This window comes from Ranitomeya imitator, chromosome 8 (assembly GCF_032444005.1).
Source record: "Ranitomeya imitator isolate aRanImi1 chromosome 8, aRanImi1.pri, whole genome shotgun sequence".
NCBI classification, from domain to species: domain Eukaryota; kingdom Metazoa; phylum Chordata; class Amphibia; order Anura; family Dendrobatidae; genus Ranitomeya; species Ranitomeya imitator.
In genome coordinates, this window is record NC_091289.1 from 75,277,629 (window position 1) to 75,840,210 (window position 562,582).

At 45.0% G+C, this 562,582-nt stretch overlaps 3 protein-coding genes and 2 long non-coding RNA genes across 5 annotated transcripts; 4 read left to right on the forward strand and 1 right to left on the reverse strand.

The window, feature by feature from the left end:
* Positions 1-24,272: 24,272 nt before the first annotated feature.
* On the forward strand, positions 24,273-25,959 carry LOC138647124 (uncharacterized). The gene is made up of 3 exons (XR_011314891.1): positions 24,273-24,635; positions 24,972-25,106; positions 25,624-25,959. It is a non-coding gene; the product is annotated as an uncharacterized lncRNA (long non-coding RNA).
* A 3,258-nt stretch (positions 25,960-29,217) lies between these two features.
* On the forward strand, positions 29,218-30,953 carry LOC138647125 (uncharacterized). Its single transcript, XR_011314892.1, has 3 exons — positions 29,218-29,580; positions 29,917-30,051; positions 30,569-30,953. It is a non-coding gene; the product is annotated as an uncharacterized lncRNA (long non-coding RNA).
* Positions 30,954-48,221: 17,268 nt separating this feature from the next.
* On the reverse strand, positions 48,222-287,408 carry CHADL (chondroadherin like). The gene is made up of 6 exons (XM_069737092.1): positions 287,285-287,408; positions 176,977-177,137; positions 133,352-135,010; positions 67,749-67,915; positions 52,618-52,826; positions 48,222-48,531 (listed from the first exon to the last, which is right to left on the reverse strand). Exons 2-5 carry the CDS (start codon positions 177,130-177,132, stop codon positions 52,646-52,648), a joined length of 2,163 nt encoding a protein of 720 aa, XP_069593193.1. The 5' UTR covers positions 177,133-177,137; positions 287,285-287,408; the 3' UTR covers positions 48,222-48,531; positions 52,618-52,645.
* A 9,843-nt stretch (positions 287,409-297,251) lies between these two features.
* HEBP1 (heme binding protein 1) lies at positions 297,252-461,086 on the forward strand. The gene is made up of 4 exons (XM_069737094.1): positions 297,252-297,517; positions 343,879-344,017; positions 441,408-441,588; positions 460,750-461,086. The coding sequence occupies exons 1-4, from the start codon at positions 297,440-297,442 to the stop codon at positions 460,922-460,924; spliced, it is 573 nt and encodes a 190-aa protein (XP_069593195.1). The 5' UTR covers positions 297,252-297,439; the 3' UTR covers positions 460,925-461,086.
* Positions 357,754-359,298, forward strand: LOC138647820 (uncharacterized). The gene is made up of 2 exons (XM_069737093.1): positions 357,754-358,204; positions 358,348-359,298. Exons 1-2 carry the CDS (start codon positions 357,855-357,857, stop codon positions 359,231-359,233), a joined length of 1,236 nt encoding a protein of 411 aa, XP_069593194.1. The 5' UTR covers positions 357,754-357,854; the 3' UTR covers positions 359,234-359,298.
* Positions 461,087-562,582: the final 101,496 nt, after the last annotated feature.

Sequence of the window (562,582 nt, forward strand, 5' to 3'; positions counted from 1 at the left end):
TTGAGGGTCACCACGCAACAAAGAAATAATAATTTTTACTTGTTGAACGGGGTCACCAGAGGAGCGGGGTTTCAAAGCTAGAAACAGTTTACAATTATTTTTGAAATTCAAGAACTTAGATCTATCTCCAGAAAACAAATCAGGAATTGGAATTCTAGGCTCTAACATCGGATTCTGAACCACAAAATCTTGAATGTTTTGAAGCCTTGCAGTGAGATGATCCACACAAGAGGACAGACCTTGTATGTCCATATCGACACCTGTGTCCTGAACCACCCAGAGATTAAGGGGAAAAGAAAGACAAAAAACACTGCAGAGAAAAAAAAATGGTCTCAGAACTTCTCTTATCCCTCTATTGAGATGCATTAATACTTTGGGCCAGCTGTACTGTTATGGACCTGGTGGTTAGGAGCACCCGGAACGACCTGATGGTTAAACTCACACAGGACAAGCTCTGGGAAGTGGAAGCTCTGCTGACCGCAACCCCTAATCCTATCACACAACTAGAAATAGCCGTGGAGCGTACCTAACACGACCTAGACGCCTCTTCACAGACTAAGAGCTAACTAGCCCTAAAGATAGAAAATAAAGCCTACCTTGCCTCAGAGAAATTCCCCAAAGGAAAAGGCAGCCCCCACATATATTGACTGTGAGTTAAGATGAAAGTCACAAACACAGAAATGAAACAGGTTTCAGCAAAGGGAGGCCAGACTTACTAAACAGACTGAGGATAGGAAAGGTATCTTTGCGGTCAGCACAAAAAACTACAAAAAGACCACGCAGAGTGTGCAAAAAGACCTCCGCACCGACTCACGGTGCGAAGGTGCCACTCTGCATCCCAGAGCTTCCAACTAGCATGGAAAAATCATGATAGCCAGCTGGACAAGGAAACAATGAACAAATAAATGACTAGCAGGGGCTTAGCTTCTGCTTGAGTAGACAGGTCACCAGAAAGATCCAGGAGCGAACTGAACCAGTACAAGAACATTGACAGCTGGCATGGAGTAACGATCTGAGTGGAGTTAAATAGAGCAGCCAGCCAAAGAATAACCTACGTAACCTGTTGAAGGAACCTCAGATTCAGCAGCTCCACTCACAGCCACCAGAGGGAGTCCATGGACAGAACTCGCCGCAGTACCATTCATGACCACAGGAGGGAGTTCGATAACAGAATTCACAACAGTATTGCATATAAACGAACGATTTTGGACTTTTACCTGGGCGAATTGGTAAATCTTTACATTTACCAGCATGTGTTGGTAAAAGTAACTTTGAGTCACAGAATTCTGATGGAGACGTTTATTCTCAGCGAGGTAAGGCAAGCGTAGGACCTGGTATAAGAGAGATGCCGTAAAGGGGCTACCAGGTACACATAAAATTGGCCATTTTTATGCGCTAAACGCTCTCATTTTTCATATTTCTAGTGCAGTAATGCAGTTCAATTTTCGTGTTTCATATTTGCATGTTTCAGCGCTACAGTGTGCTGCCTTATTTACTTAACTACATACTAGTTGGCAACTCTAGGTTCAGCACCTGTTCACACTGAGTCTATGTTTGGATGTGCCGGTCAGATTTTTGAAATGTACAGTGGGGCAAAAAAGTATTTAGTCAGTCAGCAATAGTGCAAGTTCCACCACTTAAAAAGATGAGAGGCGTCTGTAATTTACATCATAGGTAGACCTCAACTATGGGAGACAAACTGAGAAAAAAAAATCCAGAAAATCACATTGTCTGTTTTTTTATCATTTTTTTTGCATATTATGGTGGAAAATAATTATTTGGTCAGAAACAAACAATCAAGATTTCTGGCTCTCACAGACCTGTAACTTCTTCTTTAAGAGTCTCCTCTGTCCTCCACTCATTACCTGTAGTAATGGCACCTGTTTAAACTTGTTATCAGTATAAAAAGACATCTGTGCACACCCTCAAACAGTCTGACTCCAAACTCCACTATGGTGAAGACCAAAGAGCTGTCAAAGGACACCAGAAACAAAATTGTAGCCCTGCACCAGGCTGGGAAGACTGAAGCTGCAATAGCCAACCAGCTTGGAGTGAAGAAATCAACAGTGGGAGCAATAATTAGAAAATGGAAGACATACAAGACCACTGATAATCTCCCTCGATCTGGAGCTCCACGCAAAATCCCACCCCGTGGGGTCAGAATGATCACAAGAACGGTGAGCAAAAATCCCAGAACCACGCGGGGGGACCTAGTGAATGAACTGCAGAGAGCTGGGACCAATGTAACAAGGCCTACCATAAGTAACACACTACGCCACCATGGACTCAGATCCTGCAGTGCCAGACGTGTCCCACTGCTTAAGCCAGTACATGCCTGGGCCCGTCTGAAGTTTGCTAGAGAGCATTTGGATGATCCAGAGGAGTTTTGGGAGAATGTCCTATGGTCTGATGAAACCAAACTGGAACTGTTTGGTAGAAACACAACTTGTCGTGTTTGGAGGAAAAAGAATACTAAGTTGCATCCATCAAACACCATACCTACTGTAAAGCATGGTGGTGGAAACATCATGCTTTGGGGCTTTTTCTCTGCAAAGGGGCCAGGACGACTGATCCGGGTACATGAAAGAATGAATGGGGCCATGTATCGTGAGATTTTGAGTGCAAACCTCCTTCCATCAGCAAGGGCATTGAAGATGAAACGTGGTTGGGTCTTTCAACATGACAATGATCCAAAGCACACCACCAGGGTAACGAAGGAGTGGCTTCGTAAGAAGCATTTCAAGGTCCTGGAGTGGCCTAGCCAGTCTCCAGATCTCAACCCTATAGAAAACCTTTGGAGGGAGTTGAAAGTCCGTGTTGCCAAGCGAAAAGCCAAAAACATCACTGCTCTAGAGGAGATCTGCATGGAGGAATGGGCCAACATAACAACAACAGTGTGTGGCAACCTTGTGAAGACTTACAGAAAACGTTTGACCTCTGTCATTGCCAACAAAGGATATATTACAAAGTATTGAGATGAAATTTTGTTTCTGACCAAATACTTATTTTCCACCATAATATGCAAATAAAATGTTAAAAAAACAGATAATGTGATTTTCTGGATTTTTTTTTCTCAGTTTGTCTCCCATAGTTGAGGTCTACCTATGATGTAAATTACAGACGCCTCTCATCTTTTTAAGTGGTGGAACTTGCACTATTGCTGACTGACTAAATACTTTTTTGCCCCACTGTATTCTCTAGCCTTCTGATCGTGCACTCCGCCTCCTAGCCACAGGTGTTTTAATTACAGCAGGTCCAATACCCCTCCACAGAGAGAGAGAATTTTAGTCTAGGAAGAGGTTTCACATGTACCCATTCAGATGGAGACGTTTATTCTCAGCGAGGTAAGGCAAGCGTGGGACCTGGTATAAGAGAGATGCCGTAAAGGGGCTACCAGGTACACATAAAATTGGCCATTTTTATGCGCTAAATGCTCTCATTTTTCATATTTCTAGTGCAGTAATGCAGTTCAATTTTCGTGTTTCATATTTGCATGTTTCAGCGCTACAGTGTGCTGCCTTATTTACTTAACAAAAAGTGTCCACTTCCCACTAACATACAACCACTAACCCCACACTAAAATATGCAAAAGAGAACGTCCTATGAATCTTAGGGTATCAGGGTATCAGTGTTCCGCAGCACCCTCTCACAAAAAGTTACAAGACGTACACACGCTGCCAAAATATTTTTAACGATTAAGGCCTTCATCAGAGTCGGAAAAAATATATATTTTTTTTTCTTTTTTTCATGTTTTTTAATCAGATTTTTTGGTCACTGTGACTAATTTCCTTTTTTTTTCTTTTTCCTTGATTTCCTCTGGGCATTGAAAAAAAAAAAAGTAAATTTCAGCAAGAATCAAGCAAACTTGCAGATATTAAGTAAAGTATTTCTTGCTCTCTGCAGAGTATTTTTGATGATTGTGCACGGAGGAGTCTGGATCGGCTGCGCTCTCTCTAAACAGCCACAAATTGCCCCCTCTTAGCATTAGTGACTGGGTGGGATCAGGGTGTAGCTGTCAATTTGTGCCATAATTGAACTTTCTTCTATGATCATAAAGCCTTTTTATGCTTCAATTTAGAATTTTCAGAAACCGTCTGTTCAGTAGTGGAAAAAATATTTCTAACGATTAAGGCCTTCATCAGAGTCGGAAATTGTGTTTAGTTAACTTTTACCACTATCATCTGCTGGTCAGAGTCAGAATTCTGTTAAGTAAATAAGGCAACACACTGTAGCGCTGAAACATGCAAATATGAAACACGAAAATTGAACTGCATTACTGCACTAGAAATATGAAAAATGAGAGCGTTTAGCGCATAAAAATGGCCAATTTTATGTGTACCTGGTAGCCCCTTTACGGCATCTCTCTTATACCAGGTCCTACGCTTGCCTTACCTCGCTGAGAATAAACGTCTCCATCTGAATGGGTACATGTGAAACCTCTTCCTAGACTAAAATTCTCTCTCTCTGTGGAGGGGTATTGGACCTGTTGTAATTAAAACACCTGTGGCTAGGAGGCGGAGTGCACGATCAGAAGGCTAGAGAATATATATATATATTTAAAGAACCTGTTAATCCTTGCTCTGCCTCCTGTGTGTCACTGCGTCCTACACCTCCTAAACCATCCTAAACTTTGTTCGTATTATCTGAGAAACTAGGTATCCTTTACTGCACCTCAATATTTTACCACCAGTACACCTACAAGTGTACATTCTTATGTTGGTATCACAGTAACCGTTTTCCCTTAATGACTAAGTAGAGTTATGGATTGCACCTCCACTGGAACCACCTACAGCTCATGGAGCTCCACTGGATAGCATTTCTCCTGTCTTGCTGTTCACCTTCAGCTTTTTGGAACAAGATCATCACCGATGTTATATGACAATTTGTAACTCTTCTATTATGCATCATGTGACATTACCTATGTTCTAAATCTTCTTTATTTTGCGTATAGTTTTAGTTCATGTTAAAGGATGTTCTGATGAAGGTCCTGTGACGGACCGAAAACATTCATAACCATTTTTGTCTGGATGCACAAATAAAAGGAAGCTCTATTTTGTTCACATACCGAGTGCCAAGTTTATTACTATATTTTGACAGGTTGGACTCCTGACTTGAGCACCAACAGCACTATTACTATAGAGTGCCGTGTTTGTCTATACTATTGCATCCTACACCAACATGCTGGTGACCCACGATCACATGACACAGGTCACCGGTGTGCGTATTTCCAGCCCGATGGCCAGAAGCGCATGTCAAATGCCGCTGTCAGAGTTTGACAGCGGCATTTAACTAGTTAATAGCTGCTGGTAGAATTACGATCCAGCAGCTATTGTGAGCACATGTCAGCTGTGCAAAACCGCGCCGGGCACCACATCCAAGGTGAGGGAAGTGCCCTGTGCAGTATGAGTACAGTGGAGGTTGTGAAAGGGTTAAAAATTGGTTAGAAAGACTTCTCGCCCAGACACGGGTGCAGAGTATGAAAAATTGGTTAGTAACACTACTCGATGAGACATGGGTGCTTAAAAGTTGGTTATCAACACTACCTGCCCAGACACGGGTGTAGAGTATAAAAAATTGGTTAGCAACACTACTTGGCAAGACATGGGTGCAGAATATTAAACGTTGGTTAGCAATATTACTCGCACAGACAGGTGCAGAGTAGTACAAATTGGATATGCAGTGTCTTCACACTACTCCCACAGACACAGGTGCAGAGTACAAAGATTCAAACAAAAAAGAAGTTGGACCGCACCCTGTAATCACAAAGTCTCTGCGGACATAAGGGCACACGTCAACACCGGGGGGTCCATCCCAGATAAAAATCCATATCCAAAAGAGTCAAAAAGACAGTGCCACAACGGACAGTGAAAAAATAGCTTACATTTTATTCTGCCTCCTGCGGCGACGTATCGGTCAGAAGACCTTTATCAAGCACAGTACATAATATTCCAACCACCATTATATACTCTTAGTACCACCCACTAGTTAACAAAGCACCAATAGGAATACAGCACAATAATAGAAAAACACATTATCACAAGAAAATCACATATAATTATAAAAACCCTTCAAAATGATGAAGCGATTGTAATAACACCCAATCTGACAGAGGACCGCTAACCTTGATCGCTCTTATATCTACATCTAAGCACAGAATAATACAGCAAACTTCCCGCTGTGAAAATGTAAACACACAGTATCCCACCTATCAATACAAAGCATTTGCGGTTACCATGGCGATAACCACCCCCGTAGGTGTGTCTATGGAGGCTATAATCCAATCAAAGTGCCAAGCCATAAAACATGTGACATGCTGCCCCCTCATGCAGCGCGCGTCATTGCGCAAGTCCAATCGTCTCGTACGTCATCCAAGAAGCCGTCCCAGCCACGCATGGCCCAAATCCAGGTGATGTCCGCAGAGCTATGTGTCAGGAATGGCAGTGCCCATGTCTTAGGGTACATTCACACTAGCGTTGCGCCGCCCTGCGTCGGCGACGCAACGCGCGACGCATCGAAAAACGCGCGCAAACGCGCGCAAAAACGCGCGCGTTTTGCGACGCATGCGTCGTTTTTGACCAAAATCGGACGCACAGAAAATGCAACTTGTAGCGTTTTCGTGCGTCCGACGCCAGCGTCGGAAACGACGCACACGGCGAAAAACGCAAACAAAAAGACGCACGCGTCCCCTATGTTAAACATAGGGGCGCGTCGCCGCTGCGTCGCCGACGCAACAGCGGCGCAACGCTAATGTGAACTTAGCCTTAGCTCCTCATTCAGTGTCCATACGACTGTTTCGTCTGCGCAGGTGCAGAGTAATCACTCAGAGGCTTTTTTGGAGGCTGGGCACACAAAAATCCTAATACTGTTCCTCACTCTAGCACAGACCTGGGCAAAGTGCGGCCTGCGGGCCACATCCATCCCTCTGGCTGCCTTAGTCCGGCCTGTGGACAGAGACAGCCATGGGGCTGAAAACCTGAGGTCCGCGGGCCACAGGCCACACTGTGCCTACCCGCTCGCTTGCTGTCTCCCGCATTCTATGGGGGTGAATATGGGGATTCTATGGAGTGAACATGGGGATTCTATGGAGTGAACATGGGGATTCTTTGGGGGTGAACATGGGGATTCTATGGGGTGAACATGGAGATTCTATGAGGTGAACATGGGGATTCTATGGAGGTGAATATGGGGATTCTATGGGGTGAACATGGGGATTCTATGGAGTGAACATGGGGATTCTATGGGGGTGAACATGTGGATTCTATGGGGTGATCATGGGGATTTTATGGGGGTGAACATGAGGATTTTATGGGGTGAACATGTGGATTCTATGGCGTGAACATGGGGGTTCTATGGGGGTGAAAATGGGGATTCTATTGGGTGAACATGGGGATTCTATGGGGGTGAACATGAGGATTCAATGGGGGTGAGTAGTGTATCATTCAGATGATTCGTCAAACTCAATCTGACAGGTGCCCCGCCCCCTATCAAAGTGTATCAAAGTGTGTAACCCCGCCCATCCCCTGTCTGACAGCTGGTAGCCAGCTGTCCCTCCTTGGCTGACTTCCCCTTTTGATATAGTTTGATATTATTCCAGTATTTGTTTTATATTAGATTTTCTTAATTTGTTTTATTTTATATCCTATTAGATTTTCATATTATATGTATGCTGCTGTAGCTGCTATGAGTATCAGGGCATTGTGTTTTATTCATGTTTTATAACACACCATGCCATTTTATATATTTTATATCCTAGGCGTGTACTTATTTGACACTGTGATTCTCATTTTTTACACGTGGTTTATAACAGAGGTCCCCAACCTTTTTTGCACCAGGGACCGGCTTTAAGCAAGACCAGTTTTCCATGGCCCAGTGGGGTGGGGGTGGGGCAGGGGTGGTGCTCTGGTCATATGGGGGTGGGGTTATGGAGGGGTGGAGCTTAATGCATACTTATCATGTAATTATGACATTTATAATGAGAATGTGATTCACACATTCACACACACACATTCTCATACACACATTCACACACACACATTCACACACACACATTCACACACACACACACATTCACACACACATTCTCACACACACACACATTCTCACACACACACACATTCTCTCACACACACACACATTCTCTCACACACACACATACACACATTCTCACACACACATTCACACACACACTCTCACACACACACATTCACATTCTCACACACACACACATTCTCACACACACACATTCTCACACACACACACATTCTCACACACACACATTCTCGCACACACATTCTCACACACACACATTCACACACCCCTCTCACCTCTCCTCACACTCTACCACAGCATCTCATTGCCTTCCTCTGACACAGCCGGCCGCTGAATGATGACGTCATCCAGCGGCGCGTCTGTGTGAGAGGAAGCAGGAAGACAGATCGCTGGGCAGCGGAGCTGCGGGGATTTCTCCCTGCCCCTCGCAGCCACCCTGCAGGGGCTCCCCTCCACCTCTGCACACATTGGGAGCCGGCGCTCTGCAGCTTCTCTGTGCCGGCTGTCAGCTTGACAGTCGGCACAGAGAACAGCTGACTCCCTGACCGGGGGCGGCAGAATGCAGCCGCCGGGGGAGACACTGCGGACCGCCGAATGAGGCGGCCCGACTGCGCCCCTCCCTGCCGGCTGCGCCCGGGGCAAATGCCCCGGCTGCCCCCCCCCTAGATTCGCCACTGGGCGTGTCAGTGAGGAGAGCCTGCCGCCCCACCCCATCAGGAACACACCATACTGCGCAGGAGGGCTGCGTCACTAAGACCCGCCTGACGCCCCGCCCCGTCCTGCATAATGTTCTCTGCTGGGAGCTGCGAGCTGTCACAGAGCGTGCTCTGACCAAGCGCAGGGCCGCGAAGCTAGCAGTCAGCGGCGCCGCGTACCGGCTGAAAAACCTCAACGGCCCGGTCCTGGTCCGCGGACCGGCGGTTGGGGACCTCTGGTTTATAACACCATTCTCATTATATGGGGCATATTATATATATGACCCATGTTACAACACCCGCAAGTATGAAGCGGTGTGTTTTATACATTTATAAAAGCAAAGACACGATATTGTAAAAGTTTAAAAGATTTTATTGTTACAAAATAAATACATTTCAAAGACATTTCAATACTATAAAAATTCTTACAGAATATAAAAAGTAAAAACTTTAAATAGTACAATGAACATACATCATTACACTTCTTACAAAATAATTAATATAGCGTTACAAGGCAAGTACAGCATTTATCCAGTACATTCATTACATCGTGAGCCACATGGTTTGTAGCATCGGTAGAGACCTTTTTTTAGGTAGCAGAGTGCCGCGTGTGGTACCTAATGACGGGGAATGTAAAGATTGAATTGTACGGGGCGACGGAGCTAGCTTCTGTGGTGTAGATACAGCGTGTGTCTCACTGCTGGAAATTTGTAATTCATCTAAAAGCTTCCTAGTAGCGGGGTTACCCACAACTGTAGACGGCATATTTAGCTCGGCCATAGCCTGTATAAATTAATCCCAACCCGGAGGTAAATTTTTGCTGTTTTTCTTTTGAATATAGACAGCGGGCAATGCTGGTAGAAACAACCCGGTCCTTAAGCGCAGATCCTCAGGGGTATTAGCTCTCAAATCTACAAGCAAATACCCGTAAGGCTCCCGCGTGGCATCCTCAAAAGCTTCTAGGAAAAAACGTGTTTTTCCGGGATACATCTGACGAGCTAGAGTTAAAATTTGTAATTTATCTTGGGGGTTATTAAAAAGCACCATGTACTTTGTGTTTAAATTTATCGTACGGCTTTTCTTACCCTGACAAAATATGTTTTGTACCAGGTAGAAAATGCTGAGATTTCTGTGGTGCACATACTTGGTAAATGCTTTTTCTATCTCACAATTTTCACTAGCACTCTCCTTGAGATCATCAACAATAGCCAAATTCACCTTCTCCGGTGGGAATAATTCGTCATCTACGAATGTATTCGGCAGACCCTCCACAAATCTGGCGTGGGGAAAAGAGAGAGAGATTTCATCATATAGTTTTTGCCAACACGAATAAAACCAAACAATATTATCAGGCTTCTGAGAAAAATTAGCTTCAATATGATATAGCAGCTGTTTTACAAAATAGCTCTTTCCAGAATTAGACGGCCCTGCTAGAATGCATGAGAATGGGTGCTGCAGACGTGTATCCATCACAATACGCGGCTAATACCCAAAAGGTAATGTGAAATCGTCTAATAGTCGCCGCTTTGTATAAACGCACTTTTGTGTTTTGCGTAATGGCCGTGTTTCAATATCCCAGTACTTTTTATTTCTCACAATGGCCGCCTGCTGTACGACAATACGTTTCTGAGTTTCTGCGGCAGAATTGTGCGGGTAGTCCAGAACTAGATCTTTTACACTGTTGAAATTAATAGATTGAGAGTTACCAACATTTAGTGTTATCCCCTTAACTTTTACCACAAACACTTGTAAAGGGTGCACTCAAGCTGTATACACAAATAAATGTTATAGGGTGCAGTGCCTAGTCCAATATTAAATGTATAACCAAAAAAAGAAAACAGAATGGACTATGAAACGCACAACCATAGAAAGTAGAAAAATAACACAATGTTTATTGAACATCACAGCAAAACATATAAAAACATTTAAAATGAACCAATAGTGTACAAAAACACCCCTATTCAAATGCCACATCACACGTGACTAAAAGAAAATCCACAGGAAGTTCAATCTGGCCACATACATCAATAAAATGTGAAGAGTCACGAATGAATGACGGGAGAGATGAGGCAATGGGTTGAAGGAAGAAGTCCAGGTACTCACCCGCTCTTTCACACATACTGCCCACACTGGAGACGATAGGCCTACCAGGAGGATTGATGCTATCTTTGTGTATTTTCGGCAGCATGTAGAATGTTGCCGTGACCGGGTTTTCCACCCATAGATACCGCCTCAGATGAGTATGCTGGGCATCATATTGCCCCCCCCTCTGTAACTATAGGCTGTTTTTCCTTGTTATCTGCTGGGCACTTTACTTCCAAACCAATTAGTAGATTTGATACGGACATCCTTTTTACAAGGTTTTCTTTGCTCTAGCTTTTCCAATAGGGGGCTTATGGTTCTTTGCGCCTATGATCTCTTATGCATATATGGATGCGTTTCCCTTTCAACTAGGGGGTATTATTTCATCTATATAAGGTGACATATATTATGCTGACCCATTGTATTATGTTTCATGTTGACTTCATATTTATTTGTAGGGCATTTGAATAGGGGTGTTTTTGTACACTATTGGTACATTTTAAATGTTTTTATATGTTTTGCTGTGATGTTCAATAAACATTGTGTTATTTTTCTACTTTCTATGGTTGTGCGGGCCTGTTTCATAGTCCATTCTGTTTTCTTTTTTTGGTTATCCCGTTAACTTTTAAGACAGTTTTACCGGTGTTGAGTTTGTATCCATAAGTTTTGGGGCCCGCGGATACAAATTCTGTGATGTGTGTACCATTGGGTATTTCACTGGTCAGCTCCCCCAGGTAATCGCCTAAAGGCGGTTGCCACTCACCATCTCTCTGTACAAAAATAACTGAATCTGTGTCGTGATAAAGGCACCTCTCCTGCAGCCGGTCCAGCAGCGAATAGAGCTCTAGCCGGGCATACGCTGTTGTAAAACACGCTATAAAAATGTTTGTGTTTTTGTCGAGTGTGTGGTGGCCTTTTGCATATTTCCAGTTAACGGTTGCAGTGTCATCATCAAGGAAATGCAACATCGAAATGTCATAGTAAGGCATGAGCAAATACTTAAAAAGCTCATCTGGATCCCTAACAATGCTGGTACATGATAGATTAGATCTATGAGCAAACTTTCCCCATAAAGAATTTAAGAAAAGCTTGGAGATCTGTCACTTAGCAGGATTGACAGCTTAATTTTCAGGCCGTAATTGGACACCTTCTTTTTCAAGAAAAGAGTCAATGTACTGCCGTTTCTTGGCGTCATCAGTACACCAGCTAGGATAACCAGAGGCTTCTTGCTTATCCCTAAGATGTAATTTAATGTAAGGAGCAAACAGATCATCAGTGGTTTTAGGAAAATGCCATATTTCATAAATGTGCGCGATCCGATACCCTTTTTCTATAGCCATCTCGAGCTCTATAGTGCACCAGGTGCCTGTCAGCGCACGTTCTTCATCACTGTGGGCACAAATATCTGCCTGGGAATTTGCAGCGCATGTGTAGCAAAGGGGAAACATTAATTTTTTGTTGAGTTTTACCGGCAGAACTGGAAAAAATAAATCTCGGCGGGTAGACCTTGACTTTAGCAATGCCAAAGTAATTTTTAATGAATCCAAAATTGTCGTAGATGATGTCTGGATGGCCTACAGGGTATGTTTTAGTTTTGTTTACAAAGGGGTACAGACTGGTGAAATCGTAGTAATGTAAAGTCTGCCCTTCTTCCAGATGGTGATAGAGCTTAATGGCGTTAGTTCGCCCGCCATAAAGCGCATCACGGGGGTCTAAAGGAACGGGGAATTCCATCTGGCGGAGAAATGCTTGAAGGTTAGAATCATTTTCAACCATTTCATTCCACTCATGCTCCCACATCAGTCTTACTGTGTACCCGCAGCACTGTAAGTAACGCTTTTTAGCTAAAAAGGTGTAATATAACTGGCCGTAGGACGTACTTGTGACCTTATTTGTGTCATTTTCATTATAGCACACGGGACATCCACGGTAAAAACACCCCCGAAATTCAAAGGCTATGTGTTGGCCGCTAACATAGGCATAACCATCTAGAAGATACTTCCCGACCTGTTTTTCACCGCCTCTCAAAGCGTGCTGTATGTCGATGTTCTCTGAGTGGGCTACATACATGAGCCATTGTATAGCGGGTGTCGAGTAGCGCTTTTTTGCCTTGTGATAATTATCACCAGGTAAAATGGCGATTGTCTTTTTTTGAAGAAATTTAAAGCGGTACATTGTCATACACACCGAGGCCAGGGTGATGAGCTGAAAAGGATCAACACATCTGCTCACTACAATCCTTTGCTTTTGACGCCTACAGTATTTTTTAACATTTTTCTGTGTCATCTGCATAATACACTCTCTATAGATCTCGCAGGCGTGTCTCAAAATTTCAACATCTTGTTTGCAATAAGATTTTAGCTCGGCCTTGAAGTCAAAAGTTGTATTTACCTGTGTCTCATACCTCTCCAGGAACTCTACCTTCTCACCAGGTGACATGTACTCCACCCCATAATATTTTACATCAGGTATGGGACCTACATAGTTTTGGTTTTCTCTGGTATTGAAAAAGTGTGGAAAATGTCCTTTGCCGCCTGAAAAGCCCATGGCCTGTGGTAATTTACTGAGTTTCATGGGGATAAAATTTAGAGAGTCTATGAACCTTATAGACAAATCGGGTAGCGTCACACACAAGAGACGGCCACCTTGGGTTATCAACTGTACTTGTAGTTTTTCAGAAATCAGTTCCTTAACAATAAAGTATGCGTCGTATCTTCCACCATTGTGGGCAATAAATGTATGATCTGAAAATTTACCGCTTGTAAAGAACTGTACAAAGTCATGTGTACAGGTATCACCCTCAAACTCCCAGGAGGGATGGCCATACAGCGTTGTAGCATAAATGTATTTCGGGACGTGTGTGCCTGTCTCCTGCATACATTCAAAATCATAAAAGATATAACAATCTGACTCATCCTGTGCTACATACTTCCGCATGTAACAAAGATGGGCATCGAATTTATTTATATGTCTGCGACATACAGGACAGCGCAAACCATTACATTTATGCTCTGTTTCGCTATTTCTGGGAACAAAACGGTTGCATTTATCACAAAATGTTTTAAGTCTGCAGAATGCTGGGTCGCCTACACCCAATTGTGTGTGATAATCTAAGCACTCACTTGAGCGGCAATAAACTCTGCAAACAGGGCACCTGGGCTGCTGGTCGGCACTGCCTTCTGCACAATCCTCTCTCTGACAGGTTTTACAAAAATACTGGCAGGAGTGATTGTTTTTGTGGTGAAACACTGAATTGCAGAGCTCACAAAAGTAATCAGCACCGATAAAACCCTTCATATTTTTGATACCGTAGTAGTGATTATCATGGAACAATATGAATATGGTTTTACCATTAGCTGTATTGTCACTCTGAAAGTAACACCAATCACCCTGACTATAGTACAGTACTTTAATGGTGACCCCCAAATATTTTTCAAATGCCGGGATGTTGCTAAAACTCACTAATTGCCCATCAGGGATGCCCAGGGCTGTGTGTATGTTTTCAGAGCGGCTCAGTAAAACAGCATCAGCGACATCCGTGTCGTCCATCAGGGCGCACACACTGGCAGCCAAACACAGATTTGTCGTGTAATTGTTAAAATCATACAGCCATTGTCTCTTTTGTTTAATGATCTGACTGCTCGCTATAGATTTCAAGCGCCTTTTTACACCACCGCGTCGGTTTTTAATGATGGTGACGACTAGCTTTAGCGAATTGGATGATATGCATTCAGTGTTACTTTGAAGTGCGCTGGCAACAGCATTTAAAAAAGTAGCACAGGATGAGTCAGATTGTTATATCTTTTATGATTTTGAATGTATGCAGGAGACAGGCACGCACATCCCGAATTACATTTATGCTACAACGCTGTATGGCCATCCCTCCTGGGAGTTTGAGGGTGATACCTGTACACATGACTTTGTACAGTTCTTTACAAGCGGTAAATTTTCAGATCATACATTTATTGCCCACAATGGTGGAAGATACGACGCATACTTTATTGTTAAGGAACTGATTTCTGAAAAACTACAAGTACAGTTGATAACCCAAGGTGGCCGTCTCTTGTGTGTGACACTACCCGATTTGTCTATAAGGTTCATAGACTCTCTAAATTTTATCCCCATGAAACTCAGTAAATTACCACAGGCCATGGGCTTTTCAGGCGGCAAAGGACATTTTCCACACTTTTTCAATACCAGAGAAAACCAAAACTATGTAGGTCCCATACCTGATGTAAAATATTATGGGGTGGAGTACATGTCACCTGGTGAGAAGGTAGAGTTCTTGGAGTGGTATGAGACACAGGTAAATACAACTTTTGACTTCAAGGCCGAGCTAAAATCTTATTGCAAACAAGATTTTGAAATTTTGAGACACGCCTGCGAGATCTATAGAGAGCGTATTATGCAGATGACACAGAAAAATGTTAAAAAATACTGTAGGCGTCAAAAGCAAAGGATTGTAGTGAGCAGATGTGTTGATCCTTTTCAGCTCATCACCCTGGCCTCGGTGTGTATGACAATGTACCGGTTTAAATTTCTTCAAAAAAAGACAATCGCCATTTTACCAGGTGATAATTATCACAAGGCAAAAAAGCGCTACTCGACACCCGCTATACAATGGCCCACTCAGAGAACATCAACATACAGCACGCTTTGAGAGGCGGTGAAAAACAGGTCGGGAAGTATTTTCTAGATGGTTATGCCTATGTTAGCGGCCAACACATAGCCTTTGAATTTCGGGGGTGTTTTTACCACGGATGTCCCGTGTGCTATAATGAAAATGACACGAATAAGGTCACAAGCACGTCCTACGGCCAGTTATATTATACTTTAGCTAAAAAGCGTTACTTACAGTGCTGCGGGTACACAGTAAGACTGATGTGGGAGCATGAGTGGAATGAAATGGTTGAAAATGATTCTAACCTTCAAGCATTTCTCCGCCAGATGGAATTCCCCGTTCCTTTAGACCCCCGTGATGCGCTTTATGGCGGCCGAACTAACGCCATTAAGCTCTATCACCATCTGGAAGAAGGGCAGACTTTACATTACTACGATTTCACCAGTCTGTACCCCTTTGTAAACAAAACTAAAACATACCCTGTAGGCCATCCAGACATCATCTACGACAATTTTGGATTCATTAAAAAATACTTTGGCATTGCTAAAGTCAAGGTCTACCCGCCGAGAGATTTATTTTTTCCAGTTCTGCCGGTAAAACTCAACAAAAAATTAATGTTTCCCCTTTGCTACACATGCGCTGCAAATTCCCAGGCAGATATTTGTGCTCATAGTGATGACGAACGTGCCCTGACAGGCACCTGGTGCACTATAGAGCTCGAGATGGCTATAGAAAAAGGGTATCAGATCGCGCACATCTATGAAATATGGCATTTTCCTAAAACCACTGATGATCCGTTTGCTCCTTACATTAAATTACATCTTAGGGATAAGCAAGAAGCCTCTGGTTATCCTAGCTGGTGTACTGATGACAAGAAAAGGCAGTACATTGACTCTTTTCTTGAAAAAGAAGGTGTCCAATTACGGCCTGAAAATATAGCTGTCAATCCTGCTAAGCGACAGATCTCCAAGCTTTTCTTAAATTCTTTATGGGGAAAGTTTGCTCAGAGATCTAATCTATCATGTACCAGCATTGTTAGGGATCCAGATGAGCTTTTTAAGTATTTGTTCCTGCCTTACTATGACATTTCGATGTTGCATTTCCTTGATGATGACACTGCAACCGTTAACTGGAAATATGCAAAAGGCCACCACACACTCAACAAAAACACAAACATTTTTATAGCGTGTTTTACAACAGCGTATGCTCGGCTAGAGCTCTATTCACTGCTGGACCGTCTGCAGGAGAGGTGCCTTTATCACGACACAGATTCAGTTATTTTTGTACAGAGAGATGGTGAGTGGCAGCCGCCTTTAGGTGACTACCTGGGGGAGCTGACCAGTGAAATACCCGATGGTACACACAACACAGAATTTGTATCCGCGGGCCCCAAAACTTATGGATACAAACTCAACACCGGTAAAACTGTCTTAAAAGTTAAGGGGATAACACTAAATGTTGGTAACTCTCAATCTATTAATTTCAACAGTGTAAAAGATCTAGCTCTGGACTTTACAATCAAATGGTGCAACTTCCTACCTCTGATAGCTGTCCCATCTGCTGCAATAGACTCTAATGGTATTAACTCCCTCTGCTTGCTGTCTCCTGCTTTACAATCAAATGGTGCAACTTCCTACCTCTGATAGCTGTCCCATCTGCTGCAATAGACTCTAATGGTTGTTATGAATAGGTAATTCAGAACCACAATGGACCTTGAAGTTCAGAGCACACAAAGTGACCTGACAATAACCAAAAAACATAGGACGAGCTCTGAGACGTGTGAACTCTGCTGACTGCAATCCCTAATCCTATCACACCACACTAGAGGTAGCCGTGGATTGCGCCTAACGCTCCCTATGCAACTCGGCACAGCCTGAGAAACTAGCTAGGCCTGAAGACAGAAAAATAAGCCTACCTTGCCTCAGAGAAATTCCCCAAAGGAAAAGGCAGCCCCCCACATATAATGACTGTGAGTAAGATGAAAACACAAACACAGAGATGAAATAGATTTAGCAAAGTGAGGCCCGACTTACTGAATACGAGGATAGGAAAGATAGCTTTGCGGTCAACACAAAAACCTACAAACAACCGCGCAGAGGGGCAAAAAGACCCTCCGCACCGACTAACGGTACGGAGGTGCTCCCTCTGCATCTCAGAGCTTGCAGCAAGCAAGGAAAACCAATAAAGCAAGCTGGACAGAAAATATAGCAACAAAAGTAACACAAGCAGAACTTAGCTTATGCAGGGCAGACAGGCCACAAGAACGATCCAGGAGGAAGCAAGACCAATACTAGAACATTGACTGGAGGCCAGGATCAAAGCACTAGGTGGAGTTAAATAGAGCAGCACCTAACGACTTAACCTCATCACCTGAGGAAGGAAACTCAGAAGCCGCAGTACCACTCGTGACCACAGGAGGGAGCTTGATCACAGAATTGACAACAAATGGTATTAACTCCCTCTGCTTGCTGTCTCCTGCTTTACAATCAAATGGTGCAACTTCCTACCTCTGATAGCTGTCCCATCTGCTGCAATAGACTCTAATGGTATTAACTCCCTCTGCTTGCTGTCTCCTGCTTTACAATCAAATGGTGCAACTTCCTACCTATGATAGCTGTCCCATCTGCTGCAATAGACTCTAATGGTATTAACTCCCTCCTCTGCTTGCTGTCTGTCATCTGCTGCTTTACCATCTAGAAACATAATTTAATGTGTTTGCTAATTCATTGGTATAATTCATTTGTTGCATTGCACTTAAAACTTACTGTCCACTTACTATCCATGACTGGGATCAGTGTAGATCTTATCTGGTGGAAGGTGTACTGATAGGGAATTTAGATTGTGAGCCCTCTCGGGGACAGTGATGATAATGTGTGCAAACTGTAAAGCACTGCGGAATATGTTAGCGCTATATAAAAATATTAGATTATTATTATTAGATTTTACCAGGCTGAGTGTCTTTGATCATCTTTTAAAAGAAAAAAAAAAAAAGCCCCTGGTGTGCAAGCCAGCTGCCAAATTATCCTCAACCAGTTCCCACAATCCATCTCTTCTGGGCTATAAGTTTAGAACCTTCCTTAGGGGTGCACGCAAGTGGGGGTGCACGCTAGCGTCCCATAAGCAAAACGTCACAGAAGATAAGCGTCGTGATACCGCAGTTATTCCATGGCAGTTAGTCAGGGCAGGAGTCAGGTAACCCACACTCTGCACTCCAGTCTATTCATGTGCATTATTCCTATCCTCCTATGTTCCCTTGCAATCCACATTCACCGCCCAATCCCCCCTCCATCACGACTCATATACATCAGCTCCTCTCTCCTTCCCTCTCCCATGTACAGCTCCCATGCACTTCTCACCTTCCTGAAAAACCTCAGTCCATCTTACCCAAACAGACTGCATAAAAAAACTTCATACAATCCCAAAAGCTACTTGCTTTTTATCTTCCTACTCCTGCTGATATCAGGGGACATCTCCCCAAACCCCGGTCCACCATCCACCAACCTCAACCCCTACCCTACCTCACATCGAAACCTTAATAATCTTACTAATATTGATTGCACTCCTTCATCTCCTCCTTCTTTTAATTGTGCCCTTTGGAATCCACGGTCTGTATGTAACAAGCTTCCTTTCCTACACAATTACTTTCTGAAAAACTCTCTGAATCTGCTGGCCCTCACAGAAACCTGGATTCAGGATTCTGACACTGTCTCTCCTGCTGCCATTACCCATGGTGGCTTACAATTCTCCCATTCCCCGAGACCAACAAACAGACCTGGTGGTGGAGTTGGCATACTCCTGTCCCCACAATGCACTTTCCAGGCTCTTTCGTCCCCTCTCCCTCAGAGTAGCGGTCATATACCGGCCCCCAGGCTCACCCACCCGCTTCCTGGACCATTTCTCTGCCTGGCTGCCGCACTTCATGTCCTCAGAACTACCAACCCTTATCCTGGGAGACTTCAACATCCCCATTAACAGCCCCACTTCCACATCTGCATCCCAGCTTCTGTCACTAACCACTTCTCTCGGCCTCTCACAGCTCTCAACCTCTGAAACACACAAAGACGGTAACACCCTGGACCTGGTTTTTGCCCGGCTCTGCTCAATCTCCTACCTAGATAACTCACCGCTTCCCCTCTCTGACCACAACATTCTCTCCTTCACACTCACATATCCTCGCTCACCCCAGCACCCTCCTACATACCATTCAGTCAGAATTCTACAAGCCATTCTACAAGCCATTAACCCTCTTACACTTTCAGACTCCCTACACTCATCATTGTCCCCAATCTCTTCCTTTTCCTGTCCTGATCTGGCTGTACATCACTTCAATGACACTCTTAGAAACACCCTTGACCAAGTAGCTCCCCTCACCCTCAGAACCTCCAAACACAGAATAAAACAGCCCTGGCTCACATCGCAAACGCGATTTCTCCAGCGATGCTCTAGGTGTGCTGAACGCTTATGGAGGAAAACACGCACACCAGAAGACTTCATACACTTCAAATTTATGTTAAGGACCTATAACTTTGCCCTTCACTTCGCTAAACAGACCTACTTTACCACTCTGATCTCCTCACTATCCAACAACCCCAAGAAACTTTTTGACACCTTTCACTCCCTCCTCAGGCCAAAAGCACAAGCCCCTATCACAGATATTTGTGCTGGTGACCTGGCCTCCCACTTCATAGACAAAATAGACAATATCCGTCAGGAAATCCGCTCCCAACAACTAAGTTCAGTGACTCCCATCCCTCCCCTCATTGCCCCTGGCTCACTCTCCACATTCGATCCCATCACAGAAGAAGAAGTCTCCAAGCTCCTCTCCTCTTCTCGTCCGACTACATGCACTACCGACCCCATTTCCTCACATCTCCTCCAGTCTCTCTCTCCAGTTGTCACAAGTCACCTAACTACAATCTTTAATCTCTCCCTCTCCTCTGGCATTTTCCCCTCCTCCTTCAAACACTCTATCATTACTCCATTACTAAAGAAACCCACCCTCGACCCATCCTGCACAAACAACTACAGACCGGTCTCCAATCTCCCCTTCATCTCTAAACTCTTGGAGCGCCTGATATACTCCCGCCTTACCCGTTACCTCTCCACTCACTCCCTCCTAGACCCTTCACAGTCCGGTTTCCGCCCCCTACATTCGACAGAAACTGCACTCGTCAAAGTGACCAATGACCTTCTGACAGCAAAACGTAATGGTGACCACTCTCTGCTCATTCTTCTCGACCTTTCTGCAGCTTTTGACACTGTTGACCACCCTCTCCTTCTCTCTAGGCTCCAGTCACTAGGCATTAACGACACTTCTCTCTCCTGGTTCTTCTCCTACCTTTCTGACCGCTCCTTCAGTGTTTTGTTCTCTGGCTCCACTTCATCTCCTCTTCCTCTCGCTGTCGGGGTACCTCAGGGCTCAGTACTTGGCCCCCTTCTGTTCTCTCTCTACACTGCCCCAATTGGACAGACCATCAGCAGATTTGGCTTTCAGTACCATCTTTATGCCGACGACACACAACTATATACGTCATCCCCTGACCTTACCCCCGCTGTACTACAGAACGCCACTGACTGTCTGTCCGCAGTCTCCAACACCATGTCCGCTCTCTATCTGAAACTCAACCTCTCCAAAACTGAACTTCTTCTGCTCCCACCATCTACTAACCTCCCTAAATCTGACATTTCCCTCTCCATGGTTGGCACCATAATAACACCCCGGCAGCAGGCGCGCTGTCTGGGTGTTATGTTTGACTCCGATCTCTCCTTCACCTCCCATATACAATCTCTTGCCCGCTCGTGCCGCTTACACCTAAAGAACATCTCTAGAATCTGCCCTTTTCTCACCATGGAGACAGCTAAAACCCTCACTGTCGCCCTGATCCACTCCCGCCTGGACTACTGTAACGCTCTATTAATTGGCCTCCCCCTCACTCGACTTTCCCCTCTCCAGTCCATCCTTAATGCAGCAGCCAGGGTCGTCCATCTGGCTAATCGTTACTCGGAAGCGTCCGCTCTTCGTCAGTCGTTACACTGGCTACCCATTCATTACAGGATACAATTCAAAGTACTTGTTCTCACCCACAAAGCTCTCCACAGTGCGGCACCCCCTTACATCTCCTCCCTCATTTCTGTCTATCAGCCTACTGCGCTCTGCAAATGACTTTCGATTAACCTCTGCACTAATCCGTACCTCCCACTCCCGACTCCAAGACTTCTCCCGTGCTGCGCCAATCCTCTGGAATGCTCTACCCCAAGATATTAGGACCATCCATAATTTGCATAGTTTTAGGCGCTCACTCAAAACACATTTGTTCAGAGCGGCCTATCACGTTCACTAATCAAAGTCATTTTATGTTTGTGTGTGTGTGTGTGTGTGTGTGTGTGTGTGTGTGTGTAGCCCATTCACTATCCCCATCTATTCCCCAACCCCTGAAGATGGCTGGACCATGATTGTAAATACATCATTGTAAACACACACCTGTACTTTGCATCTCCCCCACCTCATTGTAGATTGTAAGCTCTCACGAGCAGGGTCGTCTTATTTTGCTTTAATTATTGTATTGTTAACGTTGTTACTTATGACTTTTGTGTTTGAAACTGTTAAACTGTAAAGCGCTGCGGAATATGTTGGCGCTATATAAATAAAGATTATTATTATTATTACCCGCGCAATTCTGCCGCAGAAACTCAGAAACGTATTGTCGTACAGCAGGCGGCCATTGTGAGAAATAAAAAGTACTGGGATATTGAAACACGGCCATTACGCAAAACACAAAAGTGCGTTTATACAAAGCGGCGACTATTAGACGATTTCACAACATTACCTTTTGGGTATTAGCCGCGTATTGTGATGGATACACGTCTGCAGCACCCATTCTCATGCATTCTAGCAGGGCCGTCTAATTCTTGAAAGAGCTATTTTGTAAAACAGCTGCTATATCATATTGAAATTTTTCTCAGAAGCCTGATAATATTGTTTGGTTTTATTCGTGTTGGCAAAAACTATATGATGAAATCTCTCTCTCTTTTCCCCACGCCAGATTTGTGGAGGGTCTGCCGAATACATTCGTAGATGACGAATTATTCCCACCGGAGAAGGTGAATTTGGCTATTGTTGATGATCTCATGGAGAGTGCTAGTGAAAATTGTGAGATAGAAAAAGCATTTACCAAGTATGTGCACCACAGAAATCTCAGCATTTTCTACCTGGTACAAAACATATTTTGTCAGGGTAAGAAAAGCCGTACGATAAATTTAAACACAAAGTACATGGTGCTTTTTAACCCCTCTGTGACCTTAGACGTACTATCCCGTCGAGGTGCCCTGGGCTTATCTGACCCTGGACGGGATAGTACGTCATAGCCGATCGGCCGCGCTCACGGGGGGAGCGCGGCCGATCGCGGCCGGGTGTCAGCTGCTTATGGCAGCTGACATCCGGCACTATGTGCCAGGAGCGGTCACGGACCGCCCCCGGCACATTAACCCCTGGCACACCGCGATCAAAGATGATCGCGATGTGCCGGCGGTGCAGGGAAGCACCGCGCAGGGAGGGGGCTCCCTGCGGGCTTCCCTGAGCCCCCCGCAGCAACGCGATGTGATCGCGTTGCTGCGAGGGTCTCCTCACCTCCCTCCCTGCTCGAGTCCCGGATCCAAGATGGCCGCGGATCCGGGTCCTGCAGGGAGGGAGGTGGCTTCACAGAGCCTGCTCAGAGCAGGCACTGTGAAGGCTGCAGCGCTGCATGTCAGATCAGTGATCTGACAGAGTGCTGTGCAAACTGTCAGATCACTGATCTGTGATGTCCCCCCCTGGGACAAAGTAAAAAAGTAAAAAAAAATTTTTCCAAATGTGTAAAAAAAATTAAAAAAAATATTCCAAAATAATGAAAAAAAAAAAAAATATTATTCCCATAAATACATTTCTTCATCTAAATAAAAAAAAAAAAACAATAAAAGTACACATTTTTAGTTTAGTTTAGTTGCCAAGAGGTGAACTTTCCTCCAGTGATTTTTTGTCTTCGGACATGAGCGACCTGGAGGGAGCCGTGGGCGGCGTAGGAGGAGGAGGGGGAGACGTAAGTCACGGACCCACACGACAAAAAGGCAAGAATCGTCACAATTGGTCTCCGATACACAAGAGAGAGACAAGATTCAATCGGAGGCGATAGCCGTGGGGAGTATATCAACACACTCCAAGATTGAAGAATTACAAATTATTAATCTCTCCGCTCATGTTTTGTCAGACTTAGAAAGATCTGTTCTGACGAAGGGACTTTCGTTCTCACCTACGAACCACTTAGATAAATTTACGTTGGTCAAAGACCTGTACCTGTTTTGCCGGAAGATGACGTTTAAAATTTTGTACCACAAACCCTCTCTGGTGGACTCACTTCCTGAGGATGAGAGACAAACATTCAGGGATCTCCTGGAACTGCTACAGGAAAGTGAAAGTACACCAGACCGGACTAGGTTCACTAGAAGGTCTCCATCACAGGCGACACCATCATTCTCACTCTGTCCAGCTGTACAGATTTTTTTCGAGAGTGTCTGCAGAGACATCGAAGCTTTAAAACTGGACAACCTAAAACATAACAATTTGAGTATTGGAGAAAGGAGAGCCTTGAAGGAGCTGAGTAATAACACAGAATTCCTAGTCCGTGAGGCAGACAAAGGAGGGAATGTTGTTCTTTGGCCTCAGGAAATGTATTTGACTGAAGTGCTGCGACAATTGAACAATACGAACAACTATCATGCTCTTCCCTCGGACCCTACTTGGGTATTTAAGGGTAAACTGGATCATCTTACAAGAGAGGCTACGAGAGAGGGGATTCTGAATAAGAGGGAAGCGGAGTTTCTGGTTACTCACCATCCGGTGGTTCCCACGTTCTATATATTGCCGAAAGTCCACAAGTCACTTGACAGGCCTCCGGGGAGGCCGATAGTGTCCGGTATTGGTGGCATTATGGAAAGACCATGTATTTATTTAGACCATTTTTTGCAACCCCTGGCCCTTTCCTTGGACTCCTACATAAGGGACTCAGCACATCTAATGATGCATCTTGAAGACTTGACGGTACGGGAGGGTACCCTGCTGGTTGGTTTGGATGTTGAATCCTTGTACACAAGCATAGCCCACGACCTTGGCATTCGAGCGGTCTCCTTCCACCTGAATAAACAACATGGGAATGGTGAGCATGATCTTTTCCTACTGGAATTGTTGCATTTTGTCTTGGATAAAAATTATTTTGTCTTCGATAGAAAGTACTATAGACAAATCTCCGGGACTGCGATGGGGGCGCGGTGTGCGCCCTCATACGCAAACCTCTTTTTGGGGTGGTGGGAGGAGACCGTGGTGTATAAACATGTAATGTTTTCAAGTAATGTTGCCACTTGGCGACGATATATAGATGACGTGGTGTTCTTGTGGACGGGGTCACAATCTGCTTGTGAGGAATTTATTGAGGACTTGAACTCGAACATGCTCAACATTAAACTGACCTCTGTTATCTCCTCACAAACCATAGACTTCTTGGACATCAAGCTCACAATAGAAGAAAATCGTGTCTCTTCCTGCTTATATCGGAAATTGACTGCTACAAATAACCTTCTTCATTATTCCAGTTTTCATCCGGTGCATCTGAAGAAAGGTATACCTAAAGGTCAGTTTTTGAGACTTCGCAGGAATTGTAGTTCCACTGATGACTTTTTAAGACTGGCGGGAGATCTTACTACACGTTTCACCAGTAGGCAATACCCGCGGAAAATCGTTTCTCGGGGGTTTCAGGCTGCGAAGCAAAAGGATAGATCTAGCCTTTTTTGTCGACAGGAGCGTGAATCAACTCAACCGCTCTGTTTGATTACGACCTATAATAATCAGTGGTCTGAGATTTACAGAGTTTTGAATAAGAACTGGAACATTCTTCTCAGTGAACCCAAATTGGCACTACACATTACACCATCTCCTAAAGTGGTGGCAAGAAGGGCCACTAATTTGAAAGATCAATTGTGTCATAGTCACTATCAACGCCCCAAAAATAAACTAAGGACAGGTCAGAAAATTAGGGGCACTTTTCCCTGTGGGGGGTGCAATGTGTGCCAATTTATGACTGCACGAGAGGAAATTTTGATTGATATATTACCATTTCCGCTTAAATGCAATTGTTATTTCAACTGCAGGTCGACAAATCTTGTGTACGTGCTAATATGTGATTGCCCTAAACTATATGTGGGCCAGACATCCCAACAACTGAGGAGGAGATGTCAGCAGCACATTTCGAATATCAACATGGCTGGACGGGACCTCTCAAGGGGGAAGAAATTGACATCAGTGGCGAGACATTTTCTGGAAGCGCATAGTGGTAACCCTGGAGGCCTGAAAGTGATGGGACTTGAGAACGTGAATGCCACCATCAGAAGAGGCAATCTGACTAATCAACTGTTACGTTGTGAATCCAAATGGATCTACAGATTGAAAAGTCTCGCACCGAGGGGACTGAATGAAGAACTGTTATTTACGGGGTTTTATAAACCACTTTGAGAGGCATTTGTTTTCTTGTGTACTCCTTTCCATTTAGCCTCGCTGTTTCTGGATCTTTCAGTGGTGCGGCCAAATAAGTGTCAAGTTATATTGGTCTTTGGTTGTCTTCTGGGGTATGGGATTTATATGTATTTTATATATAATTAAAAACAACTAAAACTTTACAAGATAAATGGTATAGATCCTATGCCGGTCTGTATTTACCCTCTAGGGCTCCTCCATTTATGCTTCTGTTTACACCTTGCGGTAGTCAGGGTTTGTGGCATGATAGGCTCTATTGAGACAAGTGGATACAAAACAATGGGTCTTTGAATATCACCCTATGTATAATTTTTGGGCTATGGGTTGTATACTAAATAGAGGGGTGTTAGTGGCTATGATTTAATGTTTGACCCACTTTTTCCATCAGTATTGTGTATGTGGGTCTATACCTGCCTCTGTTTGGGGACTTAGGAGTCCACTGGGAGGAGCCTATGATAAGGGGTTGTCCTGGTGTTTCGAGCGATGAGTACTTGGGTAGTACCTTTGAGGTTGGGCCAATTGTGGGCGGTGCGCATGCGCGATGGGGCCCCGTCGTAGCGGCGCACCGTCCCGGTGTTTGTCCCTTCTTCAATTTACCAGAGAGTGGGGCGCGCGTGCGTTGGATGTGCGGCGATGGTTTGGAGTTTGCGCACAAAAGGTTTGTTTGGTGCGGTACCATGGAAACTATTCCCCCGCCTTTGCGGGGATATGGGCACTTCCGGACTTACGTCAGGATATAGTGGATACGGGGGCCCTTGATTGGGAATATTTTGAGATCATTTACCTCCAGTGATGCGGGGGATTGGGCAGATTCTGCTAGTTACGGTGGATGATTGTTCTCATCACGCCTTTGTATGTGCGCGATGTATGGTGGAGTCATGTTGTCTAGGTGACCACCGTGCATGCGCAGTTAGGACTTCCGGGACGCCGGCATTCGGGGATCGTGCTGGAGTGACTGGCGCCTTGCGGATACCCTACACAGCTGTATGTGATCGTTAAGTAAGTGATGACTATATAATTCAGTGTTTGTTAGCCACAGTATCCTTGTTACCCCTGATGAAGTCACTATTGTGACGACACGCGTCGGGTTTTGACCACATGGGAACCGGCTGCCTCCTCGCAAAATGGTCTCCGGAGCGGTATGATTGTACCTTGATCATGTAATATGAGCCTGTCCAGTTGGGGTGTATTATGATTGTGATTATTGTGGGTTCTTTATAGGATTATATATACCTCCCTTTGGGCTCGACAATAGCTTTGTTTGTTCCTGCAGTACCCCCTTAATTATATCTTTCTCTTTGGATTGGGGATCTCTGCTCATGCATCTGCAGGTATATTAGAGCAAGTTATTGTTTGATAATATTTATTGCCAGATTAATAATAGGAAAGGTTCAGCTCTAATGAGGAGTGAGGTGGGGCTTGGGAACTCTGTGTGGTTTCTTTTGGGTTAACTTGTATTATTTTCGTTTGTGTTGTTTTTTAAGTGTTTTTAAATTTGTATATGTGGCTTGAAATATGTTATTAATAAACTTTGTGATATTTTTGTGATCCCTGCGTTATTGCATGTTCCTTTGCTCTTTTTGTTCTATGCGTCTTGTATTTGACATGCAGCAGGTTGAGCACAGGTATTAGAATATTGGATGGTGCCCTCGTCTGAGTAACTTACTATTGTACTTTTTTAGGGTGGTTCCTGGGACCCCCGTTTCTTGAGTGTTGGCACGTCTGTACGGTACTATTGGTGTAGTTATTATATTGAATAAAATTACATTATGGATCTGACAGCTAGGGAGGATGCTTGGAGCCAGCAGGCACATGGTATTTTTTCAACATCTTGTGATGAAGTAATGGCGTCTAGTGTTAATCCAGATTTTCAAACAGTTTCTTTGGAAATTACTAACTTGCATAAGACTTTGACCCGTGTATGGTGGAATGTGAGAAGCCTTGGGGAATATAAGAAAACGGGTTTGGTGCCCAGGGGCCTGCGGGTGCAGATCTTTCCGGCTTGGGAAGTTACGGGGTCATTTAAAAAGGTCTGGGAGACAGGGCTTTTGCAGTGTTCAGGGATCCTGATGGACATGCTCATTGAACATGATCAAATGCTCCTAATAAAAATAAAAGAGGATATTAAAATTAATGAAGGTAAATTGGAGGCGTTTGATAAAGAAACGTTGGTTAACCCTTTTCTTACAAAATTAAAGAAGACGCTTGATGAATTTGAGAAAAATATAATCAGTGGAAAGAGGAATAAATTCTACAGGGATAAAATGGACTTTGGTAAAGATCAAGTGTTCAAATGGGTACATCATGGTAACAGACGATATACTGCCAGAACCCAAGTAGGCCCGAGTGGCAATGGATCTGTACAGTTGCCAAGAGGTGAACTTTCCTCCAGTGATTTTTTGTCTTCGGACATGAGCGACCTGGAGGGAGCCGTGGGCGGCGTAGGAGGAGGAGGGGGAGACGTAAGTCACGGACCCACACGACAAAAAGGCAAGAATCGTCACAATTGGTCTCCGATACACAAGAGAGAGACAAGATTCAATCGGAGGCGATAGCCGTGGGGAGTATATCAACACACTCCAAGATTGAAGAATTACAAATTATTAATCTCTCCGCTCATGTTTTGTCAGACTTAGAAAGATCTGTTCTGACGAAGGGACTTTCGTTCTCACCTACGAACCACTTAGATAAATTTACGTTGGTCAAAGACCTGTACCTGTTTTGCCGGAAGATGACGTTTAAAATTTTGTACCACAAACCCTCTCTGGTGGACTCACTTCCTGAGGATGAGAGACAAACATTCAGGGATCTCCTGGAACTGCTACAGGAAAGTGAAAGTACACCAGACCGGACTAGGTTCACTAGAAGGTCTCCATCACAGGCGACACCATCATTCTCACTCTGTCCAGCTGTACAGATTTTTTTCGAGAGTGTCTGCAGAGACATCGAAGCTTTAAAACTGGACAACCTAAAACATAACAATTTGAGTATTGGAGAAAGGAGAGCCTTGAAGGAGCTGAGTAATAACACAGAATTCCTAGTCCGTGAGGCAGACAAAGGAGGGAATGTTGTTCTTTGGCCTCAGGAAATGTATTTGACTGAAGTGCTGCGACAATTGAACAATACGAACAACTATCATGCTCTTCCCTCGGACCCTACTTGGGTATTTAAGGGTAAACTGGATCATCTTACAAGAGAGGCTACGAGAGAGGGGATTCTGAATAAGAGGGAAGCGGAGTTTCTGGTTACTCACCATCCGGTGGTTCCCACGTTCTATATATTGCCGAAAGTCCACAAGTCACTTGACAGGCCTCCGGGGAGGCCGATAGTGTCCGGTATTGGTGGCATTATGGAAAGACCATGTATTTATTTAGACCATTTTTTGCAACCCCTGGCCCTTTCCTTGGACTCCTACATAAGGGACTCAGCACATCTAATGATGCATCTTGAAGACTTGACGGTACGGGAGGGTACCCTGCTGGTTGGTTTGGATGTTGAATCCTTGTACACAAGCATAGCCCACGACCTTGGCATTCGAGCGGTCTCCTTCCACCTGAATAAACAACATGGGAATGGTGAGCATGATCTTTTCCTACTGGAATTGTTGCATTTTGTCTTGGATAAAAATTATTTTGTCTTCGATAGAAAGTACTATAGACAAATCTCCGGGACTGCGATGGGGGCGCGGTGTGCGCCCTCATACGCAAACCTCTTTTTGGGGTGGTGGGAGGAGACCGTGGTGTATAAACATGTAATGTTTTCAAGTAATGTTGCCACTTGGCGACGATATATAGATGACGTGGTGTTCTTGTGGACGGGGTCACAATCTGCTTGTGAGGAATTTATTGAGGACTTGAACTCGAACATGCTCAACATTAAACTGACCTCTGTTATCTCCTCACAAACCATAGACTTCTTGGACATCAAGCTCACAATAGAAGAAAATCGTGTCTCTTCCTGCTTATATCGGAAATTGACTGCTACAAATAACCTTCTTCATTATTCCAGTTTTCATCCGGTGCATCTGAAGAAAGGTATACCTAAAGGTCAGTTTTTGAGACTTCGCAGGAATTGTAGTTCCACTGATGACTTTTTAAGACTGGCGGGAGATCTTACTACACGTTTCACCAGTAGGCAATACCCGCGGAAAATCGTTTCTCGGGGGTTTCAGGCTGCGAAGCAAAAGGATAGATCTAGCCTTTTTTGTCGACAGGAGCGTGAATCAACTCAACCGCTCTGTTTGATTACGACCTATAATAATCAGTGGTCTGAGATTTACAGAGTTTTGAATAAGAACTGGAACATTCTTCTCAGTGAACCCAAATTGGCACTACACATTACACCATCTCCTAAAGTGGTGGCAAGAAGGGCCACTAATTTGAAAGATCAATTGTGTCATAGTCACTATCAACGCCCCAAAAATAAACTAAGGACAGGTCAGAAAATTAGGGGCACTTTTCCCTGTGGGGGGTGCAATGTGTGCCAATTTATGACTGCACGAGAGGAAATTTTGATTGATATATTACCATTTCCGCTTAAATGCAATTGTTATTTCAACTGCAGGTCGACAAATCTTGTGTACGTGCTAATATGTGATTGCCCTAAACTATATGTGGGCCAGACATCCCAACAACTGAGGAGGAGATGTCAGCAGCACATTTCGAATATCAACATGGCTGGACGGGACCTCTCAAGGGGGAAGAAATTGACATCAGTGGCGAGACATTTTCTGGAAGCGCATAGTGGTAACCCTGGAGGCCTGAAAGTGATGGGACTTGAGAACGTGAATGCCACCATCAGAAGAGGCAATCTGACTAATCAACTGTTACGTTGTGAATCCAAATGGATCTACAGATTGAAAAGTCTCGCACCGAGGGGACTGAATGAAGAACTGTTATTTACGGGGTTTTATAAACAACTTTGAGAGGCATTTGTTTTCTTGTGTACTCCTTTCCATTTAGCCTCGCTGTTTCTGGATCTTTCAGTGGTGCGGCCAAATAAGTGTCAAGTTATATTGGTCTTTGGTTGTCTTCTGGGGTATGGGATTTATATGTATTTTATATATAATTAAAAACAACTAAAACTTTACAAGATAAATGGTATAGATCCTATGCCGGTCTGTATTTACCCTCTAGGGCTCCTCCATTTATGCTTCTGTTTACACCTTGCGGTAGTCAGGGTTTGTGGCATGATAGGCTCTATTGAGACAAGTGGATACAAAACAATGGGTCTTTGAATATCACCCTATGTATAATTTTTGGGCTATGGGTTGTATACTAAATAGAGGGGTGTTAGTGGCTATGATTTAATGTTTGACCCACTTTTTCCATCAGTATTGTGTATGTGGGTCTATACCTGCCTCTGTTTGGGGACTTAGGAGTCCACTGGGAGGAGCCTATGATAAGGGGTTGTCCTGGTGTTTCGAGCGATGAGTACTTGGGTAGTACCTTTGAGGTTGGGCCAATTGTGGGCGGTGCGCATGCGCGATGGGGCCCCGTCGTAGCGGCGCACCGTCCCGGTGTTTGTCCCTTCTTCAATTTACCAGAGAGTGGGGCGCGCGTGCGTTGGATGTGCGGCGATGGTTTGGAGTTTGCGCACAAAAGGTTTGTTTGGTGCGGTACCATGGAAACTATTCCCCCGCCTTTGCGGGGATATGGGCACTTCCGGACTTACGTCAGGATATAGTGGATACGGGGGCCCTTGATTGGGAATATTTTGAGATCATTTACCTCCAGTGATGCGGGGGATTGGGCAGATTCTGCTAGTTACGGTGGATGATTGTTCTCATCACGCCTTTGTATGTGCGCGATGTATGGTGGAGTCATGTTGTCTAGGTGACCACCGTGCATGCGCAGTTAGGACTTCCGGGACGCCGGCATTCGGGGATCGTGCTGGAGTGACTGGCGCCTTGCGGATACCCTACACAGCTGTATGTGATCGTTAAGTAAGTGATGACTATATAATTCAGTGTTTGTTAGCCACAGTATCCTTGTTACCCCTGATGAAGTCACTATTGTGACGACACGCGTCGGGTTTTGACCACATGGGAACCGGCTGCCTCCTCGCAAAATGGTCTCCGGAGCGGTATGATTGTACCTTGATCATGTAATATGAGCCTGTCCAGTTGGGGTGTATTATGATTGTGATTATTGTGGGTTCTTTATAGGATTATATATACCTCCCTTTGGGCTCGACAATAGCTTTGTTTGTTCCTGCAGTACCCCCTTAATTATATCTTTCTCTTTGGATTGGGGATCTCTGCTCATGCATCTGCAGGTATATTAGAGCAAGTTATTGTTTGATAATATTTATTGCCAGATTAATAATAGGAAAGGTTCAGCTCTAATGAGGAGTGAGGTGGGGCTTGGGAACTCTGTGTGGTTTCTTTTGGGTTAACTTGTATTATTTTCGTTTGTGTTGTTTTTTAAGTGTTTTTAAATTTGTATATGTGGCTTGAAATATGTTATTAATAAACTTTGTGATATTTTTGTGATCCCTGCGTTATTGCATGTTCCTTTGCTCTTTTTGTTCTATACATTTTTAGTATCGCCGCGTCCGTAACGACCCGACCTATAAAACTGTCCCACTAGTTAACCCCTTCAGTAAACACCGTAAGAAAAAAAAAAAAAAAACGAGGCAAAAAACAACGCTTTATTATCATACCGCCGAACAAAAAGTGGAATAACACGCGATCAAAAGGACAGATATAAATAACCATGGTACCGCTGAAAGCGTCATATTGTCCCGCAAAAAAAGAGCCGCCATACAGCATCATCAGCAAAAAAATAAAAAAGTTATAGTCCTGAGAATGAAGCGATGCAAAAATAATTATTTTTTCTGTAAAATAGTTTTTATCGTATAAAAGCGCCAAACCATAAAAAAATGATATAAATGAGGTATCGCCGTAATCGTACTGACCCGAAGAATAAAACTGATTTATCAATTTTACCAAACGCGGAACGGTATAAACGCCTCCCCCAATAGAAATTCATGAATAGCTGGCTTTTGGTCATTCTTCCTCACAAAAATCGGAATAAAAAGCGATAAAAAAATGTCACGTGCCCAAAAATGTTTTCAATAAAAACGTCAACTCGTCCCGCAAAAAACAAGACCTCACATGACTCTGTGGACCAAAATATGGAAAAATTATAGCTCTCAAAATGTGGTATTGCAAAAAATATTTTTTGCAATAAAAAGGGTCTTTCAGTGTGTGACGGCTGCCAATCATAAAAATCCGCTAAAAAACTCGCTATAAAAGTAAATCAAACCCCCCTTCATCACCCCCTTAGTTAGGGAAAAATAAAAAAAAATGTATTTATTTCCATTTTCCCATTAGGGCTAGGGTTAGGGCTAGGATTAGGGTTAGGGTTAGGGCTAGGGTTAGGGCTAGGGTTAGGGCTAGGGCTAGGGTTAGGGCTAGGGTTAGGGTTAGGGTTAGGGCTAGGGTTAGGGCTAGGGTTAGGGCTAGGGTTAGGGCTAGGGTTAGGGCTAGGGCTAGGGTTAGGGCTAGGGTTAGGGCTAGGGTTAGGGCTAGGGTTAGGGTTAGGGCTAGGGTTAGGGTTAGGGCTAGGGTTAGGGCTAGGGTTAGGGTTAGGGTTGGGGCTACAGTTAGGGTTGGGGCTAAAGTTAGGGTTAGGGTTTAGATTACATTTACAGTTGGGAATAGGGTTGGGATTAGGGTTAGGGGTGTGTCAGGGTTAGAGGTGTGGTTAGGGTTACCGTTGGAATTAGGGTTAGGGGTGTGTTTAGATTAGGGTTTCAGTTATAATTGGGGGGGTTTCCACTGTTTCGGCACATCAGGGGCTCTCCAAACACGACATGGCGTCCGATCTCCATTCCAGCCAATTCTGCGTTGAAAAAGTAAAACAGTGCTCCTTCCCTTCCGAGCTCTCCTGTGTGCCCAAACAGGGGTTTACCCCAACATATGGGGTATCAGCGTACTCAGGACAAATTGGACAACAACTTTTGTGGACCAATTTCTCCTGTTACCCTTGGGAAAATACAAAACTGGGGGCTAAAAAATAATTTTTGTGGGAAAACAAAAAGATTTTTTATTTTCACGGCTCTGCGTTATAAACTGTAGTGAAACACTTGGGGGTTCAAAGTTCTCACAACACATCTAGATAAGTTCATTGAGGGGTCTAGTTTCCAATATGGGGTCACTTGTGGGGGGTTTCTACTGTTTAGGTACATTAGGGGCTCTGCAAACGCAATGTGACGCCTGCAGACCAATCCATCTAACTCTGCATTCCAAATGATGCTCCTTCCCTTCCGAGCCCTCCCATGCGCCCAAACGGTGGTTCCCCCCCACATATCGGGTATCAGCGTACTCAGGACAAATTGGACAACAACATTTAGGGTCCAATTTCTCCTGCTAACCTTGGAAAAATACAAAACTGGGGGCTAAAATATAATTTTTGTGGAAAAAAAAATATTTTTTATTTGCATGGCTCTGCGTTATAAACTGTAGTGAAATACTTGGGGGTTCAAAGTTCTCACAACACATCTAGATAAGTTCATTGAGGGGTCTAGTTTCCAATATGGGGTCACTTGTGGGGGGTTTCTACTGTTTAGGTACATTAGGGGCTCTGCAAACGCAATGTGACGCCTGCAGACCATTCCATCTAAGTCTGCATTCCAAATGGCGCTCATTCCCTTCCGAACCCTCCCATGCGCCCAAACGGTGGTTCCCCCCCACATATGGGGTATCAGCGTACTCAGGACAAATTGGACAACAACTTTTGGGGTCCAATTTCTCCTGTTACCCTAGGGAAAATACAAAACTGGGGGCTAAAAAATAATTTTTGTGGGAAAAAAATTTTGTTTTATTTTTATGGCTCTGCATTATAAACTTCTGTGAAGCCCTTGGTGGGTCAAAGTGCTCACCACACATCCAGATAAGTTCCTTAGGGGGTCTACTTTCCAAAATGGTGTCACTTGTGGGGGGTTTCAATGTTTAGGCACATCAGTGGCTCTCCAAACGCAACATGGCGTCCCATCTCAATTCCTGTCAATTTTGCATTGAAAAGTCAAACGGCGCTCCTTCCCTTCCGAGCTCTCCCATGCGCCCAAACAGTGGTTTACTGCCACATATGGGGTATCAGCGTACTCGGGACAAATTGGACAACAACTTTTGAGGTCCAATTTCTTCTCTTACCCTTGGAAAAATAAAAAATTGGGGGCAAAAATATAATTTTTGTGAAAAAATATGATTTTTTATTTTTACGGTTCTGCATTATAAACTTCTGTGAAGCACTTGGTGGGTCAAAGTGCTCACCACACCTCTAGATAAGTTCCTTAGGGGGTCTACTTTCCAAAATGGTGTCACTTGTGGGGGGTTTCAATGTTTAGGCACATCAGTGGCTCTCCAAACGCAACATGGCGTCCCATCTCAATTTCTGTCAATTTTGCATTGAAAAGTCAAACTGCGCTCCTTCCCTTCCGAGCTCTGCCATGCGCCCAAACAGTGGTTTACTGCCACATATGGGGTATCAGCGTACTCAGGACAAATTGGACAACAACTTTTGAGGTCCAATTTCTTCTCTTACCCTTGGAAAAATAAAAAATTGGGGGCAAAAATATAATTTTTGTGAAAAAATATGATTTTTTATTTTTACGTTTCTGCATTATAAACTTCTGTGAAGCACTTGGTGGGTCAAAGTGCTCACCACACATCCAGATAAGTTCCTTAGGGGGTCTACTTTCCAAAATGGTGTCACTTGTGGGGGGTTTCAATGTTTAGGCACATCAGTGGCTCTCCAAACGCAACATGGCGTCCCATCTCAATTCCTGTCAATTTTGCATTGAAAAGTCAAATAGCGCTCCTTCCCTTCCGAGCTCTCCCATGCGCCCAAACAGTGGTTTACTGCCACATATGGGGTATCAGCGTACTCAGGACAAATTGGACAACAACTTTTTGGGTCCAATTTCTCCTGTTACCCTTGGTAAAATAAAACAAATTGGAGCTGAAGTAAATTTTTTGTGTAAAAAAGTTAAATGTTCATTTTTATTTAAACATTCCAAAAACTCCTATTAAACACCTGAAGGGTTAATAAACTTCTTGAATGTGGTTTTGAGCACCTTGAGGGGTGCAGTTTTTAGAATGGTGTCACACTTGGGCATTTTCTATCATATAGACCCCTCAAAATGACTTCAAATGAGACGTGGTCCCTAAAAAAAAATGGTGTTGTAAAAATGAGAAATTGCTGGTCAACTTTTAACCCTTATAACTCCCTAACAAAAAAAAAAAATTCGTTCCAAAATTATGCTGATGTAAAGGAGACATGTGGGAAATGTTACTTATTAAGTATTTTGTGTGACATATCTCTGTGATTTAATTGCATAAAAATTCAAAGTTTGAAAATTGCGAAATTTTCAAAATTTTCGCCAAATTTCCGTTTTTTTCACAAATAAACGCAGGTACTATCAAAGAAATTTTACCACTATCATGAAGTACAATATGTCACGAGAAAACAATGTCAGAATCACCAGGATCCGTTGAAGCGTTTCGGAGTTATAACCTCATAAAGGGACAGTGGTCAGAATTGTAAAAATTGGCCTGGTCATTAACGTGCAAACCACCCTTGGGGGTAAAGGGGTTAATAACCCCCGAGATAAATTACAAATTTTAACTCTAGCTCGTCAGATGTATCCTGGAAAAACACGTTTTTTCCTAGAAGCTTTTGAGGATGCCACGCGGGAGCCTTACGGGTATTTGCTTGTAGATTTGAGAGCTAATACCCCTGAGGATCTGCGCTTAAGGACCGGGTTGTTTCCACCAGCGTTGCCCGCTGTCTATGTTCAAAAGAAAAACACTTCTAAAAAGTGAATTTTACCCGGTATCAGACATTCTACACTGTGTGCGTTGTGATGTAAAGATGTCTGAGAGGCTCCAGTGTAACTGGGCGCTCTTAAAAACCCTGGTGAAAGCAACCCCCGCTGTCAGAAAGTCTATTTTGCGCAATGCAAGCAATGATTTAATTACAGCCATAGGCAAGATTGCTTTAAACATCTTAAAAGGCAGGATTCCGCTGAAAGAGCACCAAAAAGGTATATTAAAGAAGTGGCATAAAGCTATAAGAACCCTGAGCGACAGATCTCAGCCCATAAAGAAAAAGAAGTGCCTACTAAAGCAGGCCGGCGGGTTTATCAGCCCTCTTTTAGCTTTTGCAATTCCAATAATAACAAGCCTGCTCGCCGGAAAATAATGGAGCATACAGAGAAAATGTATCTAGTCCCCAAACAGGAGCTAGACAAACTAAGGCCCCGTACTGCAGATAACATACGCGACAGTGTTATTCGCCGCCTTGATGATGAAATTAGCAACATTTTACAACGTCGCGAAATTCCCGATGATGTGAAAATTAAAATGTATAGCTCTGTGCTACAACGCTAATTGGTACATATGAGGCACAGCTCAAAAGAAGTAACGACTTTAAATCTCATAAGCACTCCTGATCCTGGTCAGCAACAATTGCCAAAGACCGACTCTGATAAAAATCAAGAGGTCGCTGAAATTGTCAGTCATATAAACCAAAGATATAAATAGAATGCCGAATTTTTACTAAACAGGTTGCTGCAGAATAAAAATGTCACAGCCTGGAATAATAAAGCTGAATTTATTTTCAAAGGATCTGTAAAACCAGGGTCTAACTTACTGGATTTGGTACATAGTACAATGCAGAGTCATGCTCTGAACAGCAGAAATTTACCTCCGGGTTGGGATTCATTTATGCAGGCTATGGCCGAGCTAAATACTGTATGCCGTCTACAGTTGTGGGTAACCCCGCTACTTGGAAGCTTTTAGATGAATTAAAAATTTCCAGCAGTGAGACACACGCTGTGTCTACACCACAGAAGCTAGCTCCGTCGCCCCGTACAATTCAATCTTTACATTCCCCGTCATTAGGTACCACACGCGGCACTCTGCTACCTAAAAAAGGTCTCTACCGATGCTATAAACCATGTGGCTCATGATGTAATGAATGTACTGGATAAATGCTGTACTTGCCTTGTAACGTTATATTAATTATTTTGTAAGAAGTGTAATGATGTATGTTCATTGTACTATTTAAAGTTTTTACTTTTTATATTCTGTGTTATGAAAGGCAATTCAGTACTACAATGGACATAGCGGTCAGAGCACATACAGTGATCTGACAATAACCCAAAATCATAGAACGAGCTCTGAGACGTGGGAACTCTGCAGACCGCAATCCCTAATCCTCTCCAAACAACACTAGAGGCAGCCGTGGATTGCGCCTAACTCTGCCTATGCAACTCGGCACAGCCTGAGAAACTAACTAGCCTGAAGATAGAAAATAAGCCTACCTTGCCTCAGAGAAATACCCCAAAGGAAAAGGCAGCCCCCCACATATAATGACTGTGAGTTAAGATGAAAAGACAAACGTAGAGATGAAATAGATTCAGCAAAGTGAGGCCCGACTTTCTTAACAGATCGAGGATAGAAAAGGTAACTTTGCGGTCTACACAAAGCCCTAAAGAAAACCACGCAAAGGGGGCAAAAAGACCCTCCGTACCGAACTAACGGAGGTACACCCTTTGCGTCCCAGAGCTTCCAGCAACAAATTAGACAAGCTGGACAGAAAAAATAGCAAACAAATAGCAAAGAAGAACTTAGCTATGCAGGGCAGCAGGCCACAGGAACGATCCAGGGGAAAGCAAGTCCAACACTGGAACATTGACAGGAAGCCAGGATCAAAGCATTAGGTGGAGTTAAGTAGAGAAGCACCTAACGACCTCACCAGATCACCTGAGGGAGGAAACTCAGAAGCCGCAGTACCACTTCCCTCCACCAACAGAAGCTCACAGAGAGAATCAGCCGAAGTACCACTTGTGACCACAGGAGGGAGCTCTGCCACAGAATTCACAACAGTACCCCCCCTTGAGGAGGGGTCACCGAACCCTCACCAGAGCCCCCAGGCCGACCAGGATGAGCCACATGAAAGGCACGAACAAGATCGGGAGCATGGACATCAGAGGCAAAAACCCAGGAATTATCTTCCTGAGCATAACCCTTCCATTTAACCAGATACTGGAGTTTCCGTCTAGAAACACGAGAATCCAAAATCTTCTCCACAATATACTCCAATTCCCCCTCCACCAAAACCGGGGCAGGAGGATCAACAGATGGAACCATAGGTGCCACGTATCTCCGCAACAATGACCTATGGAATACGTTATGTATGGAAAAAGAACCTGGAAGGGTCAGACGAAAAGACACAGGATTAAGAACCTCAGAAATCCTATACGGACCAATGAAACGAGGTTTAAACTTAGGAGAGGAAACCTTCATAGGAATATGACGAGAAGATAACCAAACCAGATCCCCAACACGAAGTCGGGGACCCACACGGCGTCTGCGATTAGCGAAACGTTGAGCCTTCTCCTGGGACAAGGTCAAATTGTCCACTACATGAGTCCAAATCTGCTGCAACCTGTCCACCACAGTATTCACACCAGGACAGTCCGAAGACTCAACCTGTCCTGAAGAGAAACGAGGATGAAACCCAGAATTGCAGAAAAATGGCGAAACCAAGGTAGCCGAGCTGGCCCGATTATTAAGGGCGAACTCAGCCAAAGGCAAAAAGGACACCCAGTCATCCTGATCGGCAGAAACAAAGCATCTCAGATATGTTTCCAAGGTCTGATTGGTTCGTTCGGTCTGGCCATTAGTCTGAGGATGGAAAGCCGAGGAAAAAGACAAGTCAATGCCCATCCTACCACAAAAGGCTCGCCAAAACCTTGAAACAAACTGGGAACCTCTGTCAGAAACGATATTCTCTGGAATGCCATGTAAACGAACCACATGCTGGAAGAACAATGGCACCAATTCAGAGGAGGAAGGCAATTTAGACAAGGGTACCAGATGGACCATCTTAGAAAAGCGATCACAGACCACCCAAATGACTGACATCTTTTGAGAAACGGGAAGATCAGAAATAAAATCCATAGAGACATGTGTCCAAGGCCTCTTCGGGACCGGCAAGGGCAAAAGCAACCCACTGGCACGAGAACAGCAGGGCTTAGCCCGAGCACAAATCCCACAGGACTGCACAAAAACACGCACATCCCGCGACAGAGACGGCCACCAAAAGGATCTAGCCACCAACTCTCTGGTACCAAAGATTCCAGGATGACCAGCCAACACCGAACAATGAACCTCAGAGATAACTTTATTCGTCCACCTATCAGGGACAAATAGTCTCCCCGCTGGACAACGATCAGGTTTATTAGCCTGAAATTTTTGCAGCACCCGCCGCAAATCAGGGGAGATGGCAGACACAATTACTCCTTCCTTGAGGATACCCGCCGGCTCAGACAAACCCGGAGAGTCGGGCACAAAACTCCTAGACAGAGCATCCGCGTTCACATTTTTAGAGCCCGGAAGGTACGAAATCACAAAGTCAAAACGGGCAAAAAACAGCGACCAACGAGCCTGTCTAGGATTCAACCGCTTAGCAGACTCAAGATAAGTCAAGTTCTTATGATCAGTCAATACCACCACGCGATGCTTAGCTCCTTCAAGCCAATGACGCCACTCCTCGAATGCCCACTTCATGGCCAGCAACTCTCAGTTGCCCACATCATAATTTCGCTCAGCAGGCGAAAACTTCCTGGAAAAAAAAGCGCATGGTTTCATCACTGAGCAATCAGAACCTCTCTGCGACAAAACAGCCCCTGCTCCAATCTCAGAAGCATCAACCTCGACCTGGAACGGAAGAGAAACATCTGGTTGACACAACACAGGGGCAGAAGAAAAACGACGCTTCAAGTCTTGAAAAGCTTCCACAGCAGCAGAAGACCAATTGACCAAATCAGCACCCTTCTTGGTCAAATCGGTCAATGGTTTGGCAATACTAGAAAAATTGCAGATGAAGCGACGATAAAAATTAGCAAAGCCCAGGAACTTTTGCAGACTTTTCAGAGATGTCGGCTGAGTCCAATCATGGATGGCTTGGACCTTAACAGGATCCATCTCGATAGTAGAAAGGGAAAAGATGAACCCCAAAAATGAAACCTTCTGCACACCAAAGAGACACTTTGATCCCTTCACAAACAAAGAATTAGCACGCAGGACCTGAAAAACTGTTCTGACCTGCTTCACATGAGACTCCCAATCATCCGAGAAGATCAAAATGTCATCCAAGTACACAATCAGGAATTTATCCAGGTACTCTCTGAAGATGTCATGCATAAAGGACTGAAACACTGATGGAGCATTGGCAAGTCCGAATGGCATCACTAGATACTCAAAATGACCCTCGGGCGTATTAAACGCAGTTTTCCATTCATCTCCTCGCCTGATTCGCACCAGATTATACGCACCACGAAGATCTATCTTGGTGAACCAACTAGCCCCCTTAATCCGAGCAAACAAATCAGATAACAATGGCAAGGGGTACTGAAATTTAACCGTGATCTTATTTAGAAGGCGGTAATCTATACAAGGTCTCAGCGAACCATCCTTCTTGGCTACAAAAAAGAACCCTGCTCCTAATGGTGACGATGACGGGCGAATATGCCCCTTCTCCAGGGATTCCTTCACATAACTGCGCATAGCGGCGTGCTCAGGCACGGATAAATTAAACAGTCGACCTTTTGGGAATTTACTACCAGGAATCAAATTGATAGCACAATCACAATCCCTATGCGGAGGTAGGGCATCGGACTTGGGCTCATCAAATACATCCCGGTAATCAGACAAGAACTCTGGAACCTCAGAAGGGGTGGATGACGAAATTGACAGAAATGGAACATCACCATGTACCCCCTGACAACCCCAGCTGGACACCGACATGGATTTCTAATCTAATACTGGATTATGGGCTTGTAGCCATGGCAACCCCAACACGACCAGATCATGCAGATTATGTAACACCAGAAAGCGAATAACCTCCTGATGTGCAGGAGCCATGCACATGGTCAGCTGGGTCCAGTATTGAGGCTTATTCTTGGCCAAAGGCGTAGCATCAATTCCTCTCAATGGAATAGGACACTGCAAGGGCTCTAAGAGAAACCCACAACGCTTAGCATACTCCAAGTCCATCAAATTCAGGGCAGCGCCTGAATCCACAAATGCCATGACAGAATACGATGACAAAGAGCAGATCAAGGTAACGGACAGAAGAAATTTTGACTGTACCGTACCAATGGTGGCAGACCTAGCGAACCGCTTAGTGCGCTTAGGACAATCAGAGATAGCATGAGTGGAATCACCACAGTAGAAACACAGCCCATTCAGACGTCTGTGTTCTTGCCGTTTAACTCTGGTCAAAGTCCTATCGCACTGCATAGGCTCAGGTTTAAGCTCAGTTAATACCGCCAAATGGTGCACAGATTTACGCTCACGCAAGCGTCGACCGATCTGAATGGCCAAAGACATAGACTCATTCAAACCAGCAGGCATAGGAAATCCCACCATGACATCCTTAAGGGCTTCAGAGAGACCCTTTCTGAACATAGCTGCCAGCGCAGATTCATTCCATTGAGTGAGCACGGACCACTTTCTAAATTTCTGACAATATACCTCTATCTCATCCTGACCCTGACAAAGAGCCAGCAAATTTTTCTCTGCCTGATCCACTGAATTAGGTTCATCATACAGCAATCCGAGCGCCAGGAAAAACGCATCGATATTACTCAATGCAGGATCTCCTGGCGCAAGAGAAAATGCCCAGTCCTGAGGGTCGCCGCGCAAAAAAGAAATAACAATCAAAACCTGTTGAACTGGATCACCAGAGGAGCGAGGTTTCAAGGCCAGAAATAATTTACAATTATTTTTGAAACTCAGAAACTTAGTTCTATCTCCAAAAAACAAATCAGGAATAGGAATTCTTGGTTCCAACATAGCTTTCTGATCAATAGTGTCTTGAATCTTTTGTACTCTTGCCGAGAGCTGATCCACAAATGAAGACAGACTTCTAATGTCCATCGCTACACCTGTGTACTGAACCACCCAAATGTCTAGGGGAAAAAAAAGGCAAAACACAGTGCAAAGAAAAAAAAATGGCCTCAGAACTTCTTTTTTCCCTCTACTGAGAATCATTAGTACTTTTGGCTTCCTGTACTGTTATGAAAGGCAATTCAGTACTACAATGGACATAGCGGTCAGAGCACATACAGTGATCTGACAATAACCCAAAATCATAGAACGAGCTCTGAGATGTGGGAACTCTGCAGACCGCAATCCCTAATCCTCTCCAAACAACACTAGAGGCAGCCGTGGATTGCGCCTAACTCTGCCTATGCAACTCGGCACAGCCTGAGAAACTAACTAGCCTGAAGATAGAAAATAAGCCTACCTTGCCTCAGAGAAATACCCCAAAGGAAAAGGCAGCCCCCCACATATAATGACTGTGAGTTAAGATGAAAAGACAAACGTAGAGATGAAATAGATTCAGCAAAGTGAGGCCCGACTTTCTTAACAGATCGAGGATAGAAAAGGTAACTTTGCGGTCTACACAAAACCCTAAAGAAAACCACGCAAAGGGGGCAAAAAGACCCTCCGTACCGAACTAACGGCACGGAGGTACACCCTTTGCGTCCCAGAGCTTCCAGCAACAAATTAGACAAGCTGGACAGAAAAAATAGCAAACAAATAGCAAAGAAGAACTTAGCTATGCAGAGCAGCAGGCCACAGGAACGATCCAGGGGAAAGCAAGTCCAACACTGGAACATTGACAGGAAGCCAGGATCAAAGCATTAGGTGGAGTTAAGTAGAGAAGCACCTAACGACCTCACCAGATCACCTGAGGGAGGAAACTCAGAAGCCGCAGTACCACTTCCCTCCACCAACAGAAGCTCACAGAGAGAATCAGCCGAAGTACCACTTGTGACCACAGGAGGGAGCTCTGCCACAGAATTCACAACAATTCTGTAAGAATTTTTATAGTATTGAAATGTCTTTGAAATGTATTTATTTTGTAACAATAAAATCTTTTAAACTTTTACAATATCGTGTCTTTGCTTTTATAAACGTATAAAACACACCGCTTCATACTTGCGGGTGTTGTAACATGGGTCATATACAGTGGGGCAAAAAAGTATTTAGTCAGTCAGCAATAGTGCAAGTTCCACCACTTAAAAAGATGAGAGGCGTCTGTAATTTACATCATAGGTAGACCTCAACTATGGGAGACAAACTGAGAAAAAAAAATCCAGAAAATCACATTGTCTGTTTTTTTTATCATTTTTTTTGCATATTATGGTGGAAAATAAGTATTTGGTCAGAAACAAACAATCAAGATTTCTGGCTCTCACAGACCTGTAACTTCTTCTTTAAGAGTCTCCTCTTTCCTCCACTCATTACCTGTAGTAATGGCACCTGTTTAAACTTGTTATCAGTATAAAAAGACACCTGTGCACACCCTCAAACAGTCTGACTCCAAACTCCACTATGGTGAAGACCAAAGAGCTGTCAAAGGACACCAGAAACAAAATTGTAGCCCTGCACCAGGCTGGGAAGACTGAATCTGCAATAGCCAACCAGCTTGGAGTGAAGAAATCAACAGTGGGAGCAATTATTAGAAAATGGAAGACATACAAGACCACTGATAATCTCCCTCGATCTGGGGCTCCACGCAAAATCCCACCCCGTGGGGTCAGAATGATCACAAGAACGGTGAGCAAAAATCCCATAACCACGCGGGGGGACCTAGTGAATGAACTGCAGAGAGCTGGGACCAATGTAACAAGGCCTACCATAAGTAACACACTACGCCACCATGGACTCAGATCCTGCAGTGCCAGACGTGTCCCACTGCTTAAGCCAGTACATGTCCGGGCCCATCTGAAGTTTGCTAGAGAGCATTTGGATGATCCAGAGGAGTTTTGGGAGAATGTCCTATGGTCTGATGAAACCAAACTGGAACTGTTTGGTAGAAAAACAACTTGTCGTGTTTGGAGGAAAAAGAATACTGAGTTGCATCCATCAAACACCATACCTACTGTAAAGCATGGTGGTGGAAACATCATGCTTTGGGGCTGTTTCTCTGCAAAGGGGCCAGGACGACTGATCCGGCTACATGAAAGAATGAATGGGGCCATGTATCGTGAGATTTTGAGTGCAAACCTCCTTCCATCAGCAAGGGCATTGAAGATGAAACGTGGATGGGTCTTTCAACATGACAATGATCCAAAGCACACTGCCAGGGCAACGAAGGAGTGGCTTCGTAAGAAGCATTTCAAGGTCCTGGAGTGGCCTAGCCAGTCTCCAGATCTCAACCCTATAGAAAACCCTTGGAGGGAGTTGAAAGTCCGTGTTGCCAAGCGAAAAGCCAAAAACATCACTGCTCTACAGGAGATCTGCATGGAGGAATGGGCCAACATACCAACAACAGTGTGTGGCAACCTTGTGGAGACTTACAGAAAACGTTTGACCTCTGTCATTGCCAACAAAGGATATATTACAAAGTATTGAGATGAAATTTTGTTTCTGACCAAATACTTATTTTCCACCATAATATGCAAATCAAATGTTTAAAAAAACAGACAATGTGATTTTCAGGATTTTTTTTTCTCAGTTTGTCTCCCATAGTTGAGGTCTACCTATGATGTAAATTACAGACGCCTCTCATCTTTTTAAGTGGTGGAACTTTCACTATTGCTGACTGACTAAATACTTTTTTGCCCCACTGTATATAATATGCCCCATATAATGAGAATGGTGTTATAAACCACGTGTAAAAAATGAGAATCACAGTGTCAAATAAATACACGCCTAGGATATAAAATATATAAAATGGCATGGTGTGTTATAAAACATGAATAAAACACAATGCCCTGATACTCATAGCAGCTACAGCAGCATACATATAATATGAAAATCTAATAGGATATAAAATAAAACAAATTAAGAAAATCTAATATAAAACAAATACTGGAATAATATCAAACAATATCAAACTATATCAAAAGGGGAAGTCAGCCAAGGAGGGACAGCTGGCTACCAGCTGTCAGACAGGGGAGGGGCGGGGTTACACACTTTGATACACTTTGATAGGGGGCGGGGCACCTGTCAGATTGAGTTTGACGAATCATCTGAATGATACACTACTGGGGTGAACATGGGGATTCTATGGGGTGAACATGGGGATTCTATGGGGTGATCATGGGGATTCTATGGGGCGAACATGGGAATTCTATTAGGTGAACAAGAAGATTCTATGGGGGTAACATGCAGCACATGGGGAGGCTATGGGGTGACATGCTGCACATGGGGAGGCTACTGTATGTGGGGGTCATGCTGTACACAGGGAGGCTATGGGGGTGTCATGCTGCGCATGGGGAGGCTATGGGGGTGTCATGATGCATATGGGGAGGCTATGGGGGTATCATGCGTACATGGTGAGGCTATTGGGGTGGCATGCTGCACATAGTGAGGCTATGGGAAGGCTGTATATTGTCATGAAATATATGGGGAGGCTGTGGGGGCCTCATGCAGTATATGGGAGGCTGTGTGGGGCCTCATTCAGTATGTGGAGAGACGGGAGCTCATGCTGTATATAAGAAAGCTGTGTGGGGCTCATGCAGTTTATGGGGAGGCTGTGTGGGGCCTCATTCAGTATGTGGAGAGACTGGGGCTCATGCTGTATATAAGAAAGCTGTGTGGGGCTCATGCAGTTTATGGGGAGGCTGTGTGGGCTCATGCAGTACATGGGGAGGCTGTGTGAGGCTCATGCTGTACATAGGGAGGCTTTGTGGGGCTCATGCTGTGAATGGGGAGGCTGGGTGAGGCTCATGCTGTACATGTGGAGGTTGCCATACATGCTATATATAGGGAGGCTGTGTGGGGCTCATGCAGATTATATAGGGAGGCTGTGTCGGGCTCATGCCATATATAGAGAGGCTGTGTGGGGCTCATGCAGAATATATAGAGAGGCTGTGTGGAGCTCATGCAGAACATGTAGGGAGGCTGTGTGGAGCTCATGCAGAACATGTTGGGAGGCTGTGTGGGGATCATGCCATATATAGGGAGGCTGTGTGGGGCTCATGCCGTATATAGGGAGGCTGTGTGGGGATCATGCCGCATATGTAGTGGGCTGTGTGAGGCTCATGCTGTATATAAGGGGCTGTGGGGGGGTTCAAAGATATATAGGGGGGGTATCAGCATACTTAATTATGCTCAATATTAAGTGATACAATTATTATTAATAAATTAATATTGAGTAGAATTAATTTCAAGCTATTAGTTCGGCCCTCCACAACAGTCATGGTCTCTCATGTGGCCCCTCAGGAAAATTAATTGCCCACCCCTGCTTTAGCAGCATCCTATCCCTCCAATGAACAGAGAAGAATGGCAGCAGCACCCATGATCCGGCCTTTATACAGGCCGGGTCACATGGTGCTCCTCTTCGGCCAATTACAGCCATGCCAATACTTGATGAGGCAGTGATAGTTCCTGAAGTGCCCACTTGTTGATTGGCTGAGCGGCAGCAATTTTATTAGGCATTGGAACCCAAACAGTAAATCGGACTTCCAGTTAAGGGTATGTTTCCACGTTCAGTATTTGCTGCTGATTGGACACTGCATACAGCTGCAGCGTCCAATCTGCAGCGGCCAGATGTTACAGCATAGTGGATGGGATTTTAAGAAATCCCATCTCCACTATTCGTTCAAAGGCGCAGGTGGCAGACCTGCATATACGCACATGCAGCACGTCTTTATAGACCGCAGCATGTGTATTTATCGTGGCTGACCTGCATATACGCACATATGGCGCATCTTTATAGACCACAGCATGTCTATTTATCTTGTGGAGACGCTCAGTCTCTGCAAGATAAATAGCACCGTCCTATGTATAGGATGCGGTGATTCTGCATGTGTTCAATGAAGGCTGACAGCAGTTGAGCATGTGACCAAATCTCTCCATCAGCCGCCTACAAATAAGAAACCACACTGAAATTGTTTTTCAATTGGAGGAGTTTGATGGACATATCTAGTCATATGCTCCACTGCTGGCAGCCATTTTGTGGCCAGGAGCTTACCTGTAAGGGAGGCTGCACTAACAAGTACAATAGGAGAACCGGTAATACTTCCAAATTAGCAAGTGCTACAAAATCTCATCCCCAACATATTTGTTAAAATAAAGAAAAAGTTGACAACTCCTTTAAATTGCTTTAAAATCCTATGTAGTATTTATGGTTTTATGATATATCCTCTTTATATCATCATTCATTTCATCATCACGAGAGAGTTGTCAGCCAAAAACTTTATTACAGATTTTCACTTATGTACATACTTTTAACACAGACAAACTTTTCTTTCATTCTATTTCACCTTATATTACAAAAAAAAAACTGAGAAAGATTGAAATAAGTATTCTCTGTGTTTCCTTTTTCTTTTCTTCTTCTTTCCAGCAACGCCTGTTTTCCTCCTCCTCACTGTCTTGTCATTAGGGACAGACAATGGGGAAATAATAATGATGCTCAGATTGGCCAACTCATACCTCTACTCCCAGTACCATTCTTCTAAAAGAGAATGAGTCATCAGAAAATGATAAAATCCTAAAGATTAAAAAAATAACAAAAAATAATAAAGATTAAAATCTGCAAACATTATGTTATAGAGCGGCAAAAGCTGATCGAATTAATAGACATTTTTGTGGGAACAGTTTCAGTAAACCTTGTATCTAATTCTGTGAAATCACAGGTGTTTGTATGCATGATTCCAGGGGGTGGTCCTTGTATGCATGATTCCAGGGGGTGGTCCTTGTATGACTGTACATGTAGAGGCATCTGAAAAAACCTAAAAAGTATGAACTGGGATATAACGTGTTGTGCATGCAGCGTGTAAGCAAGCGTTCACACTGGCCACTGAACAGAAAAAAACAAAGACTGAAACATAATGATTGAATATCCTGCGGTAAATAAACAGCAATAGTGCATGAAAATACTATCGGGTAACCTTACCGTTTGTAAAGTGACATGCATGTGGATAAGAGCTGAGAAGAAGAAGTCTGAACAAAACGTGCGTTGGGGTGGCGGGGACAGTTTATTTAATCTTCTAACTTCAGTATGTAATTTTTTAAATTGAGTTGCATTCACCTATTGAGTACTACTTACATTGCCCTTTGATTCAGCATTGCTTAATCTCAGTTTCACACCTGTCACTCATTTGCTCTATATATACCGGTCACTTATTTGCGTTTTCTGCTTCCTTATTCTGAAAATATTCACTTACTGGCTACCAGCTTTTGTACCATTAGGGGTCTTTTTTCCCATTGCCAAACCGAAAATTCTACCTAGTCTATATATAGAAAGAGGTTTTTCTTACCATTTTTCCACTATACACTTTTATTAGATGAATACCTGTCCCTGTCGTTGTGCTCAGCAGCCTTGTGTATGTTCTGTCACTGTTCCTTTTATTTTGTTTAATTTTATTATTTGCAATAAAATCATGTTTTAAGGATTATACTCTGTGATGGTCTGGTAACCGTTTTCTTCATCCTATCCAATTTGTGAGTTATTATCCTCATTTATGTGAGTTGGGACATTTGTGTTAAAAGTTGATGGCCATTCAGTAAAATGGCATGTCGCCTTAGGCCGGGATCACACATGCGTGAAACACGTCCGTGTCTCGCATGTGAAATCCAAGCTCTGGCGCTGGCATTCCAGAGCGGAGCGTGTGGCTCCATGTGTTGCTATGGGGCCGCACGCTCCGCTCTGGAGTGCCGGCACCAGAGCTTGGATTTCACATGCGAGACACGGACGTATTTCTCGCATGTGTGATCCCGGCCTTACAGTGTAACTTCATTTATGTGATCATCTGTGGTGCTTCCAGAATCTCCTGTTTCTGTGGGAGTCGCAGTCGGAAATGGCAGAAGCGTCTCCAAGCAGATGTCTTAATAATTATGGGGGCTGATTAGATGTAGATTGATGAAGGTGTTGTATGTGAATATCATTATAACATGACAATATAAAGAAACATTATTCATTTACACCAGTAAGATCGAGATCTATAATATAACGCTGGGAGCGTCACTCTGTCCGAAGCCTCTATAGACTGCGCAAGCGCAAGCGCCGGCGCAGTCTGGGCCTCACAGAGCGACGCTCCCAGGAGATCGCGGTGTGCGTTCACACTGAACGCACACCGCGATCTCCACCGCAGAAGCAGGGACCGCCAGGAGGGTGAGTATCGGCCTATATTCACCTGTCCCCGTTCCATCGCTGAGCGCCGCCATCTTCCCGGTCTTCGGCCTGTGACCTTCAGTTCAGAGGGCGCGATGACGCGCTTAATGCGCGCCGGCGCCGCCCTCTGACTGAACAGTCACGGCCAGGAGACCGGGAAGATGGCGGCGCTCAGCGATGGAACGCCGGACAGGTGAATATAGTAAGTGCTGGGGGGGCCTGAGCTGGCGGCGATACCGGCACCTGACCCCCACAGCGCGCCGGTGTCCCCGCCTGCTCAGGCCCCCCAGCACTCGGCGCCGAGCGGGTCAGAGGCAGTATGGGGACGCAGGATGGAGCAGCACATAAGGATGGGGACGCAAGATGGAGCAGCACATAAGGATGGGGACGCAAGATGGAGCAGCACATAAGGATGGGGACGCAGGATGGAGCAGCACATAAGGATGGGGACGCAAGATGGAGCAGCACATAAGGATGGAGACGCAGGATGGAGCAGCACATAAGGATGGGGACGCAAGATGGAGCAGCACATAAGGATGGGGACGCAGGATGGAGCAGCACATAAGGATGGGGACGCAGGATGGAGCAGCACATAAGGATGGGGACGCAGGATGGAGCAGCACATAAGGATGGGGACGCAAGATGGAGCAGCACATAAGGATGGGGACGCAGGATGGAGCAGCACATAAGGATGGGGACGCAAGATGGAGCAGCACATAAGGATGGGGACGCAGGATGGAGCAGCACATAAGGATGGGGACGCAAGATGGAGCAGCACATAAGGATGGGGACGCAGGATGGAGCAGCACATAAGGATGGGGACGCAAGATGGAGCAGCACATAAGGATGGGGACGCAGGATGGAGCAGCACATAAGGATGGGGACGCAGGATGGAGCAGCACATAAGGATGGGGACGCAGGATGGAGCAGCACATAAGGATGGGGACGCAAGATGGAGCAGCACATAAGGATGGGGACGCAGGATGGAGCAGCACATAAGGATGGGGACGCAGGATGGAGCAGCACATAAGGATGGGGACGCAGGATGCAGCATGATCATAAGGATGGGGACGCAGGATGCAGCATGAACATAAGGATGGGGACGCAGGATGCAGCATGAACATAAGGATGGGGACGCAGGATGCAGCAGCACATAAGGATGGGGACGCAGGATGCAGCATGAACATAAGGATGGGGACTCAGGATGGGAGCAGCACATAAGGATGGGGACGCAGGATGCAGCAGCACATAAGGATGGGGACGCAGGATGCAGCATGAACATAAGGATGGGGACGCAGGATGGGAGCAGCACATAAGGATGGGGACGCAGGATGCAGCAGCACATAAGGATGGGGACGCAGAATGCAGCAGCACATAAGGATGGGGACGCAGGATGCAGCATGAACATAAGGATGGGGACGCAGGATGCAGCAGCACATAAGGATGGGGACGCAGGATGCAGCAGTACATAAGGATGGGGACGCAGGATGCAGCAGCACATAAGGATGGGGACGCAGGATGCAGCAGCACATAAGGATGGGGACGCAGGATGCAGCAGCACATAAGGATGGGGACGCAGGATGCAGCAGCACATAAGGATGGGGACGCAGGATGGAGCAGCACATAAGGATGGGGACGCAGGATGGGAGCAGCACATAAGGATGGGGACGCAGGATGGAGCAGCACATAAGGATGGGGACGCAGGATGCAGCAGCACATAAGGATGGGGACGCAGGATGCAGCAGCACATAAGGATGGGGACGCAGGATGCAGCAGCACATAAGGATGGGGATGCAGGATGGAGCAGCGCATGACAGGATGGGGACGCATGATGGAGCAGCGCATGACAGGATGGGGACGCAGGATGGAGCAGCGCATGACAGGATGGGGACGCAGGATGGGAGCAGCGCATCACAGGATGGGAGCAGCGCATCACAGGATGGGACGCAGGATGGGAGCAGCACATAAGGATGGGGACGCAGGATGGAGCAGCACATGACAGGATGGGAACGCAGGATGGAGCAGCACATGACAGGATGGGGACGCAGGATGGGAGCAGCGCATCACAGGATGGGAGCAGCGCATCACAGGATGGGGACGCAGGATGGGAGCAGCGCATGACAGGATGAGGACGCAGGATGGGAGCAGCGCATGACAGGATGGGGACGCAGGATGGGAGCAGCGCATGACAGGAAGGGGAACGCAGGATGGAGCAGCACATGACAGGATGGAGACGCAGGATGGAGCAGCGCATGACAGGATGGGGACGCAGGATGGAGCAGCACATGACAGGATGGGGACGCAGGATGGAGCAGCGCATGACAGGATGGGGACGCAGGATGGAGCAGCACATACCAGGATGGAGACAATATACCAATATAAATGCTCGCCACCCGGGCGTAGAATGGGTTCAATAGCTAGTTATATATAAAGAAACATGTCTGCTGCTTTTTCATATATTACCGCTGTATGTGTAATTTGTCTTTTGTTCCTATTTCTTGGGTTTGTTCTTCTTACTGGTAGAAATTGTGGATATCTTTCTCTTTCTCCTGTCTTTGTTACCTTCCCATCCAGGACAAGAAGAAAATTTAGCATTTCTGACCTTCTGACCTCTTAGGCTTTTAGGAGCTGCACAGTTGGCTCCCACCTTTAGATTTAGGCTACTGATCCATCTGTAAAAGATAAAAGCAAAATTATCTAGAATGCCTGGAAGTCCAAAATGTTTGCCTGAAGCTCACAGTAGGGCAAAATACCCTATCATGAAGTGTACAACAATCAGACTATGTAGACTTATTGGTAATGCTCGTCTTGACAGTAGCACAAATTGTTTCACTGAATTGCAGAGAAAAAGATGACAGTTCCATTAAACTCCAGGTATTGGAGATCCCCCTGACTCAACCTGGCCAACATGCGCATTGGGACGCTGCAGGCATGCAACTTTTCATGCTTTGTTGAATGAGTGACCTGATTTTATTTTTTCAGGACTTTTGTACTGGTTGTAGTGTATGTTTTTGCTTCTACCTATTGGGCTTCCTAATGCATACCACAGGCTTTTAGGGTTTTGTTTCTGGACTTCTACTTGCATTGCTATATTTTTCATTGTACTGCAATGGGATTTAAAGGGACACTGTCACCTGAATTTGGAGGGAACAATCTTCAGCCATGGAGGCGGGGTTTGGGGTTTTTTGATTCACCCTTTCCTTACCCGCTGGCTGCATGCTGGCTGCAATATTGGATTGAAGTTCATTCTCTGTCCTCCATAGTACACGCCTGCGCAAGGCAATCTTGCCTTGTGCAGGCATGTACTACAGAGGACAGAGAATGAACTTCAATCCAATATTGCAGCCAGCATGCAGCCAGCGGGTAAGGAAAGGGTGAATCAAAAACACAAAAACCCCGCCTCCATGGCTGAAGATTGTTCCCTCCAAATTCAGGTGACAGTGTCCCTTTAAAGTCAATGTAGTCCCATCAGGGAGTGGTTTCCATAATTGATTATTATTAATGATTAGTGAGCACTAAAATACTCACTCTACTTGTTACTCGAGTCAAGCAAATCATAATGCTTGGTTGCCCGAAGGTCTGGAGGGGTCTAAAAATTGCTGAAAATGATGGAAACAGTGCTGAAATGGCATGGGAACAGCATCAGGAATTCCCCTTGAAGCATTTCTGAATCTCAGATCGCTGCTGGGAACAATCTTGCCAGAGTATTACGCCATTTTTACGGACTGACAAAAAAAACATACAAAAACTGCAGTTAAAATGGATTTGACTGGAAAAAATGTTAAGAAACACTCTTTCCAGGAAAATATCTTTGTATATAGGACAAAATAAATAAGATAAAAAAAATGCTCCTCCACACCTTGGGCTATGTTCACACATAGTGCTTTTGCATGTTTGCATTGCTTTCAATGGTGAAAAAAATATTCAACAGTAAATGTAGTTTTATCATTTTAATACCTTATTTGGCCATGTAGTGTGTGAGACATGATCAGACACATCCTATTAAATTTATGGAGGGACTCTGAAAGTCACAATTTTTTTTTCCATGGCCATGAGGCGGCCATCACTATTTGTGGAGGGAAATCAACCGACTCTAACTATTGTTAGATGGCCAGCAGGTGGCCCTCATTATTGTCAGAGGGCCATCAGGGAGTCCTCACTTTAAGGCTGCCGTCACACTAGCAGTATTTGGTCAGTATTCTACATCAGTGTTTGTAAGCCAAGACCAGGAGTGGAACAATTGGAGGAAAAGTATAATAGAAACATATGCACCACTTCTGCATTTATCACCCACTCCTGGTTTTGGCTACAAATACTGATGTAAAATGCTGACCAAATACTGCTAGTGTGACGGCAGCCTAATTTTAGAGGGTCGGCAGCCAACCTTCACTAAGCATTTTTGGAGGGCTAGCAGATGGCTATTCTTTGCATAGCCATATATTGCTACTGCAACATATTTTATCCATCTGAGGTGGATACATTTTCTTTTTCATATTAATCCCAAAGTATTTTGGGTCGAAATGTAGTGCCCGAGGTCAGAAAGCTGGGTTTGCATCCTAGGTCATGGGTCTTCCAGCAGGACAATTATCCCAAACATAATTAAAGAACCACCCAGAAATAGATGGAAAAAAAAGCACATTCATGGTAATTCAAGCTCCAGTAGCATAAATTATTACACCACTACCTCTTACATACAGATGCTAAAGAGAAACTGTAAATGGACACATTAAATCAGTTAATTTTGCCTGCTATGATGAATTTGTGAGTACAGAATACTGTAAAAAAAAACATGAATCATGAATGTGTCCATGAATAAAAAGCAGCAGCAAGGCTTAGAATTTATAAAACAGTAATCCCTCTGACTAGAAGCCTGTCATATGCTATACCTACTGCCACACTCCACAGTACATGAATTGCAGATAAGAATGTGTGGCCAAAATTGTGGATACACTAGCAGTTTAATAATTTTTGAGGCTTATGGAACTTTTGGCGATCTTACTTGCTTGATTATGTTATAATATTTATAGCCCAGGCACTCAATCTGTTACTAAAGATATCGAGAAACTTGTTTTTGATATTTTATCAGTAGTTTTTATAATTTTGACAAGAAATACTGGACTTCATTCTCTGTGAGTAAATATTCTACATTTTTTAATTATATGCTAACTTTTCTTTATGTCCGCATTAAATTAAAAAGTGTTTTAAAGCTATAGTCGTCATTTGATCCTTTCAGTAAAGGTCCTACAGGCTTTAACTTCTTTACAAACTATTGAGAATTTTTGTTTCTTGTATTTTATTAATATTTAAATTACACTTTTATCTGAATAATTATAAATGCCTATTTTGAGCTCACAAACTCCTGAATGATTTGATTTTTTTAGATTTTAATCATGCCAGCCACAAAGAGGTCTGATTTGTCTCCTAAAAAGAGAGCTATGGCTATTGTTTTGGGGAAGGAGGGATGCAGTTTCAGAGAAATTGCTAGGAAGATGGGTGGTGGAGTCACTGCTTCTGGAGTGCAAAAGCTGTGTTCAAGTTTTGCTGATAGTTGCAGCATCAAAACTAAGAGTGGAAGAGGAAGGAAAAAACCAACAACTCCAAAAACAGACAGAATTCTTAGGTTAGCCTTGCAAAACAGAAGAGCATCAGCCAAGGAACTCAACCATTTCAACAACTGAAGAGTTTTGATGTCAGAATGAATAGTACAGCGCTGATTTCTTGATGCCGGTCTAAAAGCACGAACACCAAGGAACAAGCCATTCCTAAATCCTAAACAGAGAAATAGGAGAATTTCCTGGGCCAAAGAACATCTTAGCTGGACAACTGAAGATTGGAAGAAAGTAATCTAAAGCGATGAAACGAGAATATCAGTATTTGGTAGTGACGCAGTGCGTTATCTTCGGAGAAGGCCAAAGGAAGACTGTCTTCCAGAGTGTATGACAGCTACAATCAAACATCATGAGAGTGATATGATATGGGGTGTATGTCCTGGCATGGAATTGGGAGAATACAGGTCCTTGAGGGAATTGTAAATGTTTGAAATGTATTTATGATGTCTTTGAACCAAAGCTCATCCCATGAATTTGTGACCTTGGCAAGGAACAGACCAAAATTGGTTTTCAACAGGATGGAGCACCATGTCACACTGCAAGGCAATGTCTAAAACAGGAAACAGTCCTGATCTGAACCCTATCGAAAATCTGAGGTCAAGATTAAAGTGTTTGGTTTTTAGTATGCGACCGAGCAATAAACACAGGCATTGATTGCAGCTGTTATCAGTTCCTGGTACCATGTTATAACCACAGAGAACCTGAGAAGTCTTGTTGAATCAATACCAAGGAGATTCAAAGCTGTTATCGATGCTAAAGGATACCCTACACGCTACTAAAGAAAGAACACATAGGGATAGCATGAAATTAACATATTAGGATGTGACATTTTGATTTGGCCATTCCGCTGTTCTTATAGAGGTAATGAGATATTTTGCATTAGGGCAACCTTTTTTCTAAGTAGAGGTGTTCTAATCTACCTTAGACTACTTGTGGCATTATTGTTATAAACACTTTGTGTGACTGCATGCTAAAAACTTTAAAAAATGACAAAATGTGAAGTGTATGCACAATTTTGGCCACTAGTGTAGTGCAGCGGGGTTGGTGCAGTGTGACAGACTGGCAGTGACCCAGCAAAGTTCAAAGCAAAATGTATTTATTGTCCAAACTCACAGAAGTAAACAGCATACAATATCTTCCGGATCACAGCCGGGAAACAAGACAGTCCACATCCGAGACTGGTTGCAGGGGAAGGGGGAGGGGGGGGGGCGACTGCACCACTGTGCTACGCTGAGGGGTGCCAGGCCTTCTGGCTCCGTTTAACTCTGTGTTACCTCACACAGGATGAGCTCTGCAGAGCCTCCTGCTCTGCATGCTTGCAAAGCAAAAGCTGACACACCCAACCCTCTGCTGCAGGGTTCTTACAAGGAATCTGTGGCTGTAGGCCTCACAGAGCAGTATTATTGTAGGATATAGAAGGGATTTTACCCAGCCCTGAAATTGTATGTGGCAGCAACAAACTGTGGAGGAACGCAAGTAACACTGGCAGCTTTGATTAATTTCTGGGTACAGATTACCATAAAAACATTAATCAGTCAATGAGTGCATGGGAAAAAGTAACAGCAAGGCTTAGAAATTATAATGAAATAATCCTTGACTAGATGCCTGTCATACTCTATCCCTACTGCCACACCTCACCCAGGGCTGGCGCTAGGGGCAAGCAGACCAAGCAGCTGCCTAGGGTCCCTGCTCCTCCTGATGGACCTTCAATCTAAGAACCATACGACCTGGCGGACTGAATGAACAATTATCGTATGGTTGTTTTCTATGAAGATGGTCATCCTCCATCATGTCTTCATCTACACAGCACCTATACACCCATATGACTTTCCTGTCTATTTTAGGGCCCTACAGGGATAGCTATACAGGGACAGCCGTCGTTGAGTGGGGGCGCCATTTGCGCTGGGTCTCTAGGGTGCCAACCTCCGCGTTAGGTAGGTCATTAAGGAGTGTAGAAAATCATTGGAGGGCTGTGTAGTTCTCTTTCATATGGGCAGCGGTATCTCTCATTGACTTTATGGTAGCACATATGTATTCTCATATGTGTTCCACTCTTAAAAACACTCAATAGCCCCAAATGGGCTGCATCTCAATAAATGACCAATAATTTCAAAATATTGCATTTTTCCCCTATTATCAATTAATGTCACATTTCATCATACACCGTTTCATAATCAGCTTGGTAATTAACATCCCTCTCCCAGCACCCTATTTTACACTTTTTTTGGGGGGTACATGAATATAATCGAAGAAAGCCTGAATCATATCATAATGGATAAACGGACAGTGTGGCTATAAGAGAATAATAGCAGTCTTGTTTAATTGTATTTGTGTGTGGTACATTTCTTTTTTATACCTATAATTCATGGTTTCTGCTTTAAAAAGTGGCATAATATGTTGGGCCTCATTACAATAACTCCATAGCAGCTTAACTAATGTCCTTTGTATAACACACAAACATACAAACAATTTATGGGCTTCCAGTAACAAATGAGGTTTTTTTTTTCCCCCTCACCAGGACTCCATAGCATCATGCTGTGTGCCTGCTCATTGGGAATATTGCGGGGCGTCATCATGAGAAGCGTCCATGTCATTACGCTAGGGGCCTGTGCATTAGAGATATGGCGGAACGTCATCACGAGAGGTGCCGCCGATTCTTTGCGCAGGCGCGCGAAGTGCGCTCCAAAGACAGGAGCTGTGCTCTCCAGGTACCGGAAGTCAGCCACGCGCCATGTGCGATAGGAGTCTGACGCACTTCTGTCTTAGGCCAGTCCCACACGTCCAGATAATTCCGGTACCGGAAAAATCGGTACCGGAATTATCCGTGTCCGTGTGCCGGTGCGTTTCTGTGGTACATCAGTGTGGCACACGTGTGCCGCCCGTGTGCCCACTGGGTACCACACGCACCGTGCCGGAGACAGCGCTAAAGTTTAGCGCTGTCCCCGGCATCGTGCTGAAGCCCCATTGTATATAGTAACATAGTAACATAGTTAGTAAGGCCGAAAAAAGACATTTGTCCATCCAGTTCAGCCTATATTCCATCATAATAAATACCCAGATCTACGTCCTTCTACAGAACCTAATAATTGTATATAGTAACATAGTTAGTATATGTTCCCTGCAGCAGCGTTTGCTGCGGAGGTGGAGCCGCATATTCATGATTGTAATCGGTGGCCCCACGTGACCGCATACAGGAGAAGCTGCGGCCAGGAGAGGACGCTGCGGCAAGGGATCCAGAAGCTAGTTGAGTATTTTAATCACAGCGGGGGGCGGGCGCACAGGGGGTGGGAGGGGGGGACTTGGATCTGCATTTTACACACATATATTCATATCTTCTCTACAGCAAACGCTGCTGGAGAGAAGATATGAATCGCGGCTTCAGCACTAGTGGGGGGGACAGCGCTTAATGTAGCGCTGTCTCCTGCACGGCACACGGACTGCACACGGACAACGTCCGTGTGCGGTACGTGTTTTACACGGACCCATTGACTTTAATGGGTCCGTGTAATCCGTGCGCTCCCACGAACACTGACATGTCTCCGTGTTTGGCACACGGAGACACGGTCCGCAAAAAATCAATGACACCTGAAAAGATGCATTGATTTTTATGTGTCTACGTGTGTCAGTGGCTCCGGTACGTGAGGAAACTGACACCTCACGTACCGGAGCCACTGACGTGTGAAACCGGCCTTAAGCTGATTTAAAGGACACGAGCGGGGAATAGGTAAGGCAGCCACTATAGGTTCGGTTTACACTCCCTTGATGAGTCCGTAAGTGGACGAAACGCGTCGGGAGACGCTAATCTATAACAGAGACCCTCCTTTTGATTTCGTCCGGAGCAGAGGCGACACAATTTCTGCAGGAAATTGGTGAGATCTAACCATGTGCACAGGATCAAAAGAATGTGATGTAACTCCCAGTGATAACAGGAGAGTTATAATACATGCCCCGCTTTTCTAAGCGCAATATCGGGGATAAATGCTGAAATAACTGTCACGATTGGGATGTTCAGCCTTATTAGTATACCGGTCTTCCTATAAACAAATGAATAGGGAGGAATAGATAATTCTTTCCCTCAATAGGTGACTTGGTCGTTTTGTCGGCTTGATTTATCCCTGTTTCGGGCCTCTTGTTCTTTATGCTGTAAATATTTAAATGCTGGTATATATTAGTATCAAAATCTACCTATGCAATTAAAGGATGCTATACCAATTGGGGCATAATATGCTTGTCAGTACTTGAAAGATACATACACGTGAGTGGTGCCCTGGTGGCATTTTGCATATATGGGATACATGGCACTTTATTGAGTATCTCTGATTGTTATTTGACATACTAGTGACTTAAATAAGCTGAGCATAGTGTGGGGCTATTCCCAATATATTGAGCCTATTACCACCTCTTCTTGAGGCTAGGTTCTGAGATGTGGAACTAAATACACATGCACAGACAGATATAAGCCATCTGATACTAATAGGTCCCTTTATAGGACCATATTGAGACCAGCTTTATTTTTTTAAACCTTCCCATTTGTGTCTTGTAATTGTACTTTTTTTGTTCTTCACATTGGTGGTTTTAGTTATAGCACTTTATGTTGGTTTTTTTCATTTTTGGAGTTAATAAAAGTTAAGTTTAAGGTCCATTGCTATTTAACTATTCTATTTTTCTTGGATTATATCCTGCTTTATACATCCTCCAGGGGCCCCTAGCCAGTGGCATGCCACTAATAGTGGCACACCTCAAGGCCACTATAGGACTCCTGAGTAAGAGGGGCACAGCGCCGCATCCTCCACCCGCATTGTGCATTCAACTTATTGGCATCATAGAAACAGGAACACATGGGCTACTTGCACAGTGAACAAGTCTGTATGATCATGTTCACACACCACCAAGAAACCTGAAGACACAAAAGAGAATAGTAAAACCAAAAACACTCAGTTTGAAAAAATGTTGCAGTAATCCGCAAGTGCTAGTAAAAGATGTAAAAAACAGGGTATTTGGTTGATACGTTTTTTGCAAAAAATGTATACTAAGCTGCTCTACCAATCTTCACGGTATACCCTTATCAGAGCAGTCCTAACTAATGTATGCAATCCCTATCTGATGTATTTAAAAACCATAGATGCCAATACAGTTGAAAGCTGTGATGGAGGAGAGAGTGTCATGTGACATTCCCTCTCCCATCATCACCCTCTGCCTCTGACTCAGCGTGTGCCAGCAGTGGAGCTGATGAGACGCTGAGACTCTCTGCAGAAGCCAAAGCAGCAGGGGAACAAGGAGGAGATGTAAGTGTTGTGTGAGTGTGAATGTGTGTATGTGTGAGTGTGTGAGGGCTGCTTTATACTCCGGGGGCTACATTATACTGTGTGTGGGGCTGTAGTATACTCTGAGAGGGCTGCATTATACTCTGAGGGGGCTACTTTATACTCTGAGGGGACTACATTATACTCTGAAGGGGCTGCATTATACTATGTGTGAGGGGCTGCATTATACTCTTGAGAAGGCTACATTATACTCAGAGAGGGCTGCATTCATTGTACTCAGGGGGCTACATTATACTCTGAAGGTGCTGCATTGTACGCTGCGGGCTGGATTATACTGTGCGTGGGTGGCTGCATTATACTCTGAGAGTGCTGCATTTTACTCTAAGGGGGCTGTATTATACTCTGAGGGGGCTGCATTATGCTCCATTAGGGGTCTACATTATACTCTATCAGGGGGGCTTCAGTGTACTCTGAGGGGGGCTGCATTATACTGAGGGGGGCTGCATTATACTGTATCGGGGACCATGGGGAGTGCATTTTACTATATGTACTATATGGGACCTGTGTTATACTGTATGGAGGACTATCTGTACCAATCAAACTTCCTAAGCCAGAGTAAGGCTGTGTGTCCACGTGCAGTAAACGCTGCGTGTTTGACGCTGCATAGAGGCGCAGCGTCAAACACACAGCGTCCAGATGTTACAGCATAGTGGAGGGGATTTAATGAAATCCTGTCTCCACTATGAGTGGTAACACGCACGCGGGCGGCCCTGCGACTCCGGACATGCGGCGCGTCTTTTTAGATCACAGCATGTCCGTATATCTTGCGGCGACGCTGCACCGCCACAAGATGTAGCACAGGGCCCTATGCGTGGGGTGCGATGATTCCGGATGTGTGCTATGAACACATCCGGCATCATCGCGTCTCAGAAGGGGGTGCCGCTCCGACTAAACCACCGGCCATCCTGATCGTGGACACGCAGCCTTAGGGTAGGTGCACACAATCAGTAAACGATACGGGTTGAATGCTGCGTACTTGTGCAGCGTCCAGATGTTACAGCATAGTGAATGGGATTCAAGAGATATGAGCCTCCGCAAGATAAATTTCACCCATACAATGTATTGGACGCGGTGATTCCACACAGTTCATTGAACACATGCGGATTCACCTGCATTCAATAGCTGGCAGGGCTTTGGATGCAGCGGACATGTGCTGTATCCAAAGCGATGCCAATTACTGAAAGTGTGCACATACCCTAAAGAGGCCGGGAAACAAGCGTCAAACGACTTCATCATTGTCGATCTCGCTCGTTTAGTAGCCTGAACTCAGCATATGTAAATGCAACAAATGTTTTTGTGTTGGGGCAATATGTGAGCATTTTGGACCCCATTTTAAACTTTTGCCCAGGGCCCCACTTTGTCTAAAACCGGCCCTGACCTCACTAAAGACAAAGTGTAGATAAGAGCGGCATTATTATAACAGAACAGAATCTTTTTGATTTTGCCTTGAAAAAAATTATTAGTTAAAAAATGTATAGCGAGTTTAGCATGATCACCCTGTTGATACGGTGTTGGAGGAAGAGGAGAAGGAATTGTGTCCACAAAAAAAATGAAATACTGAAGCGTATACCCATGTTTGGGTGGGAAGGGGTGCATGGGAATACACCAGAAAAAAACAAACACTGCATTTGAGTTTATGTTCTGCTGCTGTCTTTCTGTGGTGTACAGAGGTCTGAACCAATCCAGGGCTTGTTAATTTTGATAAGAGTCAGATTCAGGTTGCGCCTAATAAGTTATAATACCACCAAGTGGCACCAAAAACCCATTCTGACAAAATGCTAGTGGCAGGGCAGGACAGGACCAACAAGGCGTAGAGAGACAGTTCATGCCACATGTCTAGCTTGGATACCCAATAGTTGTAAGGCACAGAGGAATCATGGAGGGCACTGGTACAGTCGGCAAGGTACTCCTTTAGCATCTTCCAAAACTTTCCCCTCCTTGGCAGAGTTCCCCGCGCATCAGGGCCTGGGCAATGGAAGGGTCTGTCCCAGACCTTTGAGAGTGTTCCCTGCCTCTGCTGCATCAGGTGTGTGTCTCCGTAATCTCCACTCCTTGGTTGTTCAAGGAACTGTGACCTCTGCCGCCAGCATTGTCAGGTGGGAATTTTTGTATTAATTCTTCAACTAGGGTCTTCTGGTATGGCTACATTTTATTAAACCTCTCTGCCATGGGAAGGAGAGATGTAAAGTTCTCCTTGTAGCATGGGTTTAAAAGGGTAACCAACCAGTAATTAGTGTTGGTCAAAATGTGTACAACGCGCGGGTCACGGGAAAGGCAGCGGAACATAAACTCAGCCATGTGTGCCAGACTGCCATCAGCCAAGATTTCCCTGTCCCCACCAAGAGGATGACTGTCCACATTGTCTTCCTTCTCCTCGCTGTCCTCATTATCATGCAACTTGCATTGAGAAGATGAGATGAAGCTTGGCTGTGTAGCATCTCCCAGTATAGTTTATTGTTCCATCTCAACTTATGCCACCTGCAAATCCTCATCTTTAATTGTGAGCAAAGAGCATTTCAGTAGACAGAGAAGCAGGATGGCGATGCTGATTATAATGTCATCGCCGCTCACTATATTAGTCGAGTCCTCAGGCCATGTGCACACGTTCAGGATTTTTCGCGTTTTTTTCGCGTTTTTTCGCTATAAAAACGCGAAAAAAACGCTTACATATGCCTCCTATTAATTACAGTGTATTCCGCATTTCTAGTGCAAATGTTGCTTTTTTTTCCCGCAAAAAAAAAAATCGCATTGCGGAAAAAAAAGCAACATGTTCATTAAAAATGCGGAATTGCGGGGATTCCGCACACCTAGGAGTGCATTGATCTGCTTACTTTCCGCATGGGGCTGTGCACACCATGCGGGAAGTAAGCAGATTGTGTGCGGTTGGTACCCAGGGTGGAGGAGAGGAGACTCTCCTCCACGGACTGGGCACCATATAATTAGTAAAAAAAAAAAAGAATTAAAATAAAAAATAGTCATATACTCACCCTCTGATGGCCCCAGTGTCTTCCCGCCTCTCAGCGGTGCACGCTGCCGCTTCTGTTCCTATAGATGGTCTGTGTGAAGGACCTACGATGATGTCGCGGTCCTGTGATTGGTCGCGTGACCGCTCACGTGACCGCGACGTCATCGAAGGTCCTGCACACACACACCATCTATAAGAAAGAACGCCGCTGAGGAGATCGGCTGTCTGCAGGGTGAGTATAACCATTTTTTTAATTATTTTTAAACATTCTATCTTTTACAATAGATGCGGCATAGGCAGCATCTATAGTAAAAGTTGGTCACACTTGTCAAACACTATGTTTGACAAGTGTGACCAACCTGTCAGTCAGTTTTCCAAGCGATGCTACAGATCGCTTGGAAAACTTTAGCATTCTGCAAGCTAATTGCGCTTGCAAAATGCTAAGAAAAACGCAAAAAAAGAATGCGGATTTCTTTCAGAAAATTTCCGGTTTTCTTCAGGAAATTTCTGCAAGAAATCCGGACGTGTGCACATACTCTCAAAGTTTTGGAGAACCACACAGATGTCAGACATCCATGCCCACTCAGCTCTTATGTGCAGAGGCTGACCAGAATACTGGCGTGTAGCTGGTATTCAACTACTGCCCTCTGCTGCCCCCAAAGCCTTGCCAACATATGTAATGTTAAGTTCCAATGTGTGGTGATGTTACGACTGCAACCGCAGATGCGGCCCAGCCGACGCCTCCACGTCGCCAGACCATGACGACGGGGGTGAGTGTCCCAAGTGGGAACAAAATGTGGACCCACTGGACCACAGAGTAACATGGACCTACACAGACTAGGGAAGGGCAGCGAGCAGGGTCTGTGGCAGCTGAGCAGATGGCAATATGCAGAACTAGATTACACCACACAACTTCAGGTATGAAGAAACAAAAGTTTACTTAAATGAAATCATAGTACATAAACAAAACATAATGATGCTAGGATCCCGATTGGGGCACATCAAGGAAGGGTACAGGCAGGAGGATATCACGGGTTGATGCAGTCCAGGGTTATCTGGCACGGGCATACTAAGACAACCTCTCTCTCAGGTATCAGGCGCAGCAGAGGCTCAGCCGGAGAACATCAGACACCGACCTCGGACAGACTTCTGACGATGGCTGGGGTCATCACGGGTTGATGCAGTCCAGGGTCATCTGGCACGAGCTTACTAGGACGGCCTCTCTCAGGCCTCAGGCGTCGCACAGGCTCAGCAGTAGAACATCAGACACCAACCTTAGACAAACATCAGGGGCCATCACGGGTTGATGCAGTCCAGGGTCATCTGGCATGGGCTTACTAGGATGGCCTCTCTCAAGCCTCAGGCGTAGTGCAGGCTCATTAGAAGAACAGACTCGACCCAGGATAGACGTCATCACAGGGTGAACCCCAGGAAACCGGTGGAACATCAGGACACAGGCTGAACATCAGGACATCGGACACAGGCTGGACCTCAGGACATCGGACTCAGATTGGACATCAGGTCATCGGACACAGGCTGGACATCTGGACATAGGCTGACCTCATGACATCAGACACGGGCTGGACATCAGGACACAGGCTGGACATCAGGCTGGACATGAGGAACAGGCTGGACATCAGGACATCAGGCTTTACATCAGGACACAGGCTGGACATCAGGAAAACAGGACACAGGCTGGACATCAGGACACAGGCTAGACATCAGGACGTCGGACTCAGATTGGACATCAGGTCAACAGACACAGGCTGGATATCTGGACACAGGTTGGACCTCAGGATATCGGAACATCAGGGACACGGATAGACATCTGGGAAATTGGCGTGGCAGCCCAGGTCATCAGCTGGGACACGGATGGCACAGAACCAGGCAGCGGTGGTCATTAGACCCCTAGCTACGGCCGTCAGGCTCAGGACATCGGACCTAGGAAGGAACTCAAGCGGGATGGTGCAAGCACCGCCGGACTGGACCTGGGCCGGATGGAGTTAGCGTGCATAGCAGGCTGAGCACAGCGTAGTAAACGATCAGCAAGAACACCGGACTCCATCTTTAAAAGATGAGCCCAGGAAGTTCATAGTCACTGGGTAAGGGATGTCGGACACAAAAGGACTTCAGGAACATAACACAGAGGACAAAATTCAGACAGGATCAGGTACTGGATATGCAGCCTCCAGGATAGGCAGATCTGGGTACTCTGTCCTCAGACCAGATGGAAAAAACAAGACACAAACGGATCTGGGTACTCTGCCCCCAGAACAGGCAGAAAAATAGGTATTGACTCTCCCAGAACAGACTGCAGACAGAATGGGAGCTGGATACTTCACACACAAGGCAAGACTCAGAAACACAATGCAATGCTCTGGCAACGCCCAACAAGAAAGAGAGAGTTTATATAAGAGCTGCCCCTCAGCGATAGGTTGAGGAAAGCAACACAAGTGCACACACAAACCCTAATAAAAGCAAGGAAGATGTGGCCGCGCGCACCTTAAATGCAAACAGAAACCATTACAACACAGAAACTGTGGCTTAGGGCACCTGGCAGCGACTGCTAGCCTGAACACACGTGGAAAGTCATGCACCAGCTGCAGAGGACTTTGCAACCCGCGGATAGCTTCCACAGCTGCAGCCATGGACTGCACATGAGGGTGGTCATGCAGCAGAGAAAAGGCATCACAGCACATATACAGCTACACAGCGGCACAGGGAACTGAGCCGCATCCATACAGATAACAGACTACAGTATCCCCGCAAGTTAGGGGGAGAGGACCAAAGGGTTAAAGCAGAGACATGCAGAGTAACGCTGAAGAAACAAGGTATAAACCCACCGGCGTTACAGGTGACATTGCACATTAGTCGGTGAGCTTGAAGTTGCAAACGCTGCTGCAGCACCGCCAGGGCAGGAGCAGCTGTAGCTGACTTGTAGAAATGGGCACACGGCCTTCTTTCAAAAGTAGTTAAGGCAGATCTGAGTAGGTTCTGAGAAACTGCTGAACCACCAAGTTGAGCACGTGGGCAGGCATGATATGTGTGTGGGGTTATCTAGCTTCAGAGCTGCCACCAGACTATGGCCATTGTAACACATGATCATGCCTGGTTGTACGTTCAGGGATAAGAGCCACAGGCCAGTCTGGTCTGTTAGACCTTTCAACTCCGTGTCGGTGTGCTTTTTGTCATCTAAACATATTAGCTTCAGCAGAACTTGTTGCCACATGGCCGAGTCAGTACTGCAGTGCTTCCAGCTTGCGACTAATGTTGATGTTTCTGAGATGGAGGGTGAGGAGGAGGAGGAAGTGCAGAAACTGCTGTAAAAGGTAAGGGAAACCCTAATTGAACCAGAGCCCTCAATGCTTGGTGTATTTTGCTCCATGCTTATCTTGAGGAGCACATAGAGCGCCCCCTGGCTGTACTATGGGTCACTGCATCACAAAATTGAAATGATCCAAAACACTGATTTTTTTCCATTTATGTGAAAAAAAAGTCATCTGAATGAAGCCAAACTCACTATAAAAGCGACTAGAAATGTACATAGTTTATTCAGGTGCTCTGTAAATTCATGATATCTTTTTTGGCAGGTGTGATGTCACTTGTTAAGTTTATGGGGAAAGTGTTGCAGATATGATTGGAAGATACAGACGGTGTTCAGAAGTGGTTGTGTCAAGTACAGGCATAGGAACTTACCTGTGGAGGTGAAGTAGTCGACAGTCACAGTTAAATGGATTATTAGCCAAGTTAATTACTTCAAGGTCTTTGAAGTTTTTCATGTTAGGAAGATTCTGCAGGTTGTTGTTCTCAAGAAAAAGACTCTTCATATTTTTGCCAAGCCCTACAAATGCACCACTGGAAAGCTAAACAGACAAAGCAGAATTGGTAGATTCAATAATTTAATTATCAGTATGATTAATTTATTTTATCGTGCTAATAAAATAATACATATATTGTACAATAGTATTGTGGGTTGTGTCTGAACATGACTCAGTGACATTTCCAATCTCATGGTATTTAGAAATTGTCCTGAAAAAATGCAGTTTTTATTGGCCACTAGTCATCAAAATAGTCTGACATTTTCTGTTCTGTAGACGCCTCTTTGCAATAATCATCTGATTAGCAATGTTGACACAATTACAATTAATGGTAACACACCTACAGGTGCATCTAAAAAAATTAGAATATCATCAAAAAAGTTAATTTATTTCAGTTCTTCAATATAAATAGTGAAACTCATATTACATACAGTAGAGTCATTACAAACAGAGTGATGTAATTCGAGTGTTTATTTCTGTTAATGTTGATGATTATGGCTTACAACCAATGAAAACCCAAAAGTCATTTTCTCAGTAAATTAGAATACTTTATAACACCAGCGTGAAAAAATGATTTTAAAATCAGTAATGTTGGCCTATAGAAATGTATGTTCAGTAAATACACTCAATACTTGGTTGGGGCTCCTTTGGCATCAATTACTGCATCAATGTGACGTGGCATGAAGGCTATCAGCCTGTTGTCACACCGCTGCAATGCAGGTAAATGCAAGCTCCACTAGGTGGCAGTAGAGTAGAGGGAGGACTGCACACAGCAAGACCAGACCTTCAATGTAGCGGCGAGGCCACCACCAGGTGGCAGCAGAATAGTCAAAACAAGCCAGGTCTATATAAGACTGTAGCGCAGTACAAAAGTAATAAGCCAACAGAGTCAACAACAAGCCAAATGGGTCAGTACCGGTCAGGAGCAGATATGCCAAAGACAAGAGACAAAACCACAGGTCAGGATCCAAGCCAAGTCAAAACCAGAGAGTCAATACACGAAAGGGGAACTGTTATGACCTGGTAGTTAGGAGCACCCGGAATGACCTGATAGTTAAACCTCATACAGGACGAGCTCTGGGATGTGGGAGCTCTGCTGACCGCAAGCCCTAATCCTATCACACACCCTAGAAATAGCCGTGGAGCGCTCCTGACCAGACCTAGGCGCCTCGTCACAGCCTAAGAACTATCTAGCCCTAGAGATAGAAAATAAAGCCTACCTTGCCTCAGAGAAATTCTCCAAAGGTAAAGGAAGCCCCCCACATATATTGACTGTGAATAAAGATGAAAGTCACAAACGCAGAAATGAAACAGGTTTCAGCAAAGGGAGGCCAGACTTACTAAATAGACAGAGGATAGGAAAGGTAACTTTGCGATCAGCACAAAAACCTACAAAAGACCACGCAGAGTGTGCAAAAAAGACCTCCGCACCGACTCACGGTGCGGAGGGACCACTCTGCATCCCAGAGCTTCCAGCTAGCAAGACAAAATCATGATAACCAGCTGGACAAGAAAACAGTGAACAAATAATGACTATCAGGAACTTAGCTTCTGCAGGAGAAAGCAGGTCACCAGAGAGATCCAGGAGCGAACTGAACCAATGCAAAAACATTGACAGCTGGCATGGAGTAACGATCTGAGAGGAGTTAAATAGAGCAGCCAACCAAAGGATAAACCACGTCACCTGTGTAAGGAACCTCAGAAGCAGCAGCTTCACTCATAGCCACCAGAGGGAGCCCATAGACAGAACTCGCCGAAGTACCATTCACGACCACAGGAGGGAGTTCGACAACAGAATTCACAACAGGGAACACAGAGTCGGGAAGGGAAGAGGGGAAAAACAGACACGGGTTCAGTAAGCAAGCCACAGGACAAATCAGGGCAAACAGAGTCAGCTACACACGCCGTAGGCAGAAACTATAACTGACATGGTCTGCAGGACACAGCAGAGATAAATAGCAAACCAGAGACCAGACTGAGGCTGAGAAAGTTAACCCCTGACATGTCAGACCGGAAAAAGGGGAAGACTCAAAACGCAGTCTGGGTGTTATGATCTGGTGGCCTAGGAGCAGCATGAGACGGACTCTGGAGAAGGTGGTCCCTGTACTGACCGCAAACCCTGAACTAGCAGCGCAACTAGAAGTAGCCGTGGGGGGTACCTAACACTCCCTAGACCCCTCGTCACCGCCTAAGAACTAACTACCCCTAAAGACAGAAACAGGAAACCTATGTTGCCTCAGAGAAAATTCCCAAAGGATAGATAGCCCCCCACAAATATTGACTGTGAGAGGAGAGGGAAATAACATACGCAAAGATGAAATCAGGATTTAGCATAGGAGGCCATACTAGCTAAAAAGAAAGAATAGAACAGAGTACTATGCGGTCAGTATAAAAACACTAGAAAATATCCACCACAGAAAATACAAATCACCACATCTGACTAAAGACATGGAGGGTATATCTGCATCTCCAGAGACACAGCTTGGCTGCAAAAAATCCTTCACAGACAAAGCTGGACAAGACCAAACATGAAAATGCACAGAACTATAAGGTCCACAGCAGGTGGACAGCAAAAACAAAGCCAGAACTTATCTTTGAAGAAAAGCACCGCAAACAGGAGAGACCAGAAGGGATGTGAATCCTCCAAAAACAATGGACAACTGGCACTGACTAAAGGATAAAGCAGGACTTAAATAGCCCAGCCCAAATTGAACACACCTGATGAATGCTGCGATCCACAGACAGCAGCACTACCACTCATAACCACCGGAGGGAGCCCAAGAGCAGAATTCACAACATCTGGGATCATGACACGTGGCACTGCTGAGGTATTATGGCTGCTCAGGTTGCTTAAATAGGAGACTACAGCTAATCTGCATTGTGGGGTCTGGCGTCTCTCATCTTTCTCTTGACAATACCCTATAGATTCCTAAGAAACATAAGGGCTAAGAGCTTAAGGACAGGCGGGTTTGCTGGCCAAACAAACACAGTGATACTGTTGTTTTTAAACCAGGTATTGGTACTTTTGGCAGTATGGACAGGTGCCAAGTCCTGCTCGAGAATTAAATTTCCATCTCCAAAATGCTTGTCAGCAGAGGGAAGCTCTGAAATTTCCTGGTAGACGGCTGCTCTGACTTTGGTCTTAATAAAACACAGTGGACCTACACCAGCAGATGACATGGCTCCCGAAACCATCATTGCTTGTGGATACTTCACACTAGACCTTGGAAATCAAGATCCCGGGGTCTGGAGGAAGAGTGGAGAGACAGACAATCCAAGCTGCTTAAGGTCTAGTGTGTTGCTGCCATCTTAACTATATGGGTCCACTGCATCCTGATAGTGCATTTGTTTGGAGGCCTGGGCAGGTAAACATCTTTGCCTTTTTCTGCTGTTTTTTTTAATTTTTGGAGGATTTTTAAGTCCTCTTTTTGTGCTTTAGCTGTTTATTGATAGGACTCGCAAGTGCAAGGACACTTGACGTGGGTTGCGCGCTTGCATATCTTGGCCAAAATATCGAAGAATACCTCACATATTTTTGTGTTTTCTGCACTTTATTTGTCAGGGTGCAGCTGGGCCCATTTGGTCTCGTAAACTGTGGTGTCTGCTCACATGGGATGCATTTGAATAGCACTGGGCAGCCCGCCTGATTGAATAGTATGGGTATCACTAATAGACTGCTAACCTGGATGTTGTGCACAACCTGTATGTGAACAGTGCCACATACAAGCCTCTTTTGTGCATTAATATACCAAGCAACCATCCCCTCCATGGATTGGTAGACTGAGAGTGGTTGTCTCATCGGTATTTTTGCACCTGTGTTGCCGCCATCTTAACTATATGGGTCCACTGCATCCTGATTTGGAGGCCTGGGCAGGTAAACATCTCTGCCTTTTTTTCTGCTGATTTTTGAAATTTTTGAGGATTTTTTAAGTCCTCCTTTTGTGGGTTTGCGGTCTAGTGTGAAATTTCCACAATCAGTGATGGTTTGGGGAACCATGTCATCTGATCGTGTAGGTCCACTGTGTTTTATCAAGACCAAAGTCAGCACGAGTGTTTAACAGGAAATTTTAGAACACTTCATGGTTCCCTCTGCTGACAAGCTTTATGGAGTGAGAAATTTCATTCTCCAGCAGGACTTGGACCTGTCCACACTGTCAAAAGTACCAATATCTGGTTTAAAAACAACAGTTTCACTGTGCTTGATTGGCCAGCCCCTTTTGCCTACCCTAAATACTATATTTATGTGGTCCTGGTTTCTTAGCGGTAGCCGTCGTGGAGCTGGGGCACCACTGTCGCCATCTTTATGGTGCCAACCTCCACAGGCAAGCAGTTGTATACCATTTAGGGCTTTCTGATTAGGGTTAATTGGTTATCAGCCTGGTATTATATCTAGGCACATTTTTAACAAATTATTGTGCCTGTTTGTTTGCATCTTGGGCTATTTTGCTGATCATCTGCTTGTCTGTGTTTTTTGGATATTCTTTTTAGGTAATTTTTTAAGGCATATGGAATAAAACTGTTTTTAAATGGGATTTATTCTATGTTACACGGACCTGTCACTAGTCATACTGCCTGAACCTCGAACAGCATAAATCAGTGCCTGGCTGCGTTATTGTAGCCAGGTATGTTTTACTTTGAAATACCACAGTGTCTCACAGCAAACATATTTAGAAAAAGCTCGTCAGAGACTATAGGGAGAGATCTGTCAGTCAACTGGAGCAGGGTAGGAAGATGCCGGCCAGGGCAGTGTAGTCTTATTTAAGTCTCTCTCTACAGAACCACACAATTTATAATAGCTGGCGGACACCAGCGTCGGACTGGAGCACCTTGGGCCCACCAGAGAAAATCATTCTTGGGGCCCACTATGTAGCTTCATAGAAATAGATACAAGACCACCAATTGTGCGGTAAAAAGCACTAAGATCAGGGTATAATATAAGGTAGTACACGTCTTAATTATGTAGCAAGGGTTGGGGTAGCCCCCTCGCAGAATATAATTTAGCCCCCTCATAAAATAAAACTCAGTCCCCTCTAATAGAATATAATGCAGCACCCAACAAAATATAATGCAACCCCCTCAAGTATAACACAGTCCCCACCATAGAATATAATGTAGCACCCTCATAGGGCATAATGCAGCCCCCTCATATAGTATAATGCAGCCACCACAGAATATAATGTATTCAACTGAGAGAATGCAGCCCCACCACAGAATATAATGCAGCCCCCCATAGAGTATACTGTAGCCCCCTCACATAGTATGATGTGGCCCCCCATAATATAATGTAGTCCCCTGAGAATAATGCAGTCCCCCCACAGAATATAATGTAGCCCCCTCAAAGTATAATACAGCCCATCATTGTCCTCATCACCACCTCCATCATTGCCTTCTCCCCCACCACCCCTATCATTCTCCCCCACCACCTCCATCACTGCCCATTCCACCACCTGCATCATTGCCTCCTCCCCACCATCATTGTCCATTTCATCACCTCCATTATTGCCTCCCCCCACCACCATCATCATTGCCTCCCCACCACCATCCTTGCCTCCCCCACCACAATCCTTGCCTCCCCCACCACCATCATTGGCCATTTCATCACCTCCATCACTGCCTCCCACCACCACCATTGCCCATCACCGCCATCATTGCCTCTCCCCCACCACCATCATTGCCCATCACCTCCATAATTGCCTCCCCCACCACCATTGCCCATCACCTCCATCATTGCCTCCCCCCATCATTGCCTCCCCCACCACCATCATTGTCCATCACCTCTATCATTGCCTCCCCACCATCATTGCCTATCACCTCCATCATTGCCTCCCCACCATCATTACCTATCACCTCCATCATTGCCTCCCCTCACCCTCATTGCCCATCACCTCCATCATTCCCTCCCTCACCATGATTGCCCATCACCCCCGTCATTGTCTCTCCCACCATCACTGCCCATCACTTCCATAATTGCCTCCCCTCACCTCCATCATTGCCTCCCCACCACCACCATCATACCCATCACCTCCATCATTGTCTTCCCCCACCATCATTGCCCATCACCTCCATCATTGTCTCCCCCAACCACCATCATTGCCCATCACCTTCATCATTGTCTCCCCCCACCAATATCATAGTCCTTCACCACACACACACACACACACAGCTCACCGCAGCTCATCACACACACACACACACACACACACTCACACAGGAAGGCAGGCGCGCAGCACAGCTCACCTCCCCGCAGCAGCAGCTCATTCCAGCAGCCTCTTCCTCGCTGGATTCCTGGAAGCTTTCTGACTGAGACAGCAGCACGCTGAATGATGACGTCATCCAGCTGGGCTGTCTCAGACAGGAAGCAGGATGCCGGGAGGTCAGCTGCTCTGTGAGTCTGTGTGCCTGCGTGTGTATGTGTGCGGTGCGGTGCTGTGTGCGTGTGTGTGTGGGTGTGCGGTACTTTGTGAGTGTGTGTGTGTGTGTGGTGCGGCTTTACATGCGGGCAGTGTTAGCTGCACCCTGCGGCTAACGCTGCCCGCTATTAAAGAGAAATGGTATTCACGCCTCTCCATGCCCATAGGGGCGTGGGGGAAGCATGAATAATCATTTGGCTTTAGCAGCGGGGACAGGATCCTGTCTCCAGCTGCTGCTACTGGCACAGGGTGGGCCCCCTTGACTCAGGGGCACTATAGCCACTGGCAAGGGGCCCCTGGAGCAGTGGGGGCCCTAGGCAGCTGCTGGCCAGTATGCCAGCAGGTGTCAGTGCCTGGGCCCACCGGAGAATCCTCCGGTTCTCCGGTGGGCCAGTCCGAGCCTGGCGGACGCAGTTTACTATGAGTTTCTATTTGGCTTCTGCAAAGCATATCTCTGAAAGCTGTTAACTGCTGTTTAGGCAATTTAGACACCCCCATAACTATGTACAAAAAAAATCGGAATATACAATTGGAAAAAAAACTATATATAGGCAGAGTAAAAACTTGAGAGATCTTCTTGTTAAGAATCATCATGTATCCACCCCCTCTCTCCCATTTTATACAGGGAAGCCACGACAGGGCTGTTTTCCGTGCGGGTCAAGTCTGGCCTGCCGGAATATTGTATGTGCCTTTGATTTTTGTTCATCAGATGGTAAAAAGAGTTATAGAATTAGAGAATATATTTCATGCAGCAGCGATTTTGTCATCTACTACGCCACGTGTCCCTGTGGCCTAATATACATTGGTCTCACTTCAAGGGAGTTGCGTGTGCGAACTAGAGAACACGTTAGGGACATTAAAGCTGCTGCATCTGCTATTGAATTAGCATCTCTTAAAACAATTCCCCGGCATTTTAGATTGTGCCATGCCTGTGACCCGGACCTACTCTTGATCCGAGGCATTGACCGGATACATTGCGGTGTCCGTGGAGGCGATCTCAAACGCAGGCTGGCGCAGCTGAAATGTCGATTGATTATAACTCTTGATACCGTCACCCCTTTGAGGCTTAACGAAATGTCAGCTTTTCGCCATTTATTTAACCGTGTGCGTTTTTTCTTACATTCGGTTCTTTCCGTCGTCAGCGTTGATTATGTGCTCTTGGAGTCTGTTGTTTTTATCTTATTTTAATCTTGTGTGTTTTTCACTTATATTATTAGTGGACACTCTATTGGATTACATATTCTGGCTCTGGATATTACATCACATCTTCACTGTGACTCATGCTTTGTGGACCTGTCTTTGTGCGATGGCTCTTACATTCTCTTCATTGGTGAACTATCGACAGCATATTGTGGACCGTGGCAGAGAGTTAAACACCATGACTGATGCCTTGCGGACCAGTTATAGCGTGTAGTTTTACATCTCCATCATTGGTGGACTATCGGCAACTTATTGGGGATATTGGGAGATTATTATCTTATTGTAAAACAATGATGCTGTTATTTGTTATCTATTTAATTATGTCTTGTTTCTTATTTACATGCTTATTATAGTGCTTTGATTTATTATTATATTCAGGTAAGAGATGTGATTCTCTGTTAAATATCCTTACTTATTATGTTATTATTTTTGAATTGATTACTTATATATGATATATATTGGTTGCCGTATTAAGTTCCATTCACCTACACAGTTCTGTTGCCTGGTTGCCATCGGCCGCGGGTAGCGCATGCGCTCGGGAGCCTACCCCGGCCCACGTCTCCCCCGGCGTCTATATGAAGCACTTGGCATAGTGGTAACCATGGGAACTTCTCCCAGTATTCTTTGCTTCTTGACTCCGGATGTGACGTTGGGCTGCGACTGGCCTCGTCTCCACGCGCTCATAGACGCAGCCGATGCTAACCACTCCCCCTTTCGGGGATTGGCGTCTGGAGACACAGTGGGATATTTAAGCCGGTTTATATGACACATCTACACACTGCCCCCCGAAGAAGCAGCAGCAAAACGCGCGGTGGGGTATCTGAGCTGTGGCTGTTGGCATCCGATGGGTAGGACATGCTTGTCCGTGTAAATATGCACTGTTTGCACTTTACTTTTAGCTTCTGAGCTATATGGCTTAATCTATTGTTGACAGGCATTGTACGGTTTCCAGCCCATCTTGACAGGTTTATTCATGAGGTCACTCTTCCTTTTTATACATATACAGGTCCTTCTCAAAAAATTAGCATATAGTGTTAAATTTCATTATTTACCATAATGTAATGATTACAATTAAACTTTCATATATTATAGATTCATTATCCACCAACTGAAATTTGTCAGGTCTTTTATTGTTTTAATACTGATGATTTTGGCATACAACTCCTGATAACCCAAAAAACCTGTCTCAATAAATTAGCATATCAAGAAAAGGTTCTCTAAACGACCTATTACCCTAATCTTCTGAATCAACTAATTAACTCTAAACACATGCAAAAGATACCTGAGGCTTTTATAAACTCCCTGCCTGGTTCATTACTCAAAACCCCCATCATGGGTAAGACTAGCGACCTGACAGATGTCAAGAAGGCCATCACTGACACCCTCAAGCAAGAGGGTAAGACCCAGAAAGAAATTTCTCAACAAATAGGCTGTTCCCAGAGTGCTGTATCAAGGCACCTCAATGGTAAGTCTGTTGGAAGGAAACAATGTGGCAGAAAACGCTGTACAACGAGAAGAGGAGACCGGACCCTGAGGAAGATTGTGGAGAAGGACCGATTCCAGACCTTGGGGAACCTGAGGAAGCAGTGGACTGAGTCTGGTGTGGAAACATCCAGAGCCACCGTGCACAGGCGTGTGCAGGAAATGGGCTACAGGTGCCGCATTCCCCAGGTAAAGCCACTTTTGAACCATAAACAGCGGCAGAGGCGCCTGACCTGGGCTACAGAGAAGCAGCACTGGACTGTTGCTAAGTGGTCCCAAGTACTTTTTTTCTGATGAAAGCAAATTTTGCATGTCATTCGGAAATCAAGGTGCCAGAGTCTGGAGGAAGACTGGGGAGAAGGAAATGCCAAAATGCCTGAAGTCCAGTGTCAAGTACCCACAGTCAGTGATGGTGTGGGGTGCCATGTCAGCTGCTGGTGTTGGTCCACTGTGTTTCATCAAGGGCAGGGTCAATGCAGCTAGCTATCAGGAGATTTTGGAGCACTTCATGCTTCCATCGGCTGAAATGCTTTATGGAGATGAAGATTTCATTTTTCAGCACGACCTGGCACCTGCTCACAGTGCCAAAACCACTGGTAAATGGTTTACTGACCATGGTATTACTGTGCTCAATTGGCCTGCCAACTCTCCTGACCTGAACCCCATAGAGAATCTGTGGGATATTGTGAAGAGAAAGTTGAGAGACGCAAGACCCAACACTCTGGATGAGCTTAAGGCCGCTATTGAAGCATCCTGGGCCTCCATAACATCTCAGCAGTGTCACAGGCTGATTGCCTCCATGCCACGCCGCATTGAAGCAGTCATTTCTGCCAAAGGATTCCCGACCAAGTATTGAGTGCATAACTGAACATTATTATTTGATGGTTTTTTTGTTTGTTATTAAAAAACACTTTTATTTGATTGGATGGGTGAAATATGCTAATTTATTGAGACAGGTTTTTTGGGTTATCAGGAGTTGTATGCCAAAATCATCAGTATTAAAACAATAAAAGACCTGACAAATTTCAGTTGGTGGATAATGAATCTATAATATATGAAAGTTTAATTGTAATCATTACATTATGGTAAATAATGAAATTTAACACTATATGCTAATTTTTTGAGAAGGACCTGTACATGCGAGGTTATTATAAGTGTCCTCTTTCTATGGATTGCCTGCCACGCCAGTTATGCATTATCTGTTATTAGACCTGTCCAGTAATTTTGTTAATTGTTTGCTATTTTGTGCACTTGTTTGCCTTGTTTATACTATATTATTAATAAAGAGAGTTATATATTTTTTATAGCACTCCTCTAGGCATTCATCATTATACTTTTATTTCCTCCAGATATTATTGGGAATGTAAGGCTCTAGGTTTTATATATATATATATATATATATATATATATATATATATATAGTGAATATATAAGAAAATAGAGCGCACTCGCCGATCATCCAGTGCAGGAATCTTTATTCAAACATCGTGCTGTACATCTTCACGACCGGGGGTGCTGTACAGAGAGTGCGGCAAAGCGGGACGACGGCCGTTTCACGCCTGGCTGGCGCTTCAACGGGTCAGACATCCTGGCTTCACACAGGTGAGCGGTTCCCACTTTGTTCTTCCTGGCAGTGGTGCTGTCTGGCTGTTCCTTTTGTATTGGATATATATATATATATATATATATATATATATATATATATATATATATGTGTGTGTGTGTGTGTGTGTGTGTGTGTGTGTGTGTGTAAGTATGTGTGTGTGTGTAAGTATGTGTGTGTGTGTATGTCCGGGATTGCCATCTGCACCGTTGCAGCTACAGCCACAAAATTCTGCACAGTCACAGGTCTGAACACCGAGAGCGCCATAGGCTATGATCTGTGTCTGGGCCTGTTTCACCCTTCATCTATAGTTGCTGATTTTCTAACCATAGACAGCGCTGGCTTCTTGGCTTTCCTTTTTTTTTTCAAAGTCAACTCGTCCTACAAAAAAAAAGACCTCACATGACTCTGTGGGCCAAAATATGGAAAAATTATAGCTCTCAAAATGTGATGATGCAAAAACTATTTTTGCAATAAAAAACATCTTTTAATGTGTGACAGCAACATAAAAACCCAGCTATAAGGTCTATTTCACACATCGTGATATTTCTGGAACCGGAGATTTCAGTTTCCGTGTGTGTAAGGGTATGTGTCCACGTTCAGGATTGCATCAGGATTTGGTCAGGATTTTATGTCAGTATTTGTAAGCCAAAACCAGGAGTGGGTGATAAATGCAGAAGTGGTGCATATGTTTCTATTATACTTTTCCTCTAATTGTTCCACTCCTGGTTTTGGCTTACAAATACTGACATAAAATCCTGACCAAATCCTGATGCAATCCTGAACGTGGACACATACCCTAATACTTGCAGCACACGTGTGGCATCTGTGTGCCTCATCAGTACCACACAAACGGGTGCCAGGGAAGAAGCATTATAGTAAGCGCTGTTCCCCAGCACTTGGTGCTGAACACGGCTCTCATCATTCTCCCCGCTCACGGTGCTAGCGGGGATCTCACCGCAGCTCAGCCCGGCTGAGAATGGAGCCCAGTGACCCGAGGTAACCTCTATGATGTCACCCCTGGTCACTGAGCGCTCACGGAGCTAACGGGGATCTCACCGCAGTTCAGTCTGGCTGGGATCGGAGCCCAGTGACTGGAGGTAACCTCTACGAAGTCACCCCCGATCTCTGACGCTGCGTACCCAGCAGCTCATTCACCAGTGGTTCTCAGCCTGGATGGTCGCATCTTGGCACCGTCCAGGTTGAAAACTAATTATTCCCCAGACATGGATTACGACGTGGGAGAGAACGACAGACATGTATGGTATATTGTTGTTTTTTTATTTTATTTTTATTACAGGTGATTGAGGGCTTTAGTGTAATTAAGTGAAGTTGTAAGTATGGTTTAATTTAGAATATTAAAGGAGTCTGTGTCACTTTTTCAATTAAAGGACTTTATACTGGCTGTACCATTATTTACCTTATAACTATAGGATTAGTAATGGATAGGTGTCTTATAGAAGCTTCTCCATTATGAAGCCATGGGCTTGATGTCACCTGACAATACGAAGGTGACATCAGCCCCACAAATATGAACCCCCACTTGCCCATGCTACAAGGCAAGTGGGAAGAGCAGGGCAAAGCGCCAGAATTCGTACATCTAATAGATGCGCCTTTTCTGTGCAGTTGCAGGCTGCTATTTTTAGGCTGGGGGGTCAATATCTATGGTCCCTCACCAGCCTGAGAATACCAACCCCCAGCTGCGAGCTTTAGCAAAGCTGGTTGTCAAAAATGGGGGGGAATACCCTCATCAGATGCTCCTGATGTTACTCTTATTAGCAGCAGCAGTGGTAGGCTGATGGGAGTAATAGTCCCATCATCCGCCGCCTGCTGTCTCTTTTTTCACTTAAATGTAACCCTCATCATTTTCCCCTGCATGCGCCGATCACCGGCAGAGCAGGGGAGAATGATGAGAACCGTGTTCAGCAGCCGACATCCATGTGTGTGTTATGAATATGCACGTGTGCAAGATGTTTTGTGGCCCGTGCTGACATTAAAAAACGGACATGTCAGCGTGTTTTGCCCACAGACACACGGTCTGTGGAAACACACTGACGTGCACAGACCCATTCACTTGAATAGGCACTCCATTCCTCCATAGTCTCTCTGTATGGCTAAGTAGTACTGTACAGCCACATATGGGGTTTTGCCACATTCAATAGAAATTGTGGGACGAATTTTGGTGCAATTTTTACCCACTTTTTGTGTGAAAATGTAAAATCTTTGGCTAAAACAAAATTTTAGTGGTAAAAACGCAGTTATTTTGTCTTCACTTACAATGGTGTAAAATTATGTGACACACCCATGGTGTCAATATGATCACTGCACCCTTAGATGAATTTATTGAGAAGTGTAGTTTGTAAAATGTGGTCACGTATGGGGGTTCTGCTGTTCTGGTGCCTCATGGGCTCTCTCAGTGGGCTATGGCACCTGCAAACTATAACAGTAAAATCTGGTGCTCCTTGCCTTCTGAGCTTTCCACTGTGCCTGAAAAATATTTCCCGGTTACATGTAGGGTATTGGCACACAGGAAAAAATGGACCTCAGTTTGTTGTAAACAAACTTCCTATTAGCCCTTAGAAAAATTTTAAACTTGGGGCTAAAACAACATTTTGGTGGTAGAAATGTAATTTATTCTTTCTTCACCGCTCAGTGGTATAAAATTCTGTGAGGCACCTGTGGTGTTAATATGATCACTGCACCCCTAGATGAATTCAATGGGGAGTGTAGTTTTTAAAATGAGTTCACATATAGGGGGTTTCTGTTGTTCGGGTTCCTCAGGGGCTCTGCCAATGTGACATGGCACCCTCAAACCATTCCAGCCAAATCTGAACTCCAATATGGCGCCTTTTCCCTTCTGAGCTTTGCACTGTGTCTCAAAGGTAGTATTTCCCTACACATGGGGTATCAGCGTACTCAAGAAAAATTGCACAACAACTTTTGGGGTCCAATTTCTCCTGTTACCCTTGGTAAAAAAAAAAAATGGGGGCGAAAAGATCATTTTGTGGAAAAAATATGATTTTTTCATTTTTATGTCTCTACGTTATAAATTTCCGTGAAGCACTTGGGGGTTCAAAGTGTTCACCACATATCTAGATAAATTCCTTGTGGGGTCTAGTTTCCAAAATGGGGTCACTTGTGGTGGGTTTCCACTGTATAGGCACATCAGGGGCTCTCTAAACACAACATGGTGTACGATCTCAATTCCAGCCAATTTTGTGTTGAAAAAGTCAAACGGCGCTCCTACCCTTCCGAGCTCTGCTATGCGCCCAAACAGTGGTTTACCCTCACATATGGGGTATCAGCGTACTCAGGACAAATTGCACAATAACTTTTGGGGTCCAATTTCTCCTATTACCCATGGTAAAATAAAAAATTGGAGGCGAAAAGATCATTTTTGTGGAAAAAATATTATTTTTTACGGCTCTACATTTTAATCTTCTGTGAAGCACATGGGGGTTTATAGTGCTCACCACACATCTAGATAAGTTCCTTAGGGGGTCTAGTTTCCAAAATGGTGTTGCGTGTGTGGGGTTTCTGCTGTTTAGGCACATCGGGGCTCTCCAAATGCGACATGGCATCCGATCTCAATTTCAGCCAATTTTGCATTGAAAAGTCAAACGGCGCTACTTCCCTTCCGAGCTCTGCCATGCACCCAAACAGTGATTTACCTGCATATATGGAATATCAATGTACTCAGAACAAATTGCACAAAGTTTGTGGTCAAATTTCTCCTGTTACCCTTGGTAAAATAAAAAAATTTTGGATCTGAAGTAATTTTTTTGTGAAAAATAGTTAAACGTTCATTTTTCTTAAACATTCCAAACATTCCTGTGAAGCACCAGAAGGGTTAATAAACATCTTGAATGTGGTTTTGAGCACCTTGAGGGGTACAGTTATTAGAATGGTGTCACTTTTGGGTATTTTCTATCATATAGACCCCTCAAAGTGACTGCAAATGTGAGGTGGTCCCTAAAAAAATTGTGTTGTAAAAATGAGAAATCGCTGTTTAACTTTTAACCCTTATAATTTCCTAACAAAAAAAAATGTGTTCCAAAATTGTGCTGATGCAAAGTAGACGTGTGGAAAATGTTACTTACTAAGTATTTTGTGTGACATATGGAGGGCCCTACCAGGGCAGTGCGGTACTCGGTACTGGGTCCGGTCTTAAAGGGGAAGTCACGGTGGCTGTGACCCGGTCTGTGACCCTGGGCACCCAATTAAGGGGACTTTTGTTAAGGGAAAAGTCTGTCGTGACGCCACCTGGGGTGTTTGGTCAATAATGGGATCGGCGCTGCGTTAAAGGGGTCCACTGGGAGATGTTGTTGCAGCACTGATGGTACACTTCCCACAGGTGAAGCGGGGTCTCCAGGGGTCCTAAGGTGTATGGCAATGATGACGTATGCCGGTAAATGAGTAAAGGACACAAGTTATAAGTCTTTACCTGGTTTACTGTAGTTGGCAGGCCACAGTCCAGGGTATCAGGCACAGATGATGGTATGGCCCGGCCGGCCTGGAGGCAATGGAGGGTTCTCTTTTGCCAGTAGAGGTCCGTGAGCCTTTCCAACTAGCGCTTGCTAAAGTGAAGTCCCTGCTGTCTGAAGATTTCTGCAGAGTCCTCTATTCCCCCTGTCCTGAGACAGGTACCTGCATGACGGGCAGCTTGAGCCTTTTTATAGGGACTCTATCATGCCCCGGGCTCCTCAGGTGCTGCTGCATCTCAGTTGTGGTGTGGGCCAATCCCATAAAGTTCTCAGCCCTCCGGTTCTGCCAAGTGTCATAAGTTCCACTAAGGCCTCGGGCTCCCGGTACCCGGTACTGCTCTTCGGCTCTGAGGGTGCCCAGTCACAGTTCCCCTCTGAGCCCTGTACCTCTCCTGTGCTCCTTTCCTCTCCAGCTCCTCCAGATTCAACCCCTCAGTTTGTTTCTCCTTTCCAGAGGCTGTAGCTCCCTCATGGCTGCCAGGCCTCTCTGTCTGCTCTCTCAGACTTCCTTCTCCTTCAGTGTCCTTGGACCAACTCCCTAACTACTCCTCCAGACCAGGACATATATCCATATTTGAGGGAAGCTCCCCTGAATCCGGGTCTTTAGCTCCCCCTCCTGGCCTGGATTCAAAATGTGTTGCATGCGGGTGCCTTACCTGGTGAAGAGAACTCCATTGCTTCTGAGCATGATATTACCCTCCCCGAAGGAAAGGCAACATCACTGTAGCAACGGGTTACTTGGGGTGCTAGACATGTCTCTGTGATTTAAGGGCATGAAAATTAAAATTTGGAAAATTTTCAAACTTTTTGCCAAATTTCCGTTTTTTCACAAATAATCCCAAGTCATATCAAATAAATTTTACCACTAACATGAAGTACAATATGTCATGAAAAAATAATCTCAGAATCACCTGTATCCATTATAGCGTTCCAGAGTTATAACTTCATAAAGGGACAGTGGTCAGAATTGTAAAACATTGGCTTGGTCATTAACATGCAAACCACCCTCAGGGGTAAAGGGGTTAAATAGTAACATGATGCATCAGATGACTTAGGCTACTTTCACACTAGCGTCGGTATGGGCCCGTCGCAGTGCGTCGGGCCGACGTACCGACGCATACTGTGAAATAAAATCACAACGGGGGCAGCAGATGTAGTTTTTCAATGCATCCGCTGCCCCATTGTAAGGTCTGGGGAGGAGGGGGCGGAAAAAGCGGAACCGACAGACAAAAAAACGTTGCATGGAACTTTTTTTGTCCCGACGAACTGCAAAAACACGACGCATCCGTCCCACGACGGATGCGACGTGTGGCAATCCGTCGCAATGTGTCGCTAATGAAAGTCTATGGAGAAAAAACGCATCCTGCATTGCAAAGGAGGCCAAACGACGCTAGTGTGAAAGTAGCTGACACGAGGCAGAAATAGGAAAACAGGAGATGAGGAATCTGGGCCCCTGAACTGCCCCTCAGGCTAGGGGAAGCCCTGTCTTTCCTTAACTTGGGGGTACCCTTGAAGGTAGGGAGGCCTAAGTCACCGACCTGTCCCTGTCTCCTGTTAAACCCTGTACTAAACCCCCAACCCCCACCCCAGGGAGTGAACAGTGTAAAGCAAATAATCAGGAATAAACAACATAAGAGTGAGGGGAACACGATACCAAAAGGTGAATGCACAAACTACAAAATAACAAGACTCAGAACTTAGCTTGTGCATGCTGCTGCAGACTCCACAACAAAGATAGTACAGCAACTGAGCTCCAAACACCAGACTTGGCTGACACCAGGGAGCTGCTACTGTGAGGTTGGTCTCAAGAAAGGAACTGTATAACCAATAGTCAGCTGAAGCACCTGGTGACCTTATATAGGATGGTGGGAGTGGTCACAAACATCAGCTGACCCAGCAATGCAATGCAATAACACCAGCGGCCACCGGGGGGAGAAAACTGCATTAACCCCCAATGACCAGAAAAGGAAACAAGGTTTAAATCTGAGGGAAACCAGATCTGCCACAGATCCAAACATGGATCGTGACAGTAGCCTTACGGTAATAGAGTTTGGAAGTGCAAGGTGGATTGCTGTTGAGGGGAACTAGAGAAAAAAAAAAATCTATAAATCTTCAGCATAGCGAGTGTGAGCGAGCTGAGTGTGACCAGAGCGTAAGTGTGGATGGCGGTAAGTGTGACTTGTGATTCAGTGAAGAGGTATTTGGAAAGCCTTTAACAAATACCTGTGTGAATTGGTGTGAGTTGCTGAATTGGGAGTAGCTATATTCATAAGGGGTTAACTTAGGGTGGGGGCTCATAGTTAAGGGTTTATAAGGGGCAGCTGTTTGGGGCTCAAGTCCTTTTTGGAAGTGCATTTGAACAGCAAGGTTGATTGCTGTTGAGGGGAACTAGAAAAAAAAAATCTATAAATCTTCAGCATAGCGAGTGTGAGCGAGCTGAGTGTGAGCTGAGTGTAAGTGTGAACGGCGGTAAGTGTGACTTGTGATTCAGTGACTTTGGAGTCAGGGAGTTTCCAAGGGAGGAATTACTGAATTGCTGTCTGTTTTGTATTAATACTTTGTATTTATTTATTTATTTTTTTATTATTTAACTTTTCTGTCTGGTGCAATCCCCATTAGGAAATGTGCTCCACGATTGTTAATGCCATCCAGTGCACATCTTGCCACATGTATGCAGTCCTTGAGCAGCCCATTGAGGGTGCATACTGCTGTGCGAGATGTGAGCACGTTGTGCATTTGGAAACCCAGATTCTGAATCTAAATGTGCAGCTGGCAACACTGAGATCCATTGACAATATGGAGAGGAGTCTTCTGCTCACGGAGCAGACGCTCAATGGGACAGATGAGGGGGGATGGTAGGATGGAGCTGCAGGACGGTGAAGTAGCAAGCTGGGTGACAGTTAGGAAGCGGGGTAGAGGGAAGAGTGCCAGGGAGGCTAGTCCTGATCTGGAGCACCCCAATAAGTTTGCTAAGTTGGCAGATGAGGGGGGTGCCAGTACAGGGGTAGCACTGCTGCAGCCAGGCATGTCCTCTGAAAGCCGGGGGAGTGACTGCTCCAGTAAGGAGGGAAATAGGAGAGCAGGGCAGGCCAGACAGGTGCTGGTAGTGGGGGACTCAATTATTAGGGGAACAGACAGGGCAATCTGTCACAAAGACAGGGATCGTCGAACGGTGTGCTGCCTACCTGGCGCTCGAGTCCGACACATCGCTGATCGGGTGGACAGATTACTGGAAGGGGCTGGTGAGGACCCAGCGGTCATGGTGCACATTGGCACAAATGACAAAGTTAGAGGTAGGTGGAAGGTACTTAAAGATGATTTCAGGGAATTAGGCTGCAAGCTGAAAGCAAGGACATCCAACGTGGTATTCTCCGAAATACTGCCTGTACCATGTGCCACGCCAGAGAGGCAACGGGAGATTAGGGAGGTTAATAAGTGGCTCAAGAATTGGTGTAGGAAGGAGGGGTTTGGGTTCCTGCAGAACTGGGCCGACTTCTCAGTTGGCGACAGGCTCCACGCTAGGGATGGACTGCACCTCAATGGGGAAGGTGCAGCTGTGCTGGGGGAGAAAATGGCTAAAAGGTTGGAGGAGTGTTTAAACTAGGGATTGGGGGGGAGGGTATTCAATTTATAGGAGGGGAAGATAGTGCAGACAGGGACCTGGGCACAAATAAGGAAGTTGGGGGTGGCGGTGGCATGGGGGGTGGGGTTAGAACAGTTAATAATTTAAGAAAGAGTAGAGGTACAGAGAGGAACATCAAGTGCATGTATACTAATGCCAGAAGCCTCGCCAACAAAATGGACGAATTAGAACTAATGTTGTTGGAGCATAATTATGACATGGTGGGGATATCTGAAACGTGGCTGGATGAGAGCCATGACTGGGCTGTTAACTTGCAGGGCTATAGTCTGTTCAGATAAGCGAGGGGGTGGGGTGTGTCTATATGTAAAATCGTCCTTAAAACCCATCCGGCGTGATAATATAGGTGAATTTAATGAAAATGTAGAATCCCTGTGGGTGGAGATAAGGGGAGGGGGAAAAAATAATAAATTACTGATAGGGGTTTGTTATAAATCTCCAAAAATAATGGAAGCAATGGAGAATATCCTCGTAAAGCAAATAGATGAAGCTGCAACTCAAGGAGAAGTCATTATTATGGGGGACTTCAACTACCCTGAAATAGATTGGGGAACAGAAACCTGCAGTTCCAGCAAAGGTAATCGTTTTTTGACAACTATGAGAGACAATTACCTTTCACAACTGGTTCAGGACCCAACAAGAAGGGAGACACTGCTAGACCTAATATTAACTAACAGGCCAGACCGCATAGCAAATATAAGGGTTGGGGGTCACTTGGGAAATAGCGATCACAAAATAATAAGTTTTCATGTATCCTTTAAAAAGATGTGTAATAGAGGGGTTACAAGGACACGAAACTTCGGGAGGGCAAATTTCCAACGGATGAGAGAGGATCTTAGTGCAATTAAATGGGACGATATCCTGAGACACAAAAATACACAAAGAAAATGGGAGACGTTTATTAGCATCCTGGATAGGACCTGTGCACAGTATATACCGTATGGGAATAAACTGTGACAAAACACTCTGGGATCGCCTTTGCTGGGGTCAAAGGACACGTGGTTTGTGCATTGAATCTGAGGCGTACAGCAGGTTTCTGAGCAGGCTGACCTCAGATTCAGATTTATTAACGTGAAAGCAACACAAAAAACAAAACATAAAAATAAACCCTAGCCTGTCCGGCACTAACTAAACAAATACGTTGCTATCTCAACAACTGGGGGGGCTTCTCCCACCCAGCTAACATCATACAGATCTTGAGCAGAGCTCTTCACTCACGTTTGAATCACACAGGCAGGCAATCTGTGTGCCCCAGGCAGACACTGGAAACACCCAGCTGGTCATCTTTTATTCCTGCAATCATTAACCCATTAGCACCCTGAAGATACTGAGTGGCCTAATTCACATAGGACAAACACCTGGGTGAGATATACCTGCCTCCATCTACCACACCAGCATGAGTCTTACATATCCCCCCCCCCTTGCTCAGACCACTCCGGTCGAGCAAGAACACTTTTGAAACAGTGCACTCGGGATAGGGCATCGGCGTTCCCCATCTGCACCCCAGGTCGGTGCTCCACCGTAAAAGAGTAAGCCTGCAGGGCAAGGAACCACCTGGTTACCCGACTATTACGGTCCTTGTGGAGGTGCATCCACTTGAGAGGGGCATGGTCTGTGACCAGCCTAAACTTCCTACCAGCCAGGTAATACTTGAGGGAGTCGAGAGCCCATTTAATGGCTAGGCACTCTTTTTCAACCACGGCATACCTCTGCTCATGTACATTCAGTTTCCGACTGAGATAGAGGACCGGGTGTTCGACTCCGTCCCTCACCTGGGAAAGTACAGCTCCGACACCAGTATCAGAGGCATCAGTTTGTACCACAAACTCGCTGCTGAAATCAGGAGTCACTAGTACGGGCTGAGAGCACAAAGCCCGTTTCAGGCTGTGGAAGGCCTCTTCAGCAGCTGAGGTCCATTTTACCATGACGGAACCCTTCCCCTTGGTAAGATCCGTCAAGGGAGTAGCCATGGCTGCAAAATTGGGTATGAACCGGCGATAATAGCCGGCAATCCCCAGGAAAGCCTGCACTTGTTTCTTGTTCACTGGTTGTGGCCAGCCCTGAATTGCCTGTATTTTGTCGATCTGGGGTTTAACCACTCCTCGGCCAATCACGTAGCCCAAGTATCGGGCTTCTTCAAGCCCGATGTGGCATTTCTTGGGGTTTGCCATTAAACCTGCATCTCGCAGGTCATCAATCACGGCTTGTACCTTCTGGAGATGAGTTTCCCAGTCCATGCTGTAAATTACGATGTCATCCAGGTAGGCAGAAGCGTACTGTCTGTGAGGCCTCAAGACTCGATCCATCAATCTCTGGAACGTTGCGGGAGCTCCGTGAAGTCCAAACGGCATATAGACATACTGGAACAGACCTTCCGGTGTAGCAAATGCCGTCTTCTCTCTGGCCGCCTCGGCCAGAGGAATCTGCCAGTACCCCTTTGTTAAATCCAGGGTCGTAATGTATCGGGCTTTACCAAGCCGGTCGATCAACTCATCGACCCGGGGCATAGGGTACGCATCAAATTTAGAAACTGCATTCAGTTTCCTAAAGTCATTACAAAACCGGATGGAGCCATCCGGTTTAGGTATCGACACAATTGGACTGGACCAGGCGCTGTGTGACTCCTCAATGACTCCTAAGTCCAACATTGCCATCACTTCCCGGGAGACGGCTTCACGGCGGGCTTCCGGAATCCGGTAGGGCTTCACATGAACAGTGACGCCAGGCTCTGCGACAATCTCATGTTTCACCAACTTCGTCCGGCCAGGTTTTTCGGAGAAAAACTGTCGGTTCTGTAACAAAAATTGCTTAACCTCAGATTTTTGTCGTTCTGAGAGAGTCTCAGCAACCTGCACCTCCGGTACAGTAGGTGAACAAACCGGACGGGGCAGATCCGCCGTTAGGGCAGAGCGGTCTTTCCAAGATTTTATCAGATTCACATGATAAATCTGTTCCGGTTTTCTCTTACCCGGCTGGTACACTTTATAGTTCACTTCACCAACTCTTTCTCGGACCTCAAATGGGCCCTGCCATTTCGCCAGGAATTTACTATCCACCGTAGGGATTAGGACCAACACCCTATAGCCGGGTGCAAATGTACGGACCTTAGCGCCTCTATCATAACTTTGCCTCTGTGCTCCCTGGGCCTGTAACATATGGTCCCTAACAATGGGCATGACAGCGGCAATACGATCCTGCATTTGTGTTACATGGTCGATCACCGTTTTAAAGGGAGTGACTTGACCTTCCCAGGTTTCTTTTGCGACGTCCAGCAGTCCCCGGGGACGACGGGCGTACAACAGTTCGAAAGGCTAAAATCCTGTGGAAGACTGGGGAACTTCCCTAATGGCAAACAGCAAATAGGGTAACAAGTAATCCCAGTTCTTCCCATCTTTGTCTATCGCTTTCCGGAGCATCTGTTTTAAGGTTTTGTTGAAGCGCTCAACCAGGCCATCTGTTTGAGGGTGATAGACAGACGTACGCAACGGGTCTATTTGTAAGAGCCTGCAGAGCTCCTTCATTACCCTCGACATAAAGGGAGTCCCCTGGTCGGTGAGTATCTGTTTTGGAATTCCCACCCGACTAAACACTTGTACCAATTCCTTGGCGATCGTCTTGGTAGCTGTGTTACGCAAAGGGACGGCTTCCGGGTAACGAGTGGCATAGTCCACGATGACGAGGATATGTTGGTGCCCACGTGCGGATCGGGGAAGGGGCCCAACCAAATCCATCCCAATTCTCTCAAAAGGGACCCCGATGATAGGAAGGGGTACCAAAGGGCTACGGAACTGAGATTTAGGGGCCGCGATTTGGCACTCTGGACAGGACTCACAATAGTTACGCACATCACAATGTATTCCAGGCCACACAAAACAATGCAATATCCTTTCTGTGGTTTTCTGTACCCCCAGATGTCCCCCCATTATATGTCCGTGGGCCAAATCCAGTACCTTCCGCCGATAAGGTTTGGGTACCACTAACCGTTGCACTGTGTCTTTCCCTTTTTTTTCTACCTGGTAGAGCAAATCATTTTCAAGAACCATATACGGGTACGCTAGCCTAGTGTCAGGTTCTACGGGTACCCCATCTATCATTTTTACATTTTTCCTAGCCGGAGTCAGGGTAGGATCTTTCATTTGCTCGCTGTGGAAGTCATCCACCTGGACTCCCAAATCTGGCAGGCAGGGTGCCGGATGGCTGTCTGCCTCCGCCTCTCGCTGAGGTTCCTCAGTTTCCTCTGTTTCCCCCGCCATGATGGAGAAGGGGTACTGAAGGTTAGATTCATTAACCTCCCCAGCAACATCTTCCTGTGGGGTCTCCTCTAGGGACTCGGGACCTCCAGATGGCATGGGAGAAGATTCACGGGTACAGCTACCGTGAAGGAGTAACTGATTCTCCCACAACTGCCAGAAATAGGGAAAATCCCTGCCCAGGATTACATCATGTAACAATGCGGGAACGAGTCCCACTTTGTGCTGCACTGACCCATAGGGAGTAGAAATCCATATGACCGCTGTTAAGTACGAGCGGGTGTCACCATGCACACACGTCACAGAAAACTTGTCAGACGGACCAGACGGAAGTGCCACCAGACTAGCTTTCACCAGAGTCACCACACTTCCAGAGTCTAGTAATGCCACAACATTTTTCCCATCAACAGATAATTCACACAGGTGTTTCACTCTATCATTTTGACCCGCATTCACACTCACTAGCTGTGTAACCAAAGACATGCGTTTTCTAGAGTCTATAACGTCGCACTGCATGGGTTCAGCGGTAACAGGACAGTTCGCAGAAACATGACCCTTCTCATGGCAGCGGAAACACCTAACAGGTCCCCTACTGAGACCACCGTCCAATACTCTTGGTCTCGGAGTGCGAGCAGTCCCGGACTCCTCCCCCACAGTTTTAAGCGATTTTCCTTCACCCGTGGTCCCTGGAACAGTCTTACCGGTTCCACGAGGAGGAGGCACAGTCCAGGGTTTGGCCGTGTCGTCGGGAAGTCCTTCTGCCACGGAATAACGCTCGACCAACTCCACAAGTTGATCCGCTGTCGTGGGATTTCCTTGTCTTACCCACCTTTTCAGCGCTGGGGGTAGTACTCTCAGGTACTTGTCCAGGACAACCCGCTGGATTATTTCGGGTATTGTCAGTACCTCGGGTTGCAGCCATCTCTTTGTCAAGTAGATCAGGTCGAACATCTGAGACCGCGCTGGTTTATCTTGCTGGTATGTCCACTGATGTACCCTCTGTGCACGGACAGCCGTCGTCACACCCAGCCGGGCCAGGATCTCAGCTTTCAGCTTCTCAAAGTCCTGAGCGACCTCCGGGTCCAAATCATGGTAAGCTTTTTGGGCCTCGCCGGAGAGAAACGGGGCAATCAAATCGGCCCATCGTGCCTTCGGCCACTTCTCTCTCAATGCCGTCCGCTCAAACGTTGTCAGGTATGCCTCGACGTCATCTTCTGCAGTCAGCTTTTGCCAGTATCGACTCACATGGATCCTTCTGGACTCTGCTTCCGGGTCAGCGTCAGGCATGCTCACCAGGCGCTGCGCCACCTGTTGGAGAAGTTGGCGGTCTGCAACCGTCATGTCCAGTAACTCCTTCAGCTGTGCGGCCATCAAGCGATTAGCTTCGTGCTGTGCGGCAGTGGCCTGCTGCTGTACGGCAGTGGACTGTACTAAGGCTTTCACCACGTCTTCCATGCTGTCGCCTGTGCCACGGTATGCCCGCGTTCTCCACCACAATGTGACAAAACACTCTGGGATCGCCTTTGCTGGGGTCAAAGGACACGTGGTTTGTGCATTGAATCTGAGGCGTACAGCAGGTTTCTGAGCAGGCTGACCTCAGATTCAGATTTATTAACGTGAAAGCAACACAAAAAACAAAACATAAAAATAAACCCTAGCCTGTCCGGCACTAACTAAACAAATACGTTGCTATCTCAACAACTGGGGGGGCTTCTCCCACCCAGCTAACATCATACAGATCTTGAGCAGAGCTCTTCACTCACGTTTGTCTCACACAGGCAGGCAATCGGTGTGCCCCAGGCAGACACTGGAAACACCCAGCTGGTCATCTTTTATTCCTGCAATCATTAACCCATTAGCACCCTGAAGATACTGAGTGGCCTAATTCACATAGGACAAACACCTGGGTGAGATATACCTGCCTCCATCTACCACACCAGCATGAGTCTTACAAAACATACTAGAAATAGGAGGAAACCAATATGGCTAAATAGAGCTGTAAGGGGTGCAATAAGTGACAAAAAGAAAGCATTTAGAGAATTAAAGGAAGTAGGTAGTGATGAGGCATTAAATAAATACAAAAAAAAAAAATAAATTCTGTAAAAAGCAAATCAAGGCAGCAAAGATTGAGACAGAGAGACTCATTGCCAGAGAGAGTAAAAATAATCCCAAAATATTCTTTAACTACATAAATAGTAAGAAACTAAAAAATGATAGTGTTGGCCCCCTTAAAAATAGTCTGGGTGAAATGGTGGATGAGGATGAGGAAAAAGCCAATATGCTAAATGACTTTTTTTCATCAGTATTTACACAAGAAAATCCCATGGCAGACAAAATGACTAGTGATAAAAATTCCCCATTAAATGTCACCTGCTTAACCCAGCAGGAAGTGCGGCGGCGTCTAAAAATCACTAAAATTGACATCTCCGGGCCCGGATGGGATACACCCTCGAGTACTGCAGGAATTAAGTACAGTCATTGATAGACCATTATTTTTAATGTTTAAAGACTCCATAATAACAGGGTCTGTACCACAGGACTGGCGTATAGCAAATGTGGTGCCAATATTCAAAAAGGGGACAAAAACTGAACTCGGAAATTATAGGCCAGTAAGCTTAACCTCTACTGTGGGTAAAATCCTGGAGGGCATTCTAAGGGATGCTATACTGGAGTATCTGAAGAGGAATAACCTCATGACCCAGTATCAGCACGGGTTTACTAGGGACCATTCATGTCAGACTAATTTGATCAGTTTCTATGACGAGGTAAGTTCCAGACTGGACCAAAGGAACCCAGTAGATGTAGTGTATATGGACTTTTCAAAAGCTTTTGATACGGTGCCACACAAAAGGTTGATACATAAAATGAGAATAATGGGGATAGGGGAAAATATGTGTAAGTGGGTTGAGAGCTGGCTCAGGGATAGGAAACAAAGGGTGGTTATTAATGGAACACACTCGGACTGGGTAGCGGTTAGCAGTGGGGTACCACAGGGGTCAGTATTGGGCCCTCTTCTTTTTAACATATTTATTAATGACCTTGTAGGGGGCATTCAGGGTACAATTTCAATATTTGCAGATGACACTAAACTCTGCAGGGTAATCAATACAGAGGAGGACAATTTTATATTACAGGATGATTTATGTAAACTAGAAGCTTGGGCTGATAAATGGCAAATGAGCTTTAATGGGGATAAATGTAAGGTCATGCACTTGGGTAGAAGTAATAAGATGTATAATTATGTGCTTAATTCTAAAACTCTGGGCAAAACCGTCAATGAAAAAGACCTGGGTGTATGGGTGGATGACAAACTCATATTCAGTGGCCAGTGTCAGGCAGCTGCTACAAAGGCAAATAAAATAATGGGATGCATTAAAAGAGGCATAGATGCACATGAGGAGAACATAATTTTACCTCTATACAAGTCACTTGTTCGACCACACTTAGAATACTGTGCACAGTTCTGGTCTCCGGTGTATAAGAAAGACATAGCTGAACTGGAGCGGGTGCAGAGAAGAGCGACCAAGGTTATTAGAGGACTGGGGGGTCTGCAATACCAAGATAGGTTATTACACTTGGGGCTATTTAGTTTGGAAAAACGAAGACTGAGGGGTGATCTTATATTAATGTATAAATATATGAGGGGACAGTACAAAGACCTTTCTGCTACAAGGGGCCCTCGGATCCGAAGGTGAGTATGTTTATTTATTTTTTGTAATCTGTGACATACGTGGCTGGGCAATATACTACATAGCTGGGCAATATACTACGTGACTGGGCAATATACTATGCAGCTGGGCAATATACTACGTCGCTGTGCAATATACTACGTTGCTGTGCAATATATTATGTGGCTGTGCAATATACTACGTGGCTGTGCAATATACTACGTGGCTGGGCAATATACTACGTGGCTGGGCAATATACTACGTGGCTGGGCGATATACTACGTGGCTCTGTGCTGTATACTACGTGACTCGGCAATATACTACGTGGCTCTGTGCTGTATACTACGTCACTGGGCAATATACTACATAGCTGGGCAATATACTACGTGGCTCTGTGCTGTATACTACGTCACTGGGCAATATACCACATCACTGGGCAATATACTACGTGGCTGTGCAATATACTATGTGGTTGTGCAATATACTAATGTGGCACCCCTAGGGGTATTTGCCACAAAAATAGTTACTGACAGTAAGTACAAATACTAAAATAGCAAGACTGCACTACCACCTCCGGCCAGAAGGGGGAGCTCCAGAGACTCCCCTTGATCCATTCTGGTCTGAGAGAAGAAATGGCAGTTGGGCTAAGGAGCTGAAAGTGAGAGGTCATACAATTGAATCTCTAACAGCCCTGTGACTGTTACCAGGCCTAAATCACCGGCCTGAGGAGAAGAGGGATAGAGAAGAAGGACATTGTGAGAACCGGGTAGCATTAATCACTACCCAGAACAGGCGCAAAGACGGATACCGGATCCGTGGCTGTATTCATTATATATAATACAGCAACCGGAAAAACGTGAGGTGATATCAGCTTCACTAGGGCCGGACGCAGCAACAGACACAGAGTTCAGCGGTACTCCCAGAGGGGGTAAACCGATAAAAGGACTCGGGTTGCCCGTCGAACCAGGACCCGGAGGGGACAGATTGGGCCGGCAGCCAGTTCACATACAGCAGCAGGGCCACACAGAAATTGCGCACAATAAGAGGCGAAGACCCCGGCAGGGTCAAAGTAACTCAGAGTTCCCATACAGACTCCGGTGACAGGACTGGTTGTAAATCCTTTTATGTTAAAGTAAACTGGTTAAACGTTTCAGTGCCTCAGACTTTCATTTGGACAATAGCCATCTATCCAGGATCAGGATCGTCACCGCTGGGAGAACCTGCTGCTGATCAAGTAAGTGCCTGTCCCCTCATGATACCCCTTACACTGTGCATTGCCTGAGGCCACAGCACCGGGTCAAGCCACCCGTGACATCCCCCTCAAGAGACAGACTCCATTGGTCCGGTGCTGGGTATCCCGGTCTCCTGGGCGTCACAATTGGCGTCACGAACAGGATTTAGCCAGCCCGTATACCGGGTATTGTGTGCCGTGATTGGAGCCCAAAACTGTGAAAACTGGGATGAAAAATCTTGAAAATTGACTTTATTAAAGAAAAATCCATTCCCCATTGAAAACTATTGAAAGTGACTTTTCCCCATTGGTTATAATGGAGTAAAGATGGCCGCCATCCCCTGAGGTAATCACTTCATAACCGTTAGGCACGAGACTGTTAATTGAGCTACGCCATCACCTGAGCCCCAGTCTAACTGAAAAACTTCAGAATCCGCCATTACAGAGCGCGGTGGGTGGGAGCAGCAGGGGGCGTGTCATTGTGGGCGGCACCAAGCTGAGCGCTCTGACATCAGAGCAAGGGGAAAATCGATCCTGCTGCACAGCGGAACGAATCTACACTATCCCGACGGAAGCGGAGGACCGGAAGGGTCCGGATTAACTAAGGGGGCACAGTATGTCGCAGCACGGAGACGCCGCAGCACCCGGCAACGCTAATGCAGCTGAAAGACGGAGTGTCAATAGAGAGTCCGGCAGCGCAGCGGTGCAAGGAGTGGCGCCCATCATGCCGGTGCTGATGCCATATACCCCGGGTGGCCCATGGCTTCCAATGTATGAAGGTGAGCCTAATACCCTTGACGATTTCAGAGAAAAGATGCTGGCCCATTTTGACATGTTCCCTGTGGGTGAAGTTCAGCGTGTTAGTCTCCTGATGATGCAGTTAAGTGGCCATGCTAAGCGAGAAGTCACAGCATGGGCAGCTGATCTAAAAGGCACTGTTGAACGCATATTTGCTGGATTAAAAGCTACATTTGAAACCACGGCCAGCAGCAAAGCTAAAATACGATTCTTTAATTGCAAACAAAAAGCTAATGAGGGCGTGAGAGACTTTGCCTTAAACCTGCAGGAAGCCCTTAAATCACTTACACTGGCTGAACCCATTTTTAACACCGGAGCGGATAAACTGCTAAGAGATCAATTTATTGAGGGACTCTACACCCCTTCTCACCGGGGGCATGTGAGCATGCTTGTTTTTAAGAACCCTGAATTGACATTTGCCCAATTAAAGGAAAGCGCTATACGTCTCCAGCTGGCAGAGGCACCTCGGGATCAGGATCCTGCGCAACCCATGGCAGAGGCACCTCAACAACAGGGAGTGCCAGTGACATCAGCTATGTCTGGGGCCATTGCTAAGCCCCTGGGGCCCAGTACTAATGAGGCTCTTCAACAAAAGCTTGACTCTTTAGCTGATGTTGTTGCTTCAATGGCTAAAACCATGCAGGAGATGAGAGGACACAAGATGGAGTTGGCAAACTGTAGAGAGGATGTTCCATGGATGAGACCCCGGAGATACCCGACATGGAGAGGACGACCCCGCGACCGCTACCAACCGGATGGACAGCCCATTTGCCGCCGTTGCCAGCAGCCAGGCCACTTTGCACGAGATTGTGATTTAAACGGGAATCCCCTGGGAATGCGGGCCGCTTCGCAGGAATGAACTTTCAAGGCCCAACACCCTGGCACGACAGGTACATCGGAGGACGACCCATTATCCCGATCGTGCTGGACGGAATTCCCCTCAACGCTTTGCTGGACACAGGTTCCCAGATTTCATCTATACCGTATATCCTTTATAAGAGGTACTGGGCTGATGCAGATATTGATAAAGGGCCCTCTGATGTTGAACTAGATATATGGGCCAGTAATGGTAAGTTGGTACCGAAACTAGGATTCAGGGAGATGACCATAAAGATTGGTAAAGTAGAACTGAAGAAACAGGGTATAATTGTTGTTGATGTTGACCGGCGGAACTGTGAACCAACTGTATTGATAGGAATGAATGTGTTAGAGAACTGCTTTTCCGAAGTCATTTCTGTCTTACAGCAAATTGCTGAAACTGCCCAATCCTGCCAGCAGAGAGTTCTCCGGAGGGAAATAAAAGTATTGATGTTAAGGCAACAGGTAGAAGTTGCAGGTGGAGAAATCGGCAGTGTGAGGGTAAGTGATCCAACGTCTATTGTAATCCCACCAAAAACAGAAATGCTGGTATGGTGTAGAGCAGCCATTGGTACTAAGGGACGAGATTATCAAGCCTTAATAGAACCAGTGTACACCGACAGCAGGCCCACTATACTCACAGCACGAGGGATAGTCGAGGTACACCGGGGACGAGTGCCGGTACGACTTTTGAACTGTGGAGAGGAAGAGGTCACTTTGCCAAGGTATGCTACAATGGCAAAGCTATATACTGTTGACAACAATGCCATCACAACCATTGAGCCCTTAGAACCAACCTGTCAGGTGGAGGGCAATGGCTCAGATGGAGAAATGGAGGATTGGTGCCAACAGCTACACGTGGGCATAAATTCAACACCTACCCATCAAAAACAAGGGGTGTATAGGCTAGTGACGGAATATGAACAAGTCTTCAGTAAACACCCATTGGACTTCGGACGGATAGAAGGGGTAGAACACACAATCCCCACAGGTGACCATCCCCCAATAAAAGAAAGATATAGACCCATACCGCCCGCTCACTATCAATGTGCAAAAGATATGCTGAGGGAAATGAAACAGGCCGGGGTAATAAGAGACAGCTGTAGCCCCTGGGCGGCCCCTCTAGTGATTGTCAAAAAAAAGGACGGAACCATGAGAATGTGCGTAGACTACCGGAAGATTAATAACATCACCCATAAAGACGCCTACCCCTTGCCTAGGATAGAAGAGTCCTTAACTGCTTTGAAATCTGCTAATTATTTTTCCACCTTAGACTTAACAAGCGGGTATTGGCAAGTCCCTGTGGCTGAGAGAGATAAGGAAAAGACGGCATTCACCACACCAATGGGTCTATGTGAATTTAATCGCATGCCGTTCGGACTCTGCAACGCATCCGGTACCTTCCAGCGGCTGATGGAATGCTGCCTCGGACACAAGAACTTCGAGACCGTCCTCCTGTACCTAGATGATGTGATCGTCTACTCAAAGACTTACGAACAACACTTAATAGACCTGGCAGAAGTGTTCGAAGCCTTATCCAGGTATGGCATGAAAGTCAAGCCATCCAAATGTCACCTTCTCAAGCCAAAGGTACAGTACCTGGGACACATCGTGAGTTCGGAGGGAGTAGCACCAGATCCCGAGAAAATAAGCGCCATAAGGGATTGGCCAAGACCTACCAGCGCAAAAGAAGTGAGACAATTCCTGGGATTGGTGGGTTACTATCGCAGATTTATAAAAGGATTTACCAAGTTGGCAGCACCCTTGCAAGACACCTTGGTAGGGCAGACGAAGAAACCTTCAAACCGAAACCCTCCTTTTCAGTGGAACGACGAAAGGGAAGACTCCTTTGAACAACTAAAGAAGGCACTAACCGGAGAAGAGGTTCTGGCATACCCAGATTACCATAAACCTTTCATCCTCTACACCGATGCCAGTAATGTGGGACTAGGAGCGGTGCTGTCACAAAAGCAAGAAGGTCGGGAGAAAGTCATCGCCTTTGCAAGTAGAAAGCTCCGGCCTACTGAAAGAAATTCAGAAAATTACAGCTCCTTCAAATTGGAACTACTGGCAGTAGTTTGGGCTGTGACGGAGCGTTTCAAACACTATCTGGCCGCTGCAGAATTTATTGTCTATACTGACAACAATCCGTTGACCCACCTGGACACAGCTAAATTAGGTGCGTTAGAACAGCGATGGATAGCCCGGTTATCTAATTACAACTTCATAATCAAGTATCGAGCAGGTCGCAAGAATGGAAATGCCGATGCCCTATCCCGGATGCCACACTTGAGAGATGTAGAAGAGGAAACGGGGGAGCTTGAAGAAATTGAACTACCAGCCTTCCATCGTCCCAAGGCAAAACATCATCAGTCAAGTACCTATCAGAAACAACAAGAGCTGAATTTTAATCCGTTAGCACACCATAGATGGGCTGACACCCAAGACAGCAATCCGGCTGTGAAGTTGGTGAAAGGACTGTTGACTGAGCAAAGTGCATATCCCGATGAGGATGCCCCAGAAGAGACGCATCAACTCTGGAAAGAGAGAGGCAAAATGTTCCTGTATCAAGGGAAGCTCTGTAGAAGATACACCAATCCGAAAACACATGAATTGGTTTGGCAGATTATTGTGCCTAAACAAGATGTGAAGATGGTCCTCGAAGCTTACCATAATGGTGCTGGTCACTTCGGTTGGAAAAAGTTAGAAGTACTTCTAAGAGAGAGATTTTATTGGGTCGGGATGAGAAAATCAATCGAACAGTGGTGCAGAAATTGTGGCCCGTGCAACCTCAGAAGAAACGATCAAAAGAACCAAAGAGCACCACTGCAGCCCATAATCACCAAACAACCACTTGAACTTGTAGCCATGGACCATGTGAAGTTGACACCAAGCCGGTCCGGCTATGTCTATGCCTTGACCATCGTGGACCATTATTCACGCTTCTTGGTAGTAGTACCCGTAAAAGATCTGACAGCAAAAACAGCAGCCAAAGCGTTCCAAACGTACTTTTGTAGACCCCATGGATATCCGGAACAGGTTCTCACCGACCAAGGTACAGCCTTTGAATCAGAGATCTTCAGAGAATTCTGTAATATGTATGGTTGCAAAAAGATCCGGACGACGGCCTATCATCCACAAACAAACGGCTTATGCGAGAAGATGAACCATATTGTAATAGACCTACTAAAGACTTTACCTGAGACAGAAAGGAATCAATGGCCAGAGAAATTGCCTGACTTGGTGGATCTGTATAATCATGTCCCGGTGAGCTCCACCAACTGCACCCCAGCTTACCTTATGCGTGCAAGACCCGGCCAATTACCAATTGATCTAGAAATGGGAATTCTGAAACCAGACGCAGAAGTTCAAGACTCCAATTGGGATATCATACGGCAAAAGCAGTATCGCCAAGTGCAAGAGAGTGTGGAAAGAAGCCTTCAGCAAACTAGAGAAAGACAAGAGCGAACTTTCAACCAGAATGCTCTAGCGACCCCATTAAGACCGGGTGACCAAGTGCTCAAGAGAAATCGTCGAACCAATAAACTGGACAATCAGTGGGAAGCCGTACCCTACACAGTTTTACCAACAAGAGTGGATAATCCTAAAATGTGTCTCATTAGCAAAAACGGAGGCTTAACATCTGTACTAGTGTCAAGAGACAATCTTAAATTATGTCCGGAAGCATTGAAAGAGCCAGACGTTGTCCAGCCAGAACCAGAAGTTATTCAACCCATACAGGTTCAACCAGTAAAGGAAAAAGAAGAGGAAGTGTATCACACCTGTATAGGAGACTTTCCCAAAACTCTACTAACATACCATGGTGCAGTAGTGGTTCCCATGGTGGCCTTTTACCCAACACCGAACCCAATACCAGAAGTCCCAAGACAGGAAGAGGCTGACCCCGTACTACAGGAGGTTCCAGGCCAGGAAGAACAGATTCCTGGTCAGAGTAATCCCATTCACGGTGGACTTGCCAACTCCATAGTCGTGGAATTATCTTTAGCAGAGCGGGCAGATACTACATCCGCAGTAGACAGTAGTACACCACATGAAGAGACACCGCTATTACGTAGATCACAGCGTAGTACCCAGGGTCAATTACCGGCCAGGTATGCAGATTACCAACTATAAAGCTCATAATGTGAATTGTATATATGTTATGCCGTATATAGTTAAACAGAAAATGTAGTATAGTCATTGTTATCAGTCTGCAACGTTTAAGCCCAGTGCCTACAGAGACTTGTCTGTATGAACTTATTGCATATTCTTGAACTTTTTATCAGCCCGGAGGCACTAAATCAAAGCTCCGGAAAGACTGCTTTTTGAACTTTGCTTTTTGCTCTTTTTGAACTTTCTTTAGACTTTATATTGATAACTCCGTTGGAAAAATGGAACTAAATTCCTGGACACTAAGTACAGTGCCTTTCCTAATACCTTCAAGGATAGAACTGTATTAATGGACGCTATTTGAAGTGACTTTTTACAGAACTCTATTTTTGTTTCCTTGAGTGGTTTTTGTAACTTTTCATTTTTAAGACTCTGTACATATTAATTGTTATTTCAAAATGTTATTGTCCCACAGTCCCGGAGTACTGTTCTTAACTAAGGGGGAATGTGGCACCCCTAGGGGTATTTGCCACAAAAATAGTTACTGACAGTAAGTACAAATACTAAAATAGCAAGACTGCACTACCACCTCCGGCCAGAAGGGGGAGCTCCAGAGACTCCCCTTGATCCATTCTGGTCTGAGAGAAGAAATGGCAGTTGGGCTAAGGAGCTGAAAGTGAGAGGTCATACAATTGAATCTCTAACAGCCCTGTGACTGTTACCAGGCCTAAATCACCGGCCTGAGGAGAAGAGGGATAGAGAAGAAGGACATTGTGAGAACCGGGTAGCATTAATCACTACCCAGAACAGGCGCAAAGACGGATACCGGATCCGTGGCTGTATTCATTATATATAATACAGCAACCGAAAAAACGTGAGGTGATATCAGCTTCACTAGGGCCGGACGCAGCAACAGACACAGAGTTCAGCGGTACTCCCAGAGGGGGTAAACCGATAAAAGGACTCGGGTTGCCCGTCGAACCAGGACCCGGAGGGGACAGATTGGGCCGGCAGCCAGTTCACATACAGCAGCAGGGCCACACAGAAATTGCGCACAATAAGAGGCGAAGACCCCGGCAGGGTCAAAGTAACTCAGAGTTCCCATACAGACTCCGGTGACAGGACTGGTTGTAAATCCTTTTATGTTAAAGTAAACTGGTTAAACGTTTCAGTGCCTCAGACTTTCATTTGGACAATAGCCATCTATCCAGGATCAGGATCGTCACCGCTGGGAGAACCTGCTGCTGATCAAGTAAGTGCCTGTCCCCTCATGATACCCCTTACACTGTGCATTGCCTGAGGCCACAGCACCGGGTCAAGCCACCCGTGACATCCCCCTCAAGAGACAAACTCCATTGGTCCGGTGCTGGGTATCCCGGTCTCCTGGGCGTCACACTATGTCACTGAGCAATATACTACGTGGCTGGAAAATATACTACGTGGCTCTGTGCTCTATACTACATCGCTGTGCAATATACTACGTCACTGGGCAATATACTACGTAGCTTGGCGATATACTGCGTGGCTGGGCAATATACTATGTCCTTGGGCAATATACTATGTCACTGGGCAATATACTACGTCGCTGTGCAATATACTATGTCAGTGGACAATATACTACATGGCTGGGCAATATACTACGTGGCTGGGCAATATACTACGTGGCAGGGCAATATACTACGTGGACATGCATATTCTAGAATACCCGATGCATTAGAATCGGGCCACCATCTAGTACATAAATAACAGTTTTAATACATTGAATAATGTAGCAGTATCACATGACATCTGGACAGTGCTTTAAGGGGGAGGGGAACAAGGCATCAAGCTATCACATCCCCTACACCATCTGCAGTTGTGGGGCTAGCAACCTTGCCGGCCAGTGCACTAGCTAGGTTATATCGAGGTCACAATCATGGACCAGGCACGGCAGCGGGGGGAAGATCCCGCATAGGGCATTAGGGGAGTTTAGGGATAGGCACAGGTTGGAGTCAGGAGGTGCCCCATCCCTCTCTCATTTCTGTTCCAAAGAATAAAGAAAAAAATTAATCTTTAATGGAAAAAAATCATAAAAACAGGCACAATGCGGACAACATATAGATCCCAGAGAGCTACCAACCGACGCGTTTTGACACTCCAGTCTTAATCATGGTTAGTATAAGTTGTCAGACTGGAGGCTTAAAAACCAAACAGGTGAAAATGTCAGTGATTAATTAAATCACAAGATGAGTAGATTTAACTCTTTGTGAAAGCAATTCAACAACATGCATGTACCATATGAAGTAAAAGCAATACAACATGAAAAGACAATATGCAGACACAAAATAATACCGTGAATAAAACAGACACTTATTCCAATGCATATCCAGACTGATAAGAAATCAAGCATGGAAAAGAAAAACTATGAAAAAAACAATTAAAAATTTATAGATCGTACTGAAGTATGAGATCTTGTCGCACGTTCAGATCTTGCAGAATCCTTGTCTGTAATTTGAATAGCCAGTACGACTCCCTATTTAATAGTTTTCTTCTCATATCTACACCTCTAAACGATTTAATCACTTTTTCCATACCTATAACTGAAAGGGAACTGGTATTACTCCCATGTGTTTGGATACCGCAGATATATTGTGTGCAGTCTGACTGCTGGCATCAGAAAGATGTCTCCTCACTTGCTTCTTCAACTGTCCTATAATGCAACCCACATATTGTAGGTTGCACAATGTGCACTCTATTAGGTAGACAACACCTTTTGTGTTGCAGTTGACATAACTTTTAATGGGAAAGGTGGAACCTGAAGATTTGGAGGAAAAAAGTGGTGGTTTTATTAATTTGGTTGCAAGTTTTACATGGGTTTGAACCACATTTATAAGATCCATTGACTTCTAGCCATGTTTTATATGTATTTGTATTTTTATTTAGTTAAAAAAGGAAGGAGAGAGAGAGTTCCACCCAATGTGGGTGCCTTTTTGGCAGAATAATGCAATTCAAAGTTTTTTATAATATCAGCTAGTTTCCAGTCCTGATATAAAATTGGTACATACCGTATTTTCCGGCGTATAAGACGACTTTTTAACCCCTAAAAATCGTCCCAAAAGTCGGGGGTCGTCTTATACGCCGGGTACGGCTGCAGGGAGTGATCCTGGATGGTTTCCAGGGTCTGAAGGAGAGGAGACTCTCCTTCAGGCCCTGGGATCCATATTCATGTAAAAAATAAAGAATAAAAATAAAAAATATGGATATACTCACCCCTCCGCCGGCCCCTGGGTCTCAGCGCTGCAAGCGTCTGCCTCCGTTTCATATGAATGCAGTGAGTGAAGGACATTTGATGACGTCGTGGTCACGTGAGCGATCAGGTGACCAGTCACCTGACCGCGACGTCATTGAAGGTCCTTCACTCACTGCATTCTTAGGAACGGAGGCAGACGCTTGCAGCGCTGAGAGCCAGGGTCCGGTGGAGGGGTGAGTATATCCATATTTTTTATTTTTACTCTTTATTTTTTTACATGAATATGGATCCCAGGGCTTGAAGGAGAGTCTCCTCTCCTCCAGACCCTGGGAACCACACGCCGTATAAGATGACTGGGCGTATAAGATGACCCCCGTCTTATACGGCAGGTATATCCCAAATTCCATATTTTATATGGAAAAGTTGGGGGTCGTCTTATACGCCCAGTCGTCTTATACACCAGAAAATACTACTTTCCTTCCTGGTGGATACAGACGGTTTCCGAAAGCTGATGACCATCACAGTCCCCCAGTTACAGTTGCCCAGTCATCATTACTCCTCTAATAAATATGTGCCTCAGCTGCATCAGCATGTCTCAGACAACATCACCCGCTCCTTGAAAGAAATCTATGTCTGCAGGGTGCATCAATAACCCTGCAAAAAAAACCATGCGGATTTCTGGCAGAAATGTCCGGTTTTTGTCAGGAAAATTTCTGCCAGAAATCCTGACGTGTGCACATAGCCTGACACCTGGATGAACAAACATGGCCAAGGGTGTTACATCTCATTAACTGATCACTAGGTGACTCCGGTGGCTGTGGGGGAAGGCGGTCAAGGGTCTGTTCCAAAAGTCTTGGAGTCCCCAAGGCTTGTGGGACAAACTTCTGCATCTAACAATTCCTTCACTGCTTCTGGCTCCTCCACCTCCACTAGAGCCTCCACCTGCACCCTCAACCTCTCCCTTAATGATTCCAAAAGTGCAGAGATAATATCCCCACCTCTGTACTCCGCAGCCAGGGCTCACCGCAATCAGGCAGTGTTAAAATTGATATGCCTTGGAGATCGCATTCATACAGCTGAAGAATTGTGGACAGCTCTCCAGGTCGAGTTTAAGCAATGCCTGTCTCCACTGAACCTGGTGCAAAGTAAGGCCGTGTGCAATAACTGTGCGAACCTGGTGGTGGCCCTATGCCGGGGCAACATCACACACATGCCTTGCATGGCTCTCACCCTCAGCCTGGTGTTACAGCAATTTCTCTGCCACTATCCTGGCCTGGATGCGCTGTTGTACAAAGCTCACTTCCACTGTTTGCACCTTGCAGGTAATGGACTTGCAGAGCTACAAAGTTATTTGGCCTACCGGTTAACTGTTTGAAATGCGATGTGCCAACATGATGGAATTCCACTTTGCACATGTTGAAGCAATTGCAGTACCAGCGACGAACCATGGTGCAGTGCGTCCTTTTGCATAGCCTGGGCCAACGCAGTACGGATGTGGTGCAAATCACAATTGTGGAGTGGGCACAGATGAAGGACCTTCTGCACAGTTTCAAAATGGCTACTAAGATGTTACCTCTGACAATGTTATCATCAGGATTAGTATTCCAGTCATATACTTTCTGGAGCACACTTTGAATAGTCTGCGGGAGGAAATGGTGGTCCTAGAAGAAGAGGTGGAAGCAGAGGAGGATGTGGAAAGGATAACATTATCTCAAAGTTCTGGACTGTCATAGCACAGGCGGGTGCCATGGGAAGGTGGTTTACAGTGATCCAGGGGGCTCATGGTACCAGACAAACTGTTAGTGAAGGTTCAGGAGCTGACAAATAAATGGAGGAGGATGAGGAGGAAGAGGCGATGGATGCACAACTGTAGTTGGCAGGAGAGGACGGAGGAAGCAAGCTTGAGTGTTACCTCGCCACCAACACACCCTGGACTTGGACCTCATGGAAGTGCCCGACACATGAGTGCCTTCTTGCTGCACTATCTGCAACATGATGCCCATATTCTTAGGGTTAGAAATAGTGCTAACTACTCTGTTGACACTCTGTTAGATCCATGGTACAATAGTAAATTTTGACAGAAGCTTCCCCCCTGGAAAAGGTTGTGCGCATGCTGGTGTAGCGAAGCAAGCTTTTAGAAAATCTTAAGGGTGGTTTTCCCCAAGTCATCAGTAAGGCACACAGTGTGCATCACAGATATAGACTTCCAACCCCGGGAATATTGAGTCTTCAATGCAAAAACATTAGTAGCAGCAGTGTAAGTGCACTAGCAGAACAGAGTACAACGTCTGAAACTATGTGAATGACTGGAGAGGATGGTGCAGGAGTATCTCCATCTCAATATCAATACCATCAGGGCGGGTTTGGACCCTTTTGCATTTTGGTCTTCAAAAATGGAAGAGGGGCCTGAGCTCACCTGTCACGCCTTGGAGGTTTGTTATGTCTGGCAGCCAGCGTTCTCTCAGAGCGTATCCTCAGAGCTGCTGCTGATGTCCTGATGGATAAGTGCATCCAGCTGTCCTCAGAAAGTGTAGAGACCGTCTAACTTTTATCAAGATGAACAAGTCTTAGATCTCCTATGACTTCTGTACCTCTGTTGCAGGCTGGGCAGACTAGGCAATTGTGTAGTTTTTAGTGTTCTGCATTGATCCCGCGATACTGCAGTCTGTGACACCTTTGCCATGGCTTCTGTGCCTGCTGTTGCTACTGCTGCTGATGTTACAAATATTTTTTTGAAATGTGGAGACTCCAAGTTGGGTCCCCATCTTGTGGGTTGCCTGTAATGGAAGGGCTGTCAGAGCCCCGTTATACTATTGATACTCTGGGTAATTGATGCCACTTTAGTGGTGTGTGGCAATAATTTTTTAAATATCTAGATTTCAAGTTGGGTCTCCTTCATATGTGTTGCCTGTATCAGTTGGGCTCCTAGACCTGCAGCCCTGTGTTTACTTTCAGTAAACCTGTGTTACTATCTTTGAGTGTGGCTGAGCAGAAAAGTAGTTTGAACTGTTGCATGAAGTATCAGCACAGCAGGCCTACACTGGTCTACCATCTGCCTTGTATTATTTTAAACTTAAATCCAAAGCTGTGAACGCTGGCCCAGTCCCTGATACCTCATGCATGGCCCGTGGCTGACTGCTGCTTTGACATTATCAAATTTCTACTTTGAGTCAATTGATGACACTTTTCCTGGTGTCTGCCCCTAATTTTTGGAAATATTAGACTCCAAGTTGGGTCTCGTTGATATGTGTTGCCATAATTTGGCAGGGCTCTCAGAGTACCAAGCCTACACCTGTGACTCATCCACCTGTTACTGATGAATGTTTAAGTTAGAAATGATGGTACAAGACCTGTCCCATGGATCGATGCTGCACAATTATACTATTTGTACTCTGGGTCAATTGATGCCACTTTTCCTGGTGGAATGTTTGCTGATCTGAACCAAACCTTGAAAGGTTAATTCATCTCTATTCATCAGCCATCGCCTGCACTATAATTAAGATATTTAAAAAAATGATATGGGTTCCCCCCATTTTTGACAACCAATCAAGCTAAAGCAGACAACTGAGACTACTAAAAATAGTAGCCCGTAGCCACCACAGCAAAGGCGCATCTATTAGATGCACCGATTCTGGTGTTTTGACTCTCTCTTCCCAGTTGCCCTGGTGAAAGTGGAGTGATAGTTAGGGGGGTTGATGTCACCTTTGTATTGTCAGGTGACATCAAACCCAGAGGTTAGTAACGGAGAGGAGTCTATAAGACTAACCCCATAGTAATATTGTATAGAAAAAACACACAAAGAATAAAGTCCTTTAATAGAAAGAATGGCACAGACTCCTTTAATGAATCTAAATTAAACCATACTCATGTCTTTGCCCTGTCCACAAAATACAATGTCTCCTGTAACAGAACTAAAATAGTAAACAATATTCCTCACCTATCCGTCGAGAAGATAATAATCCATTTGTTGACTCATCTAACTCTGCTACATCTAGATGGAAGACTGCATTTTTGCATGATGTGATTATACAGCCTGCCTACCAGCAAAGACATTGAGCAGTGTGTTCTAGTGCTGCTCAGTGTCTCTTGATGAACTCCTAAAACCTGACTGAATCGTCCTCAGAGTTTACAGCCAATTAACTCAGCTCAACTCACTGACATCATTGTGAGCACCATGGGAAAAGTTGTATTGGTGCTCGCTCTGACATCTGTGAGTTGAACTAAGTTAATAATTTCTCATGCTAGCGGTGACGTCAGTGAGGTGACAGCAGTTCAGACAGAGCTGAGCAAGCATGTGCAGCGCCCCAGAGATCTGGTCGTTGCAGTAACATCGCTCTTCCACTAAGGGGAGTGATGGTATGTCTGATGGCACTAAAGGAGTTCTTCTGACCAGATATCACCAGCACACATTACACTTCACACTCCGGCCACTAGGGGGAGCAAAAGGTTTTATTTACTAGGCCACTCCTCACACTGGTAAAACTAGAGGTTGGATAGGAAGTTAGTCCGAAGCTGACTGGGTTGGATTCAGGCAACATCCCGTGGCAGGGGGTGTTGCAGGGAGAAGATTCAGGGGGGGCCCTGTCAGGCGTGGGAACCTGGCAGGTACCTAGCGACAAGAACAGAACGTTACGGAACTGCGCCTGCACACCCCGCGGCGGTATACTAAGAAAGAGACACGAAGCAAAGGATATTGTGGACAGTGAGAAACTAGATCAAGCACAAAGGAGTGCCAGTAGGAGTCGTGCCCGGAGAACGGCAACATCCTACTGAGGCGCATAGCCGGTGGCCGGAACACCGAGGAAGTAACTGACTCTATGCCTTACTTCAAACTCCACAGGACAGTTAATTATAGGTTGGCTTCTATGTTACATCACCTAAGCAGACATAGGGGCAATGCGTGGAGCGGGGTGTCTCTAGGGTCCCGGAAGAACTCCGAGCCTACCCGTCAAACGGGTGCGTCCTAGCCATAACATACCTGGGGGATGGAGAACTGTTGTGAATTCTGTTGTCGAACTCCCTCCTGTGGTCGTGAATCCTCTCTTACTCCATGCCAGCTGTCAATGTTTTTGCATTGGTTCAGTTCGCTCCTGGATCTCTCTGGTGACCTGCCTTCTCCTGCAGAAGCTAAGTTCCTGATAGTCATTATTTGTTCATTGTTTTCTTGTCCAGCTGTCGATCTGAGAGGAGTTAAATAGAGCAGTCAACCAAAGGATAAACCACGTCACCTGTGTAAGGAACCTCAGAAGCAGCAGCTTCACTCACAGCCACCAGAGGGAGCCCATAGACAGAACTCGCTGAAGTACCATTCACGACCACAGGAGGGAGTTCGACAACAGAATTCACAACAGAGAACTAGAAAGAACTGGAATGAATTAGAAAGAAACGAGAATAGAAGTGAGGACTATCCCGAATGCTCAGCAGGGAAGCACTATAACACACAGGCGCTAATGGTAGGCACTGATTTCCACCTGCAAAGGGAACTCTGGATGTGCCTTCGGACCGGCCGGTCTCAGACAGTCCTGTTAACTGTGCTCTGGACTGAGGATCCTGAAGTCACCAGTAAAGAGGTAAAGAGACTGCAACCCTGTGTCCTCGTTATTGTCTGCACCTCACATAATCACCATCCACCTTACTGGGAAGCCCTAGGGACATACTTCACCTGTGGGAAGGTTTATCATCTAGCTGCCATCACATCACCCCAGTGGACCCTGAGCAGCGTCGGTCACCCTGACCGAATACCACAGGTGGCGTCACTAAGCCTTGACAGACTCGCATCACCTTTCATTGGACGCCCCTTAGCAGGGTCACGGACCGGTCCAGCCACCGTGACATCCCCAGAACTGAGATTACCTTGACGTTTGGTGGATGGGCTCACAACTTTTGGCCAAATCTTGTGCTAAGAATCTCATGTGTTTTTTCATAAATTTCACAAGCCATTATGCTATTCACATTTCATGTATCACACATTTCCTTGCTTTAGCACAATAAATTTTGAGTGCAGCCATTGATCTATTTGCTATATGACTTTTTTGGTTATGCACCAGTTCAGACTAGATTGCTGTTCAGTCAGTTTTCCTATATTTACTATGTACTATTTTTTCTGACTTGAACGCCCTGCCCTTCACCATGCTGTGATTTTAATTACATCCAAACACAGTTGGTTCTGAGCTTCCTATAAAAGCAGGCTTTACCATGTTATTAGCCATAGATAAGTGTTCACACCAGGCAGTCAGCTCAGGTACCCATCCGTTCTGAGATTACCTTGACGTTTGGTGGATGGGCTCACAACTTTTGGCCAAATCTTGTGCTAAGAATCTCATGTGTTTTTTCATAAATTTCACAAGCCATTATGCTATTCACATTTCATGTATCGCACATTTCCTTGCTTTAGCACAGTAAATTTTGAGTGCAGCCATTGATCTATTTGCTATATGACTTTTTTGGTTATGCACCAGTTCAGACTAGATTGCTGTTCAGTCAGTTTTCCTATATTTACTATCCCCAGAACTGAGCCAGCAGAGGACCGGTACCGAGTAACCCGCGGCCCTGCGTCTGGGGGCGCTCCAACTTGGCGTCACGACAGGATTGTACTTAAGCCTGAAGAATCAGGTCATGTGTGCCTTGGAACTGTGATTGAATTGTGCTTGAACCGTGATTTATTGCAAGGACTGTGTATTGCTGATTGCTGTAAAGATTCCCGCCAAAACCGCCGCCATTATCGCGCCACGAAGAGCACAGGAGAAGAAGAAGGGCGTGGAGTTGTGGGCGTGGAAGAACTGAGACGCGCGAACAGCCATGACCGCCCAGTCCAAATATTTCTGTACCTTGAGGACGTGTCCGTCAGCGGCCGAGATCCGCCTCCTGATTCTCAATGGAGCGCAGAGATAGGGAAAACGGAACCGCCCACGAAGGAGAGAGCGGGAAAGAGACCAGGAAGCGACCCACGTGGAGGACGCCATGGCCAGTCGCTCAGACCCAGAATGCAGGGTTGAAGCAGAGGGCCCCACCAGCTACCCGGACGAGCACAGCAGCCAGATCTCCACGGCTGGGACCGGTCTCCTGCAGGGTGAGATGGAGGATCTAATGGAGCAGCTTCTCCATTGGCGGCTGGAGACCAAGGCCTTGTGCCAGGAGGCACCAGCGGGGGAACCCCTGACATCGGATCCTTTGCCATCACCGGAGCCGGCTGCGATGGAGGAGGCCACATCGGCCGGTGAGTCTGCCGACCCCGTTCCGCAGGCGGAGGACCTGCTGATAGGCCTCGTCGCGGCACCACCTTCCCCTGTGCCCCACACCCGTCAGCGCCTTCCACACTGGGACCGGGCCACGAGCATGGAACACTTCCTAAAGGCCCCGATCTCGTCGATCACCATGCCAGGCGAGGTCTATGCCGAGTGCACAGTGTGCCGCTGGGTTAACCCGGGATCTGACTTCATGGGGTTCCCCGGGGTGAAGATGCAAGAAGGGGAGATGGTGGAGGCCCTCAGCTGGGAAGCATATCAGGCCCAGCTAGACCGGCAGTTGAGGAGCAGGAGAGGAAGTATCAGGCTGGGCGAGAGGCCCACTACCGGCGGGACATCGCGGTGAAGGATCGGGCCCGCAAAGACCATACCACCCACCAGGCCCCGCGCAGGCAGGGCACCGTTGTGGATTTTAAGCTCCATGGGGGATGGGGCTTCATCAAGGAGCCGGACCTGTATGCAGAGGTCTTCGTAAACAGGAGGGATGTGGAGTCCCATCTCAAAGAGGGATACCCGTACCGGGATCTCTACCCGGGGGACGAGGTCACATATACGCGGCACTTTGGGGAAAGGGGGTGGTTCGCCCTGAACGTTCATAAGCGGCAAGGCCCCGTGACATCATCAACCAAAGCGTCAGAGAGGCCATCCCCCGTAGCAAGGGTGCCCCCTTGTGATCGGACCACTACGATCACCAAGACTACGGTGGTGACCCCCACGTGTACCGTCGTTAAGACAACCACTTGCACCATGGACACCACTACCACTGTGGTGGCGGAAGGCCCAGCCTCAGGAGTGGTTAGTGCCCCGGCCGTTTCGGGGTTCAGAACAATAGCCACCCAGGCCCCTGCCTGGAGCGAAGGATCGCCTGTGACTACACCTAGTGCCCGCAGGTATCCGGCGGGATGGCCCCGCTCACTGCTGCCTGCGGAGCTATCACCGCCAAAATCACAGGAATAAACCTCGAAGGCCCGCACTTGTAAATAGTTGATTATATGTTCTCTTGCTCTTTTTCTACTTAAACCCGTCCAGGGTTAACGCTTAGGGATCCCTTCGTTTACCCGGGATCCCTCTTGTTTTTGGCTTGTTTGTTTGTTCATCACTGTTTTAAAAGACTACCGAATCATGGACGGTGAATGATTCAAAAACTTTTTTGTATATAGTTCACACCTTATGAAAGGTGCCCTCTACTGGTTTTACACAGAAAGAAGGCTTTGTGAAGAGACTGCTTTGAATACAGCACAGAAGGTCTTGCTTTCAAACGGACTTGCAGACAAAGAGAATCTGCACTACCTCAAAGAGACTTGGTTCCCTCTTAAAGGGAATGTTCATATGTTGCACTTTAGTATAATGTTGCCTTAGGAAAGTTAAAGATTGTAATAATGTTGAGATTTAGAAACTGTTGATAATGTTACTAGAGATTGAGGACAGAAAAAGTTGAAAGTGAACCCGTAGGGGTTAGAGAGTCCTCCTGAGAACCGTAGAACGATAGTTGGTTGCGACAATGACAGTAGGCCCAGCCAAGGAGCTAGGCGGTTCTGCATTGGTGAAGTTAGAAAGAAAAGAAAAAAATTGAGTTTGTCTTATAGTACTTTATAGAAAGCCTTTAGTGGGTTCAGTTTATACGCCCTTAAAGGAGATGTTAAATTATTGTTCAGAATTTGCACTCAGTAGAATACCCGACAGGGTACCAGAAGTTATTTATAGTCAGAATGTTATTTAAACTATTTAACCTTGTTTTTTGTTTGTAAAGTTCAAGCGTCCTCACCTCCCATAAAGGGAAGCATTGTTCTAATTATTTGTTTCAAGCATTCCAAAATTTTGTATGTCTTTTGCTAACATGTATTGTTGTTCTTCCTCCCAGTCCAGGAGTACTGGATTTAACCGGGGGGGAGTGCAGCGCCCCAGAGATCTGGTCATTGCAGTAACGTCATTCTGCCACTAAGGGGAGTGATGGTACGTCTGATGGCACTAAAGGAGTTCTTCTGACCAGGTATCACCAGCACACATTACACTTCACACTCCGGCCACTAGGAGGAGCAAAAGGTTTTATTTACTAGGCCACTCCTCACACTGGTAAAACTAGGGGTTGGATAGGAAGTTAGTCAGAAGCTGACTGGGTTGGATTCAGGCAACATCCCGTAGCAGTGGGTGTTGCAGGGAGAAGATTCAGGGGGGGCCCTGTCAGGCGTGGGAACCTGGCAGGTACCTAGCGACCAGAACAGAATGTTACGGAACCGCGCCTGCACACCCCGCGGCGGTATCCTAAGAAAGAGACACGAAGCGAAGGTTATTGTGGACAGTGAGAAACGAGATCAAGCACAAAGGAGAGCCAGTAGGAGTCGTGCCCGGAGAACGGTAACATCCTACTGAGGCGCATAGCCGGTGGCCGGAACACCGAGGAAGTAACTGACTATGCCTTACTTCAAACTCCTCAGGACAGTTAATTATAGGTTGGCTGTCTACCTTACATCACCTAAGCAGACATAGGGGGCAACGCGTGGAGAGGGGCGTCTCTAGGGTCCTGGAAGAACTCCGAGCCTACCCTTCAAATGGGTGCGTGCTAGCCATAACATACCTGGGGGACGGAGAACTAGAAAGAACTGGAACGAATTAGAAAGAAACGAGAATAGAAGTTGTGAGGACTATCCCGAATGCTCAGCAGGGAAGCACTACAACACATAGGCGCTAATAATAGGCACTGATTTCCACCTGCAAAGGGAACTCTGGATGTGCCTTCGGAGCGGCCGGTCTCAGACAGCCCTGTTAACTGTGCTCTGGACTGAGGATCCTGATGTCACCAGTAAAGAGACTGCAACCCTTTGTCCTCGTTATTGTCTGCACCTCACATCATCACCATTCACCTCACTGGGAAGCCCTGGGGACATACTTCACCTGTGGGAAGGATTATCATCTTGCTGCCATCACATCACCCCAGTGGACCCCGAGCAGCGTCGGTCACCCTGACCAAATACCACAGATGGCGTCACTAAACCTTGACAGACTCGCATCACTTTTCATTGGACACCCCTTAGCAGGGGCACGGACCGGGTCCAGCCACCGTGACATCCCCAGAACTGAGCCAGCAGAGGACCGGTACCAAGTAACCCGCGGCCCTGCATCTGTGGGTGCTCTACATGCACAGCTCAGTGTCCGTGCTGGATGTCAGGCTGTAAAGTCGCATCATGCAACAATGCAGCCTGACATCTAGATGTAGCAGCGCTAATCGTGTTGTGATACAAATGAATTATTATCTTCTCGGCGGATAGGTGAGGAAGTATTAGTTAGAGATGCTTCAGCAAGGCTGAAATTGAGCAGGTTGTTCTGTGCGAAGGATGTATGAATCAAGCTGCACAAAAGGTTATCCTGGAAAAACAATTGATTCCTTCGACAACTCTGATGACGTTTTTTTTCCAGCAGGACAATGAGCCATGCCACACAGCTAGGTCAATCAAGGTGTGGATGAAGAACCACCACATCAAATCCCTGTCATGGCCAGCCCAATCTCCAGACCTGAACCCCATTGAAAACCTCTGGAATGTAATCAAGAGGAAGATGGGTATTCACAAGCCATCAAACAAAGAAGAACTGCTTAAAGTTTTGTACCAGGAGTGGCATAAGGTCACCCAAAAGCAGTGTGAAAGAATAGTGGAAAGCATGTCAAGACGCATGAAAGCTGTGATTAAAAATCATGGTTATTCCACAAAATTTTGATTTCTGAACTCTTCTTGAGTTAAAACATTAGTATTGTTGTTTCTAAATGATTGGGAACTTAATTTTTTTGCTTTATTTGAGGTCTGCAAGCAATGCATTTTTTTGTTATTTTGACCATTTCTCATTTTCAGAAAATAAATACAAAATTTATTGCTTGGATCTTCGGAGACATGTTGTCAGTTTATAGAATAAAAGAACAATTTACATTTTACTCAAAAATATACCTATAAAGAGAAAAATCAGACAAACTGAAAATTTTAAACAACAGCTTATATGGTATTTCGGCATGGTATATTAATGATTTAGTAATCAATAACTATATAAGACAAGACTATTTGACCTATCATCATTGTTATAGAACAAACACTGAAAGGGAATGAGCCCCCTGATGAAGGTGTTTACCGAAACGCGTGTTGGGGCGGAGGTTCATTCCCGGGATCTAGCGACTATAGTTTGACAGGTAAATGACTGTTGTATTTTGCCATGCTTTATTGCCGGTGTGTGGGTGATTGTTTCGGTAATCATCCACAGGGGCGCTGCCTGTCATGTGTCATTGCAGTGAATAGTTCAGCTTCCCATATACCTCTCTATTTCAACAGACCTAGATTGGGTTATTATTGATTAATTATAGAACTGAACAATAGAGATGTCTGTAGATCGGAGATGTGGGATCTGTTAGTATTAGGAATTACAGGTTGCATTTGATTCCTTGGACATGTGCCTCCTGCACAGCATTCTTTTAGACACGGCTCTTTTTGTCGCTCTGTTCACCTGTGGTTGATGTTTTTAATAATAAAGTTATATACTTCTTTGATACCATTTTCGACCTAGTATCAAACTGAAAATTTTGCAGTTGTCTCTTAATTTTTGCCAGAGCTGTACTTATATGTATATTTATTGCATATATAGATAGATTGATAGATAGATAGATAGATAGAAGAAAAGCCAGCAATTCATCTGCCGTGTACTGTAAAATCACTGCAGGAGCCGACAGGATAGATGAGATGGATTACATACAGTAAATACATATAGAACAGATAGATATATAGATGTCAGTGACAAATACAATTAGTGCAGTGTGTGTACAAATTACTGTACACGTATTTAATAAAAGATTATTTTTCAGAAAAAATGGCGTGGGCTCCAGCGCAATTTTCATAACCAGTAGAGGGAAAGCCGAGCACTGCGAGCAGGAGAACTTTCTCGCGCTCGCATTGCTATCAGATAGGTAATAGGAGTTCACATGGAGACACTGAACACACGGTGCTCAATGTCTGCTGGATGACAGGCTGTATGGTCGCATCTTGCAACCATCTAAATATAGCAGAGCTAGACCCGCCGTGGAATAAATGGATAAGAACAATCTCTGTGGAAAGGTGAACACCATTAGGCCATGTTCACACGTTCCTGATTTCCCTGCTGTTTTTTCTGCACTAAAAACCGCAGCTCTTGGCAGAAAACGCAGGTCCTTTTTTTGGTGCTTTTTTGGTGCGTTTTTTGATGCGTTTTTAGTGCGTTTTTTTATGCAGTTTTCTATGCAGAGTCTGTGTGTTTTCTAGGAAGTTTTTTAGGGTTAAAATGGCTGAAAATACCCTAACCCTAACCCTACCCCTAACCCTATTCTAACCTTAGTGGAAAAAAAAAAATTCTTTATTTTTTTATTGTCCCTACCTATGGGGGTGACAAAGGGGGGGGGGGATCATTTACTATTTTTTTTATTTTGATCACTGAGATAGGTTATGAAATGCACTTTGGAATGAATCTGCCGGCCGGCAGATTCGGCGGGCGCACTGCGCATGCGCCCGCCATTTTGCAAGATGGCGGCGCCCAGGGAGAAGACGGACGGACGGACACCGGGAGGCCGGGTAAGTATAAGGGGGGGAGATGAGGGCAGGGGGGGGAGTTGGAGCACGGGGGGGTGGCATTGGAGCATGGGGGGGTGGGATTGGGGCACGGGGGTCAGCCACACTGCAGCGGTTCTGCACCACAAACCGCAGAAAACCCGCAGATATTTTTTTCATCTGCGGGTTTTACTGCGGGTTTGACCTCACAATGGAGGTCAATGGGTGCAGAACCGCTGCAGTTCCGCAAAAAGAAGTGACATGGTACTTCTTTTTTACCGCGGCTATTCAGCGCGGCTTTTTTCGCGATTTTCCGCAATGTGGGCACAGCAGTTCCTGTTTTCCATAGGGTACATTGTAATGTACCCTGCATGGAAAACAGCTGCGGACCCGCAGCGGGAAAATCGCGGCGGTTCCGCATTAAAAAAAGGATGGTGTGAACATGGCCTTATTGTTTTTTTAAACTCTTTTGCAGATGACGAGGACATCGGTGGAATGGCATGAGGATGTAAGTATGGTTTAATTAAGATTGTGAAAGGCGTCTGTGTCATTCTTTTAATTAAAGGACTTTATTCTGGATATCTGTGTTTTTATACAACATCACTATGGGGGTAGTAATGGGGGCGTCTTATTGACGCCTCTCCATTACTTACCTTGGGGCTTGATGTCACCGGACAATACAAAGGTGACAGCAACCCCCCAACTATCACCACACTTGCCACCTCTACAGGGCAAGGGGGAAGAGCAAGGCTAAGTGCCAGCATTTGCACATCTTAGAGATGTTCCATTTCTAGGATGGCTGAGAGCTGATGCATTTAGCCTGGGGGGGGCAGTATCCATGGCCCCTTCCTAGGCTATTAATATCAGCCCGCAGCTGTCTACATAGCCTTTGCTCGTTATTAATTATAGGGGACCCTGTGTCACTTTTTTAGGGTCTCTCATTTTAATAGGCAGTAAAGGCTAAATATACAGTTGTGCGCTGATATTAATAGCCTGGGAAGCTCCATGGGTATTACCCCTTTCCCAAGCTAAAAACATTGGCCCACAGCCATCAGCCTTCCCTCTGCTGATTGCTAAAATTGCAAGGGATCCCATGCCATTTTTTTCCGAAAAATAATCTTTTATTAATTAAATACATGTACAGTAAGCTGCAAACACTGTACTAACTGTATTTGTCACAGACATCTGTATATCTACCTATTCTATTTATATTTACTGTATGTAACCCATCTCTTCTATTCTGTTGGTTCCTGCAGTGATTTTACAGTACACAGCAGATGATTTGCCGGCTTTTCTTCTATTTATGTAATATAAATACATTTTCATATGTGTGTGTCACTGACATGTATATATCTATGTATTCTATGTGTATATATCTATTCTATCTATTCTAACTTGTCACTCTGTGATTTTACTGTACTTGGCACATGAATTGTCGGCTTTAAAAGGACACGATGCATAAAAATCGGACGACACTCGCATGGTGAGTGCATCAGATGGCACTTTGGTGAGTCTCCTTGACAATCTCAGCATGCTGCGATTTTACTCACACATCAAATACACCTGAGAAAATAAATGGTGATGTGAGCTGCTCCATAGATTAACACTGGTCCGAGTGCTATGCAATGTTTTCTCGCATAACACTCACCCATATTCTACGGTAATGTGACGCCGGCCGTAGACACAGGAACACTGCTTGGGTTAATCTTCACTGGTTTATTAAAACATTGCATAAATAAGAGCAGGATTTTACAAAATAAACATGGCCTTTCTTGCATGACGGCAAAACAAAAGATAACTTATAGCACAGTCCATATGTTTGCGGGGATTGCCCGCAGGGACAGACAGTAAAATTCAGCTCCTACTGGAGCTTCCAACTGGAGAATTCCTTGTCTCCAAAACCACAACAGAGAAAAAAAAACTCAGTAGCTGGATATTTAACTTTCCCAACCACACCCTTGAGGTGGAGATATGGCGAGTAGCCGTGTCGCCCATCTCTGACAGCCACACACAAAAACCCAATGCTGTCATGGCTGATTATCCCCTCAGCACATATCATGCTTGAGAGAAGCTTATGGGTTTCACATAATGGAAGATAGCAACCTTTGTGACACATATCTCCCTTCAAACACATTGCCAGTGACCCTGTCACAATGGTTAAAATCTTGGTCTCCTATGAAGTCCTTCTATGGAGTGGAGTACACGGGGTTTTCAAGATGGCAGCAACAGGGGCCTTCAGCAGGCTGCCATGATAACCCACTGGTGCCCTGAGACTGTGTCATGTGAGAGCCCAATCACCCGCAACCCCTCTATTTAAATGCCATTGACAGAAATTGCCAGCAGCACCTCAATGGTTAATAGCCACAACAGGAGCTACGTTACAGCAATGCCTGTCAGACACAGATGTGGGCTATGTATTATACCAGCATCTACAGCTGCTCCTGAATATCCTCCACATTTGTGGACCCCCTACTCAGGTTTATTAATGTTCTAATGTGAGAAGGGGTTAAACAGCTAAATAAGAAGACACGTAACCTGATTAAAAAAGTATTACCGGTACTTGTAAAAAAAATAATCCAGTGAGAATTAATAATAAAAAATAGTAAACTCTGCTTAGTTTGCCACAAAAAAATCTAACAATAACACAAATATTTTTCAAAATAAACGTCAATTAGTTTCCATGAACAGTTCGGATTGATTTTTATTTGTATTGTCCCAATGATTTTATGTTGCTGTTCTCTATATTTGCAGTGTATATTTAGCATATGGGACAAAAAAGCTCAATGTATATTCAAAATGTAACTATAAGGCCTCATTGACCCAACATATGCCTAAAGATTGTCTTTTTAATATACATATGGCTATTCTAATTATTTAGAATAGTGTAGCTGACTGAAAGGGGTGGTCTGAAGTCAAAGTAAATTTCATTGTAAAGCTCTATATATTTAGTACCATAATCTAAACTATTTTCTAATATGCTTGCATACTTGCCCAATAACAGCTTAAGATCTGCTGTCGGCTCAGATCAGCAGTAACAAGCTGGCAGCAGCACGGTGTCGCAATACCCAGCATGCAGAGACCAGTGACGTTACTTGCGGGGGAGCACAGATTTTGCTGGAATAGTTTGCTGATGACATTTGCAGAGCACCAAAGGTGCTAATGTGGTGCCCCTGAGGGTCCAGTTGCCACAGAGTACTGCACCTCACCCAGAGGTGTGGGATTCCGCTCTCTGGTAAGGAGGGGGCACGGCACAGAACCCAACACCTGCATCCAACACTAGACAATTCAGTCAAGGCCAGGCTGGGTAGGACAGGGTGTTGGAGGAGTGGGTGGGGTAGGTAGAGTAGGGGAGGAGCTTGTTGAAACATCAGCTTAGGCAGAGATGGTGAGAGAAGTGGAGCTGAGCAGACGTGGAGGTCTGCAGCTCCTGGCAGACAGAAAGGAGTACCCAGAAAGTAAGGGAACTGAAGAAAGGTGAAGCAACAGAAAGAACCGAAGGAAAGGGTTCTAGAGGCATGGGTAGTGAGAAGTCCACCCGTGGGGCCCGTATCCTCTCTGACTACAGTCGGGTGGAGAGACCAGGTCGCAGTGAGAGACTGGCCCTCAAACTAGTGGAGAAACTAAGAACTCAGCTAGCTAACCGTAGGCTGTGGCATTTGCAAGAAGCACAGTCACATATGCACACATTCAATAAAAAGGCAGCCGTATAGGATTCAGGGAGGATTTAGCACTCACTGCCCGACGAAATCCGTGGCTGCTGGCTTAGGACACTGTGTGGAAGGGGCAGGGCAGGAGAGGCGATAGCCATCACAGAAAGATGGCCAGAGAAAGGAACATAGAAAGAGGGTTCTGGAAAGTGCACCCAAATTGCTTGAGAGCTGGCTGGATCACAAACCTGGAGGACACAGCACCCCGGCTGGGGCAACTAAGAACTGTGAGTAAAGCATTGGAAACTGCACAACGCTGTGTCCTCACATTTATTTACTGCACCATCCACCCTGCATCACAACTACTACAACTACCACAACAGCAATCACCACCATATTACAATCTAAGTGCCCTGGGACTAAAGCTCTGCCTGTGGAGAGCTGTACAACTCTGCTGCATCACCATCAGCCCCAGCGGTCTCTTCAAGCAGTGTCGGCTAACATCTCACATTTGCCGAATACCACAGGTGGCGTCATGAACATTTAGTCCCATAAACTTTATTCTCTTTATATCCCCTTTTATTGGACTCCCGGGGCCACAGACTGGGTCAATGCTGCCGTGACCACATCCCCTTTAAGAACTGTCCGGCTTGGCCCGAGTACCCCATGGTCCTAGGGGGCGCTCCACTAAGAATATCAGAGGAAAACCAGTGACCCCATTGTAAAAATTGCACCTCTCAATTAATTAATTTACAGCTACAGTGACTATTTTGTGCTGTGCTGAGCTGAACTGCGGCGACCTCATTACTGTCTTTTTCCCATGGTGCCGAGGTCACCGCAGTTCAGCCCTACTGGGAATTCAGCCTCACTGACCAGCGGTAACCACAATGATGTAATTGCTGGTCAATGATACTGTACGCGCAGCAGTTCATTCAACGATGGTTCTCAGCCCCAAGACATGGAATACAGCATGGGACAGAACGATGGACAGATGAGAAATATTGTTGTTTTTTTATTTGAGTTTTATTTCAGGAGACAAGGGTTTCAGTGGAATTAGGCGTTAGCTCAGTATAACTGTGTTTGTTAACTTTAAATAAAATGTAAAACTGTGTTTTGCTTTATTGCTAATAAAATACTTTATTATGGGGGCAATATCGATGGCCCCTTACCAGCCTGAGAATACCAGCCCCCAGCTGTCAGCTTTAGGCTGGTTTCACATTTGCGAATGGAGGTGCTGTGGAGGGCTGCGTACGTCCTCCGTGAAGCTCCACCCACCGCCGCACTTCCTCCGGTCAGCTCTGCCTATGTCGGAATGCGGCGTGCGTACCCTATCTTTACCATTACGTATGTAGGCCATGCCGATGTATGTGGATGCCTCCGCATGCATCGTTTAGACGGTGCGACGACCTGCGCCGAATGCAACGAGTTACAATTTGGTGCCGTCGCCGCACTGTCAAAATGACGCATGCAGAGGCATCCGCATATATCGGCATGGCCTGCGTATCTAATGGTAAAGATAGGGTATGCATGCCGCATGCTGACGTAGGTGGAGATGACCGGAGGAGGTGCGTCGGGGGGCGGAGCTTCACAGAGGATGTACGTAGCCCTCTGCAGCACCTCCATCTGCAAATGTAAAACCAGCCTTAGGAAGGCTGGTTGTCAAAAACGGGGGGTACCCCTCAAGGTTTTATTAAAATGATTTATTTAAATTAAAAAAAAAAAAAAAACAACAGCGTGGGACCCCTCTATTATTGATAATCAAACTTGCTGAAGCTGACAGCTGAGGGTTGCAGCCCCCAGCCATCAGTCTCGTGGATTGGCTCAGTCAACTCTATTCTGGCATGGAATAATGCCCTTATAGGTTCAGATTTTCTGCTCCGTAGGAGGTTCTTTTTACAACATTGGATAATCCATTATTTACGGATCTGGTGAGATCGTTCCAAGCTTTATTATATGGATCTCCTTTGGGTGTTTTGAGACAGAGGGGTAAATGTGCTAGCTGCACCGATGGATATGTAAAGTCCCCCATGTCTTTTTTACATCGCATTTCCAGTTGTACTGGTAGATTTCTTGTATCATAATAACCAGTCCCCAATTTTTTTGTGGCTTACATGGTGATTGGCCCTGCTGGGAGTTCTGATTTCTGTTTCTTGTGTTATGTCATTTTAATGTTAATATTAAATGTTAAGATTTAATTTCCCATTTTTCTTGCTGCTTTTCTATCATTTTTGAGTAATCAATAATTTTGTAAAAATTTTTGTGCTGCTTATCCTCACTTGAATATAACTCATCATTGTCCCCTGCTCACACTGATCGCTGGCAGAACATCGAAGAATAATGAGAGCCGTCTTCAGCACCTGGTGCTGGGGAACAGTGTTTACTCTACCGCTTCTTCCCTGTCACCTGTCCATGTGGTACTGATGCGGCACATGGTTTCCACACGTGTGCCGCAAGTATATTACACACACGGACACTGACAACCCCGGTACAGTTTTTTTTCACGTCCTGGAAATATCAGGATGTGTGAAACTGGCCTAAAGAAGCATTAAAAATTCTGCTTCATATCTGCCCTTAAATTGCATCAAACACACATAAAAAAAATGCAGCAAACATGCAATAATCAGAGAAGATTGTTCTTGTGCTGTGTGGTGCAGAAACCTGCAGAAAATGTGCAGAAAGAATGCAGCATTTATGCTACGTATGAACACGGCCTCAGCATTAAAGTTTTATTACATTTTTTTATGGGTTTAATAGAGAATAAATGTCAACAACGCCATTTTTTACGTTATTTGTCAGTCTTGGTAAATAATCTAATTACTGTGATGTGCCAGTTGTTACGATTACAGAGACACAAAATATGTCTGTGCTATTTGTACTTTACATAGTAACATAGTAACATAGTTAGTAAGGCCTTTGATATTTATTATTTTCAAAAAACATTAAAAAATTACATTTTTTTGATTATCATCTCAAAAACATTTCTAGAATTCACCCTTTTCTTACCTTCGACTCTGCAAAAACTCTTACTGTTTCACTCATTCATTCTCATCTGGACTATTGTAACTCTCTCCTAATCGGCCTCCCTCTTTCCAAACTCTCCCCACTCCAATCTGTCCTGAATGCGGCTGCCAGGATTATATTCCTCACCAACTGTTACACCGATGCCTCTACCCTGTGCCAGTCATTACACTGTTTACCCATCCACTCCAGAATCCAGTACAAAATTATTACCCTCATTAACCCCTTCAAGACCCAGCCTATTTTGACCTTAAAGACCTTGCCGTTTTTTGCAATTCTGACCAGTGTCCCTTTATGAGGTAATAACTCAGGAACGCTTCAACGGATCCTAGCGGTTCTGAGATTGTTTTTTCGTGACATATTGGGCTTCATGTTAGTGGTAAATTTAGGTCAATAAATTCTGCATTTATTTGTGATAAACACGGAAATTTGGCGAAAATTTTGAAAATTTCGCAATTTTCACATTTTGAATTTTTATTCTGTTAAACCAGAGAGATATGTGACACAAAATAGTTAATAAATAACATTTCCCACATGTTTACTTTACATCAGCACAATTTTGGAAACAAAATTTTTTTTTGTTAGGAAGTTATAAGGGTTAAAATTCGACCAGCGATTTGTCATTTTTACAACGAAATTTACAAAACCATTTTTTTTAGGGACCACCTCACATTTGAAGTCAGTTTGAGGGGTCTATTTGGCTGAAAATACCCAAAAGTGACACCATTCTAAAAACTGCACCCCTCAAGGTACTCAAAACCACATTCAAGAAGTTTATTAACCCTTCAGGTGCTTCACAGCAGCAGAAGCAACATGGAAGGAAAAAATGAACATTTAACTTTTTAGTCACAAAAATTATCTTTTAGCAACAATTTTTTTATTTTCCCAATGGTAAAAGGAGAAACTGAACCACGAAAGTTGTTGTCCAATTTGTCCTGAGTACGCTGATACCTCATATGTGGGGGTAAACCACTGTTTTGGCGCACGGCAGGGCTTGGTAGGGAAGGAGCGCCATTTGACTTTTTGAATCAAAAATTGGCTCCACTCTTTAGCGGACACCATGTCACGTTTGGAGAGCCCCCGTGTGCCTAAAAATTGGAGCTCCCCCACAAGTGACCCCATTTTGGAAACTAGACGCCCCAAGGAACTTATCTAGATGCATAGTGAGCACTTTGAACCCCCAGGTGCTTCACAAATTGATCCGTAAAAATGAAAAAGTACTTTTTTTTCACAAAAAAATTCTTTTAGCCTCAATTTTTTCATTTTCTCATGGGCAACAGGATAAAATGGATCCTAAAATGTGTTGGGCAATTTCTCCTGAGTACACCAATACCTCACATGTGGAGGTAAACCACTGTTTGGGCACATGGTAAGGCTCGGAAGGGAAGGAGCGCCATTTGACTTTTTGAATGAAAAATTATTTCCATCGTTAGCGGACACCATGTCGCGTTTGGATAGCTCCTGTGTGCCTAAACATTGGCGCTCCCCCACAAGTGACCCCATTTTGGAAACTAGACCCCCCAAGGAACTAATTTAGATGCCTAGTGAGCACTTTAAACCCTCAGGTGCTTCACAAATTGATCTGTAAAAATGAAAAAGTAATTTTTTTTCACAAAAAAATTCTTTTCGCCTCAATTTTTTCATTTTCACATGGGCAGTAGGATAAAATGGATCATAAAATTTGTTGGGCAATTTCTCCCGAGTACGCCGATACCTCATATGTGGGGGTAAACCACTGTTTGGGCACTCGGCAGGGCTCGGAAGAGAAGGCGCGCCATTTGACTTTTTGAATGGAAAATTAGCTCCAATTGTTAGCGGACACCATGTCGCGTTTGGAGAGCCCCTGTGTGCCTAAACATTGGAGCTCCCGCACAAGTGACCCCATTTTGGAAACTAGACCCCCCAGGGAACTTATCTAGATGCATATTGAGCACTTTAAACCCCCAGGTGCTTCACAGAAGTTTATAACGCAGAGCCATGAAAATAAAAAATAATTTTTCTTTCCTCAAAAATGATTTTTTAGCCTGGAATTTCCTATTTTGCCAAGGATAATAGGAGAAATTGGACCCCAAATATTGTTGTCCAGTTTGTCCTGAGTACGCTGATACCCCATATGTGGGGGTAAACCACTGTTTGGGCGCACGGCAGGGCTCGGAAGGGATGGCATGCCATTTGGCTTTTTAAATGGAAAATTAGCTCCAATCATTAGCGGACACCATGTCACGTTTGGAGAGCCCCTGTGTGCCTAAACATTGGAGATCCCCCAGAAATGACACCATTTTAGAAACTAGACCCCCAAAGGAACTAATCTAGATGTGTGGTGAGGACTTTGAACCCCCAAGTGCTTCACAGAAGTTTATAACGCAGAGCCATGAAAATAAAATAAAAAATTATTTTCTCAAAAATGATCTTTTAGCCTGCAATTTTTTATTTTCCCAAGGGTAACAGGAGAAATTTGACCCCAAAAGTTGTTGTCCAGTTTCTCCTGAGTACGCTGATACCCCATATGTGGGGGTAAATCACTGTTTGGGCACATGCCGGGGCTTGGAAGTGAAGTAGTGACGTTTTGAAATGCAGACTTTGATGGAATGCTCTGTGGGCGTCACGTTGCGTTTGCAGAGCCCCTGATGTGGCTTAACAGTAGAAACCCCCCACAAGTGACCCCATTTTGGAAACTAGACCCCCAAAGGAACTTATCTAGATGTGTGGTGAGCACTTTGAACCCCCAAGTGCTTCATAGAAGTTTATAATGCAGAGCCGTGAAAATAATAAATACGTTTTCTTTCCTCAAAAATAATTATTTAGCCCAGAATTTTTTAATTTTCCCAAGGGTAACAGGAGAAATTTGACCCCAATATTTGTTGTCCAGTTTCTCCTGAGTACGGTGATACCCCATATGTGGGGGTAAACTACTGTTTGGGCACATGCCGGGGCTTGGAATTGAAGTAGTGACGTTTTGAAATGCAGACTTTGATGGAATGCTCTGCGGGCGTCACGTTGCGTTTGCAGAGCCCCTGATGTGCCTAAACAGTAGAAACCCCCCACAAGTGACCCCATTTTGGAAACTAGACCCTGAAAGGAACTTATCTAGATGTGTGGTGAGCACTTTGAACCCCCAAGTGCTTCATAGAAGTTTATAATGCAGAGCCGTGAAAATAATAAATACGTTTTCTTTCCTCAAAAATAATAATTTAGCCCAGAATTTTTTATTTTCCCAAGGGTTACAGGAGAAATTTGACCCCAATATTTGTTGTCCAGTTTCTCCTGAGTACGGTGATACCCCATATGTGGGGGTAAACTACTGTTTGGGCACATGCCGGGGCTTGGAATTGAAGTAGTGACGTTTTGAAATGCAGACTTTGATGGAATGCTCTGCGGGCGTCACGTTGCGTTTGCAGAGCCCCTGATGTGCCTAAACAGTAGAAACCCCCCACAAGTGACCCCATTTTGGAAACTAGACCCTGAAAGGAACTTATCTAGATGTGTGGTGAGCACTTTGAACCCCCAAGTGCTTCATAGAAGTTTATAATGCAGAGCCGTGAAAATAATAAATACGTTTTCTTTCCTCAAAAATAATTATTTAGCCCAGAATTTTTTATTTTCCCAAGGGTTACAGGAGAAATTGGATCCCAAAAGTTGTTGTCCAGTTTCTCCTGAGTACGCTGATACCCCATATGTGGGGGTAAACCACTGTTTGGGCACACGTCGGGGTTCAGAAGGGAAGTAGTGACTTTTGAAATGCAGACTTTGATGGAATGGTCTGCGGGTGTCACGTTGCGTTTGCAGAGCCCCTGGTGTGCCTAAACAGTAGAAACCCCCCACAAGTGACCCCATTTTAGAAACTAGACCCCCCAAGGAACTTATCTAGATATGTGGTGAGCACTTTGAACCCCCAAGTGCTTCACAGACGTTTACAACGCAGAGCCGTGAAAATAAAAAATCATTTTTCTTTCCTCAAAAATTATGTTTTAGCAAGCATTTTTTTAGATTCACAAGGGTAACAGGAGAAATTGGACCCCAGTAATTGTTGCGCAGTTTGTCCTGAGTATGCTGGTACCCCATATGTGGGGGTAAACCACTGTTTGGGCACACGTCAGGGCTCGGAAGTGAGGGAGCACCATTTGACTTTTTGAATACGAGATTGGCTGGAATCAATGGTGGCGCCATGTTGCGTTTGGAGACCCCTGATGTGCCTAAACAGTGGTAACCCCTCAATTCTACCTCCAACACTAACCCCAACACACCCCTAACCCTAATCCCAACTGTAGCCATAATCCTAATCACAACCCTAACCCCAACACACCCCTAACCACAACACTAACCCCAACACACCCCTAACCCTAACCACAACCCTAATTCCAACCCTAACCCTAACCCTAACCCTAAGGCTATGTGCCCACGTTGCGGATTCGTGTGAGATATTTCCGCACCATTTTTGAAAAATCTGCGGGTAAAAGGCACTGTGTTTTACCTGCGGATTTTCCGCGGATTTCCAGTGTTTTTTGTGCGGATTTCACCTGCGGATTCCTATTGAGGAACAGGTGTAAAACGCCGCAGAATCCGCACAAAGAATTGACATGCTGCGGAAAATACAACGCAGCGTTCCCGCGCGGTATTTTCCGCACCATGGGCACAGCTGATTTGGTTTTTCATATGTTTACATGGTACTGTAAACCTGATGGAACACTGCTGCGAATCCGCAGCCAAATCCGCACCGTGTGCACATAGCCTAATTCTAAAGGTATGTGCACACGCTGCGGAAAACGCTGCGGATCCGCAGCAGTTTCCCATGAGTGTACAGTTCAATGTAAACCTATGGGAAACAAAAATCGCTGTACACATGCTGCGGAAAAACTGCACGGAAACGCAGCGGTTTACATTCCGCAGCATGTCACTTCTTTGTGCGGATTCCGCAGCGGTTTTACAACTGCTCCAATAGAAAATCGCAATTGTAAAACCGCAGTGAAATGCGCAGAAAAAAACGCGGTAAATCCGCCATAAATCCGCAGCGGTTTAGCACTGCGGATTTATCAAATCCGCAGCGGAAAAATCCGCAGAGGTCCAGAATACGTGTGCACATTCCTAACCCTAACCCTAACCCTAGCCCTAACCCTACCCCTAACCCTACCCCTAACCCTAACCCTAGCCCTACCCCTAACCCTACCCATAACCCTACCCCTAACCCTAACCCTACCCCTAACCCTAACCCTATTCTAACATTAGTGGAAAAAAAAAAATTTCTTTATTTTTTTATTGTCCCTACCTATGGGGGTGACAGAGGGGGGGGGTCATTTATTATTTTTTTTATTTTGATCACTGAGATAGATTATATCTCAGTGATCAAAATGCACTTTGGAACGAATCTGCCGGCCGGCAGATTCGGCGGGCGCACTGCGCATGCGCCCGCCATTTTGGAAGATGGCGGCGCCCGGGAGAAGACGGACGGGACCACGGCTGGATCGGTAAGTATGATAGGGTGGGGGGGGACCACGGGGGGGGGATCGGAGCACGGGGGGGAATCGGAGCGCGGGAGGGGTGGAACGGAGCGCGGGGGGCGTGGAACGGAGCACGGGGGGGCTGGAATGGAGCACGGGGGGTGGAACGGAGCACGGGGGGGTGGATCGGAGTGCAGGGGGGGTGATTGGAGCACGGGGGGGTGATTGGAGCACGGGGGGAGCGGACACGAGCACGGGGGGGGAGCGGAGCACTGGACGGAGGGGAGCCGGAGCAGTGTACCGGCCAGATCGGGGGGTGGGGGGGCGATCGGAGGGGTGGGGTGGGGACACACTAGTATTTCCAGCCATGGCCGATGATATTGCAGCATCGGCCATGGCTGGATTGTAATATTTCACCCGTTATAATGGGTGAAATATTACAAATCGCTCTGATTGGCAGTTTCACTTTCAACAGCCAATCAGAGCGATCGTAGCCACGAGGGGGTGAAGCCACCCCCCCTGGGCTAAACTACCACTCCCCCTGTCCCTGCAGATCGGGTGAAATGGGAGTTAACCCTTTCACCCGATCTGCAGGGACGCGATCTTTCTATGACGCCGCATAGGCGTCATGGGTCGGATTGGCACCGACTTTCATGACGCCTACGTGGCGTCAAAGGTCGGGAAGGGGTTAACAAAGCACTCCATGGCTCAGCACCACCCTACATCTCCTCCCTGGTCTCAGCCTACCACTCTACCCGTGCTCTCCGTTCTGCTAATGACCTGAGGTTAGCATCCTCAATAATCAGAACCTCCCATTCCTGTCTCCAAGACTTTACACGTGCTTCGTCAATTCTTTGGACTGCACTACCCAGGTTAATACGATTAATCCCCACAGTTTTAAGCATGCCCTAAAAACGCATTTGTTCAGACTGGCCTACCGCCTCAACGCATTAACCTAATTATCCCTGTGCCCATTCATATAAGTTAAACCAAAATCAGGTTCCTCACATCATGTTCTCATACAATTTATGCATTAATAGCCCTTTGTGTCTGTATTGCTACATACTTAGGCTGTTAACTGCCTGCAGCTTGACATGAACACTCGATCCTTACACTATGGCTGGTCCGAATAACAAATCAGTTGTTACCATCCACCTCTCGTGTCTCCCTTTTTCCTCATAGTTTGTAAGCTTGCGAGCAGGACCCTCACTCCTCTTGGTATCTATTTTGAACTGTGATTTCTGTTATGCTGTAATGTCTATTGTCTATACAAATCCCCTCTATAATTTGTAAAGCGCTGCGGAATATGTTGGCACTATATAAATAAAATTATTATTATTATTTATTCTTTTTTTATCAAGTGTTTTATTATTTTTTAGTAATTTTAAACGATGAAAAAAAATCTCATTTATTCTCCTTCTTTTATCCAATTACTTAGAAATCTTCCATTGTGCACAATGTATCAGTATTAAGTATACAAAATTCTCCCCTTTGCATCATCAGAGCTTATGGCTCAGCAGCTTAAGCTCCTGCCTGCCTGAAATGTTAAGGTTGTGGGTTTCATTACAGTGGAAACAAAAATAAATATTAAAATTTTTGTAACTGCTTATTATTTTTACTACTTTTATAGGGACAAAAATCTTTTTCTTCACATCAGTATAATGTTAGATATACAATGTGTCTCTATGGACATGCATAATTTGCTTCTGGTTTCATTGCCTGCAATAGTGGTCAAGATTACCAAAACCTCCTATATACATCGCTGTGGGATGTGGCTCCTAGATGTTTGAGTCCTTGGGAAATCTGATCACAGGAGGGGGAACAATTGAATAATACACATTAATTTATGCACTGAGCAGAGAGCAGTCCCGCACCCCAAGGAGGATCAACGAGGAATGGTGAGTATAAAAGCTGGGACAAAAGGTCTGACAGGGCAGTTGGGAGCTATGAAACTGTTGCTTTTTTCTGCTTTGCTCTGTTGACGGGACGCAAGTGCCGATGACATGATGATTAACAGCCGGCTCACTGTTGCATAACTTCTGTGTCAGCATGACCCGTCAGTTACGCCCCATCTAGAGAGCAGGCCAGAGGAGGAAGAACTTCTCTGTTGACGTAAAACAGCAGAATGGCATCAGGAGCAGTCTGTGATCTCTCTTAAGGTACCGTCACACTAGACGATATCGCTAGCGATCCGTGACGTTGCAGTGTCCTCGCTAGCGATATCGTCCAGTGTGACAGGCAGCAGCGATCAGGCCCCTGCTGTGCTGTCGCTGGTCGGGGAAGAAAGTCCAGAACTTTATTTGGTCGCTGGACTCCCCGCAGACATCGCTGAATCGGCGTGTGTGACACCGATTCAGCGATGTCTTCGCTGGTAACCAGGGTAAACATCTGGTAACTAAGCGCAGGGCTGCGCTTAGTAACCCGATGTTTACCCTGGTTACCATCCTAAAAGTAAAAAAAAAACAAACACTACATACTTACCTACCGCTGTCTGTCCTCCAGCGCTGTGCTCTGCACTCCTCCTGCTCTGGCTGTGAGCGTCGGTCAGCCGGAAAGCAGAGCGGTGACGTCACCGCTCTGCTTTCCGGCCGCTGTGCTCACAGCCAGTACAGGAGGAGTGCAGAGCACAGCGCTGGAGGACAGACAGCGGTAGGTAAGTATGTAGTGTTTGTTTTTTTTTACTTTTAGGATGGTAACCAGGGTAAACATCGGGTTACTAAGCGCGGCCCTGCGCTTAGTTACCCAATGTTTACCCTGGTTACCAGCATCGTTGGTCGCTGGAGAGCTGTCTGTGTGACAGCTCTCCAGCGACCAAACAGCGACACTGCAGCAATCTGGATCGTTGTCGGTATCGCTGCAGCGTCGCTAAGTGTGACGGTACCTTAAGCCAGCATAGGGTAGAATAGGCAGGTAGTTAGTAACCTGCCTGTCAGTTCTTAGCCCTATCAGAAAAAATAAAATAATCCCAGATAACCCCTTTTAGACAAAACACATGCAAATTGTCTCTTCAGAGAGGAAGAGAACTAAAACTCTAGTGCCACCTATTGGAAGGTAGCAATCCTGCAAGTCAATGTCGACCCTTTAACGAGCCTTGTCACATGACTTAGGATAATATCCAAACCAGAATCTCAATTTGCAGTCACTGTGTTTCAGGGTACTGCCCCTCATCAGTGCAAAGTGACAGTGTCTGCAAATTGAGATTTTGGTTTGGCTTTTATCCTAAGTCATGTAAGAAGACTCGTTAAAGGGTCAACATTGACTTGTAGGATTGCTACCTTCCAATAGCTGGCACTAGAGTTCTAGTTCTCTTCCTCTCTGAAGAGACAATTTGCATAAGTAGCATATTTTCCCAGAGGAGCATTGCGGCTTTAAGTTTCTTCATCTCAGCAAGCTTAGCATGTCAATTTCCACAAGGAGAAATGATACTTCTTGGATATCAGACAAAACATAAGAACAAAACACACTCTCAAGCTCATTCACTCACATTTTCAAATGCTTTTAAAGATGTAGCCTGCATTTCTTATCTCCATTTGAAAAACTACAGTCAGTTACTATCAAGTAGTAGACTTTGACCTTTTTTGACCAGTGTTAACATCGCCAGAACAAACAATTCTTACTGTACCTGTTGCAGCCTCATGTCGTTTAGATATAGGTGCTGTAATGATTGAGATACTGGCAAGAATGCCCCATTTCCAAGGTTTTTGATGGGATTCTTGGATAGCCTTAACTCTGTTAATTTAGGCACTCCTTTAAGAGCTTGTGTTGGTACCTCTGATAGCGCATTATCATCAAGGTACAGTTGTTCTAAATCTTTTACATTCCGAAAAGCTGATGGAGCAATGGAATTAATTTTATTTCCGGTGAGATATAACCAGCGAAGTTTTTGTGCCCCAAGCAAATTGTTGTTAGAAAGGGAGTCAATTGAGTTCTTTTGCATATGCAGTGAAAAGAGGTTTGGAAGAAGCTTAAATGTTTCTTTTGGAATATTGGTAAACCTGTTGTGATCAAGGAAAAGATAGCCAATTTTTGTAGTTCCCTGAAAGACCTCAGGGTTTAATGAGGAAATCTTATTATGTGATAAATAGACATAAACCAAATTTATCATCCCTATAAATGCTCCTGGCTGTATGTCATTAATCTCACAATTTTGTAGGTGCAGAGATGCTACATTTTTCAAATCCAAAAAAGAGCCTTTAGGAATAGAGCGGAAAGAATTTTTACGTAGATCAATGAGAGTTGTGTCCATATGGAAACCTGTGGGAATCTCCTGTAAAGATTTATTTTCACAAATTGCATGCTTGACGTCTGTTTTGCAGTCACAGCTTTGTGGACATGAGTTTTTCTCTTCTGGTTTTTCTGTGACCACTGTTATTTTATAAATATCTTCTGGGAAGTTTCCACATTTCAGATCTATAGCTCTGAGAGAATCTAAGTGATCTGCAAGGAAATGGGTAGGGCCAGCACAAATCAGATCAACTTTTAACCTTAACGAAACTGCCCATTCTTTAAAGGGTCTCAAAAAGCAATCACAGATGATCGTGTTTCCTGTCAAGTCTAGACGTTTTAGTTGTTCCACTCCAGAAAGTGGTTGAATCGACCTGATCTGATTGTTACTCATGTCGATAAAGGAGAGTTGTTTGCTTTTTTCAAATGCCTTGTAAGACACATCCTGCAGTGCCATGTTGTTCAGGAGGAGTTGTTTGAGAGACACCATTTGGATAGCTTCTTCTACAATGAAGGTCATTGGGTTCCATCCCAGCTCTAGTCTAGTAAGGCCAGACAGTCTAGAAAATGCTTCAGTTGGTAGGTACTGTAGTTCATTATGATCAAGACTTAACCTTTTCAGATTTGGAAGCGCTGCAAATGTTTCAAGTGACACAATGCTAATCATATTTTTAGAAAGACTCATCCATTTAAGCTGCAGGAGTCCCTGAAAAACCATATCTGGCAAGTAGACCAAGAAATTGTCTTCGAGATTCAGAAAGCTTAGAAATCCTAATTGGCTAAATGCTCCTGGCTTTATCTCCTCAATTCGATTTTTCTCAAGTATCAATTGTTCAAGAGAAGAAAGTCCATCAAAGGACTCCTGTTGTATAAAACTTATGCGATTGGAGCCAAGGTTGAGGTATCGTAGACGTCCAAGACCTCGGAATGACCCTTCTTCTATTCTTTCAATGCTGCAGTTTTGTAGACTGAGATGAGTTAGGTATGGAGTTGAATGGAATGCTCCTGAAGGGATTACTTTTAGTTCATTCCTCTGGAGGATCAGTTTCTGTGTGTACTGAAAAAACAAGTGGTCACTGTCATTTTAACAAACTTTACATGAATCAATTATACAAGTAAATATCATACATTTTCTCATATATGTTATTATTATCAGAGGCGTAGCTAGGGTTTTAGTTTAGGGGGGGGGGGGGCGAAAAATCTGAGTGGGTCCCTAACGAGGTACCCCTGACTACAGCTACATGGTGCACCCTAATTGTGAGCATAGGGGAATATCAGCAGTTGACCGCACTGTGACTGAAAAAGAAAATATATCTATATGCAAAAATAAACATTGATACTACTATATGAGGACCATATATTGGTAGATACCAGTCCTACAGACCATATAAGAGATCACAGCACAGTTACAGATAATAACTTACAGATGACGTTTTTTTCTGATGGAATCGTTCACTTTTCTCGTCTTTTCCATCTGGCCCAGACCGGCATGACAACTTCTCCACCCAGGACTCATCTGCAGAAATTATGATGACACATCAGACTTCTCACATTTCCAGCCCCGTCCCCAACCTGCACAAACTCCTCATTCTGCTGATACCCCAATACTGAGCATAGTAATGCCACCACTGTGCCCCTTACATAGTAATAATGACTCATTTGTGCCCTCTACATAATAAAATTCACCCCTAGTAAACATTAATGCCCTGTGATAGTGCCCTTCACATTTTGTCCCTAAAAAGTAATAATACCACACATGAAATTTTGATGGTCTCAGTACTCTGAGTGCCCATATAAAAATAATGTTTAAGTTCCCACTTAACATATAATAATGTCCCCTAAGTAGCCTCCGTGTACAGCTTGACTATACACAGTATGGTAGACCCACAGCTTTCCTATGCACAGTATAATGCCCCCACAGCTCCCCTATACACAATATTTTGAACCCACAGCCCTCCTATAGACAGTATGATGTCCCCACTGCTTCCCTATACAGTGTGATGTCACCACTGCTCCCCTATACACAGTATGATGAGCCCACAGCTTCCCTATACACAGTATAAGGCCCCCACAGCTCCCCTATACACAATAGGATGATCCCACAGCTCCCCTATACACAATATGATGATCACACAGTTCCCCTATACACAGTATGTCACCACTGCTCCCCTATACACAGTATGATGAGCCCCACTGCTTCCCTCTACACAGTATGATCAGCCCACAGCTCCCCTATACACAGTACGATGAGCCCACAGCTCCCCTATACACAGTTTTATGCTGACAGAACTCCGCTATAGAAAGTATAATGCCCCCCAGAGCTCACCTATATACAGTATAATGGGCCAACAGCTCACCTATGCACGGTATAATGCCTTCATAGCTCCCCTATACATAGTATGATGGGCCCACAGCTCCTGTATATACAGTATGATGTCCCCCACAATTCCCCTGTACACAGTATAATGAGCTAACTGCTCCCTTATACACAGTATAATGCCCCCACGGCTCCCCTATACACAGTATGGTGTGCTCACAGCACTCTTATACACAGTATGATGGGCCCACAGCTCCCGTACATACAGTATGATGTCCATTAGAGTTCCCCTATACATAGAATGATGTCCCCATTGGTCCCCCAAAACACAATATAATAGTTAACAGTGTTCTGACACTGTGTGTCTCCTGCACTGAGAGTCACACTGCCAGGAGGAAATTAGCTTTATTCCTCACTGCAGCCTCGGGGGCGGCGCCGGCAAGGTTTCAGTCACCGCTCTGAGTATAGAGCAGCAGCTGTAACTGCGCCTCTTAGGGTATGTGCACACATTGCGGATTCCCCAAAGGATTTACTGCGCATTTTGTTGGTTTTGTGTGGATTTCACCTGCGGTTTTACACCTCCAGATTCCTATTAAGGCATAGGTGTAAAACGCTGCGGAATCCGCACAAAGAATTGACATGCTGCGGAAAATAAACCGCTGCGTTTCCATGCGGAATTTTCTGCAGCGTGTGCACTGCGGATTTTGTTTTCCATAGGTTTACATGGTACTGTAAACCGGATGGAAAACTGCTGCGAATCCACCGCCAAATCCACAATATGTGCACATACCCTTATCGCGCCAATCCAGCAGTCAAATAAAAAAAAATGCTGGAGTGATGCTTAAATGTGATGTAGTTTATGGCTTACCCAGCTGGTTAGTATAATAAGCCCCCTACCTCCCCATCCCAGAGAACAACTATTACATGTGATGGAGTGCATATAATCTGGTAACCATCTAATAATCAGCCCCCCAGTGCCTGTCGCCCCCTCACCCACCTCAGCCCTCACAATACCCTTATCTTCTCACATTCATGCCCCAGTGCCCTGTCCCCCTCCCCCACCTAAGCCCCACAGTACCCCCATCCTCTCACATTTATCCCCCAGTGACTATGACATGCCTATCAATCTAATACATGTTATCCCCACTTACCAATGACGTTTGCAGCAGGACCAGGAAGTATCTGAGTGAAATGTAGGTGGGCACTAGGACCCAGCGTGCCTGCCCTGAGCCAATCCCAGCGTGCACGCAGATGGAAGAAACCTACGGCCCGGGAGAAGCTCCTGAGGTCGGTCAGCACAATACAGTGCAGGAGGGAGATTTGCAACTGGCCACTGTCCGACTAGCATGCAGAATCTCCGTCAGGCAGGGGAGCAGGCATTTTACTGCTCTCCTCCTGTGCTGTATTGTGCCTCATGACGGAAGTGGCAGTGCCGCCTCCCAGTGGGCCCCTTCATGTGACAGGGCCCGGGTCAATGGCCCCCTCTGCCCCCCCAGTAGCTACGCTACTGATTATTATTATTAGTAGTATTATTTATTTATATAGCACCATTAATTTAATATGTTATAGAAATATACTTCACTTTCCACTTATGAGCCACTTCATCTTCACTCCCATTTCCTGAACTCATCATCCTTTCTGAAAAAATCTCACATTTGCAAGATGGACTTCCAGTTCATTAAAGTAGTCATTTACTTAACTTCAGTGATGGATTCACTGTTGCACTGCTCAGTGCTGCTGTGTATTATCCTCCATGTTGCTCTATATTGTTCTTTATGCTGTTTCTGCTTCTCTCTGCATATTACACAGAGAATGAAGAGCAAAAATCACTTTCTCTGTGTGATGTGTATGAAAAACAGCACTTTGTCTCCACTCACTAAATCAGAGACAACTGAAAATTGGAGATAAAACACACAGAGGGGTAAGCTGGTGAAAAATGTAGGATACAAGTAATATACTGGATGCACCTCATAACGGCAGAAATATGGCATTTTATCATGTGTACACTTGACAGCCTATTCTAAAATATTAACTGAAATGGCCAGTGCATTTAAACTTTTAAAACATTTGTAACATATTTACAGAATGAAAAACATGTAGCCATACTGTAATGTCTTATAAACAATAACACCTTCCTATCAAGGCAAAAATCAAATTTCACCACCTAATACAACTAGTTTAACACAAAAAGAAGTACGCCTGTGTCTGAACAAATTAAATATTGACATATCCCCCGACTCAGATGACATTCATCCTTGGATACTGAGGGCATTGAGCTCAGTAATTGACAGACCACTCTATCGCATAATCTTAGACTCTCTTGTAACAGTGGTGATGCCACAGGATTGGAGGATGGCTGATGTGGTACCAATATTTAAATGGTATATAGTCAGCAGTGGGGGCCACAGGGATCTGTGCTAGGATCGCTTCTTTTTTACCTCTTTATTTATGACCTTGTGGATGGGATTGAGAGTAAAGTGTCAGTCTTTGCTGACGACACCAAATTATGTAGGAAATTATTATTATTATACATTTTTATAGCGCCATTTATTCCATGGCGCTTTACATGTGAAAAGGGGGCAAATATAGACAAGTACAATAAACATGCGCAAAAACAAGGCACTAACAGGTACAGAAGGCGAGAGGACCCTGCTCGGGAGGGCTCGCAGTCTACAGGGGATGGGTGAGGGTACACTAGGGGAGGGTAGAGCTGGTTGTGCGGTGGTTCAGTGGATTGAGGATCACTGAAGGCTGAAGGCTTGTCGGAAGAGGTGAGTCTTCAAGTTCTTTTTGAAGGTTTCTATGGTAGGCGAGAGTCTGATGTGTTGGGGTAGAGAGTTCAGAGTATGGGGGAAGCATATACCAAAAACCAGGTTGGACCAGTACGTATAGAGAGATACATTTTAATTAATCATAAATAAGTTAAATATTAGAAATAAATAAGATAATAATGTATACTATTTATTATACCATCCAAGCATACAGTAGTTAATAGTTACTTCATATATCAATTCAGCAACACACTATAAATAGAATGACTTTGCATATAATTACGTATATATACTTTTTCTGCGCATAGATATAAGTTAATATACAAATAATTACTTCATGTATAGGCTACAATAAAAACCCACTCACATCACAAAGTTCTATAATAAAAAGTGACCACTGACAAATATCTATATATATAATTGTCTAAGGGTTTTTCCGTCTGTCTGTCTGTCTTTCTGTCTGTCTGTCTGTCTGTCCTGGAAATCCCGCGTCTCTGATTGGTCGAGGCCGCCAGGCCTCGACCAATCAGAGACCGGCACAGCATCGACGTAGAAATCCTGCGTCTCTGATTGGTCGAGTCCGCCAGGCAGCAACGGGCACAGCGACGATGATGTCATAAAGGACGTAGACATCTCACGTTTCTGATTCAGCGACGGGCACAGTATCGACGTAGATGTCATAATGGTTGCCATGGCGACGATGATGTCATAAAGGTTGCCTCGACCAATCAGCGACGGGCACAGTCTGCCGCGAATTCTGGAATCATCATTGTCCATATAGTACGGGGACATGCATATTCTAGAATACCCGATGCGTTAGAATCGGGCCACAATCTAGTATTTAAATAACATTCCATGCTAGACAACAAAGTGAATGCTGTGCAAATATAAATCCTCTCAAGGAAATAAATAAAGAGTGAGTCAATAGTAGTAAAGGATTCCAAATAGTGGCTATATTAAGTAGCCTAACCACTAAGACACAAACATGCCAGTGCATAAGAAAACATCATTGCGCCAGTAAAGAGATGCTATCGTGATATACTGCCGAAACTGTACATACCCCAGTAGTGGACCCGCACGGCCCGACACACTTTTCGCCTTAGCTTTGATGAGGGACAAAGCTTTGACAAAGCTAAAACGAAGTTTTTTTCTTCAATTAGCCCAAGCAAACAGGCCTTTAAAGCTCTCTCCAGGGAGGCCTGAATGACCATAGACCCTGTGTTTTCCAGCCCCAAGTTCCACAATTATCACAGGGGTGTGAATTCTTGTGCAGGACCAGCTAACTAGAGTCATTTGTTTGACTCAAGCAGACCTCGTGGCACTACAGATCTCAGACCAGCACAGGGGTCTTCGAGATGGAATCTGGAAAATGACCTATAATAACAGAATGCAATATCGCCGAGCACATAATCAAAATCAGCATTCCTTTCCCCACATGCCCGTACCCGGCAGCCACCTGTAGAACTCTGCATTATTGAGCTATAAAGCATAGCTACCAGGAATTAAATATGGTAGGCATATTTGGTCTCCCTGCACAGATAAAATCCAGCAGAACCCAGTGGCACTGCTACCATTCTATCTAGAGCTTCTGGCGGAAATTTTTGGACATCCACTATTCTGGCTGGAAAACCAGGCACTCGGATATGGGAGGACAGAGGCTGCACAGCCCAGCGGTTGTCACAGCATATGGCAGGGAGCAGCCTAGGGGATAATAGGCAGCTCCTCATTTTGGAGTCTTTCTATTGGCAGGAGGCCCGTTAGCTGACGTGGCCAGAGAATCACTTAACAAACATTGGGACCTGTGATCCATTAATGCCTCCCTGTTGTCACATGATACATAACATGGTAATTGCAGCCTATCTATACCCTACCCTAGTACTACACTCTTGACTGTATACTTGCATATCTGTTCTTGCAAATACATTCCTGTATATTTCTAGTGTGCCTTTTGGCGATTAAATATAAAATTAATTTTGGGCTGCTCTGTTATCTTGATTCATGAATCCCCACGTCCGCATGCTCCGTTAGTTATTATACGCTACCTGGGTTGGTTTCTGACCCGATATAAGCCTGCTGTTGGACGGGGGTTTTATCGAACGAGGAACTGGTGGCAGCATACCATACTGTGTTAGTGAGGAACTCTGACAGTGATGGCCTGGAGGTATATATATATATATATATATATATTCCCAGCCTGGGCTGGTGATGTATAGCCCCTCTCACTGGGAGCACCTCAATAACTCATACCTATAAGGGAAGCTTTTCCGGTAACTATTTGCTCTCAGTGCAGTTCCCTGACTGACCTGGGGCAAGTGATGGTGCCAGAGAGCAGATCCCTGCTGGGTCTTTCTCTCCCCTCCCCTGAGGTGGGTGAAGTTGGCACACCCCTTCCCCTGTGCGATGGTTCACAGGAGGCAATTATGCCAGGATAAGTAGGAGCCATACATACCAGGACAGAGATGGAGGCCCCACATACCAGGAAAGGGATGAGTGGGCCATGCCTACCAGGCTAGGATTGAGGCTGCCTTGCATACCAGGGTAGGAATGAGGGGGTCATGCAAGCCAGGATAGGGATGAGTGTGTTAGAGGCCGGGACTTCCGTGCCGGGTGGTATGTATCGCAGGCACTGTTTGTTACTCTGGTCTCACCTTACTGAGCATGTCCGTGATGTGCTGCCTTGTCATTGGTGCTTGAATGCTTTCTGCTCTGGTGATGTGGAGCCTGGTGCATAAAGGGCTTTCAGCGAAGCATGCAGGTATGCTAGCGTCACTTGTGTTTGGTGTGTGTGGGTGGATACGCTACTGCTCTTTCTGTGCATTTTGTGTGTTTTGCACCGTATCAGCTACCAGTGGGACATCAGGGATCTGTGTCAGCAAGTGTTCAGGGCTGGCCCTGTGCCATTAGAATTCCAGCACCTCCAGAGAGGAGATTGGCTGTATGAGTTCAGGGCTGGCATCAAGCCATTAGAATTCCGGCTCCTCCGAAAAGGAGGTTTGCTGTGTGTTCTTGCTGACTGAGTTTTTTCTGTTTCTGTCCCGTATGTATGCTATACTTCCCTGTGGGGGTAACAGGGTATTGCACGACTGAGCAAGTTGTACTCACGTGTTCTTTTGCAGTGGTTCTAACGGGGTATTGCACACTTTCTATTTTCCCTGTACCCCTCGGTGGTTAACTAAGCTGGTGCTTACCTTCTCTGTATCCCTCGTGGTTAGCTGAGCTGGTACTTACCTTCCCTGTACCACCCGGGGGTTAGCTGAGCTGGTACTTACTGTTCCTGTACCCCTCGGTGGTTAGCTGAGTAGGTACTCATCTCCCTGTGCATCTGAGTAGTATCTGGGTTTGGGTTTCTGTGTTCCAATCACACTGTGTGGAGTTAACCCAGTGTGTTTAAGGAGTAACGTACACTAGTTTTTGATCTGTCTTTGTTCATACTAGCAGTAGTTTACTGCACAGTGGACCCCGGGTTGCGATTGCAACTTATTTGTTATTCATTTCTATTTGGTGCAATCCACCAAACCTAACACAGGGGGGCATGCACACCAGGATGGGGAAGAGGGGGCCATGCATACCAGAATAGGGATTAGGGTGCCATACATACCAGGGTAGGAATGAGGGGGTCATGCATACCAGGATAGGAATGAGAAGGCCATGGTTACCAGGATAGGGATGAAAGGGCCATCCATACCAGGACAGAGATGGGGGCCCTGCATACCAGGATAAGGATGAGGGGAACCATGCCTACCAGGATAGGGATGAGCGGGCTATGCCTACAAGGCTAGGAATAAGGGGGACATGACTACCAGGCTAGGGATCAGGGGACCATGCATGCCAGGATAGGGATGAGGAGGCCATGCATACCAGGATGGGGATGAGGGGGCCATGTATACCAGGATAGGGGTGAGGGAGCCATGCATACCAGGATGGGGATGAGGGGACCATATATACCAGGATAGGGTATATTAAGTATAGAATTGACCACATTTTTTGCTTCAATTTTTTTTCTAATTTCCTCCTCTAAAACCTAGGTGCATATTATGGTCCAGTGTGTCTTATAGTCTGAAAAATATAGTACATTCTGCATTTAGCATAGAGAGGGAGAGAGAGTCGCAGGAGCAGGGACAGTGGCAGGATACAGTCTGTAGACAGCGATTAGGGCCATGTAGTCACTTGTAAAATATATAAATGCAGCAATTTTTTTGTGTGAAAAAAATGTAATATATTGTTTGATCCAAAGAGTATTATTTTCTTTGTGGTACATTTTTATGTTATATAACACTTCAAAATATTGTTGACATTTTCTCCTGGATTAAATTACTCACTCATAGAGTATTACGTGGTCTGGGGTAAATATCTGTGATATCTAACCCTCTAAAAACATTCACAAATTTATCTGGATTCAATCCATAGAGTATTATGTGCTCTGGGATACATTTTGGTGGTATATAAGACTCAAAAAAGAGATTAAAATTTTTTTCTAGGTTTAATCTCTCACCCCTACAGTATTCTGTGGTCTGGGTTACTGCGAAATCTATCACTCCAAAAAAGCGATTAAAATTTTTCCTGGGTTAAATTTCTCACTCATACAGTATTCTGTAGTGAGGGAACATTTATGTGATATCTAACACTACAAACCAGAATTTCAATTTTTTTCTGGCTTCAATTCCTCATTCATACAGTATTATGTGGTCTGTTGTACACTTTGGTGTTATAAAACACTTCCAAATATTGTTTACAAATTTGTCAGGGTTTAATTACTCACCTTTCATACTACATAGTTTGCGCTAAAACATCTTTTTAAGTTATTAAAATAGAAGACATATTTATTAGGGGTACAATTGAAATGAAATTCAGCCAATCAATTGTTTGGAATAAAAACAAATAAGTCCAAGTATTATCATGAATGCCTAGCTAATTGAGTCCAGAGCGTGTCCTATTTCAACAGCTAATGCACAAAATTCCCCAAAGTTAATGAACTTGCAGATCAACCTGCATAAAGTTCATAATGCTGAGGTTACCTCTCTCACCGTAGTGCTTTAGTCCACAGTATGAGGTTCTTCTATGAAGATGATGATTGCAGCGAAAGGATTCTTTCAGGTGTGGTCCCGCCCCAGCCTGATGCTAGCCTGAAAGCTTTCAAGGAGCAGGCGGAACAGCCTCCCACGGAATCAGACTGCGAGGGGGTGATCTGGGACCAGGGACGGCTGTAACGGGTAATGGTCCAGCAGGGTTCACTGGAGGCATGGCCCAGGGACCGACAGTTAGTGGTACCCTATCCATTCAGAGCGGAATTGTTGCAGATGGCACACGAGATTCCCATGGCTGGTCACCTAGGGATCACTAAAACCAGGGCCAGGCTAGTGCAGCATTTCTACTGGCCTGGAATGAGGACCGAGGTAATTGCCTACTGCCGTTCGTGTGACACCTGTCAGAGGGTGAGGAAGGCGGGGTGGCACCCCAAAGCCCCACTGGTAACTCTGCTCATCATCATAGAGCCTTTCTCGAGGGTGGCTGTGGATCTCATTGGACCTCTGCCAACTCCCAGCCACTCTGGAAAATGCTTCATATTAATGGTAGTGGACTATGCCACCTGGTACCCGGAGGCGGTAACTTTGCCGTCCCTTCGGGCTGGCAAAGTGGCCACTGCCTTACTGGAGATCTTCTCCAGAGTGGGGTCTCCCCAGGAAATGGTCACTGACCGAGGGACAAAGTTCATGTCACAGCTGATGGAGACTCTCTGTAAGCAGATACAGGTGCAACATCTGGTAGCCAGCCCGTATCACCCACAGACCAATGGCCTGTGTGAGCGGTTCAATGGCATCTTAAAGCAGATGCTTAAGATGTTGGTCGACTCCCACGGGAGAGACTGGGAGCGGTATCTCCCACACCATCTATTTGCCTACCGGGAGGTTCCACAGGCCTCAATGGGATTTTCCCCCATTGAGCTCCTGTATGGGCGACGTGTACTGGGGCCCCTTGCTCTGGTGAGGGAAGCATGGGAAGGAGATTTGGCCACCCCTGCAGTTTTGGTCATTGAGTATGTCGTGCGCTTCCGGTACAGAATGACAGCCTTGACACGGCTGGTGCATGACAATATGGCCCAGGCCCAAGCTGACCAGAAGCAGTGGTAAGATCAGAATGCTTGTGAGAAGACCTACCAGGTAGGTCAAAAGGTGTGGGTACTGGTCCCCATCCCACAAAACAAGCTTCAGGCGGCCTGGGAGGGTCCATACCTTGTGCACCAGCAGCTCAACGCCGTCACATATCTGGTCACCCTGGACCATGCCCGTGGGAGGAGGAAGGCCTTCCACGTGAACATGATGAAGGCACATCATGAGCGGGAGGCTTGTGCCCACCCAGTGTGCAACCTTCCTGAGGAAGGTGAGGTAGAAACCCTCCTGGATCTGCTCACCCAAGCCAAGGCGGGGGGATCCATCGAGGATGTGGGGGTTGGCCACCAGCTCTCAGAGGACCAACGTTCCCAGCTGGGTGTCACCCTACACCTTTTTCGGGAGCTGTTCAGCAGCCTGCCTGGAAGGACTTAGGCAGCCATCCATGAGGTGGACACCGGCAATCAACCCCCATCCGGCGTTCAGCATATCGGGTCTCTCTTGAGGTGCAGCAGCACATGTGTCAAGAGATAGACGAGATGATGAAGCTGGGGGTGATCCAAGTGTCCAACACCGCATGGGCTTCGCCTGTAGTCCTCGTCCCTAAAAAGGACTGAACTACGCGGTTCTGCATGGACTACTGGGGGCTCAACTGTTGTGAGTTCTGTTTTTGGGCTCCCTCTGGTGGTTACTGATGGTACTGGGTGACTTGTGTTCTCTGCGGTCTCTGGTGTCCACCTGTTCCATCAGGTTATGGGAGTTTCCTATTTAACCTGGCTTTTTTGTCATTTCCTCGCCGGCTATCAATGTAATCAGCGTGTCTTTTTACCTCTGCTCCCTGCGCCTGTTATCTTCAGGACAAGCTAAGTTTTGATTTTCCTGTTCCACGTTTTGCTTTATTTTTGTCTTTGTCCAGCTTGCAGATATGTGATTCCTTGCTGCTGGTTGCTCTAGTGGGCTGAAATTACTCCTCATGTTCCATGAGTTGGCACATGAGTTCAAGTAATTTCAGGATGGTTTTTTGAAGGGTTTTTCGCTGACCGTGCAGTTCACTTTTGTATCCTCTGCTATCTAGCTTTAGCGGGCCTCATTTTTGCTGATTCTATTTTCATAACTACGTATGTGCTTTCCTCTCATTTCACCGTTATTACATGTGGGGGGCTGCTATTTCTGTGGGGTGTTTCTCTAGAGGCAAGTGAGGTCTGTGTTTCTTCTAATAGGGGAAGTTAATCCTTCGGCTGGCGCGAGACGTCTAGGAATCATCGTAGGCACGTTCCCCGGCTACTGCTAGTTGTGTGTTTAGGTTCAGGATCGCGGTCAGCTCAGGTTCCATCACCCTAGAGCTTGTTTTGTTTTTGTGCTTGTCCTTTTGTGATCCCCTGCCATTGGGATCATGACACTCAACACTGTGACGGTCACAGATGTGTACCCAATGCCGCGCATTGATGACCTGCTTGATCAGCTGGCTGGGGCCAAGTACCTGACCATCATGGATCTGAACAGGGGATATTGGCAGATTCCCCTGACCCCTAAGGCACGGGAATGCTCTGCCTCTATAACCCCATTTGGACTGTACTAGTCCACGGTGATGCCCTTCGGCATGAAGAATGTCCCTGCCACTTTTCAGCGGATGGTCAACACGCTGCTTGAGGGACTGGAAGGGTATGCGACTGCATACCTGGATGACATTGCAATGTTCAGTCCCACCTGGGAGGATCACCTAGAGCACCTGGCGCAGGTGCTCGGGCAGATCCAGTGAGCAGGCTTGACCATTAAGCCAGAAAATGCCAGCTGGGTATGAGTGAGGTCCACTACCTGGGACACCGGGTAGGTGGGGGAGCTCTGAAGCCAGAGCCCAGGAAGGTGGATGCCATCACCTCCTGGCCCTCCCCCAGGACCAAGAAGCAGGTGATGTCCTTCTTGGGGACTGCCGGGTACTATAGGAGGTTTGTTCCACACTATAGTACCCTGGCCAAGCCCCTGATGGACCTCACCAAGAAGAAGCTGCTCGTCGCAGTCGACAGGACAGTCGCCTGCGAGACAGCTTTCCAGGCACTCAAAACCGCCCTTTCTAGCTCTCCTGTACTGCAGGTAGTTGACTTCACGTCGCCATTCGTAGTACAGACAGACGCCAGCAACTTTGGCCTTGGTGCTGTGCTCAACCAGGTCGACACTACGGGTCATGAACACCCCTTTTTGTACCTGAGCCGGAAGCTCCTGCCGAGGGAAGTGGCCTATTCCACAATGGAGAAGGAATGTCTGGCAATTGTATGGGCCCTGCAGCGTCTGCAGCCATACTTGTACGGATGCCAATTCAGCATGGAAACAGACCACAACCACCTCAGCTGGTTACACACGGTCTCTGAGATGAATGGGAGGTTGCTACGCTGGAGCATCGCTCTCCAGCAGTATCACTTCACCATTCACCACCGAAGAGGCAGAGACCATGGTAACACTGATGGGTTCTCCTAGCAAGGAGAAGGTGCAGAAGAGCGCATGGGGGAACACAGGAATGTGCTACCCCCTAGCACCCTCTAAAGCAGGGAGGTGTGATGAGGGAGCAACCTCTGTCTTGGATATGGGGCATAATGCTGGCCTCCTATCAGTGTTTGGCCTGACTCCATTTTATCTCATATCAGAATTCACCTGGTCACACGTCTGCAGGGACATGAGCACTCCTGGTCCCCACCTTTTTGCTACTTGAATAAAGACCCTTTAGTATGGTAATGGACTGAGATCAGTGTAGCAGGCAGATGGCACTTCAAAGCTTGAGTGAGGAAGCCACGCCAGCAGGGGGCATGGAGGTGCCTGGGGGCTCAATTAAAGCATACATGTCAGAAGACAACAGAAGGACGCGTCTATTGTCTTCCCAGCCGGACCTTCTACAACATGAAATTATGAATTATGGATGCATCATCCGATGTACAGGCTCATAACAAATATACTCATAGCCCTGAAGAAATTGCGCATCTGACAGTGCAACTCCTGGGTCAGTGAGAGTTCTGGAACCTGAGATATAGAGATCAGCCTCCTACAGCGATCTAATGGGTCCAGGTTTGATCCCTGTATGACCAGCAGAACAAACCACATGCGCTGGTACTTCCCGTGTACTGATCAGATCATCCTGAGAGAAGTTATTCCATTTATTAGGTATTGGGAATAGATTCTGCAGGGAAGCTGAGAGGTGGAGATTGTTTAGCCTACCCAGGTACAGGGGGGAGGGACACAGAAGGATTAAGAGCTCAGGACACATGGACAGTGAGACACAATAGAAGAAGATGATGATGAAATAAGGAACAGGGCATATGCCAGCCAGAGGGGAGCAAGCACATGCTTTTTGGGGGCTGCCCGGCAACTAGAAATCTTGTACCTGTGGAGCGCAGAGCTCCCCGGTCTCCACAAGCGACCTTCAACCTGGTAAATTGACCTCCAGCCTTATACCTCTAAGCCTTGTGCTATTATTGTTATATTTTACTCTGACTGTAACTCTTGGTATATTTTTACTGTATATTTCTTGTAATTATCTAGTGCGCCCTTAAGGCAATTAAGCCATAAATTAATTTCGGGCTGATCCTTTTATTCTGATTGCGAATCTTAGAATACCCAGCGTGGGTAACAGGGCAGTCCCCCCGGCGGCCATTTGCTCTAAGTGCAGTTCCCTTACTGACTCGAGAGACAAAGGGGGTGCCGAAGAGCTGTGCCTGTGTAGTTACATCACGGATTGGTGATGTGGGAGGAACCAGTTTCCTTCACATAACTAGAATAGCCCTTTCACACAGCCAGACAGAATTTTTGAAGTGGAGTTGAATGTTTGGAAAAACCTTTGCTTTCAACTCCTCAATGGAAGTCACAATGCAACAAAAGTTGCTTGGGAAGGTGATCTGTCCTGTGGTTGAGTTTACTGGTGCCTTGCCATCTCGAATAGTCAATAGCTGGCTCGAAAAGAGTCCAGCAGAAACATCGCCTGTCATGTAGACCTTCATGTTTGTGTTCAGTGACATTTTCTTTACTTTTCTCCAAAGGTACGATGCTTTGAGACAGGCATTGAGTTCATCTGCAGGGGTAGATCTTGGAATAACAGGTGGTGTTTGGCGGAAGTCACCTGCCAAAACAACAACTACTCCTCCCATGATATATTTGCTGCTACGCAGGTCTTGCAGCAGTCTGTCCACTGCTTCCAGAGCCCTTTTGTGTGACATGGTGCATTCATCCCAAATGATGGCACTGCATTTTTGAAGCAATTTGGCCAGTCCTGATCCCTTGGCAATATTACACATGGGGCTGTCACTATGAGACAGGTCAAATGGTAGTTTGAATGTCGAATGTGCTGTCCTGCCACCTTTTAAAAGCATAGCTGCAATTGCAGAAGATGCCACTGCAAGTGCAATCTTTTTTTGTTGTCGAAATTTTGCCAGGAGCATATTGATTACAAATGTCTTTCCTGTTCCACCTGGAACATCAAGGAAGACAATCCTACCTTTGCTAGTTTCACTGAAACTTAAAATGTAGTTATAGGCGTCCCTTTGATCTGCTACCAATATTGGCTCGTTCTGAGACACAAATGCTGTCAGTTCATCAATATTGTAGTTTGTTTCTATGAACATCTCCCTACACATTTGGATGCCTTCAGGATTTCTTATTGGAGCAGGCAAACCAAGCAACTGTAAGGCTTTTCCTGACATTGCTATGCACTGATCTTCAAGGAGCATTAAAGTTTCATTGAACATTTCCTCACTGAAGTTGATGAGTTGCTGGGGATTTTCCCTTCTAATCTGCATGAGGATGTCCTCATTGAGATCAATTTTGTACTTTGTCCAAATCTCAAGAGGATTTGAAATGCTACAGGTTGTTAGAATAATAGCAAAGAGGTGTCTTAGTCGCTTTGGGTTTTGTGTGGCTGCTGCTTCACTGAGGGTCATGTCCCAGTGTCCATCATTTTCCAGAAGTCCTTTTCTTTGGCAAGCTTCCCTGAATGTTTCACACACATGGCCTCCAACGGTCTTCATGTCAGAAAATGATGTAGGGCCTTTGACAGCATTAAATAACATGCGCATGTAGAAGCTCTCTGCATTGACAGATGAACAGTGTAGACGCGACCAAGAGTATCAGTTGCTTTCACCCCTGGATAGCCTTGATTATCAAGCCCCCATTTCCTCCATTCCAGTGTTTTTCTGGAGGCATTCCAAGTGTAGTACTTTGGTAAGTCACAGTAGAGAATTGTTTTTGCAAAAGTGTCTTGTTGACACAGCTCAAAAAATGCCAAGTGGGTGGTCTTGGGAGGTGTTAGGAGCTGCTGCTGCAAGTTTGCTGGGTTAAAGTAAATTCTCTGTCCATTTTCCAAGTGCACACTCAGATGCACAACTGGTTGGTAGCGCTCATGAATGGAGAATCCTAGTATTCTCTAAACAGCTTCATTGCTGCTTATATACCTGCCCATCTGGAATGCCTCCACTTCATCAATAAGAGGTCCATTTTTCTGGAGTTCAAAAACTGTTTGATCACTTCCTTTGTGGACATATTTGTAGATATACTTGATTGATTTCACAGAGTGGCAAGATTCGACATTTATGTGGGCCTGGAAGATTTTTGAGAGCAAAGGGTTGTAAGGCACTACCCACCTGTTGTCAATTTCTATCTCTTGGAGTGATGATCCAACACACATTTTGAGCTTTGCTGTGAAACCAACATCCCCTGGCTTTCTTCTTAGGTAGACTGGATATCCATCTTGACCTGTTTGGGTTTCTAGGACCAGGGATCGTGGGTAATGCTTTGAACACCTGCCATCAATCATACAGGGAGAATTTTGGTTGAGACTCCCACACGGACCATGGATCATGTTTTTTGGGATGGTGTCAAACAGCAATGGGTCAATCTGAAAGTCTGGCAATTTGGCACTGATGATATTGTCAATTTCGGTAGGCTGTATTTTTTGCTTCAGCCAGATCAAGATGTGGGCATGAGGAAGGTCTCTTTTTTGCCATTCAACTGAATACATCCATAACTGTGCCTCACCATAAATATGTGATTTTTGTGATGAGATCAGTCATTTTTTAAATTTTCTGTTTGAAAATCCGAGCAATAAGGTCATGGCGATTCACTGTTTTTGGGCCTGGCAACAGGTGCCCTCCAATTTCCTCTCAGGCAGGATTGCAAGTAATGGTGATGAAAAGATCTGGACGGCCATACTTTCTCACATAAGTCATTGCATCCTGTGTGTATTCATGCATGTGTCGTGGGCTTCCAGTGACAGTTGATGGAAGAATAACCATTTTCCCCAACTCTTTTGGATCAGCATCATTTGCAACAGCATCTCAAGGGTGAATATATTCCTCTGCCCTGAGCTTCTTTTGATTTAGTCGGATATATAAATGACGTTCACTCTCAATCTTTGCATACATGTCAACAATAAATTGGTGGAAGAGGTGTTTGGATTTCAAGATGTGATTTTCCTCTGCAAATCTTGTCATGATCCTATATGCATTGAAGTCCATGGCAGACACTTTTTTTTCCTGAAGGGTTGTCTGTTGTAGGATCTGTCTGAGGTATTCCAAAGTGATAGCCATCCTGTCCCTGCCAAAAGATGATTGGATAGTGCAGTGCATCATAGGTAGGGTTGAGCGAAACGGGTCGAAATTTTTCAAAAGTCGCCGACTTTTGGCAAGGTCGGGTTTCATGAAACCCGACCCCTGTGTGGGGTCGGCCATGAAGTCGGCGATCTTTTTAATCTAGAATCTGAATTCTGATACCGATTCCCGATATGTTTATATCGGGAATTGGTATTGGAATTCAGATTTAAGTGTAAAATAAAGAATTAAAATAAAAAATATCGCAATACTTACCCTCTGACGCGCCCTGGTACTAACCGGGAACCTTCCTTCCTTAGAATCAGCCTTCCAGGACCTTCCAGGACCTTGCGGTGACGTCGCGGCTTGTGACCGCCCATGTGACCGCTCGCGCGACCAATCACAAGCCGCGACGTCACCGAAGGTCCTGGAAGGGTTGATTCTTAGGAAGGAAGGCTGCCGGAAAGAAGCAGGGCGCGTCCGAGGGTGAGTATATACCTAATAGGAATATACTCACCCTCGGACACGCCCTGCTTCTTTCCGGCAGCCTTCCTTCCTAAGAATCAGCCCTTCCAGGACCTTCGGTGACGTCGCGGTGACGTCGCGGCTTGTGATTGGTCGCGCGAGCAGTCACATGGGCGGCCGCGCGGCCAATCACAAGCCGCGACGTCACCGCAAGGTCCTGGAAGGCTGATTCTAAGGAAGGAAGGTTCCCGGTTAGTACCAGGGCGCGTCAGAGGGTAAGTATTGCGATATTTTTTATTTTAATTCTTTATTTTACACTAAAATATGGATCGCAGGGCCTGAAGGAGAGTTTCCGCTCCTTCAGACCCTGGGAACCATGGAAACCCAATGCACTGCATTGGGTTTCAGGTTTCGGCCGACCCCGACCCCGACTTTTATAGGATCGGCCGATTTCACTCGACCCGACTTTTGAAAAAGTCGGGTTTCGTGAAACCCGACCCGACCCTATAAAAGTAAAGGTCGCTCAACCCTAATCATAGGACCTGTGAGTTTCTGCTACTCGTTGCAAACTATTGTTCCTTTTCTGAAGACCAATGTCACGGCTTTGAAAATCAATACCTACAATCAAGATGGCTACCTCATCTAATGTGAGAGCATTGAAACGTCGCTGATGTTCACCTTGTGGTGTTTTGTCAGCTCGAATGAAAACCTTGTAATCGTCATTTGGCATGCATTCAAGTTCAGTCTTGAAAAGTTGAACATATGGATTGTTGGAGTGAAGGAACTGCTGCAAAATAGTGACAATATCAAGGTGAGTGTTAGGAATTAAAAAGCATCTTCGCTGAGCCTTGGCTTCTGCATTTCCCAGTTGAAGAAATTGAGGTTCTTCTCCTTGTAATGGAAGCAGTGAGCCAATTGAGTGGTAAACCTGTCCTTAAACTTTAAATGTCAGCATAAATCCTGTTGCAAACATTTCTTTTGTTGCACCAAATGATGTCATTTGGAAGCAGGAGTTGTACTTCCTGATGTTGTCCAAGAAATGCTTTGATATTGTACTGGTACCTGTCATCAGAGACTTTAGGGGATCTGGTGGTGACAGGAGAGGTGGAAGTTTTATCTTGCCATTTGCACAGCATAAACGGTTCATCTTTCCATTTCAGGGCACTGCAGTACTTGCAGACCACATCCATTATTCCCATCTGAACTTTAGGATTATTCTGATAGTTTATGTCTGACTGGTAACAAAAGGCAGCATGTTTCAAATCTCCAACCATTTCCTGTGCCCTGGTGGAAGAAATAGCAATTCTCTTAGTGGCAAGTCGGCCTTCTCTCTGCTGAGATGACTCATTGGCCCTTGAGGATGCAGCTCTTCTTCTCTTATCTGCAAGCCTCGCTTCCCTCTCCTCAGAAAGTTCATTGGCTCTTGAGGAAGCAGTTCTTGTTCTCTTGTCTGCAAGCCTCGCTATCCTCTCCTCAGAAAGTTCATTGGCTCTTGAGGAAGCAGTTCTTGTTCTCTTGTCTGCAAGCCTCGCTTCCCTTTGCTCAGAAAGCTCATTGGATCTTGAGGAAGCAGCTGCTGTTCTCATGTGTGTCAACCTTGTTTCTCGGTCTTCACATTTTTTATTGGCCCGTAACGCAGCTTTTCTTTTTGCATCAGCTGACAGTCGTGCCATGGAATTCCTTTTCTTATGAGGCATTATGGTGTTAAAAATAGTCTGTAACTGGCAGTTTCTATATCCTCTCACATAGAGGTAATGTTACTGACATCAGCCTAACTGACATGCTATTACCTCACACAAGCTTTGTTATACTGAGAATGTCCTTTGTTGCCTATATTAACTAATCAGAGCTCAGATTCATTAACTGTAGCAAAATAGAAGCTGAGCTGTGATTGGTTGCTATTGGCAGCCTGATAAATCCCCAGCCAACAGCAAGCCCTTCCCCCTGGCAGTATATATTAGCTCACACATACACATAATAGACAGGTCATGTGACTGACAGCTGCCGGATTTCCTATATGGTACATATGTTGCTCTTGTAGCTTGTCTGCTTATTAATCAGATTTCTATTTTTGAAGGATAATACCAGACTTGTGTGTATTTTAGGGCAGGGCGAGTTTCATGTGTCAACTTGTGTGTGTTGAGTTGCGTGGGGCGACATGCATGTAGCGACTTTTGTGAGATGTGTTTTGTGTGGCGACATGTGTGTAGCAACTTTTTATGTGTCGAGTTGTATGTGACAGGTTAGTGTAGCAAGTTGTGTGCAGCAAGTTTTGAGCGTGGCGAGTTTTGGGCGTGGCAAGTTTTATATGCCTGCCGGAAATAAGCGCATCGCTGACCCCGACACGTGATTGGGGGTCAGCGATGCATCAGCATGACAACCAGAGGTCTATTGAAGACCTCTTTGGTTGTTGATGCCGGATTGCTGTGAGCACCACCCTGTGGTGGGCGCTCATAGCATTGCAGTAATTCAGCTACATAGGAGCGATCTGAGCATCGCTCCTATGTAGCAGAGCCGATCGAGTTATGCCAGCTTCTAGCCTCCCATGGAGGCTATTGAAGCATGGCAAAAGTATAAAAAAAAGTTTTAAAAAATATGAAAAAAAAAAAATAAAAATAAAAGTTTAAATCCCCTCCCTTTCGCCCCATTCAAAATAAAACAATAAAAAAATCAAATATACACATATTTGGTATCGCCGCTTTCAGAATCGCCTGATCTATCAATAAAAAAAGATTAACCTGATCGCTAAACGGCATAGCGAGAAAAAAAATTTCAATTCTAAAATTACGTTTTTTTGGTCACCACGACATTGCATTTAAAATGCAATAACAGGCGATCAAAAGAACGTATCTGCACCAAAATGTTATAATTAGAAACGTCAGCTTGGCACACAAAAAAATAAGCCCTCACCCAACCCCAGATCATGAAAAATGGAGATGCTACGGGTATTGGAAAATTGCGCAATTTTTTGTTAGCAAAGTTTGGAATTTTTTTTTACCACTTAGATAAAAAAAAAACCTAGACATATTTGGTGTCTATGAACTCGTAATGACCTGGAGAATCATAACAGCAGCTCAGTTTTTGCTTTGAATGAACCTAGCGAAAAAGCAAAACAAAAAACAAGTGTGGACTTGCACTTTTTTTGCAATTGCGCCACACTTGGAATTTTTTCCCCGTTTTCTAGTAAATGACAAGCAAAAACTAATGATGATGTTCAAAAGTACAACTTGTCCCACAAAAAATAAGCCCTCAAGTGGGCATACTGATAGAAAAATGAAAAAGTCTGGGAAAGAGGAGAGCGGAAAAACGAAAATAGCTGGGGTCATGAAGGGGTTAAAGTTGGAGGCAACATGACACTCACTGTGTCCCTCTGCTAGTAAAGCCAAAATTGAGCCCTTCTTTTCCTCACTCAAGACTTTTCTTTTCAACTCCTTTGGCTTGGTTAAAAGCTATTTTTTCATTCCTATTACTTTTGGGATATTACTAGCACTTGTTTTGCCATCCAGCTTGTCCTATTGCAAGAGAATTGTGAACACCACAGCAGTGTTTTTTATACTTTCCTTCGTTAAATAAGATTTGGTTCAGGTGATCACCTAATCAGAAGCACATTAAAGGGAACCTGTCACCCCAAAATCGAAGGTGAGCTAAGCCTACCGGCATCAGGGGCTTATCTACATCATTCTGTAATGCTGTAGATAAGCTCCCGATATATCCTGAAAGATGAGAAAAAGAGATTAGATTATACTCACTCAGGGGCGTTCCCGCTGCGGTCCGGTCTGATGGGTATCGCAGTCCGATCTGGCGCCTCCCAACTTCTTACGATGACATCATGTTCTTGTCTTCACGCTGCATCTCCGGTGCAGGCGTACTTTGTTTGCCCTGTTGAGGGCAGAGCAAAGTACTGCAGTGCGCAGGTGCTGGGAAAGGTCAGAGAGGCCTGCGCACTGCAGAACATTGCTCTGCCCTCAACAGGGCAGACAAAGTATGCTGCGTTGGAGCCGCAGCGTGAAGACAAGAAGAGGACGTCATTGTATGAAGATGGGAGGCCCCGGACCGGACGGCGCCGCCCATCGGATCGGACTGCCCGCGTGAATATAATCTAACATTTTTCTCATCTTTCAGGATACATCGGAGGCTTATAGAATGCTGTATATAAGCCCCTGATACAGGTGGGCTTAGCTCACCTTCGATTTTGGGGGTGACAGGTTACCTTTAAGCAGAATGAGGTGTACTCTGGTTGGAAATCAACTGACACTGGAATGGAATGGCTGTCAGACATGTAGAGAAGCTGATTTTTATAAAACTGTGCAGTGGTCTCTTAATTTTTGCCAGAGCTGTATATGTCACACAAAATAGCTAATAAATGACATTTGCAAATGTGTCTACTTTACATCAGCACAATTTTGAAACCAACATTTTTTTTTGTTTGGAAGTTATAAGGGTTAAAAGTTGACAAGCAATTTTTCAATTTTCCAACAAAATTTATAAAAACCATTTTTTTAGGGACCACCTCACATTTGAAGTCACTTTGTCACTGTATGATAGGAAATACCCCAAAGTGACACCATTCTAACACTGCACCCTCAAGGTGCTCAAAACCACATTCAAGAAGTTTATTATCCCTTCATGTGCTTCACCGGAGTTTTGGAATGTGAAAAAAAATTAACATTTATTTTTTTTTACCAAAAATTTACATCAGATCCAGTATTTTTTATTTTGACAAGGGTAGTAGGAAAAATGTACCCCAAAATGTGTTGTGTAATTCCTCCTGAGCATGACAATATCCCATATGAGGGAGAAACTCCTGTTTGGATGCATGGCAGGGCTCAAAAGGGAAAGAGCGCCTCTTGACTTTTTGAATGTAAAATTAGCGGACACCATGTCGCGTTTGGAGAGCCCCTGATGTGCCTAAAGAGTGGAAACCCCCTACAAGTGACCTCATTTTAGAAACTAGACCCTCAAGGACCTTATCTAGATGTGTGGGGAGAACCTTGAAACCCAGGTGCTTCATAGAAGTTTATAATTTTGAGCAATGAAAATACAAAAAAATCACATTACCCACAAAAATGTTTTTAGCCCCAAATTTTTTTATTTTCACAAGAGTAACAGGAGAAAGGAGAAAATTGACCCCAAAATTTCTTGGGCAATTTCTCCTGAGTACGTTGATATCCCATATGAGGGAGAAAACCAATGTTTGGGTGCATGGCAGAGCTCAGAAGGGAAGGAGGTCCACTTGACATTTTGAATGCAAAATTTGCTGGAACAATTGGCGGACGTCATGTTGTGTCTCTGATGTGCCTAAACAGTGAAAATCCCCCATAAATGACACCATTTTGGAAGTTTCACCCCTGAGGAAACTGATCTAGGTGTGTGGTGAGCACATTTAATCATCAGGTGTGATATAGAAGAATTAATGTTTTTGGTCCTTGTTCTAGAATTTGTTTTTATGTTAGTGTTGTAGCCTTATAGTCTCATATTCAAGGATTTTATACTTCTTATCTCATATGCAATGTTTTTAAGATTCTGCAAAAACATGTTTTGGGTACATGGTATATAAAGTCATCATGACCTGGGTAAAGGGGAAACGGGGGGCTACATAAGCAACATTGAGTTACATTGCTGTGAATGGTATAAGAGACGGCATTCTTGTGTGAATAAGCAGAAAAGTGACTTGCTCACAACAAGTGTGCGTCCTTTTCTCTGAGCGCTCATTATTTCATGGTCTAATCTCTTAATTTGGCCTTACTGGTGATCTGACATATCTGACTTTGGGTCAGAACAAAATCAACTACAACAGGTGCTTCACAGAAGTTTATAATGTTGAGAAGTTAAAACAAAAACAAAAAAAATCACATTTTCCTCACAAATATGTTTTTAGCCCAAAATGTTGCATTTTCATAAGGGTAACAGGAGAAATTGCATAATACAATTTGTAGTGCAATTTCTACTGAGTACGCCGATACCCCATATGAGGCCGGGTTCACATTAGCGTATCTGTGCGCAGTGTATGGTCCGCATAGATCCACATGCATCATGCGTACATATCTTTAACATGGTGTACGCAGGGACATGCGTTCGCATGCGGATGCGTCATTTCACGGTGTGCAGCGGTGTCCAACGAACGCAACATGTCGCATTTTTTGAGGCGTCAAACATTGCACAATCATGCGCATAGACATCAAAACTATGGTAACAATGGACCACAAACGAGTATAATCCTTAAATAATTATTTATTACAAAATATTTCACAAAGAAATCGAATCACAATAATATTAAAAGGAGAACCACTGGAAACCTGTATTGCAGGACACAATGTAGCCGACACATCAGTCAAAATTCAGGAAATGAGTCTAAAATAGTAATCAATCAATGTCTCATGAATCACCAAAGTGTATATACTGGGCATTAATGTCCATATAACAGTATGTGAGTACAGCTATGGTTTGCATGTGAGTAAAAAGTGCATAGTGCATGTTATAAGGGTCAAAATAGACCAACAGGGCAGACCACGCTAATACAAAAGAGGCATGATGTACTTACTCTAAGTGAGCCGACTGTGTGTGGGAGACAATTGGTCCCCACCGCCCCAATGCACGTTTCGTCGAGACTTCCTCAGGAGGCGTGTGGTGGGGAGGGGGTTCCATCTATTTATATAAAGTATGGCCAATGAGTGCTGTGATACTGGGCCCTAATAAGTACGTCACATCCACCCTGCACACGTGTGCAGCGCAGCCGCACAAGTCCCTAATCTATGTCCGATGTGAGCGGTGCATGCGCAGCCGCCATGGCAACCACTGAACCTTCGCAGGTTCGGCTGTGGAGCGCAGGCACACAGAGTCGTCATGGAGACGAAGTCTGCGTGCCACACGCCGGTCACCGCCCACACAAAGAGCCGGAGCCAGGGAAGCCGCGCATGCGCACCACGGACAGAGAGATCAGTGAGTACCCGTAATAAGGAATGGAGACGCTAGGATGAAGAAGCCGTGCATAAGGATTGTACTAAGGTGATATGAGACTGGGCACTACACCGAGGTGACTCCATTGCCGATAGCAACAGCATATAAAGGTGAAATTGTAAGGAATAATGAGATGACTAAACAGTAAGCGAACCCCCCACTGTCAGAAATCTCGCATAAAAGTGACAAGTTGCTAAAGTGCTGACATAAATAGCAAGAAAATGACAATGTGTGAATGGACTTGAACATAAGAGTGACAAGTTTCTAAAGTGCTGACATGGATAACAAAAAAATGGCAATATGTAAATGAACTTGAGTGCAATATACAGTGCCTACAAGTAGTATTCAACCCCCTGCAGATTTAGCAGGTTTAATAAAATGCAAATAAGTTAGAGCCTTCAAACTTCAAACAAGAGCAGGATTTATTAACAGATGCATAAATCTTACAAACCAAAAAGTTTTGTTGCTCAGTTAAATTTTTATAAATTTTAAACATAAAAGTGTGGGTCAGTTATTATTCAACCCCTAGGTTTAATATTTTGTGGAATAACCTTTGTTTGCAATTACAGCTAATAATCGTCTTTTATAAGACCTGATCAGGCCGGCACAGGTCTCTGGAGTTATCTTGGCCCACTCCTCCATACAGATCTTCTCCAAGTTATCTAGGTTCTTTGGGTGTCTCATGTGGACTTTAATCTTGAGCTCCTTCCACAAGTTTTCAATTGGGTTAAGGTCAGGAGACTGACTAGGCCACTGCAACACCTTGAATTTTTGCCTCTTGAACCAGGCCTTGGTTTTCTTGGCTGTGTGCTTTGGGTCGTTGTCTTGTTGGAAGATGAAATGACGACCCATCTTAAGATCCTTGATGGAGGAGCGGAGGTTCTTGGCCAAAATCTCCAGGTAGGCCGTGCTATCCATCTTCCCATGGATGCGGACCAGATGGCCAGGCCCCTTGGCTGAGAAACAGCCCCACAGCATGATGCTGCCACCACCATGCTTGACTGTAGGGATGGTATTCTTGGGGTCGTATGCAGTGCCATCCAGTCTCCAAACGTCACGTGTGTGGTTGGCACCAAAGATCTCGATCTTGGTCTCATCAGACCAGAGAACCTTGAACCAGTCAGTCTCAGAGTCCTCAAAGTGATCATGAGCAAACTGTAGACGAGCCTTGACATGACGCTTTGAAAGTAAAGGTACCTTACGGGCTCGTCTGGAACGGAGACCATTGCGGTGGAGTACGTTACTTATGGTATTGACTGAAACCAATGTCCCCACTGCCATGAGATCTTCCCGGAGCTCCTTCCTTGTTGTCCTTGGGTTAGCCTTGACTCTTCGGACAAGCCTGGCCTCGGCACGGGAGGAAACTTTCAAAGGCTGTCCAGGCCGTGGAAGGCTAACAGTAGTTCCATAAGCCTTCCACTTCCGGATGATGCTCCCAACAGTGGAGACAGGTAGGCCCAACTCCTTGGAAAGGGTTTTGTACCCCTTGCCAGCCTTGTGACCCTCCACGATCTTGTCTCTGATGGCCTTGGAATGCTCCTTTGTCTTTCCTATGTTGACCATGTTTGAGTGCTGTTCACAAGTTTGGGGAGGGTCTTAAATAGTCAGAAAAGGCTGGAAAAAGAGATAATTAATCCAAACATGAGAAGCTCATTGTTCTTTGTGCCTGAACTACTTCTTGATACTTTAGGGGAACCAAACAGAATTCTGGTGGGTTGAGGGGTTGAATAATAAATGACCCTCTGAAAAAACTTTTCCCAATTTAAAAAAAAAATAAACAAAGAAATAACATTCTTTTTTGCTGCAGTGCATTTCACACTTCCAGGCTGATCTACAGTCCAAATGTCACAGTGCCAAGTTAATTCCAAATGTGTAAACCTGCTAAATCTGCAGGGGGTTGAATACTACTTGTAGGCACTGTATTACATACAGCCATCAACATACTGAAGAGAGCAATATACTACAACAAAATATACAAAAGCCTACAAAGTTTTCAATTACATTGGTGTATAATGCATATAAAATAAATGCATAAAACACATAAAGAAATACACGACACATTGAACTGTGTGGATCCCCCAAAATTTTTTTTATGTAAAATATACAAAAATTAGTTGACTTCTTTGAACATCCATTCGATGGTCCATATAGGATAACTGCAGTAGTCTCGATTCAGTGTGTTAAATAGGGTACTCATCATCCGCACCCATATACTCATAAGGCCAAACTAAAATGTCAAAAGACAGTAATTAGAAAATGATATCACGGATAGACAATATACTAAAACAATAAAAACAGCAAAAAGACCATTAAGATGAAAGTAATCACAAATTAGACACAACAAATCCCCAATCCCCCTAAAAAACGTGTAAGATGTCATGGTAAGAAAGACCCAAAACCAAAACCCTCGTTGAGGCCATTCGGGGTGACTGAATTGAGTCAGTAGATCCAACGACTTTCAACCCTAGCCAGGGCTTTGAATAAGTCACCCCCCCGTGGACCCAAAGATACTTGGTCAATAGCCTTAATTTTGAGGAGGCTTGCATTGCATTGATGGTACAGAAAAAAGTGACGAGGCAGGGTCTTTAATGACTCCACATCTGTGGCCGCCTTGGCCTTCTCTATATCGCGAACATGCTCTCTCATTCTTATCTTGAGTTTGCGAGTGGTCATCCCAATATAAACCTTGTTGCACGGGCACTGGGCATGATAGATTACGCCCTTTGAGGCACACGTCAATCTATGGCGAATTTTAAATACACTACCTCCTTGAGGATTAGAAAAGTCTTTGCTCTTAATATGGTTTTGACACCCTTTGCAAAAGGTGCATGGGAAGAAACCATGTAACAGATCACTTGATCCTTTCTTTCTATGATCATTAGGAGAGTAGTGACTTCGGACAAGTAAGTCACGAAGATTATCAGACCTCTTAGCCGTAATCAACGGTCTATCAGAGATGATATTTTTCAAAATGAAATCCAAGCATAAAATATCCCAATGCTTATTTACAATTTCAACAAAAGCTTTCCATTGGCGGTTGTATGGGGTGATCAATCTCACCTGTGAGTCATCATTTTCTTTTGAGGGGATCTGATACAGGAGACCATTGCGGGATGTTGAACATACTCTTTTTTAGCCTCGACAAATTTGCCGATGGCTGTACCCTCGTTCTCTGAAGCGACAGTATAAGTCCCGAGCCTGAGTCTGAAATTTCTCCTCGCTAGAACAAATACATTTAATCCGCAGATGTTGTCCAATTGGAATTCCATTAATGGTAGATTGGCGATGTGATGAGCTCGCGTGCAACAACGTGTTGGTGGCAGTGGGTTTTCGATAGACATTAGGTTCGATATATCCTTGAGAGGACACACAGACATCCAAGTCCAAGAAATTGACCTGTCGACTGTAGGAGAAAGTGAGCTTAATATTCAGATTGTTGGCATTAAGCTTGGCCATGAAGCTATTAAGCTGTTCAACTGTCCCCTCCCATATGAAAAAGACGTCATCAATAAATCGAATCCAGTGGTGCACCCTGTCAATGTGCCTCACTGTGAGAAAAATGTCCCTCTCCCAGGCCCCCAAAAACAAATTAGCATAGGACGGAGCACAGGCAGCCCCCATGGCGGTCCCCTGAAGCTAGAGATACAGTTGATCAGAGAACATAAAACAATTATGCGTGAGAATAAATTGCAAAAGCTGCATGATGAAATCAGCCAAGGGTCTCTCTGTATCCCCAGCCTCAAGGAACCAGGAGACCGCCCTGAGTCCGTCCTGATGCCTAATAGATGTATACAGGCTCTCAATATCGGCCGTCACAAGTACCATATTTTCTTGAACCAAAAGGCTATCAAAACTGCATAATGCTGCCGTAGTGTCCTGAATGAATGACGGAAGTGTGTTAACCAAGGGCTTGAGGTAGAAATCAACAATTTTGCAAGCTATTTCACAGATCCCATCATTCCCTGAGACTATCGGTCTCCCCGGTGGATTGATGGGATCCTTGTGGACTTTCGGAATGAGATACAGGGTGGGCATCCTAGGTTTAATTGAAACCACTGTATCCATGAGTTTTTTTGGAATGACACCTGTTTCAAATGCATTAGTAACAATTTTCTCAAGGTCCTGTTTAAATTCAATAAGGGGGTTGTAGAATAATTTTTTGTAGCAAGCTCTATCAGCAAATAATTTTTGGGCCTGTTTTTCATATAGGCTATTGGGCCATAGAACTACATTGCCCCCTTTATCGCCCTGTTTAATTGTAACATCAGTCCACTCCTGAATTTCCTTAATGATCTTATAATCACTCTGATTTCTACCAAACCGTTTAGTAGAGCATAGTTTTTCGATGTCATTAGAAACCATCTTAAAAAACACCTTAACTGCTGGACAGGTGCCGAGGGGAGGAAACTTTTTGGATTTGTTATATAGGTGGGTTGGAAAATTACTCACCGGAGTTGTGTTTTGTTCATCCAACAGTGATTCCAAAATAGCAACCACTTGTTGGTCATCAGCCGTATCAGACTGGTGATTAGAGGAGGACTTCTCATGGTACCTTTTCAAGATCAATTTCCGGGCAAAAAGGTGAACATCCTTTACCGCCGTGAACGGATCTAAAAGTTTTTCAGGAGAAAATGTTAAACCTCGTTGTAAGAGGTTTTCCTGCTCCGGGGTAAAGAATGTGATTGGATAAATTAATTACCTTAGGCTGCTCATTTTTCGACCCCTGTTTTCTGGAAGGGCCTTGATTATTCCATCTCCCACCAAATCTGGTTTTCATTTTAAAAGATCGAGATCTGTCCATTTCCTGAGTGGATATTTGGCTTGAAAGGGAAGTGATGGAAGAAATTGACGAACTTCTGGATAGAGGGCCCTTTCTCTCTTTTCTAAACTGCCACTTAACGATTTTTCCTGTCTCATAGTCCATTAGATCTTTTATATTTTTTAGTTTTGATCTCACATACATCTTTTTCCCATTTTTCCATATCCTTAGCAACATCGAGAAAAAATTGATCCATTTGCTCTTTGGGAAAATCAAGTAACATTTGTGTCTGCCTAGAGCTGATCTGTGAGTTCAACTCACTCAAAATGATGGTATTTTTATCATTAATAATTTCAATAAACTTCAACGAACAAACCATAGCTGTACTCACATACTGTTATATGGACATTAATGCCCAGTACATACACTTTGGTGATTCATGAGACATTGATTGATTACTATTTTAGACTTATATCCTGAATTTTGACTGATGTGTCGGCTACATTGTGTCCTGCAATACAGGTTTCCAGTAGTTCTCATTTTAATATTATTGTGATTCGATTTCTTTGTGAAATATTTTGTAATAAATAATTATTTAAGGACTATACTCTTTTGTGGTCCATTGTTAGCATAGTTTTGATGTCTATATTGATTTGAGTTTTTTGTCCTCATTTTTTCATTGTCTTGGACATTTGTTTGGTGTTACAATCATGTGCATGCGGATGATTGCAGATGAGTGCATCAAAACAATGCATTACTGTCTATGGGAACGCACTGTAATACAAGGACATGCGTATGCATGCGTTCGATACGCATGCATACTTCAGACTTAACATTTCCAGGAACTGGTTTCAGCAACTCCTAAAACAAAGGGGTATAAAAGAGGGGGAGGACGCAGCAATTTCTTTACTCTCAATACTCTGGATGCAAGTACAAGACTTTGGATGTAAGTATAGAAGCTTTGAAAATGTCTGTCTGTCTTTGCAGTCTGTACTCTGTACTAATTTTTTTCTGTTCCTTGTACACTGTTTGCTGCTCTGGTCCTGCTGCTGCCTTCCTGGTGCTGCTTTCCTGGTTCTGCCTTCCTAGTGCTGCCTTCCTGGTGCTGTTGTCCTGTTGCTGCCTTACTGTTGCTGCCGTCCTGGTGCTGCCTTCCTGGTGCTGCCGTCCTGGTGCTGCCGTCCTGGTGCTGCCATCCTGGTGCTGCCTTCCTGGTGCTGCCATCCTGGTGCTGCCTTCCTGGTGCTGTCATCCTGGTGCTGCCATCCTGGCGCTGCTTTCCTGGTGCTGCCTTCCTGGTGCTGCCATCCTGTTGCTGCCGTCCTGGTGCTGCCTTCCTGGTGCTGCCGTCCTGGTGCTGCCGTCCTGGTGCTGCCATCCTGGTGCTGCCTTCCTGGTGCTGCCATCCTGGTGCTGCCTTCCTGGTGCTGTCATCCTGGTGCTGCCATCCTGGTGCTGCCATCCTGGTGCTGCCTTCCTGTTGCTGCCGTCCTGTTGCTGCCGTCCTGTTGCTGCCTTCCTGGTGCTGCCTTCCTGGTGCTGCCATCCTGGTGCTGCCATCCTGGTGCTACCTTCCTGGTGCTGCCATCCGGGTGCTGCCTTCCTGGTGCAGCCATCCTGGTGTCGCCTTCTTGGTGCTGTCATCTTGGCGCTGCCATCCTGGTGCTGCCTTCCTGGTGCTGCCATCCTGGTGCTGTGGTCCTGGTGCTGCCTGACTGCTGTGCTGTTGGACTACTGCCTGTAGTGTAAGTATTAGTACCCATTGTTCTTTTTTGGGGGGGCTCCATTGTGTTTGGCTCTTAACAAGTTAAATTTTTCTTATCTGTTCTTTTCTCTAGTGTTTCACTTGACTGCTACCTGCTATTCCAACATGTCCTCCAGTGAAGCTTCCAAGAGTGGACATGACACCGATTATGTAATCACATTTGATATACTGATTCTGAGGCTTGCGGTTGCTCAGCGAACGGGAGTATCTTTTGTGTTGTCTTACTAATATTTAAACTTTTTATTTTTCTTTACTAATATTTTTCATTTATTTTCCAAACAGAACCTGGAGCAGCACCACACAACCTGGATCGGCTTCTGTTGGAGCGGCCCCTCATCGACAAGCCAACGAACAGGCCCAATCCCAATCATCCACCAGTGATGGAGCAACCAGACAGGCTTCACAGGCCGGGGAACAGGCAGCCGGTCCATCTGGTTTTCCCCTCTCCCAGCCCTCTGCCACTGCTGTACTTGTGTCTGCTCGCTAGCGGCAGAGGGCCTGGGAGAGGACAGTCATGCCTGAGTTTATTCACTTAAGCGCCTTCTTCCACACTGGGATGAAAGAGGTTGTAGAAAGACTGAATAGTGGGTTCACTCAGTGAACACACTTTTCCAGGAAGTCCACAGATGCCTTGACTGCCTGGAAGCCGACCTCAATAGACCGGCGCAACATTATTTTTCCGCTATAGAACGGGGCATGATGGAAAACCTCAGTCCTGAACTCCAGCTGTATGGGATGAAGGCCTGTCAGGCTGATTACACAGAGTCCATGCAGTGGTCACGATATCAGCAGCAGGCACAAACTTCTTTCCCTACAGGTCAACAAGCTCCAGCCCAGCATCAGTGGCAGAATCTGCCAGCACCTTTCCAAACATCGCAAGGACTTGGATACCAGTCTGCTCAACAAGTGACCTATCCACTACCAACGCTGGATATTAGGACTGTTCCTACAGTACCCAGCTACACCATGTAGCCGAGTGCAGCATCCCAGCCTTCAACTTCCCCAACGCAGCTGAGTTCAGCAGCCCAGCCTTCAACTTACACCATGCATCTGAGTGCAGCAGCCCAGCCTTCAACTTCCACCACACAGCAAAGTTCAGTAGCCCAGCATTCAACTTACACCACGCAATTGAGTGCAGCAGCCCAGCCTTCAACTTCCACCATGCAGCCAAGTTCAGCACCCCAGGAAGAGGAAAAAAACGCTGTGGAACCAGCAAAATGAAGGCCAGGAAAAGAAAAGTATCAAAGAAACATTACCCACCCCCTCCCACAGACCCCGAAAGTAAATCACATTATTTTCCTTTTTTATTTACTTATTTGTTAAATTTCGAATTGTTTTTATTTTTGTTAGTAAAAATTATTTTGTTTCACAATACCTGTCTCCCTGTGTTTTCTTTATCTCTTTATTTAAACAGGTGTGTATTGTTGAGTGAACCATTAACGGGTGTTACAGTCAAGGTGTTTATTATTAAAGTTACAGTCAAGGTGTTAGTGTTACAGTCAGCACACAATACAGGTACATAACGTTACAAGTACATATTACTTAACGGCTTAAACCATTTCGTCTTGCCATGCCACACGTCCAATATCCGAAACAAATTAGGCAGCCAATTTATCTCTCATTTGGGCAACTTCCACTGTAGTCCTCAGAGGGTGAGCTTGGTAATCCTGCAATATGGTATTAACAGGTTCCTCAAGTTCTAAGTGGGGTCGCTGTTTTCCCAGGATGTAATTATGCAGAACAACACATGCTTTCATAACCTCATCAATTGTCTCAATTTTAAGATTGATAGCTGTACCCAAAATGTGCCATTTAGATGTCAGCAAACCAAAGGCACATTCCACAGTTCTTCATGCCCTTATCAGTTGGTAGTTGAAAATCCTTTTTGTGTGACTCAAGTCCCGACTCAAGTATGGTTTTATGAGGTTGGCACACATTTCAAACGCCTCATCCCCAACCACAACAAATGGCATTTGCGGTCCTTCAATGTTCGGAAGAGGCTGTGGCAGTGGAAAATTAAAATTATTACCAAAGAAACGTTGGCCTATGTCAGAGTTTTTGAAAGTCTGAAAGTAATTTCCTCATCCAAATGAGCCAATGTCAATGGCGACTAATCGACACTTAGCATCTGTAATCGCCATGAGAACAGTCAAAAAGTATTTCTTATAATTGAAGTACTCGGATCCATTTCCAGCAGGTTTCAGAATCCGAATGTGTTTGCCGTCTACAGCCCCCACACAATTTGGACGATTACAAATTTCATTGAATTTTGCAGCATTTTTCAGCCAGAGTTCAGTTGTGGGAGGAATTCTGCACGCAGAACGTCACATAATGCAAGGCAGGTGTCTCCAATAATCCCAGAACGGGTGGACACTCCAATCCGAAATTGAAAATGTAGAGATCTTAAGGTCTTTCCCGTAGCCAGGAATCTGTGGAAAAGAAAATAGGAAAAAAAAAATAGTACATCACTTTTAGAACAATAATATTAATGACTGGTGTTTCTTTTTTTCAAAATTACGTACTATAGGATCACCAACAGACGTTCCTCAGCAGGAATTGCTCTAGGTAGCTGTGTGTGTTCTGCCTGGTGATGGATCCTCGGACACATGGCAGCAATTCTTTGAAGCTCTGTTCCGACATTCTCGTGTACTAAAAAAACTTTTGCGGGTTTTCACGAAGCTCGGTGTACAATGAGTAGTAGGCTGCACAGCTCTCTCGGACTTCAATAATGGGGTGTTGCCAATAGCGATGATGAAGTCTTCTAAGTCTTTCTCTTCTCCTTTCTTTCTCACAAGCCACAGCAAAAGTCAATTTCAATGACAAATCCAGATTCATATTGAAGCTCTCCACACCAGGATCCATCTAGCAACTGGATACAGAATTAAAAGATGAGGATTTAATTTGTGCAGTGTGTCTATATATGGAAATCCCGTGAGACACTCCCATTGTGTGTATCTTGTGCCAAGGAAATTCTCCTGGAATAGCATTGTCCTCTTGAACGCATACACATAAATAATGCAAACGCATTCAAAAATGCATACAAACGCATGCACATACAGTGTTTTTTGCCATCACGCTTAAGATCATGCGGATAAAAGCGCTGTGTAAACATGCGTTTGCATGTGTTTTTGCATGCGTCTGCACGTGCAGATGATACACTGTGCACAGAAACGCTAATGTGAACCTAGCCTTAGGGAGAAAACTACTGTTTGGATGCATGGCAGGGCTCATAAGGAAAAGAGCGCCACTTGACTTTTTGAATGTAAAATTTGCTGCAATCCTTAGAGGATGCCATGTCATGTTTGGAGAGCCCCTGATGTGCCTAAAGGGTGGAAGCCCCCCACAGGTGACCTCATTTTAGAAACTAGACCCTCAAGGAACTTATGTAGATATTTGGTGAGTGCCTTGAACTCCAAGGTGCTTCATAGAAGCTTATAATGTTGAGCAGTGAAAATAAAAAAAAATCATGTTACCCACAAAAATGTTTTTAGCCCCAATTTTTTTTATTTTCACAAGAGTAACAGGAGAACAGGAAAAAATGGACACCAAAATTTGTTGTGCGATTTGTCCCGAGTATGCTGATACCCCATATGAGGAAGAAAACTACTGTTTAGATGCACGGCAGGGCTCAGAAGGGAAAGAGCATCATTTGACTTTTTGCTTGTAAAATTTCCTGGAATCATTAGCAGGCATCAGGTCCCCTTCAGAGAGTCCCTTATGTGCCTAAACAGTGGAAACCCCCCACAAGTGACCCCTCAAATAATGTATTTAGATGTGTAGTGAGCACCTTGAACCCCCAGGTGCTTCACATAAGTTTATAACGTTGAGCTGTGAAAATTAAAAAAAAAAAATCACATTTTCCTCACAAAAATGTTATTTTGGCCCCAAATTTTGCATTTTCATAAGAGTAACATGAGAAATTGCACTGTATAATTTGTTGAGAAATTTCCGCTGAGTACTCTGATACCCCATATGCGGGTGAATACTACTTTTGAGGCATAGTGCAAAGCTCAGAAGGGAAGAGGCACCATATTGGAGTTCAGATTTTACTGGAATGGTTTCAAGGTGCCATGTCACATGTCACATGAAAGAGGAAAAAATTTTCAGGCACAGTGCAAAGCTCAGGTGCCATGACCTGCTGGGAGAGCCATGAGGAGCCAGAACAGCAGAAACTCCATAAGTGACCCCATTTTACACACTATACCTTTTAATGAATTAATCTATGGGCGCAGTGATCATATTGACACCACGGATGTGTCATAGAATTTTATACCATTGGGCAGTGAAGAAAATATGACTACATTTCTACCACCAAAATGTAGCTTTTGCCCCAGATTTTACATTTTTACTCAAGAAGTGGGTAAAAATGGCATCAAAATTTGTCCCAGATTTTCTACTGAATGTGGCAATACCCTATATTTGGCTATACAGTACTACTTAGCCATACGGGGACACTTGGGAGGAATGGAGCACTATTTCCCTCCTGGAGAGCAAATGTTCCTACAATAATTTGAGAGAATCCCCCTCAAGTGACCTCTTTTTGGAAATTTTACCACTTTGGGAATTTATCTACAGGTGCAGTGCCAATTTTGACTCCATGGGTATTTTCCATAAACAAGCAGCAATGAATGTTGCCGAGTGAAAATTGCAATCTGCCATTGTAGTGACCAGTACAATGTAGTGACCAGTACGTTGCAGTCACCAGTATGCTATGCCAAGCCCGTGTTTCTGTAGACATGCACCCGTAAGATAGGCAGGCTCTCATCGCTTCTGAAATGCCAAACGTGGGCACTGTGTGTGGTTTAAGAACACGCACCGTAGGACTTAGAAGGGAGGGGGCATTTGAATTTGGGAGCAGAGAATTTGCTGAATTTCTTTTGGAGGTTGAGGAGCCATTTTGCTTTTCCAGAGCCTTTGTACTATCAGTAACGTGGAAGCCTACTATATTGCCGTTAACAGATGACAGACCTGAGTGGGGATTTGCTTTTTTTGTGGATTGAGTTGAAGCTTTTATTGGGGACATTTTACATAATGTTTGAGATCACATTTATCTGGCGATCTACGCTGACCACTTACTTTGGGGTGTCCATCTAAATCTTAGTGACGTGAAAGATGAAACCCCTGAGGGATTAATTCACTATAATGAGGCAGCAGATTTACGGTGGACTCCATCTGGTCTCTGTTCAGCGGTGTCCTTCTTTTCAGAAGTGAACAAGAATGTGGCTGATGACACTTTTATGCCATCCTAAAAGGACGGACACCGCCGGATCACAGGTCAGACGGCATCCATCTGCCTTATTATAGGGAATCTTCCGTCAAGGGTTCTGTTTGAAACACATATTTCAAAGATTTACACGGAAACCCCAGTGTAAGCGCTCAGCTCAGAGCGCAGGATAAATGTGCACTGAGCATTACTGCAATTTTTGAGAGGCAGAATGAAAAAATCAACAGCATGTGAAGAATTGGTTGCATTTATTTTTACGCCGTTGCTCCTGCGGTATAAGTGATAAGGCGACTTTATTCTTTGGGTTGATATGATTACAGCGATACCAGATTTATATCAGGTTTTTATGTTTGGCTGTTGTCACACACTAAAAGACACTTTTTATTGCGCAAACTGTTTTTGTGTATCACCTTATTTTAAGAGCTATAATTTTTCCACATTTAGGCCTACAGAGTTGTTCGAGGGCTTTTTTTTGTGGGACGAGTTGACGTTTTTATTTGTACCATTTTCAGACACATGACTTTTTTTATTGCTTTCTATTCCGATTTTTTGGGAGGCAAATTGAACAAAAAACAGCAATTCAGGATTTTTTTTGGTGGAGGGTCTTATGTAATTTGGGTGTGGTAAAATTGATATGGCAGTTTTATTCTTCAGGTCAGTGCTATTACAGTGATACATCATTTGTAATATGTTATGTTTTGCCACTTTTACACAAAAAAACTTTTATAGAGAAAATAATTATTACCGGGGTGGTGGCTGTGGAGAAGTGGGGTCCCAGGGTCGCTGCTCGAGGAGGCAAGAGTGGAGCGTTGCTGCAGGCTGCAATGAGGGGGTGTTCGGATGCGTGGCACCCCGCTGCGGGTGTTCGGTGCTGCGGAGGCTCTGCCGTCGTTTTGTGAAAGCACAGAACCCTTACACTTACATGGTTTACTGTGTGGTGAACTCCGGGAAAATTACTGCCAGGGGTGGCCCACCAAACACCCCCTTATCCCAGCCTGAGGCCTGCAGCAACGCTTCACTCTTGACTCCTCCAGCAGCAACCCTGGGACCCAGCTCCACCGCGGCCGGTAAGGTATATCTGCATTATAATATGCACCCCCACATTTTCCCTCCAAATTTTGGGGAAAAATGTGCATCTTATAATCCGAAAAATATGGTATATCCGTCTTTTTGATCACATTTTATTCCACTTTTTGTTTGGCGGTATGATGATAAAGCATTGTATTTTGCCTTGGTTTTTATTTATTTTTTATGGTGTTCACTAAAGGAGTTAACTAGTGGGCCAGTTTTACAGGTTGGGTGGTTCCAGATGCGGCGATGCCAAATATGTGTACTTTTATTGTTCACTAGATGACAGCCCGATTCTAAAGAATCGGGAGTCTAGAATCCATATATACTTTATTTATTCAAATGTAAGAATAATACAATTAATAAATAATAGTAAGAAAGAACAAAAATAATAGGCAGTATATGGAGAAAACACCAAACAAAAGTTCAAAATTGGTGTGAAAATGTCACTGAACCACTTCACAATTAAATATATATAGTTTGGGTAAATGGTATTATCATTTTTTTGACGAAATTCGGCAGGAGCTTGAAGAGCAACGTCACTGGGCCCGCCTCCACGCAGTAGAAACTTGCTGTGAGGTAAAAATTCAAAAATCACACCAAAATGGCGGGCAGAGTGTGTCACAGTACGGCACGTTTCTGATTGGTCGCTCGCAGCAGGCGGCAACCAATCAGACACTGGACACTGTTGACGTCACTTATCTCCGGACATTAGCTCCGGACATTAGCTCCGGACATTAGCTCCGGACAGGAAGTTGGCACAAATTGCAGGAAGTAGTATTCTAGGCAATTATATATTAGATATTTTTTTTCACACAAATATTTATTTATGGGTACAATATCTTTTGATTCTTTTTATTATTGTTTTTTTATTTAAAAAAATATATATTTTTACAATTATTTTAAAAAATGTTTCTACTTTTTTTTTTTTACTTTTTACTTTATCCCACTATGGGACTATCTTTTTTTTCACACTGATCGCTTGTATAGCATGTAGATGCAGTAGCATCCCTATGCTATGCAAACTGTCATCTCTGTACTGACAGATAAGGTTGCTGATCATGCTCTGAGCATGATCTAGCAACTTTACTAGCTCTGGTGACCCAGAGGTCAGTCATGACAACATCGAGTCACCAAGGCAACGATTGGGACCCTGAGTGACACCTTGGGGTTTCCGATCCAAGGGCAGAGAGGATGTCATCCCTCTGCCAGCTTCCAGAATGCTGTGATCGAGTTTGATGAAAGCATTTATTGGGTTAAAATGCCGGGAGTGCTTCTGGCACTTAGTAGCAGGTGTCAGCTGTCAGAATCAGCTGACACCCGGCAGCGATCGGCAGCGATCGGATGTGAACAGCCTGTGTACACACACAATCAGCTGGATATAATAATGGATTCAAAGATTCATGCATACAGTTTAACATGCTTTTTATAAAACTACGATGGGTTAAAATTTTTAAAAACCTCTTGGCCTGGTACAGTTCACAAAATATTTTTGGTAAAAAATTTTTACTACTGTCATAAATACTGTAGAACCTGCTTTGTGTGAAATTTTGTTGGTTTGATATAAAAACCAAAATTGGCCTGCTACAGGTTCACCCTTTCTTAATATTTCAATGAGGCCGTCCAGTTGGTGCCTTCAAGATTGTATGGATGATGCTCTTTATGTCTAAAACAAGGTGTATCTGAGTCCTTCTTACATCACATTTTGGAAGTTTTTGCTTGCTTCATAAACTACACTGAAATTTCCAATTTTTTACAAAAAATGTAAATTATGGTTTACTTAAATTTTTAAATCCTTTTTAAATTTTGTTTTATTTTAAAGTCGACATACAGGAAAGAAAGTTTCTTAACATTTTTTTCCATATAAACTCCAATTTATTGTCGCTTTTAAATTCTTTTTTCTCAGTCCTTAAAGTGAAGTGAAAGTATGACACCATTGTTCTGAGCAGCGATCTGGGAGTCAAACATGATGTCAGGAGTTCTCCCCATCCTGTTCTCTTTTCATTCAGCACTTTTCTCATCCATTTCAACATTTTCACTGCCCCCAGGCTTCTTTTTATGGTTTGCCGGAAAAATGCTCGGATTTCCTATTGACTCCCATTAAACTCGTTACTCGAAAGCAGCATGTGAGTATTAGGAATTGCTCGGTTCTCGTACTGAGCATCCGAGCATTTTAGTGCTCGCTCATATCAGGTAGTAGATTAAGCAGTGGTAAATCTGATGGAAATAGGGCAAATACTTTATTATATGCAGTAGGTCAGACAAAGTTATGCAGTGGCAAAGTATGATTAGCCATACCTGTATAATCTGATTTTACAAGCAATGCTAATACATTCAGTTGTGTAATGTCCCCCAGCGGTACTCCTTGGTCTCTATGTGATATATATATATATATATATATATATATATATATATACTAGCTATTGAACCTGTTCTACGCCCGGGTGGCGAGCATTTATATTGGTATATGGTCTCCATCCTGTCATGTGCTGCTCCATCCTGCGTCCCCATCCTGTCATGTGCTGCTCCATCCTGCATCCCCCATCCTATCATGAGCTGCTCCATCCTGCGCCCCCATCCTGTCATGTGCTACACCCATCCTGCGCCCCCATTCTGTCATGTGCTGCTCCCATCCTGCGCCCCCATTCTGACATGTGCTGCTCCATCCTGCGCCCCCATCCTGTCATGTGCTGCACCCATCCTGCGCCCCCATTCTGTCATGTGCTGCTCCCATCCTGCGCCCCCATTCTGACATGCGCTGCTCCCATCCTGCACCCCCATTCTGACATGCGCTGCTCCCATCCTGCGCCTCCACTCTGACATGTGCTGCACCCATCCTGCGCCTCCATTCTGACATGTGCTGCACCCATCCTGCGCCCCCATCCTGTCATGTGCTGCTCCCATCCTGCGCCCCCGTTCTGTCATGTGCTGCTGTCATCCTGCGCCCCCGTTCTTTCATGTGCTGCCCTATTCTGTCATGTCCTGCTCCCATCCTGCGCCCCCGTTCTGTCATGTGCTGCTCCCATCCTGCGCCCCCGCTCTGTAATTTGCTGCTCCCATCCATATGCCCCGTACACTGCTCCATAAAGGTTTATGGCCCCCATAACATGCTCCATAGTATTATATGCCCCGTACACTGCTCCATCAAGGTTTATGGCCCTCATAACATGCTCCATAGTATTATATGCCTCGTACACTGCTCCATAAAGGTTTATGGCCCCCATAACATGCTCCATGGTATTATATGCCCCGTATGCTGCTGCGATATATATATATAAAAAAAATAACATACTCACCTATCGTCGCTGGGTGCCGAGTGCTGGGGGGCCTGAGCAGGCGGGGACACCGGCGCACTGTGGGGTCAGGTGCCGGAGTCGCCGCTAGCTCAGGCCCCTGACACTTGCTATATTCACCTGGCCCTGATCCAGCGCTGCGTCTGCTCCGTGTTCCAGGTCCTCTGGCTGTGACTGTTCAGTCAGAGGGTGGCGCGCACTAAGCGCGTCATCGCGCCCTCTGAACTGTAAACGTCACAGGCAGAGGACCCGGAACACGGAGCCGCAGGCAGCGCTGGAACGGAGGACAGGTGAATATAGCTCATACTTACCCTCCTGGCGCGTCCCTGCCTCTCCGTTGGAGATCGCGGTGAGCATTCAGTGTTTACGCATACCACGATCTCCTGGGAGCATCACTTTGTGGGCTTGCACTTGCGCAGTCTATAAAGGCTTCGGACAGAGTGACGCTCCCAGCGTTATATTATAGATATATATAGACACACAGAAAAAGCAGAACAGCACAATGCTCACCGGTGGGTGCCTGGCCTCCTGGATAGAATGGTCCACTCATCTACCCTCATCTACTCTTCTTTTACAATCCTACGTACCCTTAGCAGTTGGCTAAGGGGTATTGACCTCACCATACTGCGAGGGTGTTGGCTATCGTAAGTTAGGAGATTATTTTTATCGGTTTCTTTGACAAATAAAGTAGTTGTCAATTCTCCATTGTTATGTCTAACGGAGACATCTAAGAATTGTATACTAGACCTGGAGAAGATCAACGTAAATTTGATGGTCTCATCTATTTCATTCAAGTACTGATAAATGTCCTCTAGTTCTTTCTCTGTACCACTCCATAGGAGGAAGACATCGTCTATGTATCTCCACCACACCCAAAGGCATCGAGCCATATCCAAGATGGCGCTATTACACTGACAGAACGATAGTGCGCAAGGGGAAGTAAAATGTAACTGTATTGTGATTGGCTGACAGCATATGACAGGGCGGAATGATGTCAGGACATGCACAGTAGGTACGATAGAATGCTGGTAATGGCAGATACAGCGTCCTCCATGTGGTTTGACCTGCACGCGGCAGGGCAAGAGATGTAAATGATTACAGATATAAACAGCACGTGGTATATGTTTACTAAGAAAGGAACTATAAGAGCACGTTATAAATAAGAGAAATAATTGTGAAGATTCATGACTTCATTAGCACCTTAGCACATTGCACTTTAATATATAGGGATTGCACTAAAGATTTTTTGTATATGCTGTAAGAAATTATGTATATATGTATTAATGGCTAATATAATATGCAAATGATTGTAGATTATGCCTATAAAAACACAATTGTTAGCAACACCCATTGCTTGAGAAAGGCTCAGTGTGAGCCGAAACGTCGCACAGAGATGTGGGTTTGAATAAACGACACACTTTTTTCACCTTGAAAAGGACTGGGAGTGCTGCCTTCTTTTTTCTACTTGGTATATATATATATATATATATATATATATATATATATATATATATATATATATACATACATACATATACACACACAAAAATATATCTATTTTTTTCAATTAACTTTTAAAGCTTCTACTGTATCATAGATCTCTTATTTGTCTAGGTTATGGTTTCTCACAGATGTAATTGGTTCATATTTGTTTTCTGAAGTGCTATGGATTACAATGAGACAGATATTGATTATTGATACAGTAGGTCTGGTAAAAAAAAAATCTCTACTAACCTGTGGTATATCAGCTGGTATTTCAGTCAAATTCTTCTTGGCACAGGTCACAAAAGTTTTGATATTGTCACAAATACACACCTGAGGACATGGATCCGAAAAAACTACACATGTCAAAGACAATGCAAGAAAACAATGCAGGAGCAGCATTTTCATTATACCTAGGAAATAAAATGACCATTAATGAAAAAGCAACTGATATAATTTTACAACTAAAATTATACATTTTCATAATATCTGTAATATCTATGGAAATCATCTATATCACTTTAAAAGGAATTGTTAAAGTAGTATTAAAGGAGTAAATGTGCGGTAATTCATCTGATATTAAAATGAACCTGTCACTAGAGTCATACTGTCTGAACCACGGGCAGCATGAATCACGGCCTGGTTGTGACACAATGCTGGGCTTGTGATGCTATAAGATGGCATTCTTATCAGCCTCTTGATAAACTTCAACTTGGGGAAACACGTTGAGGCAATGACAAAAAGACTACAGTGATAAATACCAAATACAAAAAGTGAAACTCGTATTATATAGAGTCATTAAAAACAGGGTGATCTATTTCAAGTGTTTATTTCTGCTAATGCTGATGATTATGGCTTACAACTAATGAAAACCCAAAAGTCATTATCTCAGTAAATTAGGATAATTAACAAAAAAACACCTGCAAAGGCTTTCTAAGCATTTAAAAAGGTTCCTTAGTCTGTTTCAGTAGGCTCCACAATCATGGGGAAGACTGATGACTTGACAGATGCCCAGAAGGCAGTCACTGACACACTCCACAAGGAGGGTAAGCCACAAAATGTCATTGCTGAAGAAGCTGGCTGTTCATAGAGTGCTGTATCCAAGAATATTAATGGAAAGTTGAGTGGAAGGAAAAAGTGTGGTAGAAAAAGGTGCACAAGCAACCAGGATAACCGCAGCCTTCAAAGGATTGTCAAAAAAAAACAATCAAAAATTTGGGGGAGATTCACAAGGAGTGGATTGCTGCTGGAGTCATTGCTTGAAGAGCCACCACATACAGACATATCCAAGACATGGGCTACAAGTGCCACATTCCTTGTGTCCAGGCACTCATGACCAATAGACAACTCCAGAAGCGTCTTACCTGAGCCAAGGAGAAAAAGAACTGGACAGTTGCTCAGTGGTCCAAGGTGTTGTTTGCAGATGAAAGTAAATTTTGCATTAAATTGGGAAATCAAGGTCCCAGAGTCTGGCAGAAGAGCACACATTCCAAGCTGCTTGAGGTCTAGTGTGAAGTTTCCACAATCAGTCATGGTTTGGGGAGCCAAGTCATCTGATGTTGTGTTTTATCAAGACCAAAATCAGCGCAGCCATCTACCAGAAAATATTAGAGCACTTCATGCTTCCCTCGGCTGACAAGCTTTTAGGAGATGGAAATTTAATTCTCCAGCAGGACTTGGCACCTGTCCACACTGCAAAAGTACTAATAACTGGATTAAAAACAACAGTATCACTGTGCTTGATTGGCCAGCAAACTTGCCTGACCTTACCCCATAGAGAATCTATGGGGTATTGTCGAGAGGAAGATGAGAGACACCAGACCCAACAATGCAGATAAGCTGAAGGCTGCTATGAAAGCAACCTGGTCCTCCATAACACCTCAGCAGTGCCACAGGCTGATCGCCTCCATGCCACACGGCATTGATGCAGTAATTGATGCAAAAGGAGCCCCAACCAAGTATTGAGTGCATTTACTAAATATACATTTCAGTAGGCCAACATTTCGGATTTTAAAATCATTTTTCAAGCTGATGTTATAAAGTAATTTAATTCACTGAGATAATGACTTTTGGGTTTTCATTGACTGTAAGCCATAATCATCAACATTAGCAGAAATAAACACTTGAAATAGATCACTCTGTTTGTAATTACTCTATATAATATATGACCTTCACTTTTTGCATTGAAGAACTTAAATAAACTAACTTTTTGATGAGATTCTAATTTTGTGATAAGCACCTTTGTTTTTTTTTAAGCCCCTTTTGCCTACCCTAAATACTATATTTATGTGGTCCTCTCTCACCAGTTTACCCTAGGATAAAGTGTCCTATGGTTTCGTAGAGGTAGCCGTCGAGGAACTGGGGGCGCCACTGTCGCCATCTTTAGGGCGCCAACCTCCAAGGGCAAGCAGTTGTATATCATTTAGGGCTTTCTGATTAGAGTTAATTAGTGCCCTTTGGTTATCAGCCTGGTATTATATCTAGGCACATTTTTAGCAAATTATTGTGCTTGTTTGTTTGCATCTTGGGCTATTTTGCTGATCATCTGCATGTCTGTGTTTTTTGGGTATTGTGTTTTACGTATTTTTTTTTAAGGCAGATGGAATAAAACTGTTTTTAAATTAGATTTATTCTATGTTACATGTACCTGTCACTAGAGTCATACTGCCTGAACCACCGGCAGCATGAATCAGTGCCTAGCTGCATTATTGTAGCCAGGTATGTTTTACTCTGAAATACCACAGAGTCTCACAACAAACATATTTAGAAAAAGCTGGCCAGGGACTATAGGGAGAGATCTGTCAATCAACTGGAGCAGGGTGGGAAGAAGCTGGCCAGGGATGTGCTGTCTTATTTAGGTCTCTCTCTACAGCCGCTGCCAACTTTTCATACTAAGTTTTCTCTAAAACGTCACAGCATTTCATAGTAAAACACACACCTAGATCTGTTTATGCAGCCATACTCTAATTCATGTTGTCTACAGTTTGGGTAGAATGAATCTAGTGACAGGTTCCCTTTAATCAGGTACAACATAAACTTGATGGAATGCTGGAAGCAAGCCACTGTAAGGCTGAGTATAATCTTGTTCTAAACATCAGTAAAACAACTAGGGGCATAACAGGGAGGGCTAGTAGAGGGACATGTGGTGAACCAGGTTGTGTGCATTTCTGATGGAAAGCAGCACAATTCAGCTTATTTGGATTCAACTTTGCTCTCAAGGAAGGAAACTATGGGCCTTATGAAGGAGATGAAGAAGATGAGGTAAAGCAAAAAAATAGTCCTCTAAAGATTGCAAAAGTCTTCCCAGCTTCCAAAAATATGTAAGATGGCGTCAGCATAAGTGACTACAAGAGTGTTTCCTCTGCGAATGAGGCCTCCAAAAGCCATTCATCTATGATATGGGACAGCTTCTCCTCTTTTGACTTTTTACTTAATGGAAGTTTCACTGAATCGGCACCCTCTGACTTCCTGTCGCCTGCACCACAACAGGACATAATTGATCTAATATCACCAAGCCTTTCCTAGACTTTACATAGACTTTATACCAGATCCTAATCTGTCATCCAATAACTCTATTACAGAGGACATAATGAGAATACGCCTTAGGGTACCGTCACACAGTGCCATTTTGATCGCTACGACGGTACAATTCGTGACGTTCCAGTGATATCCATACGATATCGCTGTGTCTGACACGCAGCAGCGATCAGGGATCCTGCTGAGAATCGTACGTCGTAGCAGATCGTTTGGAACTTTCTTTCGTCGCTGGATCTCCCGCTGTCATCGCTGGATCGGTGTGTGTGACACCGATCTAGCGATGCGTTCGCTTGTAACCAGGGTAAACATCGGGTTACTAAGCGCAGGACCGCGCTTAGTAACCCGATGTTTACCCTGGTTACCAGCGTAAATGTAAAAAAAAAAAAACAGTACATACTTACATTCCGGTGTCCGTCAGGTCCCTTGCCGTCTGCTTCCCGCACTCACTGACTGCCGGCCGTAAAGTGAAAGCAGAGCACAGCTTTTACAATGGTAACCAGGGTAAACATTGGGTTACTAAGCGTGGCCCTGCACTTAGTAACCCGATGTTTACCATGGTTACCCGGGGACCTCGGCATCGTTGGTCGCTGGAGAGCTGTCTGTGTGACAGCTCTCCAGCGACCACACTACGACTTACCAACGATCACGGCCAGGTCGTATCGCTGGTCGTGATCGTAGGTAAATCGTATAGTGTGACGGTACCCTAACACAGCTGAACGTCTCAATACAAAGAGACCTACACCATGCCTTTACCAATTTTCAGAGGAAAGTTTACTATCTGTGAGAACAGACTTATAACGTTCCTGTCTTGAATCTGTGTTTTGCTTCCCTCACCCTGGTTTTGTAGACTTTCTTGTGCGCCATGTCGGGTTTTGCAAGTGCACTGGCATGCTCCCATGGGTTTATTTTCTAGGCCTATGTGAAGCCCCACAAGACACGCACCTGGTATTGGTATTAGACTAAAAGACATTCTGTCCTAGAAAGTCCTGTCTATGCACAGTTCCTGTCCATTTTCCAAGATACCCATGGTTTCCAGTCCCTGAGTTACATGTCTGCTGCTTTCAGTACCACTGCTACAGTCATGGCCAAAAGTATTGACACCCCTGCAATTCTGTCAGATAATACTCAGTTTCTTCCTGAAAATGATTGCAAACACAAATTCTTTGTTATTATTATCTTCATTTAATTTGTCTTAAATGAAAAACACAAAAAGAATTGTCCTAAAGCCAAATTGGATATAATTCCACACCAAACATAAAAAAGGGGGTGGACAAAAGTATTAGCACCATTCGAAAAATCATGTGCTGCTTCTCTAATTTGTGTAATAACAGCACCTGTAACTTACCTGTGGCACCTAACAGGTGTTGGCAATAACTAAATCACACTTGCAGCCAGTTGACATGGATTAAAGCTGACTCAACCTGTGTCCTGTGTCCTTGTGTGTACCACATTGAGCATGGAGAAAAGAAAGAAGACCAAAGAACTGTCTGAGGACTTGAGAAACCAAATTGTGAGGAAGCATGAGCAATCTCAAGGCTACAAGTCCATCTCCAAAGACCTGAATGTTCCTGTATCTACCGTGCACAGTGTCATCAAGAAGTGTAAAGCCTATGGCACTGTGGCTAACCTCCCTAGATGTGGACGGAAAAGAAAAATTGACAAGAGATTTCAACGCAAGATTGTGCGGATGTTGGATAAAGAACCTCGACTAACATCCAAACAAGTTCAAGCTGCCCTGCAGTCCGAGGGTACAACAGTGTCAACCCGTACTATCCGTCGGCGTCTGAATGAAAAGGGACTGTATGGTAGGAGACCCAGGAAGACCCCACTTCTTACCCCGAGACATAAAAAAGCCAGGCTGGAGTTTGTCAAAACTTACCTGAAAAAGCCTAAAACGTTTTGGAAGAATGTTTTCTGGTCAGATGAGACAAAAGTAGAGCTTTTTGGGCAAAGGCATCAACATAGAGTTTACAGGAGGAAAAAAAGAGGCATTCAAAGAAAAGAACACGGTCCCTACAGTTAAACATGGCGGAAGGTTCCCTGATGTTTTGGGGTTGCTTTGCTGCCTCTGGCACTGAACTGCTTGACCGTGTGCATGGCATTATGAAGTCTGAAGACTACCAACAAATTTTGCAGCATAATGTAGGGCCCAGTGTGAGAAAGCTGGGTCTCCCTCAGAGGTCATGGGTCTTCCAGCAGGACAATGACCCAAATCACACTTCAAAAAGCACTAGAAAATGGTTTGAGAGAAAGCACTGGAAACTTCTAAGGTGGCCAGCAATGAGTCCAGACCTGAATCCCATAGAACACCTGTGGAGAGATCTAAAAATGGCAGTTTGGAGAAGGCACCCTTCAAATATCAGGGACCTGGAGCAATTTGCCAAAGAAGAATGGTCTAAAATTCCAGCAGAGCATTGTAAGAAACTCATTGATGGTTACCGGATGTGGTTGGTCGCAGTTATTTTGGCTAAAGGTTGTGCAACCAAGTATTAGGCTGAGGGTGCCAATACTTTTGTCTGGCCCATTTTTGGAGTTTTGTGTGAAATGATCAATGTTTTGCTTTTTGCTTCATTCTCTTTTGTGTTTTTTCATTTAAGACAAATTAAATGAATATAATAATTATATATAATAAAATACAAAGCAATATGTACATATTGATTCTATTAGAAAACAATACTGCGAGAAGTCAACATGCAGCACCCCAGAGATCTGGTCGTTGCAGTATGACACTCTGCCACTAAGGGGAGTGATGGTACGTCTGATGGCACTGAAGGAATTCTACTGACCAGGTATCACCAGCACACATTACACTTCACACTCCGGCCACTAGGGGGAGCCAAAGGCTTTATTTATTGGGCCACTCCTCACACAGGTAAAACTAGGGGTTGGATAGAAAGTTAGTCAGAAGCTGACTGGGTTGGATTCAGGCAACATCCCGTGGCAGGGGGTGTTGCAGGGAGAAGACATAGGGGGGTCTCTGTCAGGCGTGGGAACCTGGCAGGCACCTAGCGACCAGAATAGAACGTTACGGAACCGTGCCTGCACACCCCGCGGCGGTATCCTAAGAAAGAGACATGAAGCGAAGGATATTGTGAGACAGTGAGAAACGAGATCAAGCACAAAGGAGAGCCAGTAGGAGTCGTGCCGTGAGACCGAGGCAACATCCTACTGAGGCGCGTAGCCGGTGGCCGGAACACCGAGGGAGTAACTGACTCTACGCCTTACTTCAAACTCCGCAGGACAGTTAATTATAGGTTGGCTGTCTCACCTAAACACCTAAGAAGACATAGGGGGCAACAGTGGGAGAGGTGTTGTGAATTCTGTGGCTGAATTCACTCCTGTGGTCACAAGTGGTACTGCAGCTTCTGAGCTTCCTCCCTCAGGTGTTCTGGTGAGCTCGTTAACTGCTTCATTATTTAACTCCGCCTGATGCTGCTATCCTTGCTCCTTGTCAATGTTTCAGTGTTGGATCTGAGCTTCTCCTGATTGTTCCTGTGACCTGCTGCTCTGTATAGCTAAGTGCTTTTTGTTTTTTTGTTGCTTTTTTTCTGTCCAGCTTGTCTTTTGTTTTGCTGGAAGCTCTGAGACGCAAAGGGTGTACCGCCGTGCCGTTAGTTCGGCACGGTGGGTTTTTTTTTGCCCCCTTTGCGTGGTTTTGCTTTAGGGTTTTTTGTAGACTGCAAAGTTCGCTTTACTGTCCTCGCTCTGTCCTAGAATATCGGGCCCCACTTTGCTGAATCTATTTCATCCCTACGTTTTGTATTTTCATCTTACTCACAGTCATTATATGTGGGGGGCTGCCTTTTCCTTTGGGGAATTTCTCTGGGGCAAGTCAGGCCTATTTTTCTATCTTCAGGCTATCTAGTTTCTTAGGCTGTGCCGAGTTGCCTAGGTAGTTGTTAGGCGCAATCCACAGCCGCTTTTAGTTGTGTTTAGGATAGGATCAGGTGTGCAGTCTACAGAGTTTCCACGTCTCAGAGCTCGTTCTTGTATTTTTGGGTATTTGTCAGATCACTGTGTGCGCTCTGATCGCTAAGCACACTGTGTTTCTGGATTGCCTTCATAACACCTGTCATTAGCAAACATAACAGTACAAGGAGCCAAACTAATGATTCTCAATAGAGGGAAAGAAAAAGTTCTGACATCATTTTTTTTTTTTTTTTTTTTCTGCTCTGTGTTCACTTTTTTTTTTTCCCCTAGACATTTGGGTGATTCTGGACACAGGTGTGGACATGGATATTCAGGGTCTGTGCTCTTCAATGGATAATCTCGTTATAAATGTACAAAAAATTCAAGATACTATTGATCAGAAATCTATGTTAGAACCAAGAATTCCTATTCCTGATTTGTTTTTTGGAGATAGAACTAAGTTTCTAAGTTTCAAAAATAATTGTAAGCTATTTCTGGCCTTGAAACCTCATTCTTCTGGAAATCCTATTCAACAGGTTTTGATTATTATTTCTTTTTTGCGCGGCGACCCTCAAGACTGGGCATTTTCTCTTGCGCCAGGAGACCCTGCATTGAGTAGTGTCGATGCATTTTTCATGGCGCTCGGATTGCTGTACGATGAGCCTAATTCAGTGGATCAGGCTGAGAAAAATTTGCTGGCTTTGTGCCAGGGTCAGGATGATATAGAAGTATATTGTCAGAAATTTAGGAAATGGTCAGTACTCACTCAGTGGAATGAATCTGCGCTGGCAGCTTTGTTCAGAAAGGGTCTCTCTGAGGCTCTTAAGGATGTCATGGTGGGATTTCCTATGCCTGCTGGTTTGAATGAGTCTTTGTCTTTGGCCATTCAGATCGGTCGACGCTTGCGCGAGCGTAAATCTGTGCACCATTTGGCGGTACTGCCTGAGGTTAAACCTGAGCCTATGCAGTGCGATAGGACTATGACTAGAGTTGAACGGCAGGAATACAGACGTCTGAATGGTCTGTGTTTCTACTGTGGTGATTCCACTCATGCTATTTCTGATTGTCCTAAGCGCACTAAGCGGTCCGCTAGGTCTGCCGTCATTGGTACTGTACAGTCCAAATTCCTTCTGTCCATTACCTTGATATGCTCTTTGTCGTCGTTTTCTGTCATGGCGTTTGTGGATTCGGGCGCTGCCCTGAATCTGATGGATTTGGATTATGCTAAACGTTGTGGGTTTTTCTTGGAGCCTTTGCGGTGTCCTATTCCATTGAGAGGAATTGATGCTACACCTTTGGCCAAGAATAAACCTCAATACTGGGCCCAGCTGACCATGTGCATGGCTCCTGCACATCAGGAAGTTATTCGCTTTCTGGTGTTGCATAATCTGCATGATGTGGTCGTGTTGGGGTTGCCATGGCTACAAACCCATAATCCAGTATTAGATTGGAATTCCATGTCGGTATCCAGCTGGGGTTGTCAGGGGGTACATGGTGATGTTCCATTTTTGTCGATTTCGTCATCCACCCCTTCTGAGGTCCCAGAGTTCTTGTCTGATTATCAGGATGTATTTGAAGAGCCCAAGTCCGATGCTCTACCTCCGCATAGGGATTGTGATTGTGCTATCAATTTGATTCCTGGTAGTAAATTCCCTAAAGGTCGATTATTTAATTTATCCGTGCCCGAACACGCCGCTATGCGCAGTTATGTGAAGGAATCCCTGGAGAAGGGACATATTCGCCCATCGTCATCACCACTGGGAGCAGGGTTCTTCTTTGTAGCCAAGAAGGATGGTTCGCTGAGACCGTGTATTGATTACCGCCTTCTTAATAAGATCACTGTTAAATTTCAGTATCCCTTGCCATTGTTATCTGACTTGTTTGCTCGGATTAAGGGGGCTAGTTGGTTCACTAAGATAGATCTTCGTGGTGCGTATAATCTGGTGAGAATCAGGCAAGGAGATGAATGGAAAACTGCATTCAATACGCCCGAGGGTCATTTTGAGTATCTAGTGATGTCGTTCGGACTTGCCAATGCTCCATCTGTGTTTCAGTCTTTTATGCATGACATCTTCCGTGAGTATCTGGATAAATTCCTGATTGTGTACTTGGATGACATTTTGATCTTCTCAGATGATTGGGAGTCTCATGTGAAGCAGGTCAGAATGGTTTTTCAGGTTCTGCGTGCTAACTCTTTGTTTGTGAAGGGATCAAAGTGTCTCTTCGGTGTGCAGAAAGTTTCATTTTTGGGGTTCATCTTTACCCCTTCTACTATCGAGATGGATCCAGTTAAGGTCCAAGCCATCCAGGATTGGATTCAGCCGACATCTCTGAAAAGTCTGCAAAAGTTCCTGGGCTTTGCTAATTTTTATCGTCGCTTCATCTGTAATTTTTCTAGCATTGCCAAACCATTGACCGATTTGACCAAGAAGGGTGCTGATTTGGTTAATTGGTCTTCTGCTGCTGTGGAAGCTTTTCAGGAGTTGAAGCGTCGTTTTTGTTCTGCCCCTGTGTTGTGTCAGCCAGATGTTTCTCTTCCGTTCCAGGTCGAGGTTGATGCTTTTGAGATTGGAGCAGGGGCGGTTTTGTCACAGAGAGGTTCTGATTGCTCAGTGATGAAACCATGTGCTTTCTTTTCCAGGAAGTTTTCGCCCGCTGAGCGTAATTATGATGTGGGCAATCGAGAGTTGCTGGCCATGAAGTGGGCATTCGAGGAGTGGCGTCATTGGCTTGAAGGAGCTAAGCATCGCGTGGTGGTATTGACTGATCATAAGAACTTGACTTATCTCGAGTCTGCCAAGCGCTTGAATCCTAGACAGGCCCGTTGGTCGTTATTTTTTGCCCGCTTCGACTTTGTGATTTCGTACCTTCCGGGCTCTAAAAATGTGAAGGCGGATGCTCTGTCTAGGAGTTTTGTGGCCGACTCTCCGGGTTTATCTGAGCCAGCGGGTATCAAGGAAGGAGTCATTGTGTCTGCCATCTCCCCTGATTTGTGGCGGGTGCTGCAAAAATTTCAGGCTAATAAACCTGATCGTTGCCCAGCGGAGAAACTGTTTGTCCCTGATAGGTGGACGAATAGAGTTATCTCTGAACTTCATTGTTCGGTGTTGGCTGGTCATCCTGGAATCTTTGGTACCAGAGAGTTAGTGGCTAGATCCTTCTGGTGGCCATCTCTGTCACGGGATGTACGTACTTTAGTGCAGTCCTGTGGGATTTGTGCTAGGGCTAAGCCCTGCTGTTCTCGTGCCAGTGGGTTGCTTTTGCCCTTGCCGGTCCCAAAGAGGCCTTGGACACATATTTCGATGGATTTCATTTCTGACCTTCCCGTTTCTCAAAAGATGTCAGTCATTTGGGTGGTCTGTGATCGCTTTTCTAAAATGGTCCATCTGGTGCCCTTGGCTAAATTGCCTTCCTCCTCTGATTTGGTACCTTTGTTCTTTCAGCATGTGGTTCGGTTGCATGGCATTCCTGAGAATATTGTTTCTGACAGAGGTTCCCAGTTTGTTTCAAGGTTTTGGCGAGCCTTTTGTGGTAGGATGGGCATTGACCTATCCTTTTCCTCGGCTTTCCATCCTCAGACTAATGGCCAGACCGAACGAACCAATCAGACCTTGGAAACATATCTGAGATGTTTTGTTTCTGCAGACCAGGATGATTGGGTGTCCTTTTTGCCGTTGGCTGAGTTCGCCCTTAATAATCGGGCCAGCTCGGCTACCTTGGTTTCTCCATTTTTTTGCAATTCTGGGTTCCATCCTCGTTTCTCTTCAGGACAGGTTGAGTCTTCGGACTGTCCTGGTGTGGATTCTGTGGTGGATAGGTTGCAGCAGATCTGGACTCAGGTAGTGGACAATTTGATCTTGTCCCAGGAGAAAGCTCAACTTTTCGCTAATCGCAGACGCCGTGTGGGTCCCCGACTTCGTGTTGGGGATCTGGTTTGGTTATCTTCTCGTCATATTCCTATGAAGGTTTCCTCTCCTAAATTTAAACCTCGTTTTATTGGTCCGTATAGGATTTCTGAGGTTCTCAATCCTGTGTCTTTTCGTTTGACCCTCCCAGACTCCGTTTCCATACATAATGTATTCCATAGGTCGTTGTTGCGGAGATACGTGGCACCTATGGTTCCATCTGTTGAGCCTCCTGCCCCGGTTTTGGTGGAGGGGGAATTGGAGTATATTGTGGAGAAGATTTTGGATTCTCGTGTTTCTAGACGGAAACTCCAGTATCTGGTTAAATGGAAGGGTTATGCTCAGGAAGATAATTCCTGGGTTTTTGCCTCTGATGTTCATGCTTCCGATCTTGTTCGTGCCTTTCATGCGGCTCATCCTGGTCGGCCTGGGGGCTCTGATGAGGGTTCGGTGACCCCTCCTCAAGGGGGGGGGTACTGTTGTGAATTCTGTGGCTGAATTCACTCCTGTGGTCACAAGTGGTACTGCAGCTTCTGAGCTTCCTCCCTCAGGTGTTCTGGTGAGCTCGTTAACTGCTTCATTATTTAACTCTGCCTGATGCTGCTATCCTTGCTCCTTGTCAATGTTTCAGTGTTGGATCTGAGCTTCTCCTGATTGTTCGTGTGACCTGCTGCTCTGTATAGCTAAGTGCTTTTTGTTTTTTTGTTGCTTTTTTTCTGTCCAGCTTGTCTTTTGTTTTGCTGGAAGCTCTGAGATGCAAAGGGTGTACCGCCGTGCCGTTAGTTCGGCACGGTGGGTTTTTTTTTTGCCCCCTTTGCGTGGTTTTGCTTTAGGGTTTTTTGTAGACTGCAAAGTTCGCTTTACTGTCCTCGCTCTGTCCTAGAATATCGGGCCCCACTTTGCTGAATCTATTTCATCTTTACGTTTTGTCTTTTCATCTTACTCACAGTCATTATATGTGGGGGGCTGCCTTTTCCTTTGGGGAATTTCTCTGGGGCAAGTCAGGCCTATTTTTCTATCTTCAGGCTAGCTAGTTTCTTAGGCTGTGCCGAGTTGCCTAGGTAGTTGTTAGGCGCAATCCACAGCCGCTTTTAGTTGTGTTTAGGATAGGATCAGGTGTGCAGTCTACAGAGTTTCCACGTCTCAGAGCTCGTTCTTGTATTTTTGGGTATTTGTCAGATCACTGTGTGCGCTCTGATCGCTAAGCACACTGTGTTTCTGGATTGCCTTCATAACACCTGTCATTAGCAAACATAACAGAGAGGGGCGTCTCTAGGGTCCCGGAAGACCTCCTGGCCTTCCCGTCATACGGGTGCGTCCTAGCCATAACATACCTGGGGACGTTGAACTAGAAACATCTGGAACACATGAGAAAGAACGAACGAACGAGAACAGAAGTTGTGAGGACTATTACGAATGCTCAGCAGGGTAGCTCTACAACACACAAGCGCTATTGGTAGGCAACGATTTCCACCTGCAAAGGGAACTCTGGAAGTGCCCATCGGACCGGCCGGTCTCAGATAGTCCTGTTAAGCGTGCTCTGGATTGCGGATCCTGAAGTCTTCAGTAAAGAGGTAAAGAGACTGCAACCTTGTGTCCTCGTTATTGACTGCACCTCACACCATCACCGTCCACCTTACTGGGAAGCCCGGGGGACATACTTCACCTGTGGGAAGGTATACCATCCAGCTGCCATTCCATCACCCCAGCGGACCCCACAGCAGCGTCGGTCACCCTGACCGAACACCACAGGTGGCGTCACAAATCCCTGATAGACTGTACCACCTTTATTGGACGCCCCTTAGCAGGATCGCGGACCGGGTCTAGCCACCGTGACAGCCTCAGAACCGAACCAGAGAGGCCCGGTACCGAGAACTCGTGGCCCTGTGTCTGGGGGTGCTCCAACTTGGTGTCACGAACAGGATCATACTTAAGCCTGAGAAGCAGGTCATGTGTGCCTTGGAACTGTGATTGAAACGTGTTTGGACTGTGATTTATTGCAAAGACTGTGTATTGCTATTGACGCATGATTCCCGCCAAAAGCGCCGCCATTTCTACGCCACGAGGAGAGCAGGAGAAGAAGGAGGGCGTGTCATGGGAGGAGATCAAGAAAACGGCGCAAACCGCAACATCCGCCCACTCCGACTACGGCTGCAGGACGACGAGCTCAGGAATGGAGGAGCTCAGACCCCAGAAAATGGCGGAGCCTCGTGTGTGTGCCGCTGCAGACCAAGGAGCAGAGCTGACGACCAGCGGGTACCTGAACGATGACGAAGTGACCCGGGATCACCGCAGCCCAGCGGAGCCGACCCAGGGCTTGCCGTCAAAGGGGAACCCGGATCCCCTGGAATTGCCGGAGGAGGCATCGGACCACCCGACTCCAGACGGGGGGTCGGCGACGGCGAGGAAATGGAAGTCGGAGCTGTGCTGGAAGGCCGCCCAGGGGGAGCCGTGGTCAGGGCCACAGGGGACTCCAGCGTCCTCGTCAGCGGAGCTGACCGACATCGGTGGAACCACATCAGATGCAGGTACCAAAAGCGACCCTGCCCCACCGACCGCTCCGGCTCCGGTGACCGCTCCCCAGCCCATTGATGACTGGTGTCCCGCTACTGAGATTGTGGTGGCGGCCCTTTACGCCATGAAGGGGATCCTGCCCCCGCTGCCGACACCTCTGGGTACACCGATAGACATGAGCCCCAGGGGGGTGGTCTTTGAGTGGAATGCTCCCCGGTTCCAACCAGACGGGTCCCGACAGGAGGGCTCCTACGTCATCAGGCTCACCTGGGATCAGTATAGACGAAGTTTGATTTCACAATGGGAAGACCGGGAACGAATGGAACAGACTGTCCGACCAGATGAACGGGTGCCCCTCGTCAATTGCTGCCCTGAGAGTTTGATAAAACAGGGGATTGTGCTGGCCTTCCACCGGGGGAGGGGTTGTGGCTTCATATTAGAGCAGGGCTGCTGACCGAGGTCTATGTGACTAGCTGCAATGTGGAACCCCAGTCCCGCAGTGTACCTCCACTCCGAAACTTGTACCGAGGGGACCATGTGACCTACACCCGCCACTGGAGTGAGCGAGGGTGGTATGCTAAGAGAGTCAAATGCTGTGCGCTAGTGGTCGCACCATCTACAATCACGACTGAAACTGGTGGCGGTACTCCACTGACCCCTGATCCCACAGGACCCAGCACTACTTCCCCGGCGGGTGGTGTCCCACCTGCAGAGTCTGCCACCGGCACCACCGTTCGTGCCCAGACCACTGCTGGTTTGATGAAGACGGGGCAGGACAACAACGCCGAGCCAGGCCCTCCCCAGCCGGGAAGTAGTCATTACCGGCTGATGTCTTGTCACCTGCTATAGAAATAAACCTCGAAGAACCGAGTATGTACGTAGTCCAGGGTTAACTCCTTAAGGGGTCCCTTTGTTTACCCGGTATCCCTCTTCTTTTTGTTTATCATTGTTTCCAAAGACTGCCGGATCATGACCAGTGAATGAATCCAAAACTGTTTTGTATATAGTTTGCACCTTCTTAAAGGTGCTCCCTACTGGTTTTACACCGAAAGAAGACTTTGCGAAGATAATGCTTCTGGACATGACGCAGAAGGTCTTGCTCTCATTGGACTTGCAGACAGAGAGAATCTGCACTACCTCAGAGACACTTGGTTCCCTCTTAAAGGGAATGTTCACATGTTGCACTGAAGTTATAATGTTGCCTTGAGAAAAGTTGGATGGTTAATAATGTTGAAATTTAGAACAGTTTGATAATGTTGATAGAAATTGAAGACAGGAAAGATTGAAAGTGAACCCATAGGGTTTAGAGAGAGAGTCCTCCTGAGAACCGTAGAAGGACAGTTGGTAGCTGAAAGAGAGACAATGACAGTAGGCCCAGCCCAGGAGCTAGGCGGTCCTGCATTGGTGAAGCTAGAAAGGAAAGACAAGTTGAGTTATTTCATAGTATTTTATAGTAGGCCTTTAGTGGGTTCAGCTTTTACGCCCTTAAAGGAAAAGTTAATTTATTGCTCAGAATTTGCACTGAGTAGAATACCCGGTTGGGTGAAAAGAGTTATTTATAGTCATAATGTTATTTAAAAATATTTAATCCTGTTTTTGTTTGTAACGTTCAAGTGTCCTCACCTCCCATAAAGGGAAGCATTGTTCTATTTATTTGTTTTAAGCATTTCAAAATTTTGTATGTCTTTTGCTGAAATGTATTGTTGTTCTTCTTCCCAGTCCAGGAGTACTGGATTTAACCGGGGGGGAGTGCAGCGCCCCAGAGATCTGGTCGTTGCAGTATGACACTCTGCCACTAAAGGGAGTGATGGTACGTCTGATGGCACTGAAGGAATTCTACTGACCAGGTATCACCAGCACACATTACACTTCACACTCAGGCCACTAGGGGGAGCCAAAGGCTTTATTTATTGGGCCACTCCTCACACTGGTAAAACTAGGGGTTGGATAGAAAGTTAGTCAGAAGCTGACTGGGTTGGATTCAGGCAACATCCCGTGGCAGGGGGTGTTGCAGGGAGAAGACACAGGGGGGTCCCTGTCAGGCGTGGGAACCTGGCAGGCACCTAGCGACCAGAATAGAACGTTACGGAACCGCGCCTGCACTCCCCGCGGCGGTATCCTAAGAAAGAGACACGAAGTGAAGGATATTGTGAGACAGTGAGAAACGAGATCAAGCACAAAGGAGAGCCAGTAGGATTCGTGCTGTGAGACCGAGGCAACATCCTACTGAGGCGTGTAGCCGGTGGCCGGAACACCGAGGGAGTAACTGACTCTACGCCTTACTTCAAACGCCGCAGGACAGTTAATTATAGGTTGGCTGTCTCACCTAAACACCTACGAAGACATAGGGGGCAACAGTGGGAGAGGTGTTGTGAATTCTGTTGTCGAGCTCCCTCCTGTGGTCATGAATGGTACTTCGGTGAGTTCGGTCCATGGGCTCCTTCTGGTGGCTGTGAGTGGAGCTGCTGCTTCTGAGGTTCCTTACACAGGTGATGTGGTTTATCCTTTGGTTGGCTTCTCTATTTAACTCCACTCAGATCGTTTCTCCATGCCAGCTGTCAATGTTTTAGCATTGGTTCAGTTCGCTCCTGGATCTGTCTGGTGTCCTGTCTTCTCCTGCAGAAGCTAAGTTCCTGATTGTTATTATTGTTCTTGTTTCTTTGTCCAGCTGGTTATCTTGATTTTGTCTTGCTAGCTGGAAGCTCTGGGATGCAGGGTGGCACCCCCGCACCGTGAGTCGGTGCAGAGGACCCTTTTGCACACTCTGCGTGGTCTTTTATAGGTTTTTGTGCTGACCGCAAAGATTCCTTTCCTATCCTCTGTCTATTTAGTAAGTCGTGCCTCCCTTTGCTGAAACCTATCTCATTTCTGCGTTTGTGACTTTCATCTTTACTCACAGTCATTACATGTGGGGGGCTGCCTATTCCTTTGGGGAATTTCTCTGAGGCAAGGTAGACTTTATTTTCTTCTCTAGGGCTAGCTAGCTCTTAGGCTGTGACGAGGCGCATAGGGAGCATCAAGAGCGCTCCACGGCTATTTCTAGTGTGTGCGATAGGATTAGGTCTTGCGGTCAGCAGAGCTCCCACATCCCAGAGCTCGTCCTGAATGAGTTTAACTATCAGGTCGGGTGCTCCTAACCACCAGGTCATAACAGAGAGGGGTGTCTCTAGGGTCCCGGAAGACCTCCAGGCCTTCCCGTCATACCGGTACGTCCTAGCCATAACATACCTGGGGGACGTTGAACTAGAAACATCTGGAACACATGAGAAAGAACGAACGAATGAGAACAGAAGTTGTGAGGACTATTCCGAATGCTCAGCAGGATAACACTACAACACACAGGCGCTATTGGTAGGCAACGATTTCCACCTGCAAAGGGAATTCTGGAAGTGCCCATCGGACCGGCCGGTCTCAGATAGCCCTGTTAAGCGTGCTCTGGATTGCGGATCCTGAAGTCTTCAGTAAAGAGGTAAAGAGACTGCAACCTTGTGTCCTCGTTATTGACTGCACCTCACACCATCACCATCCACCTTACTGGGAAGCCCGGGGGACATACTTCACCTGTGGGAAGGTATACCATCCAGCTGCCATTTCATCACCCCAGCGGACCCCACAGCAGCGTCGGTCACCCTGACCGAACACCACAGGTGGCATCACGAATCCCTGATAGTCTGTACCACCTTTATTGGACGCCCCTTAGCAGGGTCACGGACCGGGTCTAGCCACCGTGACAGCCTCAGAACCGAACCAGAGAGGCCCGGTACCGAGAACTCGTGGCCCTGTGTCTGGGGGCGCTCCAAACACGGCCAGCAAATCCGATATCTAAACAATTTTTATACCCCAGAGGGAAAATAGTATTATATCATAGGTCAATCTCTCAGTGAGGGGCTTCACAAATAAGTACAAAGAATCAGAAAATCTAAAAATGATAAAGTGTAAATGCTTAATTCTAATTCAGTGGAATATAATGCCAAAAATTGAGAGTATGTATTAACTCACAGATCAGTGTCTCAGTAAGGGACTCCACGGGTAAGTATAGTAATGGAAATAAATATAATTAAGTGCAAAATACTTATTTCAAAATGGTTGCTATACAGACCACAGGAATAGATATGTTATGTTTAATAAAACTATACAGACTATATGAATGGCTATAATGTCAAGTATAAAACCACTCTCAAGTATGCAAAAGTGACCAAATGTGCATAATTGACCGAATGTTCATGGGTCCTAATGAACGCTGAAATGTAAACAACTGGATAAAAATTAACCTTTATTAGGCTGGTTTCACATTTGCGTTTTTTTGGGTGTGTTTTTGCGGTAAAAAACGCAAAAAAAAGCATGGTGAAAAAACGCATGTAAACGCGTGCAAATGCTGCGTTTTTTTGACGCATGCGTTTTTGCATGTGATGAAAAAAACGCGGCGTTTTGACGCGTTTACATGCGTTTTTTCATGCATTTGCGTTTTTTAAACGCATGCTGAGAAATGTGTGACAGCTGCCAATCATCAAAATAAAGTAAGAAACCCACTATAAACAGAAATAGTTAGGGTTAGGGTTAGGGTTAGGATCCCTTAGGGTTAGGGTTAGGGGTAGGGTTAGGGATAGGGGTAGGGTTATGGTTAGGATCCCTTAGGGTTAGGGGTAGGGTTAGGGTTAGGGGTAGGGTTAGGGTTAGGATCCCTTAGGGTTTAGGGTTAGGGGTAAGGTTAGGGTTAGGGGTAGGGTTAGGGTTAGGATCCCTTTATCACCTTTATGTTGGGGGGTGGCATATCAGTGTGTTTTCTGGGTTTTTAATAGAAAAACGCATGCGTTTTTAACGCAAAAAAACGCATGTACAAAAAAAAACGCATGTGTCCCCATTGACTCCAATGTATTTTTTGACCCCAAAAAAACGCATGAAAACGCATGCGTTTTTTTTGGTCCAAAAAACGCCTCTCAAAAATACTACAAGTTGCATTTGTGAAAATGAACGCATGCAGTAAAAAAACGCATGCGTTTCAAAACGCGACCAAACGCGTACACACAAAAACTCATGCGTTTTCAATGTTAAATATGGGGGAAAAAAACGCATGCGTATTTTTGGAAAAAAACGCTGCAGACAAAAACGCAAGTGTGAAACCACCCTTAGGTATATTAAAAGCCAATGGTTGGCACACTTGTTTAGACCAAAATAATAAACAAACAGATAGGAACCCTAGTGTGATATGTGCCCTATTACCTTCACGGAATGGGGAAACAAAACAAGACAAATAACAAATACCAAACAACACTGCCAGTGTTTGAAATCGCTTCCAATCCACCACTGTTTCTATAGGCTCACCAAATGTGGGCCAACAATTGTACAACTCAAAAAAAGCATGGGTATAAGGACACAAGATACACCCCTATAATGGGGTCCCACACTGTAGCTGTGTCTGCCCAGCCAAGAAATGCAGTTTTTGCCCTTAATCCTGTACTCAGGATGGCTTCTGAACAACCAAATGCCTATGCTGTGTATCCTACACAATTTCCAAGACAGCACATGCAGCCGCTCCACTTAGATAGTTATAAAAGTAGATGCTATACACTGGATTCGAGCACTGTCAGTGCAGAGTAGCAGCACATATATTAAGCGTTTCAAGATGCCCCACAAACATGTTTACCCATCCATATACCTATGGGATACATTATTGCTCATTTAACATTACCTGAGTGTTCCCTAATGGGTTCAATTGTGGCACCTTCAAGGGTTAATGATGGTGGAATATTATCTTAGGAACGCTGCGATGCATGAGATTCTGTATACAGAAAAAACCCATGTGCCTGGGTAGATCTCACAGCATGAGTCAAAAGGAAAAGATTTACCATAAATGCATTTCAGATGTAAAAAAATAGACATCTCATATTTCCCAATTGTGAACTCCTTGAGTTGACTAACTGTGAACCTCTTGAGTTGAATTGCTTTGACCACTAGTTGGGGATGATATACATTTCTTTCCTGTGAAATACCTATATGTGACTTATATTGCATTTTTTCTCCACATGGGCCTTTAATCAGGATCAATTGTGCTTCTTATGATTACTCAGCATTTCTTTGTATTGACATAACACTTATACTTACCTGTCTTCTGTGCAGTTTGAATTTTCAATAGAGGAACAATTTGTTAAAGCATGAAAGCATAAAGTGGAGTATGTAGTTCTCGAGAATCTGTTCGACTTGTTCCACTTGCCCATTTGTCTGAGCATGATACATGGAGGAGAAATCCAGCTGCATATTCAGCAGCTTGCACAGAGCTCTCCAAAATTTCAATATGAACTGGATGCCATGAAAACCATGGAGATGAAACACATGCAGAAAGAACTGCATGGCGAGCTTGGGAGTGGAGGGAAGAGCAACCAATGGAACGAAGGAGGCCTTCTTGGAAAACCAGTCCACCATGAGACAAATGGTGTTCCAAAACTCAGAGAGGGGCAGATCCGTAATGAAATCCATGGCTATGTGTTGTCAGAGGATGGAAGGAACCAGCAGGGGCCTAAGGAGACTAGAAAACCAAAAAGAAACGCAATATCCTAAAAAATACTTTATTAATGATATCTAAAAAATTCTCATAGACAAATATATATACTTAAATGTATGCTACCAACATCAACCACCTGGGTTCGGGTAGGCTAGGAAAAAATTGGGGAGTGGTAACAAAAATATTCCTGACATAGTCCCTGTTAGGTGGCCCTATAATAGCTTGCACCTACCTATCAGCGGAGGTTGGCACCCTAAATTGCGATATGGCGCCCCCGCTCCACGTCGACTGTCCCTTCTTGCCCTACTGGGCCCTACCAACTACCCATACCCAGGTCCCCACAGACATACACACAGATTGACCAAGAGGTCACACTAACCAAAAACGTGAAACGGTGTAAAAAGTGAAAAAAAGTGAAAAAAGGTGTAACAGAAATGTACTAAAAACAGCGCAGCAAAAAATGTGCTGCGTAATATTCCACTAGATAACGTGTACCCCAAGGTTATGTCAGCAAAATGTTACATATATTGCTTGATGAAATAATGGTACACAAACAGTAATCAGGAACCAAAATTAAGGGGTACAATAGAGCACAGATATATTATGCTCAGAAATACTCAGAGGTCATAAAAAATCAAAACCTCTAGTATATAAACCAATGTGTCACTGTCTTTGTTTAGCACTTAATGACCAACATGTCATAAAAGGCAGACCTATACATAGGACCTCTACGAATAGTGGATACCTAAACAGGGTGTTTCAAGTCCGTAATAGCAGACATATCAGCTCACTCAGTAGGTGTTCATATGTTTGGGTGATATATGAGTTTACACCCTAGTTACCATGCAAGTTCAGTATAAAGTGTCAAAAAAAAAATGAAAAAACGGCAAAATTATTAGTAAAAACAGAAAAAATAATAATAATGATAGACACAAATGAAAAAAAGCCCTGCGATCTCAGATATCACATCTAGTGTCTCTTATTTAGATTGAGCCAATACACGAAAGAGCCCAAGACATCTGAGGCCAATCCCTTATTACCTTCTCATACATGCAAGCTATGCTCAGTCTTATGAGAGCTCATTTGTATGGATGTCAGTCCTATAAGAGCTCGTTTGTATGGGTGATATATAGGTTCACACCCTGAATACCATGCAAGCTCAGGATCAGATATCCGAAAATAAAAAATGAACAAAATATTAAACAAAACAAGAAAAAAAAAAAATAATAAGACACAACTGAAAAAATATCTGCTATATTAGGTATCACATATGGTGTCTCTCTATTAAATTGGGCCAATGCATATAGAAGCCCAAAGCAGCTGAGGCCAATCCCTCATTCCTTTCTTATACATAAGTGCTATGCCAGGTCTGCCGTGACAAATAAAGAAAAAAACTTATCTGAGTATGTGACATAGTTCGTCCCATCTCGCCATTCCTACGCGTTTCGCCCCTTCCCAGTATAGGGGCTCATCAGGGGATAAATTAGGGTGTAGCAGCAATGGCTTAGGAAGTGGATATCGGCGTGCGGAAGTACACGTGCTCTACTTTAATGGCTCATAATACCGTAATGTTTAGAGACAGCTGTCGATTCTGCACGTTTGGTGGCCACAATCCTGGGTGTCGGCGCCGCTCTTAGATGCTTCGCGTGCGCTTGCTATACATCGCGGGGCTAAATCCCTCCCCACCGTCACATGACAATCCCGGAACTTCCGAGTAGAGTGAAACGCAAACTGCGTGTCAACAATATCGACATGCGCAGTGCTACTTCAATGTGCTCTTTAACACATGCAGCTACAGCCCGCCCCACCACAATCCTAGGGGTCTCATCATCATTTTTCCGGGGATGAAGCAAAGTTGTCCGTTCTATGGTTTTAGCATATTGATTAGCTTCCTCAAGTAGTGCCCTAGGGTATCCACGATCCGTGAATCTTTTTTTCAAATCTCTTGCTTTGTTTTGATAATCTCCATTTTCGGAACAGTTTCTCCTCAGCCTTAGAAACTGTCCCTTTGGTATCCCTCGTTTCAGTGGAGTTGGGTGATAACTTTCCCATCTTAGCAGGCCATTAGCCGCCGTTGGCTTACGAAAGAGGGTAGTTCTTATTGAGCCATTATCTTCAATGGACAGCTTCACATCAAGGAATGAGATCTCTCTTCCTCCTACCTCATATGTAAACCTGAGGCCTAGTTGGTTCTCATTTAGAGATTCCATAAAGGAGTGGAAAGTAGGTATGTCTCCAGTCCAGAGGACGAGGATGTCGTCTATGTAACGACCACAAAATTGTATATGGGGTCCCCAGACGGCATCCCCGTCCCCAAAGACCACTGTGTCCTCCCACCAGCCCAGGAGCAAATTTGCATAAGTGGGCGCACAAGGGCTACCCATAGCGGTGCCCCTGAGCTGGTGGTAAAACCTCCCATTGAATAGGAAGAAATTATGGCACAAAACATACTCAAGCAGAGTCATCACGAATTCATTATGTGGAGCCAAATGGTTACCTCGTGTGTTCAGAAAATATTGAACTGCCTTGAGGCCCGCCTCATGGTGTATACTTGAGTACAAGGCCTCCACATCTATTGAGATAAGTATTGTCCCTGCTTCCACAGAGACCCCATCCAGTTTAGTCAATAGATCAGTTGTGTCTCTCGTATAGGATGGCAGGGCTACAACGAATGGTCTCAACACTTGGTCAAGGTAGATGCTACTGTTTTGTCCCAGAGCGTCTATCCCCGATACTATTGGCCTACCTTTAAGCGGGGGGTACCCCTTGTGGATTTTTGGAATTGCATAAAATGTCGTAATTACAAGACTTTTAGGTAAAAGAAAATTCAGTTCGTTTTTTGAAATCAGATGGGCTTCCAGAGCTCTATTTAGAATGTCGTTTAGGCTCTTTTTATACTCAGGGGATGGGTCGCGACGTATCACCTCGTATGTCGTCTCATCGGCTAGGATGTCCATACACATCTTGACATACTCTACCCTATTCATCAGGACAGTATTTCCCCCTTTGTCCGATGGTTTTATGATCAAAGAGGCATCGGACTGAAGGCATTGTAGCGCTGCTCTTTCTTCCTTAGATATATTGGGGTTAGCTGACCTGTTTTTAGGGTTAATTCTCTTTATTTCATCCACAACCAGCTTTTCAAAAGCATCAATAATTCCGTGATCACAAGGGGGCGGCATTTTAGTGCTTCTCGGTTTCAGGTCAGTAAAAGGACCTTCTCCCGGATTTCTATCCCCCTCTTCTGCCAGGTCAGCCAAAAGGCATACATCTTCAAAATCCTCTGGCAGGATGCCAAGCTGTTGACACTTATTTCGATCACTATTTGCAAAAAACTTTTTCCGCCTTAATTTCCTCAGGAATAAGTTTATATCCTTGACCCATGTGAAAGGATCAAAGTTGGTTGTGGGAACAAAGGAGAGCCCTGCCTGCAGAATGGTTTTCTCGGGTTCTGTCAAGATGTGATTGGATAAATTAATGATGTTGTTCTTCCCTTCGCCCATTCATGTGGCGTCTCGTGATGGTATCAGAGATGTTACTCATCATTAGTGCGTCACTGTTCGTCCCCTTAGATGGTATCTTATATCTCGATTCTCTAAAAAAGACGGAGCTGCAGAGGAAGTACCAGAGGAGGACGGTATGTTTGTTTCTCCACGTGCTGGCCCTCGCCATCTTGCAGAGTTACCCCTTTTATTTTTGGCCTTAAACCGTCTATAAGGTCTAAAACCGTCTCTCGGCTGATAGTCAGAGTCCGATGTCTCTATGTCTGAGGAGGAGATATCAGCCCTGGTAGATGGTCTGCCGTTACCTGCGTTGGTGTCAGTAAACAAGTAAGCCCTTTTCTCTTTGAACTCAGTGAGATCTCTTAGGAATTTTTTATGTTTCCTCTCTTTGAGCGCAGCTTTATATTTCTCTACTGCTACTTTGAGACTTTCTTCCTTGCTGGCAAAATCCCCCACTGATTTATGTTTAAGGGTCTCTTCAATTTGCTCTCTTAATTTTTTAGAAGAGACTTCAAAAGTCCCTTTTTCTTCCTCCAAAAGAATTTGCATGAATCTTAAGGAAGAGGCGATGGATTCCTTTTCCCACCTTTCTAATAGTCTATCAGACCTAACTCTCTGGGCAGGAGTAATGTTGATTCGTAAACCGCGTGGAACAATACCCTGCTTTATATAGTTATCCAAAGATTGGATCTCCCACCAAGATTTTATATTCTCTTTATAGGTGGTTTGAAGATCTGAAAATAATGTTTTTAAACTTGGGCTTCCAGTTGGACCCGTATCTCCTTCTGCCTCAGAAAACACTTCCCTAGCTTCATCCAACCAACTGCTCGTATTAAAGGATCCCGATAGAAACCCTGCCATATCACTAGAAGTAAACAACCAATTAGAATAATATAAGGATATACTTAATTAGAAAACCAAAAAGAAACGCAATATCCTAAAAAATACTTTATTAATGATATCTAAAAAATTCTCATAGACAAATATATATACTTAAATGTATGCTACCAACATCAACCACCTGGGTTCGGGTAGGCTAGGAAAAAATTGGGGAGTGGTAACAAAAATATTCCAGACACAGTCCCTGTTAGGTGGCCCTATAATGGCTTGCACCTACCTATCAGCGGAGGTTGGCACCCTAAATTGCGATATGGCGCCCCCGCTCCACGTCGACTGTCCCTTCTTGCCCTACTGGGCCCTACCAACTACCCATACCCAGGTCCCCACAGACATACACACAGATTGACCAAGAGGTCACACTAACCAAAAACGTGAAACGGTTTAAAAAGTGAAAAAAAGTGAAAAAAGGTGTAACAGAAATGTACTAAAAACAGCGCAGCAAAAAATGTGCTGCGTAATATTCCACTAGATAACGTGTACCCCAAGGTTATGTCAGCAAAATGTTATATATATTGCTTGATGAAATAATGGTACACAAACAGTAATCAGGAACCAAAATTAAGGGGTACAATAGAGCACAGATATATTATGCTCAGAAATACTCAGAGGTCATAAAAAATCAAAACCTCTAGTATATAAACCAATGTGTCACTGTCTTTGTTTAGCACTTAATGACCAACATGTCATAAAAGGCAGACCTATACATAGGACCTCTACGAATAGTGGATACCTAAACACGGTGTTTCAAGTCCGTAATAGCAGATATATCAGCTCACTCAGTAGGTGTTCATATGTTTGGGTGATACATGAGTTTACACCCTAGTTACCATGCAAGTTCAGTATAAAGTGTCAAAAAAAATGAAAAAACGGCAAAATTATTAGTAAAAACAGAAAAAATAATAATAATGATAGACACAAATGAAAAAATGTTCTGCTATCTCAGATATCACATCTAGTGTCTCTTATTTAGATTGAGCCAATACACGAAAGAGCCCAAGACATCTGAGGCCAATCCCTTATTACCTTCTCATACATGCAAGCTATGCTCAGTCTTATGAGAGCTCATTTATATGAGTGTCAGTCCTATAAGAGCTCGTTTGTATGGGTGATATATAGGTTCACACCCTGAATACCATGCGAGCTCAGGATCGGATATCTGAAAATGAAAAATGAACAAAATATTAAACAAAACAAGAAAAAAAAAAAATAATAAGACACAACTGAAAAAATATCTGCTATATTAGGTATCACATATGGTGTCTCTCTTTTAAATTGGGCCAATGCATATAGAAGCCCAAAGCAGCTGAGGCCAATCCCTCATTCCTTTCTTATACATAAGTGCTATGCCAGGTCTGCCGTGACAAATAAAGAAAAAAACTTATCTGAGTATGTGACATAGTTCGTCCCATCTCGCCATCCCTACGCATTTCGCCCCTTCCCAGTATAGGGGCTCATCAGGGGATAAATTAGGGTGTAGCAGCAATGGCTTAGGAAGTGGATATCGGCGTGCGGAAGTACACGCGCTCTACTTTAATGGCTCATAATACCGTAATGTTTAGAGACAGCTGTCGATTCTGCACGTTTGGTGGCCACAATCCTGGGTGTCGGCGCCGCTCTTAGATGCTTCGCGTGCGCTTGCTATACATCGTGGGGCTAAATCCCTCCCCACCGTCACATGACAATCCCGGAACTTCCGAGTAGAGTGAAACGCAAACTGCGTGTCAACAATATCGACATGCGCAGTGCTACTTCAATGTGCTCTTTAACACATGCAGCTACAGCCCGCCCCACCATTTGTTTTAGGCGTTCCTAGGATAATGGAAAGCACAAGCGTGTCACCGGTACGTAATGCCGGCGCTACCTGAACGCGCTTCTTGTGCACATAGGGGCTGGGTCCCGCCCGGGTCCCGCCCCCTCATCACGTGCCCTTAAGCGCTCCCAAAGTGATGGAGCGCAAATGCGTGTCAGCCAGTGCTGACATGCGCAATACTCTTATGCCAGACTGCCTGCCGGTTAGATGTCATTCCCGGGTATCACATAATGATGATTCTGTATTTCTGGCTCATATTTTCGGGGACATGTGCACTTACCAGCACAGTCCATACAGGCTCAAGAAGGAAAGAAGTTACAAAGGTGGGGGTAAAGGGGCTATAAACCTCTTCAAACAATAAAGAAGAGGTGCGTAAAGACACTATACAGAATAGACATGGAACATGCTCATTTTTTTAGGTCCATGTCATAGGTAAAATATAGTTCTATAATGCACTAGTCTATTTATGCAATAGTGCTTTGTATAGTGCGATCTTTGCATGCCTAGAAGGACATCAAATAGTCTCATGTATATTGCAGCCATTCCGTGCGTATACCGCCGCACACACCACTATATTATGTATATCGTGTTCTTTACCAAAGGGCAACAATGCCCACAGTCAGAGGCCATCTGACCTCCATTGATGAAGGTACCACTGCAGGAAAGAAAATAACCTACAGGATCTTTAGACTCACAGTCAGTCAAAACAGATGGACAAAAAGGATTATCTACCGAAGTTGACATCCTTTTCACGAGCAGTCCTAAATGAAGCAGGTATATGTCAGTTGTTCATTGAGCCCACCAGGGCTCATACTCTCCAGCCAAAAGATCCATCTGCATTCTCGCTGAAGGATCTTATTATCCCAATCACCCTGTCTGATGGAGGGATATACTACCTCGATGATCTTAAACGAGATACATTCAACATCCCCATTATGCACAGAATTGACATGTCTGGCTAGCGGAGAATCCCGCCCATGTCTTATGTCTCCCAGGTGTTCGCCCATCCTGACCCGCAGTTGTCGCTTTGTTTTTCCTACGTAGTCCATAGGGCACGAGCACGTACAGATATAGACGACACCCTCCGTCCTACAGTTGCCAAATTGTCTATTTTTGTATATCCTTTTTGAAGAGGTTTATAGCCCCTTTACCCCCACCTTTGTAACTTATTTCCTTCTTTAGCCTGTATGGACTGTGCTGGAAAGCGCACATGTCCCCGAAAATATGAGCCAGAAATACAGAATCATCATTATGTGATACCCGGGAATGACATCTAACCGGCAGGCAGTCTGGCATAAGAGTATTGCGCATGTCAGCACTGGCTGACACGCATTTGCGCTCCATCACTTTGGGAGCGCTTAAGGGCACGTGATGAGGGGGCGGGACCCAGCCCCTACGTGCACAAGAAGCGCGTTCAGGCAGTGCCGGCATTACGTACCGGTGACACGCTTGTGCGTTCCATTATCCTAGGAACGCCTAAAACAAATGGTGGGGCGGGCTGTAGCTGCATGTGTTAAAGAGCACATTGAAGTAGCACTGCGCATGTCGATATTGTTGACACGCAGTTTGCGTTTCACTCTACTCGGAAGTTCCGGGATTGTCATGTGACGGTGGGGAGGGATTTAGCCCCGCGATGTATAGCAAGCGCACGCGAAGCATCTAAGAGCGGCGCCGACACCCAGGATTGTGGCCACCAAACGTGCAGAATCGACAGCTGTCTCTAAACATTACGGTATTATGAGCCATTAAAGTAGAGCGCGTGTACTTCCGCACGCCGATATCCACTTCCTAAGCCATTGCTGCTACACCCTAATTTATCCCCTGATGAGCCCCTATACTGGGAAGGGGCGAAACGCGTAGGGATGGCGAGATGGGACGAACTATGTCACATACTCAGATAAGTTTTTTTCTTTATTTGTCACGGCACACCTGGCATAGCACTTATGTATAAGAAAGGAATGAGGGATTGGCCTCAGCTGCTTTGGGCTTCTATATGCATTGGCCCAATTTAAAAGAGAGACACCATATGTGATACCTAATATAGCAGATATTTTTTCAGTTGTGTCTTATTATTTATTTATTTTTTCTTGTTTTGTTTAATATTTTGTTCATTTTTTATTTTCGGATATCCGATCCTGAGCTCGCATGGTATTCAGGGTGTGAACCTATATATCACCCATACAAACGAGCTCTTATAGGACTGACACTCATATAAATGAGCTCTCATAAGACTGAGCATAGCTTGCATGTATGAGAAGGTAATAAGGGATTGGCCTCAGATGTCTTGGGCTCTTTCGTGTATTGGCTCAATCTAAATAAGAGACACTAGATGTGATATCTGAGATAGCAGAACATTTTTTCATTTGTGTCTATCATTATTATTATTTTTTCTGTTTTTACTAATAATTTTGCCGTTTTTTCATTTTTTTTGACACTTTATACTGAACTTGCATGGTAACTAGGGTGTAAACTGATATATCACCCAAACATATGAACACCTACTGAGTGAGCTGATATATCTGCTATTACGGACTTGAAACACCCTGTTTAGGTATCCACTATTCGTAGAGGTCCTATGTATAGGTCTGCCTTTTATGACATGTTGGTCATTAAGTGCTAAACAAAGACAGTGACACATTGGTTTATATACTAGAGGTTTTGATTTTTTATGACCTCTGAGTATTTCTGAGCATAATATATCTGTGCTCTATTGTACCCCTTAATTTTGGTTCCTGATTACTGTTTGTGTACCATTATTTCATCAAGCAATATATATAACATTTTGCTGACATAACCTTGGGGTACACGTTATCTAGTGGAATATTACGCAGCACATTTTTTGCTGCGCTGTTTTTAGTACATTTCTGTTACACCTTTTTTCACTTTTTTTCACTTTTTACACCGTTTCACGTTTTTGGTTAGTGTGACCTCTTGGTCAATCTGAGTGTATGTCTGTGGGGACCTGGGTATGGGTAGTTGGTAGGGCCCAGTAGGGCAAGAAGGGACAGTCGACGTGGAGCGGGGGCGCCATATCGCAATTTAGGGTGCCAACCTCCGCTGATAGGTAGGTGCAAGCTATTATAGGGCCACCTAACAGGGACTGTGTCAGGAATATTTTTGTTACCACTCCCCAATTTTTTCCTAGCCTACCCGAACCCAGGTGGTTGATGTTGGTAGTATACATTTAAGTATATATATTTGTCTATGAGAATTTTTTAGATATCATTAATAAAGTATTTTTTAGGATATTGCGTTTCTTTTTGGTTTTCTAATTAAGTATATCCTTATATTATTCTAATTGGTTGTTTATGCCTAAGGAGACTAAAAGGCTTATTCCTGGGGACTTGCTTGTGGCGCACAGTGGACAGGCAGATACAAAGTCCCAAACATCCTTGGCCAGCGAGGGCCATCAGAAGAGGCAAGCAATCCTAGCAGTCGGAACAAAGGTCTTACCTGGAGGAATATCTTTTAAAAGAACAGAAGCTGCTTCAATAATCCTAGTGGAATAAACTATGTGCTGTGAGACTCCTCTTGGGAATCAGTCACATCAAAGGATCATGACAAGGCATCCACTTTAACATTCTTCTTCGAAGGACAAAAGTGAAAGTCAAAGTCGAAATAAGGGAAGAAGAGTGCCCACCTGGCATGATCAGGATTTACCATTGGGTGGACTGCAGAAAGGTTCAATTCTTATGATCCGTGTATATTATAACTAAGGAGCTAGCGCCTTCCAGTAGATATAAAAAAACCACATACCATAAGATACGTTCTTCCTAAAACCCTGTCTGATGACAAATGCACATCTAACAGGATGCAGCAGGCCTCCACTGATAAAGGCAAGGGACAGCACAGGTGCAAACTACTGATAAAAACAGCCACCCCCACACATAGCCGACCATGGAGGTTGGCTGCCTAGTAGAAAAAATTGCACAATGATATGGCTTGCATAGGACGCCAGTCACACAGGTGAGTGTGATGCACAGTGTCTGGTTTGAAGCCTATTAATGATGCCCTTGTATTAACAGGTGGTTGCACTATAAAATGCAACACACAGGGACAGACGCCCCAATAGACCAAGCCAACAAAAAGAGGACTAGCCACATCCTGCAAAAAATGATATGGCAAAAAGTGCAAAAAATTAATGCATATGATAAATACATTAAATGAGGTATTGGTTAATATTTTGGCCAAAATAAATAAGCTTGCAACCCACGTCACGGGTCCTCATACTTGCGAGTCCTAGGACTAATATCGAAAAATTGACTGACGAGTGATGGATGAGACTGAGGTTATTTCTCTACTAGTCCAGTTTTTGGGGAACTCACAGTGAGTGTATGGTATATACACCTCCAATTCCGACACGACAAATATGATTCTCTTATATATATATATACCCTGGTATGGTTGCTGCCAATTCCACAATAAATACACAAACTATTAGCTGCTACCACCACTCGTTTATACAGGCCGATTGGACATCTGTTACAGGTAGCATAAGCTTCAGGGGTGTGGTTTACAGAGCAAGAGTAACAGAGCTATTAATTGTCATATAATTAATCCAGAAAGGTAGGCAGTGTTTATAAAAAATATACAAAGATGTTACAAAATGGGAACAAAACAATATGGTATAAATAAATAATAATAATAATAATAATATGGTATATGCAATCACATAATATAAAAGGATAACAAAAGAAAATGTTCTAAACATGTGTCACAGAACTTAGGGGTGGTAGGTACTCCTTAGGAAAATGGACAGAACCCACAGTAAGCTGTACCTTCAAGGACTGACAAAATCCAAAAACCCAAATTCTGCATTTTCCAATATAGATACCCCAGGTCGATATACTGTAATTACCCTGTATAGGAACACGTCCAGCATTTAAAATGTTTACTTGCTGCCATGACAAGGTGGTGTCCTGAGGTGAGTCTTAAATTACAAATAACATACAGCCTAATATTATTAGACCTTCAAAGCTATTATCTGTTATTACATGTGATATAACTTATAAAAGAGAAAGACAAGAAGTTAAGATCGTAATAAAACATATGTGAAGAAAACAGTCTCGGGCTAAACAAAACCTCCAAACCTCAAAATACTGTCTTAATTAACATCATATACTGTAGTACACATTCTTCAATCACATGTCATTCTGAAATTTTATATGTGCAATATAATTCAATACAGGTAAAAAAAAGAGAATGAGAATTCAAAATGGTAATGGCAACTAGCTAAAACCATTCCAAGGACAGGACAGAGAGAAAAATAATAAAAAAATTGCATGCCTCCTCAATGCCTACATACCATGATCACCACCCAGCTTCTCCTCACTTTACATTGGCTTTAAGTTTTGCCTCTTGCAACACTCCTCTGTACTGCTGCAACCGCATGTTACTTCCATTAGACTTTAGGGGGCGTGGCCAATATCTGCAAAAATTTAACCTTGCTGTGTCCTGCAGAGATTAGGAACTCTGGCCTATCCGTGCCAGCAGGCTCTATATTATTCAGCTCCTCCTACCATTCATTGCCCAAATGTTGGTTTCTAGCTTGCTAGTACCTAGTTTATGCATTCCACTATATTCTGCTTCCCGATAACAACCCAGCTTGTTCACACTTCCTGTCTGACCTCAGCTACATATACTGGGCCTGTGCTGCCTTCCCTGACCTCAGGTTGTCTGACCACATGTTTCTCCTTGCCCTCCTATACTGCGTACCTGTGCCTCTGGGAATGGGCTCCCGATGACTGCACTGGAGTAGTACCTGATGTCAACCAGCAGCCCAGCCTATTCTCACCATCAAAGGCCCTAGTGAATACCCAGTAGACACCTAGTCGTGCACCTGCAGGGTAAGCATGGCCTGTAGCGCAGTGGGTCCACACCCACCAGCATTACATTATGTATAGGCCATGGACCAACCTGACAAATTGGGATCAAGGCATCTCCAGTCAAGTATACAAATATTGTACAAAGAGTTCCACTCTCAGCATGAGAAACAGCTCCAGTTGATGAAAACCATCAATGTGGTGACAATCAAGCTGCAGGGTCTGTCTACCGCTATGTCCACCTTTTCTAAAGCTTCTACCATGTCTGGCCAATTCTTCTCTTGTCAGTTAACCTTTCTGAGGGAACCACCTAATGCATGAGGTTCTAGTGGAACTCTGAGCTCCAGCTTCCACTTCTGTCCGACTACAATGGAGACCCCAAGTAGAGTCTCGGCTTCATCAATCAGTGTCAGATCCATTTCACAGTCCATGCTAACCTCTTTCCCTCAGGGCAGTCCTGGATAGAGTTTATGGTCTCTGCTGTCTGAACAAGCTCTGTCCTCAGCAAACCCCATTTAGGAGCTTGGAGGTCCAGACACCCACGATGTTGGGAGGTTCCTGGAGATGTTAATAGCGGTATTCGAGGTTCCAGGCTACACCTGCTCTGCAGCTTCATCCTTGTCTCTAAGGCAGAGCATGGATACCGTGCTTTATGCTTCTGTAGGCTTTACGCTTCTGTACCTTAGTGGTGGAGCTAGCTTAAAACAAGAGGCCCTAGTAGCGATTTTCTGGCAAGGCCTGTCTGGTTGCATCAAAGACGAGTTGGCTGGCTAAGATCTACCTCCCTTGCTGGATGCCCTTGTTCACCCGGTGACAGCTATAGATCTCCGCTTTCATGAGCGGGCTCAGGAACAAGCTTCAACATCTCCTCATACCAGATGACCACCCAGACTGACTCCAAAACTTCCAGTTTCCTTTGCTGCTGCAAGTCACACCAGCAGCCATTGAACTGATGCAGGTTGTGTGGGCAGATTCTCATGGAGGTTGTGCTGGGGCAGTGCTCCTACAAAGAACTTCTTTGGGAAAGTTTGTTTCTAGAATTTTTTTCTCCAAACTATTTCTGACGGCTTAGCGAAATTATACTATTGGAGATTGTGAGCTTCTACCTATCAAGATGGCGCTCGAGGAGTGGTGACATCTACTGCAGGGTGCCAACGCTTCGGTAATAATATACACCTTCGTACAGTCCACTTAATGGTTGAATCCTCATCAAGCCAGGTGGGAACTCTTTTTCGCTAGTTTTAACTTCTAATTATACTACTAGCCTGAATAACTTCAAAGCAAATACTTTGTACCGATCCTATGATGTGACAGATTTTGTGGAGTTGCCTCAGCACATCATTTACTCAGCCATGATTATTGAAGCCACATTAGTCCTTTTGAGAAAGACGTTTGTTCTTACTACTAAGAGAAAGAGAATTATGTCTTCAGGTCACAAATCCAAGTAGGCTGGCCAAGAGATCATTTGAAAGTCCAGTGAGCTGATTGTTCACTTCGTCTGGTAGCTCTCGCTGGTGAATGATATCTGGGACTTTGTAACCACTTGGCAACATTGCACAAGAAATGAGCCCTCCAGTAACAAGCCTGTTGAACTCCTTCAGCCACTGCCAATTCCTTCGACTACCTGGCAACACATAGCCATAGATTTCATCACGGACCTGCCTCTTTGAGGGTTGCAACACCATTTGGGTTGTAGTGGATAGGTTTTCCAAGATGGCTCATTTCATTCCTCTGTTCAGCTCTCCCCCACTCCTAAGTGTTGGCAGATATGAAACAGATACAGACTTATTTGTGTGCAGGAGGAGTTTACACTTTTCTGACAGTAGATGGCGATATTGTTACTGTTATATGCTTAGTTGAATGTAATGCACATACTTGTTGTACTTTGGTTTCACTTTCTCTCTGGTAAAAGGTCCTTCAGACGTCCTGAAATGCTGGGTTAAGAAGCTCATGTATGTACCTCATGTTCTGTGTAGATAAAAGCTAATTACCCCATATAATCTACTCTTACAAGTTTCTTCTGCAACCAAACTATGCAACACTAAGCTCATCAAGCATTGTTTCAGCACATCTTTCCTCTCCATGGCTTTCCTTTCCTCATTGTCTCTCATCATGGAGTTCAGTTCCATTAAAAATTCTAGAGTGCTCTTTGCAAGCTTCTGAATATAGAGCTGGAGTTTTTCTCCACGTACCATTTGCATACCAATGGGCAAGTGGAATGGGTAAATCAGATCCTTGAGAACTATCTTTGCCACTTTATCTATGCCCGTAAGGATGACTGGGTACAACTACTCCACTTGGCCACGTTTTCCTTCAACAATCATGTTGGGAAGTCATCCAGAGCATCTCCATTTTTTTTTGTATATTGCTAGCAACCTCAAGTGCCTTCGCTTATGCCTCCATCGTCCAACGGCTAATTCCTCTTATGGAAACTTCCTTAAGATCTGGCAGCAGATTCAGGCCTCCCTCTTTAGGGCCATGTCCAGGATGAAATCCCATGCAGACAAGAAGAGAGGTTCTTCTTCCCATTACTGACCTGTAGATAAAGTTTGGCTGTTGTCTCATCAAATTTGCCTGACGGTTACTTCTTATAAGCTCGCTTCTCGGTACCCTGGGCCATTCAAGGTTCTCAGGCAGATCAATCCGGTGACCTACAGACTTCAAGTCCCGGTGAGCCTACAGACCCCCAATACCTTAAAAGTCTCTCTCCTTAAACCAGTGGTCCTACACAGCTTCTCCAAGCCCCTTACTCCTGCCTTTATGCCTGTTCCTAAGGTCCTTTGGATGTGTTGAAGGTGAATGACATCCTGGATTCCAAGAAGGTTTGTGGGACGACCTTCTATCTGGTTGATTGGAGGGGTTTCAGTACTGAATAGAGGTCTTGGAAGTCTGCCAACATGCCTTTGCTCTTCTAAAGAGGGACATAAGGTGGAGGTACTGTCACAGTGGTAACTCTTCAATGCCCTTCTATTCACCATGGTCACGGTTCGGCTTCTCCTTGTGTCATGTCGGCTAAGGAGTTTTTTTTATCTTGCAGCACTCCTCTGCACTGCTTCAACAGCATGCTGCTTCCACTTGGCTGGACTCTGCAGAAATGTAACCCTACTTTATCCTGCAGAGCTTAGGTTCCCTGGCCTATCCCAAGCCAGTAGCCTTGATATTAGGCAACTTCTCCCACCACTCCTTGCCCGAATGTTGGTTCCCAGCATGCTAGTACCTAGTTTATGCATTTCACCATATTCTGCTCCCCGTTAATGACCTGGCTTGTTTACCCATCCTATCTGACCTCTCTGCTCCTGATCTCGGCTACATGTATCAAACCTGTCTTGCCTGCCCTGACCTCGGGTTGTCTGACAACATGTTTTCTTTGTCCTCCTGTACCCCATATGAGCGCCTCTGACTCTGCAGTAAGCAGCTGCAGTCCCAGGGAATGCCCTGGAATGGTGCCTGATGTCTAAAGGCAGCCAAGCATATCCTCACCATCAGAGGCCCTAGTGGAGACCCAGTAGACACCTAGTCATGCCCTTCAAGTGTAAGCTCCGCCCATAGTGCAGTGGGTCAACACACACCAACATTGCATTCTCTCTCTCCCTTCTAAAAATTATATACATATACACACATCATTTAGATCAATCACATGTGTAACTCTTAGCCAAGCAATGGATAAATCAAAATCTGTAAAGACAGCAAACTAATATCTTCAAATGTAGTAAATTGGCAGATTTCTCTCCTGTCGAAGTGCATCATGATCTTGTTTAGGATCAAAGAAACATCTCCTGCGATGTGCTGGCAGTCTCTTTTGCAAAGGTGGAGTAAATGGGCAGTCCCATACAGTAGTGGTTTCAACACCCTTCTTTTAGCAAGTGTCATTCCAGATAGGTTTGTAAGCAATTATATGTGTTTCTCATCAACTTCAACAGTGCCCATATCATGTGTTGTTCTCATATTGGTTTATTTCACATTAAATAAATGAATGCAACAATTAATGTCCCTTGGATGCTAAGGATCCGAGCTATGGGGTCCGAAGGTATGATGAGCCCTGCAAATTTCCAGCATCTTTTCAGCAGGGATACGAAGAATATAGTGAAATAATGCTTTCAGCGTTGATATAAGGACTGGTGATTTTCTTGGACATCAACCATATTAAATAGATGTTTATTTGCTGACTATGTAAGTCCAGAATTTGATTATGTACATTCTAGCGTCCTGTATCTTGGGTCACATATTCCTCTAATCTCTGCACCTTATCCATAATTTGTGATTGGTTAGGGGTGATAGAATTTATTTCAGTCTTTTAAAGGTTTCTAGTCTTTGGATATATTGCTTCATATCTTGTTTAGCAGGAATAGCTGCCATTTGTAGTTTCAAATCATTAATTTAGCAGGGGCAATAATCTTCATTACTTCGCAGTTGGAGTGTTTCAGCAAGGGAATTTTTAGGGAGTACAAGTTTCACCATTGCACAAATGTGACAAGTTTTCACAAAGTAATAAACAATAGCCACGTGGGGTATACATACATAATCATAAATTATAATTTTCTATTGTTTTAAAAAATAGCGTATCTTTATCTAGCAGTTGTGTGACTGGTGCAATCCGGGTAGAGATAATCTTATGTGACAATTTAGCAGGGGCAATAATCTTCATTACTCCGCTATAACAATAGTCACGTGGGGTATACATACATAACCACTAAGTACTTGATGCAGGTGATTTAACCCCTTAGTGACAGAGCCAATTTGGTACTTAATGACCGAGCCAATTTTTGCAATTCTGACCACTGTCACTTTATGAGGTTATAACTCTGGAACGCTTCAACGGATCCCGCTGATTCTCAGACTGTTTTTTCGTGACATATTGTACTTCATGTTAGTGGTAACATTTCTTCGATATTACTTGCGATTATTTATGAAAAAAACGGAAATATGGCAAAAAATTTTAAAATTTTGCAATTTTCAAACTTTGTATTTTTATGCCCTTAAATCAGAGAGATATGTCACAAAAAATAGTTAATAAATAACATTTTCCACATGTCTACTTTACATCAGCACAATTTTGGAACCAAAATTTTTTTTTGTTAGGGAGTTATAAGGGTTAAAAGTTGACCAGCAATTTCTCATTTTTACAACACCATTTTTTTTTAGGGACCGCATCACATTTGAAGTCATTTTGAGGGGTCTATATGATAGAAAATACCCAAGTGTGACACCATTCTAAAAACTACACCCCTCAAGGTTCTCAAAACCACATTCAAGAAGTTTATTAACCCTTTACGTGCTTCACAGGAACTGAAACAATGTGGAAGGAAAAAATGAACATTTAACTTTTTTTTTGCAAACATCTTAATTCAGAACCATTTTTTTTATTTTCACAAGTGTAAAAACAGAAATGTAACCATAAATTTTGTTATGCAATTTCTCCTGAATACGCCAATACCCCATATGTGGCGGTAAACCACTTTTTGGGCGCACCGCAGAACTTAGAAGTGAAGGAGCGCCGTTTGACTTTTTCAATGCAGAATTGGCTGGAATTGAGATCGGACGCCATGTCACGTTTAGAGAGCCCCTGATGTGCCTAAACAGTGGAAACCCCCCACAAGTGACACCATTTTGGAAACTAGACCCCTTAAGGAACTTATCTAGATGTGTGGTGAGCACTTTGAACCCCCAAGTGCTTCACAGAAGTTTATAACGTAGAGCCGTGAAAATAAAAAATCGCTTTTGTTTACACAAAAATGATATTTTCGCCCACAAATTCTTATTTTTACAAGGGTAACAGGAAAAATTAGACCACAAAAGTTGTTGTGCGATTTCTCCTGAATACGTCGATACCTCATATGTGAGGGTAAACCACTGTTTGGGCGCACCGCAGAGCTTGGAAGTAAAGGAACGGCGTTTTACTTTTTCAATGTAGAATTGGCTGGAATTGAGATTGGACGCCATGTCGCGTTTGGAGAGCCCCTGATGTGCCTAAACAGTGGAAACCCCCCACAAGTGACCCCATTTTGGAAACTAGACCCCTTAAGGAACTTATCTAGATGTGTGGTGAGCACTTTGAACCCCCATGTGCTTCACAGAAGTTTATAATGTAGAGCCGTGAAAAAAAAAAATCGCATTTTTTCTACAAAAATGATCTTTTTGCCCACAAATTTTTATTTTCACAAGGGTAACAGGAGAAATTAGACCACAAAAGTTGTTGTGCAATTTCTCCTGAGTACGCTGATACCCAATATGTGGGGTAAACCACTGTTAGGGCGCACCGCAGAGCTTGGAAGAGAAGGAGTGCCGTTTTACTTTTTCAATGTAGAATTGGCTGGAATTGAGATTGGACGCCATGTCGCGTTTGGAGAGCCCCTGATGTGCCTAAACAGTGGAAACCCCCCACAAGTGACACCATTTTGGAAACTAGACCCCTTAAGGAACTTATCTAGATGTGTGGTGAGCACTTTGAACCTCCATGTGCTTCACAGAAGTTTATAACGTAGAGCCGTGGAAAAAAAAAATCGCATTGTTTCTACAAAAATGATCTTTTTGCCCACAAATTTTTATTTTCACAAGGGTAACAGGAGAAATTAGACCAGTAAAGTTGTTGTGCAATTTCTCCTGAGTACGTCGATACCCAATATGTGGGGGTAAACCACTGTTTGGGCGCACCACAGAGCTTGGAAGAGAAAGAGTGCCGTTTTACTTTTTCAATGTAGAATTGGCTGGAATTGAGATCGGACGCCATGTCGCGTTTGGAGAGCCCCTGATGTACCTAAACAGTAGAAATCCCCCACAAGTGATCCCATTTTGGAAACTAGACCCCCATGGAACTTATCTAGATGTGTGGTGAGAACTTTGAATGCCCAAGTGCTTCACAGAAGTTTAGAATGCAGAGTCGTGAAAATAAAAAATATTTTTTTTTCCACAAAAAAGATATTGTAGCCCCCAAGTTTTTATTTTCACAAGGGTAACAGGAGAAATTGGACTGCAATAGTTGTTGTCCAATTTATCCCGAGTACGCTGATGCCCCATATGTGGGGGTAACCCACTGTTTGGGCGCACGGCAGAGCTCAGAAGGGAGGGAGCACCATTTGACTTTTTGAGCGCAAAATTGGCTGTCGTGTTTGGAGACCCCCTGATGTACCTAAACAGTGGAAACCCCCCAATTCTAGCTCCAACCCTAACCCCAACACACCCCTAACCCTAATCCCAACATGATCCATAATCCTAATCACTAACCCTAACCATAATCACAACCCTTACCCCAAAACAACCCTAATGTCAACCCTAACCATAACCCTAATCAAAACCCTGAATCCAACACACCCCTAATCCTAATCTCAACCCTAACCTCAAACCTAACCCTAATCCCAATACACCCCTAATCACAACCCTAGCCCTAATCACAACCCTAACCTTAACCCTAATCCCAAACCTAACCCTAATCCCAAGCGTAACCCTAATGCCAACCTTAACCCTAATACCAACCGTAATCCAAACCCTAACCCTAATCCCAACTCTAACCCTAACTTTAGCCCCAACCCTAGCCCTAACTTTAGCCCCAACCCTAACCCTAGCCCTAAGGCTACTTTCACACTTGCGTCATTTGGCATCCGTCGCAATCCGTCGTTTTGGACAAGAAACGGATCCTGCAAATGTGCACGCAGGATGCGTTTTTTGCCCATAGACTTGTATTGCCGACGGATCGTGACGGATGGCCACACGTCGCGTCTGTCGTGCACTGGATCAGTTGTGTTTTGGTGGATCGTCGGCACAAAAAAACGTTCAATGAAATGTTTTTTTGTACGTCGCATCCGCCATTTCTGACCGCACATGCGTGGCCGTAACTCCGCCCCTTCCTCCCCAGGACATAGATTGGGCAGCGGATGCGTTGAAAAACTACAGCCGCTACCCACGTTGTGCACAATTTTCACAATGTGCGTCGGTATGTCGGGCCGACGCATTGTGACGGCCCCGTACCGACGTAAGTGTGAAAGAAGCCTAACCCTAAATTTAGCCCCAACCCTAACCCTAAATTTAGCCCCAACCCTAACCCTAAATTTAGCCCCAACCCTAGCCCTAACCCTAACCCTAGCCCTAACCCTAACCCTAGCCCTAACCCTAGCCCTAACCCTAACCCTACCCCTAACCCTAGCCCTAACCCTAGCCCTAACCCTACCCCTAACCCTAGCCCTAACCCTACCCCTAACCCTAGCCCTAACCCTACCCCTAACCCTACCCCTAACCCTACCCCTAACCCTAGCCCTAACCCTACTCCTAACCCTACCCCTAACCCTACTCCTAACCCTACCCCTAACCCTAGCCCTAACCCTAACCCTAATTTTAGCCCCAACTGCTGTTCTCCTGCCGGCCAGCAGATGGAGACAGATGGCGGGCGCACTGCGCATGCGCCCGCCATTTTCTTTTGCCGGCGGCCAGGAGGAGCAGCAGGAGGATCCAGGGATGCAGGTGAGTATTGTAGGGTCCCCGAATCCCCCTATTTCTCTGTCCTCTGATGTGCGATCACATCAGAGGACAGAGAATTACACTTTACTTTTTTTTTTTTGTGGTCGCCGGTAAACAGTTAATTACCGGCGATCGCAAAACAGGGGTCGGTAAAACCGACCCCGATCATGCTCTTTGGGGTCTCGGCTACCCCCGGCAGCCGAGACCCCAAAGATTCTCGCAGGGCCGGCCGGCGGGCGCACTGCGCATGCGCCCGCCATTTTTAAGATGGCGGCGCCCACCGGGAGCCACGAGGAGCATCGGGGGAGATAGGTAAGTATTGGGGGGCCACCTGGGACCCCTTTTCTCTGTCCTCCGATGTGCGATCACATCGGAGGACAGAGAAATTACAAAGAGATCGCGTTTTTTTTTTTGCGATCGCCGGTAAACGGTTAATTACCGGCGATCGCAAATGCAGGGAGGGTAAAAAACCCCCCGAATCATGTTCTCTGGGGTCTCGGCTACCCCCGGCAGCTGAGACCCCGGAGAAAATCCGACTCTGGGGGGCGCTATTTACTTTTTCCACAGCGCCGTTAATTAACGGCGCTGTGGTTTAAGTACCCTTAGCGGCCGCCGTTAAAAGGCGTATCGGCGGTCGCTAAGGGGTTAAAATACAAAGTGGGTTTGGATAGTAAGGGATGGATGTCAAGACAACTTCCAAATAAAACACCAACAGCTGCTTTTACATTATGTTGCTGTTATACGTATCAGTAAGGCTTACAAAGTCGCCAGAAATCCAGCACTTGTTGAATATTAGATGAGTCAGCCTGTCTGTATTTTCTGCTGACAGCCGTGTAGGCCTATCTGTTATGATTGCACCAGCCAAACTAAAAACCCACTCAGACAACACAATTGCAGCAGGGCATGGCAGAAACTCCAAGGTGTAGAAGGAGAGTTTGGGTCAAATGTGGAGTTTGAGCAACCAATAGTTAAAGGGCACTGAAGAATAAGGAAGGATGCTGTTAAGGTCACTTAATTAGTCCTTCACCATCTTGGTCAACTTCTCCCTCCTCATCATGGTTACAACCACAGATAGCCCTTGCTGATGTGATGTTCTCATGAAAATGTGTCAGCTGGTGGATATATCAACCCCCCAAGTTGCACCTGGTGTGCGTGGCCCTCCCCCGTAATCCTTGGTAGTCCTTGTGGGTGAAAAAAAGCTGGTACCTCTGCCAGCAGTGTTGTCTGAGGGTAATCTTTTTAGTAAGTCTTCCACAACGGCCCTCTGGCATACAGTACAGACCAAAAGTTTGGACACACCTTCTCATTTAAAGATGTTCTGTATTTTCATAAGACAAAATTGAAAAAATTGAAAAGAGGGGGACACTACTTGTTGGTATAAAAAATAACAATAACAACAACAACAACAAAGGGGTGCACTACCTAGTCTAAATGGAGCAATATGGAACAGCAAGAAAAAGATTAGACTAATACGGTATGCACAACCACAGCCCATATAAAAGTATCAAAATCTTTATTAACGCCTCACAATATGTATAAAAACACTTAAAACACAATACAAAAATCAATACATAAATCACCCCCAAAAAAAGTGCCCTATTATTGCAACGTGAACATTACAAATAACATAGAATATGGAATATACAGTTGCATACTGAACCCCATGTGCACCAAGATGCCAGCCCTGAGCCTGGGCTATGCTTAATCAAACAAACAATCTAAATATCCTGGCCCCATGGATATGTGGTGTCCCTGGTTACTGGAACAACAAGAACTCAATAAATGTCCTTTGAGATGGATAAAAAAGGACCCAAACCAATTATATATATATATATATATATATATATATACAGTATATATATATATATATATATATATATACTAGATTGTGGCCCGATTCTAACGCATCGGGTATTCTGGAATATGCATGTCCCCGTAGTATATGGACAATGATGATTCCAGAATTCGCGGCAGACTGTGCCCGTCGCTGATTGGTCGAGGCAACCTTTATGACATCATCGTCGCCATGGCAACCATTATGACATCTATGTGCCCGTCGCTGAATCAGAAACGTGGGATTTCTACGTCCTTTATGACATCATCGTCGCTGTGCCCGTTGCTGATTGGTCGAGGCCTGGCGGCCTCGACCAATCAGAGACGCGGGATGGCTACGTCCTTTATGACATCATCGTCGCTGTGCCCGTCGCTGATTGGTCGAGGCCTGGCGGCCTCGACCAATCAGAGACGCGGGATTTCCAGGACAGACAGACAGACAGACGAAAAAACCCTTAGACAATTATATATATAGATCTATATATATAATTGTTTTTCCATCTGTCTGTCTGTCTGTCTTTCTGTCTGTCTGTCTGTCCTGGAAATCCCAAGTCTCTGATTGGTCGAGGCCGCCAGGCCTCGACCAATCAGAGACCGGCACAGCATCGACGTAGAAATCCCGCGTCTCTGACGCCTGGCGGCCTCGACCAATCAGCAACGGGCACAGCGACGATGATGTCATAAAGGACGTAGACATCTCACGTTTCTGATTCAGCGACGGGCACAGTATTGACGTAGATGTCATAATGGTTGCCATGGCGACGATGATGTCATAAAGGTTGCCTCGACCAATCAGCGACGGGCACAGTCTGCCGCGAATTCTGGAATCATCATTGTCCATATACTACAGGGACATGCATATTCTAGAATACCCGATGCGTTCGAATCGGGCCACAATCTAGTATATATATATATATATATATAGATATATATATATCTATATATATATATATATATATATATAATATCAGATGTATACAACTTGATCAATTTCAATTGCATATGCAGAGTCAAAGTCCAAGATTCCCTGTTCCTAGGGTGATTGAAAGAGCAGGCTAGCCATTGGGAGCACACAGAGCCATTGTAATGCAGGGCTCAAAAAGAGCAAGCTACCTATCAAAGGGGAATAATCGGGTGTAATAACCCTAAGATAAAGGGGGGGGGGGTGTGAGGAGAGCAGGCCCCACGCGTATCGCTGCCGCAGCAGCTTCATCACGGGGGAATGGCCTGGAGGTGAAAACAACCAGGTTATATATGAACACAAATCATTGAATTACATACCGCTGTCTCCAGGATTGGATTACTCAGGAGGGGAGGAGGGCACTATATCAGCATGAGCAGGTATGAGAGCAGAAGTGCACATGGCGTCCATAGATGTGAACTGGGCGTGCGCACACCGCGATTCCAGATAGGACCACGTTGTGCATGCGCAGATATGGATGGCAGGGAAAATGAAGAAAGGGGGAAAAAAAAAAGTAAAAGTGGAAGTAAAAGGCGGAATCACAAGCGCTGGTACCAGCCAAAGAAGAGAGGGAGAATGAGAGGGGACAATAAAGAAAATTCACAGGGATATACAGGGGAATATATACAGATCTATCTATCCAATTACTGAATGGAAAATAAAGCCTGATGAGAAATGTGAATTATATATTTAAGGAGCAGTCATTAATGAATAGCAGTGTATCCATATCACTCCATAAGAAGGAGGTCTATAAACATTAATCAAGAATTATACATATAACCAATCACATATGACAACATGGGTAAATATTAAAATAATAAATACATATATTTACACATATGCTTTCTGGGACATGACAAATCCAGCCATATCCCATAGACTCAAATGGGCTTCCACCTACGGAATAAATGTAGGACAACATAATACATGAATTCCCAAATTTCATGCCACCCGTGACTTAACCCCTTTACCCCCAAGGGTGGTTTGCACGTTAATGACCGGGCCAATTTTTACAATTCTGACCACTGTCCCTTTATGAGGTTATAACTCTGGAACGCTTCAATGGATCCTGGTGATTCTGACATTGTTTTCTTGTGACATATTGCACTTCATGACAATGGTAAAAATTCTTTGATAGTACCTGCGTTTATTTGTGAAAAAAATGGAAATTTGGCGAAAATTATGAAAATTTCGCAATTTTCCAACTTTGAATTTTTATGCAATTAAATCACAGAGATATGTCACACAAAATACTTAATAAGTAACATTTCCCACATGTCTACTTTACATCAGCACAATTTTGGAACCAAAATTTTTTTTTGTTAGGGAGTTATAAGGGTTAAAAGTTGACCAGCAATTTCTCATTTCTACAACACCATTTTATTTTAGGGACCACATCTCATTTGAAGTCATTTTGAGGGGTCTATATGATAGAAAATACCCAAGTGTGACACCATTCTAAAAACTACACCCCTCAAGGTGCTCAAAACCATATTCAAGAAGTTTATTAACCCTTCTGGTGCTTCACAGGAATTTTTTGAATGTTTAAATAAAAATGAACATTTAACTTTTTTTCACAAAAAATTTAATTCAGCTCCAATTTGTTTTATTTTACCAAGGGTAACAGGAGAAAATGGACCCCAAACATTGTTGTACAATTTGTCCTGAGTATGCCAATACCCCACATGTGGGGGTAAACCACTGTTTGGGCGCATGGCAGAGCTCGGAAGCAAAGGAGTGCCATTTGACTTTTCAATGCAAAATTGACTGGAATTGAGATGGGACGCCATGTTTCGTTTGGAGAGCCCCTGATGTGGCTAAACATTGAAACCCCCCACAAGTGACACCATTTTGGAAAGTAGACCCCCTAAGGAACTTATCTAGAGGTGTGGTGAGCACTTTGACCCACCAAGTGCTTCACAGAAGTTTATAATGTAGAACCGTAAAAATAAAAAATCATATTTTTTCACAAAAATTATCTTTTCGCCCCCAATTTTTTATTTTCCCAAGGGTAAGTGAAGAAATTGGACCCCAAAAGTTGTTGTACAATTTGTCCTGAGTACGCTGATACCCCATATGTGGGGGTAAACCACTGTTTGGGCGGATGGGAGAGCTCGGAAGGGAAGGAGCGCCGTTTGACTTTTCAAAGCAAAATTGACAGGAATTGAGATAGAACGCCATGTTGCGTTTGAAGAGCCACTGATGTGACTAAACATTGAAACCCCCCACAAATGACACCATTTTGGAAAGTAGACCCCCTAAGGAACTTATCTAGAGGTGTGGTGAGCACTTTGACCCACCAAGTGCTTCACAGAAGTTTATAATGCAGAGCCGTAAAAATAAAACAAAATTTTTTTCCCACAAAAATTAATTTTTTTAGCCCCCAGTTTTGTATTTTCCTGAGGGTAACAGGAGAAATTGGACCCCAAAATTTGTTGCCCAATTTGTCCTGAGTGCGATGATACACCATATGTGGGGGGAACCACTGTTTGGGCACATGGGAGGGCTCAGAAGGGAAGGAGTGCCATTTGAATGCAGACTTAGATGGAATGGTCTGCAGGTGTCACATTGCGTTTGCAGAGCCCCTAATGTACCTAAACAGTCGAAACCCCCCACAAGTGACACCATTTTGGAAAGTAGACCCCCTTAGGAACTTATCTAGATGTGTGCTGAGCGCTTTGACCCACCAAGGGCTTCACAGAAGTTATAATGGAGAGCCGTAAAAATAAAACAAAAATTTTTTCCCACAAAAATTATTTTTTAGCCCCCAGTTTTGTATTTTCCCGAGGGTAACAGGAGAAATTCGACCCCACAATTTGTTGTCCAATTTGTCCTGAGTGCGCTGATACCCCATATGTGGGGGGGAACCACTGTTTGGGCGCATGGGAGGGCTCGGAAGGGAAGGAGCTCCATTTGGAATGAGGACTTAGATGGATTGGTCTGCAGGTGTCATATTGCATTTGCAGAGCCCCTAATGTACCTAAACAGTAGAAACCTCCCACAAGTGACACCATTTTGGAAACTAGACCCCCTAAGGAACTCATCTAGATGTGTTGTGATAGCTTTGAACCCCCAAGTGTTTCACTACAGTTTGTAACGCAGAGCCGTGAAAATTAAAAAAAAAAATCTTTCCCCCCAAAATTATTTTTTAGCCCCCAGTTTTGTATTTTCCCGAGGGTAAGAGGAGAAATTCGACCACAAAAGTTGTTGACCAATTTGTCCTGAGTACGCTGATACCCCGTATGTTGGGGGAAACCACCGTTTGAGCGCATGGCAGAGCTCGGAAGGGAAGGAGCGCCATTTGGAATGCAGACTTAGATGGAATGGTCTGCAGACGTCACATTGCGTTTGCAGAACCCCTAATGTACCTAAACAGTAGAAACCCCCCACAAGTGACCCCATATTGGAAACTAGACCCCCCAGGGAACTAATCTAGATGTGTTGTGAGAACTTTGAACCCCCAAGTGTTTCACTACAGTTTATAACGCAGAGCCGTGAAAATAAAAAATCTTTTTTTTTTCCACAAAAAATATGTTTTAGCCCCGAGTTTTGTATTTTCCCAAGGGTAACAGGAGAAATTGGACCCCAAAAGTTGTTGTCCTATTTGTCCTGAGTACGCTGATACCCCATATGTTGGGGTAAACCCCTGTTTGGGCACACGGGAGAGCTCGGAAGGGAAGAAGCACTGTTTTACTTTTTCAACGCAGAATTGGCTGGAATTGAGATCGGACGCCATGTCGCGTTTGGAGAGCCCCTGATGTGCCTAAACAGTGGAAACCCCCCAATTATAACTGAAACCCTAATCCAAACACACCCCTAACCCTAATCCCAACAGTAACCCTAACCACACCTCTAACCCAGACACACCCCTAACCCTAATCCCAACCCTATTCCCAACCGTAAATGTAATCTAAACCCTAACTGTAACTTTAGCCCCAACCCAAACTGTAGCCCTAGCCCTAACCCTAGCCCTAACCCTAACCCTAGCCCTAACCCTAGCTCTAACCCTAGCCCTAGCCCTAACCCTAGCCCTAACCCTAGCCCTAACCCTAGCCCTAGCCCTAACCCTAGCCCTAACCCTAGCCCTAACCCTAACCCTAGCCCTAACCCTAGCCCTAGCCCTAACCCTCGCCCTAACCCTAGCCCTAACCCTAGCCCTAGCCCTAGCCCTAACCCTAGCCCTAACCCTAGCCCTAACTCTAACCCTAGCCCTAATGGGAAAATGGAAATAAATACATTTTTTTAATTTTTCCCTAACTAAGGGGGTGATGAAGGGGGGTTTGATTTACTTTTATAGTGGGTTTTTTAGCGGATTTTTATGATTAGCAGCTGTCACACACTGAAAGACGCTTTTTATTGCAAAAAATATTTTTTGCGTTACCACATTTTGAGAGCTATAATTTTTCTATATTTTGGTCCACAGAGTCATGTGAGGTCTTGTTTTTTGCGGGACGAGTTGACGTTTTTATTGGTAACATTTTCGGGCACGTGACATTTTTTGATCGCTTTTTATTCCGATTTTTGTGAGGCAGAATGACCAAAAACCAGCTATTCATGAATTTCTTTTGGGGGAGGCGTTTATACCGTTCCGCGTTTGGTAAAATTGATAAAGCAGTTTTATTCTTCGGGTCAGTACGATTACAGCGACACCTCATTTATATCATTTTTTTATGTTTTGGCGCTTTTATACGATAAAAACTATTTTATAGAAAAAATAATTATTTTGGCATCGCTTTATTCTCAGGACTATAACTTTTTTTATTTTTTTGCTGATGATGCTGTGTGGCGGCTCGTTTTTTGCGGGACAAGATGACGGTTTCAGCGGTACCATGGTTATTTATATCTGTCTTTTTGATCGCGTGTTATTCCACTTTTTGTTCGGCAGTATGATAATAAAGCGTTGTTTTTTGCCTCGTTTTTTTTTTTTTCTTACGGTGTTTACTGAAGGGGTTAACTAGTGGGCCAGTTTTATAGGTCGGGTCGTTACGGACGCCGCGATACTAGATATGTGTACTTTTATTGTTTTTTCTTTAATTTAGATAAAGAAATGTATTTATGGGAATAATATTTTTTTTTTTTTTCATTATTTTGGAATATTTTTTTTTATTTTTTTTTACACATTTGAAAAAATTTTTTTTTACTTTTTTACTTTGTCCCAGGGGGGGACATCACAGATCAGTGATCTGACAGTTTGCACAGCACTCTGTCAGATCACCGATCTGTCTCATAGCACTGCAGGCTTCACAGTGCCTGCTCTGAGCAGGCTCTGTGAAGCCACCTCCCTCCCTGCAGGACCCGGATCCGCGGCCATCTTGGATCCGGGGCTCGAGCAGGGAGGGAGGGAGGTAAGACCCTCGCAGCAACGCGATCACATCGCGTTGCTGCGGGGGTCTCAGGGAAGCCCGCAGGGAGCCCCCTCCCTGCGCGGTGCTTCCCTGCACCGCCGGCACATCGCGATCATCTTTGATCGCGGTGTGCCAGGGGTTAATGTGCCGGGGGCGGTCCGTGACCGCTCCTGGCACATAGTGCCGGATGTCAGCTGCGATAGGCAGCTGACACCCGGCCGCGATCGGCCGCGCTCCCCCCGTGAGCGCCGCCGATCGCGCTGGACGTACTATCCCGTCCATGGTCATAGGGGCCCACCCCACATGGACGGGATAGTACGTCCGATGTCAGAAAGGGGTTAATGGGAACCTGTCACCTCGAAAATCGCGGGTGAGGTAAGCCCACCGGCATCAGGGGCTTATCTATAGCATTCTGTAATGCTGTAGATAAGCCCCCGATGTTACCTGAAAGAGGAGAAAAAGACGTTATATTATACTCACCCAGGGGCGGTCCTGCTGCTGGTCAGGTCAAACGGGCGCCTCCGGTCCGCTGCGGCGCCTCCCATCTTCATTACAAGACGTCCTCTTCTGATCTTCAGCCACGGCTCGGGCACAGGCGTACTTTGCTCTGCCCTGTTGAGGGCAGTCAAAGTACTGCAGTGCGCAGGCGCCGGGCCTCTGACCTTTCCGGCGCCTGTGCACTGCAGTACTATCCTCTGCCCTCAAGAGGGCAGAGCAAAGTACGCGTGCGCCGAAGCCATGACTGAAGATCAGAAGAGGACGTCTTGTAATGAAGATGGGAGGCGCCGCAGCGGACCGGAGACACCCATCCGACCGGACCAGCAGCGGGACCGCCCCTGGGTGAGTATAATATAACGTCTTTTTCTCCTCTTTCAGGTAACATCGGGGGCTTATCTACAGCATTACAGAATGCTGTAGATAAGCCCCTGATGCCGGTGGGCTTACCTCACCCGCGATTTTCGGGGTGACAGGTTCCCTTTAAATCCTCCGTCCAATGTCCCTCCAGGCATGACAGATGTAACAGCCCCAGCTAGGTTGCCATCCATGGTTGATAAAGGATGTTGGTATAAGGCCGGCGTCACACTTGCGAGTTTTACAGACGTATGAGCGCATAAAATACGTCCGTAAACTACGCATTACACACGGCCCAATGAATCTCTATGGGGCTGCTCCTATCAGCCGTATATTACGCATCCATAATATACGGTATTGTACGGCCGTAGAAAATCGCAGCATGCTGCGTTTGTCACCGTATTGCGCAAAAAAATACACCAATGAAAGTCTATGGGGGCGCAAAAAATACGGATTACATGGACAAGCAGTGTGACTTGCGAGAAATACGCAGCGGTGTTCAATAGAAAAGCCGGCAATTCAGTGCGGTGTACAGTAAAATCACACTGACAGGTTAAAATAGAATAGCTAAAATAAATGTCTACGCATAGTATAGGGGTATATATATATACGGTATATATATATATATATATATATATATATATATATATGTCAGTGAGACATATATATATATATATATATATATATATATATATATATATACTAGATGGCAGCCCGATTCTAAAGAATCGGGAGTCTAGAATCCATATATACTTTATTTATTCAAATGTAAGAATAATACAATTAATAAATAATAGTAAGAAAGAACAAAAATAATAGGCAGTATATGGAGAAAACACCAAACAAAAGTTCAAAATTGGTGTGAAAATGTCACTGAACCACTTCACAACTAAATATATATAGTTTTGGTAAATGGTATTATCATTTTTTTGACGAAATTCGGCAGGAGCTTGAAGAGCAACGTCACTGGGCCCGCCTCCACGCAGTAGAAACTTGCTGTGAGGTAAAAATTCAAAAATCACACCAAAATGGCGGGCGGAGTGTGTCACAGTACGGCACGTTTCTGATTGGTCGCTCGCAGCAGGCGGCAACCAATCAGACACTGGACACTGTTGACGTCACTTATCTCCGGACATTAGCTCCGGACATTAGCTCCGGACATTAGCTCCGGACATTAGCTCCGGACATTATCTCCGCACATTAGCTCCGGACATTAGCTCCGGACATTAGCTCTGGACAAAGCCACGGAAGTTGGCACAAATTGTAGGAAGTAGTATTCTAGGCAATTAATCTCCGGACATTAGCTCCGGACATTAGCTCCGGACATTAGCTCCGGACATTAGCTCCGGACAAAGCCACGGAAGTTGGCACAAATTGCAGGAAGTAGTATTCTAGGCAATTATATATTAGATATGTATTGTAGCATAGCTAAAGGGTGTGTAGTGTGTGTGTAGCCCGGAGTGTTTTCTTTGTTTCACATAACCATGTATATATATGTGTTTCAGGATCTGTGGTGATGTCAGACCACATGTCTAACCATGTGATGGGTTCCTGGGTGTGGTTAGCTCTATATAAGACAGGTTAATGCTTTACACAGCAGATATGTGTGGAGGTGAAACCCTCCAGAGTGTGTTAAGGCTCCAGGACTGAGCCTGAAGGACTGGACACTTGCTTTTCTTTCCTGAGCCAAAGGCTATTTGTTTTCTGTTATTTTTGCCATGTGGTTTCTGAAGCAATAAACCCTGTGGACTTTTAAAGGAACGTGCCTCCTGAGTATCAGCCGTCATACCTGAGTGAGTGAAATCCCTCCAGTATTTATATTTGATACAGCGCTAGATAGCTTAAAAGCCGGTAATTCAATTGCCGGCCTTTGCTATCTCCTGCCTAAACCCGAAAGGATATGAGACATGGTTTACATACAGTAAACCATCTCATATCCCTTTTTTTTTCGCATATTCCACACTACTAATGTTAGTAGTGTGTATGTGCAAAATTTGGGCGCTCTAGCTATTAAATTAAAGGGTTAAATCGCGGAAATAATTGGCGTGTGCTCCCGCGCAATTTTCTCCGCCAGAGTGGGAAAGCCAGTGACTGAGGGCAGATATTAATAGCCTGGAGAGGGTCCATGGTTATTGCCCCCCCCTGGCTAAAAACATCTGCCCCCAGCCACCCCAGAAAAGGCACATCTGGAAGATGCGCCTATTCTGGCACTTGGCCACTCTCTTCCCATTCCCGTGGAGCGGTGGGATATGGGGTAATGAAGGGTTAATGTCACCTTGCTATTGTAAGGTGATATTAAGCCAGATTAATAATGGAGAGGAGTCAATTATGACACCTATCCATTATTAATCCAATATTACGAAATGGTTAAAAAAAACACACACACATTATTACAAAGTATTTTAATGAAATAAAGACACGGGGTGTTTTAATATTTTATTATACTCTTAATTTACCTGAAGACCCTCATTCTGTAAAAAAGGAAAAATAAAAAATCAACAATATTCCATACCTTCCGTCGTTCTATCGGGAATGGGAAGAGAGTGGCCAAGTGCCAGAATAGGTGCATCTTCCAGATGTGCCTTTTCTGGGGTGGCTGGGGCAGATGGTTTTAGCCAGGGGGGGCCAAGAGAAGGTGTGTTCAAACTTTTGTTTCTGTACTGTAGATGCACTGAAAATGGCAAGTCTGCCTCCAACATGAGACAACATGTTTCACGCAAGGGTCTTGGGAAAGTCATCTGGACATGAACTCTGCCATGTGTTGCAGACTACAAAGAGTCAAATGCTCAGTGTCCTCACCAGGAAGAACACTAAACATCCTCTCCTCCTCATGACACATAGCCTCCTCCTCCCCCTCTTCAGGGCATCCATGCTGGACAGGCATGAAGCTGGGATTGAGAGTCCCCTCTGTAGAGCAGACCAAAAACTCCTGTTCCACCTCCTCCTCCTCCTGTTCCATGTCATCACCCAATATGGCTTGAGAATATTGTGTGAGGCTGGCTTGCGTGGTATCAGCCACTGTAAAATCATGCTCTATAGCCACCTGCTTGGCATTAAAAGTGTCCACTATAAGATTCTGCAGCGAACGTTTTAATAGACAGAGCAGTGAGATAGTTATGCTGACAATAGCATCATCAGCGCTTACCATCTTGGTGCAGTACTCAAAGTTTTGAAGAACCTCAGGAATGTCATCGATCCACACCCACTCGGCAGTTGTTATGTCTGGGGGCTAAGTGTTACTCTGACGGGCATTGAGAAGCTGAAATTCAGACACTGCTGCCTGCTGCTCACTAAGCCTTGCCAAAATATGAGCCGCCTACTGCCTCAACACATTTATCTAAGTATCCCAGTGTTACCCATTCAAAATGTTCTTCATAGCCAGGATCCCTGTATCTTGTTCTCACATGCTTTATGCATTTAATAGCCCTCTGTGTCTGTACTTTTACACATACTGGTTGATAACCGGTTCATGCAGCATTGCATTAACACCCGATTTCTTACATTATGGCTGGTCAAAACAATGAAAGCAATTGTTACCAGCCACCTTTGGTGTCTCCCCTATTTCCTCATAGAATGCAAGCTTGTGAGCAGGGCCCTCATTCCTCTTTGTATCTGTAGTTTATGTGCATATTGTTGTTCTGTGACATCTTTTATTGTCTGCACAAGTCCCCTCTAAAACGTAAAGTGCTGTGGAATATGTTGGCACAATAGAAATAAAATTATTATTCATTATTATTAATAAAGGTCGAATTATAGCATGTGGACAGGTCACAAATCAGTCTGTGATGAGACAAATTAAAGCAAAAATAACAAGAAAACGAGCACTTACCATCTGTGCAAAAAAGTCTTTCCTTTATTGAGGCTTCATGTTAAAAAAGCAGGATGTAACAGGGAGAACCTGAGGTTCCAGATGACGACGATCGTTTCGCTCTGCTGAGCTTCTACGGGTCTAATGGTAACGTCAGGTGGGAGGGTTTATTTAGCATATCCGTCCAAGCGGCACTCCCTCACCTGTGAACGTCACCAGACTATGGAACTCTAACTTAATAGAACTGTTAAAAAACAATATGAAGTGGAACAAAGTGACTGAACAAACATGTAAAACTGCAAATGTAAGTACAATACAAAGAGTACAGCGACAACTTACCAAAATATTACTGTAGGAAAACTGACATGTCCGTCCGGTCATTTAACCCTAGAGGGCCTGTTGCGTTCACTTTCAATATCCATCTCCCCTCTTTTCTCAATAACAGCCTGTGGAGATCACCTCCCTGTTCTGGCAGAATTACCCGCTCAAGACCTGCGAACCGCAGACAAGCCGTTTCTCCTGCGTGGAAGGTGCGTATATGGTTTATGAGTCTGGGAACACCCTTACCTGTGCTGATAGATTTGAAGTGTTCTCTGAATCTGATAAAGAGGGGGCGTATAGTTTTACCTACATAATAAAAGCCGCACGGGCAAAACAGGACATACACAACATGCGTGGTTCTGCAGGATATGAAGTCCTTAACCCCTTAATCCCATATGACGTACTATCCCGTCAAGGTGACCTGGGACTTAATTCCCAGTGACGGGATAGTACGTCATATGCGATCGGCCGCGCTCACGGGGGGAGCGCGGCCGATCGCGGCCGGGTGTCAGCTGCCTATCGCAGCTGACATCCGGCACTATGTGCTAGGAGCGGTCACGGACCGCTCCCGGCACATTAACCCCCGGCACACCACGATCAAAGATGATCGCGGTATGCCGGCGATGCAGGGAAGCATCGCGCAGGGAGGGGGCTCCCTGCGGGCTTCCCTGAGACGATCGGTACACGGTGATGTACTCACCGTGTACCGAGCGTCTTCTCCCTGCAGGCCCCGGATCCAAAATGGCCGCGGGGCTGCATCCGTGTCCTACAGGGAGCACTTCTGGGTCAGGATCAGGCTGCAGCTGCAGCTCTAATCCTGCCCGGCTGCATGTCAGATCACCGATCTGACAGAGTGCTGTGCACACTGTCAGATCGGTGATCTGTGATGTCCCCCCCTGGAACAAAGTGAAAAAGTAAAAAAAAAAATTTCCACACGTGTAAAAAAAAAAAAAAAAAAAAAAAAATCCTAAATAAAGAAGAAAAAAAAATATTATTCCCATAAATACATTTCTTTATCTAAAAAAAAACAAAAAAAAACAATAAAAGTACACATATTTAGTATCGCTGCGTCCGTAACGACCCAACCTATAAAACTGGCCCACTAGTTAACCCCTTCAGTGAACACCGTAAGAAAAAAAAAAAAAAAAAACGAGCCAAAAAACAACGCTTTATTATCATAACACTGAGCAAAAAGTGGAATAACACGCGATCAAAAAGACGGATATAAATAACCATGGTACCTCTGAAAACATCATCTTGTCCTGCAAAAAACGAGCCACGAAATAGCATCATAACCAAAAAAATAAAAAAGTTATAGTCCTCAGAATAAAGCGATGCCAAAATAATTATTTTTTCTATAAAAAAGCTTTTATCGTATAAAAGCGCCAAAACATAAAAAAATGATATAAGTGAGGTATCGCTGTAATCGTACTGATCCGAAGAATAAAACTGCTTCATCAATTTTACCAAACGCGGAACGGTATAAACGCCTCCCCCAAAAGAAATTCATGAATAGCTGGTTTTTGGTCATTCTGCCTCACAAAAAATCGGAATAAAATGCGAATAAAAACTGTCACATGTCTGAAAATGTTACCAATAAAAACGTCAACTCGTCCCGCAAAAAACAAGACCTCACATGACTCTGTGGACCAAAATATGGAAAAATTATAGGTCTCAAAATGTGGAGACGCAAAAACTTTTTTGCTATAAAAAGCGTCTTTTAGTGTGTGACGGCTGCCAATCATAAAAATCCGATATAAAAAACGCTATAAAAGTAAATCAAACCCCCCTTCATCACCCCCTTAGTTAGGCTAGGTTCACATTGCGTTAATGGGTTAACGCTAACGGACAGCGTTGCACGGCGAAAATGTCACAATTAACGCCATGCAACGGGTCCGTTAGCACACCCATTGACAGCAATGTGATTTTCGGGTGTAGCGCATCGCTAGAGCGTGCCATTTTCGGCTCACGCTAGCAAGGTGCCGTTCTTTTGTGGCGCGCCTCGGACGCTGCTTGCAGCGTCCGCGGCGCGCCCGAGGTCCGATCCCCGATCTTCCAGAGCGGGGACGTTAACGCGACCACTAAACGCGACACCTAAAAAGACATTGCGTTAGCGCAATCCGCTAGCGCTAGCGCTAAACGGATTTCCCTAACGCAATGTGAACCTAGCCTTAGGGTAAAATAATAAAATTAAAAAAAATGTATTTATTTCCATTTTCCCATTAGGGTTAGGGCTAGGGTTAGGGCTAGGGTTAGGGTTTGGATTACATTTACGGTTGGGATTAGGGTTGGGATTAGAATTAGGGGTGTACGAAAAAGAAGAGCAGCATCCGTACCAGGTGATGAATATCCAAGAAAAGTCTTTATTCTGCCATCATAAAATACAACGTTTCGGCCGGGATGGCCTTTGTCAAGTATACACAGTATCAAACGTGGCCATCTTAAATAGTGTGGAAACCACATGAGCACCAATCACCATCTAGGGGCGGCCTTTATTAAATATACATCAAATCTAATATAATATGCTTAAATATCTACTACTATATATGTACATAACCAATTGCAGCTAAACATCATCCCCACTATCCATACTGCATAAAAATATACACACAGAAGGACATAACACTTAAAACCACATATAGAAACGGGCATAACACAGGTTCACAGTCCAATGGTTGTATTTGTTGCCTAGTTGCTATGGTGACACCTCCACCAATCACATGATGTCCACGAGCCAGTCCCCTTTATCCTCCAATCGCCGTATGCTGGGAAAAAGAGCGCACAAAATGAATCCAACCAATCCTATCAAAACATGCAGGGATGTGTCCGGACGCCATAGAACGCCGGCGCATGCGCGCACGGCGCACCACAGTGACGATCACCTGACCGCCCCACAATGCAACCAAGCGCGCACGCGCCAGGCGTCCCAGGACGAGCGTCACCGCCAGAGACACAAGACCCAGCGACAGATCACATGACCGGACTAGAGACCACAGCGAATACACGCTATGATATCCAGCCCGCCCACACGCCGCACTGAGCCTGCGCTCCAGAGAGGACGCAGACACAGCCAATTCCATGGCAACCACCCCTGCCTAAAAGCAACGATTTAACAGGCAAGGAACACAGGGAGGAACACAGCACCAAATCATAAAGAATGCAAACTATTTGCAAAAAACAAACAAACGAAATAGCAAATAGAGATCCTCCATCTGTTCCTCGGATGTCAAATCCCGATATTCTATACAATAAAAAGAAAAAAGAAAAAGAGGAAAAAATTATAATAAAAACAAGTACATATAAACCAAAATAACAAAAAACAACACAGCAATAAAAATACACTAGAGGGAACACGCTCACTGAGTGTGTAGGGAGAGTCACAATATCCATAAATCCTGGTACTAAATTAACCATAGCCCATCAGACTCAAGTATCGTTGACACAATTATGTCATACAAATCTGCAGATTCTAATCTAAATTGAGCCCCTTGGGCTGCAGCGTTCCCAATATTGAGATCCACCTCAGTTCTTTTTGTTTCAATTTAAGATTCCTATCACCCCCTCTCCTCAGGGCCGGGACCCCATCGATGACTCTAAAACGCAGCTGGTTGATAGAATGTCTACACTCACTGAAGTGATTGGGGATTGGTAAGTCGTTTAAATTAGTGCGTATCGTGCTCTTGTGCTTGCTTATTCGTTGTCTCACTTCCATTGTCGTTTCTCCGACATACATTAATCCACATGGACACACTATTAAGTACACAACAAATTTCGACGAGCACGTGTACCGTTCCTTGATCAGAAATTTCTTACCGGTTTGAGGGTGACAGAAACTGTCCCCCTTGAGCATATTACCGCAGCATGCACAATTAAGACAGGGAAAGTTGCCCATCCGAGGAGGGCATAAAGTCCTCTGGACGGCAACTCTCTCTGTCCCAATATCTGATTTGACCAATAGATCTTTAAAGTTGCGTCCCCGTCTGTGTGAGAGAATGGGGCGTGAGCAAAAATCTTGGATCTGAGGCAAACCCCTATGCAAAATCCCCTAATGCTTATTAAGGATATTGGCAATGCCATTACTGGCCGGACAATAAGTGGACACAAATGGCACACGTTTTTGTTTATCTCTATTATGATGGGTTTGTAAATCATCCTCAGTCAATCTAGCCGCACTCTCTCTATGGCCCATAACCTTCACCTGTGGGTACCCTCTCCGTATAAATTTGTCGCACATTTCGTCCAATCTTTTGTCACAAACCTCTGTGTCAGTAACTATTCTACGTACCCGGATTAGCTGACTCCAAGGTAACGAATCCATCATTTGTTTAGGATGATAGCTATCATAACACAGAAGGCTATTCCTGTCAGTCACCTTTGTAAACAAATCAGTGCAAAGTTTATCATCTTGTTTATAAACCGTAGTGTCCAAGAATTGCACCTTATCAATCGAGCAGGTCATAGTGAATTTCAATTCCGGATGTATATTGTTAAGTTCTACCAGAAAATCAAGGAGGTCCTCATGGGTACCCTCCCATACACAAAAGATATCATCGATGTAGCGCCACCCGGACGTGACGCCAGAAGATGGATCTGTACACGTGTTGGTCCTCGAGTACCGCCATATAGATGTTGGCATAAGTGGGGGCCACATTGGACCCCATGGCGGTACCCCTAAACTGCTGGTAGTAATCATCCCCAAAGAGGAAAAAATTCCTCCTGAGGATGAACTCCAGCAGTGTGAGGACTGTTGTGAATTCTGTTTTCAAGCTCCCTCCTGTGGTCATGAATGGTACTTCGGCTGGTTCTGTCCATGGGCTTCCTCTGGTGGTTGTGAGTGGAGCTGCGGCTTCTGAGTTTCCTTCTACAGGTGACGAAGTTAATTCGTTAGCTGGCTGCTCTATTTAACTTCACTTAGATCATTGCTCCATGCCACCTGTCAATGTTCCAGTATTGGTCTAGTTCTCTCCTGGATCGTTCTTGTGACCTGTCTTCCCAGCTGAAGCTAAGTTCCTGCTTGTTTTTCTCTGGTTTGCTATTTTTCTGTCCAGCTTGCTATTTAGATTTTTGTCTTGCTTGCTGGAAGCTCTGGGACGCAGAGGGAGTGCCTCCGCACCGTGAGTCGGTGCGGAGGGTCTTTTTGCGCCCTCTGCGTGGTCTTTTTGTAGGTTTTTGTACTGACAGCAAAGTTACCTTTCCTATCCTCTGTCTGTTCAGTAAGTCGGGCCTCACTTTGCTAAATCTATTTCATCTCTGTGTTTGTAATTTTCATCTTTACTCACAGTCATTATATATGGGGGCTGCCTTTTCCTTTGGTGAATTTCTCTGAGGCAAGGTAGGCTTTATTTTTCTATCTCTAGGGCTAGCTAGTTTCTTAGGCTGTGTCGAGTTGCATAGGGAGCGTTAGGAGCAATCCACGGCTATTTCTAGTGTGTGTGATAGGATTAGGGATTGCAGTCAGCAGAGATCCCACGTCTCAGAGCTCGTCCTATATTATTAGTAAACTATCAGGTCATTCCGTGTGCTCTTTACCACTAGGTCCATTATTGTCCTTACCACCAGGTCATAACAGAGGACCAACCGTGCACAATCCGGCAGCACGTCCGAGCCTGATAACGCCACACCGACAGCATCCAGACCTCTTTCATGCTCGATGGAGGTGTACAATGACACAATGTCAAAGAATACCAAAAAAGTTGAAGCACACACAGAGACGGTATTCAATTTCTCTAAAAAGTCATTTGTGTCCCGAATGTAGGAACAAGCAGAAGTCGAAAAGACCCGTAGAATTTCGTCCAAAAAAATTGAAACTTTGTTACACATAGAACCCCGGCCCGATACAATAGGGCGTCCGGGGAGATTTAACAAATCCTTGTGTATCTTTGGCAATGTATACAGGACTGGAGTAATTGGCGCATTAACAAATAAAAATTCGGACAGCTTATGATCGATGAGTCCATTATTTAAGGAGTCATCGATCAGAAGCTGTAACTCTCTCTGGAAAGTAACAGTCGGATCACATTTAAGTTTCTTATAGACCGCAATATCTGATAATTGTGTCATAATCTCTGCCTTATATTTCACAGTGTCCATAATTACCACCGCACCGCCTTTATCGGCAGGTTTAACCGTAAGTGCAGTGTTATTTGAAAGGCGATCTAGAGATTGTCTTTCAGCCCTGGACAGGTTATTAAATCCATCATTACGAAACCGATCCCTCAATTACTTGATGTCCCTCTCCACCAGAGTAATGTATGACTCGACAAACTGATTTTTAACGTGGGGTTGAAAAGAGCTTTTGTTGAATAAACCAGCTCCTTTGAGCGTAAAACCTCCCACAACCACATCCGTTGGTTCGTCAACATTCAGCTGTACCTCTGAAAAATAAGAAGTTAATCGTAACCTTCTATAGAAGGCGAATAAATCACACTCAATCTGGAACCAATCGGGAGAGTTTTTTGGACAAAAAGACAAGCCTTTAGACAGCATATCATATTCGATATTTGTCAACTGGATAGATGATATATTTATCACCAGTTCATTGCGGTTCAATTCACTTTCCGTCGTTCGTCCATATTCCGTGTTCTCATAGGGGATTTGTGGAATTTCCTCCGTTCTCTGTTCAAACCGCCATCTCTTGTGTTTCCTCCCACCTCTCCGGTTCCTCCTTTTGCTGTTGTTGCGGCCACTTGCTTGACCCCTAAATAACTCGAGGAGGAAGAAGAAGCCCCCATATTAGAGTCATCCGTTGAGTCAGAGTTGCTGTCGTGAAACCGAATCTCTGTGGATCCCTCTCCTGTGGTCTCTTTCTCCTCTTTTGCTGAAGAGGTCTAGACCTCCTGTTGTTAAATGATAACTGTGTCCCCGGATGCCAAGAAAAAATCCGGCCCGACTTATAATCTTCCATATCTCGGAACCATTTAGATCTTTTTGTTTTCTCGATATCACTCCGAAATTTAACAAGATTCTCCTCCAATTTATTCTTATATAATGCCAACTCTGACACAGACATTAAAACAGTCAGTTGTTGCTCCAAATCCATCACAGATAGTTTAATCAGCTCCATCTCCTTGCGGAGAAATTCTATATTCAGGAGCATCAGATCAAACGAAGATTTGTTAGTGATGGACTCGAACTTGTTACAAAATTGAGCATTGTCAACCAACAGAGTGGGACGTGAATGTGGGCGTAAGCCACGAAGAATCCTACGGGCTTTATAGTATTCAGTGAGTGTAGTCACATGTAACTCAAAGGAGATCAACCTCCTTGATTCACTCTCATGCTTTTTACATACCATGTCTGCGGTCGGTTTGCTTAAAAAAGCATTGTCATTAGAAGTACCAAATAGGATCCGTATTGCGTCCTCTTCCGTGTATGAGAAGATTGGGGCAGTATCCAGCTCACCCACCTCTGGATTAGATATAGGCTCCATAGCCATAATCCGGTGCACGTTGGTTAGGATCCACAATAGAAATGTGCAAAAAAGTCAACCATCAGCACTCGGATAGGGGATGCACGCTCCAAAGTCCAAGGATCCAATCGGACAAAAACGTATACGAAAATGAAGAGCAGCATCCGTACCAGGTGATGAATATCCAAGAAAAGTCTTTATTCTGCCATCATAAAATACAACGTTTCGGCCGGGTTGGCCTTTGTCAAGTATACACAGTATCAAACGTGGCCATCTTAAATAGTGTGGAAACCACATGAGCACCAATCACCATCTAGGGGCGGCCTTTATTAAATATACATCAAATCTAATATAATATGCTTAAATATCTACTACTATATATGTACATAGCCAATTGCAGCTAAACATCATCCCCACTATCCATACTGCATAAAAATATACACACAGAAGGATATAACACTTAAAACCACATATAGAAACGGGCATAACACAGGTTCACAGTCCAATGGTTGTATTTGTTGCCTAGTTGCTATGGTGACACCTCCACCAATCACATGATGTCCACGAGCCAGTCCCCTTTATCCTCCAATCGCCGTATGCTGGGAAAAAGAGCGCACAAAATGAATCCAACCAATCCTATCAAAACATGCAGGGATGTGTCCGGACGCCATAGAACGCCGGCGCATGCGCGCACGGCGCACCACAGTGACGATCACCTGACCGCCCCACAATGCAACCAAGCGCGCACGCACCAGGCGTCCCAGGACGAGCGTCACCGCCAGAGACACAAGACCCAGCAACAGATCACATGACCGGACCAGAGACCACAGCGAATACACGCTATGATATCCAGCCCGCCCACACGCCGCACTGAGCCTGCGCTCCAGAGAGGACGCAGACACAGCCAATTCCATGGCAACCGCCCCTGCCAAAAAACAACGATTTAACAGGCAAGGAACACAGGGAGGAACACAGCACCAAATAATAAAGAATGCAAACTATTTGTAAAAAACAAAAAACAAACGAAATAGCAAATAGAGATCCTCCATCTGTTCCTCGGATATCAAATCCCGACATTCTATACAATAAAAAGAAAAAAGAAAAAGAGGAAAAAAATTATAATAAAAACAAGTACATATAAACCAAAATAACAAAAAACAACACAGCAATAAAAATACACGAGAGGGAACACGCTCACTGAGTGAGTAGGGAGAGTCACAATATCCATAAATACTGGTACTAAATTAACCATAGCCCATCAGACTCCAGTATCGTTGACACAATTATGTCATACAAATCTGCAGATTATAATCTAAATTGAGCCCTTTGGGCTGCAGCGTTCCCAATATTGAGATCCACCTCAGTTCTTTTTGTTTAAATTTAAGATTCCTATCACCCCCTCTCCTCAGGGCCGGGACCCCATCGATGACTCTAAAACGCAGCTGGTTGATAGAATGTCTACACTCACTGAAGTGCTTGGGGATTGGTAAGTCGTTTAAATTAGTGCGTATCGTGCTCTTGTGCTTGCTTATTCGTTGTCTCACTTCCATTGTCGTTTCTCCGACATACATTAATCCACATGGACACACTATTAAGTACACAACAAATTTCGACGAGCACGTGTACCGTTCCTTGATCAGAAATTTCTTACCGGTTTGAGGGTGACAGAAACTGTCCCCCTTGAGCATATTACCGCAGCACGCACAATTAAGACAGGGAAAGTTGCCCATCCGAGGAGGGCATAAAGTCCTCTGGACGGCAACTCTCTCTGTCCCAATATCTGATTTGACCAATAGATCTTTAAAGTTGCGTCCCCGTCTGTATGAGAGAATGGGGCGTGAGCAAAAATCTTGGATCTGAGGCAAACCCCTATGCAAAATCCCCCAATGCTTATTAAGGATATTGGCAATGCCATTACTGGCCGGACAAAAAGTGGACACAAATGGCACACGTTTTTGTTTATCTCTATTATGATGGGTTTGTAAATCATCCTCAGTCAATCTAGCCGCCCTCTCTCTATGGCCCATAACCTTCACCTGTGGGTACCCTCTCCGTATAAATTTGTCGCACATTTCGTCCAATGTTTTGTCACAAACCTCTGTGTCAGTAACTATTCTATGTACCCGGATTAGCTGGCTCCAAGGTAACGAATCCATCATTCGTCTAGGATGATAGCTATCATAACACAGAAGGCTAATCCTGTCAGTCACCTTTGTAAACAAATCAGTGCAAAGTTTATCATCTTGTTTATAAACCGTAGTGTCCAAGAATTGCACCTTATCAATCGAGCAGGTCATAGTGAATTTCAATTCCGGATGTATATTGTTAAGTTCTACCAGAAAATCAAGGAGGTCCTCATGGGTACCCTCCCATACACAAAAGATATCATCGATGTAGCACCACCAGGCCCGGACGTGACGCCAGAAGATGGATCTGTACACGTATTGGTCCTCGAGTACCGCCATATAGATGTTGGCATAAGTGGGGGCCACATTGGACCCCATGGCGGTACCCCGTAACTGCTGGTAGTAATCATCCCCAAAGAGGAAAAAATTCCTCCTGAGGATGAACTCCAGCAGTGTGAGGACCAACCGTGCACAATCCGGCAGCACGTCCGAGCCTGATAGCGCCACACCGACAGCATCCAGACCTCTTTCATATATGATAGGAATCTTAAATTGAAACAAAAAGAACTGAGGTGGATCTCAATATTGGGAACGCTGCAGCCCAAGGGGCTCAATTTAGATTATAATCTGCAGATTTGTATGACATAATTGTGTCAACGATACTGGAGTCTGATGGGCTATGGTTAATTTAGTACCAGTATTTATGGATATTGTGACTCTCCCTACTCACTCAGTGAGTGTGTTCCCTCTCGTGTATTTTTATTGCTGTGTTGTTTTTTGTTATTTTGGTTTATATGTACTTGTTTTTATTATAATTTTTTCCTCTTTCTTTTTTCTTTTTATTGTATAGAATGTCGGGATTTGACATCCGAGGAACAGATGGAGGATCTCTATTTGCTATTTCGTTTGTTTTTTACAAATAGTTTGCATTCTTTATTATTTGGTGCTGTGTTCCTCCCTGTGTTCCTTGCCTGTTAAATCGTTGTTTTTTGGCAGGGGCGGTTGCCATGGAATTGGCTGTGTCTGCGTCCTCTCTGGAGCGCAGGCTCAGTGCGGCGTGTGGGCGGGCTGGATATCATAGCGTTTATTCGCTGTGGTCTCTGGTCCGGTCATGTGATCTGTCACTGGGTCTTGTGTCTCTGGCGGTGACGCTCGTCCTGGGACGCCTGGCGCGTGCGCGCTTGGTTGCATTGTGGGGCGGTCAGGTGATCGTCACTGTGGTGCGCCGTGCGTGCCTGCGCCGGCGTTCTATGGCGTCCGGACACATCCCTGCATGTTTTGATAGGATTGGTTGGATTCATTTTGTGCGCTCTTTTTCCCAGCATACGGCGATTGGAGGATAAAGGGGACTGGCTCGTGGACATCATGTGATTGGTGGAGGTGTCACCTGTTATGAAAGGCAAATCAGAATCACAATGGACATGGAGGTCAGAGCACATTAAGTGAACTGACAATAACCCAAAATAATAGAACGAGCTCTGAGACGTGGGAACTCTGCAGACCGCAATCCCTAAGCCTATCAAACCACACTAAAGGTAGCCGTGGAGCGCTCCTGACCAGAACCTAGGCACCTCGTCACAGCCTGAGAAACTAGCTAATCCTGAAGATAGAAAAATTAGCCTACCTTGCCTCAGAGAAATTCCCCAAAGGAAAAGGCAGCCCCCCACATATAATGACTGTGAGCAAGATGAAAACACAAACATAGAGATGAAACAGATTTAGCAAAGTGAGGCCCGACTAGCTGAACAGAACGAGGATAGGGAAGATAACGTTGCGGTCAGCACAAAAACCTATAAAAAACCACGCAGAGGAGACAAAAAGACCCTCCGCACCGACTAACGGTACGGAGGTGGTCCCTTTGCGTCTCAGAACTTCCAGCAGGCGAGAAAAACCAATAAAGCAAGCTGGACAGAAAAATAGCAACAAAATAACATAAGCAAAACTTAGCTTTGCAGAGCAGCAGGCCACAGGAAAGATCCAGGGAAAAAACAAGTCCCACACTGAAACATTGACAGGAAGCATAGATCAAAGCATCAGGTGGAGTTAAGTAGAGAAGAAGCTAACGAGCTCACCAGATCACCTGAGTGAGGAAACTCAGAAGCTGCAGTACCACTTTCCTCCACAAACGGAAGATCCCAGAGAGAATCAGCCGAAGTACCACTTGTGACCACAGGAGTGAACTCTGCCACAGAATTCACAACAGTCACCATAGCAACTAGGCAACAAATACAACCATTGGACTGTGAACCTGTGTTATGCCCGTTTCTATATGTGGTTTTAAGTGTTATGTCCTTCTGTGTGTATATTTTTATGCAGTATGGATAGTGGGGATGATGTTTAGCTGCAATTGGTTATGTACATATATAGTAGTAGATATTTAAGCATATTATATTAGATTTGATGTATATTTAATAAAGGCCGCCCCTAGATGGTGATTGGTGCTCATGTGGGCTCCACACTATTTAAGATGGCCACGTTTGATACTGTGTATACTTGACAAAGGCCAACCCGGCCGAAACGTTGTATTTTATGATGGCAGAATAAAGACTTTTCTTGGATATTCATCACCTGGTACGGATGCTGCTCTTCTTTTTCGTATACGTTTTTGTCCGATTGGATCCTTGGACTTTGGAGCGTGCATCCCCTATCCGAGTGCTGATGGTTGAATTTTTTAGAATTAGGGGTGTGTCAGGGTTAGGTGTGTGGTTAGGGTTACAGTTGGGATTAGGGTTAGGGGTGTGTCAGGGTTAGGGGGGTGGTTAGGGTTACCGTTGGGATGAGGGTTAGGGGTGTGTTTGGATTAGGGTTTCAGTTATAATTGGGGGGTTTCCACTGTTTTAGGCACATCAGGGGCTCTCCAAACGCGACATGGCGTCCGATCTCATTTCCAGCCAATTCTGCATTGAAAAAGTAAAACAGTGCTCCTTCACTTCCGAGCTCTCCCGTGCGCCCAAACAGGGGTTTACCCCAACATATGGGGTATCAGCGTACTCGAGACAAATGGGACAACAACTTTTTGGGTCCAAGTTCTCTTGTTATCCTTGGGAAAATAAAAATTTGGGGGGCTAAAAATCATTTTTGTGGGGAAAAAAGGATTTTTTATTTTCACGGCTCTGCGTTGTAAACTGTAGTGAAACACTTGGGGGTTCAAACTTTTTACAACACATCTAGATAAGTTCCTTGGGAGGTCTAGTTTCCAATATGAGGTCACTTGTGGGGGGTTTGTACTGTTTGGGTACATCAGGGGCTCTGCAAATGCAACGTGACGCCTGCAGACCAATCCATCTAAGTCTGCATTCCAAATGGCGCTCCTTCCCTTCCGAGCTCTGCCATGCGCCCAAACAGTGGTTCCCCTCCACATATGGGGTATCAGCGTACTCAGGACAAATTGGACAACAACTTTTTGGGGTCCAATTTATTCTGTTACCCTTGTAAAAATACAAAGCTGGGGGCTAAAAAAATCATTTTTGTGAAAAAAAAAAAAGAATTTTTATTTTCACGGCTCTGCGTTATAAACTGTAGTGAAACACTTAGGGGTACAAAGTTCTCACAACACATCTAGATAAGTTCCTTGGGAGGTCTAGTTTCTAATATGGAGTCACTTGTGGGGGGTTTATACTGTTTGGGTACATCAGGGGCTCTGCAAATGCAACGTGACTCCTGCAGACCAATCCATCTAAGTCTGCATTCCAAATGGCGCTCCTTCCCTTCCGAGCTCAGCCATCCGCCCAAACAGTGGTTCCCCCCCACATATTGGGTATCAGCGTACTCAGGACAAATTGGACAACAACTTTTGGGGTCCAATTTATTCTGTTACCCTTGTGAAAATACAAAACTGGGGGCTAAAAAATAATTTTTGCTAAAAAATAATTTTTGCAAAAAAAAAAAATTATTTTCACGGCTCTGCGTTATAAACTGTAGTGAAACACTTGGGGGTTCAAAGCTCTCAAAACACATCTAGATAAGTTCCTTAGGGGGTTTAGTTTCCAAAATGGTGTCACTTGTGGGGGGTTTTAATGTTTAGGCACATCAGGGGCTCTCCAAACCAACATGGCGTCCCATCTTAATTCCAGTCAATTTTGCATTGAAAAGTCAAATGGTGCTCCTTCCCTTCCGAGCTCTGCTATGCGCCCAAAAAGTGGTTTACTACCACATATGGGGTATCGTCGCACTCAGGACAAATTGCACAACAACTTTTGTGGTCTAATTTCTTCTGTTACCCTTGGAAAAATAAAAAATTGGGGGCGAAAAGATCATTTTTGTGAAAAAATATGATTTTTTATTTTTACGGCTCTGCATTATAAACTTCTGTGAAGCAATTGGTGGGTCAAAGTGGTCACCACACATCTAGATAAGTTCCTTAGGGTGTCTACTTTCCAAAATGGTGTCACTTGTGGGGGGTTTCAATGTTTAGGCACATGAGGGGCTCTCCAAACGCAACATGGCGTCCCATCTCAATTCCTGTCAATTTTGCATTGAAAAGTCAAATGGCGCTCCTTTCCTTCCGAGCTCTGCCATGCGCCCAAACAGTGGTTTACCCCCACATATGGGGTATCAGCGTACTCAGGACAGATTGTACAACAACGTTTGGCATCCATTTTATCCTGTTACCCTTGGTAAAATAAAACAAATTGGAGCTGAAATAAATTTTGTGTGAAAAAAAGTTAAATATTCATTTTTATTTAAACATTCCAAAAATTCCTGTGAAACCCCTGAAGGGTTAATAAACTTCTTGAATGTGGTTTTGAGCACCTTGAGGGGTGAAGTTTTTAGAATGGTGTCACACTTGAGTATTTTCTATCATATAGACCCCTCAAAATGACTTCAAATGAGATGTGGTCCCTAAATAAAAAATGGTGTTGTAAAAATGAGAAATTGCTGGTCAACTTTTAACCCTTATAACTCCCTAACAAAAAAAAATGTTGGTTCCAAAATTGTGCTGATGTAAAGTAGACATGTGGGAAATGTTACTTATTAAGTATTTTGCATGACATATCTCTGTGATTTAAGGGCATAAAAATTTAAAGTTGGAAAATTGCAAAATTTTCTAAATTTTCGCCAAATTTCCGTTTTTTTCACAAATAAACACAAGTTATATCGAATAAATTTTACCACTACCATGAAGTACAATATGTCACGAGAAAACAATGTCAGAATCACCGGGATCCGTTAAAGCGTTCCAGAGTTATAACCTCATAAAGGGACAGTGGTCAGAATTGTAAAAATTGGCCCGGTCATTAACGTGCAAACCACCCTCGGGGCTTAAGGGGTTAACCGTATGTCGGACAGGACCAATGTGGATTCATTTACCTACCAAATGGTAGGAACAAAAGTTACAATGTCCACATTTAACATTTCCTTGGGGGATGCTTGCTGTCAACCAATCAACCTGTTTAGATACCACCCTATTGCGCACAAGTACGTCTTTTAGATTTTTGCTGCGGCGACACGCAAACAAAGGGCCTTTACTAACTGGACCAGCTAAACTAGGGTCCCTCTCCAAAATATGCCAGTTATTTCTTATGGCCGTTCTTATACTTTGGTCCATAGGACCAAATTTAAAACTCAAAATGAACTTTTTTTGCGCCAAATCATTATTGCCCAATTTTTTGCCCCGCTTAGTTATACCTTCCGTTTTTGCTTTTGTTAAAGCCTGATCAAAAACACTAGGGGGATACCCTCTGTCTCTGAATCTGGTATATAATTCTTGTGATTGTCGCAAAAAGCCTGCTTGGCTGCTATTAGCCCTCAAGACCCTGAGGATTTGGCTGTAAGGAAGGGATTTTTTAGTGTAATGTGGATGAGCACTCTGATAATGTAGTAGTGAGTTCGTTGCTGTGGGTTTACGGAACACTTCAGTTTGTAACGACCCTTCCTCAATCCAAATTCTAACATCTAAAAATTCAAGATGTGACCCACCATAAACCGACAAACACGTTGTCCACAAATCAGTGACTCCTGTCGCATGTACCCTCGCCAATTTATACCTAGCAGTGTTTGAAAAGCGCTTCGTATATGTTGACAGTAACCCCTTTCTAAAACATCTAAATCTCTACATTAGATTTGTGGACGACGTGTTTGTGGTTTGGGATGGAGATGAATCCGGCTTTCTATCCTTTGTTCAACATCTTGAACAAGTAAATGACATGAACATGAAATTCACGTCGGTTTATGGTGGGTCACGTCTTGAATTTTTAGATGTTAGAATTTGGATTGAGGAATGGTCGTTACAAACTGAAGTGTTCCGTAATCCCACAGCAACGAACTCACTACTACATTATCAGAGTTCTCATCCACATTACACTAAAAAATCCCTTCCTTACAGCCAATTCCTCAGGGTCTTGAGGGTTAATAGCAGCCAAGCAGGCTTTTTGCGACAATTACAAAAATTATATACCAGATTCAGAGACAGATGGTATCCCCCTAGTGTTTTAGATCAGGCTTTAACAAAAGCGAAAACGGAAGGTATAACTAAGCGGGGCAAAAAATTGGGCAATAACGATTTGGCGCAAAAAAAGTTCGTTTTCAGTTTTAAATTTGGTCCTATGGACCAAAGAATAAGAACGGCCATAAGAAATAACTGGCATATTTTGGAGAGGGACCCTAGTTTAGCTGGTCCAGTTAGTAAAGGCCCTTTGTTTGCGTGTCGCCGCAGCAAAAATCTAAAAGACGTACTTGTGCGCAATAGGGTGGTATCTAAACAGGTTGATTGGTTGACAGCAAGCATCTCCCAAGGAAATGTTAAATGTGGACATTGTAACTTTTGTTCCTACCATTTGGTAGGTAAATTAATCCACATTGGTCCTGTCCGACATACGGTTAAGGACTTCATATCCTGCAGAACCACGCATGTTGTGTACGTCCTGTTTTGCCCGTGCGGCTTTTATTATGTAGGTAAAACTATACGCCCCCTCTTTATCAGATTCAGAGAACACTTCAAATCTATCAGCACAGGTAAGGGTGTTCCCAGACTCAAACCATATACGCACCTTCCATGCAGGAGATGCGGCTTGTCTGCGGTTCGCAGGTCTTGAGCGGGTAATTCTGCCAGAACAGGGAGGTGATCTCCACAGGCTGTTATTGAGAAAAGAGGGGAGATGGATATTGAAAGTGAACGCAACAGGCCCTCTAGGGTTAAATGACCGGACCGACATGTCAGTTTTCCTATAGTAATATTTTGGTAAGTTGTTGCTGTACTCTTTGTATTGTACTTACATTTGCAGTTTTACATGTTTGTTCAGTCACTTTGTTCCACTTCATATTGTTTTTTAACAATTCTATTAAGTAGGAGTTCCATAGTCTGGTGACGTTCACAGGTGAGGGAGTGCCGCTTGGACGGATATGCTAGATAAACCCTCCCACCTGACGTTACCATTTGACCCGTAGAAGCTCAGCAGAGCGAAACGATCGTCGTCATCTGGAACCTCAGGTTCTCCCTGTTACATCCTGCTTTTTTAACATGAAGCCTCAATATAGGAAAGACTTTTTTGCACAGATGGTGAGTGCTCGTTTTCTTGTTATTTTTGATGTTACAGATATCTTTTTCTGTTTTCCACGAGCACCCAATTCTGTTGTGGCTAACATAACGCTCAGTTGCCTGGAGGTGGAAGCACAGGTGTGTCTGAGCTGATTGTGCGTCTGACTTTTTTTCTTTGATTTTTCTTGCATAGACAAATTAAAGTGCTGCTGCAGCAAAGCTAGTCTGCCGAAAGCCCGAGATGACTTTCGGAAATGTGCACTTACACACCATACCTTGGCAAGTAGGTCTGGCAAGTCATGCGGGGAGAGCCACTGATCGGTCTTGTTCTTTATATCACCTTCAACAGCTCGGCTGCATTGTGAGCTTTATCACCTAAACAGAAGAGCTTCAGCAGAGCATGCTGCCGCTTTGCCAAGGCAGTGCTGCAGACCTACCAGCTGGAGAGTGATGGAGAGGCTACTTTCAGTGAGGAGGAGGAGAGACAGGAACTGTAATATGAGGAGACTGAAACCCTGATGGAAGTTGGGACCGCTATTCTTGGTGTGGGTAAGATGTGTGAAGTCCCAGATTCCACCAGGTTCAGCAAGTGTGCCATAAGGGAAATGTGACATCCCTGTCCACAAGAACTTGTCCACGTGTCTGTGTTTAGGTGGACCTTCCCTCTGACTGCGTTGGCCAGAGCACGGTTGACATTGTGCAACACATGCTTATGTAACGCATTGACCGCACACTAGGAAAAATAGTGTCGGATGGTAATCGAGTACCGTGGGGCTGCCACCGCGAAGAGGTCACGGATAGACTCAGTTCCCACAAGTCGAAACGACAACATTTCCAGGGCTACCAATCTGGCTATGTGGGTGTTTAGCATTTTGGCCTGTGGGTGTGTCAATATTTCTGCTTACTGTTAAACATCTGGGGCAGGGACAAGTGAACGCTGTGCTGGGACAATGAAGTGGATGTTGTTGCTGACTGTTGTGTATGTGCAATTGCAGGTTGTGGGCAGGAGACATCAGTGCCTTCTTCAAGGACAGCAGATTGGGAAGGCCATAACACAAGGTAAAGGGCAGTGGTTTCCGTCCACCTACTGGGGTGCTTGGCTGCCATGTGGTTTTGCATGCTGGCGGTGCTCAGGTTAGCAGTGTTCTTGCCTCGTCTTAGCTTGCTTTGACAGAGCTACAAATTACAGTTGTTTTGTTTGAAGGAATTTCAGAAAAAAAGCTGCCATACAGAGGAACAATGCACCCTTGACCTGCTATCTAGCCGAGTAGGGGGGATCTGTGGAACAGTTGACCGAGTTCTCCCTCTGGTCAAACAACTACCTCTTCTTGCCTGTTTTCGTGCTATGGATCCATCCCTCTCTGCAGTGCTGTGCTCACTAGACATCCCACCGTGCCAGGTTGGATCAGTGACCTCATCATAGACCACATTGTCTTCCAATTCATCAGTCTGATCCTCCTTCTGAGCTGCGATTTTAGGCTGACCTGATGACAACTGTGCATCTTGATTATCCTCTCCACCTCTTCAGACATGAATTGACATTCCCCAACATGGCTTTCTCGTGACTGTGGGTGCTCAAATATTTGGGTATCACTGCATTCCACCTCCTCATGACCCTCTTTAATGGTGCATGTTGAGAAGCCTGACAAATTACATAGAAACGTAAACATTTCCTCAGAGTGGCCAGCAGTAGGGTCAAATGTCTCCTGGGATTCTTGATGGAGGGAGGAAGGAGGACCAGGTTGAGGATTCATATGCCCAGCCTCTTGGCTACTGAGCCTGGACCATGTGGAAGACTTCATCGTGCTTCTTGTCAACACACTGGAGCCTTTGTCTGCCATCCAACCCACAACATCCTGGCAATTGTCTGAGTTCGTCAGTGGTGTACCGCGCTTACCACATTTTGACAGGAAGCTAGAATGAGATCCGGTCACCTTCTGATCTGTAACACAGCCTTGGTGGGCACCACCACATCCACGTTCCTTAACATCACCCTTTCTCATATTGAATTCTTTATGCTTGTGAAAAAAAAATTCCAGGCTTTGTTTTTCACAAGTACCCTTACAGAGGTGTTATGTACAAATTCAATATATCTAGCAATGTGTGGCAATTTTTTTTTTAAGATATCAGCTTTATTACACACGGCAACAGCAGACTGATGAAAATTAGGATAAATAGTCTCATTTGTGTATCTCTGCAGGCTTTGCGCCAGTCGCACAACTGCTAGATAAAGATACGCTATTTATTAAATCAATAGAAAATGCATAGGCTTGTGCAGATTGGTCAATGACACTCCTGTCTCTTTCCCTTGAGGAGGCTGCTTCCAAGCAAAATGAGGTTTGTACATGTTCCTGACATGGGTTTCAGGCCTGACAGATTGACCACAATACAGGCACTCTCTTGCATACACTGTATTCAGAATTTAATTCTAAAGCTTTTGGTGTCTGGTAGAATCCTATTTACTGACATTGATCATACAGCTCCCCCAACTCCTGTATTATATTCACCTTACACTGGCTTCACCCGCTATGACAGTTGTTCCATTGGGATACTGTGGAAAAAATGAACGGTGGAGCTTACAAAACACAGGTTTCACAGCACCTGCAGGCCCTCTTCTAAATGTCAGCAAGGGCCGCATAATGACATGGTGGTGGTGGCGGGCAAAGCCCAAAATTCAAATTGTCAAATTTTAGCTGGCATTTAAAAGTGATGGGGAATATGTATTCCACTATATGGCTAACTATTTGGCATGAGGGAGGGACCTCCCTGAAGTAGGAGTGAGAGTTCTCCCAAATGTATGATACAGGGCCACCTGAGGGCCCTTCCCAAACTCAGGTGTTATGGCACCTGCTGGCACTCTGCTAATTGTCAGCAAGGGCTGCATAATGACATGGCGGTAGACATGGTGGTGGTGGCAGACAAAGCCCAAAATTCAAATGGTCATGTTTTAGCTGGCATTGTAAAGTGATGGGAAATATGTATTCCACTATCTTGCTAACTATTTGGCATGAGGGAGGGTCCTCCCAAATGTAGAAGTGAGATCCCTTACAAATGTTAAAGTAAAAAATAAAGCCAAAATGCTCACGGTATCAATAGTAGTTTGCAAAAGACAATTGACAACCTGTTAAACTAAATAACAAGTAGGAGAAGAGAAAAGAGAAGAAATATTTATAGGGACCATGAGGACAAATCACTAAGGCAGATGGAGTATGTACTATGATACCGGCATATCAAACATCGTAGCAGGATAAGGTAGAAATTACCTTAGCATATTTTGGTGCATCGATGAGGATAAGAAGGATTCCCAATAAAACCATTTTGCAGCCACTTTGTTAGCTGCCTCTTGTGTATGGGCTATCAGGGATTCCATCTGGTGCCACCCGTCATGATCCTTTCCGGAGTTTAGTCCTGTCTGCTCTTTCTCTTTCTCTGGGTGGATCATGTCAAGGGTTAACTTTGCTCTGCCTCATTCTGGGCTCGGGTTTGCTATTTAGCTCCCAGGTATCCTGAGGGTAGTGTCAGCTATAGCTCTGTCTTCAGCGTGTGAACCTGACTGTGGAAGCCCTTGATTTGTCCAACTGTGAACCCTGACTTGTCCTGTGTCTGTTATCTCCCCCTGCCTGCCCTTTCCCAGTGTCTCTTTGTTTGTCTGTAGATCTGCTTGACCCTCTGGTTCTGACCTCCTGGCTTGGATTTTTGACTCGGTTTCAGTTTGTCCCTATTGTACCGTATTTTGCCCGTCCTGGTTTACTGATCCCTTGCTACGTCCTGACTATCCATTGTGTCTAAATCCTTTTGTACTGTTGTGCTGTCTTGTGCTCTGACTTGGCTTTCCTGACCTCGCTCTCACCACTAGGTGGCGTCTGTTCAGCTGCTCTGTGTGCGCAGTCTCGCTTCCCTACCAAGCTCCCCCTGGTGGAGGTTGCGCTGTACTGCACTGCAGCTGCATGACATTATAGCTGACCACACATTTAAAGGGATTTCTGCATTTTTTTCTCTGCTCTGTTTGCTATGGATCCGCTCCATACCTTGGCGGATCAAATGGATAGTTTGACAGTTATGATACATGACCTGTTTGTGGAACAGATGGCCTTGTCCTCATCTCATAACCACCTGCAAAGGGAGCTTTCTGACACAGTTAAATCATTGCAGACTGACTGTAAGCGATCTGACACTGTTGATGTCTCTTTGCACTCTCCTGAACCTACAGTCAAGCTCCAAGATACCTTCTCTGAGGAGAGGGGGAGATTTTTTACTTTTAAGGAGAGTTGAAAGTTTTTTTTTTCTCTTAGACCCAGATCTTCTGGAGATGAGAGTCAGCGGGTGGGGATAATAATTTCCTTACTGCGGGAGAGACCTCAGTCATGGGCCTTCTCTTTACCTGCTTCTGCCCCTGAATGTGTGTCTGTGGACAGATTTTTTGAGGCTTTGGGACTGATTTATGATGAACCAGACCGGGTCAGGGTAGCAGAGGACAGGATCATGAGTCTCTTCCAGAATGAACTCACTGCTGAACAGTATTGTTCTGAGTTTAGGAGGTGGTACGTTGAGGTGTCTTGGGGTGACTCTGCTCTGAGGCGCCTGCTTGAGAGAGGACTTTCAGATCATCTCAAGGACGCGCTGGCCCTTCATACGCCACCCAGTTCCCTGGTAGAGGCCATGACCTAGGCCATTCGTATGGACCAGAGGTTACGGGAGAGAAGAATTATCCAGCGTGAGATTTCTGTTTTGCCTGCCAAGTCTGAGGTGATGTCATTCAAGGAGACAATGGAAGTTGGGGCCACCAATTTCAAAGAGAAGGAAAGGAAACGGCGACGTGATGGGAAATTGTTTTTATTGTGGAGATCCGGGACATTGGAGGAAGGACTGCCCCTCTTGTCCATCGAGTAACAAGCTGCCGAGTCTGGGTGATGGTCTAGGAGGCCATCCAGACTCTCAGGTACCATTTTTGTCATTTCAAAAAGTTTTGTTAGAGGTGGAACTGGGTTCTGGAAGTGGTTTTGCATCCACTGCAGCATTTGTGGACTGTGGATCTTCCATGAACTTCATTGACTCTAGTCTGGTGTCCAAGTTAAAGTTAGGGACAGTTAGGCTAGAGACTCCCATCCATATTGTTGCCATTGATAAGACACCATTGGCTCAAAATGTCCTTAAATTTGTCTCTGAGGAGTTCCTCCTCAAGGTGGGGTCCTTGCACCAGGAACGAATTTCATGTTATAAATAATCTTCCTGCGGGACTGGTGTCGGGATTCCCCTGGTTGCAGAGGCATAATCCAGTTATAGACTGGGGATCTTGTGATATTGTTAAATGGGGTCCTAATTGTTCCAATGGTTGTCTTTCTGCTGTGTTTGTGTCCGCCATTAGTCCGGAGGGTATTCCGGAGTACCTATAGGACTTTGGGGACGTGTTCTCCGAAAAAGAGGCTGAGGTCTTACCACCCCATCGTCCTTATGATTGTACCATCAATCTTATTCCCGGTGCTAAATTGCCCAAAGCCCGTTTGTACAATCTTTCTGGCCCGGAACATATTGCCATGAAAAACTATATCTCTGAAAGTCTTCGCAAAGGTCACATCCGTCCCTCTGTCTCACCTGTGGCCGCGGGATTTTTTTTGTCAAGAAGAAAGATGGTGGTTTACGTCCATGCCTCGATTTCAGGGAACTAAATAAAATTACGGTGAGAAATACCTACCCTCTCCAACTCATTCCTGATCTCTATAACCAATTGTCTGGGGCTAAGTGGTTTTCCAAACTGGATCTTAGGGGAGCATATAACCTTATCCGCATTCAGGAGGGGGATGAGTGGAAAATGGCATTTCTCACCTCCGAGGGTTTGTTTGAGAACTTGGTCATGCCCTTCGGTCTCACTAACGCGCCCGCGGAGTTTCAAAATTTCATGAATGATGTATTTTCTGATTTTATCAGGCGCTTTATGGTTGTATACCTGGATGATATACTTGTTTTCTCGTCTGACAAGGAATCCCACATTGGTTATTTGTGTGCTGTTCTTCACAGGTTACGGCGAAATTCTCTGTTTGCTAAACCCGAGAAATGTTTGTTTTGTGTCCAGGAGCTTTCTTTTCTGGGGATCATCCTTTCTGTCAATGGGTTTCGGAGGGATCCCGGAAAGGTACAGGCCATTGTTTATTGGGTGCAACCCAGAGACCTCAAGGGGTTGCAGCGTTTTCTGGGTTTCGCCAATTATTATCGGAAATTCATTAAGGGGTTTTCTCAGGTTGTCAAGCCTCTCACCGATCTCACTCGCAAAGGGGCTGATCTCAAAGTTTGGTCATCCTTGGCAGTTGAAGCATTTATTACATTAAAAAAGCGTTTTAGGACTACTCCTGCATTAGTTCAGCCCGATCCATCTGAACAATTCATTGTAGAGGTGGACGCATCATAGGTGGGAGTAGGGGCGGTGTTGTCTCAGGGACCCGTTACCATGACCAATTTAAGACCATGTGCCTTTTTCTCCCGGAAGTTTTCTTCTGCGGAGAGGAACTATGATGTTGGGAACCGGCCATAAAATTGGCCAATTTTTATTGGCCATAAAATTGGCTTTTGAAGAATGGAGGCATTTTTTGGAGACGGCGGTTCATTGGATCACGGTGATTACTGATCACAAGAACTTGTCTTATATTGAAACTGCCAAATGGTTAACTCCTAGACAGGCTAGGTGGTCGCTTTTTTTTTCTCTCGTTTTCATTTTTCTATCACTTTTTGGCCTGGTTCCAAGAATGTCAAGGTTGATGCCTTATCTCGCAGTTTTGATCCGCTATCACCCCCCGAACCTCCTTCCTCCATTCTTCAGCATGGGGTGGTTGTTGCGAGGGTATCCTCTGAATTGGAGCTGGAGATTCGAAAGGCTCAGTCTCTTGCTCCTCCCTCTTTGCCTCACAATAAGCTTTTTGTCCCAGTTCAGTACCGATTGAGGGTTCTCCAGGAGTTCCACAATTCTGCTGTCAGAGGACACCTGGGGATCTCTGTCACCCAGAAAGCTATTGCTAGGATGTTTTGGTGGTCCTCCATGACCTCTGATGTTGCTGTGTTTGTGTCTGCTTGTGATACCTGTGCCCGTGCTAAGAGCTCCCATAACCAGCCGGCCGGGGAATTGGTGCCATTGCCAATTCCGGATAGACCTTGGACTCATTTGTCCATGGATTTTATCACTGACCTCCCTTCTTCTAATGGCAAAACTGTAATCTGGGTAGTGGTTGATAGATTCAGTAAACAGGTGCATTTTGTACCTCTGGCAGGATTGCCTAATGCTGAAACATTATCTAAGCTGTTTATTGAGCATGATGTACAGTTGCATGGTGTGCCTTTGAATGTGGTTTCTGGAAGAGGGGTACAATTTGTGTCCAAATTTTGGAGAGCCTTTTGTAAAAAATTGGGTGTTTGTTTGACGTTCTCCTCTGCTTACCATCCCGAGACTAACGGTCAGATGGAGAGGACCAATCAGTCTCTTGAACAGATTTTGAGGTGTCTTGCTACGTCTAGCCAGGATGATTGGTGTTCTTCGTTGCCCCTGGCTGAGTTTGCATTTAACAATCAGATTAACCAGTCCACGGGCACCTCCCCATTCATCTGTAACTATGGTTTTCACCCTCATTTTGGCGAATTTTCAAGGCTGGATTCAGGATGTCCAGGGGCTGATACAACAGTGCAACGTTTGGGGGGGGTGTGGAGGGAGGTCCAGAAGAACATCGGAGAGGCTCAGGGCAAACATAAACTTTTTGCAGATAAGCGACGGTCTGTGGGACCTATATTCCTGGTAGGAGATAAAGTGTGGTTGTCTACCAGGAATATTCATCTCAAGGTTCCTTAGGATAAGCTAGGTCCCAGATATATTGGTCCTTACGAGATCATTGAGGTGATCAATCCAGTTGCCTTTCGCTTACGACTAGTGTTGAGCATTCCGATACCGCAAGTATCGGGTATCGGCCGATATTTGCGGTATCGGAATTCCGATACCGAATTCCGATATTTCCCGCATATCGCATACCGGAATCGGAAGTTCCCAGAATTCAAACTGCACGCAGCAGCCAATGAGGAAAGTATGGAAGTGTGGGCACATCCTGTTTAGCATGGTGGGCATGTAACTACTGGCAAGGCTGTGATTGGCTGCTGAAATGATGTCACCATGTACTATAAAAAACGCTGCCGCCATTTTGCGCTCACTCTGCTGTGATTTCAGTTAGGGACAGGACGCTGTGTTCTAACTGAGGGCCAGTTGAGATAGCTAATTGCTTTATTTTGCTTTTCCAAGGCTAATTTAGCAAACGCTGTGTGTTCACCTTGCTCTTGCCTTGCAGCGCTGTTTTAACAGCGTTCTGCAAGGTCTCTGTGTGTGTGTGTGTGTGTGTGCAGCTCACTCAGTAGTCTGTGTGCAGCCATATACCCGGTTGTATTTAGCTCAGGGGGGGTTCACACTGCCTCATACAGTTCTATCCATTGTCCTTTTTTGCCCATAGTGCAGCCTGCTGCACATTTTTTCTAAAATTTCCTATTAATGTTTTTCCACCCGTCTCCAGCTAAATTGTGGAAAAACACTACATAGGATAACCTAGAGGGTTTTTTTTGAGCCTTGCAGCAACGTTTACGGCTGTCTGCACGGTCTCCGTGTGAGCGCAGCTCGCCCTGTAGTCTGTGTGCAGCCACAGCCGGTTGTATTCAGCTCAGGGTGCGTCACTGCCTCATACCGTGAAAAAACTTTTCCTTTTTTTCAAATAGTGCAGCCTGCTGAAAATTTTTCCAAAAATTTCCTATTAGTGTTTTTCCACCCGTCTCCAGCTAAATAGTGGAAAAACACTACATAGGATAACCTAGAGTAGGGTTTTTGGGCCTTGCAGCGCCGTTTACGGCTGTCTGCACGGTCTCCATGTGAGCGCAGCTCACCCTGTAGTCTGTGTGCAGCCACAGCGGGTTGTATTCAGCTCAGGGTGCGTTACTGCCTCATACCGTTAAATAACTTGTCCTTTTTTTCAAATAGTGCAGCCTTTTGAAATTTTTTTAAAACATTTCCTATTAGTGTCTTTCCACCCGTCTCCAGCTAAATAGTGGAAATACACTACATAGGATAACCTAGAGGAGTGTTTTTGGGCCTTGCAGCACCGTTTACGGCTGTCTGCACGGTCTCTGTGTGAGCGCAGCTCGCCCTGTAGTCTGTGTGCAGCCACAGCCGGTTGTATTCAGCTCAGGGTGCGTCACTGCCTCATACCGTTAAATAACTTGTCCTTTTTTTCAAATAGTGCAGCCTGTTGAAAATTTTTCCAAAAATTTCCTATTAGTGTCTTTCCACCCGTCTCCAGCTAAATAGTGGAAAAACACTACATAGGATAACCTAGAGGAGTGTTTTTGGGCCTTGCAGCGCCGTTTACGGCTGTCTGCACGGTCCCCGTGTGAGTTAAAGTCGCTCTGTAGCCCGATCTGCAGAAAAAAAAAAGTAAAGTTCACCAAACACCACTTAACACTTGTGTAGGCCACATTTTATCAATAATAAAGTCTAGTCCACACTTTACAACATTAGAGTTTCTTACACCTGTTAGGAGGAGCATTTCAGGAATAAGCACACTAAGGCCTTAGTACTTTTCTGCTTATCTTTATCTGTCAACCAAGATGAAGAGGGCAGGGAGTAAGGGTCGTGGGCGTGGGCGTGGAGCAGGGAGAGGAGCAGGGAGAGGACGTGGTGATTCTGTGCCTGCTGCGGGCACCGGTGACTCATCATCACTCAGTTTCAGCAGGGAACAGTCCTTCATGCGCAGCTTTGTCGGAGAGCGCCGTGCACCGCTGCTGCGTGAAGATCAAATTGAAGCCGTTGTCAGATGGATGGCAGCTAACGCATCGTCATCGACTTCAATTAGTGCCACATCCTCTCAGGCACAGACCACTGGAGAGCAGCCATCTGTCTCTTCACCACCTGCCAAATTGGCCAGGCAGTCAGAGAGCCCAGGACAGGAGCCGTCTCTACTTCTGTTCTCTGAATCTCTTGCCTTGGAAACAGGGGGCCAGCCAAGCAGCATTGGAGAAATGGAAGAAGAGGCAGTGTGCAGTGATGCCAACAGCTTTGTCTCTCTGACTCTGAAGAGGCGGGTGGGCCAGTGCCTGCGGTGACCACAGCGCAGTACGCATCTGATGATGAAACTCAGGTGCCACTTTCTGGTGCGTACTGTGCTGCCGAGACTACCCAGGAGGAGCAGTTGGTGGCAGAGGGTAGTGGAGATGATGAGGTCCTTGACCCATCGTGGCGTGAGGAACAGGAAGGTGGTGGGAGCAGCTCTGAGGAAGAGATTCCCCTAACGGGTCAAAGAGGGAGAGGGAGGGGGAAGACTGCGGAGCCTGTAGCCTCCACTTTGGCACCCGTTAGGAGCCTGTCTCTTTCAAAAGCCAAAAAGGGCGCTCCCAAGACTTGCAGTGCCTGGTCCTTTTTTGACACAGTTGCAGATGACATTTGTTTTGTCAAATGCAAGCTGTGTCATCAGAAAGTCAAAAGAGGTAAAAGTGTCAGCAACCTTAATACCACAAATATGTGGAAACATGTGCGGAACAGGCACGTGGTGGAGTTACAAAAACACACTGAAGACCTAGGCCAACCAAAAGCGGCAGCTACCACCTCTTCAGCTCATGTTGCCTCTTCCTCCAGCTCACGCACAGCTGGTTCGGCTTCCTCCCAGGATCGCCATGGAAGAACCTCTGGCACTGTTGTCCAGAGACCTAGTGTAATTCCACCCACAGCACCACATTCCCAGTCATCCTCACACTCCCAGTCTACTCTACAGCCATCGGTAGTACAGGCATGGGAGAAAAGGCGGGCATTTTCGGCCAACCACCCCCGAGCACAGGCTCTGAATGCAGGCATTGCCAAACTTCTGTCACTGGAAATGCTCTCATTCAGGCTGGTGGAGACTGACAGCTTCCGTGACTTGATGGCATTGGCAGTCCCACAGTACAAGGTGCCCAGCCGCTTTTACTTCAGCAGGCAAGCTGTCCCTGCCCTGCACAAGCATGTGGAGGGACACATAAAACACGCGCTACTGAATGCCGTCAGTAGCAAGGTACACCTCACCACCGATGCGTGGACCAGTCAACATGGACAGGGGCGATACATTTCCCTCACTGCCCATTGGGTAAATGTTGTTGAGCCAGGTACAGATCGTGCGAGTGGTGCAGGACGTGTCCTGCCCACTCCAAGGATTGCAGGAATCCAGTCTGTACGCATTGACTCCTCCTCATACACAAGTTCCTCGGAATCATCGCTGCAGTAGCCGTCACAGTCCACCTCCACATGGACCCGTGAACGTTTACCTGTTACGACCGACATGAGCACAGCCGTGGCCAAACGTCAACAGGCCGTCTTGAAACTTGTTTCTTTGGGGAATCGAAGCCACACAGTGCAGGAGCTCTGGAATGCCATCAAGCAGGAGAGCGATGTGTGGTTTGTGCCAGCAAATCTCCAGCCAGGCATGGTAGTGTGTGACAATGGCCGAAATCTGGTGGCAGCTTTGGCCATTGGCAACCTCACTCACATCCCATGTCTGGCACATGTGCTCAATTTGGTTGTGCAGAGTTTTCTGAGGGACTATCCGGATCTTGATGCACTGCTGCACAAGGTCTGCCTAGAGTGTGCTCACTTGCGGCGTTCCAGCTTGGCAAGATCCCGCATTGCTGCTCTGCAGCGTCGATTCCGCCTTCCGGAACACCGCATCATATGTGACCTACCTACCAGGAGGAATTCCACGTTACATATGTTGGAGCGGTTGTGTGAGCAGCAGCAAGCAGTAATGGAGTACCAGCTGCATCAGGAGCAAAAAAGTCGCAGTCAGCGCCGATCAGACTTCACAACCACAGAGTGGGCCACTATGAAGGACGTCTGCCAGGTTTTGCATCCTTTCGATTATTCCACGCGGATGGCAAGTGCAGATGATGCACTAGTCAACATGACTGTCCCCCTTATCTGCCTGCTTCAACAAACTTTGCAAGCGTTAAGGGATGATGTTGTGGAAGAGGTGGAGGATGAGGAGTCACCTTTCCCATCATCTTCTGGAGAGTCAGCGCCACGTGGTTCCTCACAAAGGGGTACGCAGGGGCCACTTTGTGAGGAGGATGAGGAGGAGTCAATGGAGGAGGAAGAGCTCCATCCAGAGGAGGGAGTTAGACAATTGTCCAGTGGTCAGTGTGTACAGCGAGGGTGAGGTGATGACGAGCGGGCAGAGATCATGTCTCAAGCAGGGGACAGCGTTTCTGGGCCAGTTGGCAGTCTGCAGCACATGGTTGATTTCATGCTGCAGTGCCTGAGAAACGACCGCCGCATCGACCACATTCTCAACATGCCTGATTATTGGGTGTTCACCCTCCTCGATCCTCGCTACCGGGACAACGTCCAAAACCTCATCCCAGCGTTGACCCGGGAGTGTAAAATGCGGGAGTACCACAACACACTGGTGAATTCCATCATCTTCTCCAGTCCAACTGAGGAGTGCTGCTAGTGCTTTACAAAGCAGCTCAGTGCGTCGAGGCAGTGGAGGAGGCTCTGCACAAAGAGGGAGCAGAAGCAGTGCCTCTGCCCAAGGCAAGACCAGTATGGCACAACTGTGGCAAACTTTTGTGTGCCCGCCCCAAATGTCTACACCATCACCGGTGGCTCCAGTCAGCAGGAGGCAACGGTTCCGTCAGATCGTGACAGACTACATGTCTTGCCCTCTTACTATACTCCCAGACGGCTCTTCCCCGTTCAAGTTTTGGGTCTCTAAGCTGGATACATGGCCAGAGCTAAGCCAGTATGCATTGGAGGTGCTGGCTTGCCCTGCGGCTAGTGTCTTATCGGAACGTGTCTTTAGTGCCGCAGGTGGTGTACTAACAGACCGTCGCATGCGACTATCCTCCGATAACGTTGACCGGCTAACTATTCTGAAAATGAACCAGGCCTGGATCTCGCATGAATTTGCCACTCCTCTGCCTGATTAAGTAATTGGGTGTCATCCATGTCTCCTGATGTGTTCATCTTTCTACCACTTGAACTGCTATTCCTGGGCTCCAACACCGCCAGTTGCGGCTCAGAAGTGCAGGCTGCACAGTCAAAACATACGACCCAGTGTTATTGGGTTTCAGTAACGTCAGCTGATCCCCAGCTGTGTAGCCGGCAATGTGCCCTGTGACCGCCACGCTGGCACAACAACCTAAATGTAAGGGAACCTGTCCCCCCCCCCTGGCGTTTGTTACTGAAAGAGCCACCTTGTGCAGCAGTAATGCTGCACAAGGAAAAGGTAGCTCGTTTAGTTTAGCTCCTTGCACACGCAGAACTTAACACTTATAAAATGTGTTCACTGATACCGTTATACCGTCCCGGAGCTGGGACTTTAATTCGTAATGTGACGCAGCACAGCCGTCATTCCTACCCCCTTGGTGCCGTGCGCTGCCTCCTCAGCGTTGTTTTAAGCTGTCATGGACCCTGCGCTGTTCTGTTATCCCTTGTCCATGCCCAATTTGCGCTGCCTGTCTTCTGACATAATTTGGTGTCAGGCTGGCTGCGCCTGTGCGCCCACGCTGCCTGAGATCCCGCCTCGCAGTGTCTTCTGATTGAATCACACTGCGAGCCTGGGATCCATGGGCATGCGCAGTGCATATCTTCCCCTCGGGCTCTCGCTCATCTCCCTCCGCCTTCTTCAGACTGTGCGCCATCAGCTGATCCCTAATAGCATGCCACGGCCGTGACGCCGCACAGTCTGAAGAAGAGGGAAGGAGGGGAATGAGAGGCGAGGATATGCACTGTGCATGCCCATGGATCCAAGGCCCGCAGTGGGATTACATTAGATGACACTGCGAGGTGGGATCTGGGGCAGCGTGGACGCACAGGCACTGACAGCCGGACACCAAATTGTCAGAAGACAGGCAGCGCAAATTGGGCATGGCCAAGGGATAACAGAACAGCGCAGGGTCCGTGACAGCTTAAAATAACGCTGAGGAGGCAGCGCACGGCACCAAGGGGGTAGGAATGACAGCTGTGCTGCGTCCCATTACGAAGGAAATTCCCACCTCCGGGACGGTTTTACGGTATAAGGGGACACATTTTTAGTGTTTACTTCTGTGTTTGTAAGGAGCATAATTAAAAGAGCAACCTTTTCCTTTTGCATCCTTAGTGCTGCACAAGATGGCTCCTTCAGCTACAAACGTCTTGGGGGGGGTTAAAGGTTCCCTTTCAACTTGCTCCAATCAGGCTTCGGCCTACACTCTGTTCCTCTGCTACTCGTGCTGTCCCTGGGCTCTAACACCGCCAGTTGGTGCCTGGAAGTGCTGTCCGCACAGTCAACAGTCGCTCCTCTGTTATTGGGGTTCAGTAACATCAGCTGATCCCCAGCTGTGTGTGCAGCAATACCTCCAATCTGCCCCTCCTGCTGTCCCTGGGCTCTAACACCGCCAGTTTGTGCCTGGAAGTGCTGTCTGCACAGTCAACAGTCGCTCCTCTGTTATTGGGGTTCAGTAACGTCAGCTGATCCCCAGCTGTGTGTGCGGCAATACCTCCAATCTGCTCCTCCTGCTGTCCCTGGGCTCTAACACCGCCAGTTTGTGCCTGGAAGTGCTGTCTGCACAGTCAACAGTCGCTCCTCTGTTATTGGGGTTCAGTAACGTCAGCTGATCCCCAGCTGTGTATCCAGCAACGTGTCATGCGACCGCCACGCTGGCACAACTAAAATGTAAGGGGACCTGTCCCCCCCCTAGGCGTTTGTTACTGAAAGAGCCACCTTGTGCAGCACTAATACTGCACAAGGAAAAGGTCGCTCTTTAAATTATGCTCCTTGGAAACGCTGAACTACACACTCATGTAATGTGTCGCCTCACACCGTCAAACCGTCCCGGAGGTGGGACTTTCCTTTGTAATGTGACGCAGCACAGCCTTCATTCCTACCCCCTTGGCTCCGTGCGCTGCATCCTTAGCGTTGTTTGATTCTGTCACGGACCCTGCGCTGTTATGTTATCCCTTGGCATGCACAGTTTGCGCTGCCCGTCCTCTGACATCATTTGTTGTCGTCCTGGCTGCACCTGTGCGTCCACGCTGCCCGAAATCCCACCTCGCAGTGTCGTCTAATGTGATCCCACAGTGGGCCTGGTATCCATGGCCATGGGCAGTGCATATACTAGCCTCTCACTCCCCTTCTTCACGCTTCTTCAGATTAGGCGGCGTCAGCTGATCCCTAATAGCATGCCACGGCCGTGACGCCGCACAGTCTGAAGAAGCAGGAAGGAGGGGAGTGAGAGGCGATGATATGCACTGCGCATGCCCATGGATCCCAGGCCTGCAGTGGGATTACATTAGATGACACTGCGAGTTTGGATCTCGGGCAGCTTGGACGCACAGGCACTGCCAGCCTGACACCTAAATGATGTCAGAAGACGGGCACCGCTAACTGTGCATGGCCAAGGGATAACATTACAGCGCGGGCTCCATGACAGAATCAAACAACGTTGAGGAGGTGGCGCACAGCACCAAGGGGGTTGGAATTACGGCTGTGCTGTGACACATTACAAAGGAAAGTCCCACCTCCGGGACGGTTTAACGGTGTGAGGGGACACATTATATGAGTGTGTACTTCAGTGTTTTCAAGGAGCATAATTTTAAGAGCCACCATTTTCCATGTGCAGTATTACTGCTGTACAAGATGGCTCTTTCAGCAACAAATGCCTGGGGGGGTTGAAGGTTCCATTTCAACTTGCTCCACTGCAGGCTTCGGCTTACACTCTGCTCCTACTGCAGACCCTGGGCTCTAACACCACCAGTTGTTGCCCGGAAGTGCTAGCTGCACAGAGAAAAACACCCGCCAATGTGTCAGTGGGGTTCAGCAACGCCAGCTGTTCCTCTGATGTGTAGCCGGCAACGTGTCCAGCACAAGCCACGCTGGCAAAATAACAGACATTTTCCTGCCTCCAGTGCAGGCTTCGGCCTACACTTTTCTCCTCTTTGATTCCCTGGGTTTCAACACTGTCAGTTGTCACCTGGAAGTGTTGTCTACACAGAAAAAACACTCGCTGATGTGTCAGTGGGGTTCCGCAACGCCAGCTGTTCCCCTGCTGTGTAGCCGGCAACGTGTCCTGCAAACGCCACGCAGACACAACAGACCTAAAGCTGCCACCAGTGCAGGCTTCGGCCTACACTCTGCTCCTCTCCTCCTCCTGCTGACCCTGGGCTCTAACACCGCCAGTTGTTGCCCGGAAGTGCTAGTTGCACGGAGAAAAACACCCGCCAATGTGTCAGTGGGGTTCAGCAACGCCAGCTGTTCCCCTGCTGTGTAGCCGGCAACGTGTCCTGCAAACGCCATGCAGGCACCTGAACTGAAATTAAAGGGAACCTGCCCCCCCCAGGTGTTTCTATGTATAACAGCCACCTTGTACAGCAGTAATGCTGCATTTGTACAAGGTGGCTGACTTTTTTCCTTGCCCACGTGGAATTTAACACTTACAAAATGTGTCTCATTACAGACCATTACATTGTCCATGAGGTGTGACTTTCCTTTTTAATGACACGCAGCACCCCCCTTGGTAGCGCTGCCCGTCTTCTGACATCATTGGTTGGCTGGCTGTGCCTGTGCGTCCGCCATGCCCGACACAACGCCCCTCGTTGTCTGATCTATTTTGACTGCGAGGGTGTGATTGATGGGCATGTGCAGTGCATATGTTCGCCTGTCTTCAGTCATCTCCTTCCGCCTTCTTCAGACTGTGCGGCCTCATGGCCGCGGCATGCGATAAGGGATCAGCTGAGGCCGCCCAGTCTGAAGCAGGTGTAAGGACGTGAGTGAGCGGCAAACATATTTACTGCGCAATGCCATGAATCCCAGCCCTGCAGTGTGACTTTATGAAAAGACACTGTGGGTCTGGGATTCATGGCCATCGAAAACCGCACCGGCCAACATGAAATGAGGTGAGAAGACAGGCAGCGCTCACAGCGCATGGCCAAGGGATAACAAGAGCGCAGACTCCTGTACAGCAAATAACGCTCAGGAGGCTGCGCCCAGCACCAAGGCGTTGTTTTTGGACACCTGTGCTGCGTCTCCTTAAAAAGACAAGTCACGCCTCCAATACAGTTTTACTGTACAATGGGCAAAAGTTGTGTACGTCTTTCATTCAGCATGTGCAATGAGCAAAATTTAAAGAGCAACCTTTCACTTGTGGAGCATTACTGCTGCATAAGGTGTGGCTCTTCTACATTGTAACACCTGAGGGTGGGTTAAAGGTTACCTTTGAAATTGGTTCAATTAGGCTTCGGCCTACACTCTGCTCCTCTCCTCCTCCTGCTGACCCTGGGCTCTAACACCGCCAGTTTTTGCCTGGAAGTGCTAGCTGCACAGAGAAAAACACCAGCCAATGTGTTAGTGGGGTTCAGCACCGCCAGCTGTTCCCCTGCTGTGTAGTCGGCAACGTGTCCAGCACAAGCCACGCTGGCACAACAGAACAAAAGCTGCCACCAGTGCAGGCTTCGGCCTACACTCTGCTCCTCTCCTCCTCCTGCTGACCCTGGGCTCTAACACCGCCAGTTTTTGCCCGGACGTGCTAGCTGCACAGAGAAAAACACCAGCCAATGTGTCAGTGGGGTTCAGCACCGCCAGCTGTTCCCCTGCTGTGTAGCCGGCAATGTGTCCTGCAAACGCCACGCAGGCACCTGAACTGAAATTAAAGGGACCCTGCCCCCCCCCAGGTGTTTCTATGTATAACAGCCACCTTGTACAGCAGTAATGCTGCATTTGTACAAGGTGGCTGACTTTTTCTCCTTGCCCACGTCGAACTCAACCAACACATAAAAAATGTGTCTCATTAGAGACCATTACAGTGTCCCTGAGGTGTGACTTTCCTTTTTAATGACACGCAGCACCCCCATTGGTAACGCTGGCCATCTTCTGACATCGTTGATTGGCTGCCTGTGCGTCCGCCCTGCCCAACACAACGCTCCTCGTTGTCTGATATATTATGACTGCGAGGGTGTGATTGATGGGCATGTGCAGTGCATATGTTCGCCTGTCTTCACTCATCTCCTTCCGCCTTCTTCAGACTATGCGGCCTCATGGCCGCGGAAGGCAATAAGGGATCAGCTGAGGCCGCCCAGTCTGAAGCAGGTGTAAGGACATGTGTGAGCGGCGAAGATATTTACTGCGCAAGGCCACGAATCCCAGCCCCGCACTGTGACTTTATGAAAAGACACTGTGGGTCTGGGATTCATGGCCATCGTTAACCGCACCGGCCAACATGAAATGAGGTCATAAGACGGGCAGCGCTAACAGGGCATGGGCTAGGGCTAACAAGAGCGCAGACTCCTGTACAGCAAATAACAACGCTCAAGAGGCTGTGCCCAGCACCAAGGCGTTATTTTTGGACACCTGTGCTGCGTCTCCTTAAAAAGACAAGTCACGCCTCCAATACAGTCTTACTGTATAATGGGCAAAATTGTGTACGTGTTTCAATCAGCGTGTGCAATGAGCAAAATTTAAAGAGCAACCTTTCACTTGTGGAGCATTACTGCTGCACAAGGTGTGGCTCTTCTACTTTGTAACACCTGAGGGAGGGTTAAAGGTTACCTTTGAAATTGGTTCTACTAGGCTTCAGCCTACACTCTGCCTCTCCTGCAGACCCTGGGCTCTAACACCGCCAGTTTTTACCCGGAAGTGCTAGCTGCACAGAGAAAAACACCAGCCAATGTGTCAGTGGGGTTCAGCAACGCCAGCTGTTCCTCCGCTGTGTAGCCGGCAACGTGTCCTGCAAACGCAACGCAGACACAAAGCTGCCTCCAGTGCAGGCTTCGGCCTACACTATGCTCCCCCTGCTTACCCTTTGCTCCAACACCGCTAGTTGGGGCTCTAGGAGGACAATCTTGAATAGGCAACGCATCTGTGTTCCAGCACCGTCAGCTGGTTCTCGGCAGTGTCTTTGTCACGGGTACTGTTGTGAATTCTGTGGCTGAATTCACTCCTGTGGTCACAAGTGGTACTGCAGCTTCTGAGCTTCCTCCCTTAGGTGTTCTGGTGAGCTCGTTGGCTGCTTTGTTATTTAACTCCACCTGATTCTGTCTTCCTTGCTCCTTGTCAATGTTCCAGTGTTGGACCTGAGCTTCTGGATTTTCCTGTGGCCTGCTGCTCTGCTTAGATAAGTGCTTCTTTGCTTTTGTTGCTACTTTTTCTGTCCAGCTTGTCTATTCGTTTTTGCTGGAAGCTCTGAGACGCAAAGGGTGCACCGCCGTGCCGTTAGTTCGGCGCGGTGGGTCTTTTTGCCCCCTTTGCGTGGTTTTTTGCTTTAGGGTTTTTTGTAGACTGCAAAGTTCTCTTTGCTATCCTCGCTCTATCTAGAATATCGGGCCTCACTTTGCTGAATCTATTTCATCCCTACGTTTGTCTTTTCATCTTGCTAACAGTCATTATATGTGGGGGGCTGCCTTTTCCTTTGGGGTATTTCTCTGAGGCAAGTCAGGCTTGTTTTTCTATCTTCAGGCTAGTCAGCTCCTCAGGCTGTGCCGAGTTGCATAGGTAGTGACAGGCGCAATCCACAGCTGCCTTTAGTTGTGTTTAGGATAGGTTCAGGTATTGCGGTCTACAGAGATTCCACGTCTCAGAGCTCGTTCTATTGTTTTTGGGTTATTGTCAGATCACTGTATGTGCTCTGATTGCTGGCACACTGTGTCACTGGATTGCCTACATAACAGTACAAGGAGCCAGCCTAATGATTCTCAATAGAGGGAAAAAAGAAGTTCTGACATCATTTTTTTTTCTCAGCTCTGTGTTCAGTCTTTTTTTTCCCCTAGACATTTGGGTGTTTCAGGACACAGGTGTGGACATGGATATTCAGGGTCTGTGCTCTTCAATGAATAATCTCGTTACAAATGTACAAAGGATTCAAGATAGTATTGATCAGAAATCTATGTTAGAACCAAGAATTCCTATTCCTGATTTGTTTTTTGGTGATAGAACTAAGTTTCTTAATTTCAAAAATAATTGTAAGCTATTTCTGGCCTTGAAACCTCATTCTTCTGGTAATCCTATTCAACAGGTTTTGATTATTATTTCTTTTTTGCGCGGCGACCCTCAGGACTGGGCATTTTCTCTTGCGCCAGGAGACCCTGCATTGAGTAATGTCAATGCGTTTTTCCTGGCGCTCGGATTGCTTTACGATAAGCCTAATTCAGTGGATCAGGCTGAGAAAAATTTGCTGGCTTTGTGCCAGGGTCAGGATGATATAGAAGTGTATTGTCAGAAATTTAGGAAGTGGTCAGTACTTACTCTGTGGAATGAATCTGCGCTGGCAGCTTTGTTCAGAAAGGGTCTCTCTGAGGCTCTTAAGGATGTCATGGTGGGTTTTCCTATGCCTGCTGGTTTGAGTCTATGTCTTTGGCCATTCAGATCGGTCGACGCTTGCGCGAGCGTAAATCTGTGCACCATTTCGCGGTATTGTCTAAGATTAAACCTGAGCCTATGCAGTGCGATAGGACTATGACCAGAGTTGAACGGCAAGAACACAGACGTCTGAATGGTCTGTGTTTCTACTGTGGTGATTCCACTCATGCTATTTCTGATTGTCCTAAGCGCACTAAGCGGTTCGATAGGTCTGCCGTCATTGGTACTGTACAATCCAAATTCCTTCTGTCCATTACCTTGATATGCTCTTTGTCATCGTATTCTGTCATGGCGTTTGTGGATTCAGGCGCTGCCCTGAATCTGATGGATTTGGATTATGCTAAACGTTGTGGGTTTTTCTTGGAGCCTTTGCGGTGTCCTATTCCGTTGAGAGGAATTGATGCTACACCTTTGGCCAAGAATAAACCTCAGTACTGGACCCAGCTGACCATGTGCATGGCTCCTGCACATCAGGAAGTTATTCGCTTTCTGGTGCTACATAATCTGCATGATGTGGTCGTGTTGGGGTTGCCATGGCTGCAAACCCATAATCCAGTATTGGATTGGAACTCTATGTCGGTGTCCAGCTGGGGTTGTCAGGGGGTACATGGTGATGTTCCATTTTTGTCTATTTCGTCATCCACTCCTTCTGAGGTCCCAGAGTTCTTGTCTGATTATCAGGATGTATTTGAAGAGCCCAAGTCCGATGCCCTACCTCCGCATAGGGATTGTGATTGTGCTATCAATTTGATTCCTGGTAGTAAATTCCCTAAAGGTTGATTATTTAATTTATCCGTGCCTGAACACGCCGCTATGCGCAGTTATGTGAAGGAATCCCTGGAGAAGGGACATATTCGCCCATCGTCATCACCACTGGGAGCAGGGTTCTTTTTTGTAGCCAAGAAGGATGGTTCGCTGAGACCATGTATTGATTACCGCCTTCTTAATAAGATCACTGTTAAATTTCAGTATCCCTTGCCATTGTTATCTGACTTGTTTGCTCGGATTAAGGGGGCTAGTTGGTTCACTAAGATAGATCTTCGTGGTGCGTATAATCTGGTGAGAATCAGGCAAGGAGATGAATGGAAAACTGCATTTAATACGCCCGAGGGTCATTTTGAGTATCTAGTGATGCCGTTCGGACTTGCCAATGCTCCATCTGTGTTTCAGTCTTTTATGCATGACATCTTCCGTGAGTATCTGGATAAATTCTTGATTGTTTACTTGGATGACATTTTGATCTTCTCAGATGATTGGGACTCTCATGTGAAGCAGGTCAGAATGGTTTTCCAGGTCCTGCGTGCTAATTCTTTGTTTGTGAAGGGATCAAAGTGTCTCTTCGGTGTGCAGAAAGTTTCATTTTTGGGGTTCATCTTTTCCCCTTCTACTATCGAGATAAATCCGGTTAAGGTCCAAGCCATCCAGGATTGGACTCAGCCGACATCTCTGAAAAGTCTGCAAAAATTCCTGGGCTTTGCTAATTTTTATCGTCGCTTCATCTGTAATTTTTCTAGCATTGCCAAACCATTGACCGATTTGACCAAGAAGGGTGCTGATTTGGTTAATTGGTCTTCTGCTGCTGTGGAAGCTTTTCAGGAGTTGAAGCATCGTTTTTGTTCTGCCCCTGTGTTGTGTCAACCAGATGTTTCTCTTCCGTTCCAGGTCGAGGTTGATGCTTCTGAAATTGGATCAGGAGCGGTTTTGTCACAGAGAGGTTCTGGTTGCTCAGTGTTGAAACCATGTGCTTTCTTTTCCAGGAAGTTTTCGGCTGCTGAGCGTAATTATGATGTGGGCAACCGAGAGTTGCTGGCCATGAAGTGGGCATTCGAGGAATGGCGTCATTGGCTTGAAGGAGCTTAGCATCGCGTGGTGGTATTGACTGATCATAAGAACCTTACTTATCTTGAGTCTGCCAAGCGCTTGAATCCTAGACAGGCCCGTTGGTCGTTATTTTTTGCCCGCTTCGATTTTGTGATTTCGTACCTTCCGGGCTCTAAAAATGTGAAGGCGGATGCTCTGTCTAGGAGTTTTGTGCCCGACTCTCCGGGTTCATCTGAGCCTGCGAGTATCCTCAAGGAAGGAGTCATTGTGTCTGCCATCTCCCCTGATTTGCGGCGAGTGTTGCAAAAATTTCAGGCGAATAAACCTGATCGTTGTCCGGCGGAGAAACTGTTTGTCCCTGATAGGTGGACTACTAAAGTTATCTCTGAACTTCATTGTTCGGTGTTGGCTGGTCATCCTGGAATATTTGGTACCAGAGAGTTAGTGGCTAGATCCTTCTGGTGGCCATCTCTGTCACGGGATGTACGTACTTTTGTGCAGTCCTGTGGGATTTGTGCTAGGGCTAAGCCCTGCTGTTCACGTGCCAGTGGGTTGCTTTTGCCCTTGCCGGTCCCAAAGAGGCCTTGGACACATATTTCGATGGATTTCATTTCTGACCTTCCCGTTTCTCAAAAGATGTCAGTCATTTGGGTGGTCTGTGATCGCTTTTCTAAAATGGTCCATCTGGTGCCCTTGGTTAAATTGCCTTCCTCCTCTGATTTGGTGCCTTTGTTCTTCCAGCATGTGGTTCGTTTGCATGGCATTCCTGAGAATATTGTTTCTGACAGAGGTTCCCAGTTTGTTTCGAGGTTTTGGCGAGCCTTTTGTGGTAGGATGGGTATTGACCTGTCTTTTTCCTCGGCTTTCCATCCTCAGACTAATGGCCAGACCGAACGAACCAATCAGACCTTGGAGACATATCTGAGATGTTTTGTTTCTGCAGACCAGGATGATTGGGTGTCCTTTTTGCCGTTGGCTGAATTCGCCCTTAATAATCGGGCCAGCTCGGCTACCTTGGTCTCTCCATTTTTCTGCAATTCTGGGTTCCATCCTCGTTTCTCTTCAGGACAGGTTGAGTCTTCGGACTGTCCTGGTGTGGATTCTGTGGTGGACAGGTTGCAGCAGATCTGGACTCAGGTAGTGGACAATTTGACCTTGTCCCAGGAGAAGGCTCAACTTTTCGCTAATCGCAGACGCCGTGTGGGTCCCCGACTTCGTGTTGGGGATCAGGTTTGGTTATCTTCTCGTCATATTCCTATGAAGGTTTCCTCTCCTAAATTTAAACCTCGTTTTATTGGTCCGTATAGGATTTCTGAGATTCTCAATCCAGTGTCTTTTCGTCTGACCCTCCCAGACTCCTTTTCCATACATAATGTATTCCATAGGTCGTTGTTGCGGAGATACGTGGCACCTATGGTTCCATCTGTTGAGCCTCCTGCCCCGGTTTTGATGGAGGGGGAGTTGGAGTATATTGTGGAGAAAATTTTGGATTCTCGTGTTTCTAGACGGAAACTCCAGTATCTGGTTAAATGGAAGGGTTATGCTCAGGAAGATAATTCCTGGGTTTTTGCCTCTGATGTCCATGCTCCAGATCTTGTTCGTGCCTTTCATGTGGCTCATCCTGGTCGGCCTGGGGGCTCTGGTGAGGGTTCGGTGACCCCTCCTCAAGGGGGGGGGTACTGTTGTGAATTCTGTGGCTGAATTCACTCCTGTGGTCACAAGTGGTACTGCAGCTTCTGAGCTTCCTCCCTCAGGTGTTCTGGTGAGCTCGTTGGCTGCTTTGTTATTTAACTCCACCTGATTCTGTCTTCCTTGCTCCTTGTCAATGTTCCAGTGTTGGACCTGAGCTTCTGGATTTTCCTGTGGCCTGCTGCTCTGCTTAGATAAGTGCTTCTTTGCTTTTGTTGCTACTTTTTCTGTCCAGCTTGTCTATTCGTTTTTGCTGGAAGCTCTGAGACGCAAAGGGTGCACCGCCGTGCCGTTAGTTCGGCGCGGTGGGTCTTTTTGCCCCCTTTGCGTGGTTTTTTGCTTTAGGGTTTTTTGTAGACTGCAAAGTTCTCTTTGCTATCCTCGCTCTATCTAGAATATCGGGCCTCACTTTGCTGAATCTATTTCATCCCTACGTTTGTCTTTTCATCTTGCTAACAGTCATTATATGTGGGGGGCTGCCTTTTCCTTTGGGGTATTTCTCTGAGGCAAGTCAGGCTTGTTTTTCTATCTTCAGGCTAGTCAGCTCCTCAGGCTGTGCCGAGTTGCATAGGTAGTGACAGGCGCAATCCACAGCTGCCTTTAGTTGTGTTTAGGATAGGTTCAGGTATTGCGGTCTACAGAGATTCCACGTCTCAGAGCTCGTTCTATTGTTTTTGGGTTATTGTCAGATCACTGTATGTGCTCTGATTGCTGGCACACTGTGTCACTGGATTGCCTACATAACAGTACAAGGAGCCAGCCTAATGATTCTCAATAGAGGGAAAAAAGAAGTTCTGACATCATTTTTTTTTCTCAGCTCTGTGTTCAGTCTTTTTTTCCCCCTAGACATTTGGGTGTTTCAGGACACAGGTGTGGACATGGATATTCAGGGTCTGTGCTCTTCAATGAATAATCTCGTTACAAATGTACAAAGGATTCAAGATAGTATTGATCAGAAATCTATGTTAGAACCAAGAATTCCTATTCCTGATTTGTTTTTTGGTGATAGAACGAAGTTTCTTAATTTCAAAAATAATTGTAAGCTATTTCTGGCCTTGAAACCTCATTCTTCTGGTAATCCTATTCAACAGGTTTTGATTATTATTTCTTTTTTGCGCGGCGACCCTCAGGACTGGGCATTTTCTCTTGCGCCAGGAGACCCTGCATTGAGTAATGTCAATGCGTTTTTCCTGGCGCTCGGATTGCTTTACGATGAGCCTAATTCAGTGGATCAGGCTGAGAAAAATTTGCTGGCTTTGTGCCAGGGTCAGGATGATATAGAAGTGTATTGTCAGAAATTTAGGAAGTGGTCAGTACTTACTCTGTGGAATGAATCTGCGCTGGCAGCTTTGTTCAGAAAGGGTCTCTCTGAGGCTCTTAAGGATGTCATGGTGGGTTTTCCTATGCCTGCTGGTTTGAGTCTATGTCTTTGGCCATTCAGATCGGTCGACACTTGCGCGAGCGTAAATCTGTGCACCATTTGGCGGTATTGTCTAAGATTAAACCTGAGCCTATGCAGTGCGATAGGACTATGACCAGAGTTGAACGGCAAGAACACAGACGTCTGAATGGTCTGTGTTTCTACTGTGGTGATTCCACTCATGCTATTTCTGATTGTCCTAAGCGCACTAAGCGGTTCGATAGGTCTGCCGTCATTGGTACTGTACAATCCAAATTCCTTCTGTCCATTACCTTGATATGCTCTTTGTCATCGTATTCTGTCATGGCGTTTGTGGATTCAGGCGCTGCCCTGAATCTGATGGATTTGGATTATGCTAAACGTTGTGGGTTTTTCTTGGAGCCTTTGCGGTGTCCTATTCCGTTGAGAGGAATTGATGCTACACCTTTGGCCAAGAATAAACCTCAGTACTGGACCCAGCTGACCATGTGCATGGCTCCTGCACATCAGGAAGTTATTCGCTTTCTGGTGCTACATAATCTGCATGATGTGGTCGTGTTGGGGTTGCCATGGCTGCAAACCCATAATCCAGTATTGGATTGGAACTCTATGTCGGTGTCCAGCTGGGGTTGTCAGGGGGTACATGGTGATGTTCCATTTTTGTCTATTTCGTCATCCACTCCTTCTGAGGTCCCAGAGTTCTTGTCTGATTATCAGGATGTATTTGAAGAGCCCAAGTCCGATGCCCTACCTCCGCATAGGGATTGTGATTGTGCTATCAATTTGATTCCTGGTAGTAAATTCCCTAAAGGTCGATTATTTAATTTATCCGTGCCTGAACACGCCGCTATGCGCAGTTATGTGAAGGAATCCCTGGAGAAGGGACATATTCGCCCATCGTCATCACCACTGGGAGCAGGGTTCTTTTTTGTAGCCAAGAAGGATGGTTCGCTGAGACCATGTATTGATTACCGCCTTCTTAATAAGATCACTGTTAAATTTCAGTATCCCTTGCCATTGTTATCTGACTTGTTTGCTCGGATTAAGGGGGCTAGTTGGTTCACTAAGATAGATCTTCGTGGTGCGTATAATCTGGTGAGAATCAGGCAAGGAGATGAATGGAAAACTGCATTTAATACGCCCGAGGGTCATTTTGAGTATCTAGTGATGCCGTTCGGACTTGCCAATGCTCCATCTGTGTTTCAGTCTTTTATGCATGACATCTTCCGTGAGTATCTGGATAAATTCTTGATTGTTTACTTGGATGACATTTTGATCTTCTCAGATGATTGGGACTCTCATGTGAAGCAGGTCAGAATGGTTTTCCAGGTCCTGCGTGCTAATTCTTTGTTTGTGAAGGGATCAAAGTGTCTCTTCGGTGTGCAGAAAGTTTCATTTTTGGGGTTCATCTTTTCCCCTTCTACTATCGAGATAAATCCGGTTAAGGTCCAAGCCATCCAGGATTGGACTCAGCCGACATCTCTGAAAAGTCTGCAAAAATTCCTGGGCTTTGCTAATTTTTATCGTCGCTTCATCTGTAATTTTTCTAGCATTGCCAAACCATTGACCGATTTGACCAAGAAGGGTGCTGATTTGGTTAATTGGTCTTCTGCTGCTGTGGAAGCTTTTCAGGAGTTGAAGCATCGTTTTTGTTCTGCCCCTGTGTTGTGTCAACCAGATGTTTCTCTTCCGTTCCAGGTCGAGGTTGATGCTTCTGAAATTGGATCAGGAGCGGTTTTGTCACAGAGAGGTTCTGGTTGCTCAGTGTTGAAACCATGTGCTTTCTTTTCCAGGAAGTTTTCGGCTGCTGAGCGTAATTATGATGTGGGCAACCGAGAGTTGCTGGCCATGAAGTGGGCATTCGAGGAATGGCGTCATTGGCTTGAAGGAGCTTAGCATCGCGTGGTGGTATTGACTGATCATAAGAACCTTACTTATCTTGAGTCTGCCAAGCGCTTGAATCCTAGACAGGCCCGTTGGTCGTTATTTTTTGCCCGCTTCGATTTTGTGATTTCGTACCTTCCGGGCTCTAAAAATGTGAAGGCGGATGCTCTGTCTAGGAGTTTTGTGCCCGACTCTCCGGGTTCATCTGAGCCTGCGAGTATCCTCAAGGAAGGAGTCATTGTGTCTGCCATCTCCCCTGATTTGCGGCGAGTGTTGCAAAAATTTCAGGCGAATAAACCTGATCGTTGTCCGGCGGAGAAACTGTTTGTCCCTGATAGGTGGACTACTAAAGTTATCTCTGAACTTCATTGTTCGGTGTTGGCTGGTCATCCTGGAATATTTGGTACCAGAGAGTTAGTGGCTAGATCCTTCTGGTGGCCATCTCTGTCACGGGATGTACGTACTTTTGTGCAGTCCTGTGGGATTTGTGCTAGGGCTAAGCCCTGCTGTTCACGTGCCAGTGGGTTGCTTTTGCCCTTGCCGGTCCCAAAGAGGCCTTGGACACATATTTCGATGGATTTCATTTCTGACCTTCCCGTTTCTCAAAAGATGTCGGTCATTTGGGTGGTCTGTGATCGCTTTTCTAAAATGGTCCATCTGGTGCCCTTGGTTAAATTGCCTTCCTCCTCTGATTTGGTGCCTTTGTTCTTCCAGCATGTGGTTCGTTTGCATGGCATTCCTGAGAATATTGTTTCTGACAGAGGTTCCCAGTTTGTTTCGAGGTTTTGGCGAGCCTTTTGTGGTAGGATGGGTATTGACCTGTCTTTTTCCTCGGCTTTCCATCCTCAGACTAATGGCCAGACCGAACGAACCAATCAGACCTTGGAGACATATCTGAGATGTTTTGTTTCTGCAGACCAGGATGATTGGGTGTCCTTTTTGCCGTTGGCTGAATTCGCTCTTAATAATCGGGCCAGCTCGGCTACCTTGGTCTCTCCATTTTTCTGCAATTCTGGGTTCCATCCTCGTTTCTCTTCAGGACAGGTTGAGTCTTCGGACTGTCCTGGTGTGGATTCTGTGGTGGACAGGTTGCAGCAGATCTGGACTCAGGTAGTGGACAATTTGACCTTGTCCCAGGAGAAGGCTCAACTTTTCGCTAATCGCAGACGCCGTGTGGGTCCCCGACTTCGTGTTGGGGATCAGGTTTGGTTATCTTCTCGTCATATTCCTATGAAGGTTTCCTCTCCTAAATTTAAACCTCGTTTTATTGGTCCGTATAGGATTTCTGAGATTCTCAATCCAGTGTCTTTTCGTCTGACCCTCCCAGACTCCTTTTCCATACATAATGTATTCCATAGGTCGTTGTTGCGGAGATACGTGGCACCTATGGTTCCATCTGTTGAGCCTCCTGCCCCGGTTTTGATGGAGGGGGAGTTGGAGTATATTGTGGAGAAAATTTTGGATTCTCGTGTTTCTAGACGGAAACTCCAGTATCTGGTTAAATGGAAGGGTTATGCTCAGGAAGATAATTCCTGGGTTTTTGCCTCTGATGTCCATGCTCCAGATCTTGTTCGTGCCTTTCATGTGGCTCATCCTGGTCGGCCTGGGGGCTCTGGTGAGGGTTCGGTGACCCCTCCTCAAGGGGGGGGTACTGTTGTGAATTCTGTGGCTGAATTCACTCCTGTGGTCACAAGTGGTACTGCAGCTTCTGAGCTTCCTCCCTCAGGTGTTCTGGTGAGCTCGTTGGCTGCTTTGTTATTTAACTCCACCTGATTCTGTCTTCCTTGCTCCTTGTCAATGTTCCAGTGTTGGACCTGAGCTTCTGGATTTTCCTGTGGCCTGCTGCTCTGCTTAGATAAGTGCTTCTTTGCTTTTGTTGCTACTTTTTCTGTCCAGCTTGTCTATTCGTTTTTGCTGGAAGCTCTGAGACGCAAAGGGTGCACCGCCGTGCCGTTAGTTCGGCGCGGTGGGTCTTTTTGCCCCCTTTGCGTGGTTTTTTGCTTTAGGGTTTTTTGTAGACTGCAAAGTTCTCTTTGCTATCCTCGCTCTATCTAGAATATCGGGCCTCACTTTGCTGAATCTATTTCATCCCTACGTTTGTCTTTTCATCTTGCTAACAGTCATTATATGTGGGGGGCTGCCTTTTCCTTTGGGGTATTTCTCTGAGGCAAGTCAGGCTTGTTTTTCTATCTTCAGGCTAGTCAGCTCCTCAGGCTGTGCCGAGTTGCATAGGTAGTGACAGGCGCAATCCACAGCTGCCTTTAGTTGTGTTTAGGATAGGTTCAGGTATTGCGGTCTACAGAGATTCCACGTCTCAGAGCTCGTTCTATTGTTTTTGGGTTATTGTCAGATCACTGTATGTGCTCTGATTGCTGGCACACTGTGTCACTGGATTGCCTACATAACAGGGTACTCCCTCGTGCCCAGCCTGGTTCCAGCACCGTCAGCTGTTTCCGGGTAGTGTCAAGCTCACTGAGACACCTATGCGTTGCCCCGTCGTGTTGCGGTCGGGTTAGCCAACTCCATGGTGCCTCCAATTTAGGAGCTTCCTATGTGGGCTGCGTGAGTTGGCAGTCAAGGCTGGTTCTGTAGTGCCAGTAGGCCAAGCTCCCCCTGTAGGACTGTTGGTGTTCGGTAACTGCGGCTGCCTCGCGGCCTAGCTGTTCTCTCCTCTCCTGTGGACCTTCTAGTCCACATCCTGGTTCCAGCACCGTCAGCTAGTTCCGGGCAGAGCCTTTGGCTTAGGTGCCTCCTTCTGGATATCCGAGTTCCGTCAATGCCAGGCGGTCCTTGGTAGTGCTTTTAAGCGCGGGCACCTACAGCTTAGTAACCGTGTTCCACCACCGTCAGCTGGTCCTCGGTGCCATTGGCTCTTGCACACTTGGCCAACGCATCCGTGTTCCAGCACCGTCAGCTGGTTCTCGGCAGTGTTTTTGTCACGGGTACTCCCTCGTGCCCAGCCTGGTTCCAGCACCGTCAGCTGTTTCTGGGTAGTGTCAAGCTCACTGAGACGCCTATGCGTTGCCCCGTCGTGTTGCGGTCGGGTTAGCCAACTCCATGGTGCCTCCAGTTTAGGAGCTTCCTATGTGGGCTGCGTGAATTGGCAGTCAAGGCTGGTTCTTTAGTGCCAGTAGGCCAAGCTCCCCCTGTAGGACTGTTGGTGTTCGGTAACTGCGGCTGCCTCGCGGCCTAGCTGTTCTCTCCTCTCCTGTGGACCTTCTAGTCCACATCCTGGTTCCAGCACCGTCAGCTGGTTCCGGGCAGAGCCTTTGGCTTAGGTGCCTCCTTCTGGGTATCCGAGTTTCGCCAACGCCAGGCGGTCCTTGGTAGTGCTTTTAAGCGCGGGTACCTACAGCTTAGTAACCGTGTTCCAGCACCGTCAGCTGGTCCTCGGTGCCATTGGCTCTTACACACTTGGGCAACGCATCCGTGTTCCAGCACCGCCAGCTGGTTCTCGGCAGTGTTTTTGTCACGGGTACTCCCTCGTGCCCAGCCTGGTTCCAGCACCGTCAGCTGTTTCTGGGTAGTGTCAAGCTCACTGAGACGCCTATGCGTTGCCCCGTCGTGTTGCGGTCGGGTTAGCCAACTCCATGGTGCCTCCAGCTTAGGAGCTTCCTATGTGGGCTGCGTGAATTGGCAGTCAAGGCTGGTTCTTTAGTGCCAGTAGGCCAAGCTCCCCCTGTAGGACTGTTGGTGTTCGGTAACTGCGGCTGCCTCGCGGCCTAGCTGTTCTCTCCTCTCCTGTGGACCTCCTAGTCCACATCCTGGTTCCAGCACCGTCAGCTGGTTCCGGGCAGAGCCTTTGGCTTAGGTGCTTCCTTCTGGGTATCCGAGTTTCGCCAACGCCAGGCGGTCCTTGGTAGTGCTTTTAAGCGCGGGTACCTACAGCTTAGTAACCGTGTTCCAGCACCGTCAGCTGGTCCTCGGTGCCATTGGCTCTTACACACTTGGGCAACGCATCCGTGTTCCAGCACCGCCAGCTGGTTCTCGGCAGTGTTTTTGTCACGGGTACTCCCTCATGCCCAGCCTGGTTCCAGCACCGTCAGCTGTTTCCGGGTAGTGTCAAGCTCACTGAGACGCCTATGCGTTGCCCCGTTGTGTTGCGGTCGGGTTAGCCAACTCCATGGTGCCTCCAGTTTAGGAGCTTCCTATGTGGGCTGCGTGATTTGGCAGTCAAGGCTGGTTCTGTAGTGCCAGTAGGCCAAGCTCCCCCTGTAGGACTGTTGGTGTTCGGTAACTGCGGCTGCCTCGCGGCCTAGCTGTTCTCTCCTCTCCTGTGGACCTTCTGGTCCACATCCTGGTTCCAGCACCGTCAGCTGGTTCCAGGCAGAGCCTTTGGCTTAGGTGCCTCCTTCTGGGTATCCGAGTTCCGCCAACGCCAGGCGGTCCTTGGTAGTGCTTTTAAGCGCGGGTACCTACAGCTTAGTAACCGTGTTCCAGCACCGTCAGCTGGTCCTCTGTGCCATTGGCTCTTACACACTTGGGCAACACATCCGTGTTCCAGCACCGCCAGCTGGTTCTCGGCAGTGTTTTTGTCACGGGTACTCCCTCGTGCCCAGCCTGGTTCCAGCACCGTCAGCTGTTTCCGGGTAGTGTCAAGCTCACTGAGACGCCTATGCGTTGCCCCGTCGTGTTGCGGTCGGGTTAGCCAACTCCATGGTGCCTCCAGTTTAGGAGCTTCCTATGTGGGCTGCGTGAATTGGCAGTCAAGGCTGGTTCTGTAGTGCCAGTAGGCCAAGCTCCCCCTGTAGGACTGTTGGGGTTCGGTAACTGCGGCTGCCTCGTGGCCTAGCTGTTCTCTCCTCTCCTGTGGACCTTCTGGTCCACCTCCTGGTTCCAGCACCGTCAGCTGGTTCTCGGCAGTGTCTTTTGCTCTTGTACCTTCTGCTCCCCATCCTGGTTCCAGTAACGTCAGCTGGTTCCGGGCAGAGCCTTTGGCTTAGGTGCCTCCTTCTGGGTATCCGCGTTCCGCCAACGTCAGGCGGTCCTTGGTAGTGCTTTTTAGCACGGGTACCTCCTGCTTAGTAACCGGGTTCCAGTAACGTCAGCTGGTCCTCGGTAGTTCAATTGGCTCTTGAACCTTCGGGTAGCCATCCGAGTTCCAGTTCCATCAGCTGGTTCTTGGCATTTTCTCAGCCTTCTTGTACCTTCTGCTACATTTCCAAGTTGAAGACCCTAAAGACGACGACCCGGAAGACCACCCCTAAGATGACGACGACACCAGAGATGACAACCAGTGAGATGACGACGACCCTGGAGATGACGACCCTGAAGACCACCCCGATGACGACGACGACGGCGGAGACGACGACCCTGGAGACGACGACCCTGGAGACGATGACATGGAAGACCGAGAAGCAGAAGAACAAGAGGCTGCAGAACAAAGAGCAGAAGAACATTAAGCATAACACTTAATATCAGAGCAAAAGATAATATCTAAATTATATGCAGAAGAAGACTAAGCAGTGTATGGGGGTGAGTCCGTTCCTCCTCGTGGTGCCCCTGGATAAAGCCTGATGCTGCAGGCCAAACTGAACGCGGACAAATGTAACTTTTGTGACAGGCAGAACGGAAGGTGTAATCTTCAAACTTTTATAGATAACAACTACGGGAATGCCTGTCACAAATGAGAATATGATGAAGAAGTAGAATAGGAAGAATAATAATAGTTGAATAAAATGAATATGTAGAATAGGAAGAATAATAATAGTTGAATAAAATGAATATGAAGAATGTAATAAAAAAAAATAGGTAGAAGATGAAGAAGATGAATAAGGTGAAGAAGAAGTTGATGTCAAAGATGCTGATGATGGTGAAGATGAAAGTGTGGGAAAAGTAAAAAAAAAGAAGGGGAAGGGCGTGGAATAGTGAAACATCAATATCTGACAAAATAAAAAAAAATTACATAGTCAATATCTTTGTCACTCCGAACGTCTTTAAAAAAAAAAAAAAATCATGCTATTCTATTTGATTGGGCTAAACCTCTATGCCTTTAATGTCTCCGCCACCTCCCCAAATACATCCTGCATTATTCTTAGTTGTTTTCCTTCATGTAGAATGAACCTACAAGGAAAGAAAGGGTTTATTTTAATTCCGATATTTTGGTCCCATTGACTTGTATTGGGATCGGGTATCGGCGATATCCGATATTTTTTGAATATCGGCTGATCCAATCCGATACCGATACTTTCCAATATCGGAAGGTATCGCTCAACACTACTTACGACTCCTCCGTCGCTTCGGATTCCCAATCTGTTCCATAAGTCACTTCTTAAGTCTTTTTTACCATACTCTGCTGGACCTCCATCCCCTCCGCCTCCGGTCTCGGTGGATGGTCAGACAGAGTATGAAGTGGAACAGATTGTAGATTCTCGCATGGTCTGTAGTTCTATTCAGTACTTGGTCCATTGGAGGGGTTACGGTCCTGAGGATCGATCTTGGGTCTTGGCACGATCTGTCCATGGTAATCGACTGGTCTGGGCATTTCATGCACGCTATCCTTGAAAACCTGGGGGTCCGGTGGCCCCCTTGAGAGGACGGTACTGTCATGATCCTTTCCGGAGTTTAGACCTGTCTGCTCTTTCTCTGGGTGGATCATTTCAAGGGTTAACTTTGCTCTGCCTCATTCTGGGCTCGGGTTTGCTATTTAGCTCCCAGGTATCCTGAGGGTGGTGTCAGCTATAGCTCTGTCTTCGGTGTGTGAACCTGACTCTGGAAGCCCTTGATTTGTCCTATAAACCCTGACTTGTCCTGTGTCTGTTATCTCCCCCTGCCTGCCCTTTCCCAGTGTCTCTTTGTTTGTCTGTAGATCTGCTTGACTCTCTGGTTCTGACCTCCTGGCTTGGATTTTTGACTCGGTTTCAGTTTGTCCCTATTGTACCGTATTTTGCCCGTCCTGGTTTACTGATCCCTTGCTACCTCCTGACTATCCATTATGTCTAAATCCTTTTGTACTTTTGTGCTGTCTTGTGCTCTGACTTGGCTTTTCTGACCTCGCTCTCGGCACTAGGTGGCGTCTGTTCAGCTGCTCTGTGTGTGCAGTCTCGCTTCCCTACCAAGCTCCCCCTGGTGGAGGTTGCGCTGTACTGCACTGCAGCTGCATGACACCACCTCCCCAAACCATTCTCTAGCAAAGGCAGGTCTAACGACTTCCAGTGTTGTGGAATTACCACCAAACAGGCCTGAAGAAGGTGCCTCAATAACGATTTCTTGAAAGCATTCTTAGACATGGGAAGCATAAATAGTAGAATTGCTTCTGGGCTTTTAGGTATTAACACCCCTGTCTTTTCTTTAATCACTTTAAGAACACCCTCCCAGAAGGCCACCAAGGCCGGGCATATCCACCATATATGCAATATCGAACCCACATGAGCCCCACATCGCCAACACAAGTTGGATACTCCCAGGAACCATTTATATAAGATGGAAGGAACACGATACCATCTAGATACTATTTTATAACTAGTTTCCTGTGCTTTAGTGGCTATATTAGATTTACGAGAGAGATGGAAACATTTATACCATTCTTCTCTTGTAAAAGATTGATGGAGCTCCCTTTCCATTGTAGGTCTTTTTAAAAATCCATAAAACCGATGCAATAGTTGGACAACATTATTCCCAGATACAATATGTGCAGTCAGAAAGGCATGCAGGCATCTTCTTCATGCTGTTCCCATTTAGTTTTAGCTCTTTCCCATCAATTTCAGCTTTTTTCCCATGCCCCCAGACCTGTTTATTGGGTCCAGCAGAATAATATTCGGCTTTCCCATTGACTTTCATTGGATTCCTTATTCAGTACAAATACACGGACATTAGAAAGTATTTGTGCCTGTTTTCCCAAATCCGAATATTTCACTAATCAATAGTCACTGATCATTAACGGTGTCTCCCATATCAGAATCCCTCATGGCCGAGGTGCTAATATGTCGGTTTTGGTGATGTTAGGGAGACTTCTCGTGCTAACATCTTGAGAGACCAATGTTGAGGAAGAAGAAGCCAACACAGAACTTACCTCCGTAAGTATGCTGTCTGATATCGCTGAGGCCGCTTCTTGGCACACGTTATGGTGAGCTTGTAATGGCCGTGGATGCACAGAAAGAAGAGCCTTCAGAAAGGAAATGCTGCATATTTGTGCTTGCAAAGGAAGAAGACCATAAGGTAACGTGCGTTCTTTTGCCCATGAGGTGCAGCATTTGGAGAGGCTAGAGAATGCTAGTAAGAGCTCCCAGTAACCCAGTCAGAAGAGAGACCTCTCAGTAAGTATGTTCGCTGTGGGCCATATTTAGGCCACACCCCTGCTAATCAAAATTAATATAATTCACTTTTTTTTTATAAAGTTTTGTTTTTTAACCCTTGTACCATGATCAACAGTATGATTCTCCCACATATGATGTTATGCTCCCACAGCAACCAATGAATTGAAGATATCGAGAATTTGTGGATTCTTTCCGTGCTGCCGATTATTGAAGACGTCAATTACAAGAATTATGAAACATGCGTTTTTTATTCAACACGTTTCAAAGTGACAAACTTCTTCTTTAGGAAACAACCACATATGGACACTAGACATACAGAATGGCTTTTAAAAAAGATTGAGTTTCAAATAAAGGCGCCAACACATGAAAGGAAATATGCTGTGTCACAAATTCTCCACATTTTTAATTTGTTGGTTTAACAACCCGATCTGCACAGTTGAAAAACATTTAAAAATGCATAAATTTATGGATCAAGTTAGCATAATCTGATAATTATTGTAATTGTTTGTCGGATAAGACGCTATATGCGCTACTTTCACCCCAGTTTTTTTTTACTTCACTCACAGCACACAAAACATAGCATGATGCGCCACACACAGCATGATGGTATACACATCCCCCACACACTAGGATGATCCCACGCAACGTGAAGCCCCACACATAGTATTATAGATGCCAAAGCCCTCACACACAGTATTATAGACACCACAACCCCCCACACAGTATGATGGACCCCTCAGACCTCTACAGACAGCAAGATGGAACTTATACAAAGTATGATGGACCCCACAACACAGTCCTCCAAATAGTATGATGCTCTCACTTATAATAGGATACTCCCACAGCTCTTCCACACAGTCTGTTACCCACACAGCCCCCATCACACAGTATGATGCCCCCACAACTCCCTACACAGTATTATAGTCTACACACAGCATGATACACCACAGTCCCCCACACACTGTATGATGGACCCAACAACCCCCTCACACACACAATATGATGGACCCTACAGCCCCCGTGCTGCTTCTGTTTTCATTATCAGCTCCCACATTCTTAGGCCGGGGTCACACTGCAGCGTAATACGGACGAGTGCTAAGCGATAAAAAAAATTGCATAGCACTCGGACCAATGTTAATCTATGGGGCAGCTCCCTTCATCCGTTTTTTCTCGTCCATACTATCATATTATACTTGTGAGTGAAATCGCAGCATGCTGCGATTGTCCACATATCTCAGCTGAGAAACGCCAATGCAAGTCTATGGGTGCGAGAAAAAAAATCACACAGCACACGGACCATGCGTGTGACTTGCGAGAAATTCTCAGGCATTGGGCAGGTGACAGGAAATTTGCTCAGCAATTATTTGCTCATTTTGCAAGTGTGTGAGAAAATCTCACCATACGGATGACATATGGATGACACATGGATACTTTTTTGAGAAAAAAAGCATCCTGCCATTGCACACGGATGACATATGGATCACTATACGGAGAACATTTGTGCGATTCTCGGCAGACAAAATCAGACAGATTTTTTTATACGTTGTGTGTGACTCCAGCCTTAGCCATAGTATTTTTTTCTTTTACACTTCCTTGTGCATTGCCACTTTTCCTTTTACTATACATTTTGTACAACACTTAATTAACTTTTGACAATCGTTTCAACCCCAATTATTTACCCTTGCCAAAAAGGACGTACTAAGAAATGCTAGGTTGGTAGGTACATATACAGAAAGCAAAATATAACAGCAGGTCACAGTATAGGTGTGGCATGTACTGTTACATTTTAGCAAAACATGTGTGCAACAACAGACATGCACAGGTAAATGTCGACATTTTTTTTTTCTTCAAGAAAATTCAATCTCCTTAAAACAAATAACAAAATGAGAAATGCTAGGTAGACACACAACCAAAAAAGCTAGCACTCTCAACAGAGCGCTATAATAATGTGGCATATAAGGATGTTAACTTTGACTAGTATGATGTAAAAGAGATGGATGTACACAAAAAAATACCTTACACTTTGTAAGAGTATACAGATGCAGTCAAATGTCTAGATTTTTGGGAATTTTCTTTTGTATTTTTAAAAAACAAGTATTCCTCTTTAGCAAAAATGATCACACGAGAAATGCAAAAACTCAGTACATTCGCTTATGACATGTGTCGCTTAGTCACCTCTCACGGACAAGCTGTGAGATGGAATAGTCAAGGAGTTCAAGGTCAGGAGCCAGGAAGGTACATCATATACAGAAGGAATAGACAAAGGCGTAGTCAGGTAACATTCCGACGTCAGAACACCAGAAGATACTGGATCAGAGCAGAAGGGGTTAAACAGATGGATGGTTAGAATGAGGTCCAAGGTCAGGTAACAAAAGATCTACAAACAGAACGTAAGCCACAGGGAGAACAAACCACACAGTAGTTGAATGTACACGTCTGGGAGAAACGGGCCAGTTAAGTTGCCTGGTAATCACCTGGGATAATGAACACCTGGAGACAGCCAGTGTCTTCCAGTCTCAGGTTGGACATCCGAGCTGTCAATCAACACACTGACAGCTCAGCACGCCCCTGCACCAGACTGACAGACTGAGCTGTCAATCAAAGGACTGACAGCTTCAGCACGCCTCTGTACCAGATTGGACAGCTGAGCTGTCAATAACTGCATTCCAGTAGAAAATAATAATAACGGTCCTAGGAGCGCTGGAAATGAGACCTAAACAAGGATTGTAGTGTTGAATCACTAATGGTTCAACACTAAAATCCTTGTTTTGGTCTCATTTCCAGCGCTCCTTGGACCATTATTATATTCTACTGCATTTTGTATCCTCCTAGAAGGTTAACGGCTGGAGCTGCAGTGGACCTTTTGCCTTCAATTTTATCTATGACCCTCACAGCGCTCCCTAGTGACAGCTGTCTTTTCCCTTGAATTTCAATAACTGCATTCCAGACACACTGAGGGGTGGAACCATGACATGACAAGCAAGTACACAGCCTGACACTGATTTCAGATTTAGTTTTTCTGTAAAAACGATTGTGCTGTCTTGCTTTTGCTAAACTGCAAGTTCTGACGTTCTCTCATTATCCTAAAATCACCCTAAAATAGCTGCTGCATTCCCTTGTAAGGATTTTATACAGACTATGATAGACTTTCCTGATTGCCTTTGCCATACCATGCGATGTAATAGTTGCAAAGCATCATGAGGAAGCCCACGCAGTCGCACCAAAGGTTCTATCAGCCTTTTGTGATTGATGCAATCCTCTGTATTGTGTAAAATGGTAGACTTTTTGGGCAATTTGCATAAATTGAAATGTGTTTGAATTTCATAAAATTAGACGTGAATTTAATTTGCACTAAAGCAATTTGATCATCTCTACTCATCAGGAATGAGCAATTTTAAGTGAAATGGTTCACACTACACAAAAGTGCTGACGACATACATATACCAATTTTCTTGATCTTTACAGAAAAGCAAGCATCTAAGTGATAAATTCAATAGATATTTTTGCTTCTAGATTCTAGTAATACTTTATTTCAAATCTTACTCTTTCTCAAAGCCAACAGTTTTTTTCTGCTTTTTCCTCATATGATAACTGTGTCCATGTCTAGCACTAATTAGACAAATATAGTAGTTCCCTCTAATAATAACTGAATTTGACCAAATATTGTAATACATAACATGTTATCTGTTGATAATTGTATTACCAGCTATGAGAAGTTGGAACTAAATTGCACCAAAGTGACCAAAAAGTAGGTAAATCATTGATGACCGACCAGTACATAAAATGCCCACGTAACTGTCCTGCTAACAGAGCTACTACTTTACTTCATGAATAAAAGGCTATTCAGCAAAGTTTTCCACAACATGTAGAGGAAATGAGCAGGCTGAAAGATGAGCCTGTAGTCTAGCTCCTAGCATATTCACCATACTTATTTCTGCTGGACATAGCGAGATTCAGAATTCTCAGAGAAGCTATTAATTCTTCTAAAAACATTATTTTTGACAGCATGCTGGTTTTAAAGAAAAAGAAATTCAAATAAATGATGAATACAACTAGCAGTCATCACAATAGTCACAACACTTCTAGAAGTTTTGTCCTGTTCTCCTGTGAACCAGATTATAACATATTTTAGTCACTTTCCGTAATCGTGAATAGAAAGAGAATAACTTACTGGAGAAGGTAATCCAGCTTGGAGGTGGATTGTCAGGTCGTAGCAGGTAAGAAGTGCTCTGATACTTATATACTCAAGTGATGTATAAATGGCAAGGAGGAGACGCGAGGTGGAGCCACACATGAAGAAAGGAGGGGTTGTCAGAGGCCACATAGCTCTAAAATAGCTCCGCTCAGTTATGTAGGAACTGCTCCGTAAACAGTGCAAAAATGTTACACCGGAAATTGATAAATATTTTTTAGCAGAGGCATAGCTAGGGTGTTGGTTCACGGGGGGCGAAGCTTCTGAGTGGGCCCCTAACCAGGTAACCTTGATTACAACTCAGTGACGCGCCCTAATACTGGGGGAGAGCCTCAGCAGATGACCGCGCTATTACTGCAGATAATCTCTATATAACGACCAACATAGATATTACCGCCATATGGTCAGTAGTAGATACCAGCCCTACAAAACATATAGCAGATCACTGCACAGTTACAGATAATGTCTTACCGCTGACGTCCTTTCTGATGGAATCGTTCATTTTTTCTGTCTTTTCCATCTGGCCCAGACCGACATGACAACTTCTTCCAGCCAGTACTGTCTGCAGAGAATACAACAAAGACACATTTCATTCCTCATATTCCAGCCCCATCACCATCTATTCCCAAACTGCACAAACTCCTCATCCTACAGATACCCCCAATACTGAGCCGCTGCTGCCGTATGTGCCCCTATTACTGCACTGGATACCCCAATACTGAGCCGCTGCTCCCGTATGTGTCCCTATTACTGCCCCTGATACCCCAATACTGAGCCGCTGCTGCCGTATGTGTCCCTATTACTGCACCTGATACCCAAATACTGAGCCACTGCTGCCGTATGTGTCCCTATTACTGCCCATGATACCCCAATACTGAGCCGATGCTGCTGTATGTGTCCCTATTACTGCACCTGCTACCCCAATACTGAGCTGCTGCCGTATGTGTCCCTGTTACTGCACCTGATACCCCAATACTGAGCCGCTGCTGCTGTATGTGTCCCTATTACTGCACTGGATACCCCAATACTGAGCCGCTGCTGCCGTATGTGTCCCTATTACTGCACCTGATACCCCAATACTGAGCCGCTGCTGCCGTATGTGTCCCTATTACTGCACCTGATACCCCAATACTGAGCCACTGCTGCCGTATGTGTCCCTATTACTGCCCCTGATACCCCAATACTGAGCCGCTGCTGCCGTATGTGTCCCTATTACTGCTCCTGATACCCCAATACTGAGCCGCTGCTGCCGTATGTGTCCCTGTTACTGCACCTGATACCCCAATACTGAGCCGCTGCTGCCGTATGTGTCCCTGTTACTGCTCCTGATACCTCAATACTGAGCTGCTGCTGCCGTATGTGTCCCTGTTACTGCACCTGATACCCCAATACTGAGCTGCTGCTGCCGTATGTGTCCCTGTTACTGCACCTGATACCCCAATACTGAGCCGCTGCTGCCGTATGTGTCCCTATTACTGCACCTGATACCCCAATACTGAGCTGCTGCTGCTGCCGTATGTGTCCCTATTACTGCACCTGCTGTGTGGTTCTCTGTGCCCTCTAAATTCTAAAGCACCTCTCTATAATATAGTAATACCAGGTGCAAGTGCCCTTGAAAACAGGGCCCATATTTTGCCCCTAGAAAGTAATATTACCCTGTGTGCCCCTTTGATAGTCACAGTAACCTGAGTTCCCCTATAACAATAAGTGCCCACTTTACATTTAATAAAGTCCCGAGTCTCCCACTGTACAGTTCCCCTATATACAGCATGATGCTCTCTTATACACAGTATAATACACCCACACAGTATACAGACTCCTTAGTAGCCCCAAAACTGTTTGAATGCTCCAACAATGTATAAAGACCCCCACACTATAATCTCCATACTGTATGATGGCCCCCTAGATAGCCTCCATATACAGTAGCATAATTCACCAAATAGTCCACAATATAGTATAATGCACTCCCCATAGTCAGACTCTACAGCATACGGCAGCCCCCATAGGCAGACACTGTAATAAGGCAGCACCCCCATATAGGTAGACCCTGTAATAAGGCAGCACCCCCATAGGCAGACTCTGTAATAAGGTGGCAGACCCCGTAATAAGGCAGCACCCCCATAGTCAGACCCTGTAATAAGGCAGCACCCCCATAGTCAGACCCTGTAATAAGGCAGCACCCCTATAGGCAGACCCTGTAATAAGACGGCAGACCCTGTAATAAGGCAGCACCCCCATAGTCAGACCCTGTAAAAAGGTAGCCCCCATAGGCAGCCCCTGTAATGAGGCAGCACCCCCATAGGCAGCCCCTCTAATAAGGCAGCACCCCCATAGTCAGACCTTGTAATAAGGCAGCCCCCTTAGTCAGACCCTGTAATAAGGCGGCACCCCCATAGTCAGACCCTGTAATAAGGCAGCCCCCATAGTCAGACCCTGTAATAAGGCAGCACCCCCATAGTCAGACCCTGTAATAGGGCAGCCCCCTTAGTCAGACCCTGTAATAAGGCAGCCCCCCATAGGCAGACCCTGTAATAAGGCAGCACCCCCATAGTCAGACCCTGTAATAAGGCGGCACCCCATAGTCAGACCCTGTAATAAGGCGGCACCCCCATAGTCAGACCCTGTAATAAGGCAGCCCCCATAGTCAGACCCTGTAATAAGGCAGCACCCCCATAGTCAGACCCTGTAATAGGGCAGCCCCCTTAGTCAGACCCTGTAATAAGGCAGCCCCCCATAGGCAGACCCTGTAATAAGGTAGCACCCATTAAAAAATGGGCAGCGCTCCTTCTCCCATCAATGCGATCAGCTGTATCGGCTAAATGCCATTACAGCTGATCTTCCGATGACGGAAAGCGGCCGGGCGGCAGAGCAGGGAGATCGATTCTCCCTGCTCTGCCGCAGAAAAGTACTGTATCGGCGCGCTGCGCGTGCGGATACAGTTGCAGTAGCGCAGCTCCCGGTGAGCCCCCTCAGAGCACCGGGCCCGGGGCGCCCGCACCCTCTGCCCGCCCGGTAGCTACGCTACTGTTTTTTAGGATGCTTCATCTGTTCATCTATTTTATTGTAGTTTGGTAGTTTCTGTGTTGAAATTGAATCTTATTTTTCATAAAAAAAACTTGGAAAACTGTTGTGAAATAAAGCCATTTGTCTACAAAGTTAATAAAGTACCTATAATTTAACCCCTTTCCGACATAACGTAATAATACCCAGATGTCGGACTCCCTCACTTTGATGTGGGCTCCAGTGGTGAGCCCACATCTTTCCGGGGACATGTCAGCTGTTTTGAACAGCTGACATGTGCCCGCAATAGCCGCGGGTGGAATCGAGATCCACGTGCGGCTATTACCCAGTTAGATGCCGCTGTCAAACTCTAACAGGAGCATTTAAATTGCTCTTCTGGCAATCACGCCGGAAATACGCACACCGGTGACCCCTGTCACGTGATCGCGGATCACCGGTGTGTTGGCATGACAACCTGAGGTCTCCTGGAGACCTCTACTGTTGTCAGTGCCAGCTTGCTGTGACCGTCACCCAGTGGTCGGCGCTCATAGCAAGTGAGTAAATCTGCTATATAGAGGCGATCTGAACATCGCGTCTATGTAGCAGAGCTGATCGGGTTGTAGCAGCTTCTAGTCTCCTATGTAGACTATTGAAGCATGGCAAAAGTAAAAAAAAAAAAAAAAAAAGTTCAAATCACCCCCCTTTCACCCCATTCTAAATAAAACAATGAAAATAAAATCAAACATACACATATTTGGTATCTCCGCGTTCAGAATCGCCCGATCATTAAAAAAAGGATTTACCTGATCGCTAAACGGCGTAGCGAGAAAAAAAGTCAAAATACCAGAATTATAATTTTTTGGTCGACATGGCATTGCATTAAAATGCAATAATGGGCAATCAAAAGAACGTATCTGCACCAAAATGGTATAATTAAAATCGTCAGCTCAGCGCGCAAAAAATAAGCCCTCACCTAACCTGAGAGCATGAAAAATAGAGACACTGTGGGTATCAGTAAATGGCGCAATTATTTATTTATTTTTTAACAAAGTTTGGAATTTTTTTCACCACTTAGATAAAAAAGAACCTAGACATATTTGGTGTCTATAAACTCATAACGACCTGGAGAATCATAATGGCAGGTCAATTTTAGCATTTAGTGTACCTAGCAAAAAAAGCCAAACAAAAAACAAGTGTGGGATTGCACTTTTTTTTGCAATTTCACCGCACTTGGAATTTTTTTTCCCGTTTTCTAGTACACAACATGGTAAAATCAATTGTGTCATTCAAAAGTACAACTCATCCCACAAAAGACAAGCCCTCACATGGCCATACTGCGATGCTTTGCGAAATTACCCATAAGTTCTAGCGGTCTCGCGAGACCGCTAAGTCATATGGGTAATTTCGCAAAGCATCCTGGGGTGAGTATGTTTATTTTTTATTTTTTTAACCTTTGACATAGGTGGCTCGGTAATATAGTACGTCACTGGGCAATATCCTACGTGGCTCTGTTCTGTATATTACAAGGCTAGGCAATATACTACGTAAATGGGCAATATACTACGTTGCTGTGCAATATACTACATGGCTCTGTGCTGTATACTACGTGGTTAGGCAATATACTACGTGGCTCGGCAATATACTACGTGGCTCTGTGCTGTATACTACGTGGCTGGGCAATATACTACGTGGCTCGGCAATATACTACGTGGTTCTGTGCTGTATACTACGTGGCTCTGTGCTGTATACTACGTGGCTGGGCAATATACTACGTGGCTGGGCAATATACTATGTAACTGGGCCAATATACTACGTGGCTGGGCAATATACTACGTGGCTCGGCAATATACTACGTGGCTCTGTGCTGTATACTATGTGGCTGGGCAATATACTACGTGGCTCGGCAATATACTACGTGGCTCTGTGCTGTATACTATGTGGCTCTGTACTGTATACTACGTGGCTGGGCAATATACTACGTAACTGGGCCAATATACTACGTGGCTGGGCAATATACTACGTGGACATGCATACTCTAGAATACCCGATGCGTTAGAATCCGGCCACCATCTAGTATATATATATATATATCTCAAGATAAATACATGTGCATTATAAAATTATTTATCAGTAGACAGACTCCGTGATATTCATATATAAATCTATATTGATCCAAGAGTAAATATAAAGAACAGATATTACTTGGGCCTACTAACTGTGTCTGCCACTCATTACAGTTTTCCTCCACTGAACAAAGCAATGCCGCTTGTTTAGTCCTGTTACCACTTTTGAACTGCATTTAGCCTACTTTATTATTTGGGCCTACTAACAGTGTTTCCTTCTCATCTTGCCCATTGCACAGCCACTGCTAGATGAGTCTGCAGGTACATTGACCCAGACCACTACATTCCCCTTGCACGCTACACAGCCAGAATGTGACCCTGCTGAAAGTCAGGTTCCCCTTCCCGCATATTATACCACCTTACACGGGGACAAATAGGAAGGAGCAGATGAAAGTGCAGGTTCCTACATCAGGTGGGGGGGGAATACTCGTTGGCGATGTCACTGGCACAGGGCCCCTCATAGTATGCAAAAGTGTCTCTGCCGGTGGGAGGCGCCCCGCCGTCAAACACACCGCCGTACTTTGAGGGACCCTGTGCCAGTGCCAATGCGAACGAATGGGCCCCCCCCCTGCTTGCTAAGGATTACAGCACTTGCAAAGTTTAAATACTTACCTCTCCCTGCTCCACCGTCCTGACGTAGACCGCGTTTCCTAGGCCCACGAAAAAGTTGAACCAGGCCTACCCCCCACACAACTTTTGCCAAATGACCCCCAATTTTCAATGACTAACTATTATTATAACGTAAATTAAGATTGACAAGCTTAAGTAACAAGAATTGATGTTTTTGGCATTAAAATGGGCACTGTAGGTCAGAGGTGTCAAACTGCCTTCCTCGAGGGCCGCAAACAGGTCATGTTTTCAGGATTTCCTTGTAATGCACAGGTGATAATTTAATCACCTGCACAGAATGATTCCAGCACCTTGTGCAATACAAGGAAATCCTGAAAACATGACCTGTTTGCGGCCCTCGAGGAATGCAGTTTGACACCTCTGCTCTAGGTGTTTTCCTGTCCTCCACTCACTGCCGACTTTGATTCCCCATTGACTTGCATTGGGTTTCGTGTTTCGGCCGATCCCTGACTTTTCGCAATAATCGGCCGATTTCACCCAACCCGACTTTTGACAAAGTCGGGTTTCGCGAAACCCGACTCGATCCTAAAAAAGTAAAAGTCACTCAACTCTAGTTATGGGTGTGTTTGGATTAGGGGTGTGGTTAGTGTTGAGATTAGGGTTAGGGGTATGTTGGAGTTGGGGGTGTGTTTAGGGTTGTGATTAGGCTTAGGGGTGTATTGGGGTTAGGGTTGGAGTTAGAATTGGGAGGTTTCCACTGTTTAGGCAAACCAGGGGCTCTGCAGACACAACATGACGTCCTTGCTCAATCCATACTATTCTGCGTTGAAAAGTAAAATGGTGCTCCTAACCTTCCGAGCTCTGCCGTGCACCCAAACAGTGGTTTACCCCCACATATGGGGTATCAGCATACTCAGCATAAATTGGACAACAACTTTAGGGGTCCAATTTATCCTGTACCCCATGGGAAAATACAAAACTGGGGGCTAAAAAATCATTTTTGTGGAAAAAAAAGATTTTTTCTTTTCACGGCACTGCGTTATAAACTTTAGTGAAACACTTGGGGTTCAAAGTGATCACCACAATCTAGATAAGTTCCTTGGGGGGTCTGGTTTCTGATATGGGGTCTCTTGTGGGGGGTTTCTACTGTTTAGGTACATCAGGCGCTCTGCAAATGCAACGTGACACCCACAGACCGTTCCATCAAAGTCTGCATTCCAAAACGCTACTTCTTCCCTTCTGAGCTCTAATATGCGCGCAAACAGTAGTTTTCTCCCACATATGTGGTATTAATGTACTCAGGACAAATTGCACAACAACTTTTGGAGTCCAATTTCTCCAGATACCCTTGGGAAAATACAAAATTGGGGGCTAAAAAATCATTTTTGTGGAAAAAAAAGATTTTTTATTTTCACGGCTCTGCGTTATAAACTTTAGTGGAACACTTGGGGGTTCAAAGTGCTCACCACACATCTAGATAAGTTCCTTAGGAGGTCTATTTTCCAAAATGGGGTCACTTTTGGGGGGTTTCCACTGTTTAGGCACATCAGGGGCTCTCCAAACGAATCATGGCGTCCCATCTCAATTCCATCTTATTTTGCATTGAAAATTCAAATGGCGCTCCTTCCTTTTTGATCTCTGCCATGCGCCCAAACAGTGGTTTACCCCCACATATGAGGTATCAGCGTACTCAGGACAAATTGTTCAACAAATTTTGGGGTCCAATTTCTCCTGTTAACCTTGGGAAAATAAAAAATTGGGGAGAAAAATCATTTTTGTGAAAAAAATAAGATTTTATTTTTACGGCTCTACATTATAAACTTCTGTGAAGCACTTGGGGGTTCAAAGTGCTCGCCACACATCACATCTAGATAAGTTCCTTAGGGGGTTTACTTTCCAATATGGTGTCAGGGTCTCTCCAAACGCGACATGGTGTCCTATCTCAATTCCAGCTAATTTTGCATTGAAAAGTCAAATGGCGCTCCTTCCCTTCCGAGCTCTGCCGTGCGCACAAACAGTTGTTTACCCCTACATATGGGATATCAGCGCAGGACAAATTGTACAACAACTTTTGGGGTTCAACTTATCCTGTTACACTTGGTAAAGTAAAACAAATTGGATCAGAAGTAATTTTTTTGAGAAAAAAAGTTAAATCTTCATTTTTTTTTTTAAACATTCCAAAAATTCCTGTGAAACACCTGAAGGGTTAATAAACTTCTTGAATGTGGTTTTGAGCACCTTGAGGGGTGCAGTTTTTAGAATAGTGTCACACTTGGGTATTTTCTCTCATATAGACCCCTCAAAGTGAGTTCAAATGTTATGCGGTCCCTAAAAAAAATGGTGTTGTAAAAATGAGAAATTGCTGGTCAACTTTTAACCCTTATAACTCCCTAGCAAAAGAAAAATTGTTCCAAAATTGTGCTGATGTAGACATGTGGGAAATCTTACTTATTAAGTCTTTTTTGCAATATATCTCTGTGATTTAAGGACATAAAAATTCAAAGTTGGAAAATTGCTAAATTTTCCAAAAATTTCCTTTTTTTTTCACAAATAAACTCAAGTAATGTCAATGAAATTTTACCACTATCATGAAGTACAATATGTCACGAGAAATCTTTGTCAGAATCACTGGGATCCGTTGAAGGATTCCAAAGTTATAACCTCATAAAGGGACAGTGGTCAGAATTGTAAAAATTGGTCCGGTCATTAACATGCAAACTACCCTTGGGGGTAAAGGGGTTAAAATACTTTATTCTGGCTGTCTTTATTTAACCCTTTCACAACTGTGGGATTAGTAATTGATAGGTGTCTGATTGACATCAACTCCCAACTATTACCCCATATGCCACCGCTACAGGGCAGTGGGAAGAGAGAGGCTGAGTGCCAGAATTAGCGCATTTTAGAGATGTGCCATTTCTGGGGTGGCTGTGAGCTGGGGTTTCCAGCCTGGGGGGCAATATCCATGGCCCCTTGCTAGGCTAATAATATCAGCCCGCAGCTGTCTGCATAGCCTTTTCTGGCTATAAATTATAGGGGTACCCCACATTATTTTTTTCTTATTTTAATAGCCAGTAAAGGCTAAATATACAGCTGCGGGCTGAGATTCATAGCCTGGGAAGATCCATGGGTATTAACCCCTTTCCAGCCTATAAAAATTGGCCCCCAGTCACTGGCTTTCCCTCTCTGGCGCAGAAAATTGCGCGGGAGCCCACGCCATTTTTAAAAAAAAAATAAACAGATATTGCATTTAAGGCCAGGGTCACACTTGCGAGAAACTCGCAGGAGTCTCGCACATCAATACCCGGCACTGACGCCGGCATTCGGGACCGGAGTGTGCAGCTGCATGTATTCCTATGCAGTCCGAGTGCCAGCGGCAGTGACGGGTATTGAGATGCAAGACTCGTTCAACTTTCTCACAAGTGTGACCCTGGCCTAACGCACATTTTGTGGGTGTGTCTTTATTTAACTCTTTATGCACCATTTTATTATGTTCATTACTAAACATCGGGCTTGGTATTATCTATCTATCTATCTACTGATACATCTATCTATATTTCTATCTATCGATCTATCGATAGATATATCTATAGATAGATTGATAGATCTATAGATAAAGATCTATAGATAGATAGCTAGAGCTATAGATGGATCGATCTATCTATAGAGCAATCTATCGATCTTAAGATCTATCATCTATCTATAGATCTATCATCTATCTATCCCATATCTATCTATCTATCTATCTATCTATCTATCTATCTATCTATCTATCTATCTATCTATCTATCTATAGGTCTATCATCTACCTATCCCATATCTTTCTATCTATCTGTATGCATAAACATTATTATTCAATGGAGTATGTAAATTAAGAGGTTGGAGAAGAAATGACATCACAGTTATTTTTTTTAATTAAATAATAGATCTTTATTTAGCTTGCAAAAACGCATACAAATCCACATGAAAAAAAACACATGAAAATCCGCATTAAAAAATGTGCTGATTTTTACCTGCGTTTTCTGCCAAGAGATACAGAATCTGCGCAGAAAATTCCACAGGCAAATCTGCAATGTGTGCACATAGCCTAAGTTATTATGTCCATTCTTTTTATTTTTTCCTTTTCTTCATTCTTTTTAGTACATCCCCTATTCTACAGCTATAGCCAGAGACAAGTTACATACAAAATACTGCTGAGCTCATGACCAAAGTGACACTATAGGCAATGCCCAGCCCTCTATCTCCTCCCAATAACACACAGGAAGACAAACACTGCTTTCTCCACTCCCCTATCAACTCCACACTCAGCAGGAAAGGAGATAGAAAGCAGGGAAAGTAGAGGCAAAGGCAACCTCTCAGGGTACTAATAGGTGCATTACTGGAGGGCTACTCACTGGGGGCAGATAAGCAATCACAAGTCAGATCTGCACCCACCTAGTCAGCAATGTTTGGTATGATAAGGAACTCACTTTTTGGACGTGTAGAAGTGAATGCTGGGACACTGATCCAAAAACAAGACAAGGTAAGAAACCGCATGAACTGCATTGGAAGATCTTTACTATTACTATGTCTATTTGTACGCTTTTATGTAATGTTTAACCCCTTTACCCCCAAGGGTGGTTTGCACGTTAATGACCAGGCCAATTTTTACAATTCTGACCACTGTCCCTTTATGAGGTTATAACTCCGAAACGCTTCAACGGATCCTGGTGATTCTGACATTGTTTTCTCGTGACATATTGTACTTCATGATAGTGGTAAAATTTCTTTGATAGTACCTGCGTTTATTTGTGAAAAAAACGGAAATTTGACGAAAATTTTGAAAATTTCGCAATTTTCAAACTTTGAATTTTTATGCAATTAAATCACAGAGATATGTCACACAAAATACTTAATAAGTAACATTTCCCACATGTCTCCTTTACATCAGCATAATTTTGGAACCAATTTTTTTTGTTGTTAGGGAGTTATAAGGGTTAAAAGTTGACCAGCAATTTCTCATTTTTACAACACCATTTTTTTTTAGCGACCACGTCTCATTTGAAGTCATTTTGAGGGGTCTATATGATAGAAAATGCCCAAGTGTGACACCATTCTAAAAACTGCACCCCTCAAGGTGCTCAAAACCACATTCAAGAAGTTTATTAACCCTTCAGGTGTTTAATAGGAATTTTTGGAATGTTTAAATAAAAATGAACATTTAACTTTTTTACACAAAAAATTTACTTCAGCTCCAATTTGTTTTATTTTACCAAGGGTAACAGGAGAAATTGGACCCAAAAAGTTGTTGTCCAATTTGTCCTGAGTACGCTGATACCCCATATGTGGCAGTAAACCACTGTTTGGGCACATGGGAGAGCTCGGAAGGGAAGGAGCGCTATTTGACTTTTCAATGCAAAATTGACAGGAATTGAGATGGGACGCCATGTTGCGTTTGGAGAGCCACTGATGTGCCTAAACATTGAAACCCCCCACAAGTGACACCATTTTGGAAAGTAGACCCCCTAAGGAACTTATCTGGATGTGTGGTGAGCACTTTGACCCACCAAGTGCTTCACAGAAGTTTATAATGCAGAACCGTAAAAATAAAAAATCATATTTTTTCACAAAAATTATATTTTTGCCCCCAATTTTTTATTTTTCCAAGGGTAAGAGAAGAAATTGGACCTCAAAAGTTGTTGTCCAATTTGTCCTGAGTACGCTGATACCCCATATGTGGCAGTAAACCACTGTTTGGGCGCATGGGAGAGCTCGGAAGGGAAGGAGCGCAGTTTGACTTTTCAATGCAAAATTGACAGAAATTGAGATGGGACGCCATGTTGCGTTTGGAGAGCCACTGATGTGCCTAAACATTGAAACCCCCCACAAGTGACACCATTTTGGAAAGTAGACCCCCTAAGGAACTTATCTAGAGGTGTGGTGAGCACTTTGACCCACCAAGTGCTTCACAGAAGTTTATAATGCAGAACCGTAAAAATAAAAAATCATATTTTTTCACAAAAATTATATTTTTGCCCCCAATTTTTTATTTTTCCAAGGGTAAGAGAAGAAATTGGACCTCAAAAGTTGTTGTCCAATTTGTCCCGAGTACGCTGATACCCCATATGTGGCAGTAAACCACTGTTTGGGCGCATGGGAGAGCTCGGAAGGGAAGGAGCGCCGTTTGACTTTTCAATGCAAAATTGACTGGAATTGAGATGGGACGCCATGTTGCGTTTGGAGAGCCACTGATGTGCCTAAACATTGAAACCCCCCACAAGTGACACCATTTTGGAAAGTAGACCCCCTAAGGAACTTATCTGGATGTGTGGTGAGCACTTTGACCCACCAAGGGCTTCACAGAAGTTTATAATGCAGAGCCATAAAAATAAAACAAAATTTTTTTCCCACAAAAATTATTTTTTAGCCCCCAGTTTTGTATTTTCCCTAGGGTAACAGGAGAAATTGGACCCCAAAAGTTGTTGTCCAATTTGTCCTGAGTACGCTGATACCCCATATGTGGGGGGGAACCACCGTTTGGGCGCATGGGAGGGTTCGGAAGGGAAGGAGCGCCATTTGGAATGCAGACTTAGATGGAATGGTCTGCAGGCGTCACATTGCGTTTGCAGAGCCCCTAATGTACCTAAACAGTAGAAACCCCCCACAAGTGACACCATTTTGGAAAGTAGACCCCCTAAGGAACTCATCTTGATGTGTTGTGAGAGCTTTGAACCCCCAAGTATTTCACTACAGTTTATAACGCAGAGCCATGCAAATAAAAAATATTTTTTTTCCACAAAAATTATATTTTAGCCACCAGTTTTGTATTTTTCCAAGGTTAGCAGGAGAAATTGGACCCTAAATGTTGTTGTCCAATTTGTCCTGAGTACGCTGATACCCGATATGTGGGGGGGAACCACCGTTTGGGCGCAAGGGAGGGCTCGGAAGGGAAGGAGCATCATTTGGAATGCAGACTTAGATGGATTGGTCTGCAGGCGTCACATTGCGTTTGCAGAGCCCCTAATGTACCTAAACAGTAGAAACCCCCCACAAGTGACCCCATATTGGAAACTAGACCCCTCAATGAACTTATCTAGATGTGTTGTGAGAACTTTGAACCCCCAAGTGTTTCACTACAGTTTATAACGCAGAGCCGTGAAAATAAAAAATCTTTTTGTTTTCCCACAAAAATTATTTTTTAGCCCCCAGTTTTGTATTTTCCCAAGGGTAACAGGAGAAATTGGTCCACAAAAGTTGTTGTCCAATTTGTCCTGAGTACGCTGATACCCCATATGTTGGGGTAAACCCCTGTTTGGGCACACAGGAGAGCTCGGAAGGGAAGGAGCACTGTTTTACTTTTCAACGCAGAATTGGCTGGAATTGAGATCGGACGCCATGTCGTGTTTGGAGAGCCCCTGATGTGCCGAAACAGTGGAAACCCCCCAATTATAACTGAAACCCTAATCTAAACACACCCCTAACCCTATATCCAACGGTAACCCTAACCACACCTCTAACCCTGACACACCCCTAACCCTAATCCCAACCCTATTCCCAACTGTAAATGTAATCTAAACCCTAACCCTAACTTTAGCCCCAACCCTAACTGTAGCCCCAACCCTAACCCTAACCCTAGCCCTAACCCTAGCCCTAACCCTAGCCCTAACCCTAGCCCTGACCCTAACCCTAGCCCTAACCCTAGCCCTAACCCTAACCCTAACCCTAGCCCTAACCCTAGCCCTAACCCTAGCCCTAACCCTAGCCCTAGCCCTAACCCTAGCCCTAACCCTAGCCCTAGCCCTAACCCTAGCCCTAACCCTAGCCCTAACCCTAGCCCTAACCCTAGCCCTAACCCTAGCCCTAGCCCTAACCCTAACCCTAGCCCTAGCCCTAACCCTAGCCCTAACCCTAGCCCTAACCCTAGCCCTAGCCCTAACCCTAGCCCTAATGGGAAAATGGAAATAAATACATTTTTTTTTATTTTTCCCTAACTAAGGGGGTGATGAAGGGGGGTTTGATTTACTTTTATAGCGAGTTTTTTAGCGGATTTTTATGATTGGCAGCCGTCACACACTGAAAGACCCTTTTTATTGCAAAAAATATTTTTTGCAATACCACATTTTGAGAGCTATAATTTTTCCATATTTTGGTCCACAGAGTCATGTGAGGTCTTGTTTTTTGCGGGACGAGTTGACGTTTTTATTGAAAACATTTTTGGGCACGTGACATTTTTTTATCGCTTTTTATTCCGATTTTTGTGAGGAAGAATGACCAAAAGCCAGCTATTCATGAATTTCTATTGGGGGAGGCGTTTATACCGTTCCGCGTTTGGTAAAATTGATAAATCAGTTTTATTCTTCGGGTCAGTACGATTACAGCGATACCTCATTTATATCATTTTTTTATGGTTTGGTGCTTTTATACGATAAAAACTATTTTACAGAAAAAATAATTATTTTTGCATCGCTTTATTCTCAGGACTATAACTTTTTTATTTTTTTGCTGATGATGCTGTATGGCGGCTCTTTTTTTGCGGGACAATATGACGCTTTCAGCGGTACCATGGTTATTTATATCTGTCCTTTTGATCGCGTGTTATTCCACTTTTTGTTCGGCGGTATGATAATAAAGCGTTGTTTTTTGCCTCGTTTTTTTTTTTTTTTTCTTACGGTGTTTACTGAAGGGGTTAACTAGTGGGACAGTTTTATAGGTCGGGTCGTTACGGACGCGGCGATACTAAATATGTGTACTTTTATTGGTTTTTTTTTTTTATTTAGATGAAGAAATGTATTTATGGGAATAATATTTTTTTTTTTTTTTCATTATTTTGGAATATTTTTTTTTATTTTTTTTACACATTTGGAAAATTTTTTTTTTACTTTTTTACTTTGTCCCAGGGGGGGACATCACAGATCAGTGATCTGACAGTTTGCACAGCACTCTGTCAGATCACTGATCTGACTTGCAGCGCTGCAGGCTTCACAGTGCCTGCTCTGAGCAGGCTCTGTGAAGCCACCTCCCTCCCTGCAGGACCCGGATCCGCGGCCATCTTGGATCCGGGGCTCGAGCAGGGAGGGAGGTGAGGAGACCCTCGCAGCAACGCGATCACATCGCGTTGCTGCGGGGGGCTCAGGGAAGCCCGCAGGGAGCCCCCTCCCTGCGCGGTGCTTCCCTGCACCGCCGGCACATCGCGATCATCTTTGATCGCGGTGTGCCAGGGGTTAATGTGCCGGGGGCGGTCCGTGACCGCTCCTGGCACATAGTGCCGGATGTCAGCTGCGATAAGCAGCTGACACCCGGCCGCGATCGGCCGCGCTCCCCCCGTGAGCGCGGCCGATCGGCTATGACGTACTATCCCGTCCAGGGTCAGATAAGCCCAGGGCACCTCGACGGGATAGTACGTCTAAGGTCACAGAGGGGTTAAAGGGAACCTGTCACCCCGTTTTTTGAGATTGAGCTATAAATACTGTTAAATAGGGCCTGCGCTGTGTGTTCCTATAGTGTATGTAGTGTACCCCGATTCCCCATGTATGCTGAGAAATAACTTACCAAAGTCGCCGTTTTCGCCTGTCAATCAGGCTGGTCAGGTCGGGAGGGCGTGGTGACATCGGTGGTTCTTCCTCAGCTTTACGTTGGTGGCGTAGTGGCGTAGTGGTGAACAAGCAGCGCGCGATCTGCGCTGTAATCCCTTGCATCGGTGGGGGCGGCCATCTTCCTGGGGCCGCGCGTGCGCAGATCGAGTGCTCTGCTGCACGGGGCTTCAGGAAAATGGCCGCGGGATGCCGCGCGTGTGCATTAGAGATCGCGGCGGCCATTTTCCTGAAGCCCCGTGCAGCAGAGCACTCGATCTGCGCACGCGCGGCCCCAGGAAGATGGCCGCCCCCACCGATGCAAGGGATTACAGCGCAGATCGCGCGCTGCTCGTTCACCACTACGCCACTACGCCACCAACGTAAAGCTGAGGAAGAACCACCGATGTCACCACGCCCTCCCGACCTGACCAGCCTGATTGACAGGCGAAAACGGCGACTTTGGTAAGTTATTTCTCAGCATACATAGGGAATCGGGGTACACTACATACACTATAGGAACACACAGCGCAGGCCCTATTTAACAGTATTTATAGCTCAATCTCAAAAAACGGGGTGACAGGTTCCCTTTAAGGCTATTTAGCAAGTCATAGATACTATAGCTATTGCTGATTGAGAGTGTGAATTTGTGCACACTGATGCTCGTGCAAATAACTTTATGTTCAGCACGAATGCGATCCGGAAAAACATCAGATCGCACTCGGACCAATGTTATTCTATGGGGCTGTGCACATATCTGATTTTTTCCTCAGTCTGAGGCTGCCGTCACACTAGCAGTATTCGGTCAGTATTTTACATCAGTATTTTTAAGCCAAAACCAGGAGTGGGTGATAAATGCAGAAGTGGTGAATATGTTTCTATTATACTTTTCCTCTAATTGTTCCACTCCTGGTTTTGGCTTACAAATACTGATGTAAAATACTGACCAAATACTGATAGTGTGATGGCAGCCTGAGACTGAGAAAAAAAGTCTCAGCATGCTTAATTTGCATCCATAAATCGGATTGCACTTGGCCATGCAAGTCATTGAGTCCTTGGAAAAATTCCGACTGCATTTCTAAATGCGTACGCTGACAGAATGGAGAAGATGTAGAATTTTTTTTCCATCTTCTCATCCAAGAAAATCGTATAACACTATGATCACACTCCAATCATAGTGTGATCAGAATGTGATTAGCATAATTGGATCGGTTTCTTCGGATGAGAGAAAATACTGTCTCATCTGGATAATGCTGGCACATGTGGTCGACTTTTCTTATAGATGAATATTAGTGATGAGAGAGCATTATTCGGTAATACTCGGTTATCGCCTGAGCATCGCTGTACTCGTGGTGTTCGGTGAGCACCGAGCATTTTCAGGAGCGGGAGCTCAGGTCCACGCTCTGCATGTTTTGCGCTATTTATACCGCCAATCAACATGCAGGGGTTGTGTGCCACGCGCTGTAATGCCGCAGCCATGTTGGTTGTGGCATTACAGTGATTGGCTAGCCGAACAGCGTCATCAGGTCTATATCAGACCTGGCGCTGCCCTGCTCGGCACAGTCACCTCTGGAATCAGACAGTGTAGGGAGATTTGCTGGAGAGATAGGGTCAGATTTGGGGGTTTATAAGTTAGTGCGGGTATACCATGATAGAATACACAAATGCAGCTTAGTCAACAGTCCATCTAAGGACTAATTAAGGGTATATAGATTGCAGTGCTAGGTAGGCAGGGAGTGTCTGTGGGTATATAGATAGATATCAGTAGCAGGCAGGCACTGTATGTGGCATACTTAAATCCATACATCAATTCATTAATACATTCCATTACTGTCTGCTGCTGCTAATTACATATATTGACCGTATATACATTGCCCCCGTATCGTTCGCCAGGATTAATTTTTTTTGCATCTTAATCCTGTTTATTTAATTCCAAAGCAATCCAGAGCCCCTTTTTTTCTCAATTTGCTTGTTGACACTGCAGAATACAGCCAGATCCTTTTCATAGTACAGTGTGAAAATCCAGTTATTTAAAACAGTTTTGCCCGTCCCAGCCATTACATCTGAGTGCGCAGACAATTCTGCCATTTTTGTGGTACTGTTAAATTTTTTGGGAGTGTCATGTATAATTCCTTGACACCATTTTGCTGCACAAAAAATATTTAGCTGCCAAAAATATATTTAGCTACAGGGAACACAGATCGCATATCATTGCGCTCAAAATTGTGTCATTTCAGGCTTCCATAGAATTGTTTTGGTTGTGTCTTAGCCTACTTATTGACACAATTTAGCTGGGAAAAAAAAAATTCAGGCCAGATATTTGAAAGCGGCTATCTCCGTCAGACGCCTCTTCTATCTGTGGGCTACAAATTGTGGCATTTGAGGCCTCCATTGAACTGTTTGGGCTGTCTGTTACCCTAGTTCTATACACTATTTTGCGTTAAAAAGCAAAAAATATAGGCCACATATTGAACAGTGTGGTATCTCTGTCAGACGCCTCATCTACCTGTGGCCTACAAATTGTGGCATTTGAGACCTCCATTCAACTGTTTTGGCTGTCTGTTACCCTAGTTCTATACACTATTTTGCATTAGATAACAAAAAATACAGGCCACATATTGAACAGTGTGGTATCACCGTCAGACGCCTAATCTATCTGTGGGCTACAAATTGTGGCATTTCAGGCCTTGATTCAACTGTTTTTGCAGTGTGTTACTCTAGTTATTGACAACAGTTTCTAAAAAAAATTGTTACCTACAGATATTTTAAATTAAGGTTTTCCCGCACACAGATCACATATAAGTTATCTCCAAATTCATTCATTTGTGGTGAATGTGGAAAATATTGTAGTTCATTTAAAATGGGCAAGGCGCGTGCAAGGGACGGGGAAGTGGATATGACGGTCCATGCAGAGGCTGAGGCCATGGGCAAGCTGAAATTGGGCCACAACAAACACCCCCACATCTTCTCGCCCAGGCTTCCTGTCCAAATTACTAGGGGACCGCAGAACACCACCACCACCCCTTCTCTTCTCTCTACACGTCCCCAATTGGACAAACCATCAGCAGATTTGGCTTTCAGTACCATCTTTATGCTGATGACACACAACTATACACATCATCCCCTGACCTTACCCCCGCTGTACTACAGAACGCCACTGACTGCAGTCTCCAACATCATGTCTGCTCTCTATCTGAAACTCAACCTCTCCAAAACTGAACTTCTTCTGCTCCCGCCATCTACTAACCTCCCTAAATCTGACATTTCCCTCTCCGTGGGTGACACCATAATAACACCCCGACAGCAGGTGCGCTGTCTGGGTGTTATGTTTGACTCAGATCTCTCCTTCACCTCCCATATACAATCTCTCGCCCGCTCATGCTGCTTACACCTAAATAACATCTCTAGAATCCGCCCTTTTCTCACCATGGAAACAAAAAAAACCCTCACTGTCGCTCTGATCCACTCCCGCCTGGACTACTGTAATGCTCTATTAATACATTAACCCCCAGCACACTGCGATCAAACATGATCGCGGTGTGCCGGCGGTATAGGGAAGCATCGCGCAGGGAGGGGGCTCCCTGCGGGCTTCCCTGAGACCCCTGCAGCAACGCGATGTGATCGCGTTGTTGCGAGGGTCTCTTACCTTCCTCCCTGCAGCAGCCCCGGACCCAAAATGGCTGCAGCATCCGGGTCCTGCAGGGAGGGAGGTGGCTTACCAAGTGCCTGCTCAGAGCAGGCGCTTGGTAAGCCTGCAGTGATGTAAGTCAGATCGCTGATCTGACAGAGTGCTGTGCAAACTGTCAGATCAGCGATCTGTGATGTGCCCCCCCGGGACAAAGTAAAAAAGTAAAAAAAAAATTTTCCACATGTGTAAAAAAAAAAAAAAAAAAAATTCCTAAATAAAGAAAAAAAAATATATATATTATTCCCATAAATACATTTCTTTAGCTAAATAAAAAAAAACAATAAAAGTACACATATTTAGTCCGTAACGACCCAACCTATAAAACTGTCCCACTAGTTAACCCCTTCAGTAAACACCGTAAGAAAAAAAAAACGAGGCAAAAAACAACGCTTTATTATCATACCGCCGAACAAAAAGTGGAATAACACGCGATCAAAAAGACAGATATAAATAACCATGGTACCACTGAAAACATCATCTTGTCCCGCAAAAACCATACAGCATCATCAGCAAAAAAATAAAAAAGTTATAGTCCTCAGAACAAAGCGATGCCAAAATAATTATTTTTTCTATAAAATAGTTTTTATCGTACAAAAAACATAAAAATGATATAAATGAGGTATCGCTGTAAACGTACTGACCCGAAGAATAAAACTGCTTTATCAATTTTACCAAACTCGGAACAGTATAAACGCCTCCCCCAAAAGAAATTCATGAATAGCTGGTTTTTGGTCATTCTGCCTCACAAAAATCGGAATAAAAAGCGATCAAAAAATGTCACGTGTCCAAAAATGTTACCAATAAAAACGTCAACTCGTCCCGCAAAAAACAAGACCTCACATGACTCTGTGGACTTAAATATGGAAAAATTATAGCTCTCAAAATGTGGTAACGCAAAAAATATTTTTTACAATAAAAAGCGTCTTTCAGTGTGTGACGGCTGCCAATCATAAAAATCCGCTAAATAACCTGCTATAAAAATAAATCAAACCCCCCTTCATCACCCCATTAGTTAGGGAAAATTTTAAAAATGTAAAAAATGTATTTATTTACATTTTCCCATTAGGTTTAGGGCTAGGGTTAGGGCTAGGGTTTGGGTTAGGGCTAGGGTTAGGGCTAGGGTTAGGGTTAGGGCTAGGGTTAAGGCTACAGTTAGGGTTGGGGATAAAGTTAGGGTTGGGGATAAAGTTAGGGTTAGGGTTTGGATTACATTTACGGTTGGGAATAGGGTTGGGATTAGGGTTAGGGGTGTGTCTGGGTTAGAGGTGTGGTTAGGGTTACCGTTGGGATTAGGGTTAGGGGTGTGTTTGGATTAGGGTTTCAGTTATAATTGGGGGGTTTCCACTGTTTAGGCACATCAGGGGCTCTCCAAACGCGACATGGCATCCGATCTCAATGCCAGCCAATTCTGCGTTGAAAAAGTAAAACAGTGCTCCTTCCCTTCCGAGCTCTCCCGTGTGCCCAAACAGGGGTTTACCCCAACATATGGGGTATCAGCGTACTCAGGACAAATTGGACAACAACTTTTGGGGTCCAATTTCTCCTGTTACCCTTGGGAAAATACAAAACTGGGGGCTAAAAAATAATTTTTTGGGGAAAATTTTTTATTTTTATTTTCACGGCTCTGCGTTATAAACGGTAGTGAAACACTTGGGGGCTCAAAGTTCTCACAACACATCTAGATGAGTTCCTTAGGGGGTCTACTTTCCAAAATGGTGTAACTTGTGGGGGGTTTCTACTGTTTAGGTACATTAGAGGCTCTGCAAATGCAATGTGACGCCTGCAGACCATTCCATCTAAGTCTGCATTCCAAATGGCGCTCCTTCTCTTCAGAGCCCTCCCATGCACCCAAACGGTGGTTACCCCCCACATATGGGGTATCAGCGTACTCAGGACAAATTGGACAACTTTTGGGGTCCAATTTCTCCTGTTACCCTCGGGAATTTACAAAACTGGGGTCTAAAAAATAATTTTTGTGGGAAAAAGTTTTTGTTTTATTTTTACGGCTCTGCATTATAAACTTCTGTGATGCGCTTGGTGGGTCAAAGTGCTCACCACACATCTAGATAAGTTCCTTAGGGGGTCCACTTTCCAAAATGGTGTCACTTGTGGGGGGTTTCAATGTTTAGGAACATCAGTGGCTCTCCAAATGCAACATGGCGTCCCATCTCAATTCCTGTCAATTTTGCCTTGAAATGTCAAACGGCGCTCCTTCCCTTCCGAGCTCTCCCATGCGCCCAAACAGTGGTTTGCCCCCACATATGGGGTATCAGCGTACTCAGGGCTAATTGTACAACAACTTTTGCGGTCCAATTTCTTCTCTTACCCTTGGAAAAATAAAAAATTGGTGGTGAAAAGATAATTTTTGTGAAAAAATATGATTTTTTATTTTTACGGTTCTGCATCATGAACTTCTGTGAAGCACTTGGTGGGTCAAAGTGCTCACAACACCTCTAGATAAGTTCCTTAGGGGGTCTACTTTCTAAAATGTAGAAAGAATTAAAAGCTAGCACTCAATCAAATAAAGTTCACGGTGCCAGTGAACGGGATACTCGATCCCACAAGTCATAAAGTCAAAGTAATCACTGCACTCGTATATTTTCAAATTGCAAAAAGTTTATTAAATTTGGATTTATGAAAAGAGGTACTTGGCGAATTGACGTTTCGGCCAACCCTTGGCCTTGTTCACAAAATCGCTGTAACAAGCAAAGGACAGGACAATATTATAAACAGACAAGTATCTACAAATATACATATTTATATTATATACATAAAAGAATACATGTCAAAAGAGTTTAGCTGCCATGGTCAGACATACTCAATCAAGAAGAAAGACTATCTACTGCATCTAGAAGATAACATTGCGGAGAGAAGTTCAAAGGACAAGGTCATGTTGAATGCTAGAAATGGACATGGAAAGAAGACATACCCCATTATAACTCTGTTGTTTGTACAGAAAGGACCCTGTTAGACCGGTGAGTCAGGTAAAGGAATAAAGTTGCATAACCTGGAAAGAGCAATACAGCGTAAGGTTGTAATTTGAGACTGAATACCTACACGCACCCATATATACACACACACCCCCCATATAGGGGATCTAGACTGTCCTCTTAGGATTATATAGCCACACCCCTCCGGGGTAGATTGTAGGGTAGAGGGTAATCCAGATCAACTGGAATGAAAGCACCACATCCATGACGTCAGGTGAATTGACTGGCGACCCCCATACATGTGTCCCGTTATGTGAGCATATGTCTCTATTGTCACAGAAGTGAAAGCATGCCATAGACGTACTAACCAGACTGAAATCATAAAGAACGCTTACCAGTGCACTGTAGCCGCAATTCCGGCTGGAAAGAAACCTATAGCTGAAATACATGTTGACATTTATGTAAGGATCAGGGGGGAAATATATAGACTAGCCAGACTGTAGAAACATACATAGTCATTGGAATACCTGCCCTGCGTGTAATGTCAGAGATACAGCTCAGGCTGTGTTCTTCCTGCGTTATCTGGAGAGCCCCAGAGGGAATGAGACAATATAGTGCTGTGGGCAAAAGAGTAATAAGAGTAATATGGCTGAGACTTGTAGGGGAAAAAAATGGACAATGCATACATACTCATTGGATCATTGGGGGTACCTGTATCATATATGCATTCAGAGGCATAGATGTATTCAGGGGTATAGTAGCGGAAGTGGACTCCCTGTGTGGTGTGGTATACTATAGGCAGAGCTGGGTATGGCGTCCCTGTTAAAAAGAGGAAGGTACAGGCTAAGCGATAGCTATCGTGGGTGGTGGTACACTTATCTTTATGTTGTGCCGGAGTTTCACGTCTCTGTATCCCTTGAAAGCAGGGGGCAAGCGTTGGTGGCGTAGTGGAGGAAGCCGACACAATCCTGTGTCACGGCGGTGGATCAGCTTAATGTGGGCCATGGCGTCTGACGTATATGAAGATCCCCGGCCGGTCATGTGACCGGAAGTGCAGGGGAACGCCGGCGCCTGCGCACAAGCATATCCCTGGTGCTAGTGTGCCAAAGTCCCCGCGCCTGCGCACTAGGAGCTGCCCTGAGCGCTAATGTGATAGCACCTAAGGCTGGCGCTTGCGTCCTAACTAGCATGTTGCTGCGTTGTTAGCGCCTGCGCTCTGTGTCCAGGCTCCAGAGAAGCCTTCTAATGTGTAATCATGCCCAGGTCGTACCTGAAGGGGGAGGGGGGAAAAGGAGGGGGGGGATGACCAGGCTGTCTACAGGCATGCTGTACGTGTGCAATAGTACAGGCACTGAACCTAGATGTAGGCTGTCTATTGGATGACATAAAAGACAAATCACAGATCACACTATATTACAAGAACATATTAAATGGTAGGAGTCCAAACTAAATATTGAAAATAAAGAAAGAAAATGAACAGAAAAGGAATACTGAAATGAAATAGAATAAGGCAAATGAACAGAAAACGGATAAATGAAACATGAAAAAAATGAAAAAATGAAATGAATGAAATGAATGAAAAAAAGAATGAAAAAAATGAATGAATGAACAAAAGAATGAAAATGAAAAAATAAAAAAATAATGAAAAAATAAAATAATGAATGAAAATTTTTTTTTTGAAAAAAATTAAATGAAAAAAATGATAAAAATAATGACTGAAAAAACACCAAATGGAAAAAATAAAAAATAAATAAATAATAAACAATAAGATGGGGGTATTGATTGAATGGAAAATAAAATGTAAAAAATAAACCGGGAAAAAAGGGGGCTAAAAAATGAAACTTATAAAAAAGACTAGTGGGGTATGTGTCTTACCAAGTCGAGCGCGTATCTCACAGAGGTTGTTAGTGCAAGCGGTCACTGGTTCTATATTGGAGATGAAATTAAGTTAGCCAGTCTATCTCTCCGTTCAAACCACGCGGATGCAGTGTATCAAGCGTGTATATCCAGAAGGTCTCTCGCTGTTTCAAAAGTTTCACATGATCACCTCCTCTCCTGGGGTGGGAGACCTTTTCTATAATCTGGAACCTTAGTTGTGCTACATTGTGGTTGGACTTATGGTTAGATATCCGATCTCTAACCGCTTGAGTTGTCTCCCCTACATATAATAGCCCACACGGGCATTTTATAATGTAGACAACAAAATTTGTTTCACAGGTGTAGTAGTCCTTGATTTTGTATGACTTGCCTGTCCGTGGGTATACTATTTCACTGCCCTTAATCACGTTCGAGCAGCTCATACAGCCCAAACATGGAAAGGTCCCAGTTCGTTTGTGCCCCGAGAGTGTTCTATTAGCTAATGTTTTCTGCGTGCCTAAGTCCACTGTAACAACTCTGCTGGCATCACGGCATGGCCTCACATCTCTCACACAATCTTACCCACTGCTCCAGGCCATGATGTGGTTTCTGTTTCATGCCAGCTCCATGTTCTGTGTCTCTGCTCTGTGCATGCTTCATGCCTATGTGTATAGGGGGCCGGCGCCTGAACTCTCTGGTTCTTATAGGAATCAGGTGCATCTGTCTAATCAGTTCCTGACCAATTAGAGGCCTCCTGTATATAGTGCAGCTCCACCCTGTGGTCTGGGCTTGTGCAATGTGTTAGCTCAGTTAGTGTTTAGCTGCTGAGTTTGCCTGGCCTTGCTCTGGGTTACTCCCTCTCTGGAGGCTTTTCTCTGTGCTATTGCCTTTATCTTGTAGTCCGTCCTCCAGGAGGCAGAATATCCTGGTCCCTGTGTCTTTGTCCCTGTGTCTTTGTCCCTGTGTCTTGTTCCATTGCCTTGTCTGTACTTTGTCTTTTCTCGGTCTCCTTGTCTGTGGCTTCCTTCCCTGCTTTGTCTTTCCTTGAGTTCTCAGTCTGCTTACACTCCGCACTCTTGCGGCTCTGCACTCAAACCTTGCTTCGCGCACTCTCTGGCTTTGCTCTGCGGCTCCGCTCTTTGCGGTTCTATCTGGCTCCGCTCTTTGCGGTTCTATCTGGCTCCGCCTCCTGTGTTTCTACACTTGGCTCCGTCTCTGCTCTTGGCTCCGCCTCCAGCGTCTCCGCTCTTGGCGTTACCTCCAGCGTCTCCGCTTTTGGTTCCGCCTCCAGCGTCTCTGCTCTTGGCTCCGCCTCCAGCGTCTCCGCTCTTGGCTCCGCCTCCAGCGTCTCCGCAATTGGCTCCGCCTCCAGCGTCTCCGCTCTTGGCTCCGGCTCCAGCGTCTCCGCTCTTGGCTCCGCCTCCAGCGTCTCCGCTCTTGGCTCCGCCTCCAGCGTCTCTGCTCTTGGCTCCGCCTCCAGCGTCTCCGCTCTTGGCTCCGCCTCCAGCGTCTCTGCTCTTGGCTCCGCCTCCAGCATCTCCGCTCTTGGCTCCGCCTCCAGCATCTCCGCTCTTGGCTCCGCCTCCAGCATCTCCGCTCTTGGCTCCGCCTCCAGCATCTCCGCTCTTGGCTCCACCTCCAGCATCTCCGCTCTTGGCTCCGCCTCCAGCATCTCCGCTCTTGGCTCCGCCTCCAGCATCTCCGCTCTTGGGTCCGCCTCCAGCATCTCCGCTCTTGGGTCCGCCTCCAGCATCTCCGCTCTTGGCTCCGCCTCCAGCATCTCCGCTCTTGGCTCCACCTCCAGCGTCTCCGCTCTTGGCTCTGCCTCCAGCGTCTCCGCTCTTGGCTCCGCCTCCAGCATCTCTGCTCTTGGCTCCTGTTGTGAATTCTGTGGCCAAGCTCCCTCCTGTGGATGAGAGTGGTACTGCGGCTTCTGAGTTTCCTTCCTCAGGTGTGAGGTTAAGTCGTTAGGTGCTGCTCTATTTAACTCCACCTGGTGCTTTGATCCTGGCCTCCAGTCAATGTTCTAGTATTGGTCTTGCTTCCTCCTGGATCGTTCCTGTGGCCTGTCTATCCTGCATAAGCTAAGTTTTGCTTGTGTTATTTTTTGTTTGCTATTTTTTTCTGTCCAGCTTGCTATATTGGTTTTTCTTGCTTGCTGGAAGCTCTGAGACGCAGAGGGAGCACCTCCGTACCGTTAGTCGGTGCGGAGGGTCTTCTTGCCCCTCTGCGTGGTTGTTTGTAGGTTTTTGTGTTGACCGCAAAGCTATCTTTCCTATCCTCGGTCTATTCAGTAAGTCGGGCCTCACTTTGCTAAATCTATTTCATCTCTGTGTTTGTATTTTCATCTTACTCAAAGTCATTATATGTGGGGGGCTGCCTTTTCCTTTGGGGAATTTCTCGGAGGCAAGGTAGGCTTATTTTTCTATCTTCAGGGCTAGTTAGTTTCTCAGGCTGTGCCGAGTTGCATAGGGAGCGTTAGGCGCAATCCACGGCTACCTCTAGTGTGGTGTGATAGGATTAGGGATTGCGGTCAGCAGAGTTTCCACGTCTCAGAGCTCGTCCTTTGTTTTTGGTATTTGTCAGGTCACTTTGTGTGCTCTGAACTTCAATGTCCATTGTGGTTCTGAATTACCTGTTCATAACAGTACTGGAGGCCCAAAGTACTAATGCTTCTCAATAGAGGGAAAAGAGAAGTTCTGAGACCATTTTTTTTTCTTTGCACTGTGTTCTGTCTTTCTTTTCCCCTTTACATCAGGGTGGTTCAGAACACAGGTGTGGACATGGACATTCAAGGTCTGTTCTCTTTGATGGATAATCTCACTATAAATGTACAGAATATTCAAGATTTAGTGGTTCAGAATCCTATGTTAGAACCTAAAATTCCTATTCCTGAGTTATTTTCTGGAGATAGAGCTAAGTTTTTGAATTTTAAAAATAATTGTAAACTATTTCTGGCTTTGAAACCCCGCTCCTCTGGTGACCCAGTTCAACAAGTTAAGATCATTATTTCTTTATTACGTGGCGACCCTCAAGACTGGGCATTTTCCCTTGCGCCAGGAGATCCTGCATTATGTAATATTGATGAGTTTTTTCTGGCGCTCGGATTGCTGTACGACTAACCTAATTCAGTGGATCAGGCAGAGAAAAATTTGCTGGCTCTGTGTCGGGGTCAGGGTCAGGATGAGATAGAGATTTATTGTCAGAAGTTTAGAAAGTGGTCCGTGCTCACTCAATGGAATGAATGTGCGCTGGCAGCTATTTTCAGAAAGGGTCTCTCTGAAGCCCTTAAGGATGTCATGGTGGGATTTCCTATGCCTGCCGGTCTGAATGAGTCTATGTCTTTGGCCATTCAGATCGGTCGACGCTTGCGCGAGCGTAAATCTGTGCACCATTTGGCGGTATTATCTGAGCTTGAACCTGAGCCTATGCAGTGCGATAGGACTTTGACCAGAGCTGAAAGGCAGGAACACAGATGTCAGAATGGGTTTCTACTGTGGTGATTCCACTCATGCTATCTCCGATTGTCCTAAGCGCACTAAGCGGTTCGCTAGGTCTGCCACCATTGGTACGGTACAGTCAAAATTTCTTTTGTCCGTTACTTTGATCTGCTCTTTGTCTTCCTATTCTGTCATGGCATTTGTGGATTCAGGCGCTGCCCTGAATTTGATGGACTTGGAGTTTGCTAGGCGCTGTGGGTTTGTCTTGGAGCCCTTGCAGTGTCCTATTCCATTGAGAGGAATTGATGCTACGCCTTTGGCCAAGAATAAGCCTCAGTATTGGACCCAGCTGACCATGTGCATGGCTCCTGCGCACCAGGAGGATATTCGCTTTCTGGTGTTGCATAATCTGCATGATGTGGTCGTGTTGGGGTTGCCATGGCTACAAGTCCATAACCCAGTATTAGATTGGAAATCAATGTCTGTGTCCAGCTGGGGTTGTCAGGGGGTACATGGTGATGTTCCATTTCTGTCTATCTCATCATCCACCCCTTCTGAGGTCCCAGAGTTCTTGTCTGATTACCGGGATGTATTCGATGAGCCCAAGTCCAATGCCCTACCTCCGCATAGGGATTGTGATTGTGCTATCGATTTGATTCCTGGTAGTAAGTTTCCTAAGGGTTTAATTTATCTGTACCTGAGCACGCCGCTATGCGGAGTTACGTGAAGGAGTCTTTGGAGAAGGGTCATATTCGCCCGTCATCGTCGCCATTGGGAGCGGGGTTCTTTTTTGTGGCCAAGAAGGATGGTTCGCTGAGACCTTGTATTGATTACCGCCTTCTGAATAAAATTACGGTCAAATTTCAGTACCCCTTGCCGCTGCTGTCTGATTTGTTTGCTCGGATTAAGGGGGCTAGTTGGTTCACCAAGATAGATCTTCGTGGTGCGTATAATCTTGTGCGTATTAAACGGGGCGATGAATGGAAAACAGCATTTAATACGCCCGAAGGCCATTTTGAGTACCTGGTTATGCCATTCGGACTCCGCCTCTTGCCACTCCGCCCTTGGCTCTGCCTTCTTCTCTTAGTTCCACCTTCTACTCGTACTCAGCCTCCTGCGTTTCTGTTCTTGGTTCTAGCTCTTGTGCTTTCGCTCTGCATCCGCTCTTGCGGTCTTTCTCTACTTGTTACTTAGTCCTCCTGTCTGAACAGGTTCCAACCTGTTTCACATACCTGCCTGCAGACCGGTCCCTACCGGTTCTTCCTATGTTCCAGCCGTACCCGCCTGCCTACCAGAGAGCCAGCCGTGTCCTCCTGCCCGCCAGTGTCTCTGTTGTACCCGTCTGCCTGCCTGTGTCCCAGCCGTGCCCGCCTGTCAGCCAGAGTGCCAGCCGTGCCCGCTCCGTTCCTTAGTGGGATCAGCAGCCACAGCCAGACATCTCCCTGGAGTGGCACCTGGTAGCTTCCTATTGCACAAGTCTGACCTCACCATCAGAGGCTCCAGCGAACACCTAGGAAGCTACTTAGTTACGCCCCTTTCCAGGGAAGTTTGGTCTGTGGTCCAGTGGGGCCACACCCCCGTATGCCCTCGCCAACCAGTCTGGGCGCGTGCGTGACATCCGCTTTGACGACCCTATCTCTTATGTTCCTGGGCCTTCTGGTGCACATCAGTGGGGGTTCCTTGAATATGGGAATAGTTGGGTATGCCCTGTTCAAAAGTGGCCAATGTGCCCGAATCAAGTTATGTATTCTCCGCATTGTCGGATGATGACTATGAACAAATGGGAGTCTAGGGTTCTTTTGGCATTTTATTGCTCCGATCTCTGTTTCATCAAGAACCTTGATGGACTCAGTATTGAGGAGGTCAGCGGGATAGTTACGGGCCCTAAATTTTTCTGACATTTCTTGTAATCTGGTTGCTTTCACTTTTGGGTCAGAAACAATCCTAGAAACTCTCTTGAACTGGGACCTTGGAAGGCTGTCTTTGGTAGACTTAGGGTGACAGCTGTTGTAGAGCAGAAGGCTGTTACAATCAGTTGGTTTAGAGTATATGTCTGTACTCAAATTACCCACGGGGTCTTTGAGGACTTTAGTGTCCAGGAAGGTGACTTCACTGTGGTGGTATGAAAGTGTGAAGGTGAGTTCTGGTCTGGTGGTATTGATGTCATTATAAAATTCCTGAAGACTGGTGTGGTTCCCCTGCCATATGCAAAATATATAATCGATATATCTATACCAAATTCGTGCATGCTGTTGAAAAATGGGGTTGGCATTGACATGCTCCCTCTCGAAATGATCCATGTACAGATTAGCGTATGCCGGGGCCACGTTGGACCCCATGGCGGTGCCACATGTCTGCACAAAGAAGTCATCCTCGAAGAGGAAGAAGTTTTCTCTGAGCACCAGATTCAAGAGGTCTATACATAGGTCATGTGTATTGTTGTCAATACCTGCTTCTTGTAACGTAAGTGAAACAGCTGCAATCCCCCTGTCGTGAACGATGGAGGTATACAAGCTGTTGACGTCTAATGTGCATAGTAGACTGTCAGGAGAAATGCTTGAAATGTTGCGGATTTTAGTTAAAAAGTCGCTGGTATACAATATGAATGAATTGGTCACCTGTGTGTATGGTGTGAGTATTTTCTCCAAAAATTTTGACAGGGGGTTGAGTACCGAGTCAGTCGAGGCTACAATGGGACGACTGGGGGGATTCTGGAGATTTTTGTGTATTTTAGATAGGATATACAATACTGGAGTAACTGGGTAATGGTTAATGAGGTAGGTTTACTTTCTAAAATGGTGTCACTTGTGGGGGGTTTCAATGTTTAGGCACATCAGTGGCTCTCCAAACGTAACATTGCGTCCCATCTCAATTCCAGTCAATTTTGCATTGAAAAGTCAAATGGCGCTTCTTCGCTTCCGAGCTCTGTCATGCGCCCAAACAGTGGTTTACCCCCAAATATGGGGTATCGGTGTACTCAGGACAAATTGTACAACAACTTTTGGGGTCCATTTTCTCCTGTTACCCTTGGTAAAATAAAACAAATTGGAGCTGAAGTAAATTTTTTGTGAAAAAAAGTGAAATGTTCATTTTTATTTAAACATTCCAAAAATTCCTGTGAAACACCTGAAGGGTTAATAAACTTCTTGAATGTGGTTTTGAGCACCTTGAGGGGTGCAGTTTTTAGAATGGTGTCACACTTGGGTATTTTCTATCATATACAGTGGCGTATCTAGGGGGGGGGCAGCCGGGGCATTTGCCCCGGGCGCAGCCGGCAGGGGGGCACAGTCGGGCCGCCTAATTCGGCGGTCTGCAGTGTCTCCCCCGGCGGCTGCATTCTGCCGCCCCCCGCACTGGGAGTCAGCTGTTCTCTGTGCCGACTGTCAAGCTGACAGCCGGCACAGAGAAGCTGCAGAGTGCCGGCTCCCAGTGTGTGCAGAGGGGGAGGGGAGCCCCTGCAGAGTGGCTGCGGCGGACAGGGAGAAATCCCTACAGCTCCACTGCCCAGCCGCACGATCTGTCTTCTTCCTGCTTCCTCTCACACAGACGCGCCGCTGGATGACGTCATCATTCAGCGGCCGGCTGTGTCAGAGGAAGGCGATGGAGCTGCTGCGCAGAGCGCGAGGAGAGGTGAGAGGAGTGTGTGTGTGTGTGTGAATGTGTATGTGTGTGTGTGAATGTGTGTGTGAATGTATGTGTGTGTCTCAGTATTGTGTGTGTGTGTGTGTATCGCGCTGCAGGGGAATGTGCAGAGAAGTGAATGGTGTGTGTGGGGGGGGGAGGAGAGGGCAATGATGGGACTGACGGGGGGCATATGCCCTTGGAGGGGGGGCGCCAAAATGAATTCTTGCCCCGGGTGCCAGAAACGCTAGATACACCTCTGATCATATAGACCCCTCAAAATGACTTCAAATGAGATGTGGTCCCTAAAAAAAATGGTGTTGTAAAAATGAGAAATTGCTGGTTAACTTTTAACCCTTATAACTCCCTAACAAAAAAAAATTTTGGTTCCAATATTGTGCTGATGTAAAGTAGACATGTGGGAAATGTTACTTATTAACCCCTTCATGACCCAGCCTATTTTGACCTTAAAGACCTTGCCGTTTTTTGCAATTCTGACCAGTGTCCCTTTATGAGGTAATAACTCAGGAACGCTTCAACGGATCCTAGCGGTTCTGAGATTGTTTTTTCGTGACATATTGGGCTTCATGTTAGTGGTAAATTTAGGTCAATAAATTCTGCATTTATTTGTGATAAACACGGAAATTTGGCGAAAATTTTGAAAATTTCGCAATTTTCACATTTTGAATTTTTATTCTGTTAAACCAGAGAGATATGTGACACAAAATAGTTAATAAATAACATTTCCCACACGTTTACTTTACATCAGCACAATTTTGGAAACAAAATTTTTTTTTGTTAGGAAGTTATAAGGGTTAAAATTTGACCAGCGATTTGTCATTTTTACAACGAAATTTACAAAACCATTTTTTTTAGGGACCACCTCACATTTGAAGTCAGTTTGAGGGGTCTATATGGCTGAAAATACCCAAAAGTGACACCATTCTAAAAACTGCACCCCTCAAGGTACTCAAAACCACATTCAAGAAGTTTATTAACCCTTCAGGTGCTTCACAGCAGCAGAAGCAACATGGAAGGAAAAAATGAACATTTAACTTTTTAGTCACAAAAATTATCTTTTAGCAACAATTTTTTTATTTTCCCAATGGTAAAAGGAGAAACTGAACCACGAAAGTTGTTGTCCAATTTGTCCTGAGTACGCTGATACCTCATATGTGGGGGTAAACCACTGTTTGGGCGCACGGCAGGGCTTGGAAGGGAAGGAGCGCCATTTGACTTTTTGAATCAAAAATTGGCTCCACTCTTTAGCGGACACCATGTCACGTTTGGAGAGCCCCCGTGTGCCTAAAAATTGGAGCTTCCCCACAAATGACCCCATTTTGGAAACTAGACGCCCCAAGGAACTTATCTAGATGCATAGTGAGCACTTTGAACCCCCAGGTGCTTCACAAATTGATCCGTAAAAATGAAAAAGTACTTTTTTTTCACAAAAAAATTCTTTTAGCCTCAATTTTTTCATTTTCACATGGGCAACAGGATAAAATGGATCCTAAAATGTGTTGGGCAATTTCTCCTGAGTACACCAATACCTCACATGTGGGGGTAAACCACTGTTTGGGCACATGGTAAGGCTCGGAAGGGAAGGAGCGCCATTTGACTTTTTGAATGAAAAATTATTTCCATCGTTAGCGGACACCATGTCGCGTTTGGATAGCTCCTGTGTGCCTAAACATTGGCGCTCCCCCACAAGTGACCCCATTTTGGAAACTAGACCCCCCAAGGAACTTATTTAGATGCCTAGTGAGCACTTTAAACCCTCAGGTGCTTCACAAATTGATCTGTAAAAATGAAAAAGTACTTTTTTTTCACAAAAAAATTATTTTCGCCTCAATTTTTTCATTTTCACATGGGCAGTAGGATAAAATGGATCATAAAATTTGTTGGGCAATTTCTCCCGAGTACGCCGATACCTCATATGTGGGGGTAAACCACTGTTTGGGCACACGGCAGGGCTCGGAAGGGAAGGCGCGCCATTTGACTTTTTGAATGGAAAATTAGCTCCAATTGTTAGCGGACACCATGTCGCGTTTGGAGAGCCCCCTGTGTGCCTAAACATTGGAGCTCCCCCACAAGTGACCCCATTTTGGAAACTAGACCCCCCAAGGAACTTATCTAGATGCATATTGAGCACTTTAAACCCCCAGGTGCTTCACAGAAGTTTATAACGCAGAGCCATGAAAATAAAAAATAATTTTTCTTTCCTCAAAAATGATTTTTTAGCCTGGAATTTCCTATTTTGCCAAGGATAATGGGAGAAATTGGACCCCAAATATTGTTGTCCAGTTTGTCCTGAGTACGCTGATACCCCATATGTGGGGGTAAACCACTGTTTGGGCGCACGGCAGGGCTCGGAAGGGATGGCACGCCATTTGGCTTTTTAAATGGAAAATTAGCTCCAATCATTAGCGGACACCATGTCACGTTTGGAGAGCCCCTGTGTGCTTAAACATTGGAGATCCCCCAGAAATGACACCATTTTGGAAACTAGACCCCCAAAGGAACTAATCTAGATGTGTGGTGAGGACTTTGAACCCCCAAGTGCTTCACAGAAGTTTATAACGCAGAGCCATGAAAATAAAAAAAAAAATTATTTTCTCAAAAATGATCTTTTAGCCTGCAATTTTTTATTTTCCCAAGGGTAACAGGAGAAATTTGACCCCAAAAGTTGTTGTCCAGTTTCTCCTGAGTACGCTGATACCCCATATGTGGGGGTAAATCACTGTTTGGGCACATGCCGGGGCTCGGAAGTGAAGTAGTGACGTTTTGAAATGCAGACTTTGATGGAATGCTCTGTGGGCGTCACGTTGCGTTTGCAGAGCCCCTGATGTGGCTTAACAGTAGAAACCCCCCACAAGTGACCCCATTTTGGAAACTAGACCCCCAAAGGAACTTATCTAGATGTGTGGTGAGCACTTTGAACCCCCAAGTGCTTCATAGAAGTTTATAATGCAGAGCCGTGAAAATAATAAATACGTTTTCTTTCCTCAAAAATAATTATTTAGCCCAGAATTTTTTAATTTTCCCAAGGGTAACAGGAGAAATTTGACCCCAAAAGTTGTTGTCCAGTTTCTCCTGAGTACGGTGATACCCCATATGTGGGGGTAAACTACTGTTTGGGCACATGCCGGGGCTTGGAATTGAAGTAGTGACGTTTTGAAATGCAGACTTTGATGGAATGCTCTGCGGGCGTCACGTTGCGTTTGCAGAGCCCCTGATGTGCCTAAACAGTAGAAACCCCCCACAAGTGACCCCATTTTGGAAACTAGACCCTGAAAGGAACTTATCTAGATGTGTGGTGAGCACTTTGAACCCCCAAGTGCTTCATAGAAGTTTATAATGCAGAGCCGTGAAAATAATAAATACGTTTTCTTTCCTCAAAAATAATTATTTAGCCCAGAATTTTTTATTTTCCCAAGGGTTACAGGAGAAATTGGACCCCAAAAGTTGTTGTCCAGTTTCTCCTGAGTACGCTGATACCCCATATGTGGGGGTAAACCACTGTTTGGGCACACGTCGGGGCTCAGAAGGGAAGTAGTGACTTTTGAAATGCAGACTTTGATGGAATGGTCTGCGGGTGTCACGTTGCGTTTGCAGAGCCCCTGGTGTGCCTAAACAGTAGAGACCCCCCACAAGTGACCCCATTTTAGAAACTAGACCCCCCAAGGAACTTATCTAGATATGTGGTGAGCACTTTGAACCCCCAAGTGCTTCACAGACGTTTACAACGCAGAGCTGTGAAAATAAAAAATCATTTTTCTTTCCTCAAAAATTATGTTTTAGCAAGCATTTTTTTAGATTCACAAGGGTAACAGGAGAAATTGGACCCCAGTAATTGTTGCGCAGTTTGTCCTGAGTATGCTGGTACCCCATATGTGGGGGTAAACCACTGTTTGGGCACACGTCAGGGCTCGGAAGTGAGGGAGCACCATTTGACTTTTTGAATACGAGATTGGCTGGAATCAATGGTGGCGCCATGTTGCGTTTGGAGACCCCTGATGTGCCTAAACAGTGGTAACCCCTCAATTCTAACTCCAACACTAACCCCAACACACCCCTAACCCTAATCCCAACTGTAGCCATAATCCTAATCACAACCCTAACCCCAACACACCCCTAACCCCAACACACCCCTAACCCTAACCACAACCCTAATTCCAACCCTAACCCTAAGGCTATGTGCCCACGTTGCGGATTCGTGTGAGATATTTCCGCACCATTTTTGAAAAATCTGCGGGTAAAAGGCACTGCGTTTTATCTGCGGATTTACCACGGATTTCCAGTGTTTTTTGTGCGGATTTCACCTGCGGATTCCTATTGAGGAACAGGTGTAAAACGCTGCGGAATCCGCACAAAGAATTGACATGCTGCGGAAAATACAACGCAGCGTTCCCGCGCGGTATTTTCCGCACCATGGGCACAGCGGATTTGGTTTTTCATATGTTTACATGGTACTGTAAACCTGATGGAACACTGCTGCGGATCCGCAGCCAAATCCGCACCGTGTGCACATAGCCTAATTCTAAAGGTATGTGCACACGCTGCGGAAAACGCTGCAGATCCGTAGCAGTTTCCCATGAGTGTACAGTTCAATGTAAACCTATGGGAAACAAAAATCGCTGTGCCCATGCTGCGGAAAAACTGCACGGAAACGCAGTGGTTTACATTCCGCAGCATGTCACTTCTTTGTGCGGATTCCGCAGCGGTTTTACAACTGCTCCAATAGAAAATCGCAATTGTAAAACCGCAGTGAAATGCGCAGAAAAAAACGCGGTAAATCCGCCATAAATCCGCAGCGGTTTAGCACTGCGGATTTATCAAATCCGCAGCGGAAAAATCCGCAGAGGACCAGAATACGTGTGCACATTCCTAACCCTAACCCTAGCCCTAACCCTAGCCCTAACCCTAACCCTACCCCTAACCCTACCCCTAACCCTACCCCTAACCCTAACCCTACCCCTAGCCCTAACCTTAACCCTAACCCTACCCCTAACCCTAACCCTACCCCTAACCCTAACCCTATTCTAACATTAGTGGAAAAAAAAAAATTTCTTTATTTTTTTATTGTCCCTACCTATGGGGGTGACAAAGGGGGGGGGTCATTTATTATTTTTTTTATTTTGATCACTGAGATAGATTATATCTCAGTGATCAAAATGCACTTTGGAACGAATCTGCCGGCCGGCAGATTCGGCGGGCGCACTGCGCATGCGCCCGCCATTTTGGAAGATGGCGGCGCCCGGGAGAAGATGGACGGGACCACGGCTGGATCGGTAAGTATGATAGGGTGGGGGGGGACCACGGGGGGGGGGATCGGAGCACGGGGGGGGGAATCGGAGCGCGGGAGGGGTGGAACGGAGCGCGGGGGGCGTGGAACGGAGCACGGGGGGGCTGGAATGGAGCACGGGGGGGTGGAACGGAGCACGGGGGGGGGTGGATCGGAGTGCAGGGGGGGTGATTGGAGCACGGGGGGGTGATTGGAGCACGGGGGGAGCGGACACGAGCACGGGGGGGGAGCGGAGCACTGGACGGAGGGGAGCCGGAGCAGTGTACCGGCCAGATCGGGGGGGTGGGGGGGCGATCGGAGGGGTGGGGTGGGGGTACACTAGTATTTCCAGCCATGGCCGATGATATTTCAGCATCGGCCATGGCTGGATTGTAATATTTCACCCGTTATAATGGGTGAAATATTACAAATCGCTCTGATTGGCAGTTTCACTTTCAACAGCCAATCAGAGCGATCGTAGCCACGAGGGGGTGAAGCCACCCCCCCTGGGCTAAACTACCACTCCCCCTGTCCCTGCAGATCGGGTGAAATGGGAGTTAACCCTTTCACCCGATCTGCAGGGACGCGATCTTTCCATGACGCCGCATAGGCGTCATGGGTCGGAATGGCACCGACTTTCATGACGCCTACGTGGCGTCAAAGGTCGGGAAGGGGTTAAGTATTTTGTGTGACATATCTCTGTGATTCAATTGCATAAAAATTCAAAGTTGGAAAATTGCAAAATGTTCAAAATTTTCGCCAAATTTCCGTTTTTTTCACAAATAAACGCAGGTAATATCAAAGAAATGTTACCAATATCAAGAAGTACAATATGTCACGAGAAAACAATGTCAGAATCACTGGGATCCGTTGAAGCGTTCCAGAGTTATAACCTCATAAAGGGACAGTGGTCAGAATTGTAAAAATTGGCCTGGTCATTAACGTGCAAACCACCCTTGGGGGTAAAGGGGTTAATGAGCAGCCAGGGTCATCCATCTGGCTAATCATTACTCGGAAGCGTCCGCTCTTCGCCAGTCGTTAAACTGGCTGCCCATTCATCACAGAATACAATTCAAAGTCCTTGCTCTCACCCACAAAGCTCTCCACAGTGCGACACCCCCTTACATCTCCTCCCTCATTTCTGTCTATCGGCCTAACCGGCCACTGCGCTCTGCAAATGACTTTCGACTAACCTCTGCACTAATCTGTACCTCCCACTCCCGACTCCAAGACTTCTCCTGTGCTACACCAATCCTCTGGAATGCTCTACCTCAAGATATTAGGACCATGCACAATTTGCATAGTTTTAGGCACTTGCTCAAAACACATTTGTTCAGAGCGGCCTATCACATTCAGTAATCAAAGTCATTTTATGTTTGTGTGTGTGTAGCCCATTCACTATCTCCATCTATCCCCCACCCCCTGAAGATGGCTGGACCATCATTGTAAATACATCATTGTAAATACACACCTGTGCTTTGTATCTCCCCCACCTCATTGTGGATTGTAAGCTCTCACGAGCAGGGTTGTATGATTTTGCTTTAATTATTGTATTGTTAACGTTGTTACTTATGACTGTTGTGTTTGAAACTGTTAAACTGTAAAGCGCTGCGGAATATGTTGGCACTATATAAATAAAGATTATTATTATTATTATTGAACCCACGGAAGTGTCAAAAGGTTGTTGGTTGGATAGCGGATAATGCTTCCAGTCACTTTGCCACCACCACCAGCACCCTGTCTTCCAGACAGTCAAGTCTGAGTAGCCGTGAGTGTGGACCGCATATTCCGCACCCTGATCCTCCTTCCTCCTGCCATGATGAGTGCCCGGAGACCACTGATCCCACACTTGGACACTCCGAAGAGCTGTTCATTTTACCATTTACAGATTCTTGCCCGGTCCACTTGAAGCAGGACAAGATGAGATAGCATGTAGCGATGCCCAAATATTTGAGCAGCCACGGTCACACAAAGGCAATGGTGGGAACATGTCACAAGAGATGGACCAAGATGAGACACAATTGCCAGAAAGTCAGGAGGAGGACCAGGGTGTGGAAGTAGATGAGGTGGTGGATAATATAGTAACTGACCCAACCTGGCAGGAGAACATGCAGAGCGTGGACAGCATCACACAGGGAGAGGGAGGTGTAGCACCTGTTATGACCTGGTGGTCAGGACAATAATGGACCTGGTGGTTAAGAGCACACGGAATGACCTGATAGTTACTGATAATAAAGGACGATCTCTGGGACGTGGGAACTCTGCTGACCGCAGTCCCTAAACCTATCAAACACACTAGAAATAGCCGTGGATTGCGCTTAGCGCTCCCTATGCAACTCGGCACAGCCTAAGAAACTAGCTAGCCCTGAAGATAGAAAAATAAAGCCTACCTTGCCTCAGAGAAATTCCCCAAAGGAAAAGGCAGCCCCCCACATATAATGACTGTGAGTAAAGATGAAAATACAAACACAGAGATGAAATAGATTAAGCAAAGTGAGGCCCGACTTACTGAACAGACCGAGGATAGGAAAGGTTACTTTGTGGTCAGCACAAAAACCTACAAAAAGACCACGCAGAGGGCGCAAAAAGACCCTCCGCACCGACTCACGGTGCGGAGGCGCTCCCTCTGCGTCCCAGAGCTTCCAGCAAGCAAGACAACAAATTAAATAGCAAGCTGGACAGAAAAATAGCAAACCAAAGAAATACAAGCTGGAACTTAGCTTCTGATGGGAAGACAGGTCACAAGAACGATCCAGGAGTGAACTAGACCAATACTGGAACATTGACAGGTGGCATGGAGCAAAGATCTAAGTGGAGTTAAATAGAGCAGCAGCTAACGAATTAACCTCGTCACCTGTGGAAGGAAACTCAGAAACACCCACCAGAGGAAGTCCATGGACAGAACCAGCCGAAGTACCATTCATGACCACAGGAGGGAGCCCGACAACAGAATTCACAACAGTACCCCCCCCTTGAGGAGGGGTCACCGAACCCTCACCAGAGCCCCCAGGCCGACCAGGATGAGCCAAATGAAAGGCACGAACCAGATTGGCAGCATGAACATCAGAGGCAAAAACCCAGGAATAATCTTCGTGACCATAACCCTTCCACTTGACCAGGTACTGGAGTTTCCGTCTCGAAACACGAGAATCCAAAATCTTCTCCACCACATACTCCAACTCCCCCTCAACTAACACCGGGGCAGGAGGATCAACGGATGGAACCACAGGCGCCACGTATCTCCGCAATAACGACCTATGGAACACATTATGGATGGCAAAAGAAGCAGGAAGGGCCAAATTAAATGACACAGGATTGATAACCTCAAATCTTATACGGACCAATGAAACGAGGCTTAAACTTAGGAGAGGAAACCTTCATAGGAACATAACGAGACGACAACCAAACCAAATCCCCAACACGAAGTCGGGGACCCACACAGCGCCGGCGGTTAGCGAAACGTTGAGCCTTCTCCTGGGACAATGTCAAATTGTCCACCACATGAGTCCAAATCTGCTGCAACCTATCCACCACAGTATCTACACCAGGACAGTCTGAAGACTCAAGCTGCCCTGAAGAGAAACGAGGATGGAAACCAGAATTGCAGAAAAACGGCGAAACCAAAGTAGCCGAGCTGGCCCGATTATTAAGGGGGAACTCAGCCAACGGCAAAAAGGACACCCAATCATCCTGATCAGCAGAAACAAAGCATCTCAGATATGTTTCCAAAGTTTGATTAGTTCGTTTGGTTTGGCCATTTGTCTGAGGATGGAAAGCCGAGGAAAAAGACAAATCAATGCCCATCCTAGCACAAAAGGATCGCCAAAACCTTGAAACAAACTGGGAACCTCTGTCAGAAACGATGTTCTCCGGGATACCATGTAAAAGAACCACATGCTGGAAAAATAATGGCACCAAATCAGAGGAGGAAGGCAATTTAGACAAAGGTACCAAATGGACCATCTTAGAAAAGCGATCACAAACCACCCAAATGACCGACATCTTTTGAGAGACGGGGAGATCCGAAATAAAATCCATAGAAATATGCGTCCAGGGCCTCTTCGGGACCGGCAAGGGCAAAAGCAACCCACTGGCACGAGAACAGCAGGGCTTAGCCCGAGCACAAGTCCCACAGGACTGCACAAAAGAACGCACATCCCGCGACAAAGACGGCCACCAGAAGGATCTAGCCACCAAATCTCTGGTACCAAAGATTCCAGGATGCCCAGCCAACACTGAACAATGAATCTCAGAGATAACTCTACTAGTCCATCTATCAGGGACAAACAGTTTCTCCGCTGGGCAACGGTCAGGTCTATCAGCCGCAAATCAGGGGAGATGGCAGACAAAATTACCCCCTCTTTGAGAATACCCGCCGGCTCAGGAACACCCGGAGAGTCCGGCACAAAACTCCTTGACAGGGCATCAGCCTTCACATTCTTAGAGCCCGGAAGGTACGAAACCACAAAATCAAAACGGGAGAAAAATAACGACCATCGAGCCTGTCTAGGATTCAACCGTTTGGCAGACTCAAGATAAGTCAAATTCTTGTGATCTGTCAAGACCACCACGCGATGCTTGGCTCCTTCCAGCCAATGACGCCACTCCTCGAATGCCCACTTCATGGCCAACAATTCACGATTAGCAACATCATAGTTACGCTCAGCAGGCGAAAACTTTCTAGAAAAGAAAGCACATGGCTTCATCACCGAGCCATCAGAACTTCTTTGCGACAAAACCGCCCCTGCTCCAATCTCAGAAGCATCAACCTCAACCTGAAACGGAAGCGAAACATCTGGCTGGCACAACACAGGGGCAGAAGAAAAACGACGCTTCAACTCCTGAAAAGCCTCTACAGCCGCAGAAGACCAATTGACCACATCAGCACCCTTCTTGGTCAAATCAGTCAACGGTTTAGCAACAGTAGAAAAATTAGCGATGAAGCGCCGATAAAAATTAGCAAAGCCCAGGAACTTTTGCAGGCTCTTCACAGATGTCGGCTGAGTCCAATCGTAAATGGCCTGGACTTTAACAGGGTCCATCTCGATAGTAGAAGGGGAAAAAATGAACCCCAAAAATGAAACCTTCTGAACTCCAAAGAGACATTTTGACCCCTTCACAAACAAGGAATTCGCACGAAGGACCTGGAACACCATTCTGACCTGCTTCACATGAGACTCCCAGTCATCCGAAAAGACCAAAATATCATCCAAATACACAATCAGGAATTTATCCAGGTACTCTCGGAAGATGTCATGCATAAAGGACTGAAATACTGATGGAGCATTGGAAAGCCCGAATGGCATAACCAGGTACTCAAAATGGCCCTCGGGCGTATTAAATGCTGTTTTCCATTCATCGCCTTGTTTAATACGCACAAGATTATACGCCCCTCGAAGATCTATCTTTGTGAACCAACTAGCCCCTTTAATACGAGCAAACAAATCAGACAGCAACGGCAAAGGATACTGAAATTTGACTGTAATTTTATTAAGAAGGCGGTAATCAATACAAGGTCTCAAAGAACCATCCTTCTTGGCCACAAAAAAGAACCCTGCTCCTAACGGTGATGACGACGGGCGAATATGGCCTTTCTCCAAGGATTCCTTTATATAACTCCGCATTGCGGCGTGTTCTGGCACAGATAAATTGAACAATCGGCCCTTAGGAAACTTACTACCAGGAATAAAATTAATCGCACAATCGCAATCCCTATGAGGAGATAGGGCACTGGCTTTGGGCTCATCATACATCCCGATAATCCGACAAAAACTCTGGAACTTCAGAAGGAGTGGAAGACGAAATAGACAAAAATGGAACATCACCATGTACCCCCTGGCAACCCCAGCTGGACACAGACATAGATTTCCAGTCCAATACTGGATTATGAACCTGTAGCCATGGCAACCCCAAAACGACCACATCATGCAGATTATGCAACACCAGAAAGCGGATATCCTCCTGATGTGCAGGAGCCATGCACATGGTCAATTGGGTCCAATACTGATACTTATTCTTGGCCAAAGGCGTAGCATCAATTCCTCTCAATGGAATAGGACACTGCAAGGGCTCCAAGAAAAAACCACAGCGCCTAGCATACTCCAAGTCCATCAAATTCAGGGCAGCGCCTGAATCCACAAATGCCATAACAGAATAGGATGACAAAGAGCAAATCAGAGTAACAGACAATAGAAATTTCGACTGTACCGTACCAATGGTGGCAGACCTAGCGAACCGCTTAGTGCGCTTATGACAATCGGAGATAGCATGAGTGGAATCACCACAGTAAAAACATAGCCCATTCTGACATTTGTGTTCTTGCCGTTCAGCTCTGGTCAAAGTCCTATCACATTGCATAGGCTCAGGCCCATGCTCAGATAGTACCGCCAAATGGTGCACAGCTTTACGCTCACGCAAGCGTCGATCGATCTGAATGGCCAAGGACATAGACTCATTCAGACCAGCAGGCATGGGAAACCCCACCATGACATCCTTAAGGGCTTCAGAGAGACCCTTTCTGAAGATTGCTGCCAGGGCACATTCATTCCACTGAGTGAGCACAGACCACTTTCTAAACTTCTGACAATATATCTCCGCTTCATCCTGACCCTGACACAGAGCCAGCAAGATTTTCTCTGCCTGATCCACTGAATTAGGTTCGTCATAAAGCAATCCAAGCGCCAGGAAAAACGCATCAACATCACGCAATGCCGGATCTCCTGGCGCAAGGGAAAATGCCCAGTCTTGAGGGTCACCACGTAACAAAGAAATAATGATCTTTACTTGTTGAACAGGGTCACCTGAGGAGCGAGGTTTCAAGGCAAGAAACAATTAACAATTATTTTTGAAATTCAAGAACTTAGATCTATCACCAAAAAACAAATCAGGAATAGGAATCCTAGGCTCTGACATCGGATTCTGAACCACAAAATCTTGAATGTTTTGTATCCTTGTAGTGAGATTATCCATCCAAGAGGACAGACCTTGAATGTCCATGTTTACACCAGTGTCCTGAACCACCCAGAGGTAAAGGGGAAAATTGAGACAAAACACACTGCAAAGAAAAAAAAATGGTCTCAGAACTTCTCTTATCCCTCTATTGAGATGCATTAGTACTTTGGGCCACCTGTACTGTTATGACCTGGTGGTCAGGACAATAATGGACCTGGTGGTTAAGAGCACACGGAATGACCTGATAGTTACTGATAATAAAGGACGAGCTCTGGGACGTGGGGACTCTGCTGACCGCAATTCCTAAACCTATCAAACACACTAGAAATAGCCGTGGATTGCGCCTAGCGCTCCCTATGCAACTCGGCACAGCCTAAGAAACTAGCTAGCCCTGAAGATAGAAAAATAAAGCCTACCTTGCCTCAGAGAAATTCCACAAAGGAAAAGGCAGCCCCCACATATAATGACTGTTAGTAAAGATGAAAATACAAACATTGAGATGAAATAGATTAAGCAAAGTGAGGCCCGACTTACTGAACAGACCGAGGATAGGAAAGGTTACTTTGCGGTCAGCACAAAAACCTACACAAAGACCACGGAGAGGGCGCAAAAAGACCCTCCGCACCGACTCACGGTGCGGAGGCGCTCCCTCTGCGTCCCAGAGCTTCCAGCAAGCAAGACAACAAATTAAATAGCAAGCTGGACAGAAAAATAGCAAACCAAAGAAATACAAGCTGGAACTTAGCTTCTGATGGGAAGACAGGTCACAAGAACGATCCAGGAGTGAACTAGACCAATACTGGAACATTGACAGGTGGCATGGAGCAAAGATCTAAGTGGAGTTAAATAGAGCAGCAGCTAACGAATTAACCTCGTCACCTGTGGAAGGAAACTCAAAAACACCCACCAGAGGAAGTTCATGGACAGAACCAGCTGAAGTACCATTCATGACCACAGGAGGGAGCCCGACAACAGAATTCACAACAAGCACCCCAACAGGCAGGAAGAAGTAGTGTGGTGGCCGCAGACAGAAGGTGGGCAACCGTTCCTCGTAATACCAACACGACGGAAGTTGACAGTACAACTGTCAGGTCTTCCCGAGTCTTGCCATTTGCACCACCTGCCATATGCGCATCAGCAGGGGTAGCAAAACTACTAGCCTGACCACCACCTGCATGATCAGGCACATGGCAGCAAAGCACCCAACTTTGTGGGTCGAACCCCAGGGTCCAGGAAGAGTGTCTGCGAGTGGTATACGCTTCCTGATTTTGGCTATTTGGTATTATCCTCCTCCTTCTCCTCCTCCTCCTCATCCACCACCACTAGATCAACATGGTGACCATGGTGTTATGGAACTGCAACACAGAACTAGGATAGAAGGGGGAAAACTGACCCTGCACCAAGTCTAGGCTGAAACCCTATGATGGAGTAGGCGACCCATTCCTTGTGAATAGACCCACCGACGATCCTAGGTTAATCTCAGCAAAGACCTATAGATAGGGGGAAGGAGGTCCCTGAAAGATCTAAGGACTGCGTATAAAAACAGGTCATGTCCTAAAAGAAAATGGAAGCACTGCATGTCAAAATCAGCAAAAAGGAAATTTACAGAGGGACATCCATGAGATAGCTGAACGCGTTTCGAACACTCTCGGTGTTCTTAGTCCACAACACATGCAGTGTTTCCATTTTTAACAATTTTTGGAAAAAAGAATCTTTTATCTTTAATACTTTCTGAACTGGATTTTCTTTTCAATTCCATTACTTCAGGAGTGCTGGGGCAGCAGCTCTTTCCGTGCTCGGATCCTACAAGGACTATGAGGAAATGTTTTCCTGAAGGGTGAGCTGAACTCACTTTTTTTGTTGTTGTTGTTTCTTACCTAAAAGAAAACAGAGACGGCTGCAGAAACCAACTGAAAACAGAAACTAAAGATAGCAGAACCAGAGATCCCAGAACTGCACAATATCAAACACAGAAATCTATCAAAGCACCTAGCCAGAACTCTAGCGGATTAACACTGATGTCCAGCAAGGAATGGGAGGCAGATGCTGGGTAATAAAGGGTGATACAATCACCTGACCTAAGGCAACCCAGCACCAAGGGAAAAAGACCAGCAGACAGAAAACCACAACAAATTGGCTGATGGTCAAAACAAAACAGATTCTAACAGTACCTTCCCTTTTACAAGGATCCTCCAGATCCTCTTGGCCGAGCCTTGTTCGGAAATCTCCTGTGAAAAGCCTTAATCAGCCTTCAAGCCGAGACGTCCTCAGCTTTCACCCATGAATTATCCTCGGGACCAAAACCCTTCCAGGACACGAGATACTGCAACCTTCCTTTGTGCCACCTGGAATCTAAAATACATGAAATCTCAAACTCGCCATCCTTATCAACTGGGGGAACAGTCGTCATCGCCTCCTTATCTGGTGTGTCAACTTTATTCAGTAAAGATACATGAAAAACTGAATTAATTTTCCAGGACGAGGGGATGTCTAATCTCACCACTGTCGAGTTGACAACCTGAACCACTTTGAAGGGTCCTATAAACTTAGGCCCCAGTTTTTTAGAAGGGATCTTCAAACGCAGATTCCTAGAGGACAACCAGACCATGTCCGCTACTGCAAACAACGCCTCCCTTCTTTTCTTGTCAAAATATTTCTTTGACCTCCTATTTGCCTCCTTCAGATTATGGCGTACATTTGTCCAAACCCTGTAGAAATTTCCAGAAAAACTTTCCTCTTCAGACACCGCTGCCCCAATCTTTGAAAATGGACCGAAAGATGGATGCCTCCCTGTACAGCAAAAAAAAGGGAACACCCAGCCGAGGAAGACGTATGATTATTAAGAGCAAACTCAGCTAGTAGTAGATTTCCGACCACATCTCCTGATTGTCTGCTACAAAACATCTCAAAAACTGCTCAACGTCCTGGTTCTTCCTTTCGGTCTGTCCATTGGACTCCGGATGATAACCTGACAAAAATGATAAACTTTAATCTGTCACAAAAAGCACGCCAAAAGGGAGCCACAAACTGTGGTCCTCTATTGGAAGCAATGTCTATGGGAACCCCATGGAGCCTGACAATCTCTTTCACAAATGCCTTAGCTAGAGTCTTGGCGCAGGGTAATTTATTGAATGGGACCAGATGACACATCTTACTAAACTGGTCCACAACAACCCAGATGACAAAAAAACCCTCAGAGACCGGCAGATCGGTGATAAAATCCATAGCAAGATGTGACCATGGCGAACTAGGAACCTCCAAAGGGCACAGCAACCCTGCAGCCGGGGCATGTGAGGCCCTTGACCTAGCGCACACAGTACACTGACGCACCCACTTGATGATTTCTCTTTGCCACCCAGGCCACCAGAAACTTCGACCGATCAACTTTCTAGTTTCCGAAATCCCTGGATGACCCGCCAACCAAGACTCATGACATTCAGCAAACAAAGCTCTCCGCAAGGCTCTAGGCACAAATAATTTACCATAGGGAGTGTTAGTTGGTGCAGCATTCTGGGCCTCTAGGATGCTACTCTCCAACTCAGAACCCAATGCTGCCACCACCACCCCTTTCTGCAAAATACATGCCTCTTTCTCAGTATTAACTGCTGGAGAGAAACTTTGAGACAAAGCATCCGCTTTAACATTCTTTGTCCCAGGGATATATGCTATGGAGAAATTAAACTGGGCAAAAACAGTGCCCACCTAGCTTGACGGGCATTCAAACGTTTAACAGCATCCAGATATATCAGATTCTTATGATCAGTAAAAACCTGTATCGGATGTCTAGCCCCCTCCAAAAAATGTCGCCAATGCTCAAACGCGAGTTTAATGGCCAGCCACTCTCTGTTCCCAACATCATAGTTGAGCTCAGTCTCTGAAAATTTTTTAGAAAAGAAAGCACAGGGATGCACCCCATTCTCTCCCTCCTGGGACAGAACTGTCCCCACCCCTACTGAAGAGGCATCAACCTCTACCAGAAATGGCTTGGTCTCAGATGTCTGGATCAAAACAGGAGAAGAGCTAAACCTCTCCTTGAGATGCTCAAAAGCCTTAACAGCCTTAGAGGACCATTGAACGGGCAGCACGGTGGCGCAGTGGTTAGCACTGCAGCCTTGCAGCGCTGGGGTCCTGGGTTCTAATCCCACCCAGGACAACATCTGCAAAGAGTTTGTATGTTCTCTCCGTGTTTGCGTGGGTTTCCTCCCACATTCCAAAGACATACTGATAAGGAATTTAGATTGTGAGCCCCAACGGGGACAGCGATGATAATGTGTAAAGCGCTGCGGAATATGTTAGTGCTATATAAAAATAAATATTATTGATCAGTATTAGAACCCTTCTTGGAGAGATCAGTTATAGGTTTAGCGATCACAGAAAAATTCTTTATGAATTTTCTGTAATAATTAGCAAATGCTAAAAATCTCTGAACCGACTTCAAACATTCAGGCCTAGGCCACTCCAATACCACCTGAACCTTCACCGGGTTCATCTCAAACCCATCACTGGAGACAAGGTACCCCAAAAAACTAATTTTCTGTACCACAAACTCGCACTTCTCCAATTTAGCAAAGAGTGAGTTTTCCCTCAAAATCTGTAGAACTTCGCGGACTCTCTGCCAATGCGACTCCAGATCAGACGAATAGATCAAAATATCATCCAAATAAACAATAACACTCCTGCCGATCAGTGACCTCAGAATGTCATTAATGAAATTTTGAAAAAAAGCAGGCGCATTAGTAAGGCCAAGAGGCATCACCAGACACTCAAAATTACCTTCTGGGGTATTAATGGCTGTCTTCCATTCATTGCCCTCCTTCACTTGCAGCAAATTATATGCACTACGAAGGTCAATCTTAGAGAACACTTCGCTCTGGTTAGTTGGTTAAACAAATCTGGAATCAGCGGCAACAGATAAGGATTGCGCACAGTGATCTTATTAATCTTCTGAAAATCCAGACACAGCCTAAGGCCCCCATCCTTCTTTTTGCCGAAAAAGAATCCTACAGTCACAAGGGACTTAAGGTACTGTCACACTAGACGATATCGCTAGCGATCCGTGACGTTGCAGCGTCCTCGCTAGCGATATCGTCCAGTGTGACAGGCAGCAGCGATCAGGCCCCTGCTGGGAGATCGCTGGTCGGGGAAGAAAGTCCAGAACTTTATTTCGTCGCTGGATCTCCCGTGGACATCGCTGAATCGGCGTGTGTGACACCGATTCAGCAATGTCTTTGCTGGTAACCAGGGTAAACATAGGGTAACTAAGCGCAGGGCCGCGCTTAGTAACCCGATGTTTACCCTGGTTACCATCCTAAAAGTAAAAAAACAAACACTACATACTTACCTACAGCCGTCTGTCCTCCAGCGCTGTGCTCTGCACTCCTCCTGCTCTGGCTGTGAGCGTCGGTCAGCCGGAAAGCAGAGCGGTGACGTCACCGCTCTGCTTTCTGGCTGCCCGGCGCTCACAGCCAGACCAGAGAAGCAGAGCGCCGAGGACAGACAGCGGTAGGTAAGTATGTAGTGTTTGTTTTTTTTTACTTTTTAGGATGGTAACCAGGGTAAACATCGGGTTACTAAGCGCGGCCCTGCGCTTAGTTACCCGATGTTTACCCTGGTTACCGGGGACCTCGGGATCGTTGGTCGCTGGAGAGCTGTCTGTGTGACAGCTCTCCAGCGACCAAACAGCGACGCTGCAGCGATCCGGATCGTTGTCGGTATCGCTGCAGCGTCGCTATGTGTGACGGTACCTTTAGAGGGTCTTTTGTGACCTGCAGCTAAACTAGTCTGTAGGTATTCCTTTAAGGCCTCCCTCTCGGGAATCATCAGATTAAATAAACGACTCTTAGGAAGTGTGGCACCTGGGATGAACTCAATAGTGCAGTTGTAATCTCTATGGGGTGGTAGAGCTTGTGACTCAACCTCCGAAAATACCCTCCAGAAATCCTGAATGGCTTCAGGTAGGTCCTTCTTCAGAACAGCAGCAATGTGAACATTACAACAATTACCATAACACGAAATATAACCAGAATATGGTGGCGCCAAGTATCACTAAGCTAATTAGCCCTGCAGCGACACCAGCAAACTTCCACACACCGTTTGTAGATAAGAGAAAATCTAAACTAGTATATACCATAGTATATACCGGTACACACTGGGCAATAGCAGATGGTAAGTAATGATGGGAGAATCCACTTAAAGAATGTAAAATGGTAAAAAAGAATTAAAGAATGTATTTAAAAAATATATGAAATCTAATGTCCTGAAGTTTCTGATATACACCGTAGGTTATTTTCCCCTGCAGTAAGTGCAGAAAACCTGTATAGAGGAATAAACAGCTGTTCCTACCTTCAACAGGAGTTTTCCCGGTTTGGAAAGCGGCAGTAATGCTGCTCGTGTACTGGATAAGTCCGGTTAACAGAATGTTATCAAAACAGGTGGCTGCCCCGGCCGGTAGCAGCCACCTACAACTGACTTCCGATGGAGAGCGGGATCCTGAGAGGCCGGTGCCGCGTGAGGTGTCAGCGGTGAATCCGGATGGTGCGCAGGACCTTCGTGACGTATGGGATCACATGACCGCTAACGGAGGCCGAAGGTGTGTACGGAGTGCAGTGAGGATCAAAAAAGTCCAACGCGTTTCGGAGACGTCTGTCTCCTTCCTCAGGGATGATCCCTGCCCCGTACTGATGATCCTTATATAGCCTCTCGTGTTTCAGGCCTTTAATTATTGGAAGCCGAACAGTTCTGTGCCCACATTTAAACCTCTAGGTGTAATGGTATCCAGGGTGAAGATCCATTTCGTCTCAGTCCTTGACATTGCTTTAATAAAGTCCCCACCTCTCCAATGTCGGCGTACCATATCTATACCTAATACTTTCATCTGCCGCGTCTGTACATCATGGCATTCAATAAAATGCTGGGAGAGTGGATGGCCCAAAAATTTCTTTTTTTATATTACGGATGTGTTCGCTGATCCTAGTTTTTAAGGATCGTTTTGTCCTCCCTACATATAATTTTCCACAGGGGCATTCTATGGTGTAAATAACCCCTGTGGTTGAACACGTAATGAAGTCCCTAATTTGAATGGTCCTATCACCTTTTTTAATATGCATACTTTTTTGGGTGGTAGTCTGTTTGCATATGTTACATTTGTGGCATGGAAAAAATCCTTTTAGTTTGGTGTGAAAGAGGGAGGCTTGTGTTAAAAAGGATTTTTTGGTACCATCGGGGCAATCATATTTCCTAAGTTTTGGGATTTTTTATAAACAAAACGAGGCTGATCAGTAATCTTATCTCCCAAGATTTAAAAAAAAATATTTAGAATTGAGAGTCCTCAGTGGTTGATACCTTTTAATGGCTAAATGAAAAGATGGTAATAAATTGCAAGTTTTCGAGACTACATACGTCTCTTCATCAGGCAAAGACTGATTATTTTTCTATCTACTGGCTAACACGGTACCAAGATATATTTCCTCCCAGGATTTTGTAATTTTTTAAAATGTGCCAGTGCTTCCTGACTATTTTGCAAAGGATATTTGAGTTGGTGTTAAATCTTGTTAGAATCGGGATGGAATCCATGTTATCTCTAGCTCTAGGTGCTGATTTGATCAGGTCCTGTCTAGGTTTTAACAGAGCTTTTTTTCTTGAAATTTCTAGTGTTGCTTCATCATATCCTTTCTCTAAAAATTTGTTAGTCAGAATTTGGGCTTCCTTTTCAAAGTCCTGAGGCCTAGAGCAGTTCCGATAGATCCTAATGAACTGACTTTTTGGAATGTTAAGCAACCAACTGGGGAGGTGGCAGCTATCCAAGGGAATGTAACTATTTGTATCAGTTGGCTTAGTAAAAGTACATGTCTGTATTTTCGAATCCTCAATGAAAATCCTTAAGTCCAGAAAATTACTTTCAGTGGTACTGGTGGTGGAGGTAAAATTTAAAAAATAAATATTTTTATTGATATCTATTAAAAACTGGTTCAAAGTGTCCAAACCACCAGACCAAATAAAAACAACATCATCAATAAAACGCCGCCAGAGGGCCAGGTTCGCACGCAAAAGCCCCCCTGGGTAGATAAATTGTTCTTCCCAGCTACCCACATAGAGGTTAGCATAGCTCGGCGAGAACCTGGTCCCCATGGCGGTACCCCACTGCTGGGAGTAGTAGTCCTCCTTATATAAAAAGTAGTTATGAGTTAAAATGAAAAATGAAGTTCATCCTCCACATTTTTTCCTTGGGGGATTGGAGTGCATGCAAATTTTGGGCAGGCCTTGTATTCACTTCATGGGCAAACTTTAGGTGACTTAAAAAAAATTATAATAATGGGAACTTTGTTTTCATGTGGCCATGCAGTATGTGTGTTGAAAGGCTTATTGGGGTGCGCGTAACTTTGGTGCAGGGCAGGTCTTGCATTCAGTGCATAAACAAACAGTATGGGAGTATCAAATAAATAATGTGAACTTGGTTTTCATGTGGCCATCCAGTACATGTGTTCAAAGGCTTATTGGGGTGCGTGTAACATTGGGACATGGCAGGCCTTGCACTCAATATATAAGCAAACAGTATGGGAGTACCAAATGAATAATGTGAACTTGGTTTACCTGTGGCCATCCAGTTTGTGGGTTCAAAGGCTTATTGGGGTGCGTGTAGCTTTGGTGCAGGGCAGGCTTTGCATTCAATGCATAAGCAAACAGTATGGAATTACCAAATGAATACTGGGAACTTGGTTTTCATGTGGCAATCCAGTACGTTGGTTCAAAGACTTATTGGGGTGCGTGTAACTTTAGTGCAGGGCAGGCCTTGCACTCAATGCAGAAGCAAACAGTAGGGGAGTACCAAATGAATAATGTGAAATTGGTTTTCATGTAGTTATCCAGTACGTGGGTTCAAAGGCTTATTGGGGTGCGTGTAACTTTGGTGTAGGGCAGGCCTTGCATTCAGTACATAAGCAAACAGTAGGGGAGTACCAAATGCATAATGTGAAATTGGTTTTCCTGTGGCCATCCAGTGTGTAGGTTCAAAGGCTTATTGTGGTGCGTGTAACTTTGCTGCTGGGCAGGCCTTGCATTCAATGCATGAACAAACAGTATGGGAGTACCAAATGAATAATTTGAACTTGGTTTTCCTGTGGCTATCCAGTATGTAGGTTCAAAGGCTTATTGGAGTGCGTGTAACTTTGGTGCAGGGCAGGCCTTGCATTCAATGCATAAGCAAACAGTATGGGAGTACCAAATGAATAATGTGAACTTGGTTTTCCTGTGGTCATCCAGTATGTAGGTTCAAAGACTTATTGGGGTGCATGTAACTTTGATACAGGGCAGGCCTTACATTCAATGCATAAGGAAACAGTATGGGAGTACCAAATGAATACTGGGAATTTTGGTTGCATGTGTTCATCCATGACGTCTGCTGAATGGGTTGTTGGGGTGCGTCCAAATTTTGGGCAGCCCTGCCACTCACTGCATATGCAAAAACAGTATAAGGGACCCACTGTTTAATAATGGGAACAACAAAGCATAGCTTTGATGGCTCTCTAAGAATAATGAGGACTGACTGTTGTCCCTATAAAATAGACTTTGTGAATTTCAGAGTCTCTCCTTCATAAATGAAACAGGATGTGTCTGATGATGTGTCTCACACAACATGGCCAAATAAGGTTGTAAAATGTAAAATGACATTTTCCAGTGAATGCGTTTGTATTGGTTGAAAGCAATGGCAAAGTTGAAAAACGCATCAAAAACGCTACGTGTGAACATAACCGAAGTGGTAGAGGAACATTTTTGTTTTGGGTTATTTATTTTGCTTTATATACAAATCATTACCCTGGAAAGGATGTTCCTTAACATATTTCCCACCAGGAAAATCCATTTTGGTTTCGTTTTTGTATGTTTTATTGTGCGCCTGTAAAAGTGGTGTAAGACTCTGACATCATTGTTCACAGCTGTGACCTGGGAGTCAGAAATTCTTCCAGGGGTCTTCCCCATGATGTTTCCATGTCATTTGAGCACTGTTCCCATCGATTTCAGACATTTTCAGACCCTAAAAGGACCACGGGGGACGTCGTGGCAAAAATGCTCAGTTTGCCCATAGACTTACATTGGGCTCGCTGCTCGGGTCGAGCACCAGAGCATTCCAATTTGCTCGACCTGAGCAACGAGCACCTGAGCATTTTAGTGCTCACCCATCACTAATGAATACTTAATAAAAATTGCTTCTTTTGGAAGCTCTTTTTTTATTTTTATATCTAAAGTTTTGTGAAACTTTCTTTTTAGTGTGAATAGAAGTTGTTCAACCCATTATAGTCCTAGCTATTTTTAATTCTTTTGTTTTCTTTTGCTCATCCTTTCTTAAGAGCCATACCTTTTAATATTTTCTCATAGCTCTCAACCGTCCCTCAAACTGCGGGACTGTCCCGATTTTAAGACTGAGCCCCGCAGTCCTGCACGAGACTCTACTTCTCCCGCACAGCCAGCAGTACAAGCAGCCGACACGCCCCCTTGTATTAGGCCACGCCCTCCATATCTTCTTCCGGGTGGTGGTTCAGAGAGGGAGAGAGGACATTCTGAGCTGTGTGTGACTGTGTACTGCACACATACATGCAGCTGGCCCTGCTGTCCTTACAGTACAAGGCATTATAACCAGTAGTAGTAGCCTGTCAGTTATAGGCACAGTATATATATATATATAAATATATATATATATATATATATATATATATATGTGGAGCCAGTAGATACTGGTGTTGTCTGAGTGCATGCAGAGTTCGCAGAGCTGGGCTACAGTGCGATGTGCAGGATCTGCAAGGCAGCAGTGTGGATAGTGACAGGTGGTGAAATCTTTGCCTGCGTTGTAAGCAGAGCTGCTGGGACACATCTACAACCATGACTGTATACTGGCATCATCATGTGTGGCCCTTATACATTATAGAACACTGTGTGGACATTATAGAGTATGGAGCAACATGTGGGGCCATTATACAATATAGAGCACTGTGTGGCCATTATACAGTATTGAGCATCATGTGTGGCCATTATACAGTATGGAGCACTGTGTGGTCATTATACAGTATGGAGCATCATGTGGGGCCATTATTCAGTATGTAGAACTGTCTGGTCAATATACAGTATGGAGCATCATGTGTGACCATTATACAGTATGGAGAATCATGTGGAGCCATTATACAGTATGGAACATCATGTGAGGCCATTATACAGTATGGAGCATCATGTGGGGCCATTATACCGAATGGAGCATGTGTGGCCATTATACAGTATGGAGCATCATCTGGAGCCATTATACAGTATGGAGAATCATGTGAGGCCATTATACAGTATGGAGCATAATGTGTGGCCATTATACAGTATGGAGCATCATCTGGAGCCATTATGCAGTATGGAGCATCATGTGAGGCCATTATTCAGTATGGAGCATCATGTGGGGCCATTATACAGTATGGAGCATCATGTGAGGCCATTATACAGTATGGAGCATCATGTGGGGCCATTATACAGTCTGGAGCATCATGTGTGGCCATTATACAGTATGGAGCATCATCTGGAGCCATTATACAGTATGGAGCATCATCTGAAGCCATTATGCAGTATGGAGCATCATATGAGGCCATTATACAGTATGGAGCATCATGTGAGGTCATTATACAGTATGGAGCATCATGTGGGGCCATTATACAGTATTGAGCATCATGAGAGGCTTTTATATAATATGGAGCATTGTGTGGCCATTATACATTATGGAGCATCATGTGGGGCCATTATACAGTATGGAGCATCATCAAAAAGTAAGGGGACTGAATAGGACCATAATGGACAAACTGCATATTCATTAAGAACAAACTATCCATAAAGACGCAGTCATAAGTCCGAATGTATGCAAATTACAAAACCTTTATTAATCACCACAGGTAAAAACAGCAGATGGGAAGAGTCCCCGTGCCACCCTCAGCACGTACAAAAAGGACAGGGGTGGGTGCAAATAGATTATGTCATTAGTAACAGCATAGATAGTGACCATATAAAGTGCACATCAATGGATTAATGCCACTATCTACACATTATGTTAGTAACTAGTATCAGCAAAGAAGAAAAAAAAATATATAGTGTACATACCAGTCAATGTAAGGGCACCAGTGTGCAGTATTGAGCCTCATGTGTGGCCATTATAGTATGGAGCACTGTGGCCATTATACAATATTGAGCATCATGTGTGGCCATTATACAGTATGGAGAATCATGTGTGGCCATTATACAGTATTGAGCATCACGTGCGGCCATTATACAGTATAGAGCATCATGTGGGGCCATTATACAGTATGGAGCATTGTGTGGCCATTATACAATATGGAGCATCATGTGTGGCCATTATACAGTATTGAGCATCATGTGGAGCCATTACACAGTATGGAGCACTGTGTGGCCATTATACAGTATGGAGAATCTTGTGTGGCCATTCTACAGTATTGACCATCATGTGGAGCCATTATACAGTATGGAGCACTGTGTGGCCATAAAACAGTATTGAGCGTCATATGGAGCCATTATTCAGTATGAAGCACTGTATAGCCATTATACAGTATGGAGCACTGTGTGGCCATTATACAGTATGGAGAATCTTGTGTGGCCATTATACAGTATTGAGCATCATGTGGAACCATTATACAGAATGGCGCACTGTGTGGCCATTATACAGTATGGAGCACTGTGTGGCCATTATACAGTATGGAGAACTCTGTGGCCGTTATACAGCATGGAGCATCATGTGAAGCCATTATACAATATGGAGCACTGTGTGGCCATTATACAGTATGAAACATGTGTAGCCATTATACAGTATGGAGCATCGCCTGGAGCATTATACAGTTTGGAGCATCATGTGTGGCCATTATACTGTACACAGCATCATTTTCTTGCAGGCTTGCAAAACCGACCTACGGACATACAATGGAACCATGTTCTCAAAAAATCATAACATCATATATACTGTGTATATATATATATATATATATATATATACATATATATATATATATATATATATGTCAGTGAGATATATATATATATATATTTCATCCAGCGCGAGATAGCTTTAAAGCCGGTAATTCAATTGCCGGCTTTTGCTATCTCCTTCCTAAACCCAACATGATATGAGACATGGTTTACATACAGTAAACCATCTCATATCCCCATTTTTTTTTTGCATATTCCACACTACTAATGTTAGTAGTATGTATGTGCAAAATTTTGGCGCTCTAGCTATTAAATTAAAGGGTTAAATGGCGGAAAAAATTGGTGTGGGCTCCCGCGCACTTTTCTCCGCCAGAGTAGTAAAGCCAGAAGCATTGTATCGTATGCAATCCGTATTTTCAGCACCTCTCTTACGTCCGTAAAACATGCTAGTGTGAGGCCGGCCTAATTCTTTGTCATTTTTGCAGGCACATAGTTCATTCATATTACATGGTTATAATATAGTTTGTGCAATTACATACTAGTCCATATTCACATATAAATATTTCACCTGTGATACAGTAAAATACTCAAACTAATATTTATCTACTTTTAGGATGGAATGACCTTTGAAGAGAGAACATATGATGGTGGAAAGTTTGCATCAGTGGAGGTGTCTGAAAAGCCATTTGATGAAGCAACAAAAGAATCGGTTCTTAAGCTCCTAAAATATGTTGGAGGCTCCAATGAGAAAGGTAATTTAAAATATAAGTGTTCTATTTTGAAATAGTCAAATCCTTTGATATTCGAGTTTAAGAGGTTCTGAGAATTTTTTTTTCAAATTAGATTTGCCGCTATTTGATTCTCTGCAAATCCCAATCTTGCAATGCTTCCTATTGCCTTTGTTTATTGAAATCCACAACGCGTTTCGACGGAACAGCTCCGTCTTCATCAGGTGGCAGTATACAGAGAGTGGGCCAGAGTGAGTATATAAAGAAGCACCAACCAATGAGATTTAAGGAGCAATTGTTCAGAACACATGATTAGGTGGGATCACATGATTAATTAAGATACAAGTCGCAACGCAGTTTAACCCCTTCAAGACCCAGCCTATTTTGACCTTAAAGACCTTGCCGTTTTTTGCAATTCTGACCAGTGTCCCTTTATGAGGTAATAACTCAGGAACGCTTCAACGGATCCTAGCGGTTCTGAGATTGTTTTTTCGTGACATATTGGGCTTCATGTTAGTGGTAAATTTAGGTCAATAAATTCTGCATTTATTTGTGATAAACACGGAAATTTGGCGAAAATTTTGAAAATTTCGCAATTTTCACATTTTGAATTTTTATTCTGTTAAACCAGAGAGATATGTGACACAAAATAGTTAATAAATAACATTTCCCACATGTTTACTTTACATCAGCACAATTTTGGAAACAAAATTTTTTTTTGTTAGGAAGTTATAAGGGTTAAAATTTGACCAGCGATTTGTCATTTTTACAACGAAATTTACAAAACCATTTTTTTTAGGGACCACCTCACATTTGAAGTCAGTTTGAGGGGTCTATATGGCTGAAAATACCCAAAAGTGACACCATTCTAAAAACTGCACCCCTCAAGGTACTCAAAACCACATTCAAGAAGTTTATTAACCCTTCAGGTGCTTCACAGCAGCAGAAGCAACATGGAAGGAAAAAATGAACATTTAACTTTTTAGTCACAAAAATTATCTTTTAGCAACAATTTTTTTATTTTCCCAATGGTAAAAGGAGAAACTGAACCACGAAAGTTGTTGTCCAATTTGTCCTGAGTACGCTGATACCTCATATGTGGGGGTAAACCACTGTTTGGGCGCACAGCAGGGCTTGGAAGGGAAGGAGCGCCATTTGACTTTTTGAATCAAAAATTGGCTCCACTCTTTAGCGGACACCATGTCACGTTTGGAGAGCCCCCGTGTGCCTAAAAATTGGAGCTCCCCCACAAATGACCCCATTTTGGAAACTAGACGCCCCAAGGAACTTATCTAGATGCATAGTGAGCACTTTGAACCCCCAGGTGCTTCACAAATTGATCCGTAAAAATGAAAAAGTACTTTTTTTTCACAAAAAAATTCTTTTAGCCTCAATTTTTTCATTTTCACATGGGCAACAGGATAAAATGGATCCTAAAATGTGTTGGGCAATTTCTCCTGAGTACACCAATACCTCACATGTGGGGGTAAACCACTGTTTGGGCACATGGTAAGGCTCGGAAGGGAAGGAGCGCCATTTGACTCTTTGAATGAAAAATTATTTCCATCGTTAGCGGACACCATGTCGCGTTTGGATAGCTCCTGTGTGCCTAAACATTGGCGCTCCCCCACAAGTGACCCCATTTTGGAAACTAGACCCCCCAAGGAACTTATTTAGATGCCTAGTGAGCACTTTAAACCCTCAGGTGCTTCACAAATTGATCTGTAAAAATGAAAAAGTACTTTTTTTTCACAAAAAAATTATTTTCGCCTCAATTTTTTCATTTTCACATGGGCAGTAGGATAAAATGGATCATAAAATTTGTTGGGCAATTTCTCCCGAGTACGCCGATACCTCATATGTGGGGGTAAACCACTGTTTGGGCACACGGCAGGGCTCGGAAGGGAAGGCGCGCCATTTGACTTTTTGAATGGAAAATTAGCTCCAATTGTTAGCGGACACCATGTCGCGTTTGGAGAGCCCCCTGTGTGCCTAAACATTGGAGCTCCCCCACAAGTGACCCCATTTTGGAAACTAGACCCCCCAAGGAACTTATCTAGATGCATATTGAGCACTTTAAACCCCCAGGTGCTTCACAGAAGTTTATAACGCAGAGCCATGAAAATAAAAAATAATTTTTCTTTCCTCAAAAATGATTTTTTAGCCTGGAATTTCCTATTTTGCCAAGGATAATGGGAGAAATTGGACCCCAAATATTGTTGTCCAGTTTGTCCTGAGTACGCTGATACCCCATATGTGGGGGTAAACCACTGTTTGGGCGCACGGCAGGGCTCGGAAGTCATGGCACGCCATTTGGCTTTTTAAATGGAAAATTAGCTCCAATCATTAGCGGACACCATGTCACGTTTGGAGAGCCCCTGTGTGCTTAAACATTGGAGATCCCCCAGAAATGACACCATTTTGGAAACTAGACCCCCAAAGGAACTAATCTAGATGTGTGGTGAGGACTTTGAACCCCCAAGTGCTTCACAGAAGTTTATAACGCAGAGCCATGAAAATAAAAAAAAAAATTATTTTCTCAAAAATGATCTTTTAGCCTGCAATTTTTTATTTTCCCAAGGGTAACAGGAGAAATTTGACCCCAAAAGTTGTTGTCCAGTTTCTCCTGAGTACGCTGATACCCCATATGTGGGGGTAAATCACTGTTTGGGCACATGCCGGGGCTCGGAAGTGAAGTAGTGACGTTTTGAAATGCAGACTTTGATGGAATGCTCTGTGGGCGTCACGTTGCGTTTGCAGAGCCCCTGATGTGGCTTAACAGTAGAAACCCCCCACAAGTGACCCCATTTTGGAAACTAGACCCCCAAAGGAACTTATCTAGATGTGTGGTGAGCACTTTGAACCCCCAAGTGCTTCATAGAAGTTTATAATGCAGAGCCGTGAAAATAATAAATACGTTTTCTTTCCTCAAAAATAATTATTTAGCCCAGAATTTTTTAATTTTCCCAAGGGTAACAGGAGAAATTTGACCCCAAAAGTTGTTGTCCAGTTTCTCCTGAGTACGGTGATACCCCATATGTGGGGGTAAACTACTGTTTGGGCACATGCCGGGGCTTGGAATTGAAGTAGTGACGTTTTGAAATGCAGACTTTGATGGAATGCTCTGCGGGCGTCACGTTGCGTTTGCAGAGCCCCTGATGTGCCTAAACAGTAGAAACCCCCCACAAGTGACCCCATTTTGGAAACTAGACCCTGAAAGGAACTTATCTAGATGTGTGGTGAGCACTTTGAACCCCCAAGTGCTTCATAGAAGTTTATAATGCAGAGCCGTGAAAATAATAAATACGTTTTCTTTCCTCAAAAATAATTATTTAGCCCAGAATTTTTTATTTTCCCAAGGGTTACAGGAGAAATTGGACCCCAAAAGTTGTTGTCCAGTTTCTCCTGAGTACGCTGATACCCCATATGTGGGGGTAAACCACTGTTTGGGCACACGTCGGGGCTCAGAAGGGAAGTAGTGACTTTTGAAATGCAGACTTTGATGGAATGGTCTGCGGGTGTCACGTTGCGTTTGCAGAGCCCCTGGTGTGCCTAAACAGTAGAGACCCCCCACAAGTGACCCCATTTTAGAAACTAGACCCCCCAAGGAACTTATCTAGATATGTGGTGAGCACTTTGAACCCCCAAGTGCTTCACAGACGTTTACAACGCAGAGCCGTGAAAATAAAAAATCATTTTTCTTTCCTCAAAAATTATGTTTTAGCAAGCATTTTTTTAGATTCACAAGGGTAACAGGAGAAATTGGACCCCAGTAATTGTTGCGCAGTTTGTCCTGAGTATGCTGGTACCCCATATGTGGGGGTAAACCACTGTTTGGGCACACGTCAGGGCTCGGAAGTGAGGGAGCACCATTTGACTTTTTGAATACGAGATTGGCTGGAATCAATGGTGGCGCCATGTTGCGTTTGGAGACCCCTGATGTGCCTAAACAGTGGAAACCCCTCAATTCTAACTCCAACACTAACCCCCCCACACCCCTAACCCTAATCCCAACTGTAGCCATAATCCTAATCACAACCCTAACCCCAACACACCCCTAACCACAACACTAACCCCAACACACCCCTAACCCTAACCACAACCCTAATTCCAACCCTAACCCTAAGGCTATGTGCCCACGTTGCGGATTCGTGTGAGATATTTCCGCACCATTTTTGAAAAATCTGCGGGTAAAAGGCACTGTGTTTTACCTGCGGATTTTCCGCGGATTTCCAGTGTTTTTTGTGCGGATTTCACCTGCGGATTCCTATTGAGGAACAGGTGTAAAACGCTGCGGAATCCGCACAAAGAATTGACAGGCTGCGGAAAATACAACGCAGTGTTCCCGCGCGGTATTTTCCGCACCATGGGCACAGCGGATTTGGTTTTTCATATGTTTACATGGTACTGTAAACCTGATGGAACACTGCTGCGGATCCGCAGCCAAATCCGCACCGTGTGCACATAGCCTAATTCTAAAGGTAAAAACTGCACGGAAACGCAGCGGTTTACATTCCGCAGCATGTCACTTCTTTGTGCGGATTCCGCAGCGGTTTTACAACTGCTCCAATAGAAAATCGCAATTGTAAAACCGCAGTGAAATGCGCAGAAAAAAACGCGGTAAATCCGCCATAAATCCGCAGCGGTTTAGCACTGCAGATTTATCAAATCCGCAGCGGAAAAATCCGCAGAGGACCAGAATACGTGTGCACATTCCTAACCCTAGCCCTAACCCTACCCCTAACCCTACCCCTAACCCTAACCCTACCCCTACCCCTAACCCTACCCCTAACCCTAACCCTAACCCTACCCCTAACCCTAACCCTACCCCTAACCCTATTCTAACATTAGTGGAAAAAAAAAAATTTCTTTATTTTTTTATTGTCCCTACCTATGGGGGTGACAAAGGGGGGGGGTCATTTATTATTTTTTTTATTTTGATCACTGAGATAGATTATATCTCAGTGATCAAAATGCACTTTGGAGCGAATCTGCCGGCCGGCAGATTCGGCGGGCGCACTGCGCATGCGCCCGCCATTTTGGAAGATGGCGGCGCCCGGGAGAAGACGGACGGGACCACGGCTGGATCGGTAAGTATGATAGGGTGGGGGGGGACCACGGGGGGGGGGATCGGAGCACGGGGGGGGGAATCGGAGCGCGGGAGGGGTGGAACGGAGCGCGGGGGGCGTGGAACGGAGCACGGGGGGGCTGGAACGGAGCACGGGGGGGTGGAACGGAGCACGGGGGGGGGTGGATCGGAGTGCAGGGGGGGTGATTGGAGCACGGGGGGGTGATTGGAGCACGGGGGGAGCGGACACGAGCACGGGGGGGAGCGGAGCACTGGACGGAGGGGAGCCGGAGCAGTGTACCGGCCAGATCGGGGGGGTGGGGGGGCGATCGGAGGGGTGGGGTGGGGGCACACTAGTATTTCCAGCCATGGCCGATGATATTTCAGCATCGGCCATGGCTGGATTGTAATATTTCACCCGTTATAATGGGTGAAATATTACAAATCGCTCTGATTGGCAGTTTCACTTTCAACAGCCAATCAGAGCGATCGTAGCCACGAGGGGGTGAAGCCACCCCCCCTGGGCTAAACTACCACTCCCCCTGTCCCTGCAGATCGGGTGAAATGGGAGTTAACCCTTTCACCCGATCTGCAGGGACGCGATCTTTCCATGACGCCGCATAGGCGTCATGGGTCGGATTGGCACCGACTTTCATGACGCCTACGTGGCGTCAAAGGTCGGGAAGGGGTTAAAAACATATACAGTATATCAAAAAAGATTAAAAAAACGGATACAGCATAATAATATAAAATCAACTAAAATAAAACCAATAAAATGCATAAAAATAATAATAAAAAAAATAAAAATAAAAAAACCAGGGCAAAAATGCAGCCATTATGTGACCTTTTCAATGATGAGATTTAACCCCTCAGGTGCCAGTGTGCCGAGTTTAAAAATCCAATAACTTTCTCTTCTTACTAAATTGGAAAAGCGATCAGGCATATCCTTTGGTATCTGATCTATGATGGTAAGCTTTAGTGAACTTAGGTTCCTATTATGTACTGTGAGGAAGTGTTTTGACAGACTATGCATTAAATACCCATTCCGGATGTTCTGACGGTGTTTATTCATCCTTGCATGCATAGCCTGTATCGTCCGCCCGACATATTGCAGCTCTCCAATACTCCGGTATCCTCTTCTACTAATGATGCTGACACCTTCTTACATGTTAATCCGAAAATTAAGTCTAGTAAATTTTACCCCGTCCATCACAAGGGCTCCCATATTGAAACCTTCCAGCAGTTAATTTTCAAAGAGCTCCGCTCCCTCCCCCCTATTTTTAAAAAATCTTCCAATCTTATTTTCGCTGAAAAAATGGCCCTCAAATCTCTACGAGCTAACAATAATATAATCATAAAAAATGCAGATAAGGGGGGTGGGGTTGTTATCATGGATAGGGCTTGGTATGTCAATGAGGGCATTAGAATCTTGAGTGACTCCGAATATTATGCTAAACTGGAGAATGACACTTCGGCTACAATCTTTTCCCAATACACTGGGTTCATCAAAGAAGCTTGGTCCCTTGGGATTCTGAATAAAAAGGAATTCAAATTCCTCAACATCTCCAGATTCAAGACCCCCTTTTTTATTTTTTACCCAAAATTCATAAGGACCCCAAAAATCCCCCCGGCCGGCCCATCATTTCGGGTATCGACTCCATCACCAGTAATCTCTCACATTATGTAGATCTGTTCTTGCAAAAATACGTTATGGACCTAGATTCTTATCTTAGAGACTCCTCTCATTTAATTGACCATCTTTTATCTCTACCCAATGTCCCCTGTTGCATTTTACTAACCATGGATGTACAGGCCCTTTATTCAAATATCCCTCATGATTTAGGCCTTGAAGCGGTAACTCAAATTTTGCTGACTGATGGCCAATTACCTCCTATGCAAATTGAGTTTTTACAAAAAGCGGTAATGTTTGTCCTTAGCAATAACGTTTTTTCTTTTGAAAGGGCTTTCTACCGCCAGGTGAGGGGCTGCGCGATGGGGACGAGATTTGCCCTCAGTTACGCTAATTTGTTCATGGGGGCATTTGAGTCCGTCTTCATCGCGCAGTCCCCACTGGCGGTTGGCAAAATTGCCCTCTACCGCCGTTTTATTGATGATCTTTTTATTATCTGGACGGGTTCCGAACTAGAAGCACTGGATTTTGTTCAGTCCCTGAATATGAATTCTTGGGGACTAAAATTCACAGCCAACTTATCTAGTACAGCAATCCAATTTCTAGATTTATTGGTACATGTTGACCCACATGGTCACTTTTCAACATCCACGCATTTCAAAAGGGTAGACGTAAATAGCTATCTAAATTTTAGCAGTGGTCACCTCCCTAATTGGATTTTAAATATCCCTTATGGGCAGTACTGGAGGATCAGGAAGAACTGCACTAAAGACAGTGATTTCTTCAAAGAAGCCGATATCCTGAAACATCGTTTTAAGAGTAAAGGGTACCCTAAAAAATTGGTTTCTGATGCATTCACAAGAGCCAGAGCCTTCACACAAAAAGAATGCATTGAGCAGATTAAAAATAAGAATAATAGGTCTGTTAAACCCTCTGATTTCACTAAATGGAGTTTTATAACTACCTTTAATCAATCACATGGGGTCGTACGAAACCTTTTGAAAAAATATTGGTTCATCTTGAAAGGGGATCCAGTTTTATCAACACATATTCCTGCGCAACCTAGAACCATCTTCAGAAAAAATCGCACCCTTTGTAACATCGTTGCTCCCAGCAACGTAACTCGTGAGTGTGCATCCACATCTCCTTGCCGGACACAACATAATCCGGGTTGCTTTGCTTGCAGGGCAGCTAAGTGTTTATGTTGTGGTTCCATCAGTAATGGAGCGAAAGAATTTCGGTCATATACTACGGGCACCAGTTTTAATATTAACTGTCATGTAAACTGCCGCTCTAGTTATGTAGTTTATCTGATCGAATGTGGTTGTGGGCTGCAATATGTCGGGCGGACGATACAGGCTATGCATGCAAGGATGAATAAACACCGTCAGAACATCCGGAATGGGTATTTAATGCATAGTCTGTCAAAACACTTCCTCACAGTACATAATAGGAACCTAAGTTCACTAAAGCTTACCATCATAGATCAGATACCAAAGGATATGCCTGATCGCTTTACCAATTTAGTAAGAAGAGAAAGTTATTGGATTTTTAAACTCGGCACACTGGCACCTGAGGGGTTAAATCTCATCATTGAAAAGGTCACATAATGGCTGCATTTTTGCCCTGTTTTTTTATTATTTTTTTTTATTTTTTTTAATGCATTTTATTGGTTTTATTTTAGTTGATTTTATATTATTATGCTGTATCCGTTTTTTAAATCTTTTTTGATATACTGTATATGTTTTTAAACTGCGTTGCGACTTGTATCTTAATTAATCATGTGATCCCACCTAATCATGTGTTCTGAACAATTGCTCCTTAAATCTCATTGGTTGGTGCTTCTTTATATACTCACTCTGGCCCACTCTCTGTATACTGCCACCTGATGAAGACGGAGCTGTTCCGTCGAAACGCGTTGTGGATTTCAATAAACAAAGAAACTTTTAATCCTTTCATCTGTGTCCTGTGCGCTTCCATGTGACCGGAGTATTTTGCAACTTACAGTTTATTCCTCTCCTGAGGCACCCGGCAGGAGCTGCATCGGACCTTTCTCAATCAACATCTCCCCTGACCGCCAGCCTGGCGCTCCGTTAGCCTGTCCTTTCTGTATCTATTTACAGTGACAGTGATTGACACATTAGCCAATGATGGGACAGTAGTAGTCACATCATCCGGCTAATGTGTTGAATGTAAAAAAGCAAACAAAAAAAACATGCATACATATACAGTACATACAACATACAGTACATACAACATATAGTACATACAGTACATACTACATACAGTACATAAAACAGAGTACATACTCACCAATCACCTTGATCCTGAAGCCCTCGATCAACTGTAAAAAATATTAAAATAATAAACAAACAATATACTCCCTGATCCACAGTAATCCAATTAAAACGAGTGTCCGATGGCGATCTCCCATGGATAGCAGCAGCATTCGCTGATGCGACTGCTCTCCAGGGGCTCTGGGATACAATAACGAAAGGTATCTTTCTGCACTGTATCCCTCCGCAGCTGTGAGTATAGTTCATATTCTCACTTGCGGCACTGCTGCGTGGGAAAATTCCCACACAGCATTGCCATAAAGTGAGAGCAAGGAACTAAGGTAACCTCTTCAGTAATGCACTGCAGGAGCCATTGTCTCCTGTCAGTGTGTCACTGAAGGTCTATAGAGCTGTCACATCTTCTGGTGTGACCACTCTATAAGGGAGATCGTCGTGGGACACTCGTTATTAATTGGACTACGGCAGAAAGGGAGTATATGGTTGGTTTATTAGTTTTTATTTTTTGCAGGCGATCGAGGGCATCGCAGGAATTAGGCGTTGCTGTAAGTATGGTGAAATTAAGAATATTAAAATACTTTATTCTTATGTGTGTGTGTGTTTTTTTTAACTCTTTCACTACTATAGGATTAGTAATGGATAGGTGTCTTATTGAGGCCTCTCCATTATTAACCGGGCTTAATGTCACCCACCTTAAAATACAAAGGTGATATTAACCCCTTATTACCCCATATCCCACTGCTACACGGGAGTGTGAAGAGAGGGGCAAAGTGACAGAATTAGTGCATTTTACAGATGCGCCATTTCTGGGGCAGCTGGGTGCTGGTATTTGTAGTCGGTAAGGCAAATATCAATGGCCCCTTTCTAGGCTATGAATATCAGCCCGCAGCTGTCTGCGCAGCATTTCTGGCTATAAAATATAAGGGGACCCCACATCATTTTGTTGGGGGGTCCCCCTATTTTAATAGCCAGTAAAGGCTATTCAGACAGCTGCGGGCTGATATTCATAGCCTGGGAAGGGGCTATGGGTATTACCCCATTCCCAGGCTACAAATATAAGGTGCCCGGACGTCGGATTTCCCCCTCTAGCGCAGAAAATTGTGCGGGAGCCCACGCCATTTTTTCCCTTTTTTTTTTTTTAATTAAACTAAATGAAATATTGTTTATTTCTAAACATCAGCCTTGCTATTATATATCTATGGATAGATGTAGATAGATATATGGATAGTTAGATATATGGATAGATATACCTATAGATACATAGATATATCTATAGATACATAGCTATAGCTATCCATATATCTATCTATATCTATCCATAGATATACAGTACAGACCAAAAGTTTGGACACACCTCATTTAACGATTTTTCTGTATTTTCATGACTATGAAAATTGTACATTCACACTGAAGGCATCAAAACTATGAATTAACATATGTGGAATTATATACTTAACAAAAAAAGTGTGAAACAACTGAAAATATGTCTTATATTCTAGGTTCTTCAAAGTAGCCACCTTTTGCTTTGATGACTGCTTTGCACACTCTTGGCATTCTCTTGATGAGCTTCAAGAGGTAGTCACCGGGAATGGTTTTCATTTCACAGGTGTGCCCTGTCAGGTTTAATAAGTGGGATTTCTTGCCTTATAATTGGGGTTGGGACCATCAGTTGTGTTGTGCAGAAGTCTGGTGGATACACAGCTCATAGTCCTACTGAATAGACTGTTAGAATTTGTATTATGGCAAGAAAAAAGCTTTACTTTAAGAAATGAAGGTCAGTCAGTCTGAAAAATTGGGAAAACTTTGAAAGTGTCCCCAAGTGCACTGGCAAAAACCATCAAGCGCTACAAAGAAACTGGCTCACATGAGGACCAACCGAGGAAAGGAAGACCAAGAGTCACCTCTGCTTCTGAGGATAAGTTTATCCGAGTCACCAGCTTTAGAAATCGCAGGTTAACAGCATCTCAGATTAGAGACCAGGTCAATGCTACACAGAGTTCTAGTAGCAGACACATCTCTACAACAACTGTTAAAAGGAGACTTTGTGCAGCAGGCCTTCATGGCAAAATAGCTGCTAGGAAACCACTGCTAAGGACAGGCAACAAGCAGAATAGACTTGTTTGGGCTAAAGAACACAAGGAATGGTCATTAGACCTGAGGAAATCTGTGCTTTGGTCTGATGAGTCCAAATTTGAGATCTTTGGTTCCAACCACCGTGTCTTTGTGCGATGCAGAAAAGGTGAATGGATGGACTCTACATGCCTGGTTCCCACCGTGAAGCATGGAGGAGGAGGTGTGATGGTGTGGGGGTGCTTTGCTGGTGACACTGTTGGGGATTTATTCAAAATTGAAGGCATACTGAACCAGCATGGCTACCACAGCATCTTGCAGTGGCATGCTATTTCATCCGATTTGCGTTTAGTTGGACCATCATTTATTTTTCAACAGGACAATGACCCAAAACACACCTCCAGGCTGTGTAAGGGCTATTTGACCAAGAAGGAGAGTGATGCGGTGCTACGCCAGATGACCTGGCCTCCACAGTCACCAGACCTGAACCCAATCGAGATGGTATGGGGTGAGCTGGACCGCAGAGTGAAGGCAAAAGGGTCAACAAGTGCTAAGCATCTCTGGGAACTCCTTCAAGATTGTTGGAAGACCATTCCTGGTCACTACCTCTTGAAGCTCATCAAGAGAATGCCAAGAGTGTGCAAAGCAGTCATCAAAGCAAAAGGTGGCTACTTTGAAGAACCTAGAATATAAGACATAATTTCAGTTGTTTCACACTTTTTTGTTAAGTATATAATGCCACATGTGTTAATTCATAGTTTTGATTCCTTCAGTGTGAATGTACAATTTTCATAGTCATGAAAATCTTTAAATGAGGTGTGTCCAAACTTTTGGTCTGTACTGTATCTATAGATAGATATATGAATAGATATATTATCTATCTATCTATCTATCCCATATCTATCTATCTCATCTTTATCCCCTATCTATCTATCTATCTATCTATCTATCTATCTATCTATCTATCTATCTATCTATCTCATCTTTATCCCATATCTATCTATCTATCTATCTATCTATCTATCTATCTATGTATCTATGTATCTCATCTTTATCCCATATCTATCTATCTATCTATCTATCTATCTATCTATCTATCTATGTATCTCATCTTTATCCCATATCTATCTATCTATCTATCTATCTATCTATCCCATATCTATCTATCTCATCTTTATCCCCTATCTATCTATCTATCTATCTATCTATCTATCTATCTATCTATCTATCTATCTATCTATCTATCTATCTATCTCATCTTTATCCCATATATATCTATCTATCTATCTCATCTTTATCCCATATCTATCTATCTATCTATCTATCTATCTATCTATCCCATATCTATCTATCTATCTATCTATCTATCTATCTATCTATCTCATCTTTATCCCATATCTATCTATCTATCTATCTATCTATCTATCTATCTATCTATCTCATCTTTATCCCATATCTATCTATCTATCTAACTATCTATCTATCTATCTATCTATCTATCTATCTATCTATCTATCTCATCTTTATCCCATATCTATCTATCTATCTATCTATCTATCTATCTATCTATCTATCTATCTATCTATCTATCTATCTATCTATCTAATTCCTTCTATAGATAGATAGATAGATAGATAGATAGATAGATAGATAGATAGATAGATAGATAGATAGATAGATGGAATGAGATAGATAGATGATAGATATGAGATAGATAGATGGAATGAAATAGATAGATAGATGATAGATATGAGATAGATAGATAGATGATAGATAGATGATAGATATGAGACAGAAGGAATGAGATAGATAGAAAGAATTAGACACTGTAGATAGATCTATGGATAAATAGAAGGGAAGAGAGATATATAGATAGCTAGATAGATAGATAGATAGATAGAAGGAATGAGATAGATAGATAGATAGAAGGAATGAGATAGATAAATGATAGACAGATCTATAGATAGGTAGAAGTAATGAGATGGATAGATAGATCTATATATAGATCTATACATAGATCGATAAATATTATCTATCTATAGATCTATCTATCTAGAAAAAAAAGCCAACCAGCACTCCCAATGTGAACACATGCAAGCTGCAAGCTGTATCATATAGATATAAAAGAACACAGCAGCACATGTACATGAATCTAGGCCATGTGAAAACACAGACAAATGTAATGTTAGGGGTCCAGTTCCCGCCTCTGCACAGGGGGAATCTCGGGCCATCTCTGCTGCGGTCTCCCATTCTTCTCCTGCCGCAGTGGAGCCTGCTCAGCAGAGACATCAGTCCCAGAGTCTTGCTCAGTCCCACTCTGTACAAAGAGTTACTGCTGCTTTTCCTGCTTCTGCCATTGAAGTCAGTGCTGGGCAGCGGCGAGGGACTAAGTCCTGCTTTTCTTGTTCTGAGCATGCCCTGAGTAAGATTTCTCAATGGAGATCGAGGGTCACATGGTCAGATACTGCAGCTAAGGCTGGTTTCACACTTGCGTTTTTGAACGCATGCGTTTTTTTAAAAAAAACGCATGGTACAAAAACGCATGTAAACGCGTGTAAACGCTGCGTTTTTTTGACGCACGCGTTTAACGCGTGCGTCAAAAAAGCACAGCGTTTACACGCGTTTACATGCGTTTTTGTATGCGTTTGCGTTTTTTTTGAGCAATTTTAGAAAAAAAAAAAAAAAAAAGGTCACCAGAAACACAACCAATGGGAATAGAGAGGGCGTATGTGATTTTCTCTAAATATATTGACCCTAGGGGTACCGAAATGTTCACAGCTTTCTACTGTTTCCGGTGTCATGATGGATCTTTCAATGGAGAGCTTTTATTTCAAACTGGAGTTCAGCTTCCAAATTTTCCTTGCCTGTGTTTTTGCTTGGGAGCAAGACCGAAACCGCCAAAGATGGAGAAGGAGACAGCGTCGGCGGTTTTGGAGGCACCCCATCATTGAAGTGCGTGAAACCCGTGGAGCATATCACACGCTCTATGCGGAGCTGAATGCCAACCCGGAGAAATTCCAGGATTATACCAGAATGTCTCAGGATTCTTTCCGGGATTTACTGGCTCGTGTCGAAGTATCCATAAGGCGACAGGACACACGGCTCCGTAGAGCAATTCCACCTGAGGAACGTCTGTTAGTGACATTACGGTACGTTCCAAAACTAAACCAATGACCGTGCAATTTTTTTGTTATGACATGTTTTCTATGTGTGTTTTTTTTTTTTTTTTTTTTTTTTAAACACACCATTAAGAGCTAATTTTAAATTTTTTTTTTGTTTCTTTTTCTTCTAGATTTCTTGCCACAGGAGAGAGTTTATCTTCCCTGCACTTCCAATACCGCCTTGGAATCTCAACCCTCTCCGGAATTGTTGTGGACACCTGTCGTGCGTTATGGAATGTACTCCGTGAGGAGTTTATACCCGTACCCACCGTGGACATGTGGCGGGAAATATCAAAAACATTTTTTAACCTGTGTGATTTTCCAAACTGTTTAGGGGCGGTGGATGGGAAGCACATCCGCATTGTCAAACCTGCCAGAACCGGATCTGAGTTTTTTAATTATAAAAAATATTTTTCGGTAGTGCTCATGGCAATAGCGGATGCGGAGTGTCGCTTCATCGCCGTGGACATTGGAGCTTTTGGCCGTGTCAATGATTCCCAGACCTTCAAGAGCTCGGATATGGGCCGTCGGGTATATGGCAACAATTTTAATTTCCCCCCTCCACAGCCTCTCCCCAACACTCAAGGCCCACCGCTGCCATTTGTTATGGTTGGGGATGAGGCCTTCCAGATGTGTGAAAATCTCCTGAAGCCATATTCTAGTAGGGACTTGGACCACACTCGAAGAATATTCAACTACAGACTGACCAGGGCCAGAAGAACCGTAGAGTGCAGCTTTGGCATTCTGGTTGCTAAATGGCGCATTCTTGCAACAGCCATCAATCTAAAAGTGGAAACAGTGGACGAGGTGGTCAAAGCCTGTGTGGTTCTACACAATTATATAATGGCTAAGGAGCGACCCCACATTGAACTTGATGAACCTGTTTCACACCCATTGCCAGATTTTCAGCATCACCCGATGCGGTCAACTGCAGCCGTTGGTCTTATGCGGGACCAATTTGCGGCCTATTTTGTGTCCGATATTGGACGGGTTTCATGGCAGGACAATGTTGTTTAAATGTCCTGTTGTATGTTAATGTTTACCAATTATTAAATACTGATACAAATTTTTCTAATTAATAAACTTTTTTGTGTTCACCATGTCTCCTGTCTTTTTCCTCTTTAAACAAAGGTTGACCAAAGATGGGCAGTAGATATGTATATCATAATTTGTAATCCAAAACCAGGAGTGGGTGATAGTTGATGAGGTAATAATTTTTATTTTTTCATCATAATTGACCTCAGTTGCACTCCCTATTTTGGTTTACAAAGAATGATATAAACACGGGCCGCATACTTATAATAATGTAACCAGATTTTATTTTATTTATTGGTAATCTTCTTGACGTCATTGCGTCAAGACTGGCACACTCTCTATACCCGTCAAGTCAAGTGTAAGAAATAATGAATTCATGATGAACATATACATGATCATGAATTCAAAATTTCTTACACCTGCCCAGGTGAGGATAGATAGTTAGCGTGTGCCAACCATTGTCCCATCAGTTTGTCAAACATTGTCACATAATGTGCTATATAGAATATGGTGAATATACAAGTCAGTAATCAACTAAACAGGTCAGGTGTCTATTTTGACATCTGACCGGTTCAGTTGAGTTCTGAACTTGATTTCCACCATTTTCTCTTTGTACAGTGACACTACACTAGTTAAAAATAAGAGTATGGAAATAACTATTATTTTTTTGGCCAACTCATATCTGTATACTAAAGAAACACATATAGATGTTGTCTGGTATTTTATACTACTGGAGATATGTTTTGGCCAAAAGAATAAGTGTGTGACGAAGTGTATTGGTGTGTATTGAGAGCGGTCAAAGACACAATAAACCAAACATAATTGTTGCAAATAAACTTTTTTTTTATTGAGGAAACACAACCAAATTAATTTTTTTGTACCGCGGTGGGTTGTACCACGCCGGCTTGGGGTTGAGTGACGTAACTGCGGGGTATTCAGAACTGAAGCCTGGCTCACCGTGGAGGAGGCAGAGGTGGCAGGAGAATGGGCAAGAAAACTTGAAGGGTCTGGAAGTTCGGGGATGGGGCTTAAAACATGAGGGGCTTGAGACACACTGGAAGGTTGAGACACAGATGTAGGTGATGGGGGAGGAATAATCAAAGTTTTTTGTTTTTTATGCGTTTTGCCTGTTTTCCGTTGGGTTTTCCGGGTTGGGGGAAGTCTTCTTGGGCTAGGTTGTAAAGTGTGGGCGGGAGACACGTCAGGACCCGGCTCCACAATGACACAGTCCGTCTCCATTGTGGAGCGCTCGGCAATGTCTGAGTCCAATACCATTGTAGTGGGGGGGAAAGATAAAGTCCCGCCTGGGTCCTGGTGCCTCGTTGGGGGGGGGGGGAAACAAAAACCCTCCCAGGATCCTGGTGCCTCGTTGGGGGGGGGACATAAAACCCTCCCAAGGTCCTGGTGCATCGTTGGGGGGGGGGAAACAAAGCCCATACCAGTGTCCTGCTGCATTGCTGGTGGGGGGGAACATAAAGCCATGGTATGGCTTGGTTCTGCTTCATCATGGGGGGCCCGGTGCGATATGCCATGCCTGGGTCCTGCTGCATGGGGGGGTGGGCCGTCCTATACGCCTGGCCTGGGTCCTGCTGCATGGGGGGGTGTCCTGCCCGGAAAGCAACGCCTCGGTCCTGCTGCATCGGGGTGGGTCCGGTCCGATATGCCAGGCCTCGGTCCTGCTGCATCGGGGGTGGGCCGGTCCGATATGGCATGGATGGGTCCTGCTGCATCGGGAGGGGGCCGGGCCGATAAGCCACGCCAGGGTCCTGCGTCATCGTGGTGTCAGCGGAGGAGGTCCAAGCCGGAGCAGCGGTTGTCACGGTGGTGGCAGTGGGATGTCCAACAGCACTCGTCATCGTGTTGGCGCTGTAGTGGAGTACACCTGTAGAGGGAATAGAGGTGGCCGTGCAGTGGTATGCAGCAGAGGTAGGAATGGTGTTTACTTGTGACAGTGACGGCACAGTTGGATATGCCGCCACATTACGACTCTGACTCTGCTGCATAGCCTGCACAAAAGCAACATTGCAGGCCTGCATCACACTCAGCTGGAGATCAGGGCTAAGGTGTTCCGACATGCCCTGTTGGATTTGATTAAAAAAATGATGAGCTGGCTTCTGGAGGTCGGCTTTCACTTGATCAACGCTTTTGGCGACATCCTGGATGCGGCAATTTAAGAGATTATGGGACACATCCATTCTGTCACCTAAAGCCTTGATAGCTTCGTGTAAAACCGAGCTCAAGTGCAAAAACTTGGGCATGAGGGACCTATCCGAAGCCCTCTGTCGCTGCCGGGATGAGCCCGCAAAAATGGGTGCAGCGAAAGAGGACTGCGAAAGGGGAAGACCTGATGGGCCAGCCCCCTGGTCTCCTGTGAGTGTGGAAGACCCACCTGCTGCTGCGCTGCTGGATGGCTGGGACGGGTCCGTGGCTGCCGGCTGAAGGACCACTCCAGAACCTGTGGCGACAGTCGTGCAGTGTGTGCTGTGAAAAAAGAAAACAGAAAATTAATACCAAACTATAACAAGACGGTACATCCTGTGGAATTAAAAATGACAGATTATCTCAATGCAATACAACCGGAGGCATGTGAGAAATACTTACGTTCTCATGAGAAGGACCGGTCTCAGGAAGGCCAGCACACGGTGATATTTGTAGAGCCGGTGCCTTGCTCCGGAACCACTAGCTGCACTCTTCTCTGCACGCAGGTCCTTGTTGAAGCGGTCCTTCATGGAACGCCAACGTGTTCTTACTTTGTCCACTGTGAAATAACAATAAAATATAATGGTCAGAAAAAGGACTTTTGGCCGTGCTCTCTTGACTGTGCGTGATGACAGAAACTACGAAAAGTTTCTTTCATCACACACAGTCAAGAGAGCATGGCCAAGGTCTGTTGCTTCACACTGCCGTGCAATACTTACCAAATGCATTACGGACCCGTGGCGGGGAATTCTCCCAGCCATCCCACAATGCTTGGGCCACCTCACTCCACAAACGACGAAGAACACTATTGACGGCGTGCTGTGGATCCCAGCTGTCCCACAACGGGACTCGCTCCTGGACCAGAGTGATCAGCAGGTCATTATCAATCCGGTCGTCGTCCCGTTGTGAAACCTAAAATTGAAAGAAAATCATTTAAGTTTGCTCAACCACATTGGGAAAAAAAAAAACACGAAGATGAGAAAGGGCAGGAATATGAAAGACAACTTTCAGAAAAGGATGATACAAGAAAAATTAAAAGAAAAACAAGGGTACAGAAAGGAAGATTCAAGAATATTACAATAAGGACAGTCTGCCTGGTATACATACCCGCTGACGTCTTCCCACCGACCCTTGACTCCGCTGCTCAGTACCTCTCTGTCCCTCAGTTGAAGTGCTCTATAAAAAAAACAAAAACAAATTGTCTCATGTGTCGATGCGACAGTCAATACTTACCAAGCTGAAGGACCAAAAACTAACCTCACTGACGTGATCCACTTCTGATTGACGTGGCTGGAACTCCTCATCAGACGAAGACTCCGGAGAAGACATTCTGATGCGTGTTGAAAGAAAAAAATAGAAGAAATTAGGACATGTAGATCCAAAAAATTGAAAATGAATGCATTGGCTAGGATATATTCACATTGCCCTGTGTCTTGTCCAACAATGCGTCCGGGCAGGGTCTTGTCTTCTTTGTAGTCTGATGAGAAGTGACCAGAAACTTCCCCCAGACTTCCTTTTATAACCCTGCTGCTATGGGGGAGGCTTATCAGTGTCTAGACAACCTTATCTACAGTTAATCCAATCTTTCAAAAAAAAACGCATGCGTCAAAAAAACGCATGCAAACGCATGTCCAAAAAAACGCATGCGTCCCCATTGACTCCAATGCATTTTTTGTCCCAAAAAAAACGCATGTAAACGCATGCGTTTTTTTTGGTCAAAAAAACGCCCCTCAAAAATACTACAAGTTGCATTTTGGAAAATGAACGCATGCAGTAAAAAAACGCATGCGTTCACAAACGCGTGCAAACGCGTACACCAAAAAACGCATGCGTTTTCAATGTTAAATATAGGGAAAAAAACACATGCGTTTTTTTGGTAAAAAACGCTGCAGACAAAAATGCAAGTGTGAAACCACCCTAAGTCCATTGGTCCTTTCAGGAAGGTCCTGTAGGCGCTAGGACTAAGTCCTGCTTTGCACACACTGAGCATGCCCAGGGCAAGATCTCTCAGTGGAGACTTAGGGTCACATGCTCAGGTATGGCAGTCTCTCATTGGTCCTTCTAGGAAGGTCATTTACTTGCAGCTATATAAGGCTCGCATGGCCGCACGGCCATGCGCTAGTATCAATTCTAATATGTGCTTTGCGCCAGTATGGTTATGCATGAGTGTGTTCAGGGACCCGGCTGAAATAAGCCCCTAGAATGCCGGCTTCTCCGGTGAGGAGATTGTGTGTGTGCATAACCACTGACTGCTACCAGTTCGGCAGCAAGCTTGTGCTCCTGTGAGTTTTACAGGGCGCAGTGCTTTCCTCTCACGGCTGCTCTGTGAGGTAACAGAGCTAGTCTATACCGCCAAACAGTGCCACCATTCACTAACAGCAGGTTCTCCTGCACGGTGGACCCTGGGCTGCGAATGCACCATTTATAATAAACATCTATTTTTACTCGGTGTGTTCCGCTAGCCCTAACACGTTCAATATGAATCATGCTTCTCAAAAATATTTTTTCATAAAAAATTTTTCAAAAATTTTTTTTTCATAAAACTTACAGTTATAGATAAAATCAAGATTCTTAGCACATAAATTGGCCAATTCATGTGTGCCCATCAACCACGGCAAGGTGATCTCCCTCTGATAGGTCCTACTCTACCGTACATGCCACTCTTGGGCCACCAGCCTACAACTCTGGGCAAACCTGTCACTTTGGGCTAAACCTACAATTTATGGGCAGGTAGAGTTGATTACCGCCACCTGCAAGGTCAATGGGAGGAGTGCAAGATCAGTCTGGATGCAGCCACAAACATACACTAAACAGAAAAAAAAGCCAACCAGCACTCCCAATGTGAACACATGCAAACTGCAAGCTGTATCATATAGATATAAAAGAACACAGCAGCACATGTACATGAATCTAGGCCATGTGAAAACACAGACAAACGTTCAATATGAATCATACTTTTCAAAAATATTTTTTCATAAAAAATTTTTGAAATTTTTTTTTTCATAAAACTTAGTTATAGATAAAATGAAGATTCTTAGTGCATAAATTGGCCAATTCATGTGTGCCCATCAACCACGGCAAGGTGACCTCCCTCTGATGGGTCCTACTCTACCATACATGCCACTCTTGGGCCACCAGCCTACAACTCTGGACAAACATGTCACTTTGGGCTAAACATGTACATGAATCTAGGCCATGTGGAAACACAGACAAACGTTCAATATGAATCATACTTGTCAAAAATATTTTTTCATAAAAAATGTTTCAAAATTTTTTTTTTGTCATAAAACTTACAGTTATAGATAAAATAAAGTTTGTCTGTGTTTTCACATGGCCTAGATTCATGTAGATGTGCTGCTGTGTTCTTTTTTTGGTAGAGTAGGACCCATCAGAGGGAGATCACCTTGCCGTGGTTGATGGGCACACATGAATTGGCCAATTTATGCGCTAAGAATCTTCATTTTATATATAACTGTAAGTTTTATGAAAAAATATTTTTGAGAAGTATGATTCATATTGAACGTTTGTCTGTGTTTTCACATGGCCTAGATTCATGTACATGTGCTGCTGTTCTTTTCTATCTATCTATCTATCTATCTATCTATCTATCTATCTATCTCCTTCTATCGATCTATAGATCTATCTCATCCCTTTTATCTTTCTCATTCCTTCTATCTATCAATCTCATTCCTTCTATCTATCTATCTATCTAGCATCTATTTATATATATCTATCATCTACCTATCTATCTGTATATCTATCTGTCTATCTCTGTGTAATGGAGTGTGGGTTGGACAAATGTAAAAGAGGAGGTTGGACAAGAAATGACATCATAAATCTTTTTTTTTTGTCCAATAATAGATCTTTATTTAGCTTTCAAAAATGCATACAAAAACGCATAAAAAAATGCATAAAAAAGCAGCAAAAACGCATGAAATCCACACAAAAAAATGCACCAAAAATGTACCTGCGTTTTCTGCCAAGAGATGCAGATTCAGTGCGGAAAAATACGCAGGCAAATCTGCAACATGTGCACATACCCTAAATCATTTATGAATAAGTATGCCATTCTGTGGGTGTAGAACACTGACTCACACTGACTGTGTTGCTGTCAGAGATAACATCATTTTGCTGTGACTGAGTCGAATGATGTGTCATATCTACTATATAATTGTCTAAGGGTCACTTCCGTCTGTCTGTCTTTCTGTCTGTCACAGATATTCATTGGTCGCGGCCTCTGTCTGTCATGGAAATCCAAGTCGCTGATTGGTCGTGGCTAAATGCCCACGACCATTGCCACGACCAATCAGCGACGGGCACAGTCCGGCAGAAAAATGGCCGCTCCTTCCTCCCCGCAATCAGTGCCCGCTCCATACTCCCCTCCAGTCAGCCCTCACACAGGGTTAATGGCAGCGTTAATGGACCACGTTATGCCGCGGTGTAACGCACTCCATTAACGCAGCTATTAACCCTGTGTGACCAACTTTTTACTATTGATGCTATGTATACAGCATCAATAGTAAAAAGATCTAATGGTACAAATGATGATAATTAAAAAAAAGGTTATTCTCACCCTCTGACGTGCGCCCTCTCCTCGGCAGTGCAAGCGGCAGGTTCCAGTGGCAAGGATGCTATGCGAGAAGGACCTTCTATGACGTCACAGTCATGTGACCGCGACGTCATCACAGGTCCTGTGCTCATACCAACCCTGGAACCAGAAGCTGCCGCGTGCAATGCACACAAGCGCAAGGACTACAATGGGCCCTCAGAATGTGAGTATGTTTTTTTATATTTTAAGTCTTTTTAACCTGCTACATACGTGGCTGGGCAATATACTACGTGACTGGCCAATATACTACGTGGCTGGGCAATAAACTACGTGGGTCTGTGCTGTATACTACGTCTATGTGCAATATACTACGTGACTGGGCAATATACTACGTGACTGGCCAATATACTACGTGGCTGGGCAATATACTACGTGACTGGCCAATATACTACGTGGCTGGGCAATATACTACGTGGGTCTGTGCTGTATACTACGTCTATGTGCAATATACTACGTGGCTGGGCAATATACTACGTGGCTGGGCAATATACTACGTGGCTGGGCAATATACTACATGGCTGGGCAATATACTACATGACTGGGCAATATACTACGTGACTGGGCAATATACTATGTGACTAGGCAATATACTACGTGGCTGGGCAATATACTATGTGGTTGGGCAATATACTACGTCACTGGGCAATATACTACGTAGCTGGGCAATATAGTACGTGACTGGGCAATATACTACGTGGCTGGGCAATATACTACGTGGCTGGGCAATATACTACGTGGTTGGGCAATATACTGCGTGGTTGGGCAATATACTACGTGGCTGGGCAATATACTACGTGGCTGGGCAATATACTACGTGGTTGGGCAATATACTACGTGGTTGGGCAATATACTACGTGGCTGGGCAATATACTACGTATACTACGTGGACATGCATATTCTAGAATACCCGATGCGTTAGAATCGGGCCACCATCTAGTATATTCCATAATGCCCTCCACTTCCTCCCACTACTTACCAGAGGTTAGATGTGATATGTGTTTTTTCTTCCACTACTCCGTTCTTTGCCGCACATTTTGTACACTATGTTTAACTTTTGACAATCTTTTCAACTCAAATTACTGTATTTTTCGGACCATAAGATACACTTTTTCCCTCCAAATTTGGGAGGAAAGTGTGGGGTGCATCTTATGGTCCGAATGTAACATGCGGTGAGGGGGCAGCAGCGGAGTGGATTCGCACTCGCAGGATTCAGGAAAATGTCGCCACTGCAGGAATCCAGTGCTGGGGAAACCACGTGGTCCTGATGCTTAAAGTGAATGAATATTCATTAGCAGCTTCCCCGCCAATATTTCTTCACTTAAACAGCGGACTCACATGGTTTCCCCAGCACCACATTCCTGTAGCGGCTGGGGTGATTGTGTGTTCGGTGGAGAAGGAGGTGGCAGGAACAGGGTGCCACAGGAGTGATCGCTGCAGTCACATACCTGACAGCACAGCGCAGGTTGTGCTGATGCTGTGTGCTCCCATCATTAAAGGACCTGTGGTGAGGTAATGAAGAGGGTGGGCTGGAGCATCACATGACAGCACAGAGCCCTCCGTCTTCATTATGTCACCACAGGTCCTGCAGACACCGCACTAGAAACAATGCAGCTTCCTCTTTGAGGACCTGTGGTGAGGTAATAAGAGGGAGGGCTCTGTGCGGTCATGTGATGCTCCAGCCCTTCATTATATCACTCAGGTCCTGTAAGTAGAGAGATACTTTTGGTTTTCTAGCGTGGCTGGCTGCAAGACCTGCAAGACCTAATTAAAAGTTTAGAAATTACAACACATAAAAAAGCACTCTGCCACTCCTGTCGTGAACTATAACTCCCAGCATGCCATAGGATCTGCAGGACATGCTGGGAGTTATAGTTCTCCCATGGGATCTTAAAGTAGCACTCACGTGTTATTTTTCAGTGCTGCAGTGGTGCTTTAAATATAATCCCTGTGCCCCCATTCTTATACTTACTCTCAAGCGTCTTCATATAGTACTTTACAGACACCACACTGGTCCCGCAGCACCATCTTCTACCTGTAGCTTCCAACATTATAACATAGGCCAGCGTCACACTCGGCGTAAGACAATACGGTCCGTAATTTACGGCCGTAATACGCTGAAAAGTCCCCAAAATAGTGGTACGTATCTCCTCCGTAGGCAGGGTGTGTCAGCGTATTTTGCGCATGGCATCCTCCGTATGTAATCCGTATGGCATCCGTAGTGCGGGATTTTCTCGCAGGCTTGCAAAACCGACATATGGACATACAATGGATCCATGTGCTCAAAAAATCGTAACAACATATATACTGTCAGTAGACGCATATATATATTAATATTTCATCCAGCGCGAGATAGCAAAAGTCGGCAATTGAATTACCGGCTTTAAAGCTATCTCCTTCCTAAACCCGACATGATATGAGACATGGTTTACATACAGTAAACCATCTCATATCCGCATTTTTTTGCATATTCCACACTACTAATGATAGTAGTGTGTATGTGCAAAATTTTGGCGCTCTAGCTATTAAATTAAAGGGTTAAATGGCGGAAAAAATTGACGTGGGCTCCCGCGCAATTTTCTCTGCCAGAATGGTAAAGCCAGTGACTGAATGCAGATATTAATAGCCTGGAGAGGGTCCATGGTTATTGGCCCCCCCTGGCTAAAAACATCTGCCCCCAGCCACCCCAGAAAAGGCACATCTGGAAGATGCGCCTATTCTGGCACTTGGCCACTCTCTTCCCATTCCCGTGTAGCGGTGGGATATGGGGTAATGAAGGGTTAATGTCACCTTGCTATTGTAAGGTGACATTAAGCCAGATTAATAATGGAGAGGCGTCAATTATGACACCTATCCATTATTAATCCAATTGTATGAAATGGTTAAAAAACACACACACATTATTACAAAGTCTTTTAATGAAATAAAAACACAGGTTGTTGGAATATTTTATTATCCTGGTAATCCACCTGAAGACCCTCACTCTGTAACAAAGGAAAAATAAAAAAACAACAATATCTCATACCTTCCGATGATCTGTCACGTCCCACGATGTAAATCCATCTGAAGGGGTTAAATTATTTTACAGGCAGGAGCTCTGCTATAATGCAGCTATGCTCCTGCCTGTAAAACCCCAGCGAATGAATGGAAAGTAGGTCAATGACCTGTAGTTACCTTCATTCGCGGTGATGCGCCCTCTGCTGGTTGTCCTCATATGAACTCGAGCGTGGGAACTTTTCAGAATATTTTCCCAGCCTCGAGGTCATATGAGGACAACCAGCAGAGGGCGCTTCACCGCGAATGAAGGTAACTACAGGTCATTGACCTACTTTCCATTCATTCGCTGGGGTTTTACAGGCAGGAGCACAGCTGCATTATAGCAGAGCTCCTGCCTGTAAAATAATTTAATCCCTTCAGATGGATTTACATCGTGGGACGTGACAGATCATCGGAAGGTATGAGATATTGTTGTTTTTTTATTTTTCCTTTGTTACAGAGCGAGGGTCTTCAGGTGGATAACCAGGATAATAAAATATTCCAAGGGGGGGGCCAATAACGATGGACCCTCTCCAGGCTATTAATTTCTGCCCTCAGTTACTGGCTTTACTACTCTGGCGGAGAAAATTGCGCGGGAGCCCACGCCAATTTTTTCCGCCATTTAACCCTTTAATTTAATAGCTAGGGCGCCAAAAGTTTGCACATACACACTACTAACATTAGTAGTGTGGAATATGCAAAAAAAATGGGGATATGAGATGGTTTACTGTATGTAAACCATGTCTCATATCATGTCGGGTTTAGGAAGGAGAAAGCAAAAGCCGGCAATTGAATTACCGGCTTTAAAGCTATCTCGCGCTGTATGAAATATTAATATATATACATATATGTGTCTCAATGACATATATATTATATATATATATATATATACATATATATATATATATATATATATATATATATATATATATACCTATTCTATGTGTACACATGTATTCTACCTATTCTATTGTAAGCTGTCAGTGTGATTTTACTGTACATCGCACTTGAATTGCCGGCTTTTCTCTCTAACACCGCTGCGTATTTCTCGCAAGTCACACTGCTGGTCCGTCTGTAATCCATATTTTTCTCACCCCCATAGACTTTCATTGGTGATTTTTTTGCGCAATACGGTGACAAACGCAGCATGCTGTGATTTTCTACGCCCGTAGAAGACCGTATAATACGGATCCGTTAAATACGGCTGATAGGAGCTGGGCCATAGAGAATCATTGGGCCGTGTGTTATGCGTATTTTACGGATGTATTTTCTGCGCTCATACGTCTGTAAAACTCGCCAGTGTGACGCCGGCCTACTATTATATATAATAACAACACATATAATAGTATGTTATGTATGTTATTAAATATTTTACCACATTTTTTGCTTCAAATATCTTTTTCCCTATTTTTCACCTCTAAAACCTGGGAGCGTCTTATAGTCCGGTGCGTCTTATAGTCCGAAAAATACAGTATTCAATCCTTGACAAAAAGGACATAACAAAAATGTTATTTAGGTATATGTACAGAAAGCAAAATATGGCATCAGGTCAAAGTATGTCTCTTGTGTGTGTGGTTGTCAAATTGGACAAGTAAATCAAGTGTGCGTAAATGGAAATGCAAGTGCGGGATTTTAACCTTTAACTCTGTAGCAAGGCACTCTATTGGTGTCATGCATGTATGTAACATTTCACTAGTAAATCTTTATTTTTTTCATTATTTTTTTTATATATAGCGCTAACATATTCTGCAGCGCTTTACATTTTTGCACACATTATCATCACTGTCCCCGATGGGGCTCACAATCTAAATTCCCTATAATTATGTCTTTGGAATGTGGGAGGAAACCGGAGTGCCTGGAGGAAACCCACGCAAACATGGAGAGAACATACAAACTCTTGGGTCGCGGTCTCTAAACACGCCAAACCTCACTCCGTTCAGTCACCGTGGGAGACCACACAGTTCATAGAACATTACAAGCACCAACAGTCTGTATAGGTACCTGACGGGAGCTCCTGCTCCACCTGCTGACTCCTTGTCAGTCCACTCCTCCGGGAAAGCTGCCTCACAGGGATCACCAACTTGCCTGGGCGGCATATCCTAGTCAGTCCAGACCCACCGAAGGACGGTAGCTTCCCCAACATAGACCATCCAGAACGAACAGTCACTGTGCGCTATTCAGGGATCCGGTCCTACTCCCAGAACCTCCCAACACCCAGCATGTGCTCTTCAGGAAGCCTCCTCCCAGGACTTCTAACACATGAACCGCACATGTGACCTGTCCAGGTGCTATTCAGGACCTCGTCCAACACCCCAGGCATATGACCTGTCCAGGTACTATTCAGGACCTCGTCCTACACCCCAGGCATATAACCTGTCCAGGTGCTATTCAGGACGTCAGACCAACACCCCAGGCCACTAGCACGTCCAAAGCCCCACCATGTGCTCTTCAGGACTCCTACTCCCAGGAAGTCCAATACAGGTTGTTCAGTGTGCTATTCAGGACTCCTACTCCCAGGAAATCCAACACACCAGCATGTTCTATTCAGGACTCCTACTCCCAGGAAATCCAACACATTAGTATGTGCTCATTAGGATTCCTACTCCCAGAAAATCCAACACATACTTCCAGGACCTTCACCACTCAGGTCCAAACACTGGAACCACACAGGAACATGTGACCCGCACCCTGGTCACATTATATACCCTTAACCACTCCCCTGGGTGGGAGTGTGGATGTATGGCTAGTTTGTCCCACCCATCTCACACAACTAGCCTAGTAAGTCTCCCTTACAACTACACCATACATATACACACTCTTGAGGGACTACAGGTCCCAGAACAACAACATTGCATCAGACTTACTAAGCAGACTCCCTCTGCGACACATATCGGCCATTCACAACACAGCCAGTCACTGTTTCCCCACGATTATCACAGTAGATATGCCTCCATGCGCATCCCAAGGAGCACTCACAGCACCCCCTAGCTGTCACAGGGGTCACTGCATCACAATATATATATATATAGAGAGAGAGAGAAAGAGAGACAATGGACAGTATTGCCTTGTCCCATTCCTTATTCGAAAGGGAGCAGACAACTGCCCATTGATCCCCACCCATGCCAACAAATCATGATATAGGACCTTGATCCAGTTTCTCATCCCCTATTTTAGGCCAATAGACTCTAGTGTAGCCTGTATAAAACCCCAATGTACCCTGTTAAAGGCGTTTTGGGCAGCGACCCACAACAGGCACAATAAAACTTGTTGGAGCGGGCCATATACATCAAGGGTGCGGTTTTGATGGTATTTGTCCGAGACTCCCTGCCAGGGACAAAGCTCATCTTTTCCCTATGAATTAAATTGGGTATATTAGGGTGTAACCTCAAGGATATCATTGTAGAATTTAGTTTGATATCCACGTTTATAAAGGATATGGGATGGAAATTGAGACATATTGAAGGATCCTTTCCTGCCTTTGGGAGCACAGTGATATGGGTCTGCATAGCCATGGTTGGGAAATGACACAAATTAGAAATGGCATTGAAGGATTTTATCATCAAAGAGGAGCAAAGGTCACTGCATGTTTTATAGCATCTAAGGGTAAACCAATCTTGTTCCAGGGCTTTTACCAACTTTTAGGTTCTGAATGGCCTCTTTCAATTCTAGTTCTGAAAAATCTTGTTCTATTGATAACTCCAGCTCTTTTGAAATTAAACTAGGGGAATATTCTTTAAGATACACTGTAATGTTTTGCTTTGATATGGGCATGCTTTGAGAGTGTGAAGTAGGTAGATTGTATAAGTTGGCATAGTAGGTTCTGAATTCCTCTAAGATCTCCTTTTTGGAGTGAACAGGGCTCCCATTATGGGTGTTTATGGGAAGAATTGGGGCCTTAGCGATTCTTGGATGTATTGTTTTCTCTAACCACCTCCAAGAATTGTCACCAAATTCAAAATAGTTCCTTTGTCTCTCAAACACAAGGATCAATTGTTGAAAATAGAGCCTGCTGTCAGAGAGATAATATTATGGCCCTTAAGGTGTCATTAGATGCTGTTTTATTAATGGCCTCTTTTGTACCATATTGAAATAATATATCCTTCAACTGCTTAAAGATAGAGCCTGCTGTCAGAGAGATGAGATTACGGACCTTAAGGTGTCATTAGATGCTGTTTTATTAATGACCTCTTTTGTACCTTATTGAAATAATATATCCTTCAACTGGTTAGAGCACTCTTTCTTTGTTCTTGCTCCATGTGCAATAAAGATTCCACTTATTATGCACTTTAAAGCCTCCCGTTTAATGGGCTTGGGTGTGAAATTGTTGGAGTGATCTGATATGACGGCTAATATATCTTTATTAACTTCTAGTAGACATAGTCCATCTTTTAAAAGGTTGTCATTGTGCCTCCATGTGTATCATCCTAGTTTTTTATCCTGAGTCACCAAGTTCTCCATACACCGGCACGTGTTCCAACCACAGAAATCCATCTATAGAGCAACAAGGGCCATTATCAAGTAGGTCATGTTAGAAAAATAAATGGTCTAGTCTAGAATAGCTCTTATGTGCCACTGAGCGATAACTGGTATAATCACTGACTACTGAATGGAGCACCTTCTACAGGTACACCAACCTGAGAGATAGCAAGTCCCTCTTAATTTTACTTAGTGCGGGGAGATAAACAGAATACTTACAGAGGGGAAAATAAGTATTTGATACAGTGATGGTTTTGCAATTTTTCCCACCTACAAAGAATGGAGAGGTCTGTAATTTTTATCGTAGGTACACTTCAACTGTGAGACAGAAGCTAAAAAAAATTAATAAAATCACATTGTATGATTTTGAAATAATTATATTGCATTTTATTGCATGAAATAAGTATTTGATAACCTATCAACCGGGAAGAAGTCTGGCTCTCATAGACTTTGTTAGCTCTATAAAAGACACCTGTCCACACACTCAATCACACTCCAACCTCTCCACCATGACCAACACCAAAGAGCTGTCTAATGATAACAGGGGCAAAGATGGCAAGCAGCTTGGTGAGAAGGCAACAACTGTTGGCACAATTATTAGAAAATGGAAGAAACACAAGATGAATGTCAATCTTTCCCAGTATGGGGCTCCATGCAAGATCTCGCCTCGTGGGGTAAGGATGATTCTGAGAAAGGTTAGCAATCAGCCCCGAACTATATCGGAGAACCTGGTCAATGACCTGAAGAAAGCTGGAACCACAGTCTCAAACATTACCTTTATTAACGCCCTATGCTGCCATGTATTGAAATCTTGCAGGGCATGCAAAGCCCCCTGCTCTTACCAGCAAATGTCCAGGTCTGTTTGAAGACCACCAATAATTATCTGAATGTTCCAGAGGAGGCATGGAAGAAGGTCATGTGGTCAAATGAGACCAAATAGAACTTTTTGGTATCAACTCCACTCGCTATATTTGGAGGAACAAGAAGGATGAGTGCAACCCCAAGAACAACGTACTAACTGTGAAGCATGATGAGAGAAACATCAAATTTTGGGGTGCTTTTCTGAAAAGGGGACATAACGACTGCAATGTATTGAAGGGAGGATGGATGGGGTAATGCATCAGTAAGAGCATTGAAGATAGGCCATGGCTGTGTCTTCCAGCATGACAATGACCCGAAACACACAGCCAGGGCAACTAAAGAGTGGCTCTGTAATAAATAATTCAAGGTCCTGGAGTGGCTTAGCCAGTTTCCAGACCTGAGCCCAATAGAAAATCTTTGTAGGGAGCTGAAACTCAATGTTGCCCAGTGACAGCTCGGAAACCAGAAAGATCTGGAGAACATCTGTAAGGAGGAGTGGGCCAAAATTCCTGCTGTTGTGTGTGGAAATGTGGTCAAGAACTACAGGAAACGTCTGACCTCTGTAATGGCAAACAATGGTTTCTGTACCAAATATTAAGTTCTGTTTATCTATTGTATCAAATACTTACGTCATGCTATAAAATGCAAATGAATTTGTAAAAATCATACAATGTGATTTTCTGGATTTTTTTTTAAGATTCTGTTTTTCACAGTTGAAGTATACCTATGATAAAAAATATTTTGTAGGTGAGAAAACTTGCAAAATCGGCAGTGTATCAAATTCTCATTTTCCCCACTGTTCCTGATGATGAGTCTATCTGGGGGTCGAGAGTCACCTTCCAGGATGATGCCAGATCAATCCGCATAACTCGCCAGTGTCTGTAGAGTTTAAAATCCAAAATTAACTTGTCACTGGTTGGGGAAATATACACAGAGCCTAGAAGGGAGATTTTAAAAAATATCTTGGTCTATTTTAGTGTCAATAACTTTGGGTTTAAATGAGCTATGAAAGGCAATGGAAACTCCACACACATTACGGGTAGGGTGAGGGCTGTAGTACCAGACTGGATAATGCTTGGTCTTACAAATAGGAATATTAGCAACTATGAAATAGGTTTCATTAAGAGAGATCCTTCCTCGCTTCCAAGCGTGACATCACTCTCCCCGTGAGGAAAGCAATGTCACTGTAATAACCAGGAACCTGGGATGTTAAACTAGAAGAAGAGGGGACGGGAAGAAAAACATTAGACTTGAACAAAGAAGACCCAGGAAAACATACTCAGATGGGAGGTAAGAACATTTCTAAAACAATCCACAGCGAGGAGATTGGAACAAAACAAAATCCTCTAAACTGCATGCTCGCAAACGCCAGAAGCCTGACAAACAAGATGGAAGAACTAGAAGCAGAAATATCTACAGGTAACTTTGACATAGTGGGAATAACCGAGACATGGTTAGATGAAAGCTATGACTGGGCAGTTAACTTACAGGGTTACAGTCTGTTTAGAAAGGATCGTAAAAATCGGAGAGGAGGAGGGGTTTGTCTCTATGTAAAGTCTTGTCTAAAGTCCACTTTAAGGGAGGATATTAGTGAAGGAAATGAGGATGTCGAGTCCATATGGGTTGAAATTCATGGAGGGAAAAATGGTAACAAAATTCTCATTGGGGTCTGTTACAAACCTCCAAATATAACAGAAACCATGGAAAGTCTACTTCTAAAGCAGATAGATGAAGCTGCAACCCATAATGAGGTCCTGGTTATGGGGGACTTTAACTACCCGGATATTAACTGGGAAACAGAAACCTGTGAAACCCATAAAGGCAACAGGTTTCTGCTAATAACCAAGAAAAATTATCTTTCACAATTGGTGCAGAATCCAACCAGAGGAGCAGCACTTTTAGACCTAATACTATCTAATAGACCTGACAGAATAACAAATCTGCAGGTGGTTGGTGTCACGAATCCCCTGACCGCTGTCACCAATTGGTCAGGATTCACACCGTGACCGTCACCCCTACGTCACGGATTGAGGTGACTTTAGGCCAACAGACGGCTATCACATGTGCAGGGGGCTTATCTTAGTTATCCCTCCACTGCTAACAATGTGATGAGAAAACACACACAAGGCTATTGACCTCTTAGTTTACAGCAGGGGCTTATTCTAGGTATCCCACTGCTTTCAATATACCACAAACTGCAGGGATTTATGTATATCCCGCTTACAGTTCCACTTAACACTTGCAGCTCTCTGGCGCCCCCCTTACTCTCAGGTCAGATTAGGTACTGCACCCTGGGTAATTAGTCGCCAGAAAGGCTGCCTGCTATGTACTGGCTATTGGGCACGCTGCAGCGATGCGATAACTACTCCCACTCAGGCAGGAACAATAATTATTAACGCCGCAGCCACTACAACATAACCCAAAAGTCTGCACACTTCTCGCTGCCACCAGCTTCGATTAAACGTGTCCGAAGCTAACCCAACACAACAGTAACAGTAGCATATTTTCCCTTCAAGAGACTTAGGGTACGGTTTAGAACAGGAGAACGGACTAATATATAATATTATATCCCATAAAAAATTAGGCAGTGCTTTATCAAAAATATTTTATAAAGATGTTACAAATGAGACAATTGCAAATATGTACATGGGTAATTATAACATAAAGGGAGTAAAAGAGAAAAGATAACACTCACATGTTAAAAACATGGCGGGCACCCCAGGCTAGTGCAGTTTCCATACATCCCAGTCCATGGGATGTACTCAGCTCTTCCAGAACAATAGGACAAGGAGTCCAGAAGAAGAAATCCAGCAGAAGGGTGCCTCCTCAGAGCCTGCCAGACACTTAAACCCTTACGGCTGTGACATCACAGAAAGGCTGGCTTATCCAGACCCTCCTCTCTCTACATTCTGAGTAAACTTTAAACTATTTCGTCTGATTTCTATAACTTCACTACAAAACATGTCAGAGTCCTAACATACTCATAATTCATCTCGGATTAACGTGAGCATTCTAATGAGATCAAATATGTCCTATCTGGGATACATTTTTCCAGAGAAAACCCTACTTCTTTACCAGATGGAGTTAGAAGCCCGAGTTTCATGGGATGTGTAGATACACCGAGTGAGACTACGAATATATATTTTCATGTTCCTAGCTTAAATCGTTTGCCTAAAATCTAACAAAAACTAAACAAAGAATCTTTCATGGATTCTTGAAGTTTCTACTTCCCTTATAGCTGAACAAGAGCTTACACAGGAAATGCCAGTTGTAAATTCCATGCGGCAATAAAACCTCTCTTCCCCCATACTCTCAGAGAAGGAAAGCCAGGAATTTGCAGCTACAAACTGTTACTCCAAGAAGGGGGGCTTAGCCCATGCAGGCTAGCAAGAGAACTACTTATGATATTTCATACCATATCGTGACACCTCCCCCTTTTGGTGTGCGCTAGGGAGGCAGTACCCCACGGTATGCCTTCATGGGCACCTCAGTAGGTTCACCCTGGCGGGAGAGTCCATCTGCATTCCCATGCTCTTTGCCCATTTTGTGTTCAATGGTGAAGTCAAACTGCTGAAGGGCAAGGCTCCAGCGTAGCAACCTGCCATTGGTTCCACACATGGCGTTTAGCCAGCGCACAGGGTTGTGGTCGGTCACCACAGTGAAGGGGCGACCGTACAAGTAGGGCTGCAAGCGCTGCAGGGCCCAGACTATGGCCAGGCACTCCTTCTCGATTGTGGAGTAGGCCACTTCCCTCGGCAAAAGTTTCCGGCTCAGGTATAACACGGGGTGCTCTTGGTCCTCCGAGTCAACCTGGCTGAGCACGGCACCAAGGCCAAACTCGCTGGCGTCGGTCTGCACCAAGAACGGTCGACTGCTGTCGACTGCTTTCAACACAGGGGCGTTGCACAGTGCGGTTTTCAACGCCTGGAAGGCCCCCTCACAGCCATCTGTCCAGTTGACGATGTGGGGTAGCTTCTTCCTGGTGAGGTCCGTCAGAGGTTTTGCCAGGCTACTATAGTGCTGTACGAAGCGCCTATAGTACCCTGCAGTGCCCAAGAAGGACATCACCTGTTTCTTGGTCACGGGAGTGGGCCAGTTCACGATCACTCCCACTTTGTCAGGCTCTGGCTTCAGGGTGTTCCCGCCTACCCGGTGCCCCAGGTAGTGAACCTCCCTCATGCCCATCTGACACTTTCCCGGCTTGATAGTCAGTCCTGCTTGGTGAATTCGCCTGAGCACGTCCTCGAGATGCTGCAGGTGTTCCAGGAGGAACTGAAGATGGCAATGTCATCCAAGTACGCCACGGCGTACTTCTCCAGTCCCTGAAGCAGGAGGTTGACCATCCGCTGGAAAGTGGCAGGGGCATTCTTCATGCCGAAGGGCATGACCGTGGACTCGTACAGTCCAAAGGGTGTGATAAAGGCGGACTTCTCCTGCGCCTCGGGGCTCAGGGGAATCTGCCAGTATCCTCGACTCAGATCCATTATTGTTAGGTAATCTGCGCCAGCTAACTTCTCAAGCAGCTCCTCGATGCGTGGCATTGGGTGCGCATCCGAGGCTGTGATGGCGTTGAGCCCCCTGTAATCCACGCAGAACCGGGTGGTCCGGTCCTTCTTTGGCACGAGAACTACAGGTGATGCCCACGTGCTCTTTGACCGTCGAATCACCCCCAGCTGTAACATCTCATCGATCTCTTGGCGCATAATCTGCTGCACCTGGTCAGAGATTCGATAGGGTGTTCGCCATAGTGGGGCGTGATTCCCGGTGTCCACCTCGTTGACGGCTAACTCAGTCCTCCCAGGTCGGTTGGAGAACACGACCCGGAAGGGTTCCAGTGTGGTTTGCAACTGCAACCGCTGGGGTTCAGTTAATGAGGCGCTTACCTCCACGTCCTCAATGGACCCATTGGCCTTGGCTTGGGCCAGCATGTCCAGGAGGGTGTCTTCCTCACCGTCTTCGGGCAAGCTGCAGACCGGTAGGACGAAAGGTTCACGTTCGTGATGAGCCTTCATCATGTTGACGTGAAAGGCCTTTCGCCTACCCCGAGCGTGGTCAAGCGTGACCACGTACGTGACCGGGTTGAGCTGTTGGTGGACGACCTACGGACCCTCCCAGGCTGCCTGAAGCTTATCCGTTGGTACGGGGACCAGCACCCACACCTTTTGACCCATGTGGTAGGTCCGCTCCCGGGCGTTCTGGTCGTACCAGTGCTTCTGGTCAGCCTGAGCCTGCGTCATGTTGTCATGCACCAACTGCGTCAAGGTCTGCATCTTGTCACGGAAGCGCATGACATACTCCACTATGGACACTTCAGAAGGGTTCGGCTCCTCTTCCCAGGATTCTCTTACCAACCCAAGGGGTCCCCGGACTCGCCTGCCGTACAGGAGCTCGAAGGGGGAGAACCCCGTCGAGGCCTGCGGAACCTCTCGGTAAGCGAACAGCAGGTGTGGGAGGTACCGCTCCCAGTCGCGCCCTTGAGTCTCAACCAGCATGCGTAGCATCTGTTTGAGGGTACCATTGAAGCGTTCACACAAGCCATTGGTCTGTGGGTGATACGCACTCGATACCAGGTGCTTCACCTGCATTCTCTTACAGAGAGCCTCCATTAGGCGAGACATAAATTGGGTCCCTTGATCAGTAAGCATTTCCCTGGGAAATCCTACACGTGAAAAGATGGCCAACAGGGCATCCTCCACCTTATCTGCCCTAGTTGACGACAGAGCTACCCGCCTCTGGGTACCGGGTAGCATAGTCTACCACAGTGAGGATGTATTGCTTTCCAGAGCTGCTGGGGACGGCCAGCGGGCCCACAATGTCCACCGCGATCCTCTGGAAAGGCTCCTCTATCACTGGCAAAGGGATCAGGGGAGCCTTAATAGCAGGCCCCGCCTTCCCCACTCTTTGACAAGTGATACAGAAGCGGCAGTAGTTTGACACATCTGTCCCCATCTTAGGCCAATAGAAGTGTTGAGACAGCCGGGCCTTAGTTTTGCTGATCCCCAAGTGTCCAGCTAGCGGGATCTCATGGGCAATCCGCAACAACTCACCCCGGAATTGCTGCGGGACGACCAGCTGTCTTTCCCTCAACCACTCCTTTTGTGATTCTCCGGGTACTGTCTCCCGGTACAACCTTCCTCGTTCCCAGAACACCTTCTCCTTATCAGCCTCGGAGAAGTGCGTCCCGGCAAGTTGTCTCAAACTCTCTAGGCTCGCATCTGTGTGCAGAGCGGCCTGAAACTCCTGGTTAGGGGAAGCCAGAAGCGATGTCAGGGTCCCTTCCCCACGGGAACCCTCTTGGACCTGCTCTGGGTCCACCTCTGGTTCAGTCACAGTGATGACTGAGGAGGGACCGGAAGGCAGACAGTTATCTGCGTTCCGGGCACTCTGACTGCGGGTGACAGCAGCTACGTAGGCTGTCTCCCCGGGGATTTCTAAAGACCCATCAGCCGGCGCTGCTATGGGCTCTACCTCCCCATCCACCCCCAACACTCCAGGGGCAGTGCTACTTATGGGCCAGTTACCTTCCTCGGTGGCACTGGTCACTTTCATGGCATCACCTTCCTCACGGTTCCCATGCATCTCCCCATTTCCTGTAGCACCGACACTTGCCCCTGTTAGGGGTTCCTCAGCCGTCTCACTCCGCAGAGCGACGTGGCTGGGCACGCCTGTACCTATGGACACATTAACCTTCACAGAAGAATCATTATCAGGTTCAGCTGGCACAGGTACAACATTTTCACCATCAATCCTAGGGAAAAAATGGTTATTAGATGCATCATTACAAGATAAAGCATGGTCAGGTAACACATGCGATTTCCCATCATCATCATCATCATCAGGGTTAACTTTACCCACATTAGTAGATTGGGGAGGGGTGTCAGGAACGTAGTATGCAAACATCCTCCCCAAATCAGTCCCCAACAAAACATCAGTGGGCAAATTATCAGACAGCCCCACTTCCTTCACCCCGCTCCCGGCACCCCAATCAATAAAAACCCGGGCCATCGGTAAGGGACAGCTGATGCCCCCAATCCCAGTGACAGTTAGGGTTTTCCCCGGAATGATTTCTTCAGGGGCCGCCAGTTCGGGTCGGATGAGGGTTCGTTCAGCCCCGGTGTCCTTGAGGCCTGTAGCAACATGGCCTCCCACAGTGACGGGCTGTACGTTGTCACACACCCTCCCAACCACACCACCCACCAAAAGAACTGCTGCATTAGGCCCTGGGGCCTTGGCTGTGGTGTTTTTCTGCTTGGCTGGGCAGTAGGTACTGATATGACCAGTCTGATTGCAGGTGTAACACTTGCGAGGTTCGGTGGTAGGTCTGGTGTTGTTGGCCACAGGGCCAGGACCTCTGGTGTGTTGGCTGGCAGGGGTACTGGCGTTGGTTGCAGGCTTACCCCCTCTCCAGCTGGTGGTGACTGGCTTCCGCACTTCCGATCTACGGTTGGCCTCATAGGCATCGGCAATCTGCGCTGCTTTCGTCACGTCTTTGGGTTCTCTGTCCATCACGAACTGTCGCACCTCAGCTGGGCAAAGATGAAAGAACTGGTCTTTGATCATCAGGTCTCGCAGCTGTGCAAAGGTGGTCACTGACAGTCCTTGGGTCCACTGGTCAAAGTGGGTCCCCAGTCCATGCACCACATCACTGTAGCTGTCGTGTGGGCCACGTTGGAGGGTCCGGAACTTTCTACGGTACACCTCGGGTGTAAGCTGGTACTTGGCTATCAGAGCCTGCTTGATGGCCTCATAGTCACCATCTTGTTCTTGAGGGAGGGCAGCAAACGCCTCCAGAGCTTTACCTCTCAGCCCTGGTGTCAGGTATCGTGCCCATTCATCTGTAGGCAGCCGGTACTGTCTGCAGGCTTTCTCAAAGGCCCGCAGAAAAGTGTCCAAGTCCCCGTCCTTCTCCATAACAGGGAAGTGATCGGGCCGGGGCTTAGGTATCTGAGCGCTGCTGGGCTCACGTCTCTGGGCGGTGGAGGGCATCCCCCCCTGCCGGAGCATCTCCAGTTCATGTTCTCGCTGGGCTTGGCGCTCGGCTCTCTCAGCCTCCCGCTCGGCTCGCTGGGCCTGGGCCTCTCGCTCAGCTCGGGCCTCTCTCTCGGCGCGCTCCTGGTATTGCTGGATCAGCTGCAGACGTCTCTCTAGGTCATCTGCGGAGCATTGTTGCAGAGCCAGCTGCAGGAGGAGGTCTGCACCCCCCTGGTTGCCAGTAGGGCCCGTATTCAGTGGTTGGACCACTGCTGCAGCACCATGTTCACTTGTGCTGGCTTCTGCGGCCTCTGGGCTCTGTGACCTGGCTTGGTCTGCTTCAAATTGCACCAGTTCAGCGACCATTTGAGTCTTGGTCTTGCCCTGGGGGTTCAGGCCATGGCACGTGCATATCCCAGCCAGAAAGTCCTTTTTCTGCTGGTTGTACCAGGCTTCTCCTTTCGCAGCCATGGTTGCCAAATAAAAGATAGGATAGAAAAACGAAGAGAAAGGGAGGGGATAATTACCCGTACACAATTGTCTCAAGACTAATAAAACACTGAGTTCGTTCTCCAAACTTTTTTGCGCAGAGTCCTCGCAAGAACTTTCTGCAAGTTTTTAGTGAGAGGAATGATTACTCAAACCAAATCACTAATGCTCTAAGATATCCCACCGCTGCCACCAATTGTCACGAATCCCCTGACCGCTGTCACCAATTGGTCAGGATTCACACCGTGACCGTCACCCCTACGTCACGGATTGAGGTGACTTTAGGCCAACAGACGGCTATCACATGTGCAGGGGGGCTTATCTTAGTTATCCCTCCACTGCTAACAATGTGATGAGAAAACACACACAAGGCTATTGACCTCTTAGTTTACAGCAGGGGCTTATTCTAGGTATCCCACTGCTTTCAATATACCACAAACTGCAGGGATTTATGTATATCCCGCTTACAGTTCCACTTAACACTTGCAGCTCTCTGGTGCCTCCCTTACTCTCAGGTCAGATTAGGTACTGCACCCTGGGTAATTAGTCGCCAGAAAGGCTGCCTGCTATGTACTGGCTATTGGGCACGCTGCAGCAACGCGATAACTACTCCCACTCAGGCAGGAACAATAATTATTAACGCCGCAGCCACTACAACATAACCCAAAAGTCTGCACACTTCTCGCTGCCACCAGCTTCGATTAAACGGGTCCGAAGCTAACCCAACACAACAGTAACAGTAGCGTATTTTCCCTTCAAGAGACTTAGGGTACGGTTTAGAACAGGAGAACGGACTAATATATAATATTATATCCCATAAAAAATTAGGCAGTGCTTTATCAAAAATATTTTATAAAGATGTTACAAATGAGACAATTGCAAATATGTACATGGGTAATTATAACATAAAGGGAGTAAAAGAGAAAAGATAACACTCACATGTTAAAAACATGGCGGGCACCCCAGGCTAGTGCAGTTTCCATACATCCCAGTCCATGGGATGTACTCAGCTCTTCCAGAACAATAGGACAAGGAGTCCAGAAGAAGAAATCCAGCAGAAGGGTGCCTCCTCAGAGCCTGCCAGACACTTAAACCCTTACAGCTGTGACATCACAGAAAGGCTGGCTTATCCAGACCCTCCTCTCTCTACATTCTGAGTAAACTTTAAACTATTTCCTCTGATTTCTATAACTTCACTACAAAACATGTCAGAGTCCTAACATACTCATAATTCATCTCGGATTAACGTGAGCATTCTAATGAGATCAAATATGTCCTATCTGGGATACATTTTTCCAGAGAAAACCCTACTTCTTTACCAGATGGAGTTAGAAGCCCGAGTTTCATGGGATGTGTAGATACACCGAGTGAGACTACGAATATATATTTTCATGTTCCTAGCTTAAATCGTTTGCCTAAAATCTAACAAAAACTAAACAAAGAATCTTTCATGGATTCTTGAAGTTTCTACTTCCCTTATAGCTGAACAAGAGCTTACACAGGAAATGCCAGTTGTAAATTCCATGCGGCAATAAAACCTCTCTTCCCCCATACTCTCAGAGAAGGAAAGCCAGGAATTTGCAGCTACAAACTGTTACTCCAAGAAGGGGGGCTTAGCCCATGCAGGCTAGCAAGAGAACTACTTATGATATTTCATACCATATCGTGACAGTTGGGCATCTAGGAAATAGCGACCACAATATTGTGCAGTTTCACCTGTCTTTCACTAGGGGGACTTGTCAGGGAGTCACAAAAACACTGAACTTTAGGAAGGCAAAGTTTGACCAGCTCAGAGATGCCCTTAATCTGGTAGACTGGGACAATATCCTCAGAAATAAGAATACAGATAATAAATGGGAAATGTTTAAGAACATCCTAAATAGGCACTGTAAGCGGTTTATACCTTGTGGGAATAAAAGGACTAGAAATAGGAAAAACCCAATGTGGCTAAACAAAGAAGTAAGACAGGCAATTAACAGTAAAAAGAAAGCATTTGCACTACTAAAGCAGGATGGCACCATTGAAGCTCTAAAAAACTATAGGGAGAAAAATACTTTATCTAAAAAACTAATTAAAGCTGCCAAAAAGGAAACAGAGAAGCACATTGCTAAGGAGAGTAAAACTAATCCCAAACTGTTCTTCAACTATATCAATAGTAAAAGAATAAAAACTGAAAATGTAGGCCCCTTAAAAAATAGTGAGGAAAGAATGGTTGTAGATGACGAGGAAAAAGCTAACATATTAAACACCTTCTTCTCCACGGTATTCATGGTGGAAAATGAAATGCTAGGTGAAATCCCAAGAAACAATGAAAACCCTATATTAAGGGTCACCAATCTAACCCAAGAAGAGGTGCGAAACCGGCTAAATAAGATTAAAATAGATAAATCTCCGGGTCCGGATGGCATACACCCACGAGTACTAAGAGAACTAAGTAATGTAATAGATAAACCATTATTTCTTATTTTTAGGGACTCTATAGCGACGGGGTCTGTTCCGCAGGACTGGCGCATAGCAAATGTGGTGCCAATATTCAAAAAGGGCTCTAAAAGTGAACCTGGAAATTATAGGCCAGTAAGTCTAACCTCTATTGTTGGTAAAATATTTGAAGGGTTTCTGAGGGATGTAATTCTGGATTATCTCAATGAGAATAACTGTTTAACTCCATATCAGCATGGGTTTATGAGAAATCGCTCCTGTCAAACCAATCTAATCAGTTTTTATGAAGAGGTAAGCTATAGGCTGGACCACGGTGAGTCATTGGACGTGGTATATCTCGATTTTTCCAAAGCGTTTGATACCGTGCCGCACAAGAGGTTGGTACACAAAATGAGAATGCTTGGTCTGGGGCAAAATGTTTGTAAATGGGTTAGTAACTGGCTTAGTGATAGAAAGCAGAGGGTGGTTATAAATGGTATAGTCTCTAACTGGGTCGCTGTGACCAGTGGGGTACCGCAGGGGTCAGTATTGGGACCTGTTCTCTTCAACATATTCATTAATGATCTGGTAGAAGGTTTACACAGTAAAATATCGATATTTGCAGATGATACAAAACTATGTAAAGCAGTTAATACAAGAGAAGATAGTATTCTGCTACAGATGGATCTGGATAAGTTGGAAACTTGGGCTGAAAGGTGGCAGATGAGGTTTAACAATGATAAATGTAAGGTTATACACATGGGAAGAAGGAATCAATATCACCATTACACACTGAATGGGAAACCACTGGGTAAATCTGACAGGGAGAAGGACTTAGTGCTACAGCGGCTGCTCACCGCTCTGCTCCTGCGGCTGCTCACCGCTCTGCTCCTGGTCCTCAGCGTGCCGCTTCCGCTCCCTTCGCTCGCTCTTCTTTCAGCGCTCGGCGTGTTGCCCTCTCCTCCTGCGTGTTGCCCTACTTCCGGCGCTCCTGCGCAGGCGCGCAGGCTTCAGCGTTAGATACAGCCTCTCGGCTCCGGATCTCCTGGCACCGGATGTGGTGCATCTGCAGCCAATCACCATGGAGAGCACGGTATTTCAGGCCACCTCCTCTGCTAGGAGGTGCCTGAGTATCTTTAGTGTTTGCTTAGTCTCTGGCCGTTCGCTGTACCTCTGTACTAGCTCTGCGCTCCGGCGCTAGTATTTACTGTGCCTGTTTTCCGTTTCTTTGTTTCAGTTCCCTCTCCGTCCCTGGTTCCCCTCTGCCGTTCCTGCCTTCCGTTCCTGTGTCTTCTGCCTCTGGATTTTCCGCTGCTGATTCCGGTCCTCAGTTTTGTCCACTCGTCAGCCTTCCCTCTACTTGAGCCGTCCCTTCTGGTATCCGCTACCGTGGTAAGGTAACCTCTGGGCCTGCTCCTAAACAGCCCCTGTATAGGGGTTGGTTATCACCGGGTCTGCTCACCCACAAGGGGGACTTCCACGGTCCAGAGGGTCCACTCTCGTACCCATCTCTGTAGTCCTAACAGTATACTCAGGCCATGGACCCCGCGGGTGCCGGGTTTTCTGCTCAGAAGAAATTGGCGCACATACGCGACAGTCAGCAGCGCATCATGTCCTTCTTAAAATATTTGGAGTCTCGCCTAACCTCTTTGCAAACCGCCGACCCTGCTAATACTAATCAAATTGCAGCCATGCAGCAGGAACTCTCCCAACAACGCGATACGCAGGCGCGTATGCTATCCTATTTGGCTTCCATAGACGACCGTTTATTTAATTTGCAGTCTCTCTCTACGGCTTCCGCTCAGGCTTCGCAAGATTCGACTCCCTCGCCCCATCCGCTTCCTCGCCTCGGCAAACCTCCCAGGTTTAGCGGGGATCCCAAGCTCTGTAGGGGGTTCCTGAACCAGTGTCGCCTCCACTTCGAGCTCCTTCCCCAACAGTATCCTTCCGACCGGGCCAAAGTGGCTTTTATAGTATCTCATTTAGAGGGGGAGGCTTTGGCCTGGATCAATCCTCTGTGGGAGCGGGATGATCCTGTAGTTACCCAACTAGCTTCTTTCTTAGAGACTTTCTACAGGGTTTTTAATGAGCCCGGGCGCCTAGCTTCCACAACTGAGTCGCTTTTCAATCTCCAGCAAGGTTCTCTATCTGTTGGCCAATACGCCATACGTTTTCGTACTTTAGCCTCTGAATTAGGGTGGAACAACGAGGCCCTGGTAGGCGCCTTTTGGCGAGGCCTGTCCAGTCGAATAAAGGATGAGCTGGCTGGACGGGATACCCCAACATCTTTAGATGACCTCATTTCCCTGTCCACGCGCATAGACCTACGCTTTCAGGAACGAACGCGTGAGACCACTAGAGAAAAGAGGTCTGTTCGTTCTCTACCTTCCATCCGCAGGTCAGGAAGCCCGCGTCCCTTGGCATCTACCACAACTTCCCTGCCAGAGCCCATGCAAATAGATCGGGTCAAGCTAGCAGAGCAACGCCGCCGGGAGAGATGATCCCAAGGACTCTGCTTTTACTGCGGTAGCGCCTCACATTTACTACGAGCATGTCCTGAGAGGCCGGAAAACTCCTCCGCCTAGGACAGGTAAGAGAGGCCTTCCTAGGTGTTTCTGATTCCTCTCAACCCTTGTTTCTGTCCGTTTTGTTAGTGCTTAATCAGAAGCGTTTTTCTGAGGTCGCGTATGTGGATTCGGGCGCGGCGGGCAACTTTATCAGTCTTGAGGCGGTTCGGAGGCTTCGCGTTCCAGTTCTCTCGTTGGATTCCCCTCGTCAGATTGCTTCCGTGGATGGGAGACCCTTGCAAGACGCCGTCACTTTGATTACGGAGGAGATAGACCTATGTATCGGGGCTCTTCATCGTGAGAAGATAACTCTCTATGTTTTGCCTAATCTAACCCATACTCTGCTTCTAGGTTTACCTTGGCTCCGTTTGCATGAACCCACCCTGGACTGGCGTTCAGGTGATGTACTCCGTTGGGGATCTACGTGTCAAACACAATGCCTTCTGCCTGTTCGTCCTGTAGTTTCGCTTCCGACTGATTCCGTTCTCCCCGGACTACCTACTCCATATCAGTCCTACATTGATGTTTTTGACAAGAAAGAAGCAGAGAGTCTTCCTCCGCATCGAGTCTACGATTGCCCGATCGAACTTCTTCCCGGTTCCACTCCACCTAGAGGGAGGATTTACCCTCTGTCTCCTGCTGAGACTAAAGCTATGTCTGAGTACGTCCAAGAGAATCTATCTAGGGGATTCATCCGAAAGTCTTCTTCCCCTGCCGGTGCGGGGTTCTTCTTCTTCAAGAAAAAAGACGGATCTCTTCGACCCTGCATTGATTACAGAGGTTTGAACAACATTACTATCAAGAACAAGTACCCTCTGCCCCTTATTCCTGAACTCTTCGACCGATTAAGAAGGGCACGAATCTTTACGAAGCTGGATCTTCGAGGTGCTTATAATCTTGTTCGAATCCGGGCCTGCGACGAATGGAAGACTGCCTTTAATACTCGAGACTGGCATTATGAATACCTAGTCATGCCGTTCGGTCTCTGAAATGCTCCCGCAGTCTTCCAAGAATTCGTCAATGACATTTTCCGAGACCTTCTTTACTCTTGTGTTGTAGTATATCTAGACGACATCCTAATTTTTTCAGCTGACCTACCATCCCACAGAAGAAGCATCCGTTTGGTTTTGCAACGCCTTAGAGAGAATCGTCTTTATGCTAAGTTTGAGAAGTACAAATATAAAGTAGAACGGCACTAGGGTAGAGCGCATCCAAAAAACAGGACTTCTAGACGGACGGCTGTGTATACAGGCGCCACAATCACTGAGGAAACCGGTGCTCTGCACAAATGTCCAACAAGCAATCCATATGTAGTAGAGAAGAAGAAAATATGCGGCACTCACCCCAAATTGACTGTGAAGATTGTGGTCTTTATTGGAGAAAAAATATAATTACATCCGTCAGGACATCAGGCAAATACGAGGGTGCGGTATAGGAGCTCGGACGACGGCCGTTTCGCACACACAGGTGCTTCAACGGGTCCGGATACCCATATTTGTATATTTTTTATCCAATAAAGACCACAATCTTCACAGTCAATTTGGGGTGAGTGCCGCATATTTTTTTCTTCTCTACTACATATAAGTTTGAGAAGTGTCTCTTCGAACAGACCTCTCTGCCTTTTCTTGGATACATCATTTCGGATACTGGTCTCAAGATGGACCCTGAGAAGCTCAGAACCATTCTCATTTGGCCACGTCCCTATGGAACAAAAGCCATCCAGCGCTTTCTAGGGTTCGCCAACTACTACAGGCAATTTATTTCACATTTCTCCTTGGTAGTTCGGCCTCTTGCTGCTCTCACTCGTAAAGGTGCCAATCCGAAGACTTGGACCCCAGAGGCCGAAAAAGCTTTTGAGCTTCTGAAGCAATCCTTTTCCTCCGCCCCAGTTTTACATCATCCGAAGATCAATAGACCATTCATTCTCAAGGTGGATGCCTCTTCTACCGGTGCTGGGGCAGTGCTCTCTCAAAGATCTTCTACTGGTCGCCTGGTTCCCTGTGGCTTCTTTTCCAAGACATTCTCAGCATCGGAACGGAATTATACCATTGGGGACCGAGAACTCTTGGCCATAAAACTGGTTCTAGGGGAGTGGAGGCATCTTCTGGAAGGAGCCGTTCATCCGTTTGTGATTTTTTTCTGACCACAAGAATTTGGCCTATCTTCAGACCGCACACAGACTTAATCCACGGCAAGCTCGATGGTCCTTGTTTTTTGCCCGCTTCGACTTTGAGCTTCGTTTTCGTCCTGGCGACAAGAACGTCAAAGCAGATGCCCTGTCCAGACTATCGCAGCTTGAGGACATCGACGAGGAACCAGCGCATATTGTGGATCCCGGAAAAATCGTTACTGTGGCCCCTTTAAGTATAAGCCATCCACCTCCGGGTAAGACATTTGTCACTGAGAAGGACAGAGAGACAGTGCTGCGTTGGAGACATTCCTCCAAATTGGCAGGCCACGCCGGGATTAGAAAAACCTTCCTTCTCATCTCTCGCTACTATTGGTGGCCCTCGTTACGTCATGATGTCGAGGAGTTTGTCGTCTCCTGCCCTTCCTGTGCCAAGTGCAAGGTGCCTAGACAATTACCTCGTGGAGGGTTACTTCCTCTTCCAGTGCCTTCGAGTCCTTGGCAACACATCGCCATGGACTTCATTACCGATTTACCGAGATTCTCTGGTTGTACAGTCATCCTTACGGTGGTAGATCGGTTCTCTAAGATGGCCCATTTCGTTCCCTTGTCTGGACTTCCCTCAGCTGCAGAATTGGCGAGGATCTTTATTTCCAATATCTTCAAACTCCATGGGTTCCCTCTAAACATCGTGTCTGACCGAGGAGTCCAGTTCATGTCACGATTCTGGAGAGCGTTATGCAAGCTTTTGAAGGTATCACTAGATTTTTCATCAGCCTATCACCCTCAGACTAATGGTCAAGCTGAACGGACAAATCAGATTGTGACTGCCTATCTTCGTCATTTCATCAATTCCCACCAAGATGATTGGGTAAACCTTCTGCCTTGGGCCGAATTCGCCTATAACAATCATTCCAGTGAATCCTCAGCTAAGTCTCCTTTTTTTGACAACATCCGAATATGCCTCTTCCAATTTCTTCCACTACTGGAGTTCCAGCAGCAGACTCTTTGACTTTAAATTTTTCTGCAATTTGGGCTGAAGTTAAAGAAGCTCTCAAAAAGACATCTGTTAAAATGAAGAGACATGCCGACAAGAGGCGCTTAGATTCTTTCTCATTTTTACCAGGTGATAAAGTTTGGCTTGCCTCTCGTTACATTAGGCTCAAGATACCATCCTATAAACTTGGTCCTCCTTTCATCGGTCCTTTCGAGATTCTGAGTTGAGTCAACGAAGTTGCCTACAAGCTGAAGTTGCCCGCTTCGCTCCGGATTCCCAACACTTTTCATGTGTCTCTGCTCAAGCCTGTTGTTCTTAATCGCTTCCATCCTTCTTCCTGTACCTCTCCTAAGCCTGTCCATGCTGATAACATCTTTGAGGTGAGGGATATTCTAGCCAAGAAGAGTGTTCGCGGAAGAGAGTTTTTCCTAGTGGATTGGAAGGGGTTTGGGCCTGAGGAGAGATCCTGGGAACCTCGAGAGAATATTGATGCACCTCGTCTACTTAACAAGTTCCTCTAGGGGTACTGCTACAGCGGCTGCTCACCGCTCTGCTCCTGCAGCTGCTCACCGCTCTGCTCCTGGTCCTCAGCGTGCCGCTTCCGCTCCCCTCGCTCGCTCTTCTTTCAGCGCTCGGCGCGTTGCCCTCTCCTCCTCTCGGGCTGCGCCATCTTCTTCCGGCATCGCTCGTTCCTGCGTCCCTACTTCCGGCGCTCCTGCGCAGGCGCGCAGGCTTCAGCATTAGATACAGCCTCTCGGCTCCGGATCTCCTTGCACCGGATGTGGTGCATCTGCAGCCAATCACCATGGAGAGCACGGTATTTCAGGCCACCTCCTCTGCTAGGAGGTGCCTGAGTATCTTTAGTGTTTGCTTAGTCTCTGGCCGTTCGCTGTACCTCTGTACTAGCTCTGCGCTCCGGCGCTAGTATTTACTGTGCCTGTTTTCCATTTCTTTGTTTCAGTTCCCTCTCCGTCCCTGGTTCCCCTCTGCCGTTCCTGCCTTCCGTTCCTGTGTCTTCTGCCTCTGGAATTTCCGCTGCTGATTCCGGTCCTCAGTTTTGTCCACTCGTCAGCCTTCCCTCTACTTGAGCCGTCCCTTCTGGTATCCGCTACCGTGGTAAGGTAACCTCTGGGCCTGCTCCTAAACAGCCCCTGTATAGGGGTTGGTTATCACCGGGTCTGCTCGCCCACGAGGGGGACTTCCACGGTCCAGAGGGTCCACTCTCGTACCCATCTCTGTAGTCCTAACACTTGGGGATCCTAGTTAATGATAAACTTACAGTACCTGGAGCAGCCAGTGCCAGGCAGCAGCTGCCAAGGCAAACAGGATCATGGGGTGCATTAAAAGAGGTCTGGATACACATGATGAGAGCATTATACTGCCTCTGTACAAATCCCTAGTTAGACCGCACATGGAGTACTGTGTCCAGTTTTGGGCACCGGTGCTCAGGAAGGATATAATGGAACTAGAGAGAGTACAAAGGAGGGCAACAAAATTAATAAAGGGGATGGGAGAACTACAATACCCAGATAGATTAGCGAAATTAGGATTATTTAGTCTAGAAAAAAGACGACTGAGGGGCGATCTAATAACCATGTATAAGTATATAAGGGGACAATACAAATATCTCGCTGAGGATCTGTTTATACCAAGGAAGGTGACGGGCACAAGGGGGCATTCTTTGCGTCTGGAGGAGAGAAGGTTTTTCCACCAACATAGAAGAGGATTCTTTACTGTTAGGGCAGTGAGAATCTGGAATTGCTTGCCTGAGGAGGTGGTGATGGCGAACTCAGTCGAGGGGTTCAAGAGAGGCCTGGATGTCTTCCTGGAGCAGAACAATATTGTATCATACAATTATTAGGTTCTGTAGAAGGACGTAGATCTGGGGATTTATTATGATGGAATATAGGCTGAACTGGATGGACAAATGTCTTTTTTCGGCCTTACTAACTATGTTACTGTGTATGTTACTATGTTACACATGACTATTTTTATATTTTTCTTATGGAAGCAGAATAGTATTTGGCTTCTCTTTTCTAGCTTGTTAAGACTAGAGATGAGCGAATCTTTCAAGGTTCGATTCAGATTGGTGAACGTCCCAATATTGGCCGAACAGTTCTTTGAACATATCCGAACCCCATTGAATTCAGTGGGAGGCAAAACCAAGCACATAGACAACACCTTTCCAGGGGTCAAAAATTACGGGCAGACACCAGGAAAAGTGGCATCAATTGACCCAGAGTACAAATAGTATAATTGTGCAGCATGGATGCATCGGAAAGGGCCTGGGACAGGGCTTGGACCAGCATTTATAGCTTAAACATTGAACAGTAACAGGTGGATGAGTGACAAGTGTAGGGCTAGTGCTCTGCGACCTTCCAAATTCAGGCAACACACTAGAAGGATACCCAACTTGGAGTCTAAACATTTCCAAAAATTAGGAGCAGACACCAGGGAAAATGGCATCAGTTAGCCCAGAGTAGAAATTTGATAATGACTCATCAGCAGTCAGCCATCAGCCATTCATGAGGTGTCAGGGTCTGGGCCAGCATTTAGATTTTTGAATTTAATTTTAAATTAAGATGAGGTGAGTGAGGGACCGGTGTAAGCCTGTTGTGCTGGGAGCCCTGATACCTTGTGCAAGAGCTCGAACTGCTTTTTTGCTCAGCCACACTCAGGTGGCACAAATATCATCTTGGTAGACCACTAATGTTAGAAAAATTTAAGGATAGTGACACAGGTAGTTGACTGAAAGTAAGTGCAGGTCTGCTGTCTGGGAGCCATACTGCTGCAGGCAAAACACATGAAGGAGACCAAACATTTAAAAAAATTATTGTCACACACAACTACATTGGCATCAATTTCTCCAGAGTACAAATAGTATATTGGGGCTCTGACACCCTTTCTGTTATGAATTGACTTGGGTTGAAGTAGTAGTGGTATTGCAGCCACTAGGGACAGCAGCGACAGGTAGCGTAGTCAGCTATATCCAGCGGTCGGTACACAGAACAGCAATGTAGTTTGAAGGAGCAGCATGTAGCATACTCTGGGATAACAAGAGGTCAGTACTAATAATTATAATCTTTATTTTTATATAGCGCTAACATATTCCGCAGCGCTTTACAGTTTTGCACACATTATCATCACTGTCCCTGATGGGGCTCACAATCTAAATTCCCTATCAGTATGTCTTTGGAAGGAAACCCACGCAAACACTGGGAGAACATACAAACTCCTTGCAGATGTTTTCCAAGGTGGAATTAGAACCCAGGACTCCAGCGCTGCAAGGCTGCAGCCACCGTGCTGCCCCAGTCCACAGGAGCAGCAATGGCAATGTAGTTTGAAAGAGCAGCATGTAGCGTACTCAAGGATAGACAGAGGTTGTTACACGGAGCTGCAATAGAACCTTGAGGATAAGCAGCAGGTGAAAGGAAACTTGACTAAAGGCTGGTAGTTCAATAATCTCGCAAGGAAGGGAGTGCGGTGCCAGGTCTAAATAGGGTGTTCAATCAAGGTGGAGCCAATCAGAAACTCAGGGTGTAGACCATCAGAAACAACATAGGTACAAGTATTTGGGTTAGTTGTCCAGCGAGCTGAAGATCTCAGAGGAAAGAGCTGCTGGGTTTGAATCCTGACACCTTTCACTACAGGCAACCCACCATATGGAGACTCAACTTGGAATCTCCACATTTTCAAAAAAATTGCTTGTAACATCAGCAGCAGTAGCAACAGCAGGCACAAAAGCCATGACAAAGGTGTCACAGACTGCAATAACGTGAGATCAATGCAGCACACTAAAAACGACAACATCACCTAGTCTGCCCAGTCTGGGACTGGGGTGCAAATGTCATTGGAGACCCATGACCTGTTCATCTTGATGAAAGTTAGGTGGTCTACACTTTCAGGGGACAGCAGGATGTGCTTTTCCATCAGGACACCACCAGCAGCGCTGAAGACACGTTCTAACACTGGCTGCAGGGCATGACAAAACCTCTAAGGTGTGAGATACAAGCTCAGGACACTACCATTTTTGAAGACCAAAATGTAAAAGAGTGCAAACCCTGATTACATTGATATTGAGGTTGGGATACACCTGCACCATCCTCTCCAGTCTATTACAAAGTGTCAGACTTGTACTCTGTTCTTCTGGTGCACCGGCTGGTCTAAAAAAATGTGTGAAACGGCTCTCAGAAATTGCTTCTGCCACTTACACTGCTGCTGCTAATGTTTTTGTGTTGACAACTCGACATTCCTGGGGTTGGAAGTCTGTAGCTGCAATGCACACTGTGTGCTTCACTGCTCTCTTGGGGAAAACCACTGTTAAAATTGTCTACAAGCGTGTTTCAGTACTCCTGCATGTACGTCATGGCGGTGGAGCAGGGAGAGGTAAGTATTTAAACTTTGCAAGTGCTGTGATCCTGAGCAAGCAGGGGGGCCACTCGTTTGCATTGGCACTGGCACAGGGCCCCTCAAAGTACGGCGGTGTGTTTTGTTATGGCTGGCAATCAGGCAACACAGCGTGCAGTAATCAGCGCACATACAGAGATCTGGCAATAACCAAAAACAATAGGACGAGCTCTGAGACGTGGAATCTCTGTAGACTGCAGTACCTGATCTATCCTCACACAACTATAAGCAGCAGTGGATTGCGCCTATCACTACCTATGCAACTCGGCACTGCCTGAGGAGCTGACTAGCCTGAAGATAGAAATACAAGCCTGACTTACCTCAGAGAAATACCCCAAAGGAATAGGCAGCCCCCCACATATAATGACTGTTAGCAAGATGAAAAGACAAACGTAGGAATGAAATAGATTCAGCAAAGTGAGGCCCGATATTCTAGACAGAGCGAGGATAGCAAAGAGAACTATGCAGTCTACAAAAAACCCTAAAACGAAAACCACGCAAAGGGGCAAAAAGACCCACCGTGCCGAACTAACAGCACGGCGGTGCACCCCTTTGCTTCTCAGAGCTTCCAGCAAAAGTTAATAGCAAGCTGGACAGAAAAAACAGAAAACAAACTAGAAGCACTTATCTAGCAGAGCAGCAGGCCCAAGGAAAGCTGCAGTAGCTCAGATCCAACACTGGAACATTGACAAGGAGCAAGGAAGACAGACTCAGGTGGAGCTAAATAGCAAGGCAGCCAACGAGCTCACCAAAACACCTGAGGGAGGAAGCCCAGAGACTGCAATACCACTTGTGACCACAGAAGTGAACTCAGCCACAGAATTCACAACAGTACCCCCCCCTTGAGGAGGGGTCACCGAACCCTCACCAGAACCCCCAGGCCGACCAGGATGAGCCACATGAAAGGCACGAACAAGATCTGGGGCATGGACATCAGAGGCAAAAACCCAGGAATTATCTTCCTGAGCATAACCCTTCCATTTGACCAGATACTGGAGTTTCCGTCTAGAGACACGAGAATCCAAAATCTTCTCCACAATATACTCCAATTCCCCCTCCACCAAAACAGGGGCAGGAGGCTCCACAGATGGAACCATAGGTGCCACGTATCTCCTCAACAACGACCTATGGAATACATTATGTATGGAAAAGGAGTCTGGGAGGGTCAGACGAAAAGACACCGGATTGAGAATCTCAGAAATCCTATACGGACCAATAAAACGAGGTTTAAATTTAGGAGAGGAAACCTTCATAGGAATATGACGAGAAGATAACCAAACCAGATCCCCAACACGAAGTCGGGGTCCCACACGGCGTCTGCGATTAGCGAAAAGCTGAGCCTTCTCCTGGGACAAGGTCAAATTGTCCACTACCTGAGTCCAGATCTGCTGCAACCTGTCCACCACAGAATCCACACCAGGACAGTCCGAAGACTCAACCTGTCCTGAAGAGAAACGAGGATGGAACCCAGAATTGCAGAAAAATGGAGAGACCAAGGTAGCCGAGCTGGCCCGATTATTAAGGGCGAACTCAGCCAACGGCAAAAATGACACCCAGTCATCCTGGTCTGCAGAAACAAAACATCTCAGATATGTTTCCAAGGTCTGATTGGTTTGTTCGGTCTGGCCATTAGTCTGAGGATGGAAGGCCGAGGAGAAAGACAGGTCAATGCCCATCCTACCACAAAAGGCTCGCCAGAACCTCGAGACAAACTGGGAACCTCTGTCAGAAACAATATTCTCAGGAATGCCATGTAAACGAACCACATGCTGGAAGAACAAAGGCACCAAATCAGAGGAGGAAGGCAATTTAACCAAGGGCACCAGATGGACCATTTTAGAAAAGCGATCACAGACCACCCAAATGACCGACATTTTTTGAGAAACGGGAAGGTCAGAAATGAAATCCATCGAAATATGTGTCCAAGGCCTCTTCGGGACCGGCAAGGGCAAAAGCAACCCACTGGCACGTGAACAGCAGGGCTTAGCCCTAGCACAAATTCCACAGGACTGCACAAAAGCACGCACATCCCGTGACAGAGACGGCCACCAGAAGGATCTAGCAACCAACTCCCTGGTACCAAAGATTCCTGGATGACCGGCCAGCACCGAACAATGAAGTTCAGAGATAACTTTACTAGTCCACCTATCAGGGACGAACAGTTTCTCGGCCGGACAACGATCAGGTTTATTAGCCTGAAATTTCTGCAACACTCTCCGCAAATCAGGGGAGATGGCAGACACAATGACTCCTTCCTTGAGGATACTCGCCGGCTCAGATAACCCCGGAGAGTCGGGCACAAAACTCCTAGACAGAGCATCCGCCTTCACATTTTTAGAGCCCGGAAGGTATGAAATCACAAAATCAAAACGAGCAAAAAATAACGACCAACGGGCCTGTCTAGGATTCAAGCGCTTGGCAGACTCAAGATAAGTAAGGTTCTTATGATCAGTCAAAACCACCACGCGATGCTTAGCACCCTCAAGCTAATGACGCCACTCCTCGAATGCCCACTTCATGGCCAGCAACTCTCGGTTGCCCACATCATAATTACGCTCAGCAGCAGAAAATTTCCTGGAAAAGAAAGCACATGGTTTGAACACTGAGCAACCAGAACCTCTCTGTGACAAAGCCGCCCCTGCACCAATCTCAGAAGCATCAACCTCGACCTGGAACGGAAGAGAAACATCAGGTTGACACAACACAGGGGCACAGCAAAAACGACGCTTCAACTCCTGAAAAGCTTCCACGGCAGCAGAAGACCAATCAACCAAATCAGCACCCTTCTTGGTCAAATCGGTCAATGGTCTGGCAATGCTAGAAAAATTACAGATGAAGCGACGATAAAAATTAGCAAAGCCCAGGAATTTCTGCAGACTTTTTAGAGATGTCGGCTGAGTCCAATCCTGGATGGCCTGAACCTTAACCGGATCCATCTCGATAGTAGAAGGGGAAAAGATGAACCCCAAAAATGACACTTTCTGCACACCGAAGAGACACTTTGATCCCTTCACGAACAAGGAATTAGCACGCAGTACCTGGAAAACCATTCTGACTTGCTTCACATGAGACTCCCAATCATCTGAGAAGATCAAAATGTCATCCAAGTAAACAATCAAGAATTTATCCAGATACTCACGGAAAATGTCATGCATAAAAGACTGAAAAACAGATGGAGCATTGGCAAGTCCGAACGGCATCACCAGATACTCAAAATGACCCTCGGGCGTATTAAATGCCGTTTTCCATTCATCTCCCTGCCTGATTCTCACCAGATTATACGCACCACGAAGATCAATCTTAGTAAACCAACTAGCCCCCTTAATCCGAGCAAACAAGTCAGAAATCAATGGCAAGGGATACTGAAACTTAACAGTGATCTTATTAAGAAGGCGGTAATCAATACACGGTCTTAGCGAACCATCCTTCTTGGCTACAAAAAAGAACCCTGCTCCCAATGGTGACGACGATGGGCGAATATGTCCCTTCTCCAGGGACTCCTTCACATAACTGCGCATAGCGGTGTGTTCAGGTACGGACAAATTAAATAAACGACCCTTAGGGAATTTACTACCAGGAATCAAATCGATAGCACAATCACAATTCCTATGCGGAGGTAGGGCATCAGACTTGGACTCTTCAAATACATCCTGAAAGTCCGACAAGAACTCTGGGATGTCAGAAGGAATGGATGACGAAATAGACAAAAATGGAACATCACCATGTACTCCCTGACAACCCCAGCTGGTTACCGACATAGAGTTCCAATCCAATACTGGATTATGGGTTTGTAGCCATGGCAACCCCAACACGACCACATCATGCAAATTATGCAGTACCAGAAAGCGAATAACTTCCTGATGTGCAGGAGCCATGCACATGGTCAGCTGGGCCCAGTACTGAGGCTTATTCTTGGCCAAAGGTGTAGCATCAATTCCTCTCAACGGAATAGGACACCGCAAAGGCTCCAAGAAAAATCCACAACGTTTAGCATAATCCAAATCCATCAGATTCAGGGCAGCGCCTGAATCCACAAACGCCATGACAGAATACGATGACAAAGAGCACATTAAGGTAATGGACAAAAGGAATTTGGACTGTACAGTACCAATAACAGCAGAGCTATCGAACCGCCTAGTGCGTTTAGGACAATTAGAAATAGCATGAGTAGAATCACCACAATAGAAACACAGTCTGTTCAGACGTCTGTGTTCTTGCCGTTCTACTTTAGTCATAGTCCTGTCGCACTGCATAGGCTCAGGTTTACTCTCAGACAATACCGCCAGATGGTGCACAGATTTACGCTCGCGCAAGCGACCACCGATCTGAATGGCCAAGGACATAGACTCATTCAAACCAGCAGGCATAGGAAATCCCACCATAACATCCTTAAGAGCTTCAGAGAGAAGAGCTTTCTGAACAAAGCCGCTAGTGAACAAAGCCGCTAGTGCAGATTCATTCCACAGAGTGAGTACTGACCACTTCCTAAATTTCTGACAATATACTTCTACATCATCCTGACCCTGGCATAAAGCCAGCAGATTTTCCTCAGCCTGATCCACTGAATTAGGCTCATCGTAAAGCAATCCCAGCGCCTGGAAAAATGCATCAACATTACTCAATGCAGAATCTCCTGGTGCAAGAGAAAACGCCCAGTCCTGTGGGTCGCCGCGCAAAAAAGAAATAATAATCAAAACCTGTTGAATAGGATTACCAGAAGAATGAGGTTTCAAGGCCAAAAATAGCTTACAATTATTTCTGAAGCTCAGGAACTTAGTTCTGTCACCAAAAAACAAATCAGGAATCGGAATTCTTGGTTCTAGCATCGATTTCTGATCAATAGTATCTTGAATCTTTTGTACATTTACAACGAGATTATCCATTGAGAAGCACAGAGCCTGAATATCCATGTCCACAGCTGTGTCCTGAAGCACTCTAATGTCTAGGGGAAAAAAAAGACTGAAGACAGAGCTAAGAAAAAAAAATGATGTCAGGATTTCTTTTTTCCCTCCATTGGGAATCATTGGTGTGGCTCCTTGTACTGTTATGGCTGGCAATCAGGCAACACAGCGTGCAGTAATCAGCGCACATACAGAGATCTGGCAATAACCAAAAACAATAGGACGAGCTCTGAGACGTGGAATCTCTGTAGACTGCAGTACCTGATCTATCCTCACACAACTATAAGCAGCAGTGGATTGCGCCTATCACTACCTATGCAACTCGGCACTGCCTGAGGAGCTGACTAGCCTGAAGATAGAAATACAAGCCTGACTTACCTCAGAGAAATACCCCAAAGGAATAGGCAGCCCCCCACATATAATGACTGTTAGCAAGATGAAAAGACAAACGTAGGAATGAAATAGATTCAGCAAAGTGAGGCCCGATATTCTAGACAGAGCGAGGATAGCAAAGAGAACTATGCAGTCTACAAAAAACCCTAAAACGAAAACCACGCAAAGGGGCAAAAAGACCCACCGTGCCGAACTAACAGCATGGCGGTGCACCCCTTTGCTTCTCAGAGCTTCCAGCAAAAGTTAATAGCAAGCTGGACAGAAAAAACAGAAAACAAACTAGAAGCACTTATCTAGCAGAGCAGCAGGCCCAAGGAAAGCTGCAGTAGCTCAGATCCAACACTGGAACATTGACAAGGAGCAAGGAAGACAGACTCAGGTGGAGCTAAATAGCAAGGCAGCCAACGAGCTCACCAAAACACCTGAGGGAGGAAGCCCAGAGACTGCAATACCACTTGTGACCACAGAAGTGAACGCAGCCACAGAATTCACAACAGTGTTTGACGGCGGGGGCGTCTCCCACCGGCAGAGACACTTTTGCGTACTATGAGGGGCCCTGTGCCAGTGACGTCGCCAACGAGTATGCCCCCCACCTGATGAAGGAACCTGCACTTTCATCTGCACCTTCCTCTTTGTCCCCGTGTAAGGTGGTATAGTATGCGGGAAAGGGAACCTGACTTTCAGCAGGGTCAGATTCAGGCTGTGTAGAGTGCAAGGGGAATGTAGTGGTCTGGGTCAATGTACCAGCAGACTCATCTAGCAGTGGCTGGGCAATGGGCAGGATGAGAAGGAAACACAGTTAGTAGGCCCAAATAATAAAGTAGGCTAAATGCAGTTCAAAAGTGGTATCAGGACTAAACAGGCGGCATTTCTTTGTTCAGTGGAGGACTACTGTAATGAGTGACAGACACAGTTAGTAGGCCCAAGTAATAAAGTGGGCCAAATGCAGTTCAAAATTGGTAACAGGAGTAAAAAGGTGGCACTGCTTTGTTCAGTGGAGGAGAACAACAAGCAGCGGCTGACACTGTTAGCAGGCCCAACCAAACAAGTAGGCCAAATGCAGTTTAACCCCTTAGTGACAGAGCCAATTTGGTACTTAATGACCAGGCCAATTTTTACAATTCTGACCACTGTCACTTTATGAGGTTATAACTCTGGAACGCTTCAACGGATCCCGCTGATTCTGAGATTGTTTTTTCGTGACATATTGCACTTCATGTTAGTGGTAACATTTCTTCGATATTACTTGCGTTTATTTATTAAAAAAACGGAAATATGGCGAAAATTTAGAAAATTTTGCAATTTTCAAACTTTGAATTTTTATGCCCTTACATCAGAGAGATATGTCACACAAAATGGTCAATAAATAACATTTCCCATATGTCTACTTTACATCAGCACAATTTTGGAAAAAAAAAAAAATTATTAGGGAGTTATAAGGGTTAAAATTTGACCAGCAATTTCTTATTTTTACAGCAAAATTTACAAAACCATTTTTTTTAGGGACCACCTCACATTTGAAGTCAGTTTGAGGGGTCTATGTAGCAGAAAATGCCCAAAATTGACACCATTCTAAAAACTGCACCCCTCAAGGTGCGTAAAACCACATTCAAGAAGTTTATTAACCCTTCAGTTGCTGCACAGGAACTGAAGCAATGTGGAAGGAAAAAATGAACATTTTACTTTTTTTCACAAATATTTTACTTCAGAATCAATTTTTTTTATTTTCACATGTGTAAAAAAAGAAAATGAACCACATCATTTGTTGTGCAATTTGTCCGGAGAATGCCGATACCCCATATGTGGGGAGGGACCACTATTTGGGTGCACAGTAGAGCTCAGGAGGGAAGGAGCGCCATTTGGCTTTTTCAACATAGAATTCCCTGGAATTGAGATCGGACACCATGTCGCGTTTGGAGAGCCCCTGATGTGCCTAAACAGTGGAAACCCCCCACAAGTGACACCATTTTGGAAACTAGACCCCCTAAGGAACTTATCTAGGTGTGTGGTCAACACTTTGAACCCCCAAGTGCTTCACACAAGTTTATAACGTAGAGCCGAAAAAATTAAAAATCATTTTTTTTTCACAAAAATGATCTTTTCACCCCCAATTTTTTATTTTCCCAAGGGTAGCAAGACAAAATAGACCCCAAAAGTTGTTGTGCAATTTGTCCTGAGTATGTCGATACCCCGTATGTGGGGGTAAACCTCTGTTTGGGTGCACAGTAGAGCTCAGAAGGGAAGGAGCGCCATTTGACTTTTTCAACATAGAATTCTCTGGAATTGAGATCGGACACCATGTCGCGTTTGGAGAGCCCCTGATGTGCCTAAACAGTGGAAACCCCCCACAAGTGACACCATTTTGGAAACTAGACCCCCTAAGGAACTTATCTAGGTGTGTAGTCAACACTTTGAACCCCCAAGTGCTTCACACAAGTTTATAACGTAGAGCCGAAAAAATTAAAAATCATTTTTTTTTCACAAAAATGATCTTTTCACCCCCAATTTTTTATTTTCTCAAGGGTAGCAAGACAAAATAGACCCCAAAAGTTGTTGTGCAATTTGTCCTGAGTATGTCGATACCCCGTATGTGGAGGTAAACCTCTGTTTGGGTGCACAGTAGAGCTCAGAAGGGAAGGAGCGCCATTTGACTTTTTCAACATAGAATTCTCTGGAATTGAGATCGGACACCATGTCGCGTTTGGAGAGCCCCTGATGTGCCTAAACAGTGGAAACCCCCCACAAGTGACACCATTTTGGAAACTAGACCCCCTAAGGAACTTATCTAGGTGTGTGGTCAACACTTTGAACCCCCAAGTGCTTCACACAAGTTTATAACGTAGAGCCGAAAAAATTAAAAATCATTTTTTTTTCACAAAAATGATCTTTTCACCCCCAATTTTTTATTTTCCCAAGGGTAGCAAGACAAAATAGACCCCAAAAGTTGTTGTGCAATTTGTCCTGAGTATGTCGATACCCCGTATGTGGGGGTAAACCTCTGTTTGGGCGCACTGCGGAGCTTGGAAGGGAAGGCGCGCCGTTTGACTTTTTAATCTCTTAATTGTGAGAGCGGACGTCATTTTGGGTTTGTAGATGTGCCTAACAGCAGAAACCCCCCACAACTGACCCCGTTTTGGAAACTACACCCCTCAAAGATTTTAATCAGGGGTATATTGAGCAATTTGAACCCACATGTATGACACAGAGTTTGATAACATTAGGTTGTCATATTGAAAAAATTCATTTTTTTCCACGAGAATCTTGTTTTAGACCTGAATGTCTCGATTTTTCAGAAATAACATCAAAAAGTGGACCCCACAATTCGTTACCCACTTTATTATGAGTGCAGCAATATCCCATATGTAGTAAAAAAGTTCTGTTTGGACAAATGGCAGGGCTTGGACAGAAAGGGGCACAATGTGACAAATTTGGCTTTATTTGAAATTGAAGATCCAGGACCCATTCAAAGCTTCTAGAGACATTGAGCAAAAAAGAAAATCCTTCCAGGAATTATTACTCACAGAGGGAGGCATGCTCCTAAAACACAATGGCTGACTATAAAATTGGTCTTGCTAACAAAACAGTTGTCCCGCATTTGCGTATATTGTAGCAGGAAGAATAAACTGTACTGGAATGAAGGGCAAAATGTGTAGGAAAATGCAGCCAACTATGTGGCAAAGCGGAGTTTGTTCCAAAGATGAAAGAACACCATCAGGGCTAGAATGGCAGACACTTTCAGAGACTGGTCGTACAACGTCCTTTTAGCTCCATCAATCCCTATATGAGAGACGAATGTGCCAATAGACGTGGTACACCATAGCAAGCTCCCACCCGCCAAGGTCAGAACCGCTATATGCACAAAACAACCAGTTCTCTATAGAAAGTATTGTCTGGTACCAGAGGTTCGGCAAGAACCATAAAGTAAAGCCCATAGTGTATAAGTACGGAACTTCCTCATTTTTTAGAAATCCTACAATAAAATGATCATGCCCGTATCATCAACATAAATATAAGTAATATAAATGGAAGCCAAAGTTTTGTGTAGCAAGACAGTTATAAAAACAGTCAAAGTTAGATAAATGGTCAAAAATGTTTGAGTAATAAAGTCCTAGAATTCATTTTCAGATAATCTCACTTTTCAAGATCATTTCTGGGGTCCACATTCTAACGCTTATTGACATAGGTACGTGGACGAGAATTTGTTGGAATAGTAGTTTGGTATGGGATTGATCGAGTCGTAGAATTTTCAGATGACCTGACTTTGCAAGAACATTTGTGGGGTCCACACTCTAGAGCGTACAGACGTTGGTACGTGGATGAGAATTTGTTGGGATAGTAGTTTGGTATGGGATTGATCAAATTCTGGAATTTCAAATTGTGAAATGGGGTAAAATGGGATCTACTAATTAAAATATTTATCAATTGTTCCAAATTGTACTACTGGGGCCACTAAGCAGAAAATAAAAATGATTGAAAAAAAAACAAACTAATAATTGTAGGTGGTGTGGTAGGTCTCAAAACAGGGGGAGATACAAAGGCCTGGTTGGGATGGGCATGTGGGGCAATAAAATCGGGAATCACTCCGCCTGCCATGCTTTCTGCAAACTCGGCACCTTTTTTGAGGATACCTTTGGGTGGGAGTGACAGGGACAGGGTGAGGAAAATGGCGTTCTGACAGTCTCCGGGAATCCTCAGAGTCGAAGGCTTCCCCCGGTGCCATGGACTCAAATATGAGGCTCTCTACTACTTTTTCCTGAAAGTGCAGGAAAGTTAGTGGTCCTTGAGATTTTTTGTATAGGACAAAACTGTTGTAGGTGGCAGTCTGAATTAGATAGATTCCCACCTTTTTATACCACGCCCTGGTCTTCCTCTTGACCAGGTATGGTTGCAGAACCTGGTCTGACAGGTCTACGCCACCCATATGTCTGTTATATTCTGTGACGCAGACAGGTTTTTCTTTGTCCCTGGTGGCACCCCTCTCTCTGACCGTCACAGTGGTGTCCGTATGCAGTGTGGAAAGCATATAGACGTCCTTCCTCTCTTTCCACTTCACTGCAAGTAGTTGGTCGCTTGCAAGTGAAAATGACGCCCCCCTCTCCAAACGTCTGGACACCAACTGTGACGGAAACCCCACTCTGTTTTTCCTCACTGTCCCACAGGCCCCTGTACTTGCAGCATGGAGGGATTTGTATAGGGGGATACTCGTGTAATAATTATCTGTGTACACGTGGTACCCTTGATTGAGAAAGGGCGTCATTAGCTCCCAGACAATTTTGCCTGGGATACCAATTGTCTGGGGGCAGTTTGGGGGGTTTATTTGGCGGTCCCTACCATCGTAAATTAGGAAGGTGGACGTGTACCCTGATGAGCTCTCGCAAGCTTTATATAATTTTACGCCGTATTTGGCTCTCTTGGAGGGAATAAATTGGCGGAATGAAAGACGGCCCTTGTAGCTCATCAAGGACTCGTCGACTGCCATATTTTGCTCTGGGGTATAGGAATTTAGAAAGAAAGTTTTTAGGAGGGAAATTAGGGGTCTTAATTTATTTAGCCGATCGTAGTTGGGGTCAGTTCTTGGGAGAGCTTGGGCATTGTCACTGAAGTGGAGGAATCTCATCAGGGCTTCGTAACGGGCTCGGGACATGATGGCTGCAAATACAGGGGTGCAGTGGACAGCTTTTGTTGCCCAGTAAGAGCGGAGAGTGGGTTTTTTTACTATACCCATATTCAGGGTGAGGCCTAAGAATTTTTTAATTTCGGGGACATTTGTGGGGATCCAGGAACGGGAATGAAAGGCAGTGGGTTTTTGGGAAATATATTGCCGGGCATATAGGTTAGTTTGGTGGACGATTAATTGCAGGACTTCGGGGCTAATGAAAATTTCAAAAAAATCAATGGGGGTAAAATTGGCGACATCTACTTTTATTCCAGGGACTGCAGAAAAAGGGGGAATTTGAGGGGAAAATGAGGTGTCATTATACCACAGCGGTGGGGGGACTGCGGTACTTGGTCCTGCCTCTGAAGCTAGAGCAGTGACGACCGACTCCGCTACCACCGGGCTGGGGGATCCCGTGGAGGAAGAGTCGTCATCACTGTCTGAAAACTGCTCAACTTCAGGGGCAGAATCTGTTTCGCTGCCGGAGCTGCCGGAGCAAAGCAGGCTGTAAGCTTGCTCCGCGCTAAAAGTTCTGCGAGCCATTTTATCTAATTCCTCCCCTAACCCTAACCCTAACCCTACCCCTAACCCTAACCCTAAAAAAAAAATTTTAAAAAAATTATAATTTTTTTTTTTCTTTTTTTTTTTTTTTATAATCCTCTGCTGGTGATGCAGGGATTACGGAGAACGGGGGTGGGTAAATGGGATGCTGGCGGAGGCAGATATTATGTTTTTTGTCACTGACAGGGCAGCACTTGAACTGTAGTCTCTCTCTCTTCTCTCCTAGAACAACTACAAGGAGAGAAGAGAAAGGTACAGCCCAAGTGCTGCCATGTTTATAAAATATTAGGGGTTTTGATCACTGTAATTGGACATATTACAGTAATCAAAACCCAGCAGCCAATGAGAAAATTCTCATAGGTTGCTGGGTCTCTGCTGGCAGATCATGGCAGGCGCACTGCGCATGCGCCCGCCATTTTCTTCCAGCAGAGAAGAAGAAGGGGGGCCAGGAGCAGTGGGCTGGGGACTGGGGACCACTACTGAGGACCGGGGACCACTACTGAGGACCGGGGACAGGAGCAGGCGGTATGGTGGGGGGCTCGGGGGCTCTATTTCTCTCCCCTCTGATGTGCGATCACATCAGAGGGGAGAGAAATGCAAAGCATTTTTTTTTTTTTTACAAACTATTTGCAGCGATCGCAATCCCGGGGGTCTGTAAAGACCCCCGGGATTGCGATCGCTCCAGGGGGTCTGCGATCGCTCCAGGGGGTCTGTAAAAACAGACCCCAATACACCGGGGGAAGCTAGGCTTTGGCGGGCGCATCTGCACATGCGCCCGCCATTTTGGAGCCCGGGCAGGAAGGAGGAGGGTCGGGGACCGGGGGGGCACCTTCTCCGGTACATAAGGTACCGTGGGGGGCTCGGGGGACCCTATTTCTCTCCCCTCTAATGTCCGATCACATTAGAGGGGAGAGAAACACAATACTAATCGCGTTTTTTTGCGATCGCCGGTAAACGGTTAATTACCGGCGATCGCAAAAGCGGGGTCGGTGAAAACCGACCCGAATCATGTTCTCTGGGGTCTCGGCTACCCCCGGCAGCCGAGACCCCGGAGAAAATCGGCCTCTGGGGGGCGCTATGTACTTTTTCCACAGCGCCGTTAATTAACGGCGCTGTGGCTTAAGTACCCTTAGCGGCCGCCGTTAAAAGGCGTATCGGCGGTCGCTAAGGGGTTAATATCCGAAACAGGATGAAAATTGAGGCTCAGCTTTGTTTAGTGGAGGAGAAAAGCAAGGAGCGGCAGACACCGTTAGTATGCCCAACCAAACAAGTAGGCCAAATGCAGTTTAATATCTGAAACAGGATGAATATTGAGGCTCAGCTTTGTTCAGTGGAGGAGAAAAGGAAGGAGCGGCAGACACCGTTAGTAGGCCCAACCAAACAAGTAGGCCAAATGCAGTTTAATATCCGAAACAGGATGAAAATTGAGGCTCAGCTTTGTTCAGTGGAGGAGAAAAGCAAGGAGCGGCAGACACCGTTAGTAGGCCCAACCAAACAAGTAGGCCAAATGCAGTTTAATATCCGAAACAGGATGAAAATTGAGGCTCAGCTTTGTTCAGTGGAGGAGAAAAGCAAGGAGCGGCAGACACCGTTAGTAGGCCCAACCAAACAAGTAGGCCAAATGCAGTTTAATATCCGAAACAGGATGAAAATTGAGGCTCAGCTTTGTTCAGTGGAGGAGAAAAGCAAGGAGCGGCAGACACCGTTAGTAGGCCCAACCAAACAAGTAGGCCAAATGCAGTTTAATATTTGAAACAGGAGTAAACTGGCGGCTCAGCTATGTTCAGTGGAGGACAACTGCAATGGGAGGCAGACACAGTTAGTAGGCCTAAACAAGTAAGTAGGCTAAATGCAGTTCAAAATTGGTAACAGGAGTATACAGGTGGCATAGCTTTGTTCAATGGAGGACAGCTGTAATGAGTGGCGCAAACAGACTTAGTAGGCCTAAAATAAAAAAGTAGGCTAAATGCAGTTCAAAATTGGTAACTGGAGTACACAGGCGGCATAGCTTTGTTCAATGGAGGACAGCTGTAATGAGTGGCGCAGACAGACTTAGTAGGCCTAAAATAAAAAAGTAGGCTAAATGCAGTTCAAAATTGGTAGCTGGAGTACACAGGCGGCATCGCTTTGTTCAATGGAGTACAACTGTAATGAGTGGCGCAGACACAGTTTGTAGGCTTACATTAAAAAAGTAGGCTAAATGCAGTTCAATATTTGTAACAGGCGTACACAGGCGACATAGCTTTGTTCAATGGAGGACAGCTGTAATGAGTGGCGCAGACAGAGTTAGTAGGCCTAAAATAAAAAAGTAGGCTAAATGCAGTTCACAATTGGTAACAGGAGTATGCAGGCGGCATTGCTTTGTTCAGTGGAGGACAACTGTAATAAGTGGCTCAGACAGACTTAGTAGGCCTAAAATAAAAAAGTAGGCTAAATGCAGTTCAAAATTGGTAACAGGAGTACACAGGCGGCATTGCTTTGTTCAGTGGAGGACAACTGTAATAAGTGGCTCAGACAGACTTAGTAGGCCTAAAATAAAAAAAGTAGGCTAAATGCAGTTCACAATTGGTAATAGGAGTACACAGGCGGCATAGCTTTGTTCAGCAGAGGAGGACAACTCTTATGAGAGGCTCACACAATTACTAGGCCCAAGTAAGTAAGTAGGCTAAATGCAGTTCAAAATTGGCAATAGGAGTACACAGGCGGCATAGCTTTGTTGAGCGGAGGAGGACAACTGTTATGAGAGGCTCACACAGTTACTAGGCCCAAGTAAGTAAGTAGGCTAAATGCAGTTCAAAATTGGTAATAGGAGTACACAGGCGGCATAGCTTTTTTCAGCGGAGGAGGACAACTGTTATGAGAGGCTCACACAGTTACTAGGCCCAAGTAAGTAAGTAAGGCTAAATGCAGTTCAAAATTGGTAACAGGAGTACACAGGCGGCATTGCTTTGTTCAGTGGAGGACAACTGTAATAAGTGGCTCAGACAGACTTAGTAGGCCTAAAATAAAAAAGTAGGCTAAATGCTGTTCAAAATAGGTAAGAGGAGTACACAGGCAGCATTTCTTTGTTCAGTGGAGGACAACTGTAATAAGTGGCTGACACAGTTAGTAGGCCAAAATAATAATGTGGGCTAAATGTCAGCCCAAAAAATGTTCATAAATAAACTGGTGGCATAGCTTGGTACAGGGGTGGGCTCCTCTGCTGAGTAGCAGACAGTGGTAGTTGGCGCAAAGTATTAACTGGTCTAAATGGAGGCCAGGGCCCCTGTATATTTTTACTATCATCTATCATTTCAACAAATTTGTATTGGCAGTGCCATTGAAGGATTTAACAGCACAGTCTACACAGTGGTGGAGCACGGAGAGGTAAGTTTTGCAAGTGGTAGAGCACTGTTCGAGCTGGGGGGAACACTCTCTCGTGGGCTGCGGTACTGGCACAGGGCCTCTCATATTATGACGGTGTGTCTGACATTGGTTGTGCACCACCACCATCAGAGACACTTCATTGTATTATGAGGGACCCTGTGCCAGTGCCGTCGCCCAAGAGTGGGCACACCCACCTGTCCAGGCAAACAGCACTCACACGGGTGCTTGCGCCAAGTGGTGACCACGGCCCTGTGTGGGGAGTCAGCCCATTTAGGGAGGTATAAAAATGACCTATGGTGGACATTCAGCAGCTGCAAATGGAGGAATTGGAGCAGTCAGTAAGAGGAGGCCAAAAGCAAGACATTTTTCAGGCAAGCTAAGTGTCAGCAGGGGAAGGTGGGGCAAAATAATTTGAAATCCATGAGTGGTTCATTTTAATGAAGGTTAGATCATCAACATTTCGGGTAGCCAGACGTGTCCTTTTTTCGGTCAGTATTGAACCAGCAGCACTGAAGATTCTTTCTGATAGCACACTAGAAGCAGGGCAAGCGAGCTCCTGTAATGCATATTCTGCCTATTCAGACCAGGTGTCTATTTTAGATGCCCAGTAATCAAAGGGGAATGATCTGTGAGGGAGGAAAAATAGTTGGTAACCATACTGGACAAATGCTGTCTCCTGTCACTTTGAATTGATGCAGCAGTACCTGTCGTGTCTGCGGTCATTGTGAAATCACTCCACAACCTGGTCATAAAACCCCTCTGTCCAACGCCACTTTGGATTTGTGCACCTCTAACACCTCTGCCATGTTGCCCACTATGGCTCGTGTGAGAACCATCACCGCCTCTGTGTGCTGGGAATGCCTGAACCAAACGGTCTACAAGAGTTGCTTGTTTGGTAGCCAATATTCACTCCAGGTTCTCATGTGGCATGATATTTTGTAATTTTCCTTTGTATCGTGGATCCAGGAGGCAGGCCAACAAGTAATCGTCATTGGTCATCATTTTGATAATGCGGGGGTCCCTTTTTAGGATACGCAAGGCATACTCTGCCATGTGGGCCAATGTTCCAGGTGTCAATTCACTGCTTGTGCTGGGTTGAGGAGCACTTTCTTGCAAATCAACTTCACTTGTGGCCCAGAAAAAACCCTGTACCTGACCTTGCAACGCCACCAGTTTCTATTGCCCCCTGAGAAGCACCCTCCTCTCATAAATATTCATCCCCATCATCCTCTTCCTCCTCCTCCCCTTCATCCCCAACCTCGTCCAGGAGAGTTCCCTGACCAGACAATGGCTGACTGTCATCAAGGCTTCCCTCCTCCTCAGCTGCAGACGCCTGCTCCTTGATGTGCGTCAAACGTTGCATCAGCAGATGCATTAGTGTGATGCTCATGCTTATGATGGCGTCGTCTGCACTTACCAGCCATGTGCATTCCTCAAAATACTGAAGGACTTGACAGAGGTCTTGGAGCTTCGACCACTGCACACCAGACAACTCCATGTCTGCCATCCAACTGCCTGCCCGAGTATGTGTATCCTCCCACAAATAAATGACAGCACGCCTATGTTCGCACAGCCTCTAAAGCATTTGCAGTGTGGAGTTCCACCTTGTTGCAACGTCGATTATTAGGCGGTGCTGGAGAAGATTCAGGGATCGCTGATGGTTCTGCATACGGCTGGAGTGTACGGGCGACCGGCGAATGTGCGAGCAAAGTCTTTGCACCTTCAGGAGCAGGGCTGGTAACTCCGGATAATTTTTCAGGAAGCTCTACACCACCAGGTTCAAGGTGTGAGCCAGGCAAGGAATGTGTTTCAGTTCTGAAAGGGCTATGGCAGCCATAAAATTCCTTCCATTATCACTGACTACCTTGCCTGCCTCAAGATGTACACTGCCCAGTCATGACTGAGTTTTTTGCTGCAAGTACTCGGCCAGTACTTCCGCGGTGTGTCTGTTGTTGCCCAAACACTTCATTTGTAGCACAGCCTGCTGACGCTTACCACTAGCTGTTCGATAATGGGACACCTCGTGTGCAACACTGGCAACTGCGGATGGAGTGGTCATGCGACTGCGCTCTGTGGATGAGCTTTCGTTTCTGGAGAAGGAGGAGGAGAAGGGGTGGTGAATGCCTACAGCCAACTGTTTCCTAGACCGTGTGCTAGGCAGAACTGTCCCACTATGGCTGTCCCCTGTGGACCCTGCATCCACCACATTAACCCAGTGTGCCGTGATGGACACATAACGTCCCTGGCCATGCTTACTGGTCCATGCATCTGTTGTGAGGTGCACCTTTCTACTGACTGATTGCCTCAGTGCATGGACAATGCGGTCTTTGACATGCTGGTGGAGGGCTGGGATGGCTTTTCTCGCAAAGAAGTGTCGACTGGGTAGGTCATAGGGTGGTACTGCGTAGGCCATCAGGGCTTTGAAAGCTTCGCTTTCAACCAACCGGTAGGGCATCATCTCTAACGAGATTAGTCTAGCAATGTGGGCGTTCAAACCCTGTGTACGCGGATGAGAGGATGAGTACTTCTTTTTCCTAACGAGAGTCTCTTGTACGGTGAGCTGGACTGGAGAGCTGCATATGGTGGAACTAGCGGGGGTGGTGGTGGACATGGCAGATTGAGAGAGGGTTGGTGATGGTATTCTTGATGCTGGCCTACCTACAGTGTCTCCTACCAAGAACCTTGTGATTCCCTGACTGCTTTGGCTTTGCGACGATACCTCCACATTTGCTGTTGGTGGTGTCCTAACCGGTGGGCTTACAGTGAGGGAAGCAATGTAGCGTTGCTGACTACCTTCATTCTGAGCAGGTGCACCAACGGTACGGGACGTTTGGTAGTTAGTCCAGGCTTGCAAGTGCATGCTGGTTAAATGTCTACGCATGCACTTTGTATTTAAATTTTGGACATTCTTCCCTCTGCTAAAGGTCTTTGAGCATTTCTTACAGATAACTTTACGTGGATCATTCGGATCTTGGTTAAAAAATTCCCACGCTGCACTCTTCCTACTATCGAATACCTTTTCAGGCATTGCATGCTGTTCTACTTTCACTGGATGGCCACGCTGTCCTAAAAGTGTTTTTGGTTTTGTCAAACGTTTTTGGCCAGATACAGGCCTGCCAGGTGAAAGTTGTTGCGATGTACAGTACAGAACAAAAGTTTGGACACACCTTCTCATTTAAAGATTTTTCTGTATTTTCATGACTATGAAAATGTTAAATTCACACTGAAGGCATCAAAACTATGAATTAACACATATGGAATTATATACTTAACAAAAAGTGTGAAACAACTGAAAATATGTCTTCTATTCTAGGTTCTTCAAAGTAGCCACCTTTTGCTTTGATGACTGCTTTGCACACTCTTGGCATTCTCTTGATGAGCTTCAAGAGGTAGTCACCGGAAATGGTCTTCCAACAATCTTGAAGGAGTTCCCAGAGATGCATAGCACTTGTTGGCCCTTTTGCCTTCACTCTGCGATCCAGCTCACCCCAAACCATCTCGATTGGATTCATGTCTGGTGACTGTGGAGGCCAGGTCATCTGGCGTAGCACCCCATCACTCTCATTCTTGGTCAAATAGCCCTTACACAGCCTGGAGGTGTGTTTGGGGTCATTGTCCTTTTGAAAAATAAATGATGGTCCGACTAAATGCAATTCGGATGGAATAGCATGCCGCTGCAAGATGCTGTGGTAGTCATGCTGGTTCAGTATGCCTTCAATTTTGAATAAATCCCAAACAGTGTCACCAGCAAAGCACCCCCACACCATCACACCTCCTCCTCCATGCTTCACGGTGGGAACCAGGCATGTAGAGTCCATCCGTTTACCTTTTCTGCGTCGCACAAAGACACGGTGGTTGGAACCAAAAATCTCAAATTTGGACTCATCAGACCAAAGCACAGATTTCCACTGGTCCAATGTCCATTCCTTGTGTTCTTTAGCCCAAACAAGTCTCTTCTGCTTGTTGTCTGTCCTTAGCAGTGGTTTCCTAGCAGGTATTTTACCATGAAAGCCTGCTGCACAAAGTCTCCTCTTAACAGTTGTTGTAGAGATGTGTCTGCTGCTAGAACTCTGTGTGGCATTGACCTGGTCTCTAATCTGAGCTGCTGTTAACCTTCGATTTCTGAGGCTGGTGACTCGGATAAACTTATCCTTAGAAGCAGAGGTGACTCTTGGTCTTCCTTTCCTGGGGCAGTCCTCATGTGAGCCAGTTTCTTTGTAGCGCTTAATGGTTTTTGCAATTGCTCTTGGGGACACTTTCAAAGTTTTCCCAATTTTTCGGACTCACTGACCTTCATTTCTTAAAGTAATGATGGCCACTCGTTTTTCTTTACTTAGGTGCTATTTTCTTGCCATAATACAAATTCTAACAGTCTATTCAGTAGGACTATCAGCTGTGTATCCACCAGACTTCTGCACAACACAACTGATGGTCCCAACCCCAATTAGAAGGCAAGAAATCCCACTTATTAAACCTGACAGGCACACCTGTGAAGTGAAAACAATTTTCGGTGACTACCTCTTGAAGCTCATCGAGAGAATGCCAAGAGTGTGCAAAGCAGTCATCAAACAAAAGGTGGCTATTTTTTTAAGAACCTAGAATATAAGACATATTTTCAGTTGTTTCACATTTTTTTGTTAAGTATATAATTCCATATGTGTTAAATCATAGTTTTGATGCCTTCAGTGTGAATTTACAATTATCATAGTCATGATAATACAGAAAAATCTTTAAATGAGAAGGTGTGTCCAAACTTTTGGTCTGTACTGTAGATGCCTGCTGCGGATCATCCTCCTCCGCTTCAGAGCTACTGCCAGTGGCACCCTGTTCCCCCAATGTCTGCCAATCTGGGTTAACAACTGGGTCATCTATCACCTCCTCTTCAATGTCATGTGCACCTTCCTCTGTGTCACCGTGTAAGGTGCTATAGCATTCGGGACGGGGCACCATAGTCTCATCACGGTCAGATTCTGGCTCAGTACACTGCGAGGGCAATGTAGTGATCTGAGTCAATGGAACAGCATTATAATCTAGCTGTGGCTGTGCATCTGTGCACTCCATGTCCGATTCATCTTGCAATGGGCTGTTAACTATTTCCCTTTCTAACCCTGGCACGGTATGTGTAAAGAGCTCATGGAGTAACCTGTAGTGTCGCCTGCCGCATCCTTCACTTTCGCTTTGGGTGAAGGACACAAGGAAGCGACTTGGTCCTGACCGGGAGCATCCACTGATGACTCGCTGCTTTTATATTTTGAACTTTCGGAAGAGGAGGCGAAAGAGCTAGAGGCTGAGTCAGCAAGGAAAGCCAAAACTTTTTCCTGCTGCTCCGGCTTTAAGAGTATGTGCACACGTCCGGATTTCTTGCAGAAATTTCCTGAATATTATTAAAACACAGAAGTACCAAAGAATATCACAGACTATATATCTATGTTGCGTATACCTCAAATTTATTTTATATAGTGATTTCAGGTACTCTGTGAAGAAATGTGTGATTACCACCACCACAAGGAGTAAAACAACCCAAGCACCATGACCATAGACCTACCAGAGATCAACACCACACCAGGAATTTAATCTTAAAATCAGTTTTTATTACAAAATTCAAGTGACAACATTACATCAAATATAAAATCAAATACCAGTACGCACCACAGGACATCAATAATTATAATATAGTATATAGTACAATAGCAGCAATACCCAAAACAATATAGATCCCTACCAAAAAGTTTTATATGTTATATGTATAAAATTATAAATATCATGTATATACATAGTACATACAATATACCATGTACAGCATATAGGCTATTTCTATGCAGAAAATATTAGGATGAAACCGTGTGACTATAAAATATGTAAAAGCAAAAAAAACTACATATAATGACTAAGGTGCTTATATGCTGCAAAGATCTACTCTAACAAATATTAGTCATGTATGAGTTGCCTCTATGTGCAAAACACAAAAAAGTAATATATATATATATATATAAAAATAAAATGCATAAAAATATGGCGTGAAAGACGTGAAAATGTTAAGACAAAGAAAAAACTATATAAAAAATATAATATATATAAAAAATGTTTGAAAAAAGTGCAGAGTGGAACAGAAACAATGTATATATATACTCTGCTTATGCACCTATATGCGCCTGTAAGTGCTTGTATGCTGTAAACCTAAACACCAAAGAAAGTGCCACGTGCTGAGTAAAACAATGACCAGCTGCTTACTATCACAAAAAGTGCTTGCTTGCTCAAATGAGCCCAAAGACCAAACAAAAGTCCTATGTGCTGTGCATATAAACACAAATATATATGTGCTGAAGAAGTTGCTGTGCATATAGCAATATGCAATATATTTGTGCTTAGAAGGGGTAATTACTATGCTGCAAGAAATACAAGTGAAGCGCTATATGATATATAAAATGCGGAGGGGATCAAGAATTATATTGTCATTATTTCATACCTTGGGCTGCTAAGTCCTGTGGGAACGCACCCCGACGCGCGTTTCGGAAAAATTGACCCCCTGACGAAGGAATTTTTCCGAAACGTGCATTCTTTGGTGTTTAGGTTTACAGCATACAAGCACTTACAGGCGCATATAGGTGCATAAGCAGAGTATATATATACATTGTTTCTTTTGCACTCTGCACTTTTTTTCAAACATTTTTTATATATATTATATTTTTTATATTTTTTTTTCTTTGTCTTAACATTTTCACGTCTTTCACGCCATATTTTTATACATTTTATTTTTATATATATATATTACTTTTTTGTGTTTTGCACATAGAGGCAACTCATACATGACTAATATTTGTTCGAGTAGATCTTTGCAGCATATAAGCACCTTAGTCATTATATGTAGTTTTTTTTGCTTTTACATATTTTATAGTCACACATAGTAACATAGTAACATAGTAACATAGTTAGTAAGGCCGAAAAAAGACATTTGTCCATCCAGTTCAGCCTATATTCCATCATAATAAATACCCAGATCTACGTCCTTCTACAGAACCTAATAATTGTATGATACAATATTGTTCTGCTCCAGGAAGACATCCAGGCCTCTCTTGAACCCCTCGACTGAGTTCGCCATCACCACCTCCTCAGGCAAGCAATTCCAGATTCTCACTGCCCTAACAGTAAAGAATCCTCTTCTATGTTGGTGGAAAAACCTTCTCTCCTCCAGACGCAAAGAATGCCCCCTTGTGCCCGTCACCTTCCTTGGTATAAACAGATCCTCAGCGAGATATTTGTATTGTCCCCTTATATACTTATACATGGTTATTAGATCGCCCCTCAGTCGTCTTTTTTCTAGACTAAATAATCCTAATTTCGCTAATCTATCTGGGTATTGTAGTTCTCCCATCCCCTTTATTAATTTTGTTGCCCTCCTTTGTACTCTCTCTAGTTCCATTATATCCTTCCTGAGCACCGGTGCCCAAAACTGGACACAGTACTCCATGTGCGGTCTAACTAGGGATTTGTACAGAGGCAGTATAATGCTCTCATCATGTGTATCCAGACCTCTTTTAATGCACCCCATGATCCTGTTTGCCTTGGCAGCTGCTGCCTGGCACTGGCTGCTCCAGGTAAGTTTATCATTAACTAGGATCCCCAAGTCCTTCTCCCTGTCAGATTTACCCAGTGGTTTCCCGTTCAGTGTGTAATGGTGATATTGATTCCCTCTTCCCATGTGTATAACCTTACATTTATCATTGTTAAACCTCATCTGCCACCTTTCAGCCCAAGTTTCCAACTTATCCAGATCCATCTGTAGCAGAATACTATCTTCTCTTGTATTAACTGCTTTACATAGTTTTGTATCATCTGCAAATATCGATATTTTACTGTGTAAACCTTCTACCAGATCATTAATGAATATGTTGAAGAGAACAGGTCCCAATACTGACCCCTGCGGTACCCCACTGGTCACAGCGACCCAGTTAGAGACACGGTTTCATCCTAATATTTTCTGCATAGAAATAGCCTATATGCTGTACATGGTATATTGTATGTACTATGTATATACATGATATTTATAATTTTATACATATAACATATAAAATTTTTTGGTAGGGATCTATATTGTTTTGGGTATTGCTGCTATTGTACTATATACTATATTATAATTATTGATGTCCTGTGGTGCGTACTGGTATTTGATTTTATATTTGATGTAATGTTGTCACTTGAATTTTGTAATAAAAACTGATTTTAAGATTAAATTCCTGGTGTGGTGTTAATCTCTGGTAGGTCTATGGTCATGGTGCTTGGGTTGTTTTACTAGAAATTTCCTGAAGAAAACTGGAAATTTTCTGCAAGAAATCCGCATTTTTTTTTTGCGTTTTTTTGCGTTTTTCTTAGCATTTTGCAAGTGAAATTAGCTTGCAGAATGCTAAAGTTTTCCAAGCGATCTGTAGCATCGCTTGGAAAACTGACTGACAGGTTGGTCACACTTATCAAACATAGTGTTTGACAAGTGTGACCAACTTTTTACTATAGATGCTGCCTATGCCGCATCTATAGTAAAAATTAGAATGTTTAAAAATAATAAAAAAAATGTAAAAAAATGGTTATACTCACCCTGCAGACAGCCGATCTCCTCAGCGGTGTCCATTCCTATAGATGGTGTGTGTGTGCAGGATCTTCGATGACGTCGCGGTCACGTGAGCGGTCACGTGACCAATCACAGGACCGCGACGTCATCATAGGTCCTTCACACAGACCATCTATAGGAACAGAAGCGGCAGCATGCAGCGCAGAGAGGCGGGAAGACACTGGGGCCATCAGAGGGTAAGTATATGACTATTTTTTATTTTAATTCTTTCTTTTACTAATTATATGGTGCCCAGTCCGTGGAGGAGAGTCTCCTCTCCTCCACCCTGGGTACCAACCGCACATAATCTGCTTACTTCCCGCATGGTGTGCACAGCCCCATGGGGAAAGTAAGCAGATCAATGCACTCCTAGGTGTGCGGAATCCCCGCAATTCCGCATTTTTAATGAACATGTTGCTTCTTTTTCCGCAATGCGATTTTTTTCGCGGAAAAAAAAGCAACATTTGCACTAGAAATGCGGAATACACTGTAATTAATAGGAGGCATATGTAAGCAGTTTTTTCGCGTTTTTATCACGTTTTTATAGTGAAAAAACGAGAAAAAAACGCGAAAAATCCTGAACGTGTGCACATGGCCTAAAAGCTGTTTTCCTACTTCCAGATAAGGGAGCCTTAGAGGACTTGTGTAGCCAGACGATGACGCTGGCTCCACACCTCCAGCCTTAGGTGCTATTTTGCTTTTCCCACTACCACCAGATGCTCCACCACCACCACCATCAGTACCAGCTGGCAACGACCGCCCACGGCCTCTTCCACCAGACTTCCTCATTTTTTGTTAAAATCTAACCAAAATAACAACCATTATCTGTTACTGTAAAACAAGGTAGAAAGTGTATATAAACTTGTTGGCAATTTAAATCTCACTTTTTTTGGGGGGGAGACTGCGGCACAAAACAGGCCCTGTGTATTACACTTACACAATGTAAGTGGAACAACATGGCTGGCAGATATACGACTAACAGAATTGAAGTATAGAAACTTTTTGTTAATTTAAATCTCACTTTTTTTGGGGGGGGAGACTGCAGCAAAAAACAGGCCCTGTGTATTAGTAACATAGTGACATAGTTAGTAAGGCCGAAAAAAGACATTTGTCCATCCAGTTCAGCCTATATTCCATCATATTACACTACGCAATGTAAGTGGCACAACGTGGCTGGCAGATATACGACCAACAGAACTGACATATAGAAACTTGTCAATTTAAATCTCACTTTTTTGGGGGGGGAGACTGCAGCAAAAAACAGGCCCTGTGTATTACACTACACAATGTAAGTGACAGAATGTGGCTGGCAGATATACAACCAACAGAACTGACGTATAGAAACTTGTTGAGAATTTAAATATCACTTTTTTTTGGGGGGAGACTGCAGCAAAAAACAGGCCCTGTGTATTACACTACACAATGTAAGTGGCACAACGTGGCTGGCAGATATACGACCAACAGAACTGACGTATAGAAACTTGTTGAGAATTTAAATCTCACTTTTTTTGGAGGGAGACTGCAGCAAAAAACAGGCCCTGTGTATTACACTACACAATGTAAGTGGCACAACGTGGCTGGCAGATATATTAAAAAATACAAGGGCTGTAGTACAATTTCAATCTCCCTACAATGATTAAAGGTCAAGTATGGCAGCAATAAAAAGGACTGCTGCACACAAAAGTGTGGACTAAGAAACAAGAGAACTGTGCAGAAAGGAGCAACAGGATTTTTGCTTTAAAAAAAGCAGTTGGTTTGCACAGCAGCATACAAACAGCAATGCAGCTATCAGGGAGCCTTATAAGGCAGCCTAATAAGCTACAGAGCTGATGCACAAAAAAAACACTCCACTGTCCCTGCAAAGAAAAGGTGGTGTTGGACAGTGGAAATAACTACAGCACAAGCAGTTTCGGGGTTAATCTTCCCTCCCTAACTATATCCCTTCTTCTGATGAAGCTGCAGCAACCTCTCCATATGCTAAGATTGGCAGAAGTAAGATGGCGGTCGGCATGCATGCCCCTTTATAGCCCATGTGACGCCGCAGAAAGCAAGCCAATCACTGTCATGCCCTTCTCTAAGATGGTGGGGACCGAGACCTATGTCATCACGCTGCTCACACTCTGCGTCCTCCTTCATTGGATGAGAAATGGTGCTAAAAGCGTCATACGAAACGCGACTTTGGCGCGAAGATCGCCGACCTCATGGCTGATCCCACACCCGACTTTGCCGAAAGTCGGCGATTTTTGAATTTGTCCGATCCATTTCGCTCAACCCTAGTGGCTGGAAGATATATAAAAAAATACAAGGGCTGTAGTACAATTTCAATCTCTCTACAATGATCTCAGGACAAGTATGGCAGCAATAAAAAGGACTGCTGCACACAAAAGTGTGGATAAATAAACAAGAGAACTGTGCAGAAAGGAGCACCAGGATTTTTGCTTTTAAAAAAGCAGTTGGTTTGCACAGCGGCGTTGTGCTGTTCAGTTTATTCTGATAGACTTTTAGTCATACATGGACATTTATGTAATGCTAATATACCTAGTTCTATCATTTATTGTATTTGTTATACTTTGCTGCCATCTACTGGCCATTGCTATATTACACTGTAATATTTGTTATGGTACTTTTCCACAATACTTTTCTGTCATAGCTCCTATCTTTTTCCTTCTCTTCCTGTTTGTACTCCGTGCTATCTTGGAATACACATGTGCTGCAGAGCTGGAGAAGGATTCTCTTGTTGCCTCTAACCTGGAGCTTCTATTATCTCTATCTGGTGATTCTATAACAGCTCTAACCTACAGTCCTCACTCACCTCATCTCACCAAGGTACTGTAAATAAATCCTCTTGAATGTATCACTGCATCATCCTTTCGGCTCACCACGCGCAGCTGATAAGGACTAGGAGCACAGGTTAGCGAGTAACGCTACCCGCCATTGTTTATATAGCGTTTCATGATCACATCCCTCAGATACATCATCCACATATAACGGTGGCAGAAAAGTAACAAGAGACCTAAATCTACAGTGTCTGTGTGCATATGCATTGTCTGCTAGAAAGTCTTAACCGTCTGCCATCTTAGCTAAAACATGTCTAAAAAAAGCACCGTGGACCCATCTGTAAGTGAAGCACATCAGGTTCCTGATACCATAGATGCTGCAGGAGCAGAGTCCACACTTACTGCAGAGCAGGACATACAACCCAGACGTGTAACCAAGCCAACACAAAAGGAAAGAGAGAACTTTGAGATTACTACAGACGAGTTCCATGATAACCTAGAACATTTATGGGGCAGAGTTGATCACTATTTAGCAGCTCTTCCACGCTATCACAGTGACGCCGCAGTTTTAACCGCCACATTGAAGAGTTTATCTGTCGCCTATGATCGCTACCATAGACTGTCTGCAAAGTACATCACATTCCTGAGTACCTGTGACATGAAAGATGCCCCAGCAGAACTAACTGAAAGGGAAACTCTTCTCCAAGAAAAGACCTCATTAGTACGAGATGCCCAGGATAAAGCAGAACTCCGCATCGCTCACCTCCAAGAGGTTAGGTCACATCGCACAACATCGACCAAAATCACAGCTTGGTCTTCCAGATCATCTCACTCCAGGAAGTCAACATTGTCCAACAAGCTACTGGAGATCCGTGCAGCTGCAGAGGAAGCTAGAGTAAAAAGCTCCTTTGCTAAGAAGGAGGCTGAAGTAGAAGCTCAAAGGAAATTAAAAATACTCCAAGCAGAAAAGAAAGAAGCAACAGCCCTTGCTAAACTGAAGGTCCTTGAACAAGCACTGGGACAAGATGATAATCCGGACTGTCTTATTCCAGAAGAAATGGAAGACGAAGCTGATCGCACTTCTGACTAAGTGCTAAGACATTTAACATCTGCACCAGCACCACCTCCAGTTTCTAACACGGATGCACCCGCAAGCCAAGAGATGTCGCCACCTACTGCCGACAAGGTAACTTCCAGCACTAGCTTACAATTTAGGCCACAGCCAGCGGACCCTATAGAGACTAAACCGCAGTTTAACCCTTATGCCGCATCATTTCATCCTGATTTGTCGCAGTCATATAAGCCAGAGAACTTACATCCCCCACGGATATCACAAGTTCATCCTGCAACAATGACTGGGAGATCGGACATGTCTGACTTCACCAGATACATGATTCGCCGGGAGTTAATAAACATTAGTTTCTCAAAGTTTGATGATTGTGCCGAGAATTATAGAGCCTGGAAATTGACCTTTCAAGCAGTGATCCAAGACCTTAATCTCACTGGCAAGGAACAACTGGATTTGCTCGTTAATTGGTTAGGCCCTGAATCAGCAGAGCGCATAAAGACTATAAGGGCAGTTCATGTGGACTACTCAGATGCAGGTCTTATTGCAGCCTGGGAGAGACTGGAACAAACCTACGGCAGCTCAGAAGCCATAGAATGTGCCTTATTTAAAAGACTTCAAACCTTCCCAAAGATAACTAACAAGGACAATTAGAAAACTTCAAGATCTGAGCGACCTGCTAAAGGAAATAGAATTAGCAAAATTAGACCCACGTCTCTCAGGACTGAGCTACCTAGATACTTCTAATGGCGTTAATCCAATAGTGTCCAAGTTGCCACACAGCATGCAGGATAAATGGGCAGACCACGACTCACGGTATAAAAGGCAGCATGATGTGTCCTTTCCCCCCTTTTCACATTTTTCCAGGTTCATCAGTGACCAAGCTCAGAAGAAGAATGATCCCAGCTTCGACTTCACTGAGCCTACTTCACCAGCATCATCATCATCTACAAGGTATGATAACATTGAAAAACGTAGAGATTCAAGGAACACAGTATCCGTGAGAAAGACTGACGTTCCACTTACTACACCTGCCTTCACTAAAACAAATAATGTTGCTCCTAAAGTCATGGACAGTAACCGTATGTGCCCTATCCACAAAAGGCCTCACCCACTTAAAGAATGCTGTGGATTCAGAGCAAGGACTTTGCTGGAGCATAAAGATACCCTCAAGGAGCTTGGGATATGTTATAAGTGTTGCACCTCCTCAGACCACCTCGCTAAGGACTGTAAGGACGCCATTAAGTGCACTGAATGCAGCAGTGATAAACACGTCACAGCCATGCATCCCATGCCAGCTCCACACAACTCACAACCTTCTGCAGCATCCAACCCTGCTCAAAAGCATGGCGGGGAGCCACAAGTCCCTGACCCAACTGCTGTTTCCTCCTCATGTACTGAGGTATGTGGAGAAGGGATTGTTCCTAAATGCTGTGCCAAGGTATGTCTGGTTAATGGTCTATCCAGAAGGACAACCTGACAAGGCCTCCAAAATGTACGCCATAATAGACGAGCAAAGTAACCAATCTCTAGCAAGGCCCAAATTCTTTGAGATCTTCGACATAAAGGGACAAACGACTCCATACACCCTCAACACCTGCTCTGGTCGTATTGAGACTTCTGGCAGTAGAGCCTCTGGGTACATAGTCTCTTCAATCAAGGGAAACGTTCATATACCCTTGCCAACCCTAATTGAATGTGACCAGATTCCTGATAACAGGGAGGAGATTCCCACTCCGGAAGCCGCGCTTCATCATCGCCACTTAAGGCACCTGACTAATGAAATTCCTCCTCTGGACACGAATGCTGATATTCTAATCTTACTCAGGAGGGACATTATGAAGGTCCACAAGGTGCGCCAACAATGCAACGGCCCAGACGATGCTCCATACGCCAAAAGACTCGACCTAGGCTGAGTAATCGTGGGTGATGTATGTCTGGATAGGAGTCACAAGGCATCCGAAGTCAACGCCTGTAAAACGTATGTGCTTCAAAATGGTTGCGCAACTCACTTTAAGCCATGCCCTCATCACTACGAAGTGAAAGAAAGGTTCTCTGATTGCATCCAGGAGCCTGACATCATTCCCTTCCCTACAGTGATGACTTAGGGAGAACAGTGTTTCACACAACAAAAGATGACAACAAAGTCGCCTTATCCATAGAAGACAAGGAGTTTCTTAAAATTATGGACAGTGGATTCTTCAAAAATGAATCTGACCGCTGGGTTGCTCCCTTACCCTTCAAAGCTTCAAGGACCAGGCTTCCTAACAACAGAGAACAGGCCTTATCTAGATTCATCTCACTGCAGAGAACATTAAGGAACAAGCCTGAAATGAAGGAACATTTCATAGCTTTTATGGACAAGATATTTCGCAATGATCACACAGAGCCAGTCCCACCATTGCAAGCTGATGAAGAATGCTGGTATCTACCTTCCTTTGGAGTGTATCATCCAAGAAAGCCGAAACAAATCAGAGTGGTGTTAGATTCAAGCGTCAAACATGACGGCGTATCTCTGAATGACGTTCTCCTCACTGGTCCGAACCTGACTAATAACTTGGTGGGAGTGCTCATGAGATTCAGAAAGGAACCGGTCGCCATTGCCGCCGACATCGAACAAATGTTCCATTGTTTCATCGTGCAACAAGATCACAGAAATTATCTCCGTTTTCTATGGCACCGAGACAACAACACCAACAAGGAAATGGTCGAATACCGCATGAAGGTGCACGTGTTCGGAAACAGTCCTTCTTTGCAGTCGCTACATACAGCCTACGTAGGACCGCCTCCGATGGTGCAGCAGAGTTTGGGAAGGATGCCCAACAGTTCGTTGAAAAGGACTTCTACATGGACAATGGTCTTAAATCCCTGCCCACAGCGGAAGAAGCCACAAATCTGCTCAAACGGACACAAGGTATGCTTTCTAAAGCTCATTTAAGATTGCATAAAATTGCCTCCAATAGTGCTGTTGTCATGAAGGGCTTTCACCCTAATGATCACGCCGCAGAATTTAGGGACTTGAATCTAGGCCCAGACAATCCACCAGTACAGAGAAGCCTAGGCCTGAGGTGGAACTTGCTAAAGGAATCCTTCAGCTTTCAGGTTAGTGGTGAGGAAAAACCATTTACTAAGCGTGGGGTACTGTCAGTGGTGAACAGTCTATATGATCCACTGGGGTTTGTGGCACCCCTGACTATACAAGGCAAGCTCCTGCTGAGACAACTCTAAGAGTGCATTAAGGACTGGGATATACCACTCCCTGCTGACAAACAACTAAAGTGGAAGTCATGGAGAGAATCTCTTTGCGCCTTGGATAAGATCCACATACCACACCGGCATCCCTAAGTACAAGTCAAAGGAAAGAGATTCATGTATTCGCTGATGCCTCCACTGAAGCTATTGCCGCTGTCGCTTACTTGAAGGTTGTAGACTCTAACAATGAAGCCCATGTTGGATTTCTGTTTGGAAAGGCTAAACTGGCTCCTAAACCCAAGCACACCATACCCAGACTCAAGCTCTGTGTGGCTGTACTAGCCATAGAGATTGCAGACTTCATACAGAGCGAACTAGCTATTCATGTGGATGACACAAAATTCTACACAGACAGTAAGGTAGTTCTGGGCTACATATACAACCAGACGAAACACTTCTACGTCTATGTCAGTAACCGCGTGGAAAGGATCAGGAAATCCTCCAAACCCCTAGCAATGGCAGCATGTCCCATCCCATCTTAACCCTGCGGACCTTGCTACTAGACCAGTGTCTATTGGTGCCTTCACAAGCTCTTCTTGGTTAACAGGATCAGAGTTTCTTCACGACAAATGCGAAGAGACTGCCATTGAAGACAGCTTCAACCTTCAGGATCCAGATGTCGACCCAGAGATCCGTCCTGATGTCAGCACCTTCATCACCAAATTCAAGGACAAGGTTGGCTTGGACTGTCTGCGTTTTGATCGCTTCTCAAGATGGACGAGGCTGGTTCGTGCCATTGCAAGGTTAGCACACATTGTACAATGCTATCGCAATAAGGACAGTAACACTGATTGTCACGGTTGGCATATCTGCCATAAGCCTCTCTGCAGAAGACATTGCTCTGAGTGAACTCATTGTGATACGCAATGTGCAGCAGAATGTTTTTCACAAGGAACTAGAATGTATACATAAAAAACAACACGTTCCTAAAAACAGCCTCATTGTCAACCTAAACCCAGTAATAGATGAGATGTGTTTATTGAGAGTTGGTGGTCGTTTAAACAAAGCTAAATTGGATGAGGCAGAAAAGAATCCTCTAATTATTCCTGGTCATCATCATATCACCACTCTACTAATACGACATTATCATGAAAAAATCAAACATCAAGGCAGACACTTCACTGAAGGAGCTTTAAGAGCTGCAGGCTTCTGGATTGTGGGAGCAAAGAGACCGGTTTCCCATTTAATTCATCATTGTTTTCAGTGTCCTAAGACAAGAGGAAAACTGCAACAACAACAGATGTCTGATTTGCCTGCTGATAGGACAAGCACAGAGCCTCCATTTACCTATGTTGGCTTGGATGTTTTTGGCCCATGGGCAGTCGCTGCACGTCAGACCAGAGGCGGGCATGCGGAAAGTAAACATTGGGCAGTGTTGTTCACGTGCATGAGTGTACAAGCAATACACATAGAAGTGATAGAGTCCATGGATTCCTCCAGTTTCATTAATGCCCTAAGACGATTCTTCTCCATCAGAGGACCAGTAAAACAATTAAGATCTGATTGTGGAACAAACTTTGTAGGTGCCTGTCGAGAACTACAACTGAATTCAACACCAGTCCAGAACTTTTTGACAACCAATGGCTGTTCCTTGGTCTTCAATCCTCCTCATGCTTCCCATATGGGCGGATCATGGGAAAGAATGATAGGCATTACCCATCGGATACTGGAATCTATGCTGATGGACTCAAATCTTTCAAGACTCACTCACGAGACCTTGACCACTTTCTTAACAGAAGTCTCTGCTATAGTAAACTCAAGACCTCTTGTACCCATATCTACGGATCCAGAATCTCTTTCAATTCTCACTCCGGCAACTCTCCTCACCCAGAAACTTGGAACTGTTCCTAACCCGCCTGAAGACTCTGTGTCCGGTAACAAATATCAGAGAGTGTGGAAATATGTGCAACATCTGGCTAATTGTTTCTGTAATAGATGGAAGAGGGAGTACCTGACACTTCTCCAAAAACAAAGAAAATGGCAACAAGTAAAGGCAAACTTACAAATAGATATTGTCCTCATGAAAGACCAGAAGGCGGAAAGAAACGCATGGCCTATGGGACTTATATCTAAAACCTTTCCAAGTGACGATGGCAAGGTACGCAAGATAGAAGTGACAGTTACTAAGCAAGGTGACCCTAAATCTTTCATTAGGCCTATATCAGAGATTATTTTACTCATACCGGTTGAGGATTGATTATCATCCAATCAGAAGGAACTCTTTCAAGGAACTTGAACCTTTGGATTACAAATGGGTTGGAGACAGTTTGGCCTAGCGCGGCTACTCCAATCCGAACATGGGTTATTCTTTGGATTACTTCAGGAACTCGTTATAGACATTCGTCTATCTTGTTATACAATATGTTATTGTTGCATTGCATGCATTGTTTTTATCTTACAGGTTGAGGTATCCCTCCATGCACTTCTGGTAAACACTCCCAATTTGAGACTGATGGTATAGTGAAATCCAAGGATTTCAGACAGGGAGTGTGCTGTTCAGTTTATTCTGATAGACTTTCAGTCATACATGGACATTTATGTAATGCTAATATACCTAGTTCTATCATTTATTGTATTTGTTATACTTTGCTGCCATCTACTGGCCATTGCTGTATTACACTGTAATATTTGTTATGGTACTTTCCCACAATACTTTTCTGTCATAGCTCTTCCTATCTTTTTCCTTCTCTTCCTGTTTGTATGCCATGCCATCTTGGAATACACATGTGCTGCAGAGCTGGAGAAGGATTCTCTTGTTACCTCTATCCTGGAGCTTCTATTATCTTTATCTGGTGATTCTATAACAGCTCTAACCTACAGTCCTCACTCTCACCTCATCTCACCAAGATACTGTAAATAAATGCATCACTGCATCATCCTTCCAGATCACCACGCGCAGCTGATAAGGACTAGGAGCACAGGTTAGCGAGTAACGCTACCCGCCATTGTTTATATAGCGATTCATGATCACATCCCTCAGATACATCATCCACATATATCGGTGGCAGAATAGGTGTAGAAACAGCAATGCAGCTATCAGGGAGCCTTATGAGGCAGCCTCATAAGCTACAGCGCTGATGCACAAAAATATAGCTTCCACTGTCCCTGCAAAGAAAAGGCGGTGTTGGACAGTGGAAATCGCTACAGCACAAGCAGTTTCGGAGTTAATCTTCCCTCCCCAACTATATCCCTTCTTCTGATGCAGCTGCAGCAACCTCTCCCTTTGCTAAGATCGGCAGAAGTAAGATGGCGGTCGGCATGCACGCCTCTTTATAGCCCCTGTGACGCCGCAGAAAGCAAGCCAATCACTGTAATGCCCTTCTCTAAGATGGTGGGGACCGAGACCTATGTCATCATGCTGCCCACACTCCTTCATTGGATGAGAAATGGCGCTGAAAACGTCATATGAAACGCGACTTTGGTGCGCTGATCTCCGACCTTATGGCCGATCCCACACTAGGATCAGGTCGGGTTTCACAAAACCCGACTTTGCCGAAAGTCGGCGATTTATGAATTTGTCCGATCCGTTTCGCTCAACCCTAGTCAAGATACTGGAACCTCGGGTAAAGTGTTCAATGTTTGGTCTCCTTGGATAGCTTTCAGAGAGACCGAGGACTCGGAGCTGAATATCTGGTTACGTTAAATGACCTAACCGGATTATTTAAAACCCATATCCTTCATTATTATTGAGAGTAGAACAACCAATATATTATGTAAAGCTGCAGTAGCATCGTACGCAGTGAAGAAGCAGGGACCCACAAATTCAAACACAAAAGTCTCTTTTAATGTGTTTCTTCACAGCATTAAAGTCCAATTCACATAAATGCATATAACTTCAGTGGATATTATCAGTGACCAGTTTACACCAGTTCAAAGCAATACATATCACATGGCTTTAGATTTGCGGTCCCTAAACAGGCCAGACTTCCCTTGTCCAGTTTCCCTGGGTGACCGCATGCCATCTCAGTCTCCATACGTCTCCATACACACAGCCTCATATGTTGCAGACACTACACACGCCAGCTCTCCTCTGACTAGTTCTCGTGGGTGTCCTGCATCGCTGTATCACAGTTTCTTTACAGACTCTTTACTCACACAGTCGTACACAGTTCAGGATATCCTCCGGATAGCAGCCGGGCACCATATCTACCTGTTTGCAATCGATGCACATGCTAGTCCTCTTTCGGGTACAGGACATCCACCTCCGGGCACAGGACTGTCCACATCCGACTCCTACGGGCACAGGACATCCACCTCCGGGCACAGGACTGTCCACATCTGAAATCAGTACCATGGACGACTTGCATCTCTGTGTACACTGCGGGTGCCAGGCTATTCAGCTGCCCTGGGTGCTGGCTCTGCTGGCCTCCATGTACTCTGCAGACCAGCACACACCAGACTGACACTGACGTGCACCTCGCACACCTGGCCTGACCTGGCCAGACATCTAACACACCCATACCCCCTTACTGCAGGGTTTTTAAACACACACAAACCTGTGGCCTTCAGCCACGTGGAAAACCCGGACCGGAGATCCGTGACTCTCATGCACACTTATGGACTTCATCCGTCTGCATGCACATTCTGGGGAGAACAAACAGCACCCCCTAGCTGTATCAGAGGCCACAGCCTCACAATTAATATAAAAGAATTGCAGATCCAAGTCAGTCAGGACAACCGATTCTCCACCTCCCTTTCTCTCTTCTTCTTCTCTCTATCTTTTTCTCTTAATTTCTCTCTTCATGGTCTAGGCTATATCTTGATTCTTTCTTAGTTACTAAGGCTATGTGCACACGTTGCAGATTAGGCTTAGGAATTTCTGGTGCGGATCCTGCCAGAAAACGCACCTGCGGATTTGTTGCGCTTTTTGTGCGGTTCCGCAGCGTTTTTTGTGTGTTTTTGCTGCGGTTTTCTTGCGGATTTGCTGCGTTTTTTACCCCTGCGGTTTTCTATAATGGAATGGGTACAAAAATGCTGCAGATTCACAAAAAAGAAGTGACATGCTACTTCTTTTAAACCGCAGCGTTTCCGCAAAGTGTGCACAGCATTTTTTTTTCCTCATTGATTTACATTGTACTGTAAATCAATTGCGGATCTGCAGCGTTTCTGCACCTCAATAAACGCTGCGGATCCGCAGAGAATCCGCAACATGTGCACATAGTAAGAGTTATAGTGAGCTTAGACACTCTTACTTCCAACTGACATTTGAACATCATTTCATATTATATGACAGTTGAACAATAAGAGCATTTGATTCACAACACTTATGAACGTTTACTATTAAAATGAATAGGCATTTAACTTACGGTAGTTAAAAGTAGTTCGCTCCCAAGGTTGTAATCATAACAATTTGTTGGTAATTTTCGGACTCTCTTTTCAGGTGTCAGTTATAATTGTATTTTATTATTGTAAAAGAGACAAATCATTCTCGCTATGCAAAGTTATACAAATACTGTACTACTCCTACATTTTTGTATGTGACCATAAATGCATATTAACACTTTGACTTCTAATATATATCCATATGCAACTTAATAAACTTGATTTATGAAAAAAAAAATGTTCATTTTGAAAAAATGCAAGTCGCACGTCTCAAAGGTTAAGATAGGGGGGATATTTGCAAAGGGAATCAGAATAATATTAGGACAGTGTGGAAATCCTAAAACTGGCCCTGAGAATACCCTAATAAACTGATATCCTGCCTGACAGCGGAGGTTGACACCTTAAAATTCGATGTGGCGCCCCCACTCAACGTCGGCTGTCCCTTGAAATCCCTGCAAGCCCCTATCACTAAACCCATACCAATATTCACAACATGCACACAAATGAATCAGATGTCTATGATCTCTCTAAATAATGTCTAAATTCTTATAAATTGGTAAAGGGTTTTTCACATGTGCTAATGTAACTTTAGAAACCCTTTAAAAAATGCAATAATCAGCTTGACTTGGCCAGGTGTTATTAAAGTGCAAAGTATTGTTAGAGTGCACAAGTGTCTCAATGAAAACGTATAAAAGTACAAAGTATAGGGAAAACAAGATTTCAAATTGTATCATCGATAGTCTATTAAGTATCCTAAATATGGTACATACAGTGAGATTTCTAAATCAATCAAAAGCAATGTATTAATACCATACCAAAAAAAACAAATCAGAACCAGTGCATCATGCATTTACTATGTACAAATTTAGCAATGCCACCAATAAGCAATATTTTAGAGAGTACAGAGTCACTCTACTACATAACCTCCTTAGTGAGATTCTGGAGACATACAAAGGCACCTGCAAAGATATATAATAAGGGTGCAACAAACACCAATGGCCAAAATATGTAGATCATAGGTTGTTCATTTGCGGTCTCCTGGCTCCTCTCTGTTGCGGTAACCGCGTGACACTTAGATTCTAAATAATCAGTCCAGTAGAAAATCCAAAACAGAGTAGCCAGTAGTATTGATTTTTTTTTATTAATAATCATATGGTTATTTGGTTACTATGTGGTTGTAATATCATTGATATATTATAATTAGAGCAGTTTTTTATGTTACAGGATAATGGTTATATTTAGATACTCTGTGGTGGTAATATATGGTAATGGTGTGCTGACATTATTTTGCCCTTGTATGTTGTAGTATTTGTAATATTTGTCTTATGCACTCCTGAGATGGGGTAATCCTTAAAATCAAAACATTTATTTGAACAGGTTTAAAAGTCAATGCATTTCGAGGTCACGCATGACCTCTTCATCAGGACATCAGGCATCACACACAACGTATAAATATACTTTCCGTTTTTTATGGATCAAATACAGCTAATGCAGCTGCTCCTGGCTATAGAAGACCGGGGAATGAATGAAATGATGGTAAGGTAGCTGTTATGACCTGGTGGTAAGGACAATAATGGACCTGGTGGTTAAGAGCACACGGGATGACCTGATAGTTACAAATAATATAGGACGAGCTCTGAGAAGTGGGAACCCTGCTGACCGCAATCCCTAATCCTATCACACACACTAGAAATAGCCGTGGATTGCTCCTAACGCTCCCTATGCAACTCGACACAGCCTAAGGAACTAGCTAGCCCTGAAGACAGAAAAATAAGCCTACCTTGCCTCAGAGAAATTCCCCAAAGGAAAAGGCAGCCCCCCACATATAATGACTGTGAGTAAAGATGAAAATACAAACACAGAGATGAAATAGATTTAGCAAAGTGAGGCCCGACTTACTGAACAGACGGAGGATAGGAAAGGTAACTTTGCGGTCAGCACAAAAAACTACAAAAAGACCACGCAGAGGGCGCAAAAAGACCCTCCGCACCGACTCACGGTGCGGAGGCGCTCCCTCTGCGTCCCAGAGCTTCCAGCAAGCAAGACAAAAATCAAAATAGCAAGCTGGACAGAAAAATAGCAAACTAAAGAAAAACAAGCAGGAACTTAGCTTCTGCTGGGAAGACAGGTCACAAGAACGATCCAGGAGTGAACTAGACCAATACTGGAACATAGACAGGTGGCATGGAGCAATGATCTAAGTGGAGTTAAATAGAGCAGCCAGCTAACTAATTAACCTCGTCACCTGTGGAAGGAAACTCAGAAGCCGCAGCCACATGGACAGAACCAGCCGAAGTACCATTCATGACCACAGGAGGGAGCTTGACAACAGAATTCACAACAGTACCCCCCCTTGAGGAGGGGTCACCGAACCCTCACCAGAGCCCCCAGGCCGACCAGGACGAGCCAAATGAAAGGCACGAACCAGATCGGCAGCATGAACATCGGAGGCAAAGACCCAGGAATTATCTTCCTGACCATAACCCTTCCACTTGACCAGGTACTGGAGTTTCCATCTCGAAATACGAGAATCCAAAATCTTCTCCACCACATACTCCAACTCCCCCTCAACCAACACCGGGGCAGGAGGATCAACGGATGGAACCACAGGCGCCACGTATCTCCGCAACAACGACCTATGGAATACATTATGGATGGCAAAAGAAGCTGGAAGGGTCAAACGAAACGACACAGGATTGAGAACCTCAGAAATCTTATATGGACCAATGAAACGAGGCTTAAACTTAGGAGAGGAAACCTTCATAGGAACATAACGAGACGACAACCAAACCAAATCCCCAACACGAAGTCGGGGACCCACACAGCGCCGGCGGTTAGTGAAACATTGAGCCTTCTCCTGGGACAATGTTAAATTGTCCACCACATGAGTCCAAATCTGCTGCAACCTATCCACCACAGTATCTACACCAGGACAGTCCGAAGACTCAACCTGCCCTGAAGAGCAACGAGGATGGAAACCAGAATTGCAGAAAAACGGCGAAACCAAAGTAGCCGAGCTAGCCCGATTATTAAGGGCGAACTCAGCCAAAGGCAAAAAGGACACCCAATCATCCTGATCAGCAGAAACAAAGCATCTCAGATATGTTTCCAAAGTCTGATTAGTTCGTTCGGTTTGGCCATTTGTCTGAGGATGGAAAGCCGAGGAAAAAGACAAATCAATGCCCATCCTAGCACAAAAGGCTCGCCAAAACCTCGAAACAAACTGGGAACCTCTGTCCGAAACGATGTTCTCCGGAATGCCATGTAAACGAACCACATGCTGGAAAAACAATGGCACCAAATCAGAGGAGGAAGGCAACTTAGACAAGGGTACCAAATGGACCATCTTAGAGAAGCGATCACAAACCACCCAAATGACCGACATCTTTTGAGAAACAAGGAGATCCGAAATAAAATCCATAGAGATATGCGTCCAGGGCCTCTTCGGGACCGGCAAGGGCAAAAGCAACCCACTGGCACGAGAACAGCAGGGCTTAGCCCGAGCACAAGTCCCACAGGACTGCACAAAAGAACGCACATCCCGCGACAAAGACGGCCACCAAAAGGATCTAGCCACCAAATCTCTGGTACCAAAGATTCCAGGATGACCAGCCAACACCGAACAATGAACCTCAGAGATAACTCTACTAGTCCATTTATCAGGGACAAACAGTTTCTCCGCTGGGCAACGGTCAGGTCTATCAGCCTGAAATTTTTGCAGCACCCGCCGCAATTCAGGGGAGATGGCAGACAAAATTACCCCCTCTTTGAGAATACCCGCCAGCTCAGGAACACCCGGAGAGTCAGGCACAAAACTCCTTGACAGGGCATCAGCCTTCACATTCTTAGAGCCTGGAAGGTACGAAACCACAAAATCAAAGCGGGAGAAAAATAGCGACCAACGAGCCTGTCTAGGATTCAACCGTTTGGCAGACTCGAGATAAGTCAAATTCTTGTGATCCGTCAAGACCACCACGCGATGCTTGGCTCCTTCAAGCCAATGACGCCACTCCTCGAATGCCCACTTCATGGCCAACAACTCTCGATTGCCAACATCATAATTGCGCTCAGCAGGCAAAAACTTTCTAGAAAAGAAGGCACATGGTTTCATCACCGAGCCATCAGAACTTCTTTGCGACAAAACAGCCCCTGCTCCAATCTCAGAAGCATCAACCTCGACCTGAAACGGGAGCGAAACATCTGGCTGGCACAACACAGGGGCAGAAGAAAAACGACGCTTTAACTCCTGAAAAGCTTCCACAGCCTCAGAAGACCAATTGACCACATCAGCACCCTTCTTGGTCAAATCAGTCAACGGTTTAGCAACCCTAGAAAAATTACTGATGAAGTGATGATAAAAATTAGCAAAGCCCAGGAACTTTTGCAGACTCTTCACAGATGTCGGCTGAGTCCAATCATAAATGGCCTGGACTTTAACAGGGTCCATCTCGATAGTAGAAGGGGAAAAAATGAAACCCAAAAATGAAACCTTCTGAACTCCAAAGAGACACTTTGACCCCTTCACAAACAAAGAATTCGCACGAAGGACCTGGAACACCATTCTGACCTGCTTCACGTGAGACTCCCAATCATCCGAAAAGACCAAAATATCATCCAAATATACAATCAGGAATTTATCCAGGTACTCTCGGAAGATGTCATGCATAAAAGACTGAAATACTGATGGAGCATTGGAAAGCCCGAATGGCATAACCAGGTACTCAAAATGGCCCTCGGGCGTATTAAATGCTGTTTTCCATTCATCGCCCTGTTTAATACGCACAAGATTATACGCACCACGAAGATCTATCTTGGTGAACCAACTAGCCCCCTTAATCCGAGCAAACAAATCAGACAGCAGCGGCAAAGGATACTGAAATTTGACTGTGATCTTATTAAGAAGGCGGTAATCAATACAAGGTCTCAAAGAACCATCCTTCTTGGCCACAAAAAAGAACCCTGCTCCCAATGGTGATGACGACGGGCGAATATGACCCTTCTCCAAGGATTCCTTTACATAACTCCGCATAGCGGTGTGCTCTGGCACAGATAAATTGAACAGTCGGCCCTTAGGAAACTTACTACCAGGAATCAAATTGATAGCACAATCGCAATCCCTATGAGGAGGTAGGGCACTGGATTTGGGCTCATCAAATACATCCCGGTAATCCGACAAAAACTCCGGGACTTCAGAAGGGGTGGATGACAAAATAGACAAAAATGGAACATCACCATGTACCCCCTGACAACCCCAGCTGGACACAGCCATTGATTTCCAATCCAATACTGGATTATGGACCTGTAGCCATGGCAACCCCAAAACGACCACATCATGCAGATTATGCAACACCAAAAAGCGAATATCCTCCTGATGTGCAGGAGCCATGCACGTGGTCAATTGGGTCCAGTACTGAGGCTTATTCTTGGCCAAAGGCGTAGCATCAATTCCTCTCAATGGAATAGGATACTGCAAGGGCTCCAAGAAAAAACCACAGCGCCTAGCAAACTCCAAGTCCATCAAATTCAGGGCAGCGCCTGAATCCACAAATGCCATAACAGAATAGGATGACAAAGAGCAAATCAGAGTAACGGACAAAAGAAATTTCGACTGTACCGTACCAATGGTGGCAGACCTAGCGAAACGCTTAGTGCGCTTAGGACATTCGGAGATAGCATGAGTGGAATCACCACAGTAAAAACACAGCCCATTCCGACGTCTGTGTTCTTGCCGTTCATCTCTGGTCAAAGTCCTATCACACTGCATAGGCTCAGGTCTATGCTCAGATAATACTGCCAAATGGTGCACAGCTTTACGCTCACGCAAGCGTCGATCGATCTGAATGGCCAAAGACATAGACTCATTCAGACCAGCAGGCATGGGAAATCCCACCATGACATCCTTAAGGGCTTCAGAGAGACCCTTTCTGAAAATTGCTGCCAAGGCACATTCATTCCACTGAGTGAGTACAGACCACTTCCTAAACTTCTGACAATATATCTCTACCTCATCCTGACCCTGACACAGAGCCAGCAAGATTTTCTCTGCCTGATCCACTGAATTTGGTTCATCATAAAGCAATCCGAGCGCCAGAAAAAACGCATCAACATCACGCAATGCCGGATCTCCTGGCGCAAGGGAAAATGCCCAGTCTTGAGGGTCGCCACGTAACAAAGAAATAATGATTTTCACTTGTTGAACAGGGTCACCTGAGGAGCGAGGTTTCAAAGCAAGAAACAATTTACAATTATTTTTGAAATTCAGAAACTTAGATCTATCCCCAAAAAACAAATCAGGAATTGGAATCCTAGGCTCTAACATCGGATTCTGAACCACAAAATCTTGAATGTTTTGTACCCTTGCAGTGAGATTATCCATACAAGAGGACAGACCTTGAATGTCCGAATGTCCATATCTACACCTGTATCCTGAACCACCCAGAGGTAAAGGCGAAAAGAGAGACAAAACACACTGCAAAGGAAAAAAAATGGTCTCAGAACTTCTCTTATCCCTCTATTGAGATGCATTAATACTTTGGGCCACCTGTACTGTTATGACCTGGTGGTAAGGACAATAATGGACCTGGTGGTTAAGAGCACACGGGATGACCTGATAGTTACAAATAATATAGGACAAGCTCTGAGACGTGGGAACTCTGCTGACCGCAATCCCTAATCCTATCACACACACTAGAAATAGCTGTGGATTGCTCCTAACGCTCCCTATGCAACTCGACACAGCCTAAGGAACTAGCTAGCCCTGGAGACAGAAAAATAAGCCTACCTTGCCTCAGAGAAATTCCCCAAAGGAAAAGGCAGCCCCACACATATAATGACTGTGAGTAAAGATGAAAATACAAACACAGAGATGAAATAGATTTAGCAAAGTGAGGCCCGACTTACTGAACAGACTGAGGATAGAAAAGGTAACTTTGCGGTCAGCACAAAAAACTACAAAAAGACCACGCAGAGGGAGCAAAAAGACCCTCCGTACCGACTCACGGTGCGGAGGCGCTCCCTCTGCGTCCCAGAGCTTCCAGCAAGCAAGACAAAAATCAAAATAGCAAGCTGGACAGAAAAATAGCAAACTAAAGAAAAACAAGCAGGAACTTAGCTTCTGCTGGGAAGACAGGTCACAAGAACGATCCAGGAGTGAACTAGACCAATACTGGAACATAGACAGGTGGCATGGAGCAATGATCTAAGTGGAGTTAAATAGAGCAGCCAGCTAACGAATTAACCTCGTCACCTGTGGAAGGAAACTCAGAAGCCGCAGCCCCATGGACAGAACCAGCCGAAGTACCATTCATGACCACAGGAGGGAGCTTGACAACAGAATTCACAACAGGTAGCTTCGGGGACTTATGGTGCTGTCACCTGCCCCCTGGTGGCATAAACTCATATGAACTGTAGCGTGGGAATTTTTCTGAATATTTTCTCCCTTTATTAACCAGGCCTAATGTCACTTTACAATAGCAAGGTGACATTAACCCCTTATTACCCCATATCCCACCGCTACAGGGGAGTGAGAAGAGAGCGGCTAAGTGCCAGAATAGGTGTATCTTACAGATGTGCTTTTTCTGGGGTGGCTGGGGGCAGAAGCTTTTAGCCGGGGGGGGGCAATATCCATGGTCCCTCTCTAGGTTATTAATATCTGTCTTCAGTCACTGGCTTTCCAACTCTGGAGGACAAAATTGTGCGGGAGCCCACACCATTTTTTTTCTGTGATTTAACCCTTTATTTTAACACAGTTCCAAAATTTTGCACACACACACACATTAGTGAGGAATATGTACAAATATAATGAATATAAAATGGTTTACTGTGTGGAAACCATGTCTCATATCCTGTCGGGTTTGGTAAGGAGTTATCAAAAGCGAGCAATTGAATTACCGGCTTTTATGCTATCTAGCTCTGCATTAAATATATATATGTATATATACTGTAAATAATCAAGTATAAGCCGAGAATTTCGGCCCATTTTTTTAGGCTGATATTGTCCCTCTCGGCTTATACTCATGTCATTCCCAGGGGTTGGCGGGGGAGGAGGAGCGGCAGCTGTCTAATAATACTCACCTGCTCCTGGCGTGGTCCCTGCACATCCCTGCTTCTCTGGGCGCTGACAGCTTCTTCCTGTATTGAGCAGTCACATGGTACTGCCCATTACAGTAATGAATAAGGACCCCACTCCACTCCCATAGGGGTGGAGCCGCATATTCATTACTGTAATGAGCGGTACCATGTGACCGCTCAATACAGGAAGAAGCTGTCAATGCCTGGAGAACCAGGGACGTGCTGGGAGAAGGTGAGTATGGCAGGGGCAGTGCGCTATATTCACCTCTTTTTCTTTCCACCATCGGCGCTTCTCTGTCTTCTGCGTCCTCTACAGTGACGCTCAGGTCAGAGGGCGCGATGACGCGATTAGTGTGCGCCGCCCTCTGCCTGAGCGTCAGTGCGGAGAACGGGGAAGACACAGTGGCACTTGGTGGTGGAACGGGGGACAGGTGAATATAGCAATATATAGAAATAAAGCAGTGAAATGTGGGCCATGTGCAGCATTATATAGGGCAAATATCTCTATGGAGCATCTTATGGGGCCATGTGCAGCATTATATGGGGCAAATATCTCTATGGAGCACCTTATGGGGCCATGTGCAGCATTATATGGGGCAAATATCTCTATGGAGCATCTTACGTGGCCATGTGCAGCATTACATGGGGGCAAATATCTCTATGGAGCATCTTATGGGGCCATGTGCAACTTATATGGGGCAAATATCTCTATGGAGCATCTTATGGGGCCATGTGCAGCATTATATGGGGTAAATATCTCTATGGAGCATCTTATGTGGCCATGTGCAGCATTACATGGGGGCAAATATCTCTATGGAGCATCTTATGGGACCATAATCAGCATTTGTGCAGCATTGTATGGGGCAAATGTCTGTATGGAGCATCTTTTGGGGTCATAATCAGCATTTGTGCAGCATTATATGGGGCATATTTTAATATGGAGTATCTTATGGGGCCCATCATAAACTGTATAGAGCATTATATGGGGTGTATTTTGTATAGAGCATTATATGGGACCCATCATGAACTGTATGGAGCATTATATGGGGCTCCTGATTCAATATGGATATTCAAAAACACTTAACCTACTGATGTCTCAATTAATTTTACTTTTATTGGTATCTATTTTTATTTTTGACATTTACCGGTAGCTTCTGCATTTTCCACCCTAGGCTTATACTCGAGTCATTCATTTTCACAGTTTTTTGTGGCAAAATTAGGGGTCTCGGCTTATACTCGGGTCTGCTTATACTCGAGTATATACGGTATATATATGTATGTGTCAATGACATACATATATACCTATTCTATGTGTAGACATTTATTTTATCTATTCTATTCTAACCTGTCAGTGTGATTTTACTGTACACCGCACTGAATTACCGGCTTTTCTATAGGACACCGGTGCGTATTTCTCGCAAGTCACACGTGTAATCCGTATTTTTCTCGCCCCCCATAGACTTGCATTGGCGTATTTTTCTCGGAATACACTAACAATTGCAGCATGCTGCGTTTTTCTAAGTCCGTAAAATACGGCTAAGAAATATACGGCTGCCCTATAGCTGCACTATAGAGAAACATTGGACTGTGTGCAATGCGTTGTTTTTGCGCCTCTCCCTCGTCCATATTTCTCTCTAGTGTGACGCCGGCCTTACTCAGCCACTCGTATTGAAGAAAGTACATGTGCAGTGGAGAATAAGATGATCATTTTGACTTTTTATTTCAGGGATTACAGTAAAATTTGCTATAATATCAATTTACACAAACATCTAGCTAGTAAGATTCATATACAACTATCCTGGCAATTTGGTTTCTGTAAAAAAAAAATATGACGTTCAACTTTTATATAAGATTTAGGATTTATACTTTCAGAACCATAAGTATATTTAAAAGCTGATTCTAGTTGTTTTACAGTTTGTGGCTTTTTATATTGTCAGTATGTATTATTAACAATCATTAACTATGACTAGTTCTCTTATGAATGGATAGAAAGTTAGAAATACTCATAGGCAAATGTCTTTTTTCTCTTTTGAAGGTGCAGGAATGGGAATGACATCACCTGTTTCAATTATTAGTTATCCTACAGAGGAAGAATCTCTCCAACCAAAAGTCAAGGTCATACTTCGAATTCCAAGTCAATTCCAGGCAGATCCTCCACTTCCTACAGATGAAAGTATTCATATTGAAAGCAGAGAAGGACTGACGGTGTATGCCATGTGAGAAAATAGCAATAATAACAATAATATGTTGGATTTTATTTTAAACTAGCTGTACTACCCGACTACACCCGGGTTAATAACTGCTGTTAATAAAATAGAATGTGTTAACAAAAATGTATTCTGCACACAAAAACCACAAAACAAATAGTTAGAAATGTAATTATTAAAAGGCAAAAACTAAGCTAGTAGAAGCATTTCACAACATATATTTCAACACCAGAGATATTCCACACAGATTTAACTAAATTGGCCAGGTAGTGTGAAGTAATCTTCTACTACTTATTCGAGAGCCTTTTCATAAACGACATTCTTAGTTTTTCCTTCAGGTGCAAAGACGAACAGATTTTTGGCTGTTCCAACTCTTGAACAGGCCACATAAAGTTGACCATGAGAAAAGCATGGAGATTGTAAATCGATTCCAACTACTTTCCAGGACTGTCCCTGAGCCTTGTTGATGGACATAGCAAATGCCAGTCAAACAGGAAACTGGAGGCGTTTAAAATCAAAATGCAAATCAGATGGAATGAGAGGAATTGTTGGAATGAAAACATCTTCTCCTGTGGCACATCCTGTTAAAATGGTTGCCTCAATTACATGTGGAAACAGGTTCTTAATCAAGAGTCTTGTTCCATTACACAGCTTTGGTGGATCCAAATTTCTCAATAGCAGAATAGGTGCTCCAGGTTTTAGAAAGAGGTTGTGAGGAGGAAGTCCTTGTGGCTCCAAGGAATTTAGGAAATCAGTTGAATAAAATAATGCTTGAGCAGGGTCTATTACCGTATCCACTGACTTGTAGGTTGTGCACACACCTGTAAGGAGATTTAGAATTTGAGGATTGATCTTGTTGACGCTGTCATTTTTGGGAGCTAGAATAGCCCTTTCACACATCCAGCCAGATTTTTTTGAAGTGGAGTTGAATGTTTAGAAAAACCTTTGCTTTCAACTCCTCAATGGAAGTCACAATGCAACAAAAGTTACTTGGGAAGGTAATTTGTCCAGTGGTTGAGTTTACTGGTGCCTTGCCATCTCCAATAGTCAACAGCTGGCTTGTAAACAGTCCAGCAGAAACATTGCCTGTCATGTAGACCCTCATGTTTGGGTTCAGTGACATTTTCTTTACTTTTCTCCAAAGGTACGATGCTTTCAGACAGGCATTGAGTTTGTCTGCAGGGGTTGATCTTGGAATAACAGGTAGTGTTTGGCGGAAGTCACCTGCCAAAACAACAACTACTCCTCCCATGATATGTTTTGTTGCTACGCAGGTCTTGCAGCAGTCTGTCCACTGCTTCCAGAGCCCATTTGTGTGACATGGTGCATTCATCCCAAATGATGGCACTGCATTTTTTAAGCAATTTGGCCAGTCCTGATCCATTGGCAATATTACACACGGGGCTGTCACTATGAGTCAGGTTAAGTGGTAGTTTGAATGTCGAATGTGCTGTCCTGCCATCTTTTAAAAGCGTAGCTGCAATTCCAGAAGATGCCACTGCAAGTGCAATCTTTTTTTGTTGTCGAAATTTTGCCAGGAGCAAGTTGATTACAAATGTCTTTCCTGTTCCACCTTTAGCATCCAGGAAGACAATCCCGCCTTTGTTGGTTTCAATGAAACTTAAAATGTAGTTAGAGGCGTCCCTTTGATCTGGTACCAATATTGTCTCGTTCTGATACACATGCTGTCAATTCATCAATATTGTAGTTTGTTTCTATGAAAATCTCACTACACATTTGGATGCCTTCAGGATTTCTTATTGCAGCAGGCAAACCAAGCAACTGTAAGGCTTTTCCTAACATTGCTGTGCACTGATCTTCAAGAAGCATTAAAGTTTCATTGAACATTTCCTCAGTGAAGTTCAGGGCCGGACTGGGACAAAAATTCAGCCCTGGCATCTGAAGGTACACAGGCCCACTTGTCGTATGGTGGTTACACACTAAGGCTAAGTGCACATGTTCAGGATTTTTCGTGTTTTTTTCATGTTTTTTCGCTATAAAAACGCGAAATAAACGCTTATATTAAGCATCCTATTAGAATGCATTCCACAATTTTTGTGCACATGCTGCGTTTTTTTCCGGAATACTTTTCCGCTCTGAAAAAAAAAAAACGTAGCATGTGCACAAAAATTGCTCATTATTTAGTGAAATTGGGGGATTCCGCACACATAGAAATGCACTGATCAGCTTACTTTCCGCATGGAGCTATGTCCACCATGCAGGAAGTAAGCGAATCATGTGCGGTTGGTATCCAGGGTGGAGGAGAGGAGTCTCTCCTCCACGGACTGGTCACCATATCCCTGTAAAAAAAAAAAAAGAATTAAAATAAAAAATAGTGATATACTCACCTTCCAATGGCCCCCAGAGTCCTTCCGTCTCTCAGCGGTGCACGCGGCGCCTTCCGTTCCCAGGGATGCTGTGTGCGAAGGACCTAGGATGACGTCGCGGAGGTGTAAGTGCACGCTTAGTGGAGATGGGATTTCATGAAATCCCATCCACTATGCTGTAACATCCGGATGCTACGGATAGGACACTGCTTCAAATCCACAGCAAATACGCCAAGTGAAAACATACCCTCAGCCATCAGATTTCCTTTAAGATCCCACAGGTGCCATCTATGTCTCATGGTTGACTATTAGGCTATGTGCACACGTTGCGGATTTTGCTACGGATCCACAGCGGGTTTGACGCTGCGGAATCGCAGCAGCTTTCCATGCGTTTACAGTACAATGTAAACCTATGGAAAACGCAATCCTCAGTGCACATGCTGCGGAAAAAAACACGCGGAAACGCTGCGGGTTACTTTCCGCAGCATGTCAATTCTTTGTGCGCATTCCGCAGCGGTTTACACCTGCTCCAGAAAAGGAATCCGCAGGTGTAAAACCACAGGTGTAATCCTCACGAAATCCGCATAAAAACCGCGATAAATCCGCGCTAAATCCACTGGTAAAACGCAGTGCCTTTTACCTGTAGATTTCTGAAATCCGCTGCAGAAAAATCCGCAGCCATCAAAACTATATGTGCACATAGCCTTTTCCCTGCTTTTGAGAACTATAACTCCCAGCATGTACAGCAGCTCCTATGGCATGCTGGAAGTATAGTTCACCAAAGGAGTGGTGATTTTTTGAGCTAGTGCCATGGAGTGCATACAGCTTTTTTTTCTTAATTCTATTAGAGCTTGCCTCTTAGCTAGATCCAGGTACAACTCCGGGCTTCTGTTCCATGCACTCAATGTAAAGTTATCAGCAGCTCCTAAATCCTTTCTGTCCCTGCCGCCTGGCTGGACAGGAGGAAGTGGGCCTCTGATGTCCTGACTCCAGACCCCAGGCTGCAGTTAATGGCAGGGTCTCAGCAGCAGAGAAGAGCAGAGTGCACCTCTCCCCCTCCCCTGCCCTACAGTCATGGCCAAAAGTATTGACACCCCTGCAATTCTGTCAGATAATACTCATTTTCTTCCTGAAAATGATTGCAAACACACATTATTTGGTATTATTATCTTCATTTAATTTGTCTTAAATGAAATAACACAAAAAGAATTGTCCTAAAGCCAAATTGGATATAATTCCACACCAAATATAAAAAAAGGGGTGGACAAAAGTATTGGCACTGTTCGAAAAATCATGAGATGTTTCTCTAATTTGCGTAATTAACAGCACCTGTAACTTACTTGTGGCACCTAACAGGTGTTGGCAATAACTAAATCACACTTGCAGCCAGTTGACATGGATTAAAGTTGACTCAACCTCTGTCCTGTGTCCTTGTGTGTACCACATTGAGCATGGAGAAAAGAAAGAAGACCAAAGAACTGTCTGAGGACTTGAGAAACCAAATTGTGAGGAAGCATGAGCAATCTCAAGGCTACAAGTCCATCTCCAAAGACCTGAATGTTCCTGTGTCTACCGTGCGCAGTGTCAAGAAGTTTAACCCCTTTACCCCCAAGGGTGGTTTGCACGTTATGGACTGGGCCAATTTTTACAATTCTGACCACTGTCCCTTTATGAGGTTATAACTCTAGAACGCTTCAACGGATCCCGGTGATTCTGACATTGTTTTCTCGAGACATATTGTACTTCATGATAGTGGTAAAATTTCTTTGATATTACCTGCGTTTATTTGTGAAAAAAATGGAAATTTGGCGAAAATTTTGAAAATTTTGCAATTTTCCAACTTTGAATTTTTATGCAATTAAATCACAGAGATATGTCACACAAAATACTTAATAAGTAACATTTCCCACATGTCTACTTTACATCAGCACAATTTTGGAACCCAAAATTTTTTTTGTTAGGGAGTTATAAGGGTTAAAAGTTGACCAGCAATTTCTCATTTTTACAACACCATTTTCTTTTTTGTTAGGGACCACAACTCATTTGAAGTCATTTTGAGGGGTCTATATGATAGAAAATACCCAAGTGTGACACCATTCTAAAAACTGCACCCCTCAAGGTGCTCAAAACCACATTCAAGAAGTTTATTAACCCTTCAGGTGTTTCACAGGAATTTTTGGAATGTTTAAATAAAAATGAACATTTAACTTTTTTTCACAAAAAATTTACTTCAGCTCCAATTTGTTTTATTTTACCAAGGGTAACAGGAGAAAATGGACCCCAAACATTGTTGTACAATTTGTCCTGAGTACGCCGATACCCGACATGTGGGGGTAAACCACTGTTTGGGCGCATGACAGAGCTCGGAAGCGAAGGAGCGCCATTTAACTTTTCAATGCAAAATTGACTGGAATTGAGATGGGACGCCATGTTGCGTTTGGAGAGCCACTGATGTGCCTAAACAATGAACCCCCCCGCAAGTGACACCATTTTGGAAAGTAGACCCCCTAAGGAACTTATCTAGAGGTGTGGTGAGCACTTTGACCCATTAAGTGCTTCACAGAAGTTTATAATGCAGAACCGTAAAAATAAAAAATCGTTTTTTTCACAAAAATTATCTTTTCACCCCCAATTTTTTATTTTCCCAAGGGTAAAAGAAGAAATTGGACCCCAAGAGTTGTTGTACAATTTGTCCTGAGTACGCTGATACCCCATGTGTGGGGGTAAACCACTGTTTGGGCGCATGGGAGAGCTCGGAAGGGAAGGAGCGCCGTTTGACTTTTCAATGCAAGATTGACAGGAATTGAGATGGGACGCCATGTTGCGTTTGGAGAGCCACTGATGTGCCTAAACATTGAAACCCCCCACAAGTGACACCATTTTGGAAAGTAGACCCCCTAAGGAACTTATCTAGATGTGTGGTGAGCACTTTGACCCACCAAGGGCTTCACAGAAGTTTATAATGCAGAGCCGTAAAAATAAAACAAAAATTTTTTCCCACAAAAATTATTTTTTAGCCCCCAGTTTTGTATTTTCCCGAGGGTAACAGGAGAAATTGGACCCCAAAAGTTGTTGTCCAATTTGTCCTGAGTGCGCTGATACCCCATATGTGGGGGGGAACCACCGTTTGGGCACATGGGAGGGATCGGAAGGGAAGGAGCGCCATTTGGAATGCAGACTTAGATGGAATGGTCTGCAGGCGTCACATTGCGTTTGCAGAGCCCCTAATGTACCTAAACAGTAGAAACCCCTCACAAGTGACACCATTTTGGAAAGTAGACCCCCTAAGGAACTCATCTAGATATGATGTGAGAGCTTTGAACCCCCAAGTATTTCACTACAGTTTAAACGCAGAGCCGCGCAAATAAAAAATATTTTTTTTCTACAAAAATTGTTTTTTAGCCCCCAGTTTTGTATTTTCCCAAGGGTAACAGGAGAAATTGGACCCCAAAAGTTGTTGTCCCATTTGTCCTGAGTACGCTCATACCCCATATGTTGGGGTAAACCCCTGTTTAGGCACACGGGAGAGCTCGGAAGGGAAGGAGCACTGTTTTACTTTTTCAACGCAGAATTGGCTGGAATTGAGATCGGACGCTGTTATGGACCTGGTGGTTAGGAGCACCCGGCACGACCTGATAGTTAAACTCACACAGGACAAGCTCTGGGATGTGGGAGCTCTGCTGACCACAACCCCTAATCCTATCACACAACTAGAAATAGCCGTGGAGCGTTCCTGACTCTCCCTAGACGCCTCTTCACAGCCTAAGAGCTAGCTATCCCTAGAGATAGAAAATAAAGCCTACCTTGCCTCAGAGAAATTCCCCAAAGGAAAAGGCAGCCCCCCACATATATTGACTGTGAGTAAAGAAGAAAGTCACAAACGCAGAAATGAAACAGGTTTCAGCAAAGGGAGGCCAGACTTACTAAACAGACAGAGGATAGGAAAGGTATCTTTGCGGTCAGCACAAAAAACTACAAAAGACCACGCAGAGTGTGCAAAAAGACCTCCGCACCGACTAACGGTGCGGAGATGCCACTCTGCATCCCAGAGCTTCCAGCTAGCAAGGCAAAATCATAATATGCAGCTGGACAAGGAAACAATGAACAAATAATAAGCAGGAACTTAGCTTCTGCTGGAGTAGACAGGTCACCAGAAAGATCCAAGAGCGAACTGAACCAATGCAGGAACATTGACAGCTGGCATGGAGTAACGATCTGAGTGGAGTTAAATAGAGCAGCCAACCACAGGATAAACCATGTCACCTGTGTAAGGAACCTCAGAAGCAGCAGCTCCACTCATAGCCACCAGAGGGAGTCCATGGACAGAACTTGCCGAAGTACCATTCACGACCACAGGAGGGAGTTCGACAACAGAATTCACAACAGGACGCCATGTCGCATTTGGAGAGCCCCTGATGTGCCTAAACAGTGGAAACCCCCCAATTATAACTGAAACCCTAATCCCAACTCTATTCCCAACCCTAACCCTAACTTTAGCCCCAACTCTAGCCCTAACCCTAACCCTAGCCCCAACCCTAACCCTAACCCTAGCCCCAACCCTAGCCCCAACCCTAACCCTAACCCTAGCCCTAGCCCTAACCCTAGCCCTAACCTTAGCCCTAATGGGAGAATGGAAATAAATACATTTTTTACATTTTTTGATTTACTTTTATAGTGATTTTTTAGCGGATTTTTTTATTGCAAAAAATATTTTTTGCGTTACCACATTTTGAGAGCTATAATTTTTCCATATTTTGGTCCACAGAGTCATGTGAGGTCTTGTTTTTTGCGGGACGAGTTGAAGTTTTTATTGGTAACATTTTCGGGCACGTGACATTTTTTGATCGCTTTTTATTACGATTTTTGTGAGGCAGAATGACCAAAAACCAGCTATTCATGAATTTTTTTTGGGGGAGGCGTTTATACCGTTCCGCGTTTGGTAAAATGGACAAAGCAGTTTTATTCTTCGGGTCAGTACAATTACAGCGATACCTCATTTATATCATTTTTTTTATGTTTTGGCGCTTTTATACGATAAAAACTATTTTATAGAAAAAATAATTATTTTTGCATCGCTTTATTCTGAGGACTATAACTTTTTTATTTTTTTGCTGATGATGCTGTATGGCAGCTCTTTTTTTGCGGGACAGGATGATGCTTTCAGCGGTACCATGGTTATTTATATCTGTCTTTTTGATCGCGCGTTATTCCACTTTTTGTTCGGTGGTATGATAATAAAGCGTTGTTTTTTGCCTCGTTTTTTTTTTCCTTACGGTGTTTACTGAAGGGGTTAACTAGTGGGACAGTTTTATAGGTTGGGTCGTTACGGACTAAATATGTGTACTTTTATTGTTTTTTTTTTTTAGATAAAGAAATGAATTTATGGGAATAATATTTTTTTTTTTTTTTACACGCGTGGAAATTTTTTTTTTAATTTTTTTACTTTGTCCCAGGGGGGGACATCACAGATCGGTGATCTGACAGTTTGCACAGCACTCTGTCAGATCACCGATCTGATAGCAGTGCAGGCTGCTTCACAGTGCCTGCTCTGAGCAGGCTCTGTGAATCCACCTCCCTCCCTGCAGGACCCGGATGCCGCGGCCATCTTGGATCCGAGCCTGGAGCAGGGAGGGAGGTGAGCAGACCCTCGCAGCAACGCGATCACATCGCGTTGCTGCGGGGGCTCAGGGAAGCCCGCATGGAGCCCCCTCCCTGCGTGATGCTTCCCTGTACCGCCGGCACACCGCAATCATGTTTGATCGCGGTGTGCCGGGGGCGGTCCGTGACCGCTCCTGGCACATAGTGCCGGATGTCAGCTGCGATAGGCAGCTAACACCCGGCCGCGATCGGCCGCGCTCCCCCCGTGAGCACGGCCGATCGCGCTGGACGTACTATTCCGTCCTTGGGAAGTAGGGCCCACCCCACATGGACGGAATAGTACGTCCATTGGCAGAAAGGGGTTAAAGTGAAGGTGCCATCAAAAAAAAATTTTTTTCAGAAATTGTAAAAATGTAAAGAATTAATGATTACATTTTCTTAAAAAATATTATCATTTGTTTATAATTTAGTAAAATATGAAAAATAATTTGAAAAGTTTTGGAATTTCCTCTTTTAAACACTAGGGGGAGCAGCTGCTGAAATTTCAGAAAAACCTAGTGTACAAATAGCTCACATTACTGCACTGCAGTAATTATGGGCGGAGTCTGCTGACCTGTGTGATGTCTCCTCTCCTCCCCTTCTGGGTGTTTGCTAAGGGATTAGAGAGGATGATATTCAGGAACCCAGTGAGCAGCCATTTTGTTGGTGACTGCAGAGTATGGCTGCCCTCACACTATCAGTATTTGGTCAGTATTTTACATCAGTATTTGTAAGCCAAAACCAGGAGTGGAACAAATAGAGGAAGAGTATAATAGAAACATATGCACCACTTCTGCATTTATCACCCACTCCTGGTTTTGGCTTACAAATACTGAGGTAAAATACTGACCAAATACTGCTAGTGGACGGCAACCTTAGGCTACTTTCACACTAGCGTTGTTGGCTGTACGTTGCAATGCGTCGTTCAGGAGAAAAAACACATGCTGCAAAGTTGTCTGCAGGATGCGTTTTTTCCAGATAGACTAACATTACCGACGCATTGCGACGTATTGCCACACGTCGCAACTGTCGTGCGACGGTTGCGTCATGTTTTGGTGGACCGCCGCCACAAAAAAAGTTACATGTAACGTTTGTTTGTGTGTCGAGTCCTCCATTTTCGACCGCACATGCATGGCCGAAACTCCGCCCCATCCTCCCCAGACCTTACAATTGGGCAGCGGAAGCGTCGTAAGCCTGCTTCCGCTACCCACGTCGGACATTTCTTTCAAAGCATGCGTTGGTACGTCGGCCCGACGCACTGCAACGGGCCCGTACTGACGCTAGTGTGAAAGCAGCCTTATACTGACAAGTAGACAGTCACCGAGGATGGCAGGCAGCAAGGATTCTGGGAGATATGTGGTGGAGGGAGCAGGGTGACAGCAGCACAGAGTATTTCAGGAGAACAGTGTGCTGGTCTATAGGGGCCCCCTGTTTGGTGCGCAGAGCAGCCAGGGATTGTACATAGAGCGCTGTCTTTTATACACATGGATGGACCGTCTGCTCCACAGAAATCCAGGAAACATTTCTGCGGATTGATGGCCTGGTCTGATCCCGACTTTGCATGCAGACCCCATTCCCCATCCTGTCCTGGCGATATGTGAAAGCGAGGTGACAGGCGCAGTCCGGGGTGACGCTGGGAAGGAAATGTAGCCATATAGTAACGATAAAAATGAGACCCCTCTCTTCAGCTACCTCACCAGCCTTCCCCTGACTACACCTAAGGCCGGTTTCACACGTCCAGATAATTCCAGTACCGTATAAAATTGGTACTGGAGTTATCCGTGTCCGTGTGTCCGTGTGCTCACGTGGCACATCAGTGTGGCACACGTGTGCCGCCCGTGTGCCCGTTGGGTACCACACGCACCGTGCAGGAGACAGTGCTAAAGTTTAGCGCTGTCCCCTGCATCGTGCTGAATCCGCGATTTATATCTTCCCTGCAGCAGCGTTTGCTGCAGAGAAAATATGAATAATAGTGTTTAAAATAAAGATCTATGTGTCCCCCGCCCTCCCACCCCCTGTGCGCCCCCCCACACCCTGTGCGCCCCCCCCCCCCCCCCCCGCTGTTCTGAAAATACTCACACGCATCCCTCGTTGGCTGTAGCTGCTTTCTGGTCTGGCCGCATCTTCTCCTGTATGCGGTCACGTGGGGCCGCCGATTACAGTAATGAATATGCGGCTCCACCCCTATGGGAGGTGGAGCCGCATATTCATTACTGTAAATGAGTAAGCAGTTTCGGGGTTAATCTTTCCTCCCTAACTATATCCCTTCTTCTGATGAAGCTGCAGCAACCTCTCCCTATGCTAAGATTGGCAGAAGTAAATGGCAGCCGGCATGCACGCCCCTTTATAGCCCCTGTGACGCCGCAGAAAGCAAGCCAATCACTGTAATGCCCTTCTCTAAGATGGTGGGGACCGAGACCTATGTCATCACGCTGCCCACACTCTGCGTCCTCCTTCATTGGATGAGAAATGGCGCTGAAAACGTCATACAAAACCCGACTTTGGCGCGCTGATTGCCGACCTCATTGCCGATCCCACACTAGGATCGGGTCGGGTTTCACGAAACCTGACTTTGCCGAAAGTTGTCGATTTTTGAATTTGTCCGATCTGTTTCGCTCAACCCTAGCCACAGCGGCTGTGGATCGTTTTTTATTTTTAGATGCTCTTTTGGCTGTAAATTGAGGGAGGGTCTTAGATATGTAAATACACGGGGTGTAGTGGGTATAAAGCTTCTGCATATTCAGTCTGGTCAGAGGTCTCTAAATTTTGTGTAAACGGGGTTATGTGCACTATTATTTATTCAAGTACCATAGGTTAGAAACATGTCCTATGTAAATTAGCAAGAAATACGGAAAAAAGTTTTTTCTGCTTCTATCACATGACACTGTATCTTCCCATCTTCAGAAACTCCCTGAAATCCTTTCTCCAGGGGTGTAACTACAGTAGGTGCAGTAGTTTTAATTGCACTTGGGCCATTGAACCTAAGGTGCCCCAAAAGTCCCTTTGTCCTATATGAAAAGACCAGTAGTTTTAAAGACTTGTAATAATTGGGGGCAGCATTGGAGCTTTTGCATTGGGGCCCCCATGAGCTTCAAGTAACACCACTGCCCTGACACAAACGATACACTATGCCAGCACACCAAATAGTGGAAGGAAAAACTCACTAATGGATAAAAATGAAAAAGCTTACTGAAAAGTACAAGTATCATATTTTTCGTACTATAAGACGCACTGGACCATTAGACACACCTCGGTTTTAGAGGAGGAAATTAGAAAAATTCTGTCCTTAATATCCCCTATCCTGGTATATATGGTCCCCTCATCCCCATCCTGGTAAGCATGGCCTCCTTATCTCTATCCTGGTATACATGGCCCCTAAATCCCTCTTTTGGTATGCACTGCCTCCTCTTCCCTATCCTGGTATACATTGCCCCTCATCCCTATTCTTGTATGCATGGCCCCCTCTTCCCCACCTGGTATGCATGGCCTCCTCATCCACATCCTATATGCATGGCTTCTCATCCCTATCCTGGTGTGCATGACCCCCTCATTCTCATTCTGGTATGCATGTCCTCCTCATCCCTATCCTGGTATGTATGGCCCCCCTCATCCCCATCCTTGTATGCACAGCCCCCTCATCCGCATCCTGGTATGCATAGCCCCCTCATCCCTATCCTGGTATGCATGGCCCCTCATCCCCTTCCTTGTATGTACAGCTCCCTTATCCGCATCCTGGTTTGCATGGCCCCCTCATCCCTTTCCTGGTATGCACGACCCCCTCATCCCTATCCTGGTAGGCATGGTCCCCCTGGTATAATTGGCCCCCATCCCCATCCTGGTACGCATGGCTCCCATCAGACATAAAAAAATAAACCATTATACTTGCCTTCCCTGCGATCCTTTGCAGCATCTTGTTCCGATGCCAGCAGCTGATTTATGCATGTAAGTAGCGCATGACAGGGACGTCATGCGCTACTTACAAGTGGAGGATAGCTGCCAGAATACTCATTGCTCTTGGACTATGTGGTTGGAGAGCAGAGAATATTAATTGCTCTTTAATAGCGAGCACAGTTTTAAACTTAGCCGCAGCTGTCGACTTCTTTCACACTTGCCGCTACTAAAAGGAATGAATATTCACTGCATTCCATGCCTATGGGTGTGGAAAGCAGTGAATATACATTGCCTTTAGTAGCAGGCACAAGCGAATGTCCGGAAGCTTCAGGAAGCTAGCTGTTGAGGCTAACAGTGTGTCTGCTATTAAAGAGCAATGAATATTCACTACACTCCATGGGCATGGAATGCAATGAATATTCATTTCTCTTTAGCAGCGGGCACAGGAGTTAGCCGCAGCTGCAGGCTCCTACCTCTGTGACCTGCAGCAATACCACTGCAGCTCCCCCACCTCGCCATCACAGCCAGAGCAGGTACATCCAGACTATAAGACACACACCCATTTTACTCCACATTTTTGGAGGAAAAAGTGCATCTGATAGTCCAAAAAATACGATAAATTTCAAGAGTCTGTAGACTAGAAAGAATAAACCAAATAAATTAGATAAAGAAGCGTAGAAGTAACAATTCCGTCTCACTGGGAAGTAAAGCTACACAGTTCTCAATCACATCATAAATTAAACAAGCGTGGAAATTTTAGCTTCAAGGCAGCAAAGCATGAAAATTGAAGACTTTTCACTCACTACATGTCTCCATATTGCCATTCAACACAGCTTAAAGAGGACCTTATGCCAAATTGTTCATGTTGAACTGGATGCACGATGTAATAGATGCAGCAGAGCAGATTAAAACTTTTTTATTATTTCATAATTTCGTCTCTACGTTGCTCAGATAGTAGAAATCTAAGTATTTTTTGGAGCCTAAATGGTTAACTTTAGTTAAAGGGGTTGTCCAGCCTTAGGGTATACAAGTCTGCAGTTACTTAATGTGAATCCTCACAGCGCACAGTGTGCACGCTCTCAGGATTCTCCAGTGCCAGTACCAGCAGTGTCAGATGCATGATCGCAACTATGTGATTTGCATACATGTGATCATGTGCTGATTCGTGTTGCACGGCCTCGTTCAATACAAGTCACATAGAGTGGCACTAGACTTGTACCCCAAGATTGGATAGCCCCTTTATTCTAAGTGGGTATTATCAGATACTTTTCACTGGGAGCGGGGGTTAGTTCTTCTCCCTGTATGAGTTGCTATGTGATAACACTCACTTGGACTTAATATACAGTGGCATGTAAAAGTTTTGGCATCCCTAGTAAAAATTATTGTTATTGTGAACAGTTAAGCAAGTTGAAGATGAAGTGATCTCTAAAAGGTCTAAAGATGACACATTTCCTTTCTATTTTAGGCAAAAGAAAGGATTATGGCTTGTTCACTATCATTGTTAGGAAAGACCAGGTGATGCAAATTTCCCAGCTTATAAAAGCCCTGCCTCCTCTAACTTTGTGCCAAAATACAGTAGCCATTGGTTCTTCTAAGCTAGAGAAGGCCATAAAAAAGAAAGTAAAGCGTTTTCAAATTGTAATTTTCTCAGTTTGAAATGGAATTAAGAAATGGCAGAGTTTTTAAATACTTGTTTGATGGATATTCACCTATTCTTCCTTGGAAAATTCTTCCAGTTCTGTGAGATTCCTGCGTTGTCTTGCATGAACTGCTCTTTTGAGATTTTCAATGCTGTTCAGATCACAGGATGGTGAAGGCCATTGTAAAACCTTCAGTTTGCGCCTTTTGAGGTAGTCTATTGCAGATTTTGACATGAGTTTAGGATCATTATCCATTTGTAGAAGCCATCCTCTTTTCAACTTCAGTTTCTCTACAGATGGTGTTGTGTTTGCATCAAGAATTTGTTAAAATTTTATTGAAGTCATTCTTCCCACTAATCAGGAAACGTTCACCGTGACATTGGCTGCAATACAACCCCAATGCAAGATTGATCCTCCCCCTTGCTTAATGGTTGGCGAGATGTTCTTTTCCTGAAACACTGTGCCCTTTTTTCTCCACACATAACTTTGATCATTGGGGCCAAAGAGTTCCATTTGAACCATCGGTCCACAGGACTTGTTTCTAAAATGCATCAGGCTTGTTTAGATGTTCTTTTGCATACTTCTGAAGCTGAATTGTATGGTGAGGATGCAGGAGAAGTTTTTTTGCAGGTGTCTCTGAACAGAAGAACAATATACCACAACTCTAGAGTCTGCTAAATCTTTCCGAATGTTTTTTTGCAGTCAAGTTGGGATTTTAATTTCCTCCTTAGCAATCCTACGAGCAGCTCTCACTGAAATAATGCTTGGTTTTCCAGATCTTATCTTGACCACCACTGTTAATAAATCCTTGACCTCCACTGTTCCTATTTACTGCCATTTCTTAATTACATTTCAAACTGAGGAAATGGCATCTTGAAAATTCTTTACTGTCTTCCTTTAGACTTCTGCCTTGTGGGCCTTCACTATTTTCATTTTCAGAGTGCTAAGCAGTTGCTTAGAAGAATCCACGACTGCTGTTTTTCAGGACAAGGTTAAAGGAGGCTGGGTTTTTATAAAGCTGGAATATTTGCATCACCTGGCCTTTCCTAATGATGACAGTGAACAAGCCATAACTTTAACAGACTAGTTAAAATCTGAAATCTTGGTCAAAGTTATCTGAACACACAAATCTCCAAGAGTACCCAAACTTTAGCATCGGCCCATTTTCCTTTTGGTAATTTTTCAAATGTAAAAGTTGAAAATATCTTAATATATACTTACCTTGTAATGTCTTCACATCCTGTTCCGTCTAGATATGTCCAGATCCCAGAATTCCAAGCAGTGCAAGTTCACCGACTGCCATATTGGGACACCCAAGTGATGGGTGTCTCAATATGGAAACTGGAACACCGTCGCACCACACACACGCACACACACTGTATACGCCGTATGCACCACACGCTGTATGCAGCCTCTTGTGCAGTACCACCAGCGGAACACCGTCGCGAACATGCCACCGCTGGAATCAGCAGAATGATTCACTGACCACCGCCATCTTTGTACAGGAGAAGCACATGCGCAGTTTTAATGTGACCGCCGCTATCTCTCTACACAAAGATGGTGGCAGTCTGATTTACTGCTCCTGCGCAAATTCCACGCAGGCGCAGTGAATAATTTGACTGATCCCAGCGGCAGATGCGTGACGTGTCTACAGGTAGAGGAAGCCGGTCACATTAAAGGGGTTATCCCACGAACAAAAGTTCATTTTAAAAATTGTCTGTGTCTGACCTTGTACGGAGCATACCACATCTCCTTGGCAGGGGAGGAAGCAAAAGACAATACTGACATTACAGCAGGGGATCCCAGAGGATTCATTTTGTTAGGTAAAATTTTTCACTGACTGTTTTTAAACAATATTTTACCTCACGAAATGTATCCTCTGCGATCTCCTGCTGTAATGTCAGTATTGTCTTTTGCTTCCTACCCTGCCCAGGAGCTGTGGTATGTTCTGGGCAGGGTAGGAAGCAAAATACAAGCACAGAGGCACATGTTTAAGGACGAGTCACCTGAGTCAGCAACCACTAACCGAGTATACGGAAGTATCACCGACACTAAATGCAGATACTGCCAACATCAAATAGGTGCCCCAAAACCAAAGAGAGGCGGACTGAGTTAACCCTGACCTGACCAGGATGGAGGCAGAACCATCCTCTCCAGAGTCATGACACCTACCTCCTGGAACCGAGCTCCACCTCCACCGAATCCCCCCCTAAGCTACCATTAAAACTGGCTAAAAGACGCACCATCATTTTATTTAAAAACAAGTTTTTCCTATTTTCCACTTCAAAATTTGGGGTGCGTTTTATAATCCGGTGCTTCTCTTTCACGACAGAGCCTGTTTTTGCCTTCGTCACCAAGCCAATTTTTTCAATTCCGACCAGTGTCACTTTATGGAGTAATAGTACTGGAAGACTTCAACGTATCAAACTGATTCTTAGACTGTTTTTTCATGACAGTGGTAAAATTAGTTCAATACAACTTGCGTTTATTTATGATAATATTGGAAAATTGGTGAAAATTTAGAAAATTTCACAATTTTAAAACTTAATTTTTATGCCTTTAAATCGGAGAATTATATCACGCAATAGTTCATAAATAACATTTACCACATATCTACTTTACATCAGCACAATTTTTGAAACATAAGGTTTAGAAAATTAGAAGGGATAACACAGCGCCCTATGTGTGGGGTGCGATGATCCCGGATGTGTGCTATGAACACATGCGGCATCATCGCGTCCCAGAAGGGGGCGGAGCTTAGCACAGAGCGGGTGTGCCGCTCCGACTAAACCACCGGCCATCCTGAAGGTGGACACATACCCTAAGTGTGAACATGTGCAAGCTTCCAGACTGCATTATATAGAAAAAAGAAAGCACAGCATCACTATGTATAAGTTTAGGCCATGTGAAAACACAGAAAAACATTAAAAACATATAATCTAGATTTTACTACTCAAAAAATATATAAAAGATTTTACAAAGGAGACAAAACAATACAGCATATACAGTTACAGAAAATAAAAGGGATTAGCAAGAGAACTAACTACAACGATTGCAGAGACGATTCAGTTTAGCCTAAGGAGAGCACTTTGCTTCGGGCCATTTGGCGAAAGGGGTCCCTGCATACACGATATGTATTTCTCTGCACGAACCCAGATCATAGTTCGGCATGATCTTTTATCAGCTTCTGAATCCCACCCACACAATCCCCCCTGATAACATCACATAGGCCAGGTTGTGAGCTGATCTCAGCCTTCATGATATCCCCAACTTAAGTCCTCTCTGGACAATCAAAGAAGGTCCAGATTGATGCCATATTTTACGCCAAATAATGGCATAGGTTTTGGCAGTTTATGACCCCTATGGATTTGGGTCCTTTTAGCAGGGATTATAGTTACGAGAAAATATGTATCTATTTCCCTGGTTAGCTCCAGTGCTGAAAATGTATGTCTCATTAATATTGGATGTATAGAAATTCCAATATTCTAGGTTTTCTTTTGAAATCGTATTTCTGTCGCATGTGCAACACTTTTCTTGCTGGGACAAAGGTGTCTAGTGTACATGTAAAATATTTCACTTGAGCAGACAATGTATTTCCTCCAGACAAAAGGTTTCCTCCACTTTGTTATTTAGGGCAGAGACAGATTGCCTTATTTCTCGTGTGAGAGTTGCATCGTAAACCTCATACTGGCTGTCGGATCTCTTGACCTGAGTTTCACAGCTGCATAGAAATACATCATACTGTCTTGCTCAGGTCAAGAGAGGTGCCAGGCCAGTCCATGCAGTGCGATACGATTCTCGCATGAGAAATATGGCAGTCTGTCTCTGCCCTTATGCGTAAATATAGATACCCTTTTGCTGTCCAACTCTCTGAAAAGGGGTTCTCCTGCCCCTATTAGATAGCTCTTTGTCTATGCACAATACACATCCTCATGGTCTTTATCCTACAAGAGGCTTGTGCATGATAATTAAGCTGGAGTATCAGCTAGATTTCCAGCTCTTGTTTCCTTACTGGAAATGGGAAAGGAAAAAAAGGAGGGTGGGGGAATATGGGGGACCTCATAGATTTTTAATATTTTTAATATTTTCTATGACAGCAGAATTTGTTGGATTTCTTTTGAGGGGGCAAAGAGCTATAGTGCTTTTACATAGCCTTTGTACTACCAGTAACGTGGAAGCCCTCTATTTTTCCGTTAACAGATGACGGACCTGAGTGGGGACTGATGTGGATTGAATTGAAGCTTTTGTAGGGAACATTTTACACATCATTCTGGATCACATTTATCCGGCGCCCTACACTGAACACTAACTTTGGGTTTTCCATCTAAATCTGAGTGACGTGATTCAGATGAAGCCCCCCGATGGATCCATTCACTATAATGAGGCAGCAGACTTACTCTAAACTCCGTCTGGCCTCTATTTGGCATTGTCCTTTTCAAAGGTGCACAAAACTGTGGTGGACTGCGCTTTTATGCACACCTCAAAAAAAATATACCCCGTCAGACACAAGTCAGATGGCATCCACTGTACCTACATCTGCTTCATTATAGGGAATCTTCTGCTGAGGGTTCTGTCTGAATCACATGTTTCAGAGATGTACAAGGAAACCCGGGTGTAAGAGCTCAATGGAGAGTGCAGGATAATTGTGAGGCGAGCCTTACTCGATCTTTCAGAGGCAGAATGACCAAATCAACAGCAGATGAAGAATTGTTTTTTTCTATGCCGTTCCTTGTGTGGTATAAGTGATTAGACGAGATTACTCTTCAGGTCGGTGCAATTACAGGTTTTATGTTTGGCTGCTGTCACACAGTAAAAAACACCTTTTTGCCATATTTGGACAGCTATAATTTTTCCAGGCTTTGCCTGCCATAAGTCATGTGAAAACTTGTTTTATGACAGACAAGTTAATGTTTTTATTGATACCATTTCGGGCACATGACATTTTTTGATTGCTTTCTATTCAGATTTTTGGGAGGCAGAATGAACAAAAACCAGCAATTCGGGAATGGATTTTGGTTTTTATATTCGTTCCGGGTGTGGTAAAATTGATAAGGCAGCTTTATTGTTTGGGTCAGTACGATTACAGTAATACCACATTTATATTTTTTTTATGATTTGACACTTTTACAAAATAAAAACTAGTTTGAAAATAATTGTTTTGCATAGCTGTATTATGAGAGCTATAACTTTTTTTATTTTTACACTGATGGAGCTGAATGGCACCTTGTTTTTAGCAGGAGAAGATGTTTTCACCAGTGCCGGTTGTGATTACAGCTGCCACTGTGTGAGACTGAGCAGCTAGAAGTGCATCATCACGCCTCAGTGCACTTCCAGACACCGCTTCATAATGCGATTTCTTGTTGCTGAAACAGCACTTTAGAGTCATCATCCAATTGTCTGTGTTATCTTTTAAAGTGATACTCAGTCATAAAAATTATGTCTGGGATTTAATTTTCTGACAAAAAAAGTCCATTCCATTGCTAAACCAGATGTGTATGGATCCATACAAAAAACGTGTAAATCATATGTTCAAAAGTACCTCTCAGCTGTGAGCCTCACCAACAACGGGGGTTTCATCACAGCTTGAGACACTTACCACTGATGAATATTTAATGCTTTTGAAAATCTATACATTTTGAAAGCGGTTCACAAACTTTTTCTATTCTAACCTACAGGCAGTTTGGTGGATATGCTAAAGAAGCAGACTATGTATCATGCGCAGAAAAACTTCGTTCTTGTCTTGGACCAGAGGCGTCTTATCATAAAGACTACTATCTCTGTTGTGGTTATGACCCACCGATGAAACCTTATGGAAGACGTAATGAAGTCTGGTTTGTTAAGAGCACCTAAAAGACCATTTTGCTTGAAAGAATTCTAAAGGAATAACATTATCTTCTGCAACCAATACATTGAAATCTAGCTTCACAGATATAAGGTTTCATCTAGTTTTCAGTCATAATTATTTTGGTATTTACTTTTTGTATAATAAAGTATGATCATTGTTGGTTCCCATTCTTGCAAAAGCTATAATTTATTTTTTATTTTTCTGTTATCATAGGCGTATTAGGGCTTTTTTGTGGGAAGAGTTGTAGTTTTGAAAGGTATCATTCAATTTACCATTCAATGTACTGGAAATCATACTGGATGATCCTAAATACGTGCCATCCTGATGGCCATATGCTAATTTATCTAGGCTTTTATGCTTCATAAACTATCCAAGTGCATCAAAAACAAGCCTAATTTACATATGTCAAGAATTGCTGGAGGATACTCAACTTTATCCCGTCCCTCTCCCAATATTTATTTTTTTTCCTCACCTTCTTCCAAGAGCCATAATTTTTTTACTTTTTCATCTACATAGCCAAATAAAGGCTTGCATTTTGTGGGACAAAAAAGTAGTTTTTAATTACGGTACTCCATTTATTTTACCTTTCAATATGCTGAAAAATGGGAAATACTTTCTAAGTACAGTGAAATTTTGAAAACAAATTCTGCAATTGTTTTTTGAGTTTTGTTTTATATAGTATTCATTGTGTTCAGAGATGTAGCTGGGGTTTTGATTCAGGGGGAGTCAAAACTTCTCAGTGGGCCCCTAACCAGGTAACATTGATTACAAATATGGTGGTGCACTCTAAGGCTGGGGTCACACTTAACATATGAAAAATCGGTCCGAGTCTCTCGGCCGAGAGTCGCACGAGTGTTCTCCGTATGGTCATCCGTGTGTAATCCGTATGTCATGCATATGGCTTGAGCTTTCTTGCTGACTTGCAAAATGGACATAAAATGGATAGATGGCCTGAAATGAATAAAAATCTAATCAAGGACCCTACTTATTGGCTCCTCAACAAGTCCCACCCTCCTATCTTTGCATTAGAGTCCGTGCTGGTGTTTTGGTATAGCTTTCTGTCAAACATGTCAGACAAGCTTACTTTCAACACAACTGAGTGAGTTATTTTCCACTGGGTTTTGTCCCAACGTTTTGGGGAGCCATACCCAGTGATTGTGGATCCGAGGAGGCAGAGACTAATGTGGGTACATCCGCTTCTGAGGCGGCGGCTGACTAAAGGGCATTTCCACTGTCAGTATGCTTTACTGTGCAGCCATCCTGACAAGCTCTACTGGTATTGTAGGATGAGCGTGCCCACATTTGACATTCTTCTGGAGACTGTATGCCTTGGGATCACCTTCAAGGACACCAAGATGCGCAAGTGTATTTCCACAGAGGAGCGCCTTTTACTGACATTACGGTATATATTCATTCTTTATTTTCCGTTTTATTTTTTGGGTTTCTAAATACACTGTTCCCTTCCTTTTCTTTGAATTGTTTGTGCCCTTTTCTCTAGTTTAATGGATTAATTACTTTTTGCCTTTAACAGTCTCTGCTGTTTGGAATTTATATATGTTCCCTAGGCATTGAATAGTGTTGTCACTTGTTGAGCCAGGGCTTAGTTTGCAATGTCCATAACTTTTATGATCTCCTAATCTGTTAAGATGATGCATGGATGTGTCCTTTTCAATTTTTTTTTTGTTTAAGATTCCTATCCACTGGGCTCTCCTATGCAGCACTTCATCTTGAGTTCTTAATTGGGAAATCCTCCATCTCAGGCATTGTACATTCTACATGCTCAGAAACATGGTCCCGACTGCATCAATCGGTAATGCCTGAGCCCAAAAAAGAAGACTGGCTGCAGATAGCCCGTTGCTTTGAGGAAACATGCCAGTTTCCCAACGGCATTGGATCCCTGGATCGGAAGCACATCTGTGTTCATAAGCCCCCAAACTCAGGGTCCCAATATTTCAATTACAAACAATTTTTGTCTGCAGTACTGTTGGCCCTGGTCAACAGTGCCTACAGGTTTATAATTGTCAATATTGGGGCCTATAGAAGAACAGGAGACCCCAGAGTATTCAATTCTTCCATAATGGGTCGGCAGCTGTAATGACTTGGACCTCCCACCCCCACGTCAGCTATCAAGGTCTACTATGGAAGCGATGCCTTATGTTATGGTTGCTGATGAGGATTTTCAATTGAACCGCAACGTCATGGGGACCTATCCACATAGAGCCCTAGACCATCGGAGCAGAATATTTAATTTTCACCTATCATGCGCACAATGATTGGTGGAGTGTGTGTTTGGCATTCTCTGTGCCAAATGGTGGGTCCTGCAGTCAGCCATTCAACTTAGTGAAGGAAATGTGAATGCGGTTATTAAAGCATGTGTGATACTTCACAACTTTACCAGAATCCATGACTGTACAGCAAATGATGGTGATGATGGTGCCGATGGAAATAATGGCATGGCAACTACAAATGTACATCATCACGTCGTCTGCCCTCTTGACTTAAAGTGCAAGATGTGTTAACTAGTGATGAGCGAGTATACTCATTACTCGGGTTTTCCAGAGCACGCTCGGGTGGTCTCTGAGTATAACTGCTCAGAGATTTAGTTTTCCTTGCCGTGGCTGCGTGATTTATGGCTACTAGCCAGCCTGAGTTCATGTGGGGGTTGCCTGGTTGCTAGGGAATCCCCACATGTAATCAAGCTGTCTAGTAGCTGCAAATCATCCAGCTGCCCCGATGAAAACAAAATCTCCGAGCAGTCATAAATGCTCGAGGTCACCCAAGCATGCTCTGGAAAACCCGAGCAATGAGTATACTCGCTCATCACTAGGGTTAACAAATTATTTTGTTTCACCAGACTGATATATTCCATGGCAAGACAATTCAGTGTCTATGTTATGATTTTTTTTTTGTAAAATAAACTTATGTTGCTGTTTGAAGTATGTAATGTTTTGCCCTAATAATGTTCAAATTGTGAAATTAAACACATCATCTATATATTTGTTAAAGCAGAAACCACACACATTGAATTAACTTTTTTTACTCAAAACAGGTTTGGGTAACACCAAAAAACATATTGGAAGCATATGGCATATTTGCCCACTATTGCAGGGCCAACAAGAACTTTAAAAAGAACCAAAAACCTTAAGTCATGATGAGTAATGTTGAGCGATACCTTCCGATATTCGTAAATATCGGTATCGGATTGGATCGGCCGATATTCAAAAAATATCGGATATTGCCGATACCCGATACCAATGCAAGTCAATGGGACAAAAATATCGGAATTAAAATAAACCCTTTCTTTCCTTGCAGGTTAATTCTACATGAAGGAAAACAACTAAGAATAATGTAGGATGTGTTATGATCTGGTGGCCTAGGAGCAGCATGAGACGTACTCTGGAGAAGGTGGTACCTGTACTGACCGCAAACCCTGAACTTAGCAGCGCAACTAGAAGTAGACGTGGGGGGTACCTAACACTCCCTAGACCCCTCGACACAGCCTAAGAACTAACTACCCCTAAAGACAGAAACGGGAAAACTATCTTGCCTCAGAGAAAATCCCCAAAGGATTGACAGCCCCCCACAAATATTGACTGTGAAAGGAGAGGGAAATAACATACGCAGACATGAAATCAGGATTTAGCATAGGAGGCCATACTAGCTAAAAAGGAAGAATAGGACAGAGTACTATGCGGTTAGTATTAAAACACTAGAAAATATCCACCACAGAAAATACAAAACACCACATCTGACTAAAGACATGGAGGGTATATCTGCATCTCCAGAGACACAGCTTGGCTGCAAAAAATCCTTCACAGACAAAGCTGGACAAGACAAAACATGAAAATGCACAGAACTATAAGGTCCACAGCAGGTGGACAGCAAAAACAAGGCCAGAACTTATCTTTGAAGAAATGAACAGCAGAACAGGAGAGACCAGGTATGGATGTGAATACTCCAAAAACAATGGACAACCGGCACTGACTAAAGGATAAAGCAGGACTTAAATAGCCCAGCCCAAATTGCAAAAAAATGGATACACCTGATAAATGCTGCGATCCAACTACCGCAGCACTACCACTCATAACCACCGGAGGGAGCCCAAGAGCAGAATTCACAACAGTACCCCCCCTTGAGGAGGGGTCACCGAACCCTCACCAGAGCCCCCAGGCCGATCAGGACGAGCCAAATGAAAGGCACGAACCAAATCGTCAGCATGAACATCGGAGGCAACAACCCAAGAATTATCCTCCTGGCCATAACCCTTCCATTTGACCAGATACTGAAGCTTCCGCCTCGAAAAACGAGAATCCAAAATCTTCTCAACCACATACTCCAACTCCCCATCAATCAACACCGGGGCCGGAGGATCAACAGAGGGAACAACGGGCACCACACACTTCCGCAACAAAGATCTATGGAACACATTATGGATGGAAAGAGAGGCTGGAAGGGCCAAACGAAAAGACACCGGATTGATAATCTCAGAAATCCTATAAGGACCAATAAACCGAGGCTTGAACTTAGGGGAAGAAACCTTCATAGGAACATGACGGGAAGACAACCAGACCAAATCCCCAACCTGAAGCCTGGAACCAACACACCGACGACGGTTAGCAAAACGCTGAGCCTCCTCCTGAGACAACACCAAATTGTCCACCACATGAGCCCAAATCCGCTGCAGCCTGTCAACCACAGAGTCCACACCAGGACAATCAGAAGGCTCAACCTGCCCTGAAGAAAAACGAGGATGAAAACCAAAATTACAAAAAAACGGTGAAACCAAGGTAGCAGAACTAGCCCGATTATTAAGGGCAAACTCGGGCAATGGCAAGATAGCCACCCAATCATCCTGATCAGCAGACACAAAGCATCTCAAATAAGTTTCCAAAGTCTGATTAGTTCGCTCGGTCTGGCCATTTGTCTGAGGATGAAATGCGGATGAAAAAGACAAATCAATGCCCAGCCTAGCACAAAAGGCCCGCCAAAACCTAGAAACAAACTGGGAACCTCTATCGGACACAATATTCTCCGGGATGCCATGCAAACGAACCACATGCTGAAAAAAACAACAGAACCAAATCAGAAGAGGAAGGCAATTTAGGCAAAGGTACCAAATGAACCATCCTAGAAAACCGGTCACAAACCACCCAGATAACCGACATCCTCTGGGAAACCGGAAGATATGAAATAAAATCCATAGAAATATGCGTCCAAGGTCTCTCAGGGACCGGCAAAGGCAGAAGCAACCCACTAGCGTGGGAACAGCAAGGCTTAGCCCGCGCACAAATCCCACAGGACTGCACAAAAAAACGCGCATCCCACGACAAAGAGGCCACCAAAAGGACCTACCAACCAAATCTCTGGTACCAAAAATCCCAGGATGGCCAGCCAACACAGAACAATGAACCTCAGAAATCACTTTACTAGTCCATCTGTCAGGAACAAACAGTTTCCCCACTGGACAGCGGTCAGGCTCATTAGCCTGAAATTCCTGAAGAACCCGTCGTAAATCAGGGGAGATGGCAGAAAGAATCACCCCTTCCTTCAGAATGCCGACCGGCTCAAGAACCCCAGGGGAATCAGGAAAAAAACTCCTAGAGAGGGCATCCGCTTTAACATTCTTAGTACCAGGAAGGTATGAGACCACAAAATCAAAACGGGAGAAAAACAGGGACCATCGAACCTGTCTAGGATTCAGTCGTTTGGCAGACTCGAGGTAAATCAGATTCTTATGATCGGTCAAGACCACAATACGGTGCTTGGCCCCCTCAAGCCAATGTCGCCACTCCTCAAATGCCCACTTCATAGCCAACAACTCCCGATTGCCGACATCATAATTGCGTTCCACAGGCAAAAACTTCCGAGAAAAGAAGGCACACGGTTTCATCAAGGAACCATCAGAATTCCTCTGAGACAAAACGGCCTCTGCCCCAATCTCAGACGCGTCAACCTCAACCTGAAATGGAAGAGAAACGTCCGGCTGACGCAACACAGGGGCAGAAGTAAATCGGCGTTTAAGCTCCTGAAAGGCAGAAACAGCCGCAGAGGACCAATTCGTCACATCAGCGCCTTTCTTCGTCAAATTGGTCAGAGGTTTAACCACACTGGAGAAGTTGGCAATGAAACGATGATAAAAATTAGCAAAGCCCAAGAATTTCTGAAGGCTCTTCACAGATGTGGGCTGAATCCAATCATGAATGGCCTGAACCTTAACCGGATCCATTCCTATAGATGAGGGAGAAAAAATGAAGCCCAAAAAAGAAACCTTCTGCACTCCAAAGAGGCACTTCGACCCCTTCACAAATAAAGCATTATCACGGAGGATCTGAAATACCATCCTGACCTGTTTCACATGAGACTCCCAATCATCGGAAAAAATCAAAATATCATCCAAATATACAACCATGAATTTATCAAGATAACTCCGAAAGATCTCATGCATGAAGGATTGGAACACAGATGGGGCATTAGAGAGTCCGAATGGCATCACTAAGTATTCAAAATGGCCTTCGGGCATATTAAATGCAGTTTTCCATTCGTCACCCTGTTTAATACGAATAAGATTATATGCCCCTCGACGGTCAATCTTATTAAACCAGCTAGCCCCCTTAATCCTAGCAAACAAATCAGTAAGCAAAGGCAAAGGGTATTGAAATTTGACCGTGATCTTATTCAAGAGGTGATAATCAATATATGGTCTCAAGGAGTCATCCTTCTTGGCAACAAAAAAAAACCTGCTCCCAATGGTGAAGAAGTTGGCCGAATATGCCCCTTCTCCAAAGACTCCTTAATATAGCTCTGCATGGCAGCATGTTCTGGCACAGACAGGTTGAAAAGTCGACCCTTAGGGAACTTACAACCTGGAATCAAGTCAATAGCACAATCATAGTCCCTATGTGGTGGAAGGGAACTGGATTTAGGCTCATCGAATACATCCTGGAAATCTGACAAAAACTCAGGAATTTCAGAAGAGGGGGAAGAGGAAATTGACATCAAAGGAACGTGACCATGAACCCCCTGACAACCCCAACTAGTCACAGACATGGATTTCCAATCTAACACCGGATTATGTAGCTGTAACCATGGAAAACCCAGCACAATATCATCATGCAAATTATGCAACACCAGAAAACGACAATCTTCCTGATGGGCTGGCGCCATGCGCATGGTCAGCTGTGTCCAAAACTGAGGTTTATTTTTAGCCAACAGTGTAGCATCAATCCCCCTTAAAGGAATAGGGTTCTGCAAAGGCTGCAAGGGGAAACCACAACGTCTGGCAAATTCTAAGTCCATTAAATTCAGAGCGGCGCCTGAATCCACAAATGCCATGACAGAAAATGACGATAATGAGCAGATCAAGGTCACAGATAACAGAAATTTTGGTTGTACAGTACTGATGGTAACAGAACTAGCGATTCTCTTTGTACGCTTAGAAATAACATGAGCAGAATCGCCGCAGTAAAAACACAACCTATTCTGACGCCTAAATCCTTGTCGTTCAGCTCTAGACAAAATCCTATCACACTGCATAGGCTCAGGGCTCCTCTCGGAGGACAACGCCACAGTGTGCACAACTCTGCGCTCGCGCAAGCGCCGATCAATCTGAATGGCTAGAGACATAGAATCACTCAGACCAGCAGGCGTGGGGAACCCCACCATAACATCTTTAACGGATTCAGAAAGACCCTTTCTGAAAATTGCCGCCAAGGCATCCTCATTCCATTTAGTCAGTACAGACCATTTTCTAAATTTCTGGCAATACGATTCTGCCGCTTCTTGACCCTGACACAGGTCCAACAAGATCTTCTCAGCTTGATCCACAGAATTAGACTCATCATACAATAACCCCAATGCTTGAAAGAAAGAATCAACATTAAGCAAAGCAGGATTGCCAGATTCCAGGGAAAATGCCCAATCCTGTGGGTCACCACGCAGCAAGGATATGATGATTTTAACCTGCTCAATGGGATCACCAGAAGAACGGGGTCTCAATGCAAAAAACAGTTTACAATTATTTTTGAAACTCAAAAATTTGGATCTGTCACCAAAAAATAAATCAGGAGTGGGAATCTTAGGTTCTAAGGCAGGAGTCTGAATTATAAAATCTGAAATACCCTGTACCCTAGCAGCAAGCTGATCCACCCGAGAAACTAACTCCTGAACATTCATGTTATTACTAGGTTCCGTAGCCACCCAGAGATTAAGAGGGAAGAGAACACAAAATAGACTGGAGAAAAAAAAATGGCTCAAGAGCTTCCTTCCCTTCTTCTGAGATGCATTTAACTCATTGTTGGCCAGTTGTACTGTTATGATCTGGTGGCCTAGGAGCAGCATGAGACATACTCTGGAGAAGGTGGTACCTGTACTGACCGCAAACCCTGAACTTAGCAGCGCAACTAGAAGTAGCCGTGGGGGGTACCTAACACTCCCTAGACCCCTCGACACAGCCTAAGAACTAACTACCCCTAAAGACAGAAACGGGAAAACTATCTTGCCTCAGAGAAAATCCCCAAAGGATAGACAGCCCCCCCACAAATATTGACTGTGAAAGGAGAGGGAAATAACATACGCAGACATGAAATCAGGATTTAGCATAGGAGGCCATACTAGCTAAAAAGGAAGAATAGGACAGAGTACTATGCGGTCAGTATTAAAACACTAGAAAATATCCACCACAGAAAATACAAAACACCACATCTGACTAAAGACATGGAGGGTATATCTGCATCTCCAGAGACACAGCTTGACTGCAAAAAATCCTTCACAGACAAAGCTGGACAAGACAAAACATGAAAATGCACAGAACTATAAGGTCCACAGCAGGTGGACAGCAAAAACAAGGCCAGAACTTATCTTTGAAGAAATGAACAGCAGAACAGGAGAGACAAGGTATGGATGTGAATCCTCCAAAAACAATGGACAACTGGCACTGACTAAAGGATAAAGCAGGACTTAAATATCCCAGCCCAAATTGCAAAAAATGGATACACCTGATAAATACTGCGATCCAACTACCGCAGCACTACCACTCATAACCACCGGAGGGAGCCCAAGAGCAGAATTCACAACAAGGATGTATTGGGGGAGGTGGAGGAGACATTAAAGGCATAGAGGTTTAGCCCAATCAAATGGAATAGCAGGAATTAAATTTTTTTTTAAGACGTTCAGAGTTACAAAGCTATTGACTATGCTAAGATTTTTAATATTTAGTCAGATATTTGTTTCACTACTTCCATGCTGTTCACCTTCTTCTTAACTTCTCCCACACTTTCTTCTTCATCATCCTTAGCAGCATCATCTTTTTTATCAACTTCTCCTTCACCTTATTCATTTTCTTCTTCACCTTCGTATTATTCTTTTTTTTTAATTCTTCATATTCTTTTTATTCAACTATTATTCTTCTTCATAATCAACTTTTTCATCTTCTTCATATTCTTCTTCTTCTTCATCATATTCTTATTTGTGACAGGCCTTCCTGTACTTGTTATCTATAAAAGTTTGAAGATTACACCTTCTGTTCTGCCTGTCACAAAAGATTTACAACAGGATTTGTCCGTGTTCAGTTTCGCCTACAGCAGCAGTTTTTTTCCAGGGGCACCACGAGGAGGAAAGGCCTCACCCCCATACACTGCTTTGTCTTCTTCTGCTTATAATTTAGATAATATCTTTTGCTCTGATTTTTAGTCTTATGCTTAATGTTCTTCTGCTTTTTGTTCTGCAGCTTCTTGTTCTTATGCTTCTCGGTCTTCAGGGTCATTGTCTCCAGGGTCGTCGTCTCCGGGGTCATCATCTTCTTCGGGGTGGTCTTCAGGGTCGACATCTCCGGGGTCGTCGTCATCGGGGTGGTCTTCAGGGTCGTCATCTTTAGGGTCTTGAACTTGGAAATGTAACAGAAGGTACAAGAAGGCTGAGATGCTGCCGAGAACCAGCTGACGGTACTGGAACCGGGATGGCTAGCCGAAGGTACAAGAGCCAATGGAACTACCGAGGACCAGCTGTCGTTACTGGAACCCGGTTACTAAGCAGGAGGTACCCGTGCCAGAAAGCACTACCAAGGACCACCAGACGTTGGTGGAACTCGGATACCCAGAAGGAAGGACCTAAGCCAAAGGCTCTGCCCGGAACCAGCTGACTGTACTGGAATCAGGATGGGGAGCAGAAGGTACAAGAGCAAAAGACACTGCCAAGAACCAGCTGACGGTACTGGAACCCGGTTGGCTAGCCGAAGGTACAAGAGCCAATGGAACTACCAAGGAACAGCTGACGTTACTGGAACCCAGTTACTAAGCAGGAGGTACCCATGCCAGAAAGCACTACCAAGGACCACCAGACATTGGTGGAACATGGATACCCAGAAGGAGGCACCTGTTATGATCAGGTGGCCTTGGAGCAGCATGAAAAGACCTTCGCTGGAGCAGTGGTAACTTTACTGACCGCAAACCCTGATCCTATCACCGCAACTAGAAATAGCCGTGGGGTGTGCCTAACCAGACCTAGACACCTCAACACAGCCTAAGGACTAAATATCCCTAAAGATGGAAATAGGAAAACTCTCTTGCCTCAGAGTAGATCCCCAAAGGATAGGTAGCCCCCCACAAATAATGACTGTGAGTAGGAGAGGAAAAGACACACACAGACAGAAAACAGGGATAAGCAAACGAGTCCACTTCTACCTAGATAGGAAAGGAAAGTACAGGATACTATGCGGTCAGCATAAAACACTACAAAATATCCACAGCAGAAAAATACAAAAACTCCACCACCTAACTAAAGATGTGGAGAGTATATCTACGACTCCAGCGAGTCCAACTAGACTGAGAAAAACATCAGGCACAGTCTAGCAGGAACAAAATAAAAACAAGATAAGCACAGAAAATAAACACACAGCAGTGTGTCTAAAAAATGAAGCAAACACTTATCTTAGCTGAATTGGCAGCAAGCAGGAGAGGCCAGGCAGAGGACCAACACTTCCAAAGGAACATTGACTACTGGCAAGGACTAATGAGTCCTGCATAGCTAAATACCCCAGTCAGAATTGCAATTAGCAGAAACACCTGTCCAAGACTGCTGCTCAGGAATAACTGCATTACCATCAACAACCACCGGAGGGAGCCCAAGAGCAGAATTCACAACAGTACCCCTCCTTGAGGAGGGGTCACCGAACCCTCACCAGAGCCCTCAGGCCGGTCAGGACGAGCAAGATGAAAGGCACGAACCAAATCAGCGGCATGGACATCAGAGGCCGAAACCCAAGAATTATCCTCCTGGCCATAACCCTTCCATTTGACAAGGTACTGAAGCTTCCGCCTCGAAAAACGAGAATCCAAAATCTTCTCAACCACATATTCCAACTCCCCATCGACCAACACAGGGGCCGGAGGATCAACAGAGGGAACAACGGGCTCCACATATTTCCGCAACAAAGATCTATGGAAGACATTATGGATAGCAAAAGAGGCCGGAAGCGCCAGACGAAAAGACACAGGATTAATAATCTCAGAAATCCTATAAGGACCAATATACCGAGGCTTAAACTTAGGAGATGAAACCTTCATAGGAACATGACAGGAAGATAACCAAACCAGATCCCCAACCCGAAGCTGGGAACCAACACAGCGACGTCGGTTAGCAAAACGTTGAGCCTCCTCCTGAGACAACACCAAATTGTCCACCACCTGAGCCCAAATCTGCTGCAACCTGTCAACCACAGAATCCACACCAGGAAAGTCAGAAGACACAACCTGCCCAGAAGAAAAACGAGGATGAAAACCAAAATTACAAAAAAAAGGCGAAACCAAAGTAGCCGAACTAGCCCGATTATTAAGGGCAAACTCGGCCAATGGCAAAAAAGCCACCCAATCATCCTGATCAGCAGACACAAAGCATCTCAAATAAGTCTCCAAAGTCTGATTAGTACGCTCGGTCTGGCCATTTGTCTGAGGATAAAATGCAGAAGAAAAAGACAAATCAATGCCCAGCCTAGCACAAAAGGCCCGCCAAAACCTAGAAAGAAACTGGGAACCTCTGTCGGACACAATATTCTCAGGAATACCATGCAAACGGACCACATGCTGAAAAAACAACGGAACCAAATCAGAAGAAGAAGGCAATTTAGGCAAAGGCCAGTACAACGAAGGAGAAGTAGAAAGGAGCACTCACCATCCAGAAGAAATGTTCAGTCTTTATTGTGGCATAAAATGTATAGCAAGGTCTCACAGGAGAACGTGGGGGTCATGAGACAACGGCCTTTTCACGCTACTGCGCTTCTACGGGTCTAAGGTAAAACTGGGGGGAGGGGAACTTTATGTGATCAGAACACTACAAAGTTACCGCCCCTACCCCAGCATCAGCTGAGACAACCAGACACTTACTAATCAGATAAAATGAACAAACAGATTAAAAACAACACGTAACACCAAATGTATTGTAACACTTAATGAATGAACTATTTATTCAGTACTATGGGAAGACTAACTCCATTCACAAGAAAACTGTCATATCTGATCTCTCATTGAGACCTAAAGGTCCTGTGGCATTGACTCACAGTATCCATTTCTCCTCCCTCTGAAGTAACAGTCTATGCAGATCCCCACCTCGCGGAGGGAGTTTAACCCTTTCTAGGCCAGCAAACCGCATCACTGCTGCATTGCCTGCATGTTGGACTCGTAGGTGGCTAATCAAGCTGGGGACCCCTTTACCTGTCTTAATGGAGTTGCAATGTTCCCTAAATCTAACAAAGAGCGGGCGGATAGTCTTGCCGACATAATAAAATCCACAGGGACAAAAAATTACATATACTACATGCGTTGATTTGCATGTTATCAAATCGCGGACTACATGACGTACAGGTCCTATCTGAATACATTTATCTACTAAATGGAACTTACAGAAATTGCACTGACCACATTTAAAATTACCCTGTGGTGTTCCGGTTTGTAGCCACATATGTCTTTAGGAAACTATTCTATTGTGGACCAAAATGTCTTTCAAATTCTTACCTCTACGGCAGGCAAAGAGAGGTCCGTGGCTAGTGGGATCTGTGAGAGCGGGGTCTTTTTCTAAGATATGCCAATTATTTCTAATGGCCGTTCTAATGCAATTATCCATAGGGCTAAATTTAAAACTGAAAACAAATCTCTTTTGTAACATCTTTTCTTTTTTTGCCCTTACACCTGTATTATCCTCTACCTCCGCCTTTTTTTGTGCATTATCCAACACTTGTCGGGGATAACCTCGCGCTCTGAATCTATTATAGAGTTCCTGGGATTGTCTTCTGAAACCTTCATCACTATTGTTTATCCTTTTAACCCTCAGAAATTGGCTATATGGGAGGGAATTTTTTATATATTGGGGATGTGCACTATTGTAGTGTAGAAGGGAATTAGTGGCTGACGATTTTCGAAACACTTCTGTCAATATCAAGCCTTCATGAACCCACAATTTCACATCTAAAAATTCCCAACTTATCTCACCAAAAACTGATGTCAGTCTCGTATTCATCGTGTTAACCTGTTCTAGGTGACAGACAAATTGGTTGAACTCCTCTTCAGTCCCATCCCAAATAATAAAAACCTCATCCACAAATCTTAGAAACAGTTTTATATGGTTCTGGAAGGGATTGGTGTCTGCATACACATAGCGATTTTCAAAGACGGCCAAAACGGTTAGCTAGTGTACATGCAACGGGCGTACCCATTGCAGTCCCTTCTACTTAAATGATAAATGTAAGGTTATACACATGGGAAGAGGGAATCAATATCACCATTACACACTGAACGGGAAACCACTGGGTAAATCTGACAGGGAGAAGGACTTGGGGATCCTAGTTAATGATAAACTTACCTGGAGCAGCCAGTGCCAGGCAGCAGCTGCCAAGGCAAACAGGATCATGGGGTGCATTAAAAGAGGTCTGGATACACATGATGAGAGCATTATACTGCCTCTGTACAAATCCCTAGTTAGACCGCACATGGAGTACTGTGTCCAGTTTTGGGCACCGGTGCTCAGGAAGGATATAATGGAACTAGAGAGAGTACAAAGGAGGGCAACAAAATTAATAAAGGGGATGGGAGAACTACAATACCCAGATAGATTAGCGAAATTAGGATTATTTAGTCTAGAAAAAAGACGACTGAGGGGCGATCTAATAACCATGTATAAGTATATAAGGGGACAATACAAATATCTCGCTGAGGATCTGTTTATACCAAGGAAGGTGACGGGCACAAGGGGGCATTCTTTGCGTCTGGAGGAGAGAAGGTTTTTCCACCAACATAGAAGAGGATTCTTTACTGTTAGGGCAGTGAGAATCTGGAATTGCTTGCCTGAGGAGGTGGTGATGGCGAACTCAGTCGAGGGGTTCAAGAGAGGCCTGGATGTCTTCCTGGAGCAGAACAATATTGTATCATACAATTATTAGGTTCTGTAGAAGGACGTAGATCTGGGTATTTATTATGATGGAATATAGGCTGAACTGGATGGACAAATGTCTTTTTTCGGCCTTACTAACTATGTTACTATGTTACTATGTTACTTGTGCAAACCAAGTAGAATCAAATTGGAAGGCATTGTGTGTCAATATATATTGTAAGCCATGACAAATAAAATTAATCGTCTTTGAATCTGTTGCTGTGCAGGAGAGCACCTCCCTAACTGCTTGTACCCCTTGGTTTTGCGGTATACGGGTATAAAGGCTCTCTATATCTATTGAGGCCATAACAAAGCTTTCTTGCCAAGTGAATTTTTTCAAAACCTCTAAAAAATTATTTGTGTCCCGTATATAGGAAGGAATATCAGTTAAAAGGGGATGTAGGAGCCAGTCAAGATATCTAAATAATGGTTCTGTCAATGAGCCTACCCCTGAAACTATGGGGCGGCCAGGTGGTGCTGTTAGAGATTTATCTATTTTCGGTACATGGTACCAGTGTGGCTTTTTCGGAAAATTAGGGAGTAACTTTTCTGCCTGCTTCGCTGAAATTATTCCCCCTTCCACATAAGTTCTTAAAAATGTGCGTAAATCATTACTATATTTAGGTGTGGGGTCTAGTTTTAGTTTCTGATAAGTATCAATTTTAGACAGCTGAGAATGTGCTTCCGCCATATAAAAATCTCTAGACAACAGCACGGTATTACCACCCATGTCCGCTGTACGTATGATCGTATCTGACCAACTTTTGATATCTCTCAATGCCGCTTTTTCTATTGTAGTCAGGTTGATGGGTGATTTCTTATATAAAAGAGCTTCAACTTCCTTCATAACCTGTTTTTCAAATACATCTATCACGTTGCCCAGTGTCACTGGTGGCATAAACGTGGAGGGCACACCTCCTATGAAAGGAACTCTATCCTGAGACTGAGTCTGTGTTATTTCTCCCTCTGGATTAGCAAGGCTAAGCAATAATTGGACATCATTTAAGAACCCCATGTCTGCATTCTGATCTACCATAAAGCCCAGAGGGCCTACTCTGCTGGGAATCTCGCCTGGAAATGTTGTGGCGTTAGCCCCTGTAGAGGAAGAAAAATGTTTGAATAAATGAATCTTTCTCGCTGCTTTGAATAAATCTATTTTAAAGTCCACAATGTTGAATTCTTCTGGTAAACTATAACTAAGACCCTTAGACAGGACCGAGTAGTGTGCCGCACTCAATACATGAGAAGACAAATTAATTATCGTTGTTGATGTTGTGGCGGCTGATAAGTCCGTTTCCTTGATACAGTCTTTCTTTTCCGTTGATTGTCGGGCTCCATGCTTTCTGCCGCCTCGGCGCGTCCTCCGCCTAAAAGGGGCCGCCTGTTGTGGAAAAACTTCACTCCTAGATGCATTGGCGGACGAGGAACCTTCTTCATTAATACTGGAATCGGAATCTGTTGTAAAATAATCCCTTTTGGGTTGTCTTCTAGATTTATTGAATCTATTTACTCTAGATCTTCTTCGATAGGTCTGGTTATTTTTGTTTTTATTCCAAGAGAAGATCTGATTAGAATCAAAATCTGCTTTATCGCGGATGAATTTATCCCGTTTTTTTTGTTTTATGTCTGCTTGAAATATTACCATTTTATTATCCAATCTTTTTTCTAATGTGGACCATTGGTTATCTGACAATCTTGTCTTTATCTCTTCCTTAGTTTTTGTCAATTCCATGTTTACTGTTTCATAGTTCATCATATTCTGTTCCAGAACGAGCTGAAGTAAGTCTTGTGAACATTTAAGGAGAATGGTTTCCCATTTTTTTACAAACTGTGTATTGTCTCTGAACTGGGACAAATCTTTGTATACTCTGAGGCCACGCGGGACTCTTCCACAGTCTGAATATGATTTAAGTGAATTATTTGTCCAAAACAAGTTCACCTCACGTTCAGCTAAATTGAACAGTTTGTATTCTAAAGATTTAGTACTCAGGGAATAGATGTCCTCTCGTTGTTCAACTTCTGAGAAATAAGAATCAACGTTCTCCCTGCCTGCTAACAAGCCACCTGATGCTGGCAACGCAATGGGATCCATGCTGCAAAAACAGTCTTCAATTCCCAGATTTATATTCTCAATGAAAATTAACCTTAAGGGCTGTGTGCTGGATCCATAGGAAAATGCAAGCAACCAAAACTAAGAGTCAAAGTCCGCACTCACAGCAGGTTAAATCAGAGATACTAGGTGGAAACCATAAAGCATGCGTTTCTTCAGCCAGTATTATGGGTTCGGGTGCTCCTTGTGAAAAAACAGAGTCCAAAATTCAGTACAACGAAGGAGAAGTAGAAACCCTTGACTGATTTGATGAAGAAGTTCGCTGATGTGGCGAATTGGTCCACAGGACCTTTAGAGGTACTGTCACACTAGACGATATCGCTAGCGATCCGTGACGTTGCAGCGTCCTCGCTAGCGATATCGTCCAGTGTGACAGGCAGCAGCGATCAGGCCCCTGCTGTGCTGTCGCTGTTCGGGGAAGAAAGTCCAGAACTTTATTTCGTCGCTGGACTCCCCGTAGACATCGCTGAATCGGCGTGTGTGACACCGATTCAGCGATGTCTTCACTGGTAACCAGGGTAAACATCGGGTAACTAAGCGCAGGGCCGCGCTTAGTAACCCGATGTTTACCCTGGTTACCAGCGTAAAAAAACAAACAGTACATACTTACATTCAGCTGTCTGTCCCTTGCCGTCTGGTTCCTGCACTGACTGCTGGCCGTAAAGTGAAAGCAGAGCACAGCCACAGCGGTGAGTCACCGCTGTGTGACTCACCGCTGTGCTGTGCTTTCACTTTCACTTTACAGCCAGCAGTCAGTGCAGGAACCAGACGGCAAGGGACAGACAGCTGAATGTAAGTATGTACTGTTTGTTTTTTTACGCTGGTAACCAGGGTAAACATCGGGTTACTAAGCGCGGCCCTGCGCTTAGTTACCCGATGTTTACCCTGGTTACCGGGGACCTCGGGATCGTTGGTCGCTGGAGAGCTGTCTGTGTGACAGCTCTCCAGCGACCAAACAGCGACGCTGCAGCGATCCGGATCGTTGTCGGTATCGCTGCAGCGTCGCTAAGTGTGACGGTACCTTAGGTCTCAATGAGAGATCAGATATGACAGTTTTCTTGTGAATGGAGTTAGTCTTCCCATAGTACTGTATAAATAGTTCATTCATTATGTGTTACAATACATTTGGTGTTACGTGTTGTTTTTAATCTGTTTGTTCATTTTATCTGATTAGTAAGTGTCTGGTTGTCTTAGCTGATGCTGGGGTAGGGGCGGTAACTGTGTAGTGTTCTGATCGCATAAAGTTCCCCTCCCCCAGTTTTACCTTAGACCTGTAGAAGCGCAGTAGCGTGAAACGGCCGTCATCTCGTGACACCCACGTTCTCCTGTGAGACCTTGCTATACATTTTATGCCACAATAAAGACTGAACATTTCTTCTAGATGGTGAGTGCTCCTTTCTACTTCTCCTTCGTTGTACTGAATTTTGGACTCTGTTTTTTCACAAGGAGCACCCGAACCCATAATACTGGCTGAAGAAATGCATGCTTTATGGTTTCCACCCAGTATCTCTGATTTAACCTGCTGTGAGTGCGGACTTTGACTCTTAGTTTTGGTTAATTTAGGCAAAGGCACCAAATGAACCATCTTAGAGAATCGGTCACAAACAACCCAGATAACAGACATCCTCTGGGAAACAGGAAGATCGGAAATAAAATCCATAGAAATATGCGTCCAGGGCCTCTCAGGGACCAGCAATGGCAAAAGCAACCCACTAGCACGGGAGCAACAAGGCTTGTCCCACGCACATGTCCCACAGGACTGCACAAAAGACCGCACATCACGCGATAAAGAATGCCACCAAAATGACCTACCAGCCAAGTCTCTGGTACCAAAAATGCCAGGATGACCAGCCAACACAGAACAGTGAACCTCAGAAATCACTCTACTAGTCCATCTGTCAGGAACAAACAGCTTCCCCACAGGACAACGATCAGGTTTGTCAGCCTGAAATTTCTGAAGAACCCGTCGTAAATCAGGAGAAACGGCAGAAAGGACAACCCCTTCCTTCAAAACACCGACTGGTTCCAAGACCTCAGGAGAATCAGGCAAAAAACTCCTAGAGATGGCATCAGCCTTAATATTCTTAGAACCCGGAAGGTACGAGACCACAAAATCAAAACGAGAAAAAAACAAGGACCTTCGAGCCTGTCTAGGATTCAACCGTTTGGCAGACTCGAGGTAAATCAGATTCTTATGATCGGTCAAGACCACAATACGGTGCTTAGCTCCCTCAAGCCAATGTCGCCACTCCTCAAACGCCCACTTCATAGCCAACAACTCCCGATTGCCGACATCATAATTGTGTTCAGCAGGCGAAAACTTACGGGAAAAGAAGGCACACGGTTTCATTAAGGAACCAACAGGATCCCTCTGAGACAAAACAGCCCCTGCCCCAATCTCAGAAGCGTCAACCTCAACCTGAAACGGAAGAGAAACATCCGGTTGACGCAACACAGGAGCAGAAGTAAAACGATGCTTAAGTTCCTGAAAGGCAGAGACAGCCGCAGGGGACTAATTCGCCACATCAGCGATCTTCTCCATCAAATCAGTCAAGGGTTTAACCACGCTGGAAAAACTAGCAATGAAACGGCGATAAAAATTAGCAAAACCCAAAAATTTCTGAAGGGTCTTCACGGATGTGGGCTGAATCCAATCATGAATGGCCTGAACCTTAACCGGATCCATCTCTATAGACGAGGGAGAAAAAATAAAGCCCAAAAAGGAAACCTTCTGCACCCCAAAAAGACACTTAGACCCTTTCACAAACAAGGCATTGTCACAAAGGATCTGAAATACCATCCAGACCTGCTGCACATGAGACTCCCAATCATCGGAAAAAATCTAAATATCGTCCAAATATACAATCAGGAATTTATCAAGATAATCCCGGAAGATATCATGCATGAAGGACTGAAAAACAGATGGAGCAGTGGAGAGTCCGAATGGCATCACAAGGTATTCAAAATGGCCCTCGGGCGTGTTAAACGCAGTTTTCCATTCATCACCCTGCTTAATACGAACTAGATTATATGCCCCTCGAAGGTCAATCTTGGTAAACCAACTAGCTCCCTTAATCCTAGCAAACAAATCGGAAAGCAAAGGTAAAGGGTATTGAAACTTGACCGTTATTTTATTCAAGAGGCGATAATCTATACAGGGTCTCAAGGAACCATCTTTTTTAGCAACAAAAAAGAACCCCGCTCCCAACGGTGAAGAAGATGGCCGAATATGCCCTTTCTCCAAAGACTCCTTAATATAGCTGCGCATGGCGGTATGTTCAGGCACAGATAGATTAAAAAGTCGACCCTTAGGAAACTTACAGCCTGGAATCAAGTCAATAGCACAATCGCAGTCCCTGTGCGGTGGAAGGAAACTGGACTTGGGCTCATCGAATACATCCTGAAAATCAGACAAAAACTCCATAATTTCAGAAGAGGGAGAAGGGGCGATAGACATCAGAGGAACATCATTATGAACCCCCTGACAACCCCAACTAGTCACAGACATGGACTTCCAATCCAAAACAGGATTATGTACTTGCAACATGGAAAACCCAGCACGATAGCATCATGCAAATTATGCAACACCAGAAATCGACAATCTTCCTGATGGGCTGGCGCCATGCGCATGGTCACCTGTGTCCAAAACTGGGGCTTACTTTTAGCCAAGGGTGTGGCATCAAAGACCCATAAAGGAATAGGGTTCTGCAAAGGCTGCAAGGGAAAACCACAACGCCTGGCAAACTCAAAGTCCATTAAGTTCAAGGCAAGATAGTTTTCCTGTTTCTATCTTTAGGGGTAGTTAATTCTCAGGCTGTGACGAGGTGCCTAGGGAGTGACAGGAGCATCCCACGGCTACTCCTAGTGTTGTGTTGAGCTTGGGGACTGCGGTCAGTACAGGTACCACCTCCTTCAGAGCTCTTCCCATGTTGCTCCTAAACCACCAGTTCATAACAGTACAAGTGGCCAAAAATGAATTAAATGCATCTCAAAAGAAGGAAAAAAAAAATCTGAGCCATTTTTTTTTCTGTGCTCTGTTTTGTCTTTTTTTTTCCTCTTGATCTCAGGGTGGTTCAGGATTTATGCTCTGGCATGGATGTTCAGGGTTTGTTTTCTCGTGTGGATCAACTTGCTGCAAGAGTACAGAGTATCCAAGATTATGTTGTCCAGACTCCGGCTTTGGAGCCTAAAATTCCTACTCCTGATTTGTTTTTTGGGGACAGATCCAAGTTTTTGAACATTAAAAATAACTACTAATTGTTTTTTGCTTTGAAACCCCGTTCTTCTGGTGATCCCATTCAGCAAGTTAAAATCATCATATCCTTGCTGCGTGGTGACCCTCAGGACTGGGCATTCTCCCTTGAATCAGGGGATCCGGCATTGCTGAATGTAGACTGTTATGAACAGGTGATTCAGAACCACAATGGACCTAGTGGTTAAGAGCACACAAAGTGACCAGATAGTTACTAACCTAGGACGAGCTCTGAGACGTGGGAACTCTGCTGACCGCAATCCCTAATCCTATCATACCACACTAGAGGTAGCCGTGGATTGCGCCTAACGCTCCCTATGCAACTCGGCACAGCCTGAGAAACTAACTAGCCCTGAAGATAGAAAAATAAGCCTACCTTGCCTCAGAGAAATTCCCCAAAGGAAAAGGCAGCCCCCCACATATAATGTCTGTGAGTTAAGATGAAAATACAAACACAGAGATGAAATAGATTTTAGCAAAGTGAGGCCCGACTTACTGAATAGACCGAGGATAGGAAAGATAGCTTTGCAGTCAGCACAAAAACCTACAAACAACCACGCAGAGGGGCAAAAAGACTTTCCGCACCGACTAACGGTACGGAGGTGCTCCCTCTGCGTCTCAGAGCTTCCAGCAAGCAAGAAAAACCAATATAGCAAGCTGGACAGAAAATATAGCAAACAAAAGTAACACAAGCAGAACTTAGCTTATGCAGGGCAGACAGGCCACAAGAACGATCCAGGAGAGAGCTGTTATGACAGGCAATTCAGTACTACAATGGACATAGCGGTCAGAGCACATACAGTGATCTGACAATAACCCAAAATCATAGAACGAGCTCTGAGATGTGGGAACTCTGCAGACCGCAATCCCTAATCCTCTCCAAACAACACTAGAGGCAGCCGTGGATTGCGCCTAACTCTGCCTATGCAACTCGGCACAGCCTGAGAAACTAACTAGCCTGAAGATAGAAAATAAGCCTACCTTGCCTCAGAGAAATACCCCAAAGGAAAAGGCAGCCCCCCACATCTAATGACTGTGAGTTAAGATGAAAAGACAAACATAGAGATGAAATAGATTCAGCAAAGTGAGGCCCGACTTTCTTAACAGATCGAGGATAGAAAAGGTAACTTTGCGGTCTACACAAAACCCTAAAGAAAACCACGCAAAGGGGGCAAAAAGACCCTCCGTACCGAACTAACGGCACGGAGGTACACCCTTTGCGTCCCAGAGCTTCCAGCAACAAATTAGACAAGCTGGACAGAAAAAATAGCAAACAAATAGCAAAGAAGAACTTAGCTATGCAGAGCAGCAGGCCACAGGAATGATCCAGGGAAAAGCAAGTCCAACACTGGAACATTGACAGGAAGCCAGGATCAAAGCATTAGGTGGAGTTAAGTAGAGAAGCACCTAACGACCTCACCAGATCATCTGAGGGAGGAAACTCAGAAGCCGCAGTACCACTTCCCTCCACCAACAGAAGCTCACAGAGACAATCAGCCGAAGTACCACTTGTGACCACAGGAGGGAGCCCTGCCACAGAATTCACAACAGTACCCCCCCTTGAGGAGGGGTCACCGAACCCTCACCAGAGCCCCCAGGCCGACCAGGATGAGCCACATGAAAGGCACGAACAAGATCGGGAGCATGGACATCAGAGGAAAAAACCCAGGAATTATCTTCCTGAGCATAACCCTTCCATTTAACCAGATACTGGAGTTTCCGTCTAGAAACACGAGAATCCAAAATCTTCTCCACAATATACTCCAATTCCCCCTCCACCAAAACCGGGGCAGGAGGATCAACAGATGGAACCATAGGTGCCACGTATCTCCGCAACAATGACCTATGGAATACGTTATGTATGGAAAAAGAATCTGGAAGGGTCAGACGAAAAGACACAGGATTAAGAACCTCAGAAATCCTATACGGACCAATGAAACGAAGTTTAAACTTAGGAGAGGAAACCTTCATAGGAATATGACGAGAAGATAACCAAACCAGATCCCCAAAGTCGGGGACCCACACGGCATCTGCGATTAGCGAAACGTTGAGCCTTCTCCTGGGACAAGGTCAAATTGTCCAGTACATGAGTCCAAATCTGCTGCAACCTGTCCACCACAGTATCCACACCAGGACAGTCCGAAGACTCAACCTGTCCTGAAGAGAAACGAGGATGGAACCCAGAATTGCAGAAAAATGGCGAAACCAAGGTAGCCGAGCTGGCCCGATTATTAAGGGCGAACTCAGCCAAAGGCAAAAAGGACACCCAGTCATCCTGATCGGCAGAAACAAAGCATCTCAGATATGTTTCCAAGGTCTGATTGGTTCGTTCGGTCTGGCCATTAGTCTGAGGATGGAAAGCCGAGGAAAAAGACAAGTCAATGCCCATCCTACCACAAAAGGCTCACCAAAACCTTGAAACAAACTGGGAACCTCTGTCAGAAACGATATTCTCTGGAATGCCATGTAAACGAACCACATGCTGGAAGAACAATGGCACCAAATCAGAGGAGAAAGGCAATTTAGACAAGGGTACCAGATGGACCATCTTAGAAAAGCGATCACAGACCACCCAAATGACTGACATCTTTTGAGAAACGGGAAGATCAGAAATAAAATCCATAGAGATATGTGTCCAAGGCCTCTTCGGGACCGGCAAGGGCAAAAGCAACCCACTGGCACGAGAACAGCAGGGCTTAGCCCGAGCACAAATCCCACAGGACTGCACAAAAAAACGCACAGAGACGGCCACCAAAAGGATCTAGCCACCAACTCTCTGGTACCAAAGATTCCAGGATGACCAGCCAACACCGAACAATGAACCTCAGAGATAACTTTATTGGTCCACCTATCAGGGACAAACAGTCTCTCCGCTGGACAACAATCAGATTTATTAGCCTGAAATTTTTGCAGCACCCGCCGCAAATCAGGGGAGATGGCAGACACAATTACTCCTTCCTTGAGGATACCCGCCGGCTCAGACAAACCCGGAGAGTCGGGCACAAAACTCCTAGACAGAGCATCCGCCTTCACATTTTTAGAGCCCGGAAGGTACGAAATCACAAAGTCAAAACGGGCAAAAAACAGCGACCAACGAGCCTGTCTAGGATTCAACCGCTTAGCAGACTCAAGATAAGTCAAGTTCTTATGATCAGTCAATACCACCACGCGATGCTTAGCTCCTTCAAGCCAATGACGCCACTCCTCGAATGCCCACTTCATGGCCAGCAACTCTCGGTTGCCCACATCATAATTTCGCTCAGCAGGCGAAAACTTCCTGGAAAAAAAAGCGCATGGTTTCATCACTGAGCAATCAAAACCTCTCTGCGACAAAACAGCCCCTGCTCCAATCTCAGAAGCATCAACCTCGACCTGGAACGGAAGAGAAACATCTGGTTGACACAACACAGGGGCAGAAGAAAAACGACGCTTCAAGTCTTGAAAAGCTTCCACAGCAGCAGAAGACCAATTGACCAAATCAGCACCCTTCTTGGTCAAATCGGTCAATGGTTTGGCAATACTAGAAAAATTGCAGATGAAGCGACGATAAAAATTAGCAAAGCCCAGGAACTTTTGCAGACTTTTCAGAGATGTCGGCTGAGTCCAATCATGGATGGCTTGGACCTTAACAGGATCCATCTCGATAGTAGAAGGGGAAAAGGTGAACCCCAAAAATGAAACCTTCTGCACACCAAAGAGACACTTTGATCCTTTCACAAACAAAGAATTAGCACGCAGGACCTGAAAAACTGTTCTGACCTGCTTCACATGAGACTCCCAATCATCCGAGAAGATCAAAATGTCATCCAAGTACACAATCAGGAATTTATCCAGATACTCTCGGAAGATGTCATGCATAAAGGACTGAAACACTGATGGAGCATTGGCAAGTCCGAATGGCATCACTAGATACTCAAAATGACCCTCGGGCGTATTAAATGCAGTTTTCCATTCATCTCCTCGCCTGATTCGCACCAGATTATACGCACCACGAAGATCTATCTTGGTGAACCAACTAGCCCCCTTAATCCGAGCAAATAAATCAGATAACAATGGCAAGGGGTACTGAAATTTAACCGTGATCTTATTTAGAAGGCGGTAATCTATACAAGGTCTCAGCGAACCATCCTTCTTGGCTACAAAAAAGAACCCTGCTCCTAATGGTGACGATGACGGGCGAATATGCCCCTTCTCCAGGGATTCCTTCACATAACTGCGCATAGTGGCGTGCTCAGGCACGGATAAATTAAACAGTCGACCTTTTGGGAATTTACTACCAGGAATCAAATTGATAGCACAATCACAATCCCTATGCGGAGGTAGGGCATCGGACTTGGGCTCATCAAATACATCCCGGTAATCAGACAAGAACTCTGGAACCTCAGAAGGGGTGGATGACGAAATTGACAGAAATGGAACATCACCATGTACCCCCTGACAACCCCAGCTGGACACCGACATGGATTTCCAATCTAATACTGGATTATGGGCTTGTAGCCATGGCAACCCCAACACGACCACATCATGCAGATTATGCAACACCAGAAAGCGAATAACCTCCTGATGTGCAGGAGCCATGCACATGGTCAGCTGGGTCCAGTATTGAGGCTTATTCTTGGCCAAAGGCGTGGCATCAATTCCTCTCAATGGAATAGGACACTGCAAGGGCTCTAAGAGAAACCCACAACGCTTAGCATACTCCAAGTCCATCAAATTCAGGGCAGCGCCTGAATCCACAAATGCCATGACAGAATATGATGACAAAGAGCAGATCAAGGTAACGGACAGAAGAAATTTTGACTGTACCGTACCAATGGTGGCAGACCTAGCGAACCGCTTAGTGCGCTTAGGACAATCAGAGATAGCATGAGTGGAATCACCACAGTAGAAACACAGCCCATTCAGACGTCTGTGTTCTTGCCATTTAACTCTGGTCAAAGTCCTATCGCACTGCATAGGCTCAGGTTTAAGCTCAGGTAATACCGCCAAATGGTGCACAGATTTACGCTCACGCAAGCGTCGACCGATCTGAATGGCCAAAGACATAGACTCATTCAAACCAGCAGGCATAGGAAATCCCACCATGACATCCTTAAGGGCTTCAGAGAGACCCTTTCTGAACATAGCTGCCAGCGCAGATTCATTCCATTGAGTGAGCACGGACCACTTTCTAAATTTCTGACAATATACCTCTATCTCATCCTGACCCTGACAAAGAGCCAGCAAATTTTTCTCTGCCTGATCCACTGAATTAGGTTCATCGTACAGCAATCCGAGCGCCAGGAAAAACGCATCGATATTACTCAATGCAGGATCTCCTGGCGCAAGAGAAAATGCCCAGTCCTGAGGGTCGCCGCGCAAAAAAGAAATAACAATCAAAACCTGTTGAACTGGATCACCAGAGGAGCGAGGTTTCAAGGCCAGAAATAATTTACAATTATTTTTGAAACTCAGAAACTTAGTTCTATCTCCAAAAAACAAATCAGGAATAGGAATTCTTTGTTCCAACATAGCTTTCTGATCAATAGTGTCTTGAATCTTTTGTACTCTTGCCGAGAGCTGATCCACAAATGAAGACAGACTTCTAATGTCCATCGCTACACCTGTGTACTGAACCACCGAAATGTCTAGGGAAAAAAAAAGGCAAAACACAGTGCAAAGAAAAAAAAATGGTCTCAGAACTTCTTTTTTCCCTCTATTGAGAATCATTAGTACTTTTGGCTTCCTGTACTGTTATGACAGGCAATTCAGTACTACAATGGACATAGCAGTCAGAGCACATACAGTGATCTGACAATAACCCAAAATCATAGAATGAGCTTTGAGACGTGAGAACTCTGCAGACCGCAATCCCTAATCCTCTCCAAACAACACTAGAGGCAGCCGTGGATTGCGCCTAACTCTGCCTATGCAACTCGGCACAGCCTGAGAAACTAACTAGCCTGAAGATAGAAAATAAGCCTACCTTGCCTCAGAGAAATACCCCAAAGGAAAAGGCAGCCCCCCACATATAATGACTGTGAGTTAAGATGAAAAGACAAACGTAGAGATGAAATAGATTCAGCAAAGTGAGGCCCGACTTTCTTAACAGATCGAGGATAGAAAAGGTAACTTTGCGGTCTACACAAAACCCTAAAGAAAACCACGCAAAGGGGGCAAAAAGACCCTCCGTACCGAACTAACGGCACGGAGGTACACCCTTTGCGTCCCAGAGCTTCCAGCAACAAATTAGACAAGCTGGACAGAAAAAATAGCAAACAAATAGCAAAGAAGAACTTAGCTATGCAGAGCAGCAGGCCACAGGAATGATCCAGGGAAAAGCAAGTCCAACACTGGAACATTGACAGGAAGCCAGGATCAAAGCATTGGGTGGAGTTAAGTAGAGAAGCACCTAACGACCTCACCAGATCACCTGAGGGAGGAAACTCAGAAGCCGCAGTACCACTTCCCTCCACCAACAGAAGCTCACAGAGAGAATTAGCCGAAGTACCACTTGTGACCACAGGAGGGAGCTCTGCCACAGAATTCACAACAGAGAGCCAGACCAATACTGGAACATTGACTGGAGGCCAGGAACAAAGAACTAGGTGGAGTTAAATAGAGCAGCACCTAACGACTTAACCTCGTCACCTGAGGAAGGAAACTCAGAAGCCACAGCCCCACTCACATCCACCAGCGGAAGCTCATAGACAGAACCAGCCGAAGTACCACTCATGACCACAGGAGGGAGCTTGACCACAGAATTCACAACAGTAGACGCATTTTTTCAAGCGCTCGGATTATTGTATGACGAACCTAATTCTGTGGAACATGCAGAAAAAACCCTATTGGCCCTGTGTCAAGGTCAGGAAGCGGCAGAATTAAACTGCCAGAAATTTAGGAAATGGTCTGTGCTCACTAAATGGAATGAGGATGTTCTGGCTGCTATTTTCAGAAAAGGTCTTTCTGAAGCCCTTAAAGATATTATGGTGGACTTCCCTACGCCTGCTGGTTTGAGCGAATCTATGTCTCTAGCCATTCAGATTGATCGGCGTCTGCACGAGCGCAAAGCTGTGCACCATATGGCAGTGTCCTCTGAGCAGAGTCCTGAACCTATGCAATGTGATAGGATTTTGACTAGAACAGAACGGCAGGAATTCAGACGTCAGAATAGGCTGTGTTTTTACTGTGGTGATTCTGCTCATGTTATTTCTGATTGCCCTAAGCGTACTAGGAGGGTCGCTAGGTCTGTTACCATCAGTACTGTACAGCCTAAATTTCTTTTATCTGTGACCCTGATTTGCTCATTGTCGTCCTTTTCTGTCATGGCATTTGTGGATTCAGGCGCTGCCCTGAACTTAATGGACTTAGAATTCGCCAGGCGCTGTGGTTTTTCCTTGCAGCCTTTGCAGAGCCCTGTTCCTTTGAGGGGCATTGATGCTACACCATTGGCCAAGGATAAACCTCAGTACTGGACGCAGATGACCATGTACATGGCTCCAGCACATCAGGAAGATTGCCGTTTTCTGGTGTTGCATAACCTGCATGATGTTGTTGTACTGGGTTTTCCATGGTTACAGGAACATAATCCGGTGCTGGATTGGAATACTATGTCTGTGACTAGTTGGGGTTGTCAAGGGGTACATAGTGACGTTCCTTTGATGTCACTTTCCTCTTCCCCCTCTTCTGAGGTCCCTGAGTTTTTGTCGGATTTCCAGGATGTATTTGATGAGCCCAAGTCCAGTTCCCTTCCTCCACATAGGGACTGTGATTGTGCTATTAACTTGATTCCAGGTTGTAAGTTCCCTAAGGGCCGACTTTTCAATCTGTCTGTGCCAGAGCATGCCGCCATGCGGAGCTATGTTAAGGAATCTTTGGAGAAAGGGCATATTCGGCCGTCTTCGTCACCATTGGGAGCGGGTTTCTTTTTTGTTGCTAAGAAGGATGGCTCCTTGAGTCCCTGTATAGATTATCGTCTTCTTAATAAGATCACAGTCAAATTCCAATACCTCTTGCCTTTGCTTTATGATTTGTTTGCTCAGATTAAGGGTGCTAGTTGGTTCACTAACATTGACCTCCGAGGGGCATATAATCTTGTTCGTATTAAACAGGGTGACGAATGGAAAACTGCATTTAATACGCCCGAAGGCCATTTTGAATACCTCGTGATGCCATTCGGGCTCTCTAATGCTCCATCTGTGTTCCAATCTTTCATGCATGATATTTTCCGCAATTATCTTGATAAATTCATGGTTGTATATTTTGATGATATTTTGATTTTCTCCGATGATTGGGAGTCTCATGTGAAGCAGGTCAGGATGGTATTTCAGATCCTTCGTGATAATGCTTTATTTGTGAAGGGGTCTAAGTGCCTATTCAGAGTTCAGAAGGTCTCTTTTTTGGGTTTTATTTTTCTCCCTCGTCTATGGAAATGGATCCTGTTAAGGTCCAATCTATTCATGACTGGATTCAACCCACATCTGTGAAGAGCCTTCAAAAATTTTTGGGCTTTGCTAATTTCTATCTCCGTTTCATTGCCAACTTTTCCAGTGTGGTTAAGCCCCTTATTGACGAAGAAAGGTGCTGATGTGACGAATTGGTCCTCTGCGGCTGTTGAGGCCTTTCGGGAGCTTAAACGCCGATTTACTTCTGCCCCTGTGTTGCGTCAGCCGGATGTTTCTCTTCCTTTTCAGGTTGAGGTTGACGCCTCTGAGATTGGGGCAGGGGCTGTTTTGTCTCAGAGGGATTCTGATGGTTCTTTGATGAAACCGTGTGCTTTTTTTTCCAGAAAGTTTTTGCCTGCGGAACGCAATTATGATGTCGGCAATCGGGAGTTGTTGGCTATGAAGTGGGCGTTTGAGGAGTGGCGACATTGGCTTGAGGGTTGTGGTCTTGACTGATCATAAGAATCTGATTTACCTCGAGTCGGCCAAGCGGCTGAATCCTAGACAAGGCTCGATGGTCCCTGTTTTTCTCCCGTTTTGATTTTGTGGTCTCGTATCTTCCGGGATCTAAGAATGTTAAGGCTGATGCCCTCTCTAGGAGTTTTTTGCCTGATTCTCCTGGAGTCCTTGAGCCGGTTGGCATTCTTAAGGAAGGGGTGATTCTTTCTGCCATCTCCCCTGATTTGCGGCGGGTGCTTCGGGAATTTCAGGCTGATAAGCTTGATCGCTGTCCAGTGGGGAAGCTGTTTGTTCCTGATAGATGGACAAGTAAGGTAATTTCTGAGGTTCATTGTTCAGTGTTGGCTGGTCATCCTGGGATTTTTGGTACCAGAGATTTGGTTGCTAGGTCCTTTTGGTGGCCTTCCTTGTCGCGCGATGTGCGTGCTTTTGTGCAGTCCTGTGGGACTTGCGCCCGGGCCAAGCCTTGCTGTTCCCGCGCTAGTGGGTTGCTTTTGCCTTTGCCGGTCCCTGAGAGGCCCTGGACGCATATTTCCATGGATTTTATTTCGGATCTTCCTGTTTCCCAGAAGATGTCTGTTATCTGGGTTGTTTGTGACCGGTTCTCTAAAATGGTCCATCTGGTACCTTTGCCTAAGTTGCCTTCCTCCTCAGATTTGGTTCCATTGTTTTTTCAGCATGTGGTTCGTTTGCATGGCATTCCGGAGAATATTGTGTCTGACAGAGGTTCTCAGTTTGTCTCTAGGTTTTGGCGGACCTTTTGGGCTAGGATGGGCATTGATTTGTCCTTTTCTTCGGCGTTTCATCCTCAGACTAATGGCCAAACTGAGCGAACTAATCAGACCTTGGAAACCTATTTGAGATGCTTTGTGTCTGCTGATCAGGATGATTGGGTGGCTTTCTTGCCGTTGGCCAAGTTTGCCCTTAATAATAGGGCTAGTTCGGCTACTTTGGTTTCATCTTTCTTTTGTAATTTTGGTTTTCATCCTCGTTTTTCTTCGGGGAAGGTTGAGCCTTCTGATTGTCCTGGTGTGGATTCTGTGGTGGACAGGCTGCAGCAGATTTGGACTCATGTGGTGGACAATTTGACGTTGTCTCAGGAAAAGGCTCAACGTTTTGCTAACCGCCGTCGGTGTATTGGTCCCCGGCTTCGTGTGGGGGATTTGGTTTGTTTGTCTTCTCATCATGTTCCTATGAAGGTTTCTTCCCCTAAGTTTAAGCCTCGGTTTATTGGTCCTTATAAGATTTCTGAGATTATCAATCCGGTGTCTTTTCGTTTGGCTCTTCCAGCCTCTTTTGCCATTCATAATGTTTTCCATAGATCTTTGTTGCGGAGATTGTTGTGAATTCTGTGGTCAAGCTCCCTCCTGTGGTCATGAGTGGTACTTCGGCTGGTTCTGTCCATGAGCTTCATCTGGTGGATGTGAGTGGGGCTGCGGCTTCTGAGTTTCCTTCCTCAGGTGACGAGGTTAAGTCGTTAGGTGCTGCTCTATTTAACTCCACCTAGTCCTTTGCTCCTAGCCTCCAGTCAATGTTCCAGTATTGGTCTTGCTCTCTCCTGGATCGTTCCTGTGACCTGTCTTCCCTGCATAAGCTAAGTCTGCTTGTGTTACTTTTGTTTGCTATTTTTTCTGTCCAGCTTGCTATATTGGTTTTTCTTGCTTGCTGGAAGCTCTGGGACGCAGAGGAAGCACCTCCGTGCCGTTAGTTGGTACGGAGGGTCTTTTTGCGCCCCCTGCGTGGTTGTTTGTAGGTTTTTGTGCTGACCGCAAAGATATCTTTCCTATCCTCGGTCTATTCAGTAAGTCGGGCCTCACTTTGCTAAAATCTATTTTATCTCTGTGTTTGTATTTTCATCTTTACTCACAGTCATTATATGTGGGGGGCTGCCTTTTCCTTTGGGGAATTTCTCTGAGGCAAGGTAGCCTTGTTTTTCTATCTTCAGGGCTAGCTAGTTTCTCAGGCTGTGCCCGAGGCGCCTAGGTCTGGTCAGGAGCGCTCCACGGCTACCTCTAGTGTGGTGTGATAGGATTAGGGATTGCGGTCAGCAGAGTTCCCACGTCTCAGAGCTCGTCCTATGTTATTAGTAACTATCAGGTCACTTGGTGTGCTCTTAACCACCAGGTCCATTGTGTTTCTGAACCACCAGTTCATAACAGGAGATATGTGGTGCCCGTTGTTCCCTCGGTTGATCCTCCTGCCCCGGTGTTGGTTGAGGGAGAGTTGGAATATGAGGTTGAGAAAATTTTGGATTCTCGTTTTTCGAGGCAGAGGCTTCAGTATCTTGTCAAGTCGAAGGTGTCATGATATGTACTTTTGCCCTGTCCTGTATTTGAATAATATGCCATTTGATGTATGTAACTATTCTCTGGTTTCTATTAGCTGTAATTTATGTATATTCTTGGCTGGGAGTTCACCTGTAACAATGTCTCCTTCCCCCAATACTTGCAGCCCTAAGCTCTAAGGTAATTAAGCTTTGTCAACATCACTAGTGGAGGAATAGCCATTCTTCCTCACAGCAGGTGGCTAGTCAAATGTACATATTACATAGACTGCCTGGAGCCCACCAGTCTAGAATCTTCTGGTGGACCCAACCATTGAATAGAAGGTGTAACCCCTACCCCCTTCATGGGCGGATCCCAGGAGCTCAGACAATCCATTCTTATTTTGAGATCAGATGTGAGTTGATCCTTAAAGGAGAAGGAGTGGGGATTCTTAGCTGAGGCAAGACCCCATGTCCATCTGGGACTGCGGAAGCGAACGGGGCGAGACTTGAGCTGAGGACATATCTCGTCGTTCGTGAGATTGTTTTGGGATCCCTTGGACTAATTGTGGACTATTGCTTTGTTACCTGGCACAAGGATTATCGGGAGGTGCCCCCGAACCTGTTCCATTGGACTAATTGTGGACTATTGCTTTGTTACGTGGCAAAAGGATTATCGGGAGGTGCCCCCGAACCTGTTCCATTGGACTAATTGTGGACTATTGCTTTGTTACCTGGCACAAGAATTATCGGGAGGTGCCCCCGAACCTGTTCCACTGGACTAATTGTGGACTCTGTAGATCTACCTGCATGTGTTGTTTCAGCGTTCTTGAGAATAAATCTGTGGAATCATCCCTCGGCCTGTTGTCCCTTCTTGCTCTGCCGTACACCCCGTCACAGAAGGGTTATGGCCAGGAGGATAATTCTTGGGTTGTTGCCTCTGATGTCCATGCCGCCGATATGGTTCGTGCTTTTCACTTCGCTCGTCCTGATCGGCCTGGGGGCTCTGGTGAGGGTTCGGTGACCCCTCCTCAAGGGGGGGTACTGTTGTGAATTCCGCTCTTGGGCTCCCCCCGGTGGTTGTAAGTGGCACTTTTGTGAGTTCTGCTCTTGGGCTCCCTCCGGTGGTTTTAAGTGGTATGGCTGCTCCTTGGATTTAGCAGTCTGCAGCTGCTTCCACTGATTGTCTTTCTGCTCGGCTATTTATGCCTGGCTCTTCCCTCAGCCAGTGCCACTTGTCAATGGTTCCTGGTTGGATTCACATCTCTCTTGGATTTCCCTGATATCCTGACCAGTTCAGCAAAGATAAGTCCTTGCTTGCTCTTTTCTGTCCACATGTTGTGGACTTATTCGTTCTGTGCATTCTATGTTTTGTCCAGCTTGTCAGTATGGATTAATTCAGTTAAGCTGGAAGCTCTGGGAAGTAGATTTACCCTCCACACCTTTAGTCGGGTGTTGTCATGGTCTGCTGAGTTTCTGGGATTAGGTGGTTTTAGGGTTAACTGGGATGGCCTCACTCTGGGATTTTGGGAGGCTTTTTATAGCCTCATTGTGGAGCCATCCTCTGTCGCTTATACTCTGACTCTTGGCCGAGTGTGTGTGACCCTGTTGTGCCTGTATTTTGTGCCTGTGCTAATTTATGCTTGTCTGGTTCTGATCTGGTTCTGTCCCCGTTTAGAGTTCTGTCTGTCCCTTTTGTACTGCGCTGCTATCTCTGTGTATGACTACTTGCTTACGCTCTGACTATTCTCTGCTCGTCCCTTCTGTACCGCGCCGCCCTCTCCGTGTCTGACCCCCGTTTGTACGACTTGAGTTTTCTTTTCCTCTATTTCAGGGTGCCTGTAGAATCCTGCATTTATCTTCAGTAGCAGGACGCTAAGCCCCGCTCCCTGTGGTCACATGATCGTAGGTCCTTTTGTTTCCTTCTACCTTTAGCTCTCTGCACAGGTCCTATCTGCCTGAGCCTTCCCTGTGCCATCTGACCCTGGAATCTCCCACAGTGTGGGTGAGTCACCCTGCTCAGCCGTGGCAGCACGCCGGCGCTGACAGGGTTCTGATAGGTGTGGAGATTTTTGTAAACTCTGTGTGGATTTTTGTCGTTTTTAATACTGACCGCATAGTATTCTATCCTGTCCAATCTATCTAGCTAGACTGGCCTCCTGTGCTACATCCTGGTTTCATTCTGTGTATGTCTTTTCCCTCTCCACTCACAGTCATTACTTGTGGGGGGCTATCTATCCTTTGGGGATTTTCTCTGAGGCAAGATAGTTTTCCTGTTTCTATCTTTAGGGGTAGTTAGCTCTCAGGCTGTGACGAGGTGCCTAGGGAGTGACAGGAGCATCCCACGGCTACTTCTAGTGTTGTGTTGAGCTTAGGGACTGCGGTCAGTACAGGTACCACCTCCTTCAGAGCTCATCCCATGTTGCTCCTAAACCACCAGATCATAACAGGTCACTCAGCTTGTAATAACTCTATATAATACTAGATGGTGGCCCGATTCTAACGCATCGGGTATTCTAGAATATGCATGTCCACATTGTATATTGCCCAGCCACGTAGTATATTTCCCAGCCACGTAGTATATTGCCCATTGACGTAGTATATTGCCCATTGACGTAGTATATTGCCCAGCGACGCAGTATATTGCCCAGCCATGTAGTATATTGCACAGTTACGTAGTATATTGCCCATTTACGTAGTATATTGCCCATCCAAGTAGTATATTGCCCAGTCACGTAGTATATTGCACAGCGACGTAGTATATTGCCCAGCCACGTAGTATATTGCCCAGTTACGTAGTATATTGCCCATTTACGTAGTATATTGGCCAGCCACGTAGTATATTGCCCAGCCACGTAGTATGCAGCACAGAGCCACGTAGTATATTGTCCAGCCACGTAGTATACAGCACAGAGCCAGGTAGTATATTGCACAGCGATGTAGTATATTGCCCAGCCACGTAGTACACAGCACAGAGCCACGTAGTACATTGCACAGCGACGTAGTATATTGCCCAGCCACATGGTATACAGCACAGAGCCATGTAGTATATTGCACAGCGACATAGTATATTGCACAGTGACGTAGTATACAGCACAGAGCCTCGTAGTATATTGCACAGTGAGGTAGTATATTGTCCAGCCATGTAGTATACAGCACAGAGCCACGTAGTATATTGCACAGCGACGTAGTATATTGCCCAGCCTTCTAGTATACAGCACAGAGCCACATAGTATATTGCACAGTGAGGTAGTATACAGCACAGTGCCACGTAGTATATTGTCCAGCCACGTAGTATACAGCACAGAGCCACGTAGTATATTGCCCAGACACGTAGTATACAGCACAGAGTCACGTAGTATATTGTCCAGCCACGTAGTATACAGCACAGAGCCACGTAGTATATTGCACAGCGACGTAGTATATTGCCCAGCCTTGTAGTATACAGCACAGAGCCACGTATGTCACAGGTTAAAAAAATAAAAAATAAACATACTCACCTAACGATCCGAGGGCCCCTTGTAGTTTAACATACTCACCATTCTCGTCGCTGCTCCTCAGCGTCTTGTCTCCCCGCCTCCTGGGATCCAACAGCGCTGTGCAGATGGGCGCGCGGCTGCCGCCATCTTGCGTTCCCGGGATGCTTTGCGAAATTACCCAGATGACTTAGCGGTCTCGCGAGACCGCTAAATCTACTGGGTGATTTTGCAAAGCATCGCTGGGAAAGGAAGATGGCGGCAGGCGCGAGCGCCTCAGCGGACAACGGAGGGTGAGTATAGCAGGTTTTTTGTTTTTTTACTATTTTTAACATAACTTTTTTTTACTATTGATGCCGCATAGGCAGCATCAATAGTAAAAGGTTGGGGACACACAGGGTTAATAGCGGCGGTAACGGAATGCGTTACCCGCGGCATAACGCGGTCCATTACCGCCGGCATTAACCCTGTGTTAGCGGTGACCGGAGGGGAGTATGGAGCGGGCGCCGGGGACACTGACTGCGGGGAACGGAGCGCCGGGGTCGCTGACTGCGGGGAGCGGAGCGCCGGGGTCACTGACTGCGGGGAGCAGAGCGCCGGAAACACTGACTGCGGGGAGTATGGAGCTGCCATTTTCTTCCGGACTGTGCCCGTCACTGATTGGTCGTGGCTGTTTTGCGGCGACCAATCAGCGACTTGGTGTCACGGGGCTGCCAAGAGAGACTAAGACTACTTTCACACTAGCGTCAGAATCTCCCCGTTGCAATGCGTCGGGGAGAGATTCCGATGCTAGCGTTTAACGCATTGCACAACGGAGGCAGCAGATGCATTTCTCCGGCGCATCCGCTGCCCCATTGTAAGGTGCGGGGAGGTGGGGGCGGAGTTCCGGCCGTGCATTCGCAGTCGGAAAAAGCGGTCCGTCAGGAGCAAAAAACGTTACATGTAGCGTTTTTTGCTCCCGACAGTCCGCAGAAGCACGACGCATCCATCGCACGACGGATGCGACGTGTGGCAATCCGTCGCAATGCGTTGTCAATACAAGTCTATGGGGAAAAAACGCATCCTGCAAGCACTTTTGCAGGATGCGTTTTTTCTGCAAAACGACGCATTGCGGAGGATTGCAGTTAACGCTAGTGTGAAAGTAGCCTAAGGCTGGTTACCCAGGCCCCTGCGTTATCCCTCAGACTAGGGGAAACCCTGTCTGTCCCTCTCCCAGAATTTACACTGATGGTGTGCTTGTCTGGGCTGCCAGACCTGGCCCTAACTCCTGTTTCAGCCCTATGCTGAAACCACCACCCGCCACCCAGTGAAGAGACCACACACCAATCAACCACAGAAAGCACAGACAGGGAAAAGTAAAAATGCACCATGCCGCAAGCACACAGGAAAATACGATAATGTGCACAGGGCAAAATAAGTACAAATATAGGAAGGAGAAATGTAACAACGGATCATACACCACCAGATACGATAATACTTCTCCAAGACCACCACTCCAGACCGGAATCACTAGGCACGAGGCACAAGCTATAATCTGCGACGCCCAAAGTCCAGCAAGACTATTTAAAGGCCATGGGCGTAACCCAACCTCCAATCGGATTACCAACTAAATTAACCCCGAGAAACCTGAATAAAGTCTAGCCGGCGCCACTGAGCGTATAGTGATCGTAAATGGAATTAAAGCTGTCTGTCGGACGCCCTAGTGTGAATAGCGTCCGATATGACACTTGGATTTCCATGATAGACAGAGGCCAGGACCAATGAATATCCGTGACAGACAGACAGACAGAAGGACAGACGGAAGTACCCCTTAGACAATTATATAGTAGATATGAGTTCAATTTTTGTATTGAAGAACTGACATAAATTAACTTTTTGATGATATTCTAATTTTGTGAGAAGCACCTGTATCTACAACCATTAAAACCACAGGCTTGCCTGCAGATATCGGTAGGTCAGTAATAAAATCCATGGACATAGTAACATAGTAACATAGTTATTATAGTCCTATGAAGGTTTCTTCCCCTAAGTTTAAGCCTCGGTTTATTGGTCCTTATAAGATTTCTGAGATTATTAATCCGGTGTCTTTTCGTTTGGCGCTTCCGGCCTCTTTTGCTATCCATAATGTCTTCCATAGATCTTTATTGCGGAAATATGTGGTGCCCGTTGTTCCCTCTGTTGATCCTCCGGCCCCTGTGTTGGTTGATGGAGAGTTGGAGTATGTGGTTGAGAAGATTTTGGATTCTCGTTTTTCGAGGCGGAGGCTTCAGTACCTTGTCAAATGCAAGGGTTATGGCCAGGAGGATAATTCTTGGGTTTTTGCCTCTGATGTCCATGCTGCTGATTTGGTCCGTGCCTTTCATCTGGCTCATCCTGATCGTCCTGGGGGCCCTGGTGAGGGTTCGGTGACCCCTCATTAAGGGGGGTACTGTTGTGAATTCTGCTCTTGGGTTCCCTCCAGTGGTTGTAGGTGGAAATGCAGTTGTCTCTGAGTTGCAGTCCTGGCCAGGTGTATCTGCTGATTGCAGTTCTGACTGGGATATTTAGGTGTGCAGGATTCATTAGTCCTTGAGAGTTGTCAATGTTTCTTGTGAAGTGTTGGATCACTTTCTGGCTTCTCCTGCTTAGCTGCCAATTCAGCAAAGATAAGTGTATGGTTTTTGTTTCTGTGGCACACATGCGGTGTGCTTATATTCTGTGCTATTCATTTGTTTTTCTCTTGTCCAGCTTAGACTATGTCAGGGTTTTCTCAGTCTTGTTGGATTCTCTGGAGTTGCAGATATATGCTCCACATCTTTAGTTAGATGGTGGAGTTTTTGTATTTTCTGCTGTGGATATTTTTGGAAGGATTTTTTAATACTGACCGCTTAGTATCCTGTCCTATCCTTTCCTATTTAGCTAGTGTGTGCCTCATTTGCTAAATCCTGTTTCCTGCCTGTGTGTGTCTTTTCCTCTACTACTCACAGTCAATATTTGTGGGGGGCTGCCTATCCTTTGGGGTTCTGCTCTGAGGCAAGGTAGAAATTCCTATTTCCATCTATAGGGGTATTTAGTCCTCCGGCTGTGTCGAGGTGTCTAGGTTTTGTTAGGCACACCCCACGGCTACTTCTAGTTGCGGTGTTAAGATCAGGGTTTGCGGTCAGTATAGTTACCACCTACTCCAGTGAAAGTTATTCATGCGGCTCCAAGGTCACCTGATCATAACACTCCCTATAGTAGAGAGATCGCAGCATTGACTTGTTGCTCTTCATTTCCAGAGGAGTGAGGACGAAGTTTAAAATAAAGTTTGCAAACTTCCTTAACCACAAATATTTGTCTCTTCCTCCGGAAAACCTGTATTTGAGGGCAACCTTGTGTTCAGGTTTGACCGGCCTATTGCAGAGACCCCAACCTCAGCGACCTGCAGCTGCTGCTGGACATCATATCAGAGGTCACTCACCTCCAGAGACAGACAGCATAGCTGCTCTTTCAGCCCTGCAACCGGATCCATACCAAGGGACAAATGGAAAACAAAATACCCGAAAAAACACACACAAAAAAAGTCAAGTTTTTTTTACCCTTAACCCCTTCATGACCAGAGCTTTTTTTGTTTTTGTGTTTTCGTTTTTCGCTCCTCTCCTTCCCAGAGCCATAATTGCTTTATTTTTCTGTCAATATGGCCATGTGAGGGCTTATTTTTTGTGGGACGAGTTGTACTTTTGAACGACACCATTGGTTTTAGCATGTCGTGTACTCTAAAAGGGAAAAGATTCAGTGAAAATGAAAGTGCAGTGAAATTGCAAAAACAGTGCAATCTCACACTGGTTTTTTGTTTGGATTTATTTTTTGCTAGGTTCACTAAATGCTAAAACTGACCTACTATTATGATTCTCCAGGTCATTACAAGTTCATAGACATCAAACATGTCTTGGTTCTTTTTTGTCTAAGTGATGAAAAGAAATTCCAAACTTTGCTTAAAAAAAGTGCCATTTTACTGATACCTGTAGCGTCTCAATTTTCTGTGATCTTGGGTTGGGTGAGGGCTTATTTTTTGTGCGCTGTGCTGACGTTTTAAAATATTTTTGTGCAGATACGGTCTTTTGATTGCCCATTATTGCATTTTAATACAATGTAGTGGCGACCAAAAAAACGTAATTCTGGTGTTTTGATTTTTTTTTCTCACTATGCCATATAGCAATCAGGTTAATCCTTTTTTTTATTGATAGATCGGGCGATTCTGAAAGTGGCAATAGCAAATATGTGCAATTTGATTTTTTTAATTGTTTTATTTTGAATGAGGAGAAAGGGGGGTGATTTGAACTTTTACTTTTTTTTTTTCCATATTTTTAAAAACTTTTTTTTTTTTAAATTTTGGCATGCTACAATAGCCTCTATGGGAGGCTAGAAGCTGCCACAGCTTGATTGGCTCTGCTACATAGAGGTGATGCTTAGATCGCCTCTATGTAGTAAAATTACTGCATTGCTATGAGCGCCGACCACAGGGAGGTGCTCACAGCAATCCAGCATCAACAACCACAGAGGTCTCAAGGAGACCTCTGGTTGTCATGCCGGCGGACCGCTGACCCCCGATCACATGACGGGGTCAGCAGTGTGTGTATTTCTGGCCCGATGGCCGGAACCACACATTAAATGCCACTGTCAGAGTTTAACAGCAGCATTTAACTAGTTAATAGGCGCTGGCAGATCGCAATTCTGCCCGCGCCTATTGCTGGCACATGTCAGCTGACATGAAGTCAGAAAGAGGTTAAATATGCATGACTGGCGATAATATGATGCACAGTGTAGGAAAGACTAGGTGCAACATGAAGGGATAAGGGGAAGGGAACCCAACACTTCGGAAGGGGAAGTGGAGACCCCTAGGCAGATCTAACATCACCCTGTCTGCCCTAAACGTCCCTCAATAGGTTCTGCACCTATTGCCGAGCAGGAACCTAATCCCTGCCTTACCCTGGCAATAAGCTCTGCATAGTGAAAGACAGGATGAGGAATAGTCAATTCCTACTACCACTAAACACAGCTCAGGTAGACAAACAAGGGGAACACTTATCTTGAGAAGACTCATAGATGTAACATAGATGTCCTCCAGCAACACCAAATAGGAAGATAGCTGACTCCTATAGCTCCAATGCTCAACAGGGGAAATGAAAATATCACCGGCAACTCCCAGCAGCAGGATAGGAGTCTACAACCCCTGGCAAAAATTATGGAATCACCGGCCTTGGAGGATATTAATTCAGTTGTTGCCACCATGACCACCCCTTTAATTGCGTCCGGACCCAGTACCGAGTATCCCCACTGCCCTGGCGGGCAACTCAACTTGGCGTCACGAACAGGATGGGTCCTGTGCGCCATGGACTGTATTGGATTGCTTAATGGCCACCATTATTGCACCACGAGGTGGATAAAGAACAGGAGAAGACGTTTTGCCATGGGTGGAGTTCAAGAACGGCGCGAAAGCTGGATTCATCCACTACAGAGACTGTGATGAAAAAAAAACATGTCCGTCAGGAGGATGGATCCGCCCCAGGAGATGGCCGGCGGAAAAGTAGAGCAAAGGCCGCCCACGAAGTGAGAGAGAGAAGGAGGAAGACACGGGAAAGCGTGGCCGCAGCATGGCTACATGCTACCCAGTGAGAGCGATGGCGGACAGCAGTGGTGAGCCGCCGGGACCTGCCAACACCAGAGAGGATATCCCCGGGCAGCCAAAAGAAAACCCGGACCTGAAAGCTACCTTGGATCCGAAGATGGAGGAGGTGCGGACCCAGATGACAGCGGTGGCCGCATGGAAGGTGTCCCTGATCAGGAGGATGGCGACCGCACAGCCTCAGACCTCACCACAGCGCTCACAGCCCCAGCGGAGCCAGAAAGAGGGGCACTGCTGCAAAAGATGTCGGCACTGATGACAGACCTGGGGCCTGCACCGGTAGCAGAGGAAACCCTGGTGGCACCCCTAGAACCCACGTCGATCCTAACGCCCAGCCAGGCAGCAATAGCTATAACCTAGGACCGCATAACAGACCTGGGAGGTGCACTACCTGACCCACTAGTACCTGATTCCGTGAATCTGAAGGCGTGCAGACAAAAGGAGACTATACGCTGGAGGCACCCTAAAGAAGTCTTAATGGGATTCCCTGCAGAGGCCCAAGCAACAGCTAATTGTGTGGAAATAATAGAAAAAGAGGAATACTGCAGACAGTAAATACTAAAGCTTGCCGCAGAAGAAAAGGAACGCAGAGCTAAGTGGGAGATAATGGAGGAGATAAATATCTTAGCTAAAGCCAGGTCCCACAAAATCAAACCTGCAAATAGAGGACCTATAAGATCAGGAACCGTTGTTACCTTTAACCTGGACAGAGGATGGGGTTTCATAAGAGAACATAGTGAAACAACTGAACTGTTTGTAAACCGCAGAGACGTGGAGTCGCACCTCTTAAAGGGACACCCTGACCGTGACCTTTACCCAGGGGACACAGTAACCTTTACCCGGCACCATGGTGAAAGGGGATATTATTAGTGATGAGAGAAGTGGTCGCCACTACTCGGTGTACTCGGCGAGCACCGAGCATTTCCTGGATTATTTGGTGGGAGCTCGGGTCTCCGCACTGCAATTCTGGTGTGACAATGCAGGGATTGTCAGCCATGCACAGTAGTGCCGCAGCCATCTTTGTTATGGTATTACAGTGATTGGCTGGCCGCACAGCATCATCAGGTCTATAAGAGACCTGCCACTGCCCTGATCACCGCATTCTGCTCCGGACTTAGTAAGTGTAGGGAGAGCTGCCGCTGAGATAGGGACAGAATCATGCTTTTAAGGGCTCCTTCTCACTTGCGTAAAATACATCTCGCAGGTTAAAACCCGGCTCTGCCGACGTCACTCCAGAGCGTAGCGTGCGGCCGCACAGCAATACATGGAGCTGCATGCTGCGCTCTGGAGTGCCGGCGGCAGAGCCAGGTTTTAACCTGCAAGACTCAGACGTATTTTATGCAAGTGAGAAGGAGCCCTTATCCACATCAGTGCAAGGCCTGCAAGCACTGTATGTGCGTGCATAGCTCTCACTGCATATCTCCAAAAGCTCCATTACTGTCTGCTGCTGTTTATTTAATGTATGTCTAGCTGCAGTTTTCTGTGGCTTTTTTTTTTCTTCACCTGATACCTACTCCTTTTATTCCAAAGCAATCCATAGCCCCCTTATTTTAAAATGTAGCTGCCTTTTCCCGCTGCCTACTACAGCCCAGTTATTGAAGACCAAGAGCGTGCAAATCTACCTTTTTTTTGTCCCAGACACCAGATGTGATTGCGCCAAAAAAATATAATATATTTTTTGTGTCATAGCCAACTTGTTGCAGTAAAGAATAGTAATAACGGTCCTAGGAGCGCTGGAAATGAGACCAGAACAAGGATTTTAGTGTTGAACCACAACGCGTTTCAACGGTTAAACCGTCTTCATCAGGTGGAAGTTGACAAAGTTGATGAAGACGGTTTAACCGTTGAAACACGTTGTGGTTCAACACTAAAATCCGTGTTTTAGTCTCATTTCCTGCGCTCCTAGGACCGTTATTACTATTCTTTACTGCATTTTGAATCCTCCTAGAAGGTTAACGGCTAGAGCTGCGGTGGACCTTTTGCCTTCAATTTTAACTGTGACTCTCACAGCGCTCCCTAGTGACCGCTTTCATTTCCCTTGAATTTCATAGCCAACTTGTTGACACAATTTAGTTGTGCCCCAAAAAATCAAGGCCACATTTACATCAGTCTGTTATCTGAGGCTGACGGCTGGTGTATTGGTGGTGAAAAAAATCGTAGCTTTGCAGGTATAAGTTTCATAGTTCTGTCTGCTAGCCTTGCTCCACTTTTTTTTTTTTTTAATTCTCCAAAACCCCTCCAAAAATGTATACAGTCTGTTATGTCAGGCTGAGGCCTGTTGTATCTGTGGTGGAAAAATCATAGCTTTGCAGGCATAAGTGTCATAGTTCTGTCTGCTAGCGCTGTTGTATTCATTTTTAATTTTTTGCTAAATTTCACATACAAGAGAAAAAAAATTTAGACAGACTGTTATCTGTGGCTGTGGCCTGGTGTATCGGTGGTGGAAAAATTGTAGCTTTGCAGGCATAAGTTTCATAGTTCTGTCTGCTAGCCTTCTTCCACTTTTTTAACCCTTCATGACCTTGGGATTTTCTGTTTTTCCATGTTTGTTTTTCGCTCCCCTCCTTCCCAGAGCCATAACTTTTTTATTTTTCCATTAATATGGCTTTGTGAGGGCTTATTTTTTGCGAAACAAATTGTACTTTTGAATGACATCATTGGTTTTAGCATGTCATGTACTAGAAAATGGGGAAAAAATTCCAAGTGAGGTGAAATTGCAAAAAAAGTGCAATCCTACACTTGTTTTTGTTTGGCTTTTTTACTAGGTTCACTAAGGCTACGTTCACATTTGCGTTGTTGTGTGCTGCGTCAGCGATGCAACACACAACGCACGCAAAAACGCATGCAAAACGCTGCGTTTTGTGATGCATGCGTTCATTTTTATAGCGCAAAAAAATGCAACAAGCAGCGTCCTCTGCGCCCTGACGCTTGCGCCCAAAAAACGCATGCGTCACAAAACGCAACAAAACGCATGTCCATGTGCCTCCCATGTTAAATATAGGGGCGCATGGCGCATGCGTCGCCGCGGTTGCGCCCGACGCACCGCAAATGTGAACGTAGCCTTAATGCTAAAACTGACCTGCCATTATGATCCTCCAGGACATTATGAGTTCATAGACACCTAACATGTCTAGGTTCTCTTTTATCTAAGTGGTAAAAAAAAATTCCAAACTTAGCTAAAAAAAAAAAAAATTGCGCCATTTTCCAATACCCATAGCGTCTCCATTTTTCATGATCTGGGGTCAGGTGAGGGCTTATTTTTTGCGTGCCGAGCTGCCGTTTTTAATGATATCATTTTGGTGCAGATATTTTCTTTTGATCACCCATTATTGCATTTTGATGCAATGTCGCGGCGACCAAAAAACGTAATTCTGGCGTTTCAAATTATTTTCTCACTACACCGTTTAGCGATCAGGTTAATCCTTTTTTTATTGATAGATCGGGCGATTCTGAACGCGGCGATACCAAATATGTGTAGGTTTGATTTTTTTTTATTGATTTATTTTGAATGGGGCAAAAGGGGGGTGATTTAAACTTTTATATTTTTTTTATTTCTTTCACATTTTTTTTAACTTTTTTTTTTGCTTTTGTCATGCTTCAATAACCTCCATGGGAGGCTAGAAGCTGGCACAACTCGATCCGCTCAGCTACATAGCAGCGATCATGAGATCGCTGCTATGTAGCTGAAATGCAGGCTTGATATGAGCGCCGACCACAGGGGGGCGCTCACAGCAGGCCGGCATCAGTAACCATAGAGGTCTCAAGGACCTCTATGGTTACCATTCTGATGCATCGCTGACCCCCGATCATGTGACGGGGTCGGCGATGCGATCATTTCCGGCCGGATGGCTGGAAGCACCGGTTAAATGCCGCTGTCAGCGTTTGACCACGGCATTTAACTAGTTAATAGTGGCGACTGAATCGCGATTTCACCTGCCGCTATTGTGGGCACATGTCAGCTGTTCAAAACAACTGACATGTCCCGGCTTTGATGCGGGCTCACTGCCGGAGCCCTGCATCAAAGCGGGGGATCTGACCTCGGACATATCCCATCCGAGGTCAGAAAGGGGTTAAATTCTCCGAAACTCCCCTCAAAATTTATACAGTCTGTTATGTCAGGCTGAGGCCTGTTGTATCTGTGGTGGAAAAATCGTAGCTTCGGAGGCGTAAGTTTCATAGTTCTGTCTGCTAGCGTTGTTGTACTCATTTTTAATTTTTTGCCAAATTTCAAATACAAGATTAAAAAAATGTGTTATCTGTGGCTGCGGCCTGGTGTATCTGTGGTGGAAAAATTCGTAGCTTCACATGCATAAGTTTCATAGTTCTGTCTGCTAGCCTTATTCCACTTTTTTTTTTTTTTTAAATTCTCCAAAACTGCCCAAAAATATATACAGTCTGTTATGTCAGGCTGAGGCCTGGTGTATCGGTAGTGGAAAAATCGTAGTTTCGCAGGCATACGTATCATAGTTCTGCGTACTATCGTTGGTCTCCTTTTTGTTTTTTAAATTCACCCCAAAAAAAATGTATACAGTCTGTTATGTCAGGCCTGGTGTATCTGTGGTGGATATTATTTGCTCCAAATAAATACATTTGTGTGGAGCTTTTGAAATAGTGCAGTAGTCCATTTAAAATACTATTGAAGCCAGAGCAGTGTGAAACGGTTGTTAGTTGGATAGCGGATAATGCCTCCAGTCACTTAGCCACCACCACCGTGAGTGTGGACCGGATATTCCTCACCCTGATCCTCCTTCCTCCCACCATGCCGAGTGCCCTGAGAAAACTGATCCCACACTTGGACACTCCGAAGAGCTGTTCAGTTTTCCCTTTCAAGATTCTGGACTCTCAGCCAGTCAACTTGAAGTGGGGCCAGATGAGATTGCATGTAGCGATGCCCAAAGCTTTGAGCAGCCACAGTCACACAAAGGAGTTGGTGGGAAAGTGTCACAAGAGGTGGACGACGATGAGACACAATTGTCAGAAAATCAGGAGGAGCAGGGTGCGGATATGGAAGACGATGTGGTGGATGACATAGTGACGTACTCAACCTGGCAGGAGGACATGCAGAGCGAGGACAGCAGCACACATGGGGAAGGAGGCATATCACCCATACAGGCAGAAAGAAGCAGTGTAGTGGCCACAGACGGAAGGCGTGCATCTATTCCCCATAACACCAACATGAGGGTAGTTACCATTCCAACTGTTAGATCTTCCCAAGTCTGGTTATTTTTTAAAGACTCTGCCGATAACCACAAACAGGCTATTTGCAGCACTTGCCATGCCCGCATCAGCAGGGGTAGCAAAACTACCAGAATGACCACCACCAGCATGATCAGGCACATGGCAGCAAAGCACCGGACTTTGTGGGCTGAGCCCCAGGCTCCAGGAACAGTGTCTGCAAGTGACACCACTGCTTCTTTCACTGTTTTGCGTAGAAGCCAATCCCCAGTCCACCGTGCATGTGAAGATGCCTCTAGCCCTGCACCTGTTGTTGCCCACAGTCAAGCAGCACCATCATCAAGCTCTTCCACATCCTTGTCCCAGCACAGCCTTCAGTTGTCTATACCCCAGTCATTGGAACACAAGCGGAAATATCCAGCCAATGCCCCACAGGCCACAGTCCTAAATTCTAACATTTCTTCTCTGCTTGCGCTCGAAATGTTGCCTTTTAGGCTCGTTGAGACGGAAGCTTTCTGCAACCTGATGGCAGCGACCATCCCAAGGTAATCGGTCTCCAGTGCCACTATTTCTCCCAGTGTGCCGTACCGGCATTACACCAGCATGTGTCCCACAACATTACCCATGCCCTCATCAATACTGTTACTGGGAAAGTCCACCTAACCACGGACATGTGGACAAGTGCTTGTGGGCAGGGACGGTAAACCTCACTGATGAAACACTGGGTTAACATAGTGGAAGCCAGAACCCAGTCGGACCTTGGGATGAAACACATCCTCCACATGCCAAGGATTGTGGGGCCTATGTCAATCTGGGTTGCCCCACAGTCAACAGCTCCTGCACCTCCTCCTCCTTGTCCTCCTCTTCAGCCTCCATCTCTGAAATCAACACATCAGTCAGAAGCTGGAAGCACTGCAGTACTGCCTCAGTCAAGCGGCAACAGGCTGTGCTGAAGCTAACCTGCATAGGTGACAAACCGCACAATGCAGAAAAGTTATGGACAGTGCTGAAAGAGCAGTCAGATATTTGGATGACACCTCTGAACCTACAGCCAGGCATGGTCATGTGTAACAATGGCCGGAACCTGGTGGTGGCTCTGAGGCAAGGTGAGTTTACACACGTACCTTGCCAGGCCCATGTGCTTAACCTCGTGGTTCAGTGTTTCCTGAAAAGCTACCCGGAACTGCCGGATCTGCTAGTGAAAGTACGACGTCTGTCTGTCTGTTTTAGAAAGTCAGCTACAGCTTCAGCCGCCCTTGCCATGCTTCAGCAGCGTTTGCAGCTTCCAGCTCACCGACTGGTGTGTGATATCCCCACGCGTTGGAACTCTACATTGCATATGTTGGAAAGGATTTATGAGCAGATGAGGGCAGTTGTTGACTACCAACATCAACAAGGCCGTCGATATTCAGTTCAGACTCCACACATAAGACCTCAGGAGTGGACATGGATATCCGGCATATGTACCATCCTACAAAAATTTGAGGACTACACCAAGATGGTGAGCGGCAATGATGTCATAACCATCCCGCTTCTCAGCATTCTGAAAACCTCTCTGGTCACAATTAAAGAGGATGCCTTGCAGGCAGGGCACGAGGATATGGATCAAAAGAACCATACAAGGGAGATTACACTCAGCCCAGCCTCATGTCTTCCCAATGTGGATTGGTAGGCAATGAGGAGGAGGAGGAGGAAGAACAGGAGCTACTTTCATGCGCTATATAAATGGTACTAAAGCACAGCTGTCATACCATCTGTTCAGCGGGGATGGCCTGAGGACAGGGAGGAGGAGAATGAGGAGGAGGAGGACAGCATGATCAGTCATCCTGTTGGTGAGGACACGGAAGTCTTGCCTGTTAGTAGTCTGGGAAGCATGGCTGACTTTATGTTGCACTGCATTTCACATGACCCTCGCATGTTATGATATGGTGACCTTGGAGCAGCATGAAAACTTTCACTGGAGTAGGTGGTAACTATACTGACCGCAAATCCTGATCTTAACACCGCAACTAGAAGTAGCCGTGGGGTGTACCTAACAAGCACTAGACACCTCGTCACAGCCGGAGGACTAAATACCCCTAAAGATGGAAATAGGAATACTATCTTGCCTCAGAGCAGAACCCCAAAGGATAGGCAGCCCCCCACAAATATTGGCTGTGAGTAGGAGAGGAAAGACACACAGTCATAAAACAGGATTTAGCACAAGAGGCCGCTCTAGCTAAAATAGGAAAGGATAGGACAGAGTTCTGTGCGGTCAGTATTAAAACCCTTCCAAAAATATCCACAGCAGATTATACAAAAATTCCTCCATCTAACTAAAGACCTGGAACGTATATCTGCAACTCTAGAGACTACTAAACTCAGAGCAGGAATACAATCAAAAAACAAGCACACAGCTTGTGTGCCATAGAAAAAGAAACAGACACTTATCTTTGCTGAATTGGCAGCTAAGCAGGAGAAGCCAGAAAGGGATCCAACACTTCCCAAGAAACATTGACATCTGGCAAGGACCAAGGAGTCCTGCAAACCTAAATACCCCAGTCAGAACTGCAATCAGCAGATACACCTGTCCAGGACTGCCGCCCAGAGACAACTGCATTACCACCTACAACCACCAGAGGGAGCCCAAAAGCAGAATTCACAACACTCGCATTATCAAAATTTTGGGTGACACACATTACTGGTTGGTGACACTGCTAGACCCACACTACAAGGAGAACTTTTAATCTCTTCTGCCTGAGGCAGAGAGGTGTACTAAAATGTTGCAGTACCAGAGGGCCCTTTTAGCGGAATTACTTAGAAAATTCCCATGTGAGAATGCTGGCAGCAGACGTCAGAGTTTGTTGTACAACCAAGGAGTCCAAGCGAGAGAGACAGAAGTACAATCCAGCTCAGGCAGGAGAACAATGGCCAAGTTCTGGGACAGTTTTCTCAGACCCTCTCATAGTGCCAGCACAGAGGCAAGGGGTGCTGTTACAAGAAGTGGAATGTTTGGGAAGATGGTAAGGAGTTCCTTGCAGATCGTACAAATGTCCTCCGTGATTCCTCTGTGCCTTTTAATTATTGGGTATCCAAGCTGGACACGTGGAATGAACTGGCTCTCTACGCCTTGGAGGTCGTGGCCTGCCCTGCTGCTAGCGTTCTGTCAGAGCGGGTTTTTAGTGCCGCTGATGGAATTATAACAGATAAGCGCATCCGCCTGTCAGCTGAAAATGCGGACAGGCTGACTCTTCTAAGAATGAACAAGGGCTGGATTAGTGTTGTGAATTCTGTGGCAGAGCTCCCTCCTGTGGTCACAAGTGGTACTTCGGCTTGTTCTCTCTGTGAGCTTCCGTTGGTGGAGGAAAGTGGTACTGCAGTTTCTGAGTTTCCTTCCTCAGGTGATGTGGTGAAGTCGTTAGGTGCTGCTCTATTTAACTCCACCTAGTGCTTTGATCCTGGCCTCCTGTCAATGTTCTAGTATTGGACCTGTTTCCTCCTGGATCGTTCCTGTGGCCTGCTGCTCTGCATAGCTAAGTTCCTCTTTGCTATTTGTTTGCTGTTTTTTTTCTGTCCAGCTTGTCAATTTGTTTTTACTGCTTGCTGGTAGCTCTGGGACGCAGAGGGTGTACCTCCGTGCCGTTAGTTCGGTACGGAGGGTCTTTTTGCCCCCTTTGCGTGGTGTTTGTAGGGTTTTGTGTTGACCGCAAAGTTACCTTTCCTATCCTCGCTCTGTTCAGAAAGTTGGGCCTCACTTTGCTAAATCTATTTCATCTCTACGTTTGTCTTTTCATCTTAACTCACAGTCATTATATGTGGGGGCTGCCTTTTCCTTTGGGGTATTTCTCTGAGGCAAGGTAGGCTTATTTTCTATCTTCAGGCTAGCTAGTTTCTCAGGCCGTGCCGAGTTGCATTGGGAGCGTTAGGCGCAATCCACGGCTGCCTAACAGTACAGGAGGCCAAAAGTACTAATGATTCCCAATAGAGGGAAAAAAGAAGTTCTGAGACCATTTTTTTTTCTTTGCACTGTGTTTTGCCTTTTTTTTTCCCTAGACATTTGGGTGGTTCAGGACACAGGTGTAGCAATGGACAAGGTCTGTCTTCATGTGTGGATCAGCTCACGGCAAGAGTACAAAGTATTCAAGACTTTGTGGTTCAGAATTCTATGTTAGAACCGAGAATTCCTATTCCTGATTTGTTTTTTGGAGATAGAACTAAATTTCTGAGTTTAAAAAATAATTGTAAACTATTTCTGGCTTTGAAACCTCGCTCCTCTGGTGACCCAGTTCAACAAGTTAGGATCGTTATTTCTTTTTTGCGTGGCGACCCTCAGGACTGGGCATTTTCTCTTGCGTCAGGAGATCCTGCATTAAGTAATATCGATGCATTTTTCCTGGAGCTCGGATTGCTGTACGATGAGCCTAATTCTGTGAATCAGGCAGAGAAGAATTTGCTGGCTCTGTGTCAGGGTCAGGATGAAATAGAGGTATATTGTCAGAAATTTAGAAAGTGGTCCGTACTCACTCAGTGGAATGAAGGTGCGCTCGCAGCTATTTTCAGAAAAGGTCTCTCTGAAGCCCTTAAGGATGTCATGGTGGGATTTCCTATGCCTGCTGGTCTGAATGAGTCTATGTCTTTGGCCATTCAGATCGGTCGACGCTTGCGCGAGCGTAAATCTGTGCACCATTTGGCGGTATTACCTGAGCTTAGACCTGAGCCTATGCAGTGCGATAGGACTTTGACCAGAGTTGAATGGCAAGAACACAGACGTCTGAATGGGCTGTGTTTCTACTGTGGTGATTCCACTCATGCTATCTCTGATTGTCCTAAGCGCACTAAGCGGTTCGCTAGGTCTGCCACCATTGGTACGGTACAGTCAAAATTTCTTATGTCTGTTACCTTGATCTGCTCTTTGTCATCGTATTCTGTCATGGCATTTGTGGACTCAGGCGCTGCTCTGAATTTGATGGACTTGGAGTATGCTAGGCGTTGTGGGTTTTTCTTGGAGCCCTTGCAGTGTCCTATTCCATTGAGAGGAATTGATGCTACGCCTTTGGCCAAGAATAAGCCTCAGTACTGGACCCAGCTGACCATGTGCATGGCTCCTGCACATCAGGAGGTTATTCGCTTTCTGGTGTTGCATAATCTGCATGATGTGGTCGTGTTGGGGTTGCCATGGCTACAAGTCCATAATCCAGTATTAGATTGGAAATCCATGTCTGTGTCCAGCTGGGGTTGTCAGGGGGTACATGGTGATGTCCCATTTCTGACTATTTCGTCATCCACCCCATCTGAGGTTCCTGAGTTCTTGTCTGATTACCGGGATTTATTTGATGAGCCCAAGTCCGATACAATCCGCATAGGGATTGTGATTGTGCTATCGATTTGATTCCTGGTAGTAAATTCCCAAAAGGTCGACTGTTTAATTTATCTGTGCCTGAGCACGCCGCTATGCGGAGTTATGTGAAGGAGTCTTTGGAGAAGGGGCATATTAGCCCGTCATCGTCGCCATTCGGAGCAGGGTTCTTTTTTGTAGCCAAGAAGGATGGTTCACTGAGACCTTGTATAGATTACCGCCTTCTAAATAAGATCACGGTTAAATTTCAGTACCCCTTGCCATTGTTATCTGATTTGTTTGCTCGGATTAAGGGGGCTAGTTGGTTCACCAAGATAGATCTTCGTGGTGCGTATAATCTTGTGCGTATTAAGCGAGGCGATGAGTGGAAAACTGCATTTAATACGCCCGAGGGCCATTTTGAGTATCTAGTAATGCCATTCGGACTTGCCAATGCTCCATCTGTGTTTCAGTCCTTTATGCATGACATCTTCCGAGAGTACCTGGATAAATTCCTGATTGTGTACTTAGATGACATTTTGATCTTCTCGGATGATTGGGAGTCTCATGTGAAGCAGGTCAGAACGGTGTTTCAGTTCCTGCGTGCTAATTCTTTGTTTGTAAAGGGATCAAAGTGTCTCTTTGGTGTTCAGAAGGTTTCATTTTTGGGGTTCATCTTTTCCCCTTCTACTATCGAGATGGACCCTGTTAAGGTCCAAGCCATCCATAATTGGACTCAGCCGACATCTCTGAAAAGTCTGCAAAAGTTCCTGGGCTTTGCTAATTTTTATCGTCGCTTCATCTGCAATTTTTCTAGTATTGCTAAACCATTGACCGATTTGACCAAGAAAGGTGCTGATTTGGTCAATTGGTCTTCTGCTGCGGTGGAAGCTTTTCAAGAGTTGAAGCGTCGTTTTTCTTCTGCCCCTGTGTTGTGTCAACCAGATGTTTCGCTTCCGTTCCAGGTCGAGGTTGATGCTTCTGAGATTGGTGCAGGGGCTGTTTTGTCGCAGAGAAGTTCTGATTGCTCGGTGATGAAACCATGCGCCTTCTTTTCCAGGAAGTTTTCGCCTGCTGAGCGAAATTATGATGTGGGCAATCGAGAGTTGCTGGCCATGAAGTGGGCATTCGAGGAGTGGCGTCATTGGCTTGAAGGAGCTAAGCATCGCGTGGTGGTCTTGACTGATCATAAGAACTTGACTTATCTCGAGTCCGCCAAGCGGTTGAATCCTAGACAAGCTCGTTGGTCGTTGTTTTTTGCCCGTTTTGACTTTGTGATTTCATACCTTCCGGGCTCTAAAAATGTGAAGGCGGATGCTCTGTCTAGGAGTTTTGTGCCCGACTCTCCGGGTGTATCTGAGCCGGCGGGTATCCTCAAAGAGGGAGTAATTGTGTCTGCCATCTCCCCTGATTTGCGGCGGGTGCTGCAAAAATTTCAGGCTAATAAACCTGATCGTTGCCCAGCGGAGAAACTGTTTGTCCCTGATAGGTGGACGAATAAAGTTGTCTCTGAGGTTCATTGTTTGGTGTTGGCTGGTCATCCTGGAATCTTTGGTACCAGAGAGTTAGTGGCTAGATCCTTTTGGTGGCCATCTCTGTCGCGGGATGTGCGTACTTTTGTGCAGTCCTGTGGGATTTGTGCTCGGGCTAAGCCCTGCTGTTCTCGTGCCAGTGGGTTGCTTTTGCCCTTGCCGGTCTCGAAGAGGCCTTGGACACATATCTCTATGGATTTTATTTCAGATCTTCCCGTCTCTCAAAAGATGTCAGTCATTTGGGTGGTCTGTGATCGCTTCTCTAAGATGGTCCATTTGGTACCCTTGTCTAAATTGCCTTCCTCCTCTGATTTGGTGCCATTGTTTTTCCAGCATGTGGTTCGTTTACATGGCATTCCAGAGAATATCGTTTCTGACAGAGGTTCCCAGTTTGTTTCGAGGTTTTGGCGAGCCTTTTGTGGTAGGATGGGCATTGACTTGTCTTTTTCCTCGGCTTTCCATCCTCAGACTAATGGCCAGACCGAACGAACCAATCAGACCTTGGAAACATATCTGAGATGCTTTGTTTCTGCTGATCAGGATGACTGGGTGTCCTTTTTGCCTTTGGCTGAGTTCGCCCTTAATAATCGGGCCAGCTCGGCTACCTTGGTTTCACCGTTTTTCTGCAACTCTGGGTTCCATCCTCGTTTCTCTTCAGGGCAGGTTGAGTCTTCGGACTGTCCTGGTGTGGATACCGTGGTGGACAGGTTGCAGCAGATTTGGACTCATGTAGTGGACAATTTGACTTTGTCCCAGGAGAAGGCTCAACGTTTCGCTAATCGCAGACGCTGTGTGGGTCCCCGACTTCGGGTTGGGGACTTGGTTTGGTTATCTTCTCGTCATATTCCTATGAAGGTTTCCTCTCCTAAGTTTAAACCTCGTTTTATTGGTCCGTATAGGATTTCTGAGGTTCTTAATCCTGTGTCTTTTCGTCTGACCCTTCCAGATTCTTTTTCCATACATAACGTATTCCATAGGTCATTGTTGCGGAGATACGTAGCACCTATGGTTCCATCTGTTGATCCTCCTGCCCCGGTTTTGGTGGAGGGGGAGTTGGAGTATATTGTGGAGAAGATTTTGGATTCTCGTGTTTCAAGGCAGAAACTTCAGTATCTGGTTAAGTGGAAGGGTTATGCTCAGGAAGATAATTCCTGGGTCTTTGCCTCTGATGTCCATTCTCCCGATCTTGTTCGTGCCTTTCATATGGCTCATCCTGGTCGTCCTGGGAGCTCTGGTGAGGGTTCGGTGACCCCTCCTCAAGGGGGGGGTACTGTTGTGAATTCTGTGGCGGAGCTCCCTCCTGTGGTCACAAGTGGTACTTCGGCTGGTTCTCTCTGTGAGCTTCCGTTGGTGGAGGAAAGTGGTACTGCGGCTTCTGAGTTTCCTTCCTCAGGTGATGTGGTGAAGTCGTTAGGTGCTGCTCTATTTAACTCCACCTAGTGCTTTGATCCTGGCCTCCTGTCAATGTTCTAGTATTGGACCTGTTTCCTCCTGGATCGTTCCTGTGGCCTGCTGCTCTGCATAGCTAAGTTCCTCTTTGCTATTTGTTTGCTGTTTTTTTTCTGTCCAGCTTGTCAATTTGTTTTTACTGCTTGCTGGTAGCTCTGGGACGCAGAGGGTGTACCTCCGTGCCGTTAGTTCGGTACGGAGGGTCTTTTTGCCCCCTTTGCGTGGTGTTTGTAGGGTTTTGTGTTGACCGCAAAGTTACCTTTCCTATCCTCGCTCTGTTCAGAAAGTTGGGCCTCACTTTGCTAAATCTATTTCATCTCTACGTTTGTCTTTTCATCTTAACTCACAGTCATTATATGTGGGGGCTGCCTTTTCCTTTGGGGTATTTCTCTGAGGCAAGGTAGGCTTATTTTCTATCTTCAGGCTAGCTAGTTTCTCAGGCCGTGCCGAGTTGCATAGGGAGCATTAGGCGCAATCCACGGCTGCCTTTAGTGTTGTTGGAGAGGATTAGGGATTGCGGTCAACAGAGTTCCCACGTCTCAGAGCTCGTTCTTGTTTTTTGGGTTATTGCCAGGTCACTGTATGTGCGCTGATCTCTATGTCCATTGTGGTACTGAATTACCTTTCATAACAGTTTGGGCAAGATTTCTGTACACCACCAAGTGAAAACAGCAAAACATAACCTGTAATACATTGTCTTTTTTGTGGAGGTGTATTGTCATGCACCTCTCCCCAACCACACATGGCTATCCGCTTCCTGATTTCGTCTGTTTGGTGTTATCCTCCTTATCCTCGCCTTCATCATCCACAACCAGTACAACACCAGGGTGAACGTATTCCGTGATGCAAAAGTCACTCAATTTTTGTGCAAGGGTGTTTCTCAGATGCCCGTTACTAATTAGAAACCAAAATAAACTCCCCCAGAGGGAACTGTCATCAAAATGAGATGAAGGTATATTTCCCCATTTATTCTTATTTATTCCAGTTTTAATATCTCTGCACCGTCCTTTTATGACCCAGTGTATACCTCTACAATATGAAAATATTGAAATATTATTATATATTTTTTGTTATATCCCTGACTCTGAGCTGTTGCTAGGGACAAACATATCTCATTGGACACAATCTGGCATCATATATATGAACCTGTGTTGGCCCCTCCCTTTTGTTATTTACTTTCATCGGTGGATTCACATCCTTTTTTTTATTTCAGTATGATTTATCTTTAGGTCTCCTCATTCTCCACCACTAGGTCGCCAGACTTATCGTCTGCTGAGTCGCTACAGGCTGTCCAATTTTTGGCAAGGGTGTCTATGATGCCAATAGTAATTTAAAAAAAAAATGTATTCCCCTTGGGGAAATGTTTGTTAAGCCCATGCACTGCGTGTATGGGCATTACAAGTCTAGAAGACACATTCCTTTACATTTTGCCTAGTTTTTAATGAGGCCTTCAGCAATGTCTCCATTCTCCAACACTAGATCACCATGCTGAACGTGGTCCGTGCTGCTACAGACAGTCATTTTTTTTGGCAAGGGTGTCTATGATGCCCATAGTATATTTTTTAAAAATGTATCCCCCTTGGGGAAATGATTGTCAGCCCATGCACTGCGTGTATGGGCATTACAAATCTAGGAGACACTCATTTACATTAGGCCTAGTTTTTAATGAGGCCTTCAGCAATGTCTCCTCATTCTCCACCACTAGATCACCATGTTTAACATGTTCTGTAATGCTACAGGCAGTACAATTTTTGCCAAGCCTGTCTATGATGTCCATAAAAGATTTTTTAAAAAGGTACCCCCCCCCATGGTGAAATGTCTCTCAGCCCATGCACTTCGTGTATGGTCGTTACAAGCCTAGTAGACCCGCTCCTTATCATTGGGCCTAGTTTTTAATGAAGCCTTCCTCCACCTGTCATCATTTTCCGCCACTAGTTCATGAGGGTTCATGTTTTCCGTGCTGCTGCAGACAGTCAATTTTTGGTAAAGGTGTCTGTGATCCCAATGAAATATTTTTTGACAAATGTATCCCCCATGGGGAAATGTTTGTCAGCCCATAAACTTAGTGTATGGGCATTACAAGTCTAGGAGACATGCTCCTTAACATTAGGCCTAGATTTTAATAATTACATCCTCCACATGTCATCATTCTCCGCCACTAGAACACCATGGTGAACGTTTTCTGTGCTGCTACAGCCATTCCATTTTTGGCCAATGGTGTCTATGATCCCCACAATAGTTTTTTTGAAATGTAACCCCCATGGGGAAATGTTTGTCAGCCCATACACTTAGTGTATGGGCATTACAAGTCTAGGATACCCGCTCCTTTAATTTGGGACTAGTTTTTAACGAGGCCTTCCTCCACCTCTCATCATTTTCCACCACTAGATCACCAGGGTTCACGTGTTCCATGCTGCTACAGACAGTCAATTTTTTGGTAAGGGTGTTTGTGATCCCCATTAAATATTTTTTTTAAATTTACCCCCCCCATGGGGAAATATTTGTCAGCCCATACACTTAGTGTATGGGCATTACAACTCTAGGAGACCCTTTATTAAGGGACAGTTTTTTTTATGAGGCCCTCCTCCATGGGGGATTGGGGTGCGTACAAATTTGGGTCAAGGCGGAACTTGCATTCAATGCATAAGGAAACAGTATGGCAGGACCAAACGAAGAATGGGAAGTGGGTTTTCCTTTGGCCATCCAGTACCTGGGTTCAAAGACTTATTGAGGTGCATATAACTTGATAACAGGGCAGGCCTTGCATGTAATACCTAAGAAAACAGTATGGCAGGACCGACTGAAGAATGTAAAGTGGGTTTTCCTGTGGCCATCCAGCACCTGAGTTCAAAATTGGGGTGCTTATAACTTGATAGCAGGGCAGGCCTTACATTCAATGCATAAGAAAACAGCTGTGTGTGAACATAGCTCAAGTGGTGGGATAACATTTTGGTCTGGGGTTAATTATTTTGCCTTATATATAAGTCATTACCCTGGAAAGGGTGTACCTTAACATTTTTCCAAGCAAAATCCATTTTGGATTCGTTTTTGTTTTTTTGGTGCACCTGTAAAAATGGCGCGAAACTCTGACAACATTGCTTACAGCTGTGACTTAGGAGTCAGAAATGCTTCCAGGGGCAATCCTCATTATGTTCCTGCATCATTTGAGCAGTGTTTCCATTATTTTCAGATGTTTTTAGACCTTAAAAGGTAAAAATACTCGGGTTAACCATAGACTTACATTGGGCTCGTTGCTCGGGTCGAGTACTGTGGGTTTGAAATAAAACCAAATTTTTTCACCTTTAGGCTATGTGCACACATCTTGAATTGCCACGGAAATTTCTGCGGCAATTCCAGAACTCCCTGCTGCGGGAAAAATGCATGCGGAATCGTCATGTGTTTCCCGCTAAACACTAGCGTTTTACAAGCGTAATTAGCTTGCAGAATGCTAGCGTTTTCCAAGCTATCTGTAGTAGCATGGTTTGGAAAACTAATTGACAGGTTGGTCACACTTGTCAAACATAATGTTTGACAAGTGTGACAAACTTTTTACTATTGATGCTGCCTATGCAGCATCAATAGTAAAAAGATCTAATGTTAAAAATAATAAAAAAATAAAATATCATGATTTTTTATTTTAATTCTTTTTTTTTTTAACAATTATTTGGTTCCCAAGGCCAACAGGTACCAACAGCACATGATCCGCTTACTTCCAGCATGGTGGGCATTATTATTATTATTATTTATTATTAGAGCGCCATTTATTCCATGGCGCTTTACATGTGAGGAGGGGTATATGGAGCGCCCCCACGTCAGGGCAGTGGGGTACTTGGAGCCGGGCCCTCCGGTTCTCGTTGGGGGATGTCACGGTGGCCTGACCCGGTCCGTGGCCCTTTGAGGGGCATCCAATAAAAGGACGAATGTTTATAGGATAATGTTTGTGACGCCACGCCACCTGTGGTATTCGGTCAGGATGACCGACGCTGCTTAGGGGTCCACTGGGGTGATGTTATGGCAGTTAGATGGTATACCTTCCCACAGGTGAAGTATGTCCCCAGGGCTTCCCAGTGTGTGGATGATGGATGGTGCAAGGCGCAGTGAAGAACGAGGACACAGGGGTGCAGTCTCTTTACCTTTACTGAAGGCTTCAGCGTCCACAGTCCAGAGCACCAGATCACAGTGCAGGCAGAGTCCGGCCGGTCAGAAGGCAAATCCAGAGTCCCCTTATCCAGGTGGAAATCAGTAGCCTTCCTCTAGCACCTGAGTGTTGTAGTCCCTCCCTGTTGATCTTCTCGGTGAGGTCCTCACAACTGATGTTGGTGTTCTAGATGTTATGTCTCTTTCTCTCTGTCCGCCAGATGCCATGGATAGGATAAACCCGTATGACTGATGGCCTGAGGCTTTTTACAGGGACCCTACGACGCCCCAGCCCCTACAAGTTGCCACCGTGCCTCCTGGGTATGGGTCGGGCAACTTATATGGAACTAGCTGTCCTTCCAGTCTCTGAAGCAAGGCTTGGAGATGATTGCTCCCTCGGTATTCTGGCTACCGGTTTCTGCGCCTCAGAAGGAGGCAGCCTTTTACAGGGCAGAACTCCTTCTGGTTTCCTCTCCTTTCGCTATGACTTCGTTTCTCACTCTCAGAAACGCAATTCCCTTCGTGTCCTTTCTTAGGATGCTGCCGCATGTGGGGCAGGCACAGCTCTGTGGCCTTCTATCTAGGCCTCTGACAGGATCCCACCCCTGTCAGGGACCTCTCTGTCTGCAGCTGTTTGATGTTCCTCCTTCCCCCTGTCTGTCTGACAGGTGCTGTCTGGGTGAAGCCCAGTCAGCTTCTGACTCGGTCAATCCCCAGTCAGCTTCTGCCTGGGCCGATGCCCAGTCCGCTTCTGAATAACTTCCTATCCAGACCATCAGTTTTACCTAATTGTGAGGAGTGCCCTACTAAATAGGAGCATAGCTCCCCCTGGTGGACTGGAGTGTGAAGTGTGTTGTGTGGTTTGTGATACCTGGTAAAGTGATCTCCTTTTTTGCAATCAGACGTAACATCACTCCCACTGGTGGAAGAACGTCATTACTGCAACGACCAGGACTCTGGGGCGCTGCACATACATAATAAAAACAGGTACTATAATCTTGAACAATACAAGTCACAACTGGTACAGGAGGAGAGAGGACCCTGCCCCCGAGGGCTCACGATCTACAAGGGATGGGTGAGGATACAGTAGGTGAGGATAGAGCTGGTCGTGCAGTGGTTTGGTCGATCGGTGGTTACTGCAGGTTGTAAGCTTGCCGGAAGAGGTAGGTCTTAAGGTTCTTTTTGAAGGTTTCGATGGTAGGTGAGAGTCTGATATTGTGTGGTAGAGAGTTCCAGAGTAGAGGTGATGCGCGAGAGAAATCTTGTATGCGATTGTGGGAAGAGGAGATAAGAGGTGGAGTAGAGAAGGAGATCTTGTGAGGATTGGAGGTTGTGTGCAGGAAAGTACCGGGAGACGAGGTCACAGATGTATGGAGGAGACAGGTTGTGGATGGCTTTGTATGTCATGGTTAGGCATTTGTACTGGAGTCTCTGGGTAATGGGGAGCCAGTGAAGGGATTGACAGAGGGGAGAGGCTGGGGAATAGCGGGGGGACATGTGGATTAGTCGGGCAGCAGAGTTTAGAATAGATTGGAGGGGTGTGAGAGTGTTCGAGGGGAGGCCACAGAGCAGGAGGTTACAGTAGTCGAGGCGGGAGATGATGAGGGCATGAACTAGGGTTTTTGCAGATTCTTGGTTTAGGAATGTACGGATCCGTGAAATATTTTTGAGTTGAAGGCGGTAGTAAGTGGAAAGGGCTTGGATATGCGGTTTGAAGGAGGAATCAGTGTCAAGGATTACCCCGAGACAGCGAGCTTGTGGGACTGGGGAGAGTGGGAAGCTGTTTACTGTAAGGGACAGATTCGTTGGTGGGGTCATGTGAGATGTGGGAAAGCCAATGAATTCTGTTTTGTCCATGTTAAGTTTTAGAAATCTAGCGGAGAAGAAGGATGAAATAGTGGACAGACATTGAGGGATTCTGGTTAGTAGGGAGGTGATATCATCAGCATAGAGATGATACTGGAAACCGTGAGATTCTATGAGCTGTCCCAGGCCAAAAGTGTAAATGGAGAAGAGCAGGGGCTAGAACTGAACCTTGCGGGACTCCGACAGATAGGGGGCGAGGTGAGGAGGTGGTGTGTGAGTGGGAGACACTGAATGTTCAATCAGTTAGGTATGATGAGATCCAGGATAGGGCCAAGTCTGTGATGCCAAGGGAGGGATGAGAGGGTCTGTAGTAATAGGGAATGGTCCACTGTGTCAAAGGCAGAGAACAGGTCCAGGAGGAGGAGGATAGAGAAGTGTCGCTTGCTCTTGGCGGTTAATAGGTCATTGGTGACCTTAGTTAGGGCAGTTTCAGTGGAGTGGTGTGATCAGAAGCCTGATTGTAAGCGGTCGAAAAGGGAGCAGGAAGATAGATGGGAGGACAGTTCAAGATGGACGTGTTGTTCCAGTAGTTTTGAGGCATAGGGGAGAAGTGATATAGGGCGATAGCTAGATACAGAGGATGGGTCAAGAGAGGGCTTTTTGAGGATAGGTGTGATTGAGGCATGTTTAAAGCTTGAGGGGAAAACACCAGTTGTTAGTGATAGGTTGAAGAGATGGGTTAGAGCTGGGATGAAGACTGTGGAGAGGTTTGGGATGAAGTGGGAAGGGATCGGGTCAAGTGCACAGGTGGTGAAATGTGATCTTGAGAGTAGAGTGGAGAGTCGATCTTCTGTAATGGTGGAGAAGTTGGTTTTGAAGGTGGAGGGCTGGGTAGTTGGGAGGAAGGGCTCTGGGGTTGTCGACTAAAACTGTCTCTGATGTTCTCAATCTTCTGCTTGAAAAATGAGGCAAAGTCTTCAGCTGGGATGAGTGGGGAGGGAGGAGGTGCTGGGGGACGGAGGCATAGCCACATGCGGAAAGTAAACGGATCAATGCATTCCTATGTGTGCGGAATGAACATGCTGCGTTTTTTTCAAGAATGCGATTCCGCCACAGAAAAAAACGCAGCATGTGCACAAAATATGCGGAATGCATTCTAATAATAGGATGCTTAATGTATGCATTTTTTTCGTGGTTTTATCGCGTCTTTATAGCGAAAAAAAAAAAATCCTGAACGTGTGCACATAGCCTTAAGCTATGGAGTGCTGCCTGCATTTTTTCCTATATATACAGTACAGACCAAAAGTTTGGACACACCTTCTCATTTAAAGATTTTTCTGTATTTTCATGACTATGAAAATTGTAAATTCACACTGAAGGAATCAAAACTATGAATTAACACATGTGGAATTATATACTTAACAAAAAAGTGTGAAACAACTGAAAATATGTCTTATATTCTAGGTTCTTCAAAGTAGCCACCTTTTGCTGTGATGACTGCGTTGCACACTCTTGGCATTCTCTTGATGAGCTGTATATATATATATATATATATATATATACATATATATATATATATATATACACATACAGGCATATATACTATATACACAATAGCTAGTGGAGGTACATTATAATAGTTATTTTTATATCTGATTAGTGATTACCTACTGCAGACACAACATTTGGAAACGTCTCTAGTGGATTTTATGCTCTTTCATTATCACTTTCAAATGAACTGTGTTTTGTGATTTCACTGACTTGCAAGCCTTGAGTGTTCCATTTGTAAGGCAATGCCGCCACATAGTGTCCAAATAATATATTGCATCTCGTATTCTTTGTACTTTAAAAGGCCTAATTTAAACAAACTTCTATATTTAACCTGAGCCAGGGTCACACACAACACATAAAAATACGGACAGTATTTTACGGACCAAATACGCAGAAATTTTCCTTGGTGAGACATATCTATATATATAATTGTCTAAGGGTTTTTCTGTCTGTCTGTCTGTCCTGGAACTCCCGCGTCTCTGATTGGTCGAGGCCGCCAGGCCTCGACCAATCAGCGACGGGCACAGCATGGCGACAATGATGTCATAAAGGTTGCCTCAACCAATCAGCGACGGGCACAGTCTGCCGCGAATTCGCCTCGACCAATCAGCGACGGGCACAGTATCGACGTAGATGTCATAATGGTTGCCATGGCTATGATGATGTCATAAAGGTTGCCTCGACCAATCAGCGACAGGCACAGTCTGCCGTGAATTCTGGAATCATCATTGTCCATATACTACGGGGACATGCATATTCTAGAATACCCGATGCGTTAGAATCGGGCCACAATCTAATATATATATATATATATATACATATATATATATCTATATATATATAGATATATATATATATTTCATACAGAGCTAGATAGCAGAAAAGCCGGTAATTCAATTGTCAGCTTTTGCTATCTCCTTACCAAACCCGACATGATATACATACAGTTTACATACAGTAAACCATTTCATATCCCTTATATTTTTACATATTCCTCACTAATAATTTTAAATAATGTTTATTTAACCCTTTATTATTATTGGATTAATAATGGATAGGTGTCTAATTGACATCTCTACATTATTAACCTGGCTTAATGTCACCTTACATGCCAATGGCACGTACGCAACAGGGGGCATCCTTGGACACACAGCCAGCTGAGGTGTATTGCAGCGCATAAACTTGCTTCCAATTAGAGGCAAGCAGCTGACCCTCAAGGAGGACATGGAAGCAGGACCTGGTACTTGTTAGCCGGAGGGTATGGTTGGTAGACAGGTGTGGTAAGACTGGTAGACTGGGCAGGTGAGGTTAGCAGCACAAGTGTGGATCAGATGGATCAAGAGCAGGACTAGACACAGAGTGGATTTGGGTATGGTGTCACGATATGGTATGAAATATCATAAGTAGTTCTCTTGCTAGCCTGCATGGGCTAAGCCCCCCTTCTTGGAGTGATACTGCAACAGTTTGTAGCTTCAAATTCCTGGCTTTCCTTCTCAGAGAGTGTGGGGGTTTTAGGAGAGCCAAAGGTATTTACGACGGCATTTCCTGCCGTGTAAGCTCTTGTCCAGCTATAAGTGAACTAGAAACTTCCAGAAATCCATTGAAGTTCTTTGTTTAGTTTTTCTAAGATATTAGGCCGACCGTTTACTTTACGAGCACGAAAATATATATTGTTAGAGTCCATCGGAGGATCTATACATCGCTCGAAACACGGGCTTCTAACTCCATCTGGTAAAGAAGTAGGGATTGCTCTGTAAATATGTATCCCAGATAGGACATATTTGATCTCATTAGAATGCTCACGTTAATCCAAGATGAATGATGGGTTTGTTATGACTATGACATGTTTTGTAGCGAAGTTATAGCAAGTAGATAAATTTAAGATTGAAGTACTCAGAATGTAGAGAGAGGAGGGTCTGGATAAGCCAGCCTTTCTGTGATGTCACAGCCTTAAGGTTTTAAGTTTGTGGCAGGCTCCCCAGCTCAGTCTTCTGCTTGATTTCTTCTTCTTGACTTCTGCTCTCCTCCTGAAGCCCTGAGCACGTCCAATGAGCTGGGACGTATGGTTGCCTGCCATGCTTTGACCAAGTGAGTGTTACCTTTTCTCATTTAATCCCTGTTTATTTTTATAATTACCCTTGTACATATTTGCAATTGTCTCATTTGTAACATCTTTATAAAATATTTTTGATAAAGCACTGCCTAATTTTTATGGAATATAATATTTAATATTAGTTCGTTCTCCTGTTCTAAACCATACCCTAAGTCTCTTGAAGGGAAAATACGCTACTGTTGTGTTGGGTTAGCTTCTGACCCGTTTAATCGAAGCTGGTGGCAGCATACATTTTGTACTGGGTAGTTGGGTGGCGTTATAGTGACTGCGGCGTTGATAATTATTGATCCTGCCTAAGTGGGAGAAGTTCATCACGTCGCTGCAGCGTGCCCAATAGCCAGTACATAGCAGGCAGCCTTTCTGGCGACTAATTACCCAGCGTGCAGTACCTTATCTGACCTGAGAGTAAGGGGGGCGCCAGAGAGCTGCAAGTGTTAAGTGGAACTGTAAGCGGGATATACATAAATCCCTGCAGTTCGTGGTATATGGAAAAGCAGTGGGATACCTAAAATAAGCCCCTGCTGTAAACTAAGAGGTCAATAGCCTTGTGTGTGTTGTTTCATCACATTGTGGAGTGGAGGGATAACTAAGATAAGCCCCCCTGCACATGTGATAGCCGTCTGTTGGCCCAAAGTCACCCCGACCCGTGACGTAGGGGTGACGGTCACGGTGTGAATCCTGACATATGGGTTTGGGTTCAGCAGGACGGAATGAAACAGGTGCGGACAGGGTGGACAGGATCAGATAAGAGCGGCAGATAGGATCAGAGAGCATGAGTACGGGGGACCTAACGACTAGCTAGCAGGATAAATACTGATTACTAAAGTTGATAATGGACCTCCCAATAGAGGTGGATGGCTTATATACCAAACATCTCTCAACTATTAGCTGGAAACGTTTTTAGCAACGCGCGCACTGGCTCTTTTAGAGGCCGGACGCGCACGGCCTAAGTACACTCTCAGGAGGCCTTCGTGCTGTGCTCAGGTCCTAGGAGCAAGCTCACATTGAGATAGCATGGACACAGGGCCGGCACCTGAACCCAGGCCCTCTTGCCGTCGGGGACAACGGCATGCTATGGGGGCCAGGTGCCAGTGCCCACGAGTGCCCCCCGCCATTTACTCAGGGCCCTGATACTTGCAATACTTTACCCAATCCTTTGCAGCTGTGGCATTTTCCACGTCTCCTCACTCTGTGACGTTTCAGGTCAGAGAGTGCGATGACGTTACTACAACGTGCTCTCTGCTGTGAACAGTCACAGTGCAGACAGCCAGAAGACTGCAACGCTGAGGAGTCCGGAGGAGAGCAGCGGCCATCGATGAGACGTATTTCATTTTTTTATGTTTGGAGCATTATATGGGGCCCATCATATACTGGAGCATTATATAGCGTCCTTTATATATGGAGCAATATGTGGGGTTCATTATATATGGAGCAATATATGGGACCCATCATATAATGGAGCATTATATGGGTCCCATTCTGTATGTGGAGCAATATATGGGTCCCATCATATACTGTATGGAGCAATGTATGGGGCTCATTGTGTATGGAGCATTATATGGGGCCCATCATATACTGGAGCATTATATAGCGTCCTTTATATATGGATCAATATATGGGGCTCATTATATATGGAGCAGTATATGGAGTCTATCATATATGGAGAAAAATATGGGGCCCATCACATACTGGAGCACTATATGGATCCCATTCTGTATGAAGCATTATATGGGACCCATTATGTATGGAGCATTATATGGGGCTCATCATATACTGTATGGAGCATTATATGGGGCCCATTTATATATGGAGCAATATATGGGATCCATCATATAATGGAGCCTTATATGGGTCACATTCTGTATGTGGAGCAATATATGGGTCCTATCATATACTGTATGGAGCAATGTATGGGGCTCATTGTGTATGGAGCATTATATGGGTCCCATTATATATGGAAAAATATATGGGGACCATCATATACTTTATGGAGCAATGTATGGGGCTCATAAAGTATTGAGCATTATATGAATCCCATTATATATTGAGAAATATATGGGGCCCATCATATACTGTATGGAACATTATATGGGGCCCATTATGTATGGAGCAATATATGGGGCTCTTTATGTATGGAGCAATATATGGGGCTCATCACAATATATGTAGAATTAGATGGGGCTCATTATACTGTATGTAGCATTATATGGGGCTCATTATATTGTTTAGAGCATTATATTTGGCTCATTATACTGTATGGAACAATATATTGGGCTCATTATTCTCTCTGGATCATTATATGGGGCCCGTTATACTGTATGGAACAATATATGGAGCTCATTATACTGTATGAAGTATTATATTGGGTCCATTATTCTGTATGAAGCATTATGTGGTGCTCATAATACTGTATGGATCAATATATGGGGCTCATTATTTTGTATAGAGCACTATGTGGTGCCCATAATACTGTACGGAGCACTATGTGGTTCCCATAATACTATAAGTCTGCAGTCACTCTGTGTGCTTTGCGCTGCGAGGATTTGCCGGTATCTGAGCTATAATAGAATTTACAATAGCTATCACTCATGTAATGTAAGAAGTGAAATCTTTGGCATTGTACTATACCTATATTTCTCTGCTATATCTGTGCATCATGAATTGTTGTATGTATTTAAAGGGGCACTCAGACTCTTTTGCCCAGGGCCAACGAAAACCTGGAGCCTGGACCTGCGTGGACAGGTGAGTGCACACGCCAGGGGCCCTGCAGGGGAAGGAAGAGGACACATGCGCTACTGCAATATATAGTAAACACATACACTCAATTACCATATATGCACAGGCATATACACATATATACAGGCACAAACACACATATAGAGAGGAATATGTACACATATAAATAGAGGCACACACACATACCATATACAGTTAGGTCCATATATATTTGGACAGAGACAACATTTTTCTAATTTTGGTTATAGAAATTACCACAATGAATTTTAGACAAAGCAATTCAGATGCAGCTGAAGTTGAGACTTTTAGCTTTCATTTAAGGGTATCCACATTAAAATTGGATGAAGGGTTTAGGAGTTTCAGCTCCTTAACATGTGCCACCCTGTTTTTTAAAGGGACCAAAAGTAATTGGACAATTGACTCCAAGGCTATTTCTTGGACAGGTGTGGGCAATCCCTTCGTTATGTCATTCTCAATTTAGCAGATAAAAGGCCTGGAGTTGATTTGAGTTGTGGTGCTTGCATTTGGAAGGTTTTGCTGTGAAGTAAACATGAGGTCAAAGGAGCTCTCCGTATAGGTGAAACAAGCCATCCTTAAGCTGCGAAAACAGAAAAAACCCATCCGAGAAATTGCTACAATATTAGGAGTGGCAAAATCTACAATTTGGTACATCCTGAGAAAGAAAGAAAGCACTGGTGAACTCATCAATGCAAAAAGACCTGGGTGCCCACGGAAGACAACAGTGGTGGATGATTTTGTATTCACAAAATTCGCTCTATAATATTATTGGAAGTCCCTCATAACAGGGGGACACTGTACCATACACATAAACTATATCACTAGAGGTGTGGTCACTACCAAATGAATGGACCTCACCATGGTACAATATAAAATCACATTTATTGAAAAAATAAAATCAACATGTATCAATGACAAACAAGGGTACTGGAACCACAGAAACAAGAGACTAAATCTGCCATAGGTAACCCGCGAAAATAATATGTGCTGTCATATAGATAGAAATGGTATCTCACAATGATGACATGCCTGTATATATTATATAGTGCACATGCCCACCTAACTGTAGTGGTTAGTGTAATTAGAAAGCTAAACGCTAGTAAACCTGGTATCCTAGGTGAGCCGTGCACCCTCTACATAGATATGGGCAGCCAAAAGTGGATGAGAATGTACCTGTTAGTTGACCATAAGTGGGGTAAACCTCGGCGTCCCTCTGCCCCGACGCGCGTTTCACACCGCTTCTTCAGGAGGCGTGTCAGGGCAGGGGGTTTGCCGGCTTAAGTATAGTGGCAGAAGACATGATTGGATCCTGGGGCTAAAATCAGCTGTGATATTGTGACCGCTATGTGAGTCAGGAGCGCGTATCCATATGCGCCGCTGTACGAAAACAGGAAGTGCTGCGCCACAGTCTGCCGGATGTCCCTGATGACCCCTGGTATGGAGAGCATATGGGCGCTTGCGCAGATCTATTGGACCATGCAGCCAATGGGGAATCAGGTCCCGGTCATGGGGTCGGAGGCGGCAGGTCATTGGTGGAAACGACTCTGCGTCCTCGTTCCCCTGGTGACCGATCGCCGCTCCCCGCACGTCCGTGATCAGCGCAAGCGCACCGCTCACCACACTGGAGAAGATGGGGAAATAGAAGGTATATAAGGTATTAAAGTGCCGGGTGCAAATGTAAGAAGTATGTAATAAACCAAATGACTGTATTGGAGATGTGTGTGAAATGTGAATAGGTGTATAAAATGTGAAGAGTATCAAACAATAAATATTGTACAGGTACTCTTGAATATAAAACTCACCAGATATGTGATCAGGGAGAACAAATGACTATCTCCACTATGGAGACTAATAGACCCCTATCGAATAAGTGTAGTGTGATACTGTGCTAATATGCACAGATATCCATATTACTAAGTTAGATAAGTGACATAAAAAAGCCCATTAGGCTACACTACTCATATAAAATGGGAGGGAACAATCTCCCAAAACAAGCAGAAAAAATACGAAAGAGATCTGGCTGACTTTGAGAGTAAGAAAATATTTAAATGGCAAACAGAAAAAAGTACCCTACGAAGAAATACCTCCAGAAGTTCATCCATCATCTCTAACTCATCTCTGAGTGAAAGTGGTGAATCGACCCACAACATATACAAAGGACCCAGGACTAGACAATTTACTAAAAGAGGACCCATTGGTGGAAGCCAATACCGTAAGGATGACTCAGTTAAGGTAATTAACCTTTCTACACATACATTAACATATGCCCAAGAAAGTGTTTTACAAAAAGGTCTGAGTTTCTCCCCGTCTTCCACCATAGATACGTTCACTACAATAAAAGACTTACATTTGTTCTCCAGAAAATTGATTCTAAAGAAAATACACCACAAGGACCCAGAGGAAGCAACGATGGATACTGAAGAACAACAAGCCTTGGAGGCACTAGTTTCACTTCTTGAGGAGAATACCGCAAGTGCAAGTAAGTTTCCCACCAATTTATTTGATAAATCAAAAAAATTTCCACCGTTAGCCATGGCTCCAGCGATTGACACATTTACCCGGATGGTGACAACAGACATTGAAGATATGAGATCCAAATGTAAAAGGGGTACTAGAGATAACTTGACACGCCAGGAAAGAATGGCTTTGAAAGAACTCAGTGAATGGGATGACGTTGTTTTCAAAAATGCCGATAAAGGGGGCAATATAGTCATCTGGCCCAATCATATGTACGAGATGCAAGCAGAAAAACTGCTACATAACATTCATGAGTACAAACAACTTACATATAATCCTATGATTAAATTCAAGGAAGAATTAATTGACATACTCACAGTAGCTTATGAAAACAACGTCATCCCCAAAAAGTTGCTGGATACATATATCAAGCTAAATCCTAGACTGGCGACTCTCTATTTGGTACCAAAGGTCCATAAGAACTCTGCCGACCCCCCTGGGAGACCCATAGTGGCTGCAAATGAGGGGCTGTGTGAAATTATATGCGATATAGTAGAGTATTACCTCAAGCCCTTGGTGGCTCAACTCCCCTCATATATTAAGGACACCACTGCCGCCTTGGGACATTTAGAGAACATTCAGCTTACAGACGATATGGTCCTCGTAACGGCTGATGTAGAGGCACTCTACACATGCATCAGGCACTCTGACGGCCTCCAGGCGGTGAAAAAATATCTTACATATAGTAATATGGAAAAGGATATGTCAGAATTCATCCTTACCCTACTCAAATTTATACTTACCCATTATGTCTTTATTTTTGCCGGGAAAATCTTTTTGCAATTACAGGGTACGGCAATGGGGGCCTCGTGTGCCCCCTCATACGCCAACCTATTTATGGGAGCCTGGGAGTGGTCAATATTTCAGGAAGAGGAGATTCAGGGCACAGAGCGGATCCATAATTGGATTCGCTTTATTGATGATGTCATGTTCATTTGGGAAGGACCAGTGGAGGAACTCCACACTCTCATGAATAGGTTAAATCAAAATGACAAAAATATTAAATTGACGTATAAATTTGGACGAGAGATTGACTTCTTGGATTTGTATATCACCACATCATCAGATGGTCATCTATCCACAACTGTACATCGAAAACCAACAGCAACTAACTCGCTGTTACATGCATCTTCCCTGCACCCTAGATCCACTACTAACAGTATACCCATTGGGCAGTTCCTACGTGTCAAGAGGATATGTTCTGAAGAAGCACAATTTGAAGAACAATCGAGGGAATTAAGAGAACGATTCCAGGATAGAGGATACAATCGACGGGTCATACAAAAGGGATACTGGAGAGCAAAAAATACTCCCAGACAACAATTATTACATAAAAATGATTTTTTAGTAATGAATGGCGTGATTTGTGTAATATCATCCATAAACACTGGAAGATTTTGTTTACAGACCCCACCCTCAAAAAAATTCTCCCGGAACGTCCCTCTATGGTTGCCAAAAGAGCACCTAGCTTACGCGACATCCTCGTGCATAGCACATATGATCCCAGGACTATGGCCAAGGTTAAAAGGACAGCATCCAAGAGGGGATTCTTTCCTTGTGGCACATGCAAGGGCTGCGCCAACATGAAAAAAAGTGCCATCTTTAAAAATCATGATGGCACTAGAACATGTGACATTCGACCATATATTACATGTTCCTCAAAGGGCGTAATTTATTATGCTGAGTGCCCGTGCGGCAAAATTTATATAGGCATGACTAGCCGCGAATTAAAAATCAGAGTACGCGAACATTGCTTAGACATAGAAAAAGCAAAGACAGCTCTTGACGGTGCCACATTGAAAACTCTACCTAGGCACTTTCAGAGATACCATCAGTGCAACTCTAGACTACTGTCTGTTAAGGGTATTGATCTGTTGGATTTGGGTACCAGGGGGGGAGATATTGGTCAAAGGTTGGCCAAAAAAGAATGCCAGTGGATCTATAGATTGGGTACGGTTGTACCACAAGGCCTAAATGAGAGCTTTGGCTTTGGTGCATTTTTGTAACATTAAATTTGAATATGTAGGTAGTAGTGTGGTAGGGGGTTATATACTTGGATAGGTTATCCACCTATGATAACTCTCTTTTTAGGTTGTATTGTATGTTGGCATTTTATTTACGTGTTTTTATTATGTATATGTTCTAGTTATTGTATCCATCATCTGGGAGGATCATCGGGGCATTCCTATTCTTGGCAGTAGGGAGCATGACTGTACTATATCATCAAGTAAAGAATCATCTGAACGAAGCGGTACTCATACGAGAAAATTCAGATATCCAAGCAACGCATAGCAATGCCATACGTCCACATGATATAGCAGGAGAAGATGCCATTTTGTTTCTATTGAACTATTTTCCATTATGATATTTTTGTCTTGGGATTGTCCTGTGCTGCTGGTGAGGGAGGGGGGACTTTGTGACTGCTCTTGTATTGTCTCACTGTTTTTAGTGCCTTTATAAATTAAGCCGGTGTTTGTATACAAGTGGGGACATACACTAAATACTATATAGTTGTCAAAATTTTATCACATTCCAATGTTATGCACTGGTATCTTATTCATTGTATTTTATATGAGTAGTGTAGCCTAATGGGCTTTTTTATGTCACTTATCTAACTTAGTAATATGGATATCTGTGCATATTAGCACAGTATCACACTACACTTATTCGATAGGGGTCTATTAGTCTCCATAGTGGAGATAGTCATTTGTTCTCCCTGATCACATATCTGGTGAGTTTTATATTCAAGAGTACCTGTACAATATTTATTGTTTGATACTCTTCACATTTTATACACCTATTCACATTTCACACACATCTCCAATACAGTCATTTGGTTTATTACATACTTCTTACATTTGCACCCGGCACTTTAATACCTTATATACCTTCTATTTCCCCATCTTCTCCAGTGTGGTGAACGATGCGCTTGCGCTGATCACGGACGTGCGGGGAGCGGCGATCGGTCACCAGGGGAACGAGGACGCAGAGTCGTTTCCACCAATGACCTGCCGCCTCCGACCCCATGACCGGGACCTGATTCCCCATTGGCTGCATGGTCCGATAGATCTGCGCAAGCGCCCATATGCTCTCCATACCAGGGGTCATCAGGGACATCCGGCAGACTGTGGCGCAGCACTTCCTGTTTTCGTACAGCGGCGCATATGGATACGCGCTCCTGACTCACATAGCGGTCACAATATCACAGCTGATTTTAGCCCCAGGATCCAATCACGTCTTCTGCCACTATACTTAAGCCGGCAAACCCCCTGCCCTGACATGCCTCCTGAAGAAGCGGTGTGAAACGCGCGTCGGGGCAGAGGGACGCCGAGGTTTACCCCACTTATGGTCAACTAACAGGTACATTCTCATCCACTTTTGGCTGCCCATATCTATGTAGAGGGTGCACGGCTCACCTAGGATACCAGGTTTACTAGCGTTTAGCTTTCTAATTACACTAACCACTACAGTTAGGTGGGCATGTGCACTATATAATATATACAGGCATGTCATCATTGTGAGATACCATTTCTATCTATATGACAGCACATATTATTTTCGCGGGTTACCTATGGCAGATTTAGTCCCTTGTTTCTGTGGTTCCAGTACCCTTGTTTGTCATTGATACATGTTGATTTTATTTTTTCAATAAATGTGATTTTATATTGTACCATGGTGAGGTCCATTCATTTGGTAGTGACCACACCTCTAGTGATATAGTGGTGGATGATTGCAGAATAATCTCCATGGTGAAGAGAAACCCCTTCACAACAGCCAACCAAGTGAACAACACTCTCCAGGAGGTCGGCGTATCAATATCCAAATCTACCGTAAAGAGAAGACTGCATGAAAGTAAATACAGAGGGTTCACTGCACGGTGCGAGCCACTCATAAGCATCAAGAAGAAAAAGGCTAGACTGGACTCTGCTAAAAAACATCTAAAAAAGCCAGCACAGTTCTGGAATAACATTCTTTGGACAGATGAAACCAAGATCAACCTCTACCAGAATGATGGAAAGAGAAAAGTATGGCGAAGGCGTGGTACAGCTCATGATCCAAAGCACACCACATCATCTGTAAAACACGGCGGAGGCGGTGTGATGGCTTGGGCATGCATGGCTGCCAGTGGCACTGGGTCACTGGTGTTTATTGATGATGTGACACAGGACAGAAGCAGCCGAATGAATTCTGAGGTATTCAGAGACATACTGTGTGCTCAGATCCAGCCAAATGCAGCCAAACTGATTGGTCATTGTTTCATACTACAGATGGACAATGACCGAAAACATAAAGCCAAAGCAACCCAGGAGTTTATTAAAGCAAAGAAGTGGAATATTCTGGAATGGCCAAGTCAGTCACCTGATCTCAACCCAATTGAGCATGCATTTCACTTGTTAAAGACTAAACTTCAGACAGAAAGGCCCACAAACAAACAGTAACTGAAAACTACCACAGTGTAGGCCTGGCAGAGCATCAAAAAGGAGGAAACACAGCGTCTGGTGATGTCCATGAGTTCAAGACTTCAGGCAGTCATTGCCAACAAAGGGTTTTCAACCAAGTACTAAAAATGAACATTTTATTTAAAATTATTGAATCTGTCCAATTACTTTTGGTCCCTTTAAAAACAGGGGTGGCACATGTTAAGGAGCTGAAACTCCTAAACCCTTCATCCAATTTTAACCCCTTCATGACCGGGGGATTTTTCGTTTTTCCGTGTTCGTTTTTCGCTCCCCTCCTTCCCAGAGCCATAACTTTTTTTATTTTTCCGTCAATTTGGCCATGTGAGGGCTTATTTTTTGCGGGACGAGTTGTACTTTTGAACGACATCATTGGTTTTAGCATGTCGTGTACTAGAAAACGGGAAAAAAATTCCAAGTGCGGTGAAATTGCAAAAAAAGTGCAATCCCACATTGGTTTTTTGTTTGGCTTTTTTGCTAGGTTCACTAAATGCTAAAACTGACCTGCCATTATGATTCTCCAGGTCAGTACGAGTTCATAGACACCAAACATGACTAGGTTATTTTTTATCTAAGTGGTGAAAAAAAATTCCAAACTTTGCTAAAAAAAAAAAAAAAAAATTGCGCCATTTTCCGATACTCGTAGCGTCTCCATTTTTCATGATCTGGGGTCGGTTGAGGGCTTATTTTTTGCGTGCCGAGATGACGTTTTTAATGATAGCATTTTGGTGCAGATACGTTCTTTTGATCGCCCGTTATTGCATTTTAATGCAATGTCGCGGCGACCAAAAAAACGTAATTCTGGCGTTTCGAATTTTTTTCCCGCTACGCTGTTTAGCGATCAGGTTAATACTTTTTTTTAATTGATAGATCGGGCGATTCTGAGCGCGGCGATACCAAATATGCGTAGATTTGATATTTTTTTATTGATTTATTTTGATTGGGGCGAAAGGGGGGTGATTTAAACTTTTATGTTTTTTTTATTTTTTTCACATTTTTTTAAACTTTTTTTCTTAACTTTTGCCATGCTTCAATAGCCTCCATGGGAGGCTAGAAGCTGGCACAGCACGATCGGCTCTGCTACATAGCAGCGATCTGCTGATCGCTGCTATGTAGCAGAATTGCACGTGTGCTGTGAGCGCCGACCGTGTGCGCCGTGTGCGCCGTGTGCGGTGGCGCTCACAGCGACAGGCAATCAGTAACCATAGAGGTCTCTGGGACCTCTATGGCTACAATATACAAGCATCGCCGACCCCCGATCATGTGACGGGGGTCGGCGATGACGTCATTTCCGGCCGCCCGGCCGGAAGCGGTAGTTAAATGCCGCTGTCTGCGTTTGACAGCGGCATTGAACTAGTTAATAGGTGCGGGCAGATCGCGATTCTGCCTGCACCTATTGCGGGCACATGTCAGCTGTTCAAAACAGCTGACATGTCCCGGCTTTGATGCGGGCTCACCGCGGAGCCCTGCATCAAAGCAGGGGAGCCGGCATCGGACAGTATAGTACGTCCGATGCCGGTAAGGGGTTAATGTGGATACCCTCAAATGAAAGCTGAAAGTCTGTACTTCAACTACATCTGAATTGTTTTGTTTAGAATTCATTGTGGTAATGTCTATAAACAAAATTAGAAAAATGTTGTCTCTGTCCAAATATATTTGGACCTAACTGTATATGCAATACATATGCAAGGGCACATGCACACATATACAACATATATATCTACTAGATGGTGGCCCGATAGTACGCATCGGGTATTCTAGAATATGTATGTATATAGCAGCCACATAGTATATAGCACAGGCCACGACATATTCTTGAATACCCGATGCGTTAATACAGGCCACGCAGTATATAACAGTGGCCACACAGTATATAACACAGCCCAAACAGTATATAACACAGCCCACGCAGTATATAACATTGCCCACACAGTTTATAACACTGCCCAAGTAGTATATAGCAGCCATGTAGTATATAACGCACATTTAGCGTTTCCCACTCCCACACTACCTCCTCATCCCGCCCTCTTTCTGTTGGAGTCCCTCAAGGCTCTGTCCTAGGGCCCCTACTTTTTTCCATCTATACCCTTGGCCTAGGACAACTCATAAAGTCCCATGGCTTCCAGTACCACCTGTATGCAGACGACACTCAGATCTACCTCTCTGGCCCAGATGTCACCTCTCTGCTGTCCAGAATCCCGAAATGTCTGTCAGCCATATCCTCGTTCTTCACCTCTCGCTTCCTTAAACTCAATGTAGACAAAACCAAATTCATCATCTTTCCCCCACCTCACGTATCCCCCCTACCTGATCTATCTATTATGGTAAATGGCATCATGCTCTCTCCCGCACCTGAAATCCGCTGCCTCGGGGTAACTCTCGACTTTGCCCTGTCCAAACTCTTGCCACCTCCTGTCGCCTCCAACTCAAAAATATTGCTAGAATCCGTTCCTTCCTCAGCCCACAATCTACCAAAACTCTTGTGCATGCTCTCATCATCTCCCGCCTCGACTACTGCAACACCCTCCTCTGTGGCCTCCCAGCTAACTCTCTTGCACCACTCCAGTCTGTCCTCAACTCTGCTGCCCGGCTAGTCCACCTGTCTCCTCGCTACTCACCTGCTTCTCCCCTCTGCAAATCCCTCCACTGGCTCCCAATTCCCCAACGAATCCAGTTCAAACTACTAACACTGATCTACAAAGCCTTTCACAACCTGTCCCCTTCCTATATCTCTGAACTAATCTCCTAATATCTTCCCTCACGTAATCTCCGATCCTCCCAAGACCTCCTACTCTCCTCCACACTTATTCGTTCCTCACACAACCGCCTCCAAGAATTCTCCCGAATATCCCCCATCCTCTGGAATTCCATGCCTCAACACGTCCGATTATCCACCACCCTCGGATCCTTCAGACAGAACCTGAAAACCCATGTCTTCAGGAAAGCCTACAGCCTACAATAACCAAGCTGCCTCCAGAGCCGCCGCTTCACCGCCACCGCCTCACTGCCGCCTCACCGCCGCCTCACCCCTACCTTCTGTCTCTTCCCCACTATCCCATAGAATGTAAGTCCGCAAGGACAGGGTCCTCTCCCCTCTGTACCAGTCTGTCACTGTAAACCTGTTTACTGTAAACGATATCTATAACCCTGTATGTAACGCCTTTCTCATGTACAGCACCATGGAATTAATGGTGCTATATAAATAAATAATAATAATAATAACGCAGCCCACACAGTATATAACACTGCCCACGTAGTATATAGCAGCCATGTAGTATATAACGCAGCCCACGTGATAAAACATTGCCCACATAGTAAATAACACTGCCCACGTAGTATATAGCAGCCATGTAGTATATAATGCAGCCCACGCAGTATATAACACTGCCCACATATCAAATAACACTGCCCACATAGTATATAGCAACCATGTAGTATATAAAGCAGCCCACGGAGTATATAACATTGCCCACATAGTATATAAAACTGCCCATGTAGTACATAGCAGCCATTTAGTATATAACGCAGCCAACGCAGTATGTGGATCGCCCCCCAGACACAGGGCCACGCGTTCTCGGTACCGGGCCTCTCTGGTTCGGTTCTGAGGCTGTCCCGGTGGCTAGACCCGGTCCGTGACCCTGCTAAGGGGCGTCCAATAAAGGTGGTATAGTCTGTCAGGGGTTCGTGACGCTACCTGTGGTGTTCGGTCAGGGTGACCGACGCTGCTGCGGGGTCCGCTGGGGTGATGGAATTGCAGCTGGATGGTATATCTTCCCACAGGTGAAGTATGTCCCCGGGGCTTCCCAGTAAGGTGGATAGTGATGGTGTGAGGTGCAGGCAATAACGAGGACACAAGGTTGCAGTCTCTTTACCTCTTTACTGAAGACTTCAAGATCCTCAATCCAGAGCACGTTTAACAGGGCTATCAGAGACAGGCCGGTCTGATGGGCACTTCCAGAGTTTCCCTCGCAGATGGAAATCGTTGCCCACCACTAGCGCCTGTGTGTTGTAGTTCTACCCTGCTGAGCATTCGGAATAGTCCTCACAACTGCTGTTCTCGTTTCGTTCATTCTTTACAGCTCTCTCTCTCTCGTTAGTTCCAGATGTTGCTAGTTTCTCGTCCCCCAGTATGTTTTGGCTAGGACGCACCCGTATGACGGGAAGGCTTGGAGGTCTTCCGGGACCCTAGAGACACCCCTCTCCCAATGTTGCCCCCCAATGTCTTCTTAGGAAATTTAAGGTAGACAGCCAACCTATAATTAACTGTCCTGCGGAGTTTGAAGTAAGGCCTAGAGTCAGTTACTTCCGCGGTGTTCCGGCCACCGGCTACGCGCCTCAGTAGGATGTTGCCTCGGTCTCATGGCACGACTCCTACTGGTACTCCTTTTTGCTTGATCTCGTTTACACTGTCCCACAATATCCTTCCTTTCTTGTCTCTTTCTTAGGATACCGCCACAAGGAGGTGCAGGCGCGGTTCCGTAACGTTCTGTTCGCTAGGCACCTGCCAGGTTCCCACGCCTGACAGGGACCCCCCTGTGTCTTCTCCCTGCAACACCCCCTGCCACGGGATGTTGCCTGAATCCAACCCAGTCAGCTTCTGCCTAACTTTCTATCCAACCCCTAGTTTTACCAGTGTGAGGAGGGGCCCAATAAATAAAGCCTTTTGCTCCCCCTAGTGGTCGGAGTGTGAAGTGTAATGTGTGCTGGTGATACCTGGTCAGGAGAATTCCTTCAGTGCCATCAGACGAACTATCACTCCCCTGAGTGGCAGAGTGTCATACTGCAACGACCAGATCTCTGGGGCGCTGCACTCCCCCCCGGTTAAATCCAGTACTCCTGGACTGGGAAAAAGAGCAACAATACATAGCAGCAAAAGACATACAAAATTTTTGAAATGCTAAAACAAGTAAATAGAACAATACTTCCCTTTATGGGAGGTGAGGACACTTGAACGTTACAAACAAAATTAAATATTTTTAAATAACATGTTGACTATAAATAACTCTCAGTACCCCGACGGGTACTCTACCAAGTGCAAACTCTGAACAATAAGTTAACTTTTCCTTTAAGGGCGTATACGCTGAACCCACTAAAGGCCTACTATAAAATGCTATATTGTAACTCAACTTTTCTTTCCGTTCTAACTTCCCCAATGCAGGACCGCCTAGCTCCTTGGCTGGGCCTACTGTCATTGTGCCGACCATCTTTCTACAGTTCTCAGGAGGACTCTCTCTCTAACCCCTATGGGTTCACTTTCAAGCTTTCCTGTCCTCAGTCTCTATCAACATTATCAAACTTTCTAAATTTCAACATTATTAACGTTTCAACTTTTAGGCAACCACGTAAACATTCCCTTTAAGAGGGACCCAAGTCTCTAGAAAGTAGTGCAGATTCTGTCTGCAAGTCCACTGAAAGCAAGACCTTCTGCGTCATGTCCAGAAGCATTATCTTCGCAAAGTCTTCCTTCACTTGTAAAACCAGTAGGGAGCACCTTTAAGAAGGTGCAAACTATATACAAAGCAGTTTTGGATTCATTCACTGTTCCTGATCCGGCAGTTTTTGGAACAATGATAACTCTGTGCAAAAGTAGAAAAAGAACTATAAACAATAGGGATCCCGGGTAAACAAACGGATCCCTAGGAGTTAACCCTGGACGGGTTTAAGGTAGCAGTTTGAAGATAAAGAGTTAACTATGTACATATTCGGATCTTCGAGGTTTAGTGCTGTAATAGGTGACACGACATCAGCCGGTGGTGACCACGTCCCGGCCGGGGAAGGTCTGGCTCTGTGTCACTGTCCAGCACCGTCGTCGTCGGATCAACAGCGGTCTGGGTACGAGCGGTGATGCCGGTGACAGACTCCGCAGGTGGGACACCACACGCCGGGGTGGTAGTGCTGGGTCCTGTGGGGTCAGGGGAGTCCCGCCACCAGTTTCGGTCGTGATCGTAGATGGCGCGACCACTAGCGCACAGCGTTTGACTCTCTTGGCATACCACCCTCGCTCACTCCAGTGGCGGGTGTAGGTCACATGGTCCCCTCTGTACAAGTTTCGGAGTGGAGGTACACTGTGGGACTGGGGTTCCACGTTGCAGCTAGTCACATAGACCTCGGTCAGCAACCCTGGCTCTAATATGAAGCCACAACCCCTCCCCCGGTGGAAGGCCAGCACAATCCCCTGTTTTATCAAACTCTCAGGGCAGCAATTGACGAGGGGCACCCGTTCCTTGGGTCGGACAGTCTGTTCCATTCGTTCCCGGTCTTCCCATTGTGAGATCAAGCTTCGTCTATATTGATCCCAGGTGAGCCTGATGACATAGGAGCCCGACTGTCGGGACCCGTCTGGTTTAAACCGGGGAGCATTCCACTCAAAGACCACCCCCCTGGGGCTGATGTCGATCGGTATACCCAGAGGTGTCGGCAGCGGGGGCAGTATCCCCTTCATGGCGTAAAGGGCCACCACCACAATCTCAGTAGCGGGAGACCAGTCATCAATGGGCTGGGGAGCGGTCACCGGAGCCGGAGCAGTCGGTGGGGCAGGGTCGCTGTTGGTACCTGCATCTGATGTGGTTCCACCGATGTCGGTCGGCTCCGCTGACGAGGACGCCGGAGTCCGCTGCGGCCCTGACCACGGCTCCCCCCGGGCGGCCTTCCAGCACAGCTCTGACTTCCATTTCCTCGCCGTCGCCGACCCCCCGTCTGGAGTCGGGTGGTCCGATGCCTCCTCCGGCAACTCCAGGGGATCCGGGTTCCCCTGTGATGGCAAGCCCTGGTCCGGCTCCGCTGGGCTGCGGTGCTCCCGAGTCACTTTGTCGTCGTTCAGGTACCCGCTGGTCATCAGCTCTGCCCCGTGGTCTGCAGCGGCACACACACTAGGCTCCGCCATTTTCTGGGGTTTGAGCTCCCCCATTCCTGAGCTCGTCATCCTGCAGCCGTAGTCGGAGGGGGCGGATCCTGCTGTTCGTGCTGTTTTCTCGATCTCCTCCCATGACACGCCCTCCTTCTTCTCCTGCGCCCCTCGTGGCGCGGCAATGGCGGTGGTTTTGGCAGGAATCATGCGTCAATAGCAATACACAGTCTTTGCAATAAATCACAGTCCAACACGTTTCAATCACAGTTCCAAGGCACACATAACCCAATTCTTCAGGCTTAAGTACGATCCTGTTCGTGACGCCAAGTTGGATCGCCCCCAGACACAGGGCCACGCGTTCTCGGTACCGGGCCTCTCTGGTTCGGTTCTGAGGCTGTCACGGTGGCTAGACCCGGTCCGCGACCCTGCTAAGGGGCGTCCAATAAAGGTGGTATAGTCTGTCAGGGGTTCGTGACGCCACCTGTGGTGTTCGGTCAGGGTGACCGACGCTGCTGCGGGGTCCGCTGGGGTGATGGAATTGCAGCTGGATGGTATACCTTCCCACAGGTGAAGTATGTCCCCAGGGCTTCCCAGTAAGGTGGATAGTGATGGTGTGAGGTGCAGGCAATAACGAGGACACAAGGTTGCAGTCTCTTAACCTCTTTACTGAAGACTTCAGGATCCTCAATCCAGAGCACGTTTAACAGGGCTTTCAGAGACAGGCCGGCCTGATGGGCACTTCCAGAGTTTCCCTCGCAGATGGAAATCGTTGCCCACCACTAGCGCCTGTGTGTTGTAGTCCTACCCTGCTGAGCATTCGGAATAGTCCTCACAACTGCTGTTCTCGTTCGTTCATTCTCTACAGCTCTCTCTCTTTAGTTCCAGATGTTGCTAGTCTCTCGTCCCCCAGTATGTTATGGCTAGGACGCACCCGTATGACGGGAAGGCCTGGAGGTCTTCCGGGACCCTAGAGACGCCCCTCTCCCACTGTTGCCCCCTATGTCTTCTTAGGAAATTTAAGGTAGACAGCCAACCTATAATTAACTGTCCTGCGGAGTTTGATGTAAGGCCTAGAGTCAGTTACTTCCGCGGTGTTCCGGCCACCGGCTACGCGCCTCAGTAGGATGTTGCCTCGGTCTCATGTCACGACTCCTACTGGTATTCCTTTTTGCTAGATCTCGTTTACACTGTTCCACAATATCCTTCCTTTCTTGTCTCTTTCTTAGGATACCGCCACAAGGAGGTGCAGGCGCGGTTCCGTAACGTTCTGTTCGCTAGGCACCTGCCAGGTTCCCACGCCTGACAGGGACCCCCCTGTGTCTTCTCCCTGCAACACCCCCTGCCACGGGATGTTGCCTGAATCCAACCCAGTCAGCTTCTGCCTAACTTTCTATCCAACCAACCCCTAGTTTTACCAGTGTGAGGAGGGGCCCAATAAATAAAGCCTTTTGCTCCCCCTAGTGGCCGGAGTGTGAAGTGTAATGTGTGCTGGTGATACCTGGTCAGGAGAATTCCTTCAGTGCCATCAGACGTACCATCACTCCCCTTAGTGGCAGAGTGTCATACTGCAACGACCAGATCTCTGGGGCGCTGCATATGTAACACAGGCCAAGTAGTATATAGCAATGTGGGCACTATATGCGTGGTCAAAAAAGACTTAAAATAAAAAATAAACATATACTCACCCTCCGAAGGCCCCTTGAATTCCTGGTGCCTGTGTGCAGTGCACGCGGCAGCTTCCGGTCCCAGGGTTGGTATGAGCGCAGGACCTGTGATGACGTCGCGGTCACATGACCGTGCCGTCATGGCAGGTCCTTCTAGCATAGCATCCTTGGCAGCGGAACCTGCCGCTTGCACTGCCGAGGACAGCGCGCACGTCGGAGGGTGAGAATAACCTTTTTTTTATTATTATTATATGTAACATAAGATCTTTTTACTATTGATGCTGCATACACAGCATCAATAGTAAAAAGTTGGTCATACAGGGTTAATAGCTGCTTTAATGGAATGCGTTACACCGTGGCATAACGCGGTCCATTAACACTGCCATTAACCCTGTGTGATGGCTGACTGGAGGGGAGTATGGAGCGGGCACTGACTGCGGGGAGGAAGGAGCGGCCATTTTGCTGGCAGACTGTGCCCGTCGCTGATTGGTCGTGGCAATGGTCGTGGGCGTTTTGCCATGACCAATCAGCGACTTGGATTTGCATGACAGACAGAGGCCGCAACCAATGAATATCCGTGACACAGACAGACAGACGAAAGTGACCCTTAGACAATTATATAGTAGATATCTATCTATCTATCTAGATATATACAGGCATATATACTATATATACGATACCTAGTGGATGTACATTCTAATATTTTTATGTCTGATTAGTGATTACCTACTGCAGACAAAACATTTGGAAAGGTCTCTAGTGGATTTTATGCTCTTTCATTATCACTTTCAAATGCAATACAGCCTAGACAATATTAACTTAGGGGAGGAGGAAACTGAGAGTTAGGCTGGGGTCACACGCAACGTATAAAAATACGGACCGTATTTTACGGTCCAAATATGCAGAAATGTTCCCTGAACAGTGATCCATATTCAATGCGAGGATGCAATTTTTTCTCCAAAAAATATCCGTGTGTCATCCGTATGGCATCCGAACAGCGAGATTTTCTTGCCGGCTTGCAAAATGGACATAGAATGGATCCATGGGCTCAAATATTCGTGAAAACATATATGCAGTCTATATACTGTATATATATATATATATATATATTTATATATATATATATATACAGTGGGGCAAAAAAGTATTTAGTCAGTCAGCAATAGTGCAAGTTCCTCCACTTAAAAAGATGAGAGGCGTCTGTAATTTACATCATAGGTAGACCTCAACTATGGGAGACAAACTGAGAAAAAAAAAATCCAGAAAATCACATTGTCTGTTTTTTTTAATTTTTTTTGCATATTATGGTGGAAAATAAGTATTTGGTCAGGAACAAAATTTCGAAGAAAAAATAAAGAAAAAAGGGAACCACTTCATATAATTGCACACCACAAAATGAGAATGAATAAAAAGGCAAACTTTTATTGACACACCAATAAAAACAATTAAAATGGTATCATACCGACATCCCCACATACACCCGCCAAAGCAATACAGTACAAGCAAGTGAAGGCGCCAATATACAAGAATGCTAAATAGCAATGAATAACACAGCACACTACTCAATGTCCTGTGAGGCACAACATCTGCATAACTGAACCAAGATGGCGTAAAGAGTACAGCTAGCACCCCCACAAGATAAACACAGATACAGGGCCACGCGTTTCGGTACCGGGCCTCTCTGGTTCGGTTCTGAGGCTGTCACGGTGGCTAGACCCGGTCCGCCACCCTGCTAAGGGGCGTCCAATGAAAGTAGTGGAACAGTCTGTCAGGGGTTCGTGACGCCACCTGTGGTGTTCGGTCAGGGTGACCGACGCTGCTATGGGGTCCGCTGGGGTGATGGAATGGCAGCCGGATGGTATAACTTCCCACAGGTGAAGTATGTCCCCAGGGCTTCCCAGTGGTGTAGGTGGCGATGTTGTGAGGTTCAGTCAATAATGAGGACACAAGGTTGCAGTCTCTTTACCTCTTTACTGAAGGTTTCAGGATCCTCAATCCAGGGCACTTTCAACAGGGCTGTCTGAGACCGGCCGGTCCGAAGGCACATCCAGAGTTCCCTTTGCAGGTGAAAATCAGTGTCTACCCACTAGCACCTGTGTGTTGCAGTGCTTCCCTGCTGAGCATTCAGGATAGTCCTCACAACTTCTGTTCTCGTTCATTCTAGATCTTTCTCTTCTCCGTCCCCCAGGTATGTCATGGCTAGGACGCACCTTTATGAAAGGTAGGCCTGGAGTTATTCTGGAACCCTAGTGTCGCCCCTCTCCCACGATTGCCTCCTATGTCCTTCTTAGGTGTTGTATGGTAGACAGCCAACCTGTAATTAACTGTCCTGCTGCTGTTTGAAGTAATGCGTGGAGGCTGTTACTTCTTTGGTGCTCCGGCCACCGACTACGCGCCTCAGTAAGATGTTGCCGTTCTCGGGGCACGACTGCTACTGGATCTCCTTTATGCTGATCTCTTTTCTCACTGTTCCACAATATCCTTCCTTTCTTGTCTCTTTCTTAGGATACCGCCGCAAGGTAGTGCAGGCGCGGTTCCGTAACAATCTGTTCTTTCGCTAAGTACCTGCCAGATTTCCCAGTTCTGACAGGTCCTCCCTGGACCACTCCCAGGCTTCGTTCTGCCTAACTTCCTGTCCGACCCCTAGTTTTACCAATGTGAGAAGTGGCCCAATAAATAAGCCTTTTGCTCCCCCTAGTGACCGGAGTGTGAAGTGTAGTGTGTGCTTGGTGATACCTGGTCAGTAGAACTCCTTTAGTGCCATCAGACGTACCATCACTCCCCTTAGTGGCAGAGCGACGTTACTGCAATGACCAGATCTCTGGGGCGCTGCATACATACAGCACAGAGCCACGTAGTAAATTGCCCAGTGACGTAGTATACAGCACAGAGCCACGTAGCACATTGCACAGCGACGTAGTATACAGCACAGAACCACGTAGTATATTGCCCAGCCACGTAGTATATTGCCCAGCTACGTAGTATATTGCCCAGCCACGAAGTATATTGCCCAGCCACGTATGTTACAGGTTAAAGAATAAAAAATAAACATACCTTCCGATCCGAGGGCCCCTTGTAGTTCTGTCACCGTGCGGCAGCTTCCGGTCCCAGGGTGTGATGACGTCGCGGTCACATGACCGTGACGTCATGGCAGGTCCTTCTCGCAAAGGCACGCAGGACCTGTGATGACATCGCGGTCACATGACCGTGACGTCATGGCAGGTCCTTGTCGCATACCATCATTGACACTGGAACCTGCCGGTTGCATGGTCGGTCACTGGAGCGTCATGAGGAGCGGGAAAGGCGGCGGAAGGTGAGTATATAATGATTTTTTATTTTTTTCATTATTTTTAACATTAGATGTTTTTACTATTGACGCTGCATAGGCAGCATCAATAGTAAAAAGTTGGTCACACAGGGTTAATAGCGGCGGTAACGGAGTGGGTTACCGCGGCATAACGCGGTCCGTTACCGCCAGCATTAACCCTATGTGAGCGGTGACTGGAGGGGAGTATGCGGGCGCCAGGCAGTGACTGCGGGGAGGAAGGAGCGGCCATTTTCTTCCGGACTGTGCCCGTCGCTGATTGGTCGTGGCTGTTTTGCCGCGACCAATCAGCGACTTGGAATTCCATGACAGATAGAGGCCGCGACCAATGAATATCGTGTGACAGACAGAAAGACAGAAGTGACCCTTAGACGATTATATAGCAGATATATATATATATATATATAGTACAGACCAAAAGTTTGAACACATCTTCTCATTTAACCCCTTAGCGACCGCCGATACGCCTTTTAACGGCGGCCGCTAAGGGTACTTAAACCACAGCGCCGTTAATTAACGGTGCTGTGGAAAAAGTAAATAGCGCCCCCCAGAGTCGGATTTTCTCCGGGGTCTCGGCTGTCAGGGGTAGCCGAGACCCCAGAGAACATGATTCGGGGTTTTTTTTACCGACCCCGCATTTGCGATCGCCGGTAATTAACCGTTTACCGGCGATCGCAAAAAAAAAACGCGATCTCTTTTTAATTTCTCTGTCCTCCGATGTGATCGCACATCAGAGGACAGAGAAAAGGGGTCCCACATAGCCCCCCGATACTCACCTATCCGGCACCGGGAGAATCTTTGGGGTCTCGGCTGCCGAGGGTAACCGAGACCCCAAAGAACATGATCGGGGTCGGTTTTACCGATCCCTGTTTTGCGATCGCCGGTAATTAACTATTTACCGGCGACCGCAAAAAAAAAAAAATCAAAGTGTAATTCTCTGTCCTCTGATGTGATCGCACATCAGAGGACAGAGAAATAGGGGGATTCGGGGACCCTATTATACATACCGGTGTCCCTGGATCCTCCTGCTGCTCCTCCTGGCTGCCGGGGAAAAGAAAATGGCGGGCGCATGCGCAGTGCGCCCGCCATCTATCGCCATCTGCCGGCCGACAGGAGAAGGGCAGTTGGGGCTAAAATTAGGCTTAGGTCTAGGGTTAGGGTTAGGGCTAGGGTTAGGGCTAGGGTTAGGGCTAGGGTTAGGGTTAGAGCTAGGGTTAGGGCTAGGGTTAGGGCTAGGGTTAGGGTTAGGGCTAGGGTTAGAGCTAGGGTTAGGGCTAGGGTTAGGGCTAGGGTTAGGGTTGGGGCTAAATTTAGGGTTAGGGTTGGGGCTAAATTCAGGGTTAGGGTTCTTTCACACTTACATTGGTACGGGGCCGTCGCAATGCGTCGGCCCGACATACGATGCACGTTGTGAAAATTGTGCACAACGTGGGCAGCGGATGTAGTTTTTCAATGCATCCGCTGACCAATCTATGTCCTGGGGAGGAGGGGGCGGAGTTACGGCCACGCATGCGCGGTCAGAAATGGCGGACGCGATGTACAAAAAAACGTTACATTGAACGTTTTTTGTGCCGACGGTCCGCCAAAACACAACTGATCCAGTGCACGACGGACGCGATGTGTGGCCATCCGTCACGATCCGTCGGCAATACAAGTCTATGGGCAAAAAAAAACGCATCCTGCGGGCACATTTGGAGGATCCATTTTTTTGTCCAAAACGACGGATTGCGACGGATGTCAAACGACGCAAGTGTGAAAGTAGCCTTAGGGCTAGGGTTAGGGTTGGGGCTAAAGTTAGGGCTAGGTTTGGGGCTAAAGTTAGGGTTAGATTTGGGGTTAGGGTTTGGATTAGAGTTGGTATTAGGGTTAGGGTTGGCATTAGGGTTACGCTTGGGATTAGGGTTAGGTTTGGGATTAGGGTTAAGGTTAGGGTTGTGATTAGGGGTGTATTGGGATTAGGGTTAGGTTTGAGGTTAGGGTTGAGATTAGGATTAGGGGTGTGTTGGATTTAGGGTTTTGATTAGGGTTATGGTTAGGGTTGACATTAGGGTTGTTTTGGGGTAAGGGTTGTGATTATCGTTAGGGTTAGTGATTAGGATTATGGATCGGGTTGGGATTAGGGTTAGGGGTGTGTTGGGGTTAGGGTTGGAGCTAGAATTGGGGGGTTTCCACTGTTTAGTTACATCAGGGGGTCTCCAAACACGACAGCCAATTTTGCGCTCAAAAAGTCAAATGGTGCTCCCTCCCTTCTGAGCTCTGCCGTGCGCCCAAACAGTGGGTTACCCCCACATATGGGGCATCAGCGTACTCGGGATAAATTGGACAACAACTTTTGGGGTCCAATTTCTCCTGTTACCCTTGTGAAAATAAAAACTTGGGGGCTAAAAAATCTTTTTTGTGGAAATAAAAATATTTTTTATTTTCACGACTCTGCATTATAAACTTCTGTGAAGCAGTTGGGCATTCAAAGTTCTCACCACTCATCTAGATAAGTTCCTTGGGGGGTCTAGTTTCCAAAATGGGGTCACTTGTGGGGGGTTACTACTGTTTAGGTACATCAGGGGCTCTGCAAACGCAACATAACGCCCACAGACCATTCTATCTAAGTCTGCATTCCAAAACAGCGCTCCTTCCCTTCCGAGCTCTGCCGTGCGCCCAAACAGTGGTGTACCCCCACATATGGGGCATCAGCATACTCGGGATAAATTGGACAACAACTTTTGGGGTCCAATTTCTCCTGTTACCCTTGTGAAAATAAAAACTTGGGGGCTACAAAATCTTTTTTGTGGAAAAAAAATATTTTTTTATTTTCACGACTCTGCATTCTAAACTTCTGTGAAGCACTTGGGCATTCAAAGTTCTCACCACACATCTAGATAAGTTCCTTGGGGGGTCTAGTTTCCAAAATGGGGTCACTTGTGGGGGGTTACTACTGTTTAGGTACATCAGGGGCTCTGCAAATGCAACATAACGCCCACAGACCATTATATCTAAGTCTGCATTCCAAAACAGCGCTCCTTCCCTTCCGAGCTCTGCCGTGCGCCCAAACAGTGGTTTACCTCCACATATGGCACATCAGTGTACTCGGGATAAATTGGACAACAACTCTTGTGGTCCAATTTCTCCTGTTACTCTTGTGAAAATAAAAACTTGGGGGCTACAATATCTTTTTTGTGGAAAAAAAAATATTTTTTATTTTCACGACTCTGGATTCTAAACTTCTGTGAAGCACTTGGGCATTCAAAGTTCTCACCACACATCTAGATAAGTTCCTTAAGGGTTTAATATATTCACAGGAAATTTGCTCAATATAATTGCTACAAATGTCCCAACTAAATGGGAAACATTGTACCTAGATAATAGACTATATCACTGGGGGTGTGACCATAACATAAAAAAAACTGATCTCACCAGGGTACAATATAAGGTATAAAAACAAGTTTATTAATGAGTCTAAAAGACACCAACAAATAATAATAGAACAGGGTACTAGAACCACAAAACAAGGGACATCTCTGCCATAGGTGATCCAGAAACAATCGACTGACTAATACATTAAAAAATATTGCAAGGATGTGATGCCATGTTGTGAACCAATACACTAAGAAAGATACACTAGCCAATCTGGCTATAGATATACATCTATCTAGGTAGCAAAATGCTAATCCTCTACTATATCTAGTGGGCTATGTATTCCCTGAACAGACAAAGCATCCATGTAGTAGAAAATATACCTGTATTGTCAGCCTGATAAGGATCAACCTCGGCGTCCCTCTGCCCCGACGCGCGTTTCACACCGCTTCTTCAGGAGGCATATCAGGGCAAGGGGTTAGCCGGCTTAAGTATGGTGGACATCTACCTAGATAGATGTATATCTATAGCCAGATTGGCTAGTGTATCTTTCTTAGTGTATTGGTTCACAACATGGCATCACATCCTTGCAATATTTTTTAATGTATTAGTCAGTTCTTGGCAAGCGAAAGCATTGAATATGTTTAAGAAAGGGGCTGGTTCCTCATCTACTACTTCATCTTGCAATCAACAGGAAAATATTAAAAAGTACAAAAATGCACTTCATCAAAATCTGGTGGACAAAGGTGACCCTTGAAAATTACATTGAACAACAGATTATTCCTAGAGGTCTCAGAATTCATTTATTTCCTACGTTTGATCTAAATGACGAATTCCTTAAAGAGCGATGGATAAAAGCAGCTAACACCTGCTCATTTGAATTTATTAATATCATAATTGAGAGTAATACAGCCACTCTCAAAAATATTGAAACTGAGATTGATTTCTTACAAAAAACAATACAGCAGGAACTCAAAACAGACAGTTTTCAAGAAATGATATCCAAGCTCGACAAGGAAATTGAAAAATGGGAAGGAGCCATCTCTCAAAATAAACAGAAAAAATACGAAAGGGATTTGGCTGACTTTGAAAATAAGAAAATATTTAAATGGCAAACGGAAAAAACCTCAATACGAAGAAACATGTCCAGAAGTTCATCCATCGTCTCTAATCAACATATAATATATACAAAGGACCCAGGACCAGACAATTCTCTAAAAGAGGACCCATTGGTGGAAACCATAATCGAAAGGACAACTCAGTCAAGGTAATTAACCTCTCCACTCATATACTAACAAAAGCCCAAGAAAATGTCCTACAAAAAGGTTTGAGTTTTTCCCCGTCTTCCACTATAGACACATTTACCACAATTAAGGATTTACATTTGTTCTCTAGAAAGCTGATCCTAAAGAAACTACATCACAGGGATCCAGAGGAACCAGTGACGGACATTGAAGAACAGGAAGCCTTGGAGGCACTTGTATCACTCCTTGATGAGAACACTACGAGTGTATGTAAGTTCCCCATTCATTTAATCAATAAATCCAAGAAATTCCCCCCACTCACCATGGCCCCAGCAATAGACACATTTACCCGCATGGTTACAACGGACATAGAAGACATGAGATTGAAATGTAGAAAAAATGCCAGGGATAATTTAACACGCCATGAAAGAATGGCTTTGAAAGAACTTAGCAAATGGGATGACGTTGTTTTCAAAAATGCCGATAAAGGGGGCAATAATATAATGTATTAGTCAGTCGATTGTTTCTGGATCACCTATGGCAGAGATGTCCCTTGTTTTGTGGTTCTAGTACCCTGTTCTATTATTATTTGTTGGTGTCTTTTAGACTCATTAATAAACTTGTTTTTATACCTTATATTGTACCCTGGTGAGATCAGTTTTTTTATGTTATGGTCACACCCCCAGTGATAAAGTTCCTTAAGGGGTCTAGTTTCCAAAATGGGGTCACTTGTGGGGGGCTTCCACTGTTTAGATACATCAGGGGCTCTCCAAAAGCGACATGGCGTCCAATCTCAATTCCAGACAATTCTACATTGAAAAAGTAAAACGGCGCTCCTTCACTTCCAAGCTCTGCGGTGCGCCCAAACAGTGGTTTACCCTCACATATGGGGTATCGACGTATTCAGGAGAAATCACACAACTTTTGTGGTCTAATTTCTCCTGTTACCCTTGTGAAAATAAGAATTTGTGGGCGAAAAGATCATTTTTGTGTAAACAAATGCGATTTTTTTTTTTCACGGCTCTTTGTTATAAACTTCTGTGAAGCTCTTGGGGGTTCAAAGTGCTCACCACACATCTAGATAAGTTCCTTAAGGGGTCTAGTTTACAAAATGGTGTCACTTGTGGGGGGTTTCCACTGCACATCAGGGGCTCTCTAAACGTGACATGGCATCCGATCTCAATTCCAGCCAATTCTGCATTGAAAAAGTCAAACGGCGCTCCTTCACTTCCAAGTTCTGCGGTGCGCCCAAACAGTGGTTTACCCCCACATATGGGGTATTGGCGTATTCAGGAGAAATTGCATAACAAAATTTATGGTTACATTTCTGTTTTTACACTTGTGAAAATTAAAAAAAATGGTTCTGAATTAAAATGTTTGCAAAAAAAAGTTAAATGTTCATTTTTTCCTTCCACATTGTTTCAGTTCCTGTGAAGCACGTAAAGGGTTAATAAACTTCTTGAATGTGGTTTTGAGAACCTTGAGGGGTGTAGTTTTTAGAATGGTGTCACACTTTGTTATTTTCTATCATATAGACCCCTCAAAATGACTTCAAATGTGATGTGGTCCCTAAAAAAAAAAGGTGTTGTAAAAATGAGAAATTGCTGGTCAACTTTTAACCCTTATAACTCCCTAACAAAAAAAATTTTGTTTCCAAAATTGTGCTGATGTAAAGTAGACATGTGGGAAATGTTATTTATTAACTATTTTTTGTGACATATCTCTCTGATTTAAGGGCATAAAAATACAAAGTTTGAAAATTGCAAAATTTTAAAAATTTTCGCCATATTTCCATTTTTTCATAAATAATCGCAAGTAATATCGAAGAAATGTTACCACCAACATGAAGTACAATATGTCACGAAAAAACAGTCTCAGAATCAGCGGGATCCGTTGAAGCGTTCCAGAGTTATAACCTCATAAAGGGACAGTGGTCAGAATTGTAAAAATTGGCTCGGTCATTAAGTACCAAATTGGCTCTGTCACTAAGGGGTTAAAGATTTTTCTGTATTTTCATGACTATGAAAATTGTAAATTCACACTGAAGGCATCAAAACTATGAAATAACACATGTGGAATTACATACTTAACAAAAAAATGTGAAACAACTGAAATGATGTCTTATATTCTAGTTTCTTCAAAGTAGCCACCTTTTACTTTGATGACTGCTTTGTGCACTCTTGGCATTCTCTTGACCAGCTTCAGGAGGTAGTCACCGGGAATGGTTTTCACTTCACAGGTGTGCCCTGTCAGGTTTAATAAGTGGGATTTCTTGCCTTATAAATGGGGTTGGGACCACCAGTTGTGTTGTGCAGAAGTCTGGTATATTGCCCAGCCACGTAGTATATTGCCCAGCCACGTAGTATATTGCCCAGCGACGTAGTATATTGCCCAGCCACGTAGTACGGTATATTGCCCAGTCACGTAGTATATTGCCCAGCTACATAGTATATAGCAGAGCCACGTAGTATGGTATATTGCCCAGTCACGTAGTATATTGCCCAGTGACATAGTATATTGCCCAGCCACGTAGTATATTGCCCAGTCACGTAGTATATTGTCCAGCCATGTAGTATATTGCCCAGCCACGTAGTATATTGTCCAGCCACGTAGTATATTGCCCAGTCACGTAGTATATTGCCCAGCCACGTAGTATATTGCCCAGTCACGTAGTATATAGCAGAGCCACGTAGTATGGTATATTGCCCAGTCACGTAGTATATAGCAGAGCCACGTAGTATGGTATATTGCCCAGTCACGTAGTATATTGCCCAGCCACGTAGTATATAGCAGAGCCACGTAGTATGGTATATTGCCCAGTCACGTAGTATATTGCCCAGCCACGTAGTATATAGCAGAGCCACGTAGTATGGTATATTGCCCAGTCACGTAGTATATTGCCCAGCTACATAGTATATAGCAGAGCCATGTAGTATATTGCCCAGCACAGAGCCACGTAGTATAGAGACTTAAAAAAAAAAAAAAAACATATACTCACCTTCCGAAGGCCCATTGAAGTCCTGCTATACTTACCATCCGCCGCCTTTGCCACGCTCCCGCTACCGCTCCATTGCAAGTGGCAGCTTCCGGTCCCAGGGCTGGTATGAGCAGGGCCTGTGATGACGTCGCGGTCACATGACCGTGACGTCACGGCAGGTCCTTGTCGCACACCAGCCCTGGGACCGGAAGCTGCCACTTACAATGGAGCGGTCCCAGGAGAGTGGCGAGGAGCGGCAAAGGCGGCGGAGGGCGAGTATAGCAGGTTTTTTGTTTTTTTTTAAATTATTTTTAACATGACATATTTTTACTATCGATGCTGCATAGGCAGCATCAATAGTAAATAGTTGGGGACACACGGGGTTAATAGCAGCGGTAACGGAGTGCGTTACACCGCTGCCATTAACCCTGTGTGAGCGTTGAGTGGAGGGGATTACGGAGCAGGCGCCGGGCAGTGAGTCAGAAAATGAAAAGGAATTCCAGCTCAACGAGGCAGTGAAAAGTAAAAACTTGGTACTTTATTCACTTCATATAGGAAGCAGAGGATAAAACATCAGCACAATGAAGATAAAAAACACACTATCTACGCGTTTCAGGTGACAAGGCACCCTTAGTCATGATATCACAAGTTTTTACTTTTCACTGCCTCGTTGAGCTGGAATTCCTTTTCATTTTCTGGTTCTCTCACGCCTTGACACAGCGTTTCCGTGCCCCGAGCCTCCTGGGATCTTCACTATGGTGAGCTGGATTTCTCTTTTTGTTGCCGGGCAGTGAGTGCAGGGGATTAGGGGAGGGACTAATCGGACTGTGCCCATCGCTGATTGGTCGCGGCAGCCATGACAGGCAGCTGCCGAGACCAATCAGTGAATGAATAACCGTGACAGAAGGACAGACAGATGGAAGTGACCCTTAGACAATTATATATATAGATATATATATATACCTATACCATTTGTAGACATTTATTTTAGCTATTCTATTCTAACCTGTCAGTGTGATTTTACAGTACACCGCACTGAATTGCCGGCTTTTCTATAGAACACCGGTGCGTATTTCTCGCAAGTCACACGTGTGGTCCGTGTGTAATCCATATTTTTCTCGCACTCATAGACTTGCATTGGCATATTTTTCTCGGAATACGCTGACAATCGCAGCATGGATGCTGCGATTTTGTCAGCCCGTAAAATACGGCCGAGAATATACGGCTGATGGAAGCTGCCCCATAGAGAAACATTGGTCCGAGTGCAATGCGTTGTTTTTGCACCTCTCCCTCGTCCGTATTTCTCTCTAGTGTGACCTCGGCCTTAGTGTCAAGTTCAGGAAGTGTCAGTTTAGTTAGAGGGAGTGCAGCGAATTTCTAGCAATAGTCATATGCAGTAGGTTGCTTGGGCCAACATGAGCCTGTTACTCAAGGCAGCGGATTGTCATAGAACCCTATGGAGCAAGCCCGGCTGATGGGCCTTACACCCCCCACAGTGCTGCAGGGAAAGATGGACTCAGACTCTCAGAGGCAGAAGGTAATGGGGTCCAGGTGCACTGTCTTTGGGGGAGAATAATTCCTAGGGCTAGCAAGAGGGATACTCTACGCAGACCGAGAACAAGGGCTGAAGTTATGTCTGGTACCCATAGTAAAGACTGTAACCTGTTGTCCCCTATCCTACCTGCCTCATTGTAATGACCATGAACTGCCAAGTAAAAGTTTGACTGTTATAAAGTATTCAGTGTCCTCTGGATTGTGCACTACAAAGTTTCTGGAAGATAAACTCCTGGAGCCAGTGGAGGCCTATGGGCCACAAATAAGTGTGATTCACCCCACACACAGTGATTGTGGGAGATTTCATAAAGGAAAAACTATCCGTCCTCTGCATAAGTGCATTAGTGAACATGCACATTCATTGTCCTCAGGAAAAGGTTGCCCCTACCACTGATTGGTGATCAATTGTTTGCAATTTCTGGGACATCATTCTGAATCAGTATCTAATGAGGGTGGAGATCGGCATAATCTGCTACTCAGGAAAGAGATCTGTTTCATTCAGAGATCACAACCTATTGGTTTGAATGACAGAAACAATCTAAGTCCATTTTTACATTAATATATAGTGCCTCACATTTCTTGTTGCAGCATTTTTATATTGTTCTTTTTGTTGTTCCTTTTTCCTTTTTTTTTGTTTGTTTTTTTCTTTTGATATATTAATTGAGATGTGATTTAAGGATATACGGGGCATGTACGTGATGAATTAAGAGCCGGAAGAAGCGCAATTTACGGCAAACAGCTGGTCGCTTACTCAATCCTTGTGAGATGTGTGTTCTAATTGTGTATACCTGTCTCCCCATCAGTGTGATACTGTATCTGCTGTAAATAGGTTTGATCATCTGCCAGGGCCGGCTCCAGGATTTTGTGGGCCCCGGGCAAAAGAGTCTCAGTGGGCCCACATACCACGATTCATGATGCACAGATACGGAGGAGAAATATAGATATACTACATAGGGCCTAGCCTTCCCCCTCATCCTTCACATAGGCAGATATGCACACACACAATACGCAGACATACACACACACACATCTACAGTACGCAGACATGTGCACTCACACACACACACACACATGCACACACACAAATACGCAGACATGCACACACACACAATACGCAGACATGCACACACACAATACGCAGACATACACATACAGTACGCAGGCATGCTGCACACACATACAGTACTCAGACATGCACACACACACACACACACACACACACAGCACTCAGACATGCACACACACACAATACGCAGACATGCGCACACACACACAATACGCAGACATGCACACACACACACAATACGCAGACATGCACACACACAATACGCAGACATACACATACAGTACGCAGGCATGCTGCACACACATACAGTACTCAGACATGCACACACACACACACACACACAGCACTCAGACATGCACACACACACACAATACGCAGACATGCGCACACACACACAATACGCAGACATGCGCACACACACAATACGCAGACATACACATACAGTACGCAGGCATGCTGCACACACATACAGTACTCAGACATGCACACACACACACACACACACACAGCACTCAGACATGCACACACACACACAATACGCAGACATGCGCACACACACACAATACGCAGACATGCACACACACACAATACGCAGACATACACATATTGCCAAAGCTTGTGGGATGGTCGACCCTCTTGCTCCATTTTTCACTTTTGCTATGGAAGCGTTTCTTATCTGGGAACATTCACAGTTCTCTACCTTAATTTATTGATTATGAGCCAAATCTCCAGTCAGTGTTTTATCCATCCAGACACACCAGGAAAATGATCGTTCAGCAGACTGCTCCCGTATCTCTCCAGACTCCCCCCTCCTCTGGCATGTGGCTGAGGAGGGAGCGCTGCTTGATCGATGGCCGTCACTTAAACAGACATGGCCACCCACAGTGCACGCTGCAGCTGTGTCTGTTACTAATGATGCGGTCAGGCAGACACTGTGCCTTTAACTTTGCTTGTGTGTCCGCCCGGCCGCGTCATTACTAGCAGAAGCAGAGACATCGCTGCAGCAGCGTGCACTGTGCGCGGCCATGTTTATTTAAGTGACGGCTCAGCTCAAGTAGTGGCGAAGCTGCTGGGGGAGCGGCCCGGGCTCCCTGGTATCCTGGCCACGAGTGGGCCCCCCCATTTGTTCAGGGCCCTGGCATTTGCCCCGGAACGCCGGGTGCTGACGCCGGCCCTGTCATCTGCAGTAATGTTGTTATTTGGTCCGAAGATGTCAATGTTGCCAAAGCAATACTGAAAGATTGTAAGCTACAATTTGAGGTGATGTGAAAAAGGAACAGGAAGTGTGACCATCTTAAGAGTAGTCTGCAGCTTTTGAGAACAGGGAGAGGACTTGCCAGAGGGGAATCAATGACATCCTCTCAGGGAAGCATTTCACTATGACCAAAACAGCGACAAAGTGGAGATTTCTATCAGAGATGCTGCTGAGAGACGGTAAAAGCCGGGACATAGCATGAAGGATGTTGGATGCCGGTGAGGAGTTAAGCCATAGTCATCAACGGTACCATCCACCTGCTGGAGGGACCCTGCATCTGTCCGTATACTCTGATTGTTTATGTGGAGCAGACAATGGATGGTAAGAAAAATAAAGCCCACTGTGCCATCGCAGTGGGTAACCATGCATGATTCTCACTATATTCTGGAGTCAAAAAACTTTAGGTCAGCGGTGGCAAACCAATGGCACGTACACAACGGGGCATCCTTGGACACACATCCAGCTGAGGTGTATTGCAGCCATAAATTTGCTTCCAAACAGAGGCCAGCAGCTGACGTTGGCATACACACTTCTGGGCACATGGCAGTGATGTCATGTGGCCCCTGTCGTTTGGACGCTGAAATCAACTACCAACTTCAGAAGATGACGCGGTGCCCCGGGGGAGAGGAAGATGAGTAGTGATCTTTGTTTTTTTCTTTCTACAAATTGAACAGCGGCGTCAGCAGGATGGGGGCGCAAATACATTGATAGGTGAAGTATACCAGGCTGGGGGCACGTATACAATGATGGAGGACATGTACCAGGATGGGGGCGCATATACAATAATGGGGGACATATATATCAGGATGGGGGGCGCATATACAATGATGTGGGACATATACCAGAATGGGGCGCATATATAATGATGGAGTGACATTTACAAGGATGGGGTCATACATACCAGAATGCAGGGCATATACCAGGATTGGGAACATATACCAGGATGAGGGCATATACAAGGATGGGGGAGCATATATCAGGACTGGAGGCATATACAAGGATGGGGGCATATATACCAGGATAGGGGCATATACAAGGGTGGGGGAGCATATACCAGGATGAAGGGCATATACCAGGATGGGGGAACATTTACCAAGTTGGGGGAGCATATACAAGGAGCATATACAGTGGGTATGGAAAGTATGCAGACCCCTTTAAATTTTTAACTCTTTGCTTCATTGCAGCCATTTGGTAAATTCAAAAAAGTCAATTTTTTTCTCATTAATGTACACTCTGCACCCCATCTTGACTGATAAAAACAGAAATGTAGTACTTTTTGCAAATTTATTAAAAAAGAAAAACTGAAATATCACATGGTCATAAGTATTCAGACCCTTTGCTCAGTATTGAGTAGAAGAACTCTTTTGAGCTACTACAGCCATGAGTCTTATTGAGAATGAAGTTTTTCACATCTGGATTTGGGGATCCTCTGCCATTCTTCCTTGCAGATCCTCTCCAGTTTCGTCAGGTTGGATGTTGAACGTTGGTGGACAGCCAGTTTCAGGTCTCTCGAGAGATGCTCAATTGAGTTTAGGTCAGGCCTCTGGCTGGGTCAGTCAAGAATGGTCAGAGAGTTGTTCTGAAGCCACTCATTTGTTCTTTTAGCTATGTGCTTAGGGTCATTGTCTTGTTGGAAGGTGATCCATCGGCCAAGTCTGAGGTCCATAGCACTTTGGATGAGGTTTTCATCCAGGATATCTCTGTGCTTAGTTCCATTCATGTTTCCTTCAATGACAGCCAGTCGTCCTGTCCCTGCAGCTGAAAAAGACCACCATAGCATGATGCTGCCTCCACCATGTTTCACTGTTGGGATTGTATTGGGAAGATGATGAGCAGTGCCTGGTTTTCTCCCTACATATGGAGCAACCCACCAGGGCAGCAGGGTACTGGGTACCTGGTCCAGTACTAAAAAAGATGTCACGGTGGCTGCGACCTGGTCCGTGGCCCTGGGCGCTCAATTAAAGAGAATGGTCTTTAAGGGGATTTGTAATGTCTATGTTTGTGACGCCTCCTGTGGTGTTCAGCCAGTTGAGACCGATGCCGCTTAAATGGGTCCTCTGGGGTGATGGTATGGCGGCTAGAAGGTGATGATTCCCACAGGTGAAGCGGGGACCCCAGGCTTCCCAAGTGTAGAGCACCTATGGTGTGGTGGAATGTATGGCAAAGAACGAGGACAGAGGTTTGCAGTCTTTACCTGATTTACTGATGGTAGTAGTCCTCAGTCCAGGGTACCAAGTGCAGGGTAGCTGTGGTCCGGCCGGCTTGGAAGCAATAGGAAATCCCTCTCCCAGGTGAGGTCCGTTAGCTTTTCCTACTTGGGCTGTTTGGTTGATTAGGTCCCTGCCCCTTGAAGCTCAGTGCAAGTCCCCTATCTCCTGTCCTAATACAGATGTCTGTACGATAGGCAGTTCAAGCCCGTTTATAGGGTCTCTATTATGACCCGGGCTCTAAAGTTACTGCTTCACCCCAGACTTGATGCAGGCAATTGACATACAGTCCTATGCCCTCCGGTTCTGCTAAGTGTCCTAGAGTCCCACTATAGCCTTGGGCTCCCGGTACCCGGTTCTGCGCTCTGGCTCCCAGGGTGTCCTTCCACTGTTCCCCTGCTGAGCCTCTTCCTCCTCTGTTTTTCTTCCCTCTAAGCTCCTCCACAATTCAACTCTGCCAGTAATCCTCTTTCCAGGGGTTGCAGTTCCAGACGTCCTTCCTCTCACTCCTAGAGACCAACTGTCTCCCTCAGACTAACTCCACCTCCAGACCAGGATACATAAAGTCTAAGGAAGCTCCCCTGAATCCAGGTCCTTAGCTCCCCCTCCTGGCCTAGATTCAGATTTGTTGAATGTGAGTGCCTTACCTGATAGAAAGAATCTCTCTTGCGTCCAAGCGTGACATAACCCTCCCCGAAAGGAAGGCAACATCCAGTTCCCTGGGGAATTATCACCAAAAAGGTCTATCTTAGTCTCATCAGACCAGAGAATTTTATTTCTCATAGTCTGGGAGTCCTTCATGTGTTTTTTTAGCAAACTCTATAAGGGCTTTCATATGTCTTGCACTGAGGAGAGGCTCCCGTCGGGCCACTCTGCCATAAAGGCCTGACTGGTGGAGGGCTGCAGTGATAGTTGACTTTGTGGAACTTTCTCTCATCTCCCTACTGCATCTCTGGAGCTCAGCCACAGTGATCTTGGGGTTGTTCTTTACCTCTCTCACCAAGGCTGTTCTCCCATGATTGCTCCGTTGGCTAGTTGGCCAGGTCTAGGAAGACTTCTGGTGGTCCCAAACTTCTTCCATTTAAGGATTATGGAGGCCACTGTGCTCTTAGGAACCTTGAGTACTGCAGAAATTCTGTTGTAACCTTGGACAGACCTGTGCCTTGCCACAATTCTGTCTCTGAGTTCCATGGCCACTTCCTTTGGCCTCATGATTCTCATTTGGTCTGACATGCACTGTGAGCTGTGAGGTCTTATATAGACAGGTGTGTGCCTTTCCAAATCAAGTCCTATCAGTTTAATTAAACACAACTGGACTTCAGTGAAGGAGTAGAACCATCTCAAGGAGGATCCCAAGGAAATGGACAGCATGTGACTTAAATATGAGTGTCTAAGGGTCTGAATACTTATGACCATGTGATATTTCAGTTTTCCTTTTTATTCAATTTGCAAAAATGACTACATTTCTGTTTTTGTTCATTCAAGATGGGGTGCAGAGTGTACATTGATGAGAAAAAAAATAACTTTTGAATTTACCAAATGGCTGCAATGAAACAATGAGTGAAAAATTTAAAGGGGTCTGAATACATTCCGTACCCACTGTAAGTGTCATATGGTTTGTCAGTATATACATACCTTTTCTGAAACACCGCATAGTCTGCAATACCATTAAGCACAAGGCACCACTAACCAAACAACACCATGAAGACCAAGGAGATCTCCAAACACGTCATGGAAAAAGTTGTTGAGAAGTACAAGTCAGAGTTGAGTTATAAAAGGAAAAAAAATATCCCATTCTCTGATGATCCCTCGATGCACCATCAAATCCATTATCCTCAAATAGAAAGAACATGGTACCACATCAAACCTTCCAAGAGAGGGCTACCTACCAAAACTCTCAGTCTGGGCAAGGAGGGTATTAATCAGAGAGGTAGCACAGAGACAAAGATAACCCTGAAGGAGCTGCAGGGTCCCCAAGCTGAGACTGGAGTATCTGTCCATACAACCACAAAAAGCCACCCACTCCCTAGAGGTAGCCTTTTTGGACGAGTGGGCAGAAAAAAACCTTTACTTACACACAAAAATTGTAAGGCTGGATTTGAGTTTGCCAAAAGACATGTGGGAGTCTCCCCAAATGTATGGAGGAAGGTGCTGTGGTCAGATGAGACCAAAGTTGAACTATTTGGCCACCAAGGTAAATGCTATTTCTGACGCCAATCCACCACAGCTCATCAAGTCCAAGAAAGCATCCCCACAGCATGATGCTGTTTTTCATCAGCAGGGACAGGAAAAATGGTCCGAGTCTAGAGGATGATGGATAGTGCAAAAT

Bases quoted from the DNA above. Each gene is read 5' to 3' on its own strand.
- CHADL (XM_069737092.1), bottom strand. From the start codon at position 177,132: ATGAAAATGCTGCTCCTGCATTGTTTTCTTGCATTGTCTTTGACATGT. The intron at 135,011-176,976 runs GTTAGTAGAGAT...TTGTTTTTTCAG, and splicing joins TACCAGCTGATATACCACAG to TACACACAGAAACTGATCCT. The intron at 67,916-133,351 runs GTACAGTAAGAA...TTGTCTGTTTAG, and splicing joins ACGACATGAGGCTGCAACAG to CTTTCCAGTGGTGCATTTGT.
- HEBP1 (XM_069737094.1), top strand. From the start codon at position 297,440: ATGTTTGGTATGATAAGGAACTCACTTTTTGGACGTGTAGAAGTGAAT. The intron at 344,018-441,407 runs GTAATTTAAAAT...TCTCTTTTGAAG, and splicing joins TGGAGGCTCCAATGAGAAAG to GTGCAGGAATGGGAATGACA. The intron at 441,589-460,749 runs GTGAGAAAATAG...TCTAACCTACAG, and splicing joins GGACTGACGGTGTATGCCAT to GCAGTTTGGTGGATATGCTA.
- LOC138647820 (XM_069737093.1), top strand. From the start codon at position 357,855: ATGATGGATCTTTCAATGGAGAGCTTTTATTTCAAACTGGAGTTCAGC. The intron at 358,205-358,347 runs GTACGTTCCAAA...TTTTTCTTCTAG, and splicing joins CGTCTGTTAGTGACATTACG to ATTTCTTGCCACAGGAGAGA.